The sequence below is a fragment of the Ornithodoros turicata genome, unplaced genomic scaffold, assembly GCF_037126465.1.
Source record: "Ornithodoros turicata isolate Travis unplaced genomic scaffold, ASM3712646v1 ctg00000958.1, whole genome shotgun sequence".
Lineage (NCBI taxonomy): Eukaryota > Metazoa > Arthropoda > Arachnida > Ixodida > Argasidae > Ornithodoros > Ornithodoros turicata.
In genome coordinates, this window is record NW_026999427.1 from 1 (window position 1) to 488,999 (window position 488,999).

The following is a 488,999-nucleotide window of genomic DNA, read 5'->3' on the forward strand; positions in this document are numbered from 1 at the left end:
CAAGTTAGGACAACCAAGGAATAGTATAAACTAAACAACTAGCGACACAAGTCAGAACTTTGACGAATCAACACAATATTGTCCCTTCTGTCCGCCCGTCATAGATTCATCATATGCTCTACTAATCTGGCACTATAAAACATGATACGTACCTAATAGGGCTGCTTGTAAGAAATTCCAGAAGATAGACAATGTAAGGTACCAATGGCATCTGAAGATTCTATCTGCCTAGGATAGAGACGCAACAAGTTAGGACAACCAAAGGAATAGTATAAACTAAACAACTAGCGACACAAGTCAGAACTTTGACGAATCAACACAATATTGTCCCTTCTGTCCGCCCGTCATAGATTCATCATATGCTCTACTAATCTGGTACTATAAAACATGATACGTACCTAATAGGGCTGCTTGTAAGAAATTCCAGAAGATAGACAATGTAAGGTACCAATGGCATCTGAAGATTCTATCTGCCTAGGATAGAGACGCAACAAGTTAGGACAGACCAAAGGAATAGTATAAACTAAACAACTAGCGACACAAGTCAGAACTTTGACGAATCAACACAATATTGTCCCTTCTGTCCGCCCGTCATAGATTCATCATATGCTCTACTAATCTGGTACTATAAAACATGATACGTACCTAATAGGGCTGCTTGTAAGAAATTCCAGGAGATAGACAATGTAAGGTACCAATGGCATCTGAAGATTCTATCTGCCTAGGATAGAGACGCAACAAGTTAGGACAACCAAAGGAATAGTATAAACTAAACAACTAGCGACACAAGTCAGAACTTTGACGAATCAACACAATATTGTCCCTTCTGTCCGCCCGTCATAGATTCATCATATGCTCTACTAGTCTGGTACTATAAAACATGATACGTACCTAATAGGGCTGCTTGTAAGAAATTCCAGGAGATAGACAATGTAAGGTACCAATGGCATCTGAAGATTCTATCTGCCTAGGATAGAGACGCAACAAGTTAGGACAACCAAAGGAATAGTCTAAACTAAACAACTAGCGACACAAGTCAGAACTTTGACGAATCAACACAATATTGTCCCTTCTGTCCGCCCGTCATAGATTCATCATATGCTCTACTAATCTGGTACTATAAAACATGATACGTACCTAATAGGGCTGCTTGTAAGAAATTCCAGGAGATAGACAATGTAAGGTACCAATGGCATCTGAAGATTCTATCTGCCTAGGATAGAGACGCAACAAGTTAGGACAACCAAGGAATAGTATAAACTAAACAACTAGCGACACAAGTCAGAACTTTGACGAATCAACACAATATTGTCCCTTCTGTCCGCCCGTCATAGATTCATCATATGCTCTACTAATCTGGTACTATAAAACATGATACGTACCTAATAGGGCTGCTTGTAAGAAATTCCAGGAGATAGACAATGTAAGGTACCAATGGCATCTGAAGATTCTATCTGCCTAGGATAGAGACGCAACAAGTTAGGACAACCAAAGGAATAGTATAAACTAAACAACTAGCGACACAAGTCAGAACTTTGACGAATCAACACAATATTGTCCCTTCTGTCCGCCCGTCATAGATTCATCATATGCTCTACTAGTCTGGTACTATAAAACATGATACGTACCTAATAGGGCTGCTTGTAAGAAATTCCAGGAGATAGACAATGTAAGGTACCAATGGCATCTGAAGATTCTATCTGCCTAGGATAGAGACGCAACAAGTTAGGACAACCAAAGGAATAGTATAAACTAAACAACTAGCGACACAAGTCAGAACTTTGACGAATCAACACAATATTGTCCCTTCTGTCCGCCCGTCATAGATTCATCATATGCTCTACTAGTCTGGTACTATAAAACATGATACGTACCTAATAGGGCTGCTTGTAAGAAATTCCAGGAGATAGACAATGTAAGGTACCAATGGCATCTGAAGATTCTATCTGCCTAGGATAGAGACGCAACAAGTTAGGACAACCAAAGGAATAGTATAAACTAAACAACTAGCGACACAAGTCAGAACTTTGACGAATCAACACAATATTGTCCCTTCTGTCCGCCCGTCATAGATTCATCATAAGCTCTACTAGTCTGGTACTATAAAACATGATACGTACCTAATAGGGCTGCTTGTAAGAAATTCCAGGAGATAGACAATGTAAGGTACCAATGGCATCTGAAGATTCTATCTGCCTAGGATAGAGACGCAACAAGTTAGGACAACCAAAGGAATAGTATAAACTAAACAACTAGCGACACAAGTCAGAACTTTGACGAATCAACACAATATTGTCCCTTCTGTCCGCCCGTCATAGATTCATCATAAGCTCTACTAGTCTGGTACTATAAAACATGATACGTACCTAATAGGGCTGCTTGTAAGAAATTCCAGGAGATAGACAATGTAAGGTACCAATGGCATCTGAAGATTCTATCTGCCTAGGATAGAGACGCAACAAGTTAGGACAACCAAAGGAATAGTATAAACTAAACAACTAGCGACACAAGTCAGAACTTTGACGAATCAACACAATATTGTCCCTTCTGTCCGCCCGTCATAGATTCATCATATGCTCTACTAGTCTGGTACTATAAAACATGATACGTACCTAATAGGGCTGCTTGTAAGAAATTCCAGGAGATAGACAATGTAAGGTACCAATGGCATCTGAAGATTCTATCTGCCTAGGATAGAGACGCAACAAGTTAGGACAACCAAAGGAATAGTATAAACTAAACAACTAGCGACACAAGTCAGAACTTTGACGAATCAACACAATATTGTCCCTTCTGTCCGCCCGTCATAGATTCATCATAAGCTCTACTAGTCTGGTACTATAAAACATGATACGTACCTAATAGGGCTGCTTGTAAGAAATTCCAGGAGATAGACAATGTAAGGTACCAATGGCATCTGAAGATTCTATCTGCCTAGGATAGAGACGCAACAAGTTAGGACAACCAAAGGAATAGTATAAACTAAACAACTAGCGACACAAGTCAGAACTTTGACGAATCAACACAATATTGTCCCTTCTGTCCGCCCGTCATAGATTCATCATAAGCTCTACTAGTCTGGTACTATAAAACATGATACGTACCTAATAGGGCTGCTTGTAAGAAATTCCAGGAGATAGACAATGTAAGGTACCAATGGCATCTGAAGATTCTATCTGCCTAGGATAGAGACGCAACAAGTTAGGACAACCAAAGGAATAGTATAAACTAAACAACTAGCGACACAAGTCAGAACTTTGACGAATCAACACAATATTGTCCCTTCTGTCCGCCCGTCATAGATTCATCATAAGCTCTACTAGTCTGGTACTATAAAACATGATACGTACCTAATAGGGCTGCTTGTAAGAAATTCCAGGAGATAGACAATGTAAGGTACCAATGGCATCTGAAGATTCTATCTGCCTAGGATAGAGACGCAACAAGTTAGGACAACCAAAGGAATAGTATAAACTAAACAACTAGCGACACAAGTCAGAACTTTGACGAATCAACACAATATTGTCCCTTCTGTCCGCCCGTCATAGATTCATCATAAGCTCTACTAGTCTGGTACTATAAAACATGATACGTACCTAATAGGGCTGCTTGTAAGAAATTCCAGGAGATAGACAATGTAAGGTACCAATGGCATCTGAAGATTCTATCTGCCTAGGATAGAGACGCAACAAGTTAGGACAACCAAAGGAATAGTATAAACTAAACAACTAGCATCTGGCACTGTAAAATATGATACGTACCTAACAGTGTTGCTTACAAGAGAGCACTGAAGCTAGACGATGGGAGGTACCAACGACGTCTGCGGGCTCACTGTGTCTAGGATAGAGACACGATGAGTTAGGGCAATCAGAGAAATAGTCTCGACTGAACTTCTCCACTAGCTACACTTTGCTAAACTACCATTGTAACTCACGTTGGGATTACGATGGACTTTAATTCTTACACCCAGTTAAACATGCACACGCTGAAAAAAAATAGAGATTGAACGGTTACATAGAAAGGCCATTGTGTTTTAACTTTTTAGGACTCCTATTAAAGCAAGGTCGAATTTTCCTTGAGTTTGAGGAGGCCTCAGGGGTGATGGACAAATACGCAGGGAGATTCATAAACCAGCAAGAACGGGGTTTATTGCGCCCCACAAACATATAACATAGGGCGGAAGGGTATAAGAGAGGAAGGAGGCTTGGAAGGCCTCACAGGACTATCATCACATCCAAGTCCTGCCCAGGTTGCATTCAAATTTTCCCTGATGCAAAACCCATGTTCTTTTGTCACAGCACTGTGATATGCACCCTTCTGGAATCTTCGCTAATCTCCACTACCATTGGTTGTGCGAGTCAGCTTAGCATTGTTCTATTGGACAGGCTCATGGTTCAAGGTGTAGGGAAGGTTAGCCATCCTGGGGGATCATTGACCTCCTGAGTCTCAAGAGGCCTTCCTTGCCACTCCCCTCTCTCAAGGGTATACCCTTGTTCCTCAGTATGCTATACGTCTGTAGCGTTCTTCATTTTCGAGGCAAGTTGACTCTCCCACCTGCTGCCACTGTGGTGCTCTTGAGGATCTGGAGCACATTCTTCTTCATTGCCCTCACTACGAACCTTCCCGAACCACACTCTCAGAGTCTCTTCGTCAGCTGGACTCTCACCCTTTCTCCCTATCGAAATTGCTTGGTCCCTGGCCCAATCCAGCCCAGCAACACTCTGCGCTCTTCTGACATTTCTGGACACTATCGGACTTCGATCGTTATTGTGAAGGGGCTCGTTATTTTATTCCCCCCATTCCATCCAGCAATGGGGTAGAGTATCGCCTGTGGCGATGAAACTCCCCACTCTCCAAGGTCGAAAATAAAGTTGTTGTTCATTTTCGAGTTAAACCCGATTTTTCACGATATTTTCCCTCCCCCAAACAAGTTTTCCAGAATTCGGGTAAAACCCGATATCTACCCGAAATCCTTGCGGTCCTTGTCAACTTGTCGTTCTAGGTAAATCTTCGGAAAAGTGGATCATGATATCAGCAAAGAGAGCTATTTGTGACAACCTATTTGTCCTCCTTTTATGATCCCCTCCTACGGTAGTGAAAGACGAGCTCTTGTGGAGCTCGTGCAAGTGTTTGAATACCGCGGTCATTCACTATCCCAATTCCGAGCGGGAATATAAAGATTCTTGTTTCTAGTCCCAGTGTCACAGCAGTGGCCTGTTTTATATGCCTTTCGTTTCACCCGAAAATTCCCCAGTGACATATCAAACAGAGATCATAGCGCCCAATTTCTCCCCGAATTCTTGCGCATAAATAGCACCCGATTTTCCCCTCCCGAATTTGTGGAATCATAAAACCCGAAAATGAAGAACCCTATATGTTTGTGGAACACAGTAAAACCCGTCTTTGCTGAATGGTGAGCCTCTCAATCGCAATTTGAGTAGCAAACCCAAAACCGTCCACTGTCGATAACATCAGCTAGTTGATTCTTTCTGATTGTTCTATTCCCTTTTTCAAGTTGAAACTGTGAGCAATGGTGCCATTGCTCACTGTTTCAACTTGGAAAATCTTTATATCCTATTTACACGCTGTGTTGTTGTGTAACAATACAGTGTGCAAACGGGAGATAATTTCAGTGCTTCTGTATATTGTCATAAACGTTCCTGAGAAACTATAAGCATTTTTCTCGAATCCTTTTTCATATTTCCAGGACCTGATTTGGAAAGGCAGCTTGGTGTGTCAAGTGAGGCTTTTCATTAATGAATTCTATACACCGATCAGCTCCCAAATACATCGCTCCTGTTCTTTTACGTATATAAATATATACGTTAATTTTTATGGTAACTACCATCACGTGTTTTGTGTGTGGGCCCCCATGATATGGTCTAAGGTCAATGCAGCCCGCGGCTCGATTTGAGTTTGAGGCCCCTCCTCTAAAGGAAAAAAAAAAGTGTTTTGAAAAACTTGCAAAAAGGTGAGGATTACATGAGAAGGGACCTTAGGCACTGCACCACAATGGACATGAACCACTTCCTTGATACTGTCACTGATCATTTAAAACATTATGTTGGAAGCATTAGTGAATACCTTTATTGTTCATTCTGCATTGCACCGATGAACTCATGGATCCATACACTGCACTTATAAAGGCCCTCATGACCTGGTTGCTTTAAGCTGACCACTGCCTCGTAATCTTCTAGTCCAGCTGTTCAGGAACAACAGGACAAGAGGCAATTAATGCAAAATAATAATGCAACAACAAGGTCACAGGAGAACCTGCACCATCACTAGCAATGTGCTAGTTGCCTAGCTGGAGGAAACCCTAATTTAAAGGAGAGAAAGAAAAAAAATCGTTGAAACTGCGCTTGATGAATTGTCCCGCTACCATGCGGTAGGACACGAAGGCGAAACCGTATTAGTTTCCTTGGCTAACGTGGATCACGAAATGGACGACAAAAATTAGATGGGAGAGCTGGTAGAACCAATCTTCTAACCCAACTTGAGCCTTACAGATAACTATATGCCCTACCTCCCGCTTTCTCATGACATGAAAGCATGATTGAAGTAAATGCAATCCACCTTTCCCCGACCTTGTACCAGAAATCGCTCTCATTTGCGGCACATGTTCAACTTCCCAGATTGAACATTGCGCCGATCATCATGGCCGGCTACCCACCTCGAGGACGTAGGCTACGCTAGCTAAACTGTCCCTCTATCCATTGTCATTGGTACCGATTGGTGCTGATTGGAAGATTACCAAATAATTGCCAATTGAATATGAGGTAGAACCATGGGTAGAAGCACGCAGAACATGTTGTGGAGCTGCATATTCTGGGCTTTATTTTTATGCGTACTAGCCACGATCCCGCAGCAGACGGCATTTCGGAGGATGGGCGTAGATTTAGCAGTGATACGATGTGGCCAGATGATATGATTGCTTACGGCCCACGGCCACTGATCTCGATTGTAAAAGGCTGGATCCCAGGGAGCGCGAGCGTGAAGAAACCGGCCGCCATCTTACGGTGCCCACAACAGCTGCCGCAGCGATCATGGCAACTTCTTGCAATTACGGTCGTACCAACCGTACTGACAAGGTTACAGGGCCTAAACTTATGCAGGTGAGTCACTCTTCATCAAGGAATAAATAGGCGTCCATTCTGTACATTTATTTGACCATTATGAAGTGTTTTTTTGCCCAAAACGAGCACTGGATGCAGGTTGCTTGATCGCTCTTCCGACGTTCAATCGAGCACACTTGCATTTTACCCGGCGGCAAATACAGTTTGAGTGCATAATATGCTTGAAAGAACATGTTACACTACACAGGTAGTGTTGTCATCAATATATGTGTGAACACTCGAGCGCTTTTTTGCATGCATTGCTAGCATGGTACACGGTGTTCTCTACGGAAGCAAGTGCCATATTCATTTCTTTGAATTACCTTCGCGCACAAGTTCGGTATTACGTCATAATATAAGACCACGATTGTCACATTTTTTCATGCATTGGTATTGTTTTGTGCCTTGGTTTGATTTGTGACAAAGAATCCTACGTAACGGTGGTGTGGCGCGACTTGAATAATTGTGTCTGAGCTGTATCGTCAGCTTGTTACGATAGTAATAATTTGTAGCGTGTCGTGCTATTTATAGCAGTTTTAAGGCAAAAGTGGTCTCTCAATACAGGTTTCGTCATGATGGCTGTCCAGTGAATAATCTGTGCAGTGTGATACGGCTGGGTGTACAGGTAAGTATCACGTTCCTCATCCACTGGTTTCTACTTTACAGGAAGGAACAACCTCAGTGCACGCACTGTGGTTAGCCTCTCTCAGTTTTGCATATTTTCTTACATGTTCACATCAGAAAGACACCTAACACTTTAGGCTCCTTAACCCAGCAATATAATAATTAGAGATTATAATTCTTTTTAGAAGAGTTCCCCATATTCTTTTTAGAATAGTTTTTAATCTTTTTAATTATTAGAAGATACAGGGATTGTAAACCATGTCTTAAACTGATGTTTTAACATTTGTCCAATTCATTTATTAAACAACATATTCATTTTTAACTGGTTGCACCCAAACCAATGTTCTGATGTATTATTTCCTTTGTTGTCGATGCACCATAAAAGTTGGAATAATCATCATCAATGCAGGTTACTTCACAGCTGCCTCGACATACTCAAGAAATGGGTGCAGAACCTGCGTAATGCCCGCAAACTTTGACTACCACAGCACCTCCAGAAAGTAAAGGCATATGTGTCACATGGGATTTTTAAAGGCATTCACAGTATATAATACCTTGTATGAACTGTTGTAGATCTAAGCAGCTTCTACAGTACACTCTCAGAAATTAAAACTTGTCAGGGAACTGTGATAATTGTTTCAGTTAATAGGCATGCACATATACGCTATAAGAAGACAATTATTTATTGAGAATGCACTTCTCTGGCTACTCATGTTGTTTACATCTACTGTTGATCACATTCATTTATCACATATTATATTCTTATATATTATTATTATATTATCACATATTCGATCACATTAAATTTAAAATTTAGCATATATGAGAAAATATCAGTGGGGAAGTTGCTATTCATTGCTCATTCCAACCTAAAATTGAGTGCTACAAATTTAGAGAGCGTACCTGACCATTGTCATTCCTAAAATATATATTGCCATCGTAGCAAGGTCACAAAACAATAAATGTAGCCTATTGCGACCTCCCTGCACGTTCATTGTATCCTGAAACGCATAAGTGCAAGAAATAAATCTTGAACTTGAATAAACTTGATGTTGTATAAACTTGACATAAAATGTTGAATAATATAATGAATGATATAAAATATTGAATAAACTTGAACTCGTATATTCTCTTTACTCATCATCAGTGATCTTCATTACAAAAGCATATCGTCTTAGACTTTTTTGTTTGCGTTTCACAGACTGGGTACACGAGGGCCAAAATGACAAAATCACAACTGTTTCAACCTCCAAATAGTCCTGTTGCAATTTGAAGACCATATGTGGAGCTGCATTGTTTGGAACATGCTCCACATAACAAGCATGACAAAGTCAGCACTGGATACCAGGACCCCGTCCCCAAGCAGCTTTTCTCACGCTGCAGTTGTATTCAACAAAAGCATGTGAGTGCTGGAGAAGGACATTCAGTTTGGCACAACCGCGCCTGCAAATAATCAGAACAAATAAAGGAAGAAACAAACAAACATAGAAGGGCTGTACTTCAAAAAGAGATAAGTCCTGTGTCTCAAGGAGGTGTTACCACTTTCTAAGTAACTTAATTGATTAAGCTTACATCACTACCTGATCAACTGTCCTAACGAGCGTGATCTAATTGCGTGAAGTATTTAGGGCTGCTTCGGTGTGTCCATATTTGCGAGGCAAAGCACCGCTGTCGTTCACTAAAAGACTGTTTCTGCGGCGATACTTGATATAAATCATACTAAACCCGTACACGACTAAGACAACGGCTGTGATTCTACAGTACGATCTCTTTCTGCTTTCTGCCATGCGAGTATATATTATCCCGGACCGTTCTTTATGGAACAATTTTTGTCCAGAACGCAGCACGGGATATTACATACATGGTTGTTGTTAACCTCACATCGTTCTTATTGAAATATTGGCTGGGAAACGTACTGTAGTACAATACCCAGCGCTGCACTGCCGTGACGGTCTAGTTTCGGAATGCAAAACATAACGTAATTAAGAATCGAACGACAGGACACCTGTGAAACACTGTTAGGATACATCAGTATACTGGCACCTTACAAAATTGTGTGATGACAAACAACGATCAACTCCTGCAGCGCAATAAATACTCACAATCTCCGTTGCCTCCCATTGTTTTCTATGGGCGCACACTGCGTTTTAGGGCCTCCCAACATGGCGGCCCGAATGCACGCCTCTCCCCCACGAGCCCATCTCCCATGCGCGATCCAGCCTTTATACATAGAGATCAGTGTGCCCACGGCCAACTGATACTTACATGAAAGGTTAATTTCGTAGTTTCGTAGTATCAATCGAAACTTTTTCTTGTAAAATAGTGAACTGATATCATAAAATTTTACGCATGACTTATATATTTATTTTTCTGTTTTAGAATACACAGAATGGATACTCAAAATTTCCCATATCTTGTCTTGTACTCTGGTACACATGTTGCTCCATGTTACTCAAAGTGGTGAGTGACAAGAACGACAAGAACCCCTTCTCGGTTTCCTTCAAAACATTGTGTTGCCGTGTTTATTGTTTGTATTCCTCACATGTGCAAACGTAAGCATGGGAAACGATAATTCAGAGGCGATTGTCAAAAACTTTGAAAACATGCTGTCCAAGGAACCAAATATGTCTCCAGCTGTCACGGCGTTGCGTGTACTTCTGGAATTCTTGGAGAAAGACACTTCGAAGACCATCAACGGTTTGATCGAGGAGTTGAAATCTGCCGCTGACGCTATGGTAGCAGCGAAACAAGCTGTCATCTGCGTTCGTTCTGCCTGCGAACTTTTCCTTCGCTTCGTGACTTTGATCAAACTGGACGACGACATCGACGAATGCAAGAAGCTCATGTCCACACGGGGACGGACCTACCTGGAAAAAATCGACGCTGCCCGACCCAAAATCGCGCGTCTCGTAGTGCCTTTCATCCTCGACCGATCCACCATACTGACACACTCGACGTCGCGCGTCGTCAGGGATACTCTCTTGGAAGCCGCGAAAGGAAGCAAACATTTTCACGTTTACATCACCAAATCCGCACCGGATGACAGCGGCAAGCATCTATACGATGTCCTCGAGAAGAACGGTATAAGTTGCACGCTGATCGTGGACGCTGCAGTGGGGTACATCATGGAAAAGGTTGACGTGGTTCTCGTCGGAGCAGAAGGCGTCGTTGAAAGTGGCGGAGTCATCAACAAGATTGGGACCTACACGTTGGCCATGTGCGCGAAGGAGAAAAACAAGCCGCTGTACGTGCTTGCGGAGAGCTTCAAGTTTGTCCGCATGTACCCTTTGAATCAGAGGGACCTCGCGGGCAGCTTGCGCCAGACGGAGGAATCTACCGCGATGGTGGATTACACTCCGCCGGCGTATGTGACTTTGCTGTTCACGGATTTAGGTATTCTAACACCTTCCGCCGTGAGCGACGAGCTCATCAAGCTGTATGTGTGAAATAAAAGCTCTGCGCAAAAGCTGTGTCAAACGCGAATCGGATATGTGGCGTAGAAAGTGATTGTATCGGAAGCAATAATGTACCGCATGCAGACGTAACACCTAACAACAAAGCTCGCTATGCTCCAAAGCGTAACGTAGCACAGTCTAGAATTGTAGCAAGACGGGTTGCTAGCACGTATTACTGCGAGTGTATCCCTTCTGAGGCCAGAATATGGAAGCAGAACCGCCACGTTAATGAACATCTCGACGAGTTTAAACTTGGCCAGATAGGAGCATCGGTGAAGCAACGTCGGGGCAGAAAGATGGCTTGCTAAGTTCATACCTTGTAGCCCGAGTTTGGGATTCAAGACTCACCCTCAAAGACCTATCACAGCTGACTGTGAGGTTGTCCTTTATGCAGGAGCACTCGACATTTCACAAACAAGTGTCCTTCTCCACCGGCATGTGCTCAGGAACATCAGGACGTGTCATCATGCGTATTGTGACATGTGATGAAAATATCTTTTCTAGACACGGTTTCACCAACGTTGGTTAAGTGTGGACCGAGACCAAGGGTTGCTAAAACTTGAAATTAACACTCAATTCTCTTTCACAAACGTTAGCTAGTGGTGAGATGAATATCTTAGTGGCAATGACTCCCTTTAACGAAGCAGAATTAAGCTTTAAATTACAGTTAACGGACTGTTGATTTCGGTTCAAATGTTAACGGTGATGATGGTTCGGTTCAAGTGTTAATGATTGGTGAAACCGGGCCTTAGTAATTTTCGCAGAGAAATGAATGGCTCGACCCAAGTCTTCTACCACAGTCTGTTGCTCAAACTGGGAGGGCTCTGCACAAAGTGATGATGCACGTGTGGTGATACATTAAAGGGGTTGTGAAACCATTTCCAGACTTTTGAAAAAGTAACGTTGTAAATATTGATTTATGTCTGCTAAACATGCACATCAAAACGTCTTGTTTCTGCAATCTCACGTTACAAAGCTATTGCACTCTGAAGGCCGCGCGATGGGTGAGCTTGTCAACCTCTCTCACCTCTTTAACTCCTCGCCCATTTTTGCAGTGACGTTTTATCGTAGAGCAATGAGGTGAATACATTTCCCCCGTTTCCGTGACAACACGGGGGTTGTAAAGGGAACTGGTCACCTGGGAATGACCTTCGTTATAGTGACCTTCAGGTACTTGAGGCAAGTGCGCCCAGCTAAAACGTCACTCCACATCTCTCGGCCGACACCTCTCAGCGCTGTTTCGTGCCACCCTCAGCAGTGGCTCGAAAAAATCGCAGTTTAAAAAAGCGAACAGTTGAGGAACACAACTGAAGAACAGTCTCTGTTTGAAATATTGACGGCTCTCATCCTGAGGCAATTCCCTTCACCCATTCTACAAAAGTTGAATAAAACGTTCAATTAAGAATGTGGGACTTTGCACGTCAAATCCATCGACTACAACGTATGAAACAGAGCAGTACATTTAGTGCCCAAATGGAGCTCTGGCATCACCATCATGCTGTGCTCTATGTACTCAATTGAAGCGAATGTATGCGGCTTTGTGCTGAAAGGACCCTGACGTGGGTAGGTGGATGGATTCCATGATAGGCAAGCCTGAGCGATGGGCAAGACACGTAAACAAACACAAACACGAAGGCTCAAAACCAGCAAGACGTTTAATTGATACAACAAACTTCATGAACATGTAGACGGTGCGAGGGAAGACAGAGAGAGAGGAATAGGGAATTGAGGACAAAATGTGTTGAAGGAGGTCAAAGGAGGGGCTTGAAGGCCGGGTGGATACATACAGACGGCACACTAATACAATTGCCCACACTCTGTATGGTCAACGATTCTCTCAAAAGACGTTTTCGCCTGTCTGGTTCCCACGCCAGCACCGCCGTCTGGGACCATAGGGGTTGACAATTATTACATATTCTTAGATGATCCGACAAATTTGAATCTGGGCTGTTTTTATGCTGGCCCATCGCTCAGGCTTGCCTATCATGGAATTTATCCACCAGCTAGCCTGCATTTACGCCATTCTGTAGGTGGATGGGTCCTCCTGCAGCAGGACAGCACTCCACCACCGAGCGGTGTCACACCAGGACCCAAAGTTTGACACTACAATTTTATTTCGATTGAACTTTATTTCGACTTTATTTCGGATTGAAGATCAATGTCGTCTCTGTCGTCGGGGATTAAAACCGAACCTCCTCAATGTATCAATAGTAACCGATTCACCCTAGTAACAGTGAAGCTGAAGATGACAGATAATTCGTAATTGTGCCAGGTAATGAACACTTTGTGGATCAAAGCCACAAGTTTCTTGTGCCATTAATAATACATACAGGGTGTCCCAGAAAACGTGTCATTGAGTTTCAATAAAAAAAACTATGCCTAAGGCCCTTCTTTTTCTGCAATTCCGCGATTCTGCAAAAATTTGCGGAATCGTGGGTCTGCCGCGGAATATGATTTTTTGCTCAGAATTTTGCAGAAACCGCGCACTTAAGTCAGTTTATGCGCGAGATAAACTGACTTTGCTCGCACCGGGTCGGCTTGCGTTACAGCGTAGATGTGCCAGCTGGATTAGGCCACCAGGCCGTGATATGGCCCCATCTGTGTGCTGGAACAACCCTCTAACATATTGGGATTCTGGAGTGGAATGCAAACGCTGACCCCTGCTTTGGTGTCCATAGCTGTCAAGTACCTCTGTGCGAGAGTAAACTCTGTACAAGTGTCCGTACATGCAGAGAGGTAAACTCTGTACATGCAGAGAGGTCACCTAGCAGGTACTATTTGATAGTCAGTGACAAACGTTACTCCGTCTCAGAAGAAGTCACAAAAGTTTTTGAAGTTGTAACCATGTTCCTCCACACTGAGAGCTAACAGAGAGTATTTTCTGTCTGAACTAGGGCAATTTGCCTTTCACCACGGAAAAATGCAGAATTCATAGTTCCTTGCTGCGGAATTCAGGATTTGCCGCAGCAGAAAGAGAAGGGCTTTAACTATGCCACATAGAATCATGCGGTCAACGGCATTTGTTTTTACTAGGTTTTTGCCACCTCCTGATGTGCATGCCATGTGACCTAAGTTTAGTTATGTAAATTTTTGTGAACTCAACTAGGAAAATTGGCGCGGAAATCTGCCTCGGAATTTTAGTAAATTTGGCACGCTCTTCATGTTGGTGGGGTAATAAAGTGACATTTACTTGGGAAATTTCTGAGTTCACTTCGCAAAAATTTACATAATTAAACTTAGGTTACATGGCATGCACATCAGGAGGTGGCAAAAACTTAGTAAGAACAAATGAACAGAACTTGACTGCATGATTCTAGGTGGCATAGTTTTTTTTATTAAAATTCAGTGATACGTTTTCTGGGACACACTGCATGTGACAAAATTGTGGCAGTGATATTAAATAGATGCACAGAGAAGACCATAATGATTTAGAGACACAGTATATTGTTTGTAGCCCAAAGTTTATTATTTAAATTGTACTCGTACACAAGTGTAGAAACACACATGGTTACATGTACAGCTGCTAAGCTACTTATCTGCAACTTCTTATCTTTAGGGTCATCAATAGCCATGTTTTTTTTTTTGGGGGGGGGGGGGGGAAATTGGGGAGTAAAAATGAGATGAGATAAAAATTTGAAAATTGGGGAGTAAAGATGGGGCTTTATTGGGAGCCGCAAGACAGGGCAAAAATTCAGCAATATTGGGTGGCAAAGCATATTTCCGAGTGGAAAATAAACATTTCTCTAAATCAAAAAAATAAAACCTTGCATTTTAGATGAACATAAGCTGTGGAACACCCAAGCTAAACGTGCATAGCGTTCTCGACTGGCTATACTGATGGCCGTATTGGCACCATGCAAAGTTTAAATGCGTGCACGCATGCACCACGCATGAAAAAAAAAAAGAGCCCCATTAGCAAACGTAGCTAGTGGTTTTAGGTGTAGCCAGAACTAGAAACACATAAAATTCTTGATAACTGCAATATAAGGATGATGAGGGGGAGTCTTTGTACAAGAGGGGCAAGCACTTGGTTGAAATCGTTGAACATTCCCTCATTCCTTGCAACGATATGGTCTCCTTTCGGTTATCTGGCTACTGTCTATTACCTCGACCATGACAGTCACCGTGTATTCACACGAGCGACATCCCCACGGAATATTCCAGTGGAAGAAAAAGCGAAAACACTGCTCATAGAGCCGAAGTTCCGTCCCGTGTTACGTTGACTATTCACACTGTGCGGAATATCGGGAGTGGCGTACTGCGCATTTAGCAGACGACACCGTCAGGGTGTTTTCCTGTCGTCTGCTATGGAATATCTTGTGGCTGTGTAGCAAGATATTCCCCACGGCTAGCAGTGTACGTGAAGACACGACGTTGAGCGCTCGCGCTCAAGTGACAGCAGAAACCTATGACGCTTTTCGCATCTTCCACTTCAGGGGGAATGTCGCTCGTGTGAATACACGGTCACTAGAGCTGAGTGAATAGCAAAATTTCCATTGCAAATAGTTTACCAAAATTTCACTTGCACTGCAAACCGAATCCGAATGATTTCTTCAGACGGCAAACTTCAGAAGGTCCGTCGAATTTGAATAATCAGAAAAGGCCCAATTTGAATGATTTCCAGTGGTGAAATATTTTGTGGCATTGTGCTCATTCGATATGATGTTCTGCTCCAAACTTGTGAGCCTTTTCACCCAGCATAGCATATCGTGAGAGAAGGGTCCCTCTGTGTTGTGTATGGTAGACTGCATTAGTGGGATGAATTCCATTAAGAGTTAGTCAACACAATCCATGTAGCCTGCTTTGTGTGAGTCTCCTCATTTCTATGTTTACATTGTGAATTTCCAGTACTTTTTTTTAGAAATTACATACTTTCATCTGTTACTGAACATAACACTGAAAGTTGGGAGCACATTTACTGAAACATGCAATGCAGAGAGTACAGTGTTGACCACAAGGTCACAGAAGCTGTAGACTTTGGTGACATATAATATTGTAAGCAGTGTAAAGTGTGCTTCACCTAACACTCGAGTGTAATGAGGCAGAGCCCACTTTCAGGATGGCGATATAGCGATACCTCGCTTCTGTAACTATTGAAAAAATATTCGAAAATTTTGAATAACTGAAAATAGGTGAATAGCATTCGAATAGGATCAGATGTTCGTTCCATATTCGAAATAATTTCGAATATTTGCACAGCTCTAACAGTCACTATAATGTGAGTTATACTTTCCATTAGGGATGGGCCAACCGTATCCCCGTGCAAAAAAAGGGAATTGAATCTTTCGAATACACACACAAAAAAATGTGTGTTTCTTTTTAAAACTGGCGCCTCCGGAGTCCGCCAAAAGCGTGCTTGGTCAGCGGGTCCCGGGCATATATTAATTTAAAACTTTCAGCCGTGTTTTCAACATGTTTGTTTACATTGCTCTGGACTGTAAAAGAGTTCAGGCAGGAACTCTTACATTACAAGTTTAAAAGTAACACGGTTTTACATTTGATTGTTTCTTAGTTTTATGGAAAGAATTCAGACTCGAGAGTTTATGTAATCTCCTGTAGTCGATGAACGACACGTTAAATAAATTATACATTTAAGAAGAAGTACATGGGTATGTTCTCTCCTGAAAGTGAACTATCAATTAATTTGTTTTTTTATTATACAACGATATCAAATTCTGCTTAAAAACACTTTTCAGTAGATTAGTTCTTTTTCCTGGCTTTTCAAATGCTTTTTTTTAAAGAACGGATTCGAAAGATTCGTAAGATTTGCAGAACCTTCCTTGGATTCGGATTTGCCCCATCTCTACGTTCCATATAGTATACCAGGATTAAATACTTTATCAGAGAACTCGTTCCATGCCAGACTCAAACGTTCTACGGCAACATTACGATCCCTTGATAGTACTGAGTGACCGTAGTGTCGTAATACCCTGGGCTATCTTCAGTTGCTTTTTTTTTTTGTCTGTCTCTCTTCCGTTCAGACACTATGGCTGGCCAAAAAATTAGTGAGAACAAGGTTAAGTAAACTGTTAAAACCATTTTAAAAACGTGGACGGTCTTTCCTGTCTCTTCCTCGATGGCCGTAACCTCTACAAATGACTGAGGCGAGACACTGTGATAATGGGTAACAATTTACAATGTTCGATACAATGTAATCTTTTCTTCTCCTCTGCTACAATTAAAATGAATTAAAATTAAAAAGGACGCGAGAAAGTTACCATGCAGTGCAACTGTAACGACAAGTCTTTAAAAATCATTTGGAGCCTCTAGAACGTTATGCAACGGAAACTTTAACGTAAAGTCGTAAAGTATACTTGCGCAATAGTCAAGATTAGAAAGCACTGTCCATATGTACAATATTCCAAGAAGTCCATCCCAACAGTCGCTCAATCACCGTGGTGTGCTACGTGTCGATTGCAGAAAAGCTGTCGCATCGTCTTCACAAGCTGACCGAGGCGTTGGTGCCGATTTAGATCATCAACAAGGTCTGGAAACTGCGGTACCACCGGATTACTTTCGATGGCTGCGAGGTAAAAATAAACGTGCATTAGACATTTGCTTGTGTGGTGACAGGCAATCCTAATTTCGTCTTCCTCGAAGTTAAACTATAAGCATTTTCCTGTCTGTGCAGCAGACGTGTGGTGCACGAGGTTATTAACGGAGTAAATATTTATCGAACTCCATAGTGGATGAGCAGACATGGAGGCTACTTCTGTGCCACTTCTCTACAGAGAGGGCACGACAGTTGATGTGATTGAAATTGGTGTGTTGCTATCTGAGGAGAACACTCCAGTTGGTGAGCTATAAGAAAAGTTTGAAGTACTCAAATGCCATTAACCAGAATGCAAACTGTATAGTACAGGGTGTTTCACATAATCTGAAAAAAAAAAAAGAAAGAAATCGTACTAAAAATACCTTAATACCTTAATATATGCCATTTATTCCTGAGGACATTATTCCCTAACCCTTGAGCACTTTTACCAAATTCAATTTGCGAGAAATTGAATTTTCCTGATTCAACTCCAAAATTTGCACAAGTCAACCTCGCATATATTCAGAGTGTGCATGCTGGATACACCCCACACTATTGCAAAATTCATTCACTACTACAATGATCATAGCCAGGGAAGAAGTGTCGTTTCGAGGCGTGCAAGAGGCCACGCTCAGACATCCGAAAGAAGCGATGCGAGGAGGCCATATACCTGCCCCTTCACTTTCTCTTCCCCAAGCTTCTGCTGATAACGTCAGCGTGGTTGTGACACAAAGTTATCTGTAAGAAGAGTGAGAGAAAAACAGGGAGGGGCAGGTAATTGTTTTTCTTTTGCCACACCTTGCAGTAATTTGAAGGAGAACTGAGCTCCACTGACAATTTGTGCGCCTCGAAACGGTCTTTCGTTTTTTTTTTCTTCTTCTTCTTTTTTCTTTTTTTACTATTACCAAAGGAATGGTACTAAACTAAACTATTACTAAATCCAACCTGCGCTTTCTGTTCGTGTCAAAAACAAACACGAGGTTGACTTAGCAAATTTCAATTGGGAAAATTCAGTCCCCCAGGAATCACATTTGATAAAAGTGCTCTGGGGTCACGGTATACCAAATCTCCCCCGAAACACTGCTCTTCCTGTAACGTTCAGATAAGTGATTTTAATTTATTTATTTGTTTCTTTTTTTTTAATGTCACGTGAAACACAGTGTGTAATAGTTAGCTGCGCCGGATTCACAACAACATACCGCAACGGCCCAAAATCAGCAAAAAACGTTCACTCTCCACGAGGACACGACTAGCAAAACTGGACGCATGGGAGGAAAGGGGAATTGTTCACCAATAATATAGAGAACAGGGTCAGCGAAAGTGAGGAGGTCAGAGGAGGCGTTTGAAAACAGAGAGAATAGACACAGAGTCACCATAAATAGGGGCACAGAGTATTGCAATCCTTTTCCGCACGGGAGCCGCCGTTCGGTGTCCGCGATTGGGCCGATCGTGTCACGTGGTTTCTCCTTCCAAGAATGCGTCGGCCATGTTGAGTCACCTCCATCCAAAACCGATTTCCTGGGTTGCGAGCTGGCTCGCCAGCACGCTGTTCTCTGGCAGGGGAGATTGGCATCCCGTTGCTAGGCGACGCAGCCGCGCAGGGACACAAGGTGGCGGGCACTCTCGCTGGCGTGGCTCAGTGTCGCTACTCTGCTCCCCATTTAGTGACTCTTAATAGACACAGAGGGGCACCTAATACAATTACTAGAGCCTGAAGTTTTAGGGTTTTACCCGATTCTGCCCCGAATTTGCACCCCGAATTGAAGGTTCACCCTTTGGGGTGAAACTCGATTTTTACCCGGCAAATTGCCCTCACTGGGATGTCTGTAGGAATGCACTGACATACTTGTTTGGCAGCAAATGCAGTTACATCACCATTTGTACCAAACCACTACAGTTGGTTTGAGTAACTGAGCCAGATTTCTCCCCGAATTTAGCATATCGGGAGTTTTTTCACCCGAATTTGCACGAATTTAGTGCACACGTTCAATTACCCGATTTTTACCACCCGAATGTAGAAAAAAATATTTCCCGACAAAACACCTCACTACCGAAAAAGAGAGGAGGAGGCGGTACTGTTGCAGCACGTCACCCCCTACTGTCGTATCACCAGGTGTGGACTGCACACCCCCCGCACCACCCTAGTGACGCCACTGGGTAAGGGATTTTAAGTTGCTGCAGCTTTTGTCAATCAAATCAAAGCCCTTAAAGAGAAAGGAAATGACACTGAGAATTGCTCAGGACCCCCAATTAATTCCCCAGCAGTCTAGCGGGAGCAAAGCTGAGTAAGTTACTTAAATAGTGTAACTGGGTTACGGTTATGTGACTCTGAAAGTATTTATGTTGAAGGAAAAGCTACTGAAACTAACTTCCCAGTTACCTTTTTGATCACGAGCGAAACGCGTGCAAATATTTACCTTATACTATTTATAAATATTTATAATATTTATTTATTTTATTATTTATCTATTATATAATAAATATTTATAATTATTTATAAATATTTTTACTTGTTTTCGCATGTGAGATATTAAAATTCTGTTGTCAGCAGAGGCATGCTCACCATGCCAATGCCAAGGCTCACGGAACTGCGTTAAGTTCACGTATCCAGAAATTTGTTTTCCGGACGGTAATCGGTGAGAATAGAGGCACCTGGGTAAGCCAGACGTGACTGGTTCGTACAAGTAAAATAAAAACTAAAAACAAGAAATGAGAAGTATGTATTGCTGTTTCCAGACACGAAACAAAAAACAAAACAGAGAAGATGCAGCAATACAATAAACTGGTTTCTCACCCCTGTAGTTTCCGTCTTCCAGAGCAAGCACAAAGCTATATTCCTCGGACGGCTGTTCCGGGTCTATGAGAGTGAAAGCAAACTTGATCTCGTTTCCTGCATGAAGCATAAGGCAGTTCTTAGCCCACATATTGCATAATGTAATGGGATAATGCATGTGGCTACGACACACGGGAAACGCTTTGTAGAACACTACGAGGATCATCATTCGGTTTCATTTATTTTGATGTTATTATACTCAAGATACGTCTTAACGGCAAATGATAGAGATGGAGGAGCTAGAGCGAAACGCCCGGTTGAAGGCTCCTCCTTGAAAAGCGCATCAATTACAGCAAGGGCACAAATCGTAAATCGTACGTGTGTCGAACATGACAGGAAACATAAGTATCAGTAACTGTTAACTAACAAAACATTTTTTACCTGTCTTCTAAAAGATGAATAAGAACATATATTTCTTATATCAGGCACCAGCAGGTTCCAATCACATACCCCACGAAACGAAAACGATTGCCTGCCGTAGTTTGTACTGATCTTTGGTAGATTCAACGTTCCACTATATATATATAAGTGGAATTGGAAGAATGCGGATGACCACGAAAAATGAAGATATTCAATAAGAATCAGAAGTGGAGACAGTTCTTCTACAGGGAACAATATAAAAGGGGGACTTTATTAAAAGCTAAGAGGGCGTATTCGACGTTTCAACAGCGCCGCTATTTCTTATGGAATATATATATATATATATATATATATACCGGGTGTCTCAGTTAAATCCCCGGGCTAAATAATTTGCGAGTGGGTGCACCAATCGAATAACTTTCTTTTTTACAAGTATCTGTCCAATACCGCCTACAAGATGCGCACCGCGTGAATGAGCGGGAGGCGCTCATTATTTAAATAAAAATTCAAATGAGTTTCGTGAAAAAAGCTAACTTCTAAAGCAGGGCGCCGTCGGCATTAAAATGGGTACTACCCCTTTTGAGACCTTCAGTGGATACCTTTTAGAGAAAAATCTGCCACCGAAGCGGGTCATTTGTTGCAGTAATTAATTGGTTTCGGTTTACGTATTTTTGTCGGGGCTGGTCGCGGCGAATCGCAAAAGGATGTAATTCATTGGTGTAAGGACGTAATTCATTGGTGGACATGGGAGTGAACGAGCGTCCTTTTGCGCTTCACCACGACCAGCCGCGACAAAAATATGTAAACCAAAACCAATTAATTACTGCAACAAATGACCAGCTTCGGTTGCAGATTTTTCTCTAAAAGGTATCTACTGAAGGTCCCAGAAGGGGTAGTACCCATTTTAATGCCGACGACGCCCTGCTTTATAAGTTAGCTTTTTTCACGAAACTCATTTGAATTTTTATTTAAATAATGAGCGCCTCCCACTCATTCATGCGGTGCGCATCTTGTAGGCGGTATTGGACAGATACTTGTAAAAAATAAAGTTATTCTATTGGTGCACCCACTCGCGAATTATTTAGCCCAGGGATTTAACTGAGACACCCGGTATATCTATATAAATGCTCATTGAGATAGGTTAACCAGAGAAATCTTGAAGGCTTATGCTATCTGTGCCTCAGGTGACCGTCGTACAAGCACACCTTCTGCCGGGTTATCAGAGAAGGAAATGTCATATCTTCGCACATGCTTACACTGAAGGAAAGCAAGGCTCCTGGTTGAAAGAGTGGGGGAGTGTTAATGGATTTAAGACCTGTGTCTGCCTGATGTTTTTCATTATAACGTCGGAAGTATGTAGCGCCTGTCTCGTCCTTCTTCTTTGCCTACTTGTCCGTGTCTACGTTGAGCGCTCCCATTCAATCGCATGGGAGGATACACAGGGACTGTACGCTACTGATCCGTTTACAAATGAGACTGAGGACTCCTGAATGTTAAAGATAATGGGACAGAAAGGAAGGCAATGATTAATATAACGGAGGGTGCCGTTAATTTGCTCCTGATTCCGATCGCTGAGAGTGCTAACACCTGCGGTTTCGAGACTGCAGTTATGACTTTGGATAAAGAGAATTTTCGCAAGCAGATCCATGAGAAACAAAAAGATGCAAAGGTAGAGGCTTTTCGGGGACTGTGAAAAAATTCCAGGGTTTCCCAGTCCTTAAAAACAGCACTTTTCAAATTCCAGGGTATATGAGGGTTTCCAGGACCAGTGGGAACTACAGGGTGAATTTAGCAAAGGTTACACAATTCGATCGAGTCGTAAAAATACGAGACGACATTTCTGGTGCTTCAAACTGTGCAGTCTGACAGTCATCCGCCTGAAGTTTTATCCATATCATTTTTCAAATGCTATCACTTTGTAGAAAAAAGTTAGAAGCAAAGCAAAATCTCGCCCTATGCATTTTTTTCCTCTGTCTGCTTCATGTTCACATCACCACGTATAAGGTTGTGCTGCCTGGTAACGAAGCAAAACCAAAACCTATGGAACAACCGACAACCAGATGGACCAGATGCTAGGTTTCGATGCAGCGCCACCTATACATGGGAATGTGAACGTGAAGTGGACAGACGAAAAAATTGTGGTTTGCGAGTGGTATACGCCATAGGAAATGCATGGGGTGAGAATTTGCTTTGCTTCAAACTCTTTGTCTACAAAGTGACAGCGTTTAAAAAAAAAACATCGATAAAACTTCATGCAAATGACTATCAGTCCGGAAAGATTGAAGCGCCAGAAACGTTAGTCTATTTTTACGACCTATTTTTACCTTACCCTGTACCTACTGAAATAGACGGGTACCATGCTAAAATCTGCATTCTCCTAATTACGGGTGACAAAGCGCACTTGTACCCACCTGACCTCGGACAAATTCTGAATCCAGCCCAGTCCCTGACTATGTCGATGCGCTCTTTGTATGCCTCGTAGAAGTCAGTGTGCCTTGTCTTCAGCAGATCGACTGCCTCTCTGTGGTGCTCCAGAAGCTTTTCCTTTTTCGAGAGGGTGCACTTCAGCGCGTCAACGTGCTCCAGCACTCGCTCGTGTTCGGACTTTGCTGCTTCGAGTAACTTCTGCTCCTCGTTTAGCTTTTCTTGTAAATTTCTAACTTCTGTAAAAATTTGAACAAGATATCACAAATCATACATCATCGTACGTCATAAAGGACATTCGACATCCACGACTCGCTATAAGTTGATGAGGTCACAATAGTAATAATAATAATAATAATAATAATAATAACTCGATACCACCTACAAGCTGCGCACCGTGTGAATGAGTTGGAGCCGCTCATTATTTAAATAAAAATTTTGATGAGTTTCTTAAAATAACTTAACTTCTAAAGCAGGGTGCCGGCGGCATTAAAACGGGTACAACCCCGTTTGGGACTTTCAGGGGACACCTTTTCGAGAAAAATCTGCCACTGCAGAGGATCATTTGTTTCAGCAATTAATTGGTTTCGTTTACATACTTCTGTCACAGCTGGTAGCGGTGAAGTGCAAAAGGACGTAATTCGAGAATTCGATATATTTTCTGCTCCCGTATTTTATGCTGCGTTCACCATATGATTTGGTTTTCCGTTCATTCAACTAGCAGATGTTTAAACTTCAGGGACTCACCCCATGGGGCTCATTGAAAGCTTGGATGTATTTCTGAGCACTCGCGCGTGTACCCTATTTTTGTTAATTAGGTTAGAAAAGTTCTTGAAAAGACAGAACTGGGGCACATAATGCATTCTCTTCTCCATGACATGAAGCGACGGCCATAGGCGCGTTTGCAATCTGCCGGGGGGGGGGGGGGGTAGCACAATGTCCATCTCCCTCCCCCCTCTCCCATGCACAGTAGTCGGGCAGGGTGGAGATATTCAAGTTCACTCGCACGATGCATGCAATTAGTCGGATGGATATCCCTTGAAACGATCATTGTGAGTGGCAACTGGGTGACTATCGCATGTGGCAGCAAAACACACGGTTTTGAAGAAAAGCATGGACGGCGCCAGCAACATAAACAATGCCTACAGGGCAGTATCCCTTCATGCACCTGCAGTATTCCTGCAGGTTCCTACCCGGCTTCCAACTAGAGCGTACTTACCTACGGAGGCTTTCAACAGTTGTTTCGTTGCAGTACCAGCTGCTTCAACCGACAGGCACAAGTCATTCTCCAATTGCCGTAATAAGGCTTCTGTTTCTGCAATATCATTGCCTTGCTGAGCTTCACATTCTCTGAAGAAACGATCAACTTCGATAGAATAGTCGCCAAACGCCATTCCTTTGGTCTTTGTAAATGTTTGTATACTACGCTGGTTGTCTCTTTTTCCACAAATCAACAACCGCGCGCCGACAAGCCGGTAGCCGCTTTGTAATCCGATAAATGGATTGGATTTAGGTTGGATTGGGCAAACCGGCGGAACGATGTTGCCAACGATGAAAGAAACATCAGTTTATCTCATGTTGCCAAGTTGAGAGCGAAAGTAGTCGGAAAATCCGTGCCATAAAAAGGTGGAAGTGGAACTTTCTGTAATGAGTAATGACGGAACATGTGACGCTGCTTTGGCTAATGCCTTTTAAATTTCAAAAAGAAAAATAAGCAGCGCCTGGCTTTTGTAAGCGCATGTTAAATGGGTGGGTGCGCTGTTCGGGGCTTTCGTTTCATCAAATTGAGGAAGCGCAGTGTACAATTAATATCATTTTTCTCACTGATGAACGGCTCTGCTGAACATGCTGCACCAGGCCGACGTAGAAAGCGTGTCATGAGCAATATGCCATAGCCTCCTATAAATGTGTCAATATTGCCAGAGCACACGCTACGGAACCAATTGGCAGTTATATGCCCTGATCGAAGTCGTCGTGTAAAGGGACGAGACATACAGAAAAGAAAGAGAATGGCAGTGGAATCACGTGGTTTTTAGCTAAGCGAAGTTTTTCACGAGACACGTTCGCACGGCCACGCGCGCACTGTTTCCGAACGAGCGCCGCACCTCGAGGCAAGATTCATTCATTCTCGGGATTCATTCGCAGTTGGCCGCTGTCAGCAGCACAGGTAGGAGCTCCTCCTCGCTTGGACAACCCAGCGGAAAAGCGGGTAAGCGATCTCCTGCAATGTTCGAGATTTCTGCATCTGACGCGCTTTCGTGATCTTTTTAGTTTCGAAGCTATCCGTTAGGGGTGCCCAGGTTTCTCCTGTGTCTCCGCGAACGCTACGTGCGTTTTCCGAGCAGCCATGGTAAGGAATCTTTTCGAGCCGTAATTCGAATGTTTTGTCTTGCTAGTTTCTTTTCTTACACACTGTCGGACAAGTTTCGCAGCCGCTTCTGCGTTCATGTTAACTGATGTCGTACGAGTGTCACTTGCTGCGCTAACATCTTGGCGTCAACGACTTGTGCGTGAGAACACCGGGATGTCACTTATGTTGCCTTATTGCTTGTTCCGCAGGCGTCCGTTCTGCAGACCATTGATACTGCTCACGAAGACATGATCGTAAGATTACATTACAACTGATTGCTTTCTGCAGTGTTGTAATAGCGAGTAATTTCAATTGCTTACAGCATGATGCTCAGATGGACTACTACGGCAGCCGGCTAGCTACGTGCTCATCGGATAAGTCCGTCAAGGTGTTCGACATTCGCAATGGAACGCAAAAACTGGTTGCAGACCTGAAGGGGCATGAGGGACCCGTGTGGCAGATCGCTTGGGCCCATCCCATGTTCGGCACAGTTTTGGCCTCTTGTTCTTACGACCGCAAAGTAATCCTCTGGCAGGAAACCGAAGGCACTTGGGCCAAGTTGAGAGAATTTAACAACCACGATTCCTCCGGTATGTTATTGGTGAGACTGTGTCGATGAGCGTTAATCGTGCCATGTTTCAGTGAACTCCATCTGCTGGGCCCCTCACGAGTTTGGCCTGATGCTGGCGTGTGCCAGCTCTGACGGTTCGGTCTCCGTTATCAGCTCTTCCGGTGACGGCGAATGGGAAAGCTACAAGATAAACAATGCCCATACTGTGAGATAATGGAGCAGTAATGGAAATGGGCAAGCTTGAGAAATTCGGTTTTATTCTGCAGATTGGCTGCAATGCAGTCAGCTGGGCTCCATCCTCTAGTCCTGAAGCAGCACCCATGGAAGACTCGGCACATGTGAAGTCTCCTTCTCCCGTTAAGCGCTTTGTCACCGGAGGGTGTGACAGCCTCGTAAAAGTCTGGAAGTTTGTGTAAGTAGCAGTTTAATTAATAAAACAAAATGTGTTGTGAATCGATTCTTCCCCGAAATTGCATCGTGAATTGAAGGTTGCCTCTTAGCGGGTTTTTACCCGGGACACACACGAACTCGGTACCGGACCAGTTCAGAACCCCGAATTGTACTGGACCCGAATTCGCATGAATTTCAGTGCAGAGCCCTGTAATTATGTGAGCTCTTGCAGGGAGGTCGATAACAAGTGGACTGAAGAGCAGAAGCTGGAGGCCCACAGGGACTGGGTGCGGGATGTCGCTTGGGCACCTTCCCCTGGCCTCTCGAAGAGCATCATAGCTTCCTGCTCGCAAGACAAGCGTGTAATCATCTGGACGAGCGACGACTGCGCCACCTGGTCTCATCAGGTGTTGGCCACCTTCGATGATGTCATCTGGCACGTATCCTGGTCCGTGACTGGCAACATCCTGGCCATTTCTGGTGGAAACAATAAGGCAAGTGTTAACGCAATAAGGCAGAGTATCTGGTGACTGACAGACTAATACTTTCAGGTAACCTTGTGGAGAGAGACCCTTGGTGGGAAATGGATGTGCATCAGTGACAGCTCCAAGAAGGAAACCAATGAATTGGTTGTGCAGTCTGCATGAGCCTACTATCTGGACCCCTGTACAGAACTTCAGAAATAAACCAAAATTGTTCAGATAGCTGATGTTTTTGTGATGGCCAACCGATGGGATGGGCCAACCGATGCCCAATCCACCGAAGCCTGATTGGCCTACAGTTTCTGACACACATAGCTGGTGGCTAGCTTCCAGAATGCTCTGCTTTTCACAAAATACCAGTGCTGCGTCACTTTGAACTGTGGGAGTGGGAGCCAAAAGTTTTTCCTCTGTTTTTTTAATAAAGGGTTCCAAGAACATTCCTTGCATTCAGATTCGGAAAATTCTGGAAAATTCACTAGTATGACGATGACACAATTGAGATGGTGACACAAGGTGAATGTAAACTGGTAGCGAAGGTATAGTGCCTAGCGAAGGCTGGAATCCAAATATGACCTATAGCGATCCTGGGTGTTGATGGTAGGGGTACGATCTAAACACAGAATATCACCCAAATACGTTTTGGTACCGTAATTCTGTATCGTAATAGTATGTACACTTTTTGACTTAGTAGGTTCAAGTCTCAGAGCTGTAGAGCAAGACTATTAACATGGCGAGGCCATTGACAAAGAGCTCTGCTAAATATTTAGGTGTTATGATTACAAGCGATTGTTCCTGGAACGCCCACATAGATAATGTGGTTTCCAAGGCGGGAAGGGCACTTGGTCCTATTCAGCGTAATTTAAGGTGTTCGCGACAATCTAAAGAAACAGCGTACCTGACTTGTGTGAGGCCCATCTTGGAATATGCTTGTGCAGTATGGGACCCTTCCCAAATAATACTGAGCAATAAACTAGAAAAAATTCAAAATAGGGCAGCCAGATTCGTGTTGGGTCGCTAGCCGGAGACAGTTGCACAAGAATAAAAACTTCCCGCAGGAAAAAACTTCGTTTGAAATTGTTATATTTAATAATAAACGACAAAACGGGTATTAATAAAGATACTTATTTAGAGAGACCACATTATCTATCGCGGAGACTAGACCTTTACTTTAAAAACTAAACTTTAAAAACTAAAACGTAAACTTTAAAATTAGGGATATCCATGCTAGAACCAACATGTATGCAAATTCTTTTTTCATTAAAACAATTGCGCAGTGGAATCGGTTGTCGCAGTCGCAAGTGTGCTCTGCAAATGTTGATATGTTTGTTGCAAGTTTGTAACCCCCCTACTATACGCCTTCGGGCTATGTAGGGTACGTATCTGGAATAAAGAATAAAGGAACACGTGTGAACACATATCCCCTGTTGCCGGACACGCGAAAACAGGAGTCAGCTGTGAAGCAACGATGTCATTTTTTTGCAACAGACCCATTATGAATGCGCTAGCATTACAGTGGTCGCTACTATAAAGTTAGTGACCCTAGTCGCTACGAAAGAATCTCGGCGTGGTCTGTCTGTCGCCGCGACGCGCATGCGCGGTTAGTGGCGAGGGAAGCGGGGGCGTGCGGAGGGTGTGACGCGGCCACGGCGCGTCGGCAGTGCAGCTATACGGTATGGACAGGTTTCTCATTTCGCATCTGTATGGTCATCACGATGCCCTGCTGTTTGGAGTTAGCACCTATGAGAATTGTATGCATTTCGAATTTGTTTTGATCAGTTCTCGTCTGGTATTGTTGCCCTAGGTGAGTACGGTTCAGTCAAGTTCGGTTACGCTGGTGAGCTTTGGGATGTTTGTTTCTGCTATTCGGACACAACGCAAACGAAGTGCGCGCATGTAAGCGCGTCATGGATAATTATTATGCGCTGCTTATTTATTATCCATACCGTTGACGTCATTTATATAGAATCGTAGTGGTCGATTCAACGGATGGATGGCGCTGACGCGCTCCAATATAGCGAATGGAAGGGCGCTATTCGCTACCTGTGCCTGTGCTTTCCTTCTTTCTTTCGCAAGTTCTCGCTCCCTTTCCAAAACACGAAGTTCACCGCGTTGACGGAAAATGTGCAGGGTGAGACGTAGAACGAATGGCATGCCGTACGCTGTAGCTGTAGCGGTGTGTGGGTTCTCGGTGAGTTGTACCAAATTGCTCGTTTAGACTTGCCTGATCTATCAGATGTTTGAAACGTGGTCCGTCCCCGCCCAAAATGGCGCCCTATTTTTCTGTCGGCATTGGTATTGTCGAGAGTGGGGACAGACATTTAAAATAAGAGTGATTTGGGGAGTATACAAGAAGGAACTGACATATTTCTCGTGACATAACGCTTCTTGTTGCACGTAGCCTTCGTGCTCAATGGAGAGACATGTTATATCATGTTATAATTGTGTTACGAAGGCTCTCGAATATATTTATGGACGAAATGGCGTGCAAAGCGATTTGGGATAAAAATACTTCCGTCACATCCCGTTTGCATTGTCTGCGCTACTACTTGCTGCTTCGAAACGCAGGGCACCGTAGCTCGATCGTTTGACCCAGCTTTCCTTTTTGCAGTGGCAGTATCACGATATATGGTGGTCAGTTGTGTCAAATTAGAGCAGTGGCCTTTCTCTTGGCCTCGTTAATTTTATGCTGCAGGACACACGCCAACGCGCAAGTTTCGAGTAATAACCACAGTCCCAGTTTTACGTGGTACATCACCTCTGATTTGAACCGCCGAACTTTCCTGCAAAAAAGAAAGTTCACGATTGCGTGCGTGCGTGCAAGTCAGTTTTGGTTCTTACCACTTGCTGTTGCTCTTCGGGTTTCTATTGCATCGACGGTTCATTTTCTCAATCGCTTACTGCATGTTCTTTATCGGCACTTTTTGGTATCATCTGTGTCATGTATGTCCAGCATCTTTTGCGCCAGTCCTGTCGGACGTTGTGCTGCGATGACCTTGTAGGCTGATACTACGTCATTTATATCTGGATTGGACCAAAAGACAATCTGTAACTTTGAAAACATTATGCAATTTATTCAATGTACCCGTTTGTCTAAGGTTCATGTTTGTAAATCCAATGCATGCCGGTCACTTGCTCACATCTAGTGCACCGACAGCTTCACTTATTATTATTAGAAATTATTTAATCGAGGTACGGCTATTTGGCCTTAGTCGCTCTTGTGCCATAAAGCACCAAAACACCAAACACCAATCGAGGTACGTAGATGAGGCTTAAATGTTTTCCCCGTCTACTATGTTCCTATGCTCTCAGCATCACGGCCCAGAAAACAACGAAGATCCTGTGATGTTTTGCTCCTTAGTACCTACTTTGCTATTGTCTCCTTGTGCATATCTAATAGTCATATCTTCTATCTATCCTAGTCATATCTAATAGAAATTAGACTGTTGCGATGCCTTTTTATGCCAATAACAAACTTTCCAGCACTCATAAATTGAGCGATTCGATTAATGGAAACAAAATGATGAAAAGAGGGCGTCGTGAAAACTTGGTACAAAATAGATTTCTGAAAACACGACTACCAGCTTGTTCTGGGTGAACATTGAAGGGGTCGTGAAATGATTCTCCCGCTCTTTGGTGGGGGTCATGGCGGTTGGTATTTCTCTCTGAAATACATACCAAGCAAGGTCCCATGCAGATGTCATCTCGCGTTCGGAAGTTACGGCGCATGAAAATGCAGCACTGCGAGAGGGGTGCCGTCGATCCCTACCTCAGTCCCCACAATTATACAAGGTGTTCGCTCTAACGTGTCCAGAAAATATATTTAAGGCGAGCGATAAAAGAAAAGCAAGAGGTACTTTTCTGCTACTTGAGTAAGAAACAGGTACTGCTTCACTAGTAGCACCCGTTTCTTAGTCAAGTAGCTGAAAGTTAGCGCTCGTTTCTTTTTTATCGCCCGCTTTAAATAAAATTGCTGGACACGTTAGAGAAACACCCTGTATATAGCTCTTCATTTATACATATAGTTTTAACAATTTTAAATATTTTTTTAAGATATATATATTTTCAAATATATCCCCCGCCGGGGGCCGGAACAGGAGTGGACATACTTGTGTTAGTGGAATAAAATATACACGTTCAACAAATACTCTCTACCAATATACAGGGTGTTTCACCTAAGGTGATAAAAAAATTCTAACTGGTGACGTACTCACAGGAGGATTGTCGGACTTTCAGCATTTACCTTCTAGAAACCTTTGCCACCATTGAGGAAGGCTTTGGACAATTTTTAGTTGCGGGAAATTTTTTTTTTTTTTTTCAGTTGAACTCTGAAAGTTGCCAAGCGAACCTCACTTTTTTTTTTTACAGAAATATGATGTCGTCCATGGATAACCGCAGACCCAACAAAAACCATGCGCAGTATCGCTACAGAAATAGTAAAAAAAAAAATTACTAAGACTTACGCTTTAGCCCCGTCTGCTTGATTTTCGCAGAGAAGTGCGCGCGAAATCTGTGTCTAGACGAGAAAATGTTATCGCCTTCATTTGTTTTGACTTCTTTGTGATAAGTCAGTTGTTTTGTTTTCTCTGTGATAAGTCGGTTGTTTTGTTTTCTTTGTGATAAGTCTGTTGTTTTGTTTTCTCTGTGATAAGTCGGTTGTCACCAGCATCAAGGTCAACGCGGCACAAAGAAAGGTAAAACAAGAGGCAGGAACACTTCCTCCTCTCCCCGCAAATACTGTGCGCTTTTCATTGCGACAATCAAGCAGGCGCGGTTAAAGCCGAATTTTTACTACTTTTTTAAAGACTATTTCTGTTGCGATACTGTGCACAGTTTTGGTTGGGTTTGTGGTTGTCTGCGAAGGACTTCATATCCCTGTAAAAAAAAAAAGTGAGATTCGCTTGGCAATTTTTGAAGTTCAAATGAAACATAAATTTCCCGCAATTAAAAATTGTCCAAAGCCTTCCTCAATGGTGGCAAAAGTTTCCTGAAGGTAGTTGCCGAAAGTCCGACAATCCTCCGGCGAGTACGTAGCCAGTTAGAATTTTTGATCACCTTAGGTGAAACACCCTGTATACCTAAAGAAGTGACTGTATAAGCTATGATAGCTTTAGAGTCCACTTTCTTCCATGCAGGCATCCCAATATTTTATCTCGGGCGTTCCTCACTTTGGTCACTTCCTGCACTTCACTGCGAGGATCAACGTTGAAAGCTGAAACTTCTTAAATATTGGAAAGCTATGCAGTGCAGCACATTAATGAAATCCGCCCAGAAAATGGAACCTCTGTATGCAATATGGGGATAAGTCGAATTATCCCCTTTTTAGTGTTTTTGTTGCAATGACAGCTACATTCCAGTATGTACCTGCTAAATAAAATTTAGGACCATAACGCAATTTATTGACTCGCTGCAGGAAGGTAAGAAACGGAAAATGCGTGTGTGCCAATGGGATGGACAGCCAGATCAGGCCCATTTTCTACGCATGCATACAAATGGCGTACCCTAAATTTTGCTACGATGCGGAAATGAACTTCGACTTCCATTAGAAAAACATGTTCTTCCTACCTCACGTGACCGTGTCAGCAGTCCTGCTGAGCGTTGTAATCGGAAAAACGGTGCGCACTGTGCTAATAAGTCATATTTTGCTGGCCCTGCAGAACATTATTTTCAAGATTGTGCTCGTTTAGCAGCACGATAATCACGATCTAGGCTGCTCCACTGCGCAAAGGTAACATCGGCCATCCTGCCGTCACCATGAAAGTCCGACTCGTGAAAACAGTTTTTTCCTTCACGGAAACCCTGCGCATGCATTGTTATATTGAAAAAGGGGATATCTCATGCTCCTGGATTTTGTTCAATTTCTGCTAAATCACACACACACAAATGATGCGAATGGGACACGCATGTAGAGTAGACACATGCATATGTGTTACACATTATGTATTTGTGTTATTCGAGGAAACTTATCCGCAATTAATTTACCAAATATTCACTCGCAGTTTTCTCGGTTTAGGATTTTTAGACTTATCCCCTTATTGCATACAGAGGCTCAATTGTGCTACAGGCAGAATGCATGACTGGGGTGTCAGAGCTATACTCCTTCCTTTTTTGAAAACGGCTACAGCAAAATTACGCAGAAGTAAACAAAGTAGTAATGTGATGCGACAACGCCCATATAGCGTATCGTGAAAGATGCCTCAAGTGTTCTGGGTGGGTCCTTCAGAATTTCACTCACGCTCGACTTCTGAACAGATTTCGTATCGATGCGCGTCATTTAATCGGATGGTCCGCACAAACGATTTGGTCGATCGTTTTTTTTTCTCCTTTGTCGAACGGTAGTTCCTTGAATGAACGTAACGTAACGCTCTTTGCCTGAAAGTGCTTTCTGGTCCCCTATTATGGATGCACATTACAGCGTGAGTCTTTATTTGCAGTGGTAGCGTCGTCTGCTCACTGGGAAAGGGTGGAGGCATTGCCAGCGTGGCAGACGTATGCTTCCCACCAAAAGGGAGATCTCAGACGGCGACGCTGCGACGAGGTCGCCGTGGACGTCGCGGGCATGCCGGGGCCCTGGTCACCTCTCCGGGTGGCACTTGTACTGCTTGCAGCTGCAGCCATCATTGGAGGGGCCTTGCTGCATGCCAAGCTGGTGTAAGGAGGGTTAAATGTCCCTTTTTTTTACTCTTTCACTCGCGTGAAACTACCACTGGTATCTAGGGGCGGTGCTAGGGGTGTGCGGGGCCTAGGGTTGCCACCTTTCGTAGTGAAAAATACCGACTGAGGGAGGGGAGGTGGAATAGAGGGAAAGGAGGAAAGGCTCGCGGGAAAGGGAAGTGGGTGAGGGGTGGAAGAGCGCACACAGAAAACAGAGAGATAGAGAGAGAGCTCAAGATAATACGAGGAAACATATGTTCCTGTGTGTAATAATAATAATAATGAATAACTAAGGAAAGAACTGGTGACTGCAGAGTTGGGTCTGTGCTCCAGATTTATTCAAGCTGTAGTGGAATGTTGAAGGGAAAACCCCGCAAAAGCCCATATGAAAGGTCTTGAGTCACAAATACCCGCAAAAGGCTGCCGGTATCTCTTTCCTACCGGCAGAGCGAGTAAAATAACCGGCCGTGCCGGTATAATACCGCCTGGTGGCAACCGTAGCGGGGCCTCAGGCAAAGGCCCATTGCTGCGCCAGTTTCACACCGGCAGTAATGAAAAGATGAGAAATAATAAGATAAAGGGAGATTTTAGGAGTACGGGAAATGGCGGCGGGAGAGAAGGGTGCGAAATCCTCAGTATAGCTTGCAGGGTTGGCGGATTATCTTAAAAGGGGGACTTTTTCGCATGACATGACGGAATGGCACATAACACATTCTTCTCTCATTTCTGTTTTAGTCGAAGATCGTGCGTGCGATTAAGTGCATACTTCATATTAAAAAAAAAAAGTAATCCCTGGTTGAGGGCTTCGTTCGCAGGGCCTATGCGAGCGCGGGGCCTAAGGCGGTTGCCTAATTCTCCCCCTACCACCAGCCCTACGGGTATCGCAACTTTGAACCACGTCTGCACCTGTTCTTGGTGTCGAGAACATACCATAGTTTTCAAGTGTGTTTGATCAGGTTAAGCTCCTAAATGTAACATGATACAGTCAAACTCCTTTATAGCGAACACCTTTTTAACGAAAATACCACTACAGCAAATTTTTTTGCGGTACCGCTGGAGCCCTATAGGTCCAATAATGGACATCCTTTTTAACGAAAATACCTCTACTGCGAATTTTTTTTGCTGTCACCTGAGTTTCGTTGTAAAGGAGTTTGACTGTAGCTATTTGTTACGTTTCAGATTTGAATTCGAGTGGTAGTACTCAACTAGTATACGTGTCTTCATTGAACACACAATGGACATCGGACTTTCTTTCTTTCGTCATTTTGACCGAATACCTACGTATTGTCAAGGGGGGCCCTGCAGTAGAGATGGTAGCAGATGCCAGTGGGTGGTATTGTCTGCCACTAAACCTGTTTTCATAATTTGAAAAGCACGTGTTATCCCAGCAACTCTCGTTCTTTGCTAAAATTTTGTTTACTGTGCTACTTAAGCTCAAAATGCGCCATCATTATTGCGAAAGAAGAAATGCAGCATTGAAACTGTCTCCTTGGCCTGCCATACGCTGCTCTCTGCTATGCAACACTGGTAATGCTGCCACCACAATAGAAACAAAGACAAAGTGTGACAAAGTATGGCGTGCATGCTTCTCTGTAGGTATTTGCATGAGAACGTGACACGTGAACCATACTTGTGACGTGGACTTGTTCCCAGAGGCACTCCAGAAGTGGCAAATGTGTAGGGTTCTTCGGGTTTTATGATTTTTCGAATTTGGCAGGGGGGGGAATGGTGCTATTTAGTATTTACACACGAGAGTTCGGGGAGAAATCAGATACTATGATCTCTGTTTGATATGTCATTGGGGAATTTTCGGATGAAGTGAAAGTCATATGAAACCAGCCACTGCAGTGACACTGGGACTCGAAACAAGAACCTTTATATTTCCGCTCGGTACTGGGGCAGTTAATGACAGCGGTATTCTAACACTTGCCCGAGCTCCACAAAAGCTCGTCTTTGACTCCTGCAGGAGGGGATCATAAAGGAGGACAAATAGGTTGTCACAAATAGCTCTCTTTACTGATATTATGATCCACTTTTTCGACGATTTACCTAGAACGACAAGTTGACAAGGACCGCAAGGATTTCGGGTAGATATCGGGTTTTACCCGAATTCTGGAAAACTTTTTCGGGGGGGGGGGGGGGGGGGGGGGAACTATCGTGAAAAATCGGGTTTAACCCGAAAACGAAGAACCCTACAAATATGCCAGTTGTAAAGTTTACATTGGTCGTTGAAAAACAAGAGCACGTCGTTTCTGTTTGAAAACATGCGTGTATCCCCGATAGAGAACAACTGAAGAAGTTCAGGTTGTTCATAACTAAGGCCGCTGGTTTTCTGCTGCAGCACATTCAAAATTCTGAGGCACCGACTCGTAAATTCCGCGATTTTCCGCTGCAAGCAGTCAACGGCTGCTTGAAATGGGAAGCACTTTATTTTTCTTTGATAATGTGGGGACAGAAATATTTTATAAAATTACAGCTTGAAAGCAGTGTTGTGGCTCTGCATTGCATACATGATATCTCGATTTCCCCTCTGAAAAAGACAAAGGTCTGTCACCTGCAATTATTTTATACTTGCTGAAAGATGTTTCGCCATCTACAGAGTTTATAGGGAGCTTATAGCAAGATTATAGGAAGGAGCTTACAATACATGCTCTGTGGAAATTTACAGACACCCTTTTTGTTTCTGGGCTGTAGGCATTATTTAAGAGTCTTTAAAGGCAAACTTCCAAACATAAAATCAGAATCCCCCACTGCAACCGCTAAACTGCTCACGGGAGGGATGCCTTCCCTTCCTCTGGCGGAGTATGCGCAGTTAACTTTGGCTAATGTTATCTTAAACTAAACTACAATCTGTCTGTGTTGGGCTGTTGGCCCTGCTGTATGGACAATTTCGTAAAGCAGGCTTCACCTCATGCAGGGAAGCGTCAGGTGAAGCCCACCTTCGTGAGGTGTCGTTCATACTCTGCGAATAGTCGGATATTCGGAAATCCGAATGTTGGGTATTCGATTCGCGAATGAAATACTTCGAGTGATTGATATTTGATTCGAATTCGAGAACTCGAATATGCGCACACCGCTAAAAATAAGGGGTTCTGTGAAATTCCATGCCATGGAAAGGAATCTCGGGGGGGAAAACCCGGGGTGTTATTCATAACTAGAGCCTGAAGTTTTAGGCTTTTACCCGATTCTTTCCCGAATTTGCACCCGAAATTGAAGGTTGCCTCTTTAGGGTGAAACCCGATTTTTACCAGGCAAATTGCCCTCTCTGGGATGTCTGTTGGAATGCACCAACTTGCTTGCTTGGCAGAAAAATGCAGTTACATCACCGTTTGTACCAAACCGCTACAGTTAGTTTGAATAACTGAGCCCGATTTCTCCCCGATTTTAGTGTAATGGAAGTTTTTTAACCCGAATTCGCATGAATTTAGTGCACACGTTTATTTACCCGATTTTTACCCCCGAATTTAGAAAAAAATATTTCCCGAAAACTTCAGGCTCTATTCATAACCAATGCTTGCCGACGTGAAGGAACATTTACCCGACAGTCCCTGTGCGGTTGACTTCCTGGTTGATTGTGTGAGAGATAGTAGGGATGACTGATGGTTTATTTATTATTTATTTATCTAGCAACACTACTCATGCCGACATGTGCTATAGTGGGACAGATGAAGCGCAACAAGGATTTTGTTCATTTAAAATTCCCCCAGTACCCCAAGGGTGGCTGTTATCGCGCTGGGAAATGGGACTGAATTTTTTCCAGCGAGGGACACACGCCATTCGTAAATCGAGGTTTGACTATATTTTCGAATTTGCTAAAAACAAAACAAATCGCTCCGCTCTCTACCATTTAAAGTTCAAGGTTTTAAATTTTTTTTCTTCTGGGTGCCATGCTGGTGAGCAGTACGTCATTGTGGATCTGATGAGTGTGGTATATGCATCCAAAACGAGCATTACTATGCTCGGGGCTTGCCTCAGGGTATGACGAATTATATTCAACTTCTTCCGTGACTTTCCTTTTATAAAAGTGACACTCGGTGCTTCCACGATAATTCACTATCTAAGATTACACCTGGGTATTTATATTCTTCTACACCCATTACGTGGAAATCATGGAGTTGAATAATTACATTTTTGCACATTTTTTCTCAGACCTAAAGTGCCACTACGGATTAAATCTTGCGCCTTCAGAATCCTACCAAAGTTAGGTTACTGAAATGTTCTCGTCTCGCTTTATACATTCCCGAATAATATTCTGGCTCCCCGTGACGCGAAGGTTGGAGGGAAATTAATTTTTATTTTTGATAATGGAGCGCCCGAATCTCATCTTGCAACTTCTCGCTTCTTCAGAGGGCCCACTTTTTTTGCACTCCGTTAGTGAAGGCCCATATCCTCCGACCTCGGAGAAGACACAAAGGAGGGAGAAGACCCCTCTCCCATTTTCCCCTCTTTCGATCGGCGTCACGTGACTTCTCCACCGCGTGACCCTCACCGGACGCCGGCGTCGTTGCAAGGCATAGAACTCTCATAATAACTAGAAACAAAGCCAGCGAAGAGGAGCACCTCAACATGTGAGCCGCCACGATCGATACGGTAGGCCTAGCGTGTTACGAATGCTGGCACCTACGAGTTCCCTGGCCCGTTGTTTCATGTCGCAGCACAAGGCGTAAACCGTACGATACTCGTTCCCTAGAGAATCCAAACGCACAGGTTATGGCAGACAAAACAAACACACTTCGCCGCACACGGCATGGCACGCGGAGCGGAAGCGGAAGCGGAAGCGGAAGCAACTTGCATTGGATCGGATACCACACGTGGAAAGGCTGTGGCGGAATCCAATGGCCCAATCCAAAATATCGATCATGGCGCCTTCCGGATTTGGACGTTGGGAGAGGGTCTTGCCTCGGTACAACTCCTTTGCCCTCCCCCATCACTCTCTCTCCCGGCTTTTCTTCTAGCCTTTCTACTTATGATTCCTATGTTGCAAGGAGACAAGCGCTCCCTACAAAACATGACATCGCTGCAATTTGTGTGTGCAAGACATGACCTCACCTGCTCCTCGAGTCGTAGAAACTGGTGGAGGTCAGCAGATCTTCAAAGGTTGATAGAAATGCGCAACGCTCGCAAACAGAATTGAAATTTCGAGTATAGAATCCTCGAGGCACCTTCTCCTCACGGACTAAATAGGATAAACACTGTTTTCCGAGTCCGGAGTGACACTTTAAAGACATTCCGACTTATTTCTTAGCATTTCATATTCATTTGTCATTCTCGACACCATCTCTGCGTTTCTTGTATGTTTGCGTTTAAAATAAGCTGGTCCTCTGGCATAGATACATGCGTGGGTACAGATTATAGTCATCAGCGAAAAGCTTAAAGTCGCATGATACAGATTGAGTTAAGTCATTTGTATAGTTAGGAGAAATAATAACGGTCCCGAGACAGCCCCTTAGGGACAGCTGACAATACATTTTGTTTGTTTGAGTGAGCTCCATCAAATGAAACAAACTACTGTCGAGATGTCAAATAGACTGATATCCGCGAGGCTAATTTTTGATTCTTAAAGGCTTTTACGGCTTTTATAATTAGTTTAGAGTGTGACACCTTGCCAAACACTTCTTCAAAATCAATAAATAGGACATCACATTGTTTCTCTCAGACACGACTCCCAATCGTGTTTCTCTTCAATTAATTGTACGGTCATTGAAGATCCTCTTCTGAATCCAAATTGGTCATTACTTAGTATTTTATTCCTTACTAAGAATTCCATTATTTGCTTGTATCTTGGACCACGAAGAAGTCGGTGAAATACTGTAGGCCTATAGTAGGAACAGTAAGTTTTGTCACCACATTTGAAGGCTGGGTGACTTTAGCTAGCTTCCATTCGCTAGAGGTTCGCCCAGATTCATATCGCTGCCTGAACAACCTTGTCAGCACAGGGGTAGTATATTCGATGAATTGCCACCGCAAGAATGTGTTATCAATGTTGTCTGTCTCATGCATTGTCATGTTCAGGTGTGCTGGATTGAAAGCAGTACGTATAGCATTCCCTATTCAAGCCACACTGAACAAGAGTAACAATGTCATGCCGTATGACTGCAGCAAAAGTATCAAAGTATGCGCATTATGCCGTAGAAATTGGCGAAAAGGTGGGTTGATAATTACATTATCCGTCATGATACCGTGTCTCCTATGCTTAAACATGCTGCATACTGGAAAATCTGCTGGACATCCATCTTTTATTTATACTACAAAAGATGGGCTTAGTAACTTGTACAGTTACTTACAAACAACTGTTGTAAGTTAACAACTGTTAACTACAACTCTTAACTACAACACTTGTTATTCTAAAACAACAAAAAGTATGTGTACAAATTTGGGTGTGTGGTGCATCGTAGACGACAAAACCCTGTCTGTTACAGTAGGAATACACTGGGCATGTTTTTGGCCATTTCTAATTTACCTACATTAATGGTAGAAGTGCAAGGGTGCAGGCGAGCTGGTACATTGTAAAACGACGATAAAAACCGGAGACACGGAACAGAAAAAAGAGACAGAAAGACGAGACTGAGAACGTGTCGTGTTGTCTCTATTTTCTGTTCCGTGTCTCCGGTTTTTATCGTTTTACCTACATTGTTTACTATGGTAGTGGTAGATGTTTGTTTGGAAAGTATGTTGTAAAGACCAGTGAGGTGAAAGGTCAACTTTATATTCGTTTCTAAAAAAAATGAACGCAGAGAAAACGTGCTCACTAGTGATGTGTGAGTCTGTGTCTCTAAGGAAGCGCCACGTTTATGGCACTGCACTGTGGGGGGTGCTGTACAGGGCCGACTAATGTCGCCGAAGAATAGACTACGTCCTGTATCAGTCTGTGCTGTCTAAGAGTGTCATGAGGAGCAGTGCATCATTGACAGTTCAATAGGAGACGTGACGCATTTGCCTCCGCAGTGTAAGCGGGACAGTTGAGAGAGTGCAGTTGGAGCAGCTTCAGGAGAAATGATGGGATTCATGTAACGAGACTGAACAAAGCAGGGGGAGGCAAGTAAGCTGGTGCATAGGCGTCGACTGCGGACGGGGCACGGAACATGAACTAGGGGGGGCGCCGCCTCCCCCGGGAAGTCCCTCTAAGAGACTGACACCAACCTTTGGGGCTCGGCGCGCCCAGGTCAAAAGAGCAAAGAGGCACCAACCCCAAAAATGCATCTTGCAATTTGTAAAATATGTATCCGCCCACCATAGTCATTATCACAGTAGAAGGTGAGGCGAAGAAACACAGAGGATGACACAACACATTGCCTGAATTTCGTCCAAAGCAATCAGATCAATGAAACGAAAGCAGTCGAAAAGGTACCTGCAGCTGCCAGTGAGGTGCAACGGTAGAATCTTCGGAACGCATATCCGTTGGGAGCTGGTTCAACTCTCGCTGGTCCATTTCATTGACCATATTCATAATATTGCGCGCATTTCAGGTCAAACACCGAGGATGCAATGCATTTTGTTTCTTTTGCACTCAGTTTTCAAAGGCATAATGCCTTCAGTTGTGCACATGTTCACTGTTTACATTCTCTCTGTTTTTCTTTTCTTCTGTTCTTCCTTCCTCTTATTTCTTTACCAGTTCTGCATACATCATAGGATCCCGCCAGAATGTGTGATTCTTCAGCTTTAGTTTTGTGTTCTTCATTTTTCTTTTCCTTTTCTTTCCTTCTTTTTGTTTTCTTATTTTCTTTGCCTCTTTTGTCTTCCCCCTTTCACTTTCTTTTTAATAACAAGCCGACATCCATCTGGCTTACCTTTCCTTTCTTTTTTTCTTAATAAACATATCCCCCCCCGCCACAGTACTTACTTCGCGGTGCGCCCTTGCCCCCCCCCCCCCCTCGAAAAAATGAAAACTGCTCTCCGCCTCTGAGCTGGTGCATCGTAGATAACAGTGGCATTTCCTTGAGTTTGAGGAAGCCGAGAACAAAACATGCACAAAAAAGATGAGTGTCATCCTGTTTGGTATTTGTGTCTTTCGTTCTCAGCTTCCTCAAACTGAAGGAAATGCCACCGTCTCGTACACTGGGGCCTACCCAGGACACGTACCATTCTATTCTCCGTTATTGGTAACGCAACAGTGCAAATTCTCTTACTCCAAGGGGCCATGATTATTATGAAGAACGCAGATTAAATCAATAAGAGCTGCACAGCTTCCTGCGAGCTGTGCCACCAGTAGGGCCCGGAAATTTAGGCACTAAAAAACTATGGAAGTAGGCGGGTATTTACGCCCCCCAAGACACCAAAATAGTCTATGAAATGCAAAAATAGGCACGTTAATTTGGTACACTCTCTGACTGTGTTAGTGTTTCAGAATGCTCCGTTCAGGAAAACATGCTCATTTAAAGTCAATACGGTAGTGCTAGATATTTTTAAATGATACTTGATATGAGATAATACTAGATGTCCGCCCTCGATGATCCCGAAAGGCCAAGAAAGGGCAGACCTTTTTATCAGATATACATGAACCCCTTCCGCAAACCAAGGTTCTGAAGAAAGCCAAACACATGCACACACAAAAAAATGAAAAAAGGAAAACATAGAGAGAACAAAAGGCACAAACAAGTAGAAACAAAAGCAAGATGCAGCACCTCAAAAAGAGCCGGAAAGGCGCGCTCGCATTCTAATCCATAAAAAAGGCTGTTATGGCATCTAAAAATGCTAAAAATTGCCACCATTTTAATAGAGTCGATGAAAAGGAAGGCAGCCCCGAAAATGTTGCATTTAGGGGTTTGTGAGCATTTATAGACGAGTGCCTAAAATTCCAGGCCCTAGCCATCAGCATAATCAAGCTCCCCAAATAATTGCGTGAGTGCAGACGAAAGCAAAATAATTACGCAATTTTGAATTGTCTTGCGCTGTCTAGAAGCGACAACATAGGAACATTGAAACATAAAAAACAGGCTAGCTATAATTAGAGGAAGGCATGGGTGCAGTTATATCCATGTGGATGTCTGTGTCACATCCTGGTTTATGGGCAGAAATATACAGTCGACCCGCGTTTATCCGGACAGCTCCTGTGAAAATGTCCTAATAGTGGGGAAACTGGATAAGTGAAACACAAAAATCCAGAGTGATCCTAATGGGACATGTTTATTGACTACTATCCATTGTCATCTGTTTCATTCTAATACACGCATCCAGTTCTTGCATATCTTTGCTAATGGCCTTAACTTGCGAAATATTGTTCTGTTGTTCGAAAAATACTAGCGCTGTTCTCATACTAGCGAATACTAGTACTAGTGAAGTACTCATACTAGTGAAAAATACTAGCTCTGTAGTGTCGGCCGCTAATTTTCTACCGTCGCAGCTGGTGCATCCCCGCTTTCATCATCAGACTCTTCTTGAACACTATCGGAAGCGACGACACTGTCGTTGTCGTCATCAATGATTGCAGCACAGGGGTCCTCGTTGCGGACCTTCTCAGTCTGAAATGGCCAGACTGCTCAGGTGGATTACTTTTGTGTAACGTGCAAAGTGGGAAAGGGAGAAAATTCTTCCTAGCGACGCCCTCTTTGTGTCAGTAAAAAGGAGGCCACAACCGGGGTTCTTGACCTCGCTTGACCAGGAGTGGGCCAAGTGTCCTTCTTGGACAATGGCCAGATAACTGAAGCCGATTGTTGGGTATTAGTCACTTCCGTTCCCTGGAATTCTCGTCCGAGTCCGGAAGCTGAAGTCTGGATAAACGAGGGCGAAATACATGGGGAGAAATCCGTCACCATGCTTTTTTGTCCGGATAGCGCAGGATCTGGATAAAGGAAGTCCGGGTAAGCGCGGGTCGACTGTATAATGCTTTGAAATCCACGCGTATAAAGGTGCGGATAAAACTGCACATCCCTGAGGTGCACGCGGATAGCTGCTCTCTCAACTAAGCATTAGCGTCTCTTAAAGGAGCACGGAAGTGACGTTTAACATGACTCGAAATCCTGCTTCATTTGTGAAGCTGTCCACAAGGGGTCACCATGCAAAATATTTAAGATCTGCGACACAAGGTCACTGCGCAATACACTCTACAAAAGACAGTCGGAGAACGGCAATCGCGGGAGAGAGCCCCGTGACGTAGAAGCTGCTCAGTGCCTTTTTTCTTTGTTTTTTCATCTTGGCTCGCGCGCCGCTTATACATGTTTCAGCTGTGCCGTTGGACGTCACTGGTCACGCGCCGTAGCCCATGATACATCGCGCCATCTTCAGCTTCTCTTCGGCGCTCTTCTGATGTGGAGGGCATTCTTTAAACGTGTGCGGAACGGAGCCTTGCGCGTGCTCTCTGGGTTACCTGCGCTCATCGTTCTTTCGCAGCAGCTCATTTTATTTGTTGTAGAAGACGTTGCAGCGAAAAACTAAAAATATTTTGAGGGTAACTTCCATGCTCCTTTAACATCCATCGGTTGGAGCCATAATTGAGAGCATGCAGTGGATGAAAATTGTGTCTATATGTGTCATCCTCTCCATTGCTCCACCCCTGTAACTGCATTGTACTAGACCCGTGTGAATAGTGATTTGAATACGAAGCGAATAACTGTAGAACCAAAACGAGCACAAAGCGAATAGTCGCAAAATTGAACGGTTTGCACACATGGGCAGAGTGGAAATAAATTGCAAAAGTAGAGGAAACATCAGCGGAAAACAGATATATCTTCATTTGCTGTTGTATACAAGTACCGAATCTCTGTCCATACGCACTCAGGGGGTGGTGTTGCCATGCAGAAACGCTAACTGCTCTTTGTGATCTGGCAGAAAACTCTCCCTTCTCGATGTCACGGTAAGGCCAGAGACGGAGAATAGTCGCCACTTGAGTGGCTGGAACAGAAAGATATTTCTGTGCCCCATTGGCAAACCTGTTGTACAGCTGGCACCCTGTAGTGTGCCATGCGCTGCACCGTGGTAGTGGACTGTCTGTGCTCTATGCACTCGGCAAACCGCAAACCCCCAAGAAAAAATGAGGACGACCCAGTCAACAAAATTTGTTGCAGTAATACCGCGGCAATGTTGCCATCTCACACTGATGTCGTGTCGCTAATGTCTGCCCTTGTTACATTGCAGCAACATTATAGAAACGAGGCTGCGAGAACATTGCATTGACAGATCGCATCGACGTTCCAGGAACAACATTCACGGGTAATCCCACCCTCATATCCTACAGTCTAGAATTCAACATTTTATACATAACGCAGCGCATCCGCAGTGAAAACACGAAAGCAATAAACGCCGCCGATCCGCTTGTCTGCGTCATTTTGCTCCTTTCGGATTACTCTGTCCTTTGTCATATCCGGCGTCAGCAATGTTCCTGTGACACTGTCGCAACGTTGTCCCCATATCATCGTATCGGCAACCTCGCTGCAATGTTCCGTCACAGTGGCATTGCAGACGTTGTTACAGAAGCAAACTAACAATGTTTCCATAACGTAACCTCCGCAGCATTGTTTCAACGTTGAGAAAATGATATTGTCATAACGTTGCACTTCGTTGTGAAACATTACTTCTGCAACTTTCTGTGTTGACTGGGCGAAGCAGACTGCTGTGCCCCCTCGTTTTGACTTAAAGTAGCACAGAAGTCGTTTTGAACACCCTGTTTTCTCCCTGTAAAACTTTTAGGTAGGTCAGGATGCACCATGAGAAGTAATTCATACCACAGAGTCATAGCTCTTGCAGTTATTGCATAATTATCAAGTACGCAACAAAAAGTGATCATGCGCTAGAGGGTGGAGAGCAGTGCCAGCCTGTGATCTGTCTGGGACATCGCACTGATGCTACAAGGGCCACGCTCACCGATTGGTTCAGAGAAATGTTGTCTGCTACTGAATTGTCGTCTGCTACTTGGCTGTTTGGGGTTCTGAAAAAGCATTGCTCCTGGCTCGGTCATTATTCGGTCGCTCCTTCTGTCCCCAATCCTCCGGGGAACTGCCAAAACTGGTTTACGGCGGCAAAAAGACAGGGCACTGACCCCCACTGACCAGCGAACCAGAACGAGTTGCCCCTGTAACGTCATCGGTGACGTGGCATCTTCCCTTCTCCTCCTCATTATACCCGAAGTGGCAAGTTAAGGGGTGAACGTGCGGAGCCATGTTTATGTGAGTTTTTTTTTTTTTTTTTCTGGAAAACAAATTGCACACATCAAAACCTTTCACGCTGTTCGGTAAAATGACATACACACTTTCATCAGACGTCTTAATCTGAAACCTTTTTGGATGGCACTCTGTACTCCTTTAAGGAAGTACACATAATCAGTGTGGTTTCGCCGTAAATTAACTGTTTGTCCTTGCGTGGCTTTTTGCGCAGCAACTATACAAATATATTCAGTATGGAAGAAGCATTCGATTCGATTTCAAATACTGAAATTCGTATTCGGGGCAAATATTCAAATTTTTCGAATGTCGAAGCGAATACTTATATGTTCAATTTGACATTCGAAAAATTTGAATATTTGCACGGCACTACATTGTACTGGACAGTATTGTGGGTGACATAATGTTCCTGCGTGATTTGCATGAAATGTGACCAGGGAGGCAACAGCACCAAAGACAGGACAAAAGAGAACAACCACACAGACAAAGCACTGACTAGCAACTGATGGTCTTTATTATTTACCCGGGGGAGAGCAGGAACAACGGAAAGGACAACCAGAATACCGTGCCACACAATAGCAGGTCAGGCTATTGCTGTGGCGGAAGCCATATCAGTCACCCAAATATCTCATCTCCTTTTTTAGCAGTCTCACGGAGGGCACTCTTCGTCTCTTACGTAAATGGGCTGAGCCTAAAAAATTTCCCTCTCGCGCTGGTCTTTATATCTACGCTGGGCACTGGTTTCATCGAGTCTTTACGTGCGTCCACGCTCACGGCAGTGAAAACGTTTCTGACATAACATTTTTAGTTACGACAATTAGCCGAGGCAATAGACCTCTCCCTGTTTGTAAACAAATGACGTCATAGTGTTCGACAGCGCCACCAATTTGGTAGAGTTGAACTACGTCCAAAGCTAGTGGCGAACAAGGTCGCGGCCGAAAGCCACGGTCTTGAGGGGATTACGATACTCTCTGAAAGGTTCGCGACCTTCGGTCCTGCTTTTCTTTCAGTAGGAGGCAGTGAACAATTGCCCATTCGTGGAACCCACGTCTCCCCTTCCGATCTGTTTCAGTTTCGGTCTGTCTACCAACGTCATGATGACGTTTGTTGGGTAGAGGTTTACACCGGCGTGGTGTAATGGTAGCAGTCGTGACCGGGAATCAGGACAGTGTAGGTTTGATTCCTGGTGTCAGCATCTTTTTGTGGAGTTGCTCGAATAACATTTTCTGTCATGTTGATTTCTTCCCGCAAATACAACGACCATGGATGTGCAGATCAGTGATGGGCAAAGTATCAAAAAATTATACTTGAAGTAAAGTACCAAGTACCTAGCACCTGTTGTACTTTAAGTATCGTGCAAAGCACCATACTTTAAAGTACTCGTCGAGTACGTTACAAATTTAGATCATATCGCTGAACTTTCAACAGTTGTGATAAAACGCAAGGTAATTATGTTTTGACTGTCATAGCTATAGCATTCAAGTCAAGCTCTAGCTATAAAACACGGATAATTTACAGCTGATTTATTAATATGAGCCAAAAGAAATGATTCTGCGACCAAGCTTTCAGTTTATATTGGCAATGGAGCGCCGGAGTACTTGAAAGGAAAGTATCGAAGAAAAGTACTTAAAGTACAGTACAAAGTACATAAATTGAACTGTACTTTAAGTAAAGTACAAGTACTGAGAAATGTAGTAGTAATTGAGTACATGATACTTCAAGTACTTCCCATCACTGGTGCAATGATTGATCGGCCAGGAAACACATCTGTTTGCAGTCAGGGTTACGCCACTGTTAATATGACGTGCAAATCAGTTCCTTATTTTTTGCAAGGTTTCCCTCCAAACAAAGCAGCTGTCCTTGTTTAGGTCTAGGCATCCTTTCAATCTGCCTTTGAAGTGGGGGTGCTAGAGCATTATAGCAAGAGGTGGGCGCGGCCAACGTCGACAGTATGTATCTGCATCAATGCTCTACATCCGTGACCGCAACCACGCTAGTTGAGTATATCTGGTCCCATCAGCCAAACATCGGCAGGACATTTTAAACAGATGTGAGGTTTAACAGACTTTTTCACTCTGGAATCACTGTCTGAAAAAAAAAAAAAAAAATTGCATCCCAGCAGACAGAAGAAAGTCTTAGGCGGGGAATTTGCGCATGTGCTCTTCTTGTTTTCTTATGCACGTATCACGGGTGCTTCACCTTGTTGCATCTATGCCCTGTGCTTCAAAGCTCTAATGGAAATCGATAAGTGATAAGAAGTGAAATAGCAAAACTATTTTTCAAAACTTTGTGAAAATTATCTGGACTTTATACATTATACGAATTTGTCTCTGCTGAGGGAGGGAGGGTAGAGTTTTGGAGAAAGGCCGTGACGAAGCGTGTACCCACTCACAAGGCACAACAAAGGGGTATTCGTGGGTGCTTACATACTAGTAGTATTCAGCGCGGGTCCACAGAAGCAATTACACGTGGGTCACCATAAAATCCTCTCCCCTTATTTGGGAGGGGAACCAATGAGGCGGCTCCATGGGCAATAGGGGAGAGAGGGAAGCTTTTGGGAACTGTGCACACGGCTGAGCTGCTTGCATAGCATATTGCCAACACCACCTAGATGAAGAAAGCCTGGGCATTGCCTCCTCTCTCTCCTTCAATTAAGAATCAGAATTCGTCTGCTACTGCAAGTCACCGTTCTGTGAATTCAAGGACCCGCAAACGATTGCCGCTCACCTGGAACCTGCAGGCCTAAATGTTTAGACAGAAAGTGCGAGACACTTTCCAGAAAATCAATTTTGAGAGAGATTGAGACTGTTTTGCACTTCATTTCCAAGTTTTCCTGTTTAGTACACGGGGACGTTCAATCACAACTCGCAGACGACGGTGGTTCTTCTCCTTGGCCACAACCGCTGAAAGCATGTTCGTGATTGGCTATGGCCATTGAAAATGCGATCCTGATTGGCTGACTTCTTACGTCATGTCGACGAGAGCGCATGCTTTCTGCATCTAGGTGGCGTTGGTATTGCCCCACCTTACTAGATCCCAGCTCACTTGGAATGGCTTCTCACCGGACTGTGAAACATTGAAACGCAGGTACCCAGCAGCAGACGTGCAGCCGGACAACGTTACTGGCGCCACCTGTACCCCACAGCTGAGTGTATGTTTCCTGAAGACGCACAAGTGCGCCAGCTCCTCCATACAGAACATAATGCTACGCTTTGGAGATGGCCACGACCTGTCCTTCGTGCTGCCTCCAGCTAGCAACTACTTGGGTCACCCAGCGCCCTTTCACCGTTCCATGGCTCCCACCTTGGCTAACACATCCGGCTACTTCGACCTGCTCGTGCATCACGCTCGCTTCAACGAGGCGGAGATGAGGCACGTTCTCGCTCCCGGGGCAAAGTTCGTGACCATAGTTAGAGAGCCGGCTGAACTCTTTGAGTCGCTCTACTCCTACTACGATTTGGTGAAGCAGTTTCGGGTGAGGAACTTCTCCTTTGTTGCGTCTCTTGTGCCTCTTGTCAACAGACCACCCGCCGCGGCACGTCACGTCCACAAACGACTACCGTATTTTCCGGCGTACAACGTGCGCGTTATACAATAAAGAAGTGTTCTGAAGAGGTCCTGCTCGTTATCTAACGGTACGCGTTATACACGGAAATATTTTCCTGCAGAGTTCCTATTCAGGTCGGTGACGTACAAATTCTAGCCTCTTCCAGAGTGTGCTGTGGCTTTCTTCCATATCTCTTAGGGTCAGTTGACAAAATTGGCAAAAGGGCACTGAACTTGATAAAAGGTTAGTGATGCTGCCTTAGAATGCTGTTAAGCAGTCAATAATCGGAATTCATTTCAGAATAATGGCGTGATTGAGAAGGGATGCGAAACGAAAAGCCGAGAGGAGACTGAAGTATACCATGACAGCGACGCTGTTTCAAATATAGCATATGCATATATGATACACCACTTTTATTTATTGTGTATACTTCTGTCAGTACAGAAGGTTGTAGCACCATTGCAGTGTGCGTTATGTACCAGTGCGCATTATACATAGCACATTTTTCGAATTCGGCCCATTTTTAGGGGTGCGCGTTATACACATGTGCACGTTATACACCGGAGGATACGGTACTAACTATAACGAACACTGACTATGACTACCCATACCGACTATAACGACCATGTCATAATCGGCAACCCCTATGAGGAGCCCCTCCGCACGGTCCGCTAGGAGCGCTGCACATTGGCCCGCGAGATCTACATCGTGATTGAATTTTGGACGCGCAGAAGCGGACGTACGACTACTGTAGCAGACGACAGCAACAGCTCCTATGAAAGCGCGTAGAATGATGATGATAATGAACTTTAGAAAGAAGCATCTCCCATAGGACAGCCACCACTTGTACAGAAATACTAAGGTAAGCTGACGTACAAAGTATTGTAGAAGTTGAGGAAGCAATAACGGGGTCAACAAGTAGCGCCACCGCTAGCTTCCAAATGCGGCGCTGGGAAGGGGTGCCTGTGACATGGTCATTATAATCTTGTAGGTCGTGGTCACATCAAGATATCGTGTGATTGGAAAAGAGATCATTGGCAAAGCAAGCCCACGTTGGTATCGCCGTCGTGTAACTTTGTGGCGTTTGCGGTTCGTGCGATGACGTCAGGGTAGTATCTGCCTCGCACGTGACGTTCTCCTCCCTATCTACTTTGCACAATGGCATCCATCGTCAAAGACAACCATCAAAACAATGCGTGTGATCGACGGCTGCCAATGCATGCAGCATATTTTGCCGCCGACGCGTCACGACATCCGGCATTGTGACGTAATTCGTTTACGGACAGCTGGTGGTCGATTCATTAAGGGGCGTCTTCAGTGCATGACGCTTAAGTTGATTGTCAAGTATGAGTTGAGGGGGAATGACAGTGCTGCATTGAAATTGTAATTACTCTGTTTGAGCATATTATTACCATGAACTAGGCATCACAAGAGAGCCATTGCTTTGGTATACTGGTCATACAGGTCACATACAGGTCATATAGGTGCACCTATGTGATGATCTCAATCCTGTCCCTTCTTCACTACGTGGTAGCAGAAGCATGGGGGGGGGCTTAAAGGGGCACTAAAATGCAAAAACAACTTGCTCTCAAATGAAAGTCCGTGTTTCAATTGGTAAAATTCAAACAAAATTAGTTTACAAAACGGTACCGTTTAGAAGAAAAACGCAATGAAAACAGCCACCTTTGGCGGCAACGAATGGGATGCCTAGCAGGCAAAGATTGGTGGCATCCAATGGGATAGCAGGAGAAGCGCGCGAATACCTGTCGTGGGCGTGTGGATTTGGAACGGGTCCGACCGTAGTGTTCCGTATATGTGCGGCATGATGCACATTGCTGCATTTTTCGATACCGTTTTACTGAATTGTGGCCCACAACAGCTCTCGCGAATGTTCCGAGGATGTCCTTATGTGCACGTCCTTTGGACAACAACGGGGGTCTGCTTCGCAACGCGCACTATGTTTTTCACCGGGACTGCTCCATGGCATGGCACGCGCAGCATGGACTAAAAAAACCGATGCACGAGCTGAAGCGTCGTTCACTGCTTAACGGCGAAGCAAGAAAGAGTCCGGTAAAATTTTTATTGTAGCTTCGTAACGGAATCCAAGTTTTGAATCATGATAACCAGTATGAAATTAACATAGCGTGTAACGTAATTCGAAGCCAACTTATTTTTGCATTTCAGTGCCCCTTTAAGGGGCTTTGGCCAATGGCACCTGGAAACAGAAGGCCCGTCTAATGTCTCCTCCCACTTCCCCACTACATGGACCAACAAGACTGCAATTTCGTCTCGTTGAGCCGATTGCTGCAGATGGTTTCAAACACAGGTTACCGTATTTTCTCGATTATATGACGACCTTTTTTTCCCAAAATCCAGTGTTCCAAAGTCGGGGGTCGTCTTATATTCGAATATGCGTGCCACAACGAGGCCAGGGGAGAGGCGGAAGCGGGTAACAGGATCAGCCAATAGTGCGGCGCGACCGATATCACGTGTTGCGGTGTCAGCGCGATGCAAATACGGCAATACGGGCACAATGGCCGGGGCGGCGTTCATTCTTCATTCACTGTCATGCTGTCGGTCTCCGGTGTTTTGATGAAAAGTTAACACTTTCGTAAATACAGCAAGAATTTAGCGGTGGCAAGGCGGTTTCAAGTATCTTCAAGACTCGGAAATACGTGTTACAAGTTTGCTAAAACAACAGGGAGAGATCAAGAATTGTGCCAGCGCAGTTAACTTTGGACACTTGGTGCAATGTGGCTGACGACGTTGTCGACGTTTGTCTAACTTTTTGGACGGAATAGAGGACAATGAGCTGTGCGAGTTAGCAACAAAGAACACTGTAGCGTAGAAAGTGACGATAAATAAACGGTATTGTGTGTTGATTCCAACTGCTATTCTGCCTCCCAATCCCTGTTTACTTTTTTTCCAAATTCGTGTACCCTAAATTCGGGGGTCGTCTTATAATTCGAAGTCGCCTTAGATTCGAGAAAATATGTTACCTGTAGGTTATCACCAGCTTGATTACTATAACGCTTTTTTTAAACTGGATTTCGCTATCTAAGCGACACTTTGCACAACGCAGCAGTACGCCCAGGATGGGCGTATCATAACGCAGATCACAGCACGTTTGCCTCTCAAGAATTCACTCAATTCATTAACAATCCCAGGTGCCTCACACACGTGCAGACAGACACACCGTTCTCCGGGCTTGGGCTCGTCAACGCCTGGCAGGCAAACAGCTTGGCGCGGTTGCAGATTCGCCTCCTTCAGCCGATACCAGGGGATGGTATCGAACAAAGGTTACCTGTAGCTACCAGTGGCTGTCCATGTGGCTGACTGCAGATCTCCTACTTAGCTACAGCTGCCGAAAGCATGCCATGAGAATCTAAATAGAGTCTTTTAATGGCTATGGCACATAGTTTAACTACCGTCACTGTTTCCAAAAACATTGAATTCTGTATGCAGGACGGATACTCTTTCTCCTCATAGTATATGTGGCATTCTGTGGATGGTAGCACAAAAATTTCAGCTCTATCTGTAGAAATGGCGGATACGGTGGACCCCTCTTAAACGGAACTCCAACAGAATGGATTGTTCAATTTACCAAAAGTTTCATTTAAGCGAAGTGCACACATTTCATGAAAGTCAACTTCATTTCGATATACTGTATCGCGAGGACCTATTTTTCGTGGATTTAAAGTCCCGCGAAATATGACAGAAACCGAACCATATGTCGAATCAATGACAAAGAAATACGTGAACAAGATATGTAAGAAATTTGACCCAGGACACTGAGGCAATTTATGTACACGGGGGTTTCCTTGCGCTATTTCACTGCATTGCCTCGCAAAGTGTTCAGTTCGCCGCTGCAACTGGAGACAGTAGTCCCGCCTTCATCTACGAATCCTGCGCAGATGTAGGCGTCGTGCGTTCCAGTTCCTTGTAAGCCTGGATCATCCAGCAAGCGTGTATGCACTCTGCCGTGGGGATAGGCCTTTAAAAGTTGCCACATCACTATCGAGTGCCAATCGCACCTGCTCGATGCAGTGACAAGAATGATGGGAGCTAGTGCAATTCGGGAAATGACACAGATACAAGCTGAGTAGGACTGCCCCTAATTGCAGCCGTTTCAGTCAGAAGTGCTCAAAAGGAAAACAAATTTAACGAGTTACCCAGTTGCGATGTCTTTTATTAGCTTCTTCCAGGCACAACAACAACAAATAAATTACCGTAGTTTCACACGCATAAGCCGCAGGACGCGTCTTTAGGAAAGCTTCGAAAATATTCTGGCAGATAAGCCATGGGCAATACGAGACGACTGATTTGTGCGACAAAGGAGACCATAGAGAAGGCCATAAACCCTGTTGTCCATACTCCGGGGTGAGCTCTAGAGTTCTACCAAGATCGGATTGTGCCCTTGGTGGGCGTTTTTCATGGATTGATGGGTCAGTGGTCTTCCAGAGGACATGAATCACTGTCACCACTTTCGTTAACGCTGCTTTGGGGAATGCACCAGGAAGATTAATCTACTCGAATGTGGACCCGTCCCTGTTACGCACTGTTTGTGCTTCGGCAGGGCAGTGCTGTTCCAGAAACACTGTCGGCCCTTTCATTAAAGCCAGTGTATGGGGAAAATAGTCATCAGATAAGCTGCACCGGTGGATAAGCTGCAGAGCGCCGGTGAGAAAAAAAAATCGCGCATAAGCCGCGACTATTATGCGTGAAATTACGGTCATGATAATGAATGGGGAAATTCGCCACATAAGATGCGGCCCGCTACCCCAAGGCACAATTGGCAAGGATGTGATGTGTCCTGATGACGAGGCGATGAAAGTGAGGAAGTGGCGAAGTTCAAGGTGGAGGGCCCCTAAGATGCAGGGTCGACGAACCGCGGTACCACGAATTTAAGGTTCCGCGAATAACTGCCTGATCCTGACTTCTCACAAATTCGCGAATTATTGAGCCCGCGAATTTAACCACTTATACAGCAAATCAATTTTCACTACTGTGGGTATCAATGAGGAAAGAGAGTTATTGGCTCTTCTCTCACGATTGATTTTTTTAAACTAAATATTCATGCATGAGTCAAGCTTGGAAAAAATTTCATGCACACCTCAATCGTCTGTACAATAAGGATTATCTTTATGTTCTCCCGGGCGAACTTCCCATCCTCTTCCCGCGTCCAGGCTTCTGATATTACGTGTCTGCATCGTATGGCATTGTCCACATCCCCAGTCAATGCGCGTGCTGCTATGATGATGGCGTTGACTTTGGCATATGAAATTTCACGGTTTCTATTTTTGATTTGCTCTCACGATCATGTCCCCGAATTATCCGCAAAATATTGACGCAAGCGAAACCGCTTTGTGTTTTTTTTTTTTTTCTATTACAAACTTCACGAAGACTCATGTGAACGGGAGCTAAGCCTAACGTTGTGCAAGTGACCGATGGATTGGATTTCGCTGGATATGACTTTTGCCCAGGTTATGAGACGTGAACCATAGTCTTCCAGGATCGCCTGCACCTCCCCTACCTCCACCTTGTTCCCTTTACCCGGAGTACACAAAACGGGTTGTTTCAATTGTCCAAATATTTTTATCAGTGCATATATAGGAAACCAACCAAAGGTGACCCTATTGTTAGTTTTTTCCGTACTTTCAATTTAACAGAGTTTCGTTTAGTGGGAGTAGGAAGGTGGTGAAGTGAGTGTACCGTGAAGTGAGTGATGTTTTTCGGAGTGTATGATTTGCAGTTCAGCTAGCATCCACAATTCGGAGAAAACTTGACGACACACACAGGGTTGTGCAGCAAAAACACAGTTATCACATTTATTGCTTCAACACTAAAAAGACACAAGCTTAATAATACATTTTGCGCGACACACACTGAGGTTCTGCAATTCCAAATGCATCCTTTCCGTGTGCTGTGCTCACTGTTATGCGGCAGTACTTACATACGACAACCTCTGCATCGCGATCGCGGGACTATGTGAAATTCTCGAGATCTTGGTACTCCTTACTGCAGACACCAGCTTTTGCTTTTGCATGCAGGGCAGCTTTTGCTTGCGTCCCATCTTGTCGCCATCACTGCAACTAGTTGCCCTTTCAAAAAGACCACTCCGTACATGGAGGAAGGAAACACAGGAGCGGCCCTTCCTACATTTTGTCATTGGGGCGGGCGTACCAACTTTGCACTGCATTCTGGGATGCTCCTGTCTGCCATGTGACCGCTCATGTGACCCCATGAGCATGCGCAGGCCAGCTCCCAAAGCAGACGACAGGAGTCCAGATTGTCTTGCAGTTCAGTCTTGCAGTTTAATTCAGCAATCAGCATTGTGATGGACGCCGCGCGTCCACTTTTATTTGTGTGTGTTCGGAAGTTTACTCTTGGTTTACCCTTCTACTACAAGACCGGTCACAGTCTGCAGGACAAGCACGCAGGACCAGATACATCATTCGTGGCAGCGACCTTTGTGTGACGACACGGCCACGTTTTGTGTGTTTGTTGCTGAAGTGGTAAAGCATGCCAGTAATCAAACTTGTACATGAATGGAGGAAATCAAATGAATCTGCCGCTGTAGCACTGCGCCAGTTTGTAAAGGAACGATTCAAGATGACTCTCACAGACAGGAGTACGACACAAGCGATCAAGTACGCACTTACGAATGAATAAATGTTATTCCCGTGATAAGGCTGATTTCTGTTGAACGGCAGCCGCCACCGCGGCAAGAACACGTAGACAAAACGTTGTTCCCGCAATGGTGCTCGCATTTCGAGGGTAAATGACTTTCGAAAAGCACAGAAAGCAGCGCGAGCAACAAAGCGTTGCTAAACCAAAACTTTAGAGAGGATCACGTGGTGAACAGGAAGAAATGGCGGTTTTGACAGGAGCGACTGCCAGAGGGCTCCAACGGAAATCTGTTCGAAATGGCCACTCCTGTGTTTCCTTCCTCCATGACTCCGTATGACCTCGGTTCAATGATTGTTTTAGTGCTTAGGTCACATGTAGGACAAGAAAATCGGGAAGTGAATCCTGAAGTGGTCGCGATGATCGCCAAAGAAAACTAAGTCACGGTAACCATTATTATGTTGTGGTGGGGCCGGTGTCCGTGGTCAGAAGAAACCCGGGACACAAAAAGAGGCCAAGAACAATAACCCGGTTATCAGGGAAAAACATCTGCCAAAGCAGAGTTTTTCGTATGAATCTGCATTGCTTAAAATTTTACCGGAGCACATTTTTCGGATAAATCCGAAAACCCGGAACCTAATTTATACGTCCGAAAGATCGAAATGTTCCAAGGCGTCACTGAGCATGGGAACCAGGGAGGTGCAGGTGGTGGGTCATCTTTGTTTACACAACGAAACGGAACACTAGTAGTGACTGCTTCCTGAATCAGCTGCGTCGTCATCCTCTTCGCTGGAAGAGCTCAAAGATTCCTCAAAGATTCCAAAGGTGACCTCGCGGAGAAGTACAGCATCGAAAACATAGTGTGCACATGAAACGGAACATCGTGGGCTTTTGGTACCGTCTGGTCTGGCTACCTTGGTACTGACAAGCAGACAGATGTTCAGAATTGACCTCGTTTCCCGGTATTACAACAAAATCAATGTATAAGCGTCTCACATTTTGAATGGTTGATGGTGTGCGACGTCAAAATGACATGTCGCTATTATTGCTAGAGCGTCGCAGGGAGGGGCATGAGCGCGAAAGAGTGCAGCGAATATTAGGTCGGTTTAGAGCCATTATTTACATTTTTGCTACAACAATTTTTGGAATACGTTCACCGTAGGCAATGAATCACGCTGCATTAGAAAAAGATGTACAGCTTGGGACAAAAGTTTACGGAACACCCGGGTGTCGCATTTGTCCATTGGGGTGACACCCAAGCATCAAACAGGAGTGGAGACACACACAAGGAGATGGACAGAATAACCGGTCATCCGTTTCTTATTTGAACTCCTGTTGATAGCTAGCACGAGACGGCTGGGATGAAGAGATACGCAAGTGCTGTGTTCCGTAAACTTTCGTTCCAAGCTGTACCTTGTGAACAAGTTTATTGCCACTTTAAGGGGTCGGACCTTGAGGACTAGCCTGGTTGCAAGTCAGCTGCACGAGTCCAGGCATGCAGGAGGTTAAGCAATCGGGCATTGTTCACCCTAGGTGGTGCTTCTCCGGCCCCCACCCCTGCCCAACCGTAGCTGATGAGTGGTGGGAGTGGTGCTATTTCTTCACAGATGGTAGCTGTCTTTATTATGAGGAAACTGAAATAGACCCCTAGGGCGAGTGAAAGAAACTGAGAATATGATCGAATCACCAAATGCATTTATTATTCGCTCAGAGATCGAACGGTGTCTGCGCGCTGCGGAGAGTGGAGAACCACCGTAGCGTGGACGCGTCGTCTGCTTTTACGCGTTTATTCCGCATTCAGGGCAATAGGTGGAGCATTGGGGAACCGAACAGTATTGCACCATCGCGACACAAGTGATCTTGAAAGGAATCATCAATGGAGAAAGGTGACAGTATCAACACCACTGCCTTCTAGATCCAGAAAGCCTGCGCGCTCGTCGACATGAAGTAGAATTAAGAGTCAGCCAATCAGGACCGTGTTTTCAACGGCAGCAGCCAAGCACGATCGTGCTTTCAGCGGTAGGGGCCATAATGACGAGCCACCGTCGTCTGCGAGTTGTGATTGAACGTCCCCACGTACTGAATGGGAAAGCCTGGAAATAAAGCGCAAAAAGGTCTTAGTGTTTCTCCAAACTGATTTTCTGGAACGCGTCTTACGCTTTTTGTCTAAATATTTAGGTCTGCAGGTTCCAGTTGAGCTGCAGTCATTTGCGGGTACTCGAATTCATAGAACGGTGAGTCGCAGTAGCAGATGAATTCTTACTCTTAATGTCCACGTAGCGAAGGAGGGAGAGGAGGATTTCTGTATCTAGGTGGTGTTGACAGTGTCGCCCCCTACAGATCGATCTGGCAGCGAATAGCCCTAGTCTTTTTTTTACTGGATTTCGCTATCCAAGCAACACATTATGCAATGCAGCAGTAGGCCTGTGATGGCCGCTTCATAATGCGAATTGAGGCGCAGAAACTCACCTTATTCATTAACAATCGCAGGTGTCTCTCGAACGTTTGACCAGCAGCAACGTTTCCATGGCCTGGGTTCGTCAACGCCTGGCCCGCAAACCGCGTGACAAGCTCGGCCTCAACCAGATGTCCTTCGACCTGGGACTCCATCCTTCCCAGTTTAACGACCTCAATGCCGTCCAGAACTTCATTCGTCGCATCGACTCTGCCTTCGACCTCGTCCTCGTCGCGGAGCGCATCCGCGAAAGTCTCGTCCTCCTCAAAGATCTTTTGTGCTGGACGACAGACGACGTCGTGACCTTCAGGCACAATTCACGTGCAGCGCCTTTTCGTAACCTGCTCACCGCGCATGGGAGGGCGCGCCTGCGCGAGCTGAACGCGGCGGACACCTTCTTGTACGACCACTTCGCCAAGCGACTCGACGAGCGCATCCGCCAGTTCGGCCTGGAACGAATGCAACGAGAGGTGAAACGTCTCGACGAGAGGACAAAGTTTTGGTACTCGAGATGCGTGAGCGGCGTGCAGCCGGTCCGTCATCTGATCAAACAGATTAAAGGTGTCTCGAAGCAGAACCGGAGGTACTGGACGAACGCGAAGGTCGTGGGTTTCCAGGCGAGGGACTCGAGATCGACGGAGTGTCACAGGTATCTGACGCTGGAGTTGGTGTTCACGGATGAAATCCGAAAAAGGCAGGAACAAGTGCTGCAGACAAAGAGGCCAGCGGTGGGAAGCAGGAAGAATTCCAACGGAAGATGATGGTGTGTCTGTCCCTCTCTTGTGCAGGGGGGAATTGTGTGTCTTCCATTTCGACGAGACGCTCCGCCGCGGAGGCTGGTTGCTGGCTGGTTGCCACGCGGTGCTGTAGGTCCAGTGCGGAACGTGTACAAGGGCATGTGTATGTAGATTCCTTGTTTAGACCTTATTCTGCTTAGTTTGCCTCGGCAGACATTTTCTCTCGTGAGAATCTCTCTCCCTTTTTTTTTTTTTTTTTTTGCGGTTTCTCTACTTTTGTAGGTTCACGTACAACATCTCTATACAGGTTTAGATAGAGTTTACTTCATTTTACAAATTAGAAGGCCTCTGCTGTGATAGCTGAACACGTTTTTCTCGACACTCTGAGCAGTAGGCCCTCTGCAACAAATCTACTTGTGTATGTCCTGTGAAAGTAACTTACTGCCTCACCAGGTAAAAAGAAACACAGCCTCTCCTTACAGACTTCATTTACATAGACATTTACATTATACATAACTTTTTTGATAGCGTTCACAAACTTGCAAGTTAAACAAACTTAAAAGTTGTCTCTTTTATGCTGTTAAGAGGTGGCGTGGAAAATGAATGTGCAAACAGTTTCCAAAACTGTTTTGCACTGCAGCAAAATTTACTCGAACTTGCGTGTTAGAATTAGAACTGTGCAAATATTGATAATTTGAGCTTAAATTATGTTTAATATCCGGCCAGAATTATAAACCTCAGTGTAACGCAGCCGGAAATTCCTCCTGAGCCACATCACACTTATCTGATACCACAGTGATTTGCGTGATATTACATTCTAGCGTACTCTCTCGTATAAAAGTTGAGATAAGCGGGAACATGTAGATCCGGAACAAACTAATAAAATATGACTCGCACGCTAATTTCTCGCATCAGTAACAAGGCAATCATACGTTTCATTGCACTTCCAAAGAAAGCAGGTTGGCGTATACTAAAATACGACAGGCAGAACGGGGTGACAGTGAGCAAGTGCCATATAGGAAGATGATGAGGAAAAAGTTATTTGAAGCTTCGAAGAAGCTTGCGTTAGAGCATGTTGAGGGAAACATGGAAGTGTGAACGAGAGGTAAGAATCCACTGTAGGCATCTCTGGCCCTTGTTGAAAATTATAAAATTTTACTGAAATATTTGCACAGTCCTACATGCTGCATTAATGCCATTATTCCCAGCGTCAATGCCTCGAATAGACTTGGGGGGGAAGCTCGTTAATTTGAATTGATGCCTTCCATTACATTAATTTTGGTTTGCTTGTTAGGTCTGGTTTCTTGCAGTTTTATATTTGTGTGGTGCAGACATGGCCAGTGATCATGGGAAGTGCTGTAGGTGTCAAGTTGGGCGGATTACACGAAGTACTTTTCTAAAACTTTTTTTTTTTTCTGTGTGTCCCTGTTGGGATTGTAATCATGATGGTGATGATTTCGTACATTTGTTAGTGTGTCTCATAATATTATCAACATAAAGAGTACAGACGACAAACAGCAATATTTTTTACAATGCCACCTCCACATTGTGACTGTCTAGATGAGTGTTTTTTGTCACATGTTTGTACTTTCAGATGGTAGTTTTTGGTTTTTGAATACTCTTTGAATTATATTTTATGCAAGTTTGCTCACACGTGGTTTTGTAATATTAATAGGTTTAGGCAGGGGGAACAGATGATATGAAAGTGTTGAGAATCGATGTTGAGTGTTCGAATTATTGTCACAAATTTCTCAGAAATATGAACTGGTGATATCCTAAGAAAGTTGAAAGTGCTGTTGCCTTTGTGTAGCTCGCTTTTAGCATATTTTACAGTGCACCTGTCCTGGTGGAAAATTAGCACGTCACCTATTGTGTGTCGTGCTCGCAAGGCCTCTGTAGCAATGCCAACTGTTTGAGAAGCTAGTCATTTTGTTTAGGAAATTTCTGAGTTTGAGTCATATGATTCACTGATGACACATTAAGGATCTGACAAGAAAAATCACTGTGGCGGACGGACAAAGTTTGATGCACATTCCAGGTGTTTTTCTCAAGAATTTTGGGACAGGGATGTACGATACGTGTAGGCTCACAGTGTTAACAGCGGAAGTTTGTTCAGTGACACCGATGCTTCAATGAAATGATGCCGGCAGAAAGCCTGAGATTACAATTCTCTATATAAGAGCTGCCAGATATTTCGTGAAATTAAATTGAGAAGAATCACCAGATCAGTTACTGTGACCTGGCACCTTTTGAAACTAAAAGTAACTATAAAAAGAAGCTTCCTCTAAAAAGGCTTAAAAATTGGGCTGTTCGGTTTTCTGAAATCATGATTGAAAGCGTTAAAACCCCAGTGGCCGGGGAGCTAAAAAGACAGACACGAACACGTGCACATTGCATGTGTTTTTGTCTGTCTTTCTAGCTCCCCGGCACTGGGGTTTTAACGCTTTTAACCTTCCTCTAACTTTTAATTGAGAAAAACAGGATTTGAATATGCTTTGGGAGCCAGGGCCTCCATGTAACCAGGTTGTATTGTCCGACTGTGTGTTGCCCTTTTCTTTTGTAGCAGTGCATCAACATATGCCAGATAAATAACCAGCTAAGTATATCGCCCTGTGAAACACAAGCTAGAGCTAAAAGAGAAGAGAAGAGAAGCAGTCGTTTCCAACACCAGTTTCGGCATTTTTAACGTTTCTTCTGGTCGGCGTCAACTACATGTAAAGAGCGACTCCCATTGAAACTATTTTTGCAAGGTTGCTTCACTTTTCAGCCTAAATTCGAGCGCAATATTCTAAGGAAAACCTAGCATACGTTGAGCCAGATAAATTTAAGGTTCTCGTTGGTGTCATTTGATCGAAGCATCGTATCTCGAAACGTGCCTGATGCATCACTAGACTCAATACTCGTTGACTCTTGGCGACTATTAAACGACTATTTTTTTTTCACTTCGATCTGCACACCATCCGAGGAACCACGTACATCAGCGAGTCCACAGGCTGCTTGTACTGTTTCTTTCTCTCTGTTTGTGAGGCTTCTGTAGTGTTTCTCACTTGCGAGAGCAGCTGCATGCAGCTTGTTGCCTTCTTGGCATGCTGTAGTTGCCAACACTGTTGCTCAGATTTTGTACGATGTCAACCCGATGCTGAACTGTGCGGCGCTCACAGTTGCACTTCTCTGTAGTCAGCAGAGTAGCATGTAGAGAGAGAGAGTGTGCCGTTTTTAAAAGACATTAGTGGAGGACTAGTTCCGTAGGGTACTCGTAGAAAGCAAAAAAGCTTTGGAAGTCGTATGTTGTGGACGTAGAATCTTCGTAGCACAGAGTAGTCGTAGAATCATTCTAGAATGCCGTAGAGTGTGCTAGGTATCCTTCGTAGCCGAAGTTGCGAAAGGAAGTTGGCATAGGAACTGTGTTGGGTTAAACGGAGCATTGGTTACTGCTTCCTCAACAGCGTTCTGCTGGAGGATCCAGAGTGATCCCGTCTAGTGTAACAATAACGAGTTTGCTACTTGCTGTTACCTAATAGCCAATCTTTGTGTTACCTCGTTTAACTTGTGCAGAATCTTTTAGCACATTTCAGTGTATACGTGCCACAACAATTCACTGTACGGTCATAGTTCTGTTCACGTCCTCTTGCACCTGTTTATTTTATTTTATTTTTTCGGACTACTTACTGAGTATTGCTTTGCATTGCATTGTGTCTACTTACATTTACAGCCGTCTGTTATTGAATTGAGGTATTGCGTGATCTAGGATTGCTCACTCTCTATACAGTTGTCTGTTCCAGTATCCACAGGAAGGGGGCTGCGAAAACGGATAGCTATTTTTATACAGTGTGTTGCTTCTCTCAAGTACATGAAGGAACAAATAAAGCTATAGTTATACGCTTCTGTTCCACAATGGACCTCTCTAATGCATGCACTTGGTGCCTGTGACAGTGAAGGTGCCACTCCACAGAGCCTAGTACACCGTACACCTTATTTTTAAAGGAATACCGAAATGACATTTATGATTGCTGTTCTCCCACCTTAATTAATCGGAGCAGAAGGTCAAGGGAGGGTATGCAAAAGCTTTTCGCTAGACGGTGTCTTGGCATCGCGTAATTCAATATACAATATACAATTCTGTGCCCAATCTGTGGGGCATAGATTGGCAACTGACGTGACTTCAGTGGGAAATTCCTTGCTGCTGCACAATGGGAAACTAGACTGACCTCCAATGGGTTTCTATGGGTGTTCTGGTTCCAAGTGGTCCTCATTGACATTTACGATGATTTCTCATGGAGACGCATTAAAATACCTGTTGGTTTGAGTACAATATTTGTTTATTACCAAATAATCTGTCGGGAATTGGAATTCCGCTCGACTTTCAATGAGATTTGTCTGCATGACGTCCAACCGAATTCAGTGAGATTGTCGAGAAGTGAGCATAATGTGACGTAAGGGGAGCGTTGCTATCCCTGCAAGGGCACTCCTTAGGAGGGCATTAGCAAACGGATGGGTGACCTGATATTGTAGCCGTTTTCAGAACAAAAATTCGTTCGATAGGTCGTCCGCAAAAAATTCGTGGAGGAACACTTTTTTTTTATTTTGTTCATTGCGCATCTTCTGAGACGCGTCTTTCCTTCACCCCAGTGTGAGAGTGTGAAGGCGCACAGTGCCACCCAGTGCGTCGGGTGACAACAACAAATGTATCGGGTCTGTTTTTTCTGTTTTCTTTTAATCTTTTTCCAGGGCGTAAGAGGCAATAGCGTGCTCTTTCACCCTCTCACATTGGCGGGGAAGGAAATATGGGGTCTCCGAAGATGCCCAACAAACAAAATAAAGGAAAAAAAGGCGCTCCTTCACTTTTTTTTCTTTTTTTTTTTTGTGCGGACGATTTATCAAACGGATTTCTGTTTTGAAAGCGGCAACAGTGTCATGGGACCGAAGGAACCAGTTCTTCCCCTTTTGGGACAACCCCATCGCTTTTATAATTAAAAGGTTCAGTGTTGAAAGTTAATGAAGACATTGCATCAGGTCATTACCCTTCGCTGCAGCGAAGGGTAATGGAAACAGAATTGGTGTATTACCGAAATCGAGTTGGTAACGATAACGGAAGCGCATACCACTGTCCTCCATTACCAGAAACGAAAACGAAAATTATCGTCTGGTATTGAATTCCGGCAATCGCTGTCACTGTTGCCATGGCTGCGTTCCAGAACTTACCCGGGTGGACCCGAGAGTAGGGTGTAGCTACTGTCCGCGTTCCAAAACCTACTCGATGACGTCGCGACCCCCCGTTTCAAAAGCAGGTAGCCTACTCGAGAGTAGCCACTCGAAATCGACTCGCTCTACTATGGTGGCTAGATATCTAGCCACCATAGCTCTACTCCCTATCAGACGGGAGTAGGTAAGAGTAGTGACGACAGAGCTCTCGTCTGCATTAAAATCTACGGTCGTCTGCTTTTGCTGCTGCTCGTCTCGGCAGCATGATAGAGGACCCAGGAAAGTTGAACCCATATGGACCCATACCGAAGTCAACAGCGTCACACTAAAGCGAAGCAGCGGACAGCGGTCATTATGTCGCGGGGCCCAAATGTCAATGTCGTCTGCTGTCGCCATGTTGAGAATCGTACTCTCGCCCGTTCCACAACCTACGCTACTCCCATGATCACGTGGTACAACTCTGTCACGTGACCAAATCCTACTCGAGGGTTAGTTGTGGAACGCACCCGTCGTGCGATGACATTTCAGTGGCTTTTCATTCTATTTTTGTATCTTGACGACTCCATTCCCTGTAATGCTCTAAACCAGGGGCGCTGTAGTGGCGGCGTGCATGGCCCCAGAGCAAAAAATAAATAAATAATATAATACAATAAAAATGCGCTCCAAACTTCATGAACGCTCGTGGCGTGCAGGCTCTGTACTCGTGCAGCTTATCTTGCATTAGCTATTGATAGAAAATTGTTGCCATTGGCTTCTAACAGCCGGTGACTCTCTAAATTGTGCTGGCTGGAGTTTTTCCTGGGTTTTCCACGGACGCTTTCAGACGGCACAGTTCCCTTAGAAGTCGGCCCAGGACGTGAGTCGTGACGTTGCCCACCCATGTGAGGCCGACAACAGCGAGCCCTTTCACCATGACGACCACCACCGACTCTAAATAGGAGACGAACGGAGCGGCACATGACAACAGGGAAGACGACGAAAGTAATGCAGAGACCCAGACTAGAGCCCTGCACCATCCGCGGATGGAAGCGGATATGCGCAAGACACTTGCGGATTCTGATGAAAATTTAGCACTTCCTGCGGTGTGCGGATCGGATGCGGATGGCTCGAGGTCGGATGCGGATATACCGCGCGTGCTGTAATTTTTCGACCAGCAATTTATTTGTATTGCGCGCTGACCTCGCATGCTCGGGTTCACCTTCGACCATGCACGGCCAAGACGGGAGATGAGCCATTCTGGCATCTGGCACCACGTGAGCACCGGCGAGGTAGCGTTCCACGCGTTCCCTTATCGCGTTTGTTGAAAGGTTTACCGTAAATACTTGTCGTCGTGAGTCATTCCGTGACAGCACGGAGGCATCCGAAATTATACCAATATGCTTCCTGCGGTCTTTACGCGTCCTTCGAAACGTGCGATCGGTGGTACGTTTTACTCAGCGGATCGGATGCGGATGTAAACTGTTCTGTATTTACGGATGCGGCTCGGACGCGGGTAACGTGTGCGCGGATGCCAAAAATCTAATCCGCGCAGGGCTCTAACCCAGACAGGGAACGTCCAACTTCCAACCTTTAATCATAATCAACCGTACTCTTGCGATTAAAGGCTTAAAGTGACAGTCCGGTCGAAAACATAGGTCTGGGAAACACCGCCTTATGATTTCTAATACTCCTCACAACAACTGTGCAAAATATTTCAGAAGAAATCGTATCGCACGATTTATAATCGACATTTTTCTATGCCGCAGTTGGTCCCGAGTAAAGGCCGCAGCGAGCTCTCGCGTGACGTGCATAAGAGCAATGCCGCACGTGACTTGCGCATGCCTGTTTGCGCGATAGTTGATTGTTGCGTGCTAGCATTTGTCCATTATGATGTTTTTGAGTAGCAATCACGCGTTATGTAGACTAAAATGCAGAGTAGCGTCAATGTAAACGCAGGTATCACGACGTAGCCTTCTGTTCAGTACACTCATAGACAAAAACACCTCTCTGCATTCCCAGCAACGGCGCAGTCCTCCGCTCCACTTTGTCCATTGGGGACGTCATACTCACGTGACGGCTGACGTACATAGAGGATCCTTGGGGCAAGGAGTATGCGAGGGAGAAAAACGAAACCGGATGTCTTCAGATGAGTATTTTTTATTCGATATCTCGAAAACCACGCCGTTTTGTGACCTGAAACTTTCCACCTAGCATGTAAGCTTCCGTGACAGTTGGAAAAAATCAACTTCCGGGCATATCTGTTGCTTTCACAGTCTCCTCTGGTGACGCCCTAAACCTGGCCTTGCGTGGTTGATTTTTACTTGGATATGATATTACTAGGACATTCCTACCAAAATTTCTGAACAAGCCCTACACGGCGGGTTTGTTATATTGGTGCCTTCAATTCCACCAGAAAGGGGGCACCGATCTTCAACTTTCACAGAGCGATCGTTATCTTTATATTTGAAGTTCGCGCGCTGCAAAGCCGCTTGAAAGATGAAAGTCACTGAAAAGGTTAGCCAGCTGTAGGACTCGAACCCACATTTTCGGGATTGCCGGTCCAGGGCTCTACCAATTGAGCTAAGCTAACACGCCTCTCCAGCGACTTCCACGGTGCGTCATCTGAAGGGACAAACCAGCCACTCTCTCTCACTCACCCTCCTTTCACTCTTACATTTTTACAAACTCAATTTCGGATCTTCATATAACTTTACATGCAACCTTGTTGGTTTCACTGAAGCATGAGGTCTGTATTTATAATTCATATTACACTAGGGTTTCTTCCCTCATCTGTTGGTTCACAAATATAGACTGTGCAAGAGTGAAAACATAGTTTTTATTTACATTTTTTTAAATTAAAAGGGCAGCTTTGTTTTCTGCACTTCGAAATTCTTCCAAATTTGCAGCTCTACTCAATATGCATAGATGTCCTACGGTATCGAGGTACGACATCATGTCCCGTTCGCCATTCTGAATTATTGACTGCTCAATGACATTCTTAAGTAGCATCACAACTTTTTATTAATTCCAACGCCCTACGCCGGCTTTTTCAACTGACCCTAAGTGATTTGGGAGAAATTCACAGCACACCCTGGAGGAGACTAGAATTTGTACGACACCGACCAGAAAAGGAATTCCTGTCGGAAAATATTTCCGTGTATAACTCCCACCGTTAGATAATGCGCAGGCCCTCTTCAGAGCACCTTTTTACCGAATAACGCGCGCGTTATACACCGGAAAATACGGTAGTTAGGTTGGTGGTGTCGTGCTCGCTCGGTGGTGTCGTGCTAACTGGGAGGCGGTGGGTTCGAATCCTACCACCGGTTGTGCTGTCTGAGGTTTTCCCTGGGTTTTCGGAAGACTTTCGAGACGAATACCGGCACAGTTCCCCCTGAAGTCTGCCCAAGACGCATATTAACCCCCTATCCCCCCACTCCTTCCTGCTGTCCTCTCTCCATCTGTTCTCATCTGTACGTCGCTCATAGCCACCTCTCCATCTCCACATAGCCACATCTCGCTCATAGCTACCTCGCCGTCGCTGATAGCTTCGCGGCGCTAACACGAAAGAAAAAAAAAAGAGTTAAATTAAACACGACTATAGTGCCACCAGTTTCCATATTTAACATCGCTCAGGTGACACTGAACATGGCTCGAAGCCTTGTTTCATTCGTCATGCTGTCCATCAGGAGTCACTATGTAAAATGTTTGTATAATGTTTTTGTTACATTTGTACATTATATTTACACCTTATATTTGCAAATGTAAAGGGTCTTTGTTTCGGACGACGGAATGTAGTTGTCCGACGGGCACATTCATTTCTTGCACACGTCATCATCGGGTCGGAGCGTGTAAGTAACGCCCACTGCCGACAGTCCCGTTTTGCCTAATGAGATTGCACGGCAGTCCCATTTCGCCTAACGGCTGTTACCCCTCCCGCCTCTTTAATCCGATAATCCGGGTTAGGCAAAATGGGAATAGGCGAAATGGGATGTAACCATTTTAATCCTTATGCCGTGGAATTAGTCCTAAATTCTCGGGTTATCTTTTCATTACTCTTTTCACTACAATGCGACAGTGTGGGACTACCTGTACGATTGATGACCTGTTTTGTCTATTTCCTCGTTTGCAGCCATACACTGACTTTTTTGTGCCCATCACTGCTCAATGCACTACTATGTGATAGTATGGGACTACCTGCATAATTTATGACCTGTTATGACTATTTCCTTGCTTACGGCTAAAAATTGACTATTTATGACTACGCCTACTCTATGCAGTATTATGGGATGCTATGGGATTACCTGCATAATTTATTACCTGTTATGACTACTTCCATGTTTATGGCTATAAATTGACTTGTTATGACTATGCCTACTCTATGCGCTACTAATGGGATCGTATGGAACTACCGGTATGACTTATGACCTGTTTTGACTATTTACTCGATTACAGCCATAAACTGACTTTTCGTGATTCGGACTACTCTATGCACTACTATGGGGTAGTATGGGACTACCTGCATCATGTATAACTTGTTATGACTATTTTATTGTTTATAACTATAAATTGACTTTTTGTGACTGATCTATGCACTACGACGGGATGGGACTATCTGCATGATTTATGGCCTGTATTGACTATTTCCTTCTCTACAGGTGTAATTTGACTTTCTATGACTAGGACTGCTCAGTGCACTACAATGGGGTAGTATGGGACTACCTGCGTCATATATGACATGTTATCGATATATTGCCTTGTTTACACCTATAAATGAACTTTTTATGATTATGACTACTATGTGCACTACTATGGAATAATATGGGACAACCTGGAACTAATGCAAACTACCTGGAATGTAGTTGCTCTGTAGCTGAAACATACAAACAGACAAACACAACACAACCTTTAAGTTGCCTAGGAACAAGAACAATTGAAATATGACATTCATCCAAAAAGCCCCCTTCTTTTTCACGCCTCATTCCAAATGTAAGTTTGTCAGCAGTGACATGTGCGCATCACAGCACCACATCCTGGTCATCAGTTCTTTATATGCTCTTCATGTTTCCCTACAATTTATCGCTTCGTTGATCTCTTTGCGCGTCACATCTATGTCTATTTTACGTCTATGTCACGTCTATTGCGCGTCACGTTTATGTTAAAATGACGTGAGCCCAATTCTTGAATTCCCACATAGCAAGCGTTATCGTGAAGGTAGCCTTATACTATCCCATCGCGGTGTAAGAAGTAGTCGCAATTATAAGAAATCCATTTGTACCTGTAAAGCAGAAAAGCGTCATAACACGTCATAAATAAGGCATTCTTAGATTATCCTATTGGATTGCAAGAAGTATACTAGTCGTATTTATAAAAAGTTCATTTGTAGCTGCGAACATGAAACAGATCATAACATGTCATATATCGTGCAGATATAGTCTCATACTATTCCTGGCCGAATCCAGCCCAACAACGCTCTGCGCTCAAAGCTCTTTTGACCTTTCTGGACACTTCCTTATTGTGAAGAGGCACACTATTTCATTTCCCACATCGCCACCGTGGGGTAGAGTATCGCTTCTGGCCCATGAAACTCCCCATTCATCATCTTAAGAGAAAGATGTTGCTGCTGTTGTATTCCATTGTAGTGCAAACTGTAGCAAAAAGATCATTTGTAGCTCAAAACCAGGGAATTGTCATAACAGGTCATAGATTATGTAGGTAGTCTTATGGTATCCATTTGTTGTGCAAAGAAGAGTTGTATGCATGAAAATCAGTTTGTAGCTACAAACGAGGAAATAGTCATAACAGGGGCCCTGTCCTCGTCAAAACTAATCGACATCGATTACTTTAAGTCACAAACAGGGCCAGTGATTTCCCCAGAAATTCACTGCTGGGGGTGTGCCGAGCTTTCAAGGGGGGTGGGGGGATATGCTTGGTGAAAGTTCAGCTTACGGAGTTCTTCTTAGACGCGGAAAGAATCGTGGCACAATGGTGACCTATCTGCACAGCTTTCCCGTTTTATTTGTACTTTTTAGAACACAGTACATTAGAATACAGATTCATTGTGAACGGCATTTCAACATTAAAATGCATAATGACACGATCGACAAAGAAAAAAGACTAGCACCTTGTCTCGATCACGAAGCTCAATGAGTACCTAGCAACCAAAGGTGAAAACCTTAGACGAAAAAAGTAGAATATTTCGCTTGATTGAGTTGGGCGCAAATGGTTCTTCATGATCCACATTGAGTTTGCGTGCCCGCACGAATTTTTTGCTAGTATATGAGCGCAATATATGCATATTGAACAGTCACTTTCAAATGATTTTAGAGAAATGCATGCTACGATCATCTGCATGGTTGTGGTCCTGCAGCCCAGGTTTGACAGTACATGATTGTAATTCGCTGCGCCGGACTCACTACCAGCTAGAACGTGTCGGTGGCGGAGTTGGTTGGGGTCACCTGAGAAATTTCAGGGGGAGTGTTGCAAAAATGCAGGGAGGGTGTACACCCCCCTGAGGGGTGTAGGGAAATCCCTGTGTAGGGCGGTGCTGCCACGAAATACTCCGCCCTTAAATCCCCCGTTGAAATTGAAATTTATATCTAGTTTTCCTTCGCAGCCTCTCGACCTTAATCTCGGACCGTGAGCCTACGTCTATATATTTGACGTAACAATGACGTGAAAGATTAGTTTCAAAGCTGAAAAGTAATGTAGCGAAGGGGGGTCGATTACTTTGAGCGGCAACGGGTTTCGTGATGGGTCCGTATGTGCATTTCCGTTTATTGCGTTGTATAACGTCTGTATGTGCTCGTTACAACAAAAGATCATATCTTTCTTCGTTTTTGTTTAATACTGATGACAGAAAAGCACCGCTGCACAACACGCTTCATCGCGCAGTTCCTCTGCGCCGAACGCGGCCTCGTATGCGTGAAAGTGGCGCGCTTTTCCAAGCGTCGTCAGAGCCGTCGTACAATCAATGTGATGGCAACATAGCGGTGTGCACCCAAAAACTCATCGATCAAAGTTCACTGTTTGTTGAGTAAAACTATCAAGGCCCGATACTGCCACCCACCCCCACAGCTCGCGAGCAAAAGAAGCGTATTGAAATACGACTTATCATTTCGCATATCGAGCACACGAACACATAGAAAAATATAAAGAAAGGCTCAGAAATAAAGCTCAAGATTAAACGCACGAACCGATTTCTCATAAACGCGTTTACGGCTCGCGCCACGCTGTCCACGCGCCACCATTTGCATGGTCCCTTGCGGTTTTATCGTTTTGGATGGATGGATGGATATGGATGGATGCTGCGGCTTTTCCCTTTGGAGCGGGCGGTAGCTTGCGCTACCTAGCCTGGAATTGACACATTATTCTGAGATGAAATTACCTCGGATGATCAGAATTAGTTCACACTTCCCGTGTTTGTATTGGAGACAACTCATTATTCCTATGCCACCAATCATTCAGTCGGCCCTTTGTACTGATTTGAAGTTATAACCTCGCCCCTATCGTTCCGGAAACCCAGTGCTTCCCATATGGTCACATCGCCCTGCGTAGGCTGAATACATTTGCATGCCAATATGACATGATCCGCAGTCTCGTCTTCTTGTCCACATACTACATGTTTTATCTGAGACCTCCGTATATTTTGCGACATGAGTTTTCGTTCGTAACATCCCTGTCCTTGCCTCAAACAGCAGCGCGCTCGCTCTAGAGTTGTCGAAAATTCCCTGTACACCTTAAGCGACTGTTTCAGCTGCATTTTACTTGTCAACTGTCTAGTTTCCGATTCCCCTACCCCATGGAGGAAGGAAACACAAGGAGCGGCTCTTCCCGCCAGACAAGCGTAGCCACCCTCTAGCGGTCGCTCGAGTCAAAATCGCCATTGCTTCCTGTCCACCACGTGATCCCCTCTAAAGTTTCGGTTTTGCAAGGCTTTATTTCTCGCGCTGCTCTCCGTATGATTTTGGTTTTTGAAAGTAATTTATTGTGAAAATGTGAGCACCGTCGTAGAAACGCCGTATGGTAATGCATTCCTGTCCCGGCTGCGGCTCTCGTTGAACTGAACTCAGCTCTGTCACGGGAACGCGTTTTGTTTGTAAGTACACGGTAACTTGCTTTAGTCGCCCGTGTGTCTTCGAGTCATCTTGAATTGTTCATTTGGGACCTCAAACTCTGCCGCAGATTCATTTCATATCTTCTGTTGTTGTACAAATCTGATTAATGGAACGGCATTCTTTACCGCATGCACTTAGCCAAGAAAGTACATACGTTGGAAGTAACCGTTGCCACACATGATGTTTCCGGTCCCGCATACTCGGTTTGCGGTCTGCACACCGTGACTGGTCTTGTAATAGAACAGTAAACACTCGAACACACAGAAATGAAGTGCAAGCACGCGTTCAACGTAATATTGCCATCTGAACTGCGACACAACTACAGCTCGCGTCGTCTGCTTTGCTGGAACCATGCTGTCTGGAGGGTCACGTGAGCGGTCACGTGGTAGACAGGAGCATCCCAGAATGCAATGCGAGGCCGGCTACGCTCGTTCCGAAAGAAAACTGTCTGAGGAGCCGCTCCTTGTGTTTCCTTCCTCCATGCCCTACCCTAGTCTTTATGTTTTTCTTCTTACTTTCCTCATCCCAGGTTATAGCCAGCTCAGGGCCAGTTCTCACTTGGCGACGCCCGACGCGGCGGCGTGAGCGGGCGGCGGAAATAGACGCGCATTTCCGGAGTCGGGAGAGGAGAGACGTCGAGCCAAAAAAAAAAACATGAAAAAAACACAAGTGTGTTTGCCATGCCGATCTTCTTTCACGACGTCGGCGAGAGCTGCCGAGAACGACAGCTGGCGACCAATTAGGTGACACAGAAAGGCCACGCCTCCTGATTTTTCGTCTGCTTTGGACGACGGAATGCCACTGTGGTGGGAACATGAAAATCATGCGCGCTGACGGGGTGGCGGCCATGCGCCTCGGCTTCCGCCGCCCGCTCACGACGCCGCGTCGGGCGTCGCCAAATGAGAACTGGCCCTTAAATGTTTAGTAGACATCAACCTAGTTCTTTTCCGCCATTCCGTATCTACGTTTAGGTAAAGGTATGATAGTACCTTCCTGGCCCACATCTTTTCGTCTAATTTCCTGAAACGTGCCTCGTACCTGATCTTACTTTTTTGCCTCCCGGCTCTCAATGGAGGACCACCCCATATCCCCCATAACCCCCTCGTTCGGTGTATTTCCATGTGCTCCTAGTGCCAATTTGCCTACTCCCCTCTGGCGTATTTCAATAAATACAGTAACTGTACTCCCGGATTTGGACAAAGTACTGTTTCCAAATGTCAACCCTGGTACCATCACCCCCTTCCAAATCATACGGATTACTTTGTACCTGTTATAAGCCCATAGACCCCCGTTTTTAATTATTGCCGAATTTCGCTTTGCCTTTTTCATCAACAAGTCCTCTTGTTCTTTTAAATAGTTACTGCCCGTATTTACCCAGACTCTTAAATACTTGCATCTTGGAATGTTTTCTCCTGTATGGTCAAAGGTCCTTCCTGGGCACCCCGAAATACCATATAACCCGACTTTTCACTACGGAACTCCAGCTTTAGGGACTCGCCTATTGAGCCGCACATATTCAATAGCATCTGTAACTCCGTCTTGCTTCCCGCTGTGATCACTATATCGTCCGCATATATTAGGCCTGGAATTTGCTGCTTGTGTTCTAGCCCATCCGCCTTCACAGCAAGTCGAAACCCACCCCTGCCTTTTCGAGTGCTTTCTCTAGTTTCCGTAAGCAGAGCATGAACAAAATGGGTGACGGTGGACACCCCTGACGGAGCCCCTTTTCTATCTTTATCTTACCGGTTGTTCGCCCTTCCCATGTCACTACAACTTCATTGTCTTTACATATTTCCCTTAATATTCCAATTATTGCCCTGTCCATTCCTGCGTTTCCCAGCTTCTTCCATAATATGTTGTGGTCCACCGAATCATACACACCCTTAATATTCAGAAAACCCAACCACAGGGGGCATTTTTCTTTCTCAGCTATTTCTATAATCTGTGTCAGCACAAAGAGGTTGTCCTCCATCCGCCTCTCTTTTCCTGTTTTCGAAAACCACTCCAAGATGTAGTTCGCCCAGGTAACCCTCCATCCAGTTTTGTATTCTTTATTTTAGCACCTGCATTGCCATTCTATAGATTACCGGTGCGATAGTAATTGGTCGATATGCCCCAATACAACTTCTATCCCCTTTGCCCTTATATACCATGCTGACTCTACTGTTTCTCCATTCTGTTGGAATGTCACCAGTGGTGAGCACCCTAGTAACCGTTGTCTGTAAGAGACGCACACTTCGTGGTCCTAGCGCCCGTATTAGTGATATCGGTATTCCATCTAATCTCGTAGCTGTGTTCGTAGGTATACTTTTCATCGCCCTGAGCCATTCCCCATCAGATACGGCAAATTCCCCTGACCCTACGGGATACCCTATGCATGGCATGCTTTCTTGTCGCTGAAACACTTTTCCCATTCTGTCTTGAAGGTAACCCACCGCCTGTTCCTCACTAAGTTTGGTTCCTTCGTCCGTAGTCAAGTATTGTTGCGTCCTTTCTGTCTGTTTTCCCAGCCATTGTACATGAGCCCAAAACTTCCGCGGGCCTCATCTACCTTTTCCATTTATTTCTGTGAGCCATACGCATCCCTCCTTTTGGATTTTATCTTGCACTAGTTTGGCAGCTTGCCTTTTGAGTTCGAGGTATTCTTTCCACTTTATTTCAATCATCGCCGAATTAGTCCGCTTCGCTTTTCTATATTCCCTTGCTGCCCGTTTCCTTTCTTGAATAGCACCGTGTACTTCCTTGTCCCACCACTTCTTTCTGGATCCCCCCCCCCCATTATGTTTACGTTTCCTTCCCACTGATTATGCGTATTTTCTCTCTCAGCGTACTCATGAACTCAACAACGAGGGATGAACAAGGAAATAGTAACAGGTCATAAATTATGCAGGTAGTCCGATACTCTCACATAGTAGTGCATTGAGCGGTGATAGGCATAAAAAAGTCAGTGTATGGCTGCAAACGAGGAAATAGTCAAAACAGGTAATAAATCGTACAGGTAGTCCCACACTGTCGCATTGTAGTGAAAAGAGTAATGAAAAGATAACCCGAGAATTTAGGATTAAACTCCACGGCATAAGGATTAAAATTGGTAGCACGAGAATTGAATTTAACAAAGAAGTATTAAATCCCACGGTATAAGAATTAAAAGTGGAGGCATAAGGATTAAATACGACGGGAAAACCTGTAGTAAAGCGATATAGAAGAGCACATCAACCAGGTCATGACTGATGACCGGCAGTTAAGAGATATAATACGGGACATGGTTTACCTCAGTTGTGCGCACTGTTAGGCGGAAGTATTTAACTTCCGATCTGTGACATGCAGTATACGTTTGTCTGCTTACCTTTCATTCCGGCGTTCTTCTATGGCTCGAACATCTTCGAAATCCATGAAATGAAGTTGACGAAATCATCGTCTGCCCACATAGACGACAGTTCCACAATGGTCAGACGGTTCTGCCAGTGGAGTGCAGTTGTAGCTTCCACAGTAAAGCCACGAAAACCACCGATAACATCTCATTACGGCCGAAAGTCTCGTTATGGCCTAAAATCCTTTAATCCCCAAGTGTCTCATTACAGCCGAAGGCATTTCATCATGGCCGAAAAAATAAAAACGACGCATCCACCATTTTATCAATCAGTGTGTTTTATGCTTCCCAAAGTGAGTCCGAGGCGGTGTGCCCCCACGGCTTGTGTCAGACACAATGGTACATGTACACAGTACAGCGACAGTGTTTCATAAATCCCTCGTGAAAAATGTTTTTATTCTCATACTGTCATATACTGTGCCATATACTGTACCAACGTCATTATATATAGATAAACGGGAAGTATTGCCAAACGCTGGTATGCGAATGTGCCATAGGCAGAGACCGATGATGCCTGTATTATGTCTGTTGTTTTTATCAGTGTGCCTCAGCGGCAGAACTTGGCCAGTGAGTTCCAGAGGCCGGAAGACACAGACAGGAACAATTTAAAGAGACCGGTAGCCGGCGTGAAGGAGCGTGAGGATACAGTTGTGTCAATTCCATGCAAGGTGCCAACTCATTATACGGCGAGTAACATGGATGTTTTTTTTTCTTGTTTATGTAATGTGGCGATATTGTGATCACGATATGTATGAACGGGAATGATCTGGATATGGCACCTCGTCACATTTTTATTATTTGTACTGCTTATCTGCTGGCAGGCATGTACGAAGCACATGTAAATAAATAGTCCACATCGACGACTGTGGAATTTTCAAGTGACAGGGGTTACATGCTTGGGGATCGCAGGGCCACGAACAGCTGTCGATATCTAAATGAAAAAAAAAAAAAGGGGGAGGAACCTGTTAACGATATGATAAAGCAGAGCATAAGCAACGTTAATCGACTTAATACGCCATGTAATCAACATGCTATCGTTGCCTATCAGAGCCAATGGAAGGCAACTGGCAGGAAATCTACTATCTTCTACTATCTTTGCAGTGGCGACCTCTGCCGTGCCTCCTCTGCCCTCAGTGTCTGGCCCACGACCTACTAGATTATAATGACCATGTCATAGCACCCCTTCCCAGCGCCGCATTTGGAAGCTAGCGGAGGCGCCACTCATGGTCCCAGTTACTGCTTCCTCGGCTTCTACAATACTTTGTACTTCAGCTTACCTTAGTATATTTTTGTGCAAACAGTGGATATTATACGATAGATGCTTCATTCTGAGGTTGATCACCATCATTCTAGCGTTTTCATAGGATTAATTGCTGTCGTCTCCTACAGTAGGGTGCTCGACAGCGTGGTCGCGTGGTCACCGACCGCCATATTGGCGGGCCCAGCGCAACCTGTTGTCTGCATTTAGTTCAAGCGGGGCTGCCCATATTTTTAAAGATTTCCTTTAAATTAAAGGGGGGGGGAGAGAAATTATGTGTTTAATGGCACAAAGGCGGCAAAGGCCGAAGAGCACCAGAACTATGGTGAGTGTGTGGGAGATGATGATGGGAGAGAGAGAGAGGTCGATAACAAGTGAGTGTCTACAGGCATGAGTGATGAGGATTGTATCTCATTACGTCCGAAAGTCTCAATACGGCCGATCATCCTTTAATCCCCAAGTGTGTCATTACGGCCGAAGGCAGTCTCATTACGGCCGAAGATGTCTCATAACGGCCAAATGTCAAAGTGTGTATTGTAACCTGCATTGATATGCAATGTTGCAGCCAGGTATCGATATATATTCAGCAGGGTATAAGCCATGCACTGTGCCCTTAGGGCCCTTATCATATTTATATACACATATTGCGAGACAAACGGTATGTTATCATACCACAGCACAATGCAACATATTGTGTAATGTGTACTCCCACAAGGTAGTGTTGATGTTGCTGTGAAGCAGTCTACTATGTGGAGTTTGCTACTTGTAGAGAGCTAGATGAATATTGGCTTTGCTGTGACGCTTTTGGAGCCATCCTACAGTCACTGGCCAAGACAGAACACCTATCTCAGTCGATGTCAGTTTATTTCCATTCGCCTTACAATGGTACAATTCTTGCTTCTGGAATGAGTAAACCTGCAAGAAGCGAACAGCAACCATGAATAGGCCAGAATATAAAAAAAACAAAAAAACAAGCATTTGTCTCTACATGGCTGGTTTTAATGTGCACAAGATGCACACGTGTTGATGTGTCTGTTATTTCATACAAGGTTAACATAAATCTTCATCTAGACAAAGGAATGACAAGCCTTAAAAATGTGACTTCCAGGTAAATGCAGAGCATAACCATGATATGAATTTAGGTTCATTAGTTCATTCCCTTAATGGAAACATGTGAACATCAAATAGTGATTCATTACAATTCATGAAATGATGCATGCATAACTTTCCATTTCTGGTTTCTTTTTTATAAAAGTAGTGCACGGATTAACATTCGCGCACTGCTACAAAATTTCTCACTTCACAACAGAACCTTATGATGATTTTAACAGCTCACCTCTTCGGCCAGGACTCCCTGGGCAACAACATCCTATTAGCCATGTTGTTGTTTTTCTTTTTCGGAATCCTCCGTGCAGCCACATACCATGCCTGGAATGGAAAACCAGCTATAAATAACAATGTATTTGAATGACTTCCTCTTGAAGTATTTATTCTAATCAGATATGCTTTTGTGCCTAGTATGGTGCGCGAAGGCACATAAGTACAACATTTGCAGACGGTCGACGTAAGCAGTTCAAGGAGGTCAAGTACGCCGACTTGCGCTTTTATTTTTGAACAAATACGACGACAAATTTTAACAAATTAAATATGGCTCACAATGATACCAGTAAATGCTGCTATACGGTGATGCATTATCGGTATCTTATCGTCTTCGAATAAATTTCGAATAAACTAGAAACGGCGCAAACCTACGAACAGATACCGAGTTACATCTATTACAGGCACTTCGGCTGTTTTGATTCATTTAAATTACTCGTATGAGAATGCAACTATGTGTGGACAGCACACTACTGAGCCAGACAAGTAGTGTGCTTAGGGGTCGAGGTCAATGTAGAATGCAAACATGGACACTCGTAGAACATAATACGATAATGGAAAAAGTTAAATGAGAACCATACGAACACCACACTGCACAATAGTGAACGAGAACCGCGGAACACCACACGATAACCGAACAAACAAGAAACAAGGGAAAGGGTGCAGGCTAGCTGGTATAGATCCATGAAGAAGACCGAGAGACACGGACACAGAAGACGACACATGTAGGTTCTCAGACACAGCAATAAATTTATTAGTTCATCTCAACTTAAAAGCTAAAAATCTTCGAAGGGGTGCGAGAGGGATAAAAGACGCATTGCTAACTACGTTTCCCCTGGTGGCAATCTCCAAGGATTCCCGAAACAACCTTCGGTGTGCGTAGGGTTCCCACGCAAGCACTGTAGTGTCCGTGAAGCAAGGCTGGCAACCTTTACAATCCCGTAAATGATCTACCAGTTCCGAAGACCCGGCCATTCTTTCAACATTTGCTGCATGTTCCCTAATCCGGTCATTGAGGCACCGGCGCGTCTGGCCAACGTACACAAAGCCGCACTCAAGGGGAATAGAATACACAACGTTCTGCTTGCAAGGAACAAAAGGCTTCCTGTGCCTCACGCCACAAGATTCAGATTTAGAGCTGAAGGGGGTCAAACGACTTAATTTAAAGGCATTGGAAAAAACAACTTTGATATTATAGTATTTAGCGACAGCAAGAATGTTGTGAGCAACTGCATGAAAATAGGGAATTACAACTACATTACGAGAGTTTCCATCATTCCATGGTCTACACTGTGAACTTTCAAGCAATTTCATGGCCCTCTTCGCAATCAATTGGTCGTCATATCCGGCCTGCGTGAGTCTTTCACATTGCTTCCGAAAACTACTCCAAACAAAATGAAAACAGCTTTTCTTCGTTGCAGCATTCAAGAGGGATGTACAAACACCGAGCTTAACAAGTTTAGAATGTGCGCTTGAGTAGGGCAGGACCGGCTTGCAGTTTTCTTTTCCATATGACCAACAAAAACCCGGGTTACAATGAAATGTGAGGTCCAGGAACCTCAGCATCCCATGAGAGGGTTGCTCTACACGAACTGTAAGGTAGAATCCACACATATAGAACCAGCATCAGAGATAACAATGATATCATCAACAAACCGACGAATCAAAACGCGCTTTTGACTCCCATAACTTGTAAGCTTGCCCAGCTCAATGTCCAAGGTATTTAGATAAATTTCTGATAAGACAGGAGCGACTGCGGATCCAATGCATACACCATTTTTCTGAACGAACAAACAATTGTCAACAGAGATAACCTTAGATTTCAAATAACACTGTAGAATACTGAGAAAATCATCACAGGAAAGACCAACTTCAGACTGAAAAACAACCAACTGATCTTTAATAAAACGTTTGACTGTCCTGAGTAGAACCTTTACGTTCAGCGAGTAATACAAATCTTTTATATCAAGGGAAAACATAGTTACCAGAGCACCGTGGAAGAGCTCTAAGCTCTCGATCAGTTCCTCAGAATTCCGTAGCGAGAGAGAACCAGGAAGCTGTAGAACTTTTAGTCCGCGTTGGAGAAATTTTGCAACGAATTTCTGCCAGGTACCAATTTCCCTCACAACGACACGAAGAGGCATCTGCAGTTTGTGGTCTTTTAAAAGGAACTTGACCGATAGCTCAGAGCACTTGCAGTTTACAACAAGTTTGGACATTTGGTGGTTCGCCTTGGCGAAAATGCTTACAATAGAGGACTTGTACTTTTGTAACCACGAACCACGAAACGGAGTGAAAAGATCACCAATAGCAGAATTGACCTTGTTCAAGTATATTGCACTGGGCAAAACAGCAAATTTACATCAATAAATCAATGAAAATCATCATAAATCAATGAAAAAAAGTTCATCCTTAACATTCCTGATCTGCTTCAAATGAGGTGATGGGCCGTTAGTATAAGCGGAAGCGGGAATGCGGGAGAGACAGCGTTCAGTAAACACCAATTTGTCAGTGTTATCAGTAATTTTGGTGGAAACCTGACTTATGAGTGCTGCAACATCAAACTTTGTAGGTTTCACAACCTACAAACCTGCAAAGTTTGATGTTGCAGCGCTCATAAGTTATGTTTCCACCAAAATTACAGATAGCACTGACAAATTGGTGATTTCAGCGTGCTCCTTCGGTAGCTGTGACTGATGAGTGATACCGAAAGAACATCTACCCTACCAGTGAAGAAAAAGCAACGCGCAAAAACTTGTTTTGCCGTGAGATCCAACACTGGTTATACTTCGAGCAGGGTTGTTTGGATTTAATCCACGTGTATTTTATCTAGTAGATTCTTCGGATTTTATGCACACAGTTTTATCCGGATGTTTTAGAGATTTTCTCCAGAAGCGATGTGAAAGTCAATCTGAATTCAATGTCACACGGACAACCCCCTGTTTATTTTCCGGTAGCGTTGAGTGTCTGCAAAAGCCCAGGTACGCGCAACATTAGGTTTTAACTGCTTTAACTTTGTAACTTTTCAACTAATTTTTTAAACTTATAAGTTTTCAGATTAAACTTTTTCCCGCTTTCTTCAACTTCTGCCCATTCAGGGAGACACTTTCTTCTGCCTTCTGGAGGCACTGTAACTGAAGTGCGCCGAAACACGACGGCTAATACAGGCGTGTAGGATCCACGTCATTCAACCACGCGTGCATGAAACTCAGCTTTTCAGAAAACAATAAAAACTGATGCAATGATGGGACAGGGAGTTCCGTGAACAGTAACTGAGAGGTCACCAGAAATCAAGAACAGCAAAGCACATTTGTTTTTACTCTCTGTCACGTTTCTGGCCTTGTATATATTCTCCAAAAATATCCAGAGTTTATCCAGAAAAGTCCACTGGAGATGATTTTTTTAAACCCCGCGTGTGAGAAAAGGTATGGTTTGTTCGGTGTGCCGGACGATCTCGACCTCTTCAAGAAATGGACCTGGGTCGCATGAAGGGAGAAAGGCCTAGGCTAAAAGCTGGTGGGACGTGTAGGATGTGACGACCACAGTGACTACTTAGCAATGAAAATAGTCCTATGCTATGCCGTAACAAGAATGCACTTCTTATTGAAGAGGAAAACCGCGCTCGGCTGAACGTAGCAAAAAGTGTAAACTTGCTAAGGAAGCGAAGCTACAATGAAACTAGTTTGTATGTATGTTCATTTGATTTGTAGAACAGTATTGTATATACACTATGTTCTTTGTAGTGGTGTCCAATATAGCGTACATGTTAGAAAACGAATACTGTGAACCACGAAAGGGAAGACAGACGCGAAAGAAATTAGATGAGGACTGCGAGATAGCAGGAAAAAAAGGACGTTTATTAGCGTTAACCACAGAAGAGGGGACGACGTCTAAGCGGTCAGCGCTGCCAAAATGTTACTGTTTGTTGTCCGTTGCAGTCTTTGTCTGTGATTAAAGTTGTATAGGGCCTTGTTCATGTGCGGGTGTATGTGTGTAGCGCACAATAAATTCCGCGGTCTTGACTTGTTATTGGGCTGAAGTATGTTAGTGAATAGCCATTGTACGACGAAGATGTATCTGCATGTATATCTATATTTGTTACGACAGCACCGCCTCTGAAATCGCAATGCTCTGTGCACGATCTCCCGCGTGCTGTTACGAACTAAGTTAGATGCAAGAACCCTCACCCCGTAAACTGGAACCAAAAAGAGAATATAATGTATAGAGTAGTGTTTTATAGTCATGTTAAGCTGTATGCGACGTCTTCTGTGACACCTCCCTCCCAGAAAAAGAATCCTTCGCTGCACATCTCATTCATGATTACAAGTGAAAGGGATTAAAAAAAAAGCTTAATTCGAATCAGGGTGAAGGCCGCGTGCTTGCTTTGTCATAACCTTTTCATGAAAGTATAATGTTGTCGTTCCTCCCAAAAATTACTCGTGCATGCACTGCGCTGCAGCCGCTTTTCCATTGCATCTTCACGAGAGGTTGGCATACTTACGCATTGGCTCGCCACCTGTCGCCGTCTTCCGCGTCCGTCCCGCCTCAAGGTGCGCGCCTCTTACACCAGGCATATAATATCTAGCCACCATACTTTTGTCACGAAAACCACCGCCCCCCTTGGCCAAGTTATCATCCTTAGGGCACGGACCAACACAGACCCTCGATCGCTTCTCTCTGCTCCGCTGGTACGGCCTACTGGGGAGAGAACAATAGAAAAAGCGTGACGATGGAATTGCCACATTTCCACGCTAGGGGCGCAACGGAGCGGGGGTTCCCCGTCAGATTTCTACATTGCTGTTACGGGGTTTCGGTCTTTAAATTGCGTTCCCAATTAAGCGAATGGCACACAGGGATGTCAAATATCCGAAAATTTTACCTTTACGCGATATAGATTCATCTGAGAACATCAGAGAGCGAAATAATAGTAATAATATGCCCTAAATGACAACTCTAACATGTTTCTTTTATTGTTTCCGGGGTAGTATAACCTGCCCTACCATGCCCTGCCCTGCATTTCATCATGTGATTGTAGTTGTGTTCGACTGTGCTGTCCTGACTCATTAATGTAGCCTCCCCTGCTTGAGAAATTGGTTTGGTCTGCACTGTTTGTAAATAAACGAACAGAAAATAGTAAAGCAATTGTAAATAGGACGGCTATCTGGAACATTTTTTCACGAGGAATTAAAAAAAATTAAACTAACTTTCTGTTGTTTAGCCAGTTGTCCGTCGTACATATAAAATGTACGGAATAGCTTTTATTTGGTCTATCTCAAAAAGGCATTTGTTCTGTTGACATTTTTGCCTTGTTCATGCATTATATTTTGCCTGAACGTTTATTACTATTTTCGGTAGTTGTAGCGACGTGTTATTTCCGAGCGATGTGCATGTCGTCGTGGCGGCATGTTGCAAGGGGGTATCGTAGTTTCTGGGCTGACATGAGTGAAAAACCAGGGAAAACATCAAGACAGCACAGTCGGCGCACAGAGAGGGATCGGAAATCTTGATTTTTTTTCCCGGCGTCATGGAAACAAAAAACGACCCAGCGGATGTCCTCTGAAAGAAAGTATGTAACTGCATGATCACAAATTGCCTGAAATTCAATAATTAAGTCTTTAATTAGGAAATTTCGGGCAAAAGCGAGATAACATAACTGGAGACCATCCTTGTTGGAACTACCTCCATCACTCCAATCACGTGGCCCTCTCAAGTGAAATGAGCGCTGTACTATGTTGGGCTAGAAGGATTCTAGGCTACCATAGCTCTACTTTCCGCTTTACCGGTCGCCGCGGTGAAACGACTTGCAACAAGTTTCCCAATCTGCTATCTCGCTTTTGCCCGAAATCCCATAATTAAAGGTAATAAATGAATTTTAAATAATTAGTCATCTTGTAGTTGCACACTTTCTTTGCTAGGATGTCGATCCGCCTGGCCGTGGAACTCAACTGAGAGAACGACATCTATGCTGATCTCTGAGCCTTTTTATAAAAATGCTATAAAAGCTGAAAAAGAAAACAAAGTTGTGTTCTGGTGCTTACACGTGCGTGCGTGTCCGCGATTGCTTGCTGCTGTCTTTCTTTCTTTTTTTTTGCTAAAGAACAAACAGTTTTTCATGTTATAACCTAAGTTGTGGAATTTAAACCCACTTAACACGTTACAACCTTGCACACACGGCCGTTACAGAGTTATTTCATACATTGTAGCATACGCATTCCCGTTTTTCACCTTCTCCAAATGTACTGTGTAGGGCGGCTGGCATACGATGCCCCTCGATCATAGTTTCAGTTACTTCAGTGACGTTCATTCACGAGGAACCAACCGCCTGACGCACACGAATTCGCTAGCAGGGCACGCTGCATGCCGCTAGCTTTCGGTGACGTTTACAAGAAGTAGTGCACAGAAATCACCGTAAACTTTTGATCAGCTTCAGGAATTTATATCTGCTGTACTCACACCGCACACACAGAATGATAATTTCGCTGAAATTGGAGCGAAAGTGCACACCACATGGGTAAACACGCGTGCGAGCAAGCGCCGACAGCCCCCGATGGTCAGCGCCCTCACAGAGAATGCGAGAGGAATAGCGAACCTTTCATATCACCTGGTCACCGGCGCGGGGGAGCATTCGGCAGGCCGTACAAGCGAAGCAGACACAGCGATCAAGGGGCCGTGCTTAGAGAATCGTGAAGTAGCGGAGAAATGGCGTCAAAAAACGCGCGCTGACTTGATCGAACTGTGCAGATGCGCTCCTCTGCTATGCCCTCCCCCCTCCTTTGTTCCCGGCGTTTCGCCATGACATCTGCCAATATTATCGGGAAGCAGACATGGAACTACAGAAGACAAAGGAATGCACATGTACATTCCTTTGTCTTCTGTCTTTGTCTTTGCAATTTATTGGCATGGTAAACATATAAACAAGAAGCAACATGTGAAAGGAAGAAACGAGCGCGACCAAATCGACCGCTTAAATGAGCCTCAGCCAATCATGATGATAGAAAACAACGAAATTGCACACCGGCTTGACGCAACAAATAACAATTTTAATGCAGACGTTTCATCTCCCATGCGGGGGACATCATCAGTGAAAGCAAAATGAGAGGCGACCGCAACCAGCGGATTACTTAACCAGGTCGGCGAACACTTCGGGGAGGGGGCCGCGATTGGTATTACACACTGAAGGTTCTCCTCGCAGGTGCCATGACTCAAGCAGTTTCCTGGGGCCCCACCTTTGTTCCCTAGCTAAGGTCACAGCATTCGCGAGGAGAACCTTCAGTGTGTAATACCAATCGCGGCCCCCTCCCCGAAGTGTTCGCCGACCTGGTTAAGTAATCCGCTGGTTGCGGTCGCCTCTCATTTTGCTTTCACTGATGATGTCCCCCGCATGGGAGACGAAACGTCTGCATTAAAATTGTTATTTGTTGCGTCAAGCCGGTGTGCAATTTCGTTGTTTTCTATCATGACTTCTCCTGGCTTCTGGAATATTTTTGCCAATCATGATCGAGAATGGTCACGTGGAGGACTGGACCCAATGAAACGCAAGCTGCAAGAATGTGGCGGGAAATGGCAGAAAATTTGACCCAGCTCTGCCAATGGAATGCGCCATGGCGTCTCGACGATATCAGTTGACAGCACAGTATGACCGCACTGTTCAAAGAGAAGTCGCATATTTCTTAGTGTGTCAAAGTGACTCAGCGCGTGTTGTGATGTTTCCCGACACAAGTATCCTACGTACGAACAGTCTATCGAGTTCAGAACTGGAATGCAGTGGTGAGCTGACGCCTGAGGAACACTTGTGAGCGCAGTCGCATTTTCAAATGCAGTCACAACGGAGACAGGACTCGGTGTCCGTATGACAAGCATTTCCCGCTTCGTTGTAAACCTTCGCACTGCAACCAACGAAAAAAGATGCTCACAGTGAAATCGCATGCACTCGTGTGAGCGTCGCTCACTTCTAGGAGTTGACACATGGCGAATTCGGGTGGTCATTTCGGAGCAACTTTTTTTGCCAGATCTCGAGCAGTCATGTTCGCTTGGTCAAAGTGAAGCAAATCTCGCATGTTCGCGTGGCGCTTTCCGAGCGCTCGGAATTTGCTAGCTAGCACTTTTTTTGCCCGGTCTCAATTAACGATAAGTTCCCAGTATTTCAACAACGCGAAAAAGATCGTCCGTGCAACATTCGTGTGAAAGAACAGGCCTATTAATAAACAGTACAACAAAAATAGATGAAATTGAGATAATGGCTTCATTTTTCCCGCGGAGGCAACTAGAATGCAAGGCTGCAGCCAATGAGAAGTAGGAGCTACATTTTTGCGCGGAAGCACCTGGAAGAGTGAGTGACGCGGTAATGATACCCCTCAGGATCTAGCGTCTTGTCAAAACAATCGAGCAGTAGATTGCTCAACTGTATCCGGTGTCGTCACATCCGCACTGCAACGGTGGCGAGATGTGGGTTCGATCCCTACAGCTGGCTAACCTTTTCAGTGACTTTCATCTTTCATCGTTGATTTCTTAGGCAATTTGAGGCTTTGTTTGTATCTGTCCCTTCTATGTTGTTCCAGCCTCAGAACATCAGTTTTATCTCTTGTGCGATTGCCCTCATTGGCCCGCATGTTGAGATCACGTGGTTTAGCAGAGGACACCACTCGAAGACTTGCGACCGCGACGCCCCTAGCGTGATCAAGTACCTAAAACCGCTAGATTCCTAACAACGGGTGGCAACGGTCACGTGATCCAGCTCGGTCGCCTCGCGCTCGGCCGGTTTGCTACGAAATGACCACCCGAATTCGCTAACAGTGTGTGCGTTTTACGAGTTCGAATCAGTTTGAACTTTGTCAACGAACGCAATGATTTGGACTCTGTACGCACGGTGAATATTTGTGTCAGACTGTTGAGTCAGTACGATTTTTCAACTAAATGTGTATTTTGTCCAAAATTTGCCTTGTTCTGGAATACGGAATAACGAGCGTCAGGCAAGAAAACCAGTAAAATTAAAAGCCGATAGTAGCCCGTACCGGGCCGAAACGCGAGCCAAACTGAGAGACTCCTGATTGGCCGAATGGTAGGGATCATAGTTCATTGGGCTCCACGGGGAAGCCGGTTGGCGCCTCCATTGTCTATCTGGGTGGTGTTGGGTGTGAACGTCTGTGTTGGGTTTTGTGATTTTTCCTGTCCGGACCATGTCAGTGCTCTCGAACAGTCCCAGCCACCAGGAATGATGCCTGCGCAACGTTCCGCTGTGCTGCTTGTGTAGGAAGATTCCGATGTCAACGATCGTCGACAGGTAAGCCATTTTTGATACATAGAGCGTTGTGGGTTGTAGGCATTTAGCTTTTTGTCTACCTAACTAACGAGCTTCCGGTGGCGCATTTATGCGTGCGAAATCTGCAGACAAATCGTGGAAGCCACACTCAGCTTAAAAAATAAACAGAGCAACGAAAACGTCATTCCTCCGTGCATCACAATAGGGCAACGTGGTGGACGGCGACTAGTGCAGTTTCAATCGCGAATGGTTCGATCACAGTGAACGAATCACCGGAACTGTGCGTATCGATTCTTCGATCACGCAAATATCAGTTCACCCTCTTAAGACCACATCCACTAGCGACGTAACACGCACGAACACACATGAAAAAAAGAAAGAAAAAAAAAAAGCAGCGACTGTGGCTTGGCCACGAGCCCATCGCGCTATCTGTGTACTTTGTTAACAGCCTCCTGTTGAGGCATAGCCTCCTATATACTGATCATGCCTCTCTCCGCTGAGCGCGAAACACACGCGGAGGGGCCGTTCACTTTGGTGACGCCTGTTTCTCAGGATCGTGATGGTCATACCAAGGGGATGAAACTCGCGAGTTCAGTTGCGGACTAAAGTGAGGCGCTGCGAGCCTTTCGCGTCATCAAACGTCATGAAACGTCAAAATTTTTACGTCGAAGCGCGAGTTCTCTACCGAGAGCATCCCATTGGCTCCTGCGGCCGCTCCCCTGGTATGCGAGCGCTCATTGGTCGGTTTGAAATTATAACCTTTTCGTGGCGCGGGAAAGCGGGCACCGCCGTGTCTGGGGTGCCGGAGCAGCTCGCCGTAAAGTTTCGAAATATGGTGCAGCAGGGTCGCACGCAAAGCATCTTTGCCGGTACGCGTAATTCCAAAACACTACCCTGTACAACGGATCGCGCTCTGTCTAGCTTTAGCGGGCGATGGCTGATCGTCTGGCAACCTGTGTTACCATGGCAACGCCGAGACGCTACTGTATTTTCACCGGTTTCAAATATCGATGGAGGAAAAGAAAGCAGATATCCTTTCCATCTGATGTCTCGTCAGCGATACTTTTTGACAATGAAAAAACGGCTAGGCAGCAAGCGAGCTGGTGAAGATGATGCATAATGTAAAACCCTAGTGTGTACCCTAGTCTCGGTGCATCATACTTTTTGAGTCTGTTTTGTTTTCGTTTCGTCTTTATTCATTACGCACGATTGCATCAATTACATCTGAAACATAAAGCGGAGCATTCGCTGCGAAAAATTTCACGTAATTTGTAATCATGGCTCGACTTCCTGTTGTGTGATATGTTGAGACCACAACACTGTGAACTATGTTGAACTGTGAGCATTGACAGTGTATGAGTGTCTCACTCATACGATGTTGCTGATTTCTCGAACACAAGAAAGATATCGAGAAATCAGCAACAAACCCAACAGAACTGTGTGAACACGCGCGCAAAACAGGACACGTGTTAGACCTGGACAACCCATGCATTCTGGCGAAAAAGAACAAATGGGGGGTGAGGAGACAGCTGGAGTCATGGCACATAAAGAAAACAAAAGAAGCTATCAATCGACAACCAGGCCCCCTCTCAGAATGCTACGCTCCTCTTCTACGTAAATACCCGGTGACGACCAGGACAGCGTCATTCTGATGATGGGACCCGAAACGTTAACTGTATTTTGTTATGTTTGTTGAAAGCCGGTGCGGTTGAAACTAGTAAAGACACACTTTATAGTCTGTATCGTCAGCGTCGCGGGTTTGAGCGCGCCAAGGAAGGTTCATGACTGAGTCATTCCAGGTCAATCGTCCCAGTCGCGTGGCTCGACCATCGCGGATTTCAGAGAAAAGAAATTATAATGTTGCCGTTGATGGGAACACGAACCACACAAAGTATTTTTTCCAGGAAGCGCGTTGACTGGCCGCTAGGGGGCTTTGAACTCCCACACAAAGCAGTAAACCAAGGCACGTGTGAGCACGCATTGTGCGACTGCGGCTTCACACTGGTAAGAAATTGAAACAGGACTGTCTTCACAAAGCCTGGTACTAGCTCTGCACCGGTCGGAACCCATCAGCCGCGAAGCATCCGCATGGGAGCGTTCAGTGAAATATCCTCTAAATTCACTGACTTTGTGATTTTTTTCCGGACTAACTATTAAGGAAACTTCCAACAACTAATTTTTAACAAGTTCAAACCTGTCCAAGTAATGCGCAGAAAAAGTTTGAAGCTCGAATATCACGCGGTTTTTCTTTTAAAAAAATCGCAAAGTTGCGTGTCCAAGCAGAAACTCGTAACTTCGTTGAGCCGCCCTGAAATTTCTGATTATGCTGTGACATCGAAACCGGCTCAGAACAGTAGTCCAATGTCACAAAATGAGGGCCACCTACAGCGACAAACCTGGGCTCATGCACCGCTGTATTGACGCGACATAATGAGTCTTCCGGTGGCATCTACCCCTGTCGCCATTAGGGACATTACCATGTAGATGGACCTTCGAAGTGGTTCCACCACTTCGTCCCCAAGGATTGCTCCTTGGGGACAGGCTTTGTAGGCAATCCCACTATTTGTTATCGCTGAAGATTAGCTGCCACCAACGGAAGCAATTCTGCTAGATTTTGCAGAGAACTATAGCTTCATTGGGCGACCATTCACCCAATTGTGGAATACTATGTCTCTGATATCGACGGGAGCCTGTTGCATAAGTCGGACGCCATACTTTCCGATTGCATGACGCACGATACCACTGCCGTCCACACGTACATCAAGGTGTTCCTACGTGCCTTCCTTCCTACTGTGGAGAAGATTGAAAGAGTACACTACTTTAGTGACGGTGCTGCTTCGCAGTACAAAAATAAGACCTTTCTGAATTTGTGCTTCCGCATCGGTACAGCGTGGAAGTTTTTCGCCACGTCTCCTGGCAAGGGACCGTGTGACAGAGTTGGCGGAATACTAAAATGACTCGCATCTAGGGCAATTTGTGGAGGCCTCATGGAGAGCAAATTCTGTCACTACATCAACTATTTTTGTGGGCACGAAAAGAGTTAAGGGACGTCACGCCACTGTGGGTCCGCGCAGACGTGGTGCATCATCTTGTTTCGCAATGAAGTTCCTGTTCCCAGCACTCGGAAGTGTCGCTATACTTCGAGCCTGTTTCTAACACTCACGTCTGAGCATCGGTGACGTCAACATCTACCGAGAGCTCTGTGTTCAAGGTGTGTAGGGACTGTAGCAATGAATTGGTGACAGCGTTAGTGCTTACGCTAGTATTTGCGTTCTCCCACGCCTGCATAACTGTAAATAGACCAACATAAAAATCGAGGCAAGTAGTTGTCGCTGTCTGTTCGCGTTTTGTTTGAGCAAACGTAGGAAAGCTCGCTCCCACCCTGCGTTAGTCCGCCGGTCATTAGTCAGTGGATTTAGAGGATATTTCACCGAACGCTCCCATGCCAATGATCCACGGCGGACGTGTGTCGACCGGTGCAGAGGTAGTACCAGGCTTTGTGAAGACTTTGTGAATTTCTTACCAATGTGAAGCCGAATGCGCCCTGGTTTACTGCTTCGTGCGGGAGTTCAAAGTCCCCTAGCGGTCATTCAACACGCTTCCGGGAAAAAATACTTTGTGTGGTTCATATTCCCATTAATGGCAACAATATAAATTTTTTTCTCAGAAATCCGCGATGGTCGAGCCACACAACTGGGACGATTGAGCTGGAATGACTCAGTGACTCAATGGGACGCGTCCACAGGAGCCAGTAAAGGTACTATCAACTTACCAAATGTTGCAGCTCCTTTAAATGGGGCCACGGCACCATCACAGTTTTTCCCCTTCGGGTACTTCAGTTTCCACGTCAGGACAATGCTCTTTGTCTTTGCATGTACTCTTCCAGCGTTCTCATTAAAATGCAGAGCAGCAAGTGTAGTCCTAAAAGATACGTAATTGAAGAGAAATAAGAAAGGTGGCAAAATGGAAACCCTGGCACAATGCTTTAATTGTTGGTACACTGAAATGTAATACTTATCCATCCCAGTGGTGAGATGCATAAACACCGAAACACAGTGCGTCAGTGTAACTGTATTAGTGATCAGTCAGTCAGTGTGTTAGTCATCAGTAAGCTAACAATCGGACTACAAGATGCAACTGTCAGGAACAAGCTATGATTTATGTCACGCAATACACAGCTCCAACGTGAACCTCTTGACCAAACTGTTTTAAGCATGCAACGTGAGCACGAAGGCCACGTGGCAAACCAATGAGGAGAAGACTGTGCCTGAGGAAGGAACAACCGTTGGCTTACCACGTCAATAGCCAGGATGAGGAATTTTGTTTGCGTTCTATGAAATGCCCGTGGGCTGAAGCAGCAAACTCAGGCAGCTTGTATGAGCTGGATGACTTCGGTGGGGCTGCTTCCAGTGCACAGGATCCCAGGAGCTAGAAGAATGCCGCCTAGTGGACGTTTCCCCAATTCTGGGCTGGCCGTCCCGTGCTTTAATGTGGCCGGACTTGCACATTGTTGTCACCTTGACTCTGGTGCCAATTACGTCCACAACAAGCTGTGTTTCACCAAGGCAGACCGTGAAAAGGTGGAGCAAATTCTCCTCAAAAACTAGAAACTTCCTTTGCTTCTCTGCCTGTGAAAGACGGAGGTTCAAGCTGACAAAAAAAGAAAGAAGAATGAGAAGGCTGCAATGCACGAACCACATATACAAAGTACTACATATTATTAGCAGGGGGCAATTATTAATTTAGCTTGCAACATGCAACACCATCATTTTTGCAGCTAGTTTTCCAGTCAGGAAGTTTTCAGCCTCTGGCACTTACTGAATGATGTATGTATGGTACTGAGGTAAACATTTCAATTATAGGACATGTGTTTTTTTGCACTTACTCGTGGTCATCAAGGGTAGGCTCATAAGTCTTGTCACCTGGGTCATCAACAAAAGGCAACAATATGTCACATGCAGATGACTCAAGTTGACAAGTTGGCAAGGGGGTTGACGGCCGTGTATACAATGGGTTGAAGGTTGCGGAAACTGACTCGTCATCAGTCTGTGTTCTTGAGGGAAAACATAATATAGCTCATTACTTCAGCCTGTCTCACTCCATGTTCTGTTTCGGCACTTGATGCAAAGTAAAAACACTGGCAATAGCAAACAAAATGTTAAAGGGCTGGACAGGACCAGTTTTTTTTTTTTTTTTTCGGCAGCGGGAAGGTCTTAGCCGTTATTCCAACATACATAAACATGTGGACTGGGGCATCGGAATCTGTTCAGTGCCGTGGCGGGGGGCTTCGATCAGGTGGCAGGTGGATTCTGCATGCCAAGTGACAATATTGAAACACACCAACAAAAAACATCTGGCCCATTGCAGTGTTGAAATGTTGTTGAAATATTACAAAGTTCTAACTCAGGATGTGGTCATCTAAGGCTGCTAAAGGCCAGCGGGGACCTCAGGGGGGAAAAAATCAGCAAGACAAAAGAAGGCAGGTACACTTCTTGCTCTCACAGCACCTTTAGCGTGACTTTGTTCCAAGAATAAGGCGGGGACAGCCAATGCAGCAATTTTCCCAAAATCTGTCGAAACCACAAATATTGAGCTAAAAATGATGTTTTATTAGCAATGCATAACCTCAGTGTAAGTTTCAATTGCATGCACAGATTTCATCACTTGTATTAGCCGTAAGAGCAGATGCATTGATGAGCTTCGCCAGTAAATCTCTGTGAAGGGGGACGGAGATGCCTCTTTGGCAGAGTTTGTGGGGCCCTTATCTTCCGACGCATTCCGAATTGTATGCCATGAAGGACTGCTGTAGAATGTGAAGCATTCGTTGAGTTACTGCAATTACTGCCAAATGTTGCTCTGCACCTCTTTTCAGCCGGGCACACTTTTTTACGTAGACATATTTTAAATCACGTATATTCGAACGCCTGGGGGCATACTTGGTTCTCTACAAAGAATACATTTGATTCGACCATAGGGGTGGGCTGACTTGGCTCTCCGAAGGCCAGCGTCAGCACCTGTTACCAACGTGAGATAACACACAAGGGTGGGAACGGACACTTGAACACGGCAAACGACAGACAAAGAATATACGTACCTCCTCCCATGCCCGCTTGAAGATATGTTTGTCATGTTGCAACAAAGGAGACAGCTCCATCGGAACCGCATCGGGCTTCAGCCTTCTCCTTTGTGCAGGAAGGTCACACTGTGCTACGTCCTGAGAGCAGGTGTAGGCATCTTGCAGAAAGTGTAGGGAACACAGTAGAGAGCTGTCTGTAGGGGGCAAATCCTGGCTCACAAACAGCGTCGATCCAAACCCTGCACATTACGGGATCTTTTGGAAACTGGTGCAGGGAGTGTCCAGTCCCATGCAATGCACTTCATTGTCGGGGGTAAAATTCTCCAGTGTTGCAGTCACTGAATGAGTGAAAGCGTGCTGCGCGGGAAACCAAAACCACAGCATGCCAAACTGCATAGCTGAGCGCTTTCGCGGCACGAGATATCACACGCGAATGGGAGCCAATTAGGAACGTGCACGGTGTGCAGTCATTGCTCCATTGCTTCGTGGTAAATTTTGAATGCTGGCGGGCAAGCTCACAAGTGCAAAATTCAGTTTCTCGATAGTTATGAGGAACTGAAGTGAAATATTTTGCGTGTGTTGCCTTGCCAAAGTAAGCTGGCGATACACAGTTTCAGTTTGTTTTATTTTGGAAGAAAGTACAAGATGCATGGTTTCAAGAGGACTGCGAGGGCAAGCCAGTAAAGCATTATAAAAGAAATGATCTTGTGGATAGAAACGAATAGAAAAAGAGAAGATACGAAGACTACAAAGATTATAACAAAGTATACTCATGAACGGAAAACTGCATCAATGTTTCTACAAAAGGTTATTACATGGCTAAGAAACTGACACTGGCTTAGATATCAGTAAATATGCAAAACCTGCCTATACATTTAGCACAACCCAGATGTTATAAAAGGGGATCTTATCTAAATATTATTATGGTATAGTACCATTATATAGGTACCCATTAAGTAGCCGCTTGAATCCACTAAGGGTTCGCGTTGCACGTACACCATAGGGGAGGATGTTCCATATTTTGGGGCCCTGGTAAGAAATTGAATGTAGCATAAAATTTGTTCTTGGAGTGGGAGCGTTGAGGATGTACTCATCTTCCCGTAACAAATAACGAGACGAATAAAATGAGAGGTGAACATTTTGTACATGCAGATGTCCATGGATAACATTAAATAATAGTATGCATAGCCTCAGCTGGGTAAGCTTGTATACATCCAATATACTCAACGCATCAAATGCAAACGTGACACTCTCACAGATCGGAAGAGAAAGAATTACTCGTAGTGCTCTCTTTTATAACAGGTAAATAGGCTGTAACTGTGTTGGGTAAGTTAACCCGTGGCGATTCCTGTCGGTGCTTTTGCTTGGAACTTGCGCCGCGCTCACTTTTTCAAGCGTCGATGTTGTGAGCCTGGCGGGAAATCTTCTTAAGGGTCCAATGTGAAGTATTTATAGCACACACGATGATCCGAGTGAAAATCCATGACTAGCAACAGAGGCCATTCCAGTATTCGCTGTCCTACTTTGTACGACGCGGTACAAGACGGCTTAGCGTCTCCGCAGACCGAAACACTGCACTGTGCAACTTGAGTGCACCAACTAGTGTTTTGTCATCGAGCATAAACATTTAAAATGAGTAGTTCGCGTAAGCTATGCACTACGCATCGCGTTCTGTTAGCGATCGCACGCAAAGCACGAGCGTGCATTTATTCGTAAAATCACATAGTACAAAGCAAACTACAAAACAGCGTCAGTCTTCAACGCTTAACTCCAAGAAAAAAACCCTCTCCCTTCCGCTCGTCTCCAGATGGCGCCTCCTCCGTCGCAGCTTACAATCCTCTTCTCTAGATGGCGCCAGTTGCTCTACGCTGCTTACACGGCCGCGCTCTTTTGAATTGCGTCCTCGCAATTCTCGTCACCGACAATATAGTCTTGCATCCAAAGAGGCCTTCGAGTTATCCGTCTGCTGGTCTGTAGCGACGCCGGACTTGGGATTTGGTAGCTCTCATTGTCTGCCATTGGATCTGTCGCTGGATGTTGATCGTAGTTGGCCATAGTCTCGTTCTCATCTGCCGGGTCTGTCGCTGGATGCAGACTGTCGTTGGCCGTAGCCGTGTCGTCGTCCACTGGATCTGCCGATGTCGTGGCCCCTGGATTAGCATCGTATCTTTCGAAGATTTCAACGATACTGTACTCATTGTCGACCCTTGGTTGTTGATTAAATGGTTTAAGTTGAGTAGCTGTAGCAGTGCGTGTCTGCTCTCCTTTAGGTGCCGACAGTTTGCAAATTGTGTAAGTGTTCTTGTCGACTGCTGTTATCACAAAAGGTCCGTCGTAGAGTTGTATACCATTTGTATACCATACGCTGTCACCATTTCTGTACGGAGGTCGTCTGTGCTTGGCGTCATATGCCCTTTTTATTTGAGTCAGATACTCTGTGAGGTTCGTGTGCGCAGTGTCACGTAGTTCCTGCACATCGTCGGACATCTGTGTTGTCGGTGTGTTTAATTCGTTGTCCACTTTTCTGCGAGGGGTGAAGTTAAATAACAGTTCAAAGGGCGATGATCCGAGACCCTTGTGGCGCTGGTTGTTTGCTTGAAATGTGGACATCTTGAGATAATCGCTCCACTTGTTTACGTCATCTTTGATGTTTTTGCGAAGTATTGGAAGGATTTTTCCATTGGCCCGTTCAACAAGACCATTAGTCTCAGGTGCGTACGGCAATGTAAGAGTGTGTTTGATGTGGCGATCTGCAAAATACTTTGCTGAATTTTTTTATGTTAGCACCTTGTCGTTATCCGTTATTATCTCTCGAGGCGTACCGAAAGTGAGCACTATGTCTTCCTCGATGAAGTTCAAGACGTGTTCAGTTGATTTGTCGATCACAGGTCGTGTGAGAATGAACCTTGTAGTTAAGTCGACTGCAGTGATGAAATACTTGTTGTCGTCCTCGGTATTTATAGGTCCAACGTGATCCAAGGTGATTTTCTCAAAGGGTGTCCTTGGAGGTGTTCGAGGGTGCAGTGTCCTCGGTTGCGTGCCGGTAGAGTGGTTGTACACTTGACATGTCTTACAGCCTCTCACATATGCTGTGATGTCGTGTGGTATTTCGTCTGGATCTTTGATTTTGTACGTGTGCTGTCTCCGTGGCCATCATTGTCGTGATAGCAGTGCATCACTGCTGACCTCAGGGGTTTCGGTACTTCAGTCGTTAGCTGCTGTTTCTCTCCTCTGCTGTCCACATGCATTAGAGTCCCGTTAACTAATTTGTATTCCTGACTGGTCTTATTGTTCGGTTCAGTGCACTCTAGTTCGGTAATGATCTTTGCCAGTTCAGGATCACAGCTCTGGGCATCACGAAGACGCGAGTCAGCTGCATATAAAACGTACACTGCGTTGCGCTCCGGAGGATTTCTTGACAGTGCTTCTGCTACAGTATTTGTTTCACCTGCAACGTGGTGGATAGTGAGGTTGTATTCAGACAAGTCCAGTATTAATCTTGCAAACCTCCTGTTGGGGTGCTTCTGGGACATGAGATGAGTGACGGCCCAATTGTCGCAGTAGAGATCAAAATGCTGTAGGCCTTGGAGGTACGTGTGAAACTTGTCAGTTACTGCCCAGTGGACAGCAATAGCCTCCAGGTCTGTGGAGTGTTTGTGGCATTCGGTCTCAGGAACCTTTTTACTGGCATATTCCACGACTTTAACGGTGTCTCCGTGCTTCTGCATGAGGACCGCGCCGAAGGCTGTATATGAAGCATCAACGTGTACTTCAGTAGGAAGGTTGGCGTCGAACGTTGCCAAGATGGGAGCTTGTGTGAGTCGCTCCTGCAGGATGTTCATAGCTTCTTCACACTGCGGTGACCACTGCAGAATTGCATTTTTTTTTTGTCAGTTCTGTTAGAGGACGTGCTATCTTGGCATAGTCCTTTATGTACCGTCTGTAATGTGATGCCAGTCCTAGGAAGGATCTCACATCCGTCTTGTTTTGTGGGATGCCGTAGTTCATGATCGCTGCGGTTCGTTTGGGGTCTGGTTGAACACTTTTCTTTGAAATGACTGTCCCGAGAAAGCTTACTTCTGCTGCTGCGAAGATGCACTTTTTTATGTCCACTCGAAGACCCATATTACACAAAGCTTGGAGAGTTTTCTCTAGGAGCTGGAGGTGGTCCTCTACAGTGTCCGTGAAAATGCACACGTCATCCATGTCCTTCATCTACCAGATGTTGTAGCCCCCTGTCCATTATGCTCTGCATTGTAGCTGGAGCTGTACAGAGTCCGAATAGCATTCGCAATGGTTCCAAGTGTCCGTCCTCGGTCACAAACGCTGCCTTTGGAATGTCCTCTTCGCGGAGACGGACATTAAGGAACGCTTTCTTTACGTCAAGCTTTGTGAAAATAGACGAGCCGGACACCTTCCGAATGACTGTGTCGATACGCGGCATTGGGTATGCCTCTTTTGCTGTTTTTGCATTCAAAAATCTATAGTCGACGCAAAGGCGTTTTGGTGTGGATTCGTGGTGCTGTTGTTCGACGACGATCACGGGAGATGCATATGCAGACTTTGAACGCCGAACTATGCCTTTCCTCAACCAGTTTTCAGTTTCTTCTCTGATGAACTTTTTGTTCGCATCGCTTGCAGAATACGGTTGCATGCGGACGGGCTTTGTGTCGATCAGGTCGATACAGTGCTCCACGTCAGGGCATAGTCCAAGGTCACTGTCTGGCTTGGTAAAAACACTTTTATGCAACAAAAGGAGTTGCGTTGTTTAGTTGTTGGCGAGCACACCGACGTTGTTAAGGCTAGCAATGGTTTCTTCCAGTTGTCCTGGCGACTTTAAGTCTGGTGTTTCTCTTACCACAACACTGGAGGACTGACTTGGGCCTTGTATGCATTCGAGAATCTCTATCGTTTGAGGCATGGCTTTTGCCTCCGTCGTTCTGGCATCATCATGGGCCATTCCGTTTTTCAGAGACCTGTCGGTTGGGTCATCTGTTTTTCGTTTCGGTATCCACTCAATCTCGTGGGTCCCCCTATGGAACCGTTCGACGTAGTCGAAGTTGATAATTTTCCGCCAGTCGAGCCCGATGATCACAGAGTAAGGCAAGTCCCTGATAACTCTCGCCTGGATAGTCCCTGTTGCTTTGCCAACACGAATGGTAGCTTGCGTCGCTCCAATGGGGAGACTGGTGTCACCAAACGGACCTTTCAAAACGATGTGTGGCTCTGAGACAATTTCAAAGTTGTGCGACCTTGCGAACGTTTCCGAGACGAGGGTAGAAGTTGAGCCAGTGTCCCATAAAGCTGTAGTTTGGACGCCGTTGATCACGGTTGGGACTGAAATTGTGTCATTCGTCTCGGAAGTACTTGCAGATACTACAGTGTTTATACGTCTTTCCATTTCTTGGCTCGTCATGCCATTGGCTGCAGGTGTGCGGTTTTGTCTCCGTTGAGCTGCCGCCGCTTTCTCCTCTTCACTGCGTGTGTCTGGTTGAGTGCAGTCTCTGGCCCGGTGCCCTTGTCCAAAGCATCTGGCACAGGTGTTGCTAGGCAAGCGGGGTCTTGGCGTATGTGCGCTTTGCTGAGCGTCTTGGCGTGCACCGAAATGTTGCCTTGTAGTGTGGGCGGTATTAGGACTAAGTACGTGGGAAAGTGATCTGTCAGTTTGTCGCACGTATTGAAGGAAATCAGAGATGGAGTTTTGGCGGAGGTCGTAAAATGCAGTGAGCATTGGCTTGTGCGTTGCTAGGGTGACTCCGTCGATCAACCAGTCCACAATGTCGTGGTCGCTCAGTCCGTAATTTCCGCGGCGAATACGTTGAAGGCGTGCATACATGTAGTCTACCATTGATTCGTCATGTCTCTGGTTTCTTGAGTTAACCACGTCAACCCATTGTCTGAACAGGAGCGGTTTGTCGAACTCTGCCTTCAGTGCTTGCACCCAATCATCCCAGTTGTCTATCTTCGTTCCTTCGGTTTTCTGCCACATCGCCGTGGTTGTTCCCAGAGTACAGTGGAATCGTTGAAGTTAGGTCGGGCATGGTTGTGATTTGTATCGGTATTGTCCCTTGGCGTGAGTTCACGTTAGCCTGCTGCACAAGGACTTGAGCGATCATTTCCATCGTTTTTGTTAGTGCCGAGAGTTCATTTGACGGTTGCGGTTCTCCCGGGAACGGTTCAAACTTTGCCGGCAGCGTCTCGGGAGGCCGCGCCATCTTGGTTTCCGTTGCGTCCATCATGTTCGTCGAAGCGTGGTTGCCGTTTAGATATTGGAAGTCTCGTTGTGTGATGTCCCACGAGTTGAATGTGCCAAGCTGAGTTGAAAGGTTCGTACCGTAGGGGTGTCGCTGATCCATAGCGAGCATGGCTTCCCGCGTTCGTTACACGTGTTTCGTTACAAAAACCAGCCGTTGTCGTCGTGACTGCTGTCGTGGCTACGCTATTGCCCGTGAGTTCGAAGATGGTCCTCGTCGCCATGTTAGCGATCGCACGCAAAGCACGAGCGTGCATTTATTCGTAAAATCACATAGTACAAAGCAAACTACAAAACAGCGTCCTTCTTCAACGCTTAACCCCAAGAAAAAAAACCTCTCCCTTCCGCTCGTCTCCAGATGGCGCCTCCTCCGTCGCAGCTTACAATCCTCTTCTCTAGATGGCGCCAGTTGCTCTACGCTGCCAGAGCCGTTTATAGGGAGAGTTTGGCCATTCTGTGATCTTTTGCCGCCCGGAGATGGAGGAGCCGCCGTGACGTCACAGACGTCATCGCCCCGCCTACTTGACCGGGATGAAAAGCGACCCGCGGCGGCACGGAGGAACTTCAAGGCTGTGCCTCTGCTCCAAAATGGCGGAATGGGAGATTTCAATGCGATAGCCCTGATCCAAAATGGTGCCACTGGCCTTGGCGCCGCCCATCGTGTGACGTCAAATGGCGCGCTTTGGGACAGGCTCCTCCCAATGGCCAAACTCTCCAATAAACGGCTCTGTACGCTGCTTACAGTTCACAAGACTCAACACGAAAGACGAAACCCACGCCTGCGGATAGTGATAGTGACACCTAATACCTTTTGATACAGGGCAGACTTCAAAGATGGGATTTCATTGGGATTTCATTGTAGGTGCCGAGAATACTATGGCGTCATTTGCGAAAGTGAGGGCTGGAACTGCAGTTGACTTCCAGAGTAACCTCCCCACAGTGTATTGATTATATGAGTGTCTTGCTAGTTTCCAGATATGACCTTTGAGGCGATTAAATTTTGTTATGACATTTAGTTCGTGTTTCTTACGATAATTTTCTTCGCACGTGATGGTTATTCCTAGGTACCTGTATTCTTTTGTGCGTGCTATTTGATGCTGGCCACTTGGCCTTCGGGAGAGGAAAATCAGCTGCGCATGCGCCAGCAATGACGTCACGTGCCGCTCTCGAGAAAAAGTAATATATATGTGTGTGTATATATATATGGGGGGGGGGGGTTCCAGCGGGCTGATCGCAAAAGTTATTGCAGTTACCGGCGTCTGTCTAACCAGCATAGTTGAACAAGAGATAGCATAGTTGAATACTTTCGAAACTATGAGCTTTTCGAGCTACTTGAAATCTCGTGAGGCGGCCTCACAGCTCATGACATTTCATATATAAACTCATTATTAAGCGTATTCTGTATTTTCATCTCGCTGTGTGCGCAAGCGTGAGTTTGTGGGCGTACCCATGACCAGCGGTGGATCCTTTTTTTTTTTTTTTATGTATCAAGCCCCCTCTACCACTGCGCTCACAAGTGTTCCTTAGGCGTCAGCTCACCAATGCATTCCAGTTCTGAACTCGATAGACTTCGTACGTAGGATACTTGTGTCGGGAAACATCACAACAAGCGTTGAGTCACTTTGACACAATCTGAGACTTCTCCTTGAACAATGCGGTCATACGGTGCTGCCAACTGACACCATGGAGACGCGAGACGTCGCTGCCACTTGTCTCCCTTCCCTTCTCGTAACTGCCCGCCGCCGCCAGACCGGCAGCCCGCGAAAGAATGCTAATGCTCTTTTGAAACTCTGCCAACCAATACCGGAGCGCACAATGTCCTTCGGCCAATGGGTATCAACTATGATGCCTTACGGGGTAATACGTAATACCACGTGTTTATGACGTGCAAGCATTTGTTTAGAGCCGCGAAGTGGGGGAGCTATGGGGACCTGGCCTGGCTGGCCACAGTGCTCGTAACTGTCCGCCAGCAGGCAGCCCGCGCAAGAATGCTTCGGCATGCCGTCGCCCGTGCAGAGTGGAACATGTTCTATTGGGAGTGTGCGACAAACTGGTGGCGCCGCGATGCGGCCTCCGGAGAAAGTACCTTGCGTGATAGCCGCCGGGCAGCTAGCTTTGTTTACATGTGAAGTGCGGGTGTCTTTTTTGCTACACTGGAACTGTTGGATCGCTAACTGTGACAGCACCTAAAAGAACTCTTCATTAGGGACCTGATGTTTCATTTCACGTGATTTCTATGCTTCCAATACCACCGAGGGCGCTAGACTGGCAGCGAATAGCGTTTGTGACGCGCGTTCGGCCATTGCATGAGGTGTGCACAACATGTTCTATTTCTTTTGTTGTAGTTTCAATGAAACTCAATGAGGACCTGCAAAATGATCAATGATTTACAGTTGCCACTTTCGTGACAGTGAAACGCCGCTGGATCGTGTTACTGATTGAGGTGTTTCATCGCCAGTGCCCAGAGCCGATATTGTTCCCGGTAATCTGGTAGACGAGTCTCACAGTGAGAACGGAAGTTCTACGTTGTCCAAAAGGTTTAGTTTTAATATTTACGCACCAACCATTTCACAGCAGTCGTGCCGCAAGCCTATGGCGGTAGCCGAGGTAAAAACTCATATAATTTCTTCTTTGAGTATCTCTTTAGCGTTATTGTATCCGAAGATACTGGAAAAACTGCAGTACAAGTTTAGACAATAAGTTGTGACCTCACGTGTTTATTAGTATGGATAAAACGGACGCACGATGTAGATTTCTGTGACGAAGCTATGTGTGTGCATAGAGGACGAAAGGAATACAAGACTCAGTCAAAAACATGTTACAAGTGGCTGGAATCAGAGAAATACTCGTATATAGCCTTCGCTAGCAAGCCAGGATTTTGTGAGGCGTCAAATAACCATCCTCTCGACGTATCACTTACAGGTGTTTTGACCAGACAGACGCGAGTGGCTGTTCTCCTTCCGCACTGTTAGATACATTATAAATACGGTGGTTGCTTCTGTGCAGTTTGTCTCCATTCTCTTCGTTCGCGCCCCAGAAAGGTTCCACATTATTTATTCTTCGAAAATTAGCCCTTCTAATTACGGCGGTCGCCACGCAAGCTACGGTTCCACTTGAGAATGCATAGAAAGGGTGACGTGCTATCACGTTGGATACTTCCAAGACCGCCACTGGCGGCGCTGCCGTGACGGAGCAGCGCGCCCCCTTTAGGTGTCGCACGGTCCCTATACCGGGGAAAGAGTACCGCAATCGCTCCGCGTCGTCTGCTCCTGCAGCCATATTGCTTCCAAGCCACCGCGGAGCGCGTGTTAAGATAGCTGTAGTCAGTGTTACATCTCGTTCATTTTGCGGCTGTGCACCACGCCTTTTGTGACTTCCTGTGGTGGGACTCGGATAATACTTAATGAAACAGGGCACAAGCGTCACTACAGTATCATTTGTTGTATTCTGTAGCTAACAGACGTATTATGCTGGCGCGTGTTCGCCGCTAAAAGGCATCGTCGAGTCTCGTTTGCGCATCAGTTTCTTTTTTTTTTCTTAGTTCACTTGTTTTGTGGACATAAAACTATAGTACTCGGGTGTGCAGCTTCACATAAATGTCCTCCACCAGTTTTATTCTCATCTCTTCGCAATTAAATTTCTATTTGACACGTTCAATGGCGATGTGCATGCCAACGCTTTTTGCGCGCATGTAAAGTGCTATGGATTGTTCTTCCAATCCCCCGCTCCAATTCAAGCAAATGATCTTCCATGAGGAGTAGACCGTGAGCCTGAGATCACTACATTCTGTCTCAGCCTTTGCTCGTTTCTTTTAAGACTGCGATCTCGTCAGGGGACCATCACATGGCTTGTCTGCAGTTTTGACCTGTGCATGTTCCTCGATGCTCTGGTCACAGAAATTTGTGACGGTGTTGTCTTCCTCTGCAAAGTTTATTCACTCACAATTAAAGCTCAATATTTAGGAATAGCTTTAAAGGGACTATGAAACGATTTTTTTCTTCGTTTCGTTCGAAAGAAGCCATTTTTCTGAGTCTAGTACCGAAATTTTACTTTCGTCGCGCGAGCGGACTTCTCGGGAGCGAATTTAAACGGAGCGGCGAAGGGAGGACAGCTGGCGCCACGCCGTGGGGAGCTGCCGAGCGGAGACACAATGGGTAACTTGATGCGACCGCGGTCGGCTCAGCAACACGTCATCGTGACGTGTTGCCGAGCCGAGGAATCCCGCCAGGAGCATGCGCCGTAGGATCCCGCGTATGCGTTCATCGGGAGTGGAAATCTCCATGACAGCAGCTTTCGCGCGATCGGCAGATTTCGGCAGTGGCGGCAGCCACAGCGCGAGCTCGCGGCATTACTTGCCATTGTGCAACACCGGTGACGTAACGGGGAACCGAAGTGCGGTCCGTACAGTTACACCATCGGCAGGGAAATATGCGCGGGAAAGGAGGAACGCGGAAGAGACATTTCCAGCGCGCGCTCCTCGCAGAGTGGAGCGATTTCGTCCGGAAAAATTTGTGGCATATTAGTTTCTCTGCGGGAAGAACAGTTTCCATCGAAAAAAAGTATGGGGGTTCGGGAAACTTCATAGTCCCTTTAATAAGAGTACCTGATACGGTGCATATCTATATATATTTCGACAGATTACCGTCCTCCATTGCCCCGGGATCTTACACTAGGGTGTCATCACAGTGTGCAACTCTTTTGGTGACTCCTCTGAGAACTCTGCGTGCGAAGAACGGGGGATATGAGCTTTCCTCAGCCTCGTAGGTGTCCGGTATGCGAAAATGCTTCGGACTGCCGTCCACTTCAACTTCTTCCTTTCGATTCTCCTTGTCCTCGAGGTATCGCGTGGGATTGCCCTGAGAGTGGCGTTTTGTTCGCGCTGCAGAACAGGGAACGCAATGGGAACATCCGACAAGCACTACTTTGATACGCCTGGCTGTTCTTCGCACGGTTGAACTGTTGTTATTCAATACAGTGTGCAAAGGTTCTACAACAGAAAATAAACACACCACGAAATTTACCTCGCTCAAGCGCGTGTTATTCGTAGGCGCGAAGTTCTGGCGGCCAAGAGCAGCACACGAACGTACAGGCACATGCGTCCCAGCCACGGTGGTCCCAGCTAGTGCGTTCCCCGTATAGACCCGGCAGGAGGTCGGAAGCAAAGAGGAGGAAAACGCACCACGTGACGCCTCTCGGCGATTGAGCGAGGCGGCGGCACGGGGAAAGCGATACGTCGTCCTGTGTATTCCCCTCAAACTCAATGCAATGTGAATATGAATTCAGTACCAGCTAGCTTGCCTGCTCCTGCTATGTTCAACGATACTCTTCCCCCCAGGTACAGTGACTCTAGCAGTCAGACCAGCGCAGCGCCGTCTGCTGTTGCAGTGACTGTGCAGTGCAGTGGTGCGCGACTATGCAGATGCGCCACGGCCTCTGCTTTTCTGCTTACTAAGCGCATGCATATGGCGTGGCGTGTCTGCTTCCGCTGAGTGCGACGCCAGAAACGCCAGAAACAGCTCCTATGAAACCATTAGAATGCGTAGAATGATGATCAACTCTAGAAAGAAGCATCTCCCGGTACGACATCCATCGCTTGCACAAAAATGCAGAGGTAAGCTCAAGTACAAAGTATTTCAGAAATTGAGGAAGCAATAGCCGGGTTTCTAATGCAGCGCTGGGAAGGGATGCCTATGACAAGCCTTCCGAAATTCACCTGAGTAAACCTTGTTATTGTGTTGGAGTTTCTCTACTTTTTTTTTTTTGTCCGAAATACAGAGTTTATTGGAGAATTAGAAAGTCAGCAAACTGAACGGCGCCGATTTCGAAGGATTTCGGGGTAGTCATCGCAAACACAATGTAAGGAAAGAACAGCGAAGGTGACTTGAGACCACACGATGTAGCGCAAGGATGTCTTACAGAGGTACTGAAGTACAAACAAACGTATTTGCACAAACTGTGAATGATTCCCAGGCTTCAAATGAGTAGCAGCTGTGACGAACACGGAACTGAGGATGCGTAGAACAGATGGGCCAAGTGTCTGTACTTCAATAGTTTATTGAAAACATCAAAAACGTATACATGAGCAAATAAAGGACCGAGAGGGCAGGCCCTGTAAATCGGTCCCTATAAATAATCAGTGATGTACGAAATAAGCGTGTGGGGAAACATTATTACACGTAAAAATTACATTCAGCATTACATAAGACAGTACTACATGCTACAATATATTACACATATTACATTGCTGCTATAAAAAAAAGAAGAAATATAAATTAGAAAAAAGAAAACATATGTCAGTGTCAGCTAAGCATTAACACAAGAAAATGTGAACAGTAGACCGAATTAGACTCATTGTCTAACGTGCGTCATTGTCGTCACTCATTGTCTGTGACGGACGTGCTATGTGTCGCGAAAATACATTTTACAATGGCGTTTAAATAATGGGAAACTACCTAACGAGCGTATGGAAGACTGTTCCAAAGGCGAGCACCGAAAGATGAAAGAGAGAGAACCCCCCCGTAGTTAGTACGATATGTTGGACATTGAAGCGATAGGAGCTGATTTCTGAGAGGGTAGGGCGTGGCGAGATGCCGGAGCTGCATCTGATATCTAATAGAAGATCCGTAGAATGCATCAGTTGAGAGACTTTATATCTCAGAAGGTTAGATGTGGTTGGAACGCCTAACTCAGAAAAGGCAAAAGACACCGATTCCCTTAGTGCGTAAGGCCCTTTTCTGTGCCATGTACAAGGGATCAAGGTTAGAAGGATAAGTGAGACCGTAACCCTCTATGCCATAACTAATGTGTGAATGAATGAGGGTGTAATACACAGTTAGCAATGTGTTGGAGGTCGCGAGGTGCCGAAGCTTGGATAGTGCGAACAAACTTCCCGCAATTTTACGACGAACAAAATCAATGTGATGATGCCAACTCAAGTTTTCATGTAGAACGAGGCCCAGGAAACGAACAGAGGGAACACGAGCAAGAACGGTGACTGGCTGACTGCCTAACGAAATTTGATTATCATCTAGGTCAACGCGCTTTCGAGGGGAATGAAAGACAACGTAGCATGACTTATCGAGATTAGCAGCTAACCTGTTTGATAACAACCAGTGATGAAGTTTACCAAGAACAAGGTTCGCTTTATGAAAGAGTGAATATGTTCGTGTCGTCAGCGTAGAGGAAGCCTCTGAGAGCCTCTGTAGTATCCTCCTTTGGGCCATTCATGCGTCCAACGTTCCCGAAGGAGACTACCGCTACTGAACTTTTCTTTTTCTTGTTTCTTTTTTCATTTTTTGATTGTGGATCAGTTTTAAGTCGAAAGCTAGGTGCGGAACAAGGGGGACAACGGAAGAAGGAAACGGGAAAGACTGTATGGCCGGCCCGTGCGCGTTGGAAAATGCAGAGTCTATCGGATAAATTCAATTTTCTGCAAAAAAATAAAATAAAAACAAACAAACACCGGAGGCAGTTTTTCGGAGTTTAGCGGATAAATCCAAAAAGTCTGAAGCCTAGTTATAAACTAGTAGGTCGGGGTCACGGCAAAACCCAATAAAAGAAAACCAATCGGAGGACCGACACTTTCGAGCCCCTTTTTGCAACAGGTCTAGGACATCTCTGTGCAGGACAATTCGGTGAGGACATCTCGGTGTATGCGCGTGTTACAGTGTCACCAGTTTAGTGCAGATCCAACAACGGATTTCCATCGCATTCAGTGTGTGTATATTTCGTTTATTGCGTTACTTTACTAAAAAAATGAAATCTACTCACTTTCATTATTTGTTACGTTTTAGTAGGCGAATTTGAAATGCCTGACGTAGCCTTGACGTTGGATCCCCACCAATGCGGGGAATGTGGCGGGAGAGGAGCAAATAATGTAATAAGCATGAGGCGAAGTGGGAAGACAGGTTTTTCCGTCTGATAACTTCCCCAAAGACCCTTGTGGCACCGACATGGTAACAGGGTGATATTTTCTTTTTTTATCTGCAAGTCATTTTTATTCGAAAGTGAGTCGATGTATAGAAAAAGGCTGAGTGAGAGATTACTCAATAGGCGGGTCGTTGACTGCATGCCTCTGCTGTAGCATACTTTATAATCACAAATTTGCGACATCCTATACAGGATGTCCCAGCTAAATGCGAACACATATTTTCAAAATACCTCTATCATTTTTTCCCGAGATGAATTCAATTGCAATAAAGCATATGGTGAAGGACACTCCTTAAGAGGGCACTAGCAAATCTCATTAGCAATCATCCGTGGAGCAGCGCGCCTGGTGACCGTCTTCCGTAACAGTCCCGCTCCGTTGGGTAGGAGGCTGTGGTCGCTCCTCACACCAGAAAATATTCATCTAGCCACCATAGTAATGGCGAAGCGATCATTTCATAAGAAATTTCTTTCACGAATTACTTCAATTTTATTCCGTAAGTGTACATTCTGTTGCAGTTATCTTGCAAATCGCCTTTAAATTACGCTCACTGTTGATGTTTACCCGAAAATTGTTTCGTCGTCACAGGCAAATAGCGAGAAAAATGCTACGGATGGCCAAAAAGTGTGCATTTTATGGCATACTTTTATCCGTATACACACCTGTGCCCGTTCTTGAGTTAATCTCGTTATGTTTCTTTGTTAAAATATGTAGAATACTGGCAGTCTGTTCCAAAAAGCTGTTCTACCAGCCAACCAGTTTTTCTAGTCACCGACAAGCGCTTCTGCTACTTCTGTCCTTCTGCGTCTTCCTGACATGCCCCTCTCCATCCAGATGGCGCCTTTAAATGTGGACGCAAAATCCACTATGTTGGTAGGTCGTCAAGGGATATCCTGTTCAATCTAATCCAATCCAGTTTCCCCAAAGTGACAGACTCCCTTTGCCATGCACGGCACTGTTTTGCTGCAGTGCCGTGTATGCCGAAGGGAGTCTGGCCATTAATGGGACCTGCCTATACCTGAGGCTCCACCCACTTTTTGAGGTATTTAGCCAGTCACAGGTCGAAATACAGTTGTCTATTGTTACATCCATCCAATACTTATACCTCAACATTATTTACTGGGCGCTACCATCTTGGAGAAAATTGATGGATTTGGATTGAAACGGATATCACTGGTGACAGACCAAAACGACGGATTTTGCGCCCACTTTTATCAACGCCATCTGCACGGAGAGAGGCATGTTGGGAAGGCTCAGAATAGCAGAAATGGTTGCTGGCAGAAGTGATTGGCCAGGATTGCGGTACAACCGCGCCTTCGTAGCAGACATGGAGGTAAGAAACTAAGGAGAGGGCTAAGGCCCGGATTCTCGGTTCGCCCTCAGTGTTAAGCGCACGCGAAGGGGCCCTTCTGTCCATGCTTCGTGAATGGACGAAGGGCCCCTGCGCGTGCACTTAGCCCTCAGGGCGGAGCGAGAATTCGGGCCTAAAAGATCCGTGGGACCCCTCTAGCGGTCGCTCCTGGCAATACCACGCCCATCTAGTTGCCCGGTCACGTGATCCCCACATGTTTCGGCGTTATGGCGGTCTGCGCGGAGGCTTTGAAGTTTAGCAAACTTCATCTTCAGCAAACGCTTTACCTTCAAGGAGTCAATTCGCACAATACTTTGAAGGTTATGGGTTGTTTCAACATTTGCCGCGTGATAAATCGCAGCAAAATAGCAAAACAGAAGAGAAGCCAGGCAATGTCACGATGACGTACGTATATCTTCTAGCGATTTAGTGATCCATTGCTTCCACACTGAGATGATCTATCTCGTGTTTCAACGGGTGTGATAACTTCTAACTCCAAATATGTTATGAAAGCGGAAACAAGTTATTCGGCCGCAGCTCGTCTCTGTATTCAGGTAAGATACGCCGCGGACATGGAGGACGCCATGTTTTATGACGTCTTGCCGTGACGTTTATGGGTCACGTGTGTGGGCAACTAACCACAATGCCATGCGCGGGTCACAGCACGCTCGCTTGCATTGGGAGAGGCGCTTAGGGCATCTCCTTAGTTTCTTACCTCCATGGTAGCAGACGACAGCCGGTATGAAGTTTTATATCACGTAATGTAAGTACATTGAATCAAAAAGGAGCAAAGATGTATGTATAAATAAAATGCAATTATATAATGCAAAATCCTACGTATAAGGGTCATCTTTCTTGCTATTTTCCTGGTATCACGATCTTAACTAGGCCTAACGTTAGCGACGAAACATCCCATTTTCACGTAAATAATGATGGCGGAACGAAGGTTGAAGCTGATTTTGCAGATGCGTACATGAGAATATATACTCACAGTATGAAATTAAAGTAGTCTGTAAAATTTTTTTTGTCACGAAATCTCCGCTTCGCCGTTGCAAGAACCATCATCCATTTTGGAGAAAATTTGGTGTCATGGCAGATCCCATGGAAAACAGTAACAAATGAAATGCGCCTACGTTTGATTGACAGGTCGAGCCTCTTTTTTAGGCTCCTCCTAATGGCCAGACTCCTTTTGGCATACACGGCACTGTTTTGCTGTTTTTGTGGATGCCGCCTGGTGAAGCGAAATAGAACAATAGACGATTTCAGAAATTGCATGGATGGCCCGCCAGAGAGTGTTGCGAATGCCCCACTGCACCTGAGTCAGACAGAAGAAGAAGAAAGGCGCAAACGGTTTCGGTTTTCCCTCCTTCCTTCGAGCAACAGGCAGGCAAGTACGAATGCAAACCATTTCCCACGACGCATTGCGCGATGCGCGTGACTTGGGCGACGGAGGGCCCCCGTGCGGAGCACAAGGGCAATATCTGAAATCGCCTATTCCCATCACGACCTACTAGATTATAACGACCATGTCACAATCAGAAAACCCTATGAGGAGCCTGTCCGCACGTTCCGCCAGGGGCGCTACTGATCGGCACAACACGATTGGACGATGGAAATTTGAATTCTGAACGCGCAAAAGCGTGTGTACGACTACCGTAGCAGACGACAGCGATAGCCCCTATGAAAACGCGTAGAATGATGATGATAATCAACCTCAGAATGAAACATCTGTGGAACGTCCACCGCTTGTACAGAAATACTAAGGTAAGCTGAAGTACAAAGTATTGTAGAAGTTGAGGAAGCAATAACTGGGACGATCAGAAGCGCCACCGCTACCTTCCAAAAATGCGGCGCATAGAAGGGGTGCGCCTGACATGGTCGTTATAATCTAGTAGGTCGTGATTCCCATATCACCCCCCCCCCCTCTCCTGGGAACAAGGCTAACCGGAAGTCGCGCGTACGCTAGTGATGGATGAATTTGTAAATTTCTAAGTGATTGTAGGTTTGTTGAAGAAACAGACGACGAAGCCGTTGGTCAGTGCCGTGTATGCCAAAGGGAGTCTGGCCATTAGGAGGAGCCTAAAAATGGGGCTCGACCTGTCAATCAAATTGAGCGTTTTTCATTGGCTGCTGTTTTCTATGCGGGTCGCCATGACACCAAAATTTTCCCGAAAATGGCGGCGTAGCTTGGAACGGCGCAGCGAGGATTTCATGACCAATTTTATTCACAAATTACATCAATTTTATTCCGTAAGTGTACATTTTGTTGCAATTATCTTGCAAATCACATTTAAATTGCGCTCCATTGTCAACGTTTACCTGAAAATAACATGTTTCGTCGTCCTTGTTAGGCTTAGTAACGACAGCAATCACAGGCAAATAGCAATAAAAACGCTACAGATTGCCGAAAATTTGCATTTTACGACATACTTTTATTCACGTACACACCTTTGCCCATTCTCGATTCAATCATGTTATGTTTTATAGGTAAAATACGTATAATACCGGCAGTCTGTTCCAACTAGCGGTTCTACCGGCCAATCAGTTCTGCTAGAATGCACTTCTGATTCTGCTATTTCTGCCCTTCTGCTACTCTGCGACTTCCCGACATGCCCCTCTCCATCCAGATGGCGCCTTTAAAAGTGGACGCAAAATCCATTATGTTACTTGGTAGTCAGGGAATATCCTATTCAATCCAATCCAGTTTCCCGAAACTGTCGGCACCCAGTGCATACAGATAATTTATAGCTTGGATAGCCTAGGATTAATAGCGAACTGTATTTTGCCTCGTGATTGGCCAGATAGCTCAAAAAGTGGGTGGAGCTCCAGGTAGAGGCAGGTCCCATTAATGGCCAGACTCCCTTTGGCATACACGGCACTGCCGTTGGTTAGGTCGGTGCGCCATGGCAGAAGCCTTGCGGCAGGCGAAACAATCATTGCTGCATCAGATGCACTTCCGTCTAAGCCTCGTTCCCAGTGCTAAACATGAGCGTGTCCAGTGTGGGATACTGTTTATCTGTTTCATACCCTGGTGGCAACCGCTCTGTTTCCTTGAAATTCTCTTAGGCCTCTTCGAGAGCTGAGGTCTTGAATAAAACATGTTCGAGGTTCTCTTCTTCCTTCCCGCAGAGTTGACGTAAGGGGCGTCCGTCCTGAAAGAGTTGGTGGGTGAGCTTGGCCTTTGCCTGGCACAGCAGCGCACTTTCCCGGTCTCCTCTGTATTGAGCAACAGGCGATGGTGTTTACTTGCAGGCTGCGTATGTCTGGAGGCGTTTCTTTCTTGCAGAATCTTCTTTCCAGAGGAGCTCCTCCCTTGCTCTTGCTTCTTTCCTTGCAGCTCTCTCGGGCCCACTCTTTCTCCGACATTGGCTTTTCACTCACTGTGTATTCTCTCTAGGGTGGATATTCTTCTACTCTGCAACGTAGCTTTGCTTTGCTTTGCTTTGGCAGGTAGGCGAGCCATCCGAGATAGGAGAGCTTCGGATGCGTGCACTCTTGCAAATGATCTTCACCACATAGCACGCTCCAATCCAACCATCATCCCGAGTGACATCGTTCTCTCGCATGATTTGTGGAAAAACGGGAGGCGTACGCCTTTTTGAGACAATTAACATTTCTGCATAAGTGTCACAAAAAGGCGTACGCCTCGTTTTCAACAAATCAAGGAAGGGAACGATATCACCCGGGATCATGGTTGGCTAGGAGCGTGCTATGTGGTGAAGTTCATTTTTAAAAGTGCGGTCTCTGTACGTAGACCAACTCGGCTCGCCAGTCACTGCCGTACGGGCTGTAGTACAGTTGCCCCGGAGGAGCCATCGTCCCATCTCACACCGATGTCTATCCAATGCCTTGATAGTCTGTGGTCTATACAGGGTGTTCACAATTAAGCTTTCACTAGCACTTTATAAATAGGCGAATAAAAAGAAAACTGGTGCTATTTTTTCTGTTCCTTGAGTAAGAAACAGGTGCTACATAATTAGCAGCACCTGGTTCTTACACAAGTAGCGTAAAGCTATCATCCGGTTTCCTGTCATCGCTGTGTTTGCGTAGCGCTCGTGAAAGCTTAATTTTGAACACCCTGTACGTAGTAACACCATTTGCTTGGGTTGCTGCAGGCACCACCATGGTCTTCCATAGAATCCTACCCTAATAATGTGTACGGACTGTAGGCGCTTCTTGCCAGATTCCAGATGTTCCCTTTCAGGCGGTAAGATTTAAGGATAATCTCTCTTTCGTGATGGTTCCCATAGTGGGCATCGATACTGATGATGACTCCAAAATATTTGTATGAGCTGCACTTCCTTAAGGTACTTTCCTGGAGCCATAGTGTGGGTCGATTCGGGACATTAAAACCCACCCATTGTGATTTCTCCAGGCTAAACCTCAGACCATCCTCCGTCTCTCGACGGCAACGTAATTTGATTGATTCAGGCTTCCCTGCAACGAAACGAGGTACCTTGCCCATAACAACCATTCAAAATGAACTTCTGATGAAAGGATTACATCTATTGCAAACGGACAAATCATCAAAGTTTGCTGTCCTACCTGTGAGCCTTTTTGAATCTAAAAAGACGGATGCAGTTGTGAAATTGCTTAAGCCGTTCCCAGGCAATTTGCAGAAATCAAAACTGGCGATTTGTTCAATGCTCATGGAAAATGATATGAGTGCTATCTGTAAGGCTATACGTTCCGCTTCCCGTTCGACCCTTTCGGTCAAGTTTTTGTTGAAAGACCACAAGGTTGATATGCCTCTGAGAATTGTCGTAAATGAGAACCACACTTGGCAAAAAGTTGTATCTTCTTTCATTAAGAACTGTCTCTCCTCAATTTACGAACCTAGCCCACTTGTCTTGAAAAATTCTGAGAGTCTTCTTGAGGCCCTGGCATCTTTTCACGGTAAAAAATGTCACGCATTGTCCCTGGATATTAAGGATCTGTATTATTCTCTCCGAGCTGATACTCTGTTAAACCGTGTAAGAGATTTTTTAGAGTGTAACCTGGTGCGTTTCCAGTCAAAAGCTGGTATTTCTGTCTCGGATTTTCTTCGAGTTCTAGAATTGTATCTTAAATCAACTGCTATAAGTATTGATGGAGAATTGTTTACCCAAAAGACTGGCATCTGTATTGGTTCTGCTATTGCACCAGTATTGTCAGAAATTTACCTGCGTGCTGTTGATACTGCTGTATTGTCATTTATTTCAACTGTTTCCACTGCCTCTCTTCTTGTAAGAAGGTTTGTCGATGATTTGTTGCTGTTGTCAAACGAAGAGTCCATCATTTCTGACTGTGAACGTGTTATCAGGTCTGTCGCTCCCGAACTAGATTTTACTGTTGAGTACCCCATGAATGGAGAGCTACAGTTTTTGGATGTACGACTTTTGTTCAGCCCTTATCTTTGCTGGAACTATGGCAAAACAGTTCCTAAACCTATCCTGCCTGCTAGTAGTTGCCACTCAAAAACTGTCAAGTTTGGAGTCATCGCCGGGTTACTGTCAAATGCTGTGAAAAAGTCTTGTGTTCACCAGTTACATTCTTCTCTGTGCCACCAACTGTCTCGTTTGAGGGACGCGGGCTACTCCCATTGTATGATTTTTCATGGTCTAATGCAGGGTGTCGAACCGCAAAAAATACGGGTTCGGTTCGGGTTCGGGTTCGCGTTGTTTTGTTTCGTTCCGGTTCAGTTCCGGTTCGGCCACGCCAGAAATCGAACCGGTTCGCAAACCGGTTCGGAGCCCCGAACCGGTTCGCGAACCGGTTCAACGCTTCCGTTTTATATGTTCCATAAAACTGCTTTTATCAGGAAATGCGTGGCTAATAGCTTACTGCTGTTGTCTGCATTGACGTCTCTAGCGGTGAGGTAGCTCTTTAGCGAGAGAAATGAGGAATGGATGAACACTTATTGCAACTAGAGTTCACGCTGTTGAAGCGGTGCAGTCCTGCTACTTTCTGTTCCCAAAATCTCTTTTTTCACACGCACAGTGCCAGCAAGATACACTTAAAGGAAGCCTAATAAGATGGACAGCGTAACATAGACGGCAGTACTTGCCGGCACACTGCCTTCGCAGCGTGAATCGATCTGAAACCGTACTGAAGCATGTCGAAAATAAGCCTGCCAGCCTTACTCTGTCCGAGCTCACAGCAGTGTACTAGTTAATCCAAAACACAACGGCAATGTGTCACGACACAACTGCGCTACCAATAAGCAGAACCACATTTACTTTTCAAACCACGACCAATCAAACAAGCACCGTTCTGCGTACGCTCCTTCTCCACTTCTCATGTTTCTGACTTGTTTAATTTGTACTGCTCACGTGTAAAGGGAAATCTTGGGCGCTTATTTGATCACATATTCGTCCTGTAGAGCTATATAACTGGCCTACTCCATTCGTGTTTCATTCGTCCGCGTGGCACCTCGTCTCTGAAGAGTAGACGCCGCACCGCGTGCGTGGGGCGCTAGCCGCGGCGCTCACAAGGACAACTGCGCTTCAACATGTTAAAAAGACGCTGAAAGTATACTTACTATACGTCGTCGTCTGACTGCTAGGTGAACATTTCTGAAATCCATAGACGCGTGATGATGATACCAATGTGTCTTCGTTCGGGGATAGAGAGGAACTCTTATGCTGACTTCTTTTATGTCCGAACCGTTTTGTTGCGAACCGGTTACCGCTATTATTTTTTACGGTTCTGCTCCGGTTCGGGTTCAACAGTGTCATGAAAATTTCGGTTCGGGTTCGGTTCCGGCAAAAATAACGGTTCGGGTTCGGGTTCGGTTCGACACCCTGGTCTAATGACACTTGGAAACAAGCTTTTTTCCGTTTCCCTAAAAGAAAATAATGTTACTGGTCATCGTGTCGTAATTCCGTATCTTCATAAAATTTCTCATAACCTGCTTTTTGTTGCGAAGAAATTTGATGTGAACCTTGTATTTAGAAATGATTATCGTTTAGACTCGTTGACACCTTTTGAAAAAGTTGAAGCTTCGTGTAAAACCCACAGAACTATGTATGTGAACTGTCGTTCTAATATTGTATATCAGATACCTCTGGAATGTGGTTTTTGTTATATCGGCCAAAGTAAACGCTGCCTAAATGATCGCTTGCGGGAGCATGCCCTCAAAGTAAAAAATAACGATTGTTCTTCCGAATTGGTAAAACACCTACAACTCTGTAGAGGTTGTGCGCCCAGATGGCATGAAACCTTTGTAATGTCCAGGGAAAGTGACCTCAACAAAAGGCTTGTGAAGGAAACGCTGTCCATTATCTCTGCTGGGAACTGTGTCAGCAAGCCTTCCCTGACCTTCCCGTTGGTTTTGGGGACGTTCCTACGTTCTCCTCACCCTTCATTCTCACCCACAAAAAAACGACAACACAGACAAGGTTTCAAATGATGATGGCTATTGAGACCTTGTCTGTGTTTGTCGTTTTTTGTCCCCTAGTCTCGGGTTTTTAAGTTATGAATCTATACCACCAGCTCGCTTGCTACCTCTCTATCCTCTCGTTGGCAACGTAATTTCACGAAGAAAGTGTGCGCATCAAAAGAAAAGAAAGAAACCTGGATTCTGGTGCGTAGGTGCACAAGCTCAACCTCGTAGTGCGTCAACAGCGATGGAAACGATTTTGAGATCTCTGTCAAAGTACGGCGCATGAAAGAATGGTTAGTGACATGGTACATTAAAAAAAATGAAATGGAATTCCTTTTTTGCTGAATACAGAATTAAAGTGACGGTCTCGTACAGCCGGAGCGATTTCGAAACTTAGCCAAAACCCGCCTCCATCCCTTGCTCTCTCTTTCCCTCCTCACGCGTGACACATGAAACGCCATGGATCGGAACCTGTGTGACTCGTCTCGAGCTACAGCCGAAAATAGCCTCCCGGTTAAGTCAGTGCATGCGGCCGTTCACGCAACCGTACGGGGGGCGTCAGTTTCCTAGATCGGAAACACGGACAGTCAGAGCAGGGACAACCTTGCCCACCCCGTAAGTGTACGTTGCCGTACGCTCGGTGCATACGTTGTTCTACAGTTCTTTTGCGAGATATCTGTGCAGGCTGTGTCATTGCTCGATAAGCCAGTGGTTATCGAAAGACACCGTGCCAGTTAGCGTTGGTACACTCTCTTTTGGGGGGTCATGTCATTTCTCCTCCTGGCAGACGCCACCGGTTGCAATCTGCAGTCTGTGTGTAGGAAGACGGCGTCATGACCAATACTGCTGATATCGCATCGAGGTAGCTATCACCAACCTAGGAAACTAGCGCCACTATTTTTGGACGACCGACACCTGTGTATTCCGGTATCATTGGGCAGGCATGTAGTATACAGGGTGTCCCAGAAAACGTGTCATTGAATTATAATAAAAAAAACTACACCACCTAGAGTCATGCGGTCAATGGCATTTGTTCTTACTGGGTTTTTGCCACCTCCTCATGTGAATGTCTTGTAACGTAAGTTTAATTATGCAAATTTTTGCGAGCTTAAGTCTGAAACTTGCCTAGTAAATGTCACTTTTTTACCCCACCAATGTGAAGAGCGTGTCTAATTTAGTCAAATTAATGATAATTGACAGGGATATTCAGGAGCTATCCCATCGGAAAAAATTGCCGAACATCATGCTCTACGGAGGTCCCACAGAATAGCGCACGTGCATTTTTCAGCGCAATCTTTGTCACTCCGACGAAAGGAGGTTGGAAACCCAGCCCTCTCCGACGTCGCAGAAAGAGATAAAACAGGCATAGCTTATCACGTCCGACTTTCGCTGGGATAATGCTTTCCCTCTCCCAATTTTAGAAACTGTTACTTTTTCAACTATCACTCTGTGGGCTGGAACCTCCTTTCGTCGCACTGAGAGCGATTGCGCTCAAAAAGTCATCGCGCGCTATGGCCCGGTGCTCCGAAAAGCATGATACTCGGCTATTTTTTCCAATGGAATAGCTCATGAATATCACTGTGAATTATCATGAATTTGAGTGAATTCGGCACGCTCTTCATATTGGTGGTGTAAAAAAGTAACCATTACTTGGCAAATTTCCGTTCGTTTCAGTTCACAAATATTTACATAATTAAACTTGGAGTACATGACATTCACCTTAGAAGGTGGCAAAAACCTAATAAGAACAAATGCTGTTGACTGCATGATTCTAGGTGGCGTAGTTTTTTTTTATTATAATTCAATGATACGTTTTCTGGGACACCCTGTATAGGAGGCTACACTCTTAGAAATGAACTTCTCCGCATACCACGCTCCTAGCCAACCATCATCTCCAATGATATCGTTATCTGCCCTGATTTGTTGAAAACGGGGGGGGGGGCGTACGCCTTTTCTGTGACAATTATGAACAGCATAAGTGTCACAAAAAAAGGCGTACGCCTCCAGTTTTCAACAAATCAGGGCAGATAACGATATCATTCGAAATTATCGTTGGCTAGGAGGTGCTATGCGGTGAAGTTCATTTTTTAAGAGTGTATGGTCAGTGCCTCCTCTATACACTGGTTGAGTAATCCCCTTTGCTCTCGAAATGGGCACACTCAGGCTTATACCTCCGCGAGCGGAGAATGTAGTCCGAGCATTGACTCTGGGGTCTCCGATAATGTGGCGCACAATCGGATACGTGGAAGCTAAGTCAAGTGCTTTCTATCCGCGAGTATTTAATACGTATTTAATTTTTAAATAAACACGCACTCCTTCTCCATGTACGTCGCCAGAAACACTTCATTTCGAAGCAGGATCAGTGTACAACAGGGTGTGTAATGGAAGCGCGCGTAATATACAGGGTTCGCCAAGATAAACTTCGGGGTTTGTAACAAAGATAAAACAAATAAGAACAGTGTCGGAAAGCTAAAGTAGACGTTAGAGGACGTATTATGCCCCAAAATTTTATGTCCATAATTCCGTTTGGTCTGTTACTCTGCGGATAAATCGTGAAAATTGAAAAACCGCCGCTGCCTAATCGGCTATACCTGTGTTCCAGCTACTTTGCTCAGATAGCGACACGGTCAAATGCGCCGTCGCAGAGAACTAGTCTGCATTCAGTTCCACATGTTCGACGTCATCTGCAACGCCGCGCTCGACCGCTTCGCCATCTGACGGAAAGGAGCTGAAACACAGTTTGTGGTTCTGCTCCGTCCTCTAACGTCTACTAACGTCCCCTAACGTCTACTTTAGCTTTCCGACACTGTTCTTATTTGTTTTGTTTTTGTTACAAACCCAGAAATTTATCTTGGCGAACCCTGTATTTTTGGTCGGGGCTGTAATGCGACCGCGCGCGCCGATGGACAGCGACTTCAGATTTGTAATTGTGGATGGCGTTGTCCTGCGACTTTTAACTTGTCTCTGAGGATCAACATAGTTGTTCTAAACCACCATGCTCGCCACTACTTAGAATGTGCGTTTTTCACTTGAGAACTGAAAGAAAATGTACAAGAGTTGCCGCGGTGCTCAGTAACTTCACTCAGAGAAAAATCTATACCTTTAGAGGTATAGATCGCCTGCTCAATAACTTAGCCCTTCTTAGGTATTATTTTATACCCTGCTTACAGGTATAAAAAAAATAGTCCTCAACAAAGGGCTATATGTCATACCTTTAGGGGTACAGCTCTATACCCTTCTGCGAGTCTGCACGAGTACCATCATGGTATTAAATCATAGGCATAGACATTTTTAGAGGAGGGAACTAGAACTATCACCTTTGGAGGGAAGACAAGTTTTTGACATACACACACGTACTACAAACACACGCAAACGCATATGGTTGTTAAGTAGAAAGCAAAGCTCGTGAACATTACTCCCCATGTAAAAAAAACACGCAAAGATGGAGTTAAAAACTAAAGAAAAATTTCAAGGAGCAAGATCGCTCTGCGCAGTCATCAAGTCACGATATATATCAGGAAAAGATCTTCCCGGAGCGATATATCACGATGACAGACATTGACAGAGCAACAAATACTGATGTACCGATGGCGACTTGACAACGTGTGGAGCAGTTTTCTTCTGGTACGCAACTCTAAGGGTGAGGACATCTAGATTCAACATTCCGGCAATGTAGATATCATACAGCCATAAACTAACCATGTGGATTCAGATAGTACTGTACTAATGTCTGTGTTTCTTAATCGAACATCCATTTAACTCAGCTGGTACCGTCACCAAAAACAAAATACCAATGATGTGATACAGCACGTTGCGGAAGTAAAGGTATAAAAAAGCCGTAAAGGTATAAAGAAACAGAAGGTATAGCAGCTTCATCTATACCGTGAAATGCATAGCCTCGTGATCTATTCCTGGTACAGGATATAAACTCGTGTTGGTGAGGTATAAATATGGTACGTTAGCATTCCTTTATACCTCTTTCATACCCTTGAGAAGCGTTGGAGGTATAAATAGGAGATTTGTTCCTCTTCTATACCATCCAAAGGTATATATCTGAAGCAGAAGGTATAAAAGGGGTATAAGAACACATTATTATACCTTATTTATACCTTTTTTTCTAACAGTGTTCTGAAAGTCATCTGCTCACGCCGATGCACTAGCGCGCGCAAAAGCAGACGATTTCTGTATCCTATCACGGACTTACCCGCAGGGCGACGTGGCAGTTCTTGTTGTTGCCAACATAGATCGCGGCATGCTCTGCAATCTTTATCAATTTAATTCGGTTATCTAATAAATGCGTTGTGTTTTCAGCAAAGGACAATCGAAGGTACACTTTATGAAAGGGGCAGGGGATACGATACCGTCCCTTTAATCCGGACAAATTGCCGTATAAAAGCTGTATACAGTGTGTTGGATACAGGATTTGATAAGGGATGGTTAGAAAGTGGTTAAGAATTCCTGTTTCGAAAATGTATACAGTGCGCTCAATAAACCCTGTATCCACCTTTATTCAAGTTTCTCTCCGCTAGAATGGGAGCGAATAGGCTGGATAGGTCATGGTTAAGAGCTGCATACAAGCTAGAAAATCATTTTCATAAGCCGCAAAATCCCCGAAAGTGTGTTCATCAGCTACTTCGACAAGGGAAGCCTACTAAACTTGGCCATGGTCTGGCCAAGCTCATTTCAGTGCTCGAAGAAGCATTTACGTTATATTTTTCCGCTCAGATGCTATACGCCCGCAGTATCTCTGACTTTATGAAAGTTCTTGAGCAGTCTAAGGCTTCAACAAATTGGCTGTGACGTGCACCGCAATGAACTGACTGGACGGGTTTATACCTCCGTCAGACGGGCACGTATACGGCCCTAAGCTCTGGGGAGCTGCCAGACGGTATCCGTGAAGGCATTTTGTCGATGATGTCCACGTCGATAAGTCTGTGAACGTTGAATGTAATTAGCGAAATCACGCTTTTTCTTACTGAAGGTACACGAAAACGTTTTGTTGGTATTTTCAAAATACAACAGCAAACTATATTTGAGTTTAAGTGCTTTGGTTTTTCTTTTTTTTTTTTTTTTAAGTGGCGTCTGCCTTTTTGGATGACTGACTCTCTTACAAAGTCTCCGTTTCTCTTTCTCAAATTCTCTCGAATAAAGGCCCGTTCCGACATACAGCACTTTGCTCCAGAGCACTGGAAAACAGCGCTGTTTTTCCCTCCTCTCCCGGCTGCGACTCGATGAAAAACAGCGCTTGGCGAAGTTGAGCTTCGGTGAACTTTCCCATCGCTGTCTCCCAGCGATAGGCTCCCTGAACCGATGAGAACGTGGCGGGGCTGCCCTTCTCTTTTTTTTCGATCACGTGAGAGATTACCAAGATCACAATGAGATCACCAAGTACAGCGCTCGGGCAAGCGCTGCAAGTGCGAACCCCCCAGTGGAAATTCAGCGCTGTTTTGCAGTGCTGTGGTGCAGCGCTGTGGAGCAAAGCGCTGTATGTCGGAATGTGTCAAAAAGAGAGCGACAGGAGCATTTGAAAATACGCCATCTGAAAATCTTCACTATGATGTCTCGGTACTGTACGATCACAACTCATTTTTCTCTTCTTTTTGCAAGCGTAATCTTTCTGTTTAAAAATTGCGCGTACTCGTGTTCTCGTGGTTATTGCTGCATAGTTAAGAGGATATGAATCAAGTACCATCAAGATTTATTTTCAAGCTAACGTGAAATCCTAAAGTTTAATGCCGAACGCCGCAACTTCCCACATTGGTGGAACCCTTCGGGAGGTAACGCTCGCCTAATGCGTCCAGCGCCACCTGGGCCCGCTTGCACGAAACCTTCCTAAGTGTAACACTTAACAAGTGTTGCACTAGCGCGTTAGTGCACTAAGTTTAGGGTTGCAGTTAAGTGGCTTGCACGAACAGTTCGACGAACGCCCTAAGTTAAGTGTCCTAAGGTGGATCGTGGCTACTAGCAGTAGCAGTTTTCGGAGGCTCTCATTGGTAGAAAGACAACCTCGGGAGTTCATCCCAGGAGGTCGTGCGTCACGGCATGTTTGGATTGTGGGAAGTCGTCTGCAGAAGCAGACGACTGCCCGTAGACAGTTTGTAGAACCAAAACAAGGTATTGTAATATCATTGTAGCCGCAAGAACGCATTAGGTCACTTGTGGCGTACTTTCGTTAAATAAAATGAAGCCTGTGGCCCAAAGTATGTCTCGAATTGCTCGATGATTGGGAAATTATCGCCAGTGCCGGTGAGAGGCACCTCGCTCGGCGATCATTTTGCGAGATGTTGCTAACGAAAAGCACAAAACGTACGGCACCCACAGCATTTAAAAAAATGAGACGTTGTTAGTACTGCGAGGAAAATGCGTACTGTATCGCAGGACACAGTTGGTGCCGACGACGAATCTTCGCTACACGGTTCATAGCGGCTGACATGTTAGTCCGAAGCTTTAGTGCGGTAGTTTAGGGTGCCCCTAGGACCCTCGGCCAGCGTCCTAAATTGCGCAGAGCTAGCGCCACCAGTAAAAGTTTCGTGCAAGCCACTTACGGCTCCGGCACTACACTAGGTGGGAACACGACCTACTAGATTATAACGACCATGTCAGGCGCACCCCTTCTATGCGCCGCATTTTTGGAAGGTAGCGGTGGCGCTTCTGATCGTCCCAGTTATTGCTTCCTCAACTTCTACAATACTTTGTACTTCAGCTTACTTTAGTCTTTCTGTACAAGCGGTGGACGTTCCACAGATGTTTCATTCTGAGGTTGATTATCATCATCATTCTACACGTTTTCATAGGGGCTATCGCTGTCGTCTGCTACGGTAGTCGTACACGCGCTTCTGCGCGTTCAGAATTCAAATTTCCATCGTCCAATCATGTTGTGCCGATCAGTAGCGCCCCTGGCGGATCGTGCGGACAGGCTCCTCATAGGGTTTTCTGATTGTGACATGGTCGTTGTAATCTAGTAGGTCGTGAGTGGGAAACTTACACTAAGTTCGCTTCGTGCAAGCGGGCCCTTCATTGCAGTTTTGGGCTTCTAGCCACTGTACTAAGAGAGAGAACAGCGCGTGCTTAGGCAACAGCCTGGTAGCACGAAACACGGTGGCAAGAGTGATAGTGTCATTCCCTCTCCCCAGTAATGCTATGTGGCGCTCGCAGTAGCTACTACCGTAGCTATCCCGTGCCTGTGACCTGTGTGACTCGTAAAAACCAGTTTCTCAACGCGCGCGTAGGGCGTACGCCGGAATGTGTCGACTACAGATATTCGTCTGGGCGCATATTCCGAGAAGTAGATAGAACTAGACTTCCTATTTTTACCCCTATTTAGTGACTCTAGACAGAACTATGGCGCCTGGAAATGCCAAGTCAACATATCCATTCCCAGCGGTGGACCTTTCTTGGATCGGACCGGCCTTATCTGCCGGTGGCTCGGCGGCACGGCGCTGCTGTGCTTCACACGTCCATGGCGTACGAGCAACGAACTGTGATTATTTTTCTATGGAGCAAGGGACGAACGCCCATCGAAATCCACAGGGAAATGTAGAGTCCATGTCTAGTTTAGGTTCGCCGCTCGATTTGAACCTTGAAATCTATATACCTGGATGTGATTATAGAAGGTGCATCGTAACTAACATTGTTTAACTAAACACGCACACTTCACCCTCTTCCCGGCATTCTTTTCGTCTGTTCTCTCTCGCCTGTCGCTAGGAACGCGTACCACTTCCGCTAGCAGAAGTGCATTTGACGCTTGCATTTGATTCAGAGTGGCCGCAGATGGCCGTTTTACATATATCTGAACCGTCCGCCATCAAAAATACACCTTCGTCTCTTATAGATATCTCCGTTTCATTGACCTCCTCAATAAATAATGACGGGGCCCTAGTCTCGGGGTTTTACATTATGCTACTATATTTGACAGCAAATGCACCACTGCAAGGAGGCTGAACCCCCACGGGGACAATAAATGGCGTATTCTATTGGGAGACCAGATCTTGACCCACGCTGGGTGGGGCCTGAGTGCATGCTCCCGGGGGGTCACACGGGTTTGCCTCGCCAATGGAGTGCTAACAGTCGTTCGAGTTACGGTACGGGACATGGTTGTCTAAAATCAGCACTTCGTGTTTTTTTTTTTTTTTATATCATATCTCCAGGTGATGCAAGACTATTTCTTTCGAGTAATAAACACGTGCAGCACATGGTCCACCATTGGCACATCACTTTCGACCGCAGCCGATGTAATGTGGGACGACGAAGTACTTACAGGCGATTTCATGTTGAATTCCAATGGCAGACTCTGCAATGGAGCGGCTTGATCTGGCCTAGAGCAAATGATTCGAATCCGCGACTGGAACACTTACGCCCAACTTGGAGTTTAGCCCTGGCCATCTCACTTGGTGGATGGCGGCCATAGCCGGAGGAAGAAGAAGAAGAGGGTACTCATGTTCCATTATAACGCCACGTTTTGCAACATCAAGGTCCTTCTAATCTCCTAACGTTGCCATTGTAATGTCTGACGTCTGACTAGTCCCGGCGAACACGCGTTGCGAGGCGGCCATGTTGGCGAAACAATGACAGGAAGTAGGAAGCACAAGCGACAAGTGACACGTCACATAGAGTTCAGGTTGAATCTGCCTATTTTGGCTGTGTTCCAGAACTCACCCGGGTCGGCCCGAGAGTAGGGAGTAGCGACTCTCCGCGTTCCAAAACCTACTCGATGACGACGCGACCCCCGTTCCAAAAGCGGGTTGCCTACTCGAGAGTAGCTACCCGAGGTCGACTCGCTCTACCCCCTATCAGGCGGGAGTAGGTAAGGGTAGTGACGTCAGAGCTGTTGTCTCCATTGAAATCTACGGTCGTCTGCTTTTGCTGCTGCTTGTCTCGGCAGCATCATAAAGGATGCAGGGAGGTTCCAGTGCCGATTTTGCGACCTGATGTTTTCTTCAGTGCAACATGCACGGAACCATACATACAACACACATCAGATCGTTGCATGTGAGGGTCGAAACCTGTTTCTATGCGTTTTAGAGCTAGCTGCGGACGAGAAGAGCGCTACCCTTTCTCGGAACGTGCGGTAAATACCCCTAATTCGTGGCGTGAATGCTTTACGAACCCACGCAGATAACCCCATACCGAAGTCAACGGCGTCACACTAAAGCGAAGCAGCCGACAGCGGTTCTTATGTCGCCGGGCCCAAATGTCATGTCGTCTGCTGTCGCCATGTTGAGAATCTTACTCGCGCCCGTTCCACGCGTTCCACAACCTACCCGAGGATTACTCTACCCCCATGGTCACGTGGTACAACTCTGTCTGTCACGTGACTAACACCTACCCGAGGGTTAGTTGTGGAACGCACCCTTTGGCGGAGCGGTCTGTGTTGCTCCCTGGAGCGACCTTGGCTCGAATGCCGCTCCGAAGCTCCCATTGGAAGATTCCAGAAATGTTACTAATCTACCAATCGAACAGTCTTGCTCTCGGCGGAACAACAAAACTTGCTCCGGAGGCGCTCCGAATCTGCCATTGGAATTCAACATTAGCTAACGGTGTCCCCAACGGTATACATACGATGCACGCGCTGCGCACAGTAAGTGAGCCCGTGCTTTCCTGGGTTAGCTTTGGTCTCGTGGCTCAAAAACTATTGCTCTTTCGAGCAAACGTTTTGCCCTTGCTTCGCCAATGAAACATTCAGCGTCTAACATGAGAGAACTGATGTTCTGAAGCTGGAACAACATAGAAGGGACAAATACAAACAAAGCCTCAAATTGCGTAAGAAATTAACGATGAAAGATGAAAGTCGCTGAAAAGGTTAGCCAGCCGTAGGACTCGAACCTACATCTTCTGGATTACCGGTCCAGGGCTCTACTAATTGAGCTAAGCTAACACGCCTCCCCAGCGACTTTCGGGGTGCGTCATCGTTCAGCGTCTGACAGGATTCTGCCAATGGAATAGGTTTTGTTCGTTCCCGGGGCAAAAAGCCTGACCCAGCTCTGCCAAAGGGATGCGCCAAAAAGATTCGGATATCTACAACAGAAGGTGTGTTTTTGGTGGCAGACGCTTCAGAAAAATGTAAAACGGCCATCTGCGGCCACTCTGAATTCAATGCAAGCGTCAAATGCACTTGGATAGCATGCGCGGCAGCTGGTGGAGTACCGTAGGAGGGAAGGCAAGTGAGGTCTGTCTGCCTAATGGGCGACAAGTTTCACTCGCGCGGCAGCTGGTCTGCTAGCGGAGCCGGGGTTGCCGCCTTGAAAAGAAAGCTTGGCACATTTCCAACACGCTGAAAATAAATTCCTATTGCAGTCGCGACTACAGCGAAGGCGTATGACCTTGGGCGCCATCTTGTCGATCCCACTCCGGACCCGTTTTGGTCCTATTATGTGCTATCACGGTCACTCCAATCACGCGGGTAGTCTAGGATCTGTTTTGACGCGCGCCGAGCATTGTTCGTTGGAGAGCCGCTAACCTTTTCAGTGACTTTCATCCTTCATTCCTTAGGCAATTTGGGGCTTTGTATGTGTTTGTGTCCTTTCTGCGTTCTTCCAGCCTGAGAACGTGTTCGCTCATGAGTCACGACAATGAACGATCGCAGAGGCCGCGTGCGTCCTTGACTGACGCCATCATTTCACGCGTGGATGCAATGCATCTCAAGGACATTTCCCGGGAGCTTGTTGGCGTGGCGGCGTCAGGCCCCCACAGCTCCCCCTCTTCGCGGCTCTAAAAAAATGTTTGCACGTCAGAAACACGTGGTATTACTCCGTCAGGCATCATAGTTGATGCCCATTGGCCGAAGGACATCGCGCGCTCCGCTATTGGTTGGCAAAGTTTCAAAAGAGCATTCTTTCGCGGGCTGCCTGTCTGGCGGGCAGTCACGAGAAGAGAAGGGAGAGAAGTGGCAGCGGCGTCTCGCGTCTCGACGATGTCAGTTGACACCACTGTATGATGGCATTGTTCAAAGAGGAGTTCCAGATTTGTTCGTGTGTCAAAGTGACTCAGCGCGTGTTGTGATGTTTCCCCGACACAAGTATCCTACGTACGAACAGTCTCTCGAGTTCAGAACTGGAATGCAGTGGTGAGCTGACGCCTGAGGAACACTTGTGAGCGCCGTCGCATTTTCAAATGCAGTCACAACGGAGACAGGATTCGGTGTCCGTGCGACAAGCATTGCCCGCTTCGTTGAAACCTTCGCACTGCAACCAACGAAAGGAGATGCTCACCGTGAAATCGCATGCACTCGTGTGAGCCAGTGATGGGCAGTAACTACTCATGAGGTAGTTTAACTACAACTACTAACTACTTCCCTTAAAAGTAATTGGAATTACTAATTAACTACATCTTGCAAAAAGTAATTAAACTATATTTGTAACTACTACAAAGTAGTTTCAATTACTTTTCCAACTACTTTGTGGAAAATGGCTGTAAGAACAATAAAGGTGTCACTAATAAGTAATAATAGACAGCAATATCGGTTGAAGTAATAATTTAATTCGATGTACATTCGTAATGCGTTCACACCATCCTGGTGCCCCTGAGTCCCAAAGCGCTCACCTGTCTGCGGTCATAAATTGGTACAGAGCAGATACAAAACTCTTCTAGTGCTCCAGTGAGCTTCAAATTTTTCCAGAAGGCAATTCAACAAAACAAAGGAAAATATTTTCAGGCCTTCCCCACAGTGCGTTTGAGATTTCCTCAATTATCTCCGTTTTCTTTTCATAGAACATTGCTGTTATGCGCCGCACCACTGTTCTTCGACTTGGAATTGACAACCTAGGAGCCACTGTTCTGCAGAAGTTCTCAAATCCTGTTCTCTCAACTGTTGCAGTTGGCATCATGTCAGTGACTATCAGTTCTGTAACAGCTTTGTCAAATGCTTCTTGTGTTATCTTCTTGTCGCACGCATTTTCCACAATCTGGCACAGGCTCGCTTGTTTGCTGCCATGGGGACCCTGGTTCGAGTCAGCACTCCTTTGCGCACCGTCGACGTCCCCTTTCTTTTTTCGTCTCTTGCTGTTCTTTTGTCTCTCGTAGTCCGTGAACTGGACAGGATGTTGCCCCTGAGGATGAAGAGGAATAAAAATAATGGTCATATCGGAGCTCGTTGGGAAATTTGTCGGGCGAGAAACTGAAATCTTCCTCACAACGGGAACGTCAAGAGACCGTCACACAACCTAATATGACTACTGGCGACAGACGCGTAGGAACAAAAAAGAAAAAGAGAAGAAAACTTCCTGCGAGCAGGTACGAGCAACATCTCACCACATACAGGCGTGCGCGCCATTTGCTACATCAACACAGGGTATGCATCGTCCAACGCCATTCAGAAACAAAGGAGCCGGGACATTTTTTATGGTTGACGCCTTGTAGATCACGACAACCAAATGTCTCAGCAAAGGTGCACGCGATGTAGTGAAAGAGGGTATTTGCAATGCGAACAGAAAATGGTAATCCTAAACGAATGTGCACTGCCGCGTTGCCATTAAAATAGGAGTTGCCGTTAATCGGTGGAAATTGTCTATAGCAAAGCACTTGAATACACAGATCATTTATTAACGCAAGTGAATTTACTCACCCGCACGTGTTTCAAGAAGTTACTGGAACTTCTCACGCTGCCGGACAACGTACGACAGGGGCAAAACCGGCACTCTGCAGTGAAGTTTGCGCTTCCCTCCTTCACCTTAACATTCTTGTAGCAGTACTCAATCACGAAGGAGTCCATCCCGACAGTGACACAGGCAATAACGCCGACAAGAAGAAGAACGTGAAACATGCTGCAACAACAACGAACGCATGCTCGCTGCAACCCAGAACGCTAATACTTGGATTGGATTGCCTCCGGCCGCGACCAAGCGGGTGCCTCGGGCTAAGGCGTCTGCTACGGCTTCGCGCGATCACCACGAGGTCGCGGGCGCGGCTTCGTAGTTAAACTACAGTAGTTAACTACAAAAAATGTAATTTAACTACCAACCTGCAATTACATATGACAGAGTAGTTATAATTACCAAGTAACTACTCGAAAAGTAATTTAACTAGTAATTCAACTACATGTAATTGAACTACTGCCCATCACTGGTGTGAGCTGTGAGCGTCGCTCACTTCTCGGAGTAGAGTGCGTGTGTGTGTGTTTTTCGAGTTCGAACTTGGTCAACGAACGCAACGATTTGGACTCTGTAGGCACGGTGAATATTTGTGTCAGACTTTTGAATCAGTACGATGTTTCAAATAAATGTGTATTTTGTCAAAAAATTTGCCTAGTTGTTCTGGAATACGGAATAACAAGCGTCGGGCATGAAAACCAGTAAAAGTAAAAGCCGATGGTAGCCAGTACCGGGCCGAAAGGCGAGCCAAACTGAGAGACTCCTGATTGGCCGAATGGTAGGCATCATAGTTCATTTTCATTGGTTGCATGTCCAGTGTTGCCTGAATTATCTCAAACTATGGGCTCTATGGGGAGCTGTGGGAGCCTGGCGGCGTGGCCACCAGAGCTATATACGGCTCTGCTGGCCACAGTGCTCGTAACTGCCCGTAACAGTGCCTGCGAAAGAATGCTCTATTGGAGCTTTACCATCCGATAGCAGAGCGGGCAACGTCCTTTGGCCAATGAGTCAACTACGATGGCTGACGGAATAATACCAAGTGTTTGACTTGTTCTTAGAGCCGCGACACACGGCACTGCCCTGGCCAAAATAGGAAAGCCGACCAACGAAAGCGCTGGGTATCTGGCACTCAAAATAATTCGTACGGCAAGGAAAGCTTTTGTTCGTTTGTTAAACCAAGCATATCATTCCAGATTGCAAGAAGAAGAGTAACTCGTTCACTAGTCATTTTTTCGCAGTCAAGATGGGGGGGGGGGGGATATATTTATTAGACGAAGAAAAAAAACGGGGGGAGAGGAAACGCAAGATGTAAATTATAGTGTTTGCCGAACGGAAGCACAAGTGCCTGCTGCTGAACTTTGGAAAAGTTTGCGATCAACGAGTACAAATCACAAGGAGACTGTTCTGAACTCCATGCACTTTCGTCTTCTGCAGCCTAGTACAAGCCGGTGATGTGCGATTCAGATGTGTGCTCAAATCGATAGAAACATAAAATCAAAGAAAATAGCAAAATAATATACGGAGAGCAATATACATTGAAAGAGTTTCTCTGTACATCTCGAAATTCGGGAGCATGTACAATAACAACAATAAATGATAGAGAAGTTACGATGACATGGGGATGTTTACCCCTGGTAGCCAATACCCTACCCTACTTCACAGAGGTCGATATGAGAGGAAAGATAAAATTCGTACAAAAGTTGGTAATAATCCCTACTGTTTTGTGAAGTAAAATATATGTGACAATCACCGTGTATTGGATACATGATACTGAATTCGAGAAGCCGTAATGGGTAACACGCGTTGGAACGGCGTAAATAATATTTCATGACGCGTTTGGAAGTGTTTCAACGGAATGTTTATCCTGTTCTCAGTTTGTGTAAAAACGGCCATCTGCGGCCACTCTGAATAAAATGCAAGCGTCAAATGCACTCCCATAGCTCGCGAGAGAGAACAGGCGGAAAGAGAGTGAGGTGCGCGTTGTGTCACTCGTAGGTAAACATGGAGACGGCATGGTCGCGAAACTTTCCGTGATTCACAGGTCTCTAGAGGAATTTGTGGGGACAAGCGCCGCATATTACAGATTATGATGCACCTTGCATAATTACATGCAGGTGTGTAGATTTCAAGGTTGAGTGGTGGACCTATGGATTACCATTTCGTGCCGGTCTCGGTAGCTCAGGTAGTTGCGTGTAGGCTTTCGCTGAGCACAGTTGTCCGCTCCGCGTGCATCATATAGCTAGCCATACTGGAGACCCCCCTTACGTGGAAATTTCCCACTTATTATATAGTGTGTTAACACATGCAAGAAGGTTCCAGTCAAACGTAAGCACAAACAGACCACACTCGACTCGTCGCTTTACAGCATGACTATGCGCATGCTTTCCGCGAGGGGCGCTGTAGCACAATAGCTAGTGGCGCCTGACCACAATTTTAGCATGGTTACTGAATACTCTTTCTGGTCAGGAAACTCACGTGAGAACTTCATTTCGGCGTTCGGGGGGATACTTTCGTGTCTGCCGGTGCCTGCGCGTTTGGCTTGCAGAGTGTTTCTGTGGGTGTTTGGAAGTGTACAGCTTTTCTTTCTTTGTGCTTGCGTTTTGAGTGCGTAAGCGGAGGTTCTTTTTTTAATATTCTTGATATTATTATATATATATTATTCTTAATATTCTTATTTTTAATATAAGTTTATCGCAATCTTCGCACTCTGTTCGTATGTATGATCTACACATATAAAGGAGACTTCGCCTTATTCGAACGTGCGAAATTTCGTGATGGCTGTATGTTCTTCATGCAAGTCTTCCTTGTCTTCATCCTGAATTTGAATCCCCAAAAAATTGACTCGGCGACTTTGAGGTTTTAATCCTCGCCATCGGAGGAGGTTTTTGTACAATGTGTCAGGCACAACGACTTTCAGTGTGCGTAAACTGCGCGGGTGAAAGCGTGTAGGTCGAAGCGTGCTCTTTAAATGTATGTCAAATTTGCATATCTGTACTTTGCCCCCTTTCGGTAAGACAGTATAGAGTACAGCTATGTTCTCAAAGATGGGGCTTTTGGACTCTCGTTTCTCAAAAACCCCACCTCCGATTTCCTTCATATTTTGTTGTTATGTAGCTCAGGGTATGACCTACATGTGCTTGCGATACGGAAGGTTCCCTCTCGGCACAATTAGGTGTAGACCGCAACAAGCGTGGGGTGTGGAGCACACGATGTACATCGCGACTGGGAGTGGCGAAAATCTACTGTTGTCCTTTGTCCTGACAAAGCCACTGTCGAAACGTCGACCTTTTTTTTTTTTCATTTAACTTTTAATTTCTGCCCATTAAATGAACTAGATTTCTAACTTCCCTAAAATCAGTTGTTCGCATCTTTTTCCTTCCACAACTATATACAGTCGACCCGCATTTATCCGGACTTGGTTTATCCGGATCCTGCGCTATCCAGACAAAAAAGCGTGGGGACAGATTTCTCCCCATGTATTTCGCCCTCGCTTAAGGACACTTGGCCCACACCTATAGTCAAGCGAGGTCGAGAACCCTGGTCGTGGCCTCCTTCTTACTGACACAAAGACTGTGTTGCTAGGAAGAATTTTTTCCCTTTTCAGCTTTGCACGTTACACAAAAGTAATCCACTGAGCAGTCCGGTTATTTTCAGATTGGGACCCCTGTGCTGCAATCACAGATGACGACATCGTCAGTGTCGTCGTTTCCGATAGTGTTCGAGAAGAAACTGATGATGAAAGCGTGGATGCACCAGCTGTTATGCTTGAAAATGCTTGGGCGGCACTGAGAACAGCGCAAGTACTTTCCGAGCGATGAAACAATATTTCGCAAGTTAGTGCCATTAGCAAAGGTATGCAAGAACTGGATGCGTGTATTAGAACGAAACAGATGACAGGTCGCTTTGGAGATTGTGATAGTATGTTTACTGATACGAGCAGATATCAGGCAAGCACGTTCCTGTGCGCCTTACCTGTTATCACGGTCCCAAGCACGGCGCTGCGGATTGTTTACCAGCGGATGTTATTTAAGCGCACGAATGTCTGTCAGCTCGTCTTTTTCATGTGCTCGAACCTGAATAAAGTTTTGTGTCAACCCCGATACAACACTGGCGACGAAGATGTGTCCTCGGCCCACGGATACCAACGGCTGCCGCTACGAGACAAGGCACTGACAGGCAAGTCATTTCCGAAACTGATGTGGCACGCATAGGACGAATTGGACGAAAAATCCGAGAACTTTGACTCTTATATCGAACGTTTCGAGCACTACGCAACAGCTAATGATATCGCAGACGCAAAGAAGCTCGCAGTATTTCTCACAGTAATTGGAGCACCGACCTATGAAGTCTTGAAGAATTTACTCGTTCCCCAGCTGCCATGCGCAAAGACGTACGACGAAGTCATAACAGCACTGAAAAGTTTCTTCAGCCCAAAAAGATCCATTATCGCTGAGCGATGCAAATTTAACAGGCGGTCTCAGCTCGAACAAAAGACCGTAGCTGATTTCATAGTGCAGCTGAAACGCGTGGCTAGGACATGTGAATTTGGGAAATTTCTTCACGAAGCTCTACGTGATAGACTAGTAGCTGGTCTACGCAATGAACGTACACAGCATGCTTTGTTTGACTAACCTTTGAAGGGGCGTGTAGAATTGCCCTGGATAGGGAGCAAGCCGAAAAGCAAACTGAATATTTGCACACACCCATTTGAGGAAGTAGGGTGGACGCTATTTCGACAAGTGATCCAATGGAAACTATCCAGAGGAACAACCCGAAATCAAAAGAAGAAAGGTCTACATCTCAAGGCGCGCGCTGCTATCGCTGTGGCAAAAGACACGACCCACAAGTATGCATGTTGGTATAAGGGCTATCGTTGTAATCGTTGCAAAGGAAAGGGGCACCTTCAAAAAATGTGTTCACAAGACCACGGCGCGGAAAGCGTGATCAAGGCAAGACTGTGGGCTACGTATCTGCAACGGAGAGCGATGAAGTGTGTTCACTATGGATGCTAAACAGCCGAGCTATACAGTGTCTGTGGAAGTAGAAGGGCGGCGCTTACCTATGCAGATAGACACATTCCATCAGGGCTATTTAACGAGTACACGTAAGGTGCAAACCATTTCAGTTAAAGGCAAAGCTAACGTAACTGTCAAGCATGATGACGTCACGCACCTGCTACCTATTTATGTTGTGCACGATCACGGGAAAAGGCTGCCTATTTTGTTAGGAAGGGACTGGCTTGAGAAGATGACACTAAATTGGAGGCAAGTGTCCACTGTCACAGCAGAAGACCGTGTCAGGGAACTGCAGCAAAAGTTTCCTACGGTGTTTTCCTCTCAGCCAGGCAAGATAGATCAATACCAGGCAAAGGTGGTGCTTCAAGAAGGTACTGTGCCAGTTTTCTGCAAGCCGCGAACTGTACTACCTTTTGCCATGCGATCGAAAGTGGCACAAGAACTCAACAAGTTGGAAGAAGCCGGAATCATCAAACGAGTGTCTCGTAGTGATTGGGCGACACCGCTGGTTGTGGTACAAAAAAAAAAAAAAAAAAACTGACGGATCGGTCCGATTGTGTGGGGATTACAAGGTTACGGTGAATCCTGCCTTGAGAACTGACTATTACCCGCTACCACACCCGGAGGATCTGTTCGCCACACTCGCGGGTTGCAAGGTTTTTTCCGTACTCGACTTGAGAAGTGCTTATCAACAAGTGGAAGTTAGCCCAGAATGCCGACCCTTTTTGACGATCAACACACCTATGGGGCTACTTGAATATCAGAGGCTACCATTCGGCATTGCAAGCGCTCCGACGATTTTTCAGTCATTAATGGATCAAGTACTAAAGGGACTCCCAAGAGTCTGTTGTTACATCGTCGACGTTATTGTAGGAGGCGTAGATCTAGAAGAGGCACAACGTAACCTTCAGCAAGTTTTGCAACGTTTCCAGCAATACAATATCACAGTCAAGGAAGACAAATGCAAATTGTTCACCAGCTCAGTGACCTATCTGGGACACAAGATAACGGCTGATGGAATATCCCCCACTTCCAGCAAGATAAAGGCTATCAGAGATGCGCCGGAGCCGAAGACTGTAACTGAACTAAAATCCTATCTTGGAATGCTGAATTTTTACGTCAAGTTTTTGAAGGACCTAGCGATCGTAGCAGAGCCGCTCTACCGCCTCCTCAAGAAGGGACATCGATGGTCGTGGACGAAGATCTGCTTTTGAAAAAACAAAGCAGCTCCTGTTAAACAGTGATGTATTGACTTATTACGACGTGGAAAAACCCCTGGGACTGATGTGTGAAGCCTCCGCGTATGGACTGGATGCCGTAATTTTTCAACAATTAATTCAACAATAGAAATATCTTCAGGCAGCGGAGAAGAAAAAGAAGGCAATTACCATTAAAAGCTACAGGAACACGGCTGAAGCACGTTTGGAATGTATCAGCACATTGATTGTTAAGAGAGATGCGTGCTAATCAGCAATGAGGAGCGTTTAGATCGCAATAAATACTCCAAATCAAATCGCTTCCCATAGTTTCCTATGGGAGCAGCCGGCGCCAGTGGGCTCTCCAACATGGCGGCCGGTTGCAGTCCCTCTCATATGCGCCCCTCTCCTATGCGCGAGCCTTTGTTTACACCATGCCTTTCGCGATGCGTAGTCTACGCGAACTACTCATTTTAAATGTTTATGCTCGATGACAAAACACTAGTTGGTGCACTCAAGTTGCACAGTGCAGTGTTTCGGTCTGCGGAGAAGCTAAGCTATCTTGTGCCGCGTCGTACCAAGTTGGACAGCGAAGACGGGAGTAGCCTCGGTTGCTAGGCGTGGATTTGCAGTTAAACCATCGTGTGTGCTCGAAACACTTCACACTGGACCCTTAAAAAGATTTCCCGCCTGGCTCACAACGTCGACGCTTGAGTACTGACAGGAATCGTCGATATCAGTGAGGTATGTTGAGTTATAATGAGTATGACATGCAAAGTATCAGGTTGTTATTGTGTACTAAGGTACTTCCTCGCTGTCTTAATGAATACCCTCGGAAAGTATAATGGTCATGGATGCTTTACTAAGCGGCGCTTTTGACGAAACTGCCATCTTGTCCTGGTTTCTGGTCGCAAGTCATAGAAAACGTCATTTTGAGGTCATGTGACTTTGTTTACATGATGAAAGATGAAAGTCACTGAAAACCAGAAAAGAACTTCAGTTTCTCTCTTTTGTTTACGTGTCGTTTCGCCGCCTACCGACATATTTTCGCCGTCAAGAGATTACCGTATTTTGCCAGAGTAAACTACGCGGAGCTTCTTCCGCAACATGGTAGCCCATTTCGGCATTCCTTGGTAGGCGTCACCATTTGAAAGTGGGCTTCACCTAACACTTTTCGTGTATTGCGAGCAAGCCCACTTCAAGGAACTCTGAGCGGTGCTAAAATCTTCGTTTTCTCGCTGTTTAGCGTGATTTCGCTGATTTTTTCTTAATTTTTGGTACTAACAAGGCTGATGATGCCTTGCGTTAGTTTACTGAAGTTAGGTTAGATTAATTGGGCCACGGCAGCTTGCTTTGCCACCAAATTCGCTTCGATAACGATGTCGGGATGGTGAGACAAGCTACAATGGCAGTACTAATCTAACCTAACTGATCACTAAACAAAGCCTATGATGTCTTAGGTTAGTTTAATGAAGTTAGATTAGATTAATAGGGCTATAGCAGCTTGCTTTGCCCACAAAGTTGCTTCGATAATGAGCTTGGGAGGGAGATTCAAGCTGCCACCGCCGCAGTGATCTAATCTAATTTATTACTAAACAATGTCTATGATGCCAGGTTGAAGTTGGCTTTCCGGCAACACAAATAAATGAATCGCAACGTTCCGCAAAATTTACAAACGTACAATTCCGCAACAATAAGCGTTCGTTGAAGTGGGCTTGCCCGCAATACACCGAAGTGTCAAATGGTGACGCCTACCAAAGGAATGCCCCCATTTCTCCTTAGTTTAAGCACATCGCATCGGCTCGGTAAGTCTTAACGCGCAGTCGCCATCAGATCCGTGGAAGCTGTCAACAATACGACGCTTTGTGTCTAAAACTGCGCGTTTTACTGCGAGATTGTCGGATAAAAATAATTACCGTGATCGAAAAACAGCCAAAGCTATTCTTGATGAAGTAATGTGTGCATTACTTTGTTTGCAAGCTATCATTGGTCGCCGAGCGAAGAAGGCGTGAAGGTACCTCGCGCGCACGCAACCAATGCTAAAGCAATTAAGCATGCAGTTGCATTCTATGGTTGCATTGTTGCACTGGGCTACTGCCTCACGAGACCGCCCTTGCACTCCGTTGCGGGAAACGGAAGAGCACAATGCGAAGGAAATATTTGCGGGAATATGTAAGAGTGTAGCAATATGCAACTTAATTGCGTCGAGACAATTTGCTCGGACTTGTAAGAGCTAAGAGAAGAAAATGTGTGGACGTGAGCGCATTGCATTACGAAGTTGCTGACAGTATGGTGACGCGAACAAAATTTGTGCAAGTGTAGTGGCCGTTGGAGCGATTGCTAGTTCTTGCCTTGTGAACACCGTCGCAGTTTTCACCAAAATTTCTGTGGACATTCCTCTAATTTCCTCGTTTGACAAATACACAATAGTTATTCTCTATGTGCGGGCATTGTCGTGTGCATGGAACATATGATGCACGAAAGGGTTAGGTAGCAAGCGAGCTGGTGGTGACGATCCATGACTTGAAAACTCGAGATGAGGTAGGGACGATAACAGACAAACACAAGTGAGCTGAGTTTGAGACCGTGTTTGTGTTTATCTGTTATCGTCCCTACCAAGTCATGGATCATACGATGCAGCCGCATCCTCGCGAGCTCGGGCCATCGGCAGTGACCATCCAAGTGACCATGCATAGCTTGCATTGCCAACGTCTTTATTTCCCTTGAGAATCGGTGTTTGCCAAGTTCTTCGAAAGGGAGGACATCCATCCCCCCACTCCCGCACACACCCTAATACCCCCCAAATCTGGCAGAGACCCCCAACAATTTTGTGACACTGCACAATACTTTGTCAAAAGCATCTAAAATGTGAACTTCATAATTATAGGGCGATTCCCGCTTTTTCTATAGCAGCCTATTCTATGCGCACGTTCTATAGTGTCCCTTGCTAACATTAACCCAAACATTTCATCAGTGGCGCCTAGAACTTTCTTCTTGGATTCCTCCCATCTCTCACCATCAATAACTGTGATGCCACGAAAGATTAAATTGTTTGCCTTGATCTCCCCTCCTGATCAGTTAAGCTTGCGTGAATAAATTCATTTTCAGCTCTGAGTCTTTTTATTTCTGACTTCAGGGTGTCAACTTCAGAAGCTTTCGATTCAACAGTTTCGAGTCGTGCGCTGATATTAGAAATCCTTTCTATAATAATGTTTTGTGTATCTTGTACTGATTTAACAGCCACAAGAAGGTGTGTCTGTCTGTCTCCTTTTTCAAGTGATGCGGAACATGTCTCAAGGACTGCAGAACGAGAGTTAAGTTCCTGTAGCACCTGTAAGATTGTACCAAGTTGCTTTACTTGCGTATCCGACTTTGGGAAGTCCCGGATTTAGCTCGACGTCGCCGGACAGAAGATGTTTAAAGGCTCCATAGTCTTTCAGAACTAGTTGGCAAAGGTACTTAGCATACAGAAGATAACACACTACTGTGCGGAAACAAAGTGGGCACTGCAGGTTCAGAAGCCATCTGTTGCTAGTTTTATGTTTGGATAATGAAATATCATTTCTCACCTGCAAAAACAGGACAATTGGATTAACAGTAGTCCACATTTCAGATCCGCAGAGCCCACTGTGCACACTATGATCGTCGACCCTTATGAAGAGTTCATCGGGGAGCAGTGCTGTCGTGCAGTGGTGAAGTCTAAAACCAGCGTTGATTGGCGAATCGATGATATCCAGAAGCGCACGTGGATTTTCTTGTGCGTTGTTGACAAACAGCTTAGAAGAGCAGGTAGAATTCCAGAATGTACATGTGCTGTTTACTGGATGATACCGCTGGTGTGATACGTGAAACTGCTTCACAAACAGGAGAATTGGGTTAACAGTAGTACACATTTCGGATCCGCAGAGCCCACTCCACTCCATTACATTCTGTAGCAGACGACAGCGCCAGTGGTGTCGCCTGCTTGTGAGTAATGCCTTTTCGTGCTCTTGTTACTGCGCGGAATATCCTGCAGATCTGTCACAAGGTGTTCCAAAACAGACGACATGACCAACGGTATGTCGTCTGCTATGCTTCCACTTTTACTCCTGATATCTGGGCGCCGTGCCCATGCTCAACATAAGACGCAGCAGACTCTGTCAGCAGCTTTTCACTTTTCCTTCCACTACTTGTCTGTAGAGTAGTCTGAGGGGATGTCCCTCGTGTGAGTACACTGTTACAGTGCCTAAAAATACTTTGGATTAATTCAGATGGCACCCGGATTAACTTGAATGGTGCTCAGATTATTTCAGATGGCACTTGGACTAAAATGGACGGGAAAACCCGTAGAACATTCACAAAATGAAAAGGAGACAGATTTGCAACAAACTGTTTACACATAGAATGCTGTAAAAGGTATCACGGAATGATCGTTTACAGTGCCACAAATTTAGCTCTACATAGAAATTTCTACCACTGGAATGATTGCACCCAATAATATAGGTTTTGATAGGTCGTGACATTACTTACACAGCCTCGGTCGTTGTAGGCTTTCAGGGTGTGCTTTCTAACTATACCAAGCATTACTATGCGGAAAATGAGACTGCTCCATTAGTGAATAAACCTTAATTCTTAGGGTGGGGAGTACTTTTCCGCAATTTGGGCTCCTGCTTTTCAGAATTGCAATGGTGTACCCACTACTCTGTTTCCCAGTCCTACCTTGCAGCTCACTTAGCATGTCGCCACACAAATGGGCTGGCTCATCTTGCATGTCAATCTACTCCTAATTATTATTGGTTTGGGATACAGCTGAGGCAGATCACAATTGAGCCTCTGTATGCAATAAGGGGATAAGTCGAAAAATCCCAATCCGAGAAAACTAAGTGAATATTTGGTAAAGTAATTGCGATAAGTTTTCACGAACAACGTAAATGCAAAATGTGTAACACATATACATGTGTCTACTCTACATGCATGTCCCATTCGCATCATTTCTGTGTGTGTGTGATTTAGCAGAAATTGAACAAAATCCAGGAGCACGACATATCCCCTTTTTCTATGTAACAATGCACGCACAGGGTTTTCGTGCAGGAAAAAAGTTTTCACAGGTCGGACTTTCATGGTGACAGCAGGATGGCCGAAGTTACCTTTGTGCAGTGGAGTAGCCTAGATCGTGATTATCGTGTTGCTAAATGAGCACAATCTTGAAAATAAGTTTTTGCATGGCCAGCCAAATATGACATATTAGCACAGTACGCACATTTTTCCGATTAAAAAAATCGCTAGCACTGTTGACACGGTCACGTGAGGCAGGAAGAACATGTTTTTCGAGTGGAAGCCGAAGTTCATTTCTGCATCGTAGCAAAATTTAAGCTACACCATTTGTATGCATGTGTAGAAAAGGGGCTTCATCTGGCTGTCCATCCCATTGACACGCATGCATTTCCCGTTTCTTACCTTCCTGTACTGAGTCAATAAATTGCAGTATGGTCCTAAATTTCATTCAGCAGGTACATACTGGTATGTAGATGTCATTGCAACAAAAACACTAAAAAGGGGATAATTCAACTTATCCCCTTATTGCATACAGAGGTTCAATTCGGGACGACTTAAAACGTAAGCGGATGCTGATGTGGTGTGACTGTTAGCGTGTCTGGCTCTTGGGTAGCAAGACCAAAGTCCTATTCCTGGTGTCCTTACCACTTTCCCTCGAGTTGTCTGAATTCATCTGAGCTGCCTCTCTTTTTCATCTGTACTTGGTTGTGTTCAACTAAGTTCTCCTGCAATTGTTTTCTGTTTATACCACAAAGCAGAGGCAATTTCTAAGTCACAGAAACCTGTCATGTCAATGACTCCGATCACATTATTGCAGGTGAGGAAGCATTGTAAAGATGGGAGCTGCCAGCACCTTTGTTTTGCATGCCCTGTATTATCTACCACTTGTCATGCAATGCCCGATGTTCATGACTGGGAAGGAGCATTTGAATCATCCTTCGTACATCAACTTTTTCAATACTGTATTTCCACAGCCCTGTGGTGCTTATACCCTCGTTATATGTCAGATGTGATTGAAACCTATTTACGTGTTATGTAATGATTCCCTGTAACTGTGACGAGCAGATGTACTTCAATAAATGTATAGAATAAAGCAAATGTAGGGATTTTTCGGTGGAACATGTGGGGGAATGATTGTTTGGATCCTTAAGACCATGGCAGAGCTATCCTCCACTAGGTGTGTTGCCATGGTGGAGGGATACCACTATTGTCTTTGGGAGGGGGGCAGGGAATATGCATGTTCAACTCTAACGGAAAGTCTGCCACTATTTATAGCGTACGAGTTCACGCTGCCGACACACAGTTTCATATGACGTCGACATCCACAGGTGGAGGGCCGGTATTGCAAGTTACGTGCTGCTTCACGACGATTTCTGGAAACCCTCCACAGCACCGACACTTGAAATCTGTTTCTTTGTAGTTACCGCAGTCGCACCTGAGCCATATGCAGTTGCAGAGTGCATGCAGTTTCTTAAAAGAAACTCCGTCAGAAAGCATCCACTTCCCACCGCGTAATCCGTAACAAGTCATTCATGCAGTCTTCCGAGTGGCGAGAAATCACATCTGCGGTTGTGAATGCGTTTGGCCACTTTGGCTAGCCATGTTTTTGCCAATGCGGGGCCATATTTGTCCTGTTTGTTGGGGAGTGCCTCGGGACAAGAGCTCATTTCGAGCAGGGACTGTTTTTGCTTAGACTACGGCGGCCTCTGTTTGAAATATTTGAGGCTCTCACCCTGGCCCACTTCCCTTCATATACTAAGTGCCACGCTTGGCCTCTTGTGCATGTGCCAGCTCACCCTGTAACTCCTTCTCCTTGCACCCATGTAGTCTGTATGTCAAAGGAAAAAAAAAAAGAAACGGCATCACCTTCGGTTTGTAGCCCTGAAATGGAGCTACAGACGAGCGTCCATGCTGTGATCAGTGTTTCTGCAAAATGTACAGCTTGATACAACATGTGCCAAGTGTCCACAAGGTAATTACTCTCCGCAATTGAAAAATAACTTTCTTCGCGGTCACCGCTCGACCTGGGCAACAGGTTCGCCAACAAAGCAAAATTTGAGGTTGGCCAAAGCTTGGGAAACACTTGGATGCCATGCATGGTACAAACACGTTGGCCGGATTTCTGCCAACGTATTAAGTAATTCAAGCTGTTTTCGGACATAGTGCATTGTGATGTTTCTAAAGGTGCATAACAGAAGTGTTCTCTACCTTGAGGCTTGAGGCCTGAGCCATGTGGAACTCTCCCAAGTGGTGGGGGGATGGGGGGTGAGGCCCCCTTCAGGAAATCTACCCAGCTGACACCGTAGATAAGTTTCCAGAGGTATCAGGAGAATTGCGTGTTTCATGCGAGTAACCATGACAATCCTGTAAAAAGTTCTCACAACGTCGCAACACTGAATTCATGGGCGTTGTGCCCCAGCCCCTCCGACAGATCGAAAACTCTCCACCTATGGTTGGCTTCGTCTCATTATCGAAAATGGGATGTCTTAGTGAAGACTTTATAACTTCAAAGCTTTTGCTAGGAAAGAAGTTTCACTGAGTGAGAAGAAACTGGTGGGGAAGCTACACCAAGCACTGTCTTAGGTTGGTCCAGTGATAAGTTAGGTAGGTTAGTGCAGCTTTGGCAGCTAGCCTTGCCACCCATCAAAACAGATTCGGGGAGAAAAGGGAAGCTGCCAGAGTCACCATAACCTCACCTAACATTAAACGAACCTAAGACATTGCTTGGTGTAGCTTCCACACCAGTTTCTTCTCGCCCAGTGAAACTTGTTTCGTTGCAAGTGCTTTCAAAACTCTATCAACTCTATATCTCGTAATAAAATTAACAATGCTTTCTACAATGCTTTGCACAGTGCTATACACCCAACTTTGAAAAGTACGGAGTTACGTACAAACAATGCTCAAAAGTGTAAGCCATTACTTTGAAATACAAATGCAGTTACTTGGAAGTTATCACCACTTACAATTTGTGCGATTCTTTTCGCAGGATTACGGGTCTGCATGGATTTCTCAGAAGTGAGTGGTACATGCAACGTATGTGGCTAAAGGGACCGTAAGCACATATACAAGGTACGCATTTCTCTGCATTATATTATGCTACTTCAAGCTCCTCGCAATTAGTAGCGTTCAAAACCAAAAGGCACTTGCATACGGATGAAATATTCACTGCACTCTTTCGCTGTTTAGCTCTACCCTGAGCTCTAACTTGAGCGCCACGTCATTTTTACGTGGCGCTTTCCTTACCAATTACGATCAAGGGTTCATTGTATGATTATATCATTGATGTTAGAAATTGCTTTAAACGGTACACTGCATTGTATTGGAGCAACTGGATTGGACTGTAATTTACTTTGAAAAAGGCATCGATGCACACAAACCCCTCTTCGCAGGACGAGATCTCACGATGGTTGTATACGGCCTAAGTTCAATCTGGCTCGACACAGACACTGATCTGATCACGAACGCAAGACTTACTAAACAACAATGATAATGATAACGAATAACTAAGAAAACGACTGGTGACTGCACGGTTGGATCTGTGCTCCAGATCTATTCGAGCTGTAGTGGTATGTTGAAGCGAAAACCTCGCGAAAGCCCTTATGAAAGGTCTTGAGCTACAAATGGAGCTACAAAAGGTGATACCCGCAAAAGGCTGCCTGTATCACCTTCCTACCGGCAGAGCGAGCAAATAACCGGCCCGGTGGCAACCCTAGCTGAAAGGCGAGCCAAACTGTGAGACTCCTGATTGGCCGAATGGTAGGCATCATAGTTCATTTTCATTGGTTACATGCCCAGTGTTGCCTGAACTATCTCAAACTATGGGCTCTATGGGGAGCTATGGGAGCCTCCTTCGCTCTTGGTCAGCAAAGTCAAGGATAGTCGTGGAGAGCGGGACCAGGCTCCAACAGCTCCCCATAGACCCCTTAGTTTGAGATAATTCTCACAACACTGGGCACACGACCAATGAAATTGCGACATGGTGGATATTATGCACAACCAGTCAGCCAATCAGGAGCCTCCATGTCTGGCTGGCTTTTTGGTCGGTCCTGGCTACCATCGACTTCTATTGGATTTCAGGTCCGCTGCCATTACTCTGTATTCAAAATAACTAAAGCGATTTTGGGGAAAAATATAGATTTATTTGATACAAAGCACTAATTCAATGACCTGATACATGGGTGCACTGTGCGTACAAAGCCCACTGCGTTGCTGACACACTGGGACAAAGTTCGAATATGAAGCAGAACGAACACATCGTTCAACTCTTAATACCGAGCCAGTCTCGTGAGTGCGTACCATTTCATGATGAGCATATTCTTCCGCTGCCTGCGGTGCATCCATTATAAAGAAGCGAAAAGCGCTTGTGTGGCACGTAATCCTGTCTTTGTTGACAGTCCTCGAAATCCAAGAGCGCCCAGACTTGTTCTTCACGCTCCAACTCATGAAGCATTCCGGTACCGCAGTACTGTACGCGTGGGATAATAGTTGTGTCCAGAAACAGCACAACATGCGCAGACTCACAATAACGCACAAATAAATCTGCAAACATATTTCTGCAAACTGTTCTCTCGATTGACACCACCGAACACAGGACGACGACATGCCAGCCATGCTATTTCGAAACTCTGCTGAAACGGCAGAGACGCTGTACGCACATGCGCGCTACAAAATGTGATTTCAAAACGTTCTCGACCAATGAGAGCGCGCGCACAGTCTAGGCCAATGGGATTGCAACATATTGTATGGGCGCAGTGGTACATACTCTACAGCCGCTTCCGCGGGTACCTGAGGAGGACTGGCGGGACTTCTTTGGGAGCTCGTCTTCCGGTCTACACGTCCGATATTCTCAATGGATCCCCAACCTGCACGAATTCAGTGGTCGCGAGCGACCAGGGGAATATGTTGCATGCTGCCCTGAAGCGGCCAGCAGAAAATGCACACTCCATCCTGTGCAACTTCTGCATGAAAACGACGAGTGCGGAACATATCCCACATTGGACACGCTCATATTTAGCGCTGGGAACGAGGCTTAGACGGCAGTGCAGCTGATGCAGCAACGGTTGTTTCGCCTGCCGGTGTCTTCTGCCATGGCCCACCGACCTAACTAGCGGCTTCACTGTCTGTTACTCTGGCCAACCTAACCTCACTTGGAAATTTACAAATAACAGTGTAATTCATTACTAGCATGGGCGCGACTTCCAGTTAGCCTTGTTCCAAGGGGTGGGGCCGATATGGGGCCCCAAGGGCACCCCGGCCGTGCTATTCTGATCACCGAGAGCCACCAAAGATGATGGCGGTGGCGCAGCGCAACTCGCGCATGCATAGCGCGTTCACCTGAAAAAGGCCCAATGGGTGGTCAGAATAGGACGGCCGGGGGTACCCTTGGTACCTGGGGCACCGAGCGAAAGATGCCTCAACGATGCGCTGTCGTTGGTTGCACAAGTGCATGTAGTTCTTAGCTGCATAATTTTAGCCTTAACTTTCTTATCTTCAGCTTCATGGGTTGTTTTTGCTCGTCAACCACATAAAAGCCATTCTTGTACAGCAGAAAGGGGCACACACCTTTCCCATTTTGTGTACAGAAACCAGTGTTGTATGTAGCGCCATTACTAGTAGCGGCGCTACCGTATCCGTTACTTTTTTCGGTAGCGGAGTAGAGATCGCGCTACTTTTTTAAACTGGTAACGAAAGAAGTACTTCCGCTACAAATTTGCGGTAGCGCAATCTTTGAGCCCTACCGCTACTTTCCGAGCTGGGGTTCGCGACAACGCGATTTCGACCTATCATCAAGCCTCCACTCTGCCTGCCTTCGATCAAGCTGCCCGATATCACAACTCATTCTGGGAAGGCCGGGCAAATAGCCGAAAGGAGGGCACAGAGGCCGTTATCTTACAAAGAGGATGTGTGCTCCACGTGTTCCCTATTTGGGATGAACCTTCTTGAAGATTTGGTGCATTGTTGGAGTTGTCTGCAAACTGACGTCACTCCATTCTGGAGCCGTCCTCGCTAGCTATGAGTCATGACATTCCACATGACATTGCACCACGTATGCTTAGGTGCTTGACAGTTGCCATTTCTTGTCCGCTGCAATGGAGGAACCATGGCATGCTACAGTACAAAACAGTAGCGTGGTGTTTAGATGTCTACTATGCGCCTCGGTGGGAATGCTTTATCTGGGCGTCAAGGAAGTCAACGTCCAATTTGAAAAAGCACACCATACAGGTATGTCTACTAACTTCTCGTTCCAGGCAATCCAAGTTCTTTTTGTGACAAAGCTGTTGAACCTTTTATCGGTAGACTTGCTTTGTGCTTTATTTGCTTTAGAGGAAGAGAAAGATATGCAGGATACCAAGTAGGCTTTAGTAAATCTATAAAAAAACGGTTTTCAAAATTTTAGCCTTCAGGCGACCTACGTGTATCCACTGGACGTCGATTTATTATTTTGGGGTATTGTTTTATTTTATTATTTATTATTTTAAGACGTTTGAAGTACGTCATCAACGATACTGTTTGTTTCTTTCCTAAAAAGTAGCGCATGAAGTATCGCGTTACTTTTTACGGGTAACGGTAGCGGTATTCCGCTACTTTTAGGTACGTGTAACGATATCGGGATTTCATTACTTTTTGCTCAGGTAGCGCGTATCGGTATTGCGCTACCTTTTTTGGGTAGCGGGTACAACACTGACAGAAACCCTAGATGCTTAATGTGCCTGGTACGACTGCTGCCTTGTAAAAGCATACTACTAGACCTTCATGGACCTCGTTCCACATTTCTTTGCCGTTATCTCAAGAGGCCATACCAGTCCGGGAGCAATTCAGATTCACGATTTTCCCAATTCTAGATGGCGCCACACTTGCCCTCCTCGTCACGCCGTTTGCCTCAGACACCGAAATAATCCCCATTGTGCACGGTTGAGGTCGCGAGTTTAAAGGAGCTAGGAAAGCACTTTAATCACTACCATTTTTTAAAACCAAGCGGTTCGTAAGCTTATTAAAATGCACCATGCGAAATAATACTATCAACAGGTGCACAAATATCGCAGAATTCGATTTTGAAAATCACGACCGTTCGCAACGGTGGCAATACCCGGAACGAGCCGTCGAGCCGCTTGTGTCATTTTGACGTCAGAAAAGTGGAGCCGCTGATTGGTTTCGAAGAACGTCATCTGCTATTTTTCACTCGGAACCCCGTTACAGCGGTGGATAAGTTTCTTATGCTTTTTCTTTGGTTTATCAGATACAATAAACGAAGACTGATCTACAGACACTGTTCAAAGTTAAGCCGTGAGATTGTAGAGGCCATTATTGAACTTCCCGAGCGAAGTCAACCAAAAATCGGTCAACCTCTCCCCGCTTGACCTTGCTTTCCCTAAAGCGACCTTCCTGAGTAGGTGGATTATGAAAATAAACTTCAGGTGCCAGTTGAACGCTGTTCTGTCCGTGTCTGTGTTTTGTATGCTGTCCGCTATCGTGGTGACTGTTTCTTGTTGTGTTGTTGGTGGCAATACGTATAAACACAGTGCAGCACTAAGCGCTGCTTCAGTTCACGCCTCAAAATGACCGCTGAATCGCTATGACCACGAATTCCGTCCGCTATGTCATTATATCAATATCCGCTATATCACTAATTCGCTATGATCACTAGTGCTCGTCACTTCGACTAGCAACTTTGTTAGCCATTCAGTTAATTCCTTATTCAGCTGGAGGAGTGTTCTTGCCCATACGTTGTCAGATACAATCCAGTGAAATCTATCGCAATATGCCGTCGCCGGCACGTCGTGGCATCAGGAGTTGAACATTCATTGCCTGAGTTACACACCAACATAGCAAAGCAGTGTCATAAGACCACCACAATTTATGGTCAACTTACCAATCATCGAGCTAATCGAGAATTGGCCGATGCAGACTACAAATGTGGACGACGCAGACACGCCAGTTTGAGTTGATCCGTGCTCGGCGCTATTTGTTTTGTCACCATATAGTGCATCAGTTTTATCCACTATATAGTGACCGACAACGCCGGTTAAGTCTGCGTCCGACGACATATCAGCGTGCACTGAAACAACACGTGACTAGCGTAAATTTTAGCTGACTATAAAATGTTGCACGCAGAAAACTGCCAACGGCAAACTAACCCAGCCATAATATTGCAAGCATACAACTAACCAACCAACATGACACCCTGCTAAGCCAAATGGCTGCTAAATGTGTGTTTCGTTCGCTAAGACTGCTTGGACACATATAGAAAACCACTGAATTTGAGTGGTTAAATAGGGATGTTATGTTCTTAATCGCGGCATATCATCTTACGAAGCAGCATTTCCCCCTTTCCTTGTTTCCAGAACATGAATTTCGAGAACGGGGGTTTCACGACCAGGAATATCGAGGTTCTCCCTTATTCATCCCTTGACGGGGAGAAAGCAGGGGGAAAGAAAACGGAAAGAAAGAAAAGAAAACCAGTCAGCACTGACCTGGATAGAAGCGCGGTCGCCACTTTCAACTTTTATTACGTCACCAATGACGTTTTTTTCATTCTCCTCCTCGTTTGACCCGGAGGAGCGAGTCGAGTGGGAACGCGCGCGGCGATGTTCAAGTGTCTTTTTTTCTACGAAAAACATCGCGTACAGAGAAAATTTTCGTGTTAATCATCAAGTTAAGTTACCTGCTTCCACAACGCGTTCGGAACGGAAAATTTTTGAGATGGCTTTCAGAGCTCCTTTAAGGCGGCGCGTTCCCCTGCACTATTTGTCGAGGGGTAAAGTGTTGGACCTTGATACAAAAGGTCCGCAGTTCGATTCGAGACATTCATGTCTTTTTGCTTGTCCCCTATCGCTATATGAGTACTTTGTTATTTTTATTTTGTTAAATATTTATGCTATAATTATTGTTTTCACAAGTCACTGGCGTCCGTACTGACTGATTATGGCATTTAGTTGCTTACTTTAGAAGCGTGATCGGACAGTACGGATGGTAATATGGTCAATACACACGCAGATGGTATTAAACTAATGTTGCCAACACCGAGTCTGAGGACCGGAGATGCCGGTATTTCAGAGGCTCTCAACTGAATGTACCAGCGCCCGTAAAAGCTGCACGCAGTGCTTACAATGCCAGTCTAGAAAACCTGGTGCTCGAACAGTTTTTTTTTTCGAAATCGCTATAGAAGTTTAATAAAAACCTGTTCAAAGAGGGAGGAGAAAAATTGTGTTTTTTTTTTTTCACATTTGTGACGTAGCCGTAAAATACATTTGACATGTATCAGAAATGTAGTAACGTTATCCGATTCATAGTTGAGCTAAATGACAATTTAGTTTAACAGTCTATCATCGGCCTATGTTCCGTGACAAAATGTTCCCAGCTTCTTGTACACAGCAACTCACGGTCTGGTTTGTCAGGATAATCACATACCTCACGATTCAGGTCTGTATGCAACAAGTCTTCTTTGGAAGTGTAGGACGGAGCTTCTTGAAACACACCTGTTGTAAAAGGGACAGGCTATTATCATCATGCATTTTTAGGGCCTTGTGTTTTAGGGTTAAACCAGGTTAGACCTGTTTATATCCCAGATATGCATCATCGTACGGTAAAAACTGAAGACTGATGTCATAACACTGAAAGAACCAGCCAGCTGTAAAGTTCACAATAAATAATTTTGCACCCTGCCACCAAACACCATGAGCCATGTGAGAGCATTTTTTAGTTTTCATTTTGGTTTGTACTGTCACCTTAAAGCAGAATTTCAACAAACACACAGTTGGTCGCTAATGAAATAAGTAGGACACTCTGATTAGGGATTCATTTATCTCCAGAGGCAGCGACAGGAAGAAGAAAATGCTTACTTAGAAAATGAGCACATTCCTTGTGTCCACCTCTGAGTGCCAAGTCAAGTGGTGTCTCGTCCCCCAAAGTGCGTGGTCGTGCAGCAGCACCAAAGCTCAGTAAAACCTAAAGAAAGGGAAAAGTATGCCTTGTCTTGTAAGGTATTTCTACGTAAAGTAACTACAAGGAGAAACGTAGGAGACAAAAAGGAAAGTTAGGTAGCAAGCGAGCTGGTGGTGACGATCCATGACTTGAAAACCAGAGACAAGGTAGAAGACTGTAACAGACAAACACAAACACGCCGAGCTTGAGACCGTGTTTGTCTGTTATCGCCCTCTACCTCGTCGTGCGTTTTCAAGTCATGGGTGGGAGACATATCGCATCATTATTGGCGAAGCCGTTGGTTAGGTCGGTGTCAGAAGCCTTGCAGCAGGCGAAACAACCAGGGTGTCTGTAGAACCTGTAGAACCCCCCATCTGTAGAACCTAACCTGGACAACATTTCAAGTTTCGATTCCGTTAGGCTTAGCGTATTTCTCCTGCACTGGAAGTGCGTCAGATGGGGTTCTTGAAATTCATATAAAAAAACTTCTAGACCACACATTCTTGTAATTCTTGTTTTTTTTTTATTTTCGCTATATAGTTCTCTCTCACTTCAGTACATTATTTCGGAGTGACTAATTAGAAAAAACCATAAGCCCGTCTACGCAACTACACCTGAACTTTGCATGTTGGCAAGAACGTACGAAGTATACGTACGAAGTAAGGATGTTGTACAGGGTGTTACCCTATAAAAGTCTACCCGCGCCGGCATGCCGTGCTCGCCAATTACTCAATGCGGGCGGTACAATGTGTTGCCTACGTATAAAACTCATAAGGACGTTCCATCATGGTAAATATCGAAGTGATTGAGCACCGTAACGCAAAGTTATAGCGCAAAACGTAAGGTTCCCGTAGTCAAAACAGCCAAGATGGCGCCTCTCAGTTAGCAGACGGCATCCGTTTTGGGTGTCGTCTGCTGAGTATACGTCGGCATTTTTCGTTCCTCACGTTGCTTGCTTCTGAGCAAAATACGACAGTTACACGAAAGCGAAATGAAAACTGCAGTTCCATCCGGCTGGCAGGATATGCGACACGTCGTCGTCTGGGGAGCAGCATGTCAAGTGCACTCAACCACTTTGGAATTTACCAAGATTAAATGTCCTTATGAGCTTTATATAAAGATCGTACAATGTGCCACCTGCATTGAGTAACTGGCGAATATGGCATGGCGACCCGGGTAGACTTTTATGGGGTAACACCCTGCACATTAAAAGTACCCCAGAAATAACTTCCAAGTACTTGGAATATTCACTCACCTGCCCTTTTTTGCAACACGGCCATAAAACGATCGGCTAGGTATGTGCCGTTCGAAAAGGAACAGTTCAACAGAATTACTCATTTGCCGCTATTGCGGTTGCTGGCAGCCATGTTTAAACTGCGCATATGGGCTTACTTTTGCCAGGCCCCCATAGCTCCCCCTCTTCGCGGCTCTAAAAAAAAGTTTGCACGTCATAAACACGTGGTATTACTCCGTCAGGCATCATAGTTGATACCCATTGGCCGAAGGACATTGCGCGCTCCGCTATTGGTTGGCAAAGTTTCAAAAGAGCATTCTTTCGCGGGCTGCCTGCCTGCTGCCTGTCTGGCGGGCAGTTACCAGTTACGAGAAGAGAAGGGAGAGAAGTGGCAGCGGCGTCTCGCGTCTCGACGATGTCAGTTGACACCACGGTATGATGGCATTGTTCAAAGAGAAGTCCCAGTTTTGTTCGTGTGTCAAAGTGACTCAGCGCGTGTTGTGATGTTTCCCGACACAAGTATCCTACGTACGAACAGTCTCTCGAGTTCAGAACTGGAATGCAGTGGTGAGCTCACGCCTGAGGAACACTTGTGAGCGTCGTCGCATTTTCAAATGCAGTCACAACGGAGACAGGATTCGGTGTCCGTGCGACAAGCATTGCCCGCTTCGTTGAAACCTTCGCACTGCAACCAACGAAAGGAGATGCCAACCGTGAAATCGCGTGCACTCGTGTGAGCGTCGCTCACTTCTGGGAGTAGAGTGTGTGTGTGTGTTTCGAGTTCGAACTTGGTCAACGAACGCAACGATTTGGACTCTGTAGGCACGGTGAATATTTGTGTCAGACTATTGAATCAGCAAGCTGTATCATGTGAGTGTCCTCGAACAGTAACAGCTGCCAGGGAAGATGCCTGCGCAACATTTGTGCTCTGCTTCTTGGTGTAGAAAGTATTCGAGCGCCCGAACGCCTCGTACCCGATACCTGGTCAACGACTGCCGAGAGGTAAGTCATTTGTCGTTGCTTGTTGCCTTACAACACCGCATTCACTTCGTGTATTGTGAATAAGTTGCTTAACAGTTACCGTAATACGCGGTGACCGAGACAGACAGCGTAGCTTTGCAGATACGATGGTAGACTATATTTCTTTCTATCATCTAAACGTTATGATTAAATACCCGTTCACGTCGTACTGTATAAAGGTATGACGCTACTGTAAGTCTGATTCATGGTGATTTCGCTCGACAAGTTTCGTACGACGCGTTGACTTAGTAGCTGTTCTGTACGTAGCGCCAAAGCCAAGATTGTCAGGCTAATCGGTCGGAATATATATCATTGTGAAGTAGCGCAATAAAAGGTATTTTTTTATACTAAGGTCGCTCATCACACCCCATGGCTGCGAGCTTCTCGCAACCCTGCCACCGCTCTTATTTTTCGCGTTCAATAGCACCTTTATTCTTTCTATTTACATTGCAACTTTCACATGCATAACCGTATATCTGATAAAATTTTTTTTTCATCTTGCAGCCACTGAACTCCAGTTCCCAGTAGCAGTCCTTGCCAGAGGCAGTCCGACATTATCAAGCTTCTTCAAGCAAATTCTGGAGCAATATTAATGTCATCCTGTGTACGTCTTGCTTGCATAACCGTATGTTGCACAATAAAATACTTCATGTGACAAACAACCAAGGCTCTGTCGTATTCCTGTAACTCCCACTGCATTCCGACAAACGCGAACCAAAAAAAAACAGTGCATGGAAGGAAAAAAAAAGGAACAACAAAAGAAGACGGGAAGCAGAGCAGAGAGGGGGAAAGTAGTGAGAGAGAAACGGATAACACGTCATTTACGTCATTCGCGACATAATCAAAAAAGAAAAAAAATAGGGTGGCTAGTCCTCAGTCATTGGTCGAGCTCCGGAGGTCACGTGAGTTTTCAGCTACAATAGATTTCTACTACAGCTTCGCGCCCCTGGTAAAAGCCGATGGTAGCCAGTACCGGGCCGAAAGGCGAGCCAAACTGAGAGACTCCTGATTGGCCGAAAGGTAGGCATCATAGTTCATTTTCATTGGTTGCATGTCCAGTGTTGCCTGAATTATCTCAAACTATGGGCTCTATGGGGAGCTGTGGGAGCCAGAGCCGTATATTAAAAGGGAGTCTGGCCATTGGGAGGAGTCACAAAAAGAGGCTCGACCTGTCAATCACAGTTTCGCTCCTCTGATTGGTTTGCTTTTTACCAAGGGGGTCGCCATAACACCATACTGCCACCCAAAATGGCGACGAAAACAAACGCAGTGAAGCGGGGATTTCGTGACAAAAAATTTTCACAGACTAACCTGATTTTACGCTGCAAATGTACATCCTAATATAAATTTCTCAGAAATCAGTTTCAACTTATGCTCATCCATCAATATCTAACTGAAAATAATACGTTTTGTCGCCGGTGTTAGGCCTAGTGAACACGGCGATCGCGGCGACCACAACGAAATCATAACAAAAACGGCGCTGTGCTGTACAATCTTATTTTTAACAGCTGGATTTCATGGATATAAACATTCTTGCCTCTTATATTCCAACTATTCATGTAGATTTGTTTAAAAATCATACCGACAACAGAATGTGTCCCAGCAGATGGTTCTGCCGGCAGCGGTACAACGACGGAAGCAGACGACAATTCCCGACGTGCCTTACGCTCCCTAGGTGGCGCTTATCAAATTTGCACCAACAATCCACTAGTTTTGCAGATTGCGAGAGGTATCCATTTCAATCCAATCCACTTGCCACCCAAAATGGCGCTGCCCATGTTGGATAAGGGGGCAAATAGTGAGGATAGGCTGATTGATAGCGCCCCATATTTCAAGACTTCATTGGTCGGAAAGCTGAAAAAGTGGGTGGAGCTTCAGGTATAGGCATGACCCATTAATGGCCAGACTCCCTTTTAATATACGGCTCTGGTGGGAGCCTGCCCATAGCTCCCCCTCTTCGCGGCTCTAAAAAAATGTTTGCACGTCATGAACACGTGGTATTACTCCGTCTCGCATCATAGTTGATACACATTGGCCGAAGGACATTGCGCGATCCGCAATTGGTTGGCAAAGTTTCAAAAGCGCATTCTTTCGCGGGCTGCCTGGGCCTGTCTGGCGGGCAGTTACGAGAAGTGAAGAGACAGCCAGCGGCGTCTCGACGATGTCAGTTGACACCACGACACCACCGTATGATGGCATTGTTCAAAGAGAAGTCCCAGATTTGTTAGTGTGTCAGACTCAGAGTGACTCAGCGCGTGTTGTGATGTTTCCCGACACAAGTATCCTACGTACCTCTCGAGTTCAGAACTGTAGTACAACACAAGGATCCTACGAGGACAAGTATCCTACGTAGTCTCTCGAGTTCAGAACTGGAATGCAGTGGTGAGCTGACGCCTGAGGAACCCCGCCGGTGAGCGCCGTCGCATTTTCAAATGCAGTCACAACGGAGACAGGATTCGGTGTCCGTGCGACAAGCATTGCCCGCTTCGTTGAACTGCAACCAACGAAAGGAGATGCTCACCGTGAATCCGCATGCACTCGTGTGGGCGTCGCTCACTTCTGGGAGTAGAGTGTGTGTGTGTTTTTCGAGTTCGAACTTTAATTGTCAACGAACGCAACGATTTCGACTCTGTAGGCACGGTGAATATTTGTGTCAGACTATTGAATCAGTACGATGTTTCAAATAAATGTATATTTTGTCAAAAATTTGCCTAGTTGTTCTGGAATACGGAATAACGAGCGTCGGCCATGAAAACCAGTACAAGTAAAAGCCAATGGTAGCCAGTAGAGGTGGGCACCCTCGCGAGGGTGAGGGACCTCACGATATTTGGGGCGAGGGCCAATTTTTCTGGTGATGTTTGAGGCGAGGAAAATTTTCAAAAAGTTTTTGAGGTGAGGCGAGGAAAAAAATTACGAAAACTTTTCCCGCGCGTACACGGGATATCTTTCCTTCTTTCCGCAGCTTCTGTCTCTCGTCTGGGCGGGGACTGCCCTCCTCTCGCCGCTGATCTGACGCCCGACTTTGCGCGTCATTCGCATACTCGCAATTGAACCTCAATTTCTGCGCAACTTTTACGGGTATAACAATCGTTCCACGAAGCGTTTTCTATGATTGACTAGGCCAAATCCTCCAACAAGAAGAAAAAAAATCGTTACATTGACTAAGCAATTTCATGAGTTCAATTTCAAAAATGTATTTCAATGACAAATTGATGAAACTATTTGTATTTGGTGACAAACTAAATGTCCAGAAGAAATTTGTTTACCCCATATTTCTCCGTTGAGCCGTTTCCTTATAATGGTCAAATGACACGTTTCGTGCCGCACCCTGTATGCACTCACGCTTCAGGCAGTCTACATTGGCAGTCACTCAAAGCCAACGCGCATCGAATACACAATCTTCACATCGAATACACAAATAGCTTTAAAACATTGAGGTGATGTGAGGAAAATTTCGAAACAAATTTTTGAGGTGAGGTGAGGAAAAGTCTCAAATTCCTTTGAGGTGAGATGAGGAAAATTTTTCAAAACATTTTTGAGGTGAGGAAAATTTTTTCTCCCAGAAAATTGAGGTGAGGGCGAGGCTAGTGAGGACAAACGCCCACCTCTTTTAGCCAGTACCGGGCCGAAAGGCGAGCCAAACAGAGAGACTTCTGATTGGCCGAATGGTAGGCATCATAGTTCATTTTCATTGCTTGCATGCCCAGTGTTGCCTGAATTCTCTCAAACTATGGGCTCTATGCTTTTGCTCGGACGAATGCGTGCGATCTCAAGTCAGTGACGTCATCGATGACGTGATTTTCCTTTTCTTTTTTGTTTCCCGCGGTCTTAGTCCCGTCCGAAGTTCAGAGGATTAAGTGCCACTACGATATATTCCGTGCTAGCGCCGCGAAGCAATTGTGGCGTACAGATTCTATTTCATATTTGTAATACGTACGTCATGTAGGGTTCGAGAAAGGTGGCCGATAACAGACACCAAGAATCACTCTGCGATAACCACTTTTGTCCAGACAAATTCACAGGCTACATCAACAACGCAGGATTCAAGTTCACTTGCTATGGCAATAAGCCCTACATATTATATGTGGAAACAGTTCCTTGTTCGAAACTTTTGCGGACAATCATGCTTCGGTCAGCAATACAATATCCGCGTCACAGGTACCGGTGATATGGTTTAACTCGCCGCTTTTTCTTTAGCAGACTGCGTATATGTATTAGTAAAAAGAACAGATATTGCACGGTTACGTTGAAATCCATATGCCCTGGTTGTTCGCTATACAATAGAGGTGTCGACTGCGGGCGCTCCTATAGCAGCGTTTGCGGCGTTAAAATGATAGCAATAAAAACTACACAGTTTACTATAACGAAAGGGCCAGACAAAAAGGGGACATGCTCAGACAGACCATTCTGTCCCATAATATTCCCAAATCGATCAACATGGGCAGATGTTCTATAGGGAAGTCCCATACGGATGTGAATATTCCCCCTTCGAAGGCCGTGCTGGAGCTATCCCGAGATGCTTCGTCAAGGACAAAAAACAGATGCATCTTGCGCCGCGTCACCTTGTAGCAACGGTCGTTAGGTTGCACCATAATTGCACTCTGAAGTGCAATCATTGTGCAATAGAAACGGCGCCGCAGGGCGTAATCTGTGTGTAGGTTCGGAATTGAAATTGTAGTGATAGAAGGCTGGGATTCGGTTTTGGCCGTTTTTAAATCCATGTTGGAATACGAAGAGATATTATTAATGTGTCTGCGCGCACGTTTCGCGAAAAGGGGGAGAAAACGCAAGATGGGAATCGGGGGTTTGCCCAACAGAAGTGCCTGCTGCTCAACTTTGGAAAATTTTGCGATCAACAACTACAAATCGCAAGAGGACTGCTCTGAACTGTCTGATCTTTCGTCTTCTGTCACGTCACCTTAACACCCGGACAACTGCAGCATTAGACTAACTACGGCAGGTGTGAGCCAGGCAGTTGCGCCGGTGATGTGTGATTCAAGTGTGTGCTCGAATCGCTGGAAAACATAAAAGAAAATAGCGAAGAATATACATACGATTAATGTATTCTATTTAATGAGGGAGTTTCTCTCTATCTGTTCTTGTTAATCTCTCGCGAAATTCGGAGCCGCGTACAACAACAACAATAAATGATAGGGAGTTTATGATGACATGGGATGTTTACCGCTGGTAGCCACAGGACCCTACCCTACTTCACGTAGGAAAGTTCCACACAGCTATGATACTATCTTGTCAAGTAAAATAAATGTTCAAAATCGTTGTGCATATCGAATAAATGATGCTGAATTCGAGAAGCCATACGCCTTCGAAAGCGGTACACAGGCATGAGGCAGTTCATGAGGTGCTGGAAGTGCTTGTTTTAACGGAAGATTTAAAGGAATATTTAACCTGTTCTCAGTCTGACGGGCTGCGTACATTGAACATCTCTTAATTCCTTTTTTCAAGTTACAACTCCCAAGCCCTACTTGCAAACACTTATGCAACGGCGCGCATACCAATCTGACTTCCCCGTCTTTGGTATTCCCGCCCCCCATCCCTTGCTCTCTCTTTTCCTCCTCACGTGACATGACGCACCCCATGAGGCGGCAACCGCATGGAGCTCTTGAAGATAGACCAAAAGCCAGGGGACATCATGAAGAAACCTTACACACACTGGCTTGACGTAACAATGAAACAAAATGTAATATGACGTTTCGATGCCTGTTCGGGCATCAGAATGAAACAAGAAACAGTACACCATCCGAGTTCTACTTATAGCTTAGTCATGACCTTGTAGCAATCAGGTAGTGACCCTTTGTGACTGTTACATGCGTTATCATTACGGTGAATGTGCCAAGATTCCAAAAATTTTCTTACCCCCCATTTATGCTCGTGCGCCACGGTCTTTGCATTGTGAAAGTCAAAAGAATGACCTGTTTTTAACATGTGCTCGACAAGTTCTTTGCGGTGATTCACTGCCAGTGGTTTTGATGATCTGTTGATGATGACTAGACTGAAAGAACATCGGCCGACACGGCCAGCCAGGGAGAGGGGACAGGCAATCGGCCTGTCCACTTTTTTCATGCCCGACGCTTGTTATTCCGTATTCCAGAACAAATAGGCAAATTTTTGACAAAATACACATTTATTTGAAACATCGTACTGATTCAATAATCTGACACAAATATTCACCGTGCCTACAGAGTCCAAATCGTTGCGTCCGTTGACCAAGTTCGAACACGAAAACACACACACACACTACTCCCAGAAGTAAGCGACGATCACAGGAGTGCACGCGATTTCACGGTGAGCATCTCCTTTCGTTGGTTGCAGTGCGAAGGTTTCAACGAAGCGGGCAATGCTTGTCGCACGGACACCGAATCCTGTCTCCGTTGTGACTGCATTTGAAAATGCGACGGCGCTCACAAGTGTTCCTCAGGCGTCAGCTCACCACTGCATTCCAGTTCTGAACTCGAGAGACTGTTCGCACTGTTCGTACGTAGGATACTTGTGTCGGGGAAACATCACAACACGCGCTGAGTCACTTTGACACACGAACATATCTGGGACTTCTCTTTCAACAATGCCATCATACCGTGGCAGTGTTGCCAGGTCACTTGGGCGGAAATTCAGGAGGTCGGCATCAGAAAGTTCAGTAGAATATAGTAGATGTACTAAAAACAAGGGCGAAACGTTCCACACGTTCCACAGCGACCTAACTAGTGGGCCATATGATAAATAAACACGAACTATCCCGATGTAGAGGCGACAGAATAAGCATAATGTAATTGTTACTTGGTGTAAGTAAGATGTGCTTGCGGGTCATTCGATCACGTACTCTCGCTCATAAAAGCGCTCATGCTATCTACAACTATGTACTATGTATGTACTATGTAACTACGTACTCTCGCTCATACTATGTACAATCAGTTTCTACTAATTCACAGTGAAGTAATAGAGGTTCTTCTCTCCTATCAGTCGCTCCGTGTGCAGCAGTCCTGTGATAGTGTCTCTCGAAAACTGTTCCGTTTTCATGAGGTTGACCTGAGAAAATATCCGTTCCACGCACGCGCTCGAATGCGAGAAGCAGGGGGGGTTCTACAACGAAACTTCCTAACGACGGAAACATAAGCCCGTCGGAACTTGTCTTCATGTTTGCTATGTTACCGGGTGTCCTGTGGAATATGAATACTTCTTCCATGTATTTGCTATAGATTGTTTTACTTGCAGATGCCACATAACACGTAGACCCCTCACTATGTCAAAACGACATGATTTTCTCGCTCGTATGCGGACTTCGATGCAACCAGACAGTGTCAGCAAACGTGAATTGGAGTTCGCTGTGGAAACCCACGGTTCAGGCAAAAAAATCAGTAGATTTAAGCGCGTTTTGATTTTTTTTCAGTATTTCAGTAGACAGACTCGAAGTCCAGTAGATCTACTGAAATTTCAGTAGACCTGGCAACACTGTACCGTGGTGTCAACTGACATCGTCGAGACGGTCGAGACGCCGCTGCCACTTCTCTCCCTTCTCTTCTCGTAACTGCCCGCCAGACCAGTGGAGTGCAGCTGTAGCTTCCACAGTTTCGCCACAAAAACCACCGCCCCCCCCCCTGACCACGTGATCATCAGTAACGAATCACGACAAAGTAGCCGGAAAACGGCGCCAAAAAGCGCGCGCTGGCTGATTGAACTGCGCATGTGCGCTGCGTGCCCTCTCCACACCCTCTCACTCGAATTATCTCCCCCCCCCCCCCGTTCCGAGCGCTTCGCCAGGCCATCTGCTAATATTATCGGGAAGCAGAAAATGAAAATCCAGAAGACGAAGGAATTCACATGTACAAATTTATTGACACGGTAAACATATAAACAAGAAGCAACACTTGAATGCAAGTAAATCTACACGATTACAGAATACTGCAGAATAAATAAAGAATAAATAGTGCCGAGCAACAGAAAGCGTGACTATCATATTCTACAATCCTTAAGGGAACCTATTCGGTTTGAAGAAAGTAGACATTATTATACACATATATAGCACGTGATGAGTCGCAGAAGCCATCCGCTTCATCCCAGCACAACTGTCAAATTTTCTGGTGACAGGGGCCACATGCTCGCGGATCGCAGGGCCACGAACAGCTTCTGAATGAAGCTTCTGTCGGTGTCTGAATGAAAAAAAAAAGGAACCTGTTAACGATATGGTAAACCCGAGCACAGGCAACGTTAATTGGCTGAATACGCTCTGTAAGACATGCTATCGTTACGCGCCTAACATCGACTAATGACAAAATTCCAGGAGCCCTGCGTACGCGATGCACGCTGTTTTCCTTTTCATGCACACCAGTGTATTAAACATCAGACACATTCAAATAGCGGAACAAAACGCAACAAGTAACGCCACGCAGAATCATCAACCAGATCATGACTGATAACCGGCAGAAAGTGATGTAATACGGGACAAGGCGTACCTCCATGCACACAGTTAGGCGACAGTATTAAAAGTCTGATCACTGACATGCATCATACGTTTGTCTGCTTACCTTTCATTCAGGCGTTCGTCCATGGCTCGAACATCTTCGAAATCCACGAAACGAAATCACCGTCTGCTCACATACGTAGACGCTAGGATCTAGTGCACGGCTGCGTGCATCACATAGCGTACCTGTCGTACCAGGCGCTGCAGGCGTCCATTTCTCCTTCGGTGACTTGGCCTGGCTTGTGCTTGAACTGGATCTTTAGCGCGCTACAATCCACGCAAGCCAACGTCTGGTAACAATGGGGTATCTAAGGGCGGCCTCCGGCATTGCACGCATCGGGATAGGAACAAATACATGGGAAAATGGCGACCTTGGGGGACCTGGGTCAGACGGGTCGGCGCCTCGGAGAAACGAACGCGGGCGAATCCACCGGTGAAATGAGCCTCAGCCAATCATGATCGAAAAAGGTCACGTGGGGGACCGGAACCAATGGAAAGTAAATAGCCGGAATTTGGCGGGAAATGCCAGCGGCGACACACTATTGTCGCGGCGGCGAAACCCGCTTACTGTGCCACTGCCTCCTCTGGCCAGACAGGCAGCTCGCGAAAGAATGCTCTTTTGAAACTTTGCCAACCAATAGCCGAGCGCGCAATGTCCTTCGGACAATGGGTATCAACTACGATGCCTGACGGGATAATACCACGTGTTTATGACGTGCAAACATTTTTTTAGAGCCGCGAAGAGGGGAAGCAATGGAGGCCTACGAGAGCTTCGCGTTCGCACGGTGGAACTTGGTGGCGCGCAACGAAAGGAGTCTCCCGTTGCAGACTGTATCCATGCGCCATTCATTGCTTGGCCAGGCTCCCCATAGAGTCCATAGTTTGAGAGAATTCAGGCAACACTGGACATGCAACCAATGAAAATGAACTATGATGCCTACCTTTCGGCCAATCAGGAGTCCCTCAGTTTGGCTCGCCTTTCGGCCCGGTACTGGCCAGTGCTGGCTACCATCGGCTTTTACTTTTACTGGTTTTCATGCCCGACGCTTGTTATTCCGTATTCCAGAACAACTAGGCAAATTTCTAACAAAATACACATTTATTTGAAACATCGTACTGATTCAATAATCTGACACAAATATTCACCGTGCCTACAGAGTCCAAATCGTTGCGTTCGTTGACCAAGTTCGAACACGAAAACACACACACACACTACTCCCAGAAGTAAGCGACGATCACAGGAGTGCACGCGATTTCATGGTTAGCATCTCCTTTCGTTGGCTGCAGTGCGAAGGTTTGAACGAAGCGGGCAATGCTTGTCGCACGGACACCGAATCCTGTCTCCGTTGTGACTGCATTTGAAATTGCGACGGCGCTCACAAGTGTTCCTCAGGCGTGAGCTGCATTCCAGTTCTGAACTCGAGACTGTTCGTACGTAGGATACTTGTGTTGGGAAACATCACAACATGCGTTGAGTCACTTTGACACACGAACAAATCTGGGACTTCTCTTTGAACAATGCCATCATACCGTGGTGTCAACTGACATTGTCGAGACGCGAGACGCCGCTGCCACTTCTCTCCCTTCTCTCTTCTCTTCTCTTCTCTAACTGCCCGCCAGACAGGCAGCCCGCCAAAAGAATGCTCTTTTGAAACTTTGCCAACCAATAGCGGAGCGCGCAGTGTCCTTCGGCCAATGGGTATCAACTATGATGCCTGACGGAGTAATACCACGTGTTCATGACGTGCAAACATTTTTTTAGAGCCGCGGACAGGGGGAGCTGTGGGGGCCTGGCTTGGCCATGCCATACGCCACGCAGTTCACGGACCGCTTGGCGTGTCTGATTTAAGCATCTGCTGAGTGCGACGCCAAAAACGTTGGTCTATATCTGCGCCTTAGCAGATGTCAGAAACAGCTCGTATGAAAATATGCAAACGCGTAGATCTTCCCGAAACAGCACCGCAAGCGGTACTGACCCAACGATGATGATCAACTCTAGAAAGAAGCATCTCCCGTGTGACATCCGTCGCTTGTACAAAAATACAAAGGTAAGCTGAAAAGTCGCACACACGGCAACAGTCGACCCGATTGCTACATCATCGTTGCCGATCGTAGCCGCGCCATGTGGGTGCAACAGGTGTGCCCATACTTGTACCGTGTACTTGTAGTAGTAGTGTTGTACTTGGCTTCTGTCCTGAGGCAACTCCCTTCTTATATGATAGTACGACATTTCAGCCGAACTGTTCAGTGCCCTGAGGGAAAATGAATGAACTCCTAAAATGAACCGGCTGACCTGCACACGGTAGGTACTATGGCCTCCTGCAGGGCCCCTAAAGGTCATTTTACAGGGCCTTCCCTCCCATGTCTGTGAGAAGAGGGAAGGGATTGACCTAGAATGCCGCCATCCCCGTGAACAACAGATGTCTTTACGTACCCAAATACGCTCGAGTGTTGACCGCGGCACGACAGGCCAGAGGAAAGTACTGCCGCAATCCTGTGTCGCGAATTTAAGTTCTCGCGAATCACTCCTCGAACCTGCTTTTTTCAAAAACGCGAAAATATTTTCCACACTTGTACAGTATTCACAATTTATGCCACAAGCCGCTGACTCACGACTTCACTTCAAAGGGTGACAACTATACGCTTCGTGCAAAGCGTCCGCCGCGCCACGGAGAATCCTGGCGGCAGCCATAAGAACTTGTTGTGTGAGTCCGCTCGGTTCTCGAGAGTTATTCGTACGCTTTCAATATTCACCTTGCTTCGGTGACGCCGCGATTGAGTTGATAGCTGCTAAAAGTAATGCCGCAACGAACTGTTGCGTCGTTGGGTGCACAAATACGTACGAGAACGGGGGGCGTAGCAAAAAAAAAAAAAAAAAAGGTCCCTGGTTGTGTGGGCAGAAAAATGGTCCCACATGTTCCTGCGCGCCCAAAAATACAGGGGCGTGGTTGCGGATAACTGATGAAACAAATCACAGCCGACCGAGTGTTACCACTCGCTCTCCCCATTCGTTGAAAAACGAGGCATTGGCCTTTTTCATCTGTTAATAGATAATAAAATCTGCAGGTCATTCAATGAGTAACATAAAAGCGACATAATTCGCAGCACTAGTTCGCTAGCGATATCGTTCGCTGGATGCTAGTATTTCTCTACTGTTGGTCAGACACCAGTTTTGAGTTTATAAGTTTGAGCTTCATTGTAAAAGAAGAAAATAAAAGGAGACACGAGTTTTACAATTGCCCCCTGCACCTTTTCGGTGTTGATGTTTATGGACAATGAAAGCTGTTGCCCTCTCATTCGGTGATTCAACTCCGCTTCTGTTGACCTAGAAAGTATGACAGAACAACTGTAAAAGCTGTCTGACCAACAATAGGAAAACACTAGCTTGAATTGGGAATCGTAACATTAGGTTGAATTGGGAACTACATCCAACGACCCCCCCCCCCCCCCCCCCCCCCCCCGTACAGCAAGTGTGAGGTGGGAGCCAGGCGGGAATGCGCTCAATACAGCCGGTGCAGCGAATGTAATCGCTTTCCCGCCAAATCCACACGAAGTGGACACCAGTAGAAGATGGGTGTGGGCCGTCAAACGTACAGCTTGGGACAAAAGTTTACGGAACACGGCATCGGCGTATTTGTTCATCCGAGCGGTCTCCTTCAAGCTGTCAGGAAGAGATCGAATAAGAAACGGGTGACCGGCTATTCTATCCATCTCGTAGTATGCATGTCCGCTCCTATTTGCTGATGGTGTTTCGTTCCAATGGAGAAATGTGACATCCCGGTGTTCCGTAAACTTTTGTCCCAAGCTGTACGTGTCACAAAATAAGCTACTCCATGAATTCCGTCTTTTTTTGGCCAATGATCCTAATTGATTGCCGTAATCAGACCGTATATCGTTCGTGATGTATGTTTTCAATTCAGACATGAACTTCCAACTAGCTTGGACCTTGTCCGCCAATTTCCATTGCAGTTAGTCCAACAGCACCAAGAGTCCCTCCAAAAGATCTTGTTCCAAGAAAACTTCCAATAGCTTTTATATCAGCTTTTCGAATGTCTTCTTCTGATTTTGCTAAAAGATATTCTTCGTCATGTATTCTTGCTATTTCATCATCTTCATCAATTGAAGGAGCTTCAAAATCATTTGTTCCAGGACCTAAATAATTATGACCAATAAAATGAGCCACTAAAAAATATATTAATATAAACATAATATATAACTCACTTCAATCTGGGAGCTTGTCGCTGCCTTCGGCAGTTCCGCCTTCCACCTCCTTCCTGTAGCCAAGGCAGCAAGATAACTACGAGAAAGGACCGAGTGCAAGAACTTCCGTTTTTATAAACATCCGCAGCTGCTCACTTCCGATTAAATAAACTTCCGCTCATGCGCCCGCTTGCTTATCGATAAGAACGGAAACATGCCGAGGCATGTCTGGGCACACAAATATTTCCTCTTTCATTCATTGCCTTATTTGGTAATCTTTAGTCCCGGGAGTTGGGGTTGAAGCCCCCTCCCACCACCTTCTTGCCTTGGCTACAGGAAGGAGGTGGAAGGCGGAACTGCCGAAGGCAGCGACAAGCTCCCAGATTGAAGTGAGTTATATATTATGTTTATATTAATATATTTTTTAGTGGCTCATTTTATTGGTCATAATTATTTAGGTCCTGGAACAAATGATTTTGAAGCTCCTTCAATTGATGAAGATGATGAAATAGCAAGAATGGAAACAATGACAGCTTATATTGCTTTGTCCCGCTCAGGTAATGAGACTTCTGCATCCTTTTGGTGTGGGTGCAACCTTTGCAAAGTTACTGTAAAAGGTATAAAAGAAAACACACGCAAGTGTGGTGCGCAGGAAGAAAAGCTCAAAAAATTGTAATAACGCTGACAAACCTGCTTCTGCATATGGTCTTATGCCTTATTGACCGCTGAGGACAGAAATTAGTCGTTCTCAGTTTAAAGCGATTGAAACCGGCAAAATTACACAACCGATTCGCACCCTTTTGATCTGCATGACGCCCGCCACATAATCTTTTGACTGGTTCCGATATCGGACGACTCACACAAAAAGTTCGCTTTCCCACCGCTACGTGGCCACGCAAAGCGCCACCTTTAGTCTGTGCACGAGGCGTATACGCCTAGAGAGATTCGGCAGCTTATGTTTGTTTCCGAATTTTCCGCCGATATTCGACATGTCAACGGATGCCACAACACAGTTTGCGATGTCTCTACCGGAAGACCTTTGTCACAGGATGCGCTGTTTTCGACACGCTACATGGCCTATCACATCCTGGAATACGAGGAACACAAAGCCTTGCTAGCGCCTGCTACGTTTGGCACGGAATGCACCGGATGGACCCGAAGCTGCTGCTTGAAAGAGCCAGAAGCACTTTCGGTCGAGCACATAATCTCGTTCTCATGGTTCTCGGGAGGAAGGGGTCCAATATGGGAATTGTTCTATTTCGCGAAAAGTGACCAGTGGGAGGAGCTTACGAGCATGCCACGTCACGACGTGACGTAGTTGAAAACTGCCCATTGCAAAAATTGAGTAAGCAATAGCCGGGTTTCTAAATGTGGCGCTGGGAAGGGGTGCCTATGATATGGTTGTTATAAATAGTCTTCGGTTGTGCTGCACTTTCTGAACTGGTGCAAGTAGTGCAGCTTCTGCCGTTCTATTCAGCGAAAATGTTGCCCTTCGCCTCATACCTCAGTGCAGCGTTCCATGCAACTCAGTAGCAGACGACAACATGGAGGGTGCATAACGAAAAGCACTGAAAGGAAAACTAACTTCATACTTTTTTTCTTCAAATTCAGTATCCCTATTCCAATTTTTTAAGCCTTTGATGAACTTCCGAGTTTTCGCTTTTCCGCGTCAATTTCTTATCCGGTTTCTGAGTGTACTTGAAGTGTGTCGTCTGCCTGTTTTGTCACCAAAGCAGACTGTTTTGCATCGTGGAATTCACCATTGAGGTTGATGGAATGTTGAAATCTGTTTGGCCTGCGCTAGACGACGATGGAAATCATATATTCCAAAATGGTGACTTCGACTTCGATACAGTGGCACTCTGTTCCTGTCCAACTCGCACAACACCTTACACGCCATAATCAGTCGCCCTTGTCTTCACTATTGGAACATACTGTTATACTCTTTCTCAATACTGGAGTCGGCGAGCTCAAAAATGGTGGGCAAAAAGTCGCTCATTGTCAAAATATTGTCGAAATTAACCGGACGGTGCGCAGCAGACGACGGACTGCACGGAGCCAACTCTCCTATTCGATTCAGCTTTGGTGTAACCTGCACGGGGCTGCAGTGACGTACACTTCCGCCCGCTCGCCTTACACTAGCGGCCTTCACTTTTTTTGTGAATCAAACACACTCATAATCTAGTAGGCCGTGGTCACGGCAAGCCCACTTGGAAAAAAGCAAACCAGAGGACAGACACTTTCGAGCCTCTGTTTTCAACTCCTCCCAAAGGCCAAAGTCCCTTTTAAAGGGACTCTGACCAGAAGTTCGACAAATCTTTTGTCTGCATCTATTACGAAGGTATAATATGCCTCCAAGCCACACGCGAAATATTTTGTCTGCGCGCGGCGGCACAGTTTGCCAAACGGTGAGCTGAAAACCGGCTTCGCTTTTCCTCCTCAACTCGCGCAATCGGGGCTGAAATCTAGCCTCTTTGTAGCGGACATCCTCCAATTTCCGTGTGCGTAACGAAAGCACGAGGTCCACGTTTCATTGGGCGCCCGGACCGGACGTTTTGTTGTTAGTGAGTTTGTGAGAGCGCCGGCAACCGTCCGGAAAGCGATCTTCAATATGGACGTCGAAGGAAGAAATGCGGAGACTTCGAGCCCGGAACTTCTTTCTGACCTTTCTGCGATCGAGAAGAAAATTCTGCATGCTGAACAGCTCGGTAGGCTTTCGAAACGTCGCCGATGCTGCGAATGCGAGACAAAGTTAGAGCTCTACGAACATCGGTCACAGATGGAGCAAACAGCATGAGTCGCCTGTCTTCAGGTAAGCGATGAGCTTTTTAACGCGCACTGTGATCGAACACGTAAACGTTCTCTGAAATTTCGTGTTCTGATATTTAATGCGCACTTGCTGTTCATGGTGCCGGTGTCGCTGGTGTGTCATAATGTCGAAGGAGATGGAATGGTTGTGCTGCCAGGAGCTCGAAAACACTGCCGAATGACTGCAGTATGAGTGCATTACAACCCACGAAGATTTCCAACTTCTATGCTTCAATATGACTGTCCTGAAAGTCGCATATTGAACTCAGTGGGCAGCGCGAACCTATGAGCGACTATATTCACAAGTAAGTCACATGTGCCCTTGTCGAACGATGTTAAAATTTGGGCGCCCAAAACTGGTTTGGTCCTGGATTAAAGTCGTTAAAAACTCCAGTACAGGGCGCAGCACGTAAAAAGACTGTACAGTACACAACTCTGAACTGGAGAAAACCAATAGAGGCAAATTTGTAATTGTCAGCGTGCTGTGTCCTGAGTCACGTTTTTATGTATTGCCCTGTGCATAAGGTTTTAGCGTAGCTTTTTAGCGATATTGAGTGTTCTTGATTGTCGATTCAGTGAAAAGTAAAACAATGTTGGTTTCTAAAAGAACACAGCATATGTAGTAATGTACAGGGTGTGGGCAGGTAAACTGCAGTTGGCCCAAGTACATGTAGAAATGACACTGCACACACACTGTACTGTAACCGGTTACCTATTTGCCTAAACTATATTTTATGTACATCTGTGTAGACGATGCAGATACACTGCGTATCGCGAGTTTGCAAGGTGAGTATGGCACAAGCTTGGGATAAACAAGAGCATGGTCATCCCAGCCTGTGCAGTGCAAATCTTTCCCACAGAAAATGCCACAGGTTTCAAGTACCCAAGATCCTAACTGGAGGTACCTCTTCGCACAGCTTGTCTATCATGTTTAAAATAATTCAGCATCTGTATTTGGGATGATTTATAACTCTCAGGATGATGCATGGTTCATGAGTTCAATATGTTGTGTTGAAACACAACACTAGTCCTTTTTAATGAGTCTTGCGGAACGATAGATGAGCACTCCTTTCGTGACATTGTGTACCATTGGTACAGTGAAAAATTTCTTGAGCAAGACTGATGAACGAACGAAAAACAGAGTCTGTCTTCCAAATATGTATGTTCCTTGTAACTTCCGTATTTGTTAAGTGACCCATGTTGATGTCCCCCCTCCTGTAATGCCTGTGAGGGCCTTTGAGATATATTCATAAATAAATAAATATCAAAACCGGAAAAAGATGTAACACCTATCCTCTCTTTGTGTGAATGATACATAAACATTCTCAGAAGATCCATGACTTGAAAACCCGAGACGAGGTAGGGACGATAACAGACAAACACAAACACTGTCTCAGAGATCCCACGGTCCCAGAGACCGTTTTTGTGTTTGTCTGTTATCGTCCCTACCTCGTCTTGGGTTTTCAAGTCATGGATCGTCACCACCAGCTCACTTGCTACCTAACTTTCCTTTCGTTATCATTCTCAGAAGATTTGTACATAGTCACACTTTGCCTCATTCTGCCTAAAGCCTAGTTCCACCTCTTACATCATCTCCACATCTTCAATCCTCAAAGCAGTAAAAGGCTAAAGTAATCAGCTACTACGTAAAAAGGAGGCGGAGGAAAACAAAAGCTGGAACATCTAAAATTCGAAGAAACCCTGGTGCTTTCACGGGGCTACTCACGGCTCAGTCCTGTATCAGATCCCGATGGAAAACAGCTTTTCTGAGCCTCAGTGATAGATTCCCCTGATTGCACTGACTGTGAGGCACAACTCATTGGCTTGGTGGCAAGTGGGCTTGCGTCTGATAGTACAATTTGGAATAAAGGGAGCAAGGAACATCTCTCTACAGTCTTAAGAAGGATATCAACATTACCTGTCAAGGTACAGCATTTCATGTTGCTTTCAGTAAGTGCAACACTCCTCATAGCAGTTACCATTCGTGTTGGGAAAGCATGCTGAAGTTAGCTCAGGCAGTGCATCCAGAACTGTGAATCAGGTTCATAGAGAGCACCTGGTGAGAGGGACAGCAACAGTGTCCAGTAAAGACTCTCCAGGAATTTTGTGCAGGTTTGGGGGTCACACCTTTTAATAGTGTTGATGGAAAGCAGGGTATGTGAAACACTGACCTCTGGTAGATGAATTCTTGTTATTTATAACCAGGTACCCATGTTCTAGTAATCTAAAAAAAGCCTTGGCTCTCTTGGAGGAAATTGCTAATGAATCTTGAGTGTCTTTTGTGGAAACAGGTTGTAACTGCCTTTCTATCCACCCTTCTTAGTCGCCCTAGCAAAAGCAAATATGTAATGCTGTACACCATATCTGATGCTAGCACACTAATTGCGTTGAGTGTTCTCAGGCTTCTGAAATGGAGCTACCTGGTACATACGCTGTGCCATGTCGGCAAGAACATAAATCAGATTGCCTTTACTTTTTAAATTGGCCCTTCAGTGCTTCATGTGACTGCAAGAATGGATCCCCAAAATGATAGTCAATGAGAATGATTTCTGCAATGTATTGAGCTTTGTAAAACAACAACTTTATTTGAAAATATATTCCAAAAGCCGGGTGACGACCTCATAATGTAGCGTCCTTTACTGCAAACACTGCTCAACACAACGATTAAAAACAGAGTGTAAACGTTTTGTCGCCTATCCGGGTGGGTTACGCCCCATTTCGTCCAAACGTTTATTTCGTCCAAGTGCTCACAACGTCCAAATATTTAATTCGTCAGAAAAAAATCGGACGTACTGAACACTTGGACGAAATGAACAGGCGAGGAGAAACTTGCCCTGCGCGTCCAATAGCCCGTTTCGTCCAAATGCGGGAATTCCCAAAGGCTCTGCTCCTTTCGGCAGGCGACTGCCTGGCTGCATTCATGAAAGCACAGGCCATTTTGACACTGGGTGAATGGCAGGTGACTGTATTCATGAAAGCAAATGGATTATCGACCAAACGGGGAATCACAGAAAACACAAACCCGTTCACAGGACCGCTGACCTACAGTGAGTGTTTTCTATAACTGTGTTCTGGCTACGTACCGCGTTTCCCAATGTCAGTGATCTTTCTTGGAAACATCTAGGGATCTGAAAGGAAACTTGCGGTCCTTTGCCTTTACGTAGACTACTTCGAGCGGCAGTGGCTTACCAACGTTCATCTCTGGAATTAGTTTGCAGATGAGGACGATCTCCGCACAAACAATCACGCCGAAGGGTGGCATAATTCGCTGCGCATGAAATTCAAGAGCCAACCCCACATGACGTTTTCGAAGTTCCTCGTCGAATTTGAGTCAACCATACACAATGCAAGCACAACCAGGTAAGCAACAAATTCGCATAATCAGAGAACATCATCATGCAGGGTGTCTACCAACCTGGAAAACCTGGAAAACAGGGAATTGTCAGGGGATTGTCAGGGAATTTGGCCAAAAAGCAGCTGAAGTCAGGGGAAATCGCAGACAAGTACCGTGATGATGCCTGGTGGATCTCGAGTGCCGACCGGTGGTTGATGCCGCAGCACGCGAGTAGCAGTTCACCAGTATGACAAGTTCTAAGGCAGAAAAGTAGGATAGCCTCACTAATACTTAATAAATGGTCAATTTTATGAGGGTCCTGTATCAAAACGTAGGACGAGGAACCAAGTTCCCTTTTGTTTTTGTAAGGGACGTTGCTTGAAATAGTCAGGGAAAACCTGGAAAAGTCAGGGAATTTGAAGACTGCAGTTTGGTAGACACCCTGATCATGATAATTAATAGAACATGGCATATATACTTCCTCGCTTGCTCTCTTTGTATTCATGCCTCTTACTGCCATTTGCAGGTACGCATTCGGCTGCTGTTGAACGGGGCTTCGCCAAGCAGGAGACGATACAAGAGGCTCACTCTTCCTTCTCATAGGCGTACGGAAAATACAGCTCAGGGGAAATGATGCTGGGAAACGAAGCACCCTTCACAGACGTAACAGAGCAGTTTGCTCATGTTATCAAGGCATACTTGCAGCGCATGTCCCACTTGCTGGGCCATGCTAACTAATAAGTTAGTTGTTCAAATGAAAAAAAGAACAACTAAACGGAGCAGGCTAAGCATTTGTTTCTCGTTTTACTCGGTGTATAACGTCTTTCAGTGGGAATGTTTAAATCTTACCTTCAACTAATAAGTCAGTTGTTGGAATGAAAAAAAAGAAAGAAAAATAAATAAACAGAGCAGGCTGAGCATTTGTTTTTCGTTTTACTTGGTGTATGGCATAGCATCTTTCGATGTGAATGTTTAAATCCTACCTTCAATCGTAAACGAAACAATTGTTCACTCGCATTCGGAGATCCCCCTCCCTTTTCGGACAAAACAAGCGTTTGGACGGTACGGTTATTCGGACGGGTTGGTCAAGTTTCCCCCCCCCCTTTGGTTCAGTTCGTCCAATGCCCACAATTTCCAATTTTTTTCGGACGTTGTGAATACTTGGACGAAATAAACATTTGGACGAATCGGGGTGCTACCATCCGGGTGGCATCATCAGTACAACAAAGGCCAAAAACAAGCACATCCGATAGGGGGCCAGGGTTTGTATTACGGTAGCACCCCGATTCGTCCAAATGTTTATTTCGTCCAAGTATTCACAACGTCCAAGTACTCAGCACGTCCGAAAAAAATTGGACATAGTGGACATTGGACGAACTGAACCAAAGGGGGGGAAACTTGCCCAACCCGTCCAACTGACTTATTAGTTAGCATGGCCCAGCAAGTGGGACATGCACTGCAGGTATGCCTTGATGACATGAGCAAACTGCTCTGTTACGTCTGTGAAGGGTGCTTCGTTTCCCAGCATCATTTCCCCTGAGCTGTATTTTCCGTACGCCCATGAGAAGGAAGAGCGAGCCTCTTGTATCGTCTCCTGCTTGGCGAAGCCCCGTTCAACAGCAGCCGAATGCGTACCTGCAAATGGCGATAAGAGGCATGAATACAAAGAGAGCAAGCGAGGAAGTATATATGCTATATTCTATTAATTATCATGATGGTGTTCCCTGATTATGCGAATTTGTTGCTTACCTGGTTGTGCTTACATTGTGTACGGTTGACTCAAATTCGACGAGGAACTTCGAAAACGTCATGTGGGGTTGGCTCTTGAATTTCATGCGCAGCGAATTATGCCACCCTTCGGCGTGATTGCTTGCGCGGAGATCGTCCTTATCCGCAAACTAATTCCAAAGATGAACGTTGGTAAGCCACTGCCGCTCGAAGTAGTCTACGTAAAGGCAAAGGGCCGCAAGTTTCCTTTCAGATCCCTAGATGTTTCCAAGAAAGATCACTGACATTGGGAAACGCGGTACGTAGCGAGAACACAGTTATAGAAAACAACACATCGTTAACTGGACGGTCACTGTAGGTCAGCGGTCCTGTGAACGGGTTTGTGTTTTCTGTGATTCCCCGTTTGATCGATAATCCATTTGCTTTCATGAATACAGTCACCTGCTATTCACCCAGTGTCAAAATGACCTGTGCTTTCATGACTGCAGCCAGGCAGTCGTCTGCCGAAAGGAGCAGAGCCTTTGGGAATTCCCCCATTTGGACGAAACGGGCTATTGGACGGTACGGGTATTGGACGCGCTGGGCAAGTTTCTCCTCGCCTGTTCATTTCGTCCAAGTGTTCAGTACGTCCGATTTTTTTCGGACGAATTAAATATTTGGAGGTTGTGAGCACTTGGACGAAATAAACGTTTGGACGAAATGGGGCGTAAGCAGGATTCTAAGAACTTTCTAGGGCCCCATCGCTAGTCATGTGCAAAGGTTACTGCACCATCAAAATATATGTCCCTTAGGACAGCAATGGTAGATTAATTCGGTCTTGGTTAGTTAAAGGGACTATGAAATTTCCCGAACCCCCATACTTTTTTTCGATGGAAACTGTTCTTCCCGCAGAGAAACTAATATGCCACAAATTTTTCCGGACGAAATTGTTCCACTCTGCGAGGAGCGCGCGCTGGAAATGTCTCTTCCGCGTTCCTCCTCTCGCGCATATTTCCCTTCGGTTCCCCGTTACGTCACCGGTGTTGCACAATGGCAAGTAATGCCGCGAGCTCGGGCTGTGGAAATGTGGCTGACTCCCGATGAACGCCTACGCGGGATCCTACGGCGCATGCTCCTGGCGGGATTCCTCGGCTCGGCAACACGTCACGATGACGTGTTGCTGAGCCGCGACGAAAGTAAAATTTCGGTACTAGACTCGGAAAAATGTCTTCTTTCGAACGAAACGAAGAAAAAAATCGTTTCATAGTCCCTTTAAGCTAAGCACTAGTAGCCCTGGCAACGTCCCTTGTGTGCTCTTTTAGTCTTGTCCCGCGTCTTTTGTCTATCTCGCCAATGTAGGTTTATTCTCTAGAGATCTGGCCTAGGATTTTCCCTCTCCCTCGCGCGCCCCGCCCACCCGGAGCGCGCCAATGGGAACGTTCATTAAAAGCAAAAACAAACAAACAAACAAACGCGGCCATCGCTCAGACACAGTACTTATCGCCGATCATTTTCGTCGATTTTCGTGGTCCCAACGAACGCGCGTCCCTAGGTTCACAGATCGAGCAGCGCCATCTCTGGAACACGGGCCAACTCAGGGCCATGGTGGATGGAACGACCCAGTGGACGTAGCATCGCGAAAAGCACGTCTCCGTCTACGTTCGAACCTCTGCCCCCAGATGGCAAAGGGAAGTTTCGGCAGCGGCGATCATGTCATCTCCATACGCCCATGGTTTACCTATGCTTTTAATGAACGTTCCCATTGGCGCGCTCCGGGTGGGCGGGGCGCGCGAGGGAGAGGGAAAATCCTAGGCCAGATCTCTAGAGAATAGTCGTCCAAGTCCGTCGGATTTGCCAGATTCTATACAAAGCCAGTAAGCACAGTGTGGAAAGACTGTTTCACCTTTCGAAAGCGGAGGTGCAGCTACCACGACGCTTCCCCATCTCATGCTTCGGAGCGGCATAGCCTAGTAAGAAGCCATCAGAAGGATCTCATAAAGATAACTTGGTTGAAAAAGTGGGGGGTTCTGTGGGATACGTAAGAAAGCCTACGCGTTACACAACAGCTACGAGAATGATCGACTGCACTTGCATGGTTTTCAGTACGTAGACTTGGAACTGAACAATAAATGTGCTAACCTTGTTGAAACTACTTTTCCGTCAGGACCACACGAGAGCACACTTGGTTTCTTTAGTTGAAGGTATCATCAGGTCCCCATGCTCCCTGCGATGCAGCAGACAGAATTTCGCTGAGGCGAGTGACTGCCGTTGCGGTTCGTCGCTTCGCAGCAGATCAAGAACAGTACACCGCAACGATAGGTGAAACGTTCAGAATATGGCGACCAACTCCAACACCAACCCAATGACCCGAACAAAGAGGATGAACCGAGAGTCACACGAGTTCGCAGTTCGCAAGCTCGGCATACGGCATCCATTACAGCTGACCGGATACGGAAGCATATATGGAACGCGTGTACAGATTGAAAAGAAAATCGTAGAAACTGTTGCAGGTGATAAATGCAGGGTATATTTTTCTTTTTGAGGCTCTGTAATAAAAACATATTAACGTAGAAATGCCATTTCATGAAAGAAATTGACAGGTATTGCGTGACCACGTGACGCATTTGAGCCAATTGTGGGTGTTGCGAGTGGCCCCCGTGTTGACGTCATCTTGATGGTGGGCCGGGGTGGATATTCTATATAAACGTATGTTTTCTCGGTTTGACGCTAGGCGTGCTGCACTCTGATGAAGTCGAATGTTTTGTTGGGTGCTTTATCGACTGCAAGTATGGAAGAGCTCCCACAGTTTCTGTCAGAGTCCCTTTAATATACGACTTTCAACAAAACGAGATCTGGGGCCCTATCCTCGTCAAAGCAATTGACGTCGACTACTTTAAATCTCTCGTGTCATTGGTGCACAATCGAAAAAAGCGTGAATATTAAAAGTGGATGACATCCTTTTATCAACCAATGGTCCAACTTGTTATCTTGAAATGCGACTCGCCTTATCGCTGTTTCCTCTTGAGAGCACCAAGGCCACACCATGTGATCTGCATGCCCGGCGTTGTTACTTCGGTTCTTTGGTGTCGTAAGCGGAAAACTCCACTGGCGTAAAACTGTATTTCGTGGAAAATGTGCGAAAAAGCAGTCTCATTACGGCCAATGTCTCAATACGGCCGAAAGTCTCAATACGGCCAATAATCCTTTAATCCCCAAGTGTCTCATTACGGCCAAAGTCTCAATACGGCCGAAGGCAGTCTCATTACGGCCGAAGGTGTCTCATAACGGCCAAATGTGAAAATGTGTATTGTAACCTGCATTGATATGCAATGTCGCAGCCAGGTATCGATATATATATTCAGCAGGGTATAAGCCATGCACTGTGCCCGTAGGGCCCTTATCATATTTATATACTCATATTGGGAGACAAACGGTATGTTATCATACCACAGCACAATGCAACATATTGTGTAATGTGTACTCCCACAAGGTAGTGTTGATGTTGCTGTGAAGCAGGCTACTACGTGGAGTTAGCTACTTGTAGAGAGCTAGATGAATATTGGCTTTGTTGTGACGCTTTTGGAGCCATCCTACAATCACTGGCCAAGACGGAACACCTATCTCAGTCGATGTCAGTTTATTTCCATTCGCCTTACAATGGTACAATTCTTGCTTCTGGAATGAGTAAACCTGCAAGAAGCGAAGAGCAAACATGAATAGGCTAGAATATAAAAAAAAAAAAAAAAGAACAAGCATTTGTCTCTACATGGCTGGTTTTAATGTCCACAAGCTGCACACGCGTTGATAACGTGTCTGTTATTTACAAGGTTAACATAAATCTTCATCTAGACAAAAGAATAATAAGCCTTAAAAATGTGACTTCCAGGTAAACACAGAGCACGACCATGATATGAATATAGGTTCAGTAGTTCATTCCCTTAATGGAAACATGTGAATATCAAATAGTGATACATTACAATTCATGAAATGATGCATGCATAACTTTCCATTTCTGGTTTCTTTTTTACAAAAGTAGTGCACGAATTAACATTCGTGCACTACTACAAAATTTCTCACTTCACAACAGAACCTTATGATGATCTTAACAGCTCACCTCTTCGGCCAGGACTCCCTGGGCAGCAACATCCTATTAGCCATGTTGTTGTTTTTCTTTTTCGGAATCCTCCGTGCAGCCACATACCATGCCTGGAATGGAAAACCAGCTATAAATAACAATGTATTTGAATGACTTCCTCTTGAAGTATTTATTCTAATCAGATATGCTTTTGTGCCTAGTATGGTGCGCGAAGGCTCATAAGTATGTACAACATTTGCAGACGTTCGACGTAAGCAGTTCAATTAGATCAATTCAAGTACGCCGACTTGCGCTTTTATTTTTGAAGAAATACGACGACAAATTTTAACAAATTAAATATGGCTCACAATGATACGCGTAAATGCTGCTGTACGGTGATGCATTGTCGGTATCTTATCGTCTTCGAATAAATTTGTTGTTCCTAAACGCGCAACCAACTAGAAACGGCGCAAACCTACGAACAGATACTGAGTTACATCTATTTCAGGCGTTTCGGCTGTTTATTATTCATTTAAATTACTCGTATGAGAATCCAACTATGTGTGGACAGCACACTACTAAGCCAGACAATCTACGAAAGCATTACTCACCAGAATTCCTGCTTGACTTGGTCAACACTGCGCGATATACGTTGGGGCTGTGGCGATTCATTCAACTCGATTTTTACCGGAACAACAGGCGCTGCTCAAAAGACAACGACGGAAAATAGAGAGCCGCTATAAAGTCCGCTAATTTGCACATTACAGCACTACAAATCGATATATGAACACGTCGTAAACAGCAACCACTCGCTCACACAAGAAACGAGGTACCCAACGTTGCTAGACACCATCCGAACTCCAAAGTGAGAGTAGCAAAACAATCAGATATCAAAACACGAAAGGAAGAGTATTGATCCCCCCTCCTTCTATAGCATGCAAAACGGGATTTGCGCTGAGATGAACATATATGTTCATGACGCGAGGAATTTTCACTTTTCACTGATCCAAAGGAGGTCACGTGGGATTGTTGCGAAGTTAACAGCAATGAAAATGGCGAAACGAAACTTGTGAATCGTGCATTTGCTCTTCGTGGTAGCTGCCAGAAAATCGAATCAAACTTATGGGACACTGGATTACAGGTATGTTGGCATCTTTTTCATTCCTGCATATCATTTCACATTACACTATACGTGAATACATGGTGTCATGTCATGGGTGTCATGTCTCACGATGCTGGGGAAGTGTGCATGGTTCTAGACTTAATTTTTGATCGCGTAATCGAAATATCGGCACCTCTCGCATTGTGGCTTGCATGTGACCAACCAAGTGCTGTTCCCTTACTAGCGCTTCCTACAAACGACAAAACGAAACATGTGGGAATGTAATTTTTGATTACTCATGTATAACAAGAAAATGTATCGTTTTCAGGTTGCTGCCACTACTCCATGCGCCCGCAATTGTCTTGCTTGTATGACTACACTAACGACGTCGCCGACCACGGCGGAAGTGTTTTGCGTACACGCGCTTCAGCATGAAGCCTGCAGGTAACATATGATGCTTACCCTTCGGATATTCTGAATTTACATATTGTAGCTTAGAGGAATTCCGAATGGCCAGGGTGACACACACTTATAACATTGTGACATCAGTGCAGTGGCATAAGCTCTAATGTAGTGCCCCACGAAAATGAACAAGGGTCAGTGGTTTATCCAGAATCCCAAGCATGAGAGGGGTGTTGGAAAAAAATGTGAGGGGAGGTCATCATTATAGTTACGTCATTACAGCTTAACATATAATTACAGATGTATCTGTAGCTGAAATCGCAAGGGCACCCTTTTGAGGGGGGTCTGGATAAAGCACTGACTGAGGGACTCCTCCACCCCATGTCAAGCCTCATAAAACATCTCCTGAAATATTTTCCTGGCTATGCAGCTGCATCATTATGACGTAATTGTCATTGTTGCCTATAATCCTTGAATATGTTTTGAATATATGGAAAAAAGTCTGCTTGACAGCATATGTCTTATGGTCATCATCAAACAAGACCATATGTCATTTTGTTCAGTGCCTTATGTACTTTTTTTAAATTTCAGGTGGACGTAACTGGTAGAAGGCAGCTAGTGGGGGAGAAGATCATGGTCATAGGTCATGTGGCTCCTGGAGCTCCCAGTGGGCTCCCTTGTGGAGTACTTTTCAGAACACACACACACACAGTTTGCTCACAGAACCAACGAGTAGGATGTTGCTTGAATGGCGCAACACATACAAATATCGTGTGACACACATGGCAATAAAAACATTTTTCACGAGGGATGCATGAAACACTGTCCCAATATTGTGTGCATGAACCATTGTGTGTGACACAAGCCTTGGGGGCACACCGCCTTGGACACATTTTGGGAAGCATAAAACACAGTATATACAGAGCTAATATGGTGGATGCTTCTTTTTGGCCGTTATGAGACATCTTCGGCCGTAACGAGACACTTGGGGATTAAAGGATTTTCGGCCGTAATGAGACTTTCGGCTGTAATGAGACCTTGGCCGTAATGAGATGTTACCGCAGGAGCCACTAACAGCGTCACAGATCAGCAGCGCAGGAAAAATCTCGAATCAAGTGCACGTTCTTTTCTTTTTTTTCTCTGTCTCCTCATGTTCCCCTACCCCAGCCTCGTCCGTTTGCCCTCGACGATTGCTGTAGGGCAAGGGTCATGTCCCAAAGCAGACAATCAAAAAAAGCGATGGGGTATGACAAAGCAAGTTTATTTGTCCTCGGGAACTGCTTCAAAAAAGTTACAGTACATACCGTAATTTCACGCGTATAAGCCGCAGGTCCCGCTTTTAGGAACGTTTTAAAAATTTTTGGGCAGGCAATACGACGTTACTGATTTGTGCAACAAAGGAGACCATAGAGAAGGCCATAAAACCTGTGTTCCATCCTCCGGGATCGGCGTAGTGTATAACATTGTGCCCTTGTTGGCCGTTTTTCATGGACTGACGGGTCAGTGGTCTTCCAGAAGACGTGAATCACTGTCACAGTCACTGTTACGTGCTGTTCGTGCATCAGCAGGGCAGTGCTGCTCCAGAGACACTGTTGGCGCCAGTGCCGGATTTACAGTGGTGGGGGCCCCGGGGCAATGTGCTGTGGGGGCTCCTTGATGTATTCTATGTCTATCCAATGTGTTATTCAGGGTCGATATGCGTGGACGGAGGACAGATTTTTACTAAGTTTCCGTTTCAGGCACGCAAAACAGGTTTCCCTTGGACAAGACCTTTACTGGTGTTGGGGCTCCGGGGCAAGTGCTCCGTCTGCCCTCCCCTAAATCCGGCACTGGTTGGCACTTTTGTTAAAACGGGCGTATGGGAAAAATACCAGAAAAAATAGTCATCAGATAAGCCGCCCCGGTGGATAAGCCGCAGGGCGCCTGTGAGAGAAAAAAATCGCGCATAAGCCGCGGCTAACACGCGTGAAATTACGGCATCTTTTCAGACCTCGTAACAGGCTTCACTGGAGCTTTACGTGCTTCGACATCGAAGGGCAGTTCAGATTGCTTCCTTCTGTCCTTTTGTTTCTTCTTCTTAAGAACAGACAGTTTTTCATCTTCACCTGCGTTGTGGAATTTAAGCCCAGCTTAACACGTTACCACCTGGCGCGCACGCACGTTACAGAGTTATTTCATACATTGTAGCATACGCATTCCCGTTTTTCACCTCCAAATGCACTGCGTAGAGCGGCTGGCATACGATGCCCCTCGATCGTAGTTTCGCCTACTTCAGTAGAGAGTTTTAGTAGATTGTACGCTATCGCCTTTGCGTACGTAAGGGATAGCGTTGGTGATTGTGCGCGCGCGCAAAGCACAAAGAAAGCTTCGCGCAGTGCGCAGAACCACCACGCTATCCCTTACGTCCGCGAATGCGATAACGTACGATGCACTAGAACCCCTATTGACGTTCATACAGCGTTATAGCTGGCACGCATACACAGTTAAACTGCGCGAGGAACCAGCCGCCCTGACGCGGACGAATTCGATAGCGGGACACCTTGCATGCCGCTAGCTCTCGGCGACATTTACAAGAGGTAGTGCACAGAAATCATCGTAAATGCTTGATCAGCCTCAGGAATTTGTATCTGCTGTATTCCCACCGCACATACAGAACGATAATTTCCCTGAAAATGAAGCGAAAGTCCATCTACTTATCTCCGCACACCACATGGGTAAACACGCGTGCGGGCGAGCGCCGACAACCCTCGATGGTCAGCGCCAGCACTGAGAATGCGGGAGGAATACGAACTTTTCCGATCGCCGGCGCGCGGGAGCAGTCGGCAGGCCGTACCACTCTCCTACATGGTGCTTGGTGTTCACGGTGGGCAGAGCCGTATATTAAAAGGGAGTCTGGCCATTAATGGGTCATGCCTATACCTGAAGTTCCACCCATTTTTTCAGCTTTCCGACCAATGAAGTCTTGAAATATGGGGCGCTATCAATCAGCCTATCCCAGAGCCGTATATTAAAAGGGAGTCTGGCCATTGGGAGGAGTCACAAAAAGAGGCTCGACCTGTCAATTACAGTTTCGCTCCTCTGATTGGTTCGCTTTTTACCAAGGGGGTCGCCATGACACCTTACTGCCACCCAAAATGGCGACAAAAACAAACGCGGTGAAGCGGGGATTTCGTGACAAAAAATGTTCACAGACTACTCTGATTTTATGCTGGAAATGTAAATCCACATATACCTTTCTCAGAAATCAGTTTCAACTTACGCTCATCCATCGACATCTAAGCGAAAATAATACGTTTTGTCGCCGGCGTTAGGCCTAGTGAACACGACGGTCGCGGCGATCACAACGAAATCATAACAAAAACGGCACTGTACTGTACAATCATATATTTAATTGCTGGATTTCATGGATATAAACAGTATTGCCTTTTATATTCCAACTATTCATATAGATGTGTTTTAAAATCATACCGACGACAGAATGTGTCCCAGCAGGTGGTTCTGCCGGCAGCCGTGCAACGGCCAGTGGCAACGGCGGAAGCAGACGACAGTTCCCGACGTACCTTACGCTCCCTAGGTGGCGTTCATGAAATTTGCACCAAAATTCCACTGCTTTTGCAGATTGCAAGAGATATCCATTTCAATCCCATCCAATCCACTTGCCACCCAAAATGGCGCTGCCCATGTTAGATACAGGGACAAATAGTGAGGATAGGCTGATTGATAGCGCCCCATATTTCAAGACTTCATTGGTCGGAAAGCTGAAAAAGTAGGTGGAGCTTCAGGTATAGGCATGACCCATTAATGGCCAGACTCCTGGCTCTGGCCTATCCTCACTATTTGCCCCCCCTATCCAACATGGGCAGCGCCATTTTGGCAAGTGGATTGGATGGATACTTCTCGCAATCTGCAAAAGTAGTGGATTTTTTGGTGCAAATTTGATAAGCGCCACCTAGGGAGCGTAAGGCCCTTCGGGAATTGTCGTCTGCTTCTGTCGTTGTACCGCTGCCGGCAGAACCACCTGCTGGGACACATTCTGTTGTCGGTATGATTTTAAACAAATCTACATGAATAGTTGGAATATAAGAGGCAAGAATGTTTATATTCATGAAATCCAGCTGTTAAAAATAAGATTGTACAGCACAGCGCCGTTTTTGTTATGATTTCGTTGTGATCGCTGCGATCGCCGTGTTCACTAGGCCTAACACCGGCGACAAAACGTATTATTTTCAGTTAGATATTGATGGATGAGCATAAGTTGAAACTGATTTCTGAGAAATTTATATTAGGATGTACATTTGCGGCGTAAAATCAGGTTAATCTGAAAATTTTTTGTCACGAAATCCTCGCTTCACTGTGTTTGTTTTCGTCGCCATTTTGGGTGGCAGTATGGTGTCATGGCGACCCCCTTGGTGAAAAGCAAACCAATCAGAGGAGCGAAACTGTGATTGACAGGTAGAGCCTCTTTCTGTGACTCCTCCCAATGGCCAGACTCCCTTTTAATATACGGCTCTGACGGTGGGTAGCGGTAGTCGCGGTCTTGCCTAGCTTGCTTTGGATCGCCACGCGGGGTATTCGAAGGTAAGTACATGTTTACTAACGGTGATAACAGTCGAGGGTAACTACTTAGGTAAGGGCATAGCCTCCTATATACTTCAATGCCTGTCCAGTCGAAGCGGAACCCACGCGAACCGGCCGTCCAGTGTAGTGGCGCCACATACACGGGGTATGATGATCATATCGCTCCGTTTTCTGGCGCGTGATGTTTCGGTTTCGCTTGTGACTGCAGCGTCGTCTGCCTGCCAGCTTGTTCTGTCTGTCTGGTGTCAACCTATACCCTCATCTGCTTGCAAGCCTGTCACTATAAATATAAACTGGGAAATTTCTATGCTCTTCATTAAGTTTGAGGTATCAAGTCAAACATCACGAGCCAACAAGCGCAGCGATATGATCATCACAACCCCAGGCATGTGGCGCCGCCGCCGCATAGTGCGCCGAACGGCCGTTCCGCCATTGAAGTATATAGGAGGCTATGGTAAGGGACAATTTAGAAACGGGCAGTTATAGGGTATATAAATCGGGTGGGTTGGTGGTGTAGGGCTAACACACGTGGCCACGTGGTAGAACAATACGAAAAATAGCCATGCGGTTCAACCTTACAAAAAACTGGCCGAACCGAAATCGGGGCCGATCTTTTTTTTTTTTTTTTTTTCTGTGCATCACCGCATGCTACCGAAATGTCCCCCCCCCTCCCGAATTTCGGCCGTAATCCGTTTTGTGTCCGTTTTGCGTCTACTGTTTGCAATTTCTTACTCCCTGCCATTCTACCTTTAATAAATCCGAGTTGCACCAATTTGTTGTGTTCTTTCAACATATAATTCTGGAAGGATTGTTGCACTGAAGCACAGACATCAAATGTGTAGGATTAGGGTTCGTATCTTCAAGCAGGAGCTATCTAAGAGGGGATGGGGATGTCATTTGGACGCCGTAAAGTCTAAACAATAAAGCTAAACTCGCACTTTGAAACTAATTTATTCAGACTCTGACAATTCAACGGTGCATAGAACCGCATGACAGTGTACGTCATCAAAATGGCAGAGTGAGCCTGTTGGTACATGACTGAATTAAAATTGGAGCATGCAACACGGACAAAGGACACAGAAGCCAACAGAGCTTTCTGAGCATTCCTTACTGTTTTCGGAAAGAAAACAAAGATGAAGTGCAGTCTATATGCCCATTTTGCATATGAGGAGGTGGCTATAAATAGGTGGAGGAAATAATGGTAAGAAGCAGAGTGACGCAGTGGAAGCGTGCTGGGCCCATAACCCAGAGGTCCGTGGTTCGAAACCACGCTCTGCTAATTAGCTTTTTTTCTAAAAGGCAAAGGGGCGAAATGTCTCTCTTCGTACTCACCAAGATGGCCTGTGTAACTGAGCACGAGATTTATTTGTGAAGGAGGCGCTGCGTGAAAGGACTGGAGAGATGAGCTTCTGCGTGTATGATACTTTTGCGCTTTCTGTGAGACATCCTGTGTCACCAGAGTGTTGGAATGCCACGTTCCAATAGTGAGAGAAGCTCGTGTTGTGATGATATGATCAGCTTATTAAAAGCTGGACAAGGAAATAATACAAAGAAGCTGCTGCACTAGTGGAGGGGGGAGCAAGTGTCGTCTTGTGTGTTCTTTGTCCGTGTTGCATGCTCCAGTTTTAATTCAGTGTACGCCATACAGTCAGCCCTCGATTTATGAACACCCTTCGTTTCTCGAAAAGTCGTTCATAAATCGAGGGATTCATAAATCGATGTGCAAGGTGCGCGGAATAAAAATGGGCTGAAACACTACTGGAAATGCACTAGATTATGTTTCCTTTTTAAAAAATACTCCGCAATTATGATCTGCACCATACATTCAGCCGTATTTATGCTATTCAGAAGAGACTATAGACGTCTGGCATACTTGACACGTCCGCCTGGTCATTGAAGTACCCTATCGCAATGTGGATGTGATTCCACGCTGTGCGAGCTATCACAGCTTCCAAACAGTCCTACTGCGTTGTCTTCGCAATCACTATTATCATTTTCGGCACCACCATTTGAAGACTCCATTAAAGCACCATCATCAAAGGGTTCACATTTGAGCGGTGCACGAATGAGATTTTAGGCATCCGACCCGCATCCGTGCACACGTTATCCCCATCTACAGCATACATAACACTTTACATCCGCATCTGATACGCTGAGCAAATGCACCATCCGATCCGCACGTTTCAAATGACACGTAAAGACCGCCGGAAGGATGTTGGTATAATTTCGGATGCCTCCATGCTGTCACGGAAGGACTCACGACGAGAACTAAACCTTTCGACAAACGCGATAGGGAGAGTGCATTCCGGATAATGTCATACTAGGACCTAGCTTAAAAAAATAATGTGGTTTCCCCTAAGTTATACATGTCATCAAGGCTGTACCCTTGGAGGATTCTCTGGGGACACTGCACGGGTGCTTGACATTCATTCTTTGTTCCTGTTTATTGACTTGACGCGATCCCAGTGCTTCCCCGTGTTTCTGGACGGCTCTGCCATCCCTGTTCATGTGTCGAGGTCAGAACACATGTGTTCTTGCGTGTGGTTCCCTGAAAATCCGTTCACAGTTCGGATATCGAGGGTTCATAAACCGAGGGAGAAATACATGGGAAAAGTTTGGTTCCTTGTGACGCCGTTCATAAACCAAGGGAGTTCGTAAATAGAGGGTTCATAAAACGAGGGTTGACTATATATTAGAAATTCATAACGAGGCTGCATTCCACAGTACAGTCCATTAAATATGAAGCCAGTGAACTAGTTGCATTTGGGGGACTTTCTTTATCAGGCGACAGGGTTTGCCCGCAGGCTGCGTATGTCTGGAGACTTTTCTTTTTTGCTGTCTCCTCTTTCCAGAAGAGGAGCTCCTCCATTGCTCTTACTTTGCTTACACGCTCTCAGGCCCACTCTTTCTCAAAATTTGCGCGTAGTGCCCGCACTGTATATTCTCCTAGGGTGGATATTCTTCTAATCCAATTGGTCTTGGTGCCTCTGTAGCGTAGCTTTGCCTTGGCGGGTGGGCGAGCCGTCCGAGATAGGAGAGCTTCGCACGTGGACCAACCCATCTCGCCAGTCACCGCCATACGGGCTGTAGCAGAGCTGCCCCCGAGGAGCAATTGTCCCATCTCATACTGGTGTCTACCAATGCCTTGATAGCCTGTGGGCCATATGTATTAACATCATTTGCATGGGTTGCTGCAGGCACCGCCATGGTCTTCCATAGGAACCTACCCACTGTGTACGGACTGTAGGTGTTTCTTGCCATTTTCCAGATGTACCCTTTCAGGCGGTTACATTTCAGGAGAATCTCTTTTTCGTGATTGTTCCCATAGTGAGCATCGTCACTGATGGTGAGTCCTAAATATTTGTATGAGCTGCACTTCCTTAAGATATTTTCCTGGAGCCATAGTGTGGGTTGATATGGGACATTAAAACCTACCCATTGTGATTTCTCCACGCTAAACCTCAGACCATCCTCCCTGGCCACGTCTCCACAGATGGTTAGGAGTTCCTGGGTGTTACTTTGCGTAGTGGCCAGGAGGACTGTCATTGGCGAAGGTCGTGCATGTTATTTTTGTAGTTTCCATTTTGCCCTCTTCAGTTATTGTGGAGAACAGGGGGCCTGGTCCTGACTCCTCCAATGTCTCAAGTAAATCATTGATGTAGATATTAAAGAGCGTTGGAGATAGGGGACACCCCTGTCTTAGCCCTGTCGTTATGGGAAGCTCTTCTGTTTTGCACTCTGGATGAAATCGATCATGTCTTCATCCATACGAATCCTATGCAGCTTGCTCCAGAACCTCTGATGTGGTCATCTTTTTCTAAATCTAGAAAGACCAGATATAATTCAGATTTGTCAGCCGTTGCTGTCTCGAGCACCTGTGTCAGGATAAATACATTGTCATTGCCTCGACGGCTTCTTGTGAAGCCATTTTGGGCTTTGCTGAAGATGCCCTCTTTCTCGCACCAGTTCCTGATCCTTTCGTTCAGGATCAGTATAGGATACTGTTTAGGATGCTCCTAAAGGTCTCTACTGTTGCTGTAGGTCTCTACTGTTGCTGTCTCTACTGTTGATTTCAGGAATTCATTTGGGATCACGTTGCCTTTCTAGTAGCAAGGTTTGTGAGGTGCCTCTTCATTTCCCCCTCCGCTATTGGGTACATGAGACTTGGTTCCTGGCTGGTGTTTACATTGTTCGGTGAGGCCTCCACTTTGACTGTTAGCTCCTCTTGGAGCACACAGAAGTATGTTCATGTATGTTTCTATGTTTACACTATCTCCCCCTCGGGTCCAATTGTGGTTGTGATGTTCATAGTTGCAGCATGTGGCTGTGAGACGGCGCCAATGGCAGACGACAAGCCGTTAGAAGTCGGGTTATACAGTGTTTGGGGGTGCCCAGGGACGACCGTTGACCATACAGGAGAAAACAGTCCAAAATGTCACTACGTACAAGTACTTAGGAGGCAGGGTAAATATGGGCAGTAACTGTTTAAAAGAATAGGAATACTTCTTGATGAAAAAGGCTAAGCAAAATTCGGCAGTAAATAAAACGGGTCTATGGACTTATAGCAGGTACGAAGTAATCCGTATGATTTGGAAGGGGGTCATGGTACCAGGATCGACATTTGGAAATGCAGTACTTTGCCCAGATCCGGGAATACAGTCCTTTATGGAAGCATGTCAGAGGGGTGTGGGGAGATTGGCACTAGGTGCACCTGGAAATACACCGAACGAGAGGGTTATGGGAGATGTGGGATTGTCCTCATGTGAGGGACAACAGCCCAAAAATAAGATCAAGTAGGAGATGCGCGTCTCGGGAATTTAGACGAAAAAATGTGAGCCAGGAAGGTACTATCATATATTTACCTAAACAATATAGACACCAAATTGGGGAAAAGAACAGGGCACCTGACTGCTACAGTCGACCCGCGTTTATCCGGACTTCGTTTATCCGGATCCTGCGCTATCCGGACAAAATAGCATGGGGACAGATTTCTCCCCATGTATTTTGCCCTCGTTTATCCAGACTTCAGCTTCCGGACTCTGACGAGAATTCCAGGGAACAGAAGTGACTAATACCCAATAATCGGCTTCAGTTATCCGGTTTTTGTCCAGGAATGACACTTGGCTCACACCTAGTCAAGCGAGGTCGAGGACCCTGGTTGTGGCCTCCTTTTTACTGACACAAAGACGGTGTTGCTATGAAGAATTTTCTCCCTTTCCGGCTTTGCACGTTAATCCACTCAGCTGACTGGTCATTTCAGACTGAGAAGGTCCGCAACGAGGACTCCTGCGCTGTAATCGCAGATGACGACATCGTCAGTGTCGTCGCTTCCGATAGTGTTCAAAAAGAATCTGATGATGAATGCGGGGATGCACCAGCTATGACGGCAGAAAATCCGCATGCGGCACTGAGAACAGCGCTAGTATTTTCCGAGCAACAAAACAATATTTCGCAAGTTAATGCTGTTAGCAAAGATTTGCAAGAACTGGATGCGTGTATTAGAATGAAACAGATGACAATGGATAGTTTTCTGTGTAATGCTCAATAAAGATGTCCTTTTAGGATCACTCTGGATTTTCGTGTTTCACTTATCCGGTTCCCCCGCTATCCGGACATTTTCACAGGAAACGAGGCCGTCCGGATAAATGCGGGTCGACTGTATTTAACTTTGGACAAGGAAAGTAAGGAGAATAGCATAAAGACTAGGTTAAGGAAACCGGAAACTAGACAGTGGACAAGTAAAATGCAGACGAAACCGGCACTTAAGGTGTGCAGGGAATATAAAAGGGAAATACGACCAAAGTGAATTTTTGACAACTCCAGAGCAAGTGCGATGCTGTTTCGGGCAAGGACAGGTATGTTACGAACAAAAACTCACGTCACAAGATATACAGATGTCTGAGATGAAACATGCGGTGTTTGTGGACAAGAGGAGACTGCAGAGGTATTCAACCAACGCGGGACGATGTGACCTTATGGGAAGCACTTGGTTTCCGAAACGATACGGGCGAAGTTAACCTTAAATCAGTACAAAATACAAAGCACCGACTAAATGAGTGGTGGAATAGGAATAATGTAGTTGTCTCCAATGCAAACACCAGCAGTGCGAATCGTTCTGTTCATTTCAAGTTAATGTCATCTTTAGTAAAGTGTGAATTCTAGGCATAGTTGGCTATGACGGCTAGAGGGCGCAAGCTACCGCGCGCTCCTAAAGTCCCGCTCCAAAGGGAAAAGCCACAGTACCCATCCATCCACTCATCCATCCAAAACGATAAAACCACAAAGGATTATGCAAAGGATCGGACTGGCAGTGTGGCGCGAGCCGTAAACGCGTTTATGAAAAATCAGTTGGTGCTTGAAATCTTGAGCTTTATTTATGAGCTTTGGTTTACATTTTTCTGTTTGTTCCTGTGCTCGATATGTGAAATGATACGTCACATTCAATATGATGCTTGTTTTGCTCGTGAGGTGTGGAGAATAGCATAAAGACTAGGGTAAGGGAGCCGGAACCCGAGGTGGTAATGGTACCGTGCGTGCGTGCGCGCACGCACACACACACAAAAACAAACAAACAAACAAACAAAAAAAAGAACATTGATTGTACGACGGCCCTAACGGCGCTTCGAAAAGCGCGCCACTTTCACGCATACGAGGCGGCGATCCGCGCCGAGAAACTGCATGTCACGAGGTGAAGCGCGTTGTGCAGCGGTGCTTTTTATCATTATTAAACAAAAACGAAGAAAGATACGATTTTTTTTTTTTGTTGTTGTTGTGACGAGCACATACAGACTTTATACAACACAATAAATGGAAATGCAAGTGCGGACTCATCACGAAACCCGTCGCCGCTCACAGTAAACGACCCTCTTCCGCTACATTAGTTTTCAGGTTTTGAAACTAATCTTTTACGTCATTGTCAGGGTCCAGATCCGAGGTTAGGGCGGACAAGATGCGAAAAAAAAAAAAAAAAAAAAACATGCTAGGGGATAAATTCCCACTGAAACGGACAGGCGCGGATTATTCCGTGGCAGCCCCGTTCTAAAGCTTGTGACGTAGAGTCACGAGGGTCACCGCTAAATGCAACCGTCCTCCTCAGGTACCCGCGGACGCGGCTGTAGAGTATGTACCACTGCGCCCATACACCATGTTGCAAGCCCATTGGCCTAGACTGTGCGCACGCTCCGATTGGTCGAGAACGTTTTGAAATCGCATTTTGTAGCGCGCATGTGCGTACAGCGTCTCGGCCGTTTCAGCATAGTTTCGAAATAGCATGGCCGGCATGTCGTCCTCCTGTGTTCGGTGGTGTCAATCGACAGAACAGTTTGCAGAAATATGTTCGCTGATTTATTCGTGCGTTATTGTGAGTCTACGCGTGCTGTGCTGTTCCTGGACACAACTATTATCCCACGAACAATTTGTCAACTGCGGTACCGGAATGCTTCATGAGTTGGAGCGTGAAGAAAAAGTTCCTGCGCCGTTGGATTTCGAGGACTGTTAACAAACACAGGATTACGTGCCACAGAAGCGCTTTTCGATTCGCTATAATGGATGCACCGCAGGCAGCGAAAGAAGATACTCATCATGAAATGGTACGCACTCATGAGACTGGCTCTCGGTATTAGGAGTTGAACGGTGTGTTCGTTCTGCTTCATGTTCGAACTTTGTCCCAGTGTGTCAGCAACGCAGTGGGTTTTGTACGCACAGGACACCCATGTATCAGATCTTTGAATTAGTGCTTTGTATCAAATAAATCTTTATTTTACCCCAAAATCGCTTTAGTTATTTTGAATACCGAGTAACGGTGGCAGGCTTGAAATCCAGTAGAAGTCGATGGTAGCCAGGACCGACCGAAAGGCCAGCCAGCATGGGGGCTCCTGATTGGCCGACTGGCTGTGCATAATATCCACCACGTTGCAATTTCATTGGTCGTCTGCCCAGTGTTGTGTGAATTATCTCAAACTATGGGCTCTATGGGGAGCTGTTGGAGCCTATGCAACTACGCAGCTGTGCCGTGGCCGCCATATGCTGCACAGGAAAGTCGGGGTGTACGGAGAGCAATATTTGCATGGATAACTTTGTTACGTGGTTTTTGGTTACTACGATATTTTTGTTCGTTTTCTTCGGATAAATGCGTCATCCCGCGCCACCGAAAGTTCATGTGGTAAGCAAGGAACGCTTATACACGCATAAAGGTGGGGAAAATTCAGTGTGGTGTGGGCAGTAATAGTAATACTTTGTATTATAATACTATTACTGTAATACTTTTGAGCATTTGTAGTATCTACTGGGCTGTAGTTCGTTACCGGGACCAATCGTTTAAAAAAAAAAAAAATTGTGAAAGCGTTCGGAACATAAATATTGCATCGAAGTGGAAGGAGGTCATATACTGAATCTAAAAATGTAAGAATTATAAAATTCTGTGGACTAAAAGTTTCATATGCATTTCGGCAAACCCATCTGATCCACTTTTACCGCAGGAGAAACAGTCTTGCAAGAGGGAGGATCGTTGAATTGGGCTAAATCACCTCACTTTAGTGCGGTTAGCACGCACTATGCGGTGCGGGCGTCGAGACTGTGCATTGGGTTAGGGGGCGTTCACACGGGCCTCTTTTCAGCACCAACTCGAAGCAATGTCTTTGGACCAACTTCAAGACGGTACCGTCTCCACGTTCACAAGTACCAACTCGTTAGCTCCGCCAGCGCCTCCTCTATTACTCAATGCCTGTCTATTGGCAGATGCGCCGAGTCCCGCGGAGGGCGCCACTTCCCTATACCCCTTGTCGTCTGCTACGCGCTCTTGTCTAATTTCGATAAGCGCGGTTTCAAACGTTTCGAAAAATGCGGTACTGCCTTCTGCCAATTTTTACTTCTGGGACCAAGAAAAAACGTGGAAGGGGTATTGTCTCACGAGGTGCCTGCGGCCCTCGCGTTACGAGAGGACTGGGAGGAAGTGATAGCGAGGAAAGATTGGGAGCCAAACACTACTTCCAACTGTTCCGTTATGTGCAGCAAGCACTTCCGTGCGAGTGATTACAAAGAAGACATCAAAACACGAACATGTGCGGCAGGTGACGTCAGCGCGCGTCAGACTTGCTGCTCAATACACTACTATGCGACAGTATGGGACTACCTGCATCATTTATGACCTGTACTTTCTTGTTTACGGCTATAAATTGACTTTTTATGACTCTATGCAGTACTATGGGATGCTATGGGACTACCTGCATGATTTATGACCTGTTTGGACTATTTCTTCGTTTATAGGTATAAAGTGACTGTTTATGGCTATGGCTACTCTAAGCACTACTAATGGATGGTATGGGACTACCTGCATCATATGACATGCTATGAGTACTTCCTTGTTTACACCTATAAACGGACTTTTTAAGGCTATGACTACTAATGTACAACTATGGGTTGGAGCCGTTGGTATGGGCCTGCCTGCATAATGCCACCTGTTTTGACTGTTTCCTTGTTTATGGCTATAAATTGAGTTTTTATGACTATGCCTGGTCTATGCACTATTATGGGGTAGTATGGGACTACCTGCATGATTTATGGCCCGTTTTGACTATTTCCTAGGTTATAGCTACAAATTGACTGTTTTGTGACTATGCCTACTTTATGGACTGCCATGGGATGGTATGGGACTACCTGCATGATCTATGACCTGTTATTACTATTTCCTTCTTTGTAACTACAAATTGACTTTTTGTGATAATTACTGCTCCACGCAATACAATGGGATGGTATAGGACTATCTGCAATGGTTTATGACCTGTTTTGACTATTTCCTCATTTACAGCCATAAACTGACTTTTCGTGACTGACTACTCTATGCACTACTGTAGGGTAGTATGGGACTACCTGCATCATCTGACATGTTATCAGTATTTCCTTGTTTATGCCTATACATGAACCTTTTATGACTATGACTACTATGTGCACTACTATGGGATAGTATGTGACTACCTGGAACTAAAGCGAACTATCTAGAAAGTAGTTGCCCTGAAGCTGGTACATACAAACTGACAAACACAACACCCTTCAAGTTGCTTAAAAACAAGAACAATTAAGATATGACATTCACCAGAAAAGCCCCTTCTTTTTCAAGTCTCTTTCAAAATGTAAGTTGGTCAGCAATGACATGCACGTCACAGTATCACATTCTGGTCATCCGGCAATATCATTTGCTGTCACATAATGCTCAGATCGTTCCATGTAGGAGTTAAAGTTGTCGTGAGAAACTCTTTCTCCGCTGCTATTTTCTTGCTTTTAACTTCCTGAATTGAGTTATGGATGTGCGGTGCTCGCCTACCTGGAGGTGCTTGAATCCAAATGTCACCAGCTTTTTCAGCACTGCTGCACGATCTTCAGCGGAAAGACTCCGTTTGTTGTGACATTATCTAACAACGACAACTCTCTCAGTGAGACATTTGCACTTGTCGATGGTATTCTTTATAAGATGTCTCACAATGCTCAAGTGGTCGTCGCGCCTGAGCAGATGCAACAAGCCATACTTGAGCTGATCCACGATGGTTCGGGACACATGAACGTATCACGGACACTGGACAAAACAAAACACCGTTACTGGTGGCTCAACATGCAGAGAACTATAAAGAGCTATGTTAGTAGTTGCCAAGTGTGTCAACAGGCAAACCGTCCTACAACAAAGTCTGTCTGTGAGCTTGGTATCATGCCTTCTACAGAAATTCCATTTCATTGCCTTGGATCACATCACTATGTCGCAAGATGGTTCTGCAAAATACATCCTTAACGTCATCGATTTTGCAACACGATACATTCTGCCAGCGCCAGTGTCTGGAACGTCAGCTCGAGAAGTAGTGCGTCACCTCCACACGATTTTCTACCAATATGGTGTTCCCGATCATTGCCTTACGGACCACGGCAGTGCCTTTAAATCTAGAGAGTTTCAGCGATTTATGCATTCCCATGGTGTGCAACTCCATCATTCGGTAGCGTACAGAGCAGCGAGCAACGGCTTAATTGAAAGGAGCAACGCCACACTGGTCTCAGTACTACGGAAAATGTGCGTCAGCGATCCAACAAAGTGGACACCCAAGCTGCATGAGGCTGCATTTGCCGTAAACACATCTCCTAATAGTATAAGGATTAAAAGTAGCCACATGAGGATTAAATTCTGCGGTATAAGGATTAAATACGACGGGAAAACCTGTAGATTATAACGACCATGTCATAATCAGCAACCCCTATGAGGAGCCCGTCCGCACGATTCGCTAGGGGTGGTGCTCATCGGCACGCCACGATTGGACGATGGAAATTTGAATTCTGAATGCGCAGAAGCGTATGTACGACTACCGTAGCAGATAGCAGACAACAGCAATAGCTCCTATGAATGATATGATGATAATCTATAGAATGATGATAATCAACCTCAGAATGAAACATCTGTGGAATGTCCACCGCTTGTACAGAAATACTAAGGTAAGCTGAAGTACAAAGTATTGTAGAAGTTGCAGCATTAACTGGGACGATGAGTAGTGCCACCGCTACCTACTAAAAACGCGACGCACGGACATGGTCGTTATAATCTAGTAGGTCGTGCCAGAGGGTCACGTGGCAATGCTCCTCACGTTGATTGGTTACACCACCACCAACTCCCCGAAGTTTTCGCTCGGCGACCGATTCCCAGTAACTCAAGTTGGTCATGGTTGGTGATGTCGGCCGACTGCCACCAACTCTAAAGTTGGTCTGAGTTGGTGCAGAAAGTTGGTGCATGTGAATGTCCGCTTAGGTAAGAAGGTCCTCAGTAAAGATGGCGGATCGCCTTCAAGAAACGGGCGATAAAATTTAATTTTTATACGTTTCACGCAATATGCGAGGGTCATTCCTACTTTGTTCGTAATTTGCTCCTGCTTCAGGTAAAAACATATCATTTACCTAGTTATTTTCTGTAGTTGCAAAAACGCATAGCTGTGGATGCTGTTGTATCAGTGTGCATGAAGCTCTACCTGTAGAATTAAAGATGTTCATTTTATTACAGATAATGTATGCTGACACATTAGAGAAGCTTGAAGCAGCTAAGGAGAAGCAGGGGCAGCTCACGCACACATCCTGGTAATGGTAATTACATCCGTTTTTAAGGTGCAATGCTTTCCCAGAGGTCCTTAGTGCGACCTGCAAAGTGTCATTGGTGTCCCACTTGTTACCCGTCCCACACACATTTGGACATGAACAAGCCACCTATTATTTCCCTGCCCCAAATTATCCCAAAGCGAATGGCGCCTCAGGGCCAGAGGATACTGGAGGCTCCCAGGCATGCCTTGCAGTTCAGGGTCTGTAAGGGTGGGATCACACGAGGGATGCATCCCTGGGATAAGTCCGCGGATGGTGTAAACGTTACAGCCTGTGTCATCAAAATGTGCGTCTGCTCCTGTCCGCGGAGGACCGGAATCCCACCGCGGACCATTAGTCTCCAACCCACAAACGGTCCATGTGTTGGGGGGGACCCGAGGATGGAGCAACATCTTTTGACTGTTTTTATTTTGTTGTAATTATTTTTTCTTCTTCGACGGGCTGTTTTACAGCTCTGACCGCTGAAGCAGAGGGTCTTCGAAGAACAGCATAATAAAAAAGAGGAATAAGGTACAGGTCTTCACGAAGCCAGAAAAAATGGGGAAAACGAGGGTTTTCCTACGAGCAAGCGGATCTCCTAATACGATACCCACTATAGCACGGTGTGGAAATGTGACCTTACTGCGCGATGGAACAATAACTTAACAGATAAATTATGATTATGACAGGTTTTGCGTATGTATTTGTCGCTTTGTAATGTAAATAGCTTTTACTACGTGACCAGACCCGAGAACTTACAGTTGTCTGTTTCCTTCGCTGAAAACTAGTGCAGTTTGGTTCTTTCTTTCTTTTCAACAAAGTGGACATTTTATGATTCCGCAGCACGGCAACACTGCTCGTACGCAAAGGCGTCGACCGCGAAATATGTGTTGGTATCGACGATAGCAGCATTTTTATTTCGCTAGTGCAGTTGTTCCCTCCACTGTGGAATGCTGGAGGTGCAATGTACCCCAACGTACAAAATGTTATTTTTTTTGTTCAGCCAGTGCAGAAAAGTGAGGAAACTCGTTCACGCAGCCTGATAAGTGGTGTTGGAGACAGACATATCTGCTCCCATCCCTCGTCCTGTGTGAATGCTCGACGGGGATGGGGACCTCTCCGTCCACGTGACGTCACCGCCCGCCGCGGACTTACCCCAGGGATGTATCCCTGCAAGCCCTGCGTTGCAAGCCCTTTACTGTATCAAAGAGTGCATCAAGTCCAGCCAGTCACACCAGCATGCAGTTGCACTATGGACTGTCACAGACTTTTGAACAGCCCACATTTTATCATCCAGAGTGGATGACATCGAGACTCTGCCATACTGCGAGCAAGCTATTCACTGTGATCGAATTGCTCAGTGCTATCTGATCATATTTGGAGAGGAGATGCCCTATAGAGGACTTCACCATTGAGAACACACTAAAAATATAAGCATCTGAAAGAAAAAAAAGTTTGAAAATGGCTGTCTCGATAAGTAATGTGCAACTTGTATATATTTCTTCTTTCCTTTCTTCCTCCCCAAGTTACCTATCAATGTATAACTAGTATTACTTGTGTATTACACAGAAGTATTAGTATTATAATACCTCAATCAAAATATGTATTACTATTATAATACAAAATATGAGTATCACTCCTCACCCCCTGCTACTTTACCTGCACACACGCATTTTTGACAGTACACTTCGATACTCTACCCCATTGCTTGTGGGGATGTGGGGAATAAAACCGGTGCCATGATTGCTTAATTGTATTAAAAAGCAACGCAAGCGAACGGGAGCATGACCAGCAACAAGTAACACGGCCAGCAGGAACCAGGCAAAGCCAGATGCGTGCCAGATACAGATGACATTGAGTGTTTTCGTCAGCACAGCTACAATGGAACTTTCATGTACATACATGCAGTTACTGTGTCCACAACAGGCTGCCGACACTTCACCATGCCAAGCACATCCTCCGACGATCCGTCGCAGGCGGCAATGTTTTCACGAGTCGGACCTTCATGGTGACGCCAGGACGGGCGAAGTTATCTTTGTGCAGTGGGGCAGCCTAGATCGTGATTGTCGTGCTGCTAAATGAGCACAATCTTGAAAATAATGTCTGTATGGCCAGCTAACTGACTTACTAGCATATTGCGCATGTTTTTTCAGATTGCAGCGCTCAGCTGTACTGCTGGCACTGTCACGTGCGATAGGAAGAACATGTTTTTCGAGTGGAAGACAAAGTTCATTTCCACATCATAGCAAAATATAAGCTACACCATTTGTATGCATATGTAAAAAAGGGGCCTGATCTGGCTGTCCACTTCACTGACACACATGCATTTCCCATTTCTTACCCTCCTGTAGAGAGTCAATATATTGCAATATGGTCCTAAATTTTAATATGGTCCTAAATTTTCTTTGGCAGGTACAAACTGCTATGTAGATGTCATTGCAACAAATACTAAGAGGGGATAATCTGACTTATCCTCTTATTGCATACAGAGGTTTAATTAATAGCGTCAAATTGTGTGCAAATTTATTTTATGGGGTATTCTCTTGGTGGCACTGTGGTTCCCACGCTTTCGTCGTCTTTTTTTTTCCTCGTTCCTCCACTTTCACTTTTTAAGCAGCGGTCACACTGGTTAAACAAGCACTCAAAACATGTTCAACAACATGTATGCAAACATGTTTCAGAGCTGTATAATGGCTGGTCATATTGATCATACACAACATGTCTCACAACAGTGTTTGCAGCGAACATTTGTTTGACCGAACACGGCTCAAACATGTTCAGCGCGAACAAGCTTCCGTCGCTGGTCACACCGATCATACAACGCCTATATGACGCCTGCGCACTAGCGTCAGTAGACGTCACCAACCTGCTTCCAGTGAACAGCACGGCTGGCACGGCGCGCACGTGATATATCGGTCTTCTTTTCACATTCGAGCTTGGTCCTGCGATTTGATCTTTCTGCTACGCCTTTTTGTGACATCGCGACCACATTCCACGCCGATGAATCTCGAGGCAGGTCATCCAAGCAGGAATGGTGAGTGTCAATGCGGCAGCGTATAGTGCCAGTAGTGCATATATCGCATGGGTATAAACATTGCTTTGGGCCGCCGTGGTGCCGCGCAAACGCTATTCTTCTCCCCTTATTTACAGCAGAGATCGTGGTGGATGACGAAAACTGAGCTCGCCCTTGCAGCTATTGCTCTGTTGGAAGCAGAGGAAGCGCCAGCTCTGGCAGCCGTGGTCAGCGTCCCAAACGACGCAGCGTCTGGGTAAAGCCGTATCTATTGCGACGGCCCCAGATGAGCTGCTATGAAAATCTAATGCGGGAGCTGGCGGTCGAAGATCACGACGGATACAGAAGATACCTGCGCATGGACGTGGCGACGTTCGAGTATCTACTTAACATGGTTCGCCTATATATCGAGAAGCAAGACACGAACTTCTGAGCGGCAATATCTCCAGGAGAACGTCTCGCTGTCACGTTGAGGCATCTTGCAACAGGTGAGCCTCCGGAAACTTAATTAAGTTATGTGGAAAGACAGGAGCACTTCCCGGAGAGGTCAAGGCTGGTTCCCCACTTTTTCCCCAGCTACAGCGAACTCTAAACAATTTAAGCACTCACCATCCAAAAGCTTGTTTAGAGGTCTCAGTTGTCTAATACTCATTATCACCGTATTGATAGTGCACTATCAGGGTTGTTAATGTTACTCTTCAAGGGTATCGAGGTAACATTTACAGTTAGCGAGCTTCAATGGCATCCAAATTAAGAGCTACTTGTTGTTGTTGTGATGGCTGGCTATCAGGTCACTGTTTCACTGACACCTTCCATCTGTGATTGCACAATTGACAAAACAATGTATACTGCTCCCTGCTTTAGTTTTTTTTTTTTTTTGCACCCTTGGGAAAATTTACTTTGAATAGTTAATAAGTTGGTCACACTTACTGGCGCAAAAGGTACTTAGTTAATTTTTTAAACATAAACGTCGTGAGCAGCTTCTGTTACACGTACTGTTCGCAGTGATACGAAATGAGCAGAGCTGCACCTTCTGCACAGCAGCTACTATTTGAAGTTAATGCTACAATTTCACATTACTAAGACTACCCCTGAAAATCACCTCCATGTTTGATTCTTGACGCTATTAAATACTATGGAGATTTTTAGTACAGTTTGCTTCCCTACACGGATATTTTACTCTTCTCAGGGGGCAGGCCACTGCATGATCACCGGTGGCATCAAGAAGTTGGGACGAAATAGAAATTTTGATTAAAAACAGTAGAAAAGAGATTGGCTGCAGTTAAAACTTGCTAACTTTTTACTGCAAGTAGTTACTCGTAACGAAGTTACTTAAGACTGCTAATTGGTATCACTCATCCCGGCTGCAGATTTGCATGTTTCGCAGGTTACGTTCCTGGACATGCACGAGTTCAACTGAATTGTATTTGCATGTTTTGAGACCGTATGAACGCAATAGCGTGGCTTTTATAGTGCATGAAAATGCATACTTGCCCTCCCCCATGCCTTGTGCATGCTCCCTCATTTTATTCTTCTGTGTTATGATCAGTTCTTAGCTGATATGACAGCTGCATATTTGCATTGTTATCAACCGTGCTTTTACTGCATATAATATCGCGGTCTGCCCATCATTACTTCAGTCTGTACAGTGTATGCCATGCAAGTGTACTCACTCTTTGTAGCTACTATCATCACAGTTCACACATTAACTCCCCACAGGTGAATCGTTTCACTCACTGGGGTTCCAGTTCCGATTGGCGCACAACACTGTTGCGGGCATAGTGCTACAGCCAGTTTACCTCACAACACCGACGACAGAGGCTCAGTGGATGGAGGTTGCCGCGGCGTTCGAAGATGCCTGGAATTTTCCTAACTGCATTGGGGCCCTGGACGGTAAACACGTCCAGGTCTTACCTCCACCATCCTCTGGTGCTATGTACAGAAATTACAAGGGCAGCTTCAGTATTGTGCTCATGGCACTTGTTGGTGCAGACCTTGAATTTCTGTACATTGATGTTGGAAGGAATGGGAGGCTCTCGGACAGTGCAGTCTGGAACAATTCCAGCCTCAAGGACGCCATTGAGGGCAACACCGTTCACATTCCTTCGCCTCGAGTTCCCCGTGGGGGTGATAAAGCCCTTCCATACACTATTGTAGGCGACGAAGGGTTTGGGCTGAAGCCCTATCTGCAAAGACCATTTCCAGCCCGGGAACTTGACACAGAAAGACGGATATACAATTACAGGTTGGATGGCAGCCTGTACTGGCAGAAAACTGCATGTTACTTGTAATGCATGACAAATACGCATACACAATAAAAGGTGCATGCATCCTATCCTACATCCTAAACCTATCCTACAATACTGAGATTGTATAAATTTTGGTACAGCTGCAACAACTACTTGCAATGATTGCAGGCTATCAAGGGCCAGAAGGGTCGTCGAAAATGCTTTCGGTGTCCTGGCAAGCCGGTGGCAGCTTTTCAGGAGTCCGATACGGTCCAGTGCTGAAAATGCCAAGGATCTGGTGAAAGCCTGTGTGGTCTTGAACAATATGCTTCGACATGCCAGGCCCACAAAGAGGCTGTACACACCTCCTGGATATCTCGACACCGAAGATATCCTCACAGGTGAACATCCTCTCTCCACATAATTGGCATTAGCCAAATAAGTAAGCTCCCTAATTCATGTCACTGCAGGTTGTGGATGGTGGAAAGATGCTTTCCTTCACAAGCAAGTTACTGCTCACACATGGTGACCTTGGCATTTATCGATTACAATTATAGGTGAAGTGAACCTCGGTGCCTGGAGGCAGTGCAATCGTGGCTTGCCCGAAGCACAGGGACAAGGTGCTCAGGGCCAGAACCATACAGCTAGGGCCAAGCAGGTGCGGGAAGACTTCTGCGCCTATTTTAACGGTCCGGGGAGTGTGAGCTGGAGTGAAGCAGGTGCGTGGGAACATGATGCTGTATCGCATATTACAGTAAATTTTGTTTATAACAAACTCTGCGGTCATGCGCAACCTGTTCGATCCAAAGTTCATTATACAGCCTTGGCAGCATTCAAAATATTGCCATTCGATGCATTCGTTATAATCGGAAATTCGTCATAAGTGGGTTCGTTATAACCGAGATTTGCTGTATATGTATCTACGTTGCAGGACGGGATGATCTGTCCACAGCAGCCTGTTAATTGCTGCGCGCTGCTCCAGAAGGGGCGAAGGACTGTGCAGAAATATGCATATCGCATAATAAAGAAGCATTCTGCTAATGTTTCAGTCAGAAACTATATTTACTCTGTGCTAAACTCTGTTGTTTTGTGCTTTCCATTTAGCACTTTTGCCCACAGTGCAAGAAATAGTCTGTCCCGTTCTATTCCTGAAGGTACACAACGTATGCTGTCTCCCAGCTGCCTCAGGAAGTTGTCAACCTCATCCGTTTGAGTAGCAGGACGGGACAATCTGTTCACAGCAGCCTCTAGAAGTGCCGAGCGCTGCTCCAGGAGGGATGAAGGATCGTCTGGGCCAGACCGTGTGAGACCGGCTCGCCATTTTACATGTGCTCCACCACACTTCCTTCCCCGATATACCTTCTTCAATGTTGTTAACCCTTGTTTTGCGAAATCACATCCATCACAACTTTGCAATATAGTTCTATTTTGGAAAAATTACAGATAAATGTTTATTTGAGCATGAAACGCCTGCCATTGTCACTCCAAATACATCTCAACGTGTTTGACAACATGTTGCTGAATACAACCAAGCCGCGCAAAAAAAAGAACACTGTAGATCCAAAGTGGTTCAAAACTCTATGCCAAAGTCTGTCATTTCAAACACTGTGTTAAGTGCCTTAGTCATTAACGCGTGAAATAGTTTTTCACGCTGCGCTCCAGATGGAACGCGGCGCAACACATTTGCTAGCCGTTTGACATAATCATCGACCTCATCTGTTTGGCAAGTAGCAGCCGGCCGGTTCAGTCTATCGATGGCTGCTTGCAAGAGTACTGTCCGTCGCTCCAGCACCGTTGGGGACTGTTCTGTAGCCGTCCGAGCCCTTTTGCGAGGTTGTGCGCCGTGTGTGCTCACTGGAGAAAAGTGCTCTGCACGGGCAGTCGACTGCGTGTCCACAGGCTCAAGGTCTTCCTCTATCAGGACACGACTGACTTCATGTCGTTCATCATCATCCTCAACAGTTGCAACACTTCTTTGTGTCGACTCCAGTAGAGCCTAACATGTGAAACAATATAAAAAGACGACCAATGAAACTCTTTCTTTGCACACACTCTACTGCAGTGTCATGTTGGAACCAAAGCAGCAGTTGACAACAGCTCAACAGAAGGATTCTGCTGTGTTCTGTCAATAATTCACACAATTATGACACTCATGCAAGCAGCAAAAAAGAAAACGGAGCGAAAATGCTTCAGTAAGAAGCTAGTTGCAGCAAAATTTGTCACAGTAAAAGAAAATGCTTTGTGTGCGTTATATTGATATGACATGGCAACTGCTTGTAGCTAGTGTAGCAATACGATCAGTCGCTAAAAATGGGAGGGAAGGTGCAAAGACGAAAACAGCTGTTTGCAGAAAATGATAATTAAATGTGGTGCAAGTAAAAAAATATGAATTTTGGTAAAACAATTGCAACGCGATACAAAGTTGTTTAGAGGCTGGAAGGAACGTACAAAGGGAATCTCCGTGCTCTTAATTTTCCAGTTCGCATATCATTTCTAAACACAAGTTTGGTAAAACTGTGTGAAAAGGGTTTCACTGCCATTATTTGTCCAAGAGTGACATTAAACGGTAGCAGCAACTTATTTATTTACACATGGTAACCATGTGTAAATAAAGAAGTTGCTGCTACCGTTTAATAGCACTCTTTGATTTACTCACCACCGGCGGCAACTTGACACCGCCTATTTTTCTGCCTTCGTATCTTGCCACTCAATGACATGAAATCCATACCAGTGGCATGTGTGATCATACCTGAACGGCGGGAGTCGGGGTTAAGGGGGAAGATGACGACTTGTCGAGGCTGGAGTCGCTACCGCTCCTTGGATTTCCAGATGCGATGAAGCTCATCCTCTTGAAATGCGTCCACGACGAAACGTACGCCTGATCTCCGCCGTCCCCTGACCGCTTGGCTAATGTCTTTCTTTGCTCTCTGGCAAACGCCGATCGGAGCGAGTTCCATTTTGCCTTTACAGCGGCAACTGGAATAATTCAGAAAATGAGCATACACGCTCGGGCTATGTTAAAAACGGACACTCACCCTCCACTCCAAGTTCAAGCGCGATTTCCCCAAACAACCTCTCGCGAACGTCTTTCTTGTGGTAGTCGTGATGTTTAATCTGCCACAAGGCAGGCCGTTCTTCCACCAAAGTGACCAGATCGGCCTCCAAGTGCACCGGAAAAGAGCTCGCCATTTCTATCGTCTGGACGGTCAGGAGTCTTCACCAAAGTGAACTAAACAAATGTCGCCATTAGCTGTTGTCACATGGTTTCCAAAACGCAACATGCTTTCGTAAATATAAATGAATGTCAGTGTGATGTGACGCAAATTTTTATTTCACTCAAAATCGTCGCACGGAACACTGCTGCTTTTGAACGGTGTCCAAATACATCGCAACACGTTTCACAACATGTTGTTAAACGTTGTCGTATCATACATTTGTATGACAGTCTGGTCACACTGGTTATACAACGAGGTTGTTGAACATGTTTCGGACATGTATGATCAGTGTGACCAGGAGTGTATAAACGAACATGTTTGGCGGGTGTTCGTCATACATGTTCGTCATACATGTTTAAAGGAATGTTCGTGTTTGGTGTATAATGTTTTACCAGTGTGACCGCCCCTTTAAAGTTCGCTTGCTTCCCACCTACAAGCTCGACATTTTATTATAATAAAGTTCACTTGCGACCCTCGCCAAGTGGTGGCCCCCATATTTGTCGCTGTCGCTTGCTATCGTGTCTGCGCTTTCAGGACAGTGCAGTGTCCGCGTTCACAACACGACCTACAGGACCATCGCGACCATGCCATACGGACCACTTCCCAGTGCACTTTGAGGCTAACTGTGGCGCTACTCATCGCCCTGATAATTGCTTCCTTAATTTCTACAGTACTCTGTACCCTAGCTTACCTTAGTATTTTTCTACATGCAGTAGGTGTCCCACTAGAAATAGGTTGATCATCATCATCATTGCACGCGTTTACTGTTGCTGTCTGCTACGGTAATCGTGCATCCGCTTCTGTGCGTTTAGGTATTAAGTTTTATTGCCCAAGCATGATGGTGATCTCGCAGGCAATCGTGGAGACAGGCTCCTCATTGCGTTTGCCGATTATGACATGGTCACTATATTCTAGTAGGTCGTGGGTCACACATAAAAACTTTCTAACTCTACTGACAAACGGCAACCGCCCAGCTCATATCACATTCAACTCATACCTGGACAGCTCATACCACTCAGCTTTCTTTTTCTTTTTTTGCAGAAAGAGGGGTTGTTTTCTGCTACTGCCTACTGTTTTGGCTGTACGCCAAAATAAATCTTCAAATAAAACATTAAAAAATCCACGCTTGAAATTCCACCTTTCGAAATCCATTTTCTGAAATAAACCGCCTAGAGATGCACGCCCTCAAAATAAACGCTGTTGAAATAAACCATGGTTATGCCTAGACATGCAATGTTCCTTATGATAGTTTATGGGCGACACAATTTTCTTTTCGGTGGAACATGCTATTACGAAGTTTATTACTCATGTTTGTACTGTTATCAATTGCATTTTGAAATACCCAGCTTAAAAGTGGTGAGGACGATGCGCGTATGAATACAGGACACACACTTTGACCCTTCAGCAAGCTGAGCTGTGAACGAGCTAACAGCTATTTTGCTGCGTGTATCTTTTGTTTACGTGTTGGATGATGCATAGGTTTGAGTATTCGTTAGCTGCTGATTGTGTTTCCCATTATTTCCTTGGACGATGTACCGTTTCGAGTGTTTCTCAGTTCTTCAGCATTAACTCTGTGCTGGTCACAGCATTAAATTTGTAATATTTCTCGCTTTGATAATTGCTCTTCAATGATTTTTTTGCATGTCTCTCTTATTTACCTGTTGGATGATGCCTGGGTTTGGCTATCTATTAGTGCTAGCTGTTGATCGTTCTTCTCATTATTTCCATGCATGTCCGCCATTTGCTTCACAAGAAACTGATTGTGTCGTGTTGGAATATTCAACTTAGCTTACCTATTGTGCTTGAAATTACTTACATCTCACAGAACTTGTAATTCAAATTAAAATTCCGCTATTGCAATCATTGTGCTCGCATCTCAGCACGGATGAGATTTTTGGCATCCACATTCGACCCGCATCCACGCATCCGTTATCCGCGTCTGATCCGCATCTGCAGCACACACAACAGTTTATATCCGCATCCGATCCGCAAAATCCTCACGTTTCGAAGGACGAGTAAAAGACCGCCGGAAGCATATGTAGATGGGTAGAAATCCAGCGAACCGGTAGAGATGTAGGAAGGGAGTTGCCTCAGGACAGAAGCCGCCGATATTTCGAACAGAGACCAAAACAGACAGAAACAGAAGAACAGTCTCTGTTTGAAATATTGGCGGCTTCTGTCCTGAGGCAACTCCCTTCCTACAGCGGAAGCATATGTTGGTATAATTTCGGATGCCTCCATGATGTCACGGAAGGATTCACGACAACAAGAAAAGGTAAACATTTCAACAAACGCATTATGCAGAGACTTCCGGAACGCGTAGAACACTACCTCGTCGGTGCTCGCGTGGTTCGAGACACCAGAATGTCTTCTTTCCTGTCTTGGCCGTGCTTGGTCAAAGGTGAACCCGAGCATGCGCTCGTTGTCGCAGTGCAAATAAATTGGTGGTGGAAAAATTACAGCACGCGGTATATCCGCTGCCTTCATATCCGTTACCGATCCGCATCCGATCCGCACACCGCAGAAAGTTCTAAATTTTCATCAGAATCCTTAAGTATCTTGCGGATATCTGCAGCTACCCAGATATGCGCAGCTACCCAGAGCTGACTAGCCGCAAACACGGCGAAACACGCGTCCTCTGGTGGTGTTGCATCGTTCCATGAGTATCTGTTTCTCTGCGTGCAGCCGTAGAAGCCATCTTAAAGGAGCAGTCTAGGGGCCCACAACTTTGTTTTTGTTTTTGGTCAGTATGGAATGTTAGGCGGCCAAAAACAGTTTTCCCACAATTAGTGCAACCGTAGCGAAAATGGGACGCCTGCAATAGCTCCCCGAACCTCCCATGCACGAAACACCCTCCTTCGCCTTCATGATAGACACGTGAAGAGCGCTGCCACGCGTGTCACCATGTGACGCAAGTGGTAAGGACGCTCCTCATTGGACCTGGGATCACATGATCAAGGTGAGCAACACCGCGCAGGCCGGAGCGTCTGCTACCGCTTTGGAGACTCCATGCATTCTCCGGCTACGTGATGTCCGAAACGGAGGGCTTGAAGGCTGTCAACGACACAACCACGATTTTTTGGGACCACAAATACCACGGGAAGAACGAGTGGTGCAGCCCGAAATTAACTGCGTTTTGTACAGCGGAAACCCCGTGCTTCTCGACAGCGTGCAGCCTGTCCGACAGCTTTAACCGTGCAGTTGGTTCAGTGGCTAACAGGTGGCGCCACAATACCACCGCCATCTCTTGCTTTCTGCTACTGTGAATTCTGAGATTGCACAGAAGCCACGTGTATATTACTCTTGTGATCGTAATCTGATTTTCTTAGGCTGCATATATGTAGGGAGTGACTTTTTCGGGTTAAATGCCTTTCTCAGATTCGGGGGGTAAAATCGGGCGCTATTTTTAAAGCTGTAATTCGGGGAGAAATCGGGCGGTAATTGTGCCTTCGGGTATTATTGGGTGTTTTTGTTTCTCCTCTTGTCTGTTAATTCCTTTCCTAATCTCTCTTTTTTGTTCTTTTGTTGTTGTTTTTGCGAGATCGCGACCTTTCAGCGGTAATCGCCGAAGGCATAGACAGTGTTGACACACCCGGGTGTATTGCTTGGAAAGTAAGTGACCCATTCTTACATGTGTTACACGTGACGACCTTTGTTCGTCTTCAGTGGAAACGTCACTTGAGGATTTCATAGTGACTGGAATTCGGGGAGAAATCGGGTTTAACCCGAATTGGTCGGAGGTCAGTTCGGGGGGGAATAACCGGGCGGAATCGGGTTTAACCCGAAAAAGTCACTCCCTACATATATGCTATGTTTTTTCAAGGGAAACCGATATAAATCATATAAAGAATAGAAGTCAACCAGATATAAGCTCGCAATGTTCGTAGCTGACGGTTTTTCCTACCAACGAATGAGGGGCTTTCTACCACCAACGTCACACTAGAGTGGGTGTGGTCTGCAGTTGGAGCGCTCCGGCCTGTCACCACGGCAGCGATTTTCCAAATTAATTGCGCCGTAGTGAAACAACTTTGGACAGAAATATTTTGTGGGAATGCTTTTCACATACTGCTTTACAAGATGACAGCAATTTCAAGCATGTCTAGTGTCATTTACTTGTTTCTTTAATGGCTTTTTTTCCCTATATTATAATTCACTGGCTTGCACTGTGGCATTGATGAGTGCTCAGTCACCCTCCCAGGTGTGTATCGCTCGTTGAGTGACCCCTGGTTTGCCAATCCCGAACGATGCGCAGCTACCCAGAGCTGACGAGCTGCAAACACGGCGAAACACTTGTCCTCTGGTGCTGTCGCATCGTTACATGAGTATCTGTTTCTCTGCGTGCAGCCATAGAAGCCATCTTAACCTGCAATTTTGAATTTCAAACACGTTTAGCGTCATTTACTTGTTTCTTTAATGGCTTTTTTTCCCTATATTATAATTCACTGGCTTGCACTGTGGCATTGATGAGTGCTCAGTCACCCTCCCAGGTGTGTATCGCTCGTTGAGTGACCCCTGGTTTGCCAATCCCGAACGATGCGCAGCTACCCAGAGCTGACGAGCTGCAAACACGGCGAAACACTTGTCCTCTGGTGCTGTCGCATCGTTACATGAGTATCTGTTTCTCTGCGTGCAGCCATAGAAGCCATCTTAACCTGCAATTTTGAATTTCAAACACGTTTAGCGTCATTTACTTGTTTCTTTAATGGCTTTTTTTCCCTATATTATAATTCACTGGCTTGCACTGTGGCATTGATGAGTGCTCAGTCACCCTCCCAGGTGTGTATCGCTCGTTGAGTGACCCCTGGTTTGCCAATCCCGAACGATGCGCAGCTACCCAGAGCTGACGAGCTGCAAACACGGCGAAACACTTGTCCTCTGGTGCTGTCGCATCGTTACATGAGTATCTGTTTCTCTGCGTGCAGCCATAGAAGCCATCTTAACCTGCAATTTGAATTTCAAACACGTTTAGCGTCATTTACTTGTTTCTTTAATGGCTTTTTTTCCCTATATTATAATTCACTGGCTTGCACTGTGGCATTGATGAGTGCTCAGTCACCCTCCCAGGTGTGTATCGCTCGTTGAGTGACCCCTGGTTTGCCAATCCCGAACGATGCGCAGCTACCCAGAGCTGACGAGCTGCAAACACGGCGAAACACTTGTCCTCTGGTGCTGTCGCATCGTTACATGAGTATCTGTTTCTCTGCGTGCAGCCATAGAAGCCATCTTAACCTGCAATTTTGAATTTCAAACACGTTTAGCGTCATTTACTTGTTTCTTTAATGGCTTTTTTTCCCTATATTATAATTCACTGGCTTGCACTGTGGCATTGATGAGTGCTCAGTCACCCTCCCAGGTGTGTATCGCTCGTTGAGTGACCCCTGGTTTGCCAATCCCGAACGATGCGCAGCTACCCAGAGCTGACGAGCTGCAAACACGGCGAAACACTTGTCCTCTGGTGCTGTCGCATCGTTACATGAGTATCTGTTTCTCTGCGTGCAGCCATAGAAGCCATCTTAACCTGCAATTTTGAATTTCAAACACGTTTAGCGTCATTTACTTGTTTCTTTAATGGCTTTTTTTCCCTATATTATAATTCACTGGCTTGCACTGTGGCATTGATGAGTGCTCAGTCACCCTCCCAGGTGTGTATCGCTCGTTGAGTGACCCCTGGTTTGCCAATCCCGAACGATGCGCAGCTACCCAGAGCTGACGAGCTGCAAACACGGCGAAACACTTGTCCTCTGGTGCTGTCGCATCGTTACATGAGTATCTGTTTCTCTGCGTGCAGCCATAGAAGCCATCTTAACCTGCAATTTTGAATTTCAAACACGTTTAGCGTCATTTACTTGTTTCTTTAATGGCTTTTTTTCCCTATATTATAATTCACTGGCTTGCACTGTGGCATTGATGAGTGCTCAGTCACCCTCCCAGGTGTGTATCGCTCGTTGAGTGACCCCTGGTTTGCCAATCCCGAACGATGCGCAGCTACCCAGAGCTGACGAGCTGCAAACACGGCGAAACACTTGTCCTCTGGTGCTGTCGCATCGTTACATGAGTATCTGTTTCTCTGCGTGCAGCCATAGAAGCCATCTTAACCTGCAATTTTGAATTTCAAACACGTTTAGCGTCATTTACTTGTTTCTTTAATGGCTTTTTTTCCCTATATTATAATTCACTGGCTTGCACTGTGGCATTGATGAGTGCTCAGTCACCCTCCCAGGTGTGTATCGCTCGTTGAGTGACCCCTGGTTTGCCAATCCCGAACGATGCGCAGCTACCCAGAGCTGACGAGCTGCAAACACGGCGAAACACTTGTCCTCTGGTGCTGTCGCATCGTTACATGAGTATCTGTTTCTCTGCGTGCAGCCATAGAAGCCATCTTAACCTGCAATTTTGAATTTCAAACACGTTTAGCGTCATTTACTTGTTTCTTTAATGGCTTTTTTTCCCTATATTATAATTCACTGGCTTGCACTGTGGCATTGATGAGTGCTCAGTCACCCTCCCAGGTGTGTATCGCTCGTTGAGTGACCCCTGGTTTGCCAATCCCGAACGATGCGCAGCTACCCAGAGCTGACGAGCTGCAAACACGGCGAAACACTTGTCCTCTGGTGCTGTCGCATCGTTACATGAGTATCTGTTTCTCTGCGTGCAGCCATAGAAGCCATCTTAACCTGCAATTTTGAATTTCAAACACGTTTAGCGTCATTTACTTGTTTCTTTAATGGCTTTTTTTCCCTATATTATAATTCACTGGCTTGCACTGTGGCATTGATGAGTGCTCAGTCACCCTCCCAGGTGTGTATCGCTCGTTGAGTGACCCCTGGTTTGCCAATCCCGAACGATGCGCAGCTACCCAGAGCTGACGAGCTGCAAACACGGCGAAACACTTGTCCTCTGGTGCTGTCGCATCGTTACATGAGTATCTGTTTCTCTGCGTGCAGCCATAGAAGCCATCTTAACCTGCAATTTTGAATTTCAAACACGTTTAGCGTCATTTACTTGTTTCTTTAATGGCTTTTTTTCCCTATATTATAATTCACTGGCTTGCACTGTGGCATTGATGAGTGCTCAGTCACCCTCCCAGGTGTGTATCGCTCGTTGAGTGACCCCTGGTTTGCCAATCCCGAACGATGCGCAGCTACCCAGAGCTGACGAGCTGCAAACACGGCGAAACACTTGTCCTCTGGTGCTGTCGCATCGTTACATGAGTATCTGTTTCTCTGCGTGCAGCCATAGAAGCCATCTTAACCTGCAATTTTGAATTTCAAACACGTTTAGCGTCATTTACTTGTTTCTTTAATGGCTTTTTTTCCCTATATTATAATTCACTGGCTTGCACTGTGGCATTGATGAGTGCTCAGTCACCCTCCCAGGTGTGTATCGCTCGTTGAGTGACCCCTGGTTTGCCAATCCCGAACGATGCGCAGCTACCCAGAGCTGACGAGCTGCAAACACGGCGAAACACTTGTCCTCTGGTGCTGTCGCATCGTTACATGAGTATCTGTTTCTCTGCGTGCAGCCATAGAAGCCATCTTAACCTGCAATTTTGAATTTCAAACACGTTTAGCGTCATTTACTTGTTTCTTTAATGGCTTTTTTTCCCTATATTATAATTCACTGGCTTGCACTGTGGCATTGATGAGTGCTCAGTCACCCTCCCAGGTGTGTATCGCTCGTTGAGTGACCCCTGGTTTGCCAATCCCGAACGATGCGCAGCTACCCAGAGCTGACGAGCTGCAAACATGTCGAAACACTTGTCCTCTGGTGCTGTCGCATCTTTACATGAGTATCTGTTTCTCTGCGTGCAGCCATAGAAGCCATCTTAACCTGCAATTTTGAATTTCAAACACGTTTAGCGTCATTTACTTGTTTCTTTAATGGCTTTTTTTCCCTATATTATAATTCACTGGCTTGCACTGTGGCATTGATGAGTGCTCAGTCACCCTCCCAGGTGTGTATCGCTCGTTGAGTGACCCCTGGTTTGCCAATCCCGAACGATGCGCAGCTACCCAGAGCTGACGAGCTGCAAACACGGCGAAACACTTGTCCTCTGGTGCTGTCGCATCGTTACATGAGTATCTGTTTCTCTGCGTGCAGCCATAGAAGCCATCTTAACCTGCAATTTTGAATTTCAAACACGTTTAGCGTCATTTACTTGTTTCTTTAATGGCTTTTTTTCCCTATATTATAATTCACTGGCTTGCACTGTGGCATTGATGAGTGCTCAGTCACCCTCCCAGGTGTGTATCGCTCGTTGAGTGACCCCTGGTTTGCCAATCCCGAACGATGCGCAGCTACCCAGAGCTGACGAGCTGCAAACACGGCGAAACACTTGTCCTCTGGTGCTGTCGCATCGTTACATGAGTATCTGTTTCTCTGCGTGCAGCCATAGAAGCCATCTTAACCTGCAATTTTGAATTTCAAACACGTTTAGCGTCATTTACTTGTTTCTTTAATGGCTTTTTTTCCCTATATTATAATTCACTGGCTTGCACTGTGGCATTGATGAGTGCTCAGTCACCCTCCCAGGTGTGTATCGCTCGTTGAGTGACCCCTGGTTTGCCAATCCCGAACGATGCGCAGCTACCCAGAGCTGACGAGCTGCAAACACGTCGAAACACTTGTCCTCTGGTGCTGTCGCATCATTACATGAGTATCTGTTTCTCTGCGTGCAGCCATAGAAGCCATCTTAACCTGCAATTTTGAATTTCAAACACGTTTAGCGTCATTTACTTGTTTCTTTAATGGCTTTTTTTCCCTATATTATAATTCACTGGCTTGCACTGTGGCATTGATGAGTGCTCAGTCACCCTCCCAGGGTGTATCGCTCGTTGAGTGACCCCTGGTTTGCCAATCCCGAACGATGCGCAGCTACCCAGAGCTGACGAGCTGCAAACATGTCGAAACACTTGTCCTCTGGTGCTGTCGCATCATTACATGAGTATCTGTTTCTCTGCGTGCAGCCATAGAAGCCATCTTAACCTGCAATTTTGAATTTCAAACACGTTTAGCGTCATTTACTTGTTTCTTTAATGGCTTTTTTTCCCTATATTATAATTCACTGGCTTGCACTGTGGCATTGATGAGTGCTCAGTCACCCTCCCAGGTGTGTATCGCTCGTTGAGTGACCCCTGGTTTGCCAATCCCGAACGATGCGCAGCTACCCAGAGCTGACGAGCTGCAAACACGGCGAAACACTTGTCCTCTGGTGCTGTCGCATCGTTACATGAGTATCTGTTTCTCTGCGTGCAGCCATAGAAGCCATCTTAACCTGCAATTTTGAATTTCAAACACGTTTAGCGTCATTTACTTGTTTCTTTAATGGCTTTTTTTCCCTATATTATAATTCACTGGCTTGCACTGTGGCATTGATGAGTGCTCAGTCACCCTCCCAGGTGTGTATCGCTCGTTGAGTGACCCCTGGTTTGCCAATCCCGAACGATGCGCAGCTACCCAGAGCTGACGAGCTGCAAACACGGCGAAACACTTGTCCTCTGGTGCTGTCGCATCGTTACATGAGTATCTGTTTCTCTGCGTGCAGCCATAGAAGCCATCTTAACCTGCAATTTTGAATTTCAAACACGTTTAGCGTCATTTACTTGTTTCTTTAATGGCTTTTTTTCCCTATATTATAATTCACTGGCTTGCACTGTGGCATTGATGAGTGCTCAGTCACCCTCCCAGGTGTGTATCGCTCGTTGAGTGACCCCTGGTTTGCCAATCCCGAACGATGCGCAGCTACCCAGAGCTGACGAGCTGCAAACACGGCGAAACACTTGTCCTCTGGTGCTGTCGCATCGTTACATGAGTATCTGTTTCTCTGCGTGCAGCCATAGAAGCCATCTTAACCTGCAATTTTGAATTTCAAACACGTTTAGCGTCATTTACTTGTTTCTTTAATGGCTTTTTTTCCCTATATTATAATTCACTGGCTTGCACTGTGGCATTGATGAGTGCTCAGTCACCCTCCCAGGTGTGTATCGCTCGTTGAGTGACCCCTGGTTTGCCAATCCCGAACGATGCGCAGCTACCCAGAGCTGACGAGCTGCAAACACGGCGAAACACTTGTCCTCTGGTGCTGTCGCATCGTTACATGAGTATCTGTTTCTCTGCGTGCAGCCATAGAAGCCATCTTAACCTGCAATTTTGAATTTCAAACACGTTTAGCGTCATTTACTTGTTTCTTTAATGGCTTTTTTTCCCTATATTATAATTCACTGGCTTGCACTGTGGCATTGATGAGTGCTCAGTCACCCTCCCAGGTGTGTATCGCTCGTTGAGTGACCCCTGGTTTGCCAATCCCGAACGATGCGCAGCTACCCAGAGCTGACGAGCTGCAAACACGGCGAAACACTTGTCCTCTGGTGCTGTCGCATCGTTACATGAGTATCTGTTTCTCTGCGTGCAGCCATAGAAGCCATCTTAACCTGCAATTTTGAATTTCAAACACGTTTAGCGTCATTTACTTGTTTCTTTAATGGCTTTTTTTCCCTATATTATAATTCACTGGCTTGCACTGTGGCATTGATGAGTGCTCAGTCACCCTCCCAGGTGTGTATCGCTCGTTGAGTGACCCCTGGTTTGCCAATCCCGAACGATGCGCAGCTACCCAGAGCTGACGAGCTGCAAACACGGCGAAACACTTGTCCTCTGGTGCTGTCGCATCGTTACATGAGTATCTGTTTCTCTGCGTGCAGCCATAGAAGCCATCTTAACCTGCAATTTTGAATTTCAAACACGTTTAGCGTCATTTACTTGTTTCTTTAATGGCTTTTTTTCCCTATATTATAATTCACTGGCTTGCACTGTGGCATTGATGAGTGCTCAGTCACCCTCCCAGGTGTGTATCGCTCGTTGAGTGACCCCTGGTTTGCCAATCCCGAACGATGCGCAGCTACCCAGAGCTGACGAGCTGCAGACACGGCGAAACACTTGTCCTCTGGTGCTGTCGCATCGTTACATGAGTATCTGTTTCTCTGCGTGCAGCCATAGAAGCCATCTTAACCTGCAATTTTGAATTTCAAACACGTTTAGCGTCATTTACTTGTTTCTTTAATGGCTTTTTTTCCCTATATTATAATTCACTGGCTTGCACTGTGGCATTGATGAGTGCTCAGTCACCCTCCCAGGTGTGTATCGCTCGTTGAGTGACCCCTGGTTTGCCAATCCCGAACGATGCGCAGCTACCCAGAGCTGACGAGCTGCAAACATGTCGAAACACTTGTCCTCTGGTGCTGTCGCATCATTACATGAGTATCTGTTTCTCTGCGTGCAGCCATAGAAGCCATCTTAACCTGCAATTTTGAATTTCAAACACGTTTAGCGTCATTTACTTGTTTCTTTAATGGCTTTTTTTCCCTATATTATAATTCACTGGCTTGCACTGTGGCATTGATGAGTGCTCAGTCACCCTCCCAGGTGTGTATCGCTCGTTGAGTGACCCCTGGTTTGCCAATCCCGAACGATGCGCAGCTACCCAGAGCTGACGAGCTGCAAACACGGCGAAACACTTGTCCTCTGGTGCTGTCGCATCGTTACATGAGTATCTGTTTCTCTGCGTGCAGCCATAGAAGCCATCTTAACCTGCAATTTTGAATTTCAAACACGTTTAGCGTCATTTACTTGTTTCTTTAATGGCTTTTTTTCCCTATATTATAATTCACTGGCTTGCACTGTGGCATTGATGAGTGCTCAGTCACCCTCCCAGGTGTGTATCGCTCGTTGAGTGACCCCTGGTTTGCCAATCCCGAACGATGCGCAGCTACCCAGAGCTGACGAGCTGCAAACACGGCGAAACACTTGTCCTCTGGTGCTGTCGCATCGTTACATGAGTATCTGTTTCTCTGCGTGCAGCCATAGAAGCCATCTTAACCTGCAATTTTGAATTTCAAACACGTTTAGCGTCATTTACTTGTTTCTTTAATGGCTTTTTTTCCCTATATTATAATTCACTGGCTTGCACTGTGGCATTGATGAGTGCTCAGTCACCCTCCCAGGTGTGTATCGCTCGTTGAGTGACCCCTGGTTTGCCAATCCCGAACGATGCGCAGCTACCCAGAGCTGACGAGCTGCAAACACGGCGAAACACTTGTCCTCTGGTGCTGTCGCATCGTTACATGAGTATCTGTTTCTCTGCGTGCAGCCATAGAAGCCATCTTAACCTGCAATTTTGAATTTCAAACACGTTTAGCGTCATTTACTTGTTTCTTTAATGGCTTTTTTTCCCTATATTATAATTCACTGGCTTGCACTGTGGCATTGATGAGTGCTCAGTCACCCTCCCAGGTGTGTATCGCTCGTTGAGTGACCCCTGGTTTGCCAATCCCGAACGATGCGCAGCTACCCAGAGCTGACGAGCTGCAGACACGGCGAAACACTTGTCCTCTGGTGCTGTCGCATCGTTACATGAGTATCTGTTTCTCTGCGTGCAGCCATAGAAGCCATCTTAACCTGCAATTTTGAATTTCAAACACGTTTAGCGTCATTTACTTGTTTCTTTAATGGCTTTTTTTCCCTATATTATAATTCACTGGCTTGCACTGTGGCATTGATGAGTGCTCAGTCACCCTCCCAGGTGTGTATCGCTCGTTGAGTGACCCCTGGTTTGCCAATCCCGAACGATGCGCAGCTACCCAGAGCTGACGAGCTGCAAACATGTCGAAACACTTGTCCTCTGGTGCTGTCGCATCATTACATGAGTATCTGTTTCTCTGCGTGCAGCCATAGAAGCCATCTTAACCTGCAATTTTGAATTTCAAACACGTTTAGCGTCATTTACTTGTTTCTTTAATGGCTTTTTTTCCCTATATTATAATTCACTGGCTTGCACTGTGGCATTGATGAGTGCTCAGTCACCCTCCCAGGTGTGTATCGCTCGTTGAGTGACCCCTGGTTTGCCAATCCCGAACGATGCGCAGCTACCCAGAGCTGACGAGCTGCAAACACGGCGAAACACTTGTCCTCTGGTGCTGTCGCATCATTACATGAGTATCTGTTTCTCTGCGTGCAGCCATAGAAGCCATCTTAACCTGCAATTTTGAATTTCAAACACGTTTAGCGTCATTTACTTGTTTCTTTAATGGCTTTTTTTCCCTATATTATAATTCACTGGCTTGCACTGTGGCATTGATGAGTGCTCAGTCACCCTCCCAGGTGTGTATCGCTCGTTGAGTGACCCCTGGTTTGCCAATCCCGAACGATGCACAGCTACCCAGAGCTGACGAGCTGCAAACACGTCGAAACACTTGTCCTCTGGTGCTGTCGCATCGTTACATGAGTATCTGTTTCTCTGCGTGCAGCCATAGAAGCCATCTTAACCTGCAATTTTGAATTTCAAACACGTTTAGCGTCATTTACTTGTTTCTTTAATGGCTTTTTTTCCCTATATTATAATTCACTGGCTTGCACTGTGGCATTGATGAGTGCTCAGTCACCCTCCCAGGTGTGTATCGCTCGTTGAGTGACCCCTGGTTTGCCAATCCCGAACGATGCGCAGCTACCCAGAGCTGACGAGCTGCAAACACGGCGAAACACTTGTCCTCTGGTGCTGTCGCATCGTTACATGAGTATCTGTTTCTCTGCGTGCAGCCATAGAAGCCATCTTAACCTGCAATTTTGAATTTCAAACACGTTTAGCGTCATTTACTTGTTTCTTTAATGGCTTTTTTTCCCTATATTATAATTCACTGGCTTGCACTGTGGCATTGATGAGTGCTCAGTCACCCTCCCAGGTGTGTATCGCTCGTTGAGTGACCCCTGGTTTGCCAATCCCGAACGATGCACAGCTACCCAGAGCTGACGAGCTGCAAACACGGCGAAACACTTGTCCTCTGGTGCTGTCGCATCGTTACATGAGTATCTGTTTCTCTGCGTGCAGCCATAGAAGCCATCTTAACCTGCAATTTTGAATTTCAAACACGTTTAGCGTCATTTACTTGTTTCTTTAATGGCCTTTTTTCTCTATATTATAATTCACTGGCTTGCACTGTGGCATTGATGAGTGCTCAGTCACCCTCCCAGGTGTGTATCGCTCGTTGAGTGACCCCTGGTTTGCCAATCCCGAACGATGCGCAGCTACCCAGAGCTGACGAGCTGCAAACACGGCGAAACACTTGTCCTCTGGTGCTGTCGCATCGTTACATGAGTATCTGTTTCTCTGCGTGCAGCCATAGAAGCCATCTTAACCTGCAATTTTGAATTTCAAACACGTTTAGCGTCATTTACTTGTTTCTTTAATGGCTTTTTTTCCCTATATTATAATTCACTGGCTTGCACTGTGGCATTGATGAGTGCTCAGTCACCCTCCCAGGTGTGTATCGCTCGTTGAGTGACCCCTGGTTTGCCAATCCCGAACGATGCGCAGCTACCCAGAGCTGACGAGCTGCAAACACGGCGAAACACTTGTCCTCTGGTGCTGTCGCATCGTTACATGAGTATCTGTTTCTCTGCGTGCAGCCATAGAAGCCATCTTAACCTGCAATTTTGAATTTCAAACACGTTTAGCGTCATTTACTTGTTTCTTTAATGGCTTTTTTTCCCTATATTATAATTCACTGGCTTGCACTGTGGCATTGATGAGTGCTCAGTCACCCTCCCAGGTGTGTATCGCTCGTTGAGTGACCCCTGGTTTGCCAATCCCGAACGATGCGCAGCTACCCAGAGCTGACGAGCTGCAAACACGGCGAAACACTTGTCCTCTGGTGCTGTCGCATCGTTACATGAGTATCTGTTTCTCTGCGTGCAGCCATAGAAGCCATCTTAACCTGCAATTTTGAATTTCAAACACGTTTAGCGTCATTTACTTGTTTCTTTAATGGCTTTTTTTCCCTATATTATAATTCACTGGCTTGCACTGTGGCATTGATGAGTGCTCAGTCACCCTCCCAGGTGTGTATCGCTCGTTGAGTGACCCCTGGTTTGCCAATCCCGAACGATGCGCAGCTACCCAGAGCTGACGAGCTGCAAACACGGCGAAACACTTGTCCTCTGGTGCTGTCGCATCGTTACATGAGTATCTGTTTCTCTGCGTGCAGCCATAGAAGCCATCTTAACCTGCAATTTTGAATTTCAAACACGTTTAGCGTCATTTACTTGTTTCTTTAATGGCTTTTTTTCCCTATATTATAATTCACTGGCTTGCACTGTGGCATTGATGAGTGCTCAGTCACCCTCCCAGGTGTGTATCGCTCGTTGAGTGACCCCTGGTTTGCCAATCCCGAACGATGCGCAGCTACCCAGAGCTGACGAGCTGCAAACACGGCGAAACACTTGTCCTCTGGTGCTGTCGCATCGTTACATGAGTATCTGTTTCTCTGCGTGCAGCCATAGAAGCCATCTTAACCTGCAATTTTGAATTTCAAACACGTTTAGCGTCATTTACTTGTTTCTTTAATGGCTTTTTTTTCCCTATATTATAATTCACTGGCTTGCACTGTGGCATTGATGAGTGCTCAGTCACCCTCCCAGGTGTGTATCGCTCGTTGAGTGACCCCTGGTTTGCCAATCCCGAACGATGCGCAGCTACCCAGAGCTGACGAGCTGCAAACACGGCGAAACACTTGTCCTCTGGTGCTGTCGCATCGTTACATGAGTATCTGTTTCTCTGCGTGCAGCCATAGAAGCCATCTTAACCTGCAATTTTGAATTTCAAACACGTTTAGCGTCATTTACTTGTTTCTTTAATGGCTTTTTTTCCCTATATTATAATTCACTGGCTTGCACTGTGGCATTGATGAGTGCTCAGTCACCCTCCCAGGTGTGTATCGCTCGTTGAGTGACCCCTGGTTTGCCAATCCCGAACGATGCGCAGCTACCCAGAGCTGACGAGCTACAAACACGGCGAAACACTTGTCCTCTGGTGCTGTCGCATCGTTACATGAGTATCTGTTTCTCTGCGTGCAGCCATAGAAGCCATCTTAACCTGCAATTTTGAATTTCAAACACGTTTAGCGTCATTTACTTGTTTCTTTAATGGCTTTTTTTCCCTATATTATAATTCACTGGCTTGCACTGTGGCATTGATGAGTGCTCAGTCACCCTCCCAGGTGTGTATTGCTCGTTGAGTGACCCCTGGTTTGCCGATCCCGAATGATGCTCAGCTACCCAGAGCTGACGAGCCGTAGCTCTCAAGCTCTGTAGCTGCACATTGAGCATACGTTTACAATTTGATCGTGCACTCCCAGCCAAGAACAGCTGTTTCGTCCTACTTGGGACTCGTCAGCTTGGCGTAGGGAAGTGACACAATCTTGGGTCGCGTTCCACGGTGACGTCTCGCCGAGACGCACTGTTAGCGCCGACCCAAGATCGTGTCACTTCCCTACGCCAGGCTGACGAGTCCCAAGTAGGACGAAACAGCTGTTCTTGGCTGGGAGTGCATGATCAAATAGTAAACATATATATATATATATATATATATTCAATAAGGATCAGAAGTGGAGACAGTGCTTATACAGGACAAGGAATAAAAGGGGAACTTTATTAAAAACTAAGAGGGGTATTCGACGTTTCGACAGCAGCGCTGTCTTCAACAGGGATGGGATGTTATGGTGACGCAAGACAATACCAAAGAATGAGAGGGGAATATGTACAAGGGGAGGGGGTGTCAAACAAAGGTAAAAGGGTACAATGAATCACAGGCAGTCATGTTCTTCGCCGGAGGGCAATGATGTCTTGGGGTGGCCAACCGGGGTGTCTGAAAGAGATACAACAGAGTGTATGTATTCTGAGAGAATTTGGAATTTAGGTTGCGAACAGTTGAGAGGACGCCAGGGTCCTCGTTAATCTGGCTTTTAAATTTGTAAATCAGGAACGATTCTCTTTGTTCTAAGGCGTTGGGATGGAAAACTTGATTGCAGAACGAAAATGGCTATGTCGTCAATTGAGTGGCCGGGTTTACTAAAATGTCGAGACACTGGCATATTAGATTTCTTTGATACGTCGGAGCTGTGGTTGCTGAATCGGATTCTGAAGGATGTAGCTGTTTGACCGGTATATTGGCCCTTGCACTCATTACATGGAAGGAGATAAAGGACGTTAGAAGAGTTACAGTTAAATAGACCATTAATTTTTGTGCGATAGTTCGAATTTGTGCTTTCTACTCTCGTAACAGTTTGCATTAGTTTACAGATCTGGCATCTGTGTCCGTTGTATAGTTGACAACTGTTATGTTCCGACGGCTTGTTTAACTTGGCGTTCACAAGTCTATCCTGGATGTTGCTTGCTCAGCGATAAGTAATGCGGGGTGGTTCCGGAAACACCTGACTCATACGATCAGATTGGGTGAGGATTGCATAGTGCCGTTTAAGTGTGCAGTTTTTGTCCGGGGCATAATAGCGAGGTTTACTGAAGAATTCTTATCAGCTCGGGGCTGTCTTTGGAATAGGTTCTCTCGATCGGTTGATCTAGCTCTGGCTATGGCATCTTTTACGACCTGATTAGGATATTTTCTATCTGTGAATGTTTCTTCAAGCCTGTTTAGTCTAGTTCAAGTCTAGTTCATAGCCAATTCTTAAATGCACACTCTGCTGCTGCTATTCCGTCTGAGTGGGGAATGCTAGTATACAGGGAAGTGACATCTAGGGTTGCTAACAGACAGTTAGGGGGAGCGTTTATTTTACATATATCTTGAAGGAAATGGTTGGTGTCCTTAACGATGCGTCGAATTTAGATGGGATGGGCTTGAGGAGATGATCCACGAATGATGAAAGATTCTCAGTGGCTGTACCATTACAGGAAACAATACAGAGTGTGCATTTAAGAATCAACCCGATCAGGTTTATGATAAGTCCGTCCTCACGGAACTCCTGAATCTGATTCTAACATGCAATAACTTCGAATTCGATGACAAACACTACATACAGGTCAATGGTACAGCAATGGGAACAAAAATGGCCCCAAACTATGCAAATATCTTCATGACATCCTTGGAAGGAACCGTTGCTCAGAAATTTTGCACTGAAGCCTCTCCTGTATAAGCGATTCCTAGAAGATATATTCATTATTTGGCACCACTCCGAATGCGACCTTCAGTTGTTTGTTAACGATTTTAACCAAGTGCATCCCCAGTATTAAATTTACATTCAATTACTCCTCCTCAGTTGTTAATTTTCTGGACGTGGAAGTTAAACTACATAATGGAATCATAACCACCAGTCTGTATCGAAAGCCTACTGACTTCCAACAGTATCTATCGTTCCAGAGTTGCCACCCCAGACACACTAAGCTAGCTATCCCTCATAGTCAAGCGCTGCGTTACCGGAGAATATGTTCTAACGATGATGAGCTAGACAATCATCTTGAGAGACTTGATGAAACATTCGCAGATAAAAAATATCCTAATCAGGTCGTAAAAGATGCCATAGCCAGAGCTAGATCAACCGATCGAGAGAACCTATTCCAAAGACAGCCCCGAGCCGATAAGAATTCTTCAGTAAACCTCACTATTAGCTTAAACGGTTATGCCCCGGACATAAACCACATACTTAAACGGCACTATGCAATCCTCACCCAATCTGATCGTATGAGTCAGGTGTTTCCGGAACCACCCCGCGTTACTTATCGCGAGCAAGGAACATCCAAGATAGACCTGTGAACGCCAAGTTAAACAAGCCGTCGGAACACAACGGTTGTCAACCATGCAACGGATGCAGATGCCAGATCTGTAAACTAATGCAAACTGCTACGAGAGTAGAAAGCACAAATTCGAACTATCGCACAAAAATTAATGGTCTATTTAACTGTAACTCTTCTAACGTCCTTTATCTCCTTCAATGTAATGAGTGCAAGGCCCAATATATCGGTCATACAGCTACATCCTTCAGAATACGATTCAACAACCACAGGTCCGACGTATCAAAGAAACCTAATCTGCCAGTGTCTCGACATTTTAGTAAACCGCGCCACTCAATTAACGACATAGCCATTTTCGTTCTGCAATCGGGTTTTCCATCCCAACGCCTTAGAGAACAAAGAGCATCGTTCCTGATTTACAAATTTAAAAGCCAGATTAACGAGGACCCCGGCGTCCTCTCAACTGTTCGCAACCTAAATTCCAAATTCTCTCAGAATACATACACTCTGTTGTATCTCTTTCAGACACCCCGTTTGGCCACCCCAGGAAATCATTGTCCTCCGGCAAAGAACATGACTGCCTGTGATTCATTGTACCCTTTTACCTTTGTTTGACAAAGCACGCGTGCTGCCCTTTCCCCTTGTACATATTCCCCTCTCATTCTTTGGTATTGTCTTGCGTCACCATAACATCCCATTCCTGTTGAAGAGAGCGCTGCTGTCGAAACGTCGAATACCCCCTCTTAGTTTTTAATAAAGCTCCCCTTTTATTCCTTGTCCTTGGGACTGTTCATGCCCAGATGAAGGCGGTCTCTGCTTGAAATATCGGCGGCTTTCGTCCTGGGGCACTTCCCTTCATATATTAACTGCCATGCTCGGCCTCTTGTGCACGTGTCAGCTCGCCCTACAACTCTTTCTCCTTCTCCTTGCACCCACGTAGACTGCGTGGCAAAGGAAAAGAAAAAAAAAAGAAGAAAACAGCATCACTTTCGGTTTGTAGCCCTGAAATAGAGCTACGTACGAGCATCCATACTGTGATCAGTGTTTCTGCAATATGTACAGTTTGAAATGACATGTGCCGAGTGTCCGCAGGGTAATTAACTCTCCACAGTTGAAAAATAACTTCCTGCGTGGTCACTGCTCGACCTGGGCAACAGGTTTGCCTACAAAGCAGACAGATTAAAAACCATCCGCCTATAGTAGTCTTCAGCTCATTATTTAAATGGGATGTCTCAGCCAAGTTACCAGGTTTAGAGCCCTAAAACCTTTTGCTACGAAAGACATTTCTCTCAGGGAGAAGGAACCCATGGGGAAGCTACACCGAGCACTGTCTTAGGTTGGTTTAGTGATCAGTTAGGTAGATTAGTGCTCCTTCGGCAGCTAACCTCGCCACTCATCAAAACGAATTTGGGGAGGAAAGCCAAGCCGCCACAGTATCGCTAACCTAACCTATCGCTAAACCAACGTAATACGGTGCTTGGTGTAGCTTCCTCACCAGTTTCTTCTCGCTCGGTGAAACTTGTTTTTTGTTGCAAATGCTTTCAAAACTCTATAGCAACTCTATACCTTGTAATGGAACGTACAATGCTTTCCACAATCCTTTTCAAAGCTGGGTATTTAGCACTGTGCAAAGTACGGAGTTAAGTACCAAATGGTAAAAAGTGTAAGCCCTTACTTTGAAATACAAGTGCAGTTACTTGGAAGTTACCACCACTTACAATTTGTGCGGTTCTTTTCGCAGGATTATGGGTATGCATGGGTTTCTCAGAAGTGAGTGGTACATGCAACATATGTGGCTAAAGGGACCGTAAGCAGATATACAAGGTACGTATTTCTCTGCATTATATTATGCTACTTCAAGCTTCTCGCAATTAGTAGCGTTCAAAACCAAAAGGCACTTGCATACGGATGAAATATTCACTGCACTCTTTCGCTTTTTAGCTCCACCCTGAGCCCTAACTTGAGAGCCACATCATTTTTACGTGGCGCTTTCCTTACCAATTACTATCAAGGGTTCATTGTATGATTATATTCCGCTTGCGCAAATGGACTACGTAAATGTTAGTCCCATTCTATCCAAAAGCTAAACACATAACTTGAAAAGAAATGCATTCAATTTATATGTCGTACGGACACTGTTTTCCGCGCAGCACACCATGAGCGCGACTGAATATCCGGCGCTACAGTTCCAGAATCTTAGGTAGGTGCACGACGGGTCACCTACGTCAACTTCGAATGATTCCTACAGCTGGGCTGCCATACTTTGGTTTGAGCCACGCGGCATCGTGTCACCAGCACGCGAGGCCACCTGACAGCTGATGATGAAGCCTGTTTACTAGCTGGTAATTTGAAACGTCATGGTTGGAGCTCAGCACGTAAAGCTTTTTACGTTGTTTTACTTTGATACCAGAATAAGGCAACGCAGAAAGAAATCACTAGAAAAGTAACATGGGAAAGCGGTAACAAGCTTCACTGAGCGAGAAGACACTAGTAGTGATGCTAAGCCATTTAACCCTCTGGGGCTGTCTGACAGAGTTTGTGTTTGCGTTCACATGTGCTCTGAATTTTCCCAGCCATGTGATGTACGTGAGTGAGTCTTCGCACTTCCATTTTCCTTACTCGTTCGCAGCAAGAAGCTGCTCGAATAAAGCTTGAAGTTCTCAGCTTCTCAGCTATGCTTTCACGCTCTCCCATCAACGCCTCACATCTCACAAATGGCGCGGTCGACACCCCTTTGAACCATCGCCTTCAAGAAATGAGGAAGCTGCCATTTCAACCTCGTTTAACTACGCATTACGGACACCACGCCTAGGCATGGGCTCTTATCAGCCGTCATGTCTCGTTCAACCACGCATTACCAACACCACGCCTAGGCCTAACGCTCGTCAATCATCATCACGCCTCTCATTGCTTGGGGACAGGCTTCTAGGGAGGACCTCATTGCGTTTACCGCTGACTTCATACGTTCCGAACTCCAACGTCGTAAGTTGGACTACATGGGCACGAAAGACGACCTTATTGACAAGATTGCTCGGCGACATCGAGAAGCATGACCGTCTTGACACCGCTACCCCTGCCACAGCGAACGAACACTCCCCTGGCACGACGCCAACAGAAGCAGAGATTATGAGAACGATGGTCAACTGCCATGCAACAGAATACGGAGATTCTCACTCGTATAAGCACTTCGTTATCTTCTACTCAGCTTCGTATCACCACCCTACCCGACCTCTCCCAAACTATTTCAACATTTGAAGGCTCCAAAGAAAGTTCTCAATGGTGGATCCAAGAACTGGAAAAGGTACAACAGTTAGCGTCATGGTCCAACGAAACCCTACGAGGTACAGCCAAAGATTGGCACTTAGTGTGTGGCCATGCTTTTCTTACTTGGGACACTTGGAGGTCAGCCTTCTACAAGCAATTTAAAGAAGAGTTAACACTGATTCAATGGCAGACTGCCGTCGCAGAGTGGGTTCAACGAAAGACTGACACGCTACATCAGTACACTTTTGAGAAGCTAAAAATCCTCGCACGCTGTCCTCTGACACTCACTGATCAACAGAAAATCGACTTCATCCTACAAGGCATCCGTGACATTCAAATTGTCACTGCCATTGCTGTGCAACGACCAGCGACAGTCGACTCCTTCCTGGACATTGTTACACAGCTAGACAACACGTATGCCCACCAGCAACAACATTCTCAAGATACATCTACTCTACGCACTGAGGCTACAAAAGTCACAATGGTCTAAACTACTCCATTTCCCACAAGTCAGAGTAAATTGTTCTACTGCTCTTCTCCACCTACGGCCTAGAGAACTCCCGCTTGATCCTCCGCCATCCTCACGTCAACTGGTGTCATAGGTCACCAACATGCCCATGTCCAAGCCAAGAATAAAGGACTTGCCATAGAAAGATCGTGAACTTCGATATGAAGCCATTAGCAAGAAATATGGGTCACCAGCGTTCCAACCAGGACGAGACTTAACTAAGGTAATATGCTTCACTTGTCATCAGAAGGGCCACCTAGCCTCCAAATGCCCAGACCGACAGTCATTACGCCCATCGACACGTAACACCAGTTTTGCTTGTGGTATCAGTTCTACGCCCCACGAAGAGACCAATTCATGAATATTGTGCAGTGTTGTGACAGCAAACATTGCTGGACTCGAAACACTCCAAGCATTTCCGGACAATGGCTCCAAAATTACAATCATTTCACCAAAGCTTGTCCAGCATCGTTCCCTTGTGCCTTGTATGAAGGAGCTTGGAGCCAGGAGCTAAGCCATACAGTCGCCAGCCCTATCGCTACACCATGCAAGATCGCTCCTTTCTCGAACAACAAACAGCAATGCTCCTTGAAAAAGTATCATTGTTCCATCCACAAGCCTCTGCAGTGTGCCCCCTGTCTCCCACGCTAAAGGTGTTGCGACACTTTCTCAGATGTGTTCAAGCATAATGTATACGCATCGTACCCATTATGGGAACACTGTGGCAAAAAGAATTTTTTCTCTCGCTAGATTGGTTCGGAACATAGGCGCAGCCAAAAACGACGACCCGCGGTGTGACTTTACGGACCCGTCTCCCCCATTTGGCTTGGGAGACGCGCGTCTTCCCTCGCTGCTACTCTGTGACGTCACCGATGTCACTTTTTCCCGGCCGTTTTTCTCCGTACCTGCTCACATCATAGACTTGAGCACTTGAATATGGGATGGTGTCAGGTGATAGAATAGTTTTTCGTATTCATCTGGGACAGCTGGAAACCAACTGTCACAACACCTTTAACATTTACATAAACGACCTGCTCATGCACCTACAAGAAGAGTCTGAGGGTATTACGCCGCAAACATTCTCAGTGACAGGAAAACGGAAGGAAACAAAAATATCCGCGATGGCGTTCGCAGATGACATTGTGATTTTAGCGCCAACAGAAGAAGCCCTACAACACACGCCAAACATCGGCTCCAAAGATGGGTTTAAGTTCAACTACTCAAAAACACTATGGTTGTCTTTCGGAATAGAGGAACAGTGTGAATAATTATTCAAACTTCAAGACCATCAAATAGCACGCACAAAAGAATGCAGGTATCTAGGAATAAACACGTGCGAAGAAAATTATCGTAAGAAACACGAACTAAATGTCATAAAAAAATCAAATCGCCTCAAAGGTCATATCTGGAAACTAGCAAGACTCTCATATAATCAATACACTGTGGGGAGGTTACTCTGGAAGTCAACTGCAGTCCCAGCCCTCACTTTCACAAATGACGCCATAGTATTCTCGGCACCTACAATGAAATCCCTACATCAAAACCAACGGGAGCTCAGAAGATGGATTCTTGGAGTAAACTTTGCCACGACAAACGCAGCAATACAAGGAGAAATGGCATGGTCTACTTTCGCGGCACGAGATGCAAAATCCAAGACTCACTACCTGGGCCGATTCATTCACTTTCTAGAAACATGAATAGCAAAAAGAGTATTCCATCATATGAGGTACTGCGGACTGAAATCTGGATGGATAAATAAGATCAACCAATATGACAGAAAATTTAGTAGAAATACGAGGCAACAGACAGCACGCAACGAGGCACAGTGGACAAGAATCTCCACAGAAGGGATAAATGCGATCGAAATGGACGACTGGTGGAAGAAAGTAACTAAAAAACAGGGCCTCAAGCATTACAGGAAACACAAGCAGAAGCCAGAGAGCTACGAGGAATACAAAGGAGACAGGTCCCCAAGCGCACTTCTCTTTCAAGCGCGCACAGGATGCCTTCTAACGAACCAGAGAAGGAGTGAATTATTTGAGAACGTTGACCCTACGTGCCAGTTCTGCGGAAAAGCGGCGGACACCATACGACACATTTTAACAGTGTGCGAGAAAATCCAAGAGTATGCTAACATCTAAAAAATGGATGAGAGCATGCAGTGCTTGTTCAGACAAGCTGGAACTGCAAGCGAAGTGGAAGACCCACCATCAAAGGAGCCTTCCAACCAGATACAGAGCTGCCTGGATCGTGGCTGGCTTTCGATTCTTACTAACGGGTCACAATGAGTCTCGCTGTCTGCAGTAGACCAAGTTCATTCTTTTCTAAAGAAAAATGCTACACCAGTCCTCCCCAGTACTCAAATACATGCGAGGTCTATGGCGAAAAGGAGGTGAGAGAAAAGGAGGAGGTGAGAGGTTCAGAGGGTGGGCGAAAAGAATGTACCTAGAATGAAGGACATCAAAAAGGAACTATGAACAACATTTTGCGTGACCAAAGGAAGGCCTGACGCAAAGTAGAGCAAGCGGAAAGTGAACTGAAGAAAATGCGAACTATGAGGTAATTACAGTGCGCAGAATGAATTGTTTCTTTTCTCCATGACAGTGAGAGACGGTGCCATAAACATGTATTCGCTTATCGCAACATACGAACAATATCACCAGCATGTGACCGTCAGATTTAGCGCGGTATTGCGTTGAACGAATGTGTCATGGAACACATTCGCCCTTCAGTTCTGAGGTTCGAACCCACAAATTGACACCGTAATGCACCGATGCAGGATCCACATCGAGGGCAATCGTGATTCGGCAGAGAGTCTGATCGCCCTCGCCATTTGAGATTTGTGTAAGCGTGGCTGATCCTGACGGGTCAGGCGCCTAGTGCGGACAAAGCGAGTCTCGACGACAGAGGTCGACAACGCAGACACTTGTCACCCGTTCGCGAACATGATTGCACACTTCAAGGAGGGTTGCCGCAGGCGCAGTGCTTTCATTTCGCCCTCTCGCACTGCCGGTTCCGGGTTGGCAAGATGGAGCTGATGACAGCGGCCCGCATGAAGAAAACAACATTGACAGACGCCGAAACAGATAAAATCGCATTTGTATTAATGTGAATTTCTTTAAAGTAGACATCCTGGACCAGTGTTCTCTTTTAATTTTTAACTGCTGGAGGTATTGTCCGTAGTTGATAGATTGTACGTGGGATAATAGTCGTGTCCAGGTACAGACACAACACACTTTGAATCACAAACTATTCTGCCGATTGACATAATCGAAACACGGAACACAAGAGGATGGACGCTGTGCCAACCGATGCGAGCTATTTCGAAACTATGCTGAAAGTGCTGAAACGGCCGCCGGGACGCTGCACGCACATGCGCATGTACAAAATGTGATTTCAAAACGTTGGTCGAGAACGTTTTGAAATTGCATTTTGTACGCGCATATGCGTGCAGCCAGAGGCGGAGAGTTTTCATTTTCCAGGAGGGCGCATCGCGAAGTAAGTACTCTGGCGGGGTGGGTGGGGGATATGTTTATTAAGAAAAAAAAAGAAAGGAAAGGTAAGCTAGATGGATGTCTGCTTCTTATTCAAAAAAAGAGTGAAAAGGGGAAGTCAAAAGAGGCAAAGAAAATAAGAAAACAGAAAGAAGGAAAGAAAAAGAAAAGAGAAATGAAGAACACAAAATTAAAGCTGAAAAATCACACACTCTGGCGGGATCCTATGATGTACGCAGAACTGGTATAGAAATAAGAGGAAGGAAGACCAGAAAAAAAGAAGAAGAAACAGAGAGAACGTAAACAGTGAACTTGTGCACAACTGAAGGCATTACGCATTTGAAAACTGAGTGCAAAAAGAACAAAATGTATAGAATCCTCGGTGTTTGACTCGAAATGCGCGCAATATAATGAATATGGTCAATGAAATGTAGCAGCGGGAGTTGAACCCGCTCCCAACGGATATGCGTTCCAAAGACTGGCAGCTGCTGGTGCCTTTTCGACTGCTTCGTTTCATTGATCTGATTACTTTGGGCGAAATTCAGGCTATGTGTTGTGTCATCCTCTGTGTTTCTTCGCCTCACCTTCTACTGTGATAATGAGTATGGTGGGTGGATACATATTTTACAAATTGCAAGATGCATTTTTGGGTTCGTGCCTCTTCGCTCTTTTGACCCGGGTGCGCCGAGCCCCAAAGGTTGGTGTCAGCCTCTTAGCGGGACTTCCCGGGGGAGGCGGCGCCCCCCCTAGTTCATGTTCCACGGGGGCAAGGGCCCCCGCGCCCCCCCGCAGTCGGCGCCTATGCGTGCAGCGTTTCGGCTGTTTCAGCGAGTTTTTCGAAACAGCACGGCCAGCATGTTGTCCTCCTGTGTTCGGTGGTGTCAATCAACAGAACTGTTTGCAGAAATATGTTAGCGGGTTTACTTGTGCGTGAGTCCACGCGTGTTGTGCTGTTTCTGGACACAATTATTGTCCCACGAACAGTCTATCAACTGCGGTACCGGAATGCTTCATGAGTTGGAGCGTGAAGAACAAGTTCGAGCACCATTGGATTTCGAGGGCTGTCAACAAAGATAGGATTACGTGCCACACAAGTGCTATTCGCTTCACTATAATGGACGCATGGATGCACCGGAGACAGCGAAAGAACATGCTCATCATGAAATGGTACGCACTCACATGAGACTGGCTCCATATTAGGAGTTGAACGGTGTGTTCGTTTTGCTTCATGCTCGAACTTTGTCCCAGTGTGTCAGCAACGCAGTGGGCTTTGTACGGACAGTGCAACATACCTGTCAACTTAGGAACATCCAAATTAGGGGGATTTCAAAGGGGGGGGGGGAACTTGTTGGAAAATGGACTTTATACTTTATATAGGAAAAGCCGATGTTCGGAAGCTTTTATTGGGAAGGAACACGCTTGATCCCAAGTTACAACCCTAGCAGACTCATAAGGCACAAGTGTTGCAGCAACAGACATTGCCCTCTCCAAGAACTTATCTGGGTGTCTGGCTGTGAAAAGGCCATGGGACTTTCTCAAAAGAACGTGAGGACACGAAGCTATGTCCCTCTTTTCTTCACGATGCTGAACTACCCTCACATTCAGCACTGCCTCAGTAACGTGGCCGAACTTGAAAAGGCCATCTGGACTTTCCAGGAGAGCTTAAACATTGTAGTTGTTGAATAAGTTAGTTAACAAGTTATTTAAAAAGTAGTTTGCATGATAAGTCAGAACCATCAGTTAAGTTGTACATCACTGTCGTCAGTGCTGTCAACAACAGCAGCAAAAACTTTCTGTTCAGTGTGCTTACCATAAGCTCTTGTGCACAGTTTCCCATTTCACCGAGAATTTGACTCAGTCAACTTAGTTCGAGCACACACTAGCAACGTCGGGAATTGGGAACACGGAGGAGGAGGGCCGGCACGGACAGCATCGTAGTTGCTTTTGGAAAAACTGACCTAGCTAGTACCGTTTGTCTCGGCATTTAAGGTGGTCCTGGTGCTCCCTCGACGTAACGTGGGTAAGAATGTCAGTTCACCCTCCACACGGAATTCTGATCTCGCAACCGTAAACTGTGGAGAACACATGCTGCCCTTTCATGGACGCTATCGCACGACCTAATTCAGTTGTGAATTGCTTCAGAAACACGTGTGGATAGTTGTTTCACTTACACGGAACCGTGATCTGCAAAGTGCAATGCAAAAACACTGCAAAGGCACCCTTGTCTCATGGAAACATGGAGGAAATGCCCAGAAACTTGTGCTAGAACAACACACTACAACTCAGAACTCTCCGGGAAGAGGCAGACAAGAACCAGGTGTTTGAGATATAAAGGGGGGAACTGCATTTTCCAGGAGATTTGCTTCTCGGTCGTACAAAACGGTCTAAATCTGGTAGTCTCCCGGATGAATCGGGAGAGTTGGCAGGTATGCAAGTATAGGATCTTTGAATCAGTGCTTTGTATCAAATAAATCTTTATTTTACCCAAAAATCACGTTAGTTATTTTGAATACCGAATAATGGTGGCGGGCCTGAAATCCAGTAGAAGTCTATGGTAGCCAGGACCCACTGAAAAGCCAGCCAGACATTGAGACTTCTGATTGGCCGACTGGTTGTGCATAATATCCACCACGTCGCAATTTCATTGGTTGTGTACCCAGTGTTGTGTGAATTATCTCAAACTATGGGTTCTATGGGGAGCTGTTGGAGCCTGGTTGTAGTCCGAGAGGACACGCGTGGCCGGACTGATGTGATGTCTCCTCCTCCTCAGTCTTTTTTCTTTCACCTCCGTTCAACCGACCGTTTGGATACTCGCGCCTCAATCAAATGACTCTCGCCCAATCAGCTTCGAGGGGGGAGGGCTATTTATTAGACGAAAAGGAAAAAAAAAGAAAAAACGGAGGAAAGGAGGAGGAGGACTAGCGCTGTTAGCCGTGTGATATCGATGTTCACAATATTATCAATGAAATTACTTCAGATACCTTTATCTAGGGCACAGACAAAACATTCACATGTCCTTTGCTAGACAGCAGGTGTCTTAAGTTCGGCAACAAATATGCGAAGCATCATGGTTCTAGCTTTGAAATAACACATGACGGAAATGGGTTTTCAGGTTTTACAATGACACCTACACTGTCTTTGAGCAGACAAAAAAAAAAGAACAGCTATTTATTAAGATGATTTAACCAAGGGAACTCGTCCGTCAAAGCTTACAATATCCCGGTAACTCTAACCTGGCATGTGAATAGGATGCCTCATGTCTGTCGTGTTCTAGCCAACGTACACACATTTCACGTCATCAAACGAATGTCTGTGAGCTAACATATGGTTTATTTTGCACAGTATTGCACATCAGTAAAATTGCACAAAGGTTCTACATGGAGAAATTACAGCAGGCCCAGAACGACCGACTGCTGGATAACTAGGAAGTAATCAGTGGCGCGTGTGTCGGCAAACCACAGCGCTGCCTGGTTAGTGCAACAGGCTTATAGCGAATTCAGCTAGTCGTCTGAATGCAAGGCTGTGCCAGTCTTCCTCAGATACCCGAGGATGTGGCTGTAGAGTATGTACCACTGCGCCAATCTACAACGTTGCAAGCTCATTGGCTGAGACTGTGTGCGCGCTCCGATTGGTCGAACATGGGTTATTTTCGGGTGCACCTGCGTGCACAGGCTTGGCAGTTTCAATTTAACTTCTCTGGCCGCTATGGGGGGTGTATTATGGCGTGCTGCATGACAGAGTCCAGAGTGACCAAGGATTACGGGGGATACGAGTCGACCTTGACTGTTGAAAAGAAGCACGGACACCGAATAAGTTTAAAGAAAAGATTTGAGCCTCTGTTCCCGTGGGAATTGGCCTTGGGACGTAAGGAAGTGAACCGAAGTGATGCTCACGAAAGGAGCACAAGGCAACACCAAAGGATTCTCAATGACGACCAGAATCTATTTAAGCGCTTCCTTACTTCTTCGGTTTGTTATCGCTATCTGGCTGTCACACTGGCTTGCTGACCATGCAACATGTGTGAGGAGCCGTGAGGCCCAATGGCAACACCGGAAGATGGTCCACCAAGACGGATCAGTTATAACAAATGCAGAGCCAGCGGTTGCAAGAATTCACGCCTGAACTGCAACCTTTCATTTTTTGGATTCCCAGGAGGCAAGAGGTAGAGTTCCTGTTTATTTCCAGCTTTGTTATGTAGGGATACGACACATTTATTGCACTAATCAGTGAGCAATGTTTTCCTTTGGGTTAGTCCGTAGAGTGTTTTTTTCTCTCTCTTATTCGTCAACCTTCATTGTGTTACAGGAAGTCTGTGTGGATCGAGTATGCCGATCAACCAGTATTTGCCAATCTTCCGCCTGACCAGATAGAACATCACAAACTGTGCGAGGCGCATTTCACATCCGACGTGTTCGTGAACAGGCAGAGGACACGTCTGAAAAGAACGGCTGTCCCCACTGTGCCCCTCCAGTCAGTGCAACGTTGTCCTTCTACGGTTGCTGGTGAGTCTTTTTGCGTGGGTGATGCCTTGAACCTTGCCAGTGACCCACGGAAACTAAGCTGAGTTATACATCTTGACCCCCATAAACCTCCTAAATATTTGGCGATGTCGCTTCCTAACGTTCCCTCTTACAGGGAGTTTGTTATTTTAACGTGCATAGATAGATGTCGACACTGATACATTCAATATATAACGCTATTGAAGCGTAGCTGTCAGAATACCCCCCACCAAGCATTTTGTAGCCCCTTGCTTGTCATTTTGGATACAACCAGGGTGTCGGAGCGAACCGAAAACCAGAACCGAAAACCGAAAAAGAAAAACACACGCTATTTTGGTGCGAACTGGAACGGAATCGAAACCGTATACGTTTTTTTCGCTGAGGAGGGAAACCGAAAAATATATGTAACGGTTTTCGGTCCAAGAAAAAACTTCGCCGGTTTGGACTACGGATAGGCGAATGAAACAGACGTCGTGTGCTCTGAAGTTATGTCATGGATACTATACGAGGGTTACGGTTACGGTGGAATGTATGTTGGTATACTATGACCCTTAGGCTCCCTTTGTAATGGTTTATCGTTCGCGCACGCACACAGACTACAGAGTACACAGAGTACATGTGACTCTCTAGCAATGTGCCGTGGTGTCCGTTTCAATTTGATCCCCGCAAACTCTCCTCAACTAAACAGCGACCCAAGGGGGCTGCATAACGGCTTCTTTATCGGTAATGTCGCGCAACGCGTCCCTTGTTTGAGAGCAGCTAAGTTGAATACATTTACGTATACGCGAGGGCAAGCCCGTGCGATGTGGCAACTCTTTTGTGGGCAGGACACGAAGCAAATATAACGGAGCCGTCGAGCGCGTTTGTGAGTGAAGGTGTTCCTCGATTTGCGTCGTACTCGTGCGGTGGTGCTTGCTGGCTAGACAGTAGCAACAGACATTCGGATGGGACGCGATCGCTCCAACCCAGCAAGAAAGTACTTTACGTATGACATCACGACAAACAAGTCCGTTTGTGGCATGCGCTTCAAGAAAGGAGAATGCTCATTCAGACAGTAACCTACAGGAACCAGGAGCTACCAATTTCACATCTGCCTATTAAATACCACGTATGCGGAATAAATGGTTTTACATTTTGTAACATTTATTTTTTTTTTGGGGGGGGGGGGGGGGGGGGGATGAATATTCCCAGCAGAGACGAAACCGGTTAAAAACCGGTATGAACCGTTATTTTTTTGCTCCGGAGCAGAACCGGTACCGGATCGTTTATGATGTAACCGGAACGAAAAACGTTTCGGTTCGACACCCTGAGTGGAACATGTTTCTTTGTATCGACCAAAGGCTGTCAGGTCAAAGCTCACATTATAATGTCATTGCAATTTATTCACTAAGCAAGAAAAAATCAGAACTGGTTAGTGCCACTGTGTTTCATTCTGCTGAATTCCTCTGACAGGACAAACAGAAACCACTGTTGAGTCGGTGCCCCATTTTCCAGCTCCCATGACAACCCCCCCACCCCCCAATCGAATGTGCCACAGGAACCATTCCTTTTGTATGTATTAAGACACAATGGCACAGCCAAAGGTGGTTCTTCTTTCAATAGAGTTAATTGCTTTTGCATGGGTATGATTTATTCTATATGAACTCGCTTCAGGCATCCATTCTGATGAGCGTGCTGCTACAAAAGGTAGTGTGGTAGCCTCACCCACACTTGGCACATCTTCAGTGACATCCTCACCTTGCAGCGCACCTCAAGATCTCAGCCGTAAGTAGAAATGTTCTTGTACAGTTTCAGGTAGAAGGGAAAAAGTGTTGCAGATATTTTGATAAGAATATGCTTGAGTACATGTTTTGTTCCTGAGCACCTCATTAGCATGATTACTTCACACGTGCTAAATCGTTCCTCGTACTGAATCGTTCCTGATAAACCTGATCACCCTGATCATTGCAGCGTTGGCTGAACCCCTACAAAGTGACACCGCAAAAGATTCAAGTGCACGCCAGACCAATTGTAAGAACTGCACTAAATGTAGTCTGTCAGTGCACCTTATTCCTGTGTTGTGACCATTATTTTTATGATGTGTATCAACATTATGCCTTGAATTTTACAGCCTCTGCATCTGGTACCAGCCACAGGTGGGGACGTCCCCTAAAGCAAAGGACGCCTCAAACAACTGTGCACTTTGGAGGCCTCACAAGAAGCCAGATAGTGTTTGCAGCATCACGGCATTTGTCAAAACGTGCCAGTCTCTCAGTCTATTCCATGTTCAGCTATTTCTGCAGCCATTGAACAAGTTTGGTCGGAGGTGTCCCCCCCCAGTTTAGGAGCTTCGCGCTTAACTTGCATTTCAAGGGTCCTCAAGCATATCGCTACTTAAGTAAGGTGCTGGCATTACCATCCGAGAGTTCTCTGAGGAGTTGGCTAAAAGACATTGCTGTGGAACCTGGAGTCATGGCTTCGGTCCTTCAAGGACTCCAGGGACTGCCACCAAAAGATCGTGCACGCACAATGATTTTTTGCTGAAATGTCCATAAAGGAACATCTGCAGTAGGATTCTGGATCAGACGTAGTTTATGGCTTTGTGGACACAGGAAAGGAACGCTGAGCTGGCAAAATCAGCACTTCTTGTGGTGCTCTCAGGATTAACAAAGACATGGGTACAGTCCTTATCATACATTTTTTCAAGATCTACCATGTCAGCAGATGTTCTAAATGATTTGCTCCAAGATTTGATTAGACAGCTTCATTCACTGGATGTCTTCGTGAAAGCGGTTGTCTGTGATTGCCAGCAATTGTGCATTGTGTAGAAAACTTGAAATCTCCCCGTCAAAACCATATTTTTGTGTTGATGAGTCAAAAGTCTACTTTATTTTTGACCCACCACATTTGATGAAGACTACACGGAACATGTTGTTGAAGCATTACCTGCAGATTGGAAATGCCCAACACAAGGTTCCGTGGGCCTTCATTAAAGAGTTCTATGAATCAGACTTCCCCCTAAACGTACGACTGGCACCCAAGTTGACAGACGACCACATTCACCCAACGAACCTTGAACGCATGAAGGTCAAATTTGCAACACAAGTACTGAGCAATAGTCTTTCCACTGGGATCGCTGTCCTTATTAGCGCTGGGTACATGCATCCAGCAGCCACTGCGACTTCCTCCTTAGGATGGATGTACTGTTTGATTGCTTAAACAGTTCATCCATTCAGCGGGGTGATGACAAAAAAAATGAGATCTGCAATCAGTGATTCCACCAAACATAAGGAGTTAGAGTCTGCAGTACAGTGGATTACACAGTGGAAATTTGACAGTGATAGGCAACCTCCTACTGTTAGGGGGTGGCAAATCGTGCCCGGGAAAATTAAAATGTATAGCAACGGGAGTGGAGCGATTATTGACAATGTTGGATTTATGACCGTAAAACCGCTGACGCATGCTATTGGAGGTTTCACCAATGTACTGAACATTGCATTTCATACATGTTATTAGATAACAAATGTTAAAGGAGTTACAGTGCAATGATTGTTTAATTTGAAAGGTGTAGTTGTTCATGGTACTGGAGACCGAGGTGCAGGTAGAAATAAGATTACAAATTTGGCAGCGTATGAATGTTAAGATGGCGCTGAAAAATAATTTTCTTCTTACGAAGGGCTTTGTTGTAGGTGGTCACGAAAGTAATGTTTCTGTGTTCCTCGTTAAGTTGGCTGGAAAGAAGTGCCTCTCTGTCCAGCGAGCATGATTTGGTGAAAGCATTTTCAATTAGATTGCTGGGATAGTTACGCTTCCTGAAATCAGCAGACATTTCGTGAGCGTGTCTGTGGGAATCGTCGGTATTAGAACATATGCGCTTGAGTCGTGTGAATTGCCCAAAAGGAATATTTCTTTTCTGGACGTTGGGGTGATAACTATTAAAATGAAGGTACTGACGTCTGTCGGTTGGTTTCTTATAAAGGTCGGTGACCAGTTTTCCAGACCGAATGGAGACAGTGACATCAAGAAAATTGATTGAAACATTGGAATGGTTGCAGGTGAATTGGATAGTGCTATGCAAGGAGTTGAAGTGTTCAAAGAAGGACAACAAGGAAGAGGAATGTGCTTTTTCCTTTCTCAAAGCACATAAATTAATCGATAAGAAAGCTAGATTTGTGTCTCATCTTCATTACTATTCCGACTGCATAGCACAGAATATTGTTCCCAAAGGTTTGCGTCCCCAGCATTTACATTCCACTCTCATCGAAGCTCTACAAGATGGTCTAGCGCATTAAAGCATGCATCCATAGAATTGTTAAAAATTTTGCGTACTGAGAGCTCGTACCGAATTAAGAATATTGACAACCAACTCCGGCAACTAGCACTAACACTACGGCCCAACGAAGTGACGGAACTGAGAATCTTTGCGTCTGATAAGCTCTCCAAACTACAATCTGTAAAATCCAAGAAAGCTAAATGTGACAAGTTTGACCTCACACCCGTTAATGATCTCAATATCTGCAATATTTTAGCTGATATTACATATCCCACGGCATCCCACGCTAAATCAAGCTTGATTTGATTTGATTTGATTTGATTTGACTTTACTGGCGCAAGGATATCAAAGATCGCTAAATCAAGCTGATATTAGTGTTTTGTCTAAGGGTCTTAGCTTTGTCCCCACCCCACCTTCTATTGATGAGTTCGACATACTAAATGATTTATGAAGCTTAGGTAGGAGGATGCATTTGCAGACATTTTTTCATGGCAGCGCAATTACCAACACAAACCCTTTTAAGAAGCCCTCCGTTTGGACCCCTGACGCATCACAAACTAGTCCCATGATCGACAACTACATCAAGGCGGTCTATAACGATATCAATAAGAGAGTCAGTTAACGTTAAAAATCCTAACTTATCCAAAGCTGAGAGGATTGCTTTACGTAATCTTAAAACACGGGATGACATAGTGATCAGGCCTGCGGATAAAGGAGGGGGAATTGTGGTCATGGACACTTTAGACTATATTAATGAGGCCAATAAACACCTCAATGACATTACTTTCTACAGGGTTCTTGATAATGATCCTACACCCTTGTTTTGTCAAATAATCAACACAAAGATTTCCGCACTCGTTAATGACAATTCAATTCCACGCCACACAGCAGAATTCATCAAGCCTAAAAACGTTAATCCTGGTTCATTTTATCTCCTTATAGAAGTCCACAAGGAAAATAACCCTGGCAGACCTATAATATCAGGCATTCACACATCAACTGAAAAGATTTCCCCTCTGATAGACCATTATATAAAACATGTACCCCCGCTACTTCCTTCGTACGTCAAAGACACAAATGATTTTCTCCTTAAAATTAATTCTATCAACAACCAGTTCTCAGATCTGACCAATATGACACTGGTAACCATGGACGTAAAATCATTGTATACTAACATCCCCCACGATGAGGGCTTGAACGCAGTGGAATCCTTTCTCCTTCCTTTTCCCTCCGACATCCTCCACACTTCTGCGGTCATCACTACTTGAATTGGTCCTAAAGTATAATAACTTTGAGTTTAATTGCAGACATTTTGTCCAAGTACATGGCGCAGCGATGGGATCCCGTGTGTCACCTAACTATGCAAACCTCTTCATGGGTCAATTTGAAAAGAGGGCCCTTGAATCCTTCCCCGTACAGCCACTCATTTTCCTGAGATACATCAACAACATTTTTGTTGTGTGGCCAGGTGACAACTCTTCCTTGTTGTCCTTCTTTGAACACTTCAACTCCTTGCATAGCACTATCCAATTCACCTGCAACCATTCCAATGTTTCAATCAATTTTCTTGATGTCACTGTCTCCATTCAGTCTGGAAAACTGGTCACCGACCTTTATAAGAAACCAACCGACAGACGTCAGTATCTTCATTTTAATAGTTATCACCCCAATGTCCAAAAAAGAAATATTCCTTTTGGGCAATTCACACGACTCAAGCGCATATGTTCCAATACCGACGATTTCCACAGACGCGCTCACGAAATGTCCGCTGATTTCAGGAAGCGTAACTATCCCAGCAATCTAGTTGAAAATGCTTTCACCAAATCATGCTCGCTGGACAGAGAGGCACTGCTTTCTAGCCAACCTAACGAGGAATACAGAAACATCACTTTCGTGACCACCTACAACAAAGCTCTTCGTAACACGAAAACTATTTTTCAGCACCATCTCAACATTCTATACAGTGACGAAAAATTGAAAGAACTATTTCCTTCTGCCCCATTTCCACATTCTGCAGGTCCAGGAATATCCGGAATATCCTTACTTCTTCGCGTTTGCGCCGTACTACAACACCTGGTTCGGGTCCCTGCAATGGCATACGTTGCCAAATTTGTAATTTTATTTCTACCTGCACCTTGGTCTCTAGTACCATGGACAACTACACCTTTCATATTAAACAATCATTGCACTGTAACTCCTTTAACATTTGTTATCTAATAACATGTATGAAATGCAATGTTCAGTACATTGGTGAAACCTCCAATAGCATGCGTCAGAGGTTTTACGATCATAAATCTAACATTGTCAATAATCGCCCAACTCCCGTTGCTATACATTTTTATCTTCCTGGGCATGACATGGATACACACCTGTCTATTGCAATTCTGGAGTCTGGCTACACCACCGATTGCAAACGCAAAAATCGCTTCCTTCTTCATTTCTAAGTTTTCTTCTTTAAAACCATGGGGACTAGACGCTCATGGCTGTCCTCTACAGTTGTTCAACCCATCATCCAGCGAAGCTACTTCATTCACCTTCTGTTCTTAACATTCTTAGCTCCATTTTCCCTTCAGCCCATAAGGTCACCCGGACCTTCCCACGCAGTTCAACAAAAGATGTGTTCTCCACGTACGGGGCTAGACATCCACCTGTGCCCCAGTTTTCTCACCACCAAATCTTTTGAACCCCAATTCTCCGAATGTCTCATTTACCCGTACACTGTCTGATTCTTATGTGACAGTTGCTCACGTGATGCATTCTATTACTGTCTGGTTGTTGTAATGTTTACGTGGTTCTGGAAACCTGTTTTATTGTATCTGTTCTCTTGGATTATATATACTTGTGTCGCACTTAGTTGTGTAACCTGAAGAAGTGCAGTCTCTTGCATGAAAGTTCTTGTTCAAATAAATCTTAGTTGCTCCTAACAGTTTTTCATGTTACGTGTGTGATTCCCTCTTCACGGGCTCCTTGACAGTGTTCCGCTTTTTTTTTGTTTCCCTTTCCGACGTATGTACTCTAACATGAAATGTCACATCTTGAAATCTACTTTAAAGCAAAATAGTTGTTCAGTTTACTACAAGCTGTCACCTGATGCAGCTGTCAGCTGAGAAGAGGTGTGACACTGGCGCACATTTCTTCTCATTATCACGATGGTTCACTACTTGTGCCCTCATACACTTCTGTGCTCTTTTCTATCTTTGCTCGATCGCCCCCTTGCCTCGCACCGACCTAATCCAGCAATAAGGCATGTCCATACCCCTCCCCTCATGTACGTCCTTCGAGAAAGAGAAGAAGAAACGCCAGATCTGCGTTCTAACACGCCTTCCCCGACCAACAAGATCATAGGATCCTTAGCAGTATCTCTCTCTCTTTCTTTTTTGTGATATTGTATATACACTGTTATAGTCGTTTGTATTTGAGTTTGAGGCTATGATGATAGCACACTATTTTGTTGTGTTTCAGTAATGTAATGTTACCCGTGCATTGTCTATGCTTGTATACATACCATGTTATCGTTCCTGAGCGTATAAATGAAAGCTCTGTCATTGCAGCTCATGTCTTACAAACAAAGTTTTATTTAAAAGCACATGTAACCCTTTTATGCAGATAATGCACAGGTTTTGTTATCCACGGTCGATGTCGCAGATGTGTTACGCGTACAATGGATCAACGCGAGCTAGCGTATCTACGTTCTCCTGTTCATTCACATGCGCATGTATTTCACACTTAGTGATTGATATATCCAAATAAATGTTCATTTCCACAAAACTTGCCTTGACCACTTTCTTATAACGAGAGAACTGCTGGGCAATGGCAACAGCAAAATTGACATGAAGCAGAAGCCATCAAAAGCTGTAAATAGCCAGGGAAGGGCCAGGAGAGGCCGGAAGGAGAGCCAAGCAGAAAGGCTTCTGATTGGCCGACTGGTTATGCATAATTCCTAAAACGTTGCAATTTCATTGGTCTAGGGAAACCGCGCCAGTGTGGCTTACACCGATCCGGCCAGCCAATCATGCTAGACGGCGCTAGTGTTGGCAAAAAGAAATGCGAAACTGCGTTCAACCATTGTTGAGTAACGCTGGCAATACGGCAGCGGAATGACTCATGTTATTAATGTACATGACGGAGCCGTGACATAACAACTTTTCACATAAATTACATGACACTACGAGAACCCACATTCATAACCACTAACGATATTCGTACCTCATTGTCCGCGTAGCGCGAAACAGCGTCTGCGACGTAATCGAATCATCCATCACCACCACCAGCTTCGGATGCAAAGGGGTGACACAAACCCGCCATTGTTGTAACTACCCTCAAGCGGGTGCTTTTGGCAAAAGTGCCATCTTGTCCTGGTCGCATGTCATAGAAAACATCATTTTCAGGTCATGATTATGTCATTTTGCCATTTAGCGACATATTTTTGTCGTTATAACGCCAGGAGATGAACGTATTTTGCCTGCGTGGGTGTAGTTCCGTAGACGGGCTTATGGATTTTTAAAATTAGCCAGTGCGTTTGGAAGTTAAATAACAGTTGGAAATGAACTAGGGTGATATAGCGGATCGGAAAATACAAGAATTATGAAAAAGAGTTGGGTAGAAAGTTGTTTATGAGCGTTTGTAAGATAGCATTGAAAGCCGTACACAGGCTCCAACAGCTCCCCATAGTTTGAGATAATTCGCACAACCAGTCAGCCAACCAGGAGCCTCCATGTCTGGCTGGCTCTTCAGTCGGACCTGGCTACCATCGACTTCTACTAGATATCAGGCCTGCCGCCGTTACTTGGTATAGGGTTTATTCACATGACGTCATCCGCAGGAGACCGCCACTGTCGCTTGCAGGCAGATGTGCTGCATCGGCCGCCATATTGTAGGTCCCATCCAAGCCGCTACCCATATCACAGTCACCGTACATTTGGTGTTTTAAAGCTATCGTGCAGTGTGATTTGTAGCATATCCAAGCAATTTCCACGTTTTCAACGTTAATAGTAACCTAAAACGCATATGGAAGCTTAGTAATGCGGGAACATAACTTCGGGGGACCTACAATATGGCGGCGAGGTGACGTCAGTGAATAAACCCTAATAGACCCTAAACCCTAAAGTGATCTTTGGGTAAAATAAAGATTTATTGGATACAAAGCACTAATTCAAAGATCTGATACATGGGTGCACTGTGCGTACAAAACCCACTGCATTGCTGACACACTGGGACAAAGTTCGAACATGAAGCAGAATGCACACACCGTTCAACTTGTAATACCGGGCCAGTATCATGAGTGCGTACCATTTCATGGTGAGCATATTTTTTCGCTGCCTGCGGTGCATCCATTATAGAGAAGCGAAAAGCGCTTGTGTGGCACGTAATCCTGTCTTTGTTGACAGCCCTCGAAATCCAATGGCGCTCGAACTTGTTCTTCACGCTCCAACTCATGAATCATTCCTGTACCGACTAACAATAACGTACGAATGAACCCGCGAACATATTTCTGCAAACTGTTCTGTCGATTGACACGACACCACCGAACACAGGACGACGACATGCCTGCCATGCTATTCCGAAACTATGCTGAAACAGCAGAGACGCTGTACGCACATGCGCGCGTACAAAATGAGATTTCAAAACGTTCTTGACCAATCGGAGCGCGCGCACAGTCTAGCCCAATGGGCTTACAACATGGTGTATGGGCCCAGTGGTATATACTCTACCACGACCTACTCTATACTAGAGACCTGGACAGCTGGCGATCCCCTATGGGAGAGACAGGTCATGGGTTAGTTACGTTAGTGACCGCTGCAAGCGCCACATAGCATTATTGGGGAGAGGGAATCACCCTTGCCACCGTCTTTAGTCTGCTACACAGGGATACACAGGCTGTTGCTAAGCATACCATACATCGCCGCGGTTTGGACAAGTCACGTGGTAACGAATAGTGCGAGCTCGCGCCAAATCCCATAACCAAGCGGCGATTGCCAGAACTACTACCATGGTGCTGGGAGCATTGCGGATGTCCAGGTCTCTAGTATAGTAGTAGGTCGTGGCGCGGGTACCTAAGGAGGACTGGCCGTACATTCACAGCGGCGGCCTTGTTAAGCCTAACAGAGGTGGGGGGCGCCATCTTAGTTAGTGAGGTTAGGTCAGGCCAAGTTTCTACATATTTCACTTGCTGAAGGCTGTGTTTGCGTAGACCGTGCAACAGTTTGGCCGCTGATCACAGGCGCCGCCATCTTTGAGGAATTCTTTCAATCATACAGTGCATTCTTGGCCAACTTCTTTTGGTACTAACATCAAGTTGCACACTGTTTGTAAAGTTCACAAGATTCATCTTCCCACACTCTTGTTACAGAATATTGACAAGTCAATGATTACAAGGTTGTGCAGAAAACTATTTACGAAGCTTAGATATAATTATTGACACATGCATACATGAAATATCAAGACGAAGCTCAAGTTATGTACATATCTACATAGTTATATTTACAGTAACTCCGGAACAACAAATGTTTTCCAGAAATCATTTGCTTTAGCAAGCAAGCCTTGCACGAATGGCTTGTTGTATGTTACAACATTTATGATAACTCTGAATGTCATTTGCACACGAGTGGCTTAAGAGGGGATACGAGTGAGGCGGCATCTCCGATTCACGATTTTTTCGCTCGTAGATGGCGCCACACGAACATACGGGTCTCAGCCTGGAGGAAGCTGTAACCATTACCCTTAGTACAAATAACTCACTCCTCCGCAGGATTGTGTAGTGACCTCGTTGAATATTGAGATGCAGGGACCTCACGTCATGTTTGGGTTGCCAAGGTCAACTCAGCTACAAAGAAAGAAGGAGGTCCCGACAAAAGCCAATTCTTCCCTTTTGTCCCTTTGTGGACTGCATCTGGTGACTTCTTGATGTTATGCTATCTTAGCTTGTCTGACTTTCTGGACGCAGCGCGGAGTCCAAATGTTATATTTCGTTGGCCCTCGCTTATTTATATTCACCCTGCTGATTTTTCTTTGGCGCCGAGTTCTCACACTAGAACATTTTGCGGACGCATTTTGTATTTAACTGACTATTCTGATTATTCTGACTATCTGGTTATCATTTACCCTGCGTCTGTGTGCAAGTGAATCTAAATTTATTTGTCGCTAAAAACATTAACCGAATAAGTCCTCCGAAACCTAGATAAGATAAGCCGTGCAGCAGACCTTTGCATTTTGTCTTCTTTAATTGTTTTTTTTTTTTTTTTCTCGGACATTGTGGATGTGCAGAGATCCAAGACTGCAGATGCATACTCTAAATGAGGGGAACTAATGTTTTGATTGTAGATGGGTAGAAATCCAGCGAACCGGTAGAGATGTAGGAAGGGAGTTGCCTCAGGACAGAAGCCGCCGATATTTCGAACAGAGACTGTTGAAGAAGAACAGTCTCTGAAGAACAGTCTCTGTTCGAAATATCGGGTGTAGGACAAAATGTCCCCCGAAAAGGTCCCGGACAAAATGTCCCCAGCTGCCGTCACTGAAACCAGCAACCGTGGAGCTGCAAGCACGGCTGCGGAACCTTTGCAGCCAGTACGTCAACAGTGAAAAAAACATTGAAGAATTTCTACAAGGTGTTGCCCAGACGATCCGCTTCTAGATCGCAAGCTGAAGTAATCTGAGCCGTTCGGTATTGTAAATAGCTGTAAATATTGTAAATAATTGCTAAGGTCCTACTTTTGAGAGATGCTCCATTGTATGGGTCCCTAGACCAGCATCCCCACTTTGGAGAGATTCGTTTAGCGATGTAAATAATTGTAAATAAATGCTTTGCTTAGTTCAGTTCCATACTCATTGTCGTAATAACTGGTAAGCTCCTACTTTTGACATATGCTTCATTGCTTGAGTCCCCAGACTGGCTTTAGAGGGAGCTTTAACTACATGGGCCCAACCGCACGTAGAGCAGTACGTCGTAAATAAGAAGTCAAATTGCCCTGACGGCCTATAGGATGCGCAACCTCCACATGATCAGGGTTGTAAAAAATCGTGATTAAAAAATCAAATTATTCAGATTTTTTTATTTAAATATGATGAATATTGATTAAATCACTGAGTTGATTTTTGTCGTCTTAGACAGATCTTCACCTCATGGCTTCCGTGTGCCACCTCGTAGTAGCAAAATCACTTTTTGAGCACATACAAAGAAGGGCGTCTAGACTTCTAACAGTGCGGCTAACAGTTACTAGCTAATGCAAATGGAGATCTATTTGAAAACTATATATTATGAATTACACCTAATAGTAATAGGAAAAAGAAATAACCAGAAAAGTTCTACGCTCGTGGAATGACCACCCGCCATGTGTAACCAAATTGTTTGCCAGTGTGCCGGAGAGCCACTGAAGGGGCCACGTGACACTGTTTGCGCTAAAAGTCACTGAAGTATAATATATTTCAGGCTGTGGTTCATTTCCAGGCTCAGTCTCATCTTCCCCAGCGTCTCCAGTTTTATGTTACTATTCGAATTCAAACATAACATAATTGAGGTGATTTAAATCTTGATTAATATTCATGACTTAAATCGCGATTAAAATCGGTGATTTAAATCTGATTTAAACCCTGCACATGATAGCATGAAAAACATTTGTCACATTTGAGGTACCAAGGCTGTGCAACCGGACGGCACCTGGGGACATTTTGTCCGGGGACATTTTCGGGGACGTTTTGTCTGGGGACATTTCGTCCGGGGACATTTTGTCCGGATCCCCAAAATATCGGCGGCTTCTGCCCTGAGGCAACTCCCTTCCTAATGTTTTGATTGATTGATTTGTAAAAGAAAAAAATGGAGATGTTAGTCCCGAGCCACTCGGAACTAATGCTTTATATGCTGTTAATTTAATATGTTTTGTTGTACCATGGCGAAATTTCCTTCTTATAGTTTCCACAGACGAGTGGCTTTCGCACACATATGGATATCAGATTTCAGAACTTTCCCTTTAAATTTGCCGCCAGCAATGAGAAGGGTGCCCAGAAGAAGCACAGGCTGTCGGCTGCTCCCAACGTCAGGCCATATTCTTCAATATGTGTAATTCGTCGGATTGTACCCACTTTTCTGTTCAGCTGTGTTGTTCGTAAATGACAAAGGTCTTAAAATAACCAGTGGCCTCCCCTCTTCGGCTGAACAAAGCAAACAAATAAAAAAAAAGCAGAGGCCACTGATTGCCTGCACCGTATGCTCGAATCAAAACTTACGGAAAAACAGGTGCGTACGACGCACTCCACGGAGCTTTGAACTCCTTTCAAAACAAACGCCTTTCCAACAAACGGCGTCGATGAAACGGCATTCGACCAAACGATTTTCGATGAAATGGGCGGACACCCAGTTTTAGTTTATTAAATGTCCCCGGGACGTTGACTTGTTACCATATAGGACGGTGTGAATGTTTGGATTTTTGAGCACCGAAGCGAGTAATCGTATATCCTATTCCATTTCCTAATCAAATATGGAATTCAATGTTCGAATTCGACATCGAATTGATGCTTCTACTAAACTGAATATATTTGAAGAGACCTGGCACATGGAGAACACACACAAAAAAGAGTAAGCGCTATACTTATGCATACATATATGTACCGTACATGTTTGTATTCCAATATACGTTGTATATGTATCCAATTACGGTTATTCAACGAGTCGCTTAATTTATTCGTATTCAATTCCATTTTAAAATGACTATTCAGTATTCACACATAGCATTTCTTTGCCTAGGTAGTCGCTGTGCGTCAGTTTTGGTGAATTTACTTATTGTGTCTTGCAACAATGCGGCCTGTACAGTCATGGGGCTCCCGAGATGTGATACCGCTAGACATATTGAAATATATTTTTGTCTGTCAATTTTGTTGCTTTCGCCCCGCATTTTATTTTCCTCTTTACACATCACCATGCACATCGATCTGCACACTACTAAAAAAGAACTTGACATGCTCCTGGTCAATCCGAATGACGTCTTCTCTCCTGATTTGTTGAAACTGGACGGCGTACTGCTTTTTGTGACGCTTCACATTTGTGCTAATTAGCAGAGAAAATGTTTTTTCGTGTTAGCGCTGCGAAGCAACTATTGCTGTACGCGATGTACAGGCGTGGACAGAGGACAGCAGGAAGGAGGGTGACAGGGGGTTAGTATGCGTCCTGGGCCGACTTCAGGGCTAAGTGAGCCGACATTCATCAGGAAAGTCCAACGGAAAACCCAGGGGAAACCTCAGAGAGCACACCTGGTGACAGGATTCGAACCTGTGCCACGGGTTCCGGGACATTTGATCGAACGCCGTTTGGTCGAAAGCCGTTTGATCGAACGCAGGACATTTGGTCGAAAACCATTTGATCGAACGCCGTTTGATCCAAACGGTAGCGGTCGTTTGATCGATTTTTTTAATTGGTTCACTTGGAGTGTCGAAAATGACAAAAAAAGACAAGGAAAAAAAAAAGCTGCAGTTCTAAATGCAGTTATCCTAAGGAACATTTAACTTTGTGTAATCTGCTTCCCCGTAAACACATTCCTCATGCTAACCCACTTTTTAGTGTCCAAAAAGCAGTACAAGGGCCAGGGTTGTTCACCGTTTACCCGTTGGACAACCGAATAGGTTTTTCCGCTCTGACACATAGTGACTAAACATGCTGTACTTGTTAATCCCCCAACCCTTTGCTAGCCTTTGTCAAATAATAATAGATGATAAGTATTAAACATTTTGGCAAATGAATTAAAAAATAAGTAAATGACATTTTCGATTATTTATTCCCGTCGAATGTGAACAAATTTTAACAGTGGATTATTGTTTGTAATCAACTGACCACTGTATAGGAGAAAGAGCAGTTTCAGTTTATTTACTATTCGCCTATGTGCAAGTGAACCTAAATTTAGTTCTTACAACAGACATGTAACCGAAGAAGTCCTTCGAAACTTAGACAAGATTACAGGGCAGCAGACCTTAGTACTTTCTCTATTTCTTCGTAGAATCGTGCATGTGTAGTGATTCGAGGCTGCAGATGCATACTCTAAGGTCGAACTAAGGTTTTACATGCTGTTAATTTAATATCTCTCGTTGTATCATGGCGAAATTTCGTTCTTAGCACCCACAGACTTCGAGTGGCTTTGCACATATGACTATCCCTTCTTACTGCTGGCGACATATTGAAAGGGAACGGTCTGAAATGACCGTTCCCTTTCAATATGTCGCCAGCAGTAAGAAGGGTGCCCAGAACAAGGATAGACTATCGGCTGCTCTCAACCTGGGGCAGCTTTCTTCAATATGTGTCCTACTGATTCGTAAATGACAAACGTCTGCAACTAACCAGTGGTCTCCCCTCTTCGACTGCAAAAAGCAAAGAAAAGAAAAAGAAGAAATATAAAAAGCAGAGGACACTGATTGCCTGCTCCGTATGCTCGAGTCAAAAGTGGTGCGGACAACACAGTGCATGCAGCTTTGAATTCCCTTCGAACAAATGTCTTTCGAACAAACGGCGTCGATCAAACGGCTTTCGACCAAGCGGCGTTCGATCAAACGCCTTCGATCAAACGGCGTTCGATCAAATGGGCGGACACCGTGTCACGTTGTATCAACGAACGTGAAATTGATTGCGGTGTATTCCCTACGAGAAATCGCACATGAAAGTAGGTCGAGCTTTCAAAGTAAAAACCCTTAGTAGGTGGTTAGGAATTTTAGTATTTATTTTGAGCCAGAGGACATGAAGACCTGCAATATCGCAACCGGGGATTTCGCAAAAATTCCACGCGTACCAAGAGTGGATGTTTCTCGAGGAGACATTTTTTCCGGGGGGCATATTTTCCAGGGGACATATTTTCCAGGGGACATTTTTTCCGGGGACATTTCTTCCGGTTCCCTTACAACATACATGTATCCTTCGAAACCTAGACAAGATATCAGAAGGTCGAAACTTAAAAGGCCGAAAAATTAAAACATCGAACGATCAGAAGGCTGAAAATTCAGAAAACCGAACTATCAGCAGGCCGGAAAGCCAGAAAACCGAATTACCGTAAGGTCGAAAAGTAAGGAAGCCAAGATACGGAAATTGTTATTCCAACTGCGATAAAAAATGAGCTCTACAAAGTAAGTAGGATAGAATTGTTGAGAATTAATAGAGGGAATAAATCGTTTCATCAAACCTTTAGATAACGTACTTTCGATCACTTAGGCAGAAAACAAAAAGTAAAAGTAGAGATGACTGTGTTATTGCAAGTGTTTATTGTACACGACGACAATCACGTTCGGGTTGCCAAATATATAGAGCGACACCCTCTCCTCTAAAATTCATTGAGTGGGTAGTACAAGTCATTCACTGGCAATCACCCACCAGGCACTTTCTTTTTGTAAACATGTCCTCAAGAGTCTAGGCAGCTAAGACGCTCAGACTTGCAAATGCAGGTTGCAGTACATCAGTGCAAATAGTGTTCCGTGAATTTTGGGAGCAAGCTTTTTTTTTTTTTTTTTTTCAGAACTTGCCATTTGTTGAGTTAATATACCCAATAAGCACCCTTCTTTTGGGTGTAATATGTGACACCCCTGTTACACCCATCATTGGACCCCGAGCCTGAGAACTCGGAAGACTGAACTATCGAAAGCCAGAGGCCACCAAGAAAGGAAAAATATATATTCGAAAAGTTACATCTGCTACATCAGGTAGATCCACAACGCTGTGCTCAGGACAGGTATTGGGAATTAATGTGCTAAATGCTTTTTATGCATTTAAAATAACTTTTGTATGACCTTGTCCAGCGCATGCCACTTTTTGGCAGCATCCCTCGTGTACTGGGGTTGATCTTACAGCTGTGGATAGAGAAAGAGCTTCTTTTGAAAAGGTTCTCTTAAAAAGTGAATTTCTACGTGGAGTCTTTTTCAACGTTTTATTCATAAATTATTTATTTCGCAGACATCCTCTTGGAATTCCTTATTTTTCGGCCTTTCCATAATCCAGTCTTTGACTGTTTGATATTACCTCATTAAAAAAAAAAAAAAAAAAGTCTTCCAATTTCAACACATCGGGAGAGCGAATGATAACACCACTCGGTCTCACTGTGCCTCCCCTCCCCTAACCCTACCGTTCTTTTTACGTGCATGCGATGCGAGACGAATATTGTGTGGCTGTGTAGCAAAGCTTTCCTGGTCTATGCCGCCTATTCTCCCTATTCTCAGTTTCTCACTCAAGGCCTTCCCATTATTTTGCGACAACCTACTCAACGTGGATCTCTTCAGACAGGTTTTACGACCTCAATTTCGCACTTCCGCTGCCGGGGAAACCCCTTCTGGGATAGGGTGCCAGAACAGTGACTGCATTCCGCGGAACGATATGAAGTTCTCTTCTGACCAGCAATGTGGCGCTACTGTACGATGGCAAGACGGGGCAGTTCACGGAGCCGTACATACCTTAAGTTTTTTCAATATTGTGAACAACTGGAGGCATGGACAGACATGACATGGACACGTAAATATTCAAGAAAGAATTCCGCGTAAATGCTACTGATTACATTTAGGGCCTGACTTTTTAGGGTTAAACCCGTATCCGCCCGATATTTACCCCCCGAACGAAATCTGTAAAATTCGGGTTTAACCCGAATCTACCCGAAAACATCTGGGTCGCGTGGCACACTCATAAGCGTGCATTCAAATAAAGTTAGATAACATTGCTAAACATTAGTTCCATGTTAAGACAAATTTTTATTAAACAAAAAAAATCACCCGGATACACCCGATTTCCTGACGACAGAATATGCCGTAACGGGATTTAACCCGAATACACCCGAATTTTCAAATGAAAAATATCACCCGATATTTACCCCCCGAATCTGGCCAAAAATAAAACCCGAAAAAGTCAGGCCCTAATTACATTTCACATATGTGCTACAGTAAACGAGCTACGAACTTCCAAAGGCGAGAGACCGAACTTATAAATTTTTTGCAGCTTTCGTAAGGTTGTTAAAAACTTCTACAAAAAAAATTGCAAATGTCTCCAATGCGTATTTTTTGAAATTCTAAAATCTATCGAAGAAGGCCATTTTGGTCCAAATCGGTTCAGTATTAGCTGCAAAATATCGCATTGTTTCGCCCATAGAGAATACATGGGACCGCCGGAGGTCGTATCCCCTCTTAACGTGGGAGTACCTGCATCTGATTCCCTTGGGGCAACAAGGCTCCATACAACAAAGTGAGCTATTCCTTTCTGACAGACATGGAGCTGAGTTTGGACTTAAAGTAGCACAGAAGTCATTTTTAACACCCAGTTTTCTTCTTATAAAACTGTTAAGTTTGCCAGTAAGATGCACCATGCGAAGTAATTTACACCACAGAGTCATAATTATCGCAGAAACTGAATTTAAAATATGCCGCAAAAAGCGACCGTGCGCAACGGTGGTGAAGAGCAGTACCAGCCTGTGATCTGCCTGGAACCTCGCGCTGACGCTATAAGGACTCGCTCGCTGATTGGCCTAGAAAAATGTTGTCTGCTACTCCGCTGTCGTCTGCTACTGGGCTGTTCGGGGTTCTGATAAAGCCTTTCTCCTTGCTCGGTAAAGCTTCGGGCGCTCCTTGTATCCCCAATTCTCCGGGAAAACTGGCAAAACAGGTTTACGGCGGCAAAGGAACAATGCGCTGACCCCCACTGATCGGCAAACCAGAACGAGTCTCCTTATGCCGTCATCGGTGACGTGCCATCATACCTCCTCATCCTCGTTATAGCTGGAGTGGCGAGTTAAGGGTGAAGGCGCGGAGCTAGGTTTATGTGAGTTTTTTTCTGGGAAACAAATTGCACACATCAAAACCTTTCGCGCTATTCGGTATAATGACACACACACTTTCATCAGATGTCTTAATCTGAATTTTTTTTGGATGGCCCTCTGTACTCCTTTAAGTATAGTCACTGAGGATGCAATTCTCAATAAGAAATGTTGCAGCCGATGGATCAGTTCTGCCATCGCGTAGTGTCCACGGACAATTTATATCCAGGGCACTGTCACCATGGCAGCTGCACCTCCATAGTTAGTCTTGGGTAGCTCCAATGGATGAATCCTAGTAAGTGCTAAAAAAAAACGATTCCGTTGTCATGGAGTCTTCCCTTCATGCATAACAACTGGGGTCAGCTGTTGAGACTCCAGTCTACGGCACCTTTGCGTCAATGATAGACCCAATATCATATACCTTGAAGTCCATGTGGCGTGTCTCCATGAATGACTTGTAAGCATTTCTTGCAATAATTTCGTGGTCTTGCTGGTCTTTCGTGGTCTCTCTGGAGGATTTTGTCAACTTGTGGTTAGCTTTCATGCCTTGACCTAAATTACACAAACATTTTCATTTTAATATGCCTTACACATTTCACATGCAATGTTGTTACGCTCAACTGAGACATAAATGTGGCTAGTTACTTGCCCTATGCATTACGGATGCTGTAATTCTTCTGTATCTTGCCTCCTTCCACAGGTGGCTTGAAGACTTCTCAATCCTTACGATTTCAGTGATAGGCACGAACAGTCGTGCATTAGAGTCTGATTGTGGTGCATTCCTGAAAATAGAGTACATGAAGTGTAATCGAAAATGACACGCGAGGCCTTGCATACAATGCTTGAAGTCATTACGTGTATTCACAAGGAATTCAATTTAACTACCTCAAAAAATGTGTAGCACTCTTCATCATCTGAAGCAGAATCCGTATCATCAGGGTCCACCTTTGGCACGGATCTTTGGACAACCGCAGCTGGATTGATCTCTGTTCCGTCTTTTAAATATGTACGCATCAACGGGATTATAAAGCGCAGAAGTGTTGTCAGACTCTTTCGGAAGTGCAGCTACGCGACTGCACGCTTCTGTTAAACGTAGAACACAAAAACGACCTTCACCCAAAGGTAATCAAAGCAGGGGAACACGACACTTCCCATTTTGACGAACGGTATCCATAGTGAACGATAATACTCAGTCAGAAATCATGTCTCACCCAGCTTTGCATGTTGCAGTGACAGGCGCGTACTTGGCCCGTTGTGATGTTCAAGCACACCCACGCTTGTGGGGATCGCCAGTAACTCTCTGCGACGGCACAATTTTCGGTTTCACAAGACAGACTCAAGATCCATGAGGCTCTCGTGTTTTATACTCCCTTACGAAACCCGCTTTGCAAACTGCGGAACGCAAGCAACCAAAATTGGGCTGTCACAGAATGCATATAACAAGAAGTAACTTACCAGATTTAAAGTAATCGTCCGTCTCTAATGACTTGTATGCTTGTACAATGTCCGCAGTAAACTCACTTGGAGAGAAAATGAAGTAAACGACGGTACTAGCGATCGTCGTCGGCAGCATAGGGTATCCGTGTTGAACACCGTTAATAAGCAACTTCTCCCTGTAGCGATGCTTGTCATGCTCCTTCAGTGCATTAAAATAATCCGACATCATGTGAATTCAATGATCAACTGCCGTAGATAGAAACGGCACACTTGCAAAATGTGCCGATGTCACGATCAAGGAACGATCAACGATGACGGTTGTTTTTTTTCCTTTTTGATTATGATGATGATGATGATGCTGATGGCCATGCCCTTTGTAACGGGTGGACGTCTCAGTTCTTTCTGCGCGTCTCGGCCGGGAACCCAAATATTCCATCCGTGTCCCATTTATTTCCTTCCACCAAAACATTAGTCTCTTTTTTGTGGTGGCAATATGCTCGCCGCTGGTAAATCCAAGTGCGTCCGCCAATAAGTTTGTTTCACACCTCGGAGAAATTCCTTCGCAAAAAAGCACCAAATGTTCAATTGTCTCTCATGTTTCCTAGTATGGAATGCATGAGTCTTGGATTGTGAGCTCCAGGTTGTTCTCTTGTTCTGCTAAACACATAACTGCAGATTTCGTGGTGTCATATCTCTCAATGTTTTGTACACGCCCCGCACAGGGTTGCCAGATGCCAAATTGGTCTCCCGCCAAAACTGATTCAGAAAATAGCCGATGTCGCAATGCAACAAGTGAGAGACAAGAACGATCAAAGATGGCGTCAATGAAAAGTGAAAATAAGTAGTTTAATGAATTAGTTTGCAGAAATAATTAACTTTTAGATTTAAAGAGTTACAAAATACAAATGATCGACGTTTCGTAGGAATTCAATGGTAGAAGTGTGTTGTCTTTTTCTGTTCCGTGTCTCTGGTTTTATCGTCGGGCTCGTGGGAGCAGTGGGAGAGAGGTGCGGCAACGGCCGCCATGTTGGAGGGCCCACTGGCGCCGGCTGGTCCCATAGGAAACAATGGGAAGCGATTTGATTTTGAGTATTTATTGCGTTTTAAACGCTCCTCATTGCTGATTAGCACGCATCTTTCTTAGGAAACAGTGTGCTGATGTATTCCAAACGTGCTTCAGCCGTGTTCTACTACTTTTTAATGGTAATTGCCTTCTTTTTCTTCTCCGCTGCCCGTATTCCGAATAGGGGGTCGTAACTTCGAGAATTTGGGAAATGTCAACCTCTAAAATTAATTATTTTTACTCAGAAAGGTTTCACACTGTTTGTTATTGTAAGGTACTTCCGTTTTTATATTTTTTATTTGTTGTTCGGTTCTCGTTCGTTATTATGTGGTTTGGTATTGTACGGTTCTCGTTTGACTTTTTCCATTATCGTATTATGTTCTACGAGTGTCTCTCTGTGTGTGCTGCAATAAGACATCGATCCTTATTCTGAAGGGGCTCGTTATTTTATTCACCAACAGCAATGAAGTGGATTACCCTGGCAATGAAACTCCCCATTCCTCATCTTAAAATAACGATATTGTCACAAGTGCTTTGCAGTTGTTCAGCTGTCAGCGTATTTCATTGCAAAAATTCGAAGCGCTGTGCACGAAGAGCTAGCATGCACATGCATGACTTATCACACACGCTGTAGGAGCAACTGCACATACAAGGTTAACACAGCAGTTTACTGTGAGGTACTCACAGATTAAAAGAACAGTGGAACGAATTGGCACATTGGCGTAGGTTCTGCATCCGGTTCTTCGGCCCATGAGCGACTGTGAGGGGAACCTGCAAGCACAAGCGCATTGTTTATAGAAAATGCATGGTCTTGAGATTTGTAGGAGCAGCCACACATGTACTTTCTTATTACGCAATGGCACGAGCGAAGTAGCAATGCAAACAAGTCCGAGTTTGTCAGACGCAATACGAACGGATTTGTGTTCAAAATAAAGAGCTCATCATCTGTGAAAAATTATCCCTCTTTCTCTGTCCGCGTGAAGTGTAACAAAGCTGTAACAAACTGGCATGACATGCCCTTTAATTTAAAGGAAATTTCAAAAAAATACGGACAGTACCGCTTGAACTAAATGCAGACGACAGCCTGCGATGGGCCCACCAATATGGCGGCCGGTGACACGCTGACGCTGTGGAGCACCCTATGCGCGATCCAGCCTATTCTATAGAGATCAGTGGCTCCGGCAGAGCATCGTGTTGCTTTCCTTTTTTCTCCTGGCCAATGCTTCCTGTGGCTCTGCCAGGAGGCCAAAGCCTCCTCGATAAAGTTTTGTGTACTTCGCCATTTGTGCCTTTGTGTGCCATTTTTAGCTAAATCTTGAATGTTCGGAGGCGAAATTCGGAATTCGGTTTGGAAAAATATATGCGACGGACCTTACCATACAACATATCAAAAATCTCTAGGGTATTTTTACAACATCCGTACAACATATCTTCTTTTGAAGATGGAGGAAACCAGAGACACGGAGGAGATTGGGACGGACACGACAAATTCTCAATATCTTCTTTTGTCATGATTTTATTATACAAGATAAATAAAGTATCACGACAATTGGACAATGTCTTTTGAAGCACTACTTTTTGCAGTCATTCTCATGTCTTGTCCATTACACATTTAGTACAAAAAAACTTATATTTATAGATGGGTTGCACCGGCCCTAAAGAAAGAGGGAAAAGAAGCATGCATATAGGCAGAGTGCGCCGGTCCACCAGAAAGAGGGAAAAAGCACTGGGAAAGCTATGGTGTGACGTCACGTGCAAGTCATGTATTTTCTCATATGCTCGCTCCCTTTCCCCCGCTTTGGCGGTTCGTTCGAATCGAGTGAAATAAATAAAACGCGGAAGCGTTGGCTGTTTCTGTTACACAAGGTGCTTTATTTTTCGGGATAGGTATTTCCAAATATACATGGCTTGCACGTGACGTCACACCATGACCATCACACCGTGACGTCCCAACTCCCTTCCTACATTCTACCGGTTCGCTGGATTTCTACCCATCTACATAGCTTTACCGGTGCTTTTTCCCTCTTTCCAGTGGACCGGGCTATAGACATGCTGGATTTTTGTCCTGAAAATGGCTACGATATCAGGTCACCGAAAGGAATATATGTTCCCACTGGGACAACTTCGTAGCCTTTATAATTGAAAAGTTAATTAACTATTTTTAGGTAATTAGTCATTTGACGGTTGTTGAGCAACATATGGCCAAGAACGCCCGCCAGACCAGAGATGATAGAAGTGAAAACAGAATGTCTATAGCCCTTATAGTTTCTTTCTGAAAAATCTGTATCGTCTAAAAAAATGACACCCTGTATATAGGTTGAGGAGTAAAACATAATCAAATGGTCACGTCAAGTTTTACAGAAGTTGCAGAAAAAGATGCGGACACAGATTTTAGGGAAGTTAGAAACACTAACTGATTAAGTAGGGACATGTCAGAAAGTGAAATGGGCAAGTGGTCAACGTTTTGACAGTGGCACTGTCCCCTTCAGGACAAAAGGAGTGCAGAGGTACACATTGCTTAAAAAAGTTCGGTAGGTGACGTCACAATCTGTGCAGGTACAGCGCATGTCGGCCGTAGATGAGATCACATTCTGGAATATTACACAAGGTCAAGTCCGGGTGATGATGTCATCCTTGGGGAGTTAGCAAGGGGTGAGCTTTGCTTAGGCCTTAGCTGGAAGAGAGAAAAAAACACACACACAAAGAAAACGAAAAATGAAAAGGAAAAAAGGAAGGTGTACCATTCTAGGCAACCAGATTCCTTACTGTTGAAACACTCCGAGATATTCATTAATAGTTTATCGGAATTTGTAAATGAGATAAGATTTGCATTGTTCCCTGCACGGATCTGAGCTAAAATTCAATGGGAGAATGAAAAGTGACATCACTTATTGAATGACCTGGCTATCTGAAATGGTGAGGGACTGGGAGGTTTGGCGTTTTTTGTAACGTCAGGATAACAGAATTGCCACATACATACTTGTTATCTGTTCCCGTTGTAGAACTATGGCTTACAAAACAAAGTGCAGTCATATATTTATTCATTTTACTGTTTTATGCATTTTTGGGGCTGCCTTAGGAGGACATTGTGGATACTGGGAGAACCACTGGGTTCAGTGATTCAGGTTGACCATCACCATCATAATGGTGCCCCATTCTGTGCTGTTGAACACTCTGTGTGTGCTGCTGTAAATGATCCTTTGCCCCATATAAGAATAATCTTCCACAGTTTGCACCTCAAGCAGTTTCAGCATGTCTGGCATCTTTGCATTGACTGTTCCTCCGCTCCCCTTCGACTACCGCCATATACATACGTCACAACTAAATAAGTAACTGAACAATTTGCAGGATCTCCATCACAACTCTTGGACGAATGCAACCCTGATTGGGCACCTCGCCTGCACTTAGGCTATGATAGCAGAGGTGCTACCACTGGTGGAAGCTGCCACAAAAGGCTCAAAAGCAGCGTCAGTCGGCACAACTGCCACGGATGCAACACCGAGTGTCATCCATTCCGGCCTCACCAGGTACTGAATTCTTTCCACTATACAATTAGGAATTATCCTACGACATTTGTCATTTCAGACTAAGTTAGTGGCATTAACCAATGAATGTCAGATCCCTTTCATGCTGATGCCCTTTCTGGTGACATGCCAAGTACAAAGGTGTATATGCCCCTGAGCACCTACATTGTGGTCATTGTATTTCACTAACATTGGACATTGACTTAAGCAACCATATTTTCAGGATACTTGAAGTGACAGCCACAGTGTACGCGTGTGCGCTGCCGTGCTGCCATGCTAACCTTGACATCTGCCAGTATTGCCAAGGTTCATGTCTTGCTTGCGGGAACATTTGTGCTTTTTTTCTTCTTGTTTTCCCTATACAAACATCACAAAGGTGTGCGAGGTAACATGCAATTCATGGTTAGAGCAGCGTTCCCTCATAGGGTAAAATGGGCGTGCTTTCTGGAATTATAACTTGTACTATTGGCGGAATGAAAATGCAAAACCATGGAGTCTCACTAGCCATTGAAGGAAGAAAATTATGGTAGAGAATGATAGGGTGGCTCAGCAATTTGCCACCCTTTACTGAAAATAATGTTGCGACATACACTTTAGGAAATCAGTATTGTGACAAAGAAGGCACTGGCAAAGTGTTCACAAGCTGTTCCCCTGTCTTTTTCCAACCTTGGACTTGGTCCGGTCAAACCGGCATACAAAAAGGCGTCTCACGGGTACGCTGATGAGACCAGGCCATAAAAGCAGAACATCACCTGCCTCGATCCCGATGCCTTATCACTTTAACTTTGGCTTTTTGCAGTAAAATTCTTTGTCTAACACGAGCAGTATAGTTTTGTATATTTATTTCACCACATTTACATTACACTAAAACCAACAAAGAAATCCAGTGCAAAGTATATGCCAGAAGATATTTAATAACTACTATCTAATAACTAAGACTCCCATCTCACGTTATTTCCTTTGTGTAGGATGCCAAACTGAATTGACATGTGCTGGCATCGCAAGGATGGAAGAAGAGCTTGCACGCCACGGTGCAGCAACTTACCAGCTTAGAGAAAAGGCAACGAAATTCACAGAGGAGGAACAGCAAAGTGACACAACAAAGTGTCCTTGTGCCCTGAACTCCCGTCATTTGTGGCCCTCATGGGGAAAGCCTCAGTTGAGCGCCAATGAAGTTGAGGACACTAGACAGATGGCCAACGTCCGGATCTATGTTGAAGAGGTGACCAGACTGGTACATGATTTTGAAAAGTTGTCGACTGAAAAATGCTGAGTTAGAACAGAGGTGCCAGTAAATCTGTGCACGATTGGAGGTGTCATACATCACATTCCCATCTCTGAGGACTCTCGCCCAGCCAGATAAGATACTGTATAAGTAGTAATTTTCGTGAGGATCTATTTTTCGGAAAATTTGTGAACGCCCCTTTGTTTCCGCGAATTTAAAGTTTCTCGAAATATTTGAACCAATGACAGAAAACTACGAGAGTGAAAGACGTCAGAAATTTTGACCCTGGAAGCTGAGGCAGCGTATGTACACGGCGTTTCTTACGCAATTAGACTCCATTGGCTCGCAAATAGCTCATTTCACCGCTGCAACTGGAGACAGTAGTCCAGCCTTTACATACAAATCCCGCGTGGATGTAGGCGTCACGTGATCCCAGTTCCTTGTAAGCCTATGGATCATCCAGCAAGCGTGTATGCACTCTGTCATGCCGATAGGCCTTTGTAAAAGTTGCCACATCACTATCGAGTGCCGTTTTTCTGCTTACTCGTTTGTGTTCGTCATAATAGTATTTTCTGTCCGTAAATCTACTCCAATGCTTCCCACTTGCGCTGTATTACCCTGTTGCAGAAATTGTGACATCCCATTTTGTTTGCAGGTGATATTTGCCTTGGGTGGAATTGCCAACCAGTTCTGGTTGATGCAACTTGGACGTCTTGTCTCTAGGTAAGTTTCTTGTCTCTCTTACCATCACTGGCGACAATCACGTGGTGGACAGGAAGCAATGGCGATTTTGACTCGGACCACCGCTAAAGGGTGGCTACGCTAGCCTGGCGCAGTGCCGTGTATACCAAAGGGAGTCTCTCCGTTAATGGGACCTGCCTATACCTGGAGCTCCGGCCACTTTTTGAGCTCTCTGGCCAATCACGAGGCAAAATACAGTTCGCCATTAATCCCAGGCTATCCAAGCTATAAATTATCTGTATTCAATGGGTGCCGACATTTTCGGGAAACTGGATTGGATTGAATAGGATATTCCCTGACGACCAAGCACCATAATGGATTTGGCATCCACTTTTCACGGCGCCATCTGGACTGCATGGAGAGAGGCTCGTCGGGAAGACTGCATAAGAAGCAGTAGGCATAAGTAGCGCAAGCATAAGTAGCAGAAGCAGAAGTGCGTGCTAGCAGAACTGATTGGCCAGTAGATCCGCTAGTTAGAACAGACTGCCTGTATTGTACGTATTTTAACTATAAAACATGTTATGATGAAATCAAGAATGGACAAAGGTGTGTACATGAATAAAACTATGTCATAAAATGCAAATTTTTGGCAATCCGTGGCGTTTTTCTCGCTATTTGCCTGTGATTGCTGTCGTTACTACACCTAACAAGGATGGCGAAGCATGTTATTTTCAGGCAAATATTGACACTGGAGCGTAATTTAAATGTGATTTGCAAGATAATTGCAACAGGGTCTACACTTAGGTAATAAATTTGACGTAATTTGTGAAAAAAATTGGTCATGAAATCCTCGCTTCGGCGTTCCCAGCTACGCCGCCATTTTCGGGAAAATTTTCGTGTCATGGCGGCCCGCATAGAAAACAGCAGCCAATGGAAAAACGCTCAATTTGATTGACAGGTCGAGTGTCTTTTTTAGGCTCCTCCTAATGGCCAGACTCCCTTTGGCATACACGGCACTGGCCTGGCGCAAAGAGCCGCTCCTTGTATTTCCTTCATCCATGGTAGACGCAACCATACTTTCGTACTTCGCGCGGAGCCGCAAACGACAGGCGCGCCGGATGAATAGATACGGTGGCTGTGGCTTTTCCCTTTGGATCGGGCAGTAGCTTGCGCCACCTAGCAGGATGGATCGATAGCGGCTTTCCCTTGGTATCGGGCGGTAGCATGCGCTCTCAACCATCAACATCACCGCACCATCTTGTAGCATTTGGAAGGACTGAGTGCAAATTTTCGCCGTGTTCTCTTATGGTGAATTCGGGTGGTCATTTCGTAAATATTTCGGTGGTCATTGCACCCTCACAAGAAATGTGGTCGGTATGGTTCTCACACAGCATGGACGTGAACGTAATTTGCTTGTATACGTTACCAGGTCACGGGTTTTGAAGTACTTTTCAGAAAACAAATGAATAACATCTACAGCTACAACTCTGGTACACAACATATGTATAGTAGTTGTGTGGTCTAGCAGATGACAGAACTCGAAGACAGGCGACCGCGATGCCCCTAGCGTGATCCAAGTGCCTAAAACCGCTAGATGTATCACGGAGGTTCGGTCGAACACTTTATTGAACTTTATGAACTGAGTTATGTCCTGAAAGCACACTTCATGCAATCCCGATGATTCAACACTCTCCAAACTACCACAAGCATGTTCAAGTCCTCAGAAACAGATCACAGAACAACCAGACACAAACCTCCCGTCACTCTCTGCCCTGCTAACCCTAAACACCGTCGAACGAAAACAATACCAACCAACCTCCTGATTGGCTTGCGAGACCGGCTGCTCAGGCTGCAGAGCAACAGGACAGCACAGCAACCAAAAATTACGGGAGCAGCAGGGAATTTCTGCAGCTCGGCAGCGCCGCTGCTCTCGCCCAGAGCTATGAGACCGCTCGTGTCGCTGCAGCTCTGCTGCTCAAATCGAGGCTATGGGACCCCGTCTAAAGGGCGCAGGCTGCACCCGGGAACGTGCACCGAAAGTCGCTTTGGAGGTGTTAATGGCGAATTCGGGTGGTCATTTCGCAGCAACTTTTTTTTGCCATATCTCAAGCAGCCATGTTCGCTTGGTCAAAATGAAGCAAACTCGCATGTTCGCGTGGCGCTTTGTGAGCACTCGGAATTCGCTAGCTAGCACTTTTTTTGCCCGGTCTCAAAACGATCGAGCAGCAGACTGCTCAACTGTATCCAGTGTTGTCACATCCGTACTGCAACGGTGGCGAGTGCCCTCATTGGCCCGCAAGTTGAAATCACGTGGTTTAGCAGACGACAGAACTCGAAGACGGGCGACCGCGATGCCCCTAGCGTGATCCAAGTGCCTAAAACTGCTAGATTCCTAGCAATCATGTTCAGGTGGTAATGGTCACGTGATCCAGCTCAGTCGCTGACCTAGCAGTTTCCGAGCGCTCGGAATGAAACAGTGTAAGCTCCATCACCTGAACATGTATACTTTGTTGACCTGAACATGTATACTTTGTTGACCTGGTGCTTGAATGCTAGGGCGTGCACTAGGCTTCAGTGCAGCTCAACTGGGTCCACCATAAAAGGAGCATTGCTGAAAATGAGTGGAGCACATGAGGTCGTGTTTACAGTCAGTGTAGGATTTCACATTCACTTCCTCAAGTCGCTGAACCCATTTCGAATATTGTTCCGTATGTTGTTGTGGGAGCCTGTGAGGGCGACAAATTTTCATTAACAATGTTACAGAAACAGAAGTAGCGTCCTCTTTATCTTTATGTAGCACACGCATAATACAGGTTCAAATGTGTCGGGAAAAGCCTATAGGATCTCCAGCTGCAGATGAATGCATCCCCATCGCAACAGAGCCTTCCCGAGCGGAGCTGTTAATGGGATGGTGCAGCATCTGCTTGTCGTATTCCCAGAGTGAAAATATCTGAGTGCTTGTATTATCTTGAGGAAAATACAAGGTGCTCCTATAAGTGTGTGTACTTTTATCTGAAATGCAATTATTTTCTTAGCAACTTGCATTGCTTCTTTCAGTTACCTTTTCTCGGACGATTGAACAAAACATGGCAGATGGGATCAAACAAATGTAAGTAACTGGAATAAGGTGGGTGCTAAGCGGCATGCTACCTTGCGGCATGTGCCGTCTAGTCAATGCTGTGTTAGTAAAATATTTCTGATGTTGAAATTTATAGGTTTAGGTAAATGTCACAAAAATAAAGCTATGTTTGTATATATTGGCACTGATGTACAAAGCTGCACGGCCAGGGAAAGACAAACTTAATTCACTCAAAAACATAGTAGAAGAATTTCACACACATGAAAGTAGGAAAAGCAGGCTACTTACTTTAGGAAAGATGCTCCTGATCCACCCTCTCTGCACTGCTTGCAGTTCTCTTTTATGCATTTATTACAATAACAATTTTAACAATAACAATACAACAACAATAACAACTTTATTTTAAGATTATGAATGGGGAGTTCCATCGCCAGAGGCCAATGGGGAGTTTCATGTTTATGTTGCTGACTTTCGAAACGGAGCGTCGAAGCTCTCTGATTTCGGCTAAAGGCATCTGTAACCACGCACACGCGTGCGCACGTTCACGCGTTTTATGGCTTGACAGGTTTGACAACAATCTAAGTAGGCTAGAGTTAGAAAGCTCTGAGGTGGAGGCCAGTCTAAAAGAATATATCGGAACAATAAAACACACAAGCTATGACCCCACTATAGATTTAATCGCTTTTTATCAAGCTTCACGGGTCTTTGTTTAGTATACACAGTGACAAAACGACAATCATGAACCAAAACCATTGTTCAGATTTCCTCCGCCAAAACTAGCGGGCTCCGCCAGTTCTGGCCTGGCAACACAGGGACGCCTAATGGCGGCTTCTAGTCAGTTTTGGATGAGCTCCGGTGTTGCTACGAAATGACCAAATTCGCTATCGCGCCCATTGGTAGAAAGAGAACTTCTGGAGTTCATCCCAGGAAGTCGTGCATGTTTGGATTATGGGAAGTCGTCTGTTTTTGCCGTCGCACGTAAACAGTTTGTTGATCCAAAATAAGGTATTGTAATATCACTGTAGCTGCAAGAACGCATTAGGTCACTTGTTGCGCACTTTCGCTAAATAAAATAAAGCCTGTAGCCCAAAGTATGTCTCGAATTGCTTGATGATGGAGAGATTATCTCCCATGATAGGCAAGCCTGAGCGATGGGCAAGACACGTAAACAAACACGAAGGCACAAACGCGTCTTGCCCATCGCTCAGGCTTGCCTATCATGGAATTTATCCACCAGCTAGCCTGCATTTACGCCATTCTGTCTCCCACCGGAAGTGCCGGTGAGAGGCACTTCGCGCGGCGAATATTTTGAGAGATGTTGCTAATGAAAAGCACAAAACGTACGGCACCCACAGCATAAAAAAATGCAGTACTGTATTGTAAATGCGTACTGTTTTGAGAGATACAGTTGGTGCCGACGACGAATCCCTTTAGTGCGGTAGTTTAGTTGGTTTAGTACAGTGACGTGGTACAGTGCCCCTAGGAACATTGGCCACCGCCCTGAATTGCTCGGAGCGGCTTTAGTAATGGCACGGCGTATTGATGATGGTCTCGCTCTGCTATGCATGTGCGTGGCCGTATTTGGTAAGTAACATTGAACTCACATATTGGCGTCATAGGCCCGGTTTCACCAACTCTGGTTAACTTTGAACCGAGATCAAGCGTACACCCCAAATATGTATCACGTGAAGACTGTTTAGACTTCATAGGTTCGTGCTGCTTGTATTCGAATCCCTAGTAGCACAAAACGTCGCAGAAACGTCTTTATTTGGTCAAATTAGGATAGAAGACGATCAGGACGTCAACGCGACGTCGAGAAGCCGTAATTTATAGTACGTTTATAAGACGCGCCGATTTAACGTTTATAATACGTCTTCGGCATCTCTGTTGAAGAGATATCCTAAAGCAAGACCTCCCGCAAACCTCTTCCGTTCACGTTTGCAAGAAGTACCGAGTTTCCGTTTATAATACGTCTTCGACATCTCTGTTGAAGAGGTATCATTAAGGAAGACATCCTGTAAATATCTTCCGTTCATGTTTGCTAGACGTGCCAACTTTCCATCTATAATACGTCTTCGCCAACTGTGTTCAAGACGTATCTTAGACGAGGACGATTTGTGTACACTGCATAAGTTTACTTTCGGTGGACCTACTGTCTGTCTCAAACCAAAAGCAGTAGGAAACACAGGCGTTGAGTTGACGGTGAGTTAATACTCCCAGAAATTTCCCACTTCAGTGTTGTTTCTGTGCGTAACTGAAATAAACTTAGACACCTTACCCTCCATTTTGACTCAAAGGCGAGCATGGCTATCGAGTTTACGGGAGTTTCTAAGACGAGCAATGTATAGTATCTGTTTTCCCTTTGCAAGGGACTAGACCACCTCTACGCTCTGGTTCCCCCACGTGTAACGCCGTGGAGGAAGCCTGCTGTTCTTACGGTAGGAGCACCTCTGCTAACGCGGTCCACCTTTGTGAACCGCATCTTCGATTTTCGCTGAAACGCCACGTGGCAGTGTTGCTTGCAGTTCTGCTTGGAGAAACAGAAAATGGAACGTGTGGTGACGGTGGCTGAGGTTTAAAAATAAAAAAAAAAGAGGCAGATCTTCGGAGAACTGTACCCGGTGGATATCAACAGGGATGAATTTTCTCCCATTCAAATTAGTGTTCTAAACATTTTTTGAACGTCTTCAAGACGGCAACAAACACGTCTTCAAGACTCGGGAAAGCGTCAACTTATCCGGGGGTAGAAAACGTTATGTAGATCAGATTGAAGACGTCTCCTAGATGAAAATATGGTTGTGACTAGACCTTTCCTGGACGTTTATAAAACGTTTTGTGCTACTAGGGATACTATCGTCATTAAACGCGCATTCAGTCAGACCTGGGTAGTTCCATTTTAAATCGACGAGGGTGGGAAATAGACAATTTTTAATTTCCACGAAAAAAATATATGTTAGATAGCATATCGATCAATGACAAATGCAACAATTCCGAGCTCCATCCGATGAACCGTTTCCGATATGGAGAGGCGGAAAGTTGCGGCGGCGAATGTTGCTTCGAATTTTTTCCCAACTTTGGCCTCCTGGCACCGCGCTTCGTGCCTTACCACATCCTTCAAATTTGGCTGATAAAAACTATGGGTTCAAGACAGCACGCAGAAAAAGTCTCGTGACTCCTACTTTAAAGGGGCGCTACGAAAAAATTCCCGAACATAGCACTTTTGGCAAAAAATGTACGATTTCGAATTTTTATTGTTCATGAGCGGGTGCTCGCATTCCCTTGAATGTAGATTCATTAGAACCGCTAACTCATTCTCTAGCGAATGGTGTAGATATCATTTATATAGCTTCTGTGATAGAGCGAGCAGACCGCTGTAAGTAGAAGCAACTTGCCAAATTTGCTCATCTTGGACGCCATCTGTGCCAGCCGCTGCAATACTTATTTCGTTAATTTTTGCTACAAAAGGTAGTTCGACATGTCATCTATTAGCTGCAACAAAAACATGTTGCATTATTTTTTTTGGTAAGGACGCCACGATTTTTTTTTTCCGTAACCATGTTGCGCTGCCGCGGCGGCGGGCGCTTCGTTTCATGTTCCGTCCCTACATATGGCATACATAGAAACAGGTAACCAGCACGATTTTGGAACCATTTCCAACTCTCATAAAACTGCAGTACACAGGTATAGTGCACACAAAAATATTTAATTATATTCATGATCCTTCGACCAGGCATGACAGTGTATGATAAAGCAACGCTTATGCCACAGTTCACACACATTCAAAAGCTTGTCATTGGAATGAAGCACACCTCTGGAACACCACATTATCAGAGTTCTCATTTTCTTTCACCCACATGAGGCAGCTACGTATCCTTGGACGGTTTGGGGCATGCGCCTACTCTTCCTCTTTCTTCCTCCTGAAGCTTGTGATGTGGTCCTGGGGAAGATGAAGGAGCGTGATGTTGGGCATTTTAGTCTGCAGACTTTCAGTGAAGGTCTTAGAGGACTGAATGACATCAGCGGGAGAGGCTCGCAGGTTATGTGTCGTTGCTACGTGCTTTACCAGGCCTCCAACACCGTCGCACGCGTTCTTCCTGTGACCGAGCGCAGAGAAGATCCACCTCTGAATACATGGGTTCCGGCTCATCTCATAGGCCTGGAACTTATTTTTGAAATGAGCACTAGCTCCATCTGATACGTGCACTCGTTTGGCGTATATGGGGCCGTGCTCATCAAACCACTCGTCGATCAGTTCCAGCGCTAATAATGCAAACGCAGTGTCGTGCCGACTGTCATCACTTACGACTGCGAAACATAGCGTGTTCCCTCTTGTGGTGACAACACTTGTAAAAATAGATATTTGCTGCTTCTTCCAATAATAACCCTGGACCTCGTTGGGAAGAACTACGGACCAATTTCCGGCAAAGTCAAAATGCCATATAACAACGGGTTCTGCGACAGATGGCGTCACTTCTTTGATAGCCATCCTTTGCGTGTCTCGGAGAAACGAATGCGTCACGTACTGTCCAATCCATTTTTGAACGGTCCTTATGAAGTTTTCTGGGTCACACGTTGTCCTTGTCAGCATTCCGGACAGCCACAGAGACACATTTACTTCTTGTAAGTCGTCCGCTAATTTTAGAGAGTCGGACGTCAGGCATCTTCCCCCTGGACATGAGTTGCAGGTCCCAAGAAAACAGTTCTTAGTGGGATGCTCGCACAAGCACATCGCACAAAGCTCATCGCGTGAGAAATGTTTCTCGGACACATCGTTTATAGGAGACACGCAGAAATCGCAGTTAGCGCAGTATCGACAGACGCACTCTTCCCGGTAGGGCGATAAGCTTACGAAGCGTGGCCGCAGGGAGTAGAATGTGGAGAGCCCCACCTTAATCTCCGGGTTATCCCCGCGGAAAACCCTGTAGGCTTCACGTATCGAGCGTGTCATGTATCTCTTCGCCACTGGGTGCTTCTCGCCGTTTTCGCCACGAATCATAATAACATCACGAGGCCGAGGACTTTGAACGGTACACCCCAGCTCGTCTTTGGTATAGTACTGACGCGCAAGTTCGATGTGCTCGGCACTAATGGCATTTCTCTCGCTATAGCCTTCCGGCTGGAACCAAACACAATGGTCCTCTCTTAGCTTGCGTGCTTTCCTAATCAGGTACTCTGTCGCCTCGGGAATAATTCTGGTCACACCCTTGACGGAAAGAGACTTAGGGAGCAATGTCAGAAGGCGGCACCGTTCTTGGATTGATGTGCTGTTCTGGAAAGCTTCCCTCATGTTGACGTGCCATTCTTTACACCTCCTGCATTCTTCATCCTTGCTGGACAATTCTACGTCATACGCTTGAGCAAGGCTTTTCCGGGATTTCTTTGCGAATTCTCGTTGTAGTTCCTGTTGTTTTCGTTTTGCGTAGGACCGCGCAGATTTCACACGCGCTGCGGGCTTCAACGGCGTGATCTTCATGCTCGTTGATGCAATAGCCTTATTAACGTCCTGCACAACATCCTCCGGTGGCACGAACTCGGAGCTGTTAGATCCACTTGAGCGGCCAACGTCGAGGGATGCAGAACATTCGTGAAAGTAGTGGGCACAATTCCCGCAGATATAGTCGCCTGACTGAATATTTCTGGACCTTTCGTACTCAGCGAAAACCTGCTTCACGATGTCCACCCCGAGCTCAGCCACCGCACGAAAATTTCGTTGGTAGTAGATCACACGTTTGTGCTTGTTACGGTAATCCGCACAAACTATTCTTGATGAGGACGACATTGCTGTCACTACCACAGGTACTGAAGTTGGGAGCGTCGTGCACACCTTCTTTCACCAGAGCACAGTTTTGGATCGGAGTGACGCTAAGCACAATCCAAGTATACTAAGCGCTGGAGACTTGTGTTACTGAGATCTGAGCCACGAATAACAATGCCCTTCATTCATCTCGACCGAGTAAATACCTCAGCTGGCTGCCCAGCCACTAGGCAGTGTTCCCACGAGTTTCGCCAATTCAGCTGAGGGCCCTCACAGATTATAGCACACAGAAGGTCACTACTGGCACCGAAGGACAAAACAGGTGATGACTACTGTCCTGAGATTATCTCTGACCTTCAAGTTCGGACCATGGGAACGGGAATGGAACATGAAACAGTCGCCGCCACAAGCGGGAAGAAGGGATGTGCCCGCCGCCGCGACAGCGCAACATGGGTTCGAGAAAAAAAAATCGTGGCGTCCTTACCAAAAAAATAATGCAACATGTTTTTGTTGCAGCTAATAGATGACATGTTGAACTACCTTTTGCAGCAAAAATTAACGAAATAAGCATTGCAGCGGCTGGCACAGACGGCGTCCAAGATGAACAAATTTGGCGAGTTGCTTCTACTTACAGCCGTCTATTCGCTCTACCACAGAAGCTATATAAATGATATCTATACCATTCGATAGAGAATGAGTTAGCGGTTCTAATGAATCTACCTTCAAGGGAATGTGAGCACCCGCTCATGAACAATAAAAATTCGAAATCGTACATTTTTTGCCAAAAGTGCTATGTTCGGGAATTTTTTCGTAGCACCCCTTTAAAGTAGGAGTCACGAGACTTTTTATCAGCCAAATTTGAAGGATGTGGTAAGGCAAGAAGCGCGGTGCCAGGAGGCCAAAGTTGGGAAAAAATTCGAAACAACATTCGCCGCTGCAACTTTCCGCCTCTCCATATCGGAAACGGTTCATCGGATAGAGCTCGGAATTGTTGCATTTGTCATTGATCGATATGCTATCTAACATATATTTTTTTCATGGAAATTAAACATTGTCAATTTCCCACCCTCGTCGATTTAAAATGGAACTACCCACCTACCATTCACTAGACTCGCAGCCTTCGTCTCCCAAATGTACCCGTAGTCAACAACCCTTGAGCCCTGATGTCCTGTTTTGACGGCACATAGCCACTTTACGAAATAACTATGAACTGAATATTTTTTTTATGTAAACATACTATATGTGTGCGCAGTAGTAACAAAAAGTACATTTTAAAAACTCTTGTCTCAAAATAAATAATTCCAGGGCCGAAAGGGTTGACACAGACACACACCCGTGCCTGTATTATGCGACCCAGATACAATGCATTGTTGCATCTGGGGGGTACCGAAAAGATTGCAGGAGTGCAATTTTCTGCCTGTAGTGTGTTGTAGAAGGTGTTTCGTTCGCTGCTTGCGGGGGTGAGACAATTGACATCTCCGTGTGCTGCAGCTTGAGCCTGTTGCTGGAAGGACTTTCATTTTGACCCTGCAGTATTTGGTCCACTTTGCACTTCTTGGCTTTTGATAAACTGAAATCAGTGTCTGATTTTCTGTACTCGACGCACTTCATGGATGGCGGAAGCCATCCATCCATCCTGGTGCAACATGTAGTCTTTCTGATTCGCACGTGTGCTTCAGTGGCAAACAAAGTAGCACCCGCATGAGAGCATGTTTCACAGGCCCCATCCATGCATGTGCAGTGTGCAGTTAGCACTTGTCCGCTGTCACGACACAAGATCCAGACTTTCAACAGGACATCTTGAAGTCTATGGGAGTGATTCACCTGCAGTATAGAACTGTATGTTAGTGACACACAAAGCACACTCGCGCAGCATTGTTGGTCATATGGACTGTCCAGTCACACAAGATTTGAGCCAACACGCACGTTGCTGATTGGTCTTGTGACACCCGCACTATGCACGGGTAAATGGCGTTGCCGTTATCAGGAGGTTTGCTTGCCGGAGGATAACGGGTACGATTTTTGGCACTCCTTTTTTGTGAAAAGGCCTTTGGAGCAGTCGTATGTCTTTGCTATAGTACTTTTCATAAATAACAATACAATGTGGTTATTCCACTGTAGTGCACCGTCATCCTTTTTGTCATCCCCCCCCTTTTGTTTCTACTTCCTTGATGACAATAAAAAGCAGTACTTCAAGATAGGATTCAAAAGTTCCCGGACTGAGTCTATAACTTAAAAAGTATTATCAATTAAATTGTTGAAACACATTCTCCTTCAAAATAAGACCCTTGTGCAACAACACACTTTTGCCATCGCTCGTAAAGGTCGTTGAAGCATTTCTGGAATCCATTTTTGGCCATGTACTTTAATTCAGCCTGCGATGCACTTTTAGCGTCATCTGCAGATTGAAATCGACGACTCTGCAAGCGACTTGCAGTTCAGGAAATAGGCTGTAGTCACAGGGGGCAAGATCAGGAGCAAGTAAGGAGGATGTGGCGAAACAGTTGTTTTCGTTTTCGCAAGAACGTTTCGTTGATGCAAGATAAGCCTCACTGGGACTTGCGCTCTATACATATGCTTTATTCGTTGTCAGCAACGAGGAGGGATCTGTGTGTAGGAGCGTTGTCACGCAAAAGCACCCATGACTGCCCAGCCCACAATTTGGTTACCATTATTTGGTTAACAGAGATTACACATTTCTGGGCATTCCTTGCTGCTTTTTGAAGTACAATATATTTAAAAAAAGAATACGCAGAAAATAAAAAAGGGTGAAGCACAATGTAAGCCCCCATTTTACATGGCTGTGATCTGCAGCAATGTTACCCACGTGACGAATTAAAGCAACGTAAAATGTAAAACTGAAAGCATGAGTGTCTTGCAGGCTGTTACTGTACTTCATTAGGGAACTGATGTTCTGATGATTTGTCCCTTTCGATGATGCACCCTTGGAAGTCGCTGGGGAGGTGTGTTAGCTTAGCTCAATTGGTAGAGCCCTGGACCGGTAATCCAGAAGATGTGGGTTCGAGTCCTACAGCTGGCTAACCTTTTCAGTGACTTTCATCTTTCATCGTTAATTTCTTAGGCAGTTTGAGGCTTTGTATGTATTTGTCCTTTCTATGTTGTTCCAGCCTCCAGCTTAGGTTGTGCCACAACATGTGTTTCCGAGGCTGTCAGAAGTAACAGTGTGCATTAATATTCCCTTGGCAGGTATTTCCTACTGCTGTGGTTGGCCTGCTGCACTAAAGGACTACATTGAAAGAGACATGGGTGTTTCCACAGCTGAGCTCATGATCTTGAACACGGTGCCCGTTCTGTTCTGCGCACTATCTACTAATATCGGGAGAGTCCTCATCGACCTCAAGTTTACTACATGTGTCTGGGCTACGACTTTTTGCTGCATTATCTTTGAGGGACTGGTATGTGAGAAAATGCTGCGCTTCTCTGCTGCATGATGTCAGCAACGTAATGTGGCCTTGCAAACATGGGGGTTCATTTTAGCTGAAGACTGCCATGTTCAAATGTGCTGTATCTGTGCTTGCATATGTTTAAGGTTAATACCCCATAGCATCCAGGAATACAGGAGTGTATTCGATAACTACAGTAACAAAACTCGCACTAAACTCAGTGGATGAGATGCAGATCGAAACAAACTTTGTGTGCTGGGTGGTATGCTGAAAGGTGCAAAATGCGGATTTTATGGTAGTGCAAAGACAAAGGTTTTGATTGTGCAATTTGTTTCCTAGAAAAAAAAGAAACTCACATGAACGTGGCTCTGTGCATTTAATACCCTTAACTTGCCACTCTGGGTATAACAAGGAAGAGAAGTATGATGCGATGTCACTTTACAGGGCCAATGGTTTGTTGGTTAGTGGGGGGGGTCAGCGCCCTGCCCCTTTGCAGTTGTAAAAGTTTTTCCAGCTCCCCGGAGGATTGGGGATAGGAGCAGCCGTCCGAATCATGACCCCGTCAGGAGCAATGCTTTTTCAAACCCCTAACGGCCGAGTAGAGGACAACATTTCTCTGGACCAATTAGCGAGTGTGTCCGCTGTAGTGTTAGTGTCAGGTCCCAAGCAGGTCACCGGCTGGTACTGATCTCCATTGCCATGGCCGTTGGAAACAGTCGCTTTTTGTGGCATACTTTAAATTTTATTTGCGCGATAATTCTGACTCTGTGAGGTCAATTAATTCTTATGGTGCATCTTACTGGCCTGCTTAGCAGTTTTATAGAAAAAAAAAAAGGGGTGTTAAAGATGCCCTCCGAGCTGCTTAAAAGGCACCCCATTTTCTACAAATCCTCAGCGAACACATCCTTGCAGGTATCTAGTGCCAGACTTTGTGATGGGATTGTGTTCTTACGCATAAGGCAACTCGCCATTTAAAGGCTTATTACCGTGGAAAACATGGAAGTTACAAGCAATATTCACTCAGAACAGCAATTTTGAAGCAGTTGAAATGAATGTTCCACTGCAAACATTTATGTTCACATCCTTTGTACAGTGATGCCAGTCCGCTTCTCAACGTGCACTATGTCTTCCATTGGGACTGCTGCTCCATGGTGTGACAGCAAGAAAGAATCCTGTATAATTTCAATTTTAACTCCGTAACGGAATCGAAGTTTTTAATTATGATGACAAGTACGAAATTAACATACTGTGTTAACATAATTTGAAGTGAACTTGCTAATGCCTTGTTAAAGGGGCAATAAACAGGTATACAGAGGCGCACTTTTTTTAAATACATTGTGATACGTTGCCGACGGCAAACGCTTAAAAAAAAATTGTTGTCGCAAAAAAGTAAGTAATGGCTCCAAACCGACCGAATATTCACTGCGCACTTTCGCCCTCATGCCCCGTCCTGCAATGTCCTGACGACAATAGCGACACGTCATTTTGACGTCGCGCATCATCATCCATTTAGAATGAAGGGACGCTTATACTACATTACTTTTGTTGCAATATCAAGAAGTGATGTCAACTCTAAACAACAGTTGATAGTGTATCAAAAACCCTCAATATTCTATTTCACATGCACACTATGTTTTCTGTGCTGTATCGCAAGGTCACCGTGACGTTCCCGCATCCGGTGCCCTCGCGAGCTGCAGCTTGTCTCACTGGTGTCCGTCATTGGCTAGGAGAGCGAAGTCACCCCCACCTCCAGTGCCTAGAATTCGGTGTCGCTATATGCTGGAATATAGTGACGTGACCTGGTTCCAAGGATAAGGAGATGCTCGGGCAGATTATGCTCTCTGAATGGCATTGTTTCGTGTCAGACGCTCGCTAGAAGCAAAAGAATTTCATATTTGGATATCGTGAGCTACGTTCTTTCATTGGGCATAATAATTGGAGAATGTTCTCCTGTCGACCTGTTTTGTGCCCCTTTAAGAAAACTCTGCGCTTGCAGACCCATTATGACAATGCCCGTTAGCCATACACCGAGCAAAGTAAAGAATAGATGCCCCCAAAATGGTGATCCTTTTTATGCTGTCTGTGCATCGAGGCAGCGTTCCTTTTGCATTCTGAGCCATTTAGCTCAAGGCAGACTTGCTTCTTAAGGCACTCTGGGGAATTTTCGTTTGGAGGGTTGTCATAAACCTCACTAAATTTCTACACGAAAGAGGTACACATGTGTTCCCCTTGTGTTCATCTAGGGAATAACACATTTTTGAAGACACGACTCGATGCTCTGATCTTTGCCGAATCAGTTTGTCAAATTTCCAATACATGGGAGTCTATGAGAGATGCAACAAATTTGCTTCTCTCTGCATGCCCTCCCACGATTTTTGGGCCAAAATGACGTCATTCCCTAGAGTAACAGTCGGGGGAATTGATTGCAGTCAACAAATTCGACAAGCTTACTGCAGTTTTCTCAGATCCCTACAAATGAAAATAATGAATTGTCGTTTTCCACCTTGGGAGTGCAGGAGGAAAGAAAATAGAAGCAAATAATTGTGTGGCACTGCAGCCCAACTTTCTCCGGAAGCAAACTTTAAGTAGACCGCATGAGTTCACCTTAATTATTCATACTGAAGTGCTCTGGAACGTAGCGCAAAAATTAGAGGAGGTGCCCGGACAGAAAACGCAGTTGAACTGAAGGTGTGATCAGAATAGTGTAAGCAGAATATTTCGGAAACATTGGATGAAGGGACTGTATAAGGGGAGTTGGTGCAGGTGCATGATGGTACTGCAGCGCGAGACAAAGACAAAACTTGTGGATCTGCAGGTGGTATGTCTACTTTGTGTTCTAGTCTGCTGCCAAACTGTCGATAGAAAAATCCTAACAGCAACTTTGCTGTCTCAAACTTAGCTGTTTGAGCAGTTAGTCTTTTGTTCAACAGTTTATGTTGTTGTTCTTCTGCGTTTGTGTTCCTCATAGTATTTTCTTCACGCCTTGTTGCAAGCAATTATGGCATCCCATTTTGTTTGCAGGGGATATCTGCCTTGGGTGGATTTCTCAAATACTTCTGGTTGATGGTAGTTGGACATGCTGTGACTGAGTAAGTTTCTTTGTCTCTCTTCACATTACTGGCGAGAGTGAGCTGCCACGAAGGTCCCTGGCTTTGTTGTTGTTGCGGTGAAGAGGAGTGTAATATAAAAGCAGCTGCAAAGAAACAAAGCCACGTTCTAGTCTATCAAAGTACTTAGTGCTCCATGAACGCAGAGCAGCTTGTGCATCCAGGTGACATTGGTTTATGAGAGAGGGCAGCTGGCAGGGTGTAACCGACAGCATTTCTGACCAGAAATCACAGGGTGTGAATTGGATTCCTGTGCTATTTTTTAATAGACAATACACTACAATTTAACAAGTATTAGCTGTTAACGGCATGTGTGCTTCTTTTTTTTTTTCCCTCACAGGGGCTATACAGCTTATGCTACCGGTGCAGCTTATCTCGTAGCTGTTTTTCCCTAGTATTTTACCCATAGGCTGATTTTAATGAAAGGGCCAATAGTGTGTCAGGACTGCTCTGACAATGGACGAACAATGCGTTGACAAGGGCATGTCCACATTCATGTTGAGTGACCTTCCTGGTGCCCAAGCAGCTTTAACGAAAGTGGTGACGGTGATTCGTGTCCTCTGGAAGGCCACTGGCCCATCAATCCGTGAAAAACACGCAACAAGGGCACAATCCGTTCTTGGTAGAACGGATGTAGTTCGTTACCGGGACCACTGCGTTTTTGTAAAGAAAGAAGATAACTAGGTAAATGATATGTTTTTACCTGAAGCAGGAGCAAATTAGGAACGAAATTAAACAGGAATGACCCTCGTATATTGCGTGAAACGTATAAAAATTAAATTTTATCGCCCGTTTTTTGATGGCGCTCCGCCATCTTGGGTGAGGACCTTCTGACCTAACCCGAGGCACAGTCTCGACGCCCGCACCGCCTACTGCGTGCCTGCGTGCCCCCCCCCCCTTGGTCTTGCCTCCTCTTCTGGGTCAAGAGGGACCCTGTTCTTGCTTGGAACAGCAGGGCGCTGCCTTCATCGCCTCTATAATGTTGGACGGTGCACGGTTTTTCTTTAAATGACATATACATGCGAAGGCTTGGACGTTGCCCCATGTTTTGCCTCCATATGTCTAGGTCTGTCTTGGCAACTTCCGTTTTGATTGTTTTGTCCCAGTCCCTAACTGTCTTGGCTAGGTGCCGTGCTGTGTCTTTGCTGAATTTTGAGTCGAGGGCCGTGATTTTCTTTATCCAATTAGTTTTCACTTTCTTGTATCGAATATATCTGTACAGTCTTGAGGCATAGTTTTGTTTCGGCAGGAAAGCCAGCCTTCCAAGGTACTGGAGCTTGGACCTGGCCTCTCTGTGGGCATACGTGGACCAGCCCATTTCTCCAGTTACTGCAGAGTTTGCTGTAATCCCATTCCCTCCGAGACACCATCTTCCCAGCTCCAGTTGGTGTCTCTCGGCAGATTTCCAGAAACTTTGGGTCAGGGTCAATACGTCATTTGCATATGTGACAGCAGGTACCGCTATTGTCTTCCAGAGTAGTCGACCAATTGTATATCTGTTATAACTCTGCCGTGCTGCATTCCAAATAAATCCTTTTAATTTGCTTGATTTGCGCAGGAGGTACTCTTCATGGGTGGATACTATATTTTTGTCATCTGTGATGTGGATACCTAGATATTTATATTCACTTGTTCTGGATATTTCTTTGCCTTGCAGATAGAACTTGGGGTGATGGTCTCGGCTCAGGTTAAACCCCATCCAGTTTGTCTTGTTTGCACTAAAGGTCAGGTGGTCTTCCTCAGCAACCTTAGTGCATATAGAGAGGAGATCTTGCAAGTCTGTTTCTGACTCTGCGAAGAGGACTATGTCATCCGCAAAAGCCAGGCTTGAGATTTTTGTGTATTCTCTCTCTCCTGCTGTTGTGATGGTTGTGAAGCGAAGTCCTGGTCCATCTTCATGTAAGCTTTTTAGTAGGTGGTTCACATACATATTAAATAGGGTTGGCGAGAGTGGACAACCCTGTTTTACTCCAGCTGTCATTTTCACTGGCTTTGATGTCAGGCCAGCCAACTCAAAGACTGCCTGATTGTCTGAGTACAGGTTTTTTAGCAATGTTAGAGTGCCATCATTGAAGTAGGCCTGGAGCTTTGACCAGAGATTTTCTTGTGGAAATAGAGTCATATGCCTTTTCCAGGTCCAAGTACGTGATGTATAGCTCAGAGTTTTCCTGTTGTTTGTATTCTATTGCTTGTGTGAGAATGAAGATGTTGTCGCTGGTCCTTCTGTGTGGTCTAAAGCCATTTTGTGATTCGTGTAGGATATTCTCTTTCTCCAGGCTTGCCTGTATTCTGCTGTTTAAAATTTGGGCGAAGAGTTTATATGTGTTGCTCAGTATAGCTATTGGGCGGTAGGAGTCCAATACTTGTGGATCCTTCTCTTTTCCTTTATGGAGTAGTTTAATTGTCGCTTCCTTCCAGCTCTGCGGTATGGTCTTGGTGCGTAATATGGTATTGAAGCCTTCCCTGAGGGTTTCCACCGATGTTGGCTTCAGTGACTTCAGGAATTCATTTGGGATCCTGTCATTTCCGAGTGCTTTTCCGTTTTTTAGGCGTTTGATTGTCCTTATCATTTCCGTGGTGGTTATGGGTTCCGTTATATCTAGGTTCGAGAGCTTTGTGTGTTTTTGGTTCCCACGTATATGGACCACTGGAGTCAGTTTGCTCTGCTGTTGGTTGAAATGTCTTGTCAGGTGTTCCTCGATTTCTTGTTTTGTAGAGAGCATCTTGTTACCATCCCGTAGTTCTGGCTTCCATTCGCTTGGTTTTCCCATCATGTTTTTGCAGTGTTGCCATAGCTTCTTGCTGCCCTGTGCCCCTGCCTCTTTTATCTCCTGTTCCAGTTGCTGGTGATATTTGTCGATTTTAAGTGCTACTAGTCTTTTCGTCTTTTCTTTTTGCTCTACGTAGCTTTCCCATAGTGCTGTTGCAGATGGTGGATGGTTCCGAAGTGCCTTTCTATGTTCCCTGCTGAGCTCTTGCCTCTTTTTTATCTCTTGCTTTATTTCACTGTCAAACCACGGTGTTATCCTTCGTCTTTTTGAGTTTTTGTACAGTTGGATGTTTGCCGAAGCAGTTTTTGTTAGTAGAGTTGCAAATTCTTCATATTCTACAGGAGTTTGCAAGTTTAGGCACTGTGCTTCTAGTTCATCCGCAAATTTCTTCATCTGGTCCTCGTCATCTGTCTTCCACTTTTGCTGTTTTCGGCTTGCTATTTCTTTTTTTTTTGTCTTGGTAATTTTGTCTGCATGCTTAGTTTGATGCGGTTGTGGTCGCTACCACAACTAAACACTTTCTGTTCGTCTATTTCTATAGAGTTAATATGAAGGCCATGGTCCTCAATGTTATGGTTCACCAGGATGAAATCGATTGCTGATTCCTGGCTGTTCCGGCTCCATGTTGCCCTGCCCTGGCATAGTGGGTCAAGGTTAAGTATCCTGAGGTTGTTTTCGTCTGCCAAATTCCGAAGACCTTCGGCACGTTCGTCACGTCCACAGATTTCCGCGAGGTGGCAGTTGAAATCCCCAAGAATGACTGTTGTTTCATTTTTAGATTGTTTGTTTATCTCTTCCTGTAGGCAGCTGTAGATGCTTTGATTCCATGTTGGCTCTTCGTTTCCTGTTGCCATGTACACTACACACAAATTTATTTTCTTTGATCCTTCTAGGTTCACTTTTATCCACAGATGTTCTGTGTCACTGCAGTTGTAGTCTTCCACATATTTTACTTTCTGTGTGTTAATAAGGAAACCGATTCCCCCTCCTCTCTTTTTCCTTCCTTCTCTGTTCTTTCCTACCCATATCCAGTTCTGGTTGAGGAGTGGTGTTTCACTGTTTCTTAGGTGGGTTTCTGTCAGAGCATAAATATGGATTCCTTCTTTGTCGGCATTGTGTTGAATTTCCTCCCATTTTCCTCTACTCGACCCCTGCATGTTTAATGTGGCAATCACAAGCTTATCTTCTTTTTTCCTTCTCCTCTTCCTAAATCGCAGTCTTTTTTTGCTTTCTGATTTCTGTGATCTACGGGGTTCCCTCTCCTGGTCAGATATTTTTTCCAGCATTGTCTGTCTGTTATTACTGTTAAGTTCAGGTGAGAGTAGTTTTTCTCCTTGTCCGGTAGGGTCCGTGTGAGTCTCTTCTCTGTTCTGGGCTTTTAGTAGGATCTGCCCCATCTCTTCTGTGGCCTCTGCTCTGTCAGTTGCCACAGCATCTGGGAGAGCAGCTGGGCCATGTCTGGGCTCGTTGCTCTCTCCCTTGGCATCCACGATCTTCCCCAAGGTGGTGCTGTATTGTGGTTCTTCACGGCCTTTATGCCCAAAAAAGAGGCAATCTTCTCGGCCAGCAGTTGACCCACAGCTCTTCCACCGGCCTCTGTGAAGTGTACTCCACTTATTGCTTTTGCTTCTAATCGCCGTGCGACCCAGAAGGTGTTGAAGAATTGTGCCCTTGAGCCCATTTTCTCGCATGTCTCTTTCAGTAGGAAGTTGAGTTCCCTAATATTGCCCCTTGTGCTGGGCTCCTCGGTTTGTACCATCGGCACTGAACATACCCCATACTGTGCGAGTGGATTTTTCTCCAGCATTTTTGAGATTCCAGCAGTGATGATCTCCGCTGTCTCTTGTGGGGTGGCTCCATTGAGCAGGTCGTTCAGGCCAATGTGAACAATGACAAGTGACTCTTCTGTATGCTCGTTGTCAGCCAAACTGTCGAGTACAGCCTTTGCTTTAGCCCCGGGAAGTGCCTTCACAGTTATATTTGGATCCCATTGAAGGGCGTCCAGAATTGGTGCCTTGATCCGGCGGATGTTAGAGTCGCCGATAACCAGTACTTTTTTCGCTTTGTTCATCTGAGATTTTTTTTTCGAGTTAGTTACAACTGTCCAGCCCTCTTCGTGTGCAGCAATTGTTGCTGGATCATCATCGTCTTCGAGGTCAGTTCCTGTGTACTGCTTTCTGGTGTGCCCTTGTGTGTTACCGGCTGTCTCTGTTGATTGTTGGTCCGCGTTCATTTTGTTATGAGGGGTGAGACTCTCCTTGTGCCATCCTGCTGTTGTGGTGTCTTCTAAGTTTGCTTGTGTTAAACCTGCTTCTGTGTGCACTGGCACAGTCTCTACATTATCGAGCCTCGGGGGTTTCCATGTTGCTGCGAGTGTTTTCATTTCCGCATGCATCCTTTCGATTGCCTGCGTAACTTCTATCTTCAGTTTATCGTGGTCGTCCTGTAATAGTGCAAGCTGAGCTTCTGCCTTACGTCGGGCTTGCTTTTCTTCTTCTACCATCTCTTTAAGCACTTTCTTTTCCGCGTCTAACTTCTCTTCTAGCGATCTTTTTATCGTGTCCATCTTCTCGCAGATTTTGCATTTGAAAGGTGACTTGCCTGCTGTATCCAGATTATCGAAAGGGGTTTCGTCTATGAACACCCACCGACTACACTCCTCACATTGGACGTCCGGTTTCGGCTCCATGGTCTGTGCTGTGGCGGTGTCGTCCTCGCAGGTTGTCACTTTCGGTTTCTCACCTCCTGTTACGTGTTTTTGAACTAGCCGCTTTTTCAGGTTGGGCATTTGTTGCCGATTTTATGCGAGAAACGCTTTCGCTTCGTTTTCCACTAACTTATCGCCAAAATTAACACATTAATTTGCGCCAATAACGCGATTTAGTATTGTGGTCTACGATCTAGAGGCACCTGCGAAACGCCATCCCGCCATCCAGTAAGAGAACGTAACGAGGTGGCGCTACGTACAAGATGTAATAAATGTGGGAGTACTTTTACACGCTTTTGACGAAGTATTGTAAAATGTCACAAAATTTAAGGGGGTCTCTTCCAGATTTGGGGGGTATTAGGGTGCGTGTGTGTAGGGGGGGGGGGGGACGGATGTCCTCCCATTCGAAGAACTTGGCAAACGCTGATTCTCAAGGGAAATAAAAAAGGCGTTGGCTATACGGCTATGCATGGTCACTTCGATGGTCACTGTCGATGGCCCGAGCTCGCGAGGATGCGGTTGCATCATATGTTCCATGCACGCGACGATGCCCGCACATAGCGAATAACTATTGTGTATTTGTCAAACGAGGAAATTATAGAGGAATGTCCTAAAAAATTTTGTGAAAACTGCGACGGTGTTCACAAGGCAAGAGCTAGCAATCGCTCCAACGGCCACTACACTTGCACAAATTTTGTTCGCGCTCTTCGCGCCACTCGGTTTGTTCAAAATTGCAGCAAAATTTCATGCGCGAGCGCCACCATACTGTCAGCAACTTCGTAATGCAATGCGCTCACATTCACATATTTTCTTCTCTTTAGCTCTTACAAGTCCGAGCAAATTCTCTCGTTGCAATTAAGTTGCATATTGCTACACTCTTACGTATTTCCACAAATCTTTCCTTCGCATTGTGCTCTTCCGTTTCCGGCAACGGAATGCAAGGGCGGTCTCGTGAGGTGGTCGCGTAGTGCAACAATGCAACTGCATGCTTAATTGTTTTAGCATTGGTTGCGTGCGCGTGAGGTATCTTCACGCCTTCTTCGCTCGGCGACCAATGATAGCTTGCAAACGGAGTAATGCACGCATTACTTCATCGAGAATAGCTCCCCTCAGGAATGCACGCTAACTTGTTTGACAGAAAATGAAGTTACATCACCATTTGTACCAAACCAGTACTTTCAGTTTGAGTAGCTGAGCCCGATTTCTTCCTGAATATAGCATACTGGAGGTTTTTTCACCTGAATTCACATGAATTTAGAGAACATGTCTATTAACCCAATTTTTACCCCCCCCCCCCCCCCCGAATTTAGAAAAAAATATTTCCCAAAAACTTCGGGCTCTAATAACAAAGTAAATACGACCACGCAAACTTTCGGCATGTTGCATTTCTTATGCGCTGTACCGATGTGCACACCGTGATGTGCATATTGTTGTGTAGACCATCTGCCTCGGGGCGGCAGCCGACACGAATTTGTTTTGGATTTGACGCCAATAGCAACCTAGGTGGAAGCTGTACTCAGGTAGTGGCAGACCGCAGTGCCTACATTTGTGTAGCGCATAGGAAATACATGAAGACAGTATGCGTGGTCGTCTTTACTTTGTTATGCAGTGCCTGGTACACGAGATTTTTTCGGAGGCTTTTCTGGCACAAATTATGCACTCTGTGGTACCGGAAGTCCGCTTGTCAAGTAGGTGACGTGCCACGCATGAAAATGTGACTGACTTTTTATAGCACTCGCCCTGTATAATGAAAAGACAAATGACTACTGGAGTGGACAGACAGGAAAAAAAACTAGGGGTTGTGAAGCACAATGCTTAAAATTGTACAATCTTGGAGCGTTGCTCATTCGCCAGCTCATGAGATCAGTTGGTCTTCCTTCCGAACCAAGGTGTCCTAATGTGCTTGTTCTTCTGGTCAAATACCATGGAGAGAAAATATGCTCAAATGGAGCACAACTTGGTAGCCACAAACTATACTTCATGAAGTCTTCAAACAGGTTGACAGGCATACTTTTCAAATGATTTCTGCCATGGTGCAACACTTTTTTATTTGCCACATCGAATGTAAACTGCTGAGTAGACTCCTCATGCTGCCAAGCTATCACCATGTAGGAAAAATGAGAGGCACTGACAAAAAAGGAGATAATAACACACATGCAGATCCTCAGAAGGTTGAGATCCTGAGGATCTGAGGATTTTGCAAATATCCTCATGAGTATCCTGAGCATCTGTGTGTGTGTGTTGCCCCCCACCCCCCTTTTTTTTTGTGTGTGTCCCTCTCTTTTCCTAAATAATTGGCAGGATTGGATTGCCCTGCTGCTGTCCTTGACAGTTGCACGAGGAGAGCATTCGTGCCACTTCAATATTGTCTTTCAGGTCTTCGTAAAAATCATGAGCATTGGAAAAAGATTCAACATTTGAAATGAAATTGTATCCCCCAAGCAGTGATGGCCAGTAGTTAACTACATGTACTTAAACTACTAGTTAAACTACTATTTCAAGTAGTTAACTGCAGTAGTTATGCTAAAGCAGGCATGAACCACTTCCAGTTTTGCCACAAGCTTTACAGCACGATTGTGCTTCTGACTTTTACCTCGAGCTACTTGTTTAATGAGAACGGAGGTGCAGAGCCGTTGTGCTGTGCATGTGTACTAAATCTTCATCTTCATGCTTGTCCAATGCAGCCTCATTTGCTGTGAAATAAATTTCCACACCTTAGTTTATGGCGTAGGCACAGAAAGAATCCTGTCGCAAGCTTTGTATTTGATGATCGTAACAGCCCGCGGAGTACCATGGTTATCGTCCCTGGTGTGCACATAACTGCATAGGATGGCTATGTGATCGATCATCGTGGCTGAGCGAAAATACTTTATGGCCCACAGTGGCGTCGTCGGCACCCACCACAATATTTGCGTGTGGTGCATTGACCTCTGACGAAGGAGCCTGAGTGTAAATCTCGTACATGGTCTGTTGTACGCAGGGAAGGGTATCGGAAATGGAAACAGAAACGGTATATTACCGAAATTGGAGATGGTAACGATAACGGAAACGCATACCACTGTCCTCCATTACCGGAACCAGAAACGGAAACGAAAATAACTGTCCGGTATTCAGTTCGGGTAATGGCTATTACTGTTGTGCGATGACATTTCAGTGACTTCATTTTATTTTTGCATTTTGATGACTCCATTCCTTGGAATGCTCTAAATACTACATGACAGCATTAAAACAAAGCGCTATATGAGATATTGAGGGTGCATCACCTGCTTCAAGACCGCGTATCAAGGCATGAGACTTACGAAACATAGACTCCACGCACTCTACTCCACCATAGCACAGAGATGACAGCATACGATCTTTTCTTTTTATTTTTTTACTTTCTTCATTTCACCGTGGCTATGGCAGTATTTTTTACTACTATATGAATGCGACATTACGCCCACGAAAGTTACGCCCATCTTGGGTTGCTGAACTCCGAGTGACTGAAGACAGAAGACTGACTGAAGACATGTTCCTACACTTTAAATATCTTGCAAGATGTGCACATCCCAACGACGTAAAATTACTTGTGTAGTGTGTATGCGTGACACCGAAGCAGCACTTGGGCAAAACAGGATGCTGACAGAGGCGAACTGGCTGTCCTCCCGCAGCTCTGTAACAGCCGTTCCATTACCGGAAACAGTAATGGAAACGTAACGGAAACGAAATTAAAAGCTGGTATCAGAAACTGATAACGAAAACGAAAATATAGCAGTAACGAAAATGGAAACGGTAATGAAAATACGTCCGTTATCCTTCCCTGGTTGTACATTGTACTTACCTTTATAGCGGAAGCCTTCACTCCAAAGAAAATATTTTCTCAACAGGCTCTTCTGTGAGCACATAATATACAAGAAACAGGCAGTGGATTTTATGGCAGTATGCGACGTGGGCACAAGAGTATATTTTAAAAATCATTGTCACTGCTTGTGATTCATATTTAGGTGTCCAAGAACACTCCTCGGATTGGTGTTGATGGACACCATTTACTAGCTATAGATGTAATTAAAATACATTGCAGTAGGTAAAGTGGTTTTAACTACTCCCCTCAAAAGTAGTTGAACTACTAGTTAAACTACTTTATCACAAAGTAGTTTGTAGTTATACTACTGTGGAAGCAGTTAGTGGCCATGACTGCCCCCAAAGCCCAAAGTAGTTCAAAAGTAAAAAAGAAGTGCATTACTAATTATTTGCAAGAGTAATACAGTTACAGTTACAATTGCATAATATTCAATGCAATTTTGGAAGTAATGAATCACTATGAACATAATTGAATTACTTTTATTGGATGAATTTTAATTTAAGTAATTACTTTACAGGTCTGATGAAACATCTATTTGTTAGGTATGTTGCAAGCTTACGCCTGGTGCCTTACCTTCGGGGACAAAAACAGAAGTCTGAGGAGCGCTTATACTGTTTAAAGACTGCAGGGAAAAAACAGCCACAACACACAGTGTGTTGGGTCCCTTTCCTCTTTGCTTTTTTTTTCCCCTATAGTCTTTATACAGGATGTCCCAGCTAAATGTGAGCATATTTTTAAAAAATATATCACTTTTCTTGAGATGAAATCAATTGCAATATAGCATATGCTGAAGGGCACTCCCTAGGAGGGCATTAGCAGGAAAAAGCATTCCTGGAAAAAGTTTAAAAGAAAACAGCGATAGAGTCACCCGATACATTTGTTTTTGTTTTGTTTCTGCAAGTTAAAGCTAATGTACGACGCATGAGGCGGCACTGCGCTCTTTCACTCTCACACTGGGGGTGAAGGAAAGACGCTTCTTCAAAGATGCACAATGAACTGTTCTGAAAACGGCTTCGGTATCTGGTGACCGAAGAGATCAGATGCTCTCATTGGAACAACTTTGTAGCCTGTATAATTAAAAAGTTAATTATGGTAAGTTAATTAAGGCATTGCCTTGGGAATCTGCTAATGCCCTCCCAGGGAGTGCCCTTCAGCATATGCTATATTGCAATTGAATTCGTCTCGGGAAAAGTGATAGATATATTTTTAAAATATATGGTCACATCTAGCTGGGACACTCTGTATAAGCATTCTTCAGGCTTCTGTACCCATTCATGAGCAAGCCTGTGCCCTGGGCGAAAGCTTGTAACCTGTGCAATAAATAGACGTTTAATCTCTTTTCATATTCTTTTCCTTTTTTGCTGCAGGAAAATCGTAGAAATTAAGCTCAGCTTAACAGCATAAATGAAGCGACACAATCTTGGACTTCCACACATTATATCCCGTACCAGTGCCAATGTGTTGTCCTCCGAGGAGTCGTGTGTAGGTACCGCTAGGGGCTCTGATGGTACAGAAACCAAACAAACCACTCCTTTTTGTTATGCATCAGTAGTACCTCCGGTGGTACCTGCACACAGCTATCCGGAGACCACAGTGCTGATGTTTGCGTAGCCTATACTAATGTATGCAAGTCTAACCTTGTATTGTGCTATCAGTTTTGTTAAGTTGAGCTTAATGCCCACAATTTTTACTTTTTTGTAGGTGTAGCTTTCATAAACGTGTCATTGTGCATACGAGCTGTGCGTGTATATGCCACTTTCCGCATAGATCCTGTGCAACCGGGTGCTGTGTTCATTTTTCTATGTTTCATTGCTTGAGCTACTTCTACAATGCTGTCTATGTCTAACATCTATATTTTACTGTTTCTGTTTAGGATTGGAAGAGGGGGGCTCATTGCTGCACTGGACACATGGATTGTTAAACGGTTCGAGGGCAAGATGCTCAAGTTCGCCTTTGGTCTGTGGCTTTGCATGTCAATACTGGTACGTACTTTGATTCAGCCACATTTCGCACAAGAATGCCTCGGTTGAATGCCGGCAGAATGTGGTACATCACATTCCGTTAACATGTGGGAGGTTTACATAGGCCAGACTGGGCGCTGCATTAACACTAGACTGAACGAACATAGGGCGGAGCACCACTCCATCAGGACACCTGGCTCTTCACTGCAAGACCTGTGGGTGCTCCCCGCTATTGAATAATACCACAATAGAGGGTGGATTCAAAACGCGCGTTGCTCGGGAAATTCTGGAGACCTTCTTAATCACAACGTCAGAGGAAGATCACTGTGTTAGCACACCATCATTGTCACTCAGTTGAAATGGAATATCTTGGAACGTGCTGGGATCGCATCCATCATGTGTTGAGCAGCTAGTTTTTCTGTTTTGCTGTTGTGATAAGGTGTTGTCACATTCCTTGTGTCTTGTTTTTGTATTTAAATGTGTGTTGCAAGGTCAGCAGTTCGCTTGTGCACTTCCTCGTCCGTGTCCCTGGCTGCGTTCCGTGTATCATTATGTACAGTTACCAACTACCCCGCATTTCTACGCTCGTGCATCCTTGGCAGTCGCTGAGAAGGCATGTTAGCTTAGCTCAATTGGTAGAGCCCTGGATCGGTAATCCAGAAGATGTGGGTTCGAGTCCTACAGCCTGCTAACCTTTTCAGTTTCGTTAATTTCCTTGGCAGTTTTGAGACTTTGTACGTATTTGTCCCTTCTATGTTGTTCCAGCCTCAGAACATCAGTTCTCTCATATGAAACAAGCCACTGCTGTGACACTGTGACGAGAAACAAGAATCTTTATATTTCCATTTGGAAATGGGACAGTGAATGACCGCGGTACTCAAACAGTTGTCAGAGCTCCAGAAAAGCACGTCTTTTTTCTCCTGCAGGGGCGGATTATAAAAAAAGGACAAATAGGTTTCCACAAACAGCATTGTTTGCCGATACCATGATCCACTTTTCCAACTGTTTACCTAGAATGACAGGTTGAAGGATCACAAGGATTTCGTGTAGAGATTGGATTTTACCCGAATTCCTGAAAACTTGTTTGTGGAACTATTGTGTAAAATCAGGTTTAACCTGAAGACAAAGAACCCTATGTATATGTGACGAAGGCAGCATCTCGAGTCTGAGGATCGGTGGCAAAAACTAGAATGAAAGGGCGGAAACACAAGTCAGTCTTGTCTGGCTTGCGTTCTCGCCCTTTCGTCCTTGTCACTGTCACCGCTCGTCATGCTCTAAGGAGATGTTACCTCCTTCAAGGTTCAACAGCCTGTATTTTTGGTGCGCACCGCTTGCGAGAAATTTGAACTGAAATATCAAACTTGCTTGCTCATGAGCTCACGAAATTCATGAGTTGAGTTGAAATTCAACAGTGTTCAAACGGCACACGCATACTATCGCGGTCATTCAGCAGATTCACTGATGATAGTCTTTTGGTACCTGAATTCAGCAATAGACAAGTTCAGAAAATCCCAGAGTGCTTAGCATCACTTTGAACTGTGGGAGTTTACTAATCTGAAAGAAATGGGTGGCCTCCAAACTGTTTGAATTTCTCCCCTACCGGTCCATTGTCCATGACGTGTCAAGGTCAGCGAAAACGAAATGTGAAGGATTATTCTTCGTTCCCCCACTCAGTAAGCTCCCAGGATGCAATGCGTGTGCAAAGAGCACTGGGATTTTCTGAACTCGTCTATTAGGACATTGAATGTGGTCGATGCTAGAGTCACTAAACAGGAGTACAGAGTATCGCATTCCTTTTCCATGGCGGAGACGCCGTTCGGAGTCTGCGATTGCGCTGATCATATCACGTTGTTTCTCCTTCCAAGAACCGACAACATCTAGACACAAAAAGCCCGCGCACTCGTCGGCATGACATAACAATTAAGAGTCAGCCAATGAGGTTCGTGTTTTCAACAGCCGTAGCCAATCACAAACGTGCTTTCAGCGGTTGTGGCCATGGAGAAGAACCACTGTCATCTGCGAGTTGTGATTGGACGTCCCAGCGTACTAAATGGGAAAACTTGGAAATAAAGTGCAAGACAGTCTCAACCTCTGTCAAAACTGATTTTCTGGAGCACGTCCTGCACTTTTTATCTAAATACGTGTTTAGGTCTGCAGGTTCCAGGTGAGTTGCAATCATTTGCAATCAATTTGCAGAATGGTGAATTGCAGTAGCGAAACGAGTTCTGACTCTTCATGTCCACGTAGTGAAGGATGGAGAGGAGGCAATTAACAGGCTTTCTGTATCAAGGTGGTGTTACAAGAACGCGCCGTCCATGTTGCGTCACATCCATGTGAAACCGGTGCTCCTAGGTTGAGAGCGGGCTCGACTGCATGTAGTTCTTCACTGGAGAAGGGGGAGATCAGCATCTCATTGCTAGGCGACGTAGCCTCATTATAGCAGGCTAGCTTGCCGCCGTGGCTCAGTGTCGTTACTCTGCTTTCGTATTTAGTGACTCTAGTTGACACCAGTCTGCAGTAGTCATCAATACTTAAAAGTAAGCATATCAAAAAGGGTTGAAATTTGGGCAGTTCATAATTAAAAGAAGGGCAACCTTGAGAAGCAGGTGGAGCAGTGGTCAGGATACGAGCGCAACTTGAGCAAAATAAAGATTCTTGGTTCGTCACTCAGTGCTCTGTGCCTTAGGGGTCTTAGTGCTTTTAATTACAGAAAACATAACATCAGCTGTACGGGAGACAGTCCCCTTCTATTTAGGAGCCGTAATTTCAGCTTAAACATTCCAGATAACAAAGAATCAGGGTGCACAAAATGCAAGAGCAGAGAAACCTAAGTTTCTTTTCGGAAGCCGTCCATTACTATTTCCACAAACTCAGTATTGTCCATCATGCTAAAACACCATGTTCAGAGACAGCAAAATAAAGCATTGGTGTTTTTTAGTTTTGTGTTTTTTAGTTAGTTTTGTATTACAGGTAGGGGTTCTCAACATCTGGGTTCTATGCAACGTTTATAGATAGGGTCAGTTGGGAAAGCGTGTGGCCTCCCCTTAGAGACGCGGCGGCCCGTTGCTATTGGCTCCCGTTGGATGGCGCTGCCATAGCTTCAGGATCGACTCTCCGCATGTCGTCTGCTCGCTCCGTGTGTTCGAATGGCGCGGATCGCGACATTTCCGAATGCAAAGTACATGCATAGCGAGCAATTATTGCCGGAGTAGGCCTTTTCAAGCAATACATTGCTCGGATGGAATACATACCAGATCGCGGTCATGAAATTTTCATTATATTATTGCGGGAATGAAGCGCTCGTACCGCCCGGAAGATGGCAAGTGCGCATATGCTCCTGTGCGTGCGCACGCATAGAGAGCGAACATCTGCCGCTCATGCCTGCTCCTACCAAGTAATAGTTCGCAAACATTTTAATTTTCCTTCTTTCTTACATGAGTTTTACCTTCTTTCTCACAGACGAAACCTTTCCGGGCGCGCTCAACTTTTTTGTGGCATCCTTTGCTGCAAAGTGCATTCTCAGCACAACATACGACTGCAGCAGCTCTGCTCTGAGCACATCGCTCTGCTCACTGCATCCTACGCGACGTATATTGCAGTCCCTTATTGCGTCCAAAAGAGTCCAAAAGGTATCCCCACAGAGGCTTCTCTCCTCCAGCAACGTTGGCACATTATTCTCAATAGTTCTGAACATTGTGAAGAGCGCCCAAGAGGGATGCTTTAGGCTTCTATGTTCAAACTCCCTCTCCAACGTGAGGAATGCCTCAGGGCACTGCGGACTATCAGACTGAATGTCAGTTGTGCACAGTGAGCACGCCACGTGCTTCAAGAAGGTGTGAACAAGGTAGCCGCACAGGTAGTACACAACACAATCTTGGGCAGCTGGGAGGGCGTATGCGTGTTCTGGTCCACGTGCATGTGCTACTCCTGCACCTTCTCTTTCATTGCATGTTGTAGCACAGAGCTCGGCCATTTTTACGCTAAATTCTCCTGGATTCTCTCATGGGATGCGAGCTGCTCCTTTCTACCCAATTTCATTGTGTTCTGCACGGCGGCAAGGACTGTTGTCGGCTGTGCTTCAACATTGCCTGTGATGGAGGCCTTTATGGGAGTGTACAAGCTAAGAAGCCTGTATATGTGGGTCAGCCAAGACGTACATATGTACGTCTTGGCTGTAACCTTCAAATTCTTGCGTGGAATGGCACATTCCCACGCTTTGAGAACGTCGGGCTCGCTTGTGCCGTGGCATAGAAGTTTCCCCGGCTGACTTGTAGCCGCTTTTGCAACCGGGAGCACAGCATGTCGGTATGGTACTTCACCACCGTTACCTTAATACAGGAAGAAATCTCAACTGCCGGAACAAAACTCGCTCCATACGACGCAGCTCCGTAAGCAGCGAATACGATAAGCCGGCGACCTCGATCTCAAAGCGCTGTCAGCGCCATCCCGCGGAGAGCCAATGAAGAGGGGCCGCCCCGGGCGCCGAGTTTCCCAACCGACCCTATCTATAAACGTTGGTTCTATGTTACGGCGATGTCTCACGGGGTTCTCCACGGCAGGTCACACTAATGTCATCGGGAAGGTGTTTTTGGGGAACCACAACAAATTCATTAAGCCTCATTGTATGCCGTTGCACAACTGGTTAGGCCAGTGTGCAGCACACTTCATGGTAAAAAAAAAGAAAGAAAAAAAAACTCGGTGCTGTTTCCAATCTTGCTTTGGATGAAATTTTGGCCACACATGGTCTCAGACACTTTCACGCGTAGGTATAAGCAAGGCCCTTAGGAACAACAACAACAACTTTATTTTCGGCCTTGGAGAGTGGGGAGTTTCATCGCAACAGGCGATACTCTACCCCAGTGCTTGGTGGAATGGGGGGAATAAAATAACGAGCCCCTTTACAATAACGATCGAAGTCCGATGGTGTCCAGAAATGTCAGAAGAGCTTTGAGCGCAGAGCGTTGCTGGGCTGGATTGGGCCAGGGACCAAGCAATTTCGGTAGGGAGAAAGGGCGAGAGTCCAGCTGACGAAGAGACTCGGAGAGTGTGATTCGGGAAGGTTCGTAGTGAGGGCAATGAAGAAGAATGTGCCCTTAGGAAATTTCTGCCCATCTCTGGAAAATTAAGATCGGACAAACAAAGGGAAATTACACAGACTGAAATCTGTCCGTTTTCTTTCTGGGTGGCAGGTCTCCTGGCCAACAGGGATCCAGTCTACTTAGTACTTGTCGCTTGGTCGCTAATTATGATCTCCGTTTCTAATAGGGTACTGTGATCTCCTCTGTGGGCATGCCTTTCACCTACGAGCTCTTCCCTGAAAGTTCTGAGGGTCATACTCGTCTTGGATACACGCTCCTGATTGGTGAGCCCATATTTTTACTGTGGATTACATTTTTGTTGGTGTCTGGAAGTGCTTATAAGAAACTGCTAGTTTAATGACCTGCAGTGTTCCAACTAAATACTTTTGTTACTCGGAAATGAATATGGATAGTCCACCGAGACTCGTTACTTTCAAAGTTAACAAAGAGCAACCCTCTATAATGCTGTGTCTGATACCATTCTTATTTGTTGCTACTATAATAGCGACTGCTATAACGTTGGTTTCGGGTAGCGGTCTGTTAAACAATTGAACCTCCGTGTGCAGGACGGGGATATGTAAAAAAAATCCCAAACTGAGGAGACTTCCAAGTAAAGTAATTGCAGCTGGGTTTCCTGAAATAGTGTAAATGCAAACTGTGTAACATATATGTATGTATGTATGTGTCTACTCTACATGCTATGGGAACCTCGGCCCACAAACACGGGGTGGTTCAGTACCCAACTTGCCGTAACCCCGAAGAACACAAGCACAGCAACTAACAACGAGAAACAAGGTTTATTTCCTTGCACGAGATATAAATGAGTTCGTCATCAACTGAGCCTCAACAGCGGGCTTCCTATAGCTATGTCCTGTGGAGTTTTACCTTGCCATGCGTTAGTGGACAGCCTTAAAGAAGCATTCAGATTGTGAAACAAATTTATTGCGGATGCGGTGATTGTCCTGCTCATCCGCCATAACACAATACCATAGAGAGCATAACGTAGCAGAAACAGATTTTTCATTCGGCTTTTCTGTCTGCGATAAACATTTGGTTTTAGATAGTCGTCAGACTTTTGGCAGGTCATGGTGACGCTAAATTTGCATAGAACTTTGGCTTTTATGATTTTCTACTTGGTTTGCTGTTACAGAGTCATTTTTCTCTCTGCTTCGAATTAAATCAGACTGGATTGGGTGGTACTGGATCAAGCTCTTAGGAGCTGGACAGGGAGAATGCTGCTATCTGACTCCCTGTAGTACTTTTCTATTGTTCCCATTTGGAATAATTTTACGTATCCCTCAGAGTTTGATGGTGTTCTACAACAGGATGCTATTGTCATTGTGTGTTCCCTGCGTGTTTCCAGATTGACAATGTGACCGGGTCACAAAGCCACCTGGACACTGAACACAAAACTAGGGACTATATCGGTATACTAAGTGTGTCATTGGAATAGAAATGCAGGTTTTTGCTGCTACAAGAAATACATGCTTGACAAATCCCATTGACTAGATGGGAAAGAGATGTAGAAGACAACACTAGAAAAAAATCTTGAAGTAGAATCCACATAGAATCCACAGGGGATCTGCACGAGCCGCTTTATCAGGCAAAGAAAATGAGGGAATGTGACATGCTGAGCATTACGTCATATCCACTCATGATGGACCATTTTCACAATGGCCTGTGCGCATGCGTATGACCTTGAGGCACTGGAGAGGATTATCTCTCTCTCTTCACTAGATAGCGCTCTATGGGGACGACAGAAGTGGGGACCAGTGGGGACCAGTGGGGACCAGTGGGGAGGCCGCGCGAATCGTGTTAGCTTGTCGGCCCCACCTTGGACCGGTTTTGATCATTTGTGCTACCCGCGTGGATTTGTTTTGACACGTGCCCAGCATGTTTCGCTGGATAGCTGCTAGGATATCACGCGTGTGTGAAAAAGGTCAACAAACCTTTGGAGAAAAGCGCCCGCACACCCAAGTGAGCGGCACAAGGCGTCGTGGGATGTTTGAGAGACACTGCTCTGTCGTCTGCTTTTTCTGACAGACCACATGGGATGTTTAGCTATGCTTTTACTTTGTGAGGAATCAATATCGCGTACTGTTGGTCTCCTTTGAGTGTTTAAGGCATACAAAGAGCGCAGGGCCTGCTCTTGAGAACACCCACTGCCTCTTCCGCGTCCGTTACAACCGGCAAATTCTCAAACAAAACGCAGTCAAACAATCACTTTCACAGAGAGATGCAACCAGAGTGTCTGCAATCTGCATAACGTCTGTGCATGCGCCGGCAGCAGCAAACGGGAAACTGGCACTCCAACTTCCCATGATATCTCGGGCTTGACAGATGACGCTGGCTTTTTTCGAAAGGTCTGTTGCGGCTAGATATGTCTGCTCACGTGAGAGCACTCCAGCATCCATCTGGGGGGCTGTAAATTTTTTTTGAAAGCAGTTCTACAGGTTTTCCCGTCGTATTTAATCCCTATACTGCGGAATTTAATCCTTATACCGTGGAATTTAATCCTCATGCCGCCACTTTTAATCCTTGTTTCGCTGGATTTAATCCTTATGTCGCCACTTTTAATCCTTATACCGTGGGATTTAATCCTTGTTCTGTTAAATTTAGTCCTGGTGCTACCAATTTTAATCCTTATGCCGTGGAATTTAATCCTAAATTCTCGGGTTATCTTTTCACTACTCTTTTCACTACAACGCAACAGTGCGGGACCACCTGTGTGATTTGTTACCCATTTTGACTATTTCCTCGTTTACAGCCATACACTGACTTTTGTGACTACCCCTGCTCAGTGCACTACTATGTGATAGTATGGGACTCCCTGCATAATTTATGACTTGTTATGGGTATTTCCTTGTTTACAGCTACAAATTGACTTTTTATGACTATGCCTACTCTATGCACTACTATGGGATGGTATGGGACTACCTGCACGATTTGTGACACGTTTTGACTATTTCGTCCTTTACAGCCATAAATTGACTTTTTGTGAATATGCCTACTCTATGCACTACCATGGGATAGTATGGGACTACCTGCATGGTTTATAACCTGACATGACTATTTCCTTGTCTATGGCTATAAATTGACTTTTTATGACTATACCTACTCTATGCGTTGCTATGGCATGGTATGGGACTACCTACATGATTTATGACCTTATATGACTATTTTCCTGTTTATGGCTATAACATGACTTTTTTGTGACTATGCCTACTATATGCACTACTATGGTATGGTATAGGACTGCCTGAATGGTTTATGACCTGATATGACTATTTCCTTGTTTATGGCTATAAATTGACTTTTTGTGACTATACCTACTCTATGCGCTACTGTGGAATGGTATGGGACTACCTACATGATTTATGACCTGATATGACTATTTTCTTGTTTATGGCTATAAAATGACTTTTTGTGACTATGCCTACTATATGCACTACTGTGGTATCGTATAGGACTACCTGAATGGTTTATGACCTGATATGGCTATTTGTTTGTCTATAAATTGACTTTTTATGACTACACCTCCTCTATGCGCTACTGTGGGAATGGTATGGACTACATAGATGATTTATGACCTGATATGACTATTTCCTTGTTCATGGCTGCAAATTTACCTTTTTGTGACTATCACTGTTCAATGCACTCCTATGTGATATTATGATACCACGTGCATGATTTATGACCTGTTTTGGCTATTTTCTCTTTTATAAATATAAATTGACTTTTTATGACTATGGCTACTCCAAGCACTACTATTCTATGGTATGGGACTGCCTGCATGATTTACGACCTGTTTTGGCTACTTCCTCGTGTACACCCATAAATTGACTTTTTTGTGACTGTGCCTGCCCTATGCACTGCCATGGGATCGTATGGGACTACCTGCATGATGTATCGGCTGTTGACTATTTTCTTCATTATAACTATAAATTTACTTTTGTGACTGCTGTCACGCACTGCTATGCTACTGCTCTATGCACTACAATGAGATGTGATGCGACTACCTGCATGATTAATGGACTGTATCGACTATTTCCTTCTTTGCCGCTATAATTTGACTTTCTATGACTAGGATTACTCAATGCACTGTGGTGGGGTAGTATGGGACTACCTGCATAATATAAAACGTGTACTTCCTTGTTTACGCATATAAATGAACTTTTTGACTTTGACTACTACGTGCGCCACTATGAGATAGTATGAGAGTATCTGGAACTAACGCGAACTACCTGGAAAGTAGTTGCTTTGAAGCTGGAACATACAAATAGACAAGCACAACACTTCCTTCGAGTTTCCTAGGAACAAGAACAATTGAAATAAGACATTCATCGAAAAGCCCCCTTGTTTTTCTCGCCTCTTTCCAAATGTAAGTTGGTCAGCAATGAGATGCACATCGCAGTACGACATCCTGGTAATCAGTTCTTTATAATGCTCTTCATGTTTCCATACAATCTATCGCTTCATTGATCTCTTTTCGCGTCACAGGCCGTCTGTGTTAAAATGACGTAACTCCAGTTCTTGAATGCTCATATAGCATGCGTTATTGTGAACGTAGCCTTATACTATCCCGTCGCTCAACCCAAAGTTTATTTGAAGCCGCGAACATGGAACAGTCATAACATGTCATAAATCGTGCAGGATAGTCTCGTGCTATTCCTGGCCGGGTCCACCCCGACAAAGCTCTGCGATCAAAGATCTTTTGACCTTTCTGGACACATGAAACTCCTCATTCATCATCTTAAAATAAAGTTGTTACTGTTGTTGTATTCCGTTCTAGTGCACGCTGTAGTCGTAGTCACAAAAAGATCATTTGTAGCTGTAAACCAGGTCATAGATTATGTAGGTAGTCTTATAATATCCCTTTGTTGTGCAAAGAATAGTTATATGCCTAAAAATCAATTTGTGTTTGAGAAAATTTATTAGACGACTCATACTATAGAGCACACTACGAGTACTAATACTAATATTAATACACACTAATACACTAGTTGAAATTAGTTATAATGCACAAGATACAATTATATATGGTTGCATGACTCTGGGACTGTACATATATGACTACACAACTGTGGCTATATACACATGACTATAGGACTGTACATATATGACTACACAACTGTGACTATATACACATGACGACCATATTCGTCACTGTGGCTATGTACATATGAGATAGCCTTTATACATTTATGGAGGTGCACCAACGATGCTAACATACGCATCCTGAATGACAACGGAAGGGTGATCACGCCATCGACGCCGGAAGCCTTCCCCCCTAGCGCGAAGAGGTCCTGCTGCAGGATGGTGATTACGCTAACTCTCAATTTCCGCACCAATAGGAAAACAGGGATGCTACGCAGACGTTGTGCCACAGCTTTGCAGCGCGCTGCCCACAGAACCTGTGCCCCGCAAGCCGTTAAAAGTGCGCTAATCCGGTGGCAGGACTGTCGACGATGTAAGGGCACTGGGCATATGATGTTCGTATGCCGCCGAGCCAATTGCCAAAAAATTCTTGCAATCCGACAGTCAAAAAGCACGTGGTAGTTCGTCTCAACACAATCGCAGTACGGGCAATTGTCCGTCGGGGTCAAGTTCTATGTCTGAAGGCGGTCCCGCGTGGGTTGGATGCCCCATGCAAAGTTCCACACCACGTCACACAAGGAAGCAGGGAGCCACGAGCCTATGGCTGACGCCCATGGAACTGTTCTAACATGCTGAAGGCGTCCAATCTAGTTTGCGCTGACCTGCAGTTCGCTTCATAAAACTGCTTGGGACATTCGTGATGGGGCACTCACGGACACAGAGAGAGACTCCAGTTTGCGATGATAAGCATGAACAGTAGCATGGAAACGCTGCGGAGATCACGCCGCTGGGAATGATGGATCATATGCCTCTGGCAAAAGGTCTCGGCGTAGCTACAAACGAGAAAATAGTCGCAACAGGTCAAGAAACATTCAGGTACCTTAAATTACCCTATGGTAGCTCAAAAAGTACACACAGTGATAAAAAAAGTATTTGTGTAAGCACGGGTTTAGTACAGCTTGTATATTACTTTCCTAATAAATTTTCCTTTAACAACAATGAAATAGTCATAACAGGTTATAGATCATGCATGTGCTCCCATACTATGGCATAGTAGTGTATTTAGCAGCGATAGTCAATTTATAGCTGCAAACGAGGAAATGGTCATAAATGGTTCCCCCCTCTATGTTGAACAGAGTTGATCCCACGCTCGCTTTCCGCATGCCACGAAACACATCTTGTCAGGATGCTGCATTAATCCACCGCATGCGCCTCGATGTGGCCTTTACAGCTCAGTGGCGTTACCGCTTGAGACAAATTGATTCTCCCACCTGCTGCCACTGTGGTGCTCTTGAGGATCTGGAGCACATTCTTCTTCATTGCCCTCACTACGAACCTTCCCGAACCACACTCTCCGAGTCTCTTCGTCAGCTGGACTCTCGCCCTTTCTCCCTACCGAAATTGCTTGGTCCCTGGCCCAATCCAGCCCAGCAACGCTCTGCGCTCAAAGGTCTTCTGACATTTCTGGACACCATCGGACTTCGATCGTTATTGTAAAGGGGCACGTTATTTTATTCCCCCCATTCCACCAAGCACTGGGGTAGAGTATCGCCTGTTGCGATGAAACTCCCCACTCTCCAAGGCCGAAAATAAAGTTGTTGTTGTTGTTGTTGGTCATAACTGGTCATAAATATTGCAGGTAGCCCCACATTATTAAACAATAGTGCATGCAGGAAACCAGAAACAAGGAAATAGTCGTAACAGGTCATAAAGCATACACATAGTCCTATACCATCCGATCGTGGTGCATAGAGTAGTCCTGGTCATAAAAAGACAATTTATAGGCCTAAACAGGGAAATAGTAATAACTGGTTATAAATCATGCTGGTAGTCCCATACTTTCCCATAGTAGTGCATAGAGAAGTCATTTTCATAGAAAAGTCAATTTATAGCCACAAACAAGGAAATAGCCATATCAGGTCATAAATCGTGCAGGCAGTCTCATCCCATCCCATAGTAGTGCATAGAGTAGGCATAATCATAGAAATCAATTTATACACGTAAACAAGGAAATAGTCATAATAGGTCATAAATCACGCAGGAAGTCCCATACTATCACATAGGAGTGCATTGAACAGTGAAAGTCACAAAAGGGTCACCATATAGCCATAAACAAGGAAATAGTCATACCAGTTCATAAACCATGCAGGTAGTCCCATACTATCCCATGGTAGTGCATAGAGTAGGCATATTCACAAAAAAGTCAATTTATGGCTCTAAAGGACGAAATAGTCCAAACGTGTCATAAATCGTGCAGGTAGTCCTATACCATACCATAGTAGTGCATAGAGTAGGTATAGTCATAAAAAGTCAATTATAGCCATAAACAAGAAAATAGTCATATCAGGTCATAAACCATGCAGGTAGTCCCATACTATACCATAGTAGTGCATAGAGTAGGCATAGTCACAAAAAGTCATTTTATAGCCATAAACAAGAAAATAGTCATATCAGGTCATAAATCATGTAGGTAGTCCCAAACCATTCCATAGTAGCGCATAGAGTAGGTAAAGTCATAAAAAGTAAATTTATAGCCATAAACAAGGAAATAGCCATATCAGGTCATAAACCATTCAGGTAGTCCTGTACCATACCATAGTAGCGCATAGGGTAGGTATAGTCATAAAAAGTTAATTTATAGCCATAAACAAGGAAATAGCCATATCAGGTCATAAATCATTCAGGTAGTCCTATACCATACCATAGTAGTGCATATAGTAGGCATACTCACAAAAAAGTCATTTTATAGCCATAAACAGGAAAATAGTCATATAAGGTCATAAATCATGTAGGTAGTCCCATACCATGTCATAGCAACGGATAGAATAGGTATAGTCATAAAAAGACAATTTATAGCCATAGACAAGGAAATAGTCATGTCAGGTTATAAACCATGCAGGTAGTCCCATACTATCCCATGGTAGTGCATAGAGTAGGCATATTCACAAAAAGTCAATTTATGGCTGTAAAGGACGAAATAGTCAAAACGTGTCACAAATCATGCAGGTAGTCCCATACCATCCCATAGTAGTGCATAGAGTAGGCATAGTCATAAAAAGTAGCTGTAAACATGGAATGTAAACATGGAATGTAAATTTGTAGCTGTAAACAAGGAAATACCCATAACAAGTCATGAATTATGCAGGGAATCCCATACTATCACATAGTAGTGCAGTGAGCAGGGGTAGTCACAAAACTCAGTGTATGGCTGTAAACGAGGAAATAGTCAAAATAGGTAACAAATCACGCAGGTGGTCCCGCACTGTCGCGTTGTAGTGAAAAGAGTAGTGAAAAGATAACCCGCGAAATTAGGATTAAATTCCACGGTATAAGGATTAAAATTGGTAGCACCAGGATTAAATTTAACAGAACAAGGATTAAATCCCACGGTATAATGATTAAAAGTGGCAGCATAAGGATTAAATCCAGCGAAACAAGGATTAAAAGTGGCGGCATGACGATTAAATTCCACGGTATAAGGATTAAATTTCGCAGTATAAGGATTAAATACGACGGGAAAACCTGTAGTTCTTGTGCTCACCATCCTCGGTCCATCTTGTCTTTAATGTGAGGAGCATGCCATTTCTCCTCCGAGCGACAAAAATGGCAGCAGTAATGAGCATAAGCAGTGGTTTGTGTGAGGAGTTACAAGTATGAGCCACCAAAAAATTACTGTTGCTCTTCCCAGTGGATTCCCTACATTTCTTCTTTTTAGCACTCTCATTTGCTGCTCGTTTTGACGATTGCTTTGGTAATAACTGGATGTGACCATTGCAAACTTGCAGCCACACTAGAAAATACTCTAGGAAATCTCTAATATATCTGTAAATCTTGCACTTCGCCTGTACTGACAATGGAAGGACTTATGTGCCCTGGTCATTACCTCGTTAAACCTTGTCTTCTGATTACAGCTTTTGGCGTGTTCATAATCCCCGCGGCATCTGTATGGGCTCTTGGAGCTCTAACCAAGCGATCTGGACTCAATCTCAACAGAAGACAAACAGAAACAGTAAGCCTGGTAGACACCTGGAAGCTTCCATGGCGCTTCTGGCTACTCCTCTTCGTTCTTTTCTCGTTCTCCATCGCTGTGCCTCATTCCATCGACGATGTAAAGTAAGTGTTACCACTGCCTGTCTTAATATCACGTTTGGTCGAACTGGCTGATGTTAACTGTTCACCCATTAACTGTACATGCCCCGCTGCACTCACCTGCAGTCCTGTTTTACCAAATGCCAGCTGTCCTTATCATCATCATCATCTTAAAAAGACAGTTTGGGCTCTTAGCTCACTGTAAGTTGCCACAGCATATATAATTTCATCCAGCAGAGTGTAACATTTTTCTTACATGCAACAAAAATAAGCGTGAGATCCCACAGTTTAGTGAATGTCATAAGACTTTCTTATCACGATGAAAGTAATTGGGGGCCGACACTGTCTCTGGAACAGCACCACCCTGCCAATGCACGAACAATGCGTAACATGGATGGGTCCACATACGAGTAGTCCGGCCTTCCAGGTGCCTTCCCCCAAGCAGGCTTAACGAAAGTGGTGACGACGATTCGCGTCTTCTCGAATGCCACGAACTTTTCGATCCATGAAACACACGCAACAAGGGCACAATCTGATCTTGGTAGAACAACAGAAGTGACCTCTTTTGTTGTACATCATGCCCGACCCCCCGAGTAAGGACCACAGGGTTTATGGCTGTCTTTTTCTATGGTGTCCTTTGTTGCGCAGACCAGTCGCGTCTCATTTCCCACGGCTTAACGGTGACTGGGAACTTGTCTGCCCAAAAATTTTCAAAACGTTCCTAAAAACGAGTTCTGCGGCTTATCTGCAGTGAGGCTTATACCTGTGAGATTACGGTATGTGCGAGACTGATACGGTGATGTTTGTCTTGTTCTGATGAACGTTCAACGGGACAGTCCTGTAATTTTTGTAACGTTGAAGCAATCCTGAAAAATTCCACTCTTGCCTCCCATAATAATAATTTGCTGTTTTCTTTTCTTTTTGTGGCACCCCTTAGCGAGTTCCGTTTGCATAAAGCGGTTTGAGATCGACCTCGCACCTGAGTTCGACCTCAAGCTCATACTCAGTGTCTTAGCCGGTTGCATAGAGCAAATTTGAGGGCAAAGATGAGATAGTGCCTGAGGCTGTAGATGTTCCCTGTTACCATATCTGGTATGAGTTCACTTAGCTTTCAGTGCTCTTTCATCTGATATATATATATATATATATATATATAGCTGAAATGAAAATTGAAACACAGACTACGAAGGTACAGGAAGTAAGATAAAAGGGATAATTTATTTACATTTAAGATACTTGGAATGCTAAAAGGGTTGTCTACGTTACGGCGGAAGCTCCGCCTTCGTCAGGACAAAAATATGTCAGTGATACACAGAGCTTATAAAGGCTCGCATAGTGACGTCATCGGGAAAGGGAAAACCCCGCCACCTGGCAGTTGTCAATGGGTCACGTTCGAGAATGTTGACTTGTCAGGTTCAAGTGTGATGTCATCGTCCTTGGGGGAGTGGCTTTGTCCAGGTTGCACCACCCATCCGGCTGAAAAGGAATTGGAAAACAGTGCCTTATCTACGAGGTTAGACTTCTTATTGTTGATAGCATGCCGGGGTCTTCGTTAATGGTCGATTGGAATTTGTAGATTAGGTAGGATTCGTGTTGCTCTCGGGAGCGGTCAGAGTTGAAGTTTGACTGGAGAATAAAGATTGATACATCGTTAATAGAATGACCTGGAATATATATATATGTGTATGTGGAGAATATATATGTAAATATATACACATGATATAAATATATATATATATATTAAATTAAGTTTTAATTAGTTAAATTAATAAGTTAAATTAAATTAAAATTAGAGTTTGTACTTATTTATATATATATATATATAAGTACAAACTCTAATTTTAATTTAATTTAACTTATTAATTAACATTAATTAAATTAATTTAACTTATTAATTTAACAAATTAAAACTTAATTTAATATATATATATATATATATATATATTTATATCATGTGTATAGTACCTCCTACAGCTACGTATCTGCTGAAACAGGCAAATATTAAGGCAAGTTTCGAAAAAACACGGATTTTGCGCATCTGTTTCTCGAAAAGTCCCCTTTTGATTTCATTTATATTTTGCCAGGACATGGCCCCTGCTAGACCTTTCATCTTACGTAAAAAAAAACTGCTTCAAAAGGCGTACACTTCTGGTTAGTGCGTTAAAACATGGCCTTAGCCTGCGTGCGTACATGTCGGAGCCCGGCTGCTGTTACCGCAGGATGTCGAGCCTTCTATCGATGCTCTCTTTATTTGGGCAAAGTTGTCTGGCCGTAGCCTTACCTGAGCTATTCCTCGGCAAACTTTTCACGTGTTGCGGAAGAAAGAATCCACGCCTTGGAGTTTATTATTCCCCACAAAGCATCTGAATGAAAGTCCTACGATGCTGTAAGGCTGCATTTCGATGACTATAAATGGTTAGCGACGGTAAAACCTCACTCTTGCAAGCCGTGTTGACAGTGATACACATACTGTACAAATAAATATCGACTTACGAATTCAGGGCCGGATTTCCTTTGTTTTTTGCACGAGAAGTATTCCGTAGAAACCATTTATTTTTCCGCTATTGATGATCGTATATGGTGAGTTTCTAAATACATTTAAAAAAAATAATTAAAATCCAGGGGGTCGATGGGACTTTCCTGCCTGAACTGACGTGGAACCGGCCAGCAACGGTATCACTCAGATGACTACATCACCTTTCCAATGTTCCGTAAACTTTTGTCCGGACCTGTACACGGCAACGTTCCACTTCTGTCAGTTACCCGGCAGACAAAGACAATACATAGTGGAGGCCACTCCTAACGTAACCGCTTCCTGTGCGGGACCGCTTATAATACGGCTTTTCCCGACCCCCAGTATTCTTCCTATAGAACATAAGGTATAGGAATACCGCTTATAATGATCCACCCCGACGTGGGATATCGGTTATAGTGCGATCACACAGGGACAGAGGACATTTCCGAAGCGTTAATCCCCCTTTGCTGAGAATGTCTCTGTTATCTCCTCAAGAGGAGGCGGGCGAGGGTGTCATGCGAGAAGGTTGGCCGCCAGGCACTCTTCTGTTTGCATTATGCCACCCATGCCATCTGAGACTTCTGGAACAATTTCATAGAGAAGGACTGTGTTTATTCGGCAGACACTTTTGACGGGCACTGATGAAGCGATATCTGCAAGCCGTCCAGGACCATGAGACGTGCTTGCTGGAAAAAGATTCTGACAATGGTCGGGACTTTGCCTTGACTATTTGACTTAGAGATGTCCCACAACCATGCGACAGTGAGTGAAACTAAGAGAGACAGTACCCAGAATGGACTGAGCGATGACAAGAATGCATTCAGTTGCCGTACCCGTTATTGGGGCCGTACGTGCAAGACACGGTCAGGAAACTACCGTAGTTTCATGTGTATGACCCTGTATTCACACGAGTCAGTTTTCTGCCAGCTGACGCTCAGGCGGCAGGGAACGTCATCGCTCTTTGGTGCCATGTGACCAGCGCTCTTCGCCACGTCACCACCTTCTGATCTCCGCAGCGGCAGTCGGATGTAGCCGGATATCTTGTCCTCCCGGCACAGATTCTGATGACCAACGGTGTCTGCTGCCGGCAGAAGGAGAATGTGATGCAATGGATACTTATCACACCTGCTTTTTATTTCATCAGGATTGCTCTGCATGTGTCCCATACAATGGCGTTCACTGTACTATGGCCAATTCTGAATTGGAACGCCAACGATGTTTGGCTTTACCGCGAAAGTGCAGCAGCTTCGGAAAAATTATGCAATGCATAGATGGATGCCTACGATGTAGTGTTGCATAGGAAGCTTTTCCTCTACATGAGGCGAAACAGACACGGAATACAAAGCATGAATTTTATAAAGGTAGCGTATTATTGATACACGATACCTGAGCAACAAGTAATGAAACCATTACGCGTTAGTAGAAATAGTGGAATGCCACTACCATTACCCTTAAAAAGTAGCGCGATACTTATGTGCTACTTTTTCAGGAAGAAGAAATAAGTAACCTGAAAGTTTCACTAACGCGTTCGTTAAGAGGAAAAATAATACATAACAGTTTCTGGAGGTGACACGTAGGTCTCTTTAAGGCTATAAATTGGAAAATCATTTTCACAGATTTATTTTCTCGGGTATGTTTTTCTCTTCCCCTAAAGCAAGCAAAGCAAGCCCACCACTAAAAAAACTCTACAGCTTTGTTACAAAAAGAACTTAGCTTGCCCAGAATGAGAAGTTAGCAAACATACCTTGATGTGCTTTTTTCAAATTTGACGTTAGCTAATGGGGACGGCTCCACAATGCAGTGGGAATGACCTTCAGTTTGCGGACAACTCAAACCATGTACACAGACTCTCCTAGAAGGTTAACCCCAAATAGGGAACACTGCCTCTTTGGAAGGTAATGACCTCTCAGCTAGAGCCCTGTGCAGATGAGATTTTCGGCATTCGCATCCGACTCGCACCCGCGCACACATTATCTGCCTCCGATCCGCATCCGCAGCATACACTACGGTTTACATCCGCATCCGATCCGCTGAACAAAGTGCACCGCGTCCACATCCGATCCGCAAAATCGGCACGTTTCGAAGGACGCGTAAAGACCGCAGGAAGCATATTGGTATAATTTCGGATGCCTCCATGCTCTCACAGAAGGACTCACGACGACAAGCAACGTTAAACCTTTCAACAAATATCCGCTTCCATCTGCGGATTGTGCGGGGCTCTACTCTGAGCCCTCTTTCTGGGCTTTTTGCCCTGTCTTCGTAGAAGGGGTCGTAATATGGGGCAGCCTGTGCGAAGGTAGGCCTAGGCAGAGTGGGGGCTTGATGATGGGTCAAAGCCTATTTGTCCTGGACCTGAGCTCGGGAAGTAACGGCAGTGCTACTACATTGCGCTACTACAAATTTGTAACTGAAATACTTCTTACCAGTTCAAAAACGTAACGCAATCTCTACTCCGCTATAGGAAAAATGTAACTGATATGGTAGCGCCGCTACTGGTAAAGGCGCTACGTACAACACTGGTTGACAGTTACTGTAAACATATTTTTATTCGCGATGTATTTATTTTCGCGAATCGCATTTGGGAAGTTATTCGCGAGTATTTCATTTCGCGATTCCAGGTCTGCTTCCTTCCGCAGGATCAACGTCAAGCTGTGTTCGCGAGTACAATTTTTCGCAATTTTTTAGCGATTGTGAAATTCCTGAAAATCAATGCATCTTGAATAAAAATCTGTTTACAGTATATTTACGTGACCTCAATATTCTTGGGTTGCCACTGATGATTCCACAAACGTGATTGCACTTTGCTTTGTTTTGCAGTGAGACATACCTAATGTCTCCTTTTTTTATGTCACAGGGGTCTGGGTTTGATTAAATATTTCAATGAAACTGAAGAGGAACTAGTTGTCAAGCTTATGTGCGTGACCTCAGTATTCTCTGGTTGCCATTGATGATTTCACAAATGCGATTGCACTTGCTCCGCTTTGCAGTGACACATACCTAATGAGCTTCATTTATGTCGCAGGGATCAGTATTTGAAGAAACATCTCAGTGAATCTGAAGCGGACTCAGTTAAGAAGTGTATGTAAGTGACCTCGGTAATCTTGAGTTGCCATTCATGATTCCACAAATGCGATTGCACTTTGCTCCGCTTTGCAGTGACACGTACCTAATCTCTGCTTTATTAATGTCACAGGGATCAGAATTTGAAGAACCATTTGAATGAATCGCGAGTGGATTCAGCTGACAGCAGTGTTACTCCCACTACCCGCAAAAGGTACCGTATTATTGATACACGATACCTGAGCAACAAGTAATGAAACCATTACCCGTTACTAGAAATAGCGGAATGCCACTACCATTACCCTTAAAAAGTAGCGCGATACTTATGCGCTTCTTTTGCAGGAAGAAGAAATAAGTAACCTGAAAGTCTCACTAACACGTTTGTTAAGAGGAGAAATAACGCATACTAATAGTTTCTGGAGGTGACTCGTAGGTCTCCTTAAGGCTATCAATTGGAAAATCATTTTCACAGATTTATTTTCTCGGGTATGTTTTTCTCTTCCCCTAAAGCAAGCAAAGCAAGCCCACCACTAAAAAAACTCTACAGCTTTGTTACAAAAAGAACTTAGCTTGCCCAGAATGAGAAGTTAGCAAACATACCTTGATGTGCTTTTTTCAAATTTGACGTTAGCTAATGGGGACGGCTCCACAATGCAGTGGGAATGACCTTCAGTTTGCGGACAACTCAAACCATGTACACAGACTCTCCTAGAAGGTTAACCCCAAATAGGGAACACTGCCTCTTTGGAAGATAATGACCTCTCAGCTAGAGCCCTGCGCGGATAAGATTTTCGGCACACGCATCTGACCCGCACCCGCGCATACATTATCTGCGTCCGATCCGCATCCGCAGCATACACAACAGTTTACATCCGCATCCAATCTGCTGAAGAAAACGAACTGTCCACATCCGATCCGCACATTTCGAAGAACGCGTATAGACCGCCGAAAGCATATTGGTATAATTTCGGATGCCTCCATGCTCTCACGGAAGGACTCACGACGATAAGCAAAGTTAAACCTTTCAACAAATATCCACTTCCATCTGCGGATTGTGCGGGGCTCTACTCTGAGTCCTCCTTCGGGGCTTTTTGCCCTGTCTTCGTAGAATGGGTCGTAATATGGGGCAGCTTGTGCGAAGGTAGGCCTAGGCAGAGTGGAGGCTTGACAATGGGTCAAAGCCTATTTGTCCTGGACCTGAGCTCGGGAAGTAACGGTAGTGCTTTGAGATTGCGCTACTACAAATTTGTAATGGAACTAGTTTTAAAAAGTAACACGATCTCTACTCCGCTGCAAGAAAAAAGTGATGGATGTGGTATCGTCGCTACTAGTAATGGCGCTACGTAGAACACTGGTTGACAGTTACGTGACCTCAATATTCTTGGGTTGCCATAGATGATTCCACAAACGTGATTGCACTTTGCTTTGTTTTGCAGTGTGACATACCTAATGTCTCCTTTTTTTATGTCACAGGGGTCTGGGTTTGATGAAATATTTCAATAAAACTGAAGAGGAACTATTTGTCAAGCTTATGTACGTGACCTCAGTATTCTCTCGTTGCCATTGATGATTTCACAAATGCGATTGCACTTGCTCCGCTTTGCAGTGACACATACCTAATGAGCTTCATTTATGTCGCAGGGATCGGTGTTTGAAGAAACATCTCAGTGAATCTGAAGCGGACTCAGTTAAGAAGTGTATGTAAGTGACCTTGAGTGATTCCACATATGTGAATGCACTTTGCTCTGCTTTGTAGTGTGACATACCTAATCTCTGCTTCTGCAGCAGTTTTGCTCCCGCTACCCAAAAAAGGTGCCGTATTATCGATACACGATGCCTGAGCAATAAGTAATGAAATCCTGGTACTGTTACGCGTTTCTACAAGTTGTGGAATGCCACTACCAATACCCGTAAAATGTAGCATGATACTTATGCGCTACTTTTTCAGAAAAAAATAATTAACCTGAAAGTCTCACTAGTAACGCATTCATTAAGAGGAGAAACAACGCACAGCAGTTTTTTTGGGTGACACGTAGGTCTTCTTAAGGCTATAATTTGAAAAGTCATTTTCACAGATTTATTTTCTCGGGTATATTTTTCTCTTCCCCTAAAGCAAGCAAAGCAAGCCCTCCACTAAAAAAACTCTACAGCTTTGTTACGAAAAGAACTTAGCTTGCCCGGAATGAGAAGTTAGTAAACGTGCCATTGATGCGCTTTTTCAAATTTGACGTTAGCTAATGGGGACGGCTCCACAGTGCAGTGGGAATGAGCTCAGTTTGCGGACAACTCAAACCATGTACACGGACTCTCCTAGAAGGTTAACCCCAAATAGGGATCACGGCCTCTTTGGAAGATAATGACCTCTCAACTAGAGCCCTGCGCGGATGAGATTTTTGGCATACGCATCCGACTAGGGTTGCCACCAGGCTGGTATTATACCGGCACGGCCGGTTAGTTGCTCGCTCTGCCGGTTGCCGGTAGGAAGGTGATACCGGCAGCCTTTTGCCGATGTTTGTGGCTCAACACCTTTCATAGGGGCTTTTACGAGGTTTTTCTTTCAACATTCTGCTACAGCGTGAATAAATCTGGAGCACAGACCCAACTCCGTAGTCACCAGCCGTTTTCTTAGTTGTTCATTATTATCATCATTGTTGTCTTGAGCGAGTACAGTTGTTCTTTCTCTCTCTCTGTATACTCTCCAACCCTCACCCACTTTCCCTTTCCCGCAAACGTTTCCTCCTTTCCCCCTATTCCACCTCCTCTCCCTCAGCTGTTATTTTTCGCTCTGAAAGGTGGCAACCCTACTAGAGCCCTGCACCATCCGCGGATGGAAGCGGATATCCACAGATATCCGCAAGGTACTTGCGGATTCGGATGAAAATTTAGCACGTTCGGCGGTGTGCGAGTCGGATGCGGATGGCGCGAGGTCGGATGCGGATCGGATGCGGATACGAAGGCAGCGGATCGGATGCGGATATACCGCGTGCTGTCATTTTTCCACCAGCAATTTATTCGTATTGCGCGCCGACAGCCGACAGCGAGCGCATGCTCGGGTTCATCTTTGACCATGCACGGCGGCTAGACGGGAGAGGAGGCATTCTGGCGTCTCGAACCGCGCGGGCACCGACGAGGTAGTAGCGTTCCACGCGTTCCAGAAGTCTCTCCATATCACGTTTGTTGAAAGGTTCACCTTTGCTTGTCGTCATGACTGAGTCCTTCAGTGACAGCATGGAGGCATCCGAAATTATACCAACATGCTTCCGGCGGTCTTTACACGTCTTTCGAAACGTGCGGATTTTTGCGGATCGGATGCGGATGGTGCGTTTTGCTCAGCGGATGGGATGCGGATGTAAACTGTTGTGTATGGTGCGGATGCGGATCGGATGTGGATAACGTGTGCGCGGATGCGGGTCGGATGCGGATGCCAAAAATCTCATCCGCGCAGGGCTCTAAACCCTACATCCGACCCGCACCCGCGCACGCATTATCTGCGTCCGATCTGCATTCGCAGCATACACTACGGTTTACATCCGCATCCAATCCGCTGAACAAAACGCACTGTCCACATCCGATTCGCATGTTTCGAAGAACGCGTAAAGAAGGAAGCATATTGGTATAGTTTCAGGTGCCTCCATGCTCTCACGGAAGGACTCATGACGACAAGCAACGTTAAACCTTTCAACAAATATCCACTTCCATCTGCGGATTGTGCGGGGCTCTACTCTGAGCCCTCCTTCGGGGCTTTTTGCCCTGTCTTCGTAGAATGGGTCGTAATATGGGGCAGCTTGTGCGAAGGTAGGCCTAGGCAGAGTGGAGGCTTGATGATGGGTCAAAGCCTATTTGTCCTGGACCTGAGCTCGGGAAGTAACGGTAGTGCTTTGAGATTGCGCTACTACGGAAAAAAGTAACGGATATGGTAGCACCACTACTAGTAATGGCACTACGTACAAGACTGGTTGACAGCTATATTTACGTAACTTCAATATTCTTGGGTTGCCATTGATGATTCCACAAACGTGATTGCACTTTGCTTTGTTTTGCAGTGTGATATACCTAACGTCTCCTTTTTTTTATGTCACAGGGGTCTGGATTTGCAGAAATATTTCAACAAATCTGAAGAGGAACCACTTGTCAAGTATATGTATGTGTTCTCGGTATTCTTGAGTTGCCATTGATGATTCCACAAATGCGATTGTACTTTGCTCCGCTTTGCAGTGACACATACCTAATCTGCTTCATTTATGTCACAGGAGGCACTTCGACAAATGTTTCAAGGAATCTCGAGCGGGCTTGGTTCACAGATATATGTATGCCACCTCAATATTCTTGAGTTGCCATTGATGATTCCATGAATGTGATTGTACTTCGCTCTGTTTTGCAGTGTGCCATACCTAATCCCTGCCATAGCCTTGATTGTTTTTCCTGTTTTTGTCGACTACACCGGCTGGAACTTGATGTGGGTGTGGATTTCTGTGGTGGTGACAGCTGTCTGCTATGTCCTGCTCGCATTCCCAAGTGTGACCATTTGGGTGCCATCGGTGAGGACTCTCTGTACAACACTATAATAAGTGGCGTGTCACTCTCTTGTTATAGTAGCCAACAAATTATTCGGACTTGTTTGGTACATGTGACTGCCACGGGGAACTGTGATTTTTGCCACTATAATAGGATTAATTCATTTTGTGACTGTCTTTTAAGACAGACCTAACTCCAAAGGCTCGATTTTCCGGACTTAAACGCTCGCGCAGAAGCACCAACACCACTACAGTGGAATCTTCCTGGACACAAATTGCTTAAATGGAAAAACTGATTTAACGGAACTGCAGCAGCAAGGTTGTTTGGATTCGTATTTATGCATTGAAAAAAAAATTTCCCGTTAAACGGAATGAAAATTGTTTTATGCCACTGGGTAAATGGAACAGAAAACACAAATGACCGAACTGGCAGATACCATTTCTCCAACGGCATTGTGGAAAAGCGCACATGATGCTCTGGATCTTCAAAGCAAGATCCAAGTTATCAACTGAGAGTGCGAAGTTGGGGAATTAGGTACATGACATGTTCACACCGCTGCAGCCACAAACACGGATAAAAGGCGCACACACGCCTGTACCTGCTCTAGTGTTTAGGAGGGTATGTGTATTGAGCAGTAAAGTAGTTGTGAGTTGTGGTTTGTCATGTCTTGTGTGTGCCTTTTGTCTGTGTTTGTGGCTGCGGCGGTGTGAACTTGTCAAGTTATCAACAATTCTGAGAGTGGTTGCTCCACAACAGCGGCGCTTGTGATGAAGTAAGAGATGCCAAAAAGTACGCTAACGAGCAGTCTTAGTGAAGATGACAGGCTACGTGATGCCCTTAGCGCTTCATGATTTGAACCTCAAAGAAAATGACTTTGACGACGAAGAGCTTGAAGAGTGCTTGCTACTGCGGATAAAGAGTGCCCAAAGTCAGAATATCCCAGTGAATGTGCCTGTTGTTTGCGTCTCAGTGAGGACTAGAATAAAGTCGAAAATTGTGCTTAAAGGTTGCTTACAACTTCTGCACTCCTCGAAATTACACTATCTAACATCTCGCACACAACTGAGTAAATAGAAATCCTGATAAACAGAACAGATTTTCCAGGTCCCTTGAGGTTCCGTTTGAAGAGATTTTTGGCACTGTGGTGGCAACTTCGAAACCGCCATTTTAGATTGTGCGCTTGAATTGGATCGGTAATTGGAATCCTGGGCGAGGTTGCTCTAAAACTTTAAAACTATCTCTTTGGTGACGCCACAGCAGAGGCACGGCCCTTTTGGGTGTTGTGGACGCTCCCTGTCTCCAGAGTTTGTTTCTGGGTGCCATTGCTGTTCGTCAGCTTTTGATATTAGGGGCAGGCACAGTCTGCTTCATACATTGTGCAGCTGTAAAGTGTGTCAGTCTCTGCAGATGATTGCCCTGATCATGAGGGCACAACTTCATTGGTGCTGTGGTGATGAAATAATGTGGAATTTAGTGATCGTCTGACTTTTCGGACTGCTGCATTATTCAGAGTTCTTTTTAGGTCACTGTCAAGGCCGGAAAATCGGTGCCTTTTGAGTCAAGGGCTAGAAAGCCATTATACAAAAGGCCTGTTGGAAAGAAAGCTTTGTTGGTCTTGATATAAAGCAACCATACCGCCTCCTCGGAGGACATAATTAGAATCTGAAGTTTTCGGGAAATATGTTTTTCTAAATTTGGGGGGTAAAAATCGGGTAAATAAATATGCGCTTCAAATTCATGCGAATTCGGGTGAAAAAAACTACCAGTACGTTAAATTCGAGGAGAAATCCGGCTCGGTTACTAAAAGTAGCTGTACTGGTTTGGTACAAACAGTGATGTACCTGCAATTGCTGCCAAGCAAGTTAGTGTGCATTCCTACGGACCTCTCATTGCGTGCAGTTCGCCTGGTAAAAATCGGGTTTAACCATAAAGAGGCAACCTTCAATTCGGGGTGCAAATTCAGGGAAGAATCGGGTTAAACCCTAAAACTTCAGGCTCTAGGCATAATGTGCGTCTCTCATGTGTCATCAAGTCAATCGGTCAACCTTTTTTTTTTCTTAAATTAGAACATAGTGGATGCAAACAAATGCTTATGTGGTAGATGCAGACCAGAGGATATACGTGTGTAGGCAACATATTCCTTTGAGTTTGAGGAGAGAGATGAGAGGACAAGACATCTTCACCCTCGCATTGATTTTCCCTGATGAAACTCAAGCAATATGTTGTTTGCAAACCTGTCACACCAGCTCACTTGCCTCTTTTGTCCAGAGGATAATTGTTCAATATAATATCTGTATAACGTAAAAGTAATCTAACCTTCTAACTCATGCATGCGTTAGACGAAATTAAATGTATCATGGGTATCGGTAATTAGGAAAGTAACAAGTAAACTGCTTAATGAGCGTTAGACGATCGCATTGCTAAACTGGTGCGAAAGTTTTGAATTATGAACATTCTGTGAGGATGGGACATTTTCATGAATGGTGTCCTAGAAATCGGCTGACCCCAAATGAGGTTCCACAAAGCTTGTCCCACTGGTTGTGTGGAGCACACATTTCTGTGCAACCAAATGCATTCTTTTTTGTACCTTTAAGGTTAGTGAGTCCATCAAAGTGATGCCGACATCGCAGTTAAATATACATTATGAGTTAAGAACCACTCCTTCAAACAGCTGCTTCACTCTGAGCAGGACACCAGTGCAGGGCCTTTGACTTTGACTTTGATGGCCCTAAATTGTTGTATTACCATATTTGTATTATATTATATTTGTATTATATTTGTGTTGTTGTATTATATTGTTGTATTGTATATATTTTTATTGTGCACACATCCCTACAGGTGACGATGGCGTTGGCATCTCCGTTGCTATACTGTGGGTTGTTGTCCGCTGTCGAACAATACGTTCCTGAACATCAGCTAGAAACTGCCTATGCGCTGTGAGTACTGTTGAGTGGTGTATTTATTTGCATGTGGGTTGATGTACCATGTGAGTGTGCCCCCAAGACTTCACACCGCGGTACAGAGAGAAACGAAATATTATGTCAGTGTCGTGACGTCACGTATGTGACTCATCATCGATTCATCATAGACCCACTTTAAGCCTTCGATTTCCATATATCTTTTACTGCTGGAAATGGTCCCATTGAAGATTCCCCGAAAAGCTCATTGAATTCAATTGGAATTCAATACAGTCAAACCTCGTTACAACGAAAGGCGATATAACGAAATTCGCGATAGAGCGAAATAATTTTGATTCCCCGGCAGAGGGCCATAGAGATCAATGGATTTTAACTCCTGCTACAACGAAACAGTTTTTAGTGATACAGTGATACTCGATACAGCGAAAGAACGAGACAAGGTTTATGACCCCAAAGCCGACTTGAAGGTCATTAAATGAAAGGCAACAGCCAAGCAGTGTCCTGTTCCCGTGGCGAAAGATGGCACGCGTGATTAGGGTCGGGAGGAATCTGGTGCCTACAAGAGGAAGTCTGAGTCATTGGAAGGTTAGGGATTTTCTTCCGAGGCTTCTCCTTTTCGCGCTTGTTTTGAACTGTGCAGTTGCTGCCAAGTCAAAAGAGCACGAAACGCAAGGCGCCATGGCGCGCGTGGGAAACGCTTCGTTTACGTGGCGGCGTAAGTGACGAAATCAGCCTAGATGATTTTCTTGACGGGGACAAGCATGTCGTAGCAACGGAGAGCCTTACGGAAAACACACTGTCATAGACGTAGAAGGTTTGCAGGAGATTGCAACACGATATGGAGAAAGCTGCGGAGGCTTCAGCAGCGTACGAACAACGTGTGACACTGCGTCTTTAAGGCACGACGCGTATAGCCGGCTATTTCACGCAAGAATAAAATACGGTAGGTGCCCTTTGGCGCTGTATTTGTAGTTGTTGTCATTCTTCATGAAAAAACTTTTCTGCATCGTAGCGAGAGTTATCGACGCTTATGTACAGTGCGCGCCCTCTCAAAGGTCGCGATCCGTGACCTTCAATTCATTCGGTACAACGAAATGTTCGATACAACGAAAGAAATTGCAGTCTTCGTGGGTTTCGTTATATCGAGGTTCGAATGTAGATGATAAACCGTCTGATGAAATGTCATTCACAATCCCATCACGCAATTCGCGAACCTCATTAATGATGGCTTCGTCGGTAAACTCTTCTGTGGCCAGCACATGGTCGTCACTGTTGATGTAGTCTTCCAAAGACACGTCGCGGTCCACGAGGTTGGAGTCCGTTGCTTGTTGCCATAGGCTTCGAATCCTGTCAGTAACGTCATCATCTTCGAGCGAAGTGCCGTCGTCGCAGAGATCGTCATCAGCAGGTACAGGGGGAACAAAGCCCCCTTTGAGGAAACAGTTTTGTATCGTCGACCGGCGCATCTCGTACCACGCCGCATTTACAAACTGCACAGTGTCACCTTAAGGTCAGGAACATCGTCAGTTCCTTGCGCCTTGCTTCTGTCTATGTTAAAAATCATGAGGTCGACAACGCGACACCTGTAGAAAACTTTCACGTTGGCAATTACGCCCATATCCATGGGCTGTCCAGAGGTCGTGTTCGGTGGAAGGAAGAGTATTTCCACTGACGATAAGGTCACATGAACTTGATGTGCAGTGCAGTTGTCTAGCAACAATAAAACCTTCCTTTGTTGCTTTAACATGTCCCTGTCGAATTCTTCGAGCCACTCTTGAAACAATGCACGAGTCATCCAGGCCTTTTGATTGCGACGGTAGCGGACCGTAACAGAAGCGGGGTTGGAAAAACCGCGGGGCTTTTTCGATTTCCCTATCACAAAGGGTTTCCTCCGATCGCTATCGTCCATATTCGAAGATGGTAAGGCGCACCTTGCTGTGTTCCCCCCCCCCCCCCCCCCCCCCCCCGCGCAATCTTCTCCCTTGAAAGCGTGCATTGCTGAAGGAAGCAGTTGATAAAACAACCCCGTTCGTCGCCGTTATAAATGTTGCATTTGGTGTACCTTTGAAAGATGTCTTCAAGATGCTCATCCAGCCATGCCTCCCTGCGTGCACGGTCCATTGATGCACTTTCGCCGACAATCCGTCGGTACGTGATACCATAGCGGTCCTTAAATCGTTGCAGCCGTCCTTGAAATCTTCATCGAGGAAGTAAGCGAAGAGCTTAGCTTTTAGGCCAGGACCAGCCCACTGATAGGTATTTTCCGACTTCAGGCGTCGAGAAACCATTTGTAGACTGCTTCCTCGATCTCCCCGTACGCGCAATCTCGAATTCTTTTTTGCTTTGCACTCGCTCCACTTCCAGCTACTTCTTTCCACAATTTCTCTTTATTCTTCAGGATTATTGATGTCGTTGACTGCGAAAGTCTGGGCTTCTGTGCCAGGAACGTCACCTTCGTTCCCTGTCGATGGTCATCGATGATGGCGAGTTTCGCTTCCAAAGATATTGCCTCGCGCTTCCTGGGCACAGACGCCATGACAGTCTGTAGGGAATGTTGATGCTCACAAGCTGCCAAAGTGGATGACTGTCAAGCACGAATAGATTCCCACAAAAGAAACTGGCCCAAGAATGCAAGCAGGAGAAATGCAAAAGAGGAATTTGGGCAGAGGCGCGATGGCCGCAGGGCGATGGTCGCAACCGGGAGTAGTGACCTTGACTTGTGAGTCATAAGGGTCAACAGCCCTGTCAGTTCTCCTCCCCGCAACGTGCTTTCTTCGGTGAGCTCGCGATGAGATGCACATGCAGCAGCGTGGCTGGTATCTCTGTACGAGTACTGGGCGTGGAGGATTTCATCGTTATGCGCGGGTCCTTTTTCCATAGAAGCAATGCAAACTTTGACGGTAAAAATGGAAAACATTGTTGTGCGGGATATATTGTTATAGAGAATATCGTTATGTGGGGCATGAGAGAACTGATGTTCTGAGGCTGGAACAACATAGAAGGGACAAATACATATGAGGCCTCAATTTGCCTAAGAAATTAACGACGAAAGACCCTTGGAAGTCGCTGAGAAGGCGTGTTAGCTTAGCTCAATTGGTAGAGCCCTGGACCGGCAATCCAGAAGATGTGGGTTCGACTCCTACAGCTGTCTAACCTTTTCAGTGTCTTTCATCGTTATGTGGCGGGTTTGGCTGTATTGGGGCTCCTCTAGCATGATATAATGAGCTGTAGTACTACTCGCAGGAGCCATAGTTGTCTAGAATAATGATTTCTAATTACAAACGTGGTCCACTTCAAAAACAAGTGGTAGCACGTGTGCTGCCATTTGAAAAGAAGAGGCTAGTCTGACTAGAGGCTAGACCAGTCCACATTGACACTCGTAATGACGAACTCTTGATTTGCCCAGTTGTCCTCTTTGTTGCATTTCCCTGATGTTTCTAGTCTGTTTAATAGTAATAATAATAATCATTTATTCGCTGTATGCTTCGTGAGAACGAAGTGAGCAAAATGCTGTCAAAAGCAGCTTGGTTGGCAACACATATTGGTTATTTTTAGATATGGGACAAATCCAGAAAACGTTCTGGGAATCCACGAATCTTACGAATCCTTTCGTAAAAAAAGTCCCAAAAGCCAGGGGGAAAAACACTTCTGTTGAAAAGTGTTCTGAAGCACAATTTGATATCTTTGTTCAATGATGTAATATTAATATAATGAAATAATAGTCTACCTTCAAGAAAAAAAATTCCTATATGCTTCTTAAATGTAATTAGTTAGTTCCGTTTAGTTTGTTTAGTGTTCATGACTACAGGAAATATACAAATTCTCAGGTCTGAATCCTTCCATAAAACTAAGAAACAATCAAAAGCAAAACCATGTTGCTTCAAAAACGTGTAATATAAAGGCCTGTTCCGACGTATGGGTGCGCGCTAATATAGCGATATAAAACAGCACACAAAATCAGCGCTCACTGTTATCGGACGGTTCACACTTGCAAAGTGGCGCAAGCGCTATAATTTAGTGGAAGTTATCGTTTCCGGTCTTTCCTATCATGACGCCTCCAGAGTTAAACAGCGTTGGGACGGAAAAATTCAATCAACTGACTGAGCCCCCTATCAAGAAGGACAATAAGAAAAATTATCAGACATTTGGGATGGCACACCCGCTAGTTCCAATGCGGTCGCCATGCCGTGAAATGCGGAAGCAAAACAGCTCCACGACTTCCGCGACGTCTCCACTGAAAGGCCTCCTCATTGGAGAACACGAATGTAGTGCTAATATTAGTGCTGAAAAAGTTTACTGGAGCTCAACTCCGGCAGGCGCTAATTTTTTGGTGTTTTCGAGCACTGAGAGGAGGAAAATATCGCCCTATTTTGTAGCGCCATATATCAAATCGCTGTATATGTCGGAACAGGCCTCAAGAGTTACTCCCTGTGCAGAGCAGTATAAAAATACAAACAAGAAACACCCATTGGCCAATCAGGATTTTGGTGTACTCCAGAGGCGCCAATTTTTAAAAAGAAACAAACGAACGAGGTTGGTGAATTCAAAAGATATGATTCGCCGTTTCGGTCACTGGGATTGGGGTTCCCCAATATCGAATCCTTACGATTTACTGTGTATGGGTTTGTGAAATAATAATTATTCTAATTTGCTCTTTGTTATAGCAAATCTGTAAGCAAACACACATTTCGTTTGTTATACTGGACGAGCAGCAATGGTGACCTCTTGTAATGTATTCCTCAATAGGGTGCTCTCAGCAGAGGATCTTGCTGAGACAGTGAGACTTCTAGTTGTTGACAGCCTTAAATATCGATGGCACGTGCTGGCCTTCTTCTTTGCCCCACTCTCAGGTAGGTTGCTCTAACATGTTCCTTATGATGGAATGTTTTTCAACTTTAAATATTGTGTGAGCACATCATGCGTACAATGTTCAAAGTTTTAAAAATGTATGCCGAAAACGGTTGTTAGCTCACCAAGACTTAATCAAGCGTAACTCGCCACTAGTGTCTATGGTGACGTCAGCCAACTTCCAACCGGCGGTTAGGAGATACCTATCTCTCATAGATAACGTGAACAGGATGAACTAGCAGAATATGCAGGAATATGTATGTGTGGTCCTTCCCTTGTAGTCATTTACAGATTTGTAAATGTACATGTACATGATGTACATGTGTTATACATAGGGTTTGCAGTTTTCGGGTTTTACCCAATTTCTCCTCAAATTCTCCCCCCTGCTACTACGCTTTGTAACTGGATAAATGTGTGCACTATGCTGATTAGTCCTATCTTGCTGGCCACACAGAGCATTATACATTTTCAATATTGTGCTCGTTTAGCAGTATAATAATCACGACATAGGCTGCTCCACTGCACAAAGGTAACTTTGCCCGTCCTGACATCACTATGAGAGTTCGACTCATGAAAACTCTTCGTGCACGACAACCTTGTTTGTGCGGTGTTATATTAAAAAAAGAAAATGTGGGATACGTAATGCTAATGCTCTGTTGAATGTTATGTCAATATTTTATGTCGGCAAAGAAGTTGAAGTCAAGGTTGTGCGTCCATTCTTAGGTCAACCTTCATAGAATAAACAGGTCACCTTCATCCTTCTTCTCTGTCCTGTCCTCTTCTAACGTGCTCCTGGGTTTTTTTGTTCAATTTCTGCTAAATCACACATCCAGAAACTATGCTAACTTGATGCGCATGTAGGGTAGACATACATGCATATATGCTACACATTTTGCATTTCCGTTACTCAAGGAAACTCATCTGCAATTCCTGCACCAATATTCGCTCGCAGTTTTCTCATTTGAGGATTTTTGGACTTATCCCTTTATTGCATACAGAGGCTCAATTGGCACTCTAAGGTGGTCTCTGTGGATGCGCCAGTGCTGCATCTCTCCTAAGAATGACCTGAAAACAATTATTGCACATTGTACGTGACACGGTTTAGCCAATCGTAAGGATGCTGTTACATCCAAGAAACTATGCAGCTACACCTCCAAATCTTTGTACAGTAGAACCTCTTTATAGTGAAGTTGATCGAGTCACTAAAAAGCTTCACTGCATCAGTAATTCACAACTGGGATTTCGACGTTTCGGGATGCTAGCAGGTTTACATCACTGCAGTAAAACCTCCAGAGTCGGACAACTCCTTTACCTCAGACGTCTGCCAGTGTCATGTCTCCATATCTCCGCCGATGACACCGTGACTGGCAGTGGAAGGAATATAGAAAAATGTGGGCCTCTGAGACATCGGGGGAAAATCGTGACCTTTCCTGTACTACATCAGAGGAGCAGACGCTAGCTTGGGCCTCAACTTTCTTAGACCCTTGCGGCGTGTACACTGGCGCGCATGGGGTTATTCCGACTGACGCCATTCCTGTAAGCAAGAAAACGAAAGGATGCACATTTGTTCATGCCATTCGTAGGGGTTAGCTCCCTCACCACTGTCAGTAGCCATGTGTGTCCGTGTAGAACGTGTATGGCAGAGAGAATGTGCATAGGAAGGATGGAAAGGAGGATGTACATATAGGCTTACAGGTGTTTGCGCAACAGTATCCGAGACACGGGAATGACGTCGTACATTTACTTGGAATAGCGCCACTTAGTGTCTCAGCTGGTGTCGGTAAATGGCACCTGGACATGTAAACGGCATGCTTGTCTTTGTGCTGCGGGTCATGTGACAGAAGCCAAGTGGTATCTCTGGGCTCCGAAACCCAGATGCAGCGTGTCAGGCCCGAGAGGATAGCACATTGCAATGGCCCTTGAAATTACAGTGGCATTCGAAAAAGAGAGCTCCATCAAAAATTTTCTTTCAGTGAGAGCCCTTTAAAGCTACACCACTCAGACATGTTTAGCAGAATCTGCAGAGATGCAGTCATTTCTTGAAATCGTCTTTCGCAGTTACTGAAATGCCTCAGGTATGTTTGGTGATGTAATGCGAGAAACCCTGAAGGTATTCATGCAACTAAGTCATTGCCATTGTATAAATTTAATAGCCTGATAGTAGCATGATACAAGATTGAGTTTCTAATTCTTGCGTTTGTCAATCTAGTTGCCTTCCTGGCAGCTTTTGGTCTCATGCTGTACGACATACGGCATGGTAAGTTTCTCCTCTCTACAAGACTGTGTTGATCAAAGGATGTACTAACCCAATCCTCCTTAAAATTGCAGGCGGGGATTTGAACAGGCGTCGTCGCACGATGGAACGCTTTGACTCACCAGAGGAGCCCCTGCACATTGAAGAACGTGCTTCTGACATCGTGGAGGCAGCGGCTGGTTAGCAGCACCACTCATTGCCTTGATGACGCACAATGTGTAGACTCGTTTTGGACTCGTAGACTGTAGGTTTTATACAGAGTAGTTTATAGCTCGTTACAAGTAACTCGTTACCCAGTAACCAGTTACTTTTTTTGATGATGAAGTAATGACCTGGTTACCTTTTGTGAAAATTGTAACAAGTAACGTAGTCAGTTACAAAAATCGGTAGCCCGTTGCTTACGTTAGTCGCTCGTTTCCTTCGTTTACGCTCGCCTTCAACATAGACAACGCAAAACCAATTTGCTTAAATTCGGTTCACGTCATTCCATACTGGTTGACAGTCATTCGTTTGTGAAGTCCTAAAGTGGCCTAAGTTTACATTTGTTCTGACCAGTGACAAATGCCACAACGCTTTTCGGTACCACCCAAGAGAACAGTTTATGCATTGCTCAAACAGAGAGCGGATGCCCATAATAATGTATCCACAAAGTTGTTCTGGGTGAGATCCACTTTCAAAAAAGTTTTTTTGTCTTCCTTGGTGCCAAAACCGCATATAAGGCTTACAAAGCTGCATACATTGTTGAGCACTGGATCACTTATGGAAGGTGTAGATTGAGACAAAAAGACGAAGGGAAAAGAATCTTCTAACCCTGGTCTTCGTCCTAATGACACAGGCTTACATGTGTGATACTCTACTGTTCCTGAAGCACATAGTACAGTAGAGCTTACCCTCTGGCAATAAAGCATCAGCAAGCTGTTGTGTTACTCGCAATACTAAAAAAAAGAGAGATAATAATAGAAAAGAGCAATAACTGCCAAGCAGGAATCAACTGTGTGCTCTATAAATGTGCAGATGTGTTTATTTATTTTTGAAAATGCTCTTTCATGCTAACATTCCAGATCAAATCAGATGTACCAGAGCATACATGCACTGACTTTACATTGGGTGACCAACCTGAAATTTAGCCATGCTACAGCAATGACATGCTGGTCCATAGAACTGTAATTCTTTCCTAGTGATTTTCATCAATGTCACGCTTTATAAAATGTAAGAGGGAGCTACATCCATAAATCCCACGTAGTGGGGCACCCCATTTGGTCCCCAAGGCACAAAATGCTGCATTCTAGTCAGAATATGCAGTCACAATCATGTATGGTCAAAGCGCCTGTCAAAATGAAAGAAATGTGCACTTTTGTGAGAAAGAATTTTCAATATACTTGTTGTTAATTGGCCCGAGCTACTACTAGCACCTTTTAGTAGAAATCCTGCTGTGTACCATTCGTGACATTCATTCCCTAGTCATGGTTGTAACTGGGAGTAAATCTCTCAGATATGTGATTCAGGCTATTTGTGGGGCAACATGATCTACAATGCTGGAGTGTAGGACTTCCAAACTAATGGACATAGGCCACTTTACGTAAAGTTCATGTCACATTCCATGTTCATATCCCCACCTTGTGCTCTTCCAACTTCGGTGGTTCACGCTCATTGCATTGCCACTGGCCAGTAATTGCCGTCCTGTCTCGATTATCCGGACACCTCGTGAGTCGTCCCTTTTCGTCCAGATAGCCAATTTCCAGATAACCGGACCGAGCAAGCGTCTGACGAAACCCGAAAAGTTTGTGAGACCTCTTTTTGTAGTCCCCAGAAAGGAAACGAGGAAAATATAGCGACTCGAAAAGTTCGAATGAAACGAGCTGCTTGAAATTAGTAGGTATTGCGTGTGACAGAATTTTGGTCACGGCCACGGCACCTGCTGCGTCATGGGTGGGGAAGTTACTTTTATTTTGTAGTGCACTACCGTTACTCACTACTTTTTTCAAAAAGTAACGCGTTACGTTAATCGTTACTGTTGCGGCGGTAGGTAACACGTTCCTAAAGCTGTTACTTCTGACAAGTAATGCCGTTACTTTTGCATTACGTCACCAGTTGTCCATATAATACGTACCATTTTTGGTTGAGTCACGTAAGTGCATTCCACAAATCAATACAAGCAATGTTGGGCAGAAACAAGGGCCACACATGAATGCAACTTACATGTACGATTTATTGCAACGTGGAAGTAGTTGATGTTCAAAATTTTCTTCTGTGAGCTTCTTCTTTGATCTTGTGACACTTCTTTTGCGTCCTTCGTGGGTGCCTTCTTGTCATTGTTGAGGAAGAATAGAAAAAATTGTGGATTTTCCCGGATTCTGCAGGCACAGTCCTTGTTCAAGCTTTCAAGTTTAGACGATACAGCAATGTTCCCGAACACGCAGTAACGCATAATGCCGTTACGCGTTAGTTAGTAAAAATGTAATGATGTTACGCTACTCATTACTTTTCTCCCCAATGTAACGCTTTTCCGGTAACGCACTACCCCACCTATGCGCTGCGTTGCCCTGCTGTTGAAAGAAGGGCAACGTATAAAAAAATTGGTCTCACACACGCCTGTGGCATAGGTCAAAGGCAGGGGATGCTTCGGGACGGTCTGGACATTGATGTTCACTTGCAAATTTTTGGGCCCCTGAGTGTACAGGGGCACCTCTTCCGCTTGTCATCTACCATCTCTATCGTATGCCTGTCACACCAAAAGGGAAGAGAAACAGTACATAATGACCCTGCGAGATGTGACCCTTTCCAAGATAAGGGAATCATAATGACCCAGGTCCTGAAAGATTGTTGTCAGTACCTGCGGTCCGGACACGGATACTTAATTCCGGGTAACCGAGACAAAATCCAATGGCAGCAGGTACGTTCCTGGCATTGTGGTCCGGATAACGAGCTTTCTGGATATCTCAACTCCGGATGAGCGAGACATACTTAACACTTACTTAAAACATACTTAGCACCGCGGTAAACAAAGGTATGCCGCTGCTGCACTAATTTTATGTTTTTGCGAGTCTTGCGAGTTCTTCCTGTGTTGCTGCATTACCAGTGGATACTCTTGCGTTAAAAATTATCTACAGACACACGTCCTCGTAAGGGCGACGTTTTGCAATTATTGTCTACGCGTTCTTTTTTTGGCTGCCATAAATTTCTAACTCATGGTGACTGAGGCAATGTTTACCTCCCTCACACAGCTACTGTCCTTCTGCACTCTCTTCTGGTCAGGCTTCACAGATAGTAATACTTTATTTTGCATTATGTTTGACTCGTGTAATTTTGCAAAAAGAAAGTGGCTCTCAGTGGTTAATGTTGTAACAGGCACAGGGGGGAAATTTCCAACTTCACAGATGCTCAAGAGCCCCAGTGCCATGAATTTATTCCTTTTATTATGCATTTATTCCAGTGCCCAGTATTTATGCCCAGTGCCATGAATAATGCATGCATTTCCCATGCTTTTATTATTGAAGGATGCTCACAAGGTGTATGTACAAACCTGTAAATAAATGCTATACAGGTGATCACATGTGCTTGTATGTTTACTATTGTCAGCTACGTGAAAGATTGCACGTATCCTCTTCACGTACAGACGCATGGTGAGCGCATGAATGCCAGACTATGTCTTAATAGACCTCTCCCTGTTTGTTAACAAATGACGTCATAGCGTTCGACAGCGCCACCAGATTGGTAGAGTTGAACTATGCTCGAAGCCAGAGGCGAACAAGGCGAAAGCCACGGTCTTGAGGGGATTACGATGGCCCCTGAAAGGGACCCCTACGCATCTGTTTCGGTTTGTCTATCAACGTCCTGATGACATTTCTTGGGTAGAGGTTTATTTCACGCTTATTAGCCGTGGCTTATGCACAGTTTTTTTTTTCCCCACAGGCACTGTGTGGCTTATCTTCGTGACTATTCTTCCCTGGTATTTTCCCCGTATGCCAGTTTTAACGAAAGGGCCGACAGTGTCTCTGGAACAGCAATACTCTCCCAGTGCACGAACAATGTGTAGCAGGGTTGTGTTGATGTTTGAGTAGACTGCCTTCCCCCAAGCGGCTTTAACGAGGGTGGTGACAGTGACTCGTGTCTTCTGGAAGGCCATTGACCCGTCAATCCATGAAAAACGTGCAACAAGGGCACAATCCGATCTTGATAGAACACTAGAACTGACCTCCTTTGTTGTACACCATATGCCGACCCTGGAGTATGGACCTCAGGGTTTATGGCCTTCCTATAGTCTGCTTTATCGCACAAATCAGTCTCGTCGTATTGCTGCGGCTTATCTGCCCGAAAGTTTTCCAAACGTTCCCAAAAACGGGCAATCCGGCTTTTCTGCCGTGTGGCTTATACGCGAAAAATTACAGTACATGCAGCAAGCAACAGTAGCATTTCCTGGTGCAGCACCTGCTATGTGATGATGTGCAACTTGAATGGCTGCTAATGTGGTAGGCTGATTTTGTTCGCATACGCGATTGTCTTAATGGTTCAAGAATTGTGAACAACAGGACACGAGAGAGATATTCATGACGTACTTTGCAAGCACTCGCCCAGAGTCTGGGTATCTGCAGCAAGACTCAGTGCGAAAGCTTGTAACCCACATAAGAAATAGGTGTTACATCTCTTACGAATATAACTGGAAAGCCCTTGCGGGCTTTAATACAGAAGTTATAAGGAACGTGCATATTTGAAAGACATCAGATTCTGCTTTTTGTTTGTTCATCAGTCTTGCTCAAGAAACTGTTCATTGGTAGCAACGGTACACAATATTACGAAAGGAGAGACCATCTATACACAACATATTGAACTCGTAGCCACGCATCATCCTGCATGGCTATGAATCACTACAATACAGATACTGAATTATTGTAAATGACAAGCTGTGTGAAGAGATGCCTCCAGTTAGTATCTTGGGTTCTTGAAGCCTGTGTCAGTTTCTGTGGGGTAAACTTGCAAGGTCCTGTTCACTGCATAAGCTGGCATCCTCTTGTTCTTTCCAAGCTTGTGCCGAACCCACCTTGCAGTATATCTGTGTGCACATGGATACGTATGCAGATGTACATAAATATAGTTAGGCAAATAGGTAGCCGTTCACAGTACAGGTTGTGTGCAGTGGCACTTCCACATGTACCTCATGTATATTACTACACATGCTGCAATATTTTAGAAACCAACTTTTTTTTTTTACTTTTCGCTGGATCGACAAGAAAGAACACTCAATTGCTAAAACAACCCTAACCGCAGAGTGACGCATAAAAATGTGGCTCAAGACACAGTACTTGACAATTACAGGGTTGCCTATACTGAGTCTCGATCCCCAGTTCAGAATTGTCGTCTTTTTATCGGAGATCAGAACCGGTATTTCTTTCGGTTTGATTCGGGTTCGGGCATATTGGTTCGGTTCGGGTCTAGCTCCGCCGAACCGAAATTATCAGCATGAACCGGTTCAGGTATATTGGTTCGGTTCTGGTACGGCTCAGGGAGAATCCCCCCTCCCCCCATACACACACAGACAAAAAAATCTGTCAGCGATCGGGACATTTAGAGGGATTGGAACCGTTACTTTTTTTGGCCCTGGTTTAACCGGTTCACATGCAGTAATTTTGCTACATGAAAGCGAGCTCACGCTCACCGTACATGGTTGTAAGAGTAATGTGTGAGATAACCGTTTCATGTGCCTGAAAAAAAGGTCGGCCAGTAGTACTGCCTCACCTCTGAACCGATTCCCGAACCGGTAACCGTATGATTTTTTTTTTCGGTTCAGTTCCGGTTCGGCTCAGGACAAGCAAAAAAAATGTTCGGGTTCGTAAGAAAATAAGTTTTTTTTTCCGGGTTTCGGTTTTGGTCACTCGGCTACCTGTGTCTCAGAAAGAAAAATTGCCGCGTGTTTGTATCCCGTACTATCATTCCGTATCACACAACATTTTGGCTGCCGCACGTAGATTTAATTAACATTCAGGTTGTTTTCTCAAATGTATGTCGTCTCTCAAAGCTTGCCCCTCTCCGGCTGTGGTATTTCTCACAAAAATGCTTTCGTGACCTGTGCAAAAAATGTGGTGTATTGTATACCGCTAGGTTGTGGGTTTTGCTATGTAGGTTAGACTGGACGGTGTCTAAACAGTCGGCTCAGCGAACACAAGAGAAATGCGGAGTCGTTGTCTGGGAATTCCAAACTTGTCGCCCATCTTAGGCTTTGTAACAATTGTTCTCCGGCCTTAGACGAGACAAGTGTCCTAGATTCTGTTCGGGACCCTGTGGCCAGGTGTGGTGTCGATTGCTCCCTCGCCACCAATTCGGAAGTTGTTGGGTACGTAGGTGATTCTGGCATTAAAGGGGTTAAAGGTGTTCGAGAACGTGTCGTGTCGTCCCTAGGGTTGCCACCTTTCGTAGTGAAAAATACCGGCTGAGGGAGAGGAGGTGGAATAGAGGGAAAGGAGGAAATGCTCGCGGGAAAGAGAAAGTAAGTGAGGGGGTGGAGAGCATACAGAGAGAGAGAGAAAGAACTAGCGTACTGGCTCAAGACAACAACGATAATAATAATGAATATTTAAGAAAACGACTGGTGACTACGGAGTTTGATCTGTGCTCCAGATTTATTCAAGCTGCAGTGGAATGTTCAAAGGAAAACTCCGTAAGAGCCCCTATGAAAGGTGTTGAGCCACAAATACCGGCAAAACGCTGCCGGTATCACCTTCCTACCGGCAACCGGCAGAGCGAGCAAATAGAGAGTTTTAGTATACCGGCCATAGGCTACCGGTGGGGCCGGTATTGACGTCATGCCTTCTCTGCGCCGCGAGCGGAATGCCGGCCTCCCGGTCCTACCGGCCGCCGGTCGGAGGGGCGAAATACCGCGCAGCCTACCGCCAGCGTACCGCTCGCTTCACCGGCGAGATCGACAGCAGCGCCGCCGCTCTCCTTCCCGTCTCCGTGCGTCGCTAAAGGTGAAATGTCGCGGTAGAGTCGCGCTATACTAAACGAGCCTGTTATACCGGAGCCGGGGTCTGCGGTAAGCAAGTCCACCGGTAGCCGCGGTAGCTTACCGGGCACCGGTAGCGGTATACTAAAACTCTCTAATAACCGGCCGTGCCGGTATAATACCGGCCTGGTGGCAACCCTAGTCGTCCCTCTTCTGTCCCTTTATCGGGTTCCAATTTTTTTCAGACTAAAGAGAGACGACATCTGTTTCCGGACAGCACTACGTTCGGCGCCACATAGGCGCCCACTATCGTGACATCCAAATTTCGAATGCGCACACGGCATGCCACAACTTCGCAGTTTTCCTCCGACGAAATTTTTCTTAGGACGAGCCCTTTTCTTACGCACAGCGCTGCACGAATTGGGCCTTGAGTGCGCGTCGATTCGTATACCACGTAGTTGGAGAGCTTGAGAGGTACAGTAAGGCGACATTCACTGAGCGCCAGGACTGGAAAGCCATGGCGGTAGATGAAGTTACTAAAGTCTCCCATTTTTGGGCCAAGACCATTACAGTTCCACTGGAAAATTGTGGTGAGGGAACATTAGTGTTCATGGCGATCCGAACGGAGAGGGCTTAGCAAGGGCTGTAAGACCAGCAAAGCTTGAACTTCGGAGCGCCTATAGACATCTTTGGCTGGTCGGTCCCGTATTATGGCGCGGACGGCAGCAAAGAGAATGGGCACATGTTCCAAAGCATCAGATGAGTCTTCTTTAAGCTGTGCTTGTTGCACTTGTTGCGATAAGCTGTCGTGCCCTGCGTTAGAAGCCTTAACTTGTGAGGGAGCGCTTGAGGGGCCTTGGCTAGAGACAGCGTCGGCATAAGTCTTCTTTTGATGCACTCGGGGCTCATTTCGAGGGGTGCCAGTGGGAGCCTTACGAAAGGGCTCTGTGTCCGGAGACTTTACGAACCCCGGGTTAGGAGGAGCAACCTTTTTCACGCGAGATTGGTCAAGGACTGCGCGTCGTTCGTGGGCTGCATAAGCAGCCTTGGCCACTTTACGGGCTCTAGCTAGCTGCGTCCTTGCCGGCACAGTTCGCGCACTTTAAAGGTACTGTAAAGCAGTAGACAAGCATGATATGCCGGTGATGTGACTAGAGACTTTGTTGCTTCTAAATACCATATGCGGAACCATACGACCGACAACGCGCTATAAATATTTTTAATTTGCCATGAAAGATACGGCGTAGTGGAGCGGTGCGACGCCTGGTGTCAAACAACCCCCTGTACAGCGGGCAACACTGAAAATTGGTATTACACACTATGACATCGGAACTTCGTTATTTTAGTAACCATATTATTACTTTTCCTGTTTACCTATGCATTCTGAAACCCCTGTTAACAGTTTAACCTGTTAACCCCTGTTTTTGCGAAGTAACCCAGTGCTGACCGCTGTTCGATGGGGGCTCTCCCTACTTCTCTGCTGCGCCTGCGCGCTCCTTTTGTTCACGGCCTCTTTCGAACGAACAAACTCTCTCTGTGAACCTCTGTGAACAAACAAGTCCCGACGCTGTCTGGCTTCTTGAACGTCTGACACATTTTTTTTCAACGGCTCAGCATTTCATTTCAGTTCGCTTATCCGTTTATCCTCAGATGTGGATCGTTGTGTGGATTGCAGGGGCGGATTTTATGGTGGATTGTTATGTCGGGCCCAGTGTTATACGCATGCAATGTGGTTGCCGCCGTATGTGTCAGAAGTACGGATTCATTTCGAATACCTAGTACAGTGTTGCCCGTAATCTCTAATTGTAATTTTCTAATTAACTGCACCGTCGATTGGAATGAAACTTGCACAGTTTCTGTCCTGGTGGCTTGGACTATCGAATAGCCACACTAAATGACATTTGATCGGTGCTGCTTTACAGTACCTTTAACTCCCGGCGGGCAGTGCAGCGCTTGAAGTCATGTGCACCGGCACACAGTGTACACATTTGATGACCCCTACACTTTTTGGTCAAGTGCCCAGACCGTTGGCACTTGAAGCACTGGCTCGGTGGCGGGATGTACTCAGAGATGGGGTGTTGATTGAAGCCGAGGCGAACATGGGGAGGCAAGTCCTGGCCAGGTCTGAACGTGAGGATAAAGCTCTGTTTCATGATCGGTTTCGAGCTGTCATCTTCTTCCCGGCGGTAGGCGAATTCCCGTTTCACTTGTGTGACACCTTCTGGTGCAAGGTGTTTCAACAGCTCAGCGTCCGTATAGTATTTGGGCACGGCAGTGATACGGCCCATGGACCTCAGATAGGACTGTGGTAAAAAAGCTTGGACTTGGACTCCTGCTATGATCTTCAAGTCTAGTATAGACCGTTAGCTGCTATCTCAGAAGCCACGCTCATTACGATGACTCCTGCGTTGGTGATCCGATGAGGCAGCACCTTCTCTTGTGTTACCTTATCAACATCCCGCGCGATGTGGTTAGGATTGACCAGCCAGAAAGACAAGCGGAGAAGGTAAGGAGGCCGGCGCCAGGAAATTCAGTAAAATTCAGTAGATGTAATAAAAACAACTTTATTGCAAGAGAACAGGGCGAAGCAGACGCAATCATGCGTCTGCAGTGCCGAAGCAAGCCCTTCGCTTCCTTTTAAAGGGCTTCGCTCTGCAATAAACCGCACCGTATGGTACCGGATTTTATCTGATGGTGCTCGCCGTACGCCACAACCCTGCTTCATCACTTCATCCGTGGTAAATAGTCACCACGGAAAAAATAAAAAATATGAGATTTCTGTTGTCCGCTGTACCTTTCGATTCGTTAGTTTTGTGGCCAAACTTCCTGTAGTTAGATATGTTCAGTTGCGGGCATTGACTGTGTCGCACTGTGACCATCTATATGATTATCTGAACGTGATTATGTTAAACCCTACTCTGCGCATCCCTCTGCAATGGAACTACGAGAGGTGTGGGTTTACCGGGTGTCCTATGGAATATGTCTGTGTCGTCCATGTTTCTAGCCCGCCTTTGCTAAAGCTGTCACTGTTTACGGTATATGCGCATACTTCTTCAATGTATTTGCCGTAAGTTGTTTTACTTGGGCAGCTGCTCGCCACATAACACGTAGACCCCTTACTGTATCAAAAATAATTCCCTTGGGGATTTTTGTAGCACTCAAATAGTGCTCCCAGCACGAACGACATGATTTTCTCGCTAGTACGCGAACTACAATGTAATCAGACAGTGTCAGCAAACGTAAATTGGAGTTCGCAAAAGCAAAACAATGTTTCAGGCAAAAAAATCAGTAGATTTCAGCTCATTTTGATCTGTTTTCAGTATTTCAGTAGACGGACCTGAAATCCAGATCTACTGAAATTTCAGTAGACCTGGCAACACTGCTCCCCACCTATGCGCTGCATTGCCCTGCTGTTGAAAGAAGGGCAATGTCTCAGAAAATTGGTCCCACACACGCCTGTGGCATAGGTCAAAGGCAGGGGATGCTTTCGGACGGTCTGGACATTGGTGTTCACCTGCTAATTTTTTGCCCCCTGAGGGTACAGGGCGCCTCTTCCGCTTGTCATCTACCATCTCTATCGTGTGCCCGTCACACCAAAAGGGAAGAGAAACGGTACAGAATGACCCTGTGAGATGTGACCCTTTCCAAGATAAGGGAATCATAATGACCTAGGTCCTGAAAGATTGTTGTCAGTACCTGCGGTCGGGACACGGATACTTAATTCCAGATAACAGAGACAAAATCCAATGGCAGCAGGTACGTTCCTGGCATTGTGGTCCGGATAACGAGCTTTCTGGATATCTCAACTCCGGGTGAGCGAGACATGACTGTATTGAGCATACTTAGCGGGTAAGCGCTACTGCCACAGTAAACGAAGGTATGCCGCTGCTGCACTAATTTTATGTTTTTGCCGTTCATCTTGCGAGTTCTTCCTGCGTGCTGCATTACCAGTGAATACTCTTGCGTTGAAAATTCTCTACAGACACACGTCCTCGTAAGGGCGACGTTTTGGAATTATTGTCTACGCGTTCTTTTTTTGGCTGCTAAATTTCTAACGCACGGTGATGGTGGCAATGCTTACCTTCCTCACACAGCTACTGTCCTTCGCCACTCTCTTGTGGTCAGGCTCCACAGACAGCTACTTTACAGATACTTTATTTTGCATTATGTTTGACTCTTTCAGTTTTGCTTCTTTCTTTCTCTTTTCTTTGACAACTTCACAGATGCTCAAGAGCCCCAATGCCATGAATAATGAGTGCATTTTCATGCTTTTGATAATGAAGGATATTCTCAAAGCGTACCTACAAATCTGCGAATAATAAATGCTGTACAGCTTATCACATGTGCTTGTATGTTTATTGTTGTCAGCAACATGAAAGATTTCACATATCCTCTTCACATACAGATGCATGGTGAGCGCAAGAATGCCATACAGACTATGTCTTAATAGACCTCTCCCTGTTTGTAAACAAATGACGTCATAGTGTTCGACAGCGCCACCAGATTGGTAGAGTTGAACTACGCTCGAAGCCAGAGGCGAAAAAGGTCGCGCCCGAAAGCCACGGTCTTGAGGGGATTACGATGGTCCCTGGAGGAAACACGACCTTCGGTCCTACATCTTTCAATAGGAGTCTGCGAACATTCGTGGAACCGATCCCTCCCCTTCCCATCTCATTCGGTTTCAGTTTGTCTATCAACGTCATGATGACGTTTCTTGGGCAGAGGTTTATTTCACGCTTATTACCCGTGGCTTATGCGCAGTTTTTTTTTTTCCCTGTGTGGCTTATCTTAGGGCCATTCTTCCCTGGTATTTCCCCCATACACCAGTTTTAACTAAAGGGCTGACAGTGTCTCTGGAACAGCAATACTCTCCCAGTGCACGAACAATGTGTAGCAGGGGTGTGTTGATGTTTGAGTAGACTGCCTTCCCCCAAGCGGCTTTAACGAGGGTGGTGACAGTGACTCGTTTCTTCTGGAAGGCCACTGTCCCGTCAATCCATGAAAAACGCGCAACAAGGGCACAATCCGATTTTGGTAGAGCAGTAGAACTGACCTCCTTTGTTGTACACCATGTCGACCCTGGAGTAAGGACCTCAGGGTTTATGGCCTTTCTATGGTCTGCTTTGTCGCACAAATCAGTCTCGTCGTATTGCTGCGGCTTATCTGCCCGAAAGTTTCCCAAACGTTCCCAAAAACGGGCCATGCGTCTTTTCTGCCGTGTGGCTTATACGCGAAAAATTACGGTACATGCAGCAAGCAATTGTCTTAATGGTTTAAGAATTCTGAACAACAGGACACGAGACATACATTATGACGTACGTGCAAGCACTCGCCCAGAGTCTGGGCATCTGCAGCAAGACTCAGTGCAAAAGCTTGTAACCCACATAAGAAATAGGTGTTACATCTCTTACGAATATAACTGGAAAGCCCTTGTGGGCATTAATACAGAAGTTATAAGGAACATGCATATTTGAAAGACAGACTCTGCTTTCATTTGTTCATCAGCCTTGCTCAAGAAACTGTTCATTGGTAGCAACGGTACATAATGTCACGAAAGGAGAGATCATCTATCGTCCCGCAAGGGTCATTAAAAAGGACTTGAGTGTTGTGTTTTAACACAACATATTGAACTCGTAGCCATGCGTCATCCTGCATGGCTATGAATCATACTACAATACAGATACTGAATTATTGTGTGACAAGCTGTGCGAAGAGACGCCTCCAGTTAGTATCTTGGGTTCTTGAAGCCTGTGGCAGTTTCTGTGGGGTAAGCTTGCAAGGTCCTGTTCACTGCATAAGCTGGCATCCTTTTGTTCTTCCCAAGCTTGTGCCAAACCCACCTTGCAGTATCTGTGTGCACATGGATACATACGCAGATGTACATAAATATAGTTAGGCAAATAGGTAGCCGGTCACAGTACAGGTTGTGTGAAGCGGCACTTCCACATGTACCTCATGTATATTACTACACATGCTGCAATCTTTTAGAAACCAATATTTTTTACTTTTCACTGGATCGACAAGAAAGAACACTCAACATCGCTAAAACAACCCTAACCGCAGCGTGCCACACAAAAATGTGGCTCAAGACACAGACAATTACAGGGTTGCCTATACCGAGTCTCCCCAGTTCAGAATTGTTTGTTTATCAGGGATCAGAACCGGTATTTTTTTTTTGGTTTGGTCTAACTCCACTTAACCGAAATTATCAGCTTGAACCGGTTCAGGTATATTGGTTCGGTTCTGGTACGGCTCAGGGAGAATCCCCTCTCCCCCCATACACACACAGACAAAAAAATCTGTCAGCGATCGGGACATTTAGAGGGATTGGAACCGTTACTTTTTTCGGCCCCGGTTTAACCGGTTCACAGGCAGTAATTTTGCTACATGAAAGCGAGCTTACGCTCACCGTACACGGTTGTAAGAGAAAGGTGTCAGATAACCGTTTCATATGAGTGAAAAAAAAGGTTGGTCAGTAGTACAATTATTTCACCACTGAACCGATTCCCGAACCGATAACCGTACGATTTTTTTTCGGTTCGGTTCAATTCCGGTTCGGCTCAGGACAAGCAAAAAAATTGTTCGTGTTCGTAAGAAAATAAGTTTTTTTCCGGTTTTCGGTTCGGGTTCAGCTCCGGTTCCGATCCCTACTTTTTATGGGCTGCGCCCTGTAGTGGAGTTTTTAGCGACTTTAATACAGGACCGAACCAATTTTGCGCAGTCTTCAGCATAGCGTATGATTTTACAAAGTTTTATAAAATTTTTATAAAATTTACACACAACGTTGACATGTTCGATCACAGCGTGCGCTAGAGAGCTCATCGCTTACCTGTCTCTCGGAGACAGGTAAGCGAAGGTAAGGTTGCTTTATCCGTGCCCGATGTTCGTAGAGCTTAGACTTCGGCTCCCACTCACAGCATAGGCGACGTTTCGAAAGCAAGCAACTGTTCAGCACGCTGAATTTCCTTCTCAGTCGCAGGAAGGTCAGAAAAAGGTTCCGGACTTCCCAGTCCCCATTCCCCAGTCTTCCCATTGCTTCCTTTGACGTCCATCATGTATTTTGGAGATCACTTTCCGGATACCGCTGTTCTCACTAACACGCTAACAATGGAACTTCCGGCCGGGGTGCCCAGTGAAACATGAACCTTGAAGAAAGAAGATGAAAGCCACTGAAAAGGTTAGATAGCTGTAGGATTCGAACCCACATCTTCCTACAGCTGACTAACCTTTTCAGTGACTTCCGTCTTTCATCGTTAATTTCTTAGGCAATTTGAGGCCTTGTATGTATTTCTCCCTTCTATGTTGTTCCAGCCTCAGAACATCAGTTCTCTCACGAAAGATGAAAGATGGAAGTCACTGAAAAGGTTAGCCAGGCTGTAGGAGTCGAACCCACATCTTCTGGATTACCAGAAGGTAATCCAAAAGATCTGGGTTCGACTCCTACAGCTGTCTAACCTTTTCAGTGACTTCCGTCTTTCATCGTTAATTTCTTAGGCAATTTGAGGCCTTGTATGTATTTCTCCCTTCTATGTTGTTCCAGCCTCAGAACATCAGTTCTCTCACGAAAGATGAAAGATGGAAGGCACTGAAAAGGTTAGCCAGGCTGTAGGAGTCGAACCCACATCTTCTGGATTACCAGAAGGTAATCCAAAAGATCTGGGTTCGACTCCTACAGCCTGGCTAACCTTTTCAGTGACTTCCGTCTTTCATCGTTAATTTCTTAGGCAATTTGAGGCCTTGTATGTATTTCTCCCTTCTATGTTGTTCCAGCCTCAGAACATCAGTTCTCTCACGAAAGATGAAAGATGGAAGTCACTGAAAAGGTTAGCCAGGCTGTAGGAGTCGAACCCACATCTTCTGGATTACCAGAAGGTAATCCAAAAGATCTGGGTTCGACTCCTACAGCCTGGCTAACCTTTTCAGTGACTTCCGTCTTTCATCGTTAATTTCTTAGGCAATTTGAGGCCTTGTATGTATTTCTCCCTTCTATGTTGTTCCAGCCTCAGAACATCAGTTCTCTCACGAAAGATGAAAGATGGAAGGCACTGAAAAGGTTAGCCAGGCTGTAGGAGTCGAACCCACATCTTCTGGATTACCAGAAGGTAATCCAAAAGATCTGGGTTCGACTCCTACAGCCTGGCTAACCTTTTCAGTGACTTCCGTCTTTCATCGTTAATTTCTTAGGCAATTTGAGGCCTTGTATGTATTTCTCCCTTCTATGTTGTTCCAGCCTCAGAACATCAGTTCTCTCACGAAAGATGAAAGATGGAAGTCACTGAAAAGGTTAGCCAGGCTGTAGGAGTCGAACCCACATCTTCTGGATTACCAGAAGGTAATCCAAAAGATCTGGGTTCGACTCCTACAGCCTGGCTAACCTTTTCAGTGACTTCCGTCTTTCATCGTTAATTTCTTAGGCAATTTGAGGCCTTGTATGTATTTCTCCCTTCTATGTTGTTCCAGCCTCAGAACATCAGTTCTCTCACGAAAGATGAAAGATGGAAGGCACTGAAAAGGTTAGCCAGGCTGTAGGAGTCGAACCCACATCTTCTGGATTACCAGAAGGTAATCCAAAAGATCTGGGTTCGACTCCTACAGCCTGGCTAACCTTTTCAGTGACTTCCGTCTTTCATCGTTAATTTCTTAGGCAATTTGAGGCCTTGTATGTATTTCTCCCTTCTATGTTGTTCCAGCCTCAGAACATCAGTTCTCTCACGAAAGATGAAAGATGGAAGGCACTGAAAAGGTTAGCCAGGCTGTAGGAGTCGAACCCACATCTTCTGGATTACCAGAAGGTAATCCAAAAGATCTGGGTTCGACTCCTACAGCCTGGCTAACCTTTTCAGTGACTTCCGTCTTTCATCGTTAATTTCTTAGGCAATTTGAGGCCTTGTATGTATTTCTCCCTTCTATGTTGTTCCAGCCTCAGAACATCAGTTCTCTCACGAAAGATGAAAGATGGAAGTCACTGAAAAGGTTAGCCAGGCTGTAGGAGTCGAACCCACATCTTCTGGATTACCAGAAGGTAATCCAAAAGATCTGGGTTCGACTCCTACAGCCTGGCTAACCTTTTCAGTGACTTCCGTCTTTCATCGTTAATTTCTTAGGCAATTTGAGGCCTTGTATGTATTTCTCCCTTCTATGTTGTTCCAGCCTCAGAACATCAGTTCTCTCACGAAAGATGAAAGATGGAAGTCACTGAAAAGGTTAGCCAGGCTGTAGGAGTCGAACCCACATCTTCTGGATTACCAGAAGGTAATCCAAAAGATCTGGGTTCGACTCCGACAGCTGGCTAACCTTTCAGTGACTTCCGTCTTTCATAGTTAATTTCTTGGGCAATTTGAGGCCTTGTATGTATTTCTCCCTATGTTGTTCCAGCCTCAGAACATCAGTTCTCTCACGAAAGATGAAAGATGGAAGTTACTGAAAAGGTTAGCCAGGCTGTAGGAGTCGAACCCACATCTTCTGGATTACCAGAAGGTAATCCAAAAGATCTGGGTTCGACTCCGACAGCTGGCTAACCTTTCAGTGACTTCCGTCTTTCATCGTTAATTTCTTGGGCAATTTGAGGCCTTGTATGTATTTCTCCTTTCTATGTTGTTCCAGCCTCAGAACATCAGTTCTCTCACGAAAGATGAAAGATGGAAGTTACTGAAAAGGTTAGCCAGGCTGTAGGAGTCGAACCCACATCTTCTGGATTACCAGAAGGTAATCCAAAAGATCTGGGTTCGACTCCGACAGCTGGCTAACCTTTCAGTGACTTCCGTCTTTCATCGTTAATTTCTTGGGCAATTTGAGGCCTTGTATGTATTTCTCCTTTCTATGTTGTTCCAGCCTCAGAACATCAGTTCTCTCACGAAAGATGAAAGATGGAAGTTACTGAAAAGGTTAGCCAGGCTGTAGGAGTCGAACCCACATCTTCTGGATTACCAGAAGGTAATCCAAAAGATCTGGGTTCGACTCCGACAGCTGGCTAACCTTTCAGTGACTTCCGTCTTTCATCGTTAATTTCTTGGGCAATTTGAGGCCTTGTATGTATTTCTCCTTTCTATGTTGTTCCAGCCTCAGAACATCAGTTCTCTCACGAAAGATGAAAGATGGAAGTTACTGAAAAGGTTAGCCAGGCTGTAGGAGTCGAACCCACATCTTCTGGATTACCAGAAGGTAATCCAAAAGATCTGGGTTCGACTCCGACAGCTGGCTAACCTTTCAGTGACTTCCGTCTTTCATCGTTAATTTCTTGGGCAATTTGAGGCCTTGTATGTATTTCTCCTTTCTATGTTGTTCCAGCCTCAGAACATCAGTTCTCTCACGAAAGATGAAAGATGGAAGTTACTGAAAAGGTTAGCCAGGCTGTAGGAGTCGAACCCACATCTTCTGGATTACCAGAAGGTAATCCAAAAGATCTGGGTTCGACTCCGACAGCTGGCTAACCTTTCAGTGACTTCCGTCTTTCATCGTTAATTTCTTGGGCAATTTGAGGCCTTGTATGTATTTCTCCTTTCTATGTTGTTCCAGCCTCAGAACATCAGTTCTCTCACGAAAGATGAAAGATGGAAGTTACTGAAAAGGTTAGCCAGGCTGTAGGAGTCGAACCCACATCTTCTGGATTACCAGAAGGTAATCCAAAAGATCTGGGTTCGACTCCGACAGCTGGCTAACCTTTCAGTGACTTCCGTCTTTCATCGTTAATTTCTTGGGCAATTTGAGGCCTTGTATGTATTTCTCCTTTCTATGTTGTTCCAGCCTCAGAACATCAGTTCTCTCACGAAAGATGAAAGATGGAAGTTACTGAAAAGGTTAGCCAGGCTGTAGGAGTCGAACCCACATCTTCTGGATTACCAGAAGGTAATCCAAAAGATCTGGGTTCGACTCCGACAGCTGGCTAACCTTTCAGTGACTTCCGTCTTTCATAGTTAATTTCTTGGGCAATTTGAGGCCTTGTATGTATTTCTCCCTATGTTGTTCCAGCCTCAGAACATCAGTTCTCTCACGAAAGATGAAAGATGGAAGTTACTGAAAAGGTTAGCCAGGCTGTAGGAGTCGAACCCACATCTTCTGGATTACCAGAAGGTAATCCAAAAGATCTGGGTTCGACTCCGACAGCTGGCTAACCTTTCAGTGACTTCCGTCTTTCATCGTTAATTTCTTGGGCAATTTGAGGCCTTGTATGTATTTCTCCTTTCTATGTTGTTCCAGCCTCAGAACATCAGTTCTCTCACGAAAGATGAAAGATGGAAGTTACTGAAAAGGTTAGCCAGGCTGTAGGAGTCGAACCCACATCTTCTGGATTACCAGAAGGTAATCCAAAAGATCTAGGTTCGACTCCGACAGCTGGCTAACCTTTCAGTGACTTCCGTCTTTCATAGTTAATTTCTTGGGCAATTTGAGGCCTTGTATGTATTTCTCCCTATGTTGTTCCAGCCTCAGAACATCAGTTCTCTCACGATAGATGAAAGATGGAAGTTACTGAAAAGGTTAGCCAGGCTGTAGGAGTCGAACCCACATCTTCTGGATTACCAGAAGGTAATCCAAAAGATCTGGGTTCGACTCCGACAGCTGGCTAACCTTTCAGTGACTTCCGTCTTTCATCGTTAATTTCTTGGGCAATTTGAGGCCTTGTATGTATTTCTCCTTTCTATGTTGTTCCAGCCTCAGAACATCAGTTCTCTCACGAAAGATGAAAGATGGAAGTTACTGAAAAGGTTAGCCAGGCTGTAGGAGTCGAACCCACATCTTCTGGATTACCAGAAGGTAATCCAAAAGATCTGGGTTCGACTCCGACAGCTGGCTAACCTTTCAGTGACTTCCGTCTTTCATAGTTAATTTCTTGGGCAATTTGAGGCCTTGTATGTATTTCTCCCTATGTTGTTCCAGCCTCAGAACATCAGTTCTCTCACGAAAGATGAAAGATGGAAGTTACTGAAAAGGTTAGCCAGGCTGTAGGAGTCGAACCCACATCTTCTGGATTACCAGAAGGTAATCCAAAAGATCTGGGTTCGACTCCGACAGCTGGCTAACCTTTCAGTGACTTCCGTCTTTCATCGTTAATTTCTTGGGCAATTTGAGGCCTTGTATGTATTTCTCCTTTCTATGTTGTTCCAGCCTCAGAACATCAGTTCTCTCACGAAAGATGAAAGATGGAAGTTACTGAAAAGGTTAGCCAGGCTGTAGGAGTCGAACCCACATCTTCTGGATTACCAGAAGGTAATCCAAAAGATCTGGGTTCGACTCCGACAGCTGGCTAACCTTTCAGTGACTTCCGTCTTTCATCGTTAATTTCTTGGGCAATTTGAGGCCTTGTATGTATTTCTCCTTTCTATGTTGTTCCAGCCTCAGAACATCAGTTCTCTCACGATAGATGAAAGATGGAAGTTACTGAAAAGGTTAGCCAGGCTGTAGGAGTCGAACCCACATCTTCTGGATTACCAGAAGGTAATCCAAAAGATCTAGGTTCGACTCCGACAGCTGGCTAACCTTTCAGTGACTTCCGTCTTTCATAGTTAATTTCTTGGGCAATTTGAGGCCTTGTATGTATTTCTCCCTATGTTGTTCCAGCCTCAGAACATCAGTTCTCTCACGAAAGATGAAAGATGGAAGTTACTGAAAAGGTTAGCCAGGCTGTAGGAGTCGAACCCACATCTTCTGGATTACCAGAAGGTAATCCAAAAGATCTGGGTTCGACTCCGACAGCTGGCTAACCTTTCAGTGACTTCCGTCTTTCATAGTTAATTTCTTGGGCAATTTGAGGCCTTGTATGTATTTCTCCTTTCTATGTTGTTCCAGCCTCAGAACATCAGTTCTCTCACGATAGATGAAAGATGGAAGTTACTGAAAAGGTTAGCCAGGCTGTAGGAGTCGAACCCACATCTTCTGGATTACCAGAAGGTAATCCAAAAGATCTAGGTTCGACTCCGACAGCTGGCTAACCTTTCAGTGACTTCCGTCTTTCATAGTTAATTTCTTGGGCAATTTGAGGCCTTGTATGTATTTCTCCCTATGTTGTTCCAGCCTCAGAACATCAGTTCTCTCACGAAAGATGAAAGATGGAAGTTACTGAAAAGGTTAGCCAGGCTGTAGGAGTCGAACCCACATCTTCTGGATTACCAGAAGGTAATCCAAAAGATCTGGGTTCGACTCCGACAGCTGGCTAACCTTTCAGTGACTTCCGTCTTTCATCGTTAATTTCTTGGGCAATTTGAGGCCTTGTATGTATTTCTCCTTTCTATGTTGTTCCAGCCTCAGAACATCAGTTCTCTCACGAAAGATGAAAGATGGAAGTTACTGAAAAGGTTAGCCAGGCTGTAGGAGTCGAACCCACATCTTCTGGATTACCAGAAGGTAATCCAAAAGATCTAGGTTCGACTCCGACAGCTGGCTAACCTTTCAGTGACTTCCGTCTTTCATAGTTAATTTCTTGGGCAATTTGAGGCCTTGTATGTATTTCTCCCTATGTTGTTCCAGCCTCAGAACATCAGTTCTCTCACGATAGATGAAAGATGGAAGTTACTGAAAAGGTTAGCCAGGCTGTAGGAGTCGAACCCACATCTTCTGGATTACCAGAAGGTAATCCAAAAGATCTGGGTTCGACTCCGACAGCTGGCTAACCTTTCAGTGACTTCCGTCTTTCATCGTTAATTTCTTGGGCAATTTGAGGCCTTGTATGTATTTCTCCTTTCTATGTTGTTCCAGCCTCAGAACATCAGTTCTCTCACGAAAGATGAAAGATGGAAGTTACTGAAAAGGTTAGCCAGGCTGTAGGAGTCGAACCCACATCTTCTGGATTACCAGAAGGTAATCCAAAAGATCTAGGTTCGACTCCGACAGCTGGCTAACCTTTCAGTGACTTCCGTCTTTCATAGTTAATTTCTTGGGCAATTTGAGGCCTTGTATGTATTTCTCCCTATGTTGTTCCAGCCTCAGAACATCAGTTCTCTCACGATAGATGAAAGATGGAAGTTACTGAAAAGGTTAGCCAGGCTGTAGGAGTCGAACCCACATCTTCTGGATTACCAGAAGGTAATCCAAAAGATCTAGGTTCGACTCCGACAGCTGGCTAACCTTTCAGTGACTTCCGTCTTTCATCGTTAATTTCTTGGGCAATTTGAGGCCTTGTATGTATTTCTCCTTTCTATGTTGTTCCAGCCTCAGAACATCAGTTCTCTCACGATAGATGAAAGATGGAAGTTACTGAAAAGGTTAGCCAGGCTGTAGGAGTCGAACCCACATCTTCTGGATTACCAGAAGGTAATCCAAAAGATCTAGGTTCGACTCCGACAGCTGGCTAACCTTTCAGTGACTTCCGTCTTTCATAGTTAATTTCTTGGGCAATTTGAGGCCTTGTATGTATTTCTCCCTATGTTGTTCCAGCCTCAGAACATCAGTTCTCTCACGATAGATGAAAGATGGAAGTTACTGAAAAGGTTAGCCAGGCTGTAGGAGTCGAACCCACATCTTCTGGATTACCAGAAGGTAATCCAAAAGATCTGGGTTCGACTCCGACAGCTGGCTAACCTTTCAGTGACTTCCGTCTTTCATCGTTAATTTCTTGGGCAATTTGAGGCCTTGTATGTATTTCTCCTTTCTATGTTGTTCCAGCCTCAGAACATCAGTTCTCTCACGAAAGATGAAAGATGGAAGTTACTGAAAAGGTTAGCCAGGCTGTAGGAGTCGAACCCACATCTTCTGGATTACCAGAAGGTAATCCAAAAGATCTAGGTTCGACTCCGACAGCTGGCTAACCTTTCAGTGACTTCCGTCTTTCATAGTTAATTTCTTGGGCAATTTGAGGCCTTGTATGTATTTCTCCCTATGTTGTTCCAGCCTCAGAACATCAGTTCTCTCACGATAGATGAAAGATGGAAGTTACTGAAAAGGTTAGCCAGGCTGTAGGAGTCGAACCCACATCTTCTGGATTACCAGAAGGTAATCCAAAAGATCTAGGTTCGACTCCGACAGCTGGCTAACCTTTCAGTGACTTCCGTCTTTCATAGTTAATTTCTTGGGCAATTTGAGGCCTTGTATGTATTTCTCCCTATGTTGTTCCAGCCTCAGAACATCAGTTCTCTCACGATAGATGAAAGATGGAAGTTACTGAAAAGGTTAGCCAGGCTGTAGGAGTCGAACCCACATCTTCTGGATTACCAGAAGGTAATCCAAAAGATCTGGGTTCGACTCCTACAGCCTGGCTAACCTTTTCAGTGACTTCCGTCTTTCATCGTTAATTTCTTAGGCAATTTGAGGCCTTGTATGTATTTCTCCCTTCTATGTTGTTCCAGCCTCAGAACATCAGTTCTCTCACGAAAGATGAAAGATGGAAGTCACTGAAAAGGTTAGCCAGGCTGTAGGAGTCGAACCCACATCTTCTGGATTACCAGAAGGTAATCCAAAAGATCTGGGTTCGACTCCGACAGCTGGCTAACCTTTCAGTGACTTCCGTCTTTCATAGTTAATTTCTTGGGCAATTTTGAGGGCAAGTAAGGAAACTTCATATCTCAATTTGGCAACAGCATATTATCCAAGGCAGAGTTAATCATGTTTTCGAGCCTGTCGGAAGTAGGTCCTGCAGCCTGACCCATGGTAGCGTAGGAGCTGCCACGACCCTTCAAGCAGTGCCGTGTATGCCAAAGGGAGTCTGACCATTAATGGGACCTGCCTATACCTGAGGCTCCACCCACTTTTTGGGGTATTTAGCCAATCACAGGTCGAAATACAGTTGTCTATTGTTACATCCATCCAATACTTATACCTCACCCTTATTTACTGGGCGCTACCATTTTGGAGAAAATTGATGGATTTGGATTGAAACGAATATCACTGGTGACAGACCGAAACGACGGATTTTGCGCCCACTTTTATCAACACCATCTGCACGGAGAGAGGCATGTTGGGAAGGCTCAGAATAGCAGAAATGGTTGCTGGCAGAAGTGATTGGCCAGCATTGCGGTACAACCGCGCCTTCGTAGCAGACGACAGCCGGTATGAAGTTTTATATCACGTAATGTATATTGAATCAAAAAGGAGCAAAGATGTATGTATAAATAAAATGCAATTATATAATGCAAAATCCTACGTATAAGGGTCGTCTTTCTTGCTATTTTCCTGGTATCACGATCTTAACTAGGCCTAACGTTAGCGACGAAACATCCCATTTTCACGTAAATAATGATGGCGGAGCGAAAGTTGAAGCTGATTTTGCAGATGCGTACATGGTGATATATACTCACAGTATGAAATTAAAGTAGTCTGTGAAATTTTTTTGTCACGAAATTTCCGCTTCGCCGTTCCAAGAACCATCATCCATTTTGGAGAAAATTTGGTGTCATGGCAGCTCCCATGGAAAACAGCAACCAATGAAATGCGCCTACGTTTGATTGACAGGTCGAGCCTCTTTTTTAGGCTCCTCCTAATGGCCAGACTCCCTTTGGCATACACGGCACTGCCTTCAAGATAGCAGCAGCGTCCCTGCGACAGCAGTGGCGAGAATCCACGATCTCCAACACGGAAGCCTCGTGGCTGCGTGCAGGACTGCTTTGGTAATGAGAAAGTTGCGCACCACCGCACAAAGTGCACTTGGAGAGCGAGCCTGGAGGGCAGGCAATCGGGCCCGTCGTGCGCCAACGGCAACGCACCCCAGACTTGCAGTGTTTCGCGATCATGCCCGAAGCGTTAGCTTCAGTGAATTTCAGATGACTTTACGCCTTCATTCACGAGAAACATCATGACAATGAGAGAGACTTGGGCAGTGATGTCACGCTTAGTCACTTAATTGACTCAGGGAAACATATTGCCGCACCGGAGTAACTGCAGGAGGGCGTGCCGTGTGTCGTTGCAGTGTGCATGCAATTACCAGCGTGTATTGTAAAAACACACGCTGTTGGCTCGTTCGGCACGCGGTATGATGTCTGTGACGCATCCCCATGTTTTCCCGAGTCATGTAGCTCAAATGCGCTCAAAGGCTGCGAGTGTCGTCATCTGCACGAGCCTCATTCGCTGTTCGATGTGCGCGCTCACCTCGTTGTCGGGCATCTTATACAGCAGACGTCTTGTGCTTTGCACAAACTTTGGACCACCACGTGGTAAACGCGGAGGCCTGTCGCGTGTGAAAATGAAGAAGTAGCGCGAGCCATTTGTACACTCAGGAGACAGAAAGATCCCGGTTTCACTTGAACAGGCCCCTCGTATTTATAGAATCTGACGACCTTTTCAACACTGTTTTCTAGGGCAAACTCCGTTCTTTGGCGACATCTTCGCGACATTGGCTACTATGTAATAAGCTTGTTATTAATTTAGAGAATGACTTCATTCAGCCTTGATACAGTCTTGTCGATTTTGTCGAAAGCCAGCTTCTTCCTGGAGACAAGTTTTTACACGAACTAATTCTGTGCTCATCTTGGGTGTAACTGTACAAGAAAATATCAGCTAGCAACTACACACATGTATTGACTTTGTACGTATATCAAAATACGCGGTGGGCTTTATGCGCCTGCAAAAGTACAGTTTAGAACACTCTCATATAAACTATCGTCTTGAGGTGTACGGTCTAGTACGGCTCTCATCTCAACCCACTGTTTTTAGCCCAGAAACAAGCCCTGGGAATTATGATTTCGACGAATCCTCGCGATTCCGGGTCATTTGCGTTTCCTTCATTCGCGGTTCTTAGCATCTTTGACCTTCTCAAATATAAAATCTCGCTACTTGTGCATGCTTTCTTTTATGGGTCCACAGACACGTACCTCTGAGCTAGAGTTACAACATGAACAGCCACCTTACTGCCTTAGAAATGTACAACTTTCAGTGCCCTACTTTTTCGCACTAATTTTGGCTTCTTCTCAACCACGTCTTTTAGTATACTCGTCTCTGGAATGAGCTTCCTGTTGCCATACGAGCCATTGATAAGTTTTCAGTATTCAAAACGTTTACAAACGTTTGAATACGAGTACGGCATGCCGGCACAGGCAGGCTTTTATATAGGGTAACACCCTGTACTTCAATAGCTCTGGGTAGTAAAACGTCAGTGCGCTACATCGTGTTGGCTAAGTCAATTTGGCTCTTCTTTCCTCGCATTGTCTCTGCCATGACTGCTCCGAAATCCTCCGAAGTCGTTGCCCTTCATTTTTCAGACTTTGTAATCCTCCGAGGGTTTCCAAATTTTAGAAAAGTTGAAAACTCCGATGAACACCCTCTGAATTTTCAAAAATGGAAACCCCCAAAACTCGGAACCATGCTCATATCGTGCTTCATTCCCCTTACACGATACCCCATGTCCCGTTCTGTACCGACGGGAGGAACACAACTATCCCCAAAGGAAGCTACAACGGAAATAGAAAAGACCACTTCTAGCTGTTTTACCCGAAACCATACGTAAAGGCTCATATCCTTTCGGCGTCATTCCATGGGAACGCACAGAGGAAGGTAAGCAGGACCAGCTACAAAGACCTGATGCTAATGACGTTGACTTGTTATCGTTCACCTATCGATTCCTAGCAGCATGGACCAATTTCGTCATACAGTCCCATATAAAAAAATCCTTAAGACCTTACGAAAGAAATCGTAACGAAAATGTCGGTACGTACGTGATCCTGCCATCTGACCGACGTGGTACGCTGGATTCGTGAGCCAAGAACTGCCTGCCCGCAAACCCCAAGTGCATTCTGTAAAAATGACGAGCATGTCGACAATTTCTGTAAGAGACAACGACGAGTGCTTTTGTCCAATCCAATCGTGGGCAAATGTACGAACAGACCATTCAACAAATGTCAATATACTGCTTTGCTTGACCTTGAACAACCTGGTTGGGAATTACATCAACTGATTACCTGCAGCCAGGATGGTCAGGACGTCGCAGACATGTACAAGGTAATCAAAAGTGTATTTAAGATAAGATACTAAATACTAACGTTAGAATGTAATTAAGATAGAGTATAAATGCATGAAAATTAAAGTAATTAAAATAGAGCACAAACTACTTCAAAAACTATTGGAAATGCAATTAAGATACTGTTTATCATTGAACGCGAAAAGTCACTGGTCAATGCAGCAAGTCGCCGTTATGTGACATGAATCACCAAAACCCCGCGCACTACGCAAGCCGCCGCTGGGTGGTAGGAGTCATCTAAACACAAGTCCCAAAAAGATAATAAAGAGATACCACATAACTCCAATAAGTATATGTGACCATTAACAAAGCAAACTTCTAGCAGGTCCCTGCTTGGCGAGGTCAGAATTCGGCGTCACTGCGTCAGGGCACACATAATAGAACCCTCACTGGCCAAGGATTAGGACACACGGGGTAGGATCTCTAAATGGAGATCTACAAGAAGGGCCAATGTCCGGGTCAAGTCCGATGAACTCGGGAAATTTCCACTGAACAAGCAAGATAATGGAAAGACGAGACAGAGAAAGTTTGAGAGGGAGATCCAAAAAATATGTAATTATAATAGAGTATTGAGTAGAAAATACCATAAAATGTATTTTAAATAGAGTACAAATACACAAAACAAGAAGTATTGAGTAGAGTACCAAAACACCGAAATTGTATTTAAAATACAGTATATTAAATATAATACTCCAATTACGTACAAGTGTGGCACGTCGCCATGTCTGCACCAATAAAGAATGACTCAGTCATCCCCCGTCAGACTCCAAGAGCAAATCGTGGGGGTACAGGGTGTCTTGGAAAATGTGTCATTAAGTGATAATAATGATAATAATTTTATACAGCAAAGAATACTAAAAATATAATAAACAAGCCCGTCTAAGCTGAAAGGCTTGTGGCACTGGGTGTGAGGCAGTCAGCAGCATACAGTTAGACAATATATAAACGTATATGAAGGTACTACATCGTATGGTAACGTTGTCGTAGCGTTCATTAGTTTGTATTTCGTTTCCAAAGAAAAAAAAAATGTCGAAGAGAAGCTCATTGAAGATGCAAGGTACATAGCATTGCCTGAAATATTTTGTGTGTGAGAAATGCGCAACAAAGTTAACCCGCCTGCATCTAGAAAGCAACAGGGTTCGCTTCGTTAATAGGGGTCCTAAATGAGGGGTCCCAAAAGTGTTTTAATGTGACAACGTATTTAAAAAGGTTAGAAAATGAGGGGAAGTCAAGATGCCGGAATAGGTCACAAGAGACGTTTGTAGCTGATTTTTTGTAGACAACATCCTTTAAACAACTCCTCAAGATCCCGTTCACTCTGGTCTTCCAAGTTTCAATACAGTAACCAAAAAGGGTACTGCCATAGCGGCGTACGTTGTAACCCAGGGCATCAATAAAGTTCTGCGAACTTTACACATATCACAGAGAAAATAATAAACAGGAAGTTTGTCTTAGTCTTTTGCACATCACGTACGAGGCTTGTGTGCTCTATGTCATATTGGAGTCGAAACAGAAGCCCAGATACTTCATTGTTTGAGCGTACTTTAAAGGCTGGTGACCCGGTATATAGAAGCCACATGCATCATTAAAGTGCTTTAGATGACTATGAAAACATACTAGTTGAGTTTTGTGGAAATTGAGAAGTAATGCCGCTATTAGAGAACCAGTTGCTAACTGCGTTTCCGTCAACTTGAAGCTAGCGGATTGCTTCGACCTGAGATACGTGCGTGGAAAATAAAAGCCCGTCTGATACTGCGCGTACTGTGCGTACTGATACACTTTGCAGTATTTAACAGACCGACAGAGTTCGTTGACATAGAAATTGAATAACAGTGGAGCAAGGACGGAGCTTCCAGGACACCCATTTTTTAAATCCACCACATTATTCATTTTACCGCAAACAGACAATCTGAGTGCGCTTACGTAGGAAATTTACCAGAATAAATACGGCCTCTATATCCATGATCATATAAAAACCACAACAAAATACCTAGGCGTATCGTGTCAAAAGCCCTGGAAAGATGAAGAGACAAGGCCTCTGCAAACTGATTTTTTTTCTGGCGCATTGTATAGATCATTAAAGTCTTCCGGGTGAGTTGAGGTGAGGTGAGGTTCGGCTAACTCACACCTAACTCACCCTGAGAGGAGGAATCACGTGTTACGTGACCACCTGACGCCATCCACTCAAACGTTGTCTGCCTGCGTACTGCTGATGAGGCCCAAGAAGGCCGAAACAGCTGTCCAGTACTGGGATGGCGACGTTTGACTTAAATATATCCTCTACGTGCAGCTAAAGAGCTCTGGCTATTTTTTCCCTAGTATACTTCAATGGCTTTGCACTGGGCTTTCAGTGGTGAGTTAACTCACCCTGACAACAGGAATCACGTGCTACTTGACCTTCTGACGCCATCCACTCAAACGTTGCCTGCCTGCGTGCTGCTGATGACTCCCAAAATGACGAAACAGCTGTCGAGGACTGGCATAGCGACGTTTGACTTACAAACATATGCTATACGTGCAGCCAGAGCTCTGGCTATTTTTTCCCTAGTATACTTCACTGGCTTTGCACTGGGCTTTCAGTGGTGAGTTAACTCACCCTGACAACAGGAATCACGTGCTACTTGACCTTCTGACGCCATCCACTCAAACGTTGCCTGCCTGCGCGCTGCTGATGACTCCCAAAATGATGAAACAGCTGTCCAGTACTGGCATAGCGACGTTTGACTTACAAACATATGCTATACGTGCAGCCAGAGCTCTGGCTATTTTTTCCCTAGTATACTTCACTGGCTTTGCACTGGGCTTTCAGTGGTGAGTTAACTCACCCTGACAACAGGAATCACGTGCTACTTGACCTTCTGACGCCATCCACTCAAACGTTGCCTGCCTGCGCGCTGCTGATGACTCCCAAAATGATGAAACAGCTGTCCAGTACTGGCATAGCGACGTTTGACTTACAAACATATGCTATACGTGCAGCCAGAGCTCTGGCTATTTTTTCCCAAGTATACTTCACTGGCTTTGCACTGGGCTTTCAGTGGTGAGTTAACTCACCCTGACAACAGGAATCACGTGCTACTTGACCTTCTGACGCCATCCACTCAAACGTTGCCTGCCTGCGTGCTGCTGATGACTCCCAAAATGACGAAACAGCTGTCGAGGACTGGCATAGCGACGTTTGACTTACAAACATATGCTATACGTGCAGCCAGAGCTCTGGCTATTTTTTCCCTAGTATACTTCACTGGCTTTGCACTGGGCTTTCAGTGGTGAGTTAACTCACCCTGACAACAGGAATCACGTGCTACTTGACCTTCTGACGCCATCCACTCAAACGTTGCCTGCCTGCGCGCTGCTGATGACTCCCAAAATGATGAAACAGCTGTCCAGTACTGGCATAGCGACGTTTGACTTACAAACATATGCTATACGTGCAGCCAGAGCTCTGGCTATTTTTTCCCTAGTATACTTCACTGGCTTTGCACTGGGCTTTCAGTGGTGAGTTAACTCACCCTGACAACAGGAATCACGTGCTACTTGACCTTCTGACGCCATCCACTCAAACGTTGCCTGCCTGCGCACTGCTGATGACTCCCAAAATGATGAAACAGCTGTCCAGTACTGGCATAGCGACGTTTGACTTACAAACATGTGCTATACGTGCAGCCAGAGCTCTGGCTATTTTTTCCCTAGTATACTTCACTGGCTTTGCACTGGGCTTTCAGTGGTGAGTTAACTCACCCTGACATCAGGGATCACGTGCTACTTGACCTTCTGACGCCATCCACTCAAACGTTGCCTGCCTGCGTACTGCTGATGACTCCCAAAATGATGAAACGGCTGTCCAGTACTGGCATAGCGACGTTTGACTTACAAACATATGCTATACGAGAGCTCTGGCTATTTTTTCCCTAGTATACTTCACTGGCTTTGCACTGGGCTTTCAGTGGTGAGTTAACTCACCCTGACAACAGGAATCACGTGCTACTTGACCTTCTGACGCCGTCCACTCAAACGTTGCCTGCCTGCGCACTGCTGATGACTCCCAAAATGATGAAACAGCTGTCCAGTACTGGCATAGCGACGTTTGACTTACAAACATATGCTATACGTTCAGCGAGAGCTCTGGCTATTTTTGCCCTAGTATATTTCTCTGGCTTTGCATTGGGCTTTCAGTGGTGAGTTAACTCACCCTGACAACAGGAATCACGTGTTACTTGACCTTCTGACGCCATCCACTGAAACGTTGCCTGCCTCCGTGCTGCTGATGAGGCCCAAAAGGCCGAAACAGCTGTCCAGTACTGGCATGGCGACGTTTGATTTACAGACATATGCTATACGTGCAGCCAAAGAGCTCTGGATATTTTTTCCCTAGTGTACTTCACTGTCTTTGCACTGGACTTTCAGTGGTGAGTTAACTCTCTCTGACGGGAGGATTCATGTGTTACTTGACCTTCTGACGCCATCCACTGAAGCGTTGCCTGCCTACGTACTGCTGATGAGGCCCAAAAGGCCGAAACGGCTGTCCAGTACCGACATGGCGACGTTTGACTTACAAACATATGCTATACATGCAGCCAAAGAGCTATTTTTTCCCTAGTGTACTTCACTAGCTTTGCACTGGGCTTTCAGTGGTGGGTTAACTCATCGTGACAGGAGGAATCACTTGTTACGTGACATTCTGACGCCATCCACCCAAACGTCGCCTGCCTGCGTACTTCTGATGAGGCCCAAAAGGCCGAAACAGCTGTCCAGTTCTGGCAAGGCGACGTTTGACTTACAAACATATGCCATACGTGCATAAGAGCTCTGGCTATTTTTTCCCTAGTATACTTCACTTGCTTTGCACTAGGCTTTCAGTGGTGAGTTAACTCATCCTGACAGGAGGAATCACGTGTTACGTGACATTCTGACGCCATACACTCAAACGTTGCCTGCCTGCGTACTGATGAGGCCCAAAGGCTGAAACAGCTGTCCAGTTCTGGCAAGGCGACGTTTGACTTCCAAACATATGCCATACGTGCATAAGAGCTCTGGCTATTTTTTCCCTAGTATACTTCACTTGCTTTGCACTAGGCTTTCAGTGGTGAGTTAACTCATCCTGACAGGAGGAATCACGTGTTACGTGACATTCTGACGCCATCCATACGTTGCCTGCCTGCGTACTGCTGATGAGGCCCAAAAGGCCGACACAGCTGTCCAGTACTGGCATATGGCGACGTTTGACTTACAAACATGCTATACGTGCAGCCAAAGAGTGCCGGCTATTTTTCCATAGTATACTTCACTGGCTTTGCACTGGTCTTTCAGTGGTGAGTGAACTCACCCTGACAGGAGGAATCACCTGTTACGTGACCTTCTGACGCCATCCACTCAAATGTTGCCTGCCTGCGTACTGCTGATGAGGCCCAAGAAGGCTGAAACAGCTGTTCAAAAGTTGGATGGCGTTAATTTTCACTCAAGAAAGGGAAGCTGGACGGGCTATCGCGAATCGCCTACGAAAAACAGAACAGCATGACAGAATTCATGCTTCCAGTCTTCAAGTTCCTTATCTTTTTCGTCAGGACTGTTCAGACGTTGAGGACACATCTCTATAAGTGCACTCGCCGTTGACTTACGTTGTGTGTGTTGCTGATGAATAGGCTGCTGATCGGCGTTCTAATGATCGCCGTGGAGGGAGACAATGTAGTGCATGCCTGCTCTTCGTTTTTAGGGCGAGGGCAGTATTATTTTTGAACCGTGATGTGGGCAAGCTTACGCTTGTCCCATCCTACAGTTGGCAATACAAAACGTGTAGCGGGCCGTGGACAACGACGAAGATGACCCGTGGGTGGGTGGTGGTGACGATGAAAGGGCTTGCCGTTGTCGGCCTCACGTATGTGGGCAACGTCACGACTGACGCCCTGGGGGAGTGTGCCCACGACCTACTCTATACTAGAGACATGGGTAAATATGGCAACCGCCTGTGGGAGAGCCAGGTCACTGGTTAGTTAGGCTAGTGGCTGCTGCAAGCGCCACATAGCATTACTGGGGAGAGGAAATGACATGTGCACTGCTATCATCATTGCAACCATCGTTACAGGGGGCTACCCGCCGGATTCTCGCTTCGCCCTGAGTGTTAAACGCACGCGAAGGGGCCCTTCTCTCTATGCTTCGTGAATGGACGGAAGGGCCCCTGAGCGTGCACTGTTACTCACGCTACCCTCTTCCGTACCTCTTCGTCGTTGTCAACACAGCCCATCGTACGTTGCCGCGGTTTCGGCAAATCACGTGGTAACGAATAATGCTAACTGGCGCCAAATTCCATAGAGCAGCGGCGATTGCAGGAACTACTATCCAGGTGCTGGTAGCTTTGCAGATGTCCAGGTCGTGAGATGACCCCGCGCCTGGAGCATCGGCCTCAGTTTCACCGGCGCGGCCATGGATATAGGCCACCGTCATCGTCTCTCCGTGGCATACGTCGGGACTCATGAAGAGGGATACCATCGTCCTCTACAAATTTGATGACCCGAACGATGAACATCAAGTTCGGGGCAATTCGGCCCTTCACCATCCGATATTTCTGACACCATCGACCCAGTATTGGCATCTATTTCGAAAAGGATGGGGCATATACATGGACGCCGCTAGGATTTTCTCCAGGGGGGGGGGGGGGGGGAGGCAAACCAACCTCGGCGCGGGGGGGGGGGGGGCATATGGGTGTAGGGCGGGAGCGGAGGTGTTCGGGCTGGTGCTCAAGGTACGGGATATTCCTCTAGCTCTGGGTGTCGAATGCGCCCGCAACTATATTGTTTTGGCTCCGTAACCCTATACGCTTCGGAATTTTTACGTTTTGCCGTTTCTCGGCAATGCAATCCCTTGTCCGTGCCAAGGCTCGCTCCTGATTTTTTGTTTCATACTGCGTTTGCTGTCGCCACTCCTGCTGCCCATTCCGTCAGCGATTATATAATAGAAGATAAATATCCTTAGTCAGCATAATGTACAGCAGGCCGTGCCACTCACCCGTAACTGCTCACATGAAAAGCCAGTCATTTAATTAACGAGGAACAGAAGGTTCGTACGCACCGCACCAAGCTAACCACGTAAAAAAAGAAAAGAAAGAAAACGTGATTGTGTTCAAACGACCGTGTTAGATGGGCCAGAGAGCTAGGGGGGGCAAGTGCCCCCCTTGACGGCGCCCCAGGGCATACACTAAAATGCGAAGTGTTGGGGTATGCTAATTAAGTGTAGCAGGGCGTACAACGTTTGCAGCGGTGACCATCTTTGAAGTTAGCCCTTGCATCAGCAAGAGTCAAGTGTGCTCAAGAACATTTTTGACATATAGTGTGTTTTTAATTCATGCTTTCGTCTCTAACGTAATTACCTGCTGTTTGGAGCTGTAAAACCAGTAGGTTTTCTAGGTGGGCAAGAGTGTTACGGTGGTGGCAAGAGTGTTACACGGTGTTATGTTGCTGGAATGTCAATATACCCAACGTTCAGGAAACGTAGTACAACAATGTTCCACCAACGTTGCTCTGCAATGCTGCATGAATATTGGTGAATGTCAAGTAACTGTGGTCCACCTGTTAATGCTGCAGGAACGTTCGGTCGCAACGTTCCTCAAACGTTGCCCTGCCATATTGCTTGAAAAATGCTGAATGTCAAGTATAATGTTGGTCCACTTTTGATAATGTTGCAGGAACGTTGTGCATTGGACAACATTCGCAACGTTCCACCAATCTCGAGGCCACAATATGTGCAACTAGGGTCGGTGTCTCTGAAAATCCCTGAATTCTGAGATTCCTGCGAATGCAGGAAAACGTAATGGAAACGCGCCCTCGCCCTACTCCACAACGAAACCCAGCATTTCAAGACGTCTTTCACAGGATAAAGGAAACAACATTTCAGATGATATCCATATCCTAGCACTCGTCTGGACATCCTGCCGTCATATTGACGCGTATACAGGGTGTCCCGGCTAACTGCGAACATATTAAATAAAAAAAATTATATATATATATATATATATATATATATATCACTTTTTCCAAGATTAAATCAATTGCAGTATAAGATATGCTGCATGAAGGGCGCACTCCTTAGGAGGGCATTAGCAAAGTCATAAGGCAATGTCCTAATTAGCTATTAACTTTTTAATTATAAAAGCTACGAAGTTGCCCCAATGCGAACATCTGTTACTTTAGTTGATCTGATATCGTAGCTGTTTTCAGGACAAAAATTCATTCGGTAGATCGTCCGAAAAAAAATTCGTGAAGAAACGCCATTTTTCAATTTATTTTGTTCATTGCGCATCTTCGGAGACGCGTCTTTCCTTCTCCTCTAATGTGAGATGGTGAAGGGTGAAGGTGCCTCACGCGTCGAAGATGAATGAGCTTTAACTTGGGGAAACAAAATTAAAATATATGTATCGGGTTACGCTATCGGAGCTGCGCTTATCTTGTGTTGCAAGAGGCGACAGTGTGCCCTTTCATCCTCTCACATTGGAGGCAAAGGATAGACGGGTCTCCGAAGATGCGCAATGAACAAAATAAAGGAAAAAGAAAGGTGTTCCTTCACGAATTTTTTGCAGACGATCTACCGAACAGATTTTTGTTATGAAAATGGCTACGATATGCTACGACAGCCCTTATAGTTTTTAATGAAAAATCTGTATCGCCTAAAAGAAAAGACACCCTGTATATATTTTCAATGGGCATGTTCTTTTTGTAGAGAATATATATCCTGTTTTATACATCTCTGGTCGAACTGGGGTGCGCAAAGGGTGTTTCATGAAGCTGTATTCGATGTAAGTATATGCGCGTCAATATCTTTATGAACGTCTGCCGTGATAGCAGTGGCGTAGCCAGACCTCCAAGGTATATGGGCTCGATACGAAAACTCCCCCCCCCCCCCCCCCGCTGCACCTGTGTCGACCACACACATACTTGTGTACACTGCAAACTGAGGACTAAAAAAAGGAACGAAAATAGTTTATTTAGACGTTCACAGTACGATTACATGTGTAGGCTGTCATGACCAATGAGGTGGTACGAGATTGGAAGTATTTTGAAAAGCTCATACTTTGAAAACCATTGAAGAGTGCTTAGATAGACGCCATGAACTGCAAGAACTTTCGCGGTCGTCACACTGGTCCCCCCCCCCCCCCCCCCCCCCCACACACACATATATTATGTTCTCGGATTTGCACGATTTGTGTGGGTCGGTCCGTGGCAGGTAGGGAAGGGGGCTCGAGCCCCCCCAGCCCCCCCGTGGCTACGCCACTGCGTGATAGAGTGGTTTCTGAGGAAAATTCAACCTAATGGAGGTTTGGAAGGACAGCCGAATCAGCGCCGAATCAGGCAACACTGATCAGCGCAGATCTCGAGCGGCAGTTACCCACAATTATCAAACAGTTTTTGTGTACCACTAGATCCCGAAAGTCTGTGAACGTTCGTGATGTCGCACACAAACTGTTGTATCGTTAACTGTACAAACACATACAAGAACTGCCCGCCAGGTACGAGGTTTTTCAGTTTCTCGACGAGGACGTGTCTACAGCACCAGCGAGAACAGTGGATTCGCTGTGTACGTCGCGTGAAGTGAGTGTTGACACGTTTGTTACCCGCGGCGCGTACAATGTGAATGTAAATTGCCGGCTATCTTTTCTTTTAGTGCCCGTGGAACAGAATGGCAACCATCCAAATGGTCAAAGATATGCAGCTCCCACTTTGTTGGCGGTCAACCATCGACAGATCGTTCGTCACCGGCCTACATGCCGACCATCTTTCCGTCGTCGTACCGCAATGCCTCTACCACTACGATAGCTGAGGACAAAATGTCCCGCTATAAACGGTGGGTTTCATAGTTATTCTTCAGCAGTACTTCCTTGACTGAGAGTGTGTCGCTGCCTGTACAGATACTAAGAAAGAGCACTGAGGGCATTGTTTTGGTAGGCGTCACCATTCCGTAAGTTAGCTTCACCTCATTGGGAAGTCAAGGCCAGCTGCCAGAGCCGCACTAACCTAACCTGTCACTAAACTAACCTAAGACATCATACACTGACTAGTTTGGTATTAGGTTAGTGCGGCTGTGGCAGCTAGCCTCCCCCATCCCCACCCCGTTGATATGGATTTGGGTAGCCCAGCTGTCAGAGCCTCACTAACGTAACCTGTCACTAACCTAAAATATCACAAACTTGGTTAAGTTAGTTTAGTGCATCCTCGGCAGCTTGCCTTGCCTCGCCAGATTAGTTTCGGTAATTAGGTGAAGCTGACTTACGGAATGGTGACGCCTTTCAGAACAATGGTGCACTAAGTTCTAGGTGAAAACAAATGTATTTTGTGACCACGCGATTTTTTTTTCTACTCAGTTGGAGAAAAAGGGCGTACGGCGAAGGCCAAGTCGTGCGCTGTAGTGACGTACAAGCCAAAGCAGAAGACGTCGGAAAAGAAAAGAAGACAAAGTGTGGAATACAAGACAGAGAATGTGAAGCCTCAGAGTCACCACCTGAGCAAGGAGAACAACAAGTGGAGACGCCTATCGTTGGCCCTTTTCCCATCTGCTCTTACATAGAGGAGGATGTAAGGACGACGCAGGAGGTAAGGCAAAATGTGACTAGTCCGCGTTTGCTTGAACCGAAATCAGGACTGAAAGTTTTTATGTGCACCACCGCACGCTGCTGAGCTGGAAACCGAAGCTCGGTGGAAGGCTTCTGACCTTTGGGCACGTCTCCTTTCAGCCGTCTAGCTCGATGAGATAATCCTTGTATTCATAGGAGGAGAAGCCGCAGAAGCACCAGCAGTTGATCGATTCGCCACGTCATTGTTGCTGTGGTTCCCTTTCTGGCTGAATAGCCATTTTATGCTTGCTATTTATTCGATTTACGACACTTCCGGGTTCGGAACACAAAGCCGGCCTCAGCTGATCCAATGGAATTAGGCACAAAACTGCAGGCGGCGAAAAAAAAGTCCAGTTTGGGAAGTATTCAGCCAGTGTTTATGCGTTGGTGTGACATGGCACACCTGTTAAACATAATAACCATGAACATAAAACTAATATGCAAGCAAATAACAACTTGATAATGATGAATGGGGAGTTCAATTCTACGTTATGAATTTCCTTTCGTCCGCATTGGTTAATCTTCTCTTCTGCTTGGAACTCCTTCAGCTCTGGAAAGAAACAGATAAAAACTCAAATAGCAGGATCGTCATATTCGGTCCCAATGGTCTCTTCTCTGCTGCGTTGTTTTTACCCAACTGTCGAATGAATTTTGTATCAGACTTCGTATTTACTCCCACAGAGGCAGCAAAAAGATCTCTAATGTCTCTTTGCATTACACAGCACAAATCAAAGTTAGTGCAATGAGAAGACTGTGGCCTCAGAAGCAATCTGAGTACCTGAGGGTGGTGTACCTAGAAATAAAGTGATTGTAATCCCGGTTGCAAAATAGCCTACTGTAAATAAATGTTATATGACTATCAACTGCACAGTCTAGCTCAGGAAGCTGCCAAAAGCGAACCTGGACATAGAAACGCAAACACTACATTTTGGCTAATGCAGAGGCTCCGAAGTTATGGGGGTCGTGACATGTTCCGGGGGGGGGGCTCCCATAGTGTCATGCAGCCAGTACGGAAGGGGGTGGAGGTGGGACAGTGACCCCTCTATGATCAGCCATCCTGTCCGCGGTGCAGTAATATTTTGAGAGCTGACTGACCAGATTTCATTTTCTAGCCCTAAGTTGAACACGACTGTTCCGTCCTGTTCCTGCCCCGCCTGTTCGTCCGTCTTGTTCAGTCCAACATGATGTTTCGCCGTGCCCATCCCTGCTGATCCTAGCAGCTCCTAAAATGTGGCTTTCCTTTGCCAAAAAGACTTGGAGTGACATCGAAAGCCCACGAATTTGACTGGTTAAATAGCGATGTCGTGCTTTTAAACACAGCGGTCATCTTACGAAGCAATCGAGCATTCTCCTTCATTTTCCTTGTTTTGAGAACATGGTTCACGCTGGTCCTTGAAATTCTTGAATACCCTGGAATTGGAAAGTGATGTTTTGAAGGCATAGAAGACCATTGGATTATCCGCAGTACTCAGAAACCCTCGATTTTCTTTTGGAGCTGCTAGTACAGATTCTGCTTTTCCAGAGTCAGAACTATAGCTCTGTATGTCAGAACTATAGGTCAGAACCATGAAGAAGACCGAGAGACATGGACACAGAAGACGACACACGTAGGTGAACAGGTAGAACAGGTAGACGACACACCTATGTGTGTCGTCTTCTGTGTCTGTCTCTCTCGGTCTTCTTCATGGATCTCTACCAGCCAGCCTGCACCCTTTCCCTTGTTTCTATAGGTCAGAAGCCACAGTAGTACTTATTTTAATAGGAATGAGTCGGGGGAAGGAGAGGTATGATAAATGCAGGGTACATGGTGTTGTATTAGTCAACTTTTCTTTCTGTCCAACGATATTTAACATTCAGGAATCATGAATCTTGTTTGTGAATGGATCATTATTGTGCAGTCCCCCTTACATTCTCTCCTCGATACCAGTAGCTTATGAACGTTTTTCTGAAACTCTGACGTCCTGGTCACAAACTCTGTTCTACGTCCCAGTCATAATGACGACGGAGCCGTAAACGGTCCTTGAGAGACCCTTCAATTTTTGTTCCAAAATTCAGAGGGAACCCTGAAGTCATAAAGTTCATAGCGAGCCATGCGTGATAAGAGTATGGAATCGCTCTGGGACCAGAATGAGAGCCGCACTCATGCTAGTGTATGCCCTCCCTTACAAACAGATAAGGATTCTCTTACTGATCTGATATCGTGCAGTATTGAATTACTTCAGAGGCCACAGCTCGTGCGTTGCACATAAGTATGATTTGTGCTGTAAATTTGTACCCGCTATGTTAAAACTTTCATTGCTTGTGTCGTGTTCTGTGTTTTCCCCATGGGCATTCTTAGGATTTTTTCCAAGGGAGGCCAAAGTGCTTCCAGGAGGGGGGAAATGTGCAACCCCCTCCCCCACCACCTCTTTTTCTGGAGGCGGATGTTGCGGACTGCAGGCATTTAGAGGTCCCTATTATGACATCTGGGAACAACCATGATGACCTATATACTAAAGAACGCACTTTTTCACATGCGAGCTTGGAGCTACAGGGGGGCACGCCCCCCTTGTTGCCCCCTCTTGGTACGCCCATGGTTACCCCCAAGCTCGGGGATGTATTGCCTAATGTCAGTAATAACTACCCTATGTCTTTCATTTTTCAGATTGCAACGCAGACAGACAAAAGTGACTGTGGTGTACCTGCATCTGTTTTCCTCAGCTGCCTTCTGAATTCCATTGACTGTGAGGCCTCTGTGCAGTGTAGCCAAATTCTGGTATCCCCAAAAGAGACATGCGAGAAAGGCATTGGGACTGTAACTGACGACCAGTTGTATCATCGTAAAGGATTCCATGGCTACGAGACTATCTCTTCGCATAGTGACCACGTTGAAGTCCTCAAGGACCTGACTGGTGTGTCAACTGCCTGCTTTGCAGTTCTGTTAGGACTGTTGACACAGGTACTGTGACCTTTTTTGTGCTAATAGGGGACCCCCCCCCCCCCCCCCCCTAGTGTACCAATAGAGGCTGAAGCTTTGGGGAAACAGTTCTTTCAGAATTTGGTGGGTAAAAATTGGGGAAATAAATTCATGTTCGAACAACATGAAAATTTGGGTGGAAACCTTGACAGGCAGCTCGGGGAGAAATTGGCTTTCGTTGCTCAAAGCAGTAATATTCACAACCGGCATATTTTTATTCCAACATTTTTACTTAATGCCCTTGTTCACAAAAAGAAGGGATGGGCCAACTGAATCCTCGAATCATAGGCAAGGATTTGGGAATCTGAATTCTAGCGCTCAAAACGGTGAATCTAATCTTTCCAGTTCACCAATCACATTTGTTTGTTTCTTTTCAAAATTAGAGTCCGCCGAAAGCCTCTTTGGTCAGCTGGTGTTTTCTTCTACTTTTTTTTTGTCTACATTTTTGGTCTGAAAGAGTTCAGGCAGGACCTCTTACGTTATAAGTTTAAAAGTAACATGCTTTTGCCATTGATTGTTTCTTAGCTTTAATGAAAGAATTCAGACTTGAAGGTTGATGCATTTCCTGTAGTCGATGAACAACATGTCAAATAGATAACATCTAAGCAGTACATGGGCATGCTTTCTACTGAAAGTGAACTATTATTTATAGAGGCACTAAAATGCATAAACCAGTTTTTCTTCAAATTATGTTACATGCTATGTTAACTTCGTACTTGTTATCATAATTCAGAGCTTTGATTCCGTTTTGGGCCCTTTCTCCCCTCCGGGCTGTTGACCCACAACTCGCATGAACCTTTAACATGTCGTACCTAACCCTTTAAATACCATGGCAGTGATGAGGACAGTGTCCAGAAGAAGAACAGTCTCTGCTCGAAATGTCGGCGGCTCGATCGTTTTGAGGCAACTCACTATGTTACTTCCCTACCGGTTCGCTGTACGTACTTCTACCCGTGTACTTTCAGCAATGTATGCCTTTGTACAAAAAGAGGGGTTTGACCAAATGTTGCAGATTTTTTCGCATCTTAATGAACCAAGTATTGCACTCATAAATTTGTTAATTTGTCAGTATTCCCTGTCTGCGAAGTACTTACTGTTCTGTGGTGCACAGGGGCTGTGTTTACCCATGATTAGGGAGTGACTTTTTCGGGTTAAACCCGATTCCGCCTGGTTATTCCCCCCCGAGCTGGCCTCCAACCAATTCGGGTTAAACCCGATTTCTCCCCGAATTCCAGTCACTATTAAATCCTCAGGTGACGTTTCCACTGAAGACGAACAAAGGTCGCCACGTGTAACACATGCAAGAATGGGTCACTTACGTCCCCAGCAATAGACCCATGTGTGTCAACACTCTCTGTCTTCGGGGATTACCGCTGGAAGGTCACGATCCCGCAAAAAAAACAAAAAAGAGAGATTAGGGAAGGAATTAATAGAGAAGAGGAGAAACAAAAATACCCAATAACACCCGAAGGCACAATTATTGCCCGATTTCTCTCCGAATTACAGATTTAAAAATAGCGCCCGATTTTTACCCCCCGAATCTGAGAAAGGCATTGAACCCGAAAACGTCACTCCCTACCCATGATGCATCATTGGAAACAATTGACTGGATATGACAGCGTGTGGCCGCATGCTGCCGCCACATGGGCAGTGGCGGATGGGGGAGCTGCATGAGCACGCTACATGACAGTCTCTCAGTAAACTGAATCCCTGATAAATGGAACTGATTTCCCTTATCCCTTCAGGATCCGTTCAGTGAGAGTCTACTGTAACTGATTTTACTTGTTGTGCTACACCGATGTCTTCCGCTGTGTTTGGTTTGTGCTTTATTTTTGGAGAGGGATGTATCTTTTCCCAGAGGGCATTGTTCATAAAGTGTGAGAACTTGTAAGTCGAGGGTTGACTGTAGTACTCGAATGTACTCGAACTGTAGTACTTAAGGCCCCCGGTTCTCTGCTGCGGCAAATTCAAAATTCTGCGGCACCGACTTGTGAATTCCGTGATTTTCTGCGGCGAGCAGTCAACAGCTGCTTGAAATAGGAAACACCTTGTTTTCTTGGATAACGTGGGAACAAAATAATATTTTATAAAATTACAGATTCGAAGCACTGCTGTGACTCAGCATTGCATACATGATATCTTGTGTTCTGCCCTGACCAAGAAAGCCATATGTCGCCTGGAATCATTTTATACTTGCTGAAAGGTCTTTCGGCATCTACAGAGTTTACAGCAAGATTATAGGAAGGAGCCTACAATACATGCCCCGTGGAAGTCACATCTTTTGGGATGCCCTTTTTATTTCTGGGCTGCAGGCATCATTTAAGAGTCTTAAAAGGCAACCTCCCAAACTGCCACTGCTAAACTGCACACAGGAGAGACGCTGCCCCTTCCTCGGGTGGAGTATCCACAACAAACTTGGGCTAAAGTTATTATGCTGTGCTACAATCTGTCTGTGTAGGTCCTGCAGCATGGGCAATTTTGTAAAGTATGCTTCACCTCATGGCAGAATAAAAGCGCTAAAAAGACGAGGACAACGGACACACAGTTAGCGCACTAACAAGGATGTGTTGTGAAGCATAGGGATAGATTTGTTAACTGTGTTTCTCACGTTGTTTATGAAATTCCATTGTCATGTGGGTCCATGTATCTGGGCCAAACAGGAAGGTGTTTAAATGTTCGATTGAGAGAGCACAAGTATAATCTATCTGCACGTTCTGGTAATCTTTTTCTACATGTGAGGGATTGTGGGTGTCTACCTTTGTTTGGTGACACGCAGTTAAAGGGCAGGTTCTCTGATAGCAGGGAACGGGAAATCTGGGAAGCTTTTTTGATAGCAGAGGGGGGTGACAAGTGCGTCAGCAGCGCTTCCATTGGTTTGACAACGAAGGAAAGGGAATTCGTGAGCCCTTTTAAGGAACGGTGTTGTTGAAAAATAAATGTTGTTAGTGCGCTAACTGTGTGTCCGTTGTCCTCGTCTTTTTAGCGCTTTTATTCTGCCATGCCTTACCAACAGGCCCAGTCTGAAGTTTTAAGATCACCTCATGCATGAAAGCGTCAGGCAAAGCCCACCTTCGGGAGGTGTCGTTCATACTCTGCGAATAGTCAGATATTCGGAAATCCAAATATTGGGTATTCAATTTGTGAATGAAATACTTTGACTGATTGATATTTGATTCGAATTTGAGACCTCAAATATCTGTACACCCCTAACACTAAGGGATTCCATGAAATTCTGTGCCATGTGAAGGATTCCGCAAAGAATCGGCCATTTTCACGCGATCGCTGTGCGCATGCGCATCCCCCGTCGTCTGCTCTTCTGGTTGAAAACAATGGAACAATAGCTGAGACCATTGCTGAAAACAGCCGTACCCATTACTATACGTTAACGCTGCTATACACCATTTTCCCGTTCCTGGATTGCTTCCTTAAATGAGTGAGGCTATGCTTCTCGGCACCAGAAATGTATGAAAGGGCCCAGGAACGATAACGAATAGCTTTAGTGCTGGATGACTGCACTGCACTCAACAAGCGCAAGAATCTTCTTCTTCCTCATCTTCAAAACAGTTGTGCACAGCTTATTGGTCTGGCATGGAATGACATGGAGACACGGACACGGTTTGCTCCAGTGTCATGTTGCATACATCAAACGGACACTTACACTTTGTACAGGGAGAAGGGACAGGAATAGGCCTCGAAGCCTCAGATATGGATATTGAAAAAGTGAATGCATGAAGTATGCTGGAACGAAAGACACAGAAACCGCCACGCTCCTCACAGCACGCGTTCCTCACGTGCATTTGTTTTCAGCCATTAGCAGACGACATTCGAGAGGGCGCCACATCTCAGGAAAATGGTCTATTCCCGCGGAAAACCCTGGGCCTTAGTAGTACTGGACTGTAGTTGTGGAATAGAATTTCAATTAAGTTCAGTACAAGTCTGTGCATTCAAGCTGGACACCCTTCTTACGTGATGCAGGTCAAGACTCCGCGCTCAACTGACATCAGCCTGGAAAGCCGCCTCCTCCTGTTCCTGATCAAGATGAAGCATGCCCTGACATTCGCCACACTGGGTGCCCTCTTCGGCATACACCGCACAACCGCTTCCCGGGCGTTCTACGCCGTCCTCGAGACTGTGTTTGCCAAGACGCAGGAGCTGCTGGTTTGGTTCCCAAGACACGTAGTGCAGGAGGGCATGCCCTCTTCCTTTCTGGATAAGTATCCCACCTGCAGGGTGATCATAGACTGCGCGGAGGTGCCCATTCAGAAGCCACCCGAACTGAGCGAGCAGATTAGGTGCTGGAGCAGCCGCAGGAGTGACTTCACGCTCAAGTTCCTGGTTGCCGTGGCGCCCAGCGGCTTCGTGTCGTTTGTCTCGAGCGTCTTCGGCGGTCGGTGGAGCGACGGGTACGTCGCCGCAAACTCCGGCTTGCTGAACCTCCTCGAACCCGGAGACGTCGTGGTGGCGGACAGGGAGTTTCCCAACATCCGCCGCGACTTGGACGCGCGGCAGGTTGCGCTCGAAATCCCGCCTCTTGCTCCCATGAACGAGCGGTGCACGCCCGCGGAAGTGGCACGCACGTACAGGATTGCCTGTCACCGTATCCACGTGGAACGCTGCGTTAAGAGGATCAAAGCGTTCAACATATTGGGTGCAAAGCTACCGCAGGACCTCAAAGGGCATGTGAACAAAATTGTGACTGTGTGCTGCGTTCTTGTGAACATGCAAAAGCCCATGTTCAAACAGGTATGAAGGAAGAGATGTGAATGAAAGCTGAAGAAAGGGCAGGCATTTCTGTTTAGTGCAAAGGTGGCGCTCTGGAAAACATTGCATTCCAGTGCCTCGAATTAGGGACCTTGAGTGACATTTCAAGGGGTGGTGTGCTACATTCGTGATTCAATGTGCGGCGATATGTGTGAGCCATTGTACGCTAACCGTGAATTCACACGAGCGACACTCACCGCAAAAGAGGAAGACTAAAAAAATGCGCTCAACGTCCATTATTCATGTACATTGCTCATCGTAGGGAATATCCTTGCGACACTGACACAAAATATTCCATTGCACACGACAGGAAAGAAACTGACAGTGTCGTCTGCTAAGTGCCAAGTACGTCACTCCCCATATTCAGCACTGTGTGAATTCTCAGCATAACACGGGACGGAACTTCATCTCTGTGAGCAGTGTTTTCGCTTTCTCTTCCTCTAGAATCTTCCGCGAGGATGTCGCTCGTGTGAATACACAGAAAGACTACCAACAAACTAAACTCTTTACTGCACATTGAAGACGTGACACTGACTAGCACATGAAGTGGGAAAAGGTGTCTTGGAGCTAGTGTGGCACCGTGTCTTTCCGACATTTATGTCGGAAAGACAACGGAAGTGTTATCCGTTGTACAAGTAAAATCTGTGCAGTAGAGGACCTCGGGAAACCATCATACCACATCCAAAACTTGAAACATAACGACATCTATTCTACGATGTCACGGGTGTGGCCGTCTTCCAGGTTCTAGCTGTAGCCCCCCTTTTACAAACTGCAGGTAAAAGAAATGGACTGCTCACGACACCAGTAGGGACACACAGGGGCGGATCTAGGATTTTTTCGAGGGGGGGGGGGTCCGCTATGGACAAGTGCCAGGTGCATGCTGGGATTGGTCCATTGAACCCTATGTTCAAGTCTGGAATTGAGGGGGGGGGTCAGGACATCTGTACCCCCCCCCACACACACCTAAATCCGCCCCTGGGGACACATAATCTTCAATATGTACCACGTGGTGCCACCATTACACCTGCCTGCACTAACCCATCTGGACAGCAGCAAGGTCATCCTCGTAGCTTACCAGCAAAGCGACGTACCTGGATGACTGCGCTACCATACTGCACCTGTTGTTTTCTTGAAGTGGCTTTCATTTCGCTGCTACACATACAAGCTTGGCTATGAAATTGCTCTTTGTCGCAGAGACCATGTGCAAGTGCTGCGAGGACAGTATGATATGTGCAAATTTTGTGAGCTTTTGAGGTAGCAGAAAGCCTCTCTCGCCACAGCAAGCTGAATTCAGGACACAGGCATTGCTGGACAGTTGTTACCGCTATCGAGTTGAACGTCTTTTCATAAAGTGCATGCTTTTCAGCAAGCGTGTCTTTTCTATCCAGCTTCTTTTATCGAACATAAAGTGTCCATACTACTTTCCATGGTGTTGGGCTTTAGTTCACGTTCAACAGGGTTATAGTTGTGATATGTTGCATCAGCTGTTCAAGGCAACAGGAATTCTCCGTGAGTCCTAGCATGCTGTTCATGCTTACAACCTCTTCTGGCATGTATGACGAGCATATGATGAGAAGGAGGTGTTGGGAAAAAACGTTTTCTTGAATTGCACTCCTTTAAATGTTGCGCTTGTCTTAATTGTTTGCAGACTTTCTGCAATTTACGTTGTGTGCTCCATTAGCATTCAACTTCAACTGCTTGTTGCAGTCCGCCTTCACCTTGTCCGGCAGTGAAGCTTGCACCAGGGGCCCTATTCTCATTGAAGTAACCGACCCCTATTACTTTTCATCTTGCATCTCATTAGTCGTTACTTGAAGAAGGCGTGAAGAACGGAAATGAATGTCGTGGCCTTTGTGCAGTAGCAGATGCAGACAGTGGTTGACCTTCATTCACTAGAGAAAACTTGCGAGGGATAAATATCTCTATAGACAAGGACAGAGCCTATGGGTAGAGCGTGTTCTGGTAGCTCTGCCCAACAGTTTGTGACGTAAAGTCATCGAGGTTGATCACTTTTTGATGAGAATAGTGTTGAGGAACTCGTAGGCCCAGGAATTCGGAGCGGGAGGCAGACGTACTTGTCCAGACGCTTTATTCCAAAAGCCAGCTCGATACAGCAAGTAACACGTGCTACTATCGCGCGCTACATCGTCCTTGTAGCCAAAACCAAACCGAAACCAAAACCCAACCAACAGTACCGCATATTTCACAACATCCTCCCCCCCCCGCTTGTGAGCAGCAGCTCATTTATACAATCTCTAGTGGGCAAAGGAGTTGCACTGGTCGACGTAACAGTGCGCCGCTAGGCAGCCGAACGATGCACACCCGCACTCTCCGATCCGCTCCGGGTATAACAGAGTTCACGCGGCATACCTGCCACAAGTGTCGTGGCAAGCGCTCCTGCACAAGGAGGACAAGGTCCCCAGGCTTCAATGTCGCTCCGACTCCGCTTTTAACAACGTGATTGGACCGAAGTTGCAACAGGTGGTCTTTTCGCCATCTGTTCCAGAAGGAATTCAGCAGCTGCTCACGATATCGGTAACTCTTGATGAGGGTGTTGCTGTCCGACGTTGTGGGGGTAGCTGTGCCTGCTGGCAGCGCCGTCAGTCTCCGTCCAATGAGGAAGTGAGAGGGGGTAAGAACAGACAGATTTTCTTCTCCCCGTTGTAGACGTCCCGTTATGCGTAGAATTCCATCTTTGTCCAAGTAAGGATGCAAATCTCTTAGTTTCGATGTGACCTTTAGATGCCATGATGATTTGACAGCTTCAAGCTCCTCCGAAAACGATTCCGCTTGTACTTGTCTTATCCAGTAGTTTTCTGCGCGTCGGATCTCACATGTAGAAAGTGGACCTGTTGCGGGTTCATCTCGTCTTGAGTTGTGCAGGAATCGGTATATCCACGCCGTTGTTCTGACGACGTTGTCTAAAGAAGAGCAGTTGGTAAGTTGGAGGATCGGCTCCGTTGGCGGCGATGGTAGAAGCAAAACGTGCGTCGTTCTTACTTCTTCACTAATATCCTTCCCCACGCCTGTGGTTGCACTTGGCCACTGTTCCTGTGATTCCTTTAAGAGGGGATACCACCTCCGGCGGCCCCATGTATTTTCTATGGGACAAACTTTGCAGTCTCTTTCGGTAAATAATGAACCGATTTTCACGAGACTGGTCTTGTTGGATAGTATTCGGAAATGCGCTTTGTCGCTTCAGGAAAAAATATTGCTTTTCTCAAGACATTTTTCTAAACGTGTTATTGAAGTACAAAAAATTACCAAAATTGGATACTCAAGCTTTGACACGCTCTGATAAAAAAACTAAGAGACCTATGCGGAAATTTTCCTGGAGCGGCAAAGCAAAAATCTTTCTAGAGCATTTTAACGCGAGGATCATCCACATCCGATTATCTGTTCTCTCGATATATGATAAAATGTGAAGGTTGGTAACGCGCTGCATTTTGCGCCTTCCTGTGGCGCCATATCGCGGGCTAAAGGGGTACAAAGAATCCCTCCGCCACACAGCAGCGTAAATCCAACACCCTATCCTAGATTCCCTTTCCTGAAAGGTTCCATTCCCTCTGATGAAGTCTTTGAAACAGCTCTTTGTGTGAGATTAGGTAAGGGAATGACAAAAGCGTCTGCTGTTTGGGATTGTTGGAGATAGTATGTGTGTCGCAATCTCCCAGTCTGTTCCCTGCCTAGGGTTTTCCCGACCTGATCGGTATGGCAATGCAAGTTTTCCGGCAGGCAAGTCTGCAGCTATGTCGATCACCCTTGTTTGTGTTCTGTGCACAGTGGCCGCCAATTTTTCGGTGAAAGGACCATGTATCCTACTTTTATATGGTGCTGTCTTTGAAAGCATACAAGTTTTTAATTGCACTGAGTATGAAAATCGGCACTGCTTTTGTTATTAGTTGCTCCGATGCAGGGTTTTAGGAAAAAATGCCCCCACCCCCCAAATAATCAAAATGCCATTGAAAAAATTATCAGCTGGAAGAAATGTGCACACAAAAAATGTCCCCTGAGGGACATCCAATGTTGATGCGCGTGGGATAGTTCACTTTGGACGTCGGCTTTTTGCTACAGTGTGAATAAACACGGGGGGGGGGGGGGTGATATGAAGGTTAATTAAAGAAAAAGGGAAAAAAGGAAAGGTCAACCGAAGCGAGTAGTCGTATATTCTGTTTGAATTCCGAATCAAACATGCAATTCAACGTTCGAACTCCTAATCGCATCGATGTTTCCTCCAAACCGAACACATTTCAATAATTGATTGATTGATTATTTAAAAGAAAATCAGGGAGAAACATTTCAATAATGTCGAAGCTGCACACGTTAGACTAGAGGGCATAAAATAATGTGAGCGCTGCTCCAGCATGGAAAGCAAGGGAGGACACGAAACGTCTAGGTAAATTGTAGCAAGATAAGCTAAGTTGATAAGGAAATTTAAAGATTACGTCCGTTTCATGCTGAATAATGATTTCGCATGTGGTGGATACCATGCGTACGGGTGTAGAAAAAAATGGTCGACAAAAAATGGCCCCTCAAGCAGTCTTGTGCCCGTTACTCGACAAAAGTAATTGATTACCGTTACTTCTACGCAAAAGCTAATTGATTACCGTTACCAATTACTCGACTCCAAATGTGATTGAGTAACGAGTAGAAAAGTAACGCGTTACTCCGGTCGTTACTCTACATTCACGCAAATTATACCCGTCCTTGTGTGCCTCAAGAAAAAAAAAAAAGGAAAAGAAAGAAAGAAAAGGAAAAGAAAAAGCTGTTCAACAGCGGAACAGCTGAAGAACAGCAAAAAACGCAAACGCGTAGAAGAGGTAGATCTGTACGGCTACTGTATTTATGGCCCCGGAAGCCATTGACCCGATTGTGGGAGAACATTGCGTGGAACTTCCCCATGACTCACTAAACCCCAAAAGCTTCATGTACCACACCTCTGGTGTAGGAAGGGATTTGGGAGAGCGACCCTGAGATTCCAGACGTTATCACAATGACCTCCGCTTGCTATAGTAGAACTAGAGTTACTAAAAAAGAAGAACGGCCCAACTAAGGCTGAATGAACGTCGAATGAACGTTTCATCAAACGCAGATTCACCGAATCCGAAAATCGAAAAAGACTGCAGATGCATACAATAAACAACGTTGAACTAAGGTTTTATATGGCTGTTAATTCATTATTTTTCGTTGTACCATGGCGAAATTATCTTCGTAGCACCCGCAGATTTTGGGTAGCTTACGCGCACATATCGCTATCCCATTTCAGATCTTTCCCTACCAATGAAAAAGGTGCCCAGAAAATGTAGAGGTTGCTCCCAGCTTAGGGTCTTTTTTTTTTTTTTCAATATGTGTCCTACTGGTATGCGTGATTGTTCCGCACTGTTCTATTCCGCTGTGCTGTTCGTGAATGACAAAGATATGAAAATAACCAGTGGTCTCCCCTCTTCAGCTGAAAAACCAAACAAACAAAAAAAAGAAGAAAAATTTCGCATATTCGTTTCGAATACAGCTATTTACAATTCGTTTCGCATGTAGTGCCGCTGCGAATTAATTTCTATCGGGATGAAGTTCACCAGGGCGCCGACAATCGCTCATCGGACAAGAGCTCACCCAACGATATCGATCACATTTTTACTGACTGCGACTCTTTTACTGCCATGGCCTTTTCTTTTTCTTCTGTGGGTTCAAATGTCCCCGGACGAAATGTCCCCCCGAAAAGGCCTCGGACAAAATGTCCCCAGCTGCCGTCACTCAGCCGTCTGCCAGTCCTCAACTGCGTTCTTGTTCGGCGGATTAAAAAATCAAATTATTCAGATTTTTTTTCATTTAAATATGATGAGTATTGATTAAATCACTGAGTTGATTTTTGTCTTCTAAGACAGATCTTCACCCCATGGCTTCCGTGTGCCACCTCGTAGTAGCGAAATCACTTTTTGAGCACATACAAAGAAGGGCGTCTAGACTTCTAACAGTGCGGCTAACAGTTACTAGCTAATGCAAATGGAGATCTATTTGAAAACTATATACAGTCAAACCTCGCTTTACGAACACCCTTCGTTTCTCAGAAAATCGTTCGTAAATCGAGGTATTCGTAAATCGAGGTCTGAGGTGTGCAGTGCACAAATACCTCACAAAACCACGGGAAATTGATTTGAGTAAGTTTTATTTTTGAAAATATTAATTATAATTTAATAGCGTGATTGTGCTTTGCACCATAGTTTCTGCAGGGTCTATCCTGTTTAGAAGAGATGAAGAAGTCTGACACTTGACTCATCCACCCGGTCCTCAGAGTACCGTATCGCGCGCGGATGAGACTGTTTCCAACGGCAAATATCACGCTTGTCACCGGCTGTCAGGACTGAACGCCTTCTCTTTGAACGGCAAGATGTTTCCATCTCGGAGACCTGGTCCAAACTGACAACCGTTCGGCTGTAACCGCCCGAATTATTCTTACAGGAAATGGTGAATCATGTTTGTGGAACGTGGTGACGTTGGGACATTGTATGTTTGACTTTGGCAGCATGTACTGAGGAACTTCCATTATCCTCCGGTCCACTGGCCTGTCCTCTGTACGTTCATAACGCGCGTTCGTATATCGAGGTCAGAATGGCTTGGCTACTTTGGGTCCGTTCCCTAATAATCCGTTCATAGTTCGGATATCGAGGGTTCATAAAACGAGGTTCGACTGTATTATGAATTACACCGAATAGTAATAGGAAAAAGAAATAACTGGAAAAGTTCTACGCTCGTGGAATGACCACCCGCCATGTGTAACCAAATTGTTTGCCAGTGTGCCGGAGAGCCACTGAAGGGGTCACGTGACGCTGTTTGTGCTAAAGGTCACTGAAGTATAATATATTTCAGGCTGTGGTTCATTCCCAGGCTCAGTCTCATCTTCCCAGCGTCTCCAGTTTTATGTTACTATTCGAATTCAAACATAACATAAGGGAGGTGATTTAAATCTTGATTAATATTCATGACTTAAATCGCGATTAAAATCGGTGATTTCAATCTGGCTGATTTAAATCAATCAACCCTGCACATGATAGCATGAAAAACATTTGTCACAAAAACATTTGTCACATTTGAGGTACCAACGGCTGTGCAACCGGACGGCATCTGGGGACACTTTGTCCGGGGACATTTTCGGGGACGTTTTGTCCGGGGACCATTTGTCCGGGGACATTTTGTCCGGATCCCGAGACCCGTAAACATCAAGCATAGACATGAAAGAACTAAGATGTGGGTTCGAGTCCTACAGCTGGCTAACCTTTTCAGTGACTTTCTCCTTTCATCGTTAATCAAGCATAGGTTCGCTTGCGTGTGTGTTTTGCAGATTGGAGAAATTCTATATGGTAATGTAATCAATCAATCAATCAATCAATGCACCACATTTTTTTTGTGAATACACAGCACTTGGCTTTACGAAAGCCTAGCTTCTATCTGCGAAATGTTTTGCAACTCCCAGCCAAAGAAACATCAGCAGGTCAATATAATTTTAAAGAAATAAGCGGGGGGGGGGGGAAACGTAACGTAACACTTCGACTTTGCGTGCTGGTGTCGAAGAACTCAGACATGGAAAGCCTTAGGAAAGCTAAGATAATATCAACCCCAGAAGTCAGGAGATGCTGTCCACAAAGGGACAATGAAGAAGAATTCGCCTTGGTCGGACCTGTCTTTTTGACCTTGGCAACCCACACAAGACGGGAGATCCCTGCACCTCAATAGTCAAGGAGGTCACACGTGTTTATGGAACTACACAATCCCGCGGAGGAGAAACTCGTAACAGGGGTATTCATTAGAGCTTTCACCTTGATGAGACCCGGATGTTTGTGTGGCGCCATCTACATGCGACAAAGTCGTGAATCGGAGATGGCTCCTCGGTGATATCCCCTCTTAACCATTGTGGTCCTTCCCACCAGTGAGTGCGCGAGTGTAACGAGTGAATCGAACTGCCGCGGGTCAGGAGGTCTGCTGGGTTCTGTTCCCCTGGACAGTGTCGCCAGCCAGATATGCTTCTTGAACTCTGTATCTCGGATATCCTATTAGCCACAAAGGGTTTGTAACGCTGAGCGTCACCACGTATCCAGCTGAGGGCGATCATCGAATCCGACCATAGTATGGCTCCATGTCTGTCGGGAAAACACGCCGCTACGTAGTCGCAGAGTCGAGCTCCTAGTAAGGTTCCAAGTAGCTCTAGGCGGGGAAGCGAGATGCGCTTCAAAGGAGCTACCCGAGCCTTAGCTAGGATGAGGTAAACCGTACATGCGCCGTTTTTGTATTCTGTCCTGAGGTATACGACGGCACCGTATGCTAGCAAGCTAGCGTCGCAGAACACGTGGAGTGTTTGGTGGTGAATTTCTTCTGTTCCTTTCAAGGCTCTCGGAATGGCAATTTCTTTGGCCTGGTGGAGTTCTTTTCGCCACCTCTGCCAGTCCTCAAGTACGTCAGTCGGGAGGCCATCGTCCCAGTTCAGTTCTCTCTGCCAAACACGTTGGAACATTATCTTTGCTCGGATAACGAAGGGCGCAAGAAATCCGAGAGGATCGAACACCCTTGCAGTCGCTTGGAGTAAGCTGCGCTTTGTGTCATCAGCCGTGATTAAGAAGTCCATGACGGAACGTAACGCGACACGTAGGTGGTCTGTCCTGGTGTCCCAGATGACGCCTAAAACTTTGCTCTCGAGCTGCTGTGATAGACAGTCGTCGCCCTGTTGTCGAAGTGCCTCCCTCAATTGATGGTCATTGGTTGCCCACTTTCGAAGTTTCATGCCACAGTGTTCAACGATCGCCACGGATTCCTCGCAAAGCTGTCTCGCCTCTTGAAGTGTGTTTACGCTGGTCACCAAGTCATCGACGTAGAAACTTTCACCAAGAATTTTGCACGTGGATGGGAAGATGTCGGACATCTCACGAAAGTGGTGTCGCAAAGTCGCTGCTAGAAGGAACGGGCTAGAAGTAGCTCCGAACGGTACCCGTGTCATCCTTAGGGCCTCAATTTCTGGCAATGGTTGGCCCATCTTTGGTGTTGTAGCATACCAGAGATACCTTAGCGCATCTCGGTCGCTCTCGGCTAGTGCAATCTGCAAAAACGCCTTCTCAACGTCGGCAGTTAAAGCAATTGTGTTGGCGCGGAACTTAATCATCACGTGAAGCATGTCAGGGTTGAGGTTCGGACCAGCGTGAAGGACGTCGTTCAGTGATGGGTCGTTTGAAGAGCTGGACGAGGCGTCGAACACAATTCTTATTTTGGTGGTTTCTCTTTCTCTTTTGATGATCGCTCTATGTGGCATATAGTAGATTACGTTATCCGACTCCCCAGTCGGCACCTTTTCGGCATGACCGTTTTGTTCATAGAGACGAATGGCTGCATCGTACTCTTCCATGAGTACACGATCCTTCATGAGACGTCTCGTTAATGATTGCAGCCTTGTTCGTGCTGCTTGAAGATTTGGAAGAAGTTCCTCTTTTTTGTCCGTCCACGGCAGTGACACTTCGTACCTCCTGTCTTTCTTCTCAATACTGCTACGAAACTGGGCCAGTACTTCGTTCTTCCAAAGGCTATCGTGTTCGACCTCGTTTGGCTTGATTCCAATGTGTTCAAGATCCCAAAATCGCTGAAGTTCTACAGATGTTTCGTTTTCGGTGCTTTCCACCGTAACCCGTAACACCCCTACACCGGTGTTGAAGCAGGAAGACGATGACGTATTAGGCCCTTGAACTGTCCAACCGAATATAGTGTTGACGGCAAAGAGCTTCTCCGAAATACGTTGGGATTCGCCCGTCACGACCGCCCAGTAATAGTCCGAACCAATCAGTATCTGGACTTCGGGTTTACAGGTTGTGCCAAGTACCGCGGCGTCGGCTACTTCCATACCTTTCTCGTTCAGTACCCTCGTGACGTTGGCGTCAGGAGAAGGCATAAGGTTCGCGGAGATCTCGGGCGTTTCCAACGCTTCGACGCATGTGTCCTGGCGCCTGTACTGGCTGCGAAGCCAGACCTTCACACGACGACACGTCTTTTTGAGCGGAGTACAACCGAAAGAGAATATGGACAGAGCTTCTTCCCCGACGGGTTCGCATTGAAGTTCGTGAGACAGTGATTCCTTTATGAACGTCCGTTGACTGCCTCCATCCAGCATGGCTCGTACAAATTGTCTCTTCCTATCTGTTTCCGCCCAAATGCGAGCAGTTTGGAGAAGAACAGGTCCAGTGGCCGCAGCTGCGTCGGATGTCGACAGCGCAGACGAAGCCATGACCCCGAGGCGTGCAGGGTTGGGGTCTTCCGCTGCTCTATAATTTCCTGGACGATCACACAGTATCGTGAAATGATGTCCGCCACAGGTTGCGCATCTTAAGTGTGGAGCAGTTCGACAATCACGTGACCTGTGATATTTTTTGCCGCATTTGAAGCAACGGCCCTCCCGACTAAGTAGGGCTTTCTTGTCACCCACCGAAAGATTGCTGCGGCAGTTTTCTATGCCGTGGTCTGCAGCCTTGCACAGCAGACATTCTAGCTGCTGTGGCGTCACTCCTGTGGTGAGTGCACCTGTCGTTTGTCGTTCGAACAGCCGCCTACCATCTCTTGGTGCAGTTCTGGAGTGCGGTTCGTCAAGATTCATAGCGCGATTCCTCTGCATGTCTGGGAGCAACGTGTCCTTCTCTCTGCTTTCCACTTCGACTTTCAGGAAGTCCATAAAGTCCTCTACTTCGGTCCTACCTTCGCTAGGAGCTCCTTTGTGCTTGCGATTGTACTCCAGGGTGACCTCTCTTGGCACAGCCTTGCGTAAGACGCTCATCAGCATGATCCCATACTCTTTTGTGCCGACATCCAGAGCTTGTAGACTTCGTACCCTCACTTGGACCTCGTCGTATAGCTCACGTAGCCGTACGAACTTCCCTGCGTCAACCACAGGTGGAAGATGCAGTAAGCGGTTTAGATGCTCCTCGACGATCAGGTGTCGTTGATTGAAGCGTTGCTTCAAGAGATCTATTGCAGTGTCGTAGTTTTCATTCGTAAGTGAGAGTCCACTGATAGCTGCTGCAGCCTTGCCCGTAAGATAGCTCTGCAGGTACCTGAATTTGTCGACTTTGTGCAGAGATTCGTTTGTGTGGATGCTGGACTGAAACTGGTCCCAGAACGTCGTCCACTCGGCTAAGTCTCCGCTGAACTTCGAAATTTCGATCTTCGGCAGTCTCACCCTACAGGCGGCAGCGTTCTGCATCGGCTGTACGTGTGGAACTCTGGAGGGAGACGAGTCTGTCCGCGGTAGCTGTCTGTTGTACGTTCTCAGTTTCTGAGTGATCTGGGACTTCGCAGTGCATATCTTCTCCTCATAAGAGAGAACGCCTTGGACTTCCTGTTCGAAGGCCTCCTCCGGCACGGACTCCTCTATGTTCTGGTCTAGAGTCTGCAACATTTCTTCCTTGGACTTCAAGATGTCCAGCTTTGTGGACAGCACGTCGGCGGCTGGGGCCGTTGTCTGCAGCAGTAGGTCAATTTCGTTGATGAGCTTCGTGATCGCCGCGCGTAGAACACCGCGTTTCTGCTTCACACGGTCCATCCCAGCTGCTGTCTATTCCACCTCCGTCGTTGTAAGTTCCCGGGTTCCGGCACCAAGATTTGTGTTGAGGAACTCGTAGGCCCAGGAATTCGGAGCGGGAGGCAGACGTACTTGTCCAGACGCTTTATTCCAAAAGCCAGCTCGATACAGCAAGTAACACGCGCTACTATCGCGCGCTACATCGTCCTTGTAGCCAAAACCAAACCGAAACCAAAACCCAACCAACAGTACCGCATATTTCACAACAAATAGAGACCCACGTTTGCACTGCAGAGCTTACACTATTCGTGTACAATTGCTGCCATGCACACACCTTCTGTTCAACCTCCCCAGTTGCAATGTGCTTGTCGAATGGACCTTTTCCACATTCGCGTTGTGTCCAAACAGCTCTCCAGCCAATGATGGAAAGTACTTTAACGGGGTTAAGAAGCCAAATACAACCCACTAAATGTATGGCATCATTTCATAAGTAGAGCCTGAAGTTTTAGGGTTTTACCCGATTCTTCCCCGAATTTGCACCTAGAATTGAAGGTTGCCTCTTTAGGGTGAAACCCGATTTTTACCTGGCAAATTGCCTTCACCGGGATATGTAGGAATGCACTAATTTACTTGTTTGGCAGAAAAATTCAGTTACATCACCGTTTGTACCATACCAGTACAGTTAGCTTGAGTAACTGAGCACAATTTCTCCCGGAATTTAGCATGCTGGAAGTTTTTTCACCCGAATTCGCATGAATTTAGAGACCGTGTTTATTTACCCGATTTTTACCCCCTGAATTTAGAAAAAAATATTTCCCGAAAACTTGAGGCTCTATTCATCAGTTGTAGTCCATGCAGCTGACACGCAAAGTCCCACATTCATCACTTGAACAGTTTGTTTTTACTATTGGATTTTTAAAACTGCATTTTTGTCAAGTCACCGTCGACGGTGGCGCCGAACCATGCTGGAGACATTGACAGACGAACAGGGAGTGATGCTTTAGGTGTGCACGCTTGCTCAGAGTTCCGAGTATCACTGTGTCGAAACCGGTCCGGGGTCCGTCCTTACAACAGTTTACGTCATCATGGAAACAAAAAAGAATGCGCTTCCTTTCTCGAACATGAGAAGTCATTCCAATGACGGTTGAGGAGGTTAAGAGTAGAGAGCGACGGAGGAGTTTGCTTGGCGCGCTACCTTTGGATTGCAATAGCTTCGTAACGCGGGATCGCAGAGCCATAGTGTTTCGATGGGCATGTTCGGTACACATACAACAACAACAACAACTTTATTGCGAGATGGTGAATGGGGAGTTTCATCACCAGGGGCGATACTCTACCCCATTGCTGGTGGTGACGCGGGGACTTCTTCAAAAGATTGGAAATGGTTTCAGAAACCCTTTAAGTACCGAGTACTCGAGTAGTACTTCAAGCACATTTCTGAGCACTTGTACTTGTGTGCGTTCTACGGTACTTAAAAGTACCTTTTGTGGCGGCCCGTGTGTGATGACGAAGACGTGCCTCTGCTGCCACGCGCTACGGCTCTGGCACGGCAGTTCTACCGGCACCGTCCTAGTGTGAGGCCACGTCCATCTGCCCGCTGGGACATTCCATCATCGCCGGTCAGGACTCATGTAGAGGAACTCCACCGTCCTCTACATTTGGTGACCCGAACAACGAACACCATGTTCGGCATAATTCGGCCAAGCACCATCCCAAATTACTGCAAGCCCACCTCCGAAGGTACGGTGCAACGTTCTACCGAGGAACCGCTAGGCGACGACGTCAATTCACCGCGGCTCCACTCATCGCAACGCCCGACCGCGCCACACCATGGTCCTACCCACCTTACCCATCTACCCAGATCACGTCGCCATGGTCTCGCACTCTGCGTCACGTCGCCACACGCTTCACGATGGCACTCCTCGGGCTACCACCAGCGGCACCTTCACGAGCATCACGCTCCCATACCGGTCGCGGTACGCCGCTGTCGACCGCCCCACACGCATCTGCTACGCTTGCGGTCCAAGAACCCTGCCCGCCTCGCCTTCCCACCAGGCTTCCATACAAGACACTGGCAGCTCGTCCAGATGCGGTCAAGAGGCTCCGGGACCAACGTTCCACCGGGGACACGCACGGAGGCCACAGTGAGTTTTACTCCCGGTCTCCCCGTGCTTCACGATGGTCCTCCCCGCGGTCTCCTTGGCGACAACACTTCGAGCCCAGCGCTCACGAACCGGTCGCGGTTCTGTCGCTCCATCCTGCATTACGTTCTGCCTACCTGCCTACTCTGCTCTCCACTTCGGCCCGCCCCTGGAACCCTCCCGGCCAGCTCTTGTCCGCACCGTTCATCCCGCCACTTCTGCCCACTCAGCACAACATGCAAGACCAGCCGTCCCTGTTCCACCTGTCGCCCGTCTTCCTCCTCTTCATGTATCGACGCGGACCCCAACCGCTAGCTCTACACCGCTCCGCGTCTGAGGGGGGGAGTGATGTGGCGGCCCGTGTGTGATGACGAAGACGTGCCTCTGCTGCCACGCGCTACGGCTCTGGCACGGCAGTTCTACCGGCACCGTCCTAGTGTGAGGCCACGTCCATCTGCCCGCTGGGACATTCCATCATTGCCGGTCAGGACTCATGTAGAGGAACTCCACCGTCCTCTACACTTTCTTTCTAGAACTTTCCCACGAAGTACTCAAGTACCCAAACTTCAACTCTGGACAAAAATCACCAAAGTACCAAAAATGATTTGTGCTTTTAAATAGCATCTCTGAAGAAGAAAATTTATTGTTGAGAGGCTTGAAATGTTGGCAGAGAACTAGTGCTTTTATGTTGATGTGAAAGGAACAGAATGCTGTTACCAGTGGTGTGAGGATACACAAACTAGTCTTTTGTTTTGGAATTAAGTAAGTCAAATTAAGAGTCCGTTTTTTTAATTATAACGATTAGAGCCAAAGAAAGTTGTAGAGCCAAAGACAGACTTTCGGGATAAAAAAAAGCAAAAAACGCGAAGAACAGCGGATCACAGCACTCTCAAGCAGCCACAGCGCGAAGTCACAATTCTCATTGACATTTTGGCTTGACATTGTCTCCTCCGCAACAGGTCTCGCATCAGTTTTATGCAAGCTCGAAAGTTTGTGTTGGGAGGTAGGCAAAAAAAGTATCAGTTAGAGGTACTGGAGGTACTAAGTTGCAGTCATCATGCAGTTTTCATGTTGTTGTATAGCCCGCTACGACTCCCTCTTTCACATTTTGGCTCTAATCCTTATAATTGAAAAAGCTGGCTACTTTTATTTACTTAAGTAATTACAAACAAAAATACTAGTTTGAGTATCTTTACACCACTGGTAACAGTATCTTTTTGGTATGTTTTTTTTTAGAACTTTGGCTCATTTTTTGTAGAACACCTGTATTTCACTATGTGCCATTGGACAACATGATCAAGTAAAGTAACTTTCTGAGAGAAAAACAAGCTTTCATTTTTAATTGGCCACATGGATTTCATTGCTGCAGATAGTCATACAAAAAATGAAGACGAAAAAAAGAAGCTCCATCCTTTTTTATTTCCTTCGTGTTCTTTTTAAAAATAAGTTGTACTTCAGAAAGCAGCAAGGGAATGCTCAAGAAATGTATAATATCTGTTGGCCTGTGCTCTTTTTCTCCTTGAAATATCCTTGCCCATTATACTCTAATATTGCCGGAACACCAAACTAGGCGGGTGATGTTTGATCGGTCAGTGTATCGTACTATTTTGCACAGCACAGCTGACTGCCTCTGTACTACACGTACATATTACGTCATCTGATTGAGTTCATATTCATGGGTGAGCACTTAACCAGGAAGGCTTCATAGCTTCATATGGTACTTGCCAAGAATGTTGCGAAAGCTTTGCTCAAAAAGCAAGACGTAACTACCAAGCAGCGAAACGCAAAGTTTTACACATTAAGTTGGCAGTGTGCTTGATGAGTACTAGAAGTACATATTTGTGATGGACCACCTCTCATGGCATAGTGGTTAGGATGATCGCTTTTCATGCAGAGACTGGGAAGTGACGTGGGTTCGAATCCCGCCCACACATGCAGTGCTGTCTGGGGTTTTCCGTGGGTTTTCGGGCACACATTCCTGACGAATGTCGGCACAGTTCCCTCTGAAGTCTGCCCGGGACGCATACCAACTCCCCCTGTGCCCCACTCCTTCCTGCTGTCCTCTCTCTGTCTGTATGCCGGTCATAGCCACAGTTATACTTCGCAGCACTAACACAGAATAATAAAAAAATTACAATGGGGTACATTGTACTGTACCTGAGGTAAATGTCACCATGTACACAGTTTTTAGCTACTTTGCTGCTTGTTGATCCCAAGATCGCTCGGTTAAACCCGGCCTATAGGATGGAGGCGGAAGAGTACAAGTTGTCCAGACATGCCGTCTTCCGCCAGGGACGTTAAATGTGGTGTTTCGTGTGCACGACCTACTAGATTATAGCGGCCATGTCATAATACGCTCTGCAAGTAACCGAGCGTTCTGCGCATATCTCCTCTCCCGATTACTCCACTCGGGAAGCCCCATTGGCTACGGCGCCGCACTCCCTCTTCCTTCTCACTGCCTCCTCTCATGCGCAGAGACGCACTTGCACCCGTCCGCACAATCAGCTAGGGGCGCTACTCCTCCGTCCGCGAGATCTGCATCATGATTGGATGATGGAAATTGGAATTTTGAACGCGCAGAAGCGGACGCACGATTGCCGTAGCAGACGATATCAACAGTATGAAAACGCGTAGAATAATGATGATAATCAACTTTAGAAAGAAGAATCTCTCGTGGGACATCCACCGCTTGTACCGGACCGATGAGTATAGCCAGCGCCTCCTCTGTTACTCAATGCCTCTCCATTTGGTCAGAGCTGCCGTACTGCGCATGCGTATTAGTTCACGTTCTCTCGTTTGACGGCGCCACTACCCTACACCCAGGTCTGACGCGCGCTGACGTCACCTGCCGCACATGTTCGTGTTTTGATGTTTTCTTTGTAATCACTCGCAAGAAAGTGCTTGCTGCACACAACGGAACAGTTGAAAGTAATGTTCGGCTCCCAATCTTTCCTCGCTATCAGTTTCTACCACTTCTTTCGTAACGCGAGATCCGCAGGCACCTCGTGAAACGATACCCCTTGCTCCTTTTTCTTGGTCCCAGAAGTAAAAAAATGGCAGAAGGCAGTACGCAGTACTGCATTTTTCGAAACGTTCGAAACCGCGCTTATCGAAATCAGACAAGAGCGCATAGCAGACGACAAGGGGTATAGGGAAGTGGCGCCCTCTACGTGCCCTCCGCGGGAAATGGAAGCGACTCGGCGCATCTGCAAATGGACAGGCACTGCTCTGGAGGAGGCACTGGTATAGCGCCACCGCTAGCCTCTAAATGCGGCGCTGGAAAGGGGTCCGTATGACGTCCTCGCTATAACCCGGTAGGTCGTGACCGTGTGTCGAGATTTCGGCGTCCGTTAAAGGACGCTCAGCACACCAAAATTAATCCACACACCCGACCACTGTGGCGTCACTCATGATCGCAGTTGTCTCGTGACGTAAACCCCAAATTATTAGGTATACTGGGTGCATTAACTAAGCGCCTCGGAGGTGCGAGTTGTTTCGGACTCCACTCACTGAAAGCGCCACTCGCGCACCCGAGAGTGCCCGAGAGAGTGAGATTCCTTTTCAAGTTCCCGTTTGAAATGGGTGCATGGCTGCATTTGTCGATTCTTGTGTATACCCTATAATAATCCTTAGGGATACCAAGTGGATGTGTACGGTACTTACTACTACTTTTACTTGCGCAAATTTTCAACGGTTTGGGTTTAATAAATTCAACACCTTTAATAATGCATGCCTTCGTTCAGAAAATCGATTTTAATTGTTCGTTTCTTGCATTTACCATAACGAACAACGCGGCGTTTTACAAAGTAAAAAAAAAAAAAAAATGAAAGCTTACAGGACGGGTATATCTACGAATTTTTTTTAATGGCACCACAGGCGCATCTCCTTCGAAATAGAAAACATACTATGTATATTACTTGTTTTGTGAAAGGCGACGTGTCTAACGATTAATTGAATTACGTACACAAACACGGAAGTGAGGAATTGATTCTAGGATTAACTCGCAATCAATACAATATCTTCGCGTTTCTTACTGCTTGTACTGATTTTGGTATGAGACATTTCGTAGGTCCACCAAAAAGCATTCCCGCGGAGTGTTACGTCAACGCGGTTTTTCTCTCTCTCGGGAGATATGCTCCGTGTGACATCCCACCCCGGACCTAATTTGGACAATCCTGGAAGCAGCCGCAAGAGACGTACCACGAACATCTATTCCTGGATGTGGACATTGGGACCTATTTCGGACGTCCACAGGAGATAGTGTTCCCTTTGGGCTACCACCCCATTCTTTTCGGTAATTCGGTTTTGACAAGACTCAGAGTAAGGATCGATGTCCTATGTTGTCCAAAAAGGTTTGTAGAGGTTTTAGGCTAGTGCGTTGATAGACTGGATTTGACCATGGGCCATGTAATGTTGCTCTAGTTAGAGGGTGAAGTTCTAGTATCTGGTTTAACTGTACGATCGTAAAAGGTTGGTAGCCCGGCCAAAGGAGAAATATACCTTTCTGGATCACCACAGCGACGACACCAACGCGAATTGGTAGCCTCGTTCCTGCCCAGTTTGGTGTAACATATGGAAGAGTAGCCAGATAACAAAATTCGCACGTAGAAACATTTTTAGCTCAGGTCGCCAAAATGTAGCCAACCAGGCATATCTTTTATAACCCAAAAAAGTAGCCAATGGTCCACGACGTTTACCTTTGCTTTTTCACCTCGCATCTCGTGGCGAGTTTGACTGACCAACGGCCTGAAGTGTTTCTGAGCGCTGCTCATTGAGGCACGTTCCTAGTACTGATCAAGTCCCACCGGTTGTAGGCAACTTTTCTCCCGAACTCTAGAAAGGGCATGTGCGCGATATATGTGGAGTTACGTTGCACGTAGTATATATGTATAGGACGTGAGGCAGCATTAGCATGAAATGCAAAAGAGTGCTGCTCCAGTCATGGCTAATAACAATTGGGGGTTTGCGTCGCGAGATAACTGAGATCATTGGCGACGCCACAGCGCCTGTGGATTGCTTTTGCCGACCTGGGCGTTCTTTAACGTGCGATGAAAGCTCTCCCTCGTAGAATACGACGTGTCAAAGCAACTTGTGCCCTGCTACCAAGGCGGAGCGACCACGTTCGAACCCGCGATTTCGGGATTAGAAGGCGAACACGCTACCGACTAAGCCACCGAGACAGGTCCTGCCATTACTGTTTTCCTCCATTTGCACACCGTACTCTCCGTCCCCGCAAAGTACATCACTGCTAAACTTGCCGAGAGGCTGACGTCGTACCGGGGTTGAATACTGGCCAGTTTCTTCTTTTTTTTTTTTTTGTAGGCGGGGGGCAGCAGGAAGAGACGAAGTATGTTGCAGACTCCTGAGAAAGTGTGCTTCAAAAACTCGCAAACATCAACAACAACTTCATTGTGAGATGATGAATGGGGAGTTTCATCGCCAGGGGGCGATACTCTACCCCATTGCTGGTGGTGATGTGGAGAATGAAATAATGAGACCCTTCACAATAAGGATCCAAGTCCTATGGTGTCAAAAAGGTGAAAAGAGCTTTGAGGGTAGAGCGTTGTTGGACTGGGTTTGGCCAGGGACCAATCAACTTAGAGAGAGAGAGAGGGGGGGGGGCGAGAGTTCAGATCATTAAGCGACCCGAAGAGTGCTGTTCGGAAATGTTGGTAGTGTGGGCAGTGAAGAAGAATGTGCTCTAGATCTTCTGGAGTACCGCAGTGGCAGCATCTAGGAGAGTCAACTTGTCTCAAGCGGTGACGCCACCTGAGCTCTAAAGCCACATCAGGTCGCATCCGATGAATTAATGCAGCATCTTGACAAGAGTTGTTTCGTGGCATGCGGAAAGCGAGCGTTGGATCAACTATTCTCAACATAGATGGGGGAGAATGTCAGGTGTCCATTGGCGGGCTGCCAGAGGAGTCACGAGGCGTCGAAGTACGGAGCGACGATCTCCTCTTAGCAGCGCAATACTCTTCCGTCTCCGAGACGAGAGGGCTGCTTCTGTGGCGCTGTTCGCCTGTTCATTCCCCTCGACACCACAATGGGCTGGAACCCACTGGAGATCCAGCCTGTGCCCTGCTTCGTAAACAGGGTGGTAGGCCATTAAGACATCCGTCACTAGGAGTGCGGATGAGCCGCGTATGCCAGAATTTTAAATAGCTTGCAGTGCAGAGTTTGGGCAGTGAAGACTGCCCATTCCCGTGGTGTAAAATCAACGATGTGCTGCAGAAAGAAAAGGATGGCATAGGGTTCCGCAGCTGTTGACGAGGTTGGATGCGGAAGGCGTCGTCCTTGCACTACCCTGCTTCGGGTGGTATTACTAATGCCGCGGCGGAGTTGCCGTTTCTTAATGCGCCATCTGTACATGCTGCTGCAGCCGTAGAAAACTTTTCGTCTACCAGATCATGAAAATGGTCTCGAAGGATTTCAGGGGGAACCCGATCTCTTCGTTCCAGAAGCTTCGGAAGTCTTACGAAGGTGGGTGGTACCAGCGGTGCTAGGGGGCTTGCTGCAGTTTTACGTTCTTAGGCAGCGTAGGTCAGCAGCTTCGTTCTAGTGATTATAGGTGAACTGGCGTTGCTATACTGTTTCTTCATTGTTTGCCCTGGCCGTCCAATGCAAGTGCGAGGAAGTAGTTTGCGGCATGTATAGATTTGAGTTACCTTAGTGGTGTGTACGGCAGGAAGACGCAGAGCATGGACTTACTGAAATGGGTCAAGGATGTTCGAGGTCACTCGCGAAAATTGTGCACTCTTTATTCGCAGGTCGTCATGATTTCTTTTCTCAGATGAATCTGAAGGTCTGAACACCCGTACAGTCCACATCCGTCTCCAGGAAAATAGGTGACAGTGTTGCACGCCCTGTCCTCCCTCTTGGAATTACTTTACCACCTCACTGGAAAAAAATCACGAGAAAGCTGATGACACCAGGGGTGGGTCCAGACCCTCACTTTAGGGGAGGGGCGTTTTTTTGTCGAAATGCGTAGCGAAGGTGGGGAAAGGATGGAACCTGACGTTTAACATTATGATGCGTGTTCGTGAGGGGGTGTGATCCCTCAACCACCCGCGCACTTGGGTACGCCACTATTATTCATTGCCCAAGCGGCACAATGTACTGGTAGTCGAGTGCAATAGGGGTGGACGATTTGTGTCTTATCAATGTTCTTTAGTTTCACGAGTCTATTCAAGGCCTTCCACCTACCCGTCCACCCCTATTGCATTCGGCTTTCAGTACATTGTGCTGCCTGGGTGACAACGTCGCTTTTTTGACAGGAAAGCAGCTATTGTCATCTGTCATCTGCCGTCTGGTGTCACGTGATCAACGCTTTTAGCGACGTCATCAAGACATGCAGTTGACTGCAGGGCTTATTATGAGGGCCAACCGCTTCGGCTGCCGGCAGAAAGGGGAAGTCAGAGTCACCCCCGCGCTGTTCTTTAAAAACGAGAAGAGAAGGACGGACGAAACACACATTTTCAACTGTTTTACTAACTAGACGAAATGGGTACATCCAAAAAGGTTCCAGAAAGAGAACCAGGAAGACCGGCTATCCGAATCACGGATCTCTGGCGGAATCACGGCCACGGAATCGACTGATCGCAAAGTCGATCTTTGCGATCATTCGACTGTTGCTTTCAGTCGACGTACGCGCTCATGTAAACGCGCCTTGTGTGTACCAATCTATGGAGGGTAAACGTAAACAAGGCCCCGCCTCAACTGCCGTTGCCACGGAGACTTCAGCTGCTTTCCCGATTTGTTGAAAACGGGAGACACACCCTTTTTGTGGCGTACACGAACCACTCTCCTCAAATCAGAAGCGGTAACTATATCAATAGGCAGAGTGGTTAGCGCAGATCGTGTTTGCCGTTATACCGGATGTCGTGTTGGCACCAAACCCGAAGCGGTAAGAACGGCATCTTGTTAATTAGGCACGAGTACGAAACACGAGAGCTCATGTGTCATAATAGCATGCACAAGCCGTTCTGTGTGCACGACGAGAGGCTACGTCAACAACACACATCGTGATTGTTTGACGTTTTCCAGTAAGAAGACCAATATTACGAACGCGATTCAACAATACAAGTTTGTCAATTCGGAGTAACCAGCTGTTTTTATCGCCATTCACTCGGACGTTGTTGCTGCCGCGAGTTGTAGGGAACCAAAAAGAGCGTCTCGAATATTGTGCGGGGCTATTTTCTGTTGCGACACGTTGATCCCATGAAATTGCTGAGACTATGTTTACTTGAGTCTCTGGCTGCATTATGCTCGAAAGGGTCGCGGTCCTTGGCAACACTTAAGAATACACTAAAAATCTCATGACCATTTCCAAAGTATAACAGAGATCCCTTTATTTGCCGACTTCGTTTCTATGAGGCATATATTGCGAAATCGGCACATAATACTCGATCGGGCGAGCAGAATTACCGAAGGCATATTCACGAAGAACTGTCTGGGAGAAAGAAACAGTGTTCGTGAGACGTCATTCGGTCCCTCTTTGTGCAGCCGAAGGCCCTGCTGAAGGCCTGCAGTACTAGAAGCGGGAAGCGACACTTTTGCTGGACGTTCTGCTGTTCTTCTGCCTGACACCACTTGATGCAACTGCCCACAAAGAACAGTTGCTGAGGGGTCATGGAGAAGTGACGACGCTCCGCCATTAGACGATCGGAGGCAGACGGCTGCTTCATCGCTTCCTGTCCGGAAGAAAAGACGTCACGCATGTATACCGACTCACTCATATAGCGAGAAGATTTAACCCATCGTCATTGTCTGACAATGAGGGAGCACTGACATTGCCACAGCACAATCACAGTCATTACGTACATCTACTTGTTACTAGCCGTTGCTTATAGGCCCACTGGCATCACTACACTCTAAAAATGGTGACACTTTTGTGACGCGTTGCAAGCGTCACTTTTTTGCAAAAAAGTGACGCTTTGCTCAAGTGTCACTTCCAGACGCTTTTTGTTCCTTTTTGCTTTTTGAAGCATGTGTCACGAGAGCTCCCGCAACAAGTGTCACAAAAAACGTCGCACACTCTAAAAACAGGGCTTCACCGCATAGCACGCCGAAGGCCAACCATGGTACAGAATGATGCATTTATCACCGTTGGTTAGCTGAGAACAGGAGGCGCAAGCCTTTTTAGGACACTTATGCAGTTATGATAAGTGTCGAAATGGCTTAGCCTCGCGTTTTCAACAAACCAACAGTGATGAAGACATCGATCTGTACAATGGTGGCCGTCGGCGTGCTATGCGATGAGCTCTGTGTTTAAAGTGCAGGTGGTGTCGTGGTCACGACTGTGCTGGTGGTGCTAGCGAAAGGGCTTGCGGTTGTCGGTCTCACAGAGGTGCCGGCTGTGCTGCTTGGGGTATTTCCTGGGTTTTCCTCAGATACTTTGAGCCATATGATGTCGGCACAGGACGGACATTCCCCCACGGCGTCAGTCGTGACGTTGCCCTCGTGGTCGCAACATCGCCTAGTTGCATAAAAGTTGAGTGTATTGTCTCAATCACAATCTTGACAATCTTGGTAGTGCATTGAGTGCGCTCCCACGAGCCCACACGGGGAAGGAGCCAAAGCGTCCCAGACAGCACGAGACAGAATATGAGGCAGCTACTTAACTTTTATGCAGAAGACTCTCAGAATGTGGCTCTATAGACTTCAGAGATGAGTGAAACATGCAGCGGACACTGACACCTCATGTACTCGTATGTGGAAGGCACGCTCACATGCTAGGGGAAAAGGGGTGAAAAGAGAAACATTTTATTTCAGAATCTATACACTGCGAGGTAATCGCGCGGCAAGCACGGAGTTCAAGACCCTCCTGGTTGCTTGATTCCGTAGAACTCCGACTAAGATGGCAATCGTTGCTCGAACTGCATCTCGAAATACAGGGGTGTCCTGAAGGGAAGCATGGTAACTGAATAATTAGCAAAACAGCTTCATTTGCGCTTGCGTTGGCGACTCACACGCTACTCTGAAATTTCCTAATAAGGGTTCTGCAGGTCCTAAACATAAGTGGTCAGTTTAGATCACGACACATTAAAAAAGATAAGTGAAGACAAACGAAATGCAGAACGGAATTGGAAGAAACGGCGCAATGAAGTACGAAAAAAAGCATGCCGCAAAGCCTCCATTCTCGACAGCTACTCAAAAACCTTTGAATTTATCTCTATCGCTGTAACTTGCGATTTCGGATGTCAAAGAATTATGCCGCACAGATGCACTGGTGAAGGACGCTCATTACGCGAATACGCGTCGTGCCCGTGGTGCAGACGCGCGGATGCAATTGTCTGCTTGGTAACAATTTCACATGCGTAAAGTCAAGTATTTCCTAATGCTTTAGGGAAAGCAATGTGGGGTTTCCGAAAGTGTGCTCGCGTTCGACAGGGGGCAGAGACACAGAGACAATGCGGCACATTTTGCTCCAATTTATCCTCCAGCCTCCTGTATTCACATGATTACATTGCGTTCGTCGTTTCGAAAAGAAAACAAATCCCAAAGAACTTACCAATACGTCCGTGCTTCACTGAAGGATGCCCTCACATGATGCACCATCCTGCCGTGCACACGCATGTGAACGGTGTGACCTCATATATGACAGGCACTAGCATAGGTCATACGCACAGATTCCTCGAGATGTTCCAGTAACATCAACGTCTGAGTCGTCACAGTATTCCCGAAAGCGAGTTAAATAAGCTACATTAGCAGATAAAACCGGACGCGAGAAACCTCGTGAGCGTCCTCGCTTGAACTGGCCAAAGACTTGCCCATTGTTGGTAGCTGAATGAGAAAACATAGAGATCCGAAGCGTTCAAACAGCGAAAATATCAAACCATGTGTCACGGGCAACGGCCGCAGCTGCGGCAAGTGTCACAACTGCAGTGTTCAAACGCCCTCCCAGGCTTCAGTAATCATCTACGACACCTCAGCCACTTCGGTGGCAACAAAAACGCGTTTCCGGTAACTGTATATGGACTAAGTTCGCTCTGTGACACATTCCAAATCCAAGTTTGGGCTCGCCCCAAAGTGTCACTCCAATTCCACGTGTCACGAAAGTGTCACCGTTTTTAGAGTGTAGGGCATCACCGGGGCTCTGTGCGTCATCCAGCCCGTTATAATGGACCCAGCCCGTTCATACCAGAAGGTAAATTTTGGTCTATTCTAAAATCACAAATGGGTAACAACAAACCCTATGTTGTAGACAGCTCTGGTCAACCAATGGAGAGGACTCACCTGCTGCTGAAAGGTTCAATGAATATTTCTGCTCTATGTTCAACCGTGAAACTACAGAGTGCTCTTTGTTGCCCCGATGCCCTATGCTGGAAGGCGAGTCCTTAGGTCCAGTTGTTATCTCAGCCTCTGGTGTTCTTAATGTTAATAACTTATCAGTGTCTTCGTCTCCAGGTTGTGATGGTATTTCCTCCAAAATTTTGAAACTGACGAAAGATGTTTCCTCACGAGCACTAGCAATATTGTTTCAGCAGTCCTTTGGACACGTCTGAAGTCCCAGATGATTGGAGGGACGCGATTATTATTCCCATACCTAAGTCCGAACACTCTTTATCAGTTGAAAACTACAGGCTTATATCTCCTACTTGCGTGTGTTGTAACATACTTGAGCATATCCTATTTTCTGTTATTGCGAGATATCTTGAGTCCAATAACTATTTTTTTATTAATCAACACGGCTTTAGGAGCGGGTTTTCCTGTGAAACTTTTTGAGTTTATAACGGACGTTTTTAGTTCCTTCAACCGTGGTAAGCAGGTATAGATGCAGTCTTTGTTGATTTCATTAAGGCTTTCGACCGTCGGCCCCATCATCGCCTGATACAACCAAACAACCAAACAGATTGAGCACGTCTACGCACTAAACGATTGGACACTCGACAAAGTGACAGATATTAAATACCTGGGTGTCCATCCCACAGCAAACCTTAGGTGGAATCTCCATATCTCTCAGATATCACAGAAACCAATTCAGATACTGGGTTTCCTTAGAAGGACGTTGTATCTAGCCTCACCGGAAGTAAAGTTAATGGCGTACAATTCCTGTGTTCGTTCGAAGGTGGAATATGCGTCTGCAATATGGAGTCCATACCAAAAATACCTAATTGACCAACTGGAACTAATTCAAAATAAAGCTGTGCGCTTTATTTACAAAAATACGACTCTGACAGCATGACATACTTAAGCATAAGGCAACAATGGGTATCCCGCTTTTGGAGAGCAGACGAAAATTACGCAGTTATTCCTTTCGGGGTGTCACTATTTACAAAGCGCCCACCACTCCTCCAGCCGTGTTGACCACTCTCTCAAACTCCAAGCTGAATATGGGGCTACCGAGTACTTTTATCACCCACCATTGCGGGCTGCCATTCGCGACTGGAATTCTCTTCCCGAGCATGTCGTTGCATCACAATCATACAATGACTTTGTGCAAAACTGTGAGAGGTTTTATTTGTGTTAACCCTGTAATCGCTATGCAGTGTATTGTGTATATTTGTTCCCCCCCCCCTTATGAAATGCCTTCTGTAGGCACTTAAGCTATATGAATAAATAAATAAATACGCGACAAGGAACAATATCATATCGGAGGAAGGAAAGCGCAGCGGGCTCGTCACGTCGCCGCAGAAATAGGGGTCAGCTGTCACACTCGCTATTTAAAGAAAACGGAGCAGAGGAGCTGAGCCGTTTTCCCCGCCTGTCAGAGGCACGAGCAAAAACTAACTGAAGCTTTCATTGTCATGGAAAGTATGGCAAGGTGCACACAGCACAACACTTGTTTCTGTCACGAGTAGGTAAGATTTTCCGTTCTTGCAGTTTTGATATTTCCCACGACACACACAAAAACTCGAGTGCACTCAAGAATGCACGAGTTCATAATGTTTATTAATCTTTCGGAAATATTTTCACGGATTTTCAGCGGAATACGCTGTAGCGGAATAGTTGGTTCAGCTGCTCAGGTGAAGTCACTGCAGGTGTCGTAGGGTTCAGTTGTCCCGTACGATGCGGGGTTAAGTTGTCATGCGCTTCGACTGGAGCAACTGACAGCGGCCTTTTTAGTGCATCTTTGTGATAGTGTAATAATTTAGTGCCGCTTTTTACATTTACAATGCAGGTCTACCAGCCAGTAAGGGCTAGCTTGCATGAATCCTGAACAGCTAGGACACACGAGGAAATATAAAGGCTTAAGATAGTAGGTCCTTCTCTGCTCGGTTAGTCAGTTCTTCATCCGCATTTCCAATGTTATTTCATTCGGTACAACTCCACAATAAAGATTCCGAGAAAATGTAGCTGAGACGACCTGCCCCAGCCCGTGTGGCAACCTGTCTCGCTACTGGGGCGTATTTCCACACTTGACGACATTCGCTTAAATCACTTATAATTTTTTTTTAAAAGCCAGCTTTAGTTTAAAGTGTGCAACGTCTAGCCAAAACATCGCACTAGAAACCAGCGTTGGTTGCATCGGCCTGACCACCGTACTTTCGTCACAGCAAAAGTCAGATCTGTGGCAACTCTCTCCGGTCTCCCGTACTGTTGCGGCGAGTCACTCTCTTCAGTCATGTCACCCGGTGCGGACTGCACGCCCCCTAGTGATGCCACTGCTTATAGGCCTATGTCAGGTTTGCGAGGAAATCAGTGATGTCATTGAGTCATTTGTGAGTCTAGTTCGCGACCTGGAAAGCTAAACCGTATATGCTAAAAAATAAAATAAAAATAAGCGGCGACTTTAAGTCGCCGCTGATTTTTTAAATATAAGGTATAGGTAACTGCGAGAGAAATGCGTTAGCATTAAACGCCTTATCCAGTCCATACTTGACATTTGCGTATCCACTTCCTTTCTAAATCCAACTTCCGGTTATTCACTTCCGGTCTAAACCCGACTTCCGGTCGTCCACTTCCCGTCTAACCTGACTTCGGGTTGTCTGACTCCGGTCTATACTTGACTGGTTCGACACTTTCGATTACTTTATGTAAGCTCATTTAATAAGTCTCAGTTACCTTTAATTCGCTTTAATTACCGTTCATTACCTTTAACAACATTTAATTGTCTTCGGTAATCTTTAATTTCGACCCATTCTTTTCTAAATTACATATATCTTGCACTCATTACCTTTAAACTCAACTGTCTCGCTTTAATTGCCTCTAATTACCTTCAATCACTCTTACCTCTTAATTACCTTCGACTGCTTCAATTTCAAATCATTTCCCTCCATTTACATTTACCCTCTTATATCCCCTTTACATGTCCACTTATACCTCTGCCTCGGTGAGGCTTCGCCATCTCATACACATACACACCACACACACATACAGCTTTTTCCATTTTGACACTCCTAATGGTAACACATTAATAAACAGTGCGCAACTAGCAGAGTTTTCAACGTGCGCAAACTGACCGTGAAGGCTTGGAAGGCGATGTGCATAGCGAGCGCCAGTTGTATGGACGTTGGCTCCAGGTCAGACTCGTCCCAGCTGTACCCGAGGAACTGCTTGCGCAAGCACTGCACCTTCCGCTGCAGTTCATGTCTGAAGCCCGGTGACCAAACGGCCTCGTAGCGCCCGGAGCCGTTGAGCAAGCGATGATCGCCAAATACCATCTTGCTTACTTCCAGGCTCATCCCGTGGCCCAAGCCCGCATAGTTGAGGGAGAGGGACTGGTGGAAGGTGTAGACGGGAGGCATCAGGAAAGAAGGAGGCAACTCGACGAGGTTGTAGACGGGAACCATGTAGGGCAGTCGAACCACAAAGGGTGGAAGGAAGACACTCGACTGATTCCGCACACCGTAGTGAAGAAGGCTTCGGACGTACTGGGCTGTTCGCCTTGAAGCGCTCAGGAAAGTGTCCACGTAATCTTCGTCTTTCTGGTCGGGAAGGTAAGAGTACAGCCTGCGGAATGGGTGCACAAGTCATACGCAGAGCACACGTCAGAAGACCTTGGACAGTTAAAAAAAAAAAAAAAAATGTTAGCGTAGTTGTTGAAGACATTGCCCTGAGTTCGGGGTAGACGACGCGGACGGAATACAAGTGTATGGTAAGGAGACTCGGAGACAAGAGACTTCCGTCCCCGTCGTTTACCCCGGACTCAGGGTAATGTTTCAGCAACTAGTCTACACCAGCTACACTGTTAAAACAGAACTTCACCGCATAGCACGCTCCTAGCCAACCATCATTCCGAATAATATCATTCTGTGTCCTGATTTCTTCAAAATAGGGGGGAGGCGCCTATCTGGGACAAGATAATGTGTCCCAGATAGGCGCCTCCTTCCATTTTCAACAAATCAATACACAGAATGATATCATTCGGAATGATGGTTGGCTATGAGCGTGCTATGTGGTGAAGTTCTGTTTTAACAGTGTAGCGTGCGCCTTGCTACTGTTCTACACTGTTGAAACAGCACTTCACCACATAGCACTCTCCTAGCCAACCGTCATTCCGAATGATATCATTCTGTGTCCTTATTTGCTGAAAATGGGAGGAGGCGCCTATCTGGGACACATTATGCTTGTCCCAGATAGGCTCTTCCCCCTGATTTGAACGAATCATGATACAGAATGATATCATTCGATATGGCGGCTGGCTAGGAGCGTGGTATGTAGCATCTACTGTGAGTGTTTATATTGGGCAAAGTCTACTTCGTGTGCCTGCACTCTTAAAAATGAACTTCACCGCATAGCACGCTCCTAGCGAACCATCATCTCGAATGATATCGTTATCTGCCCTGATTTGTTGAAAACGGGAGGCGTACGCCTTTTCTGTGACAATTATGAACAGCATAAGTGTCACAAAAAAGGCGTTCGCCTCCCGTTTTCAGCAAATCAGTGCAGATAACGATATCATTCGAGATGATGGTTGGCTACGAGCGTGCTATGCGGTGAAGTTCTTTTTTAAGAGTGTGGTTTTTCTTTGCCATTCTTCTTTGTGTGCTTTGGGACTTTCCTGCGAGGCAACTGTGTCCGGTATTTGAGGAGCATATCCCTCCTTGCCTACCCCCTAAAAGTCCCAAGAGTCCCAATGAGTCCCGTAAGAGTCCCAATGACCTTTCCCGCACTCTTAAAAATGAACTTCACCGCATAGCATGCTCATAGCCAACCACCATCTCGAATGATATCGTTATCTGCCCCGATTTGTTGAAAACGGGAGGCGTACGTCATTTTTGTGCCACTTATGCTGTTCATAGGTGTCCCACAAAGGGCGTACGCCTACCGTTTTCAACAGATCAGGGCAGATAACGATATCATTCGAGGTGGTGGTTGGCTAGGGGCGTGTTGCGTTGAAGTTCATTTCTAAGAGTGTGACAATGATGAACCCGACCAAAAGTCTTCCGATATACTGTTAATATGAATGACAGGTGCCTCACTCTACAAAATTGTAACACGCCACATACGATAAAAATACGCAGTGCTAGAAAACCTTTGGCACCGACTCGTAATCAGGATTACCAAGGTCACTAGAGTCTTTGAAGACGTTCTTAGACAAAAAAGGAGATCAAAGCGATGTTATGTTCGAATTAGTCGAGTTAATGACATTGCACCCGTCTACCTGTTAAGATCCTCCAGGTGAGTAAGATGGGGCGGTCTGAAGAGGAATAGTCTCAACGAGTCCACCTTGTCGGTTAGTTTGGTAGTGTTGATCTCTTTCTTCTCGGACAGGTACCGCAGGATACGAATGGTGACTCTCGTCACGTGGCCCAGCATATCTTCAATATCTATTATATCGTCGATGCTGAAATGACGCTCAGCATGAACGTACAACAACGCATGTGGCATAAACCTATACGCGTCCGAAAAACATTGCCGCCAGATGTCCGTCAACTTGTACTCGTATCCTGGAACTGTAGAGCTGTACGCCAGAGGATGAGACGCATATCTCGCTAAGTGCCAGACCACGTAAAGCCCAATGTAGGCGTACAGCGCAGCGGGATCTGTCTTCTCAAAGAGCGTCGCAGAGAGAGCCTCGAAGTGCTCCGTGTCGACGACGAAGAGCTCACGCGAAACATTTGGCTGGGAGAAAAATTCCTTGGAGAGGACGGCGAAGACGTGGCTCCACATGACAGCCCTCGTGTAAAATGGCACAAAGGCGACTTGGCCCCTTGAACCAGTTCGTAGGGCGAGGCGCGCTTCTTGATTCACAAGACGCATTGCTTCAACGAGCCTGGAGTAGGACATGCCCTGGTCGCCAATGATTTCGGCACATCGGCGAACGTACACGTCCAGGTTACGGTCTTCTTCCAGAGCATCGAGGAAAGCTACCCAGCGATTGAGGTCCTCATTGGGGAGGACGTAGAAAATGTGTTCGCCCTTCCTTTGCAAATTTTGACCGACCGTTAGTCTGAAGAAAACAGCGATACCCCATTCAAGGTTGAGGGTCACTAGGCTTTTGGTGACACGGAGCATGTTCACTGGAGGCATCTGTGGAAATGGCAAAGCGGAGGCGTTCAACACCATCTGAATCTTCTCGACGCTTTCCGGCTTCCTGTTGGACAGTTTGATGCAATTGCGCAAAATAATTCCGAGCTTCTGCAAGGCGTTCTGCCTCGCCGTGACAGGCACCGTAGACAACCATCGGATAGTGGATTTTCGCAGGCCGCTCTGTACCTTATCAACGATAGATGATTTGATGCTGCCGCAGGTGTACTGGAAAAAATCGTGGCAAGGTGAAGCGCTCGCCTCAATCGAGCGTCGGACTTCGAGGGCGACCGTGTAGCACTGTGGCTCGGAGCACTGTGCCAGGTATCGGTAGAGGAGGACAGGTAGCGCCAGAGTGATGGTGAATGTGACCAGGACTATGCTGCAGAGGAACAGCTTGTACTCTCGGTGCCGGTCGAATATGGGCTCGGAAGACGTATGGACGGGCTGCGGAAGAAGCATGAGCCTTTAACGCCGCATACTATTCTTGTATCGTCTTCCTACATTAGCTCTCAATATGGGGGGAATGAGCATTACGTGTTCGTGTCCGAAAGCAGCGAAGATCAGCGCTTTCGACCGCAGTCTACAGCCAGTCATGCTCGGTGTACACTATACGTTGGTTTCGGCGCAATTTCACCGGGCGCGGCCATGATGCCCCGACACTGCTGTAATGGCGATAGGGTGACGTCAAGCGAGATGGCTGCTCTCCAGGAAACTGCGGTATATCCCGTACTCTAAACTACGCGACCTAAGTGCGTTCTCCGCCGGTTGATTTGTCACTACTTTTACCATAACGTCACCAAGGCAAATCCTAAAACTGACCGTGATCCGTCAATCTGCACTCTTAAGAATAAACTTGAAAAATAAAACTGGAGGCGTACGCCTTTGTTGTTGCAATTATGAACAGCGTAAGTGACACAAAAAGGCGTACGCCTCCTGCCTCCAACAAATCAGGCCAGATAACAATATCATTCGAGACTATGGTAGGCTAGGAGAGTGCTGTGCGGAGAAGTTCATTTTTAAAAGAGCAGTGGTCCGGCGCTTACACTCTCAGAAGAAAGGGTGGAACAGTTACACCTTTTAGGAGGTAATAGTTGTCCCACATGTTGTGCATAAAAGTTGCAAATTTCCATCTGCTACCTCACTCTCAAAACAGAACTCCACCGCATAGCACGTCGTCGTCCACTAACCATTGCCACCCATGATAGGGTTTTATCACTTCTGATTCGGTGAGCGAGGGGCGCGCATGCCTTTTTGTAGCAATCTTGCAAACGGATTTTTATACGCGATCTATTAATTTTCGCGAATTTCGCGACCGCGAAAAAATCGCGAAAAATTGTACTCGCGAATAGAGCTCCACATTGATCGCGCGAAAGGAAGCAGACCTGGAATCGCGAAATTAAATACTCGCGAATCAGTTCCTATATTGCGATTCGCGAAAATTGGTACATCGCGAATAAAAATACGTTTGCAGTATATGATAATTGCGTTTACCACCCTTTTACACCCTTAATCAGACGCTGTGTTGACCTTATCGGTGGTAACTATAGGAGTTACCACCTTTTCACACCCTTTTTCTCTTAGAGTATAGGCTATGCTGGACTGGCGAGTTGGAGACGTGGTAACAATAAACTAGATCGCTCGCATCTGTTCCCTGTCTTTCTCTGCCAGCATTTGTCACATATTTTGACGAACAAGTGCCTGTAAACCGCGATCGTATCGGACTTTTCATGCACTCTAAAAACTGCACTTCACCGCATAGCACGCTCTGTGCCAACAACTGCAACGAATGACGAGGTTATCGCTTCTGATTCGAAGAGAGAATAGGGCGTACGCCTTTTTTGTGTCAATTTGGATACACGATAATTGACACAAAAAGGCGTTCGCCACATCTCTTCTCGAAGCGGAAGCGATAACCCTATCATTCGTGGCAATGGTTGGCGCAGAGCGTGCTACGCGGTGAAGTTTAGTTTTTATAGAGTGTGTATTTTGACTGCAACGACGTCGAAATCTGTTAAATGACGTTGTTTCGATTTGCTCTCTGCATCTTGCAACAACGAAAGGCAAGCATTTGACGGCCTGTCAAGATTCCAACTCAAATTTCTTAACTGGCAGTCAAGAATTAATAGGGCTCCTTGGATTTGCCGCCTTTTTGATGTTACCAAGTTAATAGCAATATTACCGTGCGCATTCTAAGGAAAAATGCTCTTACCTTTGACCTACACGCACTGGCGTAACCAGAAAAAAAAAAAAAAAAAAAGGGGGGGGGGTGTTTTTGGTCGTTCAAACCGTTCCCCCACCCCGAAATGGTACACTTGATAGTACATTTGAGAGAAGGAAGCAATGTGAAATCCCCCTCTCTCATCTAAAGTGTCCATCGAACTCCTCCGGAAATATTTTTCCTGGCTACGCCGCTGCTTACACGGGTTACCCGGATTTCCGGCTGTCCTCTACCACGATGTCACTGCATTCATGTGAGATTGGATTCTGGTTTACGCGAACGTAAATATATTAATATATATGCAGGAACTTTCTCTTTACCCTGGCTTCCGAGGTTACCGTTTCTATTCCATGATTTCGAAGTTTTGCGGTGCAATGCATTTCACGGAAATTGAATTGAAACAGCGTGACTGGCTCATTAGAAAGGGGGTAAACGCAGTCGCTACTGTACTGTAGGGGATACCGTTGTGTTGTCTAAATAGCACTCCCGTGGTTTATCTCATATCAAATCTCCAGGTGTTGCGAGACTATTTCTTTCGAGTAGGAAACACGCGCAGCACATTGTCCACAGTCAAATACAATATTGGCACAACGCTTTCAAGCGCAACCGGGGTAATATGGGACGGCGAGGTACTGACGGGCGATTTTAGCTAACCGTTGTGGGATTTGTTTTGTGCTGTTGTCGACAGGTGTCGCGATAAACAGATGGCGCATGTCGCTTGCGGGTAGATTAGGGGACGGATACCCGAATGACTTATTTAAAGGTACTGTAAAGCAGCAGAGGCCGAATTTCATTTAGCGTGGCTATTCGATAGTCCGAGCCATCAGTACAAAAACGGCGCAAATTTCATTCCAATCGGTGGTGCAGTTAATTAGAAAATTAAAATTAAAGATTACGGGCAACACTGTATTTGTATTCGGAAGGGATCCGTACTCTCAGGGAGTACGGCGGCAACCACGTTGCATGCGTATAACACTGGGCCCGACAGCCGAACAGCGCTGCGTTTGTTTTTGATTTTATTTCGCAAAAAAAAAAGAAAAAAAACTAAACAGGGGTCTCTGCATTCCTATGGAAATATGATACAAAATAATATAGCCACCAAAAGCACAAAACGCGACAAAATAGTGCTGCATACATAATACATATTCAACAGTCGCGCCACTGCACTACGCCGGATTTTTCGTAATAAATTAAAAATATTTAGAGAGCGTTGTCGGTCGTGTGGTTCCCCATATGGGATTTACAAGCAACAAAGTCTCAAGCCACGTCGCCAGCATATCCTGCTTGTCCATATACTGCTTTACAGTACCTTTAAGATGTGTTGGCGGACCGCAGAGGGTCGCTCTTCTTCTTGGGGGAAAGCCTTGGCTTGCGCAGTTTGAAGGCGAAATAAACCCTTTGTTAATTGTTCGAACTTATGTCTGCGTTCCTTGCGCGGGTCGGATGAACGGGCGTCGTGGTCCCGGTGATGGGTTAACCGGAAGGCTTCCCACACCGTGTTCCCAACAGTACACTTGTAAAGTATTTTATGCATTGTAACGGGGATATACGCATTGTACTTTGTGCGTGCCCGTCCTACGAGTCTGCTTTCTTCCACGACGATGCTCGTGAGAGTTACATCGGTGATTTATCTGTGTGGACGTGCTGCAGCCTCACTCGAGGCTACAGGTTATCGGCTGGAATAGAGCAGAACAGAACGAAGAAAACAAAAACGAACAACATAACAAAGTATTTTGTGTAAGTCATCGTTTCGAAATTGTGTGCAGGGTTCCACATTTTCGGCATTTACTCCTGCGAAGATTCGTCTCGGGCATTTTTCGGCATTTTAAAAATGGGCGACTGCAATTATCGGGGAGAGTTAGACAGGGACGAGATATTTCTCTGAAAATCGCGTAAAATACAGCTAAATGATGAAATCAGGAAATGAAACATCAAACCGTCAGTCCGTGAAATCAGGATTTTCTTTCGCGTATAATGATCAGGAGATTTCCTCTTGCGTCCCATTTCACAGCCGCTGCAGAAACTGCCAACCAACTCAAAAAGACGACTCCTGATCTAAACACGCAAGGTCTTCCCTTCCCTACTGCTTGACCAACACACTGAAAAATGAACTTCACCGCATAGCACGATCCTAGCCAACCATATAGTCTTGAACGACTGATATCGTTATCTGCCCTGATTTTTTGAAGATGGGAGGCGCACACCTTTTTCGTGACAACCAAGATCATAAGTGTCACAAAAAGGCTAACGCCTCCCGTTTTATACAAATCAGTGCAAATAACGATATCATGATGGTTTGCTAGGGCCGTGCTATGCGGTGAAGTTCATGTTCATTTCTAAAACTGTACACTCTAGAAAAAGCTTCACCACATAGCACACTGAAGACCAACCATTGTACGGAGTGATACCTCTATCACTCTGGATTTGTGGAAAGCGCAGGGCGTACGCCCTTTTGTGACAATTAACATTTCTGCATAAGTGACACAAAAAGGCGTACGTCTGTTTTCAAGAAGTCAGGGGAGATAACGATGTCACGCGGGATGATGGTTGGCTAAGAGCGTGCTATGCGGTGAAGTTCATTCTTAAGAGTGTAAAGGTTAGCGACCCCGCTGGGCGTAGTAAAAGACACAATCAGGTACCATATGCAAGAGTATAATTCGGAATTTTTCGTAACATGCCCAGTTCTGAAAAAAAATAAAAATATTCGTCAGGTACTTATAGGCATTTTTTGGCAAATGCCGAAAGCGCGGAACCCTACACTGTTAAAACAGAACTTCACCACATAGCACGCTCCTAGCCAACCGTCATTCCAAATGATATCATTCACTCTTAAAAATGAACTTCACCGCATAGCACGCTCCTAGCCAACCATAATCTCGTATGATATCGCTACCTGCCGTGATTTGTTGAAAACGGGAGGCGTACGCCTTTTCTGTGACACTTATGCTGTTCATAATTGTATAAACAAAATACAGAAACCGACACTGAAGATTCAGTGTCGGTTTCTGTATTTTGTTTATGTGATCTACAGGACTTGACTCCCCTCTTCGTATACGTTTCTGTTCATAATTGTCACAGAAAAGGCGTACGCCTCCCGTTTTCAACAAATCAGGGCAGATAACGATATCATTTGAGATTATGGTTGGCTAGGAGCGTGCTGTGCAGTGAAGTTCATTTTTAAGAGTGTTCTGTGCCCTTATTTGCTGAAAATGGCAGGAGGCGCCCATCTGGGACACACTATGCTTGTCCCGGATAGGCTCCTCCCCCTGTTTTGAACGAATCAGGACACAGAGTGATATCATTCGGAATGATGGTTGGCCAAAAGCGTGCTAAGCAGTGATGGCCACTAACTACTTCTACAGTAGTTTAACTGTAACTACTAACTACTTTGAGATTGAGTAGTTTAACTAGTAGTTCAACTACTTTTCAGGGGAGTAGTTAAAACTACTTCTTCAACTACTGCAATGTAGTTTAACTACATCTATAACTACTTAACGTTGTCCATCAACACCAATCCCTTGTAGTGTTCTTGGACACTTAAATATTAATCACAAGCAATGATAAAGTTTGGCTCAAGCCATTGCTACGATCGCCAAATACAAAGCTTGCGGCGAGATTCTTTCTGTGCCTACGCGATAAACTAATTTGCAGAATTATTTCACAGCAAATGAGGCTTACTGGACAAGCATTACAAGTTTTAGTATACATGCACGACACAATTGCTCTGTACCTCCGTTCTCATCAAACAAGTAGCTCAAGGTAAAAGTCGGAAGCACAATCGTGCCGTAAAGCTTGCGGCAAAATCGGAAGTAGTTGGCGCCTTCAGTAACCTAACTACTGTAGTTAACTACTTAAAATAGTAGTTGAACTAGTAGTTGTCACTACATTTCTGCAAGTAGTTGATAACTACTTTTTAACTACAATCAGGTAGTTTAACTACATGTAGTTAACTACTGGCCATCACTGGTGCTAAGTGTAATGTGGTATGTACAAGGGACCTCAGCAGGACTGTGAAGAGGGTTTTACATTCTTACCAGCGAATTAAGATTGGAAATCATGTCGTTCTCGAAGGAAACGGAACGGATGTTTCCTGACGGGGTGGAGTTGATTCGTCTTCTTGACGTCACACTCTGCTTGGCTCCTCGGCGAAGGAGAGGACTGCAAGAACGGGACGCACGTCTGCGAGGAACTTGCATCTGGAATGACGTCATCGCATCGTCACAAGGCTTTTTTTGTTCCGGTAGTGGATATTACGAAGAATACGCATCTACACTCTTAAAAATGAACTTCACCGCACAGCACACTCCTAGCCAACCATGATCTCGAGTGATATATCGTTATCTGCCCTATTTGTTGAAAATGGGAGGCGTACGCCTTTTCTGTGACAATTATGAACAGCGTAAGTGTCGCAAAAAAGGCGTACGCCTCCCATTTTCAACAAGTCGGGGCAGATTACGATATCATTCGAGATGATGACTGACTAGGAGCGTGCTATGCGGTGAAGTTCATACGAACTGTGAGGCGAGCCCTAACACTAGACCCCTGTGGTGTTATCCTCCAGTGCCTTTCGAGACCAAATTGGCTAGCAGAAGCTCGGACACTGTTTTCGGACTGGGTGTTTCTTCTCTGCTTGTTTAGGAAACTCGGGGGTAAGTACCAACCGAGGACCATTGGTCATGTGACCATATGTGTATGTTCGTGTTCGCGAACACGAAAGCGTAAGGAACACGCAAATGATTGTTTCGTTATGAGATACTGGATATAGGGTGGTCTTTAAAGTGGGACACCGCAACAAAATCGCCACCAAGGTTGTGGTATATCCGTATGTCATGAACATGTGTACGAAATATCCCGATCTGCGCAGATTTTACTCAAACGATACGAAGCGAGCGCTTCGCCTCTGTGACACAAGAGGGCGCTGAAAGCAACACACTGCTGACATCATCCCGCAAGAGAGAAAGAATGAAGGCTTGGAAGCAGACGACAATGCTGGGTGACGTCACGGAATCCTCCTCCGGACGTTTTCTGCTTTTCGCATTTCGGTATGTGATCGTCATCATTTACGAATTAATTGCTCACGCAAAATGAATGCGAATGTTGTATTCGGTATCAGGGGGTGGTTCGTGTTCGATATGATGCTCATCTATTTTTTTTTTTTTGAATCTTTGCGAAGTCTCCCTTTAGGCACTTTGAGCAACCTTCTTCTCAGCGAAGCGGTAACTCTGAGCAAAGCTGTAACTCACTGTTTCTTTGTCGTATCAAGAATGTCCTCCGGGGATTCCAATGTGCAGACACATATGACCATGCACATATATTTGGGTTTTCCGCGCAGGGCGATTGCCTCAATTTTCCCACGGGGCGTATGCATTGGAACAGAGTTCAGTGGAATCGAGGAAACTATTCCAAATTTCGTGAACTTCCACAAGCCTCGGACAGCATTCTCATTACCCGCACGTAATTTCAGTTGTGCACGATTACGTGGCGCCTGTGGGCAAGACGAGTGTGGGCTTCACCTAATGCATCGGTGAGTTAGGGGAAGCCTGCTTTACATTATCCCGCAGAGTAACGGATTCGATGTCGTTCCATGTCCAATTCATCATCTCAATAAAGTTGTTGTTGTTCTTGTTTGCCACATAGGGTTAACTTTGGCTATCTTTCGACACCAAGACTGGCATCACTAAGCTGGCAACCATGTCAACAGTGGCCACAGCGTACGCGTTGGGAAAGTGGCTCGCTCACGGACAGTGTCCTCAGCATCAATAAATCATTTCGTGCTGTCACGATCATACGGCATAACTGAAACATGCGTACGCATTGGCGGGTATATCGGCGGGTATGCGAGTTGGGCTGTGCGGGTGCGGGTTGAGTCAATGGCATCGCTGCGGATACGGGTTGTGCCCACACGGGTGCGGTGCGGGTACGGATTTTCATACCCGCACTCATCTCTAGTTATGAACTGTTGCACGGCGACGACTTACACGTCCACCAATCTGTGACCAGATGTATAAGCTCTGGCAGAGGGTTGGCACTGAGTTTGTTTTAGCCCAAGTTCGTTTGCGGCGTTATAGGGAGTCAGACCCTGTGGTTAGTCTTCCTCTTTGATACCAATACATCTCTATATGTAACTTCTTCGAACCTCGATAGTTATGTTTTCTCAATATATCTCAACAGTAAAACACGTAGACTTGCAGACAAATCTTTTTTAGGCTTCTCACTCGAAAAATACTTTTTCGGGAGTCGCAGTTCTTACCTCCGGAGACAGAACGTAGCTGCTGATTACAGGGCTTACGGAGCTACTTCGTTTGGGCTCGTAAGTCAATTCCATGATTGGCACTTGCAGGGGACGGCGATGGGAAGACTTTCTTTCGAAAGACGGAAAGTAAAACAGCACGCGCTCTCTCGTACGAGGCTCATGGGCAACGATGATGGCGATGATGATGATGTCGTCTATTATATCCCCCGAAAAAGTTTTCAAGAATTCCAGTAAAACCCATATCTGCCCGAATCTTTGCGGCCCTTCAACTTGTCGCTCTAGGTAAACCGCCGGAAAAGTGAATTATAATATCAGCAAAGAGAGCTATTTGTGACAACCTATTTGCTCTCCTTTTACAATCCCTTCCTGCAGGCAGGGCCGGTGGTAGGGGTTCGCGGGGCCTGAGACAAAGGCACATCGCGGGGCCTGTTTCACACCAGCAGTAATGAAGAGATAATAAAAGATAAGATTTTCGCAGTGGGATATTTTAGCAGTACGGGAAATGGCAGCAGGAGAGAAAGGTGCGAAATCCTGGGTATATCTTACAGGGTTGGTGGATTTTACATGACGTAATGGCGTATAACACATTCTTCTCTCATTTCTGTTTTAGTCGAACATCCCGCGTGCGATTAAGTGCATACTTGATATTTAAAAAAAAGTAATCCCTGGTGGAGGGCTTCGTGCGCGGGGCTTATGCAAGCGCGGGGCCTAAGACGGTAGCCTTACTCGCCTTACCCTATCGCCGGCCCTGCCTGCAGGAGAAAAACAAAAAAAGGCAAGCTTTTGTGGGGCTCGGACAAGTGTTTGAATACCGCGGTCATTCTCTGCCCCAGTTCCGAACGGAAATACGAAGATTCTTGTTTCTAGTTCCAGTGTCACAGCAGTGGTTTGTTTGAAATGACTTTCGTTTCACCCGAAAATTCTTCGATGACATATCGAACAGAGAACGCAGCGCTCGATTTCTCCCCGAGTTCTCGTGTGTAAATAGCACCCGATTGTCTCCCCACCCCCCGAATGTGAAAAATCATACAACCCAAAAACGAATAACCCTAATTATACTATTATACTATACGGGCAGCGGTCGCTTCGCTAACATTTCTCACAACATCATTTCTCAATGGCAGTTGTCCTGTTGGCAGCCTGTTTTCCTTCCTTATTTGTTTTCGGACAACACTTACCTACATTCTCGTTTACGGATACAAGTATGACATTTTAAGATCCTCGCGGATAAAACCGCGTTCCTCTGCGGTGCCCGCGAATACCCGCATTTTATCCGCACATAAGCTGTGTCTCTGCCGTCCTCTCCGAGGGGGAGCCACAAGTCGCAGAGCGCAATGTATCCTTTAACTGCTATTGTTTGCTTATTAACTGCTGTGCCTTTAGCCATTAGACAACTGCGGATGTCGTAGACCTGGTTCTGGGGGCCAAGTGGCGACTATAGGTGGCGCGAGTGAGCAGCAACGTCAGCGCCCCAAAATATGCAACGCGCAGTAGCTTAGCAGACGAAGTGGCACTTACAAAATACATAGTCTCGAATTATTCGCACATGGTATGTTGCATCGCTTTATCTGTGGATTTCATACAGGTTTCGTAGCTTTCCTTGGCGCCTTACCACTTGAAACACCACGCAGCACCCGCTGATGAAACTACCTACGGTTTGGATCCATGGCCTCTTGGCCCGAAATGGCGCTGTACAAACTTTGCTGCAACAACAGCCCTTTAAGTGTGGCAGATTCTACACTACCGTAGCTACTATCACATCATCAACCCATGCACATATACAGGGCGTTTTTTTTTAGATGCACGAACTTTTCAAAAAGAAAAAGAAGAATTACATTAGAACCCGCTTCAATTTTGTTATTAGCTTACCAAACTCAGCAGCCATTAGGGATAAAGGTGCTTGTGCTGTGAGGTGTCTAATTAATGGAGATATCTTCATTAACTTTTCAATTGTGAGATAGAAGAATTGGAGGCAGTCATTATTTGAAGCGACTCGGTTTCTTTAAAATCCTGAAACGCGCGGGCACATTCAGATATCCATTGCCATATTTTGCAATTTGTTACGTAAATCGGCCGAAACCGAAATCACCCTGCATATGCGCATATGTCCATATGTGTGCAGCCGTACCATGTTAGTTTGCACCAAACCTTGTGTGTTGCGGGTTTTCATAGGCGTCTAAACATCTGGAACATATTTCTGAGCCTAGACAATACCTCGTACGTGATGCTCTGCAGTGATGAGGCGCACTTCACTAAGCGTGCACACGTCAATGCACATAACCTTCACTTCTGGAGCACAACTAATCCACACTGGCACACTGGCTACGACCGACAGGGAATCAGTAGCAGTGGTCACTAACATTCGGGCGGGGATCTTCAATGGAAGAATCGTCCCTTAACTGTCATGTAATGAATACTTAACATCCATTATTGCGTCAGCTGGTCGTCCATAGAAGACATATCGTTCGACGAGTGTATATCCGTATATTTCCGGCAAGGCGGAACTCTGATTCTGGACACAGGTGCCGGGTCAGCCAGGCTGATGCCGGAATGCTATTAAAAAATCAGACAGTCAGAGCAACGACAAACTTCGTATGATTAGAGCAAACGGTCGGAGCAGCACAGGTAAAACATAGCAACACGAGGAAGCCCCGTCGGAGGGTGGACGCAAGGTCCGCATCTTTCAGGAAGCGCAGGAGCAGGGCTGTGGTGATGGCCCACTGGGTAGGACGAGGGACGGGGCCAAGGAGGATGGCCACGGGAATGACGCTGCACCCGATATTAGACGGCGACTGAGGGGATGCCGTTGGGGAAGCTGGCAGTGCGGGAGATAGTGAGGAACATCAGCCACCACGCCGGAGCTGAGACACCGGTTTTACTTTTGGGGCCGCATCAAGGAAGTTGCGTATGAGGCCGAACTGAAATCGCCCCACTATCTACAAAGTATAAGTCAATTCATTCGTGGTAACTTCAGCAATTGGACGAGGACACAGTAGGGAAAGGCACAAACTCAGGCTGAACTCAGGCTCTCCTGTGTGTGTCCTCGCCCAGTTGTTGAAGGTTATGCCTGAGTTGCCCCGTGTATGGCTACCTTGGTTCACTGTATTGTAAGTCAATCACAGGAGCCGAAGTCGTCAGCACGACGAGAGACATAGTACGAAGGTATCAGCCCTATATACATGGGCGTCGAACGTGACCATGCATCTTATGTAAAATGTGCGCATCATTATTTTTGTTTATTCCTAAGCGAATTGAAGTAAGTTCACTTCAAACCAATTTGGGACACATTGTACACCTCGTATTGTCACTATGCATTTTTTATTGTTGTTCATTAATGTTACAAAAAGCCCCCTTCTGGAAACGCATCAAACCTTGCCTTGTGCTGTTTGTCTTTGTGTTTTGTCCTTCCTCGAAGCAAACGACTTAATATCACAGATCCCTTTTGCGGCTCTTCCGTTTTCTTTCATGCTGCGTTCGAATTACTGCAGCTAAAAACGGCACGCGTTGCTTCACCCAACACTGTCATATGTATTTTTCTCACCCCTTGATACTCCTGTGCCACCACACACATAAAAAAAGAGAGAGAATTAGACAGACAAACAGAGATAGGAAAACGATATGTGGGGACAGTGATGCTATCAGCGGCAGCCGCTTGTGTGACGTTGTGAGGGAAACTGAGAGGTGGATGGGACTATCCCCTTGCTATCCCTTCGTGACTGCGAAATGAGGGCAGTTGGCAATTTGCGCGTGTTAGCGAAGGTTTCCTTCTCTTTCTTTTTTTCTTAGCTGTTACCATAAGCAATAGGCAATTTCCCTTTCTTACAGGTTAGGACATTTCCTCCAGGGGCAGGCTATTTCCTGCACAAAAATGTGACCTTGATTTGGCAACATTTCCAGTTGAATTCAGAAAATTCAGCTTTTCGCGAAAGAAAGCCAATCAGTCTGGCCCTTCCCAATCAGCCCTCAGTACTGGGAAAAGTTCCCCGAAGATGAACGCAGTTGACTATATCTTGTTTCGGATAAGTATATTTTTTAATAGGAACACACGTTAGGAAAAACACCTATAAAAGTAGTAGGTACTGCATCAGATGGAGACTGGTCATAAAGGCTTCGACTGTATTTAGCTGACGTTGATAAGGTTGGACTAAGGCGGAACACTGCTTACGTGTTTGACTTCTATTACTTTAACAGATACTTTGTCGTGGCCTCAAGATATGTCGAATCATACCCTCCCCCATATTCCTTCACCCATCCCTCGTAGAAATCACCAATGTATGCAGTTCACAAATCACAAGCGTCACATGATGAGTAAGACGGGCAAGACACAGACGTACAGCAATGACGAAGTCATTTTCTTTTATTGCTAGGCTGACGTAAGGGGGATGCATAACGACCTCTGAGTTGACTACAGCGGAAGACTTGGATGCCGGCCAGACCAGAAGAAAGAGGAAATGGCTGTGGTCACGAACAATGCACCGGCACTCTTTTCGCACGAGGACATGAAACGTGGCAAAGTCATCTAAGAGAAATGGCGGAAATCCCCACTATCGGACCTTAAGTCATCACTACATATCTCCCGTCTATATCAAAACAAAAAACAACATCAGAAACTAAAACGAAGATACTCATGAACTGCGACGCGCTGCTTGCATCTACTGGCACACTCGAACTTCACCGCATAGCACGCTCCTAGACAACCATAATCCCGAATGACAATGTTCTCGTCCAAGGTTTGTTGAAGACGGGTGGCGGAGCCTATTATGTGACACTTACGCTGTTCATAATTGTCACAAAAAAGGCTTATGCCTTCCGTTTTCAACAAATCAGTGAAGGTAACGATATCATCCGAGATGATGGTTGGCTAGGAGCATGCTGTACGGTGAAGTTCTAGCCTTACTCGGCGACCCATTTAATAATTTGCTCTCCCCGACGAACTCGTGCACCCTCACCGCATCCCCATCCTTCATCCTCCTCTATCCTCCATCCGACCGTCCTTTCTTTGTGTTTTGTGTTCTTTTTTTTTTTTGCTATAGTGGTGACGACGCCCACTTCTGTGTGGCCAACAACGGCGAGCCTATCATCCTGCCATCACCCCCCGCCCCCTCATTTCCCAGAGTGTTTAAGACGAACGTCGGCACAGTTCCCCGTGAAGTCCGCCAACGACGCACATTCCCCCATGGCGTCAGTCGTGCCGTTGCCCGCCTGAGCGTAGCCGACTATACGGCAAGCAGTTTTATCATCACCACCAACGCCACCAGCGCTTCCACAGCGCCCCACAGAGCCGGAAAATAGTCATCCGGTAGTGTCTAGCCGGTCGAATGGCGTAGATGCAGGCTAGCTGGTGGATAAACACCATGATAGGCAAGCCTGATCGATGGGCGAAGGCACTATATAGTCAACCCTTCTGCCGTAGAACATAGTACTATATGTTCTTCGGTCCTCTTATGTAATGGATAGTGTTTCGCTAACTGCTTTGATAACTTGTAGTATTGTTATTATTTCTAACTAGGAATTCACCACTCCGTCATGCAATGCCCCCGTTGGGCTTTTGACGTATTATAAATAAATCAGATAAAGAAATTTTGCCAGGCCAAGTCTCGTCCATGTGCAAGAAATAGACAGCCCATGTAGGAAATACCCCAAACGGCGGAAAAACTCATTGTACTGGTAACAGGGAAAAACAGAAAAATAGAAAATAAATAAATAGATAAAATAATGAACGAGAGGAGTACAGGTTTCTCCCAAAAAAAACAGTCCACTAAAGCATCGCATTTTCACAAATTACTCTCAAAAGTATTTAAGATAGAGTAACTCGAATAGGGTTAATTACGTACAAGTCTGGGTTTTTTCTGATGCGACGGTGCTGCTTACGTGAACGTCCATAACTAATCCCAGTGATAACCACAGACGAGTAACAATGCGGTAATTGCAGCGGATTTTTTCCCCGTCGGATTTACGACAACATAACGTACTTCCCATTTGTAAACATTGGCGTTGTTCCAACGGCTAAAAAAGAAAAGCGAGCGGGGTAAAGGAAACCGCGTCCTATCAACTCCAACGATCGTTATCTCCTTCACCGAGGGCTATTTTAGCATCGCCGTCAATCACGTGATTGTATAAAATGACGTCACTGGAGTCGCGCCAGAGAATCGGAAATACCCCTTCAGGGCAAGTCTGTCGTCGGGAAAGCGACAGTTTTGCATACAACGAGGGCCGGTCGATCGAAATTTCGTTCGTCCCTGTTTCTCTTTGGGAAATTTCCTGCGCATATCATGGCTCCTTCCACGTATTACTAGCTACCTTTCCCTTTGTACTGACGCACGCGCGCGCGCACATAACCAGAGCCGGCCCCAGGCGAATCTCCGCCTGGGGCACGATAAGCGTGAAGCCCCAGCCCCGCCTCGCCCCTGCGTTGCCCAAATGTTCCAACAGTAGCGCCAAAAAGGTTTCTCTCCAGAGGTCTAAAGATCTACTAAAAATCCACAACTTAGCTCCTGGGATCTGGCGCCCTCTCGCCCCTCCTCGGAATGGCTCTGCAAATATCTATTTATTTATTTATGTTACCCTCAAGGTATACACTACAGAGGGGAGCGTCACTCTTAAAAATGAACTTCACCGCATAGCACGCTCCTAGCCAACCATCATCTCGAATAATACCGTTATATCACCACTGATTTGTTGAAAACGGTAGGCGTACGCCTTTCTTGTGACAATTATGAACAGCATAAGTGTCACAAAAAAGGGCGTACGCCTCTCGTTTTCAACAAATCAGGGCAGATAACGGTATCATTCCAGATGATGGTTGGCTAGGAGCGTGCTATGCGGTGAAGTTCATTTTAAGAGTGTGGGTTATAATACAATAGGAGCGCGCTACTTGTACACATACATAGCAAAACAAATCGAAATAGAACTAAAGATGATTATGCGAGGGAAGCGAGATGATCTGTTAGTGCGACATAGAACTGCACTCTTAAAAATGAACTTCACCACATAGCACGCTCCTAGCCAACCACCATCCCGAATGACAACGTTCTCGCCCCTGATTTGTTGAAAACGGGAGGAGGAGCCTATTTTGTGCAGTGCATAATGGCACAAAATAGGCTCCTCCTCCCGTTTTCAACAAATCAGGGTCGAGAACGTTGTCATTCGGGATGATGGTTGGCTAGGAGCGTGCTATGCGGAGAAGTTCATTTTTAAGAGGGACTGGGAGGTACCCGGGTTCGAATCCCGGTGCCGGCTGTGCTGTCTGGGGTTTTTCCTGGGTTTTCCTCAGACGCTTTCAGACATATGTCGGCACAGTTCCCCTAGAAGTCGACCCAGGACGCACATTTCCCCAGGGCGTCAGTCGTGACGTTGCCCACATACGTGAGGCCGACAACGGCAAGCCCTTTCAACATCACCACCACCACCATCATTTTTAAGAGTGTGCGTGATGGAAGTAATGTTACAGATTGTTGAGGGAAGGTGATTCCAAGCAGCTGATGAGCGGGGGATAAATGAATTGGCGAACGTGTTCGTCGCAGCAGACGCGACATGGACATTATGCGGATGATCTAATCTAGCTGACGTGTAATGCGGGGGAGATATTAATTCACGTTTAAGTGCAAGGTTTTGAAAGTAGATCTTGTGAAACATTGCGAGGGTGGCGATTTTTCGTCGTGTTGCAAGCTTCAATAACGATAAATGTTGTTTCATTAATGTCACACTCGACGTGCGACGGAAGTTACTTAGTATGAAACGTGCAGCCCTGTTCTGTATTTGTTCCAGTGATTTGGTGAGCGAGGAAAGATAAGGGTGCCACACTACTGAGGCATATTCAAGTTGGGGTCTAACTATAGAGACGTATAGAGAGTTAGTTTAAGGTGGCTAGGGACTCGGGCAAAGTTACGCTTTAAGTAACCAAGTGTCCGATTAGCTTTGTTAGTAATGTACTCGACATGCGTTTTCCATGATAAGTTGCCCGTTAACATTACTCCAAGGTATTTATAAGCTGTTACTTGCTCTAACGGTATGTTATTAAGATAATATGGCGTGGAGAAGCGTTCAGTGCGTGTAAATCTCGAGTGTTTACACTTGTTAATATTGAGAGCCATTGACCACTTCTGACACCAAGACGTGATTGCTGCCAAATCAGATTGTAAGATATCTATGTCCGTGCCGCTTACGATTTCACGATAAACAACGCAGTCGTCAGCAAATAGCCTGGTGAATGACTGAACTGAATCAGGGAGATCGTTGATATATATAAGAAAGAGTAGTGGACCGAGTACAGGCCCCTGGGGTACACCGGAGGAAACTGGAAGTAGGGTTGAATCATGGTTATTGGCAGAAACGAACTGGTATCGATAGGTTAGGAATGAACTTAACCAATTCAACACGATGTTATCAATATTGATTTTATTTAGTTTGTACATAAGAAGAGAGTGGGGGACTTTATCAAACGCTTTAGCGAAGTCTAAAAGAATGCAGTCCGCTGCCGATGCGCGGTCAAGAATGGTGGCAAGGTCATGTGTAAGTGAAATTAATTGAGTTACGCAAGAGAATGACTTACGGAATCCGTGTTGATATGGTTGAAAAACGAGTGAAATTCAAGATGACTGACAAGGTGGGAGAAGATGATATGTTCCAGAACTTTGCGTGGTACACTTGTCAGTGAGATGAACCTGTAATTTAAGGGTGAATTGCGGCTTCCGTATTTGTACAACGGGATCACCTTCCAAAGATAAAAAAGGTGCTCCGTCAGGGGTGTCCACTGTCATCCATTTTGTTCATGCTCTACTTACGGAAACTAGAGGAAGCACTCGAAAAGGCAGGGGTTGGTTTCGACTTGTCTGTGAAGACGGATGGGCTAGAACACAAGCAGCAAATTCCAGGTCTAATATATGCGGACGATATAGTGATCACAGCGGGAAGCAAGACGGAGTTACAGATGCTATTGAATATGTGCGGCACAATAGGCGAGTCCCTAAAGCTGGAGGTCAGTAGTGAGAAGTCGGGTTATATTCTATTTCGGGGTGCCCAGGATGGACCTTTGACCATACAGGAGAAAACAGTCCAAAACGTCACTAAGTACAAGTATTTAGGAGTCTGGCAGTAACTATTTAAAAGAACAGGAAGACTTGTTGACGATAAAGGCAAAGCGAAATTCGGCAATAATTAAAAACGGGGGTCTATGGGCTTATAGCAGGTACAAAGTAATCCGTATGATTTGGAAGGGGGGTGATGGTACCAGGGTTGACATTTGGAAACGCAGTACTTTGCCCAAATCCGGGAGTACAGGTACTGTATTTATTGAAATACGCCAGAGGGGAGTAGGCAAATTGGCACTAGGAGCACATGGAAATACACCGAACGAGGGGGTTATGGGGGATATGGGGTGGTCCTCCTTTGAGAGCCGGGAGGCAAAAAGTAAGATCACGTAGGAGGCGCGTCTCAGGAAATTAGACGAAAAGATATGGGCCAGGAAGGTACTATCATACATTTACCTAAACAGCGTAGACACGAAATGGCGGAAAAGAACTAGGCGCCTGTCTGCTAAATATTTAACTTGGGACGAGGAAAGTAAGAAGAAAATCATAAAGACTAGGGTGAGGGAATCGGAAACTAGACAGTGGACAAGTAAAATGCAGGCGAAACCGTCACTTAAGGTGTACAGGGAATATAAAAAGCGAAATACAGTCAGAGGGAATTTTCGATAACTCTAGAGCAAGCGCGATGCTGTTTGAGGCAAGGACAGGGATGCTACGAACGAAAACTCATGTCGCAAAATATATGCGGAGGTCTCAGATAAAACATGCGGTATATGTGGACAAGAAGAGGAGACTGCGAAGCATGTCATACTGTCATGCAAAGGTATTCAGCCTACTCAGGGCGATGTTACCTTATGGGAAGCACTGGGGTTCCGAAACGATAGGGTATCAGTACAAAGTACAAAGGACCGACTGAATGATTTGTGGCATAGGAATAATGTAGTTGTCTCCAATGCAAACACCGGCAGTGTGAACTCAGTCTGATCATCCGAAGTAATTTCATTTCGGTAAAGCGTCAGTTCTAGGCTAGGTGGCGCAAGCTACCGCCCGCTCCAAAGGGAAAAGCCACAGTATCCATCCATCCATCCATGCTGACATCATCCGTCGAGGGAGAAAGAATGCAGGCTTGGAAGTAGACGACAATGCTGGGTGACGACAATGGAATACTCCTCCGGACGAACAGCCGTATGTTGCATGACGTTTGGGCGCGCTCCGAATCATAGGGAGCCTCTATGTGCGTTCCCTTTTCAGGGAGGCGACAACTCCGTCGTCTGCTACGAGCGCCGCCATCTTGACTCCCACATCGCATTGGGCGTCAGCGGCGGGGTTGCGTTTGTCTCGATCTTTCGCGACAGGAAGAGGGTAAAAGCAGAATGAAGGTAGCTGGCGTGGCAAAACTGTCATATATGCTGGTAGAGCTGGTCATGGGTTGTAAAGTATGTTGTTAATACTTTGTAACGTTTGTCTAAACACATCACTGCACCTGCACACGCAGTCGTGTCTGGACCAACGATTTACAATAGTAAACATGGGAATGTGTATAGACAACAGTAATATGTTAATTGCAAGCAGATTTTATTACAACATCTCATTCAATAGAATAGAATACGAATAGAAAGAAAAAAAATGGAAACGTAGGTCGCACTGGTGCCGTTTTGCTTGAAAACGATGTTGTTTTACCGACATGCTCCTGTCGCAAGTGCACCCTCAATCGCAGTTGTACAAATTTGTCCACGATCACATGATATAGTTCTTCTTTGTGCTGGTCACAAGCCGGAAGATTATTGTCCACGTTATTATGAATAAAAGTCGACACAGTCTGGAAAGGTGAGTGCATCGCATAAATTCGTTTCGAAGCAGATATCGCCCTGAATGCCTCTACACATTGTATGCTGCACGCAGCCCGAAATATACCGAAGATTCATTGCACCACGTACGTGTTCACGAAGCTCAATGAGCTTGTTGTGGCTTTCCGGAGATTTAACGTAATTTAATTTAATTTAACATAAATAACCACTGAGCAACCGGAATACACGGTACACACTGCACGCTGCAAAGGTGCTTGCTTTCCTCGAACACGTACGAGCTCCTTGTTTGTTCCCATTCTACTCTCTTTACTTGCGCGAGCGAAACCTCTTTCCGCTTTTTCGGTGCTGGGAAGCGATACAAACGCGCACCTTTCCGAGAGTGATTGGCACTTGTGCTGTGCACTTGGGCACACAGCACCCTGGAATTTTGCTGCACGACGTATCATGCGAGCAACGCGCATTGCAGATCTCCACGCACGGTAGTCTTCGTCCACCAACCGAATGCATTTGCTCATTCAAATAGGAACTGCTCAAACAAGAGTGAACGCTGGTTCGCGACCTAGCTCTTGAGCCGACAGATCAACGACCTCATACCAACAATACGGAGATGAACTGAGCCCTAGCAGTGGTTCTCAAAGAAATAGAGAAAAGAAAGATGGAGCACTTTCATGCGTACTAAAGTGCAATGCAAAAGAACTGTGACCCGAACGTGGTACACGCAGAAAAAATGGGACGGAACACTGGTATTACCCGAGGAAATGACTTGTGGAACGACCGATTTCAGCAATAATAGAGGCAGTTCTGACACGCTTGTTGCACGCTGGATTTAAAATTCCGGAGGGATGAGTTGCGATATTTGTTCCCAAAACATACAATGACGCTAAGATACAGAAGAAATGGAATCACTTGCGTGTACATGTGCCGGATGGCCGCTCGAACGCGCAAAATGCACAGCAGGCAATGGGCAGCGCGTAGCAAGTTGGGAGTCAAAATGCGCGCTCCGCGCGAGGGTGAGGAGGAAAGGCGGCGTTGGCACGGTTAAAGGGTGTCTCCTCCCTGAAAAGCGGAGAGGCCACTGAATAACCGCAGCCTATGGAGCTCTGGTTTCCGCTTTTCGCATTTGGGTTTCGGTTTGCTAATGTCATGATTTACGAATTAATTACTCGCGCAAAATGAACGCGAATGTTGCACTCGTTGCACTCCGCTAGATGGCGCCACAGCTGGCAGAGGCGTTGCGGACGCATTGAAGGCGAAGGAGTGTGTCGAACTTGATGCATAAAACTGCAGTATAAAGCGATTTTGTACGTGACAAAGAAAAAAGGAAAAAAGAAAAAAAACTGATTGAAATTGCGTACCGTAAAACCGCGAAGGCGAAATATGGGAATGAAAGCAACCAGCAAGCACCGAAGCATTCTGTCTTCATAGCAATCGTCTGCAAATCTCTTCGAGTTATTCGCCGTTTTCATCCCATCGTTTACTGTCTTCCTGTTGTGTATTCACCTGCTGTCTCTTCCGTATAGGTATACCGCGTCGCTACTTTATTCACATTACATACAATGCATCAACTAACTGTACACAGGAGGCATGGGCGTTCCAAGAATTTTTTCTAGCCTGAGCTTTTTCCGTACACAGGCATGTATCGCCTACACTGGGCTCTGTAAGACTGTGGCCCGCGGATTTCCACGTAACAGATGACGTTCCCGGTACGGCGGAAAGGCAGGCAGCACGCGTCAGCTCAGTCACTGTTTGCTTCTGTTGCTAGAGGTATAAGTAGTATTCTGCTCTGTGCAGCACGCAGGAAAATGTTAGCTGCGCATAGCTTCATTTTTCTTTATTTTTCAGTTTCTACGCTGCTATACTCGTAAAGACAGGACAGTCACTGACCAGTTGCAACACATGTCCTACTTGTCCCAGAAAAATGATAAAAATTCGAGGAGAAAAGAAGTGAGGGAAGCAGAAGAACACCAGGAACTTCTGAAAGCTCACGCTTAGCAAATGGCCATCATGAAAGAACTAGACAGGTCATATACATTTGAGCATTATTCCTTAAAAATTGAATTTGTTCAATTAAGTTCTGACCCAAATAGTATATCTTGCATATGTTGTACAGCGTATAGTACATGTCGTCGTCGAAGCTACTGCTGCTGAGCTGCTGTCTTCGAGGCTTGGTAACCTGTATTGGCGATGCCGCAAGCACGCTCCACCGTGCTTTCTTTGACATATTCGGCAGGATTCAGGTCAGACGAAAAAAAAGAAAAAAGAAAGAAAAAGTGATACATTGCACGTGACGTGCGCTATGCCCTTCACATGTCGCGCGAGCAGCGCCGTGCACGTGTTTTATCATGTGCCCTTCTCGACGAATGTCACGCCCCGCGAGCGTGCGAGCGATTAAGCCCCCAGATCTCTCTGCCGCTCTGATGGCATAGTTCAGTGCTCCCTAGAGCAATCTCGGTCGGAGCTCTCCCAGTCGAATATAGCCAGGGTGCTCCGTTCCTACCAGTCGAACACAGATCAACTCGCAAGAGCACTGTAGAGCGCTCAGATATTTGGCAGATATTTGGGATATTCACCGCAGATATTTGGTAGCGCTCTTTCAGAGCGCACAGAGCTCTGGGTGCTCTAGAGAGCCCAGCTCGGCCCAGTGTAGCGGGCTGTAAAAGTTCACCGTAACTTACCAACAGTGGGGTAACACGGGCTCGAGCCCAACCTAGGCAGGCAATGCACGAGCCCTGGCTCATAATGTCAAACCCGAGCAGAGCCCAGGCCCGCAAAAAGAAGGTTTTACCTTACCTAGCACGCGGGTCGAGCCGGGCTCGGACTACCGGATAAGCCCGAAGCCGGCAGTGCACTACTCTCAACATCCGCCGTCTGCTCTTGCGATGCATTACATCAACTTGCGCAGAAGCTACTCGACAAAATCGCGTAAAATGGGGCTGTAGTTTCAGAATCCTGCTATGGTGTATGCTTGATAGCAAAAAAAAAAAAAAAAACGCCCGTAACATAAATTTTTGGTCATGAAGATTTTTTTTTTCTCCACATGTGATAACGGCGGATATCTGCGGACATGCTCCATATCCGTATGGATGCGGATATACCTCCGTTAACTAGTGCGATTGCGAATGCGGTCGCGAATTTTACGCGCGCGGATCCGGATACTATCAATCTTATCCGCACTCACCTCTAACGATATTAGCACAGTGCAAACGAAATCTTAAACTTTCTGAATAAGGTCTGCTGGGGGGTCTTACGTTATAACCGGTGGGCGGTGGAAGTAAGTTTCGAATACCCTCGATGCTGTCGCAAGTGTTCTTGCCTTGACCATGGGGCGGGGGGTATTTATGAATGCTATCCAGCACAGTGTCCAGGGGAGAAGGGCGCTGCTGGATGGCCGGTGAGGGCAGGTAAGGTGAACGGAGCAGCTATATGCCGTCAGTCGTGACGTTGCCCACATAGGTGAGGCCGACAACGGCAAGCCCTATCACCATCACCACCACCACCACCGTGAGCTCTCGTGGCCCAGTGGTAAGCCTGCTGGGGCCATGCCACGTCCAGACTGTATGGGTGTACCCGGGTTCGAATCCCGGCTGCGCTGTCCGGGTCTTTTCCTATAGTCCTCAGACGCTTTCAGACATATGTCGGCACACTTCCCTTAGAAGTCGGCCCAGGACGCCCATTTCCAAAGGGCCTTACTCGTGGCGTTGCCCGCCCTTTCACCATCCACCACCGGGTTTGATGTATGCCGCCGTCGGGCAGTGCTCCGTCGATCTGTGCTTCTCACGCATTATTCATGGACGCGTAATCGCAAGCGCTCGAGCAGCGTAGTGTAATTTCGAAGAAGGAAGAGTGGGTGAGGCTCTTCAGGGCATGGGGCCAAGAAGCAAATAATTCCGTAGGGGCATCTACGCGTGTATTGAACGGCATAACACTATGCTGGACCAATACATTCAGTGGCGTGACATTATCTCATTTCGTCGCGACGGAAACGTATTCCCAGGCACGGATTTTAAAACACACTCATAACCGTGTTGCATTCTAACACCTACTGTGCGACCAGGTGCTAAGCCGGATGTCAAATGAAATTGCACGGTTATTTGTGCAACTGGATGACGACAACCTCCACAGTGTTCCAAGCAGCGACTAGTGCGGAAGGACACATGATCGGGTGTCTGCTGGCCTTGGTATAGGTGCATCTGCTACGGTGACATCGTTTTAAATCTCCCATCATTTTCACGATGCGAGCAAATGTTATATTTTAGGAAGAGAACATTGTACGGTGGCCACTTCCCTCGATGTGTTTTTAGGGTAACTTAGGCATTGGGTTGTGTTCTGTTTTTCTTCTTGTTACTAAGAACAGGCTTCCAGTCATTTTGTGTGGTCCCCTTTTCACCCATTATTTCAATAAATTGTTGCGTATTTGCACTGCGTAAAAATAACGGTACGCATCAAAGGTATACATTGAAATGAATGTAGTTCAGCGTAACTATATATTTGTTATTATTTCAGTGCATTTACTTTCCTGAGTAACTGTACCTGTAGATGCGTTACAAGTCTTACTTTCAATTGTAACTAATTTAATTACTATTCTTCTGAGAATGTTGGTTGTCCTTCAATTCAATTTCTTTTGAAAATGGTTTTTACACGCATGCTACTCAGCCGTACTCATCAGGGGATCGAATCGGAAGTGTCGGCGTTTTCAGTCTAAAATCGTTAAAACCCCACTGCAGGGGAAGACCCTGCACTGGGGTTTTCAGGCTTTCCATTATGGAACAACTTATTATTATGCGCGACACTACAGTGGATACATTGGAGCAGCGGGAGTGTATAAATTTGCCCGCTTATCGTTCTTGTGTAAGCTAGCCTAATCTAATCACGGTATGCGTTCACAGATGTCGTTCTTGCGGTAGAAAACTTGGTGAACGTGAGCTCAACGAATAAGCACGGTCCCGAACGGTAAGTAACGAAAAAGCCAATGAGTGCCACCGCCAGGGGTTGACCCTGGACACTCCTGATTACCGGTTGGTGAGGCTCTGTGTGTTGTGTTTGTCTCTAGATGGAGCTCGCCTCGACTCATTTCTCTATTTGAATGTAAGCTCATTCCATATTTCTTTTGAAACTGGTTTTTACACTACCTACTATGCATGCTGCTACTATGCTATGCCACTATGCTCAGTGACGAAAAGTAACGAGACAAATGTGGGTTGTCTGTGTGTTTCTGTGTCTCCGGGTTACTTTTTGTCATGTTTCACCAGTTTGTCTGCACTTTGAGTCTTACTCATGTTCAGTGATTTGAAACAGGATGTGTTGGCGGCACGCACACAACATAACATGATAACTATTTTCAGGGCAAGACTGCGATTACTTATATCCAGGTCATGGTCACGACTTCTTTGTTGTTGTTGGTGGTGTTATGTCCCGCATTTCCATTGGTAACACCTGAATGACACCGGTATACTGTAACATCGTGCGCAAGAAGAAATAAAAATGTTTTTGTTCGTTTGTGCAAGTATGCTGTTTAAAATGCTTGGCTGCTTGAAGCTTGTTGAATCAAGTCTACAATGGCAATATGGGCATTATGAGCGGAAATTCTGGCTATGCCAGTTGCAGGAAATTTTTGTAGATAAGACGTTTGCAAGCAGACACCAAACTTTCGTACTACGATATAATGTCACACCATTTCCTAGTGGTTTTCTATGGCTCTCCTCAGTTGTGAATTCTCACAGAGTGAAGAGCAGATCTAATAGAAAATTCTGTTGACATCGAAGGCCAATTACAGGCGAATCTGCAGCTTCTTAGAACCTGTGGTGCTCCAATGTCACGGAGCAGGTTACTACTGCGCTAACAACTTCCGCAGACACTGTCCCCCCACACTTCCTGGAAAGTGCTGCTCACATATCCATATAGTTACTCCTGCCACGATTTCTACTTCGTTCGTGCCAAGAGTAAAAGAGGTAGGAAAAAACATAAGTGAGCGATACGCTCTTCGCGGACCCATTGACCAGTCTTAACTGAGAAGTAACTTAGTTAATGTATTCACTTACCGAGCAATTAACCATGAACTGTAATTAATAACTCTTTCTCAGACACAAGTACAACTGTCACGTTGAATAGCGGTCGGCAACAGGCAACAACAGCAACAACAACAACAATGGATGATGACGATGAGATGGGGTGTTTCACCGCAGTGGTGCGATACCCTATACACCAGGCAGTGAACGAAGAAGCGAGCAGTTTCTGAAATCAGATATATACAAAACGGGACACATTTTAAATCTCCGGGAATTAGGGGAATTGGAAAATGTCCTATATGTATATAACGTGCACCACGTGGGTGAAAATGCCGTCGCTAACAGTGCACAGAAGTTGTACACTCTACATCACCGTTAGTGTCCACAGTTATCACAGCCCGTGTATCGAATGTAAGTACTCTATGTGCATCCATCGTGGACGTGACGTTTACTCGAAGCCATCAAAGTGCGGGCCGGCAGTATAGTACTCGGCGGCCTCGTCGCTGTTCTATATGTGTCACATTCCTCCTCGACAACGCGCGCCTTCTGAAGTGAGTTCTGGATCACGAACACATCGAAGTCGCTTCTTGGACCCACTTCACTTATCTGGGCATGCCCGTCACTGCTTAATGTCTTATTAAAATTCCGTTTTTTTTCTTCTTAGCATTACACGTAAATGAACGGTTTACGCCTATATAAAGCGCCTTGACCAGGTCCCGGGACTATAGGTGTTGCACTGCAAGGTATCTTCCTCGAAATAGGAATGGCTTTTCCAATGAAAAGCTCCAATGTATCACGGACACCGTCTGTTGTATAGAGACGGGCACTGTTATGACGCGCGCGTTGTACACCGAAAAATACGGTAACTGTAACTGTATAGTAGTTGTCTAGTTACATTTTCTTTAGCACTTCATGTTTCGTCTAATTTCACGAACTACACTCGTGTACTTTACTTTTCCTCCTTTTCCTTGCCACATATATCACTCCCTTTGGAGTGTACAATTACTCTCTGGTAGGGAGTTCAAGGGTTTTCGGAGTGAGGAGTGAGCAATTGTACTCTCCTAAAGGGGAGTGATAATAATAATAATAATAACTTTATTTTTGTTATGGTACCCCAAAACAACCACTGGGGTCTACTAATTGGTGCACCACACAAGGTTATACACGTGAACAAAGACAGTAAAATATACAAAAAGCCAACAAGGTTAACAGTGAAACAAACGAAGTTAACTAGAAACAATGGCACAAATACTACAGAGTAAGAAAATCACGAGAAGGAGCGAAAATGTCGATGTCATGGTGTTGTAAGGCGGAGTTAAACATTAGTTGTAAACGATTGATTGGATGAAGCTTTGCAAAAGAGTGAGGATAGAAAAGAAGATGAGACCTCAGAGAAAAGTGATATATGTGGTAAGGAAAATGAGTTAAAGTACACCTTCTTTTTAAAGACTGTAGTCGCATCATCGTTCACTACCTGTCGCCGACTGGTATTCAACATGAAAGCTGCTTCCTTAGAAAGAGTTATTAATTACAGTTACTGCATGGTTAACTGTTCAGTAAGTGATTACTTGCAACTTCCCAAGACGGGGGACTATTAATGAACCGTTTTCACTCAAAAGGTTCGCAAACATTTTACTCGCTGCCTAGGTAGTGGACTACCTTCTCAGTCGCTTCACATTTACATTAGTCATCCACGATACCATTCGCGAACCGTTTCAGAGAAAACTATTCCCTGGAACGTAATACGCTCACATACATGTGTTCAACCTCGATTACCAGCGTTTATACCAGGCCGTACTACAGGATTAGCAGGCAGCCGTTTAACAGGTGGCACCCTGGTTTCGCTATCGTTGTTGCTGAGATTGTATTGCCGGTGGCTCTGTACCATTTTTACTATTTCTATTTCGTCGTCACTATAGTACTATTTCGTCGTGTCACCATTAGTGCGATAGAGCACAATTCAACCTCTGTATGCAATAAGGGGATAAGCCGACTTATCCACTTTTTACCATTTTTGCTGCAATGACATCTACATATACCAGTATGTACCTGCCAAAGAAAACTTAGGACCGTATTGCAATTTATTGGCCCACTACAGGACGGTAAGAAACGGGAAATGCATGCGTGTCAATGGGACGTACCATCAGATCTTTTCTCGGTTTTTGATTTTTCGACTTCCCCTTACTGCATACAGGGGTTCAATTTAATACCTTCCGACTACTAATCCGGCAAAGGACACCCTATTAAGGAAAATAATTGAAAGCTTATTACATCGAGAGCTACTACGAGTTTCATCTGCGAACTTGTATTTCATCTACGAACATCGAAAGCATTGCAGAGTTTTTATACGAAGTCCATGTGGGTCCCAGCTGCCATGATACCAACGATGGATGGGGTGGAGATAGTATAAGTAGGCTCCCTACAAAGAAATTGCGAGCACTTCTCCCATAATCTTGCTCTATAAACGACAAAAGTCACATACTTACACAGCCTTCAACTTTAATCGACATTTATTACACAACCCGCATCAGGAGGCGACGATGATGATGACTGGTGTTTTATTGGCGCATCGGCAACTAAGGCCATAATGCACCAAAGCAGTGGGGATAATAAGACCACTACGATGACCTCATGTTTCGTTTGATGTGATCGAAACGCCTGAGGGGAACAACTAACCATTATAGAGAGTATGAAGAGAAATGCTTCAAGACGAGAGCCGCCGATATTTCTAACTGAGACTGTTCATCTTCTGGGCCCAGAAGAAGAACAATCTCAGTTCGAAATATTGGCGGCCCTCGTCCTGAAGCACTTCCCTACATACTTCCTGAGCTGTTCGCTGGAGTTCCTACCCGTCTACATTATAGAGGGTGTTTTTTTTAAAATATCCTTTACGGGATTTTTTTAAGTTGCTGCTAAAGCAGCATTGATGCCATTTTTGCGAGCGCACTAAGCGGCCAGGCGGACATTCTCTAATGTAAGTACTGGACGACTGCTTACCTAAAATTCATTATATAATGAACTTTTAATCAGATGTTTTCGTGAAAATGCCAGACAGGTGAAATGGAGTCAGTCGTTATTTAAAGCCACCTTCTCGTTTCGATATCATGACACGAGCACGTACTTTGAGATAGAAGTTACCAAACTTTTGTACGCAAATGAGCCGTAACCAGAACTGCGCACTTCTCGAGCGCAGAAACGACGTCGCTTCGGCTTATGTGGGCCCAAAAGCGGTCTATCTGACCAAGAGATTAGCTTTTTTTTTTTCAATCAGTTCGATCGCTACAAAGCACGTGGCCCTCCGACGCGAACGCCCTTTCCCTCTTTCGGCTTGTCCCAGCTTCGGCTCATTTCCGATTTGTGTATCGAAGTACGTGCTCGATTCAGGATATTCAAAAAAAAAAAAAAAAAAAGAAATAAAAAGAGGGTTGATTTCAACAATGGCTGGCCCGATTCTGCTATCTGGCATTTCCCCGAAAACATCTAATTAATTAATGAATTTTAGGGAATTAGTCGTCCAGTCGTCCATGGAATTAGCATATACATACTATTTCCCACAGGATGTCCGCCTGTGAAAACTGTATATCTCCCATAGCTTTATTATCACAAAAACAATGATGGAAAAGTGACGATGACATGAGATGTGGTATAGCCACATTATCAAATTTATGTAAAGGATTAAAAAAAAAACGCTTTTTATTGTACGCCTCTAGACTCTTGACGTAAGCCCATTGAACAGGCATCAAAATACCAAAGCCGCTACTCCTCGTAATACGGTGATGTGATAAAGAAATATCCAATATATACTATTTAAAAGCTCTTCCTACCTCGACGTTTAACTACGGCGGATTAGTGCATATATTATAACATATTTTATTCGCATTATAATTGACGCACGTATCTCAACAACCTGTAAGGCTCGTTGGCCACCCTGACCAATCAGATACGTGACATCCTGAGTAGAAGCTCGTAAACTGAGATAAAAATTGAAGAAAAAAAAGACAGACATACTGGTTATTACATCATGCAGTCATTTTCGCGAGTGACACGACCGGATAAGTATGGTAACAAAACAACAACAACATATATATTGTGATGATGAAGTGGGGAGGTTTTCCACTCTAGGAGTGGAACGCTACCCCATAGCTAGGGGTCTAATATGAGTGGTGACAATGATCAGTGATGACGATGAGAGATGACGGGAATGATCGAAGTGGCGATGACAATGCTGGACGTGATCGTGGTGGTGGGAGTGTCCGAGGGCGCTGCTGGGGTCATAGTGAGACCTTTAGGCCTGTCGCCTCAAAGAAGTCAACCACGTGACGTAATGCCGCCCTGGAGTCGGCCGCGGTGTCCCAAGGGCCGAGGATGGTCGACAAGTTGAAGGGGCGGCAGCCAAGGGTGGCAAGCTGCGACTGCAGTGTACGCCTCTCGTTGACATAGGTCCGGCAGCGGAGGAGTACGTGCTCAACGTTGGCAAGTACGCCACACTCGTTGCACATAGGGCTAGCCTCACAGCCTAGCTGGTATCGATAGGACGGAGTGAAGGCCACATTCAGACGTAGCCTGTGGATGAGTGACTTCAGAGGACGAGGAAGCTTTGCAGGCAGTCGGTACGACAGCGTTGGGTCTACATTCCCCAAAGAGGACATAGTTGGAATGTCGTGTTGCCACTGTAGGGTAGACCAGGAATCGGACAAATGCCTGAGGAGGGATCTTCTGTCTCCTCTCGAGAGTATAATGGGCATAGAAGGTCGTTGTTGGTGTGCAGCGGCAGCGGCAGCGTCGGCCTCGTGGTTCCCAGTTATTCCGCAATGCCCTGGAACCCACTGAAAGGCAACGTAGTGGGAGCGATCTTGTAGGGACTTCAGGGCGCACAGGATGTCTATCACCACTGAGGCAAGGGAACCGCGGATGCCCATGTTTTTAATGCACAGGAGAGCTGCTTTGGAGTCTGTGTAAATTACCCAGTGCCGCGGTTCACAGTCTTCCGCATATGTCAAAAATAACAAGATAGCATAAAGTTCAGCGGATGTCGATGAGGTACGGTGAGATAGACGACACCCACGTGTAACAGACTGGGATGGAATGGCAAAGGCTGAAGATGAAGTGTCCCTGGTCGACGATCCATCCGTGTATACAGCGGTACTGTTGCGGTATTGAGCCTCGACGAAGCCAAGGGTAAGTTGCCTAAGAATAAAGTCAGGATAGTTCTTTTTGTTGTTCTTGAGACCGGGGATGGAGACAGTGACAGACGGCGATGGCAACGTCCATGGAGGCACTTTGGGTGCCGTCTGGTCGACTATGAATTTGGGGATATGAGGTCTGAATGATGTCACAGCAGCATGAACCGTCGCGTTCCGTCTAGCGTGAAGCTTGCGAATCAGAGTGTGACGGTTATGATGGGCACGTAGACGCAGATAGTGGCGTGCAGTTTCCCGAGTACGGAGAACCTCGATGGGGATGTCCCTGGCCTCAGCCACTACTAGACGGGTTTCAGCGCCTCGTGGGACCCCAAGACATACCCGAAGGCTGCGCGCTAGCATGGCTCGAATCCTTTGAATCAGTGTCTGAGGAAGTCCGTGTAGGACGGGAAGGCTGTACGTCACTGAGCCACGGACCAGGGCATTGTGCAGCATGAGGAGATCCTTCTCGTCTCGCCCCCATCTCATACCTGCGAAGTGACGAATCACGTTGACCCAGCGTTGGACTTTCTGTTCAATGACGTCTATGTGGCGCTTCCACGACAAATTCCATGATAGAGTCACGCCTAGGAACTTGTGATGCGTCACCTGCTCCAGTGGGCTTCCACCAATATACAGGCGATATCTATGCATGTCTTTGCGCGTGAAGGCTAGAACTGCACTTTTCTCTACGGATATCTCCATTCCTGCCTGGAGTAAGTAGAGGCGAATGGCATCTAACGTGCGCTGAAGACGCTGACGGAGTGCTGGACGGGAAGTGCCTGTAGTCCAAACACAGATGTCATCGGCATACAGGGACAAGTTGACTTTCCGCTGAATGCAGGTTCCAATGCCCGCCATAACGGCATTAAAGAGGAGCGGACTTAGGACGCTTCCTTGTGGTACCCCCTGAGAGATGGGGAATTGCTCTGTGTCGCCTTGTCTTGTCCGGACGAAAATACCTCGTTGACTGAGGAAATCGGCTATCCAAAGCAACGTTGTACGTGAGAGCGCAGCGCTGTATAGAGCATGTAAGATTGATGGATGGCTAACGGTGTCGTATGCTCTCTTAACATCAAGAAATACCGCCGCCGAGATCTTCCTGCCTCGTCGTGCCTCTTCCACCGACGTGACCAAGTCGAGGACAGAGTCTATCGAACTGCGGTGCCGTCGAAACCCAGCTTGCTCTTGAGGGAAGAAGGCACGGCTTTCGAGCCACCACTCAATTCTACGCAAGACCATTCTTTCCATAACTTTCCCCAAGCAGCTGGTCAGAGTTACCGGGCGAAATGATGCCAATTGGGATGGGTGTTTTCCTGGTTTTAGCAACGGTACCACTTGGCCGACTTTCCACTGCCTAGGAACCTGTCCATGCCTCCACGAGTGATTGAAGATGTTCAGCAGGGCCTGAAGGGAAGTAGGGTCAAGGTTTCGAATCACTGTGTATGTAATGGCGTCCGGGCCTGGAGAAGACTTCTTGCATGCAGCTGAAATGGCTGACGAAAGTTCTGCCACGGAGAAGTCCATATCCAAGGCAGGGACAGCTGCTGGGTTGGCATGCTCGAGAATAGATGTCACATGGGCTGTATGGGTTAGGTACTCCTCGGTGCTGGTTACATTGGCTCCCTTCGTAATGACACGGCAGAATTCCCTGGCCACCTCTTTCTCAGACGTAGATGTTAGGAGCGCAAGAGCTCCAAGTGGGTTCCGAACTGGAGGGTTCTCCTTTAAACTTCTTGCGACTCTCCATATCCGAGCAGGGCTCTCAAAAGGTGATAAGGAGCAACAGAAGTGCCGCCACCGTTGACGGTCAAGGTTTCGGAGTTCTTTCTGGACAAGCCTACTCGCGCGTCTTGCTTCCTGTATATCAGAAAGATCTCCTGTCCGTCGAGCTTTACGTTCAGCGCGCCTTCGGACAGCACGTAGTTGCTCCACACGAGGGTTAGACCCTAAGTGACCGGAACACACGTTGACTGTTTTAGAGGACGAGGCAAGGGCATCGGCAATGACATTCTCTAGCTGATCCACAGAAAGCAAAGGGTGGGCCCTATCTCCACATGCTGTACGAAACGAACGCCAGTCTGTTAATTTCGCCGTTCTACATCCCGCTCTCGTTGAATATCCATCATACGTGATGTATATGGGCACGTGGTCGCTTCCCCTGCCATCAAGGTCCGTGTACCAATGGAGCTTCCTATAGATATCTCTTGAGCAGAAGGAGACGTCCAGAACGTCCGTAGTGAAGGACCTCCGCAAAAACGTGTGTGATCCATCATTCAGGATGCAGAGATCCATGGTATGGTAACAAAACAACAACAACAACAACAACTTGATTTTATTGGTGCTGACCATATAAGTTTCTCTGCCAGGGGCGATACTCCCAATGGTGGCGGTAGGTAATTTGGTGAAATGGAATAACGAGTCACTTCACCGTAAGGATCACACAGGATAAGTAAGGATCTGGGTCCAAAAGGTTTACAACTGGGCTTTGAGGGCAGAGCGTTAGTGGGCTGGATTTGACCACGGACAAAGCAATTTTGACATAGTGAGAAGTCGAGAGACCAGCTGACTTAGATACACCGAAAATGTGGTTCTGAAAGGTTCGTAGTGCGGGCAGTGGAGAAGAATGTGCTCTAGATCTTTATTATCACCGCAGTGACAGCACCTGAAAGAGTCAACTTGTCTGAAGCGGTAACGTCACTGAGCCGTAAAAGCCACAGATAAAATGGTTAAAAAGCAAGCGAGCTGGTGGCTAAGATCGTCTCGGGTTTTCGTCATGGGTAAAAGCCACATTGAGTCGTATATCCTACGAATTAATGCAGCTTCTTGACGAGTGGTATTTCGTGGCATCCGGAAAGCGCGCGTTGGTTCAACTCTTGCAAGCATAGACGTGAGGAGAAATGTCCTTTGTCCATTGGCGGGAAGCCAGGCGTGCCACTAGACGTCGAAGAATGGAATGACGGTCTCATCTCAACAGTGCAATACTCGTTCGTCTCCTGGATGAGATTGCTGCTTCTGCGGCGTTGTCAGCCCACGGCAATCCAATGGGCTGGAACCCACTGGAGAACTAGCCCGTGTCTCGCTTCGTACACGTGCTGGTAAGCCATTAGCACATCCGTCACTAGGGTGTCCCGGACGCGCCTCGTACGCTGTTGAAAGAAAACAGAAAAAGGAACGAGCCTCTTTCTCAGAGGTGCCCGTCTGTTGCGATCTTGTTTCTTTCGTCACCTTCACTAATGAAGATGCGGACAATGTTTACGTGCTTTTCCTTCTCCGTACACACTTCTTTTCATACGCGCGTTGCGAAAAGAAGAAGTGATTTAGGTTGGAGTTGGACGGACCGATTTAGGTCCTGGCCCACATTTCCGTTGAAAGCAGGTCCAGAATGTGAACGAACCACAACAACAGCACCATTAACCGATGACATTTACCACGTCCTCCATTTAAATAACGCCTATCTTCACCTTCATCGTTTCGAATGAAATCATTATGTCGGCACATTTAGAGCGGTACAAAGACTGCATATACGACGCGCGGCAATTCCCGTGGCCCCTCATTGGCCTGGAACTTAAGTAGGTGTAACCTGTCACGCAGGAGCCGTCAAAACGGTGCTGAATAAAAGTGGGATATTTTTAGGACGAACGACGTATCTACCAGACCATTATGTCACTTCCACAACATTCAAGGCACGCCCTCCAGACACATTCGGGCGAAAAAAAGAAAAAGAGAGAGAGAAGAAATTAAGAGAAAAGTAATCTGACGGTCCGAGTGACCTTGAAATGGTGCCTTGGGAAGTCCTAAGTTGCGCCTGGCTCAGTGAATCAACAGTTTCTTTCAGAAAGACTGCTTAGATGGGTTTTCAACTAGGTAATGGACCATATGCACCTGTCCGGGAAGAAGTCACGTTTACCTGGCGTGTAGTGCAAAAAAAAAAAAAAAAAAAAGAAAAAGAGGAAAGACAGAAAAAGAAAAATTGAAGGTCAAGAAGTGTAGGTTTATCGTTTACTGTGACAGCTGTTTTTTGTCGTCCGTCCAACCGTGGCAATACAAATTATGGCAGGAAACGGTATACTCATAGCTCGAGACAATTTAATAAATTATGATGTGATTTAAGTAATTGTTCTGAGCCTGGGACATTTTTGTTTATTTTTCCTTTGCATATTTCTTCTATTATACTCAATTTTCGCAATAATGCTGACTTATCACGTAATAAGTCAGTGTTTAGAAGTTGTGCTGTTCATTGTTGCACGTACCTGTGTTCGCTAAAGTGCTTAGTTATACTACGGTAATCCACAGTTGTACTAAGTTGTCAGTGTTGTGCTGAGCTGCAACATATTTGAGACATTGAGTTGTTTGTTGCTATGTGTGTTAGTCGTACACTAACTGCATTTGTTCCTGACACGCAGGAACTGCCATGTAAATTGTTTGTAAAAAGGGACTGCGTTTCTGGCATCGCCTTGCAGTCTCTCCTAAAACCTCATGTTGAATGTATCAATTAAGAAATAATAAATGAAAATAAAAATAGAAAGGGACAAATAGAACACAGGCTTCTCGAGGCGCTTGACCGGTAATCGAGAGATGCGTGGTTGGAACCCCGCCGCTGTCTGGCTTTTTCGACGACTGCCATATTTCGACTAATAAATTATTTTCTGTTATTCCTCTTTAGCATTCATGGAGGTTTCTCCGCGTAAAGATGGCATACATTTTACAGCCTGCGTAATTTCCAAGGTCAATGGCCACCGTCATGCATTCTCCAGTATTTCTTCCATCGACAGTGGGGAAGCCCGATGGGTTCCATGCTTCAATAAATACGTGCTCTACGGGCTTTTCCGTCGCGAATAAGCAAAGTTCTATTTCCCAAAGCGCGGTTTCTCTCGAACAGGCCGATGTCAGTGCAGTTGATACGCGTCATGCAATTACGACAGCATAGTTTACGATATATTATCACTACGTTAATCAGTGTTTTGCTTTGCGGTATTTCCCACGTCTGCTGGCGGTTTAACAAAATATCGAATATGACAAATAACAACGTGCTTATTAGTCCATTCGTATTTCCGACGTATTTTTGTGATTCATTCGTTTCTTTGCGCCCCACCCCAAAGTGAGCCACCTTTCATGACTACAGCACCTCCATGCCGTCCATCCCTATGGGTAACCGGAGTCTACGGCTCCCCCCCCCCCTTTTTTTTTCGTCGCCATCAACATCAACGGCTTCCAGACGTACATAGATTTTAGCTTTCCCATCTTGAGGATATGGACATGAGCCTGTCAAGGAGCTTCAGTACCTTGGGCAAACAGCAAGATTTAGTCTGCATAAAAAGAAAAGCATTTCTTAGATATTGGTGTTATTTTCTATTTATAACAATAAACGAGTATGTACCGTAAATATATACGTGTTGTCGTTGTTGTTGTTTTTATTTTGGTTAGTTGCACCAGATTTGTAAATCGCTGTGGAGCAGCATATAGCTTCTTGCAGCTGAGCCATTTGCGTCTCCAACTACCTGTAGAGGCGCTGGCGTCGCCCTCAAGATGGCTGTGAAAAGTAGGATTGCCGATGACATAGTTCACCATACCGATGACTCAACCCGCTTCTTCACGCCTTCTTCCACGAGACACGTTTCGAGAATTGCTCTATACAGTACCGTACCGTACCGTACCGTAATACGTACCATATACTATTCCATACAATACAATACTATACCGTCCATACCATACTATACTGTACCAACCATACCATACTATACTATACCATCCATACCATACTATACCCTACCATACTATACCATATACTATAACTGTACCATAATTATACCATAATCGTACAAACAACATAACTCGAGTGTCGTCTCCCGCTTTCTTCGTGGTTTTCGTTCACGCCACACCTGGGCAGGGCCGGTGCTACGGGTGTGCGGGGCCTGAGGCAAAGGCACATCGCGGGGCCTGTTTCACACGATTAAGTGCATATTTCATATTTAAAAAAAAGTTATCCCTGGTTGAGGGCTTCGTGCGCAGGGCCTATTCAAGCGCGGGGCTTAAGGCGGTCGCCTTACTCGCCCTGGCCCCTCTATCGCCGGCCCTGCTCCTGGTACAGTAGTATCCTTTTTTTCTCTTTGCCTTCTCGGCATTGAATTTTCTTCGCGGTATTTACTACTGCGGAACTGGGCTGTGTGTGTGTGTGGGGGGGGATTTATTGACAGCAAAAAAAAAAAAAAAAGAAAAAAAAAGAGAAAAACAAATAAGAAAAAGACAGGAGAAAGGAACTGGGCAGTGCTTGTTGCTGTTCGAGTTCTGTAAGCTTGGAAAGTCCATCGCATGCGAAGGGAAGTTTCAGTATAGTTTCGGTTCACCGCAAAACATATCGGCTGGCTGCTGTTACTATCATTCGATCGAGTGCTTCTACTGGGGTCCGCTAGGTGGCTCGCAGCCAGCTGGAGCCGCGAACACGGCCAGCCACACGTCCCCTCGAAGAGAGAGTGTAACTACTGGACGACTAATAACCTAAAATTGATTAATCTATTCTTTAATTAAAGGACTTCGGGCAAAAGTGTGATGTTCAGCTCGCGCGGCGTAGCGGTTATGATGATCGCCTTTCGCGCCGATACTGGGAGGTGACGCGGGTTCGAATCCCGGCAACAGCTGTGCTATTTGAGGTTTTCCCTGGGCCTTTCTGGTAGCGAACCCCCCCCCCCCCCCCCAAGCGCAAATACTAAATCAGATCCATCGGCAAGGCTACCATCATGAGGCGCGAGCGATCCTGGGTGTTGACAGTAGAGGTACGATCGTAAACACAAAAACTTTAGAACGTGGGCATTGTGTGCGTACTAATAGGTTATTCATAATTTCAATGTAGAAAAAACTTTCTGTTGCCCCACTCGTGCACATATACGAAATCATCTACCACCCGAGTACGTTTCCGTATCCTACTCCTTTGCGCATGTGTCACAGTGGGCGTGTTTATCCGTGCATCTGTGTATCCATGCCGTGTGTCCGTGCATTGTAATGCGGAGTTCGTATACTTTTTGGGTTAAACAGGTAGCGACGTTGACATCTCGGAGCTGTAGGTCAAGATTAACACGTGTGAACTGATGAATACAATGCATCCCCTGTTGCTGGCCCCGCGAAAAAAAATTTCGCGGGACGAGCGGCCATGATAGCGTGAGTGTTAGCAGGAATCAGCTGTGCACCAACGATGTCACGTTTTGTTGCAATGGCCACTCATTGAATAAATGCAAACGTCTAATCACTGCGTGTGCGTATTGCTCTAGGTGAGAAATGGAGCTTAAGTGAACCTTCCTCGTTTCTGTGTGATATCGCGGTGCCCTTCTGTTTGGAGTTATCGAGATGTGTGATAACTATATGTGTTTCGTATTGATATGTTTCATTAAACCTGATAAGATTTATTTTTTCTGTGTTCTCGTCTGGTACTGTTGCACGGGTGAGGAAAAGGGAATACAACGCAAACGAAGTGCGCTAACGAAAACGTGCCATAGCCAATTATGCGCTACTTATTATTCATACTGCTGACGTCACCTCTGACGCCATTTATTTACAATCGTAGTAGTCCGCGCAACGGATGGATGACGCTGACCGTCTCTATAATGACGTCATTCTGAAGACACAGGGGCCTATGGGAGTTGCGCTACCTGTTTAGATATACCTTGGGTTTTCCGTCAGGCTTTTCGGACGAACAACGGCACAGTCGGGCCAGGACGCATCCGACGGAAGAGAAGGACGGAGTGCGAACTTCGCACGGCGCCGTCTAGAAAGTGGTTGTGGCCGTGGCGTGGCGGTCGCGTTCCGTGGTAGACAACCTCTTCCGATCTCACGCCTTGATAATGCATTTTTTTTCCATCTCCCCTAATGCGCTCGGTACGTGTGCGAAAAAATAAATTGTGAGTGAACGTGATGTCTGTGCTTGAGACAATTGATGTTCAGAGGCTGGAACACATAGAATAGCGTCGGTCGCGTCGTATGAATGCGTGTATGTGTGAGAAAAATGTAAAAGCGAAAGAAGGATGAGTGAGAGAGAGTGGTTGGTTTGTCCCTTCAGATGACGCACCCCTGGAAGTCGGTGGGGAGGTGTATTAGGTCATTTGGTAGTGCCCTGGACACGTAATGCAGAAGATGTGGGTTGGAGTCCTACAGTTGAGTCATACAGTTCGTTAACCCTTTCAGTGACTTCCATCTTTCATCGTTGATGCCTGTGTCAGGGAAAATTCGCTTCTTAAATTTTTGTCTGAACGATGTTTTCCTTCAGAAAAGAGAAATATTTGCTTATGGCGTTGTTGACCCTGCATTTAATTTATCCAAGAGTCTCACAAAGTGGCTCCTGGATCCATCACCTGCTAAATCAGGGATGACTTCATGCAAAGAAAAAAATATGCCAAAAGTAGCGCCGTAGGAGAGCACTGGCGGTGATAGAGGCAGGGAACGATAACAGTAATGGTAACGGAAGCAGAAACGGTATATTATCGAAATTGGAGATGGTAACGATAACGGAAACGCATACGGTACTCCATTACTGGAAACGGAAACGGTATATTATCGAAATTGGAGATGTAACGATAACGGAAACGCATACCATTACCGGAAACAGAAACGGTAACGAAACAGATCGTTCGGTATTGAATTCGGGTAATGACTATTCCTGTTGTGCGATGACATAAGTGACTTTTTAATTTTTTCTTTTTTGTATTTTGATGACTCCATTCCGTGCAATATATGCTCTGACTATAGAAAGCGCAATATTGGATTTCGAGGGTGCACCCTTTGTTTACCCATTCCAGTCCTCCTAGCTCATGACGTCAACACAAGCGACCTACACAATGGACTACACGACACTACTCGTCGACATGGCAGGAGGACGCGAGCTTACTATTTTTCATTTTACAGCGACAGCTGTTATAGCTTTAATTTCGTGAAGATCCTGTCCTGTACGTCGCATCGCCGATAACCCATTGAGATGGTCGAAGCGAGCAGATGAGAAACGATATTTATTTATTTACACTACCCTACTGCACCACCTAAGTGGCATTGTGCAGGGGAGAGGAGATAACTTAATAACAACACAATCACAAAAGTTCAATTACTCTAACACATACGTGCATAACTTTTCACAAAAAATGGCACTTGGGGAGCAAACAAGATCTCGTGGAAGTCTATTCCATTCCTCAACTGTTTTAGGAAAAAAGAATTTCTGAAAATTGACATATGAAAACGATAGGGTTCAACCTAGTACTCATGGTCTACACGTTCTGAAATGTAACTCGGTGGGAAAAGGTAATGCCCTCGAGGAATGCCTGTGTGTCCGTGATATATGTGATAAAAAAGTTTTAATCGAGATTGTCTCCTACAGCATTCTAGTGAAGGCCATCCCAGCATGGATCTCAGATATGTTGATCTAACCTGAGGAGAGTAATTATTACAAACAAATCTAGCCGCTTGGTTTTGTAGTTTTTCTAGTTTTTTCCGAATTTTTATTTCAGTGGGATCCCACACCGCGCTACAATATTCTAAGGAGGGTCGAACATATAAGTTGTAGACAGTTTTTTTAATATCTCTAGGAGCCCTTTTGAAATTCCTTTTAACAAAACCCAATGTTTTACAGGCCCTGCTTGCAATTCTGCTGATACGTTTGTCCCATTTTAAGTCCTTACTTAAAGTAACGCCCAGATATTTATAATCGTCTACGGCATCAGGAATCGTGTTATTTAGTTGGTAAGAGAGTCTGCAGGAGAAAGCAACACATTTACATTTAGACGTGTTTAAAGTCATACCCCAATTTTCGAACCATAGTTCGATTTTGGTCAGGTCACTCTGAAGTACCCTGCAATCGTCCTCAGACTCGGCATTACAGATATGTGACGAGATATTTTACAACGACAGTATTGTTCCCTCGTTTCTCGTTGATCTCTTGCAACCTGCATAATAAAAAGTCTAAAAAATTGGGTTGTTGGGCGATCCATTTCGATAAAATTTATTTAGTGCCGTGTCCTCCGTCTTTATTTATACTGTGTCCCCTCGCACTCGGATTTTAGCGGTTTCATCTAAATAATCTCCGGTGACTCCGAAGGGAATGGGGAGCCACAACCATTCTAAAGTATACGTCGACTTTGACGAAGAGGGTTTATCGATTATGGCTTCGCTTCGAAGGAGTCGCCATGTGCACATAAACAGCGCTGTCGCTGTCGTTGATGTCACTGTAACTTGCATCATATCTGTCAGTTTTTTATTTTTATTTTATTTCGCCGTGGCTATGCCAGTACTGTTTGCTACGGAGAGCGTCCGCCTGTGAATGCGATGTTGGATGGAAGTCTGGTCATACCCATCTTGAATTGAACAAAGAGTTCGAAGCACGACACTCTACGGCAGTGGTTCCCAAAGTGTCTAGTCTTTGTACGCGTTCGTGGGGGTCCGCGACGATCGAAGACAGCCCGAAGACCGTCTTGGCGAGTGCTGGTCACGTTATCTCTCAGGGGGACGATACTGATATATGACGACATATGACACTAAAGAAGACAGAGATACATATACTATCTTTACATTTGCTGCATGAATGTACCTTGTTTGTTTGTTTGTTTTTCCTTTTCTTTCTTCACGTCCCTTAACGTGAGTCGTACTTAACGGGGGTCCTCGAATGGATTCTCAGTGGTTTTGCGGTTTCGACAGAACGAGAAGTTTGGGAAACGCTGCTCTACGGAATGAAGACATGTTTCTACAGAATTTTTCTAAAAATCGTACAAGATGTGCGTACCCCACCGACGCGGAATTAGCTGTGTAGTGTGTACGCGTGACACCGAAGCAGCACTTGGGCAAAACAAAGTGCTAACAGAGCTGAATGGGCTGTCCTACCGCAGCTCTGTGACAGCCGTTTCATTATCGGAAAACAGTAACGGAAACTTATTGGAAATGAAATTGAAAGGCTGGTATCAGAAAAGGACGACGAGAACGAAAATGGGAAACGGTATCGTCCGTTACCCTTCCCTGGAGGACAATCTGGCTCGGTTTGCCCTCGTCTGTCCTTTCAGCAGGAATCGGAACCGTTATATTTTTCGGTTCGGGATCAGGTTCAGGCATATTGGTTCAGTTCAAGTTCAGCTCCACAGCGGTGCAAAATATGGGTTCGAATCGCTTCAGGAAAGTGAATTTTGAGCAGATTGCCATGGGTTAAAAGCAAGCACTATCCTTACGATTTTCAAACAACACAAATGTACTTTTGTTGTTGTTGCCAACACAGCAGTGGTTCACCTCAACACTGTGTTGCAAACCTGCATTTCAGGTGCAACGTTATGGTAGCATACTGTACTCTCTATGTTCACTCATCGCATACCCTTTTACATCCTGCTCAGGGACTGGCCGTTATTTTCACAACCCAAAATGAAAACTTGGGGTTAGGACGACAAGAATCGCATACAAGGAACCATACAACTGCCAAAAGGAAGACTTCAAAGCTAATACAACTAAATGAACGCAATAGCTGCGAGGAGGAAATAACTCGCCAACTGGCTGAGGCACAGTGGCTCTCTGGCGGGGCTCCCGCCTCGCTGCTACACCGCGTTGACCCGGAGCTTGCCTCTACTTTCCCGACATCGTTCCCTAGGCCGTTTGCGTCACATTACCAGCGGCTCCGCCTCAACGTGCCCTACAGCGGACGTCTTCTTCACAAGCTTGGAAAGGCGTATTCACCCAACTGTGGCACCTGTGGGACTGTTGAGGACACTGAACATATCTTATTATCCTGTCCACGGTATCAGCAGCACAGACAAATCTCTACAAGCTTCCTTAGCTCGTCTAGATGGCAGACCATTTGATGTTGTTAAGGTTCTGGGCCCTTGGACACCCGACCATCAGTTTCACGACATGCAGGTGTTTGTGCGATTTTGCGCAGACTCCGAGTTGGTGGACACAGTGACTGACAGTGTGTGTGGACAGTGTGTGTGAGTGAGTGACTGAGAGTCTTTGTCACTCATTGGTTTTATTGTAAATAGCCATTTGTGTTTTCCTAAGTGGTCTGGAGTAGCCGGCTCTCGTAATGAGTGCCTATTTCTCCATTTTTTTTTCTTTTCTTATCAACTCAACTCAACTCAAGAAATAACTCGTGCACTTGGGTTGCAGTTTTATTTTGTTGGGTTTCGGTTTCGTATTTGTTTGACAACGCGGCTCAATCCGCTGTGTAAATTTTAGTTCCGATCTCTCGCAACGCGCATTACTGCGTTTCGCGAACCAGTGACCGCCTAAATTTATTTGAGTTCAGTTCTGGTTCGATTCAACGCGCAAAAAAAAAAAAATCTGATTCGGTTTAGTTCCGGTTCAGCGAAAAATACGGCTTTTTAGTGGCTTCCGGTTAGGGTTCAGTTTCGGTTCCGATCCCTGGTCATCTGTCTTCACTTGTGGTTTTCTACCGTGCTGATCAGTCAATGGTCACCTTCTAGAAACAAGCCTAATCACCCGATCTTCCACACTTCTGAATGGTATTAATCATGGCAGAAAAAGAAAAAAAAAAAGAAAAGAAAAAGAAAACAAAAGGCATCAAGTGTAAGACAAGCGACAGAATTGTTTATGTGCCCGTGACGTCTCCTTCGAAGCGAAACCACACGCGCGTCGATAAACCCTCTTCGTCAAAGTCCATGTGCACTGGAATGGTTGTGGGTCCGTTTACCATTCACCATTACCATTTACCAATAAACATCTACCCGAGAAAGGTCGTCATGACGTCGGTAGACAGACTGAAACCGGAACAAATCGGAAGGGTAGGCTGGGTTCCGCTGGAGTCACTAACCTCTACGTTTACTATTACCATTTACCAATAAACATCTACCCGAGAAAGGTCGTCATGACGTCGGTAGACAGACTGAAACCGGAACAAATCGGAAGGGTAGGCTGGGTTCCGCTGGAGTCACTAACCTCTACGTTTACTATTACCATTTACCAATAAACATTGACCCGAGAAAGGTCGTCATGACGTCGGTAGACAGACTGAAACCGGAACAAATCGGAAGGGTAGGCTGGGTTCCGCTGGAGTCACTAACCTCTACGTTTACTATTACCATTTACCAATAAACATTGACCCGAGAAAGGTCGTCATGACGTCGGTAGACAGACTGAAACCGGAACAAATCGGAAGGGTAGGCTGGGTTCCGCTGGAGTCACTAACCTCTACGTTTACTATTACCATTTACCAATAAACATTGACCCGAGAAAGGTCGTCATGACGTCAGTAGACAGACTGAAACCGGAACAAATCGGAAGGGTAGGCTGGGTTCCGCTGGAGTCACTAACCTCTACGTTTACCATTACCATTTACCAATAAACATCTACCCGAGAAAGGTCGTCATGACGTCGGTAGACAGACTGAAACAACAAACTGGAACAAATCGGAAGGGAAGGCTGGGTTCCGCGAATGGGCATTTGTTCGTGGCCTCCTATTGAAAGAAAATTAGGACCGAAGGTCGCATCCCTTTCAGGGACCATCGTAATCCTATCAAGACCGTGGCTTTCCGGCGCGACGTTGTTCCATAGGTGGGGAAGTTACTTTTATTTTGTAGTGCACTACCGTTACTCACTACTTTTTCGAAAAGTAACGCGTTACGTTATTCGTTACTGTTGCGGTAGTAGGTAACGCGTTACTAACGCCGTTACTTCTGATAAGTAATGCCGTTACTTTTGCATTACTTCACCAGTTGTCCTTATAATATGTACCATTTTTGGTTGAGTCACATAAGTGCATTCCGCAAATCAATACAAGCAATGTTGGGCACAAACAGGGGTCACGCATGAACACAACTTATATGTACGATTTATTGCAACGCAGAAGTAGTTGATGTTCAAAATTTTCATCGGTGAGCTTCGCCCGTTGGGCTGAGAGGACGCCTAATGACCAGTGAGTGCTCCATGTCAAGGTTGATAGACACGGTGACCTTTTATCTCATACAGTACAAATCCAAACAGCCAATTCCTTGGTACTTTGTTACTTGTTCAGAGGGTAGAGGCTATTTTTCTGCCGCTTTTGCCCCATTCGTCCGAAAAATACCAGAGGGAGTGAAAAACAGAGGTGGTAAACAAAGGTGACATCTCGACCAGGGTAGGTCAACAACCCTTCTTTTGTGTTCTTCGTGGGTGTCGATGTGACCTTCTTGTCATTGTTGAAGATGAATAGAAAAAATCGGGGATTTTCCCGAATTCTGCAGGCATGGTCCTCGCTCAAGCTTGCAAGTTCCCACATAACGCCGTTACGCGTTAGTTGTTAAAAATGTAATGACGTTACGTTACTCATTACTCTTCTCCCAAATGTAATGCGTTACCATATTTCACTACTCGAATGTAACGCGTTACCGGTAACGCACTACTTTGTAACGCGTTACTCCCCACCTATGCCGTTGTTCGCCCCGATAGCTTCGAGCGTAGTTCAAATCTACCAAACTGGTGGCGCCGTCGAACACTATGACGTCATTTGTTTACAAACAGGGAGATGTCTATACTGTTTAGTCATCAAGGTTATTTAGATGAAACCGCTAAAACCCTAGTGCAAGGGGACACAGTAAAAAAACGACGGACGACACACACCTAAATAAGTTTTATCCATATTGATCACCAAACAGTCCACTTTTTTAGACTTTTTATTATCCAGGTTGCAAGTGATCAACGAGAAACGAGAGCTGTCGCTATAAAAACATGTCGTCACACCTGCTATATCGTTTCTCATTCCTTCGCTTCGATCATCTCGCTGGGTTTTCGGCGATGCGACGTACAGGAAAAGTGCAATGCAGTCAACAACAAAAACAACCCTTTATTTCTGGTCTGGGCGCTTCAGCATAGAGCATTAAAGCGTAAAAAAAAGCATAAAGGTAATTTTACCCAGTACAGCACCTGCAACGCACTGTATCGCAAAGACAATTGCTGAAATAAATTCGGCGAAAATCATCGGAAATGAGGATTCCCCTACGTCTTCTTCATATAGCGGCTATTTGTCATAGAGGTCTGCGAGGTTTTGTGGCGTAGACTTTACTTTGGCGCATTTTAGCTGATTCAGTTAATAATGGACTCAGTAATTGAAGTAGATGATTACGTTAATTTTATCGATGTAACCCTACACCAAACCGTAACCCAAGACGTTTCATGAAATTTCTTGGGTGTATCGCAGGTAAACGATCACAAAGACCTAAATTCTACGCCGAAAGTGGAATATGACATGCAGGAATCTCGACAAAGCTCTAACGAGATTCCCCATAATAGAGAGTGACTTGTTCGGGTTAAACCCGATTTCGCAGGGTCATTCCCCCCGAACTGACTTCCGATGAATTCGGGTTAAACCCAATTTCTCCCCGAATTCCATTCACTATGAAATCCTCAAGTGACATTTTCACTGAATACGAAGAAAGGTCGCCACCGCGTAACACCTGTAAGATGGGTCACTTAGGTTTTCATGTGTGTCAGCACTGTCCATGAATTCGGGGATTAGCGCTGGTAGGTCACAAAAAAAAAAAAAGAAAAAAAAAAGAAAAACAAACAAACATAGGAAAGGACTTCGTAGACAAGAGCAGACAAAGAACACCCGATAACACCCGAAGGCACAATTATCGCAAGATTTCTTTCCCGAATTACGCATTTAAAATAGCGCCCTATTCGCCCCCCCCCCCCGAATTTGTGAAAGGTATTTAACCCGAAAAAGTCACTCCCTAAATATAATCCGTCAGAAAAAACGCAAAGACCGACAAAAAAAAAAAAAAAAAAAAAACGAGAAAATCTCTTATGGTCAGCTCCGCATAAATCTCGCCCATGTTTACACGCTAGAACAAATTCGGGAGAAAACGCCCGTCCCTTCACGGTCGACCGCCGCGCGCATTCATAATGGGGCGCTAACTTCACGGTAGCAAGACCGACCACACATGAGGACACTTTCTCTGCGGCTCACACAGAAAACACCGATGTCGCAATTTGCAAACCGTGCAGTGCAAGGTGCTTCCCATCCACGACAAATGTACGTGCTTCCGGCGGATGTTGTTTAGTCGTTGAAAGTGCGGAAAAACGGTGCCGAGCCTCCTCCGGCTGATAAGATCGTGTAGGGGGGCCGAAGACCCCGCTGAGAGCAGAAAATAGTTGTCGCGTGATGAAGGTGTGGTTTCTCGTGTAAAGATAGGAAGGGAACTGACCTCGCACGGAAACAAAAGTGAGACATTTTGAGTGAGTCATTCTTGTGTCGTCTGGCCGTGTTGAGAAACGTGGGAATAAACCTGTTCTCGGGAAGGCGGCGGGATTCCATACTCGTTAGCCATCCCCGTCGCTACACAGCTGATGGATATGTTGCGAGGATCGTCGTCATCTTCGAGTTGACCGAGCGCGAACCTGCGAATTGTTAGTCGTTACATTCCAGTGCTGGTATGGCGACGTTTGAGCACTTACAAACGCATTAAAAACACTCGTTATCCTGTCTCCATATGGTGGAGGTGCAATTTATCCGCATGCCTCCTCTCTCCTACTAGCCTCCAGTACTCCTTTAGACTTTCATCTAAGCCCGGTTTCACCAACCCTGGTTAACTTTGAACCGCGAGATCAAGGGTTGCTAGGACTTCCAGTTGACATTGAAGTCCTTTTTTTTTCTTTTTTACAAACGTTAGCTAGCTACGTAATGAATGCTTCAGTGACAATAACTCCCTTTAGTGAAAGAGACCTAAACGTTAACTTTAGGGGCCCGGTTTCACCAACGCCGATTAACTTTAACCAAAGATCGAGCGTCCCTTAAACTTGAAATTAGGCGTCAATTCTTTCTCAATAACGTTAGTTGGTGACGCAAGGTGAATTCCAGTAACGCTGGCTAATGTTAGAGAAAGTGGGTTCTTGATCGCGGATCGACTCCTAACCGGCGAAGGTTGGCGCTCGGTCAGCGCGAAGATGATGACAGTCCTTGACGGACGATGACCTTGATGTCACAACAGACCACGATTCCCTCTGCAGATTTTTGTCACGAAAAGATCGATCGGGACGCCTACGTCGCTGGCGCCTCCGGCTGCAAGACTTCAACATTACCATCAAGTGCCAGTCCGTCCGCAAACACGAAGCCGCCGACGACAAATCCCGCTGTCCCCAACCTGACACTCCCGACGACTCAGACCGTGTCTTCCCATTTCGCCTATTCCCATTTTGCCTAATGCTTCTTAGCGGATTATCTCGCCATCCCTTAGCAGGTCCACCGACCTCGAACTGCAGGGGGTCCCATTTGGCCTAATGTATGCTGCAGACAGTCCCACTTCGCCTACTAATCCGTGTTACGTAAGAAAGAAGGCGGTCCTCTAGCATGCTGCCAAAAGTCAATTTCGGATCTCTTATAACTTTATATGCAACCTTGTTGATTTCACTGAAGCATGAGATCTGTATTTATAATTCATATTACATTAGGGTTTCTTCCCTCATCTGTTGGTTCACAAATATAGACTGTTGCAAGAGTGAAAACGTGGTTTTTATTTACAGTTTTTTTTTAATTAAAAGGGCAGCTTTCATTTCGGCACTTCAACATTCTTCCAAATTTGCAGCTATACTCAATATGCATTAGATGTCCCACGGCATCGAGGTACGACATCATGTCTCGTTCGCCATTCTGAATTATGGACTGCTCAATGACATTCTTAAGCAGTATCACAACTTTTTATTAATTCCAATGCCCTTAACGCCTGCTTTTTCAGCTTTTTCAACTGACCCTAAGTGATTTGGGAGAAATTCACAGCACACCCTGGAAGAGACTAAACTTTGTACGACACCGACCAGAAAAGGAACCCTGTTGGAAAATATTTTCGTGTATAACTCCCACCGTTAGATATCGCGCAGGCCCTCTTCAGAGCACTTTTTTACTGTATAACGCGCGCATTATACACCGGAAAATACGGTAGTTAGGTTGAACGTGGGTTAAGGCGTCTCGCTCGGTGGTGTCGTGCTGACTGGGAGGCGCTGGGTTCAAATACTACCACAGGTAGTGCAGTCTGAGGATTTCCCTGGGTTTTCCGAAGACTTTCGAGAGGAATATCGGCACAGTTCCCCCTGAAGTCTGCCCAAGACGCATATTAACCCCCTGTTCCCCCACTCCTTCCTGCTGTCCTCTCTCCATCTGCCTTCATCTGTACGTCGCTCATAGCCACCGCTCAGCTCCACATAGCCGCATCTCGCTCATAGCCACCTCGCCGTGGCTCATAGCTTCGCGGCGCTAACACGAAAGTAAAAAAATAAAAACATAAATATAAAATGAAGTTAAACACGACCATAGTGACACCAGTTTCCATATTTAACATCGCTGAGGTGACACTGAACATGGCTCGAAGCCTTGTTTCATTCGTCATGCTGTCCATCAGGAGTCACCATGTAAAATGTTTTTGTTTTTGTTATATTTGTAGATTATATTTACACCTTATATTTGCAAATGTAAAGGGTCCTTGTTTTTGGCAACGTAAGGTAGTTGTCGGACGAGCACATTCATTTCTTGCGCACGTCACCATCCGGGCGGAGCGTGTAAGTCACGCCCACTTGCTGACAGTCCCGTTTTGCCTAATGAGATTGCACGGCAGTCCCACTTCGCCTAACGGCTGTTACCCCTCCCGCCTCTTTAATCCGATAATCCGAGTTAGGCAAAATGGGAATAGGCGAAATGGGATGTAACCACTCAGACAAGTCGGCTCTATATAAATGTGTCGATTTTGACATCACTTGATGATACCTCGCTCCGGAGCAACAGCTCGATGACCGCCACTTTCCCTCCATATCGCAACACCTGGACATACCATTCATCAACAGATCGTGTATCCGAAAGTGTCGCGTATAAACAAGCGTAATTACCGACCAGAGGGTCAACACCAGGCTTGTACTTGATGCTCGAAAGAAGTATTGTGAGGGAGAAAAAAACCGCGGTGCGAAACAAGTCGTGAACACGACTGTGAAAGACAGCCCAGGTTTCGAACTCCGCTTCGTGGTTTTCCGTTTTCGAACCAAACTGTTGCGAGATCAGTGAGGTATAATACGTTATTCAGTTTAGTAAGACCGTCCTATCTGTTGTACGAGCTCACGCGGTCGTAGGGCGCGAGCCAGTCTTCGATATCTTGGTGGTGGTTTCCGCTCCCCGAGAAAACCGGAGGATCACGCAGGCGAAGAGTTGGTATAACAGTGCTGGGCAGTACGGCAAGCGGCGGAGATGATAGGGCATTGTCCGACGAAACTGCTGCTGAGGTCACCCCTCGCACACCGGGGACTTTAGCCGCGGGCTCCTGCATCCTGGGTACGGGCCACCGAGAACGAAGTTCCGTCGTGAAGAATATGAGAGAAAGGGAGACGGAGAGAAACTCGGGACTCAAGGTACCAAGGGACAGGTCGCACCTCCACCAAAGTGTTAGGCAGGATTTGGACGGGAAGCATGGTGGTGGTGGTGGTGGTCGGCCTCACAGAGGTGGGCAACGTCACAACTGACGGGGAATGTGCGTCTTGGGCCGACTTTTATGTGAACTGTGCCGTCATGTGTCAAAAAGCGTACGAGGAAAACACAGGAAAAACCCCAGACGGCACAGCCAGCACCGGGATTCGAACCCGGGGACCTCCCGCTCTAGAAGTGACGTGGCCAGCATTCGGCTTTTGTTCGGCTTCGGACGGCAGGGCGAATGAATCGCGCGCTAAGCAAATCAAACTGTTGAGCCTGATGATGACGATGACGATGACGAGCTACCTTCAGGAGACCGACTGGTTTCTCCCTCACAGTATTTAAGTTAAGTTACTGAGTTCCAGGTTCCAGGTAAAAAGAAAAAGAGAAAAAGGCACTGAATAGAGTACAAAGTACTCGACCCTGAAAAGCGTTTGAGTAGAATACTAAATACTCACAAAAAGTAACTCGTTACTTTCAAGATGCTATCAAGTTACAATTTGTGAAATTTGCAATATCTGTAACAAATTAAATTTGTAAAAAATACGAACAAAGCCAAGACGCGCGCGCACACACACACACACACACACGCACATACACACGCGCGCGCACACAAACAAACTAACAAACAAACAAACAAACAAACAAAAGGATGTCGTTCGGATACTCTTGTTTTCCCGCGTTATCTTCCTAGTGCACGCTCTCCTACACCGACAACTCGCAGATAATGTTTGTCGCGCGGATTACCTCACTGCTGTGCTCAGAGGAGGTGAAAGAGTAACACAAAAGAGCGAGCATAAGCGAGAAAGCAAGCATTGTTTTGATCAACTATCCATTTCAATCATCGTGTATGGCAGCAGAACCTTGACGGATACACAAGAATGAAACACTGGCAACTGACACTCAGCTTTTCATTCTCGTGTCTCTGTCTGGGTTTTGGCTGCTATACGTGATGATCATTATAAACTACCCCTCGTCCACACACTGCATTAACATATACTCATTTCAAGTATTAACAATATCCGATAGAGATTTTAAATTAAACTTTCTTAAAAAGAAAACAGGCCATGAGAGCAGCATAGATGTCGTCTTTGTAGTTGACTCGTACGGCCGTGCGGGCAGACATCTAGAGTATCTAATAAAGTGACTAATTACCAGTGGCGTAGCCACGTGGGGGCTAGGAGGGGCTCGAGCCCACCCTACCTGTCACCGACCGACCCACACAAATCGTGCAAGTCCGAGGAGAACAGAATATATGGGGGGTGGGGGGGGGTGGCAGTGTGACGATCGTGAAAGTGCTTGCAGTTCACGGCGGCTCTCTAAGCAGCACTCTTGAATGGTTTTGAAAGTATGAGATTTTCAAAATACTTCAAGTCTCGTGGCACCACCTCATCTGTCATGACGCCGTGTACATGTAACCGTATTGTGAATGTCCAAATCAACCATTTCCGTCTTTTTTTTTCTTTTTCATTCGCAGTTTGCAGTGTGTAAAGTATGTGTGTGTAGTCGAACGCAGGATCACCGGGGGAGGGGGGGAATGGGGCGAGTTTTCGTATTGAGCCCCCTCTACCATGGAGGTCTCGCTACGCCACTGCTAATTACCTAAAATTAATTAATGAACTCTTCAATTCGGGGGTTTCGGACAAAAGCAGAATCGGAGACTACCTCCTTTGAAAGCCATTCCATTTTCCAGAAATCCCGAAACTCGCACGTGCGAAGAAACACCACTTGTATAATTTTGATATGCAAACGAGACGAAACCCATTGTAAAACGACGATAAAACCGGAGACACGGAACAGAAAAAAGACAACACGACACGTTCTCATGTACCTGCTCGTCTGCACCTTTGCACTTCTACAATTGACGAAACCCATACGGCGCCGATCGGGAGCACAGGGAGGACAGCGCTGATTCCACGTGGTCTGGAGGGATTGAGATGATTGGACTAGGTGCTCAGCAACTCGTCGGTTTGCGGCACGTGTAGCATGTCGTCTCACAAACAGGCTGAGAGACATCACTTGTAAATCCACTCCAATGGCCCTTTTATGTCGCACTGCGGCCCAGACAAGCCTCCGTCGGCCTCTTCGTGCGCATCGCTGATGGAGACACCACCAAGCCCCACGTGACCCGTGGGTTCTCGCAGGGCAGTGTCCTTAGCTCCCTGCTCATGCATCCATCACGATATACGTTGACGACATCTGTATCTAGACTTCTGCAACTCCCCGATATACGACCCAGCGCCCATTGCAACGCTCTCTACACATTAATTACCACCTGCCTTTCCTCCCGTGGCCTAACCGTCTCCCCGGCCAAGATTATCGTAATGGCGTTCTCGCGCAAATCCTTCCGCAGGTATCCGCTATACCTTGACGGATCCCCCTTGACTTTAGCCAGGTCGTGCCGATACCTAGGTCTCATACATGATCGCCACCTGACGCGGTCCTGGCATGTGAATATGATTACTAGAAAGGCGGCTGCCTCAGTTCACTCCCTCAGACGTATCGCTGGTGCGTCCTGGGAGCCGTCCTGCTCTGATCTTCATCGCGTCCACCAGGCCCTCGTGCTGGGGACACTGCGTTACAGCCTCCATGTCTTCCATGACCTCAGCCAAACCCAGGAGCGCGAGCTACTTGAGATCCAGGCCCGCGGCCTCCACTTTGTTCGGGAGTTACCACGAACATCGGATACTGACTGTACTCATGCTGAAGCACGCGAGACGGCTGTTCCCCTTTTGCGGGATGCTGATACCCTTCGAGTATATACTCGATATCTCACCCTCACTACCTCCGCCATATTGACGACGATTGCTCTAGCTCTACTTTCGGCAAGGCCATCGACCGCTGTAAAGTGCCACTGCGGACTCGGAAAACAGCGTTTATTTTATTTAGTCCATGAAAAGAATGTGCCTCAAGGATTCTATACGCGAAATTTCAATCCTGGTTACGAACGCTGCGCATTTCTGTCACTTTTTAAAGATCTGCTGAGACCCCACAAGTTTCGATGACGCGAGGAGCGGGTGACATAAACCATAAGCCCACAACTTGCAATGATGTCGTGTTCCGAAGAGGGCACTCGTCTCCTAGCGACGGTGCCGGCGTCCGGGGAGGGTCACGTGGTGGAAAAGTAACGTGAGGCTGATCGAAAGATGGGAAAATGGGAGAGATGTCTTCTCCCTCGTGTTTACTCGAAGGTCGGAGCGGTCAGAGGATGTCACGCGGGACTCCGCTAACGGAGTGCAAGAAGTGAGCCTCCTGGAAGACGCGAACGGCAACAACGTTGCCAGATGAGAGCCGGGCGCTCCGGCGGACTCTATCATGATGTCACAGTTCCCACAAATCAAAAACTTAATTCTCTCTAGTTTTCGCGTCACGTAGTGCCAAAATGTGCAGGAATTTTGCTCAAATTTGCAGGAATGTAAAGTGAGCCACGAAGATTTCAGTATCATAACTTTAGTAGCATTCTGAAGACACGAGATATAGTCCGTACAAATGGATATCTTTCAACGTCTTTTTATGGATCATCTTTTTTGGACGTCTTTTCAAGGATCATCTTTCTTCCTTCTCATCCGTTCCCTCTTGTGCGCCGGCAAGATCTGCTCGTGATATCTGCCCCCCAATCCTTGGTCTTCAGCGCAAGCGTGACACTCCCGCACCAGTAGCCCTCCAACTTGTCCTCGGCTTTCTGCACTCCACGTATCAAAGCCATCGCCACATCTACACGGGCGGCTCAGTCACGGCAGCTCGTGCGCTGCATTTTCTATCCCTGATAGTGACCTTTGCAACCCTTTGCCGTCCCTTATACCATGGAAGCAAAACTCCTCGGCATCCAGTCGGCTCTACAGCACTTGCTCGGCCTGCCCGCAGCACAGTGTGTTTTTCTGACTGACAGCAGGGCTTGTTGGGATCTGCTGATCTCTTTTCGCCCCAGCACCAATACGCGCTCTCCACGCGCTCATACTTCAAAGTCTCACACAACTCGCGATCACTGGCCATTCTGTGACGCTTCGGTGGATCCCGGGCCACTTAGGCCTTCTTGGTAACACCCTGGCAGACACAATGGTGAGAGCCGCAACATCTACCAGAGCCCTCCCTGCTACCTCCATACCCTGAACGGCCTCAGCCTGTTGGCCGTTGGCGCTGTGTCCGTACCAGGCAGTTTCGAGCGGACTCTACCTCATATGACCATTTCTTACGTCTCATTGACCTCCTGCAGGACTGTACTATTGACTGTCCTTGCACTAGAGTTGAAAAGTCACTCTAGGCATGGAGGCATCTTCTTCGAATGAACGTCGCACGCACATCCACACTCCTGTATGAAATGTGCGAGACAAACTCTCCCAATTGCACAACTTGTTGCGTGGAAGTCAACATTGAGCACTATGCTCTGTATTATCCTACAACCGGTATTTCTCCCAACGAGTCGTCGTTCAGCGTCACTTGCTACGACTTGGTTCCCCCAACGTCTTTTTGGCCGCTCTGCTCGGCCCAGTTCTCCACAACCAGGGGCGTTACCCTCTTGCGCTATACTGTTATTCATCCCTCCGGTCTCTCGACCAGCCTTTAAGGCCCCATTTAGTGTGTGTGTGCGTGTGGTTTTGTTGTTGTTGTTTTTCTTTTTCTTACTAAGGAATAGCAAGTCAGCCTACGCGTGTCTAACCTTTCCTTCCTTTCTTTTTTCAATTAACGTTATGTCCCTCCTTTCCGTCGGCGAAGATAAAGCGCTCCTGTTACAGTTTCGGTTTTGGCTGATTTGCATAGAGAAATTCTGCGATGGATATTTCACGACACGTGCTTGTTTTAATGTTTTAAAAGGTCGAATGGCATTCAAGGAGGATTGTCTCCGTTTCTGCTATCTCGCTTCGGTCCGAGATTGCTTAATTAAAAGAGTTAATTAATTTACAGTTTAGGTAATTGCGTATCGCAAGAGAGGATGAGCGGCTTGCTGTAGAACCAACTTGGAAAAACCGCATCTATATATACTGCTCTCGTAGCCTTTTCATAAAAACGCTGTAACGGATTAAAATGAAAGTCCTGTATGCAGGGTGTTCCACGAGAAAATGTCAATAATTTGTTAAACATAGGTTTTACTTCAGAGAATTATGAAGGTACTTGGAATTAACTCATACAGACTTTTGCAACAGATTGAGGCCCCTTGGATTTGTTTCACACATCAGTTAAGCTAATTTTGTTAATCGAACTCGCAAATTAACAAAGGATTAACCAAGCAAAGGCAGCATTTTCTGCATTAATTCGGAAGCTTATCGCCATAGTACACTATTAAAATGCAGAAAATAGTACGTACTCGTGTTGTACAAATGCATAAGCAGCACGGCAAGATTTGACATTGGGGTGTATGAAATGCCCAACTGAATACGTCGTTACATCCAATAAACCTCTACCCGACAAACGTCATCATGACGTTGGTAGACAGACCGAAACCAAAACAGATCGGAAGGAGGTCGTGTCCCTTTCAGAGACCATCGTAATCTCCTCAAGACCGTGGCTTTTAGGCGCGACCTTGTTCGCCACTAGCTTTGAACGTAGTTCAACTCTACCAAACTCGTGGCGCTGTCGAACATTATGACGTCATTTGTTTACAAACAGGTGGAGGTCTATGGGTGTAGTTCCGTATCGGGACCACTGGTTTTTAAAAATTAGTGAAAGCGTTAGGAAGGTAAATATTGCATAGAAGTGGAAGAAGGTCGTATACTGAATCTAAAAATGTAATAATTATAAAATTCTGTGGACTAGAAGTTTTTTATATGCATTTCAACAACCCCATCTGATTCACTTTGAGCGCAGGAGAAGCAACGGGAATGCTAAGCCTAACGGATTCGAAACTTGCCGCATTGCGAAAGGTAGTGTCGTTGAAATGAGCTAAATCACCTCACTTTAGTGAAGTTAGGTTAAGTTAGGTTCTACAGATTGGGGAGATATGGGTGGGCGCAGGTGTGTATCGTGTAGCAGGCCTCTATAGCCTGACGGATGTTGAGCGGAGCACAGTTCGTGGTCTGTACCCCCTCCCTGTTTCGCAGCGGGATAAACGGCATTTTGTGCTCCTGGTAGTCGAAATCAATTATCAAATGTGGATTTCACGCTGTCGACGAGTGCATGCGCAGCAGAGCCGCAGTGTGCAGGAGGTGATTCGGCTAGTTAACGGTGGTATTCGCAGAGTTCTTTGCAGGGAGCGTGCGGTGCTTGGAGCAGTTGAGTTTCACCGTCGCTGGATGACCTCTGACATCCTCTTCAGGGTGGACAATGGCAAGTTCCATGTTAACCTATGAGGTGTCCACATCCTCGTGTTCTTCTCCCACTAGCAGCTTTCCAATGTCATGGACTGTTGCATGGCGAAACGGACACGTATAGCAATCTCTAAACAACCTTAGTCACTGGGCGAGAGTTGGTATTCAGAATGTTGTTCGAGTCTGTTTGAGATGCTACAGGAAGCCGGCCCCTGTGGCCGGCCTTCCATTTGATGCCAATACACTCTCTGTTCCGGGCAGATCTTTTCTTGATCTCTCCTGCTTGATGACAATACACACCCTCGACATGATCCGACATGATCCGAGCACTTGGGCCGAACACTGTCATCGTTACCTGTCTGAGAGTGCCACTGTTCTTCAAGAACGAGCTTCTCGGGCACGCGTTGGCCAAGCACGGTAAAATCATTGATATCCAAGACATTGATTGATATGGAGATGTCAACTGACAACCCTGTTCCCCTATTTCGTGAGGGTAAGGGAATTCCTTATCACCTGTGACTACCCTGGCGTTGTTCACGTGTGTCGGAGGTGCAAGAAGGCCGGTCATTTTCGAGCGGAGCGTACTACCCCTTTCTGTGAGCGCTGTTCCATGTTCGGACACCCCCAGAGTGACTGCTCGTCTGCGTGCCGACGCTGCAAAGGCAACCATGCCACGGTTGATTGTGTGAGGAGCCGCAGTTATGCCGAAGCGATACTTGGAGGCCGCAAGGTACGCTCTGGGCCCAACCAGTCTGTCCCAATCCTCACGGAGGAAGCCTTTCCTCCCCTCGCGTCGGGACCTACAGCGGCCACAACCCCAGCCTCCGAGGACGCGGCCGCCGTGACAGTAACCACAGCAGGGGACATCGTCGGGGTGCAAGTGGAAAGAGTGATGCCCTCCGAGTCAGCACTTACAGAGAAGGATGCTGTGGCTGAGAGGGCGGCCAGGGATTCTGGGCCCCACCCGGTGCCAGCGCCCATTCTCGCTGACGCCGTGACGACCGAACTACCTTCCGCAGAAGAAGCCCAGGTAGCCTGCAGCGAGACTGGTGTCGTGCGGCAGGCGCATGAAGTCGACACCGGGCCTCCAGAGGACCAGGTGCTGGACAGCTCGTCCACGGAATCCTATATGTCGCCACCCGCGACAGACGACGAGCAAATGTCGTGCAATGAACGCAATGGCAAGCTCGAATTCCAGCAAACGTCTGGGTCCAGCGGCTGCGCCTCGAATAAGAGGAAGAAGAAGAAGAGGAGGCCTAGAGTCGTTTCGCCTCCTCTGGATCAGCAGCTGTCCGTCTCTGGCTCTAATTCTGATCTTAGTTGCACGCTCATTTTTCGATCTGTTACTATGGAGCTTCGTTTAGTGACACTGAATGTTCAGGGTTTAAAAAAAAAAAAAAAACCAGAATCAGGCGGAGGTGGTGAACAGCTACGTTGTGACTTGCTTCTGCTTCAGGAAGTGCACTTCACGAACAAGCTAGAGGTTGCTGCTTTCAAGCGAAATTTTGGTTTGCCATGGTTCTTCAGCTTTTGCTTCGGCAGAGATGTCGGGGTTGGCATCATCATCTATAGCCGCCGCCTCCTTCGAGACAGCTACGTGTCGTATGACAGTGACGGCCGAGTTATCTGTTTCGACTTTTTCATTGGCAGTGATAAACATCGAATAGACAACATCTACGCTCCTGCTGCGGTGTCTCTCACAAACCGTTTTTTCGCCGAGCTGGAAGTAAGCGTACAGGTTAACCGTGGCGTTCTTGGCGCCCCATTACAGTCCTCAACAGTGACTATAAACTTGTGACAGCAGCTATCGCGCTCCAGGTGAGCGGCGCTCTCCCGCTGCTCCTGCACCCAAGTCAGACGTGTGGCGTGCCTGGTTGTACTTTGTGCGATAACCTAAGTGGGATTTCGGACCTCCTGCAGTATACCCAACGGAGGGCAGGATCAGGATGCCTGGTGTCGCTGGACCTGGCGAAAGCTTTCGACAGAGTACTCCACGGATGCTTGTTCAAACTTCTGTCTGCGTATGGCTTCCGAGAGACCTTTGTTTCTGGGATTCGCTTGTTATACCAGAACCACCGCAGCATAATGGGCGTTTCTGGCGTGACGTCTCCCAGCTTCCCGGTGCTCCGCGGCGTGCGGCAGGGGTGCCCATTGTCCCCTGCTCTTTACGTCCTGGCTTTGGACCCGTTCCTGCAGAGTGTCGAGGCGTCCCGCTACGTGGTTGGTCTTCCTCTCCCGGGCTCCGGCACCTGGATAGTCTCCACCTACGCTGACGACGTTACCCTCTTCATCAGTGACCCACATTCCCTGTCGTCTGCACTGCGTATTTATGATGATTATGGTGCGGTGTCCGGAGGCGGGCTCAACTTGGAAAAATCTAATATACTCCCTCTTGGCGCCTTTCCCGTCCCAGCAGGTCTGCCGTTACGGCGGTGCTCAAGCCTGCGAGTGCTTGGAGTTTTCTTCGACCAAGCTGGCCCGGGCCCCCTCAACTGGTCGAACGCTGTGCAGCGAATTGAGGATGCATGTCACCGCGCGCAGCAGTACAGCTTCTCGTATATGGAGCGAGCGTCTCATACGATGTGTGTTCCTGGCTCATCTCTGGTTCCTCGCCCACGTTCTTCTGCCCCCTCAGTCAGTGGCGGTCAGGATTAATACGGCGGTGCTGGGTTTCTTCTGGAAGCGGAAAACGGCTTTGCTCTCCCAGGAAATGCTACGGTTGCCTCCCAGCGAGGGTGGGTGGGGGCTGCCCGACATCGCCATTGCCTGTCGCTCCTTCGTTTTGCGTACGACGATGCGGATTTTGCGTTCAGAACTTACCCCTGTAAAAGCGCTCTCACAGTATTGGCTTGGCCCTCTCCGACGACATCTCGCCCTCGACAGCCCCTTGAACAGCGTCCCCAGTGCAGAGGCTCCCAGTCGGTTCCACGTCGCAGTCGTCCGTTTCTTTCTGCAAGTGTGCAGCTACGTGCCTGCCATTGACCCTGCATCGTCGCCACCGTTGACACTTGCTACACACATGTCCCGTGCAACAAGGACTTCCCAGTCTTCCTGCCATGCAGCTCACGCCGCGGCAATCCGCTGGTCGACCTTCGTGCATCCTGGCTCCCCGGTGCACTCCAAGACACGCAGTGGAATTTTGCTTGGCGTGTCCTGCCGACGCGCGACCGCCTTGGCCGCTGGGGTATTGTTGCATTTTCCACGTGTCCCTTTTGCCGCCTTCCGGAGTCTAACGACCATGTCATCTACGACTGCCGCGTTGCCAGAGCCTTCTGGCAAGTTCTCCGCAGGGCAACTCGCGTCCGGTGCCCGGTGGACTTCCGTGCCGCTCAGACTGGTCCTCGTTCGGAGGATGGCCGTATCCACATGCTTCTGACCTCCTGCGCAGCCACGGTGCTGTGGACGGCGAGGTGCCGCGCTGTCACGCGAAATCTTCGTAATGTCCCCATGCTGCCACTTGTGCAGCGTGCCAGATGTCTTCTTGTGACAGTGCTCCAGGAAGAGTTGGCGTCGAGTGCAGAAGAGCGCTTCGGTGCACGGTGAGGAGGACTGTCCTACCTTGACACTTGGAAGGCCTTGTTTTCTTCCGCGACTTCCGGCCGTGAACGTTATTGTGAGCATCATTGTACATACCACTGATCATACAACATACCATTTGTAGATATCTGTCACCTATCACCTCCTCTCGCATGTATATAAACATTTAGAAGTGAGCCTAGGCCACCCATGAATATTTTTTTCCCACAACAGAGTGCTCGCTTGTCCGCCCCTGGGTGGGCCGTGTCTTTGAATGGTACGGCCGATAACAAGGTCGACGGGGCAGTACCGCTTGCGGTGCTGTTCCAGGAAAGAATTTTTCTTTCGCTTGTCCCATGCTACAGTTGGGAATACAAGAGAGAAGTAATATCAGTGGTGGATATTACACCTGATGATGCTCTATTACACGGACCCCCGTTGGTCTTATCACGGAAATAATGACGCAATATGGGCAAAACGGGCTTGTTAATATGGGCAGCCTATATTGGTCCCACACTGGCAGCCCGTATTGGACCAATATTGGTAATCTTGGCAGCCCAATGGGTCCAATATTGGCGTGCTGCATAGGTCTGGTCCCCTTCCGGGGATGAGCGTCTAATTACTCAAAGGAAAGTTCGTTTCCTAATTATGTGTACCGTCTGGAGTAAAGTTTCTACTTTCCGTAGAGAGGTTCGGTGATGTGTTGTGAGTACGGTAGCCGCTTGCAGGAGACGTCCGACGAGAGGGATAACTCAACAGCAACAATATTTAATACAAATATGTATATACAAGGCATATACATATCAAGGCAAAGGCTTACTGGTTAAGAACTCGGGGTACATGAAGGTGATAAGGCCCCAGACTTTCCGGTGGTGAAAGTCCCCTCTCGAGCTATCGCAAATTAGCGGGTGTCCGCTTATAAAGACCAAAATTGGCCGCTGCCCACCAACATGGTAGCGCCAATCAAAACATTCAAAAGAAAGCGAAACCAACTGTCGAATTGGTTACATTAACTTGGTTGGACACGTGAAATCCTCCGCCCCCACTTGGACTAAATCTGTTAATCCCGTCCGCCATCTTGGACATGTCGTAGTGTCCACGGTGCTTTCGGCTCAAGGGATTGCCTCTACAGGGCCACAAAAGCGAGCTGAACAAATGGGTCACGAGTGGCGGAGTTCCAAGTAAAACAGCTGTCGCGCGCGAGCACAAAGAGTCATTCAACTGGTCGTTCAGACTGGCGACGATGGAGTTAAAAATAAAAATGTTTAGCGCAGGTTGTAGTTGCAGGTTTAACCTTTACATCTGGGCATGAGAAATTGTGCCCACTGAAACACCATACGGTATGGATTGACGTCGCACTGTTACTTCGACACGTTTTTGGTGCGTAGTCGCTCTTAAAGGAGTACAGAGGGCTATCCAAAAAAATTCCAGATTTACACGTGTGATGAAAGTTTGTGTGTCATTTTACCGAAAAGTTTTGATGTGTGCAATTTGTTTCCCAGAAAAAAGTAAAATATAAAACCTCACATAAACATGGCTCCGCGTGTTCAGGAGGAGGACGACGGAGGTCTGCCTGACACGGTGTCGGCACGTTTCATCCCGTGGGAAAGGGGTGGGGCAGTGGGGCTCAGGAGTAAGGAAAAGAATGAGAGTAAGAGGGGTACGTTTGAATGGGTCAGGGGCAGGCAAAGGAAGGCTTGGGCAGGGCCGGGAGGCCAGAGTTTGCGAGGAGTCGGGGGGTGGAGAGCCAGTGGTAACGAAGAGTTCGGCACAAACACCTTTGTCGCACTTGTTGGGGCAGAGACGGGAAGGACCATGGCACGTACGCGTAAAGATCTTTCTCCCTCAGCTAAGATTTAACGGGCAGGGCGGACGTGTGAAGTCTAAAAGAACAATGACTGCATGCACGGTTTCATGCTATGTTCTCAACTCTCCTCAAAACGGTGCTTATTTATCTCTCGATAAGTAGGCACCGGAAAGTGGGTGCAGATCAGGTTGGCAGCTGATGTTGCCTTTGCAAACAGAAAACAGGTAATCAATCGAAAACTTGACCTCCACAAAGCTAATGCTGTCGACGACCTCCTTATAAAATCCCCTAAACTATTCCTCTTCCTCTTCTTCAGGAATAAATCTCGTGCTGGGTTACTCAGATCATCCTGACGAGTGCGAAGAGAGACATTTAACCGCACCACTGTTCCACTCTGCTTGTTTGTGGATTCTAATGTTGCATTCGTTCACTCCACTGACGCACGACGCGTCTGGGAAAGTATGATACACACTTTGTGCGATATGGAAAATAAATCATTTCATTTCATACAGTGGCTGCTCTCTCCAGTCCTTCACACAGTACCTCTTCTTCAGAAATAATTCTCCTGCTGGGTTACTCGGATCATGCTGATGAGCACGGAGTGAGACATTTGAACGATTCGTCTTTAAAAAAATACTACTTAGCAGAGCGTGTTTTCGATCCACGTACCTATGGGTTATGGGCCCAGCACGCTCCCACTGCGTCACTCTGCTGTTTATTTCCCCAGCTAATAACATTTATTTACAGACATTAAAATAAGCTATGACTGTAGAGGGCTGATGAGTTATCGATGATGGATGATGGAAACTGTAGCATCCAAATACACAGGATAGAAAAAATACATAGTACACAACACAGAGGTTCCACAGGTCACACATAGAGCGTAATAATTTACATAAGGGACAGCGATTCACACAGACGTTCCAACCACGGTGGTGCTTCCAACTGCTGCATGCATATAACTTCAGATGCGTTATTTCCACTATAAAATACTGCATGGGCGCCACCAATGGCCACTCTGTTTTTGTTTTTTTTTTCACTTTTTAATAACGCAAACACTACACACATCCACATCAGGTGACGGCGGGTCACATCTCAAGTAACATCATGTGCCGAGGACAATTACGCAACCTCTAAAGAGAAAAGTCACTTACTATTCGTTCATGGACAATGCTGCAAGCACAAAAGAGCCTCAGACAACGTTTCTAACCAATCTGACACTTGTAAATGGCCCACATTACGCATGAGTCATTCCAGCTCAATCGTCCCAGTCGCATGGCTCGACCATCGCGTATTTCCGATAAAAAAAATTATAATATTGCCATTGATGGGAACACGAACCATTTTTTCTCGGAAGCGCGTTGAATGGCCGCTAGGGGGCTTTGAACTCCCGCACGAAGCAGTAAACCCGGGCGCGGGTGAGCGCGCACTGTGCGAGTGCGGCTTCACATTGGTAAAAAATTCAAACGGGACTGTCTTCACAAAGCCTGGTACTAGCTCTGCACCGGTCGAAACCCGTCAGCCGCGGAGCATTCGCATGGGAGCGTTTGGTGAAATATCCTCTAAATTCACTGACTTCGCGATTTCTTTCCGGACTAACTATTAAGGAAACTTCCAACAACTAATTTTTAACAAGTTCAAACCTGTCCAAGTAATGCGCAGAAAAAGTTTGAAGCTCGAATATCGCACGGTTTTTCTTTAAAAAATCGCAAAGTTGCGTGTTCAAGCAAAAACTCGTAACTTCGTTGCCGCCCTGAAATTTCTGAACATGCTGTGACATCGAAACCTGCTCAGAACAGTAGTTCAATGTCCCAGTCATCATAACAAAAAATTTTCTCAGAGGTGATTTTTGTTTAAGGCGCGCAACGATTCTTTAAAGTTACCCTGGTGTCGCAGGCGGCCTGCAAGGGCCGACCTTGTCTCAGCCGAAGCACGCGCGACTCGGCGGCTTCTCTTGTATTTCTTTGAACAAAGAGAGATTAGGGCCACCTACAGCGACAAACCTGGGCTTATGCACCGCTGTATTGACGCGACATAATGAGTCTTCCGGTGGCATCTACGCCTGTCACCGTGAGTGACACTCCCGTGTGGATGGACCTCCGAAGTGGTTCCACGCGAAGTGGCGAAGTGGTTTCACCACTTCGTCACCAAGGAGCAATCCCGCTATTTGTCATCGCTGAAGAGTAAGCTGCCACCAACGGAAGCAATTGTTCTAGTTTTTGCAGAGAACTATAGCTTCATCGCACAGGACGCACCACGGACATTCCATTGGGAAAACACCCAAGCGACCATTCACCCAATTGTGGCATACCATCTCTCCGATATCGACGGGAGCCTGTTGCATAAGTCGAACGCCATAATTTCTGATTGCATGACGCACGACACCTCTGCCGTTCACACGTACATCAAGGTGTTCCTATACAGGCCTTCCTTCCTACTGTGGAGAAGATTGAAAAAGTACACTACTTTAGTGACGGTGCTGCTTCGCAGTACAAAAATAAGAACTTTCTGAATATGTGCTTCCACAGCAAAGACAGCGGAGAACTTTTTCGCCACGTCTCCTGGCAAGGGACCGTGTGACGGAGTTGGCGGTATACTAAAAAGGCTCGCAGCTAAGGCAAGTTTGCAGAGGCCTCATGGAGAGCAAATTCTGTCACCACATCAATTATTTTTATGCGCACAAAAAGAGTTAAGGGACATCACGCCACTGTGGGTCTGTGCAGACGTCGCGCAGAGAGAGGGGCAGTCGCTATCATCTCGTTTCGCAATGAAGTTCCTATTCCCGGCACTCGGAAGTGTCACTACTTCAAGCCTGTTTCTAACACGCACGTCTGGGCATCAGTGACGTCAACATCTACCGAGAGCTCTGTGTTCAAGGTGTGTAGGGACTGTAGCAATGAATTGGTGACAGCGTTAGTGCTTACGCTAGTATTTGCGTTCTCCCACGCCTGCATAACTGTAAATAGACCAAAATAAAAATCGAGGCAAGTAGTTGTCGCTGTCTGTGGTTTCTGTTCGCGTTTTGTTTGAGCAAACGTAGGAAAGCTCGCTCCCTCCCCGCGTACTGCGGCTGAAACAAGGTCGGCACTTGCAGGCCGCCTGCGACACCAGGGTAACTTAAAAATTCGTTGCGCACCTTAAACAAAAACACCTCTGAGAAAATTTTGATGATTGGGACATTGGACTACTGTTCTGAGCAGGTTTCGATGTCACAGCATGTTCATAAATTTCAGGGCGGCTCAACAAAGTTACGAGTTTTTGCTTGAACACGCAACTTTGCGATTTTTTTAAAGAAAAACCGTGCGATATTCGAGCTTCAAACTTTTTCTGCGCGTTACCTGTAAAAAATTAGTTGTTGGAAGTTTCCTTAACAGTTAGTACGGAAAAAAATTGCAAAGTCAGTGGATTTAGAGGATATTTCACCGAACGCTCCCATGCGAATGATCCGCGGCGGACGGGTGTCGACTGGTGCAGAGCTAGTACCAGGCTTTGTGAAGACAGTCCCGTTTGAATTTTTGACCAATGTGAAGCCGCACTCTCCCAGTGCGCGCTCACGCGCGCCCTGGTTTACTGCTTCGTGCGGGAATTCAAAGCCCCCTAGTGGCCATTCAACGCGCTTCCGGGAAAAAATACTTTGTGTGGTTCATGTTCCCACCAATTGCAACATTATAAATTTTTTTTCTCGGAAATCCGCGATGGTCGAGCCACGCGACTGGGACGATTGAGCTGGAATGACTCCATAGATACCGTTTTAATGTGTGAGCTATAGGGGTGTCAAATTGAAAAAAAAAATGTATGTAAGTTTGTGTGTGTTTGTGTCCGTCTATGAGATGGTGAAGCCTCATCGAGGCAGAGGTATAAGTGGACATGTAAAGGGAGTCAAAGAGGGTAAATCTAAATGGAAGCAAATGATTTCAAATTGATGAAGTCGAAGATAATAAGAGTAGGAGGCAAGAGTAATTGAAGGCAATTAGATGTAATTAAAGACAACTAAAGCAATAAAGTTGAGGTTAAAGGCAATGAATGTTAGATATATGTAGTTAAGAGAACGATTAAATGAAATAAAGATTACCGAAGATAACTATAGGTTACGGGAGGAAGTTAAATGTAATTAAAGGCAATTAACATCAATTAGAGGGGTACTGAGAGTAATTAAAGGGAGTAAACGTAATTAGGGGAATTAAATGAAATTCAAAATTACATCGTGTAACCTGCGGTTACCTCCGGCGATTGAAGGGTAATTACAGGGCAATGGAAAGCAATTGATGCTTATTAAAGTTCAATTAAATTGACTTACATGTAGTAATTGAAAGTGTCGAACCAGAAGTCAGGTATAGGCCGCAGGTGGACAACCGGAAGTCAGGTTAGACTGGAAGAGGAGAACTAGAAGTCGAGTTGGACTGGAAGTGGATACCGGAAGTCAAGTATAGATGGGAAGTGAACAACTGGAAGTCGAGTTTAGACCGGAAGTGGATGCCCTGAAGTCGGGTAAGAACCGGAACAGGCGCTTAATGCTAACGCATTTCTCTCGCACATACCGCTAAATCGCCACTAATTTTTTTACAAGTCATTCCACCAATTTCGACATCTCATATGCAGCTGGGAACACGTACTTTACACTAACTCCAAATGTGCTGTTGTTCTGTTTGCAACATGGTCTAACTGACATGGTGGGACCGCGCAGGTGCTAAAACAACATGCACGCGAGACACAATTATTCCTCCTTCTTTTTAAAGTAACTGTAACGAACTAGCTTCCTTAACGTAGTAGCTGGCTGTAGCATTTCAAAAAGAATAATTGTATATGTACTAATACCCTAGTCAGACGACAAACCTGTAGAACAGCCATTATTTCGAATAACACCGTTCTCTGCCCTGATTTGTTGAAAAATGGGAGGCGTACACATTTTTTTTTGTCACAAATATGCACTTCATCATTGCCACCCACAAAAAATGCGTACGTTTCCTGTTTTGAACAAATCAGGGCAAGATAACGATGTTATTCGAAATATTGGTTGGACTGCAGGTGAAGTTCCGCTACTGGCCTTAGGTTTGTCGTCTGACAAGGGTATCACTCATTTACTGTTTCTGCAGGCTAATTGTAATTTTAACTTCCGTGTTTTGACTAATTTACCCGCGACTGATAGCTCAACAAAAAGTCGTTGTTAGCAGATATGTGGCATAAAGTCGTGATAAGATAAGTCTCTCAATAAAAAAAACCTCCGAACCAAAAAAAAAAAAAAAAACCCCAGCCATGGCAAAAACAAAGATGGCGATAGTGATCTCAGTTATATATGCCCACGGACAGTCTGGGCTGGAAAATATGGCAAGGTTCCCGATGTGAACCACTTGGTAGGTGTAGAACGTAGAGAGAAGTACGACGAAGGCATTGTGGATGGGACAATACACACCACACTCTGGTATCCCTGTTTGTCACAAGAACGGGGTGTGGGAGGGAGCCGCCGAAGACATGCTCAAGACAATATCAGGTCGCATTCATGCTGGCGCCACAGACGTTTTAGCATCCGTTCTTTATTCTTCTTTCCGTTCTATAGCTGGCTCTGTCTTGTCAAAATGGGGCAGAATCTGCGCTATATTTTCAGAGTTTCTAGGGACAAGGCTGCTAACTCTGGTACTTCGGACACGTATGACGAAGGCATTGTATAGATGGGACAATATCAACTCTGGTACGCGATTTCGTCGCCAGAACAATATAGAAGCCGCCGAAGACTTGCTGAAGACAAAGTCAGGTCCTATCCATGTTGTCGCCACTGATTTTTTAGCATTTGTTCCTTGTTTGTAGAGCTGACTGTTATCTGAAACTAGTGCAAAGATTGCGCCATATTTTCCAGGTTCGTGTTTTCCATATTACGCCATATTTTCCGGGGTTGCCAGCACTGGTATATCCGAGAAGTCTGATAAGGCATTACAGCTGAGACAATATAAACTCCAATGTCCCTATTGGTCTCCAGAACAGTATAGAAGCCACCGAAGACTTGCTGAAGACAGTGTTCAGGTTATATTCATCTTGTCGCCACATGCGTTTTAGCATCTGTACCACCTGGCTCTGGTTCCTGGCGGAGCTAGTGCAAAGTTCGCGCCATATTGCCCACTTTGTAAAGACGTGGTTACTAGCTCTGGTACCTCCAAGAAGTATGATAAGGCATTGCAGATAGGTCAAAGTCAACTTTGGTATACTTTTGTCACTAGAACAGTGTAGAAGCCGCCGAAGACTTACCGAAGACAGTGTCAGGTTGCATCCCTGTTGTCGCCACATATTTTTTATGATTTGTTCTTCCTTATTCTCGCAGCTACTCCTCTAGAGCTGGCTCTGTTTTCTGAAGCTAGTGCAAAATTTGCACGGTATTTTCCGACTTTTGAGAGACGTAGTTGATAGCTCTGTCACCTCCAGGACAAGGCATTGTAGCTTGGACAATATCAACTCTGGTATCCTTATTCGCAACCAGAACAGTGTAGAAACTGTCTAAGACTTGCTGAAGACAGTGTCCGAGTTTGTACAAACGTAGGTGATAGCTCAGTCATCTACAAGACAAGGCACTGTAGCTCGGACAATATCGACTCTGGTATCCTTCTTTGTCACCAGAAGACTCGCTGAAGACAGTATCAGGTCGTATCTATGGTGTCGCTACAGATTTTTTAGCATCTGTTTCTTGTTGTTCTTGCAGCTGCTGCTCTTGTGCTGGCTCTGTTTTCTGAAGCTAGTGGAAAGTTTGCACCGCATATTCCGAGTTCGCAGAAACGTAGTTGCTATCTTTGGCACCTCCGGGACGTATGACAAGGCATTGTAGATTGGACAATATCAACTCTGGTATCCCTCTTTGTCACCAGAGCAGTGTAGAAGCCGCCGAAGACTTTTAGCGAACAAAGTCAGGTTGTATCCACATTATCGTCATCCATTTCTTTTCAGGTTCGTTTTTCCAGGAGTTCGTGGTTGTTTTTTCAGCTACTCGTCTAGAACTCTGAAGATTGTGTAGATGGTGTAGATGCACATGCTGTATCGTGCTAGGTTGTGGCTGAAGTCTCTGAAACGGTCTTTGGTCTTCCCTCTTCGTAGACGCAGGCATGTATGATATGCTACTGCAGTTGTAGTAGGTATTACTTCAGAAAAACGGCAGTCGTGAATGCAGGATAGCTCGTGTGAGCCAGAGCCTGCAATTAGTCTCCGGAGATGACTTCCTCCGGAGTCCAGGAGCGCCGCGTGGAGGCTGCAGGTTGGACTTTCGCTCCCTGACTACCTTGTGGAAGATGAGGGGGTGATAAGATGAAGTGGTGGGAGGGTGACTACATGATACGACCACAAGGCAGACAATCGGCGAACGTCTATCGCATGTAGATGCCGACGACTGCCCTGATTCGGACAGCCGCCGCGTCATCTACCTTAAACAGGAGGCGGCGTATGTAGTCAACGGCTGCCATGCGATGCCTGATGAAGACGTCAGCCACCAAGCCACGAACTCTTCTTTCGACGGCTTCGTCGGAATGGTCAAGGAGCAGCAGGCAGCGTAGAATCCTCGCTACATCCATTGAGTCCAGGTGCCTGGAGTAGGTCCGAAGAAGCTTGGCGATGAGCTCCAGGCAGCCGTCGCGGATGCCTGGTAGGCGGCTGTTGACGTTCGTCGTTAGGAGGACGACTAGCTCTTGGAGGCAACCCTCCGATCGGGAAAATTGGCGTAGGTTCTTCCGGATTTCCGGAAACACGTCCGGCGCGCCTCTTTCTAAGTTCCATGCAATCGCCTCAAGAATGGCGAGAAGGACGCTCGGGTGGAGCTGGCGGCGACGAAAAATTCGCGAAAAGAATCCCATGTCTGAACAGTACCAGAGTTAGGAGAGAGTAAATTGTTTTTTTAGGGTAAACTGTGCCCATTACTTTCTCATCGTTTCTTGAGTGACTGTCATTCACTGATTTCAACTTCTGGAGTCTCTGCTTGTAGTATCAAATTTATATCAACAAACAGATAGAAAGATAAGTGTTAATGCAGACATAATAAATAAGACGAGAGATTAAAAACAATTGGTACCTCTGCAGTGTAATGGCTATTTTCTTTGAACTCAGAGGGAAGTAAATTATTCAGATAAACGACACGGCTAGCACGGCCATCAGGTGGAGAAAGAGTGAACGATGACAGCGTCCATCCACTGTTTCCACCATAAAGGACAAGAAACAATGGCATCGTCGCTCCAAGAAAGTAGGTTTTGTTGCGGTAGCTTATATTGGGGGGTCTAGTCCACACACAGGGTATCAGCGGGGTCGGCGATCGACAACGGCAAAGCGACGTGCTGCCGTCCATTGTAGCTTGTCACGCTGCTTACACCGTCTCCTTTCCCGCCGTGGTCGACACGCATCCCCCATTGGTCGATGGAGCTTGGAGCTCCGTTAATATGGGCGTGCTGGCCATGTCACGTCGAGGCGGGGAAGTACCCGTATGCGTTCGATTTTGGTGCCGGTTGTCCTATCTGGGGTTCTCCCTGGCTTTTCGTCAGACACTTTCAGACATATGGCGGCACAGTTCCCTTAGAAGTCGGCCCAGGACACACATTGCCCAGGGGTGTTAGTCGTGACGTTGCCCACCTCTGTGAGGCCGACAACGGCGAGCCCCTTCAGCACCATCACCGCGACGAGCGTGGGCACGGCAAAGACTGAACACGTCTCAACTTCCTCTTGTCATGCCTCAGAATCCGCAACGGGGTCACAACGGCGAAGAAACGGCATGATTTGCCGTGCCCGTCCGCGGCCGCCGTGCGCCGTCTGCGAATGCCTGATGTTAGTGGGGAGTGTTTGAAGCTCTAATGTGATCACTGCAGTCTGCCCGTAAGTATTTACGTCATCCGTTTCACCATATCAGCAGGAAGGCTTCAAATTCTTGGCGAGAAGACGATGGTAATGTTTGTACTGATATTGCTTGATTCATTGATTGATGCGCAAGTCTGATTATAATTATTTTTTGACGGCTTCTGACAGGCTCTGGGGTAGTGACGAAAACCGGCTTGCCGTTGTTGGCCTCATCTATGTGGTCAGCGTTACGACTGTAGCCAGGATGAGATGCTATAATATCATAAGAGATGTAGAAATGATGGAGACCGAAAGTTGAGATGTGGAGCGGTCACTGCCAGAATTGGTTAGAAGTCCGAGCAAAGAAATTCAGTCAAGAGTCTTTGGGCGAGTCCAATCTCCTGGGGAAATCAGACGAGGACTCGAATTTTTCAGTGTCCTTCCGTAAAGCAGCCTCTGGGATGTTCAGGGTCGCTCTGAGAGAGTAAGAAAGGAAGGCAATATCAAATATCAATAGACCAGCTACGGATGAGGAAGCAACTCGGCAAAAGAAACTCGTTCATTTACTCCATACAAATATGCAAGTAAATTAGTAACGAAGTTACAGGTCATGAAAGGCAGGACGCAGCTCGCATTATTTGTAGACAGAAGGACTGAACAAGAGGAACTTGAAACCCAATAAGTTGCTTTGGCAAGGTTGCCTAAAAAGGAACAAATCCCCCAAGACTTACTGGAACTCAAAACCAAGGAGTTAAGTTGAACGTAGCTTAATTACAATAGGGGCTCGCCCTTATACTACTCACGTCCATGGTACGTAAGATGGTGAATGATGACTAATGTTCAGGGTTCACGCAGGAGCCCTGTTGCTGCAAAGAAGGTGATGAGGGCTTGAGGAGCTCGCAGCTTCAAAGTAAAAAAACGGACATGTTGGTGTTGATCTATGATTAACTAGTACTGGGAACGAGACAGAGAGGAGAGACGACAGGACAGGTGTTCAAACATTAGGCTAAGGGAGCATGCTGCTACCCGGAGGGGTACCCCGTCTGGTCACTTGTCTCTGCATTTTAGCACCTGTTCTCGAAGGTTCTCGGAGACGAGGATAAAAAGTCGTTCTTGTGATCAGCGGGCCAGAGAGATGCTTCTATCACTTTGATAACGAAGTAAAAATGCTAAAAGTGTGGGACAAGGCGAAGCATCATGAGTGCGTAGATGAAATCTTAGCCGTCTGGGTGTGATATTTAAATACATTATTATGTTGCCAATAAATTCTTTTGTTGGAAGTCTAGCACCTATCCTGTCGTCACTCCACATCTGTCCCGTTCCCAGTGGAAGTTCATCCTGCAAGAGGCCATAGCCGATGCTCTGGGATGGCCGGAGGCCCAAGCAGTTTAGGGAGGGCAAGTGCGGGTGTCCCAGTGGCTTCGTGCGACACAGCTAACATGGACTCCGTTAATATGGGCGTCCGGTAATGTAGACGGTTTTTTACGGGGAACAAATCTCTGCCGTGTGTTTTGGGTCGCGTTGATACGGAAACTCGCTTTTCGGACAATGGACACGTGCAGTAAGGTTCTACACCTATAGAGCGCTAGATAATTTCTGTGTTTGTTATTATGGATGACATCCCTATAGCCAAGGAACTTCGCCCATATTTGAGCATATGTTTCTCTGCATGCATCGCAGAAAGCACTTTTTCGAAAAAAGGGGAACGTGGCGTTCTACACGGGACATTCCAACCCATTGGGACGACCATCTAACTTGTCTGAAGAACTGACAATTAGTAAGTTGGATCGAGTGCACGGGTGTCTCAAGATCACCATGAATGCTGACATGGCTCATGCAGAGGGTTCTTCGCTTTCGGGTTTTAATATTTTTGAGCTTCGGGGGGGGGGGGGGGGGTAAAAATCGGGTGATTTTTTCCATAGTAAATTCGGCGAAGAATTGGGCGTGCACTCTTAACTCGGTACCCTTTAGTAAAGAGTAAAAAATCGCAATATTTTACCCTCTATTTCAGAAGTTACCAAGTACCCTCTGAGCAGTATTTTTTATAAAAGTTACAAAGACACCCACTACTTAGAGTTTACGGCCTTCAATCCAGCACCTACCCGTAAAGGTTACGCCAACGTGCGGCTTTTTATACAGGATGTTTATTTTTATTCGCAACAGAGTAGTGCTCATTTGTCAGGTGGGTTATGTGAATTTTTGCAAATTAATCGATCCGTAGAGACAAACACATGCATCAGGAAATGTCGAAAACGTTTGTAACTACGGATGGGTTAATTTGCGAAAATTATCGTAACCCACCTGCCAAATGAGCGCTGCTACGATGCGAATAAAAACAAACACCCTGCACGTCGTGCGGACATCGACAGACATTTACAGAACACACCAAGGTACCAAAATGCACCAGCAGAAAAGGAGATCTGTACATATGTATATTACAAAAACAGAAGTCTATCTAGAGGTCTTGTATCACGCCTGATGTTGCGAACACTTGAAAGGCCACATGCTGACACATTGTGCACAAGTGCGATTCTTAGGTGAGGAGAAGCCATGGTCGCTTTACCAAAGATATGTGGAACGAAAAACTATCTTCTAAATGAGAAGCAATGCATAAAAGTGCGAGGAAGCCAGCGAGTCAGAACAATTGACCTATTTTTGCTAAGCTGAACAGACCCAACGAAATGGGGAATTGCAGCAGAAAAAAATTTATTCCACATTCGTGTTGCAGATGCGAGCGTAAAAGGCGATACAGTATTACATAATACTCACACAACCTTGAGAAACATGAGTGTACAGTAACGCAGGAGACACTATACATTACTGCGTTATCAGCGCGGGAGGCGCTCTGGGACAAGTTTGTGAGGCATTGCGTTGAGCTGGTGACGGCACGTGAACCTGCATGTGGGATCCTGGGAACAAAAGTTGAGGGCATTGGGAGCAACATTTACGGAACCATTCAAAATGTTATTTGTTCATATACTGCTTTCTGATGCGCCCTCCAGCCACTGTCTAGAAGCAATTACATACGAAATGTGCTCTGACGGTTACAAGTAGTATGGGATCAGCTCAACTGGCCCACAACTCTCACAGTGGCCTGGACGCCATTAATGAGCAATTAGAGCTAATTGGGACCCCCCCCCAGTAATTAGGACCCACCAGGGAGTCATTACACTAATTGGGGTGCATCTAGGACGTGTCCAGACCACTGTGTGAGTTGTGGGCTAGTTGAGCTGATAAAAAATAAAAAAATAGGTAGAAAATAAAATAAAAAGATAGAGATAGAGTGGAGAGAAGGAGTTTAGTTGAGGATCAACGACGTCATCTTGAAGAAAGCGGCCCGGAACGGCCGCTGACCGTCGCTGGGCGACGGAGCACAGAGGCAGGTTGCAAAGCATCGCAGCACCAGTTCCGCACATCCTGTGACGTCAGCTGTGACGTCATCATGGCATGTCTGGGCAAGTTAGGACAGCTCTGGACATGCAAGGAGAAAAACACTCGTAATACAGAGGCTGGGAAAGCAAGAGTATGCAAACCATCAATAGCTAACAAGAAAAAACAATTAGTTACACAACAAATGAGCCCACCAGAACAGGAGCGCAGAACCATGCGACTGCTCCATCCGAGAGGCAGGCAGAAACTGACTCGTAATGGTTTTTGTCCTGTATAAACACCGCAGCTGCACCCCCTAGCGGTTACTTTCTCAACTAATCTCACAACAAAAGTATTAAGAATCACGCCAGCGCTACTCCCGGTCCCAAGGCAGAAGATGATAGAAAATGGTGGGAATGCCCGGACAACAGCAACCAGCACCCGACGTGCACGGGCACGAAAATCGCAAACAAAGCGGGAACAAAGTTGGCGAAAGCATTAGTTACACAACAAATCACCTCACCACAGTAGGAGCGCAGACCGATGCGACTGCTCTCGTCGACAGCCAGGGATCAAGTGACGACGGAGCGAACGACCGCACGTCTTCTCCCAACGAGAGCCAGAGGTGGACTGACGTAAGCGCCACTCTACGGGTGCTACGCATGCGCGCGCTCGTAGCGCCCTCTGCGCGCTCCTACCGCCACCTGCGAGAGGCTAAGAGAGAAGAGCATTCCTGCGCCCCCTGCTGGCCGTTCTCATTGGTCGTCAGGCTAAGTGAGAAGAGCATTCCTGCGCCCCCTGCTGGCAGTTCTCATTGGTCCAGACATCATCCTATTGTCTCAGGGCTACACTGTTTTTTTCCACTAATGCTCCTTTGGTCAATCTGCAGTGAAGCCACGGTATGACGTCATCATGCACCTGCGTGGCTCAAGGACGCGTGCGCTCTAGACAGGGGACCTATTATTTATTGAATCACTATCCCAAGATTATTTCCTTTATTCTTCTATAACGATTGCATAGGAAACTATTGCAGAAGAGCACCATGCATGAAAACTGATCGTAGGAATTCCAAAGTCTTACTAAATGAGACTTGCAAAAGAACAAAACATCCTAACATGTAACTCCATCAATGGCTAATAAGAGGACTAGGCACTCAACAAATCAACGCGCGCAGAACTCGGGGCAGCACTATCGTCAAGACGACAATGTTCCTTGTCAAAAAAGAAACAAATACTAAGCGTCAACAAAGGAAAGCATGCATATCGGGGCATATCAGGACACGTCAGGACAAATCGTACGACTGCTGGGCAACAGAGGAAAACAAACACTTGAACAGAGTGAAAAAGGCACTCACCATCATTTTTCCCGTTCACAGCATTCCCTCATTGTAAATCCACTCGTCACAAAATCCACCTGCATCGTCGAACACCATTCACCAGTGACGAACCACACATCCGCACCCCATCAGAGGCAGACAGAACCCCACCGAAGCTACGCTCTTCCACTGACGGCCAACGCCAGGAGCAGAATTTGCGTGTCGAGACCCGTCAGTGTCCAAGAGAGAAGTGAATCCTTGCGCCCCCTGCAGGCCGTTCTCATTGGTCGTAACGTCATCCTATTGTCTCAGGGCTACACAGTTTTTTTCCACTAATGCTCCTCTAGACAAGGTCAACCTGAAACAATAGTCTCTCGGTATGCGGTCATCATGCAGGTGCGTGGCTCAAGGATGCGTACGCTCTTGACAGGGCACCTGTTATTTATTGAATCACTATCCCAAGATTATTTCATTTATTCTTCTATAACGATTGCGTAGGAAACTATTGCAGAAGAGCACCATAGACAAGAGGAAATTGCAGCATTTCATTCCCAAAGTCTTACTGTACAGGAAAAAAAAAAAGGTTCAGCAAGACATAAAGTCACACACCTGTCCCCCTCGCGGTTACTCTCTGAACTAAATGAATCGCAAAATTATTAAGAATAGCTCTACTCCCATTCAAGGCAGCACTATCGTCAAGAATATGCCTTGTACAAAAAGAAAAAACTACATGTAGAAGGAAAGCATGTCAGAACAAGCCCAGGCATGTCAGCGCATGTTTGTCAGACAACAAGGGGGAAAAAGCGAAAAGAAACAAAGAAGGAAACCAGCATCAAACTATTTCCAAGCACACGCACTCCTCTTGTTCAAAAACAGTGCACATCATAAATCCGTCCAGGGCAATACACACTATTTTTCTATTGCCACACTTTTTTCCAGTGACGGTCAATGCATTGCTACAGACTGCGTGACGTCATCACATCCTGTCTGAAGAAGAAGACAGCGGCAAAGACTCCTATTAATTATTGAATCGCAAGATTATTTCCTTTGTCCTACTCTTAATGACATTGATTCTCTCATTAAAATTCAACAAAAAAGCACCCCGCATATTAACGATTTTCACCCCAAAGGCTCATCATGGTCATTAGAATTACAGTAAACTGCCACTGCTCTTTTAAAATAATAAGTGAGACCACTCAACATCACCTCCAGGCTTATGTAATACGTGACCCTTTCTATGCTCATACATTCGTTGTCTGAGGCTACACCTGCGAGCAAAAAAGGCGCGGAAGCCGGGTGGGCAAAGTTCCATTCGCGCATTGCGAGCATAAAGGCGGGAAAGGCTGCGAGCAAAGTTCTATTCGCGCATTCCAAAGCACAAGACAGAACGCCTTTACGGGAACACGATAGCATTCCTATACTATATTAATGATTATTGCATTGCAGTTTAGAAAAACTACAACTAAACTATAATTTTAGGAACCCAACTTTCTATGGAAACTATAATTGCCCTATTACTTGGATCGCTACTAATGAAGCGCTCCAATTTTTTCTCTCTTCCCATTTCAGCCTTGTCATGCAGGGAAGCAGACTCATATCCAACATAATTAATTTACACTGAGGGTGTCGTGCTTCAGGAATTCCTATCCTGCGCTCAGGTGCAAGCATTTCTTCACGGATACCTTTAACAGCTGACTTCCTCAACATATCGAACACCCAACAAAATCAAACAAACAATCAGAGAAACCCTCTTCTCAGCTGTACCATGCGACTGTCTTCTTCGTAAAATCGGTGATCTGAGGAAGAGAGCAGCGAAAAATTGCGCGCACTTGTGCTTGACTTTAAAAAAAAAAAAAAAAAACTGAAGCATATGCCAATAAACCAAGAAAAAGACACTCATGTCTGGTATCTGATAGTGCCACATACACAGACGCATTGTCGCAAAGAAAGCACAGGACAGGGATACACAAATTTCCTTAGGTGAGCAGGGAAAAGGCTTAAGACCTCAGGAATAATAGCAGAGTCACTGGACATCGCTACGCGGCTAACACAAGATAACAAGATAATAGCGGCGGGTAAAATTGCAACACTGCTAAACAAGCCCCAACATGCCATCATGACGTCGCAATCCAGGAAAAAGAAGCACGCGCGCGCACACAGCAGCTCAGGAATGCACAAGGAGAGGTGCTTTATAGGAATTTCTACTCCACACACTCAGATACCAGCATTTCTGCACAAATACCTATAACGGCTGACTTCCTCAACATATCGAGGAAAGCGAATACTAACACTCAACATATAACAAAAAAAAAAAGAAAAACAAATTCCATTCTCATGAACTCTCTCCTCTGCCGAGCGGCTTTCTCCTGCTCTACCTGGATGCTGACTGTTTCCCCTCATCTACATTCTGAGTAAAAGCCGTGAAAGGAGAAAAGAACCGCGAAAAATTACACGTATGTGTGCTCCAATAGCTGTAACTGCAAGAAACCGTAGCGCACGCCAATACACTGAGAAAAATACACCTATCTCTGCCACCAGATAATTCTTGCATAATGCCACATACACAGTCGCATTACCCTTGCGTAAAGAAAGCACAGGACAGGGATACACAAATTTCCTTAGGTGAGCAGGGAAAAGGCTGAAGACCTCAGGTCACCACACATCGCCACGCGGCTAGCACAACATGACAGCAACAACATACTAGCAGCGGGAAGAACTGCAACACTGCTAAACAAGTCCAGACATGCCACGATGACGTCACAAATCAGGGGAAAAAGCACACGCATGCACGCAAAGAGGACAACGCATTAAACACACGGAGCGCTCAGGAATAATCGTAGCGTTACCGCACATCGCTACGAAGCTCAACGTCTAACGCAAGACGGCAGCAACAAGATATTAGCGAAGGGTAAAAATTGCAACACTACTGAACAAGTCTAGACATGCGGCATCGAATGCGAAAACACTGGTGATCGGGGAAAAGGCCTAAGCCCGCGGCGGATCATCATAGAGCATACACAACTTCATTTTTCTACTTCGCGTAAACTAAACGCGGTCTGCTTGGAAAACGACGTACAAATTTTCTTAAGGAGCAGAGAAATATAGAAATTTCTACTCCGTGCTCAGATACCAGCATTTCTGCTCAAAAACCTGCAAAATTAAGCACTGCTTACTTCGTCAAGATATCGAACACCCAACAAAATCAAACAAACAACCCCACTTCCACTGGTAGAACACTATTCAGCTTTTACGCAGGAGGCTTTCTTCTACATAAAAGTAGAGAAAATAAGAAAAAGAGCAGCGAAATATTACACGCACTTTTGCTTGACTTAAAAAACCTGAAGCATATGCCAATAAACCAAGAAAAAGACACTCATGTCTGCTATATGATAGTGCCACATACACAGACGCATTACCCTTGCGTAAAGAAAGCACAGGACAGGGATACACAAATTTCCTTCAGTGAGCAGGGAAAAGGCTTAAGCCGTACCGCCTAGGAATAATCGGAGAATCACCGCTTATCGCTACGCGGCTAGCACAACATGACAGCAACAAGATATCAGCGAAGGGTAAAAATTGCAGCAAGAAAGACACTACTGAACAAGTCTAGACATGCGACATCGAATGCCAAAACACTGGTGATCGGGGAAAAGGGCTAAGCCTGCGGCGGATCATCATAGAGCATACATAAGTTCATTTCGCGTAAACTAAACGCGGTCTGCTTGGAAAACGACGTACAAAGTTTCTTAGGGAGCAGAGAAATATAGCAATTTCTACTCCGTGCTCAGATACCAGCATTTCTGCTCAAAAACCTGCAAAATTAAGCACTGCTTACTTCATCAAGATATCGAACACCCAACAAAATCAAACAAACAACCCCACTTCCACTGATAGAACACTATTCAGCTTTTACGCAGGAGGCTTTCTTCTACATAAAAGTAGAGAAAATAAGAAAAGAGCAGCGAAAAATTACACGCACTTTTGCTCGCATAGCAATAAGAGAAAAAAATAAAATAAAATAAAATATCGACACACACGCTAATAAACTGTGACAAAGACACCCATTTCTGCTATCAGATAATTATTGCATAATGCTAAATACTCATTTGCATTGTCCCTGCGTGAAGAAAGCACAGGGCAGGGATACACAATTTATCTTAAGCGAGCAGGGAAAGTCACTTCTACTCGAACAGCTTAATACCATAAAGTCTGAATTTTTGCAAAGCAAATAAAGCTTGAACAGCGCTACGAACGTGACAGACACATACTAACAAACAAACAAATAAACATACAAACAAACAAACAAACAAACACTTCTTTTCATTTCTATTGATAAAGGCGTAAACCACACTACAAGAACAAAGCACGCTGCTTCAGGAAAGCGTATCAAATGCATCGCAACAGGACCGGCTCTCATAAAATAGCCTGCCCAAAACGAAGACTTCACCAGGTTCGCGAGGTAATTCCATTAAAAACGCTCTCGGTCTATCCTACAGATAGCAATGCAAGCGCTGCTTCCCTTATTTTTTAAGCCACTATTCCACGCAATGGTAGATAAATGTATCACTCGTGTCACATGAAAAAGCACACACAAAGAACTTACTTGTCAAGTGGGATCCCTGGTTCAGGAAAGCGCGCGCGCACACACAGACACACACTCACATTTTCACAATCACAAACACAACGTCTATTCTCACAACCACATAAATCCATATTATTCCTCAGGTCAATAATTATCCTACCATCGTCAAAGGATGGCTCACTCTTGTATGCGATCGCAAAGCGATAGGTCCTCGTTCCGGATGTAATAGGATATCGCCACTCGGCCGACGCGAACCAAAAAAGAAAGAAAGGAATGCGCGTTCGCTATACCTCCACAAAGAAAACGGTGCCGTGCTTCTACGCAGCGCTCATCATACAGGAGTGAATTGTCTTCTTCGTTTTCCTTTTATTTTCTTGCACCCAAATATTTTGCAAGAATACTATAGAGCAGAACGGACAAATGTGAACATCATTCGCTACACACTGTAGCTCTCATCATTTTTAAACCAAACCACTTAACATGTGTTCATAGGTCTTCACTAAATAGGTGAGCCGATAATGACTCAAAATGAAATGAAATCAAATAAATAATCATTCCAGCATCGCTGGATGCAAGCTTGGGTACCCTGCTTGGGTCTGCTGGCGCTGGAATAAAAGATTTATCGCGAGGGTACTACAATGGTGAGCTCTGCTGCTGTTTAAGTGATAAAACAGTGCACCTGCTCGGGGAAAGGGATCGCGCGCGTCCAAACCGCGAGGCCCGCGTTGCGCTCGCACGGGGAATCGCGCGCGTCGCGTCCCGAGAACGGCTCCGCGCGCGGCTCGCGTGGGGCGCGGTTCGGGAGCACTGTTTTATCACTTAAACAGCAGCAGAGCTCACCATTGTAGTACCCTCGCGATAAATCTTTTATTCCAGCGCCAGCAGACCCAAGCAGGGTACCCAAGCTTGCATCCAGCGATGCTGGAATGATTATTTTATTTGATTTCATTTCATTTTGAGTCATTATCGGCTCACCTATTTAGTGAAGACCTATGAACACATGTTAAGTGGTTTGGTTTAAAAATGATGAGAGCTACAGTGTGTAGCGAATGATGTTCACATTTGTCCGTTCTGCTCTATAGTATTCTTGCAAAATATTTGGGTGCAAGAAAATAAAAGGAAAACGAAGAAGACAATTCACTCCTGTATGATGAGCGCTGCGTAGAAGCACGGCACCGTTTTCTTTGTGGAGGTATAGCGAACGCGCATTCCTTTCTTTCTTTTTTGGTTCGCGTCGGCCGAGTGGCGATATCCTATTACATCCGGAACGAGGACCTATCGCTTTGCGATCGCATACAAGAGTGAGCCATCCTTTGACGATGGTAGGATAATTATTGACCTGAGGAATAATATGGATTTATGTGGTTGTGAGAATAGACGTTGTGTTTGTGATTGTGAAAATGTGAGTGTGTGTCTGTGTGTGCGCGCGCGCTTTCCTGAACCAGGGATCCCACTTGACAAGTAAGTTCTTTGTGTGTGCTTTTTCATGTGACACGAGTGATACATTTATCTACCATTGCGTGGAATAGTGGCTTAAAAAATAAGGGAAGCAGCGCTTGCATTGCTATCTGTAGGATAGACCGAGAGCGTTTTTAATGGAATTACCTCGCGAACCTGGTGAAGTCTTCGTTTTGGGCAGGCTATTTTATGAGAGCCGGTCCTGTTGCGATGCATTTGATACGCTTTCCTGAAGCAGCGTGCTTTGTTCTTGTAGTGTGGTTTACGCCTTTATCAATAGAAATGAAAAGAAGTGTTTGTTTGTTTGTTTGTTTGTTTGTATGTTTATTTGTTTGTTTGTTAGTATGTGTCTGTCACGTTCGTAGCGCTGTTCAAGCTTTATTTGCTTTGCAAAAATTCAGACTTTATGGTATTAAGCTGTTCGAGTAGAAGTGACTTTCCCTGCTCGCTTAAGATAAATTGTGTATCCCTGCCCTGTGCTTTCTTCACGCAGGGACAATGCAAATGAGTATTTAGCATTATGCAATAATTATCTGATAGCAGAAATGGGTGTCTTTGTCACAGTTTATTAGCGTGTGTGTCGATATTTTATTTTATTTTATTTTTTTCTCTTATTGCTATGCGAGCAAAAGTGCGTGTAATTTTTCGCTGCTCTTTTCTTATTTTCTCTACTTTTATGTAGAAGAAAGCCTCCTGCGTAAAAGCTGAATAGTGTTCTATCAGTGGAAGTGGGGTTGTTTGTTTGATTTTGTTGGGTGTTCGATATCTTGATGAAGTAAGCAGTGCTTAATTTTGCAGGTTTTTGAGCAGAAATGCTGGTATCTGAGCACGGAGTAGAAATTGCTATATTTCTCTGCTCCCTAAGAAACTTTGTACGTCGTTTTCCAAGCAGACCGCGTTTAGTTTACGCGAAATGAACTTATGTATGCTCTATGATGATCCGCCGCAGGCTTAGCCCTTTTCCCCGATCACCAGTGTTTTGGCATTCGATGTCGCATGTCTAGACTTGTTCAGTAGTGTCTTTCTTGCTGCAATTTTTACCCTTCGCTGATATCTTGTTGCTGTCATGTTGTGCTAGCCGCGTAGCGATAAGCGGTGATTCTCCGATTATTCCTAGGCGGTACGGCTTAAGCCTTTTCCCTGCTCACTGAAGGAAATTTGTGTATCCCTGTCCTGTGCTTTCTTTACGCAAGGGTAATGCGTCTGTGTATGTGGCACTATCATATAGCAGACATGAGTGTCTTTTTCTTGGTTTATTGGCATATGCTTCAGGTTTTTTTAAGTCAAGCAAAAGTGCGTGTAATATTTCGCTGCTCTTTTTCTTATTTTCTCTACTTTTATGTAGAAGAAAGCCTCCTGCGTAAAAGCTGAATAGTGTTCTACCAGTGGAAGTGGGGTTGTTTGTTTGATTTTGTTGGGTGTTCGATATCTTGACGAAGTAAGCAGTGCTTAATTTTGCAGGTTTTTGAGCAGAAATGCTGGTATCTGAGCACGGAGTAGAAATTTCTATATTTCTCTGCTCCTTAAGAAAATTTGTACGTCGTTTTCCAAGCAGACCGCGTTTAGTTTACGCGAAGTAGAAAAATGAAGTTGTGTATGCTCTATGATGATCCGCCGCGGGCTTAGGCCTTTTCCCCGATCACCAGTGTTTTCGCATTCGATGCCGCATGTCTAGACTTGTTCAGTAGTGTTGCAATTTTTACCCTTCGCTAATATCTTGTTGCTGCCGTCTTGCGTTAGACGTTGAGCTTCGTAGCGATGTGCGGTAACGCTACGATTATTCCTGAGCGCTCCGTGTGTTTAATGCGTTGTCCTCTTTGCGTGCATGCGTGTGCTTTTTCCCCTGATTTGTGACGTCATCGTGGCATGTCTGGACTTGTTTAGCAGTGTTGCAGTTCTTCCCGCTGCTAGTATGTTGTTGCTGTCATGTTGTGCTAGCCGCGTGGCGATGTGTGGTGACCTGAGGTCTTCAGCCTTTTCCCTGCTCACCTAAGGAAATTTGTGTATCCCTGTCCTGTGCTTTCTTTACGCAAGGGTAATGCGACTGTGTATGTGGCATTATGCAAGAATTATCTGGTGGCAGAGATAGGTGTATTTTTCTCAGTGTATTGGCGTGCGCTACGGTTTCTTGCAGTTACAGCTATTGGAGCACACATACGTGTAATTTTTCGCGGTTCTTTTCTCCTTTCACGGCTTTTACTCAGAATGTAGATGAGGGGAAACAGTCAGCATCCAGGTAGAGCAGGAGAAAGCCGCTCGGCAGAGGAGAGAGTTCATGAGAATGGAATTTGTTTTTCTTTTTTTTTTTTGTTATATGTTGAGTGTTAGTATTCGCTTTCCTCGATATGTTGAGGAAGTCAGCCGTTATAGGTATTTGTGCAGAAATGCTGGTATCTGAGTGTGTGGAGTAGAAATTCCTATAAAGCACCTCTCCTTGTGCATTCCTGAGCTGCTGTGTGCGCGCGCGTGCTTCTTTTTCCTGGATTGCGACGTCATGATGGCATGTTGGGGCTTGTTTAGCAGTGTTGCAATTTTACCCGCCGCTATTATCTTGTTATCTTGTGTTAGCCGCGTAGCGATGTCCAGTGACTCTGCTATTATTCCTGAGGTCTTAAGCCTTTTCCCTGCTCACCTAAGGAAATTTGTGTATCCCTGTCCTGTGCTTTCTTTGCGACAATGCGTCTGTGTATGTGGCACTATCAGATACCAGACATGAGTGTCTTTTTCTTGGTTTATTGGCATATGCTTCAGTTTTTTTTTTTTTTTTTTTTTAAAGTCAAGCACAAGTGCGCGCAATTTTTCGCTGCTCTCTTCCTCAGATCACCGATTTTACGAAGAAGACAGTCGCATGGTACAGCTGAGAAGAGGGTTTCTCTGATTGTTTGTTTGATTTTGTTGGGTGTTCGATATGTTGAGGAAGTCAGCTGTTAAAGGTATCCGTGAAGAAATGCTTGCACCTGAGCGCAGGATAGGAATTCCTGAAGCACGACACCCTCAGTGTAAATTAATTATGTTGGATATGAGTCTGCTTCCCTGCATGACAAGGCTGAAATGGGAAGAGAGAAAAAATTGGAGCGCTTCATTAGTAGCGATCCAAGTAATAGGGCAATTATAGTTTCCATAGAAAGTTGGGTTCCTAAAATTATAGTTTAGTTGTAGTTTTTCTAAACTGCAATGCAATAATCATTAATATAGTATAGGAATGCTATCGTGTTCCCGTAAAGGCGTTCTGTCTTGTGCTTTGGAATGCGCGAATAGAACTTTGCTCGCAGCCTTTCCCGCCTTTATGCTCGCAATGCGCGAATGGAACTTTGCCCACCCGGCTTCCGCGCCTTTTTAGCTCGCAGGTGTAGCCTCAGACAACGAATGTATGAGCATAGAAAGGGTCACGTATTACATAGCCTGGAGGTGATGTTGAGTGGTCTCACTTATTATTTTAAAAGAGCAGTGGCAGTTTACTGTAATTCTAATGACCATGATGAGCCTTTGGGGTGAAAATCGTTAATATGCGGGGTGCTTTTTTGTTGAATTTTAATGAGAGAATCAATGTCATTAAGAGTAGGACAAAGGAAATAATCTTGCGATTCAATAATTAATAGGAGTCTTTGCCGCTGTCTTCTTCTTCAGACAGGATGTGATGACGTCACGCAGTCTGTAGCAATGCATTGACCGTCACTGAAAAAAAGTGTGGCAATAGAAAAATAGTGTGTATTGCCCTGGACGGATTTATGATGTGCACTGTTTTTGAACAAGAGGAAGTGCGTGTGCTTGGAAATAGTTTGATGCTGGTTTCCTTCTTTGTTTCTTTTCGCTTTTTCCCCCTTGTTGTCCTGACAAACATGCGCTGACATGCCTGGGCTTGTTCTGACATGCTTTCCTTCTACATGTAGTTTTTTCTTTTTGTACAAGGCATATTCTTGACGATAGTGCTGCCTTGAATGGGAGTAGAGCTATTCTTAATAATTTTGCGATTCATTTAGTTCAGAGAGTAACCGCGAGGGGGACAGGTGTGTGACTTTATGTCTTGCTGAACCTTTTTTTTTTTTCCTGTACAGTAAGACTTTGGGAATGAAATGCTGCAATTTCCTCTTGTCTATGGTGCTCTTCTGCAATAGTTTCCTACGCAATCGTTATAGAAGAATAAATGAAATAATCTTGGATAGTGATCAATAAATAACAGGTGCCCTGTCAAGAGCGGTACGCATCCTTGAGCCACGCACCTGCATGATGACCGCATACCGAGAGACTATTGTTTCAGGTTGACCTTGTCTAGAGGAGCATTAGTGGAAAAAAAACTGTGTAGCCCTGAGACAATAGGATGACGTTACGACCAATGAGAACGGCCTGCAGGGGGCGCAAGGATTCACTTCTCTCTTGGACACTGACGGGTCTCGACACGCAAATTCTGCTCCTGGCGTTGGCCGTCAGTGGAAGAGCGTAGCTTCGGTGGGGTTCTGTCTGCCTCTGATGGGGTGCGGATGTGTGGTTCGTCACTGGTGAATGGTGTTCGACGATGCAGGTGGATTTTGTGACGAGTGGATTTACAATGAGGGAATGCTGTGAACGGGAAAAATGATGGTGAGTGCCTTTTTCACTCTGTTCAAGTGTTTGTTTTCCTCTGTTGCCCAGCAGTCGTACGATTTGTCCTGACGTGTCCTGATATGCCCCGATATGCATGCTTTCCTTTGTTGACGCTTAGTATTTGTTTCTTTTTTGACAAGGAACATTGTCGTCTTGACGATAGTGCTGCCCCGAGTTCTGCGCGCGTTGATTTGTTGAGTGCCTAGTCCTCTTATTAGCCATTGATGGAGTTACATGTTAGGATGTTTTGTTCTTTTGCAAGTCTCATTTAGTAAGACTTTGGAATTCCTACGATCAGTTTTCATGCATGGTGCTCTTCTGCAATAGTTTCCTATGCAATCGTTATAGAAGAATAAAGGAAATAATCTTGGGATAGTGATTCAATAAATAATAGGTCCCCTGTCTAGAGCGCACGCGTCCTTGAGCCACGCAGGTGCATGATGACGTCATACCGTGGCTTCACTGCAGATTGACCAAAGGAGCATTAGTGGAAAAAAACAGTGTAGCCCTGAGACAATAGGATGATGTCTGGACCAATGAGAACTGCCAGCAGGGGGCGCAGGAATGCTCTTCTCACTTAGCCTGACGACCAATGAGAACGGCCAGCAGGGGGCGCAGGAATGCTCTTCTCTCTTAGCCTCTCGCAGGTGGCGGTAGGAGCGCGCAGAGGGCGCTACGAGCGCGCGCATGCGTAGCACCCGTAGAGTGGCGCTTACGTCAGGTCCACCTCTGGCTCTCGTTGGGAGAAGGACGTGCGGTCGTTCGCTCCGTCGTCACTTGATCCCTGGCTGTCGACGAGAGCAGTCGCATCGGTCTGCGCTCCTACTGTGGTGAGGTGATTTGTTGTGTAACTAATGCTTTCGCCAACTTTGTTCCCGCTTTGTTTGCGATTTTCGTGCCCGTGCACGTCGGGTGCTGGTTGCTGTTGTCCGGCATTCCCACCATTTTCTATCATCTTCTGCCTTGGGACCGGGAGTAGCGCTGGCGTGATTCTTAATACTTTTGTTGTGAGATTAGTTGAGAAAGTAACCGCTAGGGGGTGCAGCTGCGGTGTTTATACAGGACAAAAACCATTACGAGTCAGTTTCTGCCTGCCTCTCGGATGGAGCAGTCGCATGGTTCTGCGCTCCTGTTCTGGTGGGCTCATTTGTTGTGTAACTAATTGTTTTTTCTTGTTAGCTATTGATGGTTTGCATACTCTTGCTTTCCCAGCCTCTGTATTACGAGTGTTTTTCTCCTTGCATGTCCAGAGCTGTCCTAACTTGCCCAGACATGCCATGATGACGTCACATGCTGACGTCACAGGATGTGCGGAACTGGTGCTGCGATGCTTTGCAACCTGCCTCTGTGCTCCGTCGCCCAGCGACGGTCAGCGGCCGTTCCGGGCCGCTTTCTTCAAGATGACGTCGTTGATCCTCAACTAAACTCCTTCTCTCCACTCTATCTCTATCTTTTTATTTTATTTTCTACCTATTTTTTTTATTTTTTATCAGCTCAACTAGCCCACAACTCACACAGTGGTCTGGACACGTCCTAGATGCACCCCAATTAGTGTAATGACTCCCTGGTGGGTCCTAATTACTGGGGGGGGGGTCCCAATTAGCTCTAATTGCTCATTAATGGCGTCCAGGCCACTGTGAGAGTTGTGGGCCAGTTGAGCTGATCCCATACTACTGTTACATATATGGAATCAGAGGCTAGCAATAAGATAAAACTCGTTGTCGTTGCGCCATGAAACCCCTAATTATCATCATCATCATCAATATCGTAAAACTTGTTGCGTTGTGTGCCTCTATTTGCAGCAATGCAGAGCTTCCATCCGCATTTGGCAGCAGCGTGGACGAAAGAATGCTTTGCTTAATTGCATCCCTAGAGAGCAAAAGGTACGCTGAGAGAACAGCATAAATCCGAGAAGGCGTTCACTCCGCGACTGAGTCTTAGAATATCGTAAGAATACAACAAGTAGGAAGCTGCGAATTATAGATCTCGATGGATATATCCGCAGCTCGCCAAGTGCACGCCGTGTATTGACTTGGCGACCAAGTAAGAGCAGAAAAGTAGCAAGCGTAAGTGGCGTTCATATGCAGGACCGCAAAAACGCTTGCCATAATCACAACAAACATGCGCTAACAGCTCTTGCTATCAAAATAATGCACGTATACATAGCACAAAATGTACACTTACCCAGTGTATGAATCGGTGTGAACCAGGGCTGCGGTGGATGACGTTCGTTTTCGGTTATATATTCTTTGCAATCTTCGCACTCACTACACCTTCCCCTGAGACACCGAAATATCCTTGTTTGGTAGCGACATCTCGCATTTCGGTTGTTCCTGACGATGCTATGATAAACACGAGGAACATTAACGAGCAAAACCACTTTTGAAAACAGATTACACCTGTCAACGGACGCAAGTTGAGCGTTCGGCTTCGGCGTTTCAAGGAACCGCTCTCAGCATGGCTAGACCGGGCTCGGCTACGCAGCGAAATCGAAACTGTCGGAATTGCGGAAACCTTGATCATGACCTACTACTATACTACTACTACTACTATAGAGTACTACTATACTACTACTACTACTATAGAGTAGGTCGTGACCTTGATGGTTGCGGGATTGGCAATGGTTTTCCACCCTGTAGAAAGAAACATGCTAACAGTATGCCAGACTGCAAACTTATAATCCGCGTTCATACAGCATTGATAATATGTAGTCGACGTGGATGACGCTGAAACAGATATAAAATAAAAGCGTACATGTAGATTCGCAACTGTCGTCTCGAATGGGAGGCTGAAAAGCGCAAAACAGAAGGAAAATAAACGACAAGAACCTAACAAAGAAATAGTCGTTGGAGATTTGGCTTAGAAGTTACAGTGCCGGAGTAAATGGTACATTTATAAGCTACAGCAAGCTGTTTTTGTTTTTTCCGAGATGTAACTTATATTGCTACTGGAAAGACAAGACTTGGGTCGCTTTTAACCTCTAAATATACGTTACAGTGGTGTAACCTATAAGAAATCTCGAAATCTACGTCTATATAGAAGTTACATCTTTGTAAAAGTTACAATAAAAGGTACGGGTTTAAGAGTGTGTTCTGTCGCTTGTTTTTGTGTTGTCGGGAGTTTCTGGGTGAAACTAAAATCGTACAGTCAAGCTGCAGCGATGATTGCAGGGATGAACAATTGAGTTGCGACAGGTGTAAAAAAAGCGGGCCTTTTGTACTACCTAGGAGGTGACTGACAGGAGGACCTTCGGGCGTTTGAGAATTAGGTTGATAACGTGATTCAGCCCTTTGGTGACTCACTGTGAAGCCATATGAGGTTGAGAGACCATGCGGAGCACGAGGAGAAATCGGGTTATGCCCGAATTTCAGAAAATTGGTTCGGGCTGCAAATATCGTGAAAAGACGGGTTTAAACCGAAAACGAAGAACTCTACTCATACACCATGAACTCTATTGTTGCCGAGTTTTTTAAATTCTGTTTTAGCGCCGCGAAGCAACTGTAGCTATGGGCGGCGTACAGATGTGGACAGATACAGAGACGACACACGGAAGAAGTGGAGCGACAGGGCGATTAGTGTGCGTCCAGGGCCGACATCAAGGGAACTGTGCCGACGTTCGTCTGGAAAATCAACCGGAAAACCCAAGGACAATCCCCCAGACATCACAGCCCATGCGGGGATTTGAACCCGCGTCAGCTGCCCCCGGTCTCGGCGTGGAAAGCGGCTATTCTAACAACTATACCTCGGGACTTAGTCCGATATTTTTCCCTGCTTCTTTGAGTTGCAAGTGGTTACGCGTGCGAACAAACCGTATTTACTGCTTTACTTTTCTCAATAAATTTCTTTTCTTCTCTCTAACACACCGTAATATGGTTGACTCGCTTTATGAACAGTTTTTGTCTGGGGACAAAAAGTGTCCATAATAAGTGTCCTCCGCGAAAGAAACCGCAACGTACGCTTTTGTCTCTTCATCTCCTTCTCAAGATGCCTGGCAGTGCGGCGAGGCCTCTAATTGGTCTCTCCATACGGTCTCTAGCGATGATTGGACAAATCTTTTGCGGAGACCAATGAGAGCGCGCTCCGCGTCTTCACGCGTACACTGCCAACCGTAGGGAATATCCTGCGACACAGCCACAAGATATTCCGTAGCAGACGACATGAGTGGCCTGAAAAGTAGAATTAGTCAGACTTCGTAGAGAATTCCTTAGTGGGCAATCAAGTTCCAAGGGATGCCGGAGTCATCGCCAGGATCACTTAGTCGGTGTGGGGTCACAGGTCTTCCGTCGTCCCACCCTCGATGTCACAGGCAGCTGAGCAGAGCTGTATCGTTCCAGCACTGCTCACTGCACTATAGTAGTTAGTTGGCGTCCTGTTGGCCTGCACATGCTTACGAAGAAATAGAAAGGACTGAGACCCTTAACGAGCTAGACTCTCTCCCCCCTCTCTCACAAAATTGATTGGTCCCTGGCCACATCCAGCCTACCAACGCTCTGCCCTCATAGCTCTCTTCACTTTTCTGGATGCCGTATAGGAGTCTTGAATCCATATTGTGACGTGGCTCATATTTCATTCCCCGCATCACCACCAGCAATGGGGGAAAGAGTATCGCCCCTGGCGATGAAACTTCCCCATTCATTGATCTTGTAATCAAGTTGTTGTTGTTTAGGCGGTCAGGGCAACGTCAGGCCATGTCCAGGTTGCTGCTTTCGTGCGCTCAAAAGGCCGGGACCGTTCGAAAACGTAATTATTTTGCTCGTACTTTCCCGCAGCGCCATGGACTGATGGATGACCGGTTGGTGCAACAGACGCCTGTCGTCGAGAGTGCCATGTCTGTGGCTTACAGACCTGCAGTTCCCTGACAGGCCCGAATGGCATTGCCTCTCGCAACCATTTTCGAGCGCACAGCCACCACGGCACAACATCGCCCAACCGAAGAGGCGAGAGCCCCTCTCATGACCACGCACCGAAAGAAGTGGTAGGCCCGCCTAGTGTCAAGTTAGTATTTCGACGTTCATAACAAGTATCAAACAATGAAATACAATTCCAACACGACGTATGTGGCAATATAAAGACAGGTTTCTTATACTTAGTATCAATGATACGTCTAAGCATCCCCAGAAGAAACTTGGTGAAGAGGGTGGAATGAGTACTGAGTACTAGCCAAGGAATATATGTACATCATTTTTGTTTCCTGTAACCCATTCCTTCTCGGTGGGGCCGTCATTTTCGGCAAGCCTCTACATTTCTGTCTCGTTTTCTTCTACTTATCTATCTTTTTTTCTTTCTGAATATTTCGCGCTTCAAAATGGAAAGGTCAGCGAGGGTTGCTTCTTTGAACGAAGCTGCTACTATTTTAAAAATATTGCGAATCCTTTGCTGTAGCCCTTGGAATCGGCAATCCAGAAGATTGTGGGTTCGAGTCCTACAGCTAGCTAACCCTTTTCAAGTGACTTTCATCATTCATCGTTAATTTCTTTGGAAAATTGAGGCTTTGTATGTATTTGTCCTTTCTATGTTGTTCCAGCCTCAGAACATCAGTTCTTTCATGTTCAACAGTATATGTGCCTTGACAATACTGGCTGACCCTGGCCGCTGGTCTCCTTTGAAAGGAGGCGGCAGAAATAAATTGTGTCTTCAATGGTGCTCCTGATCAATGGCGTAGCAAAAAGAACAAAGACAAAAAAGAATAAGAAAAACAGATGGGTTATATGGGGACTTTACATGGGGGAGGAGGACTTCCCTTACTTTCGCTCTCTCAAACGCACTACCAAAGGCACGATTCCGGGGGACATGGAGCCCCGAACCCCCTTTTCCCTGCCTCTGCCTTCTGATGACCAGCTCAACTGCTGTAGGAAGGTATTCCAGGGTTTCCTTGGCTGTGATTACGGATGCCGCAAAGTCTCTTCGGTATGCCCACCCACGCACCCTTTCACCACCACCACAACCACCCACTAC

General features: G+C 45.6%; 12 protein-coding genes, 8 long non-coding RNA genes, 1 other non-coding gene and 1 pseudogene across 50 annotated transcripts; 10 read left to right on the forward strand and 12 right to left on the reverse strand.

The window, feature by feature from the left end:
- Positions 1 to 166: 166 nt before the first annotated feature.
- LOC135375946 (uncharacterized) lies at positions 167 to 6,665 on the reverse strand. 4 transcript variants are annotated; one of them, XR_010417446.1, is made up of 19 exons: positions 6,577 to 6,665; positions 6,085 to 6,202; positions 3,935 to 3,985; positions 3,762 to 3,837; positions 3,597 to 3,672; positions 3,351 to 3,426; positions 3,105 to 3,180; positions 2,859 to 2,934; positions 2,613 to 2,688; positions 2,367 to 2,442; positions 2,121 to 2,196; positions 1,875 to 1,950; positions 1,629 to 1,704; positions 1,383 to 1,458; positions 1,138 to 1,213; positions 892 to 967; positions 646 to 721; positions 399 to 474; positions 167 to 228 (listed from the first exon to the last, which is right to left on the reverse strand). It is a non-coding gene; the product is annotated as an uncharacterized LOC135375946 (long non-coding RNA). The 4 variants fall into 4 exon arrangements; XR_010417447.1 differs by having other exon boundaries at positions 3,762 to 3,831; positions 6,527 to 6,659; XR_010417445.1 differs by having other exon boundaries at positions 6,527 to 6,659.
- Positions 6,666 to 7,032: 367 nt separating this feature from the next.
- LOC135375934 (uncharacterized) lies at positions 7,033 to 8,774 on the forward strand. The gene is made up of 3 exons (XR_010417437.1): positions 7,033 to 7,115; positions 7,680 to 7,740; positions 8,149 to 8,774. It is a non-coding gene; the product is annotated as an uncharacterized LOC135375934 (long non-coding RNA).
- A 1,373-nt stretch (positions 8,775 to 10,147) lies between these two features.
- Positions 10,148 to 12,073, forward strand: LOC135375937 (translation initiation factor eIF2B subunit alpha-like). The gene has a single exon (XM_064608557.1). The coding sequence runs from the start codon at positions 10,298 to 10,300 to the stop codon at positions 11,183 to 11,185; it is 888 nt and encodes a 295-aa protein (XP_064464627.1). The 5' UTR covers positions 10,148 to 10,297; the 3' UTR covers positions 11,186 to 12,073.
- Positions 12,074 to 16,091: 4,018 nt separating this feature from the next.
- On the reverse strand, positions 16,092 to 24,852 carry LOC135375938 (uncharacterized). Its single transcript, XM_064608558.1, has 4 exons — positions 24,563 to 24,852; positions 23,331 to 23,582; positions 20,521 to 20,616; positions 16,092 to 17,717 (listed from the first exon to the last, which is right to left on the reverse strand). The coding sequence occupies exons 1-4, from the start codon at positions 24,735 to 24,737 to the stop codon at positions 17,581 to 17,583; spliced, it is 660 nt and encodes a 219-aa protein (XP_064464628.1). The 5' UTR covers positions 24,738 to 24,852; the 3' UTR covers positions 16,092 to 17,580.
- Positions 24,853 to 25,415: 563 nt separating this feature from the next.
- On the forward strand, positions 25,416 to 27,358 carry LOC135375951 (protein SEC13 homolog). Its single transcript, XM_064608586.1, has 8 exons — positions 25,416 to 25,552; positions 25,615 to 25,693; positions 25,903 to 25,947; positions 26,016 to 26,283; positions 26,336 to 26,469; positions 26,531 to 26,676; positions 26,887 to 27,148; positions 27,206 to 27,358. The coding sequence occupies exons 2-8, from the start codon at positions 25,691 to 25,693 to the stop codon at positions 27,299 to 27,301; spliced, it is 954 nt and encodes a 317-aa protein (XP_064464656.1). The 5' UTR covers positions 25,416 to 25,552; positions 25,615 to 25,690; the 3' UTR covers positions 27,302 to 27,358.
- Positions 27,359 to 28,751: 1,393 nt separating this feature from the next.
- LOC135375949 (galactose-3-O-sulfotransferase 4-like) lies at positions 28,752 to 63,130 on the forward strand. 4 transcript variants are annotated; one of them, XM_064608583.1, is made up of 6 exons: positions 28,752 to 28,806; positions 33,568 to 33,784; positions 44,858 to 44,932; positions 48,967 to 49,354; positions 52,594 to 52,725; positions 58,544 to 63,130. In XM_064608583.1, the coding sequence occupies exons 2-6, from the start codon at positions 33,693 to 33,695 to the stop codon at positions 59,267 to 59,269; spliced, it is 1,413 nt and encodes a 470-aa protein (XP_064464653.1). In that variant the 5' UTR covers positions 28,752 to 28,806; positions 33,568 to 33,692; the 3' UTR covers positions 59,270 to 63,130. The 4 variants fall into 4 exon arrangements, with proteins under 4 accessions (XP_064464653.1, XP_064464652.1, XP_064464655.1 ...); XM_064608582.1 differs by lacking the exon at positions 28,752 to 28,806 and adding an exon at positions 29,171 to 29,324; XM_064608585.1 differs by lacking the exons at positions 28,752 to 28,806; positions 52,594 to 52,725 and adding an exon at positions 29,172 to 29,324.
- Positions 63,131 to 71,882: 8,752 nt separating this feature from the next.
- LOC135375929 (uncharacterized) lies at positions 71,883 to 75,893 on the reverse strand (annotated as a pseudogene).
- A 2,122-nt stretch (positions 75,894 to 78,015) lies between these two features.
- LOC135375942 (uncharacterized) lies at positions 78,016 to 151,952 on the reverse strand. Of its 9 annotated transcripts, none has more exons than XM_064608579.1 (9): positions 151,780 to 151,949; positions 150,443 to 150,548; positions 150,012 to 150,079; positions 148,474 to 148,659; positions 93,899 to 94,119; positions 92,099 to 92,432; positions 91,577 to 91,725; positions 78,505 to 78,596; positions 78,016 to 78,083 (listed from the first exon to the last, which is right to left on the reverse strand). In XM_064608579.1, exons 4-6 carry the CDS (start codon positions 148,646 to 148,648, stop codon positions 92,136 to 92,138), a joined length of 693 nt encoding a protein of 230 aa, XP_064464649.1. In that variant the 5' UTR covers positions 148,649 to 148,659; positions 150,012 to 150,079; positions 150,443 to 150,548; positions 151,780 to 151,949; the 3' UTR covers positions 78,016 to 78,083; positions 78,505 to 78,596; positions 91,577 to 91,725; positions 92,099 to 92,135. The 9 variants fall into 9 exon arrangements, 3 of the variants coding, with proteins under 3 accessions (XP_064464649.1, XP_064464648.1, XP_064464647.1); XM_064608578.1 differs by adding an exon at positions 83,047 to 83,243 and having other exon boundaries at positions 148,474 to 150,079; XR_010417443.1 differs by having other exon boundaries at positions 92,099 to 92,454; positions 148,474 to 150,079; positions 151,780 to 151,952.
- On the forward strand, positions 87,617 to 325,826 carry LOC135375939 (major facilitator superfamily domain-containing protein 1-like). Of its 15 annotated transcripts, none has more exons than XM_064608564.1 (25): positions 87,617 to 87,825; positions 91,472 to 91,561; positions 143,590 to 143,672; positions 195,483 to 195,556; positions 224,321 to 224,403; positions 259,198 to 259,376; positions 260,342 to 260,595; positions 261,254 to 261,321; positions 264,337 to 264,388; positions 273,321 to 273,529; positions 276,539 to 276,606; positions 287,817 to 287,925; positions 293,170 to 293,266; positions 301,991 to 302,192; positions 307,706 to 307,765; positions 307,877 to 307,957; positions 309,217 to 309,276; positions 309,385 to 309,444; positions 311,825 to 311,884; positions 311,994 to 312,050; positions 312,125 to 312,281; positions 315,097 to 315,194; positions 319,923 to 320,026; positions 322,234 to 322,281; positions 322,353 to 325,826. In XM_064608564.1, the coding sequence occupies exons 9-25, from the start codon at positions 264,373 to 264,375 to the stop codon at positions 322,460 to 322,462; spliced, it is 1,596 nt and encodes a 531-aa protein (XP_064464634.1). In that variant the 5' UTR covers positions 87,617 to 87,825; positions 91,472 to 91,561; positions 143,590 to 143,672; positions 195,483 to 195,556; positions 224,321 to 224,403; positions 259,198 to 259,376; positions 260,342 to 260,595; positions 261,254 to 261,321; positions 264,337 to 264,372; the 3' UTR covers positions 322,463 to 325,826. The 15 variants fall into 15 exon arrangements, with proteins under 15 accessions (XP_064464634.1, XP_064464631.1, XP_064464641.1 ...); XM_064608563.1 differs by lacking the exons at positions 87,617 to 87,825; positions 91,472 to 91,561 and adding exons at positions 105,374 to 105,400; positions 105,469 to 105,744; XM_064608561.1 differs by lacking the exon at positions 91,472 to 91,561.
- On the forward strand, positions 113,127 to 116,190 carry LOC135375945 (uncharacterized). Its single transcript, XM_064608581.1, has one exon. It carries the CDS (start codon positions 113,677 to 113,679, stop codon positions 115,270 to 115,272), a length of 1,596 nt encoding a protein of 531 aa, XP_064464651.1. The 5' UTR covers positions 113,127 to 113,676; the 3' UTR covers positions 115,273 to 116,190.
- Positions 128,230 to 129,740, reverse strand: LOC135375944 (uncharacterized). The gene is made up of 2 exons (XR_010417444.1): positions 129,334 to 129,740; positions 128,230 to 128,818 (listed from the first exon to the last, which is right to left on the reverse strand). It is a non-coding gene; the product is annotated as an uncharacterized LOC135375944 (long non-coding RNA).
- On the reverse strand, positions 176,926 to 178,289 carry LOC135375952 (uncharacterized). The gene is made up of 3 exons (XR_010417451.1): positions 177,987 to 178,289; positions 177,415 to 177,506; positions 176,926 to 176,990 (listed from the first exon to the last, which is right to left on the reverse strand). It is a non-coding gene; the product is annotated as an uncharacterized LOC135375952 (long non-coding RNA).
- LOC135375953 (uncharacterized) lies at positions 177,220 to 181,211 on the forward strand. The gene is made up of 3 exons (XR_010417452.1): positions 177,220 to 178,516; positions 178,806 to 178,921; positions 179,471 to 181,211. It is a non-coding gene; the product is annotated as an uncharacterized LOC135375953 (long non-coding RNA).
- On the forward strand, positions 184,665 to 184,736 carry Trnam-cau (transfer RNA methionine (anticodon CAU)). Its single transcript has one exon. It is a non-coding gene; the product is annotated as a tRNA-Met (tRNA).
- Positions 202,365 to 203,983, reverse strand: LOC135375935 (uncharacterized). Its single transcript, XM_064608555.1, has 3 exons — positions 203,830 to 203,983; positions 203,544 to 203,770; positions 202,365 to 202,790 (listed from the first exon to the last, which is right to left on the reverse strand). The coding sequence occupies exons 1-3, from the start codon at positions 203,981 to 203,983 to the stop codon at positions 202,365 to 202,367; spliced, it is 807 nt and encodes a 268-aa protein (XP_064464625.1).
- Positions 250,959 to 254,798, reverse strand: LOC135375948 (uncharacterized). Its single transcript, XR_010417450.1, has 3 exons — positions 253,999 to 254,798; positions 253,771 to 253,901; positions 250,959 to 253,651 (listed from the first exon to the last, which is right to left on the reverse strand). It is a non-coding gene; the product is annotated as an uncharacterized LOC135375948 (long non-coding RNA).
- On the reverse strand, positions 280,761 to 282,313 carry LOC135375941 (uncharacterized). The gene has a single exon (XM_064608576.1). It carries the CDS (start codon positions 282,181 to 282,183, stop codon positions 280,774 to 280,776), a length of 1,410 nt encoding a protein of 469 aa, XP_064464646.1. The 5' UTR covers positions 282,184 to 282,313; the 3' UTR covers positions 280,761 to 280,773.
- A 31,587-nt stretch (positions 325,827 to 357,413) lies between the features above and the next one.
- LOC135375932 (uncharacterized) lies at positions 357,414 to 367,060 on the forward strand. The gene is made up of 5 exons (XM_064608553.1): positions 357,414 to 357,667; positions 357,741 to 357,920; positions 358,438 to 358,666; positions 361,331 to 361,624; positions 365,618 to 367,060. Exons 1-5 carry the CDS (start codon positions 357,525 to 357,527, stop codon positions 366,389 to 366,391), a joined length of 1,620 nt encoding a protein of 539 aa, XP_064464623.1. The 5' UTR covers positions 357,414 to 357,524; the 3' UTR covers positions 366,392 to 367,060.
- A 5,573-nt stretch (positions 367,061 to 372,633) lies between these two features.
- On the reverse strand, positions 372,634 to 377,966 carry LOC135375936 (uncharacterized). The gene is made up of 2 exons (XM_064608556.1): positions 374,357 to 377,966; positions 372,634 to 372,638 (listed from the first exon to the last, which is right to left on the reverse strand). Exons 1-2 carry the CDS (start codon positions 377,964 to 377,966, stop codon positions 372,634 to 372,636), a joined length of 3,615 nt encoding a protein of 1,204 aa, XP_064464626.1.
- Positions 377,967 to 388,417: 10,451 nt separating this feature from the next.
- Positions 388,418 to 406,129, reverse strand: LOC135375930 (neprilysin-1-like). The gene is made up of 5 exons (XM_064608552.1): positions 405,973 to 406,129; positions 403,757 to 403,918; positions 396,636 to 397,948; positions 394,492 to 394,981; positions 388,418 to 388,779 (listed from the first exon to the last, which is right to left on the reverse strand). Exons 1-5 carry the CDS (start codon positions 406,045 to 406,047, stop codon positions 388,525 to 388,527), a joined length of 2,295 nt encoding a protein of 764 aa, XP_064464622.1. The 5' UTR covers positions 406,048 to 406,129; the 3' UTR covers positions 388,418 to 388,524.
- LOC135375933 (uncharacterized) lies at positions 394,485 to 405,495 on the forward strand. 2 transcript variants are annotated; one of them, XR_010417435.1, is made up of 5 exons: positions 403,944 to 403,962; positions 404,284 to 404,371; positions 404,587 to 404,764; positions 405,187 to 405,246; positions 405,360 to 405,495. It is a non-coding gene; the product is annotated as an uncharacterized LOC135375933 (long non-coding RNA). The 2 variants fall into 2 exon arrangements; XR_010417436.1 differs by lacking the exons at positions 403,944 to 403,962; positions 404,284 to 404,371 and adding an exon at positions 394,485 to 394,968.
- Positions 406,130 to 470,426: 64,297 nt separating the features above from the next.
- Positions 470,427 to 477,244, reverse strand: LOC135375947 (uncharacterized). Its single transcript, XR_010417449.1, has 2 exons — positions 477,027 to 477,244; positions 470,427 to 472,781 (listed from the first exon to the last, which is right to left on the reverse strand). It is a non-coding gene; the product is annotated as an uncharacterized LOC135375947 (long non-coding RNA).
- Positions 477,245 to 488,999: the final 11,755 nt, after the last annotated feature.

What these genes read in the sequence shown, in the direction of transcription:
- LOC135375935 (XM_064608555.1), bottom strand. Translation starts at nt 203,983, where the DNA reads ATGGCGAGCTCTTTTCCGGTGCACTTGGAGGCCGATCTGGTCACTTTG. An exon ending in GCTTGAACTTGGAGTGGAGG is followed by an intron (nt 203,771 to 203,829) that starts GTGAGTGTCCGT and finishes GAATTATTCCAG; the next exon opens with TTGCCGCTGTAAAGGCAAAA. An exon ending in CCCCGACTCCCGCCGTTCAG is followed by an intron (nt 202,791 to 203,543) that starts GTATGATCACAC and finishes TTCACATGTTAG; the next exon opens with GCTCTACTGGAGTCGACACA.
- LOC135375941 (XM_064608576.1), bottom strand. Translation starts at nt 282,183, where the DNA reads ATGCCCAACCTGAAAAAGCGGCTAGTTCAAAAACACGTAACAGGAGGT.
- LOC135375930 (XM_064608552.1), bottom strand. Translation starts at nt 406,047, where the DNA reads ATGGAATTGACTTACGAGCCCAAACGAAGTAGCTCCGTAAGCCCTGTA. An exon ending in GCTACGTTCTGTCTCCGGAG is followed by an intron (nt 403,919 to 405,972) that starts GTAAGAACTGCG and finishes ACGTCATTCCAG; the next exon opens with ATGCAAGTTCCTCGCAGACG. An exon ending in TCGCCTTCCAAGCCTTCACG is followed by an intron (nt 388,780 to 394,491) that starts GTCAGTTTGCGC and finishes TCTTCCGGACAG; the next exon opens with GAAGCGATGAAGCAGCCGTC.
- LOC135375939 (XM_064608564.1), top strand. An exon ending in GAACCACTTGTCAAGTATAT is followed by an intron (nt 311,885 to 311,993) that starts GTATGTGTTCTC and finishes TTTATGTCACAG; the next exon opens with GAGGCACTTCGACAAATGTT. An exon ending in CTTCTTTGCCCCACTCTCAG is followed by an intron (nt 320,027 to 322,233) that starts GTAGGTTGCTCT and finishes TTGTCAATCTAG; the next exon opens with TTGCCTTCCTGGCAGCTTTT.
- LOC135375942 (XM_064608579.1), bottom strand. Translation starts at nt 148,648, where the DNA reads ATGTCGTCGGACGCAGACTTAACCGGCGTTGTCGGTCACTATATAGTG. An exon ending in CTCGATTAGCTCGATGATTG is followed by an intron (nt 94,120 to 148,473) that starts GTAAGTTGACCA and finishes CGTAATGTGCAG; the next exon opens with GGTTTGGATCGACGCTGTTT. An exon ending in TCAAGCGGGCATGGGAGGAG is followed by an intron (nt 92,433 to 93,898) that starts GTACGTATATTC and finishes CGTCTTTCACAG; the next exon opens with GCAGAGAAGCAAAGGAAGTT.
- LOC135375938 (XM_064608558.1), bottom strand. Translation starts at nt 24,737, where the DNA reads ATGGCGTTTGGCGACTATTCTATCGAAGTTGATCGTTTCTTCAGAGAA. An exon ending in ACTGTTGAAAGCCTCCGTAG is followed by an intron (nt 23,583 to 24,562) that starts GTAAGTACGCTC and finishes AAATTTTTACAG; the next exon opens with AAGTTAGAAATTTACAAGAA. An exon ending in CAGAATTTGTCCGAGGTCAG is followed by an intron (nt 20,617 to 23,330) that starts GTGGGTACAAGT and finishes TGCTTCATGCAG; the next exon opens with GAAACGAGATCAAGTTTGCT.
- LOC135375945 (XM_064608581.1), top strand. Translation starts at nt 113,677, where the DNA reads ATGATGACTCCAAAATATTTGTATGAGCTGCACTTCCTTAAGGTACTT.
- LOC135375932 (XM_064608553.1), top strand. Translation starts at nt 357,525, where the DNA reads ATGTCGCACACAAACTGTTGTATCGTTAACTGTACAAACACATACAAG. An exon ending in ATGTAAGGACGACGCAGGAG is followed by an intron (nt 358,667 to 361,330) that starts GTAAGGCAAAAT and finishes TTCATTTTTCAG; the next exon opens with ATTGCAACGCAGACAGACAA. An exon ending in TGTTAGGACTGTTGACACAG is followed by an intron (nt 361,625 to 365,617) that starts GTACTGTGACCT and finishes TACGTGATGCAG; the next exon opens with GTCAAGACTCCGCGCTCAAC.
- LOC135375949 (XM_064608583.1), top strand. Translation starts at nt 33,693, where the DNA reads ATGCCGGGGCCCTGGTCACCTCTCCGGGTGGCACTTGTACTGCTTGCA. An exon ending in TCCAGGAACAACATTCACGG is followed by an intron (nt 44,933 to 48,966) that starts GTAATCCCACCC and finishes ATTGAAACGCAG; the next exon opens with GTACCCAGCAGCAGACGTGC. An exon ending in ATTTGGTGAAGCAGTTTCGG is followed by an intron (nt 49,355 to 52,593) that starts GTGAGGAACTTC and finishes TAACAATCCCAG; the next exon opens with GTGCCTCACACACGTGCAGA.
- LOC135375951 (XM_064608586.1), top strand. An exon ending in CTGCTCACGAAGACATGATC is followed by an intron (nt 25,948 to 26,015) that starts GTAAGATTACAT and finishes AATTGCTTACAG; the next exon opens with CATGATGCTCAGATGGACTA. An exon ending in GTAAAAGTCTGGAAGTTTGT is followed by an intron (nt 26,677 to 26,886) that starts GTAAGTAGCAGT and finishes GAGCTCTTGCAG; the next exon opens with GGAGGTCGATAACAAGTGGA.
- LOC135375937 (XM_064608557.1), top strand. Translation starts at nt 10,298, where the DNA reads ATGGGAAACGATAATTCAGAGGCGATTGTCAAAAACTTTGAAAACATG.
- LOC135375936 (XM_064608556.1), bottom strand. Translation starts at nt 377,966, where the DNA reads ATGGACCGTGTGAAGCAGAAACGCGGTGTTCTACGCGCGGCGATCACG.